The sequence below is a fragment of the Eptesicus fuscus genome, chromosome 6 (genome assembly GCF_027574615.1).
Source record: "Eptesicus fuscus isolate TK198812 chromosome 6, DD_ASM_mEF_20220401, whole genome shotgun sequence".
Taxonomy (NCBI): Eukaryota; Metazoa; Chordata; class Mammalia; order Chiroptera; family Vespertilionidae; genus Eptesicus; species Eptesicus fuscus.
In genome coordinates, this window is record NC_072478.1 from 13,190,562 (window position 1) to 13,604,684 (window position 414,123).

Below are 414,123 nucleotides of genomic sequence, written 5' to 3' on the forward strand. Positions count from 1 at the left end.
TTCTACCCACCAGACAAGCTTGCCAGCAGAGCTAAAAGCAGAAGCAAAAGGAAGTGTCCGTTTGCAGTGTCATGGAAGGCAGCCTCAGAAGGGACTTTCTGGGTGTATGCGAACCTCACACTCTCCGCAGCCCCCACCCCACAGGCCCAGAGTGTAATTGGCAGCTCCTGTTGGGGCCCAAGGCTGGGATAAATAGCAGGTCGGCTTCCTAGAGCAGCCCCAGATCGAGACACATCCTCCCCTCTTCTGCTTTTAATTCTTTGTGGCCAGCATGTTTATTTTGGGTGAGGAAAAAAAAAATCGGATGTTTATCCTTCGAGGAAATTATCGGCTTGCTTTCCTTCCTCCCTCCTCCCCCCCCACCCCCATCCCTTCTTTTCCCCTGGTGTTTTGGGCTTTTAGTTCAGCTATAGGAGAGATCCCCTGTAAAAGAACAACGATGGCCCAGGCTATAGGCTAAAGACAGCCTAGCAGACAGTCCTGGGAGCCTTCTCACTCAGTGGCAGAGGCAGAAAACCTGGAGGCCAAGAGGCCTCGGGGAAACCCACCCTTGACTCAGCTCTCTGCCTGCACAACACTTTGGGGCCCCTGCCCCTTTTCACTGCCTCCTCCAATCAGAAACAAAATGAACATGGAGATCGCTCAGAGATCTCTAATGAAGCAGCTACGAAAATGCATAAGGGAGCATTAGTGACCCCTCTACAGGGCTGAGGAGAACTGATACCTTTGTCATCATCATCATCAGACACCATTTGTTGGGCATCTTCTGCATACCAGGATCTGTGCCAAATGCCTAACACGTGGCACCTCATTTCATGCATTTCTGCACAACGTCACAGCCCATGGGCCTTCATGCACATTCTCTCACTCGATTGTCACGACACCTAATAATGCAGGTATTGCTATTCTCCTTCTATAGATGAGAAAACTGGCATTCTGCTAAGTTAAGGAACCTACTGCCTGTTCTGTAACTAGTAATGAGGAAATCTGGGGTTAACTCAAGCCTTCTCACTCAGTGCTCAGAGGCCAAGTGGACTGGAATTTTACTCTTTGGGCTATATAAAATAAAGGCAGATCTTCCATTCATTCAGAAGCCAGTTGGGCCAAGCGGGAAGGCTGGAAGTTCAGAAAGAATAATTCCAGAAGAATTTAAGGGGTGTTTCCCCTAAGCATCTTCCCTCCCCCACCCCAAGTTGAAGCTATTCTCAACCAAGTGTGACTTGTGGGGAGGCTCAGCTCCTGGACACTCACAGCAATGGTCTGGCCAAGCTCAAGGTCATTATCATCCTCTCACCCCACCTGCCCAAGGCAACTACCCAACAGTTTACCATCCTCAACCCACAGAACTACCCCCTCCCTCCTGTGTGACTGTTCTTAGGAAAGGAAGAGAGGTGAGGAAGGAGGGGGAACCATATAGGAAAACTTCCTGATGGTGGCAGTGGTGGTGATGATGATGATGGTGGTGGTGGTGGTGATGATGGTGGTGGTGGTGATGATGGCAGTGGTGGGTGCAGGTATCAGGGCTGAGCAGCCCTGGCATAGGAAGAACGCCTGGTAAATGCATTAGGTGGTGTAGTTTTAAAAGCACAACTTTTAGTCTGGCCGGTATTGCTCAGTGATTGAGCATCAACCCATGAACCAAGAGGTCACTGGTTTGATTCCCAGTCAGGGCACATGCCAGGGCTTTGGGCTCGATCCCCAGTGGGGAGGGCGGGCGATGGGCATGCAGGAAGCAGCCAATTGATGATGTTTCTCTCTTACCGATATTTCTATCTCTCTATCTTTCTTCCTTCCTCTCTCTAAAATCAAATTTTAAAAAAAAACCACACACACATATTTTTTAAAAATATTTAAAAACTAGGATTCCAGGAACTCCTTAATAAAAATAAAATAAAAAGCACAAGTTTTATTGCCTAGTATACCTGAATTCACATAGAATCTCTGCTACTTGATAGTCCTGTAACCTCAGGCAACTTACCTGTTTGGATCTGTGTTTCAACTGCAAAAATAGTAAAATTTTTAAAAGTGGAAGTGCCTTCCTTAAAGATCTGTTGCAATGGTTCAATGAGATAACACGGGTGGCACCCAGACGCAACGCCTAGCATGCAGGCTGCTCGTAAAGGCAGGTTTTCCTCTCCTTGCCTGCCTCCACCGCACCTGTTCTGCTCCCCAGCTCGGTAATTGGAGAGTCACTTTCCCCAGATGACAGCCCTTCCCAAGAGACCCATGAAAGGGCCAAGCCCCAGCCCAGTATCCCACTCCCAAGCTTAGCAAAACATTGGGTGGCTTGGATCTGGAGAGATAACTCAGTTCCTTAGCAACTAACAAGCATTTCCCTGTAAAGACAAAGACCCTTCACTCAGAATGCTCCCTCTCCCTCCCCCTCGCCTCTCCAGGTGTCTGATCTCAGTGCAGGAGTGGAGCTAGAGGCTACCCACACCCCCCAGAGGTCCAGGGGCCTCCTGCCCCACCTTCCCAGCAATCCTGATATGTTACCTGTAATTATCCCACTGCACCTTTCATCCTGGTGCTAATTACCTTTCACATTTACCCCCAGGGGCTGCTTCTAGGAGACACATGAGGTGCACACACACACACACACACACACACACACACACACACACATGCACACACAAATGTCCATATTTCCCCTTCGGAGACCCTCTTCCCCCCCCCCCCCCCCCATTTTAGAAACAGGAAACTAAGAATGGAGAGAGGATCCAGTTCCTTCAGGGTTCCCATCTGAGAAACAGGAGCCGAATATGTTAGTCCAGGGAGAAGGGAGACCGGGTCCCTGAGTAGCCTAGGGGACGAGGAGCCCAGGAAGAAGAAGAGCCCCTTGAAAGGACTGCAAAACTGCGCCAGGACAGACGTCTCAGCTCTGAATGCCACCTTGCTGCCGCTACACGCAAGCTGTCCTGCTTAACACGGACAGGGCATTTCAAAGGGAAAAGGAAACACTTTAATATAAAAAGAAAGGAAGAGAAAGGGTCAGAAAGAGAAGGAAACAGAAAAGCAGGACATGGCTGTCTGGTCTGATGTAGCTGAGAGAACCGCTGGAGACCGATTTAGGGCCAGTGCTTTCATTCACTGCTGTGTGAGCCTGAGCAAGTCGGCGGCCCTCTCTGGGCCCCCCGGTTTCCTCAGCGATAAAGTAGTTTGGGGTGGGTGTTCTCTGAATGTTCTGCGGTTCTGTGTGGTTATTTGGGGGGATGGTAGAGAGAGCCACTACCACTGTCCCTTTGACTGCGAGGCGATTAGAAGCCAGCAGGACAGAACAAGAGCCAGAAAACCTGACCAGGAGGCCCAGGTTAAAGAGGAGTTTGTAGATGTGGCGGCTGGAGAGCCCGGGATTTCAGAGGAGCCCCTTCCCGCAAGCAGCAGCCAGAGACAGAGCTCATCCTCCCCAGATCCCAGCCTCAGGAATCCCCATCAGGCGCCCTGCTGGAGAGAGGGAGGAGGAGGAGCAGGACACAGAAGCACCCCATTTTTTCGTTAGGAGCTGGAAGCCACCCCACTGCCTCTGGCATAAGTCAGCTGGGCAGGGAGCAGAGGGTTCAAAGGAAAGAGGCTGAGCCTGTCAGAAACGCAGCAGGGCCCTGAGTTCCAACTTCCATCTTCATTCTCATGAAGAAAGCAGACAGTGGGCTACATGGGCTTCCCTCAGGGCCCCAGCAGGAGGGCAAGCATGGGAAGTGCCCTAAAGGAGTCCAGACACCCTCCACCCCCCACACTCACACACATTCACTCATTCTCACACACATACACTCACACATTCACTCACTACACATATATACACTCACACCACACTCACACACACACACACACACACACACAAACAAGTGGACATATACCTGCACATTATCACAAAGCAACGGATCCCTTATACGTGTGATGTGGCTGCTACACCAGCATGCAGTCAGCTATTCGTTAGCATTTGTGGGGTCAGCTATTCGGCTGCATAAGAGCTGAAGGGACTAGAAGAGGTCTCAGCCCTCCAATAGCTCTTCCTGGCAGGGAGAGAAGGCAGATGGACAGACACGAAGACTGTCAGGATCGTGTAACTGTGAGGCCTGTAGGAGTCCAGCACTAGAAGAGGCGGTGGGAAGACCGGCTAACAAGTAGGAGGGGGAGGCGTCCCAGCCAGAGGGATGGGGCAGCCTGTGGAGGGAAAGGGGCTGGAGGAGAGAGGCCTGACAGGTGGTGAGCTCCTGAAGGAAAGACGCACATGAAGAGAAAACTGCTGGTCCCTAGCCAGTGCTCCCACAGGGACATGCTCACACTTTAGTTCACTAGCCTGCCCCCACCCCTGATCCACAGACGCCACCTGCATCTGCCCCCACGAGGACACTGGTCACCACTGTCCAGAGCTTGCCATCCTCCCCCACACCCCGGGAACCAGGCACTGCTCGTCCACACATACACAAACGTGCGCGCACACTTAGACACACCTCTACTATACGCATCCTGAACACACACACACACACACACACACACACTGTAAATACACCAGCCCACACAAAATCACATGGTGTACGCACCCGCTAGACACTCCGAGGTTTCGACTCTGCCAAGCTCTTTCTAGACATCCATGCAAGCTGTGTGTGCGTGCATTGTTCAGCCTGGGCCATCGCCGCTGTAGGATTTGCACGCACATGCAGTTTCCATATATGCACGTCCACTTCATTCACAACCTACATACATACCAGCCCACATGGACACAGGCACACCATCCTTTGGATTGAACGGAGGACCAGATAAGGCCTAACTCCAGCTCTCACTTTTCAGTCTTCTGATTTAGCAAGTGGCTGGAGTGGGGCAGCTGTGGAGGATTTGTGTGTACACGAGGGTGGGGGTGGGTGAGTAAGGGAAGGTTCTGCAGAGGATGGGACCCAGGCCTTCCCCTGAAGTCCACAAGGAAGGCACCCAGACACAACCAGCAACCTGACCTCTGGGCCCTCCCCGGCTGCCACCACGCCAGGGAAAGAAGAAGCTAAAAGTGGCATCTGAATTGCTAAATCAGTCCTCAGTGGAGAAGGGGAAACGCGTCAGTTCCCTGGGGAAGTGGCCGAGCCCGGGGTGGCCACAGGCCCAGGGTTTCTACTCCGATGGAAAAAAAGTTGCTCAAATAAGATCTGACGCTTTGTTTTCGAACCCAAAATACCCTGTGTCTGCAGGCGGAAGTGTGACCGCGGGAGGGAAGTGGGGCAAGAGATGAGGGTTAGTTTCCATTGCGGCGACTTTTTCTTTCATTTGGGGGCTAAAAGAAGCTCTCCCATTGATCCGAGAAAGTGTCTGTGCACGAGGGGAGTGCGGCTCTGAGATTGGGGCTGGGGTACCCACAGCCACAGTCACCCTGGGCCCGCCACCCTCCCTCCCTAGAGGCCTGGGTGAAGGACTGCATCCCCAGGCGCTGTCAGAACTTTCAGGCCACCTGCTGGCAGGCGGAAGAGCCAATGGGGACGAGGGGCTGATGGCAGGAATAAAGGGACAAGTCGCAGGCAGCTTTGCCTTCAGAGACTTTCCTAAGTGGACTTTGATATAATTTTTTAAACAAAGATCTTATTTACATAAACAAATTTAAAGATCACCCAATACATTGGCTGGGCTACAGCACAGACCCACATACTCCTGTTCAGGACTTTAAGGGCAATGGTACTCATGCTAGCTCCAAAATCTCAACATGCACTCCCATCACTCCCTCACCTTATACTGACTTACGTTTCCTTATGTCACTTATCACCACCTCATATATGTTTACTTATTGCCCTCCCCACTCTCAACACTCCTCAGACCTTGTCTCTCCACATCAAGAACTGGGGCTGTTTTCTTCACAGCTGTGATCCCAATGCCTGACACACAGCAGGTGCACAATAGATCATTGTCAACTGTTGAAAACAACAGGGAGGAGGGACGGTCGGTCATCACGCAGTTCTATTGCCTCATGGGGACTTGTTAATCCCCAAATCCTGAGGCCTGCTACACACCAGACACTCGGGGCTAGGTGGGGGGCTGAGAGGGGTACAGGGGGAATACAACACAAAACCAGAAGCGCTTCCAGTCCTTCTGGAAGGTTCAGGCAGGAGGGTGGCGGGCAGATATTTATCTGAGCATTGCACAAATGAATGTAAAAGGTCAGCAGGATTAAGGCGACTTAGGAGCGGTGTTGGTGTGTCACCTGGGCTATCAGAAGAAAGGCTTTTCTGCCTGGCGGGTTTGGCTCAGCGGATACAGCATCGGCCTCTGGACCAAAGGGTCCCAGGTACGATTCCAGTCAAGGGCATGTACCTGGGTTGCAGGCTCCCCACCCCCTCGCAGGGGCCCTGGTCAGGACGCATGCAGGAGGCAACCAATGGATGTGTTTCTCTCACACTGATATTTCTCTCTGTCTTTCCCACTCTCTTCCATTCTCCCTAAACCTCAATGGGAAAATCCCCTTGGGTGTGGATTTAAAACAAGAAGAAGAAGAAAGGCTTTTCTGAGTTAGAGGTGACTGAACTGCAGGATGAACGTCCTCCGGACATCGCAGTCCAAGAGCAAAGGGTCCTGGAGTGCGAGGCGCGGTGGCGGGAGGGGGTTCCTAAGCACTGGCACCCCCCACACCGGATTGGAGCTGGTGGCCCAGGGCCTGTGAACCCAGCTGCAGTTCAGAGGCGGCTTCGCGCCCTCGGTGCCTGGGTAATATTTACTGGCTTTTAATGACGACAGGGTAATCACCCTAATGAAGAACTCCCTCCGGGCTGGGGCAGCCAGACTGCGATGAGGAAAGCCGCCAGTGACTCACGCTGACTGTGCCTGGATCCTGCTGCCACTGGGCGCGCAGCGCAACTGGCCGCCTTCCCTGCTCCGCGCGCCCCTCCAGCCCCCTCTGGGAGCGCGGGCCCGAGGCCTGCAAAAGGCTGCCCCGCGGGGCTGGGACGGCAAACCCACCCGACGCGCCCACTGCTGTCCAGGCGGGCCAGGCCAGTGCTGAGACTTCTTGCTCTGCCCTGCGCGTCTCCTCCCGACTCATAGCCTCAGCTCCCCCGCTGCCTGGGGCTGGGAGGGAGTGGGCCAGCTCTGGTGTGCTCAGCACCCCGCTGATGATCCCAGGCTCTGCTGGGCTTTGCGTCACCCCCCTGACTCCACTTTCTCCGCCAGTGCCTCGGTTTCCCCGGACTGAGGAGTAGTAGGAGCTCAAGATTCTCCACACCACCCCCCACCCTGCCCCCGGGTGGCGGGAGTATTAATTACAGTTTATTCCCAGCTTTGAAGATGAAAAATGCCAAGGATCATTACCACTCAATTAACGGGGCTATTACCACTTGAGTTTATGTCTGATTAATCCTGCTCCACCCCCTCCCTGGAATCCATGTTGCCTTGGAGGCCTCAAGCTCCATTCTTCTCCTGGATTTCACACCGGGAGTCACCCCCTTTCCTGTCCCTGCTAATTGCAACAGGAATGGGGCCTGGTAGAGTGTCTGGCACAGTCATTCTTCAACAAATATTTATGGAGCAGCCATAAGCGCGTCGGAGCTGGAGATAGAGCAGCGGGGAGCTCAGACCCAGCCCCTGCCTTCCCAGGAACTCGCATTCTCCTCGGTGCCCAGATGCCTGATGGGACCCAGCACACCCAGGTCTAGTGCTGCCTCCCCTCTTCCCCTGGAGATTTCTCACTTGTCCACACACCAAACCCGTCAGGCCTGGGCCAGGCACGAAGAGAGAAGTCCTGGAAGGACAATGCTAATGGGTTCTAGTTTTAGAGGTGAAAAAAATAACATGAAAATGGGGGGTCACCTTTCCTAGCACAGAATACCCCCTGCCCTCCTTTCCCCTCCCCTCCCCTTCTCCACCTCCTCTCTGCTCCACTCCTCACTTATGGGTCTTCGTCCTACCTCAAAGCCTTCACCAAGCCTCCCTTCCCCCCAATTCAGGACTCCCCCTCTCCCTGAACAAGTCCCTTCTGCCAGTGGGCAGTGGTCCTTTCTCCTCTGAGCTCCCTGCTTGCACCTCCTCTGAGACATTGTCTTGTGTGCGATCACTGCCACAGAGTCTCACTTCCCACTTCCCTTTAAACTGCCTGCTCCTGACCGAGAGCAGGACCCCAGTCTCAGGTCTGTTCCCTCCACAGAGTGCACAGGAAGTGCTTCCTACATGTTTGTCTCATTGAAAGAGAGAGGTAAGTCCCAGACCTAGGAGTACCCCCCACCCCAACCCCCACCCCCTCCCACTCACACACACACACACACACACAAAATGGAACTTGGGTGAACAATGGGTCCCCATCCTCTGTGTGTGGGGAGGAGTCAGTGCTGGAGTAATAGAAAAGAAAGGACCTCGCGGGAAGGGCCAAGGGGGTCCAACTGCTGCTCAAATAGACCATGTTTCAGAATTACCAACATGGACACTGGAATTGGGTCAACAGAGTCTGATGGAGCAGCTACTGGGCACAAGAGACAAAGAGGAATAAGACTCAATCCCTGCCTTAGGGGAGCTTGATACCATCTTTCGTCTCCCAGTGACATTCGGGGTGATCTGGGGCCAAATAATTCTGCAATATGGAGAGGGGGAGATCATGCCCCTTCTCCTTTGCCCACCTGCCCTGAGCCCTGGCAGGGAAGCTCCTGCTGCTGGGCAGGCATCGCTGCATTGTACCCGCAGCCCTCAGGGGGATGGGATGGGGCCAGGAGCAGCATCCGTCTTTACCCCAGTGGCTGTGAAAAGCAGTTCATTTTCTAGGTGAGCTAAGTCATGGCAATGGTAGGGAAGCCATGCCTAAGCTACCTAGTGAGAGGTTGTTAATACAACTGAGGAGCTCAAATTCTGGGCCCAAGAGAGGCACTAACTGCTTTTCCCTAGAGAGGTTTGTGACTGCATAGAACTACAAAGAACCCAAAAGGCTGCCTCCAGCTCCTCACCCTGAGGAAAGGGGCAAAGGGCCTGCTAGTTGGAGGCTGGGGCCTAAGAGACAAGGATCTAAAGACCACAGCTGTCTCTGGGTTCCCAAAGGCTTTCCTTACAGGGCAAGGAGGAGAGGAACCTGCCAGCCTCTTGGATCCAGCCTCTGGCCCGTGGGTGAATCCTGCCCCCAGCAAGAGGCTGGCTGTGGGGAGAGCGATGGGAAGACCCTGCTCTGAAAGCTTTTCTCACAGCTCTCTCTCCCTCCTTTTCTATCTCTCACTCCCTCTTTGCTCCCCCTGACTGCCTCCTCCTTGTCCCCCCACATTCACACCTTTTCTGGTTCATTTCAGATGACAAAGTTCCTCTTTCCAAAAAGCCCCATCCCCCAAGAGTCCTTTCTGCAGAGACACCGTCCTTTCCCAGCTGAGTCGGGGGGGCTGTCCCACGGTGGCCCCCAGGGGCATGACAGGCCATCTGAGCACATGACTCCACTTACCCTGTGAGAACCCCTGAAAAGTTCCCATTACAAGCTCTCATCCCCTGACCCACCCCTTATCCCCCTGAAGATCCCAGCCCAATCCTTTTAAGACCCCAAACTTACCAGGAATATCTTAGTGCTCCTCCCAACCCTCTCTGCAGTAGAATCCAAAATGTGTGCCTTGTGCCTTAGCAGAGCTGGGAGGAATTTATTTATTTTTTAATATATTTTATTGATTTTTTACAGAGAGGAAGGGAGAGGGATAGAGAGTTAGAAACATTGATGGGAGAGAAACATCAATCAGCTGCCTCTTGCACACCCCCGACTGGGGATGTGCCCGCAACCAAGGTACATGCCCTTGACCGGAATCGAACCTGGGACCTTTCAGTCCGCAGGTCGATGCTGTATCCACTGAGCCAAACCAGTTAGGGCGAGCTGGGAGGAATTTATAGATAGGTTATCCAGTCCAGCCCCTACCAAAAGCCCAGGAACAAGGCCCGAGTCACACAGATCATTTGTGGCATAACCCAAAACTCCTGATTCCTGGATCAGGGCTTGTACTTGCCCTACTGTTTTCAAGTCTCCCCTTCTATCTTAAGTTCTTTCTTTCCTCCCTGCCCCAGCTCAGCCTGGCCCTGAAACCTCATCCTCTTGACAACCCTCATCCCTGACCCCTTGCAGTTACTCACTGCCTTGGACTTGTGTCCGAGGAGGGCCCTCCAGGACCAGCAAAAGTATTTTGTAACAAGACTTCCTCCTTTAGTCACCAGACTCTCCCAAAATTTTGAGGAGAGTCTAGTCAATACTCTTGAAGTTTGATAAAATAAAATAAAAAAACACCCCAATTTAACATGATTATAATGAGTTAGTTTGAGCTTAGGCACAAACAAGTGTTTAAAATGGGCATATATGATTGGCTGGGAGCCCAGGGAAGGTTGGTCCCCTTGACCTCCCTGAGGGCTATAACCCCTTACTTTCCTGGATGGGGGCTCCTCCTCTACCCAATGCTGGGTCCCAGGGGTAAAAGGAGGCAACGCTGCAGCTAGCCTTTCTTCTACTCATTGCCTTCACCAGTTTTATACCCAGCTCTCCTCTTACCCACATCTGCCATCTCATTCTTTCCCCTGATAGCCATAATGGGGACAAAGAGCACAATTAAGAGTAGTAGCTTTGGCCCGGCTGGCATGGCTCAGTGGTTGAGCATCAACCTATGAACCAGGAGGTCACGGTTCAATTCCCAGTCAAGGCATGTGCCCAGGTTGCAGGCTCGATCTCCAGTGTGGAGTGTGCAGGAGGCAGCCGATCAATGATTCTCTCTCATCATTGATGTTTCTATCTCTCTCTCCCTTCTTCTCTGAAATTAAAAAAAAAAAAAAAATAGTAGTAGCTTTGGAGTAATAAGGCCCTAAGTTCAAATGTCAATTCAGCCACTTCCTGGCTAGGTAGCTTCCAACTATTCAGACTCTTTCCAATGCCTTACATTCTTTATTTAAAAAAAAAAAAAAAATGTTGCTTGCCCCGCCAATGTGACTCTGTGGTTGAGCACCGACCTATGAACCAGGAAGTCACAGTTCAATTCCAATCAAGGTCCCAGAGGCCCAGGAGGGGGCCTGCAGGAGGCAGCCAATCAATGATTCTCTCTCATCATTGATGTTTCTATCTCTCTCTCTTTCTCCATTCCTCTCTGAAAGCAATAAAAATATTTTTTTAAATGTTGAGGGGGCAGTCCTAAAAGCTTCCTCATGGTATTGTTCTTGTAAAGAATGAAGAAAACGAAGTATGTCCCCAGGGCCCCCATCACCCCATCTTCTGTGGGGACAGAAGCTCTGCAAGCCTGAAGCCTCCAGCAGTCCCCAAAAGAGGCTCAGCTCCGGCTCTGAGCCTGGAGCCCCACCCTCCAAATCCTCGTGCCTGTCAACAATATGTCCCTTCTGCCAGCTTTCAGGCAAAACCCACCTAGCTTCAGAGCTGGCTGTCACTACCAAAGAAATGGTGGTGCCCTCTAGAGCAGCAGGGAAGGCTGGCCAGTGACCTACCCATCTCCCGTGTGGCACCCCAAAATGGAAAGCAACTGAAGACCCTTGAGAGAACTGTCCTTCAGGAGTAATCCCACCAGAGTGGGCCTTGTACATAGGTACCTGGTGCGATTTGAGGAACCGCAGATACTCTCTGTGCCCAGATCTCCCACTCTTTGTCACTAGGCCTGATATCCCACAATCAGACCTCATTCCACCAGCATTTATGAGCACCTACTATTTTCCAGGCATCATGCTAAGCATTGGCCTTAAATCCATTGGGTTATATATTATCCTCTCTAAGCATTTTCTTTTGAAATGCAAATACCCTCGGAGAAGGGCAATGCATTAAATCACTAATACCCCAAAATGAGTTGGGGGTTTCTTTCTTTTGAAACAGTAGAGAAAGCCTGGACATCTTTAGCAAAAAGGGGAGCTGAAGTTCAGAGGGCAGATGTGACTACAGAACTAGAAGCAAGACGGCAACCATCTGGCCTTTTTCTGAGGTTGATGTCTAGGGCCACATCTCCCCCTTCCTTTATCCTTTCACCAAGACAAACACACCCACTGCCCCCACAAGCAGCCACAGTGCCCATAAGTGCAACTGGTAAGGCTAGCCAGATTCCAGAGAGCAGCCAGAGGCTGGGCGGCCTTGGCCCCGCTGCAGAGGGGTCTGGCCTGCCTTTCACCATCCCCAGGGTGAGGGCGCCCTGAACTAGTGCCTACTCGCTCCCCAACAAGTCCAGGGCTTGGAGTTCAGGTAATTAAGCCCTTGGCAATCTCACCTGGGCCCGCCAGTAAACCAGACAATCAACCCCAGCCCCTGTTCAGGAGGGAGAGAGAAAAGAAGGAGGGTGGGAAGGAGAGAAACTTTTTTTCTATGCCGCATTCAAGGCTTGGCAACCAGAAGGGAAAATGCTATTAGTCTACAAACAGCCACTCCAAATACCCTACCCCCACTCCATACCCAGGGTCTTCCCCTTCTGCCACAGAACCCTGGTCTCTGCCTGCCACCATCATCAGGGTGACAGAGGACACCTGTGTGGGCTGCAACCTGAACAGGAGCCAGGCAGTGAGGGCCTATACTTGCAGAGACAGGCTTTCCCCAGCATGGCTCCTTCCATGGCAGAGGAGGGAGGGAAGGGCACCCGAATCCCCCACCCCACCCTGAAAGCCACAGCCACCCTCCAAAAATGTCTAGAAGGGTGTTCCAGATGCTCTCTTTAGAGCAACTGAGTGACTCCTTTGTACCCTGCCTTATTTCACCGCCAGCTACTGAGGGTTCCGCCTTTGCCCGGGCTCCCACAGAAGACCCTTCCTTAAGCATCTCTACTTTGGTGCAGGGCCCAGCAGGTACCTGGCACTCAAAGAGAACTTTCCTTTTCCCCCTAAATAATAAACATTAATACTTCCGGTATATGATCACACTGATATGGAATGGAGTTCCATACCTGGCCCTTTTTACTCCCTAGATCACTTCCTCCTTCTGTCACGTGGTAGGGTGGGGGAGAATACAATTGGACAGTAATAATGGTCATTTAGTAAAGGTCTAGCCTAAGTACTCTGAGGATTATCTAAGTTAATTCTTTCTAAGGTGCTATTATTATCCCAATTTACAGACAAGGAAACTGAGGCTAAGAAGGAAATTTGCCCAAGATCACACTGAAGCTTTAATGAATACTTATTTGAATCGAAGACTCCCATTCATGTCAAGAACTAGTAGAAAGGAGGGGGAAGACATTTGTCTGCCCCCCAAAAAAACTACCCAATCTCACCAACATGTAAACAGGCCCCGGGGAAACCGGCAAGTCCTGCTTGCTCTTCTCCTTGCGTGTAACAAGTGCAGCTAGCCTAAAAGTCTCTGGGGCCATCTCTGGAGAGGCCACACTCCTCCACCGTTTTGGGGGCCCTGGAAGCTCTCAAGGATCCCAAACGTTCCCATTGCCTTTCCTAATGCGGCTCTCAATTGAACAAGACTGGGGGGGTTCTAGCTTCTCACTTTCCTCCCCTGAGGGGAGGTTTCAACAGGTGGGGAGGAGGTGCATCACGGTAGAGTCCTCCGGAGTTGAGCTGAGAAGCCTGGAGGTCTCTTAATTCCCTCCCGCCACCCCCGCAGGCTGAGCTATGCCTCTCGCGGGGAAACTTGGGCACTGCAGTCAATATTGGGGCCTGCAGTTCGCCCAAGGCCGCGGACCCCATGGAGCCTCCGGGCCTGGCCCGCAGGAACGCGCGGAGAACCCCCGCCACCCCTGGGTCACGCGCAGCAGGAGGCGCCGCCGAGGGACCAGGACTGGGACTTGGAGCGGCCGAAGCTCTCTGCTCAAGGCGGCTCCCCGCTTCGCCCCTTCTGCCAGGTCCGTGGCCCACTGGCCGGAGCCGCTGGCTAATATTTCTTGCCCCCAGACCGCCTCCCTAGGTGACGCTACAGCCTGTGTGGTTCCTTTAAAGGCTGCGGGTTCCGCTCATCTTTCCTTTTCCACTGGATGCCAAAATATGCAAATCCGGGGACCGGAATCTGCAGCCAAATCAAGGAGAAGGGGCGCGGCCGACGCGTCACCGGATCCGCTCCTTGTATGGCTCTTCCCGGCTTGGCCCGCCGCCCGGCGACCCTCCCTGCAGCCGCCGGAGCCCCTCCTGCGCCCAGCCCAGCTCTCACTGCCGCCCACGTCCCCGGGCCGGCCGCCCGCCCCCCAGGGAGGGAGCCGGGGGCGGGAGGCGCTGCACGCCCTGATTCCGGCCGGAGCCCGGACCGCTGCAGAGCTCTCGCTCCCCGCGCCGCGCGGGCGGAGGAGAGCCCGGGGGCGCAGTGCTTCCCCGGTACGGGTTGGAGAGCCTGGCGAGAGTGGCGGCAGGGGCGGGGGAGAAGGGGTTCACGGGCAGCGGGAATCCCTCCTTTCCCAAGAACTAGAGAAGATCCGGGGGAGACTGGCCCCTCCCACTCCCAGTTCTCCGCGGAGTGAAGCGGAGGGGAGGAAAGCGAGGTTGTCATCCACCCCCACCGCTATGTGCAGCTCGGGAGTTCCTCCCACGCGTTCCCCGGCCCGCGTGGCCCTCCCACGGCGTGAGGCTCGGGGATCCTCTCTGCCTCCTTGTCAACACTCCTACTCCCCCTGAGAAATGCACGTCTCCCCCAACCCGACTCCCCAGCGGGGGACACGGGATTCACCGCACCCACGCGGCCACTGAGGAGGGAATCCTCCCACGCCAAGCCAGTGTGATTCGGGGTCGCTCCCCCACGCTCCCCTCCTCTCCTCCCCTTTCCCCGGGCCCGGCCGCGCGCGCTCCGGGAGCAGGCCTCGGGGAACATCAGCCGCCCCCGGGATCTGCTGCCACGGGAGGTGACAGCTCTCCGGTTGGCAAACAGGCGGCCTTTGACTGCGGGGCGTCAGGGACAGCCCTGTAGAGGGCGATGATTAGGGTGGAGACCAGGGGAGGCCGCCGGGAAGCCACCATAGTGTCAGACTGTGAGCTCGGCAAGATCCTGCTGCGACTCAGCGGCGGGCCCTTCCCAAGGCAGCAACAGACAGCGGCTGCGCCCAAGCCTGCTAGGCCCTCCTGCCATTCCATGGCCAAAGGGGGTGCTTAGGAACCGTTAGTGAGTTAATCGAGGACTTGGTGCACGTGTTTCCTATCCGCTCAACTTCATTTTCTCTTCTTCACCAGCAAAACCACACATCCTCGACCCCAAATGTGTGGGGTTCTCGCCTCCCGCGCAGTCTCTTGGCAGCTACGACTCTCCCCGCCACGGCGCTCAACCAGGAGTCAGTGCAGGGGGCACGGGGAGAGGCGGGGGTGTGGGCGGTGAATCAGAGAGATGGAGGTACAAAAGTTCTCAGGGATTTGCGACCAGGCATCCCTGACTCGCTGGAATCCTCCTCCGCGAAGGGACGCGCTTCCTTTCTCCGGGTCTCAGGCAAGGTCCCGGACCGGAGAAGAGCAGCAGAGCGGAGTCCGCTGGAGCTGTGTCGGAGTGCACGCCTTCCGGGTTCCCCACAAGTTCCCAGGCTGCAAAGGGACGTTGCCCGGGGTTTTCAATTCTCATTCCTCCTGCTACGGGTGTTGGAGCAAGCGCACACACACACACACACACACACACACACACACACACACTCCCGTCCGCGCCCCCCACCCCACCCCCCTGTCCCAGCGGGTTCTCCTCGTGCAGACCCAAAATAAACAGACAGACAGTTTAGGCTTTTTCAAACGCGCGCTACGTGCTTTACGCTTTGCTTTGCGTTCAGTTGCATCCCTCTGTCCTCTCTCCTCTCGAATTGCCCTTTCTTCTCTTCTATTTCTCTCTTTCTCTCTCTTTTTTGCAAGATCCGCGAGCGGTGCGGACGCCGCACGCCGGCTGCCGCCCGCTTCCTGCTTTCTAATGTTCCATTGTGAGGAGCTTCCATTGTGACGTCGCGCCCCTTCGGCTGGGCTTTGTCTGTCCATATATGGGCAGCTACGTCACGGAGCTTTCCCGGGGCTCAGATAAATAGGCTGGTGGAGTTCCCTGGCTGGGAGCTTTTGGGCAGCAGTGAGCTTGCTAGGAAGCGGCGGGGCTGGTGGTGGTGGTAGCAGCAGCGGCGGCGGCAGCAGCGGCAGAGGCAGCGGCAGTGGCGGCGGTGGCGGCGGCAGTGGCAGTGGTGGATCGGGGGGAGGGGGGGCCCCGGCGCGCGTCTGTTTGTAAGAGCAATACTGAAGCCGCGTCCGACCCCCTCCACCGAGACCCCACCCCACCCCAGACCCCAACCCACCCCCCCGCACACGCCCCCCCACGAGACCCAGCCTCATAGGGCACCAGCCAGGCAACCAAGAAGATTACCCCTCTTTGCCCTCTCCCCCACTCACCCCCCAAAAAGAGAAGATCCCCTCCTCTGGCCCACCCCTTCCCCTTTTCCCTCTCTCCTCCCCCCGAACTTTCCCTCTCGCATGCTTTTCCCCTGCACCACGGATCGCCTCTCGGATGCCGCTTGCCTGGAAGCTGCGTTAGGAGAGAGCGGCGGCGGCGGCGGCGGCGGCGGCGGCGGCAGCTCGGGAGTGCTATGACCGGCAAACTCGCCGAGAAGCTGCCGGTGACCATGAGCAGTTTGCTAAACCAACTGCCTGACAATCTGTACCCCGAGGAGATCCCCAGCGCACTCAACCTCTTCTCCGGCAGCAGCGATTCAGTGGCCCATTACAATCAGATGGCTACAGGTAAGGGCGGCGGGGAAGCTACGAAGCAGCGAGGAAGGAAAGGGAGAGGAAGGGAGGAGGGAAGGAGCTAGCTAGCGATGGATGGATGGATGGATGGATGGATGGATGGAAGGATGGATGGATGGATGGGTGGATGGGTGGATGGATGGATGGGGGCGCGCTGGGAATTTTCCAGGGGGCGAGTTGCTTTTCCCACCCACTCCCCGCCCCCCGCCCTCTCCGATCGGGAAGGCTCGGTTGGCTACGCCACGGTAGAGGCTTCTGTTCTCCCGGGTGGGGGCAGCCGCCGACTGGAGGGAGGTAGGTGCTAGCGGCCCTGGGGTTCTCCACTCAGGGGGCGCGATCGCCGGGCTGCACGCAAGGCGTGGTGCCGTCGTCCCCTTTCCCAGGAGGAGCTGAGCGTCCCTTTCACCCGCGCTCTCTCCCCTTATTCCCTCAGCCCCCCACCCGGGATGGAGCCGTGTGCGGCGTGGAGTCCCCGCGGTGGGAGAGGTACTGCGACGCTGCCTTTTCGGGGCGTTCAGCAAGCCCGTGGGGGTGTGGGGACGGTGGGGAGAGGGTCCACCCACGACGGGGCTGCCCGGGGGTGGGGGCGATCCTTGGGCCGAGGAGCTTGGGAAGAGCGGCCACTCCCGGCGTGGAGACATCGGTCGATTTTCCGCCGCCCTCCACCCTCGCTAGCTGGGCAGGGCTTTCTCCCACCAGCAAGAGCCTAAAGCTTCTTCGGGCCCGGAGGAGACTGGGCCAGGGGGGAGGCGGCGGCGAGCTCCCTTTGAGGGCAGCACCCCTCTACGCGCGGAGGACAAAGCGTCGGAGCTCTCCGGGTCATCGGCCCGGGCGCAGTGCACAAGGAGGGCTTCACTGGGGCAGGAAAGGCGCGGCGTCCGGGCGCGGACAAGGTTAGGGGAAGAGGCCGAGTTGTGTGCGCTCGAGAGGGAGAGCCCGGCGCGCTCCCGGTCTGAAACTACCTGTAGCTGCAGCTACCTGCCCGCCCCACCTCGAAACAACAATGCTTCTCGCTCGCGCGCGCGCGAGCGCGCGCGTGTGTGTGGTACGTGAGTGTGTGCGCGGCGTGTGCGGTGTGTGTGCAGCAGCCACTCCACGCCCGATCCGTAGTATTTTGCTGTATCCAGGTTGCGCCCGGGAGCGCGGCACCGCCCGCTTTGCGCCGGGCGCAGCTTTGCTCTTACCCCATGCGCTGCGCACTCCACCCGGCCGCACCCTCCACACCTGGGCAAGCTCCTGGGTACCCTGGCCCTGGAGCCGGCTCGGCTTCACTCACCCCTCCCCTCTCTCCTCCGCTCTCCGCAGAGAATGTGATGGACATCGGCCTGACCAACGAGAAGCCCAACCCGGAACTCTCTTATTCGGGCTCCTTTCAGCCAGCTCCCGGCAACAAGACCGTGACCTACTTGGGAAAGTTCGCCTTCGACTCCCCTTCTAACTGGTGCCAGGACAACATCATTAGCCTCATGAGCGCCGGCATCTTGGGGGTGCCCCCGGCCTCAGGGGCACTCAGCACGCAGACCTCCACGGCCAGCATGGTGCAGCCACCTCAGGGCGACGTGGAGGCCATGTATCCGGCGCTACCCCCCTATTCTAACTGCAGTGATCTCTACTCAGAGCCTGTGTCTTTCCACGACCCCCAGGGCAACCCTGGGCTCGCCTATTCCCCCCAGGATTATCAATCGGCCAAGCCGGCCTTGGACAGCAATCTCTTCCCCATGATTCCTGACTACAATCTGTACCACCACCCCAGCGACATGGGCTCTATTCCGGAGCACAAGCCCTTCCAGGGCATGGACCCCATCCGAGTCAACCCGCCCCCTATCACCCCCCTGGAGACCATCAAGGCATTCAAAGACAAGCAGATCCACCCAGGCTTCAGCAGCCTGCCCCAGCCACCGCTCACACTCAAGCCCATCCGGCCCCGCAAGTACCCCAACCGACCCAGCAAGACCCCACTCCACGAGCGGCCCCACGCGTGTCCGGCGGAGGGCTGCGACCGCCGTTTCAGCCGCTCGGACGAGCTGACGCGGCACCTGCGCATCCACACGGGCCACAAGCCCTTCCAGTGCCGGATCTGCATGCGGAGCTTCAGCCGCAGCGACCACCTCACCACTCATATCCGCACGCACACAGGCGAGAAGCCCTTTGCCTGCGAGTTCTGCGGGCGCAAGTTTGCACGCAGCGACGAGCGCAAGCGCCACGCCAAGATCCACCTCAAGCAAAAGGAGAAGAAGGCGGAGAAGGGGGTTGCGCCTTCTGCGTCCTCAGCGCCCCCCGTGACCCTGGCCCCTGTGGTCACCACCTGTGCCTGAGGCTCGGGCCCCCAGATTCCCACATTTCCACTCCAGTGTCTCCCTGCTGCTGCCCTGAAAGCAGCGGGAAAGCCAGCCACGGAGGCGCAGGGGCCGTGCTTTGGCCTCTCCATGGACCTAAGGCTCCTTGTCACTCTTCGATGTCCCCCGTTTCCACCCTTTCACACCGGCCAACAGTCGGGGGGCCAGGGCAGGAGGCGCCTTCCTCTCGCTGTCTCCCACCCCCATTTAGCCATGGCGTGGAGGGTGAAAGAGTGGCGTCTGGCCCGCTTCGTTCAGTTCGGATCGTCTTGATCCAGGGGCCGCGGGGGGCGAAGGTGGGGGCCGCACCCAGGACTTGCGGGGGACTGAAGGCGGGGCCCACCCAAACCTCGCCTGACCTAAGCACCTCAATGGTCCCCGTCTGTCTCCCTCGGTTCCCCCCTCGAAGACCTGAGAGGGGAGAGAGGGTAAGAAGCGCACCAAAGCGCAGAGCTTGCTGCCTGCCGCACGCACGCCTGCGCGTGAGTGTGCGTGCTCGCGTGAGTGTGCGTGTGTGTGTATGTGTGTGTGTGTGTGTATGTGTCAGACTTTTGAGCTGAACTGGGCTATGTGCACCCCAAACTCTTCCCCACGTCGAGTCCCCAGGCCTCTGGGGGGACTGTCCCAGGCTAGGTGCCTGCACGTGGCCAGATGAGACGGGTCTTCCATCTGCTCAGAAATAATGTTTCTTACAGAAATGCCTCGGATGCCACCGCGGCGGTGTGGCTACCGCCCCTTAAGGTTTGGCCCCTCAGAACCCCACTTTTTCCGAGCACTTCCCTATTAGGCCTCAGAGCAGTTTGATCTGCAGGGAGAAGGAGCAGCTATCACTGAACCTGCCTTTTTTTAAATGTATTTCCTCAGCCTCACTTTTTAAAATCTAGGTCCTGAGTTTGCCCTCTGCCCTTCCCCCACCCTCTTCTCCCTTCTCCCCTCCAAACCTTCTCCCATCTCTTTCAAAATCTTTTACCAGAAAGGCAGGCCTCAACCAGCCACCCTATTTCACCATCTTTTTGTTTTCTCTCACTCACATATTCTTCTTCCCATTGGTGGTGGGAAGGAAAGCAGGCTCATTTTTGCCCCTGGCCACCAATAGGTAGACTTCAAATCTATGTACTAGTATATGGTGTGTGTGTGTGTGTGTGTGTGTGTGTGTGTACACACACATACACATACACATACATATATATATATAAAACATACAATATGTATTCCTAGCAAAATAAAATCTCTAAGGTACTTGGCTATCCAGTGCAGTGCACTGGAATAAAGAGGATTTGTAGGCATATACATCTTTAAATGATTTATTTTTTATGAAAATTTTAACTGATGAAATACCTATATATGTGTGTATTATGTGTGTATATATATATATACATATGTATGTATGTATGTATATATACATACATATACACACATACACATCTCTGTCCAAATTTTCCTTAAAAGATATGGGGATTTTTGCATTAATCCGTATTGATTAATGAGGTGTATCTTTTTCATACCCCAATTTCACCTTCTTCCTGCCCTACCTCAACTCTTCTCAGGCACCCCTCCACCCCAGCCCTTCTCCACACAGGGGGGACTCTTTCAAAGTGTAATAGTGGGAAGGTTGCTCTCTGACACGGCTTCCAGCACAGTCCTGACTGAATGTACTGTTCCCTGTTCCCATTATTTCTCCTGTGGTCAGTAAGCTGCCCAGAGAGAAGGAACTAAGGTCTGGAGTTTACAGAATGTCTGTTTTTAAAGTCACTTTATGCATTATCCACCTTTTTTTTTTTTTTAAGAAAAAGAAAGCACTGTTTTTTCTTTGTGTTTTTTCTTTCTTTTCTTTTTTTTTTTGGTGGAGGAAAAATAATACTAAAAGGAGTCCAGTGAAGAGGGAAATCAACGAGCAGGGGGGTTGTGGATTTCCAGGTACTTGGACTTTTTGTAGAAGGAGAGAGGAGAGAGGATGAAGTTTGCCAGGAGGGCTCATATTTTTTCAGCTGAGGGGTAAAATCTTTCTTTGCAGAGACAGTATTTTGCTGAATAGTTTTTATAATGTGATGATTATTAAAAACAAAATTTTTGGTCACTTCAAAGCCAGAAGGAGGAATCAAATATCCTTTAATATTTTTTCCTTGCTCCTCCTGGCTTATGCATGTCACTGCATGATAACTCTGAGTTTTCCTTTGTTTTAATAAAACTGTTCTCAGACATTTAAGCTAAACTAAGAGAAAAAAATAACTTTGTTGCCAAAAGGTTGTGCTATCCAGATTTTTTATATGTCTGCATGTTTAAAAAAAAACAGCAAAAGAAAATGCACTCTAACTTATGTGAACTGAGAGAAAAAAATCAGGTTTTAAACAGGAAAACCTATGGGGAATGATATTTTTTGGAAGACTTTTGTATAAAGTTGAGTACTTAGAAAAAGACAAACCAGATGTAATATATTTTGTGGATGTTTTTATTTCTTGGATTTATAGTACCTTATACTAAGGTTAAAAAATATGCTTGATATTGTGAAAAGGTGAAATTCTTCACCAACATTTCATCTGCTCCTTTGTCACATTGTTATGCCAATATAATATAGTTAATGAAAACAGCATTTTTAAAAACCGAAATATTGAAATGGTGTAATGTTGTACCATTTGCACTGTGAGCAAATGCTAATACAGTAAATATATTGTGTTTGCTGACAATCAGCCGGCCTATAAATCTCCTTATTTTATTCCTTGTTTTCATAGCATAAAGTTTTGGTTTGGCCTGTTCTTTGTCTTGTTTTGTTTTGGGCTGGTGGTTGGTTTGGTAGGTTCTTATGCCTGGTTTTGCCATTCTTGCTCTGAAAATTCTCAGTGTGGAAATGTGGAGTTTGGCGTCATTGGAAGTTGATCCGAATTTTGTGTGGTTCTGGTGTCTCCAGTGTTGAGTGTTCGCTGTGGTTCCAAGAGAATAGAATTCTCCTCCACCCTCTGGAAGCTTCAAACTGCTGGAAATATTAGGGAAACAGCTTAGATAAACTTCTGGGATTCAGAGCCAGTGGCTGGAACCTTCTGGAACCCGCCTCTCTGGTTTTCAATGGGTAATTTGAGGGTAGAAAGGAGGAGATGATCTGATTTATGAACTATTTCTCTAATGGTCACCGGGAGCACCAGAGCAGGACCCCGGAGGATCTCTACAGCCATTGTGAGTGGTGTTCTTGGTAAAACTTTTGAAGCTTGGAAAACAAGCAGAGACTTGAGAGAGGTTCTTCAAGGTTGGCCAGATAACCAGAGAGATTGGAAGCTCTTTTGTGGTCAGGTAATTGGGGAGAGTCAGGTTTAACGTTCTAGAACTTCAACCCCACTTGGACAGGGTTCTCCAGGCCTCACTATTTGTAGCTGCCTGGGAAAGGTGGTCCTAGCTGAAAAACCACTTTACGAACTACCCAGGGCTCTGATGCTTTTAAGAGAAGGAAGAGCATTGGGGTTTGGAGAACACACAGGGAATGTTTTATACAGCATTAACCCTTCACAGCTTACCACTTCTGTCCTTCATGAAAGTGATGCTTCCCCTCCCTGAGCTTACTTCCCCAGAAACTTCCGTCCTTAACTGCGTTTATTTGCCAGCCCTAAAGCTTTCTCCGGTAGAGATATGTACCTCCCGTGTCCTTCCTATCCCTTCACCTGATTTCCTGTAGGTTTTAGAATACTTTATCTCTGTGAGGGTTGTCGTAGAGCAGTCTTTGGACAAGTGAACCCTGTCCCTCTCCCCTTCTCCCTGCCTCCCCTCTAAAACACCCACCTGGGCTTCTCTTCCATGCATGTCCCTATTATCTGCCTTAGCAGAGTTTAGGGGCTTGGTGTATGATAGTGAGCTATGTAAATGTAGCGCTGCATCTGACTGGGAGACACTGTCTCAGTGCCTGAGACACCAGCCAGGCCAGCCACACAGGGACAGAAATGTAGCGCATCCCTGCTCAGACACTGCTGTTGCTGCCCCAATGCAGGCCCATCACAGTAAAAAATGTGGGTGGTATTTCTGGTTGGCTGTAGTTACCAAGAAGTTGAGGGCAGACTTGGGTGGAGGAGGTGGGCTGTGGCTTTAGAAAAGAATGTTTTTGAAGTGAGAGATCAATAAAGAGAATGCAGTATGGAATCTTAAAGTTTCTCACCCACACAATTCTAGGTCACTGGCTGCCATCTTGAATTCCCTTCTCTCACTTCATGAGACTTGCAAAATTTTAAACTACAACTTTATGTACAGCCACAAGGAGGTGTCCTTTTTTTTTTTTTTTTTTTTTAACAAAGAGAGTACAAGATGGGGCCAAAAAGTCCTAATGATTGAGCATATAATCCATCTCTTTGTTAAACTAGAGTGTTCCTTCCAGATTTCTCTGTGTGTTTTTTTGAATGAATATTATCAAAGGAAGATAGTGTCACTGGGTGTCTTCTTAGTTAGCATCCAGCCCCGCCTACATCTTCTCCAATCAAACCAGGCCTTCAGAGTTGCACTTTCGTCAACAGTGTACTATGCTGCATGATTAATAAACTCACTTCCCATTGGTGCATATTACTCAACCCAACCTGGTTCAACCACTGGGTTACTTGGCAATATGGCAGCCCGGCTAGCTGGCACCAGCCCTGTGTGGTGTAATCTCTGATTCACACTTTGTAGCTAGATAAGGCTGCCTTTGATAGCATCACTCCAGCAACCCAACCTGCCTGGGTTTGTAAATATGGGAAAAGGAAACTCAACTCTGAAACATAGGCATGAACTGGGGAGATGGTGGAAGAAAGGCCTGGCTGGTGGAAGGGGCTCAGGAGCAAAATCAGGCATTTATACATAAAAGAGGTAGAGGCCTCACTCTTTCCAAGCAGCCCTAATGTGTTTGGGGATGAATGAAAGGATACCCCACATACATACACACACATCTTGAGAGTGGCACACTGGAGGCAATGACTCCGCAAAATGGTACTCAGGGAACTGAAGTTAGATACAAGTGAGGAGACACTTTGTGAGAACTGGGGGCAAGGAGTGGCATATGTTTTTATATGGTGGTGGTGGAGGTGGTGGTGGTGACGGTGAGTATGTCTCTGTAATGTTCACAAGTATATAAAAAGCAATAGCAAGGTGGATTCTGGTGAACGAAGGCAGTATCTTATGGCCAGTCACTACTGCTCCCCTTTTGCTAGTCTACAATTTGCCTGCTATAGATGAGGGGGCTGTGAGTTGCCTTTTCCTGGCCTTGATTGGCTCTCCTGGTGTCCTGGAATAATAAACCTAGGGAAAGTAGGAGGCCTCCATGTGTCCCAAAGACTAGAAATCATACTGGCAAAAATCTCAACAACTAGGAGAAAATGATTTTCTAAAGGGTGCCATGGGGTTTTAAAAATAGGTCGTAATCCTAAATCTATCCCAAGTGGTTCTTTTTAGAAAACCTACTCTTTGTGCAGAGAGGAGTGAGGTCTCTAGAGGAATACATAATGCTCAAGGATCCCAGTGAATCTCAGAGCCCCTTAGTCATACTAGTGCCTGGGACAGCCCTGAGGACCCCATCAGTCATCCACAGAGGTCTGACCTTGTCACCTTCTTCCAGCATCCCAGCTCTTGAAACTTCACCTCTCTCTTTGCTTCAAGGTTCCCCTCTACCCCATCTTTAATATTTTCAACGATCGGTCATTTTCACAGCAAGGACAGAAGGGTGGTGAGGCTTTTCCGGACTTGCACTGACGTCTCTGACACGTCCATGCCCAAGTAGGAAGGCACCAGGTCCGGCCTCTTCTGCCTGGGATCCTCATTCCCCAACCTCATCATGGCTGCTTTGTCTGGGATCTGGAAGGGGCATCCTTGTCACCACCCCTGCTGGCCACCAGGGGCACAGTGTTCCTCTGCCCACTGATCTCCCTGTGAAAATTCTATTTCTTCCATTTGGGCAAACACACAGATGGCTAGAAGAAAGGCTTCTGAACAATCTCACTTAGGAGCTAAAGCAAACAGAACATGACCACAAAGCCACAAGCAAGAAGAATTAGAGAATACAAGGTGCTAGATAGCAGCGGCTACTCAACAAAAAATGTTCTTCTAGGTTGGGTGGGAGTTTGACCATCATATGGTTTCTTTAATGTTGCCTAACCTTATTCTTGTCTCCAGAGAGGCCCCCAGCACATTCTCTCATGGCCAGGACTCCATAATCATCCAACCCTATCATTGCCCTAATAGTGTCCTCATTTTACAAGGAGCATGATCCTGGGCTGGCTTTCTCTGCGAGACCTGCCCTGGGCCTTCAGCCATCTTTGAACCTCTCAGAGAGGCATCATGACCCAAACAGAAACAGACTGCTATTTTCTGACCCAGCCGGCAACAGAGTTGAGTTCCCTCTTGGTTTACCCACTGAGTTCCTAGTTATAGTCTCAGGAACGCTTCTGCCTCTGAACCCCCTGGAGGAAAAGAGAAGTCTGGCGCCCCTGAGGCTAGGGACATCCCAGCCCTGCACAGGGGAAATTACCCTTGTCCATGGACTTGTATTCTCTGGGCCGGCTTGCCCCAGGGGGTGTCCCCACCCAGTCTCCAATAAAGAGAGAGAGAGAGAGAGAGAGAGAGAAAGAGAGAGAGAGAGAGAGAGTAGTGACCTGAACAGAACTGGGCCTCTAAACCCTTTATCTTCTTCTCAAAGATGGGATGCAAGAGCTCTGGCATTTTGCCCCTCCAGGTTGTCCAGGTGCCTAAAGGTCTCCCATTCCTCCTTGTTCCCTTCTCCCCACTACTTAAAAAGCTCAGGCCACGAGCACAGGAAGGCAGAAAAAACTTCTGGTGCCTGTGTGGCCCCAGGGTACTAAGGAAAGCCTTCTTTGGGGTGCTTGTTACTTACTCGGAAATTGAGAGGCAGTTTGATAACCAGCTTTGGAAACCGTCACCTCCATCCTAGATCTGAATCTCAACTCTGCCACTTTTCTTGCAGTGTGGCTGCCAACACGTGTCTTAGTGTCTCTGCACCTCAGCTTCCCCTGTCTTATCATTGCTGTCTTATCGTGTGATGCCTGTTCATTGTGGGTGCTCCATGAATGTGATTATCTTCTCGTCCCTTGTCCCTGTCCCCTCTCCCCATCCTCCGAACACGGATGTGAGAAGGAGGGCTCTGTCTTCACCAGGGATCAGTACACTGATTCAAACGCAGCCAGAGGAACCTGAGTCTTCACCACCACTTCCAACTGCAGCCATCCACTGGACATCTGTATTCTGAAAGGGGATCCTCCACACCACCTCCCAATCCCCCCAGAGGACATGAGTCCGGACCCCTTTTGGCCACAGCTGCTGTTATTGTTGCCATTTCCTGGCCTGGTCCCTGACCCCTTCCCAGGTCCTTTCGTCTCTCTCACTTAGATGGGTGGATATAACACCTTCCTGATCCAGTATCATCTGCGAGGTTAATTAATGTGTCATTGGGCTGTTGCCTGCTTCCTGATCCTTATCAGGGATTTAAATAAAACGCAGCAGCCCCAGTTCTTCCCCGTCCATCCCTCTCCCTGAATCCGAGGCTTGTTCTTAGTCATCAGTCCTTGACCTCAGCCTTCTAGCCAGTTCTCAGCTTCTAGCCTCTGCCCCTGCCCAACCCTAGTTTGGGGGCACAGGTGCCATCCAGGGCTTTAATAGAAGTGATGTTCTGTGAGAGAATCATGGACACGGGAGTCCTTACCTCTTGCTACCCCTGTGGGTGGGTTTCCCTAGATCTGTAGAGTCATAAGACTTAAGAGGCAAAGAAACAGAGGTCTCCAGAGGTCCTATGACTGGTCCAAGATCACACATCCAGTAAGAGTAGAGCCAGGATTTCAGCCCCAGACCGGAGTGTTCCATGGGAATGTGCTGATTGCTTTATTTATTTAATAAATATTTGTTGCCCTAACCGGTTTGGCTCAGTGGATAGAGCGTCGGCCTGCGGACTGAAGGGCCCCAGGTTTGATTCCTGATCAAGGGCATGTACCTTGGTTGAGGGCACATCCCCAGTGTAGGGGGTGTGCAGGAGGCAGCTGGTCGATGTTTCTCTCTCATCGATGTTTCTAGCTCTCTATCCCTCTCCCTTCCTCTCTGTGAAAAATCAATAAAATATATTTTTTTAAAAATAAAAATAAATATTTGTTGAGGATCTGCTATGTGCAACATATTCTTCTAGGCACTGAGGATACAGCAGTGAACAAAAAAGTCCTCTGTTCTCAAAACTTCTCTCCCAGGCAGAAACAGATGAAAAATAATAATAATAATAATAATAATAATAATAATAATAATAATAATGTCAGATTGTGATATGTGTTAAGGAGAAAAATACAGAGTGAGAATGGGGAGTGCTGCATGGGTGTTACGATTATAGGCGGGGTGGTCCAAGACAGCCTCATAGGGAAGGGGCCTTTACACACACACACAGGAAATGATGGAGAGAGCCATGTGGACATCTGGCCAAGAGCGCTCCTGCCAGAGGGGACAGCGGGTATTAAGGTCCTGGTGATGGTGTTCTTGGACTGTCAAGGAATCACATGGAGCCAGAGTGGCTGGAAAGAATGAGCAAGGGGGTCAGCCATGGGAAGAAGTCAGAGGCATGGGGGACCAGATCCTGGAGAAACCAGACAAACCCTGAAGTCTGACAGGAGAGGCCCTGACCCCCGGGGGGAGCCACGACCTGTGCCTGGGCTACCAGGCCATAGGATGGGTGCCCGCTCCCTCTGCCAAAGCTGCCTCTCCTTTGAGTCCTCAGAGACCCCTGTTTGCTTGACTCCCTCGCCCCCGGATGCAGTCTCCTTAACCTTTCCTTCGTGTCCTCTCAGAGGCCACTGAGGGTTCCTAAACTCCAGCTGGGCCAAGGGGAGACAGACCTGCTTCCTTCAAGAACCACAGCCTGAGGACCCCTTCTCTTCCTGTTGACATTTGCCTTGGTGCCAAGTTCCTTAATAAGATGGATGACTCTTCCTGCTGCCCAGCCCCAGAGTGGGAATCTCCCCTGGCCTCATCTCTCAGAAATCGCTCCCACAAAGCCAGCTCCCCGTAGTCTGAGGCTGGATTGGCCATGTTTCCTGCCTTCGCAAAGAGCTGGTGGATGGCCAGCTTCTTCCAATATGGTCATAGTCTCACCCCCACCCCAGGCCCTGAACATGCAAGATGGAGCATTTCTAAAACCACCTGATCCATAATACCCCTGCCACAAGCTTCATTTCCCTGGGTTGTTGCAAATCTTAGTTGTGTAGCATCATTTCTATAGACTTATCTAAGCAGCTTCATTCTGAAGAAGAAAAATTCCTTCCTCCCCACCACCCACCTTTTTTTTTGGTCTCCCACTTCATGTCTTTCTAAAAGGCCCCCTCAGTGTCTGCCTTTCCCTGGCAACTTGGCATCATCCAGAGTTTCTTCTCATTTCATTCATTCATCCATTAATTTAGCAAAACTGTATTAAACCAGGCAAAGTGCCCACCCCTTGGGGGGGCCGGCAGTACAAAGATGGACATAAACAGCAAACAGTCCCTGCCCTCAAGATCTTCCATTCTGTCCGGGAGACACATAAACAGACAATTTCAGGACACTGGACCTGGTGTCATGTGATGGTGGTCCCTGATAGGGAGGACCTGAATCAGAGTCTGGTGGGAGGCCGGGGAGGTGGGGACACAGGGGTGGAGGTGAAGGAAACTTCCTGGAGGATCTCAGAAAGTCCTCGCCCAGGTACCACAATAATAACGAAACCACTAAATAACTAAGAACTTAGTACATGCCAAGCTCTGTGCTGTCTTTTTGTGAATTACACCATCAGACTCTAGGTGCAGTGAATCTACCTCAGGATGCTCACCTGATGTCCTGTGGGGCTTCTTACTCTTGTGTCCTTTCCCTGAGGAGGAAGAGAAACTCCCAGTGGCCCACAGGCCCCGGGCAACGACATAGCAGCTTGGCATCTCCAGAGACTACCCAGCTGGCTCGGTGGAGATTGTCCAACCCAGATGACACTTCCCTGTGTTACATTCTGGTTGCTGCTTCTTGCTATAGGACAGACTTTTCTGGGGCTGGGGCCGGGGTTAGAATGAGGGCTGTGTCTTCTGATTCTCTGTGGTCCTTGCAGAACATCCCTCCGGCTGACCTCTCTGCCTGCTCCTCAAACCAGACCTGAGATGGTGACTGAGAGGAAAATCCAGCCCCCCGCCCCCCCATGTCCTCTTCCCTTTTGGCACTTAGAGTTTTGTTTCCACAATTCCAAAACCTCTGCCTTTCCCCTCTCGGCTCACCCACCTGCTTCTCCTTTGCTGCTGGTTGAAGAGCTCAGGCCTCTCAGCCAAAAGACCAAAGCTGTGGCTTCAGCCCCAGCATTGCCTTCCTCTCTGTGTTAGACAGTAAGTCGGTCTGGTAACTTGGCTGAGCCTCTATTCTCCCATCTGTACAATGGGGTGAATAACCTACTCCACTGGGCTGTTGAGAAAATCCACTGCGATGCGAAATCATGAAAAAGAGCTATTCCTGACCCAGAAGCCTGAAGAGGACTGTTGAGGGATGCTTTTTCCCTTCTATGGGTGAATCGTCTGGGCAGATATTTTAGGCAGAGCTTGGAGCAGAGTCTGGACTCTACTAGGTAAGATGAAGAAAAAAAAAAAAAAAGCGGGGTCAAGATGGTTCAGAGGTGACAAGCTCATGAATGACCCCTAATTCACGGTTGGAAACTATACCTTCTGGGGTTTTTGAGCGCTGAAATCTGCACTAAATGACAATATATGTTGTCAAACAGCTATTCACCTCTGGGCTCCACTGCATCAGGAGTTAGAAGACCTGGCTCCTGGTTTTGCCTTTGATGTTAAGTTGACAAAGCTGTTAAGCTGACAAAGTCACAGTCCCCCTCTGGGTCTTCAAGTCCCTGCCAGAAAAATGAGTGGTGCTCGTGGTAGACCCAGACAGCACCTCCAGGACCGTCATTCTGTGTACACAAGATGCACCCTTCACCTCACAGCTGGGAGGCCGAGCCAGGGCCCAGCAGGGGCAGGGTGCGGAAGCAGCATCTGCTCTTGTCCTCCTGGACCCACTCTGAAAGATCCTGCTTCCTGCCACTTGGAAGGGCTGGCCTCTCTCGGTCCCACTGGCTCTCTGGGGCCTCTGTTCCCTGACTGGTTCCTCTGGCCTGAGGCCTTGGGGTGAATGTTTTCTAGCTGTTTGTTTCTTGGAGTGTGTGTGTGTGTGTGTGTGTGTGTGTGTGTGTGTGTGTGTGTGTGTAATCCTTTTTCTCTCCTATTTGCCTGAAAAGTACATAGAAACTGACGTTGAGTTAGGTCTCCTGGTTTGGGGTTCTGTTCAACCCAGACGTTCTCAGCAGTGGCCTGGGGTGCACAGATGGATCAGCCCACGGGCTGGAAGGCCTCAGAGGGTGGCTGGCTCCTGGAGGGAGCCATTGCCCCGGTGAGGGAGGAGCAGGGCCTGGAGGGCTCAGAGGCTCTGCCTTTGGGTCTCCACCCTGAGAATTCCTACTGCTGGGAGTCTCTGCTTTGGGATTTAACCCCAAACCCACCACCTGAGACTCTGACTCTCCTTCCAGGACCTCATCCCAGGATAGGCCTATCAGGAGGGCCTGGGACCTCATTTCTTCTTCCCAATCCAAAGCCCAAGTGTATTCCTCCCCATCCTCCTCCCAACAGGCTGCCTGGAACCAGCAGCCCCGCCCTGCTGGCGCACCCTCTCTCCCTTATCGCCAACATCACCCATTTATTCTAGCCCTCACCCCACTGGAGCGTCTGCTGGGTTACCCAACATCCTCTGGGTCAAGCCTGTGTCGGATGGCTTGAGTCATTACCTCCATCTCCTCCCAACCCGCCCAGGTCCCCAGGCTTGGTCTGGTTTAGCAGGCTGGGAGGAAGGGCTCCTTCCCTTCCCTGTGCATAGCCTCCAAGGCCCACAGGCCTCCTGATATTCAGCCTAACTCTGTCTTCCCTGGAACAATTCCTGGGGTCCCTCCTCTATCCTCAGCACTATGTACCCCACCCCTAACTAGACCACTCAACAGGTCACGTGAGTGTGTTTGCTGTCTATCTCTCCACCCCAGCCCCTGTTTGGACTACTCATGGAAACTTGGACACAGCAGCTAACCTCACTGGGCCTCAGATGACACATCTATAAAATGGGGATAATAATACCTCTGCCGCCTCAGGCAAGACACTGGGCCAGCTGATTTCCTGAGGTCCCTTCCAATGCTCTTGGTTCTGCTCATTCTTGGCTTTTTCTCTTCCTTACTCTTAGAATGCCTCCTCTGCAACCACTGGGGGCTCTTAGTTCGCTGAGTCCCTCTTCCGCGTCTCTCCTATCCACGTCCTCAGCCCTGTCTCTGCAGGCTTTCCCGTAAGTCTTCAAATGAGACAATAAAATCCTTGAGACCAGGCCTCCAGACAAACCCCCCCCCCCCCGCAAAAGAGTGGGTCACCTTTTCCTCCTCACTCCCCCCACATTATCTAGGGAAACCCAGGGGGTTAGAGAGCAAAGCCCAGTTTCCCTCTGGGGACAAAACGCAGGCTCTGTCCTTGGCTCACCCAGGACAGAACTGGCGGGCCCTCAGCTGTCAGTGCCTTCCGCATGCAGCCCAGGTTGCCTGGCTTCCATCTTTGTGCAGGCCCTGCACACACACATGCACACAGCAGCCCTACTCGGTTCTCCCACGAGCAATCTCTCCTGCTCTCCCTCCCCCTCTGCAGTTCTTTCTGCAGCGTGCTCCTGGAACACACCCTCCCAGCCCACCAATCCTACACACGCCACGGCGCTCTACAAGCATCAGCTCCCGAATTTCCCACTTCTCCACTTGCTCCTCCACCCCACCCCTCCGACTCCTCCACCCCCAAAGGGTGGGTCCCTGTCTGCCCACAAGACAAAGCTGCCTCAGCTGCTCCTGCCTCGGGAGGAGGGGTCTCTGAGGCTCCCCCCTCAGCCCCTCACCTCCCTTCCCCAGAGAGGAAAAGCAGACAGGCCCCCACCAGCCGGGGCACCCCTCCCCAGCACCTGGTGAGAGGACAAGAGGCAGCAAGAACTGTAGGCCCTTTTCCCCCGAGACTCAGATTTTGTACCAAAATGCAGGGTGTGCTCCTGTTTGCATTTTTTTTTTTTTTGTTTCCTTTCTGAAAATAACCATGAAACTATCATTTCCTCCCACTGCCTTTCCCCTATCTTATTTGGATTAGCAGAGTTGCTGGGAGAGGTGGTTTGGAGCCTCGGACAGCCTGCTTCTCTGGCCCGGGTCCGGAGAACTCCCAGGCGGCTTTCAAGCAGGTGCTGCCGCATGGGTGCTGGTTCCCACGGGGTGGAGGGAAGGAGCACCGATGCTGGGCTTGACGGGTCCCGGCGAGCCCCCCAAGCAGAGACTCCTGGGAAACCTGGGAAACCAGATATCTGCCCAGCCTTGTCCCCAAGTTGGCAAAATACTGGGAATAATTGTGCCCGGGTTGTCCCTCAGCTGTAGCTTCTGGGCAGGAGGAGGGACCAGAGCTCAGCCCCTTCCCTGGCTGACAGGCGGGATGCCGCAGTGTGCAGACTCTCCAAGCGGGGTGGGGGCATCAACACGGGAGTCTGTACTTATACGAGGAGGAAAACGGGGTGCATGCTGGGCGTATATTTCTCTTTGTCCATTTTGTTTTCATCCAGAACCTCTTCCCAGTCAGCCATTCTGGGTATTCATGCTGGTCCACTAGGAAGCGAGCAGATGCAGGGAGTGGGCGGATCAGAGAGGCCCCCCCGAAGGCACCTGCCACTCACTGCACCCGAGTGCCTTCAGGGTCCAGCCCTGGGAACCCCATGACTTGCTTCAGAAACTGGGTTCCCCCCTCTTCCCTTGGCCCTCACTATGAAGGTGTTGGCCCGCAGGTCTCAAGCCCCCTCTGAAACCTCAGAGAGGTCCAGAGACCGGGAACTTCCCCAGAGGGGAGCGCAGTTAGACCTGGCGGCAAGAAGCCAGGCCTCCTTGCGCTGATAGTACTTTAGCAAGGACCGCATCCCAGAGGCTCCGGCCCCAGCTACACTCTCATCGCTGAAGCCGAAGCCGCCTTCCATTGGGCTGCTTGAGAAGGCCCTGAGGGAGGGTCCATGGGGCCTGGGATGCTGCAGTCCCCATGCAAGGTGAGGAGGGATGCTGAGGGTGGGAGACGGTGCCCAGACCTTGGCCTGGCCCTCCAGGGCAGGGGGTGTTGTGCCTCCCCCCACGCTGTGTGCCTTCTTTGGGGTTTATTTCCTGGGCCAGGGCTGGAGAGGGGGCAGCTCGTCTGGCCTGAATGGTACCACTGGTTCCTGCTATACAGCACTGAGGCCCTCTTAACACGGCCCCTCCTGCTGGGCACCATCTTCAGTGTGACCCTCGGAAGGCTGGAGGAGTGGCATCTGCCCCATCCAATTTCTCTGGGTCAGCCAGCTGCCACGGGGACCTCACCCCTTTCTCTGAGGGCCCTCGACTGCCCGAAAGGCAGAAGCCTTGACATAAACTCCTCCTCCACCCCACAGTTCTTCCAAACACATCCAACCCACCCGTCCCCTCACCCTGCCTCTTCCTCCCCAGCAGGACCCTTCTCCTCCCCCACTCCCAAGCTGAGCTGCTGGGCTATTTGGGGCTCTGGCCGGCCCTGCGGTGTAATCAGTGCCCGGGGATAATTGCCACCTGCCTGCCGGTGTCTGGGGGCTGTCTCGGCCACAGCAGCAGGGGGCGGACACCGGGTAGCCAGGCCTGGAAGAGGTCAGGCTAGGGCAGTCCTCCCCACTCCCCAGGTTTGCTTCTCACCAGACATGGGACCTGCAAGAATTCCCCAGGAAAGCCATGCTCTCCCGGGGGCTGTGCTCACCTGGGACACCCTGCGGCTTCGGCTGAGGGTAGATGGCTATCCAGCCAGGACACAAAAGTCCTGAGGCTACTCTATCACCCACAATTAGCTCCAAGTGCCCTCCCCATACAGCCCTCTGAGAGCAGTGGGCACCCTTCCTGGCTGCAAGCCGACCTCTGGGTAGGGTCACAGCTGGAACACAGACTTTGTAGCTGAAGGACTTGAGCTCAACTTTCATCACAGGCTTTCCCGGGGTCAAGACCACCAAGCCTCAGTGCCCTCCTTCTGGGAGGCGGCAAGGGTTCACAAGATGCCACGTGAGCATGAGTATCCCATACGTGCCAGCTCTCTCTAGTATGTATGCTCCCTTTTGGTACTTCCTGTTCTACTCCAAGGCAGTTTAGACAGCCTGGGTTTAAATGCCTGTCATTCTCATTTGGCCAACTCTATGACCTGGGGCAATTGGTTCAGCCTCGGTTTCCTCATCTATAAAAGAGATCATCAGAGGAGCTGCCCCATCAAGTTACTGTGAAAAATACATTATCTAATACATGTAAAATGCCAAGCCCAGTGCCAATAAGACTCTGCAATGATAGTTATTATTATGGGGAATTGCAAAGAACAGGGGAGGGGGTGGGGAGGCCCCGAGACCTGCTGCAGGATGCACAGGAGAGTGAAGGCTTGAAGAGACAACAGGGTCTGATGGGACAAACCATACGGCCACCTCAACACCCGGGTCTCCTCTATGGCAGCTCCGGCCCTGGGGAATAGGGTGACTTCTCCCAGGCCTCTCCCTCTGGGAGAACCACTCCTTCCTCTTTCAACCCCATTTGCCATATCAGCCCTTTGAGGTCAGAGAACACCAAACGCCTGTGGATATTTTATTTTTAAATATATTTTATTGATTTTTACAGAGAGGAGGGGAGAGGGATAGAAAGTTAGAAACATCGATGAGAGAGAAACATCGATCAGCTGCCTCTTGCACACCCCCTACTGGGGATGTGCCCGCAACCAAGGTACATGCCCTTGACCGGAATCGAACCCGGGACCCTTCAGTCCGCAGGCCAACGCTCTATCCACTGAGCCAAACCGGTTTCGGCGGATATTTTATTTTTAAAAAATAATCAACAACAACAAAATCAAGATGAAGTACTTGAATCTTGGAAGATGTCAAAACAGCATTGTTTCTTTTTCTCTACTTTTACAAACCAAAGGTTATTTGCCCTCATCCTTGGGATTCTTCAGATATCCACAGGTGGCCTCCCAGCTGAAGGGCCACTCAGATGAGTGTCTTCTTGCCAGGGTGGAGTAACATTGTGGGGGGAATGGGCTGAAGGGCTGGGCCCAAAAAAACAGGATTCTCAGGGTTGGCCTGTCCCCGAGGCAGCCCAGCTCCATCCCTCCCTGCTTCAGTGTCTTCCCCAACAAAGCACAGCGCTCCTACCTCTGGCACCCTGGCCAACAGGCCAGACCGGGCCAGCGCCCCAGCCCTCCTGCCCCACCAGCACCATGCACGGCAGGAGCAAAGAAGGCTACTTTAGGTAAGAAGGTGGCCCAATCCATCAGATACTTCCCCCTTGGGGAGAGGGAGGGAAAATGTTGAAGTTGGGGTGTGGGAAAATGGGTACCATCCCCTCCTACAGACACTTCTCAACCCCAGTCTGAGCCCCGAGGCCCCAGCCCAAGGCAGCAGTTCTTAGCCATCCCCTCAGCCCCCCACCACTACCCCTGCCACAGCCTGGGCACCAGCCCCACGTCACAGCCATCGTGGCCTCCATGTACTCGCCCTCATCGTTTTCAGCCACCAATGCCCCACCTCAGGTGACTTCCTCTGACTTCTCCTTTCCCAGGTGTAACCTGGACCCACCTGGAGACACAGGCTACCTAGAGCCAACTCTGAGCCCAGGAGCGATGGGCTCAGTGCTCCCTGCCAATTCTCTTTCCAGTGGGTGCCTCCTACTGGGGCCAAGCTGTCAGGGGGCTGCCCAGCCTTGACCAAGCAGCCCTGGATGGATGCCTGGGACACATGTCGTCCAGAGGAAATTGTTTTCCCTCCTGGGAGCACTCTCTCTCACAGGCGTCTCTTCCCTGGCTTCTGTGAGCTAATCAGGGAGAAGGAGGGGGAGGAGGGGGATGCTGCTTGCCTTCCCCGTTATCTGCAGCAATCCACGGTGACTAATGCTCCCAGTTGGTAAAAAGGCAGTGTAATCAAAACACTTTTTTTTTAGTCCTTAAAGTTAGTCATTCTCCCAGAGTGGAGGAAAAAAAAAAGCCCACAGCAGGCACCATGAAATGCAAGCTGAGAGGCTCACGCTGACAGTGGAACTAAAGCATGGCCATGGCAGCTCCCTGTGGATCTAAGGCACAGGCCCTCCTCCTTGGACCCTTGGGGTGGCCTTCTTCCACACCCTCATTTGTTCTTGCTTTCCTCCACACCTAGGCTGCCCCATCGCTGAAGGACTTCGTGCCTAGTCAGGATCTGCCCTTTTCTCTCACCCTGCCAGGTGCTGCCACCTGCTGGTCCCGAGATCTCCAAACCCGAGGAAGCATACAAAAGTTCCCAGGATGAGGCCCAGCATAGGAATCCTTGTTAGGTGCCTGGACATGTGCTGGCCTTCCCTCCACCCGCAACCCAGCCACCCAGGGCTGGGTTTCCGCTGGCTCCACCTGTCTGCTGGTTTCTGACCCCGGTTGGCCCTGACAGAACCACAGATTGTCAGGAACCTCAGGAATCATCAACAAGAGGAGGTTGGATTCTCCATTCCACCATTTACTGGCCGTGTTTCAGCTCCTCCACACTGATAATAATAATAGTACCCACCACATAGAGTTGTTGCAAATATTAAATGTGAACTGCTTAGAATAGTGCCTGGCACGTTGTAAGTGCTCAATTATTAACTCAATTATAACTGATAAAAATAATGAAATACTGAAGTGGCATGTATAGCATCGCAGCCCCTTTAACTTATCCAAGGCAGACATTGCTAATCAATCACAGTACTTCCCCAACAATGGCAGATTCCTCAGACTCCTCAACATGGCGCTCCAGACAGCCAGTAACAAGCGATCCGAATTGGCACATGGATCTAACCCAGACTCTATTACAGTCCGGGAGGGTGAGGCCCCAAGGAGGGAAGAGACTCCCACAAGCTACTTGAAGGCAGAGCCAGAGTCCAGACAGCTATTCCTGGCCCTCATTGCTGCTTGCCACCTCAGCTTCTGACTTGCCACTCTACCCTGGCCTTTGAGCCATCACTGTGGGCTTCCCACCACTGGAAAGTCTAACTCTGATATCATCCATCTTCTCCCACCCTTGCTCCTCTCCCACGTCCTTGGCCCATGGCTGCCCAGGAGCCTGTTGTTCTGAGACAACCTGCAGAGCAGGTGCAGAGCAGAGAGAAGTAGGGAGTGAAACCACATAGAAACCTGAGGGTCTAGCTCTTCATTTATGCTGCAAGAGCCTCCCTGAGGCAGAGGCCTGTAGGGCTGCAAGGGAGCTCAGCCTATCGATTTGGCCCCTTCACATTCAGTCCCTTTGGTCTCAGCCCTCATGCTCTAATGAAGCCCCTAAAGGCCCAGATCCACTCCTGGAATCCTTGCTCTTAGCTGATTAGGGGTTGGCATGGTGAAAGAATCAAAGGGCCGGCCTCTGTGTGGGGAGGGCTGCAGGGGAGCACATATGACCAGCCCAGAGATGAGGGCAGTGGGGAGCACCTGCTTACAAATCTCTGCGTGAAAATCTCCAAGTGGAGGTCTGTGGTCTGGCGGCAGAGTTGGTTCTTCAGCTGCTTCCCTCCCTGGAACAGCTGTGTCCCCTGAAGTAGATCTCTGCCACCTGAACACTCTTCAACTGCAGGCTCAGATTCTGGGGAGAAAGCCGGGTTCACCGGGCCTGAAAACAGGAGCATCCACCTCTACCCAACGCTCCTCCACTCTTAGCTTCCACTTAGAAAGCACATTCGCTCCCTTTCCCCTCCCCTGAAGGGGCAGGATCACCTGTATGGTGCTGTCCTCTGGTTCCAAAAAAAGAAAGACAGCTCCCAAGCCTGGGTCTGGAGACCCTGCAGCTGAGTTTCCCAAGAAAGTGGGAGGTGCTTGTGGTCCTTGTGGCTACCTCTCCAGCATCAATGCCGCATGGCATGTCGTGCTCACAGACGGAAACTGTGGGTCCACAGGACAGCGGGATACCTGACCATCCACCCAGCCCAGCACACCTCAGGCCGGACAAATGGGCCTCAGATAAGGAGATGGAGCTCAGCTCAAAGCAGGCACTTCCCAGACAGACTCCTAGAGGCCCAGCATTCTTCTAGTACCTCAGAGGTTCTGCTGGCTACATTAAAGATTCAGGGTGAGAGGTAAGAAGCACAGCCCCAGTTGGGCCTAAGGCTGAATCCTTCCCTCCCGGAAGGTATATGTTTCGCTACATCCCCAGCAATCACTGACTCCGCAGATCTGGTCTTGGCTTAACTCTCCATTCAGGCTCCACCTCACAGGCTCCCTCCATTCTCGTATTTCTCGATGGCCTTTGAAGTCAACGAGACAGTTGATTTGGAACATCAAAATGTCCCAACTTCGGTGGTGTTATCCACCCACTCCTCTTCTAGATGAGGGGACCGAGGAAGACACAGAGAAGAATGTGACTTGTCTAGGTCAGTCATAGTACCAAAGATGGAACTAGAGCCCAGGAGCCTTCTGGATTCTTTGTCTAGAACTCATCATTTTTGCCCTGGGAGATGTCTAGCACCACCCCCCCCCCTCCCCAGCCCTGAAATAGACTTTCCCTGGGATATAGGGGCTGCCTAAGCTAATACTTTGGGAACTGCTTTAGCATACTGGGCAATAACTAAGGGAGACAGAGAATGGAGAAAGGAAGAAGCAGTTGGGAGAGCCCTCCGCAGGTGCTCAAGTGCCAGGAGGCTCATAAAAACACAACACACCTGCATTCGCAAGTGCTTGTGGGCTGCCCGTGCCCTGGTCACTGATAGTGCAGGGAGAGGAACTGCTGAAAGCATTTCCGTGTTTGGAGGGTCTGCCCCAGTTGCTTCCAAACCCTGGTGCTTTCACACATAACTAACACACACACACACACACACACACACACACACACACACAACTGCCCTGGTATGTTTGACTCAGTGGTTAGAGAGCTTCAGGCTGAGAACTGAAGGGTTGTGGGTTCCTGGTCAGCTTCAGGTTCAATCCCCAGCCCCAGTTGGGGCACATGTGGGAAGCAACCAGTTGATGTGTCTCTCTCACATGGATGTTTCTCTCTCTCTCTCCCTGCCCCCTTCCCTCTCTTTCAGGTTTTCTAAACATCCATAGAAAAAATACCCTCCGGCGAGGATTGAAAAAGAAAATGAAAAGCTGTCTGGGGTTCTGGGGCCTCCTCATCCCCAAGAAGGCTCAGCCCCCATCCATCACACCCTGTGCAAAGCAGCAAGAACTGCCCTCCCTTGGCCTACACTCTCGGCCCTGGCTGCCCTTCAGTGACTTCTCCCTGCTCTAGTGCTCATTTTGGCCTGTTTCCTGAGGGATAACCGTCATGAAGCTGATCTGTGTGGTACTTGGAGGCCCGCCCGCTAACGGAAAGCCTTTACGGGGTCAAACTCTAGACCCCTCAAGAATGGAAACAGAAATCATAAATGAGAGACTATCTCCTCTGACAGTCCTCGAAGCTCCCCTCCTCCTCCTCCTGGCCAAGCCTTCTACCCTGCCTGGGAGGTCAGAACAAAGTATACATGTCCCCTGCTCTAATTCACTGGCTTAGCCACTCTCCAAGCAGCCCCTAAAACACGAGTCCATTTGTAGGGGGAGACTTCCCAGAGAGAAGGCCCCTGCAGGCCCAGCAGTTATCAGCACAGGCCTCGCTGCCTGCTCCTCTCGCTTCTAAGGCAAGGGGGTTCTTGCCCTCCCTCAGATCCTCCTGGCTAGTATGACCCCCTTTCATATTGGCTTACACAGTGGTTCCTCCTGGGAACTTTTATTAAAACCCCATGGGCAGTTTAGGGAGGGGGGCCTTAAGGGGCTGCCAGGCCTCGGTTCTTTCCCATCATCTATTCTTACTTAGTTGCCTGTTGATCTCTCCCTCCAGGTAAGTAGGTCTGAGAGGGCTTAAGGGCAGGATCCATACTTCTTTTTCATGAATGTATCCTTGAGGTTGGCCCAGTGCCTGGCACATTGTAGCTCAATGAATAACTGTTAAATGAATGAGTAGAGAGAACAGAACCAGCCACTTCGTTTGGGTCCTGTAGACGGGTGCCCAGAGGGAAGGGCTAGAAGACAGGGAGCCACCCTTCCTCTTGGCCCCCTGTGTTGGGTAAGTCCACAGGCCATTCCCACCTGAAAGGACCTATTCTCTTTACACTCAGAGCCAGCCCCGTGACATCTTGCAGGCGGGGAAAGGGGCCCTTGTTTGTTTGTAACAGGTACCGGCACGTAGAAGGGACAACATTTAAAAGAGACAAAAGACCATACAATGAATATCAGTCTCCCTCAGACTCCCTCCCCATTGGCTCCTTCCCCCCTAAACAATTCCCCTACAGTCTCTGGGTTAGAAACCGCTTTACAGATAGAAAGACTAAGCAATAACCCGGTTAAGCGACGCGAGTGGTCCTCGGAGGAGCATTTACAAGTCGGTGTTGAAGGCAGAAACACGCCCAGGGATCCTCACGCCCCCGCCACAGGCTGAGTCCGAGAACCCCAGGCCGTCACGGGAGGGTGGCGGGCCAGGGCGCCTCTCACCGGGGCCCGCGGCGGCGGCGGCGGCGGGGTTAAAGCGGAGGCCCCGCCCCCTCAGCCGCCTCTTCCGGGGAGAGGGGGCGGGGCTCGCGTCACTTCCTGGAGACTGGCTGAATCCGGAAGTGATCCCCGAGGACCGTGTGGCGGCGGCGGACCCGGGCGGCGGGGCCAGGTTCGGGACCATGAGCTGGTGAGTGAGGCCCCGCGGCAGGGCCGCTGGAGCCCGGGCCGCGACGCGCCTTGCCCTGCGTGCCCTGCGCCCCTCGCCGCGCTGCCCCCGGGACCCTGCGCCCGGAGCAGGGCCCGACTGGCCCCGGTTCCAGGGTCGTCGGAGTGGCCTTCCCCGGTGCGCTGCCGGGGTCTCCCTGCAGGACTTACCGGGAGATGGGGCCGGGGTCCCGCGTCCGACTCGTTTCCCGACCCTTCGTGTTCCAAGGAGCCGGTCCCGTCTTCTCCCAGCGGCTGGAAGTGGGGGACTTCCTTGTTCCCTTCTCTCTTAAACACCCGTTGACGTGGAGTGTCTTCTGTCTCCCTGTGGGCACCTCTCCGCCGCTCCCATCAGAGCGGTGGCCCTCACTCTGGCAATCTGGGCGCCACTCATTGATCGAAACCCACTTGCTTTCGGCCTTTGCACCATGGAACAGTCCTTATAAGACAAAACTTGCTTCTCTTTTGGAAGGACCAGAATTAAACACCCACACCCACACTCCCACAGTAGGGTTGGATTGGTTTTAATCATTTCCAGGGCCATTACCCACTCACTGCTTTCGGTCTAAAATAGACATAGGTAAGCTTAGCCACCACGGGAACTGTCAGGCCGTGAGACAAGAAGCCAGGGAGACTCAGAGTAGCAGAGTCACAACTCCGCAGCTAGAAAGGACGTTGCTGCAGGACTGTATGTTACCTGGCCGTAGTAGACACTTCACAGTGTTTAGTGGTTGGTTTATTTTGTAAGACTCAGTTTGCCCAAAGGACCTTACCTGCAGGCCAAAGACCTGTATATCCACCACCCCAAACCTCAGGGGATCCTAAGTGTGCTTGTCTGAGTACCTGGACCCCAGAGAGGGTACAAGATGAATCAACCCTTTGGGAATCCAGGTTTCATTAGTGTAGGGTACGTTTGCCACTCTGTCCTCAGAGCGTAGCCTATTTATTTATGCCAACTATGTGCATCATCACTAGTTACGGTGAACGAAGATGGTAGAATATACTTCGGGAAGGCTCCTGCAGGCTCACATTTGGCCATCAGTGGAGGCTGTAAGCTCTGGTCACAAGCAGCTGATGTCAGTCAGTGCCAAGGACTGCTCTCTAATGTAAAATTTAAACAACGTCTGTCCCCCCCCCCCCCCCTGCTTCTTGGAGGAAGATTGATGGACAAATGTCAGACAGTAGTCGCCAGCAAAAGGAGGGACGCCCGGAGCAATGCCCTAATAAGCCCCAGCAGGAGATGCTCCTTTCCCTCCATCTTTGCTCCAGGAGGCCAATGGGCGGCTGGAGCCTTAAAAAGCTGACTTTCCGGTCTTGTTATAACCTAGTTAGTGATGGGAAAGTGGCCGTCCTTCAGTTCCCTTTCCTAGAGGAATTACTTCCTTAAAGCGCCGGTCTGGGTCCCCTGACCTTGTGATATAGATGTCCCCTTACTGCTGCATCTTGAAATTTTGGTTCTCCCACCTAATTTTTCAAGGTAAAAAGCAGAAAGTACAGGTGCATCCTGTTGCTTAAATTGGAGTTTACAATTTTTAAAAAACGAAATCAGTCTTGTCTTCATAAATCAGAAGAGTAGAACAGAGACCACTGAAGGGAAAGGATTCTCTGGGTGATCGAGGCACACTATTTCCAGCTGTCTCACAGAAGTTTTTTTTCTGCAAAAAATGAGTAGCCTATTTCCTAAAGTCTGTCAGGTTGGAGAGAAGTGAAATTGACAACTGGCTGTCTAGCAAAAGCTGAGATTTTTATCCAGTTGAATTAATTACCAGTACATGCACATCTTGGCACCTCCTTGGACTGAGAGGGTCACAACCAAAAGGGCAGCTTTGTCCCTCAAAGCTGAGATTCCTTTCTCTTCCTCCTTAGAGGTCTTCTACGTCATCTCTTGCGTGGTCCCTGACCCCCTCTCCCTGAGAGGGGAACAGCACCGACGCCTGGGCACACAATTGCACTCAGTTCCTGGCTCAATGGCTGGCAAGGGAACTGGGGCTGGATCCTTCTGATTCACTCCAGGAGTGGTTTTTCTGCTCCCAGAATCAATCCACCCATTCATCCGAGACTGGAATTCTCAGTGGGGGAAGAGACCAGAGTGACGTAGAGCCACCATGGGAGTTGGATGCCCAAGGTCAAGTTCACCAAGCACATGGGCTATGCCAGCTATCATTGAATAAGGCCTAGGGACACGCAGCCCATGGTCCCAAGAGGGTAACCATTGTTCTGGGCTTTCAAAATGTCACAGTGAGAAATGTCCAATATTTATGCCCTTTGCATACTGTGGACTTTGCATGAAGAGGGAGAGGTCTTTGTTCTCTGCTTCCTCTGTGCCTGCAGCCTACCCACCCCCTGTTTGTTTAGTGGGTACCTGCCCCCTCCTGCACCATCTACCCCATCCAGTCATTTCACCCATTCATCGAGGTGTCCCAGTGGTGTGCCCTCCTAGGAAGAAGGCATTTGATGTTCACATCTCAGATTACTGATACAAGCCAGGGCTTCTCTCCTCTCCTCCATGTCCCCCTCTGTCTTCGTGCGTGTGTGTGTGTGTGTGTGTGTGTGTGTGTGTGTGTGTGTGTATGACTTTATTATGGTATGGGAGACGAAGTAAGTAGAATTAAGAAGGGTGACCTTAATCTGGTTTAGCTGACTCCAGGGATTGTAGCCTTCCCTGGAACCACAGACCTTGATGATTTTAGGCTTAATGACTACTGGAGGAAATCTTCCTATACCTAGAGGCCCAGGAGTTTGGCTCTGAATGAAGGAAATTAGAGCGAGTGCAGCAAAGTTTAACTAGGAGCTCGAGTGCTGAGTTCAAGTTCTGGTTCCCTCATTCACAGTGTGGCCTGGTCAGGCATTTAACCTTCCTGTGTCTTGTTTTCTCCAACTATAATATGCAGTTCATAATCCCAACTGACACTTTGTCACCCAGGTCTTGTGAAAACGATGTAGACTATGCAGACATGGTTTATTTTCTAACTCTTCTGGGCTCTTCTACCTCTCTCTGCCAAATATTGGTATTTCATGTAATCCATTCTCTCTCTCTCTCTCTCTCCTCTCTTCTCTCTTGTTCTCATCCCTTATACCTTCCCCATCATCTTCCGGCTAAAGGCCCAACTTTGGGCCATGGCTTACAAGGCCCTTCTGGATGTGGCTCTCTCTCTTTAGTCTTGTGTCCAGACTTTTCCTGGTCTCTCTTGCTCCTGTTCCTCTATATGTGCTGTTCCCTCTGCCCGAAATGCCTTTACTCCCCACCTCCACAATCCACTGTCCACTGGGCCATGTCTACTCATCCTTCAAGAGACAGGGCAGGCTTCACCCCCTCTGTTGAGGGTCTTCCCTGAATGGCCCTCCACACCCTGCCTAGCTGGGTTGTGTGCCCCTCCTCTGATCCTCATTAGCATCTGTACTGAATTGTTGGTTCACTTATCAGGAAACCCACTAATCTATGAGCTGTTGAAAACGGACTGTCCCTTGGTCTACTACGATCTCCCTAGCACTGTTCCCAACAGTTAGTAAATGTATTGAATGTATGAATGAGGTGTTTTTTCCCCCCCATTTACTGACATGCCTTAGTTCAGGAAAAATTGTAAGATAATAACGTGGAAAACCTACAAGCCACTTCCTGAAATGAAGAGCCTCTAAGAATGCCATCATTAAATTGACTGATGGAAAAAGTGACTTCCAAGACTGAGGACTGATTGTTCTCCCCCCTCCTGTCTACCTGCCCCTCCCCCAACTACTTTCTCCTGTACTTCCTCAGTACTCCTATACGACTTCCTCATTCTTCCAGGTCTCACAGGTGTGTACCTCTCCCCCATAAACTTCGTGAGGGCAGGATCTACAATTCCAAGTTTGTGTTCACATACTATCTTGTACATAGTAGGTACCTAATAGGTAATTGTGACATGAAATGACTGGAATATAAAGAGAGGATGGCAGATTTTCTCAGTGGAGTCTCTTTGCCCTTTAGCATTACCATTGCTATCTTACATTTGTATAGTGCTTTTAACCTTTCAAATTGCTTTCCCATCCATTATTTGATTCCCTCCTCACATTTACCCTTTGAAGTATGCGGTTCAGGTCTTATTATCTCCCTTTGACAACTTACTAGTATTAGAATTCAATTACACAGTACCTGGCAGAACTGGAACTAAAACCTGCATCTTCTGAGTATTCTCTCTGCTTGAACAGAAACATTGGCAAAGTGGAAGGCCATTCTCAAACTGAATTGATCCCAGAGGAAGTTATTTGATTTTCCTAGCATGTATTGACACTACCAGGTTGGGAGTGAATTACAGGAAGTTGCCAGTTTTCACACATAAGGTGATAGAAGAAGTCCTGTGGACTGCACACCACCAGGTGTTCTGGACCATCTCAGCTGCTTCCTGCTCTGGTCCTCCACACCTGGGGCAGCCATACCACTCACTCATCCTGTGACTTTGGACAGGCCAAGCCCTCCCAAGACCTTTCCTCCTCTAGAGAGCATGGCAATGCCCAGAAGACGGGGACCCTGTATCCGAGACATTGCTTTGGGCACAAATGTAAAACACCTCACTCTTATTTTAGCTGTTTGTAAGGGGCAGTGAAGGGACTTTTTCCAGGTTTTGAAGTAGTTAGCAATAAGTATCTTGAGTCCCACAGCTTCTTAGTCAAAAGTTTTCTTATGTATTATACTCTTAAGTAAATCTGTTGAGGTAGCTTTAGAGTTGGCAATTGAGCTGTTAGAACTCTTTTCACAAACCCAGTATTTTGGCGGCTAATCCATTAAATGGGGCCTAGTGTTGTGTCTTGCACATAGATAGTGCTCAATAAATATTTGTTAGCTTAATGAATATTGAACATTTTTAATGTATAAAGACCCATGCTAAATGTTGGGGGACATTCAAAAGCTATAAAAATTGATCCCTCCTGTTCTTGGCCAGAATGTGGAAGGTGCCAGGGACTCACAGGAATGACAGTAGATCGCTAAATGTCAGTGTGGCATCGTCAAGAAAGACTCCAAGTAGAGGATGGGATTGTGCTGAACCTTGACCTCCCTAATATGTACTGGTTCGGTGGGGAAAGAGAAGAACGGTGGGGAAAAGGTGTGTGAGACATTTGGGATGGATGGACACTCAGGAGCCCAGTTTGGGTTTGGTAAAGGTGACTTGGATAAGGGGCTTGGTTTATTGAGAGCTGGCGCTCTAGTTGGGGTCACGTTGTAGAGCCATGCGGAGGATTGAGATTGACCCTAGGCTTTTGAAAATTGAAGGTTTTTAAAGCAGGAAAGTGGTGGCAAAGCAATGATTTAGTCAAGGTAATTTGGCAGTGGTCCACAGGATAGCTCAGAGAAGAGAGAGAATGGAGCTGGGGTAGCTTCCAAAATACTTTCACTCCAGCTCTCAGTCAGAAGTACCTTTGATATCATCACACACACACACACACACACACACACACTCACACTTGAAATAAGTTCCACACAATATATGTGTAACGCGCTCCTATATTTTTTTGTTCTATTTCATTTTTTATAGAATGACCCACTTTAATTGATTTCATGACTAATTTTAATATATGTTTACAATGGACTAATGAGTAGTAGTTTATATGTCAATGAGGGGTAGATATTCTACATAGTTTGAAGAACACTTATCTAGAAGTTTATTACAAATATTCAGACTATAAGCTAATACCCATTACTTTAGCCAGGTTAGAGATAGTGTTGTTTATTTGGTTGTTTGGTTTTGGGGTGTTTTTTTGTGGGTTATAATAAATACAGAAGGGGCAACTGTAGCAAGCACTAGCCCTGTTCTTTATAGGAATTTATTCCTTAGACTTACAAACTGTCAATCATTTTGAAAACCCAAGTAGATAAAAGCTTATACTGAGATATTCGGTGTGTGAGTAATTAGGGAAAAGCAGATTAAATCAACGTGAGATGCCATTTCACAGCCATCAAACTAGCAAGAATTTTAAGGACTGGCGGTGCCAAGTATCTGAGGATGAAAGGTAGTGAGAACCAGCATCTACTTCTGGGGCCTGTGAGGTTTATAAAATGATGCCACCATTTTGGAGGTGTATGCAGTACCTCCCACAGTTGGAGGCGGCCCTGCCCCCTCATCCAGAGAAACTCCTGCACCTGTGCAACAGGTGATATGCAAGGACACAGGATGTTAGTTACTTCATCCTTTATAAATGCCCAGCCTCTAAAGCAGGGGTGGGGAACATTTTTTCTGCCAAGGGCCTTTTGGATATTTATAACATCATTTTTGGGCCATACAAAATTATCAACTTAAAAAGTAGCCTGTTATGGTGACCAATGTCACCTCAATAAATTTAATTTAAAAAAAATTTTTAATTAGCCGAAACCAGTTTGGCTCAGTGGATAGAGCGTCGGTCTGCGGACTGAAGGGTCCCAGGTTCGATTCCTTCCGGTCAAGGGCATGTACATTGGTTGCGGGCACATCCCCGGTGGGGGGTGTGCAGGAGGCAGCTGGTCTATGTTTCTCTCTCATCGATGTTTCTAGCTCTCTGTCCCTCTCGCTTCCTCTCTGTAGAAAATCAATAAAATATATTTTAAAAAAATTTTAATTAACCTGTTATATTTGGTCAAATATTTAGTTAACTCACCCCTAATGCACCAGACCAAATGATTTCAAGGACTTTCTATGGCCCACGGGCTGGACATCCCCCCCCACCCCGCTCTAAAGAATGGGTAAATGTGATATCTTTACATGATGAAATATGCAGTAGTTAAAAGGAATGAAGTAGAGCTATGTGTATCAGCATGGACAGAACTCAGAAACGTAATGCTGAACATAAAAAGCTAGTTTCAAAACGTTACATTCAGTATTGTACTACATATATAAAGTTCAGACCTTTAAAACAATACTTCATTGTGCTTATAGATATAAACTTATATAATAAAAATATGTTGCGATACTAAACACTAAATTCAAGGTAGTGGTTACATTTAGGGTAACAAGGAGGGAGAGAAGGAAATGGAATCAGGCTGTAGTCCTCAGAGCTTCCTTGGGATCTGTGCTGATGTACCATTTAAAGAACAAGTATGGCTGCATGTGAGAATTTGACACTAGGTGGTGGGTACATCAGTATTATTATATATTCTCTATAATTTTTCTAATTGTTTACAATACTATATAATTTTTGTCATGCCTGACCTGGCCACCCCTCGTGGCTAGGGCTGACCTCACTGTTTATAGCAAGAGAATTATTGCCTTCTGTGGGCAACAGGTGGGGGTGACCTAGGGAGGTGGCTTGGAAATAAGTGTCTATCTCAGATCTCCTCCTTTCACTGCTTTCCAGGGGCCAAACCTTCAGCAGAGAGAGGAAAAGGAAGAGTGAAAACTCTTATTAAGATTCCTGGTGGGTGAGAGTCAGAAGTGAAAATGAGACTAGAGATAGTGCCTCAGAAGCTAAGCAGCTGAGCTGGGCTGGGGCTTCTCAGAGTGTGTGCATCTGAGCCGCTGTGAACCCACCCTCAGAGTGGAAGGCTCCATCAGAGGGTTCTCTCCGGCTTGTCGAGTGAGCAGGACTCATCTTTCACCTCGGAGTGCCTTATGTTTCCCTTCTGTGAAATGTGGAAACCCACTCTCTACCTCTTTCTGTCCTAACAGGTTAGAATGGAAAGAGATGACAACTTGTCTGTCAAATATTATGAGTTTCTCAAAGAGCTGCCAGGAAAAAGAAAAAAACGAGAACTTTAGACTACCTGTCTGAATTGCCTGCCTTCCTCTCTTCTCTTGAACTTCAGGTGCTCCATCAGCCTCCAGATTTCTTCCACTAATCTTTTTACTTTTCAGGAGGAAGTCGCCACTCAATTTTAAGCAAATATTTTAACTTGGACCTAGTAGTGGTGCATTCTGGTATGAGACTGCTGCTTGCCCCGAAAACAAAACAATCATTTCAGGTTCGCCAGCCATACTTATCACTGTGTAACTTGTGCAAGTCACCCCTCTGGGCCTCAGTTTGGTCATCATCATCAAGAAGTATTTGCAACAAATACTTACAGGCTGATTACTACATATCAAGAACGCTTTTAATCATTAAAAACTCAGCCTCACAGCGACCCTGTAAGATAGGTATATTATTGTCCTACTTTGCTAAGACATAGGGAACTGAGACACAGGGAGTCTAGCTGATATGTTCAAGGTCTCTGAACTGGCAGTTGCCAGAGGCAGGATTTGAACCCAAGCCGTCTGGCTCCAGAGTCTACCCCCTTATCCAGTGCACTGTCTCTTGTGTGAAACACAGGAGTGTACCACTTTAAATGAACTGATGGATCTGAAGCACCGAGCACAGAAACCTACGATAGCAGATACTCAATAAATGGTGACTTCGATTAGATGATCTCACTCAACATTCTGTGATTCATTCGGTCTTTCCTTTCAGAGGTCAGCCTGGGGAGCAGTGGGGAAGGACAGATCATAGCTGAGCTGAGTGATTGTTCTGGTCCAAGTCACAGAGTCATGCCTTTTATTTTTAAACACACACATACCTCGTCAACCCGGTGGCAAGTCAGGGTAGTGTTCCATGTGCTCTGGTGTTGGATCCGGCTAATTTAGGGAAAGAGCTGAGGTGGGGCTGGTCAGGCTGTGGACATAGGCACTGGAAATAGATCATTTACTGCTCAGTTCGTTTCCTGTTCTGATGGGGTCTCTCATGTCCTTGCTCCGGCTGAACTTTCCTTGGCCCATTGGCATTGTGGCCAGCTGGCCCTTCAGAGGGGATGGCAGCCAACAGCAGCTGCTCTGCCGGAGCCAGCTGACTCCATAAGCCCTGCCCTGGCCCAGGCCCTTGGTTTTCTCTCTGATGGTCAATGTGGTGGTAGCCTTGGTGAGGCCTCAGACCAGACAAGGCAATGTGATCCAAGGATCGGGTAACAGAAGGATGGGGGAGGAGGGCTTGTCCTCCCAGGCTGCAGAAGCTGCTGCCTTTCGCCCACCTTCCTGCTCTTGCCGAGACAGTGACTCAGGCCCAGACCGCTCCCCCAGGAGCCAGGATTTCATCCACTATCAACTGCCACCTACTCTCTGCACAGCCCTCCCTTCATTCTCACCTCCCTCCCCCCACTACTGCCATCTTTGCCCGGCTAAAGATATTGGAAAGATATAGGTGGGGTAGACTGAATCATTGCAGGGTTCTTTCCACCCCCAAGCCAAGCTTAGGCTCATTCACATCCAGTAGAAACAATTCTGGAGGCCAAGTGAAGACTAGGGAAGAATACATAAATTTTAGCTTCTTTACACTTTTTGTAATGGAAGTGGAGGAGTCTCCAAAGAAGGCAGGGCTTGAAGGATCTGCTGGGGTGACCAGGGGATTCCCACCCAACTGCCATCTGGGCCTGCCTCTTGTCTCTCTGCATCTGCAGTAGAGGGGGTGGAGAAACAAAAGATTGAGAAACCTAGCAAATTGAAAATGAAAAAGAGCTGTTTTTGTAAATAGAAATTACACAAGAGCAGGAGTTTTTTTAGAAAGGTTTTACTGAGACAGAATTAGCCAACTGGCATCATGCTGCTAATAGAGATATTTACTGTTTGAAAAGTATATTTGTAGCTTTGGAGAACATCCTGTTGACTTTTCTTCATTGTGAAGGAAAATAGAACCTTTTCCCTCTGTACACAGAACTTTTTTCTTTTCTGAGGTGGGGCACGTTGGGGGTTGGGGAAGGGTAGGGTTGAGAGAAATGTTTTCTTCATTTTGCTGCCGAGACCAAAATATCCCTTCTCCTGCCCTCTGGTGCTCATATTTATGGAATGGGAAGCAGAACCGAGGAAGGAATCCTGCTCCAGATGCTGGGAGCTCAGAGCCCTCTTCATTTCTTCTGGAACCTAGAGATTCTCTGGGGAACAAGCCCTGTCTTCTCTCTAGACCTCTGCTGACCCACTGAGTTTTGAGGGGAGAACCCCGAGGAAAACCGGGAGGAGAGGAAACAAAGTCCTCAAGCCCTGTGAGCCTGCCCGTGGCCTGAAGGCTGCCAGCCTGGGCCCTGTGGCCCCAGCTGGGCCAGGCCACACTGCTCTGGGAGAAGCTGTGATGCTGTCACTCTTGCCACATGCTTTCCAAAGCAGCTGTTTCCCCTGCAGGAGTCCCTGCATGCCAGTAGGCGACTAGAACCCCAACATGGAATCGGGAAATCATTGAGAAGAGGCAGAAGAGCTGACTGAAGTGCCGTTGTTGCTCTTCCTTCTCACTTTCCCCTCACCACCTTCCACCACTTCAGTGGCAGAGAATCTGATCCCTCTATCAGGTGCCTGCCTGGTTATCTGGCTATTTCTCTGGCAGAGTGGAACATATCTACCATTTGGCAGCCTCAGAATAAACCCCGAGACTCTTCTCTCTCCGTGTTTCCTCTTAGGCTCTTTGAAATGTTTTCCCTCGACCCACACTCTGGTAACCTCACCAGGCTTTCCTGCCAGTACCAAAGGCCAGCTCTGTTTTCTTGGTCTCCGCTGAATGTCCTTTCCCTTGACCCCAGCTGGTTCTTGTGGCTGGTGATACCCTTTTTAGGTTTTGTTTCAGTAAGGTAAGGATTGGGAGACCAAAGGCAATGATATTACCTTTCTTTGTTCTTTACATATCCTTATCTAAGAAGAGCTTTTTTCAGGAACCATCAATTAGAGTATGGTATTTTATAGGGCCCCTGGAGCAATGTATTTATTTTACTCATTCATTCAGTGCTTACTGTGTACATAAAACTAGGCTATATGCTCCATGAGATCATAGAATGAGTCTCTCTTGTTCATCCTGATAGCCCTAGAACCTAGCCTAATGCTAGGCATAAAGGAGGTCCTTATTTACTGAACATTCAGTGAAATGTTAAAATAGCACTGTGTATAGTGTAGTACTTACAAGACTTACAAAGAAGCGTAACAGTTGGTCAGCACCCTGCCTTTGAGGTGCTTACATGTCATAATCAGAAAGCAAGATGTATAGATGTTAAAGTTAATTAATCTGCACCCACGTAGAGTTTACTTCAGTAATGAAAGTTTTGGGAAGTATATTTGATAGTTCATCACAATACTAGGTCATAGGAGAAAAAAACTGATCATCTATATGTATGCTGAAAACACATTGCTAGAATTCAAAAATTCAATCTTTGTGTCTGTTAGTAAACCAGGAACAGAAAGATATTTCCTTATTCCCAGGAGGCGTTCTGGCTGAAACCATCTCCCTCTTTCATATATAATAGTGAAAGATGATCAGACTTGAAGCATTTTTACAAGTCAGAAACATTTTTTCTATAATTTCTAGCCAATGGCATAACTCAAGACAAGAAATAAATGTAAAATATTGGGAAAGAAAAGGGAAATTTTATCATTATTTTCAAATAGATATGATTATTTGGAAAACCTAATTGGTTTTGTTTGTTTGTTTATGTCTAGCTAAATTTCTTGGGCTATATAGGTTCAGTGTGTAAGTGTGGTGACTGGTTTATTTAACACCCAATAGCTTTCCTATGTACCAGGAAGATAAAATGAAAAAGTGAATTTCATTACAATATAACCAAAAATATAAAATTTCATGAAACACACCTAAGACATGTGTAGGGCTAAAAATTTCATATATATAAGTGTTACTTTAGAATCTTAATATTTAACAAAATAAATGTGGAATAGCTATATGAAAAAAACCTCTCCAGACTAAAGAACATAAGAAAAGACTTGAATGAATGGGGAAAAAATATTATGCTCCTGAATGAACAAGCCTAATATTTATAAATATATAGATTCTTCATAAGTTAATCTGTAAATATAGTGCATTTTCAGTAATAAATATCCTGATTGGGGAGGGGGTCGGGGATTCAGCAGATGATTTTGAAGTACATCTTAAATAGTAAAATAAAATAGCCAAGAAATGTCATGAAAAGGAATTTGCTTGACTGGGTATTAAGAACTAATTAATTAATTAACCTAAGTAATTGAATCTATGTTATTTGACAAAAGAGTAGACAGGTCTACAATATGGAATAGAAGTATTTGGCACTGATACAATGATTTTTCAAAGATAGATACGTTTTTAAATCATGTCCATACAACTGGCTTGCCATATACTCAAGCTCTAAATGGGCAAAGATTTAAATATTAAAAAAACAACAACACTAAAATTCATATGGAATTGCAAGGGACACAGAACAGCCAGAATAGTCTTGACAAAGAAGAACAAAGTTGGAGGATTCACACTTTCCAATCTCAAAACTTACTACAGATCCACAGTAAATAAGACAGTGTGGTACTGGCATAAATATAGACATGTAGATTAGTGGAATAGAATTGAGAGTCCAGAAATAAACTTTTATTTTTATGGCAGTTGATTTTTAAGAAGGATGCCAGGAAGGAATAGTCTTTTCAACAGACAGTGCTGGGATAACTGGATATTCATGTGCAAAAGAATTGAAGTTGGACCCTTACCTCACACCATACACAAAAATTAACTCAGAATGGATCAAAGGCCTAAATTTAAGAGGTAAAACTATAAAACTCTAAGAAGAAAACATAGAGGTGAATCTTTATGACATTGAATTTGGCAAATAGTTCATAGATATAATACTAAAAGCACAAACAACAAAAGAAAAAATAGATTAGACTTCTTTAAAATCTAAAACTTTTCTGCTTCAAAGGACAACATTAAGAAAATGAAAAACAAATCACAAAAGAGAGAAAATATTTGAAAATCATATATTTGATTAGGGACTTGTACCCAGAAAATATTAAAAAAAAAAAAAAAACTCTTACAACTCAACTATAAAAAGAAAAAGGCAGCCCAGTTTTAAATAGGCAAAGGATTTGAATAGATGTTTCTCCAAAGAAGATATACAAATGATCAATAAGCACATGAAAAGATGCTCAACATTTGTCATTAGAGAAATGCAAATCAAAGCCTCAGAGAAATAGCCCTCATACTAGAATGACTGAAGTAAAAAGAAAACCAGACAGACAATGACAAGTGTTGGTGAGGAGGTGGAGCAGTTGGAACCCTCATAAGCTGCTGGTGGGAATATGGAATGATGCATCCACTTGGAAGAACAGTCTGGCAGTTCCTCAAAAGGTTAAATATCAACTTAGCAAATGGCCCAACAATTTCACTCCTAGGTATATACCCAAGGGAAATGAGGCACATATCCACACAAAAACCTGTACATGAATGTTCATAGCAGCATTATTCATAGTAGTCCAAAAGTGGAAACAGTGTAAATGTCCATCACCTGATGAATGAATAAAAATATTATCTATAACTAGAGGCCTGGTGCGTGAAAATTCATGCACTGGAGGGGGGTCCCTCAGTCTGGTCTGCCGCCTCTCATAGTCCAGGAGCCCTCAGGGGCAGGAGGCGACCCGGTGATCAGAGGCAATGCCCCCATCACACCTGTGCTGCTGCCACTGCTGGCAGCGCAAGCCTCGGCCTGGCTCTGGTTACCTGAGCCTCAGGTGGCCCTGGGCGGCTGGGCAGCCGCCATCCGAGGCTTGCCTGTGCCTTGGGTGGGCCCTGGGCAGCTGGGGGGCTGAGAGGACTGGGCGGCGCCATCTTGTGACTATGGGCACCGCCATCTTTGAGGGCGTGGCAGTCAATTAGCATATTACCTTATTGGCTGTAGGCGCCACCATCTTTTTTGAGGGTGTGATGGTCAATTAGCATATTCCCTCTTTATTAGATAGGATAATAAAAAGGTAGCATGCTAATTAGACCGGACTGCAAGGGAAGCCCGGGTCCCAGGTGCCTGCCGGTGGCCGGAGGGAAGCCAGGGGAAGGAAGGCCCACTCTTGCACGAATTTCGTGCATCGGGCCTCTAGTTCAGTAATAAAAAAGGAGTGAAATACTGGCACATACTACAACATGGATAATTCTTGAAAACATTTGCTAAGTAAAAGGCTACATCCTATATAATAAATAGCTCATATGCTAATTAGCAGAAGGACTGTCTGGACGAAGCTGGGGCTGCAAGGGCCAAGGCATCCGGGGCTGGGAGGGCCTACCCTTGCACGGATTTTGTGCATCAGGCCTCTAGTATTATATAGTTCTATTTATATGGAGTGTCCAGAAGGGGAAATCCATAGAGACAGAAGGTAGATTAATGGTTGCCAGGGGCTGTGGGGAGGAGGGAAGTGGGAGTGACAGCTAATAGATATGGAATTCTTTTGGAGGTGATGAAAATGTTCTGAAGTTAGATAGTGGTGACTGTTGCACAACTCTCTAAAAACAACCAAATTGTACACTTTAAAAGGATGACTGTTATGGCATATGAATTACATCTCAATACTGTTATTTTAAAAATTTAATAAACCAGGTTCTGAGTGAAGATGACAGATAGAATACCTACATCTAATTTATCTCCCTCACAAATCCAACAAGAAGCACAGTAAAGCGATTTTTTTAAAGGCATAAATAAACCTGACCAGTGTGGCTTAGTTGGTTGGATATCATCCTGTGCCTCAGAAAGGTTGCTGGTTTGATTCCCGGTCAGGGCGCATGCCCGGGTTGCAGGCTTGATCCTCAGTGGGGGGCGTGCAGGAGGCAGCCAATGGATGTTCTGCTCTCACATTGATGTTTCTCTTTCTCTCTTCCTTTCTTGCTAAAAATCAATAAAAATATTTTAAAATAATTACAGGCATAAATCTGCAAAATTAGGGAGAATAGAAGTTACATCAACAACATTTGGGAACTGGAATGCACTTACATGAGGTAACTGATTTAGCAGTTTCAAGAAAGCCAAAGCCTAAACTGGCATTTAGGAAAACTAGGAGTCATCCAACCTACACCACTGAATTCTCAAAGGTTCAAGAATTGGTGGCACTAGGTGCCTATAGAAGTGGGGTGAGCGGAGCATTCAATTCAGGAGGACTGGTTGGAAGCTGTTCATGATTAAATTCAGAACCCTCCCATCTCCTCCGCAACCCCATTTCACTGGGAGACTGTCCTTGCCTCATCCGAGCAGAATAATGAAGGACTCCCCTGGAGAGTGTGAAACGGAGTTTCTATCGTAGGGCACACAAAGGTAGAAATATTAGATATACTGTGTGACACTAATAAAGCTTAACCTTCATGGCCCCTTACTTGGATGGGCCTTTTCCAGGGCCCTGGAGGGAACCCTAGCTATGTGTTCATTAGGTCCTCTGTTTTTGTAAACTTCAGAATGTATCTCTACTGCACTCAGTTAAAACCTCTGCCTTCACTTCCTCCTTCTGAGGTCAGGCGGCTTGGGAATAGCCAGTGCCTTTGGAGGCTAGGGCAGGGGTGGGGGTTGAATTGCTGTTTGATCTGTAATTTGTAAAGGCATTTTTAGAAAAGTTTATGAAACAAGTGAGAAATTACAGATTCCTGAGTTGGAAATACACAAAGAGTATACCGTTTTGGGCCATCTTTAAATTTATTTTTAAACTAAGGGGAAAATGGGATCAAAAATAATGGGACACAAAACAGAAATGACAGAGATGAGCCATTAAATCAGTAGATATTCTGAAATCTAGTGAAGTATAACAAAATATTTTTGAATTGTATCAAAAGCTAGAAATTAAGAGAATGAGATCAATTTTAAATAGACGTGATGATTGTTTGATAAGCCAGCAAAGAGGAGGAGCAAATCATAGAACACATTGATAGAACATGCACGTTCCTGGTGGATTTAACATGGAAGGCATAGTGAAGAAGCCTAGATCTATGATGCGCTCTCCTACAAGGACAGCAGTGACAAACCGGTTACTCATTCAGAGAGCATTAAGATTAGTCACCGTGCAAGAAAACCTGAAATGTACCCTGAAATCTGAGTCTACTTATGAAAGAAACATGAGATTTTCCTAAATTTTACAGCAGTCCTAAAATTTATATTGTTTACATGTTACCAATAAGCTGGAAAAAAAAAGCTTTTCTAAACTGTCAGTAGAAAACAAATTTCAGTCAAGCCTACTAGAGGTTGACCGAATTACTGTCTTTTTTCTCTAAGAAAATGGTGTTACCAACTCGGTGTCACATGAAGAGGCAATCATAGACTTTGCAGCCAAAAAATACAGGGAAATAAATATAGAGGTGTGTCAGGCAGATGATTAATAAAAATATTAGGTTATTCTTGATTTTCTTATGTTCCTGTTGTCAGCTTTTATAACTTGTAATTTATTATGCTCTTTTCTCTGTCTAAAACAGTCACTTTCGTGCCTATTTTTATATTTGTAATTTTGCATTCTTTTTCTTTAAGAGGCCATGCAAAATTGTATAAGCTTCAGGCCCACAAAACCCAGACCCACTTGAAGCACAGTTGAGGGCAGGACTCCTATACTGAAGGCAGGAGGGTGAAGTGAATGAATGCATGCGGTGTGCACACACACGAACACACAGAACCTCTTGTACTCACTGAGCTCCCAGATTGCTGAGCTGGGCCTTTATTCCCAAGTCAAAAGAGTGGAAGAATCTTCTCTAGGGAATTTTACCTGCCCAGGAGAAAAGACTAGATACTGACATCAGGGTTCCCCACAAAACTGCTCAATCAGATTACCCTACACCCGTGGTCGGCAAACTGCGGTTTGGCCCCTTGAGTGTGGCTCTTCCACAAAATACCACGGCCTGGGCGAGTCTGTTTTGAAGAATTGGCGTTAGAAGAAGTTTACGTTTAAAAAATTTGGTTCTCAAAAGAAATTTCAATCGTTGTACTGTTGATATTTGGCTCTGTTGACTGACCACTGCCCTACACAGTAGACAGTAATTATTCACGTATTCACAGCTTCTAGTCAGGTTTTTTTTACCCCAGTCATATATATGAGCAGATAACCAAGAATTACCACACATCCAAGGGAAGTGTCTAGTATGAAAAGTGAAGACTAAAACAGAAAAAAAAAGCAACTTGAAGGAAAATAGACTATAAAGGAAGAAGAAACTTTTGTAACACTATCATTAAGATCCTCAGGTAAGGCATCCATGAAATAAAAACAATACCTTAAAAAAGGACATACTGAAAATTAAAAAGAGCTCTTGGAAATTAAAAATATGATAGAAATGAAAAACTCTTTAGAAGTATTAGAAAATAAGGAAACACTGAAAAAGTAGAGGACAAGCCCAGGAGGGTCAGCATCAAAATTATAAGAATTTCAGAAATAAGAAACAGAGCACAACAACAAAGGTGTTGTGTGGTTTTTCAATCCCAGAACTAACTGTTGTAAATTGCCAAATTAAAAGAGTCCTGTTGAGCACCGCAGGACAATGGGTGAAATTAGACCCACAAGGTACATGAGCATATGAACCAACAAGCTTGCATAAAGAAAATAAAAGCAGGTCACATAAAAGGATGAAAATCACAGCAGTACTGGGAAATGAGAAGCCAGGGGAACAATGCCTTTGAGATTCTGAAAGAAATTATGTCCAGCCTATAATTTTATACCCAGGCAAACTAGTGTGACAGTAGAATAAAAGCATTTCAGTATGCAAAGTCTTAAAAATTATCTCGCACACACTTTTTCTCCATCTAAATGAAGAGTAAATCAAGAAAGGAAGACATGGAATCCAGGTATCAAAATTCATGGGAGAGAGGCAAAAGGAACTTCGGTGAGGAGGGTGAGGGGGGAAGCCCAGGATGCCTAATGTACACCAAGTGGAGGTGAACCATTCAAGGTGGAGCAGGCCAAAGTGGAAGTAATAGAATACCTGGTAGAAATTAATGTATTGGGAGTAGATTTAGACAACTGAGATGGAATTAGGGGTAAATACATGGAAAATTAAGCATGTGAAAGAAAAGTGACAATTATTGTAATGAAAGCAAAACATTATGCAATGCTACTAGTTATATATTGCTGTGTAACAAATTACCCCACAACTTAGCGTCTCAAAACAGTACCAGTTTCCGTTGGTCAGGAATGTGGAAGAGTCTGGGGGATCTGGCTTGGAAACTCTGGAGGTTACAATTCAGTGCATCAGTCAGAACCGCAGTCTTCTGAAGGCTTGGCTGAGCTGAACAATCTGCTGGCTGCTGTGTGCAGGAAGGAAAATGCATCCCATTAGGCTCCTAATAGTTTACTTAGTATTGCCCTAACCAAATTATAATATAACTAGAGGCCCGTTGCACGAAGATACGTGCAATAGGCCTTCCTTCCCCTGGCTGCCGGCACCCGTTTTCCTCTGGCACCCGGGACCCAGGCCTTTGCTCTGGCCGGAGCCTTCAGTCTTCGCTCCAGCCGGAGCGCTGCTCCTGTAGCTCCCTCCGCCCCCACCCTCCCCCTCATAGCAGGCATCCCGCCCCACCCGGCCGCTCCACACCTGCATGTGTGCTGCCCAGAGCGGCTGGGGGGCAGGGCCGCTGCCATCTTTGTCAGGTTAATTTGCATACTCCTGATTGGCTGGTGGGCGTCGCGAAGTGACGGTCAGTTTGCATGTTTCTCTTTTATTAGTGTAGACTATATTGAGAAGAAGGAGAGTTGCCAGTGTGCCTTTGCGTTACGGAGGTGGAGATTGTAAAGAGATTTCTTTGTTAAGTCTTCCTCTTCCAAAATAAAAGATAAATAGCTAGTGCCTAAAACTTAACACTCATCAAGTAGCAATACAAGCATTTTTATGTGGAGATGCAAAGGTGCCGACCAAAAACACAGAGCCAGTGACAGTGCTTGTCTCAGCAATGAGGTTCAGAGGCCGAGAGCAGCGGTCGCCAGCCTTTCGGACCTCACGGACCACCAGTGGTCCACAGACCACCGGTTGGCGACCGCTGGCCTAGAGCCTAATGTTTTACTTAACAAAGCCTGAGGCCTTACTAAACTATTCACATGTATAAATCTGGTAAAAGTAAAATTTAGATTAATAAAAGGAAATCATAAAAGTAATAAAGTAGCCCCAGCTGGTTTGGCTCAGTGGATAGAGGGTTGGCGCGTCCTGGGTTTGATTCTGGTCAAGTGCACACATGTACCTCAGTAGCAGGCTCCTCCCTGGCCTAGGGTCTGGTTGGGGTGCATGCAGGAGGCAACTAATTAATGTGTTTCTCTCACATCAACATTTCTCTCTGTCCTTCCCTCTCCCATTCTCTCCAAAAATCAATGGAAGAATATCTTCAGGTGAGGATTAAAAAAAAAGTAAGTATAGGTGAATTTCTATGCTGAGATGAAAAAGGCAGGCCTTTCTCAGTGTGATTGCACCAAAAGAAGAAATCATAAAGGCAAAGATAAATTGGCTAGATTTGTTTTCATACTCAACAAAAGCTTCTGTACATAAACACTCAATGTCCAAAGGATAAAGGCAAATCCCAAGCCAGGAACAAATCCTGATTAAACAGGCCAGAGGGCTGGTGGTAAAATGTTAACTATTTCTGTTTTTTAAGAAACACAAACTGTTTCAGTCTGTCTCTAAGGCAATTGGCAAATACAGCAAAGCCTTGAACGTGTATACACTGAGTAGCCAGATTATTATGATCTCTGAATGCATAATAATCTGGCCACTCAGTGTATATATATCCTATATAATAAAAGGCTAATATGCAAATTGTCCCCTCGACCAGGAGTTCGACCAGCAGGCAGGCCGGCCAACCACCCATGTCCCCTCCCCCTGGCCAGGCTGGCCAGACCCCACCCATGTACGAATTCATGCACCGGGCCTCTAATACACACACACACACACACTAGTGGCCAGATTATTATGCGTTCAGAGATCATAATAATCTGGCCACTCTGTGTGTGTGTGTGTGTGTGTGTGTGTGTGTGTGTATACATGTTTACACTAATGAAAGGGTAATATGCAAATTTGTCAGGACGCCCTCACAGTAACAATCGAACAGCAGGCTGCATGGGGTGACCAGGCCAGTAGGGGGCAATTTGGGGGCGACCAGGCCAGCAGGGGGGGCGGGGGGCAGTAAGCGACGACCAGGCTGGCCGGAAGGCAGTAGGGGCAACCAAGCAGCAGGGGGGACAGTTGGGGGCGACAAGGCCTGCAGGGGGGCAGTTAGGGGTAATCAGGCACGCAGGTGAGCAGTTAGGAGCCAGCAGTCCTGGATTGTGAGAGGGATGTCCGACTCGGTTTAGGCCCGATCCCCCGAAGGGTCCCGGATTGGAGAGGGTGTAGGCTGGGCTGAGGGGGAACCCCCCCACCACATGAATTTCGCCGGGCCTCTAGTATATATATATTCAGGCCTAGTGCATGAATTCGTATATGAGTGGGGTCTGGCCAGCCTGGCCAGGGGAGGGGACATGGGTGGTTGGCCGGCGTGCCTGCTGGTCGAACTCCTGGTCGAGGGGACAATTTGCATATTAGCCTTTTATTATATAGGACTAGCTTTCCCGTTGCAGGAAAAATCCTGCAATAGGATTTCCTGCTGCACTCTACACCACCTCCGTTCCTCCCTTGTCCCCTGCCTCACCTTCTCCTCCAGCCCCCCTGCGTTTCCCTTCGCCCCCCCCCCCGCCTCCACTCCGCCATTGTTGCCCGCCCCGCCTTCTCCTCCAGCCCGCCCGCCCGCGTTTCCCTTCGCCCCCGGCCCCGCCTCCGCTCCGCCATTGTCGCCCGCCCCGCCTTCTCCGCCAGCCCGCCTGCGTTTCCGTTCGGCCCCGCCTCCGCCCCGCGCTTGTCGCCCGCCCCGCCTTCTCCTCCAGCCCGCCTGCGTTTCCGTTCGCCCCAGCCCTGCCTCCGCCCCGCCCTTGTCGCCCGCCCCGCCTTCTCCAGCCCGCCTGCATTTCCGTTCACCCCCAGGCCCCGCCTCTGCCCCGCCCTTGTCGCCCGCCCCGCCTTCTCCTCCAGCCCGCCTGCTTTTCCGTTCGCCCCCAGCCCTGACTTCGCTCCTCCCTTCTCCTCCCCTCCCCCCCCATCGACGCTGTCTTGATATGCAAATTAGCCGCCATCTTTGTTGGGATAATTTGCATACTCGTCCTGATTGGGTGGTGGGCGTGGCTTGGTGGTGGGCGTGGCTTAGGTGTAGCGAAGGTGCGGTCAATTTGCATATTTGTCTATTATTAGATTAGATATACACTGAGTGGCCAGATTGTTATGCGTTCATAGATCATAATAATCTGGCCACTCAGTGTATATTGACCCAGCAATTTCAATTATGAGAGTTTATTCTATGTGACTAATCCTTGATATGCATAAAGATTTAGCTATTAATTTTGTTTACAATAGAAGGAAAATTTGAAACAGTTGAAGTGACCACCAGTAAGTAATGTGAATTACAAAAATAAAACTAGCCAGTGTGACTCAGTTGGTTGGAGCATAGTCCCGTACACTGGAAGGTCACTGGTTCGATCCCCGGTTGGGATGTGTAAAGGAGGCAACCAATCGATGTTTCTCTCTCACATCAATGTTTCTTCTCTTCCTCTCCCTTCCTCTCTCTCTAAAATCAAAAACATGCCGAAACCGGTTTGGCTCAGTGGATAGAGCGTCGGTCTGTGGACTGAGGGGTCCCGGGTTCGATTCCAGTCAAGGGCATGTACATTGGTTGCAGGCACATCCCCGGTGGGGGGGGGGGGGTGTAGGAGGCAGCTGGTCGATGTTTCTCTCTCATCGATGTTTCTAGCTCTCTATCCCTCTCCCTTCCTCTCTGTGGAAAATCAATAAAATATATTTGAAAATAAATAAATAAAAAAATCAAAAACATTTTTTAAGTTGTATAAATAAAATAAAACTAGTATAATGAAACACTAGGTAGCTTTTAAAAGTCAGAGCGATGAAAACTATATTGGCATATAAAAACATTCATGATACGTTTCCTCTATTTTTAACATTTATGTATATGCGTATATACATGTGTACACATGTATGTACACACTGAAATTTAGGGTATTACTGTTTATTTTGGGATTGTGTATTTGTCATTTGTGTTTTCCCATGTTTTCCAAGCTTTTGACACTGATCGGGTGGTAGTTTTATAGTCACGGGGGGAAAAAACTAAAGGGAATTTTTTTAGTTTATTTGAAAAATATGAAGAGTGAAAATAAGAAAACAGTAATCATATTCTTACTACCTAGAGTTAATCACTACTAACATTTGGCACATTTGTGTTAGTTTTCTTTTCTTTCTGCAAATTTTTAAAATATTATTAATACCAAACCAATAACCTTGGTTAGCTTTTACATATGAGATTGTAGACTATTTGGGGGTTTTCCTCCCCCACCTTTCTCTCTTTTATACTTTTCTGTATTTCTCAAGTTTTCTCTGATGAGCATGCTTTACTTTTTAAAGGAATGAAGTGTTCTTTAAAATACATACCATTTCTTTTTTTAAAAAATATATTTTATTGATTTTTTACAGAGAGGAAGGGAGAGGAATAGAGAGTTAGAAACATCGATGAGAGAGAAACACCGATCAACTGCCTCCTGCACACCTCCCACTGGGGATGTGTCCGCAACCAAGGTACATGCCCTTGCCTGGAATCGAACCTGGGACCTTTTAGTCCGCAGGCCGACGCTCTATCCACTGAGCCAAACCAGTCAGGGCCATACCGTTTCTTAAAATACAGTCGGCGCTTCATACCTTCAGGTTTCACATCCGCGGATTCAATCAACTGCATATAGAAAACAGCATCCGCAGTTGGGAACCCATGGATGCAGAGGGCCACTGTTTACACAGTTTTATATGGGGGACTTGAGTATCAGCAGATTTTGGTCTCCGCAGGGAGCCCTAGACTGCATCCCTGCCGAATACCAAGGGGCTACTGTAATAACAAACGCATGTGAACGTGTGAAACTATGAGTTGTGGGGAGAGAACTGGACTGGACGTCAGCTGTGAGCCAGAGAATGACCCTGGGCTGGTCACCGAACCTCTCCAGATCTCTTTCTCATCTACAAGTGAGAGGTTTAAACTGGAAACATTTCTATGGTAACTTACAGTTCTAAAAATACTGTGATTCTAAATTAAGATTGAGAGAGAGTCTGTGGCTCCACAAATAATGGACTCTTAAGTTCTTAATTTCTTGGTATCTAGTACTAGACTCCAGTTAGCATCGTCCTGAAGACCACTCTGAGAATTCTTTAGCATTCTCATCCTGCACTCCATGTTCTTAGAATGGAGATTCGGTTTCCATAAGCTGGAAGGACCATCTAATCCAACTATTGTGTTTTATAGTTTAAAAAACTGAGCTCCAGAGAGATTGCAATTTGTTCAAATCACAAAACTAGTCAGAGGCAGAGATGGGCTTTCTGATTCCTGGTCTGAGCTTTTTATACCACACATGCTTCGTGCACCACAGGCTCTGTCTTTTCTCAATGCCACCAGGACCTCATTTGCACTGTCACCCAAATGGTCCTTGAGGGCAATTGTTCACTGTCCAAAACCATTGTGTCAGTCAACTATAAGCTGATTTGGGGAAAAGGAACTGGGGGCCCAGGGAGGGATCAAGAAGCTCGTCTGTCCATACCCTTTTCTCTTTAGGTCTAAGAAAGGGAAATAGCAATTTCATTTTTTCTTTCCTTTTCAGTTCCATAGCTTACCTTTCCCCCCTAGTAATTATATAGCCAGAGATTATTTGTTTACAGAAGCCACGTGAATCAGCCAGTCCCCAGAGGGTTAACACTCCCAAATTACGGGGTGGGTTAACAATAAACAGGATGTCCTCCAGAAATTAAATTTAAACCACTGTGACTCAGGCTGGCCCATCCTCTAACCAGATCACTGTCTGGGGTTATTATCGGTGGTTAATTATACCATTGGGTTTAGCAACATTTTGGGCCAAGAGAAGCCAGGCTGGGGAGAAGGGGGTGTCGAGGGAAGGGGCCCGGTGGACGGGGTGGGCGCAGCAGTGGGAGCGGGAGGTTTGAATGGAAGAGGCAGAAAGGAGCGAGAGTGGTGGTCTGACCTGTCCCCTCGGCTCTACTGCAGCCTCTTCCCTGAGCTGATCCCTGGGAAGGGGGGTGAAGACGATGTGTCTATAGCTGCTGGGGTGCATTGTGTTTGCTTTTTAGTCTGGCTGCACTGCTTTTCTCAGAATTTAGAATCATAAGGTTTTCAGCATCTTAAGGAAGCTTCTAGATTATCTAGCTTAACCCTCTTGCTTCACAGAGTAGAAAATTGAGGCACAAGGCAGTGGTTACCTGCCCAAGGGCACCCTGCTCAGCGGAGGTGGAGGCAAGGTTAGTGCTCAGGTTGAGACTCCTAGACCCGTGGTCGGCAAACTGCGGCTCGCGAGCCACATGCGGCTCTTTTGCCCCTTGAGTGTGGCTCTTCCACAAAATACCACGGCCTGGGCGAGTCTATTTTGAAGAAGTGGCGTTAGAAGTTTAACCCTTTGCACTCGCTTGCTTTTTTCTCGAGCTGCTACCAATGCTAACCGTGTCGAGTCACACTCGACATCCAAGTGCAAAAGGTTAAGTTTAAAAAATTTGGCTCTCAAAAGAAATTTCAATTGTTTTACTGTTGACATTTGGCTCTGTTGACTAATGAGTTTGCCGACCACTGTCCTAGACCATGACCTGCCCTTCTGCCAAGCTGTCTTCCATTTCTAAGTGGAGGACCTGAGGTGCAGAGCCTCCTAGCAAGTTCAAGGCAGAGTTGGGCTGGAATTCAGATGCTTAGAGTTAGCTTCGTTTAGATTTTGTCAGTTGTCATGGGAAATAGTCCAGCCCGGCTGAGCCTTAATGCCCCTACAGTGTGTCATCTCTCCCAGCCATAGGAGAAGCCCTTCAGAGCCAGTTTGTCCCTCTGAAGGGAATAGTGAAGCACTATACAGATGTGTGGTTTGGATGATGCTTTTCTAGGCGTGTTTTCTAGGATAACAGTGATCTAAGTGACCTGTACTTTCTAACTTTGCAGTCCTTGAGACACAAGGTTTATGGTGACCTTTGTTCGTACAGTATCTCCCCTTTCCTGCGCTGGGGCAGAAGGTGGTGCCCAAGACCTCCATCTGACACTGTCCATGGGAGCATGACCATCCCAGAGCCCAGCCTGGGCGCTGATGGTCCTAGACCCACGGCACGTGGTGAGGGTGGCAGAAAGCGAGCCATTGCCACTGACTTTTTACCTGTATTTTCTCAGCTCTTTTTAGCCACATCCTTCCCCATTGCTCCTAACATCCCTCTTTGTCTCTTTGTCTTACAGGATTCCTTTCAAGATTGGGCAACCCAAGAAACAGATTGTCCCCAAAACAGTGAGTAACCCGATTCTTTCATTCTGAGCCTTAGTTCTGTCTCGCAGGCCTTCGCATAGCATCAGAGTGTTGACTCAGCGTGGGGCTGGGAAGGCAGAACCTGGGCCTTGACATTCTCAGTGGCATAGCTCTAGAACCTCGCATGGACGGGGCTCGCAGGGACCTCCTGTCCTGTAACATTGTCCTTCCTCAGCTCAGCCTGGGAGGTGGAAGAGGGAGATGCCACAGGAGAGGAGAAACACACTGCTTCTGACTGCTCATCTCTGGGATGTGGCGTGCAGTCCGCACGTTCCTAAGAGGGAGCCTGAAACAGGGACCCCTGCCAGGACGCATCCCAGCCCTTCTGTCGGGCCACCTCAGGCTGCATGAGAGTTCCGGAAGCTTCTCCAGGACTCCAGGTCCATTTGTCTCCACTGTCAACTGCATTCCTAGCCAAGACCCAGGGTCACTCAGCACGGGGGATAATGGAATCCTTTCCCCTTGTAGCCCTCAGTTTTTATCCCTATTTTATCTCCAGATTTGGAAAAAAAGGGAATCACAGCTTCTGAGAAAGTTAGAGCTGGAAGCCCTTAGAGATCATCTGGTCCAGCCTCCTGAGTTTTCCTGATGGGGAAACGGAGACATGGGGTCCCAGTGACTCTCGAAGGCGAGGAAAAGCTAATGCTGACCGGGCTGGACTTAGAGCTCGAGGCTGAGCCTCTGTGCAGCACCCCTTCCATTGCTGTGCTGCCTCACGCAGGCTGGGAAGATCCCCCAGGTGTGGGGACGAGTGAAGAATGGCCGCTGCAACCCCTCCCTCAGAATCTGAGCGAGGCCCTTGGTTTTCATCTGGGAGACCGTAACTGTCAGCCCCTCTCGTTGTGACAGCTTCAGGAAGCCTGGTGGAGGCCTTGACTGTCATCCCAGCCCCTGGCAGTTCTCCGCGTCTCCATGTCTTAATAGCCTCGTCCCTTCTTGGCTCAGAGCTCAGAGCTACAGGAAAGATACCGCTTCAGTTGGCGGGAAGGGGTGTTCAGCAAGCACCTGACCAATGGCTCTGTCTTCGGGAAGTCCAAAGTTAGGTCACTGCAAAGGAAATGGGCCCGGGTTAAAAGAGCCCTTCCCCTTTTCAAGCACAGGCTGGCTGTGGAGAGACTCCGAGTCTGCCTCCCATGCAGAGCTGACCATCTGTGGAGGCTCGGCTGACGCACAGAGAACCTGGGCGTGCAGTGTTGGGCCCTGGCCCGCTGCAGGAAGTGGGAAGGTGTGGCTGTGGGTCTCCAGAGTGTAATCCAGGGCAGATCTGAAAGGGAAGTGGTTTTGAAAAGGGTCTTGTATTCCCAACACTCACTACCAAAAAACAAAACAAACAAAAATCCTCTCAACGCCCCAACTTTTATCGAGATGGCCTTGTTCGCCACAGAAAAGTAGAACGCAGCTTCTGCTTTGCCAGAGTTTGTTGACAGGCAGATCTGTGGGTGTTTTAGTCTGAGGAGTGGCAGGGACTCCGCAGGGGAGGGCAGATGCACGAGCTGAGAAAACCCTCTGCGCCTGTGTGGCCCTGTGGGCCGTGGCGCCCTCGCCCCTTCCTAGCACCGTCTTGCTGGGGATGAAACTGAGGTCCTCTAACTGTGGCTTCAGCTCCCCTGCACCGTCTGGGCTTCGAGTAGTGGGTAAGAAGCCAGACTCCCGGCCTGGATCCCATCCTGGCTCTGGCACACTGTGTGTGACCTTAGGCAAGGCCCTTACCCTTCCTGAGGCTCAGTTTCTCCTCTGTAAAGTGAGGGTGATGCTAGGACCTAAGCCATTGATGTCTAATGAGTCTCACATGAGATATACATGCGAAGTACTTGGCTCAGTGTCTGGCACATAGTAAGGCCTCAATAAACACTAACTACACTGCAGGCAGAGAGGCAGGTTGATAAACCCCCGAGGACTCCGCCGGTCCCAGTAGCTGGCGTCCCGGGTGCAGTGTTGGCGGGAATAGAGTGATTTGCTTCCTCAACTCCCAGGCTCACTAACGTGTCTGCAGCAAGACCCTGCCTCTCCAGAGTCTTGTTCTCCACTTGCCAAGCCCCCTCCTCCCCGCACACCGCCAGGGCTGTGTGTTATCTCAGCATCTTCGCAGCTGCCCCAGCAGTGGTGACGCACCCTGTTCTTGCCCGGGCACTCTGGGGCGGGAAGCAGATGGGGCTGCCTGGGTTATTGGAAGTCACAGCACCCTGTCATGGGAAGAAATGTTCATGTTATCTTCAGGGAGTTTCAGGAGGTTTTTGGCTCAAGACACTCAACTGTCAGACACAAAGAAAGCATTGTGTGTCTGCCCTCACTGGCTCATGTGCCCAGGTTATTAAGGCAGATTCCATTATTGTCACAGCTTCGGCTGGAATGGCGTGTTCTCTGCAGGCGCTGACCAGTGGAACTGAAAAGGAAGGTCCCCCACCTCCCCGTCCTCACCGTCTCCTTGGTCCCTTCCCTCCCCCGGTCCCATAAAGTAGCTGGAGCATCTTGGCGTGGCGAAAAGAAACTGCCCCTCCCTCCATCGCCTGGGAGGCTGGAGAGCTCTCTGAAGCAAGGTTCCCCTGGGTCTCCGACCAGAGGAAAGCACACACCTCAATCCCTAGCCAGGTGGGCGCTCTGTGAAGTCAGGCAGAGAGAGCCTGCACTTGAGAAAGATGTCCATGTGACATGAGGAGCCTCAGCCTCATTCCTGTCCTGTGGCATCGTGCCATAGGACCCTGCTTCCCCCGCGCAGCCTTGCGGATTCAGAGGGCCTTCTCGGCTGGTCTCTCTTTTCACTTTAGGAGCATAGGTTTGGGTGGGAACTTGGCCCATTCTTTCAGTTAACAAGAACTGAGCTCCTGCAGGGTGCCAGCCTGACCCGAGCGCCGGGGAGATTGCAGGGAGCCGTGCGGCCCCTCCCTGCCACCCTGAGCCGTCCTGTGCTTGACTCTCCTCGAGCAGCTCGCCAGCCGACCCGCCCGCTCTGACCCGCTGACAGTCGTGCACATGTGTTTGCACTCGCATTCTTGACTGCGGTCCAGCTGCCTTTTTGGCAAAGGCATCAAGCATTCAAAGATGTTCAGATCTTTTGTGTTTGGCTCTTTGCCTCAGAATGGATAGACCTTGGAATGAGACTCCAATGTGTCCCTTTATTCCCCATCTGAAGGGCCAGAGTCCGGGTGCTGTCCCCCAGATCTGTGCCCAGTGGAGGAGAGAGACCTGGGGACTGTGAGCTATAGAAGCAGCCCACACCTGGCTCCCCGGGCCGAGGAGGTGAAACATTCCTGACCTTCTCTTAGACTGATGATGGCTTTGAGGGACATAAAGTAAAAGGACCAGTCTCCCACTCCAACACGCTTCTCAGCTTCCAGTGTGAGACCTCGAGTTTCTCAGCAACCAGCATGCTCCACCCCAGTTGGAAACCTGCAGTCCTTCTCTGTGCAAGTCCAAGCAGCCCCAGCCAGGAGGACCAGGTGCTCCTGACATCCCACACACGCAGCACGGGGACTAGCAGAGCGCACCAGGGCTGCGGCCCCAGGGGTCGGGGGCGCTCGCCTCCCCTCAGAGCACCTACTCCGTGTTCTTGATCTTTAGGAGAACTGCATTCTGGCCAAGACATCCTTAACTTTAATTTCATCTTTTCGGGGAGAAATACCTTTGCTATGTAAAGACTGGCTCACATCCTGCAAAGTAAGAAAGGAAATTGTCCCATGAAGGCAGGGCCCAGTACAGCCCCCAGGCACAGGACGCGCGGCTTAGCCAAAATCAGGAGTGCCCTTGCTGTCAGTGGACCATATGCTTTGCTCTGCTTCTCCTCTGCCGGAGAGTCACAGGCCAGTCTGCACCCCCAGTGGTCCTCTCACCACCCCAGTGTGGAGGAGGAACAGGCCGGCACCACCCACGGGCCAGGCGCCCTGCCCTGCACTCCACATGTACTTCTGCGAACCCGCAAAACAAGCCGGCGAGGCTGACGCTGTTATCCCATTTCGTTGTCAGCCCCTGAAATGTACATGGGTGAGGCCAAATATAATATCCCAGTACTAGACAAGAAACTGAGACTCAAATGTTAGGTGGGCTCCGGGGCTGGTGTCAGATTTGCCTGATCCATCTCTACCAGCTCCTCCCTTGCCTCCTGCACTGAGGGAGAAAGGCTGGGCCAGCTTCAGTGCGGACTTTGCAGGCCCCTCTGCTCCCACCTGCAGGCCCCGGAGGCCTTTCCTGCTGTTAGCTGTGACCTGATTCCTGTCAAACTGCAAATCCCTTGTGAGAGGTAACACTGGAAACTAATCCAGGGGTCCTCCAACTACGGCCCGCGGGCCACATGCGGCCCGCTGAGGACATTTATCCGGCCCACCGGGTGTTTTTGCCGCCGCTGCCTGTTCTGCTTAGCAGCCGACTTAGCAGTGTGCATAGGAATTTGTTCATGGTTTTTTTTAAACTATAGTCCGGCCCTCCAACGGTCTGAGGGACAGTGAACTGGCCCCCTGTTTAAAAAGTTTGAGGACCCCTGCTCTAATCGGTACATATGCTTTAGTGGGAGTGACTTTTGAATTTTTTCTTAAGAGTAGCTTTTGGTGGATCAGAAGGAAGGCAAAGAGGAAAATGGGTTCCTGGGTGGAGAAATCGTGGGTCTGCTCTTGGTACAGGGTTCTAGATGCTAGGATCACAAAGTAGGGCAAGGACCATGTGTTCCTGCTTCTAAATTTCCCAGTTCACATGCGGAAAGTGACACGCTGTGGTGCCCTGAGGACCTCAGCTGAGCCAGGCCCACATCACTCTCCCTGCCCTCACCCCCACCCTCGCCCTCGCCCTCCACAGGGCTCCCCCTGCTTGCAGGTATCCGTGTGTGTGTGATCATCCCCACCAGGGCCCATGTCTCTGTTGTCCATCAGGGTCTCCCTAGCACCTGGCAGAATGCATTGCACTTAATGGGTGTTCTTTAAATGTTTATGGGATGAATGAACATACTTGAAAAAAATAAGTAAAAAGCCTGCACCAGGAGTCGGAATTCTAGCCGTCCTTATGTGAATCGCATCCCTCTTTTGGCTTCATTCTCCTCGTGTACAACATGAAATAATTGGCCGGAATCATGTCCCGCCATTCTGAGACTGTGTGGCGTTTACCCAAGTCCAAACGTGGAGTCTGAGGTTGATGGGCCTCAGGATACTCTTCCTCTGGGCACCTTTGGTGGAAGGGCCTGCAGGTGAAGAGCGGCGTGGCTTTGACGATTTCTGCAGATTTGGACTCCTGGACCTTCAGCCTGTACCGGCAAGGTCTTGGGGGCGCAGCCAAGAAGCCATCTCTGAGGTCATGGCTTTCACTCCTCAGCGAACAGCTTTTCCCTTGGCGTGGAATGACGGTTAAGAGCACAGGCTTGGGAGCTTGGCTACTCACAGTGCAGCTTCACCTCTGTCCCCGCCTCTGTCCCCGCCGCCTCCTCAGTACAGTGCAGGCCGTGGTGCACCTGCCTCCTGGCTGAATTGGGGAAGCCCGCATTGAGCGCTCCCTCAGTGAATGTAGCCAGGTTACCTCTCAGAGCCCCTCAGCCCAGAGGCTCCACACGGTGGCAGGGCCTGGTACTGCCTCTCTCCGTCCCCTGCTTTAGGCTCTGAGATGTCACTTACTCCGCAGGCCACGTACCTGAGAGCCATGGCCAAGGCCCCTTTTTACGGGAGGGGGACATTCAGCCGTGGAAGTGCAAGTCACTTTCTTGACCTCACCTGACATGTAGGCGGCAGAATAAGGTCCAGGACTCCACCCGTTCAATTTAAACATTGCTGGCACGGGAAATCTGTTCACTAAGTAATCAGGAAGTTAGGGAGTCTGGCCGGAGTCGGTAGTAATGGTATTTGTGTTTGGTACATCCCAGCACACGGAGCGTGGATACATGGTCTTTCTTGATCGACCCTGGACCTGGCAGGTAGGACCCGTGAGGAACCTCGGCCTGTGGCCATGGAGGTGACTTGCTCGGGCCTTGCCTCAGAACTGCTAAGTGGCAGAGACAGAAGTGGAGTTCACACCCACCTTTGCCTCTGCCCACTGCTGCCTCCCCGGCTGAGCGTCAGTCCCATGGTGAGCAGCTTCCCTGTCCCCAGAGGGGAGGGTGAGAAGAGGGAACGCCGCGCAGTGCCCCACTCCCTGCGGTGGAAGAAGAGCCGCCGGTACTTGCCTGGCTGGCACGTCCGGGAGGGGAGTCTCGCGCCCTAAATCAGACACTTAATTAATTTGGGAACACACGGGTACTGTGTCGTTAATGACCTGCCGGTGCCTGTGTGAACTGGACCGTGTTGTTTCTGCAGACTGGGGAGGGTGTGGAGGGAGTGTCTGGAGGCTGGCGGATTTTTTCCAAAGTGTTGTCATTTCTCTGATGATTGAGTTCTCTCTCTCATTACAGGTGGAGAGAGACTTTGAGAGGGAGTATGGAAAACTGCAGCAGTGAGTGTCACACCCCAAAAGGAAGGGGGCTGGGATCGGAGAATGGCAAGAGCCTTCCGCCAGGTCTCACTTCCCGCACGGTTTGTCTGCTTGCCCGTTGGTGGGTGCTCCTGTCACCACCCCAGGAGCCGGGAGCAGCTCACTTTGCCACCTGCCAAAAAGGCTCCCCCAGCTCATGGCTGTGTGACAGTCGTTAACTCGTAGCCTTTGGGTGCTTGGCCTCTTGCAGAGCTTAGAGTGGCCCTTCCGTCAGTGGGGAAGAGTCCTGGTGGGCATTCCAGAGGACCAAGTTGGGCCTCCCTCGCGTAGATGGGAAGGCAGGGGACCAAAGCCAGTTGGCGATGCCAGGTACCAGGCCCGTGCCCTTGCCTTGCAGGCTGGAAGAGCAGACCAGGAAGCTGCAGAAGGACTTGAAGAAGAGCACCGATGCTGACCTGGGTAGGTGGCACGTCCCCCGAGCTGGACTGGGTGGGGCACAGGTGGATGCCCTCCTCCCTCAGTCACCTTAGGGCTGGCTTTGAAGTTAGTGCACTTAGTAGATGTCCAACAGATGTCCCTGAGAAGTGGCCTGAGGTCAGTCTTCACTTAGCAGAGCCCCACTCTCCCCTTTCCCGGGCGTAGCAGCCGCCGCCGCCACAGCCACAGCCAGGTGCAGTGCTGGCTCCTACCAGCTGTGCCGCAGAGCCTCGGGCCAATGCGATCCAGAGAACGTGGGCACGTCTGAGCATGACAGCCCTCACTCCTGGCCCCTAGCGTCTCCAAACTATGTGTGCAGCAAGCCAAGGGGCTGCCTTTGGAGCCCGTCTGTTATTTGTTTTGAACTTAGTTCTGAGTTACCTGGACGGCATCTTTCTTCATCGTTCCCCGCTGCCTTTCCAGTAAGTGTGTCATTGAAACCAGGGGTTACCTAGCTACACCAAACCTGGCCTTCTTTTGTCAATAAAGTTTTATCGGAACACAGCCACGCCCATTCTTTAGGTATTGTTTGTGGAAAAGTTGAGTAGTTGCAACAGAAACCATATGGCCCTCCAAGCCTTGAATTCTGGACTCTGGCTCTTTACAGTAAGTTTGCTGCCCCACTGCAGCGTGCTGTGTTACCCTGGTCCCCCAAGCACACTGCACCTCCCAGCCACCTGGAGAGGGCTTCTGACAGGCATCGTCCTGGATTCCAGACTGACCGGATTAGAGTCCTTGCAGCTAGAAATCTGCATTTCTTTCAGCTTCCCACCCCGATGATTCTGTTACAACCCAGAGTGTGGAACATTGTCATTGCAGCAGGTAAAGCTGCCCAAAAGAATGATCTGAACCTAGGCCTGTGGCCATGGAGGTGACTTGCTCGGGCCTTGCCTCAGAACTGCTAAGTGGCAGATGATCCCGAGTGTCCGATGATTAGGAATGAACATTGCCCAATAAGGACCAGTGTCTTATGCTCTGTGGTACTTTGTTGTTTGTGTGGCCTCTGGCCTTGGGTGCAGGACCCTGGACGCAGGGAAGACGGGAGCCCAATGACAAGGCTTGGAAGCCTGTCCCTGCACAAGTCCCCTGAACTCTGACTTCTCACAGCCATGTCCAAATCCGCTGTGAAGATATCCTTGGACCTGCTCTCCAATCCCCTCTGCGAACAAGACCAGGACTTTCTGAACATGGTGACAGCCCTGGACACGGCCATGAAACGGATGGACGCCTTCAACCAGGAGAAGGTGCCTGGGGTCGGGTCTCCCCCTTCTCGTGGCTTCTGTCTGGAGGAGCACCTACATGGAGTCCTTAACGGGGCTCAGGCTCCTCGGTGCCCTCGGCCCTCCGAGGCCCGTGTGCTCTTTCCCATGGCCTGCTCTCCGTGGCTGCCGCGAGCTCACATCACGCACAGTGAGGCCATGAGGGAGACGCAGGTCCACTCCGCCTGACGAGCCTCGCTGAGCAGGGCCGTTGTGGGCCTTGGCAGACAGCGGCTGCAGGGTGGGAATGTATGGGGACGAGGACGGGTGCTCCTGTGGCCCTTCAGGCTTCCTGGTCGCCATCTCTGCCTCGCCCAGCTGCAGTTAGGAGTGCCCACCCTGCCTGTCCTGTTGGGCCCTCTTCCCTCCGGGCTCTCGGAGTGCCCTGGCAGGTCTCCTTTCTCTTCTCAGGAGCCGGAGCCTCCCCTTTAGGAAGAGCCTGGCTCCCCCCAGTTCTGATGTCATTGGGTTTTTCTCCCGACAGGTGAACCAGATTCAAAAGACCGTGATTGAGCCCTTGAAAAAGTGAGTAGAGGTGATCTGGGGACTAGACTCAGGGCACTCCTTGGAAAGGCAGGTCAGCCGGTCCCCTGGGGACTGAATATCATTTCCAGCAGCCCGGCCTTAGGCTTGGGGTTGACGGGAAACCGACGGGGTCACCAGCTACACCATGTGCGCCCTGAGGTTGACCTGCTGGTAGCTCTAGAGAGCCGGCCACTGCCCAGCGCTGTGATGGGGCATGTGAGCCTCCTCAGCAGCTGGCCTGTGCTCCGGTAGTTCTGCCATTTTCCCTTTGTTCCTGTCGGAGGACAGTGGGACAGAGCCTGCTGAGTTAAGCCAGCAGAGATCTTGGCGAGCCCTCAGCGGAGATGAGCAAGGCCTTTCATCTCCCAGCCGGATTGGGAGAGCAGCTGCCTGCAGCACTCGGCTTTTGAAATGTGGGGGTGGCCGCACATGGGGAAGGGCGCAGCCACGGGTTCCCGCCTGGGTAGGTCCCTCACTCATGACCGGTCAGGGTCAGAAATTCTTCTGTGAGACTCTTCTTCTGTCAGGCAGGCTCTGGTCCGCGATCAGACGGGCCTATTCCCTGGGTCCCCTAAGGGGGTGGGCATTGCCTTGAAGCTCCCGAATCACTTCATCTTCTTCCCTGGCCTCTCCCAGGCAGCCTCTGACCCAGAAAGGCCCCGCTCCGGCCGCCAGCTGCACCACATTACCTCTCTGTGGTGGTCCCTGGCAGTGGCCTCCCCAGGGCCGGGTAATGAGGCTCTGCTAATTACCATTAGGCTGGATCATGGCCAGGAGGGAGCTGAGGGCAGGTTTTGATCCTCTGGCCCCTGGTGCTGAGGTTGTCAAGCTCCTCACTCCCTGTTCAGGTCCCTGGGGTGGGGCTCGGGAAAGCTTGTTCTAAGCAGGGCTGCCGGAGGCTCAGCCACGGTGGGGAGGCTGGGTCTGGCGTGGAAAGGGATTTCTCCCTGCACCCCTGCTCCTTCCCTGGGCCTCTGGCCCCTAACCCCTGCTCAGCCCCAGGTCACGGTCACATGAGCAGCTGGGTGCTGAGGAGGCCCAGGAGAGCGATATCAGGGCTCCCATTGCTTGTGGGTGCTGACCAGTCTCCAGACAAGGGTCCAGAGCTGGCTGGGAAGGACCAAGGGCAGAGCAGACCCTGCCCCTGGAGGTCTCAGGGGCTGCCACGGAGACTAGCAGGGGCACCCACGGCTGGCAGAGCTAGGCAGGGGACACCAGCTCAGAGAACGGGGACTGGCTCCTGTCTCGATTTCACAACCAACGAGGCGGCCTTGAAATCTGATGCCTGGCTTCTGGAGCCGAATGGAGAGAAGTCCCGGCTGCTTCCCACCACCCTAGCAGCCCACCACCTGCCAGGAAGGTGGGTGAGTGCGGAGGGGGCGGGCACCATCTCCGCAGCAGATCCGCTGACCTCTGCGTGAGCCCCTGGCTGGCTGGCTCTCGGGCTGGCTTCTGTGCATCTCGGGGCCGACATGCGATCTCCCCCAACCACATAAAACCGGCACTGCCTGTTGCCTCCTCTTGCCAGGAGAGACGCTCCCAGGGACCCCAGCACCGGAAACAGGAAACTGCAGCTTTCCTGTCCTCTGATGAGGAACATTGCCACATGGCCACCCACCGCCCCCAGCCTCCCCCAGGGGGCTCGGCCTCTAATCCCCCCAGTCCCTGGGCCATGCTCACATGGTCGGATGGGGATGCTTTCAATTTCCCTTTCCTGGTGGGTGGAAGATCCCGGCTGTGTGGGCACAGATTGAGGAATGGCAGGCATTCCCCACCAGGGCCGGCTGCTCCCAGCCCACCTCCCAGCCGGCCTCTTTCCGCCTCCCCTTTCCCTCCTCCCTCTCTCGCTGCCTCTTCACCCCAAGCTTACCCAGGGGAGGCACTTTGCTGTTGAACCTTAGGACGGGCAAAAAACGGACAGTCACCGTGGGCAGAGCCTCAGCGAGTACCTGGTGTGGGCCTGGCCCGTTCTCGCATCTTGGAGGATGGATGTAGCTTAAGATCTAGTGCGGAAGCCATGATGGCCTTCTCAGGGAAATGGCTACTGTGGCACCTGCCACGTGGTGTGGAGCGGCCCTGCCTGCCCCGACCCAGCCCGTGACCTTGGCCAGGTCCTGTTCCTCTGGTCTGTTTTCCCACCCGACCTTTTGGAATGGCATAGCCGATGCCCAGCAGGGGAGGGGCGTGTCAGGGCTGAAGGGGAAGTTAAGCCCCGCACAGAGCCTCCCTGGCCCCCTCACTACTGATGATGGGAGAGGGGCAGGAGCTGAGCAGCGGGTCCGACAGGCCCCGCCGTGGTTCGTTGTGGCTGCCCAGTAAAACTGCGAACTGCATCCCCCAGGGAGAGTGGGGCCCCATCCTCGCCAGTGAAGCCATCAGGTTCCTGGGCCAGCCTGTCCTTGACTTCCCTCCGTGCTGACTTTCCTCCCTTGATCTGGAAGGTGGAAAGCAGGAAAGCACCCACATAGAGAAGGGGGTCCTGCGGCCAATGAGCTCCTCTCCTCGCACAGCATCATGCTGTCTATAGGCCCCACACGTGGGCCGGCCAAGTCCGTCTGCTGCCTCTAAGTGGAAGATGGGGAGGTGGGCCTCAGGGAGCAGTAGCCCAGAGCCAGGGGTTACAAGGTCCCCCACTCTTTTTTTTTTTTATTTTTTTTTTTATTGATTTTTTACAGAGAGGAAGAGAGAGGGATAGAGAGTTAGAAACATCGATGAGAGAGTAACATCGATCAGCTGCCTCTTGCACACCCTCTACTGGGGATGTGCCCGCAACCAAGGTACATGCCCTTGACCGGAATCGAACCTGGGACCCTTGAGTCCGAAGGCCGACGCTCTATCCACTGAGCCAAACCGGTTTCAGCGGTCCCCCACTCTTTTGTTAGCCACTCAGCACATACTGGCTGATCATTCCTGCCTGACCTTGGTTTCCCCACTTTAATGTGAGAAGCGTGACGCCCGCCATTATCCCTCAGGAGTCCCAAAGCCACCTGGGTGGAAAGTGACTAGTGATCCAGTGAACTAAGTCACGGAGCCTTCCGTGGCCTCCTGGTGTGACGGGCGCTGCTGTGGGAGGCAGAAGTCACGGGGAAGAGAGTTTCCTGGAGGGTCTGACAGCACCAGCACCCAGTTCCTCCTCACAGAGGACAGGTGGTCTTGCTGCCGCGGCTGCAGACACAGCCACTGAGGTTGCCTGGCATTGCGTGGAAACCTGGACCCGCTGGGTCCCACCTTACTCACCCCTGGACAGCAGAGGCCCAGGCACTGGGGCCATCCAGGCAGCAGGTTGCTTCTAACTAGACAATCAGGGTGGCTGCTGGTGGCCCCTTGTCCAGTGGGGTGGACAGGGAGGTGGCGTGTGGCTTCTCGGGCCCAACTGCATCTGCTCCCTCAGCGGCTGGTCACACTCCTCCCAGGAAGGGACGGGCATTATAGCAGCTGCCTGGGCCTAAAGCAATGAGTCTAGCCCCCCACCCGCCATGGGCTCACCTGTCCAGACCTCCCCGAGGGGACCCTTGGTCCTGGAGGTGGCTGGTTCCCCCAGCCATTTCCTGGGCACCTTACATCTTCTGCCTGGCAAATCAGTCGTTTAAAAGTATTAATTTGATTGATGTGTGAAAGGGCATGTGACTGAGGCTTCAGAGACGTTTGCATGGTCTTATCCACTTCTCATTTCCAGTTAGAGGCTGAGCCCTGCTGGACACCCCTTAAGTTAGAAGAATTCGTTTTAATCACCTTTCTCGGAGACAAGTCCTTTGTTTCATCAAAATCTACTGCCTGGTTCTAAAGCTTTGTTTGGTACGTTTAGTGCTTTGGTCAAGTTTACATTCTGTATTCTCCGGCAAAAGTATTCATTACTCTTGTGTCACATGTACTCTTGGTTTGTTGAGGCATTTAAAAGCCAACTTCATGGTCACATCCCTTTGAGAGGCAGACTTGGAAACCCCTCTTCATGTGGCATCTGAACTTCCTAAAGACAACCCGTGCGCTCAGACGCCCTCCTGGCTGAGCGCAGTGCCAGGCTGAAGTCCGCAGCTGCCCGTCCCCATCTTTCCTCTCCTCTGGGATGCTCCAGAGAAACTGACTCTTCCCCTGGTCCTGGGTCACCTACTCAACCCGTATACCCACCACACTGTCATTTTCCTCTGTTGCGTGGCCACATCCATCGGCTGTGCAGTAACACCTCCTGCCTCATGTCCTGCCCCATTCCGGAAATCTGCTGGCAGGCTTGCCTGGCCATGTCCAGCACTCCCTCGGAGACAGTTGTTTGTCAAGGGACATGCGGCATCCCTGCCTGGGATGAGTCCTGCCTGTGTCAGTCTCCATCATTGTCCTTCCCAGTTAGAGGTGACACAATCACCAACGTGTGCCCACGGGGCCAAAAATGCCGAGGCGTTGCTGCCGCCTTTCTGGGGGCCTGCTCCTCTGAGTCACCGTGAGGTAGGAGAGGTCCTTGAGTCATTTTCCTCAGACATCTGGCTGACAGTGTGGCCATTTCAGTGGTAGAACCAGAGGATCCCTGTTCTCCCTGTGGTCGGCTAGTAGGATAGGCCAGGAGTAGGGGCTTTTTGTTTGTTTGGGGGGGGGGGCGCTTTTGGCTTGTTAGAAACTTCTTTATTAAAAGTGGGATTTTTTTATTGTTAAAGGATAGTGGACATATGATATTCTCTCCTTTTCTGGTGTGAACATACTGCTGGGACGTGTATACAACTTATGAAGTGATCACCAGGAGTAGGTTTTGATTGCAATTCTGTCACCTGCTGGTGACATCTGGGGTGGTGGGAGGTGCCAGACAGAACTGGGGCACTGGAGTTCTCTTCTGGACCATCACTTCCTCAGTGTGGCCTTGGACGTGTCATGTCTTCTCTCTGGCCTCAGTTTCTTCCATTTTTTAAAAGGAAGATGTTGGCCAGATGACTTCCCAGGAGCCTTCAGCACTGCCTGCCCGTTGCAGGTCTCTGTGGTGTGGGGCGGGGCATCAGAGGGGCCTGCGGGGGCTCTGGCAGCATAAGGGGCAGCATGGATTCATGACCCTCTGTGTCTTCCAGGCCAGTGGTGTGAGCCTTAGCCCTGGGTTCTTTCCCTGGCCTGACCCACAGGTCTTGTTCACAGCAGAACCCCAAGACCTAGAATAAGATCTGACCCTCAGTAGGCACTCAGATTGTGTTTCGAGTGAATGCTGAGCTGCCAGCCCGCACGGGCTGCATCCAACCCGACTGTGTCAGCAGGTTCGGCAGTGTCTTCCCGAGCCTCAACATGGCGGTGAAACGGCGGGAGCAGGCCCTGCAGGACTACAGGAGGCTGCAGGCCAAGGTGGAGAAGTACGAGGAAAAGGAGAAGACGGGGCCAGTGTTGGCCAAACTCCACCAGGTACCTGGAGAGCGGCGGGGGGTGCGCAGCGAGTCACATGGCACACATAGCAAGTTCCTCCCGTGCCTGGGGCCCGACTCGGAGGCTGTAGGGCCAGAATACCCCCGTGCGTGCACACACACACACACACACACACACACACACACTACCCCACCCCCAGCAGGGATGCTGGGCGAGCCTGTGAGAGCTCTGACAGCAGGGTCTTGTTCCCAGGCCCGAGAAGAGCTCCGGCCGGTGCGGGACGACTTTGAGGCCAAGAACAAGCAGCTCCTGGATGAGATGCCGCGCTTCTACAACAGCCGCCTCGACTACTTCCAGCCCAGCTTTGAGTCCCTGATCCGAGCACAGGTGAGCTGCTCCCACGTGCCCCAGCGCAGCCCAACACTTTCCCTCAGACGGTCGTGGCTTTGTGGACACATCTCATGCCTGCCCCCACGCCACCCACCTGCCCCGGCACTGCCCGAGGAAAGGGAGCCAGGGGCCTCTGGCTGTTTGCTGGACTCCGTTTTGGTTTCTGCATTGCTCTTTGGTTAATCCCAGCCTAGAACGAGGCTCTTCCCTCGAGTTCTCACGTTTCACTGCAAGAATCAGGAGGTTGCACCATCAGCACCTCACTCTGAGGGGCAGGTTCTTAGCCTGGTGTGCTTAGGAAGTCAGGGATAGAGGCCTAGGGGGTGAAGTCCCTTTTCTGTGGATCCTACATCCCCATCCCCACCCTAGTTACTCTTCCGTTGGCAGGAGACCACGGAGCATGGTGAACCCTGGGGAGAGCCACGCGCGGGGCACTGGCCGTGGTGCACCTGCCAGCAGGAAGGCAGGCTGGGTGTGGGTGGCGGTGCACAGCGGAGCACCGGGTCAAGCAGTTAGAGGGTCGCCATGGGCCAACCCTGTGTCTCCCGCTACTCATGGGTGGGACACAGAGTGTGTGATGGGTGTAGCTGCTGCCCTCCTTGGCCCTTCACCTCCCATCCTTCAGGCCATTTGCAGGGATTAGTCCCCCCGTTTGTAAAAGACCAAAAGGTTGAGGTTCTAAAGCCAAGGGGTCACCTCCACGTGGGACCCCCAGCTGACTGCAGATGTTCAGCACCCTTCCACCTTCCCACCTTCCCCACCAGGTAGCAAAGCTGAAGGCTCAGCCCTCCCCATCTGCCTCCAGCTCACTTCTGCTGTTGGCCTGGGTATTTGGCGCCCTCCAGTGGACACTGTCATTCCTTGCAGAGTCCACGATCACAGGTGCCCAAGGAAAAGCCTGACTCCTATCTCAGTTCCTTGCAATTTTGGAGAACACCAAACCCATGGGACTGGCACTTGGGATCAGGAACCCTGAGCAGGATTGATGTTGGAGCAGGGACTTGTTAGCGACCATGTCCTTGGTCACTAGGGGAAAATGAGGCAGAAAGCTAGCAAGCACAGGGGAGTGGGGCGCCCACACTTGCCTCAGAGCACTCCTCGGTAAGTGAGGCCTTCCTTCCAGCAGCTTCGTCCTGGGCCTGGAGGATTGTACTTAAGGAGCCCTGTGTCTTCCCGCCTGCCCTCCCTCCTGAGCCTGTTCCAGCCCCAGCGCCTGCCCTGCCTCCCCCATCCCATTGCTCAGGGAGGACGCTCCAGGGTGTGAGGCTGTGCCGTGCCCAGATGGAGCAGTTCGGGAGCTCAGGATGCCCTGTCACCAGGCAGCGGGTGGCGGGGGTGTTGCTGCCTGCTTGGCACAGCTTCCCCCTCCCGAGGCTGCACTGCCATTAGTCACTGGAGAAGTGAGCATTCCTGGTGACTCAGCCACGCCATGCTGCTCTGGGGGAGGGGGCATCCCCCATGCTCCCAGCACTAGCCCAGGCCCCGTCCCCTGAGGTGACAGCGGGGGTGAGGGCCTTGATTTCGCTCCCCTCAGATCTGGCTGTGGGAGACACTTTCTTAGAAGCAGCTCAGCCAGGGCCCTGCCACTCAGCCTGGCCTTGCCAGCAGCGGCACTGCAGATTTCTAAAGCCGTGTTTTCTTTTCCCCAAAGACAACGTGGAGCTGGAACTGGATAAAATGTAAGGGTTTTGAACAGTGTGGAATACATTCATGGAAATACTTTCATTTGTCACGAGGTGGAGACTGAGGCAAAAATGGCTCCTGCCCCCTCCCCTGGAAAAGCCCATCCTGGGCCTGCTTAGGCCCTGGGTCTAAGCAGCCCTCAGCCATTTGAGTTGCTGGTGGGTCCCCACTCCTCACATTCCCCGCCTCATTCCTGTAAGCTTCCCATCCCACACTGGGGCCTACTTAGAAGGAAATGTGGAAACGGCCTGGCCTGGGCCGAGCACCTAGGCATGCTTATCAATGAGATGAGTTGGGAAGGAACAGAAGGCTAAGGAGTCACCATTCTCACCTTCTGAAGACCAATTCTCGGGGCTTTGGGAGCCTGCCATGCCCTCCCCATGAACAAAAGCCTCCAGCTCCTAGCTTCTGTACAGCAGGGAGCCCCTCGTCACAGTGCCCACTCCCTGTCTCCCAGGACCTGCCAAGGGCCTTCCACCTCTCCCCAGCCCCAGCCTTGGACTGTGCTGTCTTCCTCCACCACCCAAAACATCCCCCCTCCCTGTGCTGCTCGGAGAGAAGGGCAGAGCCCCCGACTCCACCTCCCCGAGGATCTATTGCTTCCCTCGCCTTTGACTTATTGCCACCCCAGGCAGTGGACGGTCCTAAAGGGCTTCGGCAGTGGCTCACACCTCCCTGGTTGCTGTGCAGTTGAGAGATGGGCTGAGGGGAAGGGCAGCAGTCGAGGGAATAGGAACCAGCCCAGAGGGTACAGTGCTGTGGGGGCTTGGTGCCCGGAGTCCAGCCCCTGCTGACCTCCTGCCTCCCACTCAGGTCGTCTACTACTCTGAAATGCATAAGATCTTCGGAGACCTGACCCAACAGCTTGACCAGCCTGGCCACCCTGATGAGCAGCGGGAGCGGGAGAATGAAGCTAAACTGAACGAGCTCAGAGCCCTCTCTATTGTGGCTGATGACTGAGCCCCGCCCCTCGGAACACCCCTGGAACATAAGTCGGCTTCTCTAGTCTTTGCCCTTTTCAAGCTTAGGCTCAGGCATCAGCCAGCGAAAGGCCATCCCTGGGAGAAAGCCCCTCCCCTACCTCACCAGCCCTTTGGAATGAGCCTGGCACCTGGAGCCCCAAGCAGGCTGCTGACTCCCCACCCATAGCAGGAGCCTGCAGACAGGTAAGCAGCCTATAAAAACCTGAGAGGCTTTTTTATTTCCAGAAGAACCGTCCACAGTGCCTCCTGGTCCAGGGCCAGCGCAGGCTGCCCGCCTGCAGGGGACATGGGCTCAGTCAGCTCACCTGCGGTCTCGGCCTTGTGTGCATGGCTGGGGTCACATCTACCTCCACAAGACCGTCCTGGGCACCCACCCACCCTGCTGCCCTCCCACTTCCCTCCTTTTCTGGGAGAGGGCCGCAACACTGTCCTGAGAATGAGTGCTGTGGTCCCCCAGCCTCGACAGGCCCCTCACTCCAAGCTCCCAGCACGACAAAGGCTGGCTTTTGTCCTTTTGGTCAAGTGCAGGGAAGATCCCGCCTTGTAGGTTCTCTAGGAAATAGATTCAACTCTTGTAAATGTCCAATCCACAGGCCTCAAAGCAACAACAGTGGGTTTGTGTCTCACCTGAATATTTGGAATTTTTTTTTCCAGTAAAGTTTTCAATAAAATGTTCTTGTATTGTGCTGTAACTAAGGAAAGGAGGGGAGAGCCACCCCAGGTTTTTTTCAGGGTAATGCTACCCCCCTGCTGAGCTGGTAATACCCATACAGCGTCCTCCTGACCAGCCAGCAGCCGCTGAGCACAAGGGGGCTTGCTCTCCCTGCTGCCCACCACCTTCCGGAGGCGACTACACCTCCATCCAGCAGAGGCTGGGCTGAGGGCCAGGAGGGGTGGGAGCACAGCCGGCCTGGAAGAGAAAGGGAAAAGCTATGGAGGACACTTGGGGTTTTTTTACTTTGGTTTATTTAAAAAACAAAAGCAAAAAAAAAAAACAAAACCAACTTTATATACAAAGTCAAACTGAAACCACGGATTATGGAAAGAGGTGAGACTCATGGGGAACAGGAAAGAGGCTGGGCCAGAGCCAATACCACATTCTGAACACAGGGAGCCGGGGGCAGAAGTGCTGGTTCCTGCTGGCAAGTCCGGGGAGGCTGGAAAAGTGCTCACTGGCCGACAGCCCAACAGCGAGCTGGCTGGCACCGACTCCCTTCCTCACAGGCCCCAGGACCTGGGCCTGTGAACCCAGCAGGATTTGTGCCATCCAGAGGAAGGGGCGCTTACCCCAGCCAGATCCCACATCTGTTTCTTCATTTATTGGCATCAGACCTTATGACATAGTCAAAGAGCCTTTTCCTCCCCTGTCTTACTCTAAACTGGAAGAGGACAGGAGAAAGCACAAGACTAAAGGGCCCCAGGAGAAACCCCAAGGTGGAGGGCAAAATGACATTCGAGGGGTGCAGGTGTTGGATTTAGTTGTAAGTGGAACCGGTTCCTCACTCGTCCGTCCACATAGCACAGGCAGACCCCACCCTGACGGCCTGAGCTCCCCTCCACAGGCTGAGCCGGGTCAGCTGCCCCGCCTGTGCGCCCAGGTCCTGCTCAGCTCCTCTCTGGAACCACAGGGCTCTAACTGGAGCAGGCTCCATCGCTGACCTCGCAGGATGGCAGCTCCTGCGTCAAGCCCTCAGTTGCTAGGTGCTGGCTCCTCCTTCTCTACCCAGCTGTCAGCCTGTTTGCAACAGATGGCACGAGAATTAGGACCCAAGGAGAAAGGACTACTACCCACTTCCTCCTGGGGACTCAAGTTTACAAGCTGCTGACTGACAGATTCCCTAAGAAACTGGTGGATGGGGGAGGAGGCGAGGTGGACCCGGGCACAGACACAAGGGGCTGTCGTCCTGGCATCACACCGACTAAGCCTCCCAACTAAGCCAGCTCTCCTACAGGCTCACCTTTTCAACCATTCGCTGCATCTCCAGCTGCAGGGGAGTCAGGCGCCTCCGGAAGTCGTGCAGCAGCCGCTGAAGCTGGTTCTTCTGCCGCTCAGCTGTGCGGGCCGTGTCCTCGGCCTCAGCCAGCCGGGTGCGCAGCTCCTGCATGTCAGCTGCCAGCGTCTTGTTTGTTACTTCAGTGGCTGAGAAACGGTGATGGCTCTCCTCTGGTGGGAAACACACCAGAAAGACGGGCTAAGTTAAGGATCGGAGCAAGAGGCCTGCAGCCTAAGGAGCGGGTCCCCCTTGGTCTCCGTGTACCCATCTGCACAGCCATCGGCAGGCCCCATGCGTCAGCCGCTCACCCAGCTTCAGTTCCAGTGTGTGAATCTTGTTCTCCAGGTAGAGCCGCCCACTGTCCTGCTGCTCCGCACGTTGCAACAGGTTCCCCACGTTGATCAGGCTGCCGTTGTGGGACACCAGGCCCTTGTGTTCCAGCGGGGCAGCTACTGGCTTTGCGCCTTTCCCAGAAGGAGGTAGCAGGTCCAGGTTTCCTAGCAGGGCCAGAGAAGAGGTAAGGTCGGGTCTCGGGAGGAGGAAGCGGCCTGCCCTGCCCATTCTCCACAGAAGGCTGCAGAGCACCCGTACACACCGAAGAGCACCTCCTCAGGAGGCCCACTGTCCGTGCCCTCGGAGCGGCTGTACTGCAGGCTGCGGTACTGGCAAATGTTCTGGGTCACCACCCTGCTGACCAGCTGTTTGGCCTACAGAAAATACACCCCCGAGATCCCTCTGATCAGAAGGTGCAAGCCCTTGCCCCCGGGATGTGAAAACACCTAGAAGTGGAGCATCCCAAGCCCCCCCCAGTTTAGGTGCGTGCCTGTGCACATTACGTCAGGTGAGGCCACCTCAGAAAGGACCAAGGGGGGCGCGAGAGAAGGCACCTGCTCTGCACTGAGCCGGAGCCCAAGGGTAAGCAGGATCCTCTCCAAGTCTCGACGGTGCAAGTAGCCACACCAGTTGGCATCAAAGAAGACAAACGCAAGAAGACAGTCCAAAGGGAGCACAGCGGAGGGGTCCAGCTCCTTGGGCTGCAAGAGGAAACAAGGATGAACGGGGTTATAAATCGTTCTCTCAACGGCCAATCGCCCTCTTACAGCTGAGTGGCCTGGCTGACAGTCCCACCCAGGCGCACCTTCCAGTTGGAGACCTGACCCTGAGCCTGTAACCCAACGGGCTGTCCCTCCCAGGAACCCAGGGTGCTCCTAGACCAGCCACCTCTCACAGTCACCCTGACAGACGCGGAAATGTCCCCTGGGTCCTACGGAAGTGCTGTTCCATGAGCCAAGAACCACGTCCGGTCAGTCAACAGCCAATGGAAGTCATTGGGTAGAAGTATAGCTCCCAAGGACGGCTCAGGCCTTGCTGAGTGTCACTGTCAGAGGCCGGAGGGGCAGAACATTGGTCTTACCATGTCCTGAAGGGAAGAGAACTCCATCTCTGACTGGTTGGAGGCAACAGACCGGACCTCGGAATCTTCCAGCTTGGCTCCCGCTGCAGAAGGCCTGGCATGAGCTTGGAGCAGGGACCGCATGGCCACACCGGCTCCAGTCCCAACGGGAGAACGCTAGAGCCAGTCCCGCAGCCGCCCGCGTGCTCCCTCCCCCTGCGCTCACCGAACTCCTCCTCCCCATCGTCCCGCAGCAGCAGCAGCTCCGGGTCCAGGGCCATCTCACAGAGGTCCTCCGACGCCTCCCCCCGGGGCTTCTCCTCTTCCTCTCCTCCAGAAGATGGGGGTTTGGGCAAAAGCCCATCTTCCTTCTAAGGAAACAGACCGAGATGAGGAGGACTGTCCCCTGTAATTACTAACAATGACAATGGCTAACACTGAGAGTCAACCCCCTGCAGGCACTGTTAAGGGCTGTGTATGCACCTCGTCATGTAAAGTATTTCATTACACGGGTCCAGAGCAGATCAGGGCACTTTCCAGACACCGGGGATTCTCCCCAGGAGTCCAGTGCAGCCCCTAAGAAATTAGGTTGACCTGAGACGGTTCAATGAGGCGAGAAGCCCCAAATGCTCTAGAAGGGCTAAGAGGATGCAGTGTTCTGGTTAACCACAGCACCTGTGCCCCTCAGAGCACTCTCCTTCACTGCGCCCCCTGTGCTGCCCCCACCCACACTTCCCTTCCCTCCTGCGCCCGCTTCCCTCCTGACACAGCAGCACAGCACTCACTAGCCGTGGGCCCCATGCAAGGGCCGGGCACCCTGCGCCCATTCCACACCAGGCTCGAGCACATGAGTGAGAGGGGTTCTGAGAGACCGTACGTGCTCAGAACGGCACCGGGTACCACGCAGCACTCGAGTTCTGTTCAGCGTTAGTCTGTAGCCCCAGTGCCCGCGCAGGGGGCAGCAGTACTCACCGGTGGGGTGTCTGACTCGGCAGCTGTGCCCTCACTCTGTACCTCCTCCTTGGACTCCTTGGCCACCTCCTCCTTGACCGCTTCTTCCTCCTTGGCCACCTCCTCCTTCTCAGGTTCAGGTGGGGCCACGACCTTTTCAGGAAGGCTCAGCAGCATCTTATAAATCCTATAGCCAAAGTCCCTCTGCAGCATCTCCAGAAACAGCTCAGCCAACACCATCACCTGGTGAGAGAGGCCCATGGGCGTCAGGAAAAAGGGAATGTCCCAAGCCCCGCCACACACCCACACCCCCTACCCCCCAGCCTCCCAGACTCCTACACCCACCTCAAAAGAGATCCTTTCTTTGGGCCTCCGGTCCTCCACGATGCCATGGAGGGAGAGGTTGACGCAGCCGGGGCGTGCCATGACAGCGGGTTCCAGGGGGGGTGGAGGGGCCTCGGGGAGGTCAGTGTCCACGTCCTGCTGTGTGGTGGCCTCCGGGTTCTCCGCATTCTGCTTGGTGTCCGCTCCTTGCTCCGATGCCTCGCCTGCCTGTTCTGTGGGCTCCGTTTCCTGTGATAAAGGCCAAGAGCCGTGACCACCTGGGCTCAGGTCAGGGCGCCTATTCTCCCCCGTTAGCGAGGCTCTGCCTTACCCCGGGCACCTCCTGGGCCAGGGGCGCTGCCTCTGCAGCTCTCTGCTGGCACAGGGCCTCCCACTCTTCCAAAGTAGGCATGATGGTCCAGACATCCGGCAGGTACACCACCACGGTCTGGAGCCGCTTCGGGGGTCCTGGCTGCAGGTACTGAAACTCAGCAAAGCGCCACCTGCTCACAGCAAAGGGAAAACGAAGTAGTGACCCAAGACATCTGCAAGCAAGTGCTTCTGTTTCCAATCACCATTTAGTGAGCACACACTGCGAGCCAAGCTTTGAAAGTTCAAAAATAAAAGATACAGACAGGTCTTCAAGAAACTGTCAGTCAAGGGGGAGACACAAGTAAGCAGACATTTGCTTTCCAAGGTGCTAAGGTAACAAGAAGCACGGAAGGCTGCTGGGGGAGAGGGGTTAGCTGCCCTTCCACATTCACATCCCTAGTGACGCTCATGATCCAGGTGACCATTTGTGAAGGCTGGAGAGAGCAATGAGCTGGGACTAGGGAACAAAGAGCTAACAGGTCAAAAAGGTGCAGAAGCTTGGCCTGAACAGTCGCCAACTCAACTCGCCAATAGCCAGTCCACGGGAAGCCACTCACCACTTTGTGCAGGCGCTCAAGTCAATGCCGGTCTGGGCCTGTGCACAGCGGATGGCAGTGCGGACTAGCACCTGCGGGTCACCCTTGGGGTCGAGGCCATCCAGGGAAGGAGACCACTCACCCCCAACCAGCACTGCCTCTTCTTCTTTCCGGCCCAGCAAAAACTGCAAAATGAGATCATGGATAAGAAAACAAAAAACAATTACCTGGGTCTCCCACTGGAAGGCAGCCTGCCTCCGCTGGGGATGCAGGCAGCAGGATGTGGCAAAGAGTCCACAGGACAGTGGGGGGTGGCCTCTCCACCCATGAACACGACCAGCCACATAACGTTCTGACAATAAGAACAGCTCTGAGCAATGCTATGCTCCTGGAAAATCAGGTGTTTCAGCTCTGAAAAGCCTTGTTTTTAGGAGTTCATGAATAGAAGCTGAGCGGCTGAAAATGTGACACGGGCCCTAACATGGGTTTGGCTCAGTGGATAGAGCATCGGCCTGCGGACTCAAGGGTCCCAGGTCGATTCTGGTCAAGGGCATGTACCTTGGTTGCGGGCACATCCCCAGTAGGGGGTGTGCAGGAGGCAGCTGATTCATGTTTCTCTCTCATCAATGTTTCTAACTCTCTCTCCCTCTCCCTTCCTCTCTGTAAAAAATCAATAAAATATATTTTTTTTAAAAAGAAAGAAAATGTGACACGGACTGGACGTTATCAATGAATGCATCTTGCCTAATGGACTCCAGCTCTCACCTTAATCTGCTTCAGAGGGTGTTCTGGTGTCTCCCTTGGCTCAGCCATGTCATCCACGAAGAGCATGCAACAACGAAACAGTTCCTCCAGTCCCGGGGAAGAGAGCAGCAGCACCTGGGGAGGGGTAGCGGGAAGGACACTCAGCTTTCTCAGCCTCCAACACCGGGAGCGAGCGGCGGGACCCCAGCCTACTTACCTTGGAGCTGTAAGCGGGGTCACTGTCTGCAGGGACGGGCTCAGCACCAGTGTCTGGAGCTGGCTCCTTCTCAGAAGATACCTGGATACGGCTCGGATGGTGGAGGGAAAGGGGCTGGCTCAGAGGGAAGGCTGACAGCCAGCTCAGATGCACAGCCAGAAAATCTGAGGGGACCAGGAGGCTGCGGTAACGGCGCTGGAGTTCTAGGAAGTCACAGGTGGGGCTGTAGGAAGAAGGCAAGGGATCCAGGATAAGCCAAGACTAAGTTATCTTTTAAATGGAACTATTTAAAAATAATTAAAAAATAAAAGGGCAAATTATTTTATATAATCTGGGAAAGAACTTCTAAGTAAGACACATCTGGGGGGAAAAATGGATCCAATTTAACCACCAAAATGTTACAACCTCTAAAGGCAAAATAGTTAAACTGGAGAGGAAAACATTTGCAATACATAACAGAGAAAAGAGTCACTGCTTAATATAAAAGGAACTAAAAAATCACTAACCAAAAGTTCACAAGTCTAGGAGAATACTGGGAAAAGTGACATCAACAGAAATGAGACTTAAAAGCCCATATAAATATGCTCAATCTCACAATTAAAGAAATGCAAATCAGCATATCACTTTCCACCCATCAGACTGACAAAGATAAAAACGTTTGATAAGGCAGTGTTGGCAGAGGCCTGGGGAAACAAGTAATTCATGCCCCAATGGTGAGAACGTAAACTGGTATGACCTCTTTAAAAGAATGGGCAATACTCTCTCTCTTCCTCTCTCACTAAAAAACAAAAATAAATAAAAGAATAGGCAATATCCATCAAAGTTCAAAATCAGACCCTTTGGGTCAGCCACTCCATTTCCAGGCGCTGATCTCAGTTAAATGCTTGCACCTGTCCACATGGATGCATGCAGAAGGATGTTCATTACAACAATATTTAGGATAAGAGTGAAAATGGGGAGAGAGCTGGTTAAATAAATGGTAGTCCATTCAGTGGAATGCCGTATAACTGCTAAAAAGAATGAGCTCAAGCTAAAAAGCATTAATATGGAATAAATACTAAGATATATTAAGTGAAAAAGCAAAGTACCAAACACTGTGTACAATAGGCCTCAATTTCACATTGGAGTTTTTAAAAAAAATAGTTGTGTGTGTGTCTAATTGTTGGCAGTCATGTTCTGACTTGATGTGACATGGCAATCGGTGTCTTGTGAGACGGGAGCCACATGGCTCAGCATGGAGAGCAAGAGGCCCTGCCGCGGCCAGCGGAGAGGAACAGGGCACTGGGAAGAGCAGGGACAGCCCTCCGCTCCCACCTTGACGAGGTGCCAGGACCTGCCCCCTCGCCTCAGCTGGGCTTTCAGTGGACTTTGCTTTGGGGGTGTATCTAATACCATAGCTGGAGCCCTGCCTCTCCACTGCTGGATGGAATCTGAAATCGCTCATCTACCTCTTAAGTCAGTTTCTTTTTTCCCCCCCCCTAAAATATTAATACTGAGATTATCTTAGTAAGGTTCATAAACCCTAACCAATTGATGCAAGTGCCCAAAATTACATTATTAAGAATAACTGGCCGAAACCGGTTTGGCTCAGTGGATAGAGCGTCGGCCTGCGGACTCAAGGGTCCCAGGTTCGATTCCGGTCAAAGGGCATGTACCTTGGTTGTGGGCACATCCCCAGTGGGGGGTGTGCAAGAGGCAGCTGATCCATGTTTCTCTCTCATCGATGTTTCTAACTCTCTATCCCTCTCTCTTCCTCTCTGTAAAATATCAATAAAATATATATAAAAAAAAAAAAAAAAAAAAAAAAAAAAAAAAGAATAACTGAGCAAAGACTTAATGTCCACAGTATTTATTAACTGTTTATTTGCCAAGAGAAACTAGTCCTTAGCTCAAATATTTATGTTTCATAGTTCAGGAACAGAGGTCAGTGACAGACTCCCCAAGAAATTCTTTACATTCCAAGATCACTTTGCACTCTAAAAGACACCAGCCTTCCTCGTCTCCTCAATATCTTTCATGGAATCATAATTTCTGTGGAAATCTGTGTATGCCTTCTTTCTTGGTTCAGCCACACAAACTTATAGGAAGCTGCAACCCCCAGGGGTACAATGACGGCTCCAACAATACAGACGCTTGGCCAGAAGGCCACGTATCTGAGGTTTTGTCAAAGCACCGGGAGACGTGGTAGTTCAGATTCTCAACACCCAAGCCCTTCCTGATGGAGAACTGGACGACGCTCCAGCAGCGCGCAGCCACTCAAATGGAACTCTTCGTCAGTTTCTGTGACTGAGAAGTGAGCTTGCAGGCTACGTGCTGTAGCACTTAGAAAACAATGCAGAAAACCAGTCCCAGCGTTCCTATGAGCTGCAGTTTCTACCTGAATTGTAACTGCTACTGACTGGCAAGCCTCAGTTATAGCCTGGCATAAACATTCCTGGTGATCAGCTCATAAAGTTCCACCATGTCAGTGGTGCCCTGCTGGTCAAAATCTGAGATTTTGAAGTAAAAAATCTGTCACATTAAAAAACAACACAAAACAAAAAGTCCTAAGAACACACACACACACAAACTCTCACACAGACTATATCTCATTTACACAAGACTCTGTTACCAGCTGCAAGCTGCACCCCCACCCGCACCCCAGCCTTGCCACTCACCTGTCCACAGTATAGGGAGTGAGATGGACCCGGTAAGGAGGCAAGTCATGCCTTGGTTTCTTAGCACCCCAAGGCTCTCCGCCAGCCCGCTGTTTGCGTTTCTTGGAGTCATAGTCATCGCTGGAGGTTGAGCCATCACCAGAAGGAAGAAACCACACTGTTACTTATGATTCAGCATACACTGGCCTAAAAGGAACTGGAAATGATCTGACTCCCCAATGTTAAAGAAATGGATAAAGAAGCCATGCTAAAAGCCATATAACAGATTGTTATAAAGATATGAAAATGGATATTTAGATGCTTTTAATAACCATGTTAAGCCAAAAGAATGGTATGTAATACTGTATATACAGTAGTGCCTCAACTGTGCAAAAAAAAAGCTTTAAGACTGAAAAGAAATAAAATATTAATGGTAGTTGCCTCTGACTAAAACTTATGAATAATTTTTAAGTACTTTCAGAACTTTATAAATTATAGTTAACATATAATTTTTTTAATGAGCAGAAAAGACTTTAAATTATTCTTTGTTGTTGCTAATCCTCACCCAAGGATATCTTTCCATTGATTTTTTCTTTTTGAAAGAGTGGTGTGGGGAGAGAAATATCAATGTGAGAGAGACACATCAATTGGTTGCCTCCTGCACACACCCCAACCGGGCCGGGGATCGAACCCACTACCCTTCAGTATACAGGCCAAACTCTAACCACTGAACACACTAGCCAGGGCTGATTTTTAACAAAAGACATATGGTAGCCATGCTAAGAGTTCTATAAATAAGTTTTATTAAAAGCGATAGCTTGGCTAGTGTGGTTCAGTGGTTGAGCATCACTCTATGAACTAAGAGGTCATGGTTCAATTCCCCGTCAAGGGCACATGCCCAGGTTGCTGGCTCAATCCCCAATGGGGGCAGTGCAGGAGGCAGTCGATCCATGATTCTATCTCTCTCTCCCTCTCCCTTCCTCTCTCTAAAATCAGTAAAAACATTTTTTAAAAGATAAATAAATAATACAGTTCTCATAATGAATCCTTGGCAATACATATTAAAGTCATAAGATACTCTGATATAGTAATTCCACTCTGGAAAATTTATCCCAAGGAAGTTAGTTCAAAAGAAGAAAAAAGGTTATATATAGGGAAAATAAAATCAAGCTGAGAGTAAAAAAAAAAAGCCACATTCACATCCAGTAATGTCTGGATTTTTTTATCGTAAATAAGTAAAATAATCACACAGCCACTAAAACAATCATGAGGTTTACATGAAAAAATGTTTAATAAGAATGTATAAAAGTAACTTGAACTTTAAGATTAAAATTATAAAATGTATGAATATATATATAGATAGATAGATAGATGATAGATAGATAGATAGATAGATAGATAGATAGATAGATAGATAAAGACTAGAAAAGAATATGGGGGGAAAGTGGCAATAAGTAATTTTTCTCTTCAAAATTATTTTCTAAAAGAATGGTTACCTTTAAAGGGAAGGAGAGTGTCCTGGCTGGTTGCTCAATGGTTAGAGCGTTAGCCCACAGACTGAAGGTTCTCGGGTTCGATTCCAGTCAAGGGCCGGAACCTCAGTTGCAGGCTCGATCCCCAGCCCCAGTCGGGCACGTGCAAAAGGCAACCTATCAGTGTGTCTCTCTCACATCCATGTTTCTGTGTGTGTCTCCCCCTCCCTCCCACTCTCTCTCTCTCTAAAAATTAGTGGAAAAAATATCCTCTGGTGAAGTTTAACCAAAAAATAAAAAATAGAAAAATAAAAGGAAGTTAGTAGATCAGAAAAAAACTTTAAACAATATAAAAAAATGCCAGATTGATAAGGGGAAAACCCCCATGTCGGGGAGAGGAGAGTGAAGGGAGCCTAATGTATGATGATGAAAGATGATTGACTTTGGGTGGTAGGCAGAGTGCAATATACAGACCTATAACAGCAATCTATACCTGAAACCTATATGATCCTGTTAACCAATGTCACCCCGATAAATTTAATTTTAAAAACAAAATTTCCCCAGTCATTACACCCCAGGAGCTAAGTTGTTATGTTTAACACAATGTTTTTCTTTTTTTTAATTATTTTTTAACATATTGTTATTGATTTCAGAGAGGAAGGGAGAGGGAGAGATAGAAACATCAATAATGAGAGAGAATCATTGACTGCCTCCTACAAGCCCCCTACTGGGGATGAAGCCTGCAAACCAGGCATGTGCCCTGACCAGGAATTGAACCGTAACCTCCTGGTTCGTAAGTCGACGCTCATCCGCTGAGCCACACCAGCAGGGCCAAAGTTTTTCGACTTTTCTCTTGTGTCTGCCTGGGTCATTTCCTTGCTCATTTGCATCTCCATCCAAAAGCTGCCTTCTAACCCTGCTTCAATGGGATGTCAGTGCTTCCGTGTTTCTAACAGAAGAACCGCTCCCACCTCATCTGACAGCTCTCACAGCTGGTTTATGACTGGAGTGAACTCTTCTGTAAATGCTGCCAACCTATAGTTAAACCAGATGTCCCACTGAGTCCTGTGAATTCCACACCACTTTCCACTCCTCTTGTGACTTGTCAGGAACAGGTTACAAGGTAGCACCAGTGGAAGGCATCTCGGTGACCTCAGCAGGAGACACGGATCCCTGCATCCCAAAGCCTAAAATTCAAAATAAAACCTGGCTTCCCGCCAAAGCGCTGCTCCTTTATAAACTGCTGTTCTCCCCAGGATGACCTCATTCTTACTACCCGCTTCCCTACACGGCAGATTCTGTTACTGACGGTAACATCTCTCCTTTCTGTAGAAGCCATGACACGGAAGCATTATAGCCAAAGTAATAAGACAGAGGCCTCGCACAGAGCTTGACATATCCAAGCAAACGCAGCTGACTGTATAGAAAGGCTGAACTTGAACCCAAAGCAGAGAGTTCATAGCAGCCACTGATTTCCATCCAGGTTGCATCATCCCTGAGCACAATTACTGTGATTTTGTAATGAAGCCTTAATAAATTTATGGAATATGAGAGGTGGAAAGTCCTTAGAAATTGACTGGGAAGATGCACCAGATGAGAGAGGTGGGAGCATGCAAAATATGTATCAGTGACTTGAGAATGGGACAATGTGTTTCAAAGTAGTGAAGACACTTGGAAACAATCCAGGGGACCATCAAAGCGACCCCCTAGTTAGAATTCACAATGACCTATTTGAAAGGAGCGCACACTCGCTTCAGCACAGAGACTTGCTACATCACTGCCTAAGCTTTCGGAGTTACTCCATGAACCTTTTAAGTGTTGACTTTGGACTGCATTCTCGGCCTTGACCATGTAATGATTTACTGGCATCTGGGATCAGGGGTTTTCTTCTTAGTATAGTTCTCACTCCAAAAGAGAACAAGGACATGAGAGCATATTCTGTAGTAATGGAAATATTCTACATCTTTTTTTGTTGTTATTAATCCTCATTCAAGGATACTTTTCCATTGATTTTTATTTAACTTTTTTTTTTATTGATTTTTTTACAGAGAGGAAGAGAGAGGGATAGAGAGTCAGAAACATCGATGAGAGAGAGACATTGATCAGCTGCCTCCTGCACACCCCCCACCGGGTATGTGCCCGCAACCAACATACGTGCCCTTGACCGGAATCGAACCTGGGACCTTTCAGTCCGCAGGCCGACGCTCTATCCACTGAGCCAAACAGGCCTCGGCTCCATTGATTTTTAGAGAGAATGGAAGGGAGAGAGAGAGAGAGAGAGAGAGAGAGGGAGAGGGAGAGAAACATCAATGTGAGAAAGACAAATTGATTGGTTGCCTCCCGCACATGCCCCTACCAGGGCCAGAGATCAAGCCTGCGATGGAGGCACATGCCCCTCAACCAGAATCGAACTCAGGATGCTCCATCCACTGAGCCAAACTGGCTAGGACTCTACATCTTAATAGGAGTGAGGGTTCCATGGGATTTTCCACTCGTCAAAATTGTCCTGTTAAGATTTATGCATTTTAACCTATACAAATTTTACCTTTAAAAAAAATCAAGTACGAGGCAAGGAGTAGAGAGAGGTAGAGATTAAAAAAAGAAAAAGAAAAAAAGAATAGCAGATGTTGATACTTGAAGCTGGGTGATGGATATGAGAGTTCATCATCCTCTTCTGTTTACTATGCTTATACTTGAAATTTCCCACAATAAAAAGTTAAGATAAGACCAACAGATGGAAATAGAACAAGTCTTAAACAAACTAGTCTAGAGCTTAACTCCCAGGGATATAAGCAAAACCCTACAGGGAGAGAGTAAGGCAAGATAAGGAACGTGAGCCAGAGAGAACAGGTAGCATGCTCTTGGCAGTCCCCAGTGCTCACACATGATACAGGATGGCCTAGGAGGCCCCAAAGGCCCGAATCCACCATGCCCGCTCCACACAAGGCCAAGAAACTGTTTGCATGTCCCAGGCACAGGCCTAGACTTCTAGGCAGAGTGCAACATGCATACTCTAACCCACAGTGATATATATACAATGTATATAAAGAAAGGTTTTATACAAGGAATTAAAACATATTCTACAAAGTTACTTTTTTGGGGACAAGTACCATTTTCCTGAAAGTTGTTTTGTTTTAGAGACAAAGACAAGTCCAGGGAAGAAAGAAAAAACACTGATTTGTGTTCCACTTATTTATGCACTCATTGGTTGTTGCATGTATGTGCCCTGACCAGGGATTGAACCTACAACCTTGGCATATCAGGACAACCCTCTAGCCAAATGAGCTACCTGGCCAGGGCCTCTTGATAGTGTTGATTCTTAGTATCTCAATCTTAGGGACTAGAAATAAAAGGAAAAATTATATATTGAGAAAAAATTCAATATGATTATTTTGAAAGATGAACTACATCAAATCCCTGCTTACTGAACCAGTTTATAAAATTCCAATATTTGTATATACCTCACGTGTCTGCCTACTTCAGGGTAAAGGAACTAGGATCTAGCTGCAGGAAGAGAATGTTAGTGTCAGCAGGTGGCAAAGAAATGGGCGGTGCTCCTAGAGGCAAATAAAGGAAATAAAACATTTTTTCTGATTGAACATCCTCTTACCTTCGGCCCTGATCCAATCGGCCATGAGGGCCCCGAGCAGGAAATCTGTTCAGGTGGCTCAGATGAAGTGTGTGGGATGTTTGGAAGAGACTCAGAGCTGCAGAGAGGAAATGGCTGGTGACTCCAAAACTCTAAATATCCAACTGCCCTGTCCCTTTCTCTCTGCACAGAAATACCCACTTCTATTCACAGAGCAGCAACCTGACAGTTACAAGTCCATTCATCCAGAGTACCCCATAAAGCGACACCCCAACATCCATGCCACTGGTACTCACGCTTTTGAGGAAAGAGTGGGGGAATCCGGTGAGGCTGGAAGATCAGCTGGGGCTGAGCTCCCAGAATCCCTTGCTTCTGGCCCAGGGCTGCCACATGTAGAAGGGGAGGTGCTGGAGACTTCAGGAGGGGCTGCAGGGCAGTAACCAGGAAATTCAGGGCATCCCACAGTTAACGTGTCCATCCTCTCAACAAAAGTGAGGTTCGTGCCCAGCTGTGAGGACACAGGGGCTTCCCTCCCTCCCCTTCCCAATGCATGTGACCAGGAGAGAGCAATACCTGATTGGAGAGCGTTTGCACCTTGACAGCATTCCAAGGCACTGCCTGGCCTGGGTTGTATGCAGCCTTCACCAGCACCTTCTCACCCAGCTGGGGCAGCCGGCCCTTCACCACACTGCCAGCACATAAGCCTAGTCAGGAGACCCTGGCAAAGCCACCCTAACTACCCCAATGAGCCCTTCCCATCGAGATCTCCCACACCTTGCATAAACACAGGAAAGCAACGGCTTCAGAGGAGCCCCAAGAACATGGTGACAGAACAGAATCGAACAAGCATTTCCAAAAGGAGACCAGCCTCAAACCCACCTGAGCTGAAAAAAGACCTCTTCATCCACCACCCCAAAATAGTCGTGCAAGCTGGTGACAATGCCAGTGAAGACCCGCTGCTTCTCCCCACCCTGTAAGAGAAGAGCGCAGTTCAAACAGGGAGCATGTCCCACATTCTGCCATTAGCACCTCATCTCTATCTACCAGGGCTGCCACAGCTCAGTCAGAATACAGCATCAAGATTCATAGGGAAGGAAGCATACATGTTTGGTGGACATAATCCATCTTTTTGCCTGGGGGTGGGGGTGGGAGTGGGGGGTATGCTGATTCTTGCATCACAAGCTTCTTCTAGGATTCCCAGTTATTTTATTCCAAGGAGCACTCTAGAGATTTCCCTAGAGCCAAAATTTAGGATTCCCCGGTCAGAGGTGTCTAGTCACCTCCATACTGGCCCAGGACAGGAGTGTCAGGAAGGATGAACACCGTGATGTAAAAATGAAAGCATCAGGCACCCATGCATGCTGAGTAGTCCCAAGCCCTAAAACTCCCTAGAAAGGATGCCCAACCTACCTGAAGGTGCCTGGCATTTTGGGACAGGTCTGTGGCCACAGGAGGAGTGAGCAAACCAGGAGGAGGACCCAGGAGAGATGTTGAAGCTGTGCCTATGGGGACAGAGAAGCCACCTCCAGGAACTGCACCTACCATCGTTAGGGGCAGCGATTTTCAACCTTTTCCATCTCATGACACACAAACTAAGTACTGAAATTCTGCAGCACACCAAAAAATATTTTTGTCAACCTGACACACAAAAAATAGGTATAATTTTTATTCATTCACACCAGATGGTTATTGTCATTTTTTCAATTTTACAAACAACGTGGTGGCTGTTGTCATTTTTTTTTTTTTTTACAATCTAAGGGAAAAGAGGTCACTGCCCCTGACTACATAGTCAGATATTGCATGTTTTAAAAACCCTGCTGCAGCACACCAGTTGAAAATCGCTAAACTAGAAGATATGGCAAACTCAAAAGGCAAAGTGGCTCCAAGCAACACTTCCACAGGGTTTCACTGGCAACCACTGTGGTCAGCTCCTATTTTCCTAAGCAACATCAGCAGCAGATTGCACTCCACCAAGGAAAACCCAAAAGCCCTGTTTTTAAAGACCCAAAGCGCATCTTTTCCAGTATGAGCCACGGTAGGGATAAAGGTGATCACCTGAGAAGTTACGTCCCCCTGGAAGTGGGTTGATCCGCTGACGCTTAAACTGGGACATTGGGATTGCTGTCTTCTTTCAGAGTCTTAGGGGGGAAAAACCTTCAATCAGAAAAGAAATAGATTACCAGCTCATAGGGGAATTTTCCATCAACCCCAAAACAGGAATTAAGTATCTTGAGGAGAGTAGGGAGAATGAATGGAGATGGTAGATGAAGGGAATATAAAGAGTAGCAGAAAATGAAGGAATTACATTGTTCCAGTTTGCCCTCACAAATAACCTAGCGGTGGGTCCTACTGTCAAGCTATTTTAAAGAGCAAACTGAAGCTCAGAGATTGACACTTGCCCGAGGCCATACAACCAGTTAGTGACTAAACCGGGACTCACACCCGGTCACCCGACAATTTAGCGCTCCTCTCACTCTGCCACGCCATCCCAGATGGGTGGGGGTTGGGGGGCTGGAAAGAGCCCGGAGACGTTCATTCATTCAAATACATCCGCCAAAATGCTCCACGCAAGGCCCAGAAAAATGAAGGAGGCCGCCGCTAGAGAGAAGATCGTGTGGGTCCTCTCCCCGGAAGCCCGGCCCGCTGTCTCTCCCTCCTCCCCCCCTCCCCGGCCTGGTAGGTAGCACGGTGGCCCGGCTGACCGCGAATCCGGTTGCGCACCCGCCCTCCCGCTCCCGTGTTCCCCGGCCCTTCGCTCCTGCTTCAGGGGCCGCTGGGGCCGGACCTCCCGGGCCGGGTCACAGCCAGGCCACCGAGGAAAGACGGAGGCGCACTGTTTCTCCTCCTCCCGCCCGCCCGCCCCCAGGGCCGTGGCCGTTGCCAGGGAGACGGGACTTGCAGTCCAAGGGGGGCTCGGCCCCTTCCACGCCCGAGCATCTTCGCAGCCGGCCCTCGCAGCCCCCCGATTGGGGGGAGGAGCTAAGAGGCAGAAGGGCGGCGGGGGCCACCCGACCCACCTGCGGGCCAGGGCCGCGACACCGGGGGACAAAGGCACCCGGAACCACCACAGCCGCTGCAGGCGCCGCCACCGGAAGCGCCTCTCCGGAAGCGCGACCACTAGTCGGAAGCTGCCACTCTCCCGGATATAGTCCCTCCCTCCGCTCCACCGACCTCTCCCTTCCCCCACGCGAGCCTGCCGTGGGGCTCCTACCCGGGAGCGGAAGTACGCCTTCCCCGATCGGATGCGCGTTAGGGAGTTGCGCCGGGGTGGTGTCCTCGCTTAAGTGTCCCATTAGAAAAATGAGCATCAGAGAATTGGTTCTTGGTCCAAAGACAGCTGAAGTTGGACCCCAAACCTAAGGAAGCACCCCACGTTGCCTCATTCTGGCAGACCCCAAGATTGTAGCCAGAAGAGAAGCAAACCCTTCTGACCAGAGAGGAGGAGTGGCCAATTCTAGGAGACATTCCTAAGTCTGACTCAAGCCAATGACCCCCTCCCCAACCCTGCCCTTCCATTTAGGGCAACACACACCCACACACTTCCGATCTACTGATAACCTGCAGATAATGCTTTTCCCCTTTCTCAATTAACAAAAGAGCTAGGAATTTAACAAGCTATATAGTAAGATAAACCACCACAATATTTAGGTAGACATTTACAGACATTCTTATGGACTTTATCTTTAGTCCTCACAACAATGCTGGGGGTAATTAAGACAGGAATTAGTGCCATAAATCTCAGATATGAAACCTGAGGCTTCAATGAAATGACTTGCTCAAAGTCTTGCTGCTAATCAATGGCCATTTTAGTCCACATTACCAATTCCAGCCCCCCCCCCTTGTCCCCTGATCCTCCCATTATCCCTCCAGTCTATCCACTCTCCAACACCCATACCCTCCCCTTCCCTATTCATGTAACATTCACAAAGCTCTTTGAGACAGTTTAATCTTATTTTATTCTCAAAACAAGCCCGTGAGGTAGGTAGGTCAAGCATCATTATACCATTTGGGAGATTAAGTGGGAAGCTATGGCTCAGACAAGTTAAGGGATTTTGTGAAGATGTAAAAGCTAGTGTGGGCCTCTGGTTTCAGCTCTGATGTGTAAGGGCTAGTAGGAAGCAAAACAGCTAACAAAGGGTACTCTGCTATTCCCTGTTTTCCCTAACCCTCTCATTCCTGGTGCAGTCTTCGGGAGCTCTGCTCTAGGGGCAAGACTTAAAGCAAAGACACCCTTCCCGGTCCTGGGGGTTCCAATTCAGGTATGCGGAGCAAGGCAGGACTCCAGAAGCAGTAACTGTCCGCTGAGGAATGAAGGCCAGTTCCATCCTTCCGCAATTACCTCACAGGAGACCAGCCTTTTGAGTCTGTGATTCAGGAGAGATGGTTGGATCCAATCAGTTCACAACAGAGATACATGTATATCATGTTGCATACATACATATCTGCAACACACTGGACCCCAACAGGTCACCATGCCAAAAGTGCTCCATGGATGCCTGATGAATTAGTTCAGGGATTTCTGGCAGCCAGAAAGGTGCCCAGGAGCTGCCACACCTTGGGGTCTCCCAGGGAACCAGGGCTCCTCTGCCGAGCTGCTCAGAGGAGAAACACTCGAGCATCAGCAGCTTTTCCTGGCAGTGCCCAGAAACAGCAACGGGGCAAAAGGCAAAGAAGACTTCACTGCACACCCCTCCGGCCAGCGTCACGTCCCTGCACCAGGAGGTCTCAGGAGACAGAAAGGTTTTTTGCTCGTTGCTTCTTCACCACTAACGATGGCATAAAGGTCTTCCTGAGGGGACGACATGGAAGGTCCCTTGACTCAACTCTGTGAAAAAGGAAAGGAGGCCTTAGACTAGGAGAAGGAAACAAAGGTAACAATGGCCCAGGGTGGATCAGCATTGCGTGTCTGCTGTGCGGAGCCTGGGGATGATAACTGACATGATGCGTCTCCCCCCTGGGGAATTATTCAGAATAACTGCCCACCCATCATCCACTGTGGAATCCTTTGTCTGTGCATGCTCACACACACACACACACACACACACACACACACACACCAGCAAACATGAGAAGGTGGCCTAAGTTTCAGCTTTGGGAATTAAGGACTTGCTGAGATGGCCTAAGGCAGTGGTCGGCAAACCGCGGCTCTTTGGCCCCTTGAGTGTGGCTCTTCCACAAAATACCACGTGCAGGCGCGCACGTACAGTGCGATTTTAACTTCGTGGCCCATGCGCAGAAGTCGGTTTTCGGCCTGGGCGAGTCTTTTGAAGAAGTGGCGTTAGAACACTCAAGAGGCCAAAGAGCCACATGTGGCTTGCGAGCCACGGTTTGCCGACCACTGGCCTAAGGAGATCCCCCATATTCTAGTACTGGCTCTGCCACTGATTCATCATGTGGCCTCAGGAAAGCAACCCCCCGCCCCTCCCCCAGCCCAGCTTCCTCAATGGGGAGTTTAAACTACTTCCGGTTTCTTCCAGCACCCTCTCCCAGACTGTCTATGTCACTCAGATTTCATAGGGACAAAGAGAACTAGGAGCACAATCTCTCATCCTGGTTCCTCGGACTCCTCCCTCTGTCCTAAGCTGGGCTGGGCCACAGTGCTCACCTGGAAGCAGGGCCACTAGGAGGGGCAGGAGGCTCAGGGTGTTGAGGGCTCTTCCAGCGAATCCGATTGAGAAGGACCTTGATCTTGTTCCAGTGGGAGAGATCCCGCTGAGCAGAGAATGAGGGGGTCACCACAGAGCCCCACCCCACAACATACCCCATGCTACCAGAGGCAGCTGTCACCACAGTCAGGAGAAGTCCCCTGCTCCAAACAGGAACCCCCTCGTTTTCCCAGAGTTTCTGGCTTTCAGGGTATCCACACAAGCCAACCACCCCCACCTCCACCTGTCCCCTGCCCCACACATATCCATCACCTACCCTGTGACTCTGGGAGGACTGCAAGGTGTGAGCTGGTTCTGCCGGGACTTTGGACAGCCTGAAAGGGTTGGCACTGGGCACCCCTACCTTTGGGAGTGAAGCTCCTTCTTCGCCTTCGGAGAGAGAATCAAGTTACCCAGGGCCAGGAACAGGAACACACCCATCAAGCCCAGGGCTCAGGGCGTCTCTCCGCCCGCGACCCCCGGCAGAGCACAGAGGGAGACACAGTTGCCCCATACCTGTCTCCTGAGTCTGGGTGAGCAGCTCCCATGACCCCCCCACCTCACTGCCTGGGGCACGAGAGGGTGGAGGTGAAGGGGCCACAGTCAACTCCTCCTCCTCCTCTACAGGGCCCTGCGCGCAGGAGAGAAGGGCAGTCAGAGGCTGAGCAGAGACCTGGGCTGTTCTGAAGGAAGCCCTGGTGCCAGGGGTCCCGCCGCTCCTGTGCCTCCCCCACTCATGTGCCCACCCAACTGCCTGACCGCCACGTGGCTCGCTCACCCCAGGGGGCCTCTGGGTTTGCAGCTGCAGGTGGAACTGCTGCAGCCTCACCATCTGCTCCAGCACCAGGCACAGGTGTTCCAGGTAGCGAAGACCCTGTCCGGGAAGGCAGGCCCCGGCTTCAGGCCCCAGGCCCCTCGCCTGCAGGGCAGAGTAAGGTAGGGGCAGCTTGGACTCAGACAGACTCCCACCCTTGGCAGCCATCAGATGGGAGCAGAACAGGCAGGGAAAGGAGGATCATGCACCCAACTGGCCTCCCAATGCCCAGCCAGCCAGGGTGCCAGGCAAACCTCATACCTGCCCACCTCCACACAGCTGGGAGTGGGGTGAGGCCAGGAGCTGTGAAACCACCCATCATTAGGGACAGAAATGCCCCACCCCGAGAGAGCTCCGGGGAGAACAAATGGGGAGCCCCAGCAGCCCCCCGTGAAAGGGCCGTCTCCATCCACTCTCCATCCAGCCTGGCATTGAGTTGGCACTCACCACCTCTGCTTCTTCCAGGCCTGCCTCCGGGTCAGTTTCTGCCTTGGTGGCCCCCTGGTCCCTTGCTCCAAAAGGGGGCACTTCATACTCCGGCCTCCTCGTAGTCTTCAGGGAGCGGCGGTGTTGTGACAAGCCGGCAGGTGAGGTCGGGAGCTGGCTGGACCGCTCCAGCGCCCGCTCTAGCTTCTGGCTGGCCAGGAGCCGGCCCAGGTGGGCAGAAGGCTCCATGGGCAGGGCCAGGGGCTCAGGGCTCCCCACAGGCTCCAAGTCCAGGGAGTCCTGAGAAAGGCGTGGAGAGGTGGCCAAGGAGCAGTCCCCTACGGCCATCTCCACTCCGGAGTCCAGGAAGGCCAGTTTGAGCTGCGGCACCTGCCTCCGGAGACCTTTCAGCTCGCCATCCCCCTCCCAGGAGTCCAACGAGCCCTCTCCACCGGCGTCCGGGATCCGTCTGTAGGAGCTGGTGACTCCAGGCACTACACACCCTCCTGCCAGCTTCTCGCCAGCCCCATCTGCAAGGAGAGTGGTTCAGGCGGGGCGGGCTGCCCCACGCCCCCGGCATTCCTGGCAGCTGAGAGCATTCCGCGGGGAGGAGCGGCCTGGGCCACAGGTGAAGGGCGGAGCCTGCCCGGCCGCCGCCCCGCCCACCTCTCCCGCCGCCGGGGAGATGGTCCGTGGCATTCCCACCGCAGGGATCGTTAGTGATCGCACCCGGGCAGGGGCCGTGTGCTGGGCTGTGGGATGGCCCCTCTTCCTTTGAGGAGGCGCGTGCTTCCTCCGGGGGCCCTTGCACTCCTGGCCTCGGTCTGCCCAGGACCTCCAAGCCCTAAGTGGGGAGCTGAAGCCTCGCCCACGGCTCCCCGAGCGGGGGGTATGACTGTGCACCCCCTCAGGGCGAGGGGAAGGGCGCACAGACCGAAGCCTGGGCTGCAGACTGGCACCAGGCGGCTGAGGAGCTCTCCTGGAGCTGGGCGGGGAGGGGGGGGGGCGGTAATTTAAAGTAATAGCCACGACCAGCTGGGGCTTTAGTTCTTGGTGAGAAAGTGAGGACTCTGTGGGGAGTTGAAACGAAAAAGCTTAAACAGAAGAAAGGGAACTAGGGGGGTCGGAGGAGACGTCGCTTTGTCACCCACTCTCACCTGGGTGCCAGGCCCTCCTACCATCTGGCTGCCCAGTGGGTACTGAGTGCAGAAAGGGAGACGGCGAGGGTGGAGGACGCTCCCCATCTCCCAAGCAGCCACGCGGGGGCGGTGCCAAGCCATGCCCCGGGCCTGGGCAGGAAGTGGGCCACCAAGGCCCCCCCCCGCCCCCCACGGCGGCTGTGGGAAGGGGGCCGCCGCCGCAGAGGGGCTTTCAAACGGCTGCAGGGGCGGGGCCAGCGGAGCGGGAACCAGCGCGGGACCCCGAGGGGCGTGGGCCCGGAGCGAGCGGGACGGAGGCGCGGGCGGACTGAACGCCCACACTCAGGGGGCTTCCCAGCGCGGCGCAGTCACTCGGCCTTCCAGGGGCCAGCGCGCGGGGGTGGGGAGGGGCGCAGACGGGGTCGGGGTGGCCGTCGGCGCTAGGGCGGGAGGCTCTGGCCGCCTGGGGGTGGCGACTCACCCCGGCCGCCGCCGAGCGGCTCCACGGCGAAGGCGCGCCGCCGGCCCAGCATGGCCCCGCTCCCCGGCCGCTGCAGCCGCCCGAGGCGCTCTCCGCCCGCGACCCCCGGCTGCCGTCGCGCGGGCGGCTTCGCTGGAGCGTCCCGACCCGGTGGGCGCGGTCCCCGGACACTCCCTGCGCCAGGAGAGGTGGGGCGCGGCCGGAGGAGGGGCGCAGGTGTGCGGGGAGCGGGCTGGGCGGCCCCCAGGGCTGGCTGCGTGCGGGTGGGGACCCCGGTCCGCTGTCCTTCGGCCCGGGCAGCCCCCGCCTGGGGTCCGTCTGAGTCGTGGCGCGGGGTCACCCCGCGTCCGTTTCACACGCGGAGCCCGCCTTCCTGCCGCCGAAACGCAGCGGGCGGGCGGGCGGGGACGGCCTGAGCGCGGAAGGAAGTGGAGCCCACGTGCCGGCGGGGAGGGCCGCTGGCCGGGACTCGGACGGCCCCGCTCCCAGCCGTGAGTCTGGGGCGAGTCACACCCTCAGAACCTGGCGCGACAAAATGGGGGAGATGCTGTCTGCCCGGAGGGAACTCCTTTCCTTCAGCTGCAGAGCGCTGGGGTCCCGGGCCAGCCCCGAACCCCTCCTGGTCCCTCCCTCTTCCTCACCAGGGACCCTAAAGCTGGGGGCCGGCTGGGACTTCAGGACTGGGGACCAGATGAGCCGGGGAGACTGGCCAGCGGCCTGGGGATGGTGCTCCCCTGTCCGCACCCCAGCCCTCGTTTGCCCTTGGATTCAACACTGTCACCCCCCACCCCCACCCCCACTGCAGGGCCTGAAAGGGGGCTGGGAGCCCAGGCGGCTGCTGAAGTGAGGCAGCCTGTGACCAGGTGGGCTGGTGGCCTCTGAGGAAGGTGACCTGGCTGGGAAAAGCCCAGCAGGACCCAACCCCCTGGAAGCAGGTGAGGAAGCCGGTGGACGGACAGCAGACGGCAAACCTGCACCTGGGCCTCTAGGGCGCCTGGGAGGAGGTGGCTGGTACCTGGGACGGAGATGTCTGCCCACCTCTTCTGCTCCTTGTTCCTTCCTACCCTTTCTCAAACACCCTATGCAGGAGCCTTCATCAGGGAACCAACTACATCTAACGTCTAACTTTATAAGATCGTGAAACAGGCCTCCAGCCAAGCCCAGGGAAGGAGGGATGATGGCCAAGAGCTTGAATTACCGACCATGCTTAACACCTGGTTTCCAGGCCAGGCAAGCCCTTCCCCACTGGCCATGGGTCCTCTGGGTTGCCCCCTCCGGCCCTGTCCTCGCCCTACTCCTCTGTCTCATACGGAGAGGGAAACAGAGACCACTGGGCCTGGCAGGAGCTGCTTCATGCAAATCAAACAGCACGTGTGGTACCAAACCCCAGCCTTGCCAGCCCCCAGACTGCCCTCCCGGGTAGGAGGTTAGGAGAGCTGGCTAGTCAGTCAGGTGGCTTCCTCCCTCCAACGTGAGAGGGTGGGAGGGAAGGAGAGAAACTTTGCTAGAGTTCACCCTGAACGTGGAGAATGTGGGGCCAGATTCCAAGCAGCAGTCTCCTCGGTGACTCGAGGGCAGGAATGTGTCTGGAACAGGAAGCCAGCCAGCAGGAATGCGAGGTCTCAGCACAAGGCTTTGTGTGGCCTCGAAAGAACATGCCCCCCCCCCCCACACACACACACACACAACGTACACTCCACTCCAGACCATGCAGATATGCCATGCCCTCATGGTGCTCATGATGATCGGGGTACCTTGGTGTGGCGGGGGGGGGGGGGGCGGACTGGGGGGGCATATACACGTCCCTCCCATCTGCCTTCTGCTACCCTGACTGGCAGCCCCGTGCCCCCACATGACCACCTCCACGGTCTCTCCTTCACCCTGACCACTAGGAGACTCATCTCCCTTTGTGGGGTGCTTAAAGGCAGGGGAGGGGCAGGACAGCCCACCCCAGGGGTGAGCAGCTGTGGCGAGTTCCTGCGATAGTTGGCGGCTGAGACAGGTGGTAGCCAAGGCCGGTGGTGGCCAGAGCAGTCACCCCTCAGGCTGAGGCCAGGGGGATGTAACTGCCCCTCCACCTCCACAGACGCTCAGCACTGAGCTAGGCCCTGAGGGACCGCGGGCAAAGCTAAGCGCCTGGAGGCAGCTCCTGCTGCACTGAGAGATGGCGGGGAGCCGTGGTGACCTCCTCTGTGGCCTGGAAGGCTGCCTCTGGTGGTGGAGGGGAGCACCCCCACCCCTGGACAAGCCAGAAACCGGGAGTCTGGCTCCAGGTTCCTTCCTTGGCCCTCTCCCCTTATCAGCTAGGAGTCCTTCCACCAGTTAGTTACTCATCCTCCCGGTCCCAGTTTCTTCATCTATAGGCGAGGATGATAACAGCACCTACCCAACTGGGAGGGCTCGAGTTCAAGCACTGAACACCTCCTGGCCCTTGAGAACCATGTAGCTGTGGACTTTGGGAACGTAGCGCTCTCATCTCCCACTGAAGGGGGCTGTATTCGATACTCTCCCAGGCCACTTCTAACGCCAATCTGTCATCATTTCTGAAGTTATTCCCCCAAATGCAGAAAAACCTAAGGCGGGCCCTGCACTGGACAAACCGAGTTGCATAATCGGGTGGTCTCCCCCGGCCCATGTCTGGCCAACCCCAGCCTTCTCTGCTGACACATGGGTCTGGCTAGTTACTCCATCTTCCAAAGATGTTTCCTCCCAAGCTCAGGCTGGCTGTGTGGCTGCAGAGAGTTCTGGAACTGCAACCCTCCAGCCCCTGGAGGGAGGGCTGGCTGCCACAGCTAAAGAGGTAGACTTTAGCTTGAACCCATCCAGCCTTTAAAGGCTTTCAGCCACTCACAGGCATGCCCATGTGCAAGGGTCTCCGCTCCTGAGAACTCCGCTGGCCCAGCAAAGGGCTGTTACAGACAAGGATCTCACCAGATTAATATTGCAACCCACCTGTTTCAACTTGTCACTTCCCTGCTTTAAATTTTCAGTGTTCCAAGGGCCTCAAGGTGAAGTTTAAACCATTTCTCCTGGCATTCAAGGTTCCCCGTCTCCCTTTGCAGTCTTACCCAGTATCCCCTCCAGCACTGCCCTAAACTCCCTGAGCATTCCCCTTGCACGCGCCCCCATTATTCGGCGTTTCTCTCCTCCACCTGTCCAAGTCCTGGTCACCCTTCCTGCACACGGACGGCCCCTGCTCTGCGCTCACAGGGGGGCCTGTGTGTTCCACATTAGCTCTTAAGCACTTGTCGTCACGCAGCATTATTTCATTCATGCCGCTCAGTTGCTGCCACTTGACCGTTACCTTCAGGAAAGCAAGAAAAATGCTAGACCTTTCTATATTCCCACTTGGCCAGAACCCAAGTATTTCCCAGAGGGGTGACTTCCCCTTCTGTGAGTCTTCTCCCTGCCACAGGCTACACCTGCCACTAGGTGGCGCCCAGGCGGGGTATCCCATTTCAGACCAGACCTACTCTTGAGCCCCAGAAAGCCTTGATCTTTCCTGTGAATATAAAGGCAGCGATCCAGGTAAAAGTTGAGACAATTATATCAAGGTGTAAATTATATCAACAGGTGCCTGAGGAGGCAACACAGTCTCTGCCAAGATTCCTTCCAAAAAGAGCCAGATAGCTCCCAGCACCCTCTGAAGCCCAGCTTTGATCTTTTCAGTGCGAGTAGAGCTGAGGCTGCGCCCATCCCTCCGGCTGACGTGGGGGCAGGGCGAGTCTGAAGCACCCAGCAGCACCCGGGCACCTCTCGGAAATGTCCTCTGGGATTAGAACAAGGCGGAGGGGGCGGGCAGTCAACCAAGCCAAAACGCTGGCAGGGACCACTGTCCCCCGCCTCAAACGAGCTGGCACCGGCCATGCACTTCATATGTACTCCCAGGGAAAGGGGGGGGGCAGCCCAACCCTGGCTTGGAGGTGAGGCCCTTGGTGGGTGGTGGCCCCTCAGGATGGGGGCTCTGCTGGGGTGTCCCCTCCAGGCAAGGCTAACCTGCAGCCTTGTCCCCAAGTGGTTCTGGTGATTATCTCTCTCCGATGGCTGCAGCCAGCCTTAGAGAATGCAGGAGGTGCTTTGGACCGTGCCCCTCTCTGCCCACCCTCTGGGTAAGTCAGCAGGACTGGCAGCCTCCACAGCAGAGGGCACAGAGAGCACCAGCCCAGCCAGTGGAGGCACAGCAGGGGACGGCACGAGAGAGAGAGAGAGAGAGAGACAGAGAGAGAGAGAGAGAGAGAGAGAGACGGGCCTGGCAGAATGGGCCTGGGGCTGCCTCCTGTGCCTCTGCTGCCCGCCCCCCAGCACCCCCTCCCCTCCCCAGGCTCCCAGGGAGAAACCCATGCCTGTAAACCACCAGGGACCATCCGGTGAAACAGGCACCTTACAAAGGGGTCCAGGAAGAGCAGGAACCCCCAGCTTCATCAGCTGGTAGGACAAGGGGTGGAGGGAGGGGAAATATGTGAGTAAAGCCTCTCCTCCCTGCGGTAGGGAGAAGCCAGGGAGGAGGGGACAGGAAGGAGGGGCAGCTTCTTTATTCCGTCCCCGTGTATATATTTATTGAGCTCACATGTCAGAAACTTTGCACCGTGAATACCTCTAGCCGGTGGCCCTCCCTCCTCCTAGATACTAATCTCCACGGCCCAGCCTGCCTAACCCCTGCTGCTCCACGGGGACTGATGCAATGTCCGCCTCGGAGCCTGGTGCAGAGGCTGCCCAGCAGGGGGGGAGCGAGAGTCTCTAGCAAAGCCTCGGGAGGCGAGACAGGCCCCAGCCTCCGGCCTCACCCAGTGAGGAGGAAGGGGCCCATCACCCACCATCGCCCTTCCATGCCAACTGGTTATTGGCATGGCCCTGGCGCGGAGGGGCCCGCAGAGTCCTGGGCAGGCGGAGAGCGCAGCCGGCGCTCAGGCCTGGGAGGTGAGGGCTTTAGGCGCGGAGTACCGCTGGCGGGCATGCTTCTCGCAGTACAGCTCATCCCCCACCCAGAAGTGCCCGCGCATCTTCAGGTTCAGCCCGCAGTCCGCGCAGGTGTAGCAGCCAGGGTGGCGGTACCTCCCCTCCTGGATGCGCACGGCCTGGTTCCTGTGGGAGGGAGGTCGGAACGCCACTCATTAGCCTGGGGGGTGGAAAACCGGAGCACCCGGCGTGATGCTCCCCAGAGCCCAGAGGCGGGACCTGGGAAGATCCCCAAATCTCAGACACTTGACCCCCCCACGCCTGCCCTCAGGAATCTCACTTCAACAGCCCCCAGCCCCAGGACCCTAATAATAATAATAATAATAGTCACTCCTCCCCCACAAAAGGCAGGTAAACCCCATCCTGTATCTCCTGGGTTGTTAATGGAGCAGGGGTTCTCAATGTGTGGTCCCCGGTGCCAGGACCACAGCATCGCATCGTCTGGGGACAAGCTGGCACGGCAAGCGCTGGGGCCAGGGCCCTGCCGAAGAGGAAACTAAGGCGCAGGCCCAGCAGTGTTGCCACACGCCCAGGGCCCTGGGCTGCTCTTTGGCACGGGGCACAGCCCCCCTGTCAGTGCAGCGTGGGCTCTCCCATTCTGCAGATGGAACGCTGAGGCCCAGGGAGCGGAAGGGATGCGCCCAGAGTGAGTCATCTGCCCTCCGCACTGTGCATGGAACAACGTTTTCCAGGGGAGCCTTTCCGCAGTTTTCCAGAGAATGTGGCTGCACGGCCATGCCACCCACTGAGAAAAACGAACCTGCCTCTGGAAAACTCATCCTGTTCCAAGGGAGGTACAGGAGGGGTAAGAGCAAGATTTCCCAGGAGGAGGCTCCGCATCTAGAGGCGGATCTCCAGCGGCTGGGAGATCAGGGAGATAACCCAAAAGCAGGCCGGGAGGGGGAGGAGATCAGGGAGGAGCGGGAACAGCAGGACAAAGCCAGCCGGGCCTCCCGCGAAGGCTGACAATGACCATCGAGTGTCTGATGGCTCCACTTGTCACTGTGCCCTCCGGGGCCCCTGGCTGGTGGCTCTGTGCAGCCCCGCTGGGAAGCACCCTGTGCCCTGCCCCCCACCCTGCCTCCCAGGCGGCCAGACTCACGCAATGCCGGTGCTGCACTTCTCACACGTGTGGAGCTTGGGCGGGGTGGCCGGGGCCCTGGGGGTGGGCAGGGAGGACTGGGGGCTCAGGGAGCTGGGCAGGAAGGCAGGTGTGCCACCTGGGAGGGGGAGGGCAGACAGACACATCAGAGCCGGCCCACCGCGGCAGCAGGCTGTGTTTACGCGCACTCCGCCTGCTCCAACACGCCTCCAGGACTCACACTCACAGGCGGGCCTCCGGGGTAGCACCAGGCGTGAGCGTGGGGCGTGGAGGAAGGAAGCGATCCTGCAAGATCCTTGGCTGAGGCTGGGCACGTGCAGGAAGCACACTGGGGGCTGTCTGCCCACTAGGGAGCAAGCTGGGGGTGTCTGCGCGGTGCCTGACACAGCAGGCCCCGCGGACGGCTCCCTTCTGCGGCCCAGTCGTGATGACGTCAATGGGCAGTAATAATGGGTAATAACCTTTGTAGTTTTCAAAGGGCTCTTCTGTGCATTATTGCCTCTGAACTTTGGACCACGCTCAGAGGAAGCACAGATGTTACGAGGCAGGGACGGTCCCCATTTACAGCTGATGCCACGGAGACTCCAGTGTGATGTCACCACCCATCTGCACTCGCCTCACCCACTGCCTCTCCCTGGCCCCCTCCACCAGGGGCCCGCCGAGGCCTCAGGGTCACAATGGACAAAACTGGCTCCAAACCTCCCCACCCCAACCCCCGCCTCTGTGAACACCCCTAGGAACCAGACATCAGAGTTGGAAACAGCCACCAGGTTTTAGTGATCCTGCCACCCACATACTTCTCCTGACCGGCCCATCCTCACGCTCCCGGATGCCACTGCCCAGGCCAGGCCTCCCCATCTCTCCCCTGAAGCAGGGCAGTGGTCCCTCCACAGGAAGGCCTGTGGCAGCCCCCGGTTCCTGGGAGCGAGGCGGGCCCCAATCAACAGAGCTCCTCACGGACAGACATGGGCCCTGACCACCTTTCCTCTCCACACTCTGCACAGAGCCGGTCCCAGGGGGCTCAGTAAGCGTTCGGCAGGAGCCCGGATCGTCTGAACTGCTCCCTTCGGCCTGTCAGGCACTGCCCGTGTGAATTACCTAACTGGCCCTCCTGGGTCAGGCCACTCCTAAGCCTGACACTGGAGGCCTCCCAGCCAGGACTTCACATCCAGGGCCACCTCCCTGCTGCCAGGCCGCTGTCCTCTGCTCCCACAGCCAACAGCTCTCGGCTGCCAGCCCCCACATTCCACAGCTGGCCGGCCACCCTCTGAAGGCTGTTTGGTAAAGGCTTCCTCTTTCTTCAGGGACCACATCAAATCCCTCTTCCTCCACGAAGCCCTCCCTGGAGACCCCGCCACCCACCTCTGTTGTCCCCTTGGCAGCTTCCTGATCCCGGCTGGACCTCTGAGGGCACCCTGGCAGCCCCCAGACTGTCAGGTCCTTCAGTGCAGGACCTGTGGTCTCCGTGCCCCTTGGTGCCTGCCCCCTGGTGAGCACTTAATTACTGGGTCAATGAGATGTCCACCCAGGGCCCAGGGGTGTCCTGGGAAAGCTACTTCCCCTCCCGAACCGCCGCCCCCAGCCTGCCCGCGCCGCCCCTGCCGCCCCCACCCCAGGCCTCACCTCTCTCCTCGGCCTCCAGGACTTCCTGCAAGAGTCTGAAGGAGCTGGACTGCCGGGGGGCCGCCCGCCCCTCACGATTCTCCTGCAGCATCTTGAAGACCTCTGAGTCCTCTCGCAGGAGGTGGCTTCCCCGCTCCGAATCCATACTGTGGGGATGGAGGCGGCCCGGAGTGAGGTCCGGTCCGGGGGTCAGGACAAGCATGGGGGCAGGGAATGGGTGTCTGGGGGGGGAGAGTGAGGGGAAGGATTCTGGGGGCCCGAAGAAAGCTGCCTGGACTTAGAGAGGTGGGCACCCCTCCATCCCTCTCTAGGAAGCCAGTCCCTCCTAGTCCTCCAAGATCCCACCCTCCCTCCAAGGCTCGCTGGTACCTGAGTTTGGGGCTGGAGGGCCGGGGGCCAGGGGAAGGCGGCAGCACCAGCACTGCCGAGTCGCCAGCGCGGCCGAGGCCAGCCTGTGGGAAGGAGAGGCACCAGGGGAGGAGTCAGCGCTGCAGCCTTCGGCCAGCACACCCATCGGCCGCCAAGGCCGGCGGTTCCCAGGCCCAACACCAGAGGGCCCCCCGCCCTGTCCCCCTCCATGGGAGCCCGACCAGGTCCCCAGCCACTGTTCCTGCGTGGTCCCCGAGGGGAGGGAGGCAGCACCCAGCTACGGAGGGGTGAGGGCTCTGCAAGGGGACGGGGCGGGAGGGGCAGAATAAAGATAGGGGGTGACCACCAGCTAAATTCAGACAAAACGCAAATTCTTCTGTTATCTCGGGCCACGTGTTCAGAAAGATGTTGCATGTTGAGGCCTGTCTGCGCTGACAGACGAGCGAAGAGCCAGCCGCTGCCCCGAGGAAAAGGCACCAGAAAGGGGAGGAGGGACGAGGCCAAGACCCCTCTGGGAGTCAGGGCTGGAGCTGCACAAAGGACTCTCACCCACCCGCCTGTTCCCTTCAGGAGGGCCGGGGTCTGGGCCCACCTGCCTCTCCAGGCCGCCCTGGGAGGTCTGGTCCTGCCCCTGGCAGCCTGGGGAGCCAGGGTGGCTCTGGGCCCACAGCCCAGCAACAGCGCCCTCTCCCTCCCCAGGGTGCACTGTCCATCTCGGGCTCTTCACCTGCTCTCCACGTGGGCACCTCCCCTCCACCTCCGTCCTTCTGCTCCCTCTCCACCCCGCTCCACCCCCAGGCAAAGGAGAGCCTGAGGCCACCAGGCAGCCCGGCGAGGGCACAGTTTCCTGGAAAGCCAAATCCCCTCCGTTTTAAAATTCCAAGTCGGGAATGAACTATGGGGTTGAGTGGAAAAACCTGCATGAGGTCCTAAGCTACAGGGGGAAACATCAGAGTCGTGAGAAGACAGCCCCAGACCCTCACCCTGCCTCTCCCACCGGCCCGCCTTCCTCTGCTCGCAGGCCTCTGCCCCCCAGGTGAGGACACTGAGCTCAGAAGGGCAGCAGCTGGCATCGGAGGCAGGGCTGGGGGTCCACAGCCCAGACCCTGAGTGCCCAGCTGGTGTCGGGCGGTCGACAGAGGACGGAGAGAAAATGTCCTCAGGAATGACGTCCAGCACCAGCTAGTTACTCAAGAATGATGTCCCATCTCGCTGTCCCAGACAGGCCGGCACATGCCCTACCCGGGGGAGGTGGAGGGGGAGGGACGGGACACTGGCCAGTGGGAGGGAGGGCTGAAATCTGGCCCCTGCTCCTTCAAAAGCCAAGTCCTCGTGCCAGCCAGAGGGAGAGGTGCTGTTCTCACTTCACATCTGCTCACCAAGGCTTTTGCCTCCCGGAAGGGCGGAAGGGCAACCTCCAGTTTCCAGAAGGGCACCGTAAGGGCTGGTGGCGCCCCGCGCCTTGGCCCAGCGGGGCCTCAGCCTGCTCAGGAGCCGGCAGCAAAGCCGCAGCCACAGCAGACAGTGACCTCCACCCCCTCCTCCCTCCAGACCAGCACACCTGGTGGAGAGGCACCCAACTCCCTCACTCAGAGCCACCCGCCTTCCTCTTCCCGCTTCCTGTCAGCTCAGGACGGGCCACCTGTCTTCACAGAGGCGACCTTTCCCCTCCAAGTCCAGAAAACCTGCTCATCTGCCCCTCAGGAGCCGGGTGTGGCCATCACCTCTCAAGCGTGTTCTGGGTGACACAGGATGTACACTGAGTGGCCGGATTATTATGATCTCTGAACACATAATAATCTGGCCACTCAGTGTGTGTGTGTGTGTGTGTGTGTGTGTGTGTGTGTGTGTATTCAGTGCATGAATTCGTGCATGGGTGGGGTCCGGCCAGCCTGGCCAGGGGGAGGAGACATGAGTGGTTGGCCGGCCTGCCTGCTGGTCGAACTCCTGGTCAAGGAGACAATTTGCATATTAGCCTTTTATTATATAGGATATATACACTGAGTAGCCAAATTATTATGCGTTCAGAGATCATAATAATCTGGCCACTCAGTGTAAATAAGTGAGTGGCAGGGAAAGAGGGCCATCAGTTCAGGAAATTAAATGTGCCTCTCTCTCCTACGACCTTGGTGCTTTAAGGTGCTAACGTGCACGGTGACACTCACAAGGGAGCTAAGGGACTCTGTGACGCCCACACCATCTGATTTGTTTCACTGGTAGACCGGAACGCAAGATTAGTTGGGTTAGGAATTCCTGTTTTTTCCGCCACTGCTTCCCCAGAGCCCAGAACCGTGCCTGACACACTGCAGCTGCTCGGTAAGTATTTGCTGACGGAATGACAGGGGCCTCAGGTCAGAGAGAGAGGAAAGGGGCTCATTCAAGGTTACACGGTGGAGGTGGGACTAGCCTTCTTGCCACCTCTCCCTGCCACCCAGCCCAGGGCTCCTCCCTACATGACTGGGGTGACCAGGGAGGTCCTCAAATCTTCCCATGCATCAGACCCCCGAGGGCGCCTTCCAACAGATCGGTGCCCCACCCCCCTGCCTGTGTCTGACTCAGTAGGTCTAGGCTGGAGCCTGCGAATTTTCACTTCTAACAAGTTCCAAGGTACTGCCTCTGGTTTGAGAGCCACTCCTTGTACCACCCAAATGCCCCCTTTGCCCAGGTCGGGGGCACCACAGGAAGGAGGCCAGGATGGAGCAGCGCTCTCCAGCCATGGCCTAGGACAAACTTGTCCCACTGCTCATCCGCTTCTAACCTAAACCCTACTGGTCTGACCTCCCGACCCTCCAGCAAAACCCCTGACAAAGCCTTCTGAGGCCACCCCAGTCCACACTCACCTCCCGCTCCAAGGCCTCCTGCTTTTCTAATTAAGACCATACTGTTCAGTGCTTAATTGTTCCAAAGCTGTTTCGCATGTTTGTCTTATCTCCACAGTTACATTAAAATTGTTTAAAGAAGGGGATCTCACGGAACACATCGCTATGCCCACAGGCCTGGCGGGCCACTGGGCAGGCCCACAGCCGGTGGCCAGGGAGCCCGATGCAGCCCCCAGAGGACCCCCTTCCTTCTCCAGAGCCCCCAGTCTCTAGTACCCTCCCCTAGCCATCCCCAAGGCTCTGCTTTCTGGAATGCAGATCAACCAGAGTTGGGATTCCAGCAGCTGGGCCCCATCCTCTTCACCCCAATGGCTGGATGTGCCCCCCCCAACTCTGCCCCCAGCAGCTGTGGCCCAGAGCAAGTTGGCTGCCTCACTCCCTCAGCTCTCCACCCAGCCCTTAGAGAGGAGAAATACCACCAAGGAGGGCTGGGCTGTCACTAGTGGACAGTGGGACCTGGGGTGGGGGGTCCCCAGGAAGGAAGGCAGGGTGGGGCCGACAGACAACGGGCCAAGTGCAACTTCAGGCAGAACCACAATCCCACTGATGGTTCCCTGGGTTGAGCCCGAGGAAGAAGAAGGGGATGGGATGGTGGAGTGGGGGCAGGCATGGGGCTGGAATGGGGAGGAATGTGTTCAAGGGATGCAGCCAGAGCCAAAGGGAACCATCCCAACAACAGCAGCAAAACTATGTCAGTCCCAGCCCAAGAGAAACACTCAAGAAGGGAGGAAGCCGCAGGAGGCAGGGAGGCGGCAGCGAGGGGGAGGGAGGTGGTGGGAGGCCACCTGGACCAGTGGGGCAGGGCCGGGGCAGCCAATGTGACCGGCCAGCAGATAGGATGACCTCCTGGCTCGAGAGAGGGGAGTGTCTGCTGCTAGGAGACAGAGGCCCGCTGCCCAGGTGGGATCGACCACCTGTAGCCCCATGGGCACCAGTGACAACCAGTGGGCCTGGGAGGCCCTCCCCTCCCCCCGCGCTCCCCCTCCCCTCCGTACCCTCACCTGGCGGCTTCCGGGGTGGCCTCCATAGGACAGGCGGTCAGCAGCAGTGAGTCCTGGGTTGTGTGCCAGGCTCTGGAAACTGAATGGGGAAAGGCACAGTGTGTGTGCCAAGACCTCTCCCCTCCAGACTGCCCCAGGGAAACAGAGGGTGCCCCGGTGTCCCCTGAACACAGCTATTGAGACTGAGAGGCCTGGCCTGGGCCCGGCAGGGGGATGCCCACCCCGTGCACTCACCTTCGGCTCATCGCCGCCTCTCCAGCAAGGGCATGCGGGCTGGTGGGGGCGTGGGAGGGGAGGGGGCTGCATGGCTGGGGGCTGAGGGAGGCTGGGCTGGAACAGGAGGACCGGAGGGAGGACTGGCTGTCGGCGTGTGTCCTCACTGAGCCCTGTGGAGACAGGGCCGTGAAGAGTGGTCTGCCCATGCCCCGGGCCTGTCCCTCAGGCCTCCCCTCACTTCAGGGAGCTGGGGCTCCAGGCTAGAGGCACCATCCTACCTGGAAACGTGTGGCCAGCACCTCCATGGAGCTTCCCCCGTTGGCCTGCCCAGGAGAGGCAGCCCGGGACCTGAGGAGGCCAGAGAAGGGGGTGTCACGGGGTCCTGGAACCCAGATTTCAGCTGCCCCACACCAGGTTCTCACGACGAGTAAAATGTCCAAGGCATTCAGACAGTGCTTTGTCAACTTTCAACTTGGGCAAACTCAAAACCAGTAACTACTGTCATCAGCCACCGTTATTTCTTAAAGGACAGTTTAGCACCAAAAAGTAGAAAGGAATACTTTCAGCAAAAACTTCCATAAATTCAATTTTATTTTTAAAAAAAATAAAAAATAAAACTCCTCACAGCCCTAGCCGGCGTGGCTCAGTGGATAGAGCGTCAGCCTGCGGACTGAAGGGTCCCAGGTTTGATTCTGGCCGTGGGGCACATGCCTGGGTTGGGGGCTCAATCCCCAGAGGGGGGGCGTGTGGGAGGCAGCCAATCAGTGATTCTCTCTCATCATTGATGTTCCTCTCTCTCTCCTCCCTTTCTCTCTGAAATCAATAAAGAAATATATTTGAAAATAAATAAATAATAAATAAAAAAATAAAATAAACTCCTCACACTATGCCCTTTTTTTTTTTTTTTTTGCATTTTATTCAAATTTTGTCTCTGATCAGCATCCGTTTGCAGATCAATTTGCGGGGAGATTGCTGATTTCATAAAATAACCTTATTTCTTTGCCCATGGAGAACCTGACACCCCGAGAGGGAGAGCCGCCCCAAGTCCTAAAGCCCAGTAGTGGCTGGGCCAGCTGCCTGCTGTCCCCAACCAGAGGCCTGTCCCTCACAGCTCCGCCAGCCACGGTGGATGCCTTTGAGAGAGTCAGTCCTGGTCCCTTCCACGGGCTCCTCCTCCCGTAAAACAAGGGTGGAGCTGTCCCCCTTCCCGCCAGGCAGGCAGCTGCAGGACCTGGAGACCAGCTCCCGGCCAGTCACCAAGGCAGTCAGCCAGAGGGCTCCCCCTGGGCCCCCCAGGACTGTCCTCCAAAGCTCTTCCCTACAGAGCCAGCTGGAGCCTGAAAGACGCCATTGAGGGCTGAGAGCTGGCCGAGGAAAAGCGCCTGCCAGGACCCATCTCCACTGCACCATTCCTGATGTCTGGCCTTTTATAGAGAGGTCAGCAGGAACCTCAGTCACCACACACCATGTCAGCCACAGCCTCAGCCTCTCGGGGCAGGGGGTGGGGGTGCAGCTGTGAAGTCAGAGTGAGGGGAGCTTGGGTTGAAGCTCTAGCCCAGAGCACTGCTTCCTGCCACAGGGCTCTGAGTGCCTAAAAGGTCATGGGGGGAGGGGAGGGGGGTGTTTAAGGAGGATTAAGAGGGGGCTGGGGCCGGGAGGAGAAACAGGGAACCTTGACCCCCCCCCCAACATGGAGCTGGAGGCCTGGGGGTACTCAGCCAGGCCCACCTCCCTGAGGAAGTGATGGTGTCAGCAGCTCCCTGCCCCTCCCCCGCCCGACTCTGCAGCCTCTTGTAGATTTTGGTCCCCTTCCCAGATGCCATGAGGTACTCCCTACCCTCCTCCTCTAGGTCCCACTCCTGAAACACTCTTGGGCCAGAGGAGCAAGAAGGCGTCACTGAAGGGGCTGGGGCTGCCCAGGGCATTGTGGGAGCCAGTTTCTACAGCCTGTAGGGCGGGAGGGCCAGGAGAGGGCATAGGGTCAGGGCCCAGGGAGAGCCTAGGAGGGCAGAGAGGAAGAACCTGACTCAGGTTCAAGGCCCTCCCAAAGGGCTCTCCTGGCTGGGGGAATCTCTCAGGATTCCTTTCCTGTGACTCACCCAGATGCCCCACCCTGGGGAACCACCTGTCCCCCCCCTCCCCCAATCCAGGGCTCCAGGCTGCAAACCCCACTAGCCAGAAATCAGCCTTCACCAGCAAGGCCTTGAGAACCAATGGAGGGAGGGACAGAGGGGCTCTGGGGGGCAAAGGGGGGGGGGAGTGAACCACCAAACTCCTCACCTCCCTCCCCCCAGCCCTACCTGAACAAAGGTCATGCCCTCTTGGAGGCAGAGGCCCTGGAGACCCAGCCTAAGGCACACCTTTCCCTCTTCAACCCACTTCATGCCCACGCCCTGTAGCCCACACACTTGGGAACCAGTCAAACCCGGGCATCCAGGTGGCTGATGCCAGCCTGCCCTACCTGTGGCTACATGCCCAGCCAGGCACAGGGACACCCCTCGGCCCACCCTGCTGCAGGCCTGCAGGCCAGGAGCCCGGGACCTTCTCACCGATGAGCTGAAAGGGCAGGGTGGGGGAGGGCGGCCCAAGCGGTGTGCGGCAGAGGGGAGAAGAATGCTGGCAGGCCCGGCAGATGCGGAGAGCCTACCGGTCCAGCTGTAGCCGCAGGGGCGAGGGGCTCTGGCGGATCTTGCTCTGGGCCTCCGCGTGGAGCATGCCCTGTGCATTCTCCCCATTGATGGCCAGGATAATGTCGCCAGGCCGGAGGTCAGCAGCCTCGGCCTTGCCCCGCTCCGTTACCTGCAGGGGATGAGGTGCGGGTGGTCTGAGGTGCCCCTGCTCAGACAGGCAGGCAGGGAGGGGAGGGCATTTCCCTCCTGCCCAAGAAACACGGAAGCTGGTTCAAACCAGGCTGACCTGTGTCCCCCTTTACTATCTCTCTCCCTGCCCTTTGGTATCGGCCCAGCTCATCAGCTAATGCCCCCCGAAGCCGGAGTGGCAGCCCCCTCTCTCCAAAGAGTATGTGATGACGGAATTTCAGGAACTGTGCCTGGAGATACTCCCAGACAGAGCCCGGCCAGTGCAGACCGAGACGTGCTGGTGACTGCCCGCCCGCACGCCAGCCCCCTGTGTGAATGCTGCCCGGCCCGGCCTGGGTCAAGGTGAAACTGCCAAGAACTGGGGGGGGGGGGTGGGGGGGGGGGGCTCCTGTTCCCATAACCACCTGAAGGGGCTACCAGCAGGTATGGGGTTGGCAGCCAGCAGGCCCCTTGGCCCAGCTCCCTTTCACTGCCCAGAAGCCTGCTCCTGACCTGGCTACCACATCCCCATGGCAACAGGGTCCCAGCCCTCCCTGGACCAGCCCTCCCAGAAGCAGACCTCTGGTTCCAGAACAGAAAAAGGAAGGTGTCTGTGGGGAGCAGGCAAACAGAGCCAACGCCCTGCGGGGATGGGGATACCTCTTACTCTCCTGGAGCCAGCCCTTACCTTGGTCACCACGATGGGCGTGTGGAAATCCCTGCCCCCAGTGATGCGGAAGCCCCAGGGCGCTGGCCCCATGACATCCACAGTCAGCGCCATACCTGAGGAAGAGGATGGAGAGGCGGAGCCTGACCCCAGCCCCCCAAGGACAGTATGGGGGGGCGGGGAGAGGCAAAAGGGAGGAGAGGAGATGACAGGACCAGGCGCAGCCAGTCAGGGGCTGGGGGTGGGGGTGGAGGAAATGACCAACTCCCTCCCTCACCCTCCAGTTGCACTTCTCCCCACCCGGGGAAGCCATGACTCCAGTTCCCCTTCACTGTGCTCAGCAGAGCAGCTCCCGGAGGCAGGTGGCAGGCGTCAGGGTGCCAGAGAGGGGTTTGCAGAGAGGGGTTTGCAGGGGCCAGCAGGTGGTAGGGGATGTCGGCATTTCCTCCTCTCCCCTCCTCCACACCCGGGCTCAGCCCCACTAGCGCTTGCTTCCTGTCCCCAAAACCGACAGCACAAGGTACTTCCTCCCGCTCTGGGGGAGGGCAGCGCTGTGGGAACAGGGTGACAGCAAGGGAGCGGGTGGTACCACCAGCGTGTTCCAGGTGAGGCCAGGGTCTTCAGAGCAGCCTCGGGCTACCTGCCGGCCCTTAGCAATGTGGTCCAGCTAGGCAAGCCCGGGCTTCCCACCTCCCCCAGGGCCCTGATGCCCTCCGGACAGCCCCAAAGAAGGATAAACTCATCCGCCAAGCTGGGCACACCCACGCCCTGGTGCTGGCCAGCAGGGTGAGCTGACTGATGCTGCCTGTGAGCTAGGGCCGCAGGCCTCCCATCCACTGCCCCCTCCGCTGGGCAAGGGAGTGTCCTTGCAGACCGGGCCCTGGTAGGATTTCCGGAGCCTGTAGGTCTGGAGTCAGGAGCCAACCCAGGCAGAAAGCTGCAGTGCCAGACTGGGGCACCACCCTGCCCAGCACCCACCCTGGAGCTGCCCCTGGGGAGGCCCGGAGACTGCAAGTGCTGCCCAAATCTATCCAAGGGCACTGGGGCCACCTCCCCGCGTTAAGGGGCCCGTGGAGTGCACGCCCTGGCCACTGGGGCCGCCTGCCCTCTTCCTGGCCCTGTGGCTTCCTCATTGCCCAGGCTGAGCTCCTGGCCCTCCCCAGGACCCTGGCCGGCGCAGGCCGCGAGCACGCCCTGATCCCCGGACCTTTGAGCCGGCCAGTGGACTCCGCGCCCGGGAGGTACCCAGCCCGTCCGCCCGGCTCGCCCAGTTCCGGCGCCCTCTGCGCTCTGAAACCAAAGTACCCGCGGCCCGGGGGCTGGAGGACCAGCGCCCGGGACGAGGAAGCCCAGCCAGCGGGGGGGGGGGGGGGGGGGGGGGGGGCCTTCCGCGAGGCGAGGCTACGGAGAGGGGCTGGGGGCGCAGGAGAGGCCCGGGCGGGGAGGGGCGCCGAGGCGCGGGCGCGCAGAGCCCCGAGGGAGCCGGGAGTCGGGAGGCCGCGCGGACCGTGCGCAGGTGGGCGCGCTCCTCCGGCCGCCGCTCACCTGTCGGGCTGGGCGGCCGAGTCCCGGAGGCGAGGGAGAGAGGGCGAGGAGACACCGCGGCTCCCGCTGCCGCCGCCGCCGCTGCCCGGCTCTGGGGAGAGCAGCCCGGGGCTCCGGGACCTGCCTCCGCCCATGTGATCCCGGGGCCGCCCCTGCCGCCGCCCCGGCCGGGGAAGCCGCCTCCTCCACGCAGCCCGGCCCCGGCGCTGCCGTCTGGTCCGCGCCCCGCGGGGGGGTCGGGTCGGGGTGACTCTCCCTAGAGTACCTCGAGAGGCTGCGGCTGTGCTCCCCGAGGTGCGGCTCCCCACCCCCACCACACCCCACCCCACCCCACCCCGGCAGGGGAGTTGTGCTGGTGGCAGCGACGAGCCCTACTTGGTCGACGGCTGAGCCCTCCCGGGCCGGCTGCCCCGCCCCCTTCAGAGGGCCTGAGGGCCGGGGCGGGGGAGGGCCGGGCGCTCTGTCTGCGGTACGCCGGCCCTTCCGCCCGCTTCAGGCTCCCACGCCCGTGCAGATGCGGCCCGACACCCACAGATCCCAAACGAGGGCCGCCCCGCCCCGCCCCCTTCCCGAGGCCAGAGCCGGCGAGGGGCAGTGGCGCAAAGCTTCCCGCCGGAGATGCCCGGCAAGCCTGCTGCACGCTGGGAGGCTTCCCGGGTCCAGGAGGAGATGAAGAGACTCCGGACGGAGGGCACCCGCACCCTCCTGGGCTATGCATGTCCCTCTGTCTTCTGGGCGGATGCCTTTTCCGTTCCTACTGCCCTCACTCTCTTGCTGTCCTGCCTGGCGCTGGCCAGCCCCAACCACCCCCATTGGCCCTCATCCCCCCACGCACCAGCCCTCTGCCAGCCACCTGGAGCCCAGGCTCCAGCGATCAGGAGAGGACAGCCACGGAGAGCCCCCAGGCACCAGCTCAGAACCATCTGGCCAATGGTTCCCCAGAGTCAAACCTGGCAACCGCCCCCTGGGACCTCAGGGCCCACCAGAGCTGACTCCATCTCCCCTTGGTCTCCACGTTGCACTTTCTCTGACAGGCTGGTCTGTTTCCAGGGGGGAGGGGGCACACCTGTGGGCACAGCTGTAACTTGTCTGCCTCTTGTTCGTCATTCCCTCCCAGTTCCCTTTGCAAGCAGTGCCCTCACCCCCTCTCCCCTACCTATGCCCTGGGTCTCTGGCCCTCTGCACACACAGCCCAGCTGCCTCCAGCCTGCTGCCTCCCCTGTCCTTAGCCTCCCACAGCCTGTCCCCCATGTGCCTAAGCCACGCTCCCACTAACTGCTCCCAGGCCTAGTGATGTGCGTGCTTGACCTGATGCACCTGTCCAATCCCCCGCCTAGGCCAGAAGCCCTGGGGAGCAGAAAGCTAGAGGGAGTGCCAACACAGCCTTGGGGGTCACACAGACCTCACCTCAAATGCCAGGTCTGCCTCTACTAGCTGTGTGACCTTGGGCAATGTCCTCAGCTCCTCCAGGCCTCAGTTTCCCCATCTGTAAAATGGGACAGTGCCTCGTTGTACAGATTGCCCTCCCATATAAAGCTGCCTGCACACAGTCTCCTCAGAGGACAGGCTGGGTTTTTGTGTGGTTCACTGTTCCAGTCCCAGAGCCTAGCACAGCAGTCATTCCCTCCCAGGAGGGCACTGGATAAATATTTGAATGAATATTGTTTTGATGCTTGAATGGATTAACACCCCCCCCCCCCAATCTGTTTTACACCTTTGGGTGCTCCTGACTTTGCCTTGGACAGTCTCTAGATACATGGACAGGTTCATCGGCAGGATCTCTGCTCTGAGGGTTCTGCATTCACAAAACTCTCAAGACAAAGACAAAGTGGCAGGGCATGACCCCTGGAACAGAAGGGACTATGGCTCTGCTCTAAGCAACTCTGTGCCTCTGGGCACCTCGCCTCTCTAATGGGAGCAGCTGGCCCAGGGGCCCAAGGTCCTTTCTGGCTCTGGCCCCTCAGGTCCTCCTCCCCACTTAGGCCTCTGACCCTCTCTTACCCTCCCCCATCGGGCCAGATCAAGGCACCTGAGTGGTCACCATCCATCAGGGATCTTCTGGCAGGCAGCCCAGGGGCCTGGGGTTGGTTTGCTGCCAAGGTTTCAGGTCCCCATCAAAGAGAGGGTGTGGATTTGGTTTCTGCCCCAGGTAAAGGCAGGCTCAACCCTGATACCTTACTTGAGGGCATGAGGGAATGCCAAGGAGCTGGGACAGGGATCAGGAACAAGCTAGTGGGATCCCGAAGAATGGACCTGTCCACTGAGAAACAGACTATGGTGAGGACTGGGCTGGCCAGAGTGGCTGAAGGAGGACACACAGGTCTTGTTCTTCCAGCTGCTGTTTAACCACCACTGGGCCCCGCCCCACCCAGGCTCAAGGAACCAGTCAGGGCCAGGCCACAGCCCTGACATTCACAGGCCTCACCCACCTGCCTTGACTCAACGGGCCCCATCACCGCTTCCCACCCACCTAGGGTGGGGGCACCTTAAGCGACAGGCCTGGACGACAGGATTGCAGAAAGAATGTGAAAGAGGCCCGGCCCGGGACCGCCCTGCACAAGTCCTTGACCTCATATGTGACCTTCCTTCTCCATAGGCCTCTGGACAAGGAGTGCCCGGTTGACTTTGTGCAGACAGACGGCAACAGTCATGAACCTGACTTCAGCATTTTATAACGATGTGACCCAGACAACTGCATCTCTCTCCTCCTGGGGTCAAAGCTGCCTGCTGGGACGCTCACAGCAGACAGCGGGGATGTAGCACCGTATGCCCTGCTCAGCTCCCAGCACGGCCAGGAACGGTGCTTTCCTTCCTTGGCAGGGCAGCCGAGCCCAGACCGTGCCACCACCGTCACCCCACAGGAACCACCACGCCCTGGGACTCTGAGACCTTGGGCGAGAAGTCGCTCTGGCTAGCTGTGGCCCACCACTCCCAGCTTCCCACCATCGATTGCTCAAAACCCCAAGCCGAGCCTAAAGAGGAAAGTAAACAGACACTCGGGGCTGTGGTGTGGAATGGAGCGCACAGAAGGAAAACATTAGGAGCCGAGCAGTTAAGACGTGTCATCCAGTCCAGCAGCCCCACGCTGGCTCCAGAATCAAAACAGCCTGCACACAAGGCCACAGTCAGCTCCCATCTCTGGTTTCTCCCCACAATCAGGCCTCACCCTGGTCCCTGGGACGCTGGTGTTCTCTCTCCCTCTCCGCCCTGCTTATCAGACAGCTGCCTAGTCCTGGGGGCTGCTCAGTGCTGCCTGAGACCTGGGGCCCGAGATCTTAGAGATAATCACGCTGCTTTTCCAGCCTCCCCTACACCCCCCCCCACACACACACACACTCACATCCCACCTGACTCAGCACAGCTCACTGAAGAATGAATTCCCACAGTCCTAAACAGGAGGGGCCCTCTCTCACCATCACCACCCAGAAGGAGTGCAAGGCAAGGTCCCCGTATCCACATTTATTTACATTCTCTTCCAGGGGGGACTTGAGGGTTGGGGGGAGCTGGGGAGGCAGGAGGGCCTGACCTCTGAGCCCGACCTTTCTGGGCACTACAGTTAGCAGGACAGGCCCCGGGCTTGGCAGCTTTTGGGAAAAGGGGGCCTTCGGGTAAGACCTCTTGCCAGGCCCCACATGCTGAAGAGGTGCGGCGCCCACCCCCCACCCCACTCTCAGGCCCAGATGGAAGCAGGAAGGCACAGGGGGCAGCAGGCCCGCTGCAGTGACAGGGGGGGAATCCCCTGCGGGCGGCCTTTGGTCTCTGTGAGGTTAGGAAGCTGCTCCTTGTTAGAGGAACCCCATGGGGGTGAAGCTGGGAGCCAGTCCCTGTTAGAGGAAACGCCATGGCGGGGTGGGGGTGGGGGACTCGGGGGTCTGGTCTCAATAAGGCCTGGAAACAGTCTCCACTTCAAAGCAGACCTCTGTATTTGGGGAACTGGGTAGGGGAGGAAATAAAAAGACTGTGAAAGGAATGCTTGTGAGCTGTGGGTGGGAGTCAGTCCAGGGGGCTTCGAGGGGGCTCCAAGGGGAAGGCTGTTGGGTTGTCTGCAGATGCCAGCAGCCAGGTCCTGGGGAGGGAGATGTGGGAAGGGGGTCCTCTCTCCCTCTGAGAAGTGCTACTGCTCTCCACTCCATCCTGGCTGGGCTCTGAGTTGCCATGGAGACCTCTCACACCGGAGCTACATAATTTCCAGGGAATGTCCCAAATTTCTGGGTCCTCCGGGAGACACCTGAAAGAGGAAAGACAAAGATCATTCCCACCCTTCCTTTTAAAATAGGAAAGATGAGGGCCCTGCCCCCTGCTGGCAGAGGCCAGAACTGCAGGTGGAGTCCATGTCCCAGGGAGAGAGGAATTGTCTTCCCCATTCCTGCCTGCTAGTGGCAGAAGCTTAGATAAGCAAAGCTGCACTTGCTAAATAGGGACCCACCAATCTGAGCACTCAGCAACTGTGGATAACTTTGCACACAGCACGGAATAACTCCACCCTTCCTCGGGAAAGCAAGGAGCAGGAGGACGAGTCACGGAACCTAAATCCGTGGGCATCTCATTGGTCTAGCATGACTCCCTCGTTTTAGAGATGGGGCAAATGAGGCCTAAGAGGCCAAGTGAATTCCCCCAAAGCACTCAGCTGTTTGGGGGTAGAAGTGGGCCTAAAATTCAGGCCTCTTGTCCGCCACCCCCCAAAAAAACACCTGTGTCCTGGGGTGGTGAAGGGGGAATGCTAGGAATACGAAACGGAAGTCCTGGGCCTTCCCTTCCTGGCCCGCTGGCATCCTGATTTCCCTCTGAGTAGCCCAGGCCTTGCTGATACTGTTCCCTGGCCGGGAGGGCCTCTCTTTCCTGCTCTGCCACCCTTCAAGGCCCAGCTCCCACGCCTCCTCCGGGAAGCCTCCCCTGACTTGCACTGCCCACCATGCTAAGGCCCATGTGGCTACTGAACATTTAACCGGTGTTAAGGTGACCGAGAAATTGAACTTTCTAAACTTTTCCTCTAAAAGCACACGAGGCTTACACCACAAAGGTGGTGCTTTTCTTCTTGTCTATATCCATTTGCAAAACGTTGCTAGTTACAAAGAAATTGAAAAGCAGAAGTTGTACAGAGTAAAATCAGAATGTGTCCCAAACACACCCCTCCGAGGCAAGGACGTTAACAAGTTAGGACTTCAGAGTCACCGGTATGGCTGCAGCCTGGTCACCAGGGAGGTGCTGGGCTTCAGGTGAGAAAGGATGGGCGCCACAAGGGACTGCCCCTGAGGCCACCCCTGCCCAGGCGCCCCTCCAAGACTTCAGGCCACGCAGCCTGCTGCACGGGCATCCTGGCTGCTCGCTGCCTCTGAGGACGGCTCCTGCCTCTGAAGCGGAGGCCTGGACAGGGCTGCCCACTCTGGGGAAGCAGGCATGTGACACCTGCTGGGCTGGTCACCTTGAACCAGGCCAAGGCCAGCGTGAGGCTTCCTGCTTCCGTCCTTTGCCTGAGCTGCCCTTGGACCAGCTCTGAGGGCCGGGATCTCGCTCTCCTTTTGCTGGAAAGGGGTTGGGGGAGCTAGCTGCTAACTGGGGGGTGGGGAGGAGTGGGGGATACACAGGTGTGAGACTTGGTCCAAGTCTGAACTGACTTAATCAGTGACCTGGGCCTCATCCCTCTTGGAGGTATGGAGGCAACAACAGAAGCGCTGGCTCTGGGGAATCAGCCAGGCCAGAAGGTGGATGTGCTAGGTCAGGCCATGACTCTGTGCTGAACCAACATCTCCCCTCCACCTCCCCGCAGGGACCCTGAGATACCTGCTTCCAGCCTGCCCCTGGCCCATCCCTCCAGGACCCTGAGATACACGTCCTTCCAGCCTGCCCCCCAGCACGCCCCGCAGGCCCACATACCCACAAACCAGCCATCATCGCACTGCTGCATGACATCCACCCGGTCCCCCTCCCGCAGCTCCAGCTCGTCCTCGTTCTGGGGCCTGTACTGGTATACCGCCCGGTACCTGCAGGAGACATTGTCATGGCAACCGCCAGCGCCCTCACCCCTTCCTGAGACCAGACCCAGAGTCTAAACCCAAGTGCTGCCACGTCCTATGAATTTTCCAGGGTTTCTCCGTGTTCCCGGCAGCCTTGGCCCAGCTCCTGGAATGGCAGCTCCAGCTCCAGCTCTTCTTCCCCAGGCCTGCTCCCTGCCCTCCAAGCCCTAACCACCCAAACCCTGCCTCCTCGGCGCTCCCAGGGCCTTCAAGTCTGCTCTCCCGGCTCCCACACTTCCACGCTGACCTCAGGGCTGGGAACTGAGGAGACTGAGGCTGGGGGCTGAGGGAGGGGGCCACAGGGCTGACAGGGTCAGGTCAGGAGCACTGCAGACAGTAGCCCCCCTCGCCACCAAGTCACCCGGAAGCACAGCAAGAACTAGCGCTACCGATCAGGAGCTTCCCAAACCCACCTTGGGGAGCCGGGTTTAAGGGGGTCGGTGTGCTCAGCACTGCCTGATGCAGCCGCCACCCCTGACCGAGCTCCCCCAGATGGTACTCACGGGGTCCAGTGTATCTGAGGGGTGTTGTGGGAGGAGGTCCCCAGGTCCGCGGCACGGCTGGAACCTCCAGGATGGGACAGAGAAGACCCAGGGGTGCTGAGACTCTGGGGGTCCACGGGAGGAAAAGTGGGCGAAGGCAGCATGAGGGGGAAGACGTGAAATGGCCCCTCTTCCCCGGGCAGCACTGCCCCCTCTGCTCATCTGACCCTCTGTCCCCACGGCATGGGGGCCTGTGACATTGCCCGGCACAGGTGGGCAGGTGGCCGGTTTCTGCCCGCGCACCGCCTGTGGCCGCTCACACTGGTTTGCTGGGTGAAGCGATGGCTGCGGGAGCAAACGGGCTTGTTTGTGAGCCCTCGGGATGGGGACCAGTGACTCTCCTCAAGAATAAGCGTGTAGCTCAAACCACCCCCCAACGACCCTCTGTAGTGGGAATGAGCGTCCTCATTCCGCAGGTGAGAAGACCCACATCCCAGAGACAGTAAGTGATATGCCCAAGGTCACAGCAGGGCCAGCAGCCCACCCCCCAGGCTCCCGGCCCTACCCTGTGCCCGAGGCTGAGAGGCGGCTGAGAGGCGCAAGTCACAAAAGTGGAGTCTGAAGGGTCAGGAGGCTTGGGCTGGCTCTGGGGCGCCCCCCTCCTCCCCAAGGGCCGGCTGCCTATCCTATTCTCCCTGCAGCTCGAGGGCCAGAACCAACTGGAGGGCTCAGAGGTCCACAGGGCCAGGGTGGGGCTGCAATGCCAGGTTCTGCCCAGTCAGTCACCCCACCAGCCTGTCCTGGGGCGGTCTGGGAAGGGCTCTGAAGTGACCCGTCACAGGAATGGGGGGCACGGGGCAGGGAGCGGGAGGGCGGGGTCAGCTCTCCACCTGAAACAGGTCATCTTACCTGGGTTTGGGATCTGGGCTCCTGGGCGGGGAAGGAGAAGCCGGTGCGGCGGGGGGAGGTCCGGCCCCCCCAGTCGGTGGGGTCAGCTGGACTGCGTGGTGTTACTGGGGAGCCGGGGTGCCGGGCAGCTAGCCGGGCGGCGGTCATGCTGGGAGACGCGGGGAGCTGGGGGCCCTCGTCGCAGAGGCGGAGCCGGGGCTCTCGGCACACCTGCACGTAGCTGACCGGGAAGATGCCCTGGCGCCCGGTGCCCGAGATGCGCCCCTCATACCAGTTCTCGTTCACCTTCCGGATCAGGCAGATGCGCTCCCCCTGCGGGAGAAAGGAGTCAGGGTCTGGAGGGCTTCCTGAGCACCACGCACCCGCCCACGGCTGCCTCCACGGATACCCAGAGGGATCGGCTCCGAGGGGCCAGCAGGCTACTAGTATGCCGAGGTCGCCCAGCTAGGAAGTGGAGAGTCAGGAGCCAAACCCAGGCTGCCTGGCCACGGAGCAGAAGCCACAGGGGAGCCTGGTGGCTAATAACACGGGTCCAAACCAGGCTCGGCCAGTTCCACGCTGTGTGGCCTTGGACAGCTGACTTTGCCTCTCTGAGCCTTGGTTTCCTCACTGGCGAAGTGAGGATAGCAATGCCGTGGCTGTGAGGAGCAAAGGGCGTCATTGGCAGCTTGGCAAGAAGCACTGGCCAGGCCCTAACCCCCACGGGCCCTGTCCTGCCTCCACACTGAGCGGTCCTGTCACCACTGCCAACAAACCAACTCCCTGATGACAGTGAGTGCCTCCTCAGGTCCTCACAACTGAGGCCAAGGGACTGCCCAGGGGAAGCGGTCTCCAGCCCTCTCCGGCCCCCACCTCTCCCCCAGCCACCTCCTCCCCGTTCTGTCCCTGGGGCCAGCTCTTCTGGGGGACAGTCACTAGGGGCATTCATGGCTTCTGCCCCAAAAATCAGCCAAAGGGAGACCAAACCCTGCTTTCTAGGACAACATTTTTTAAGCTTTCTTGAACACGATCTATAATAAAAAATGTATTGTAGTAACAACCACACACACACACACAGACATAAATGCCTAAAAAATATTTCTTTTTTAATTTTTGAGAGAGGAAGGGAGGGAGAGAGAAACATTGATGTGAGATTGATCAGTTGCCTCCTGCACATGCCCCTATTGGACTGCTGATCGAACCAACAACTTGGGTATGTGCCCTGACCGGGAATCGGACTGCCACCTTTTGGTGTATGGTGTGACGTGCAACCAACTGAGCGACACTGGCCAGGGCATAAATGCCTAAAAATGTGATAGAATACCCTTACTACATGTTCTTTTTTTTAGTTGATTTATTTTAGAGAAAGAGAAACATCGACTTGTTGTTCCACTTACTTATGAATTCATTGGTTGATTCTTGTATGTGCCCTGATCTGGGATCAAACCCACAACCCTGGCATATTGGGACAACTCTCTAACCAGCTGAGCTACCTAGCCAGGCTACATGCAAGGCCTTCTAATATTTCCATTTTACTCTTTTAAAAATGCCCTAGCTGGGTTTGCTCAGTGGTTAGAGTGCCAGCCTGCAGACTGAAGGGTTGTGGGTTTGACTCAGGTCAAGGACAAGTACCTTGGTTGCAGGCTCGATCCTTGGCCCCAGTCTGGGTTGTGCAGGAGGCAACCAATCAATGAGTCTCTCTCACATCAACGTTTCTCTCTCCCCGTCCCTTCCACTCTCTCTAAAAAATCCATGGGAAAAAATATCCTCAGGTGAGGATTACAAAAAAAAGAAATGAAAACAGTAAAAATGCTGATTGTGATCCTCAAAACCTACCAACCTGGAATGAAAAAAAGCACTACTCTTAGAAGTTTTGGACTTTTAAAATATGGGCTATGTTAAGAGAAATTAATCCAAAGAGACTGAGAAAAAAATTGAAAATACTAGATGAAGGTGGATACACCTCTTTTTAACAATGTTTTACTGTAGCCCTAGCCGGTTTGGCTCAGTGGATAGAGCATCAGCCTGTGGACTGAAGGTTCGATTCCGGTCAAGGGCACATGCCTGGGTTGAGGGCTCGATCCCCAGTAGGGGGCGTGCAGGAGGCAGCCGATCAATGATTCTCTCTCATCATTGATGTTTCTATCGCTCCCTCCCTCACCCTTCCTCTCTGAAATCAATAAAGAAATATATTTTAAAAAATAAATAAAAATGTTTTACTGTACATATTTCCTCCGTCTTCACCAGCCCCTGCCTACCCCCACTTCCTGCCTGGCCTGGCCGCACCTTTCGGAAGGACAGCTCCACCTCCAGGTCCCCTTTGAAATTGTACTGGGCCACGGCTTCTCCATACTCCAGCACCTGGTAGGTCGGGGGCTTGTGCGGCTTGGGGATTTCATCGGCAGGCAGCACCTGCAGTAAGGAAGAAAATGAGAAAGGCTCAGCCTAGACATGAATTGGCCACAGACCTGGGGCTCCTGGGAGGGGGAGGCAACAAAGAGAAGGTGGTATGGTAAGATCTGTCCCCAGGCCAGAGAGGGGACAGACACCAGACACAAGCCTAGCGTGGCCAGGGGTAAGCACAGCCAAGGGGCTGCTGAGTCCCAGAAGAGCCCTGGAGGAAGATTCTGCACTGGGGGTGTGTGGAGTGGGCGTTATTGGAGTGGGCAGTGGGCAGTTCAGTGAAGGGAGTTGAACTTGGAGGGCAGACGGAAACAAGCTTTAAGGAGCCGGGCACACCTGCTGGCGTGCTCTAAAAGTGAGGACCATTGCCGAGGACCCAGTGTCCCTCTTCCTCCCCCCTTCTACCCCACCAGTTGCCCAGAATCTCCTCACTTTCTTTGCTTCACCCTACTCATAAAAATCAAGAAGCGAATCAACTATTTCTTTTTTAATATATATATTTTTAAATGTTTTTTATTGATTTTAAATTTTTATTATTGATTTTTAGAGAGAGAGAGAAACATCGACTTGTTGTTCTACTTATTTATGCATTCATTGGTTGTTTCTTGTACGTGCCCTGACGGGGGATAAAACCTGAAACCTTGGCGTATCAGGATGATGCTCTAATCAACTGAGCCACCCACCAGGGCTGTTTTTATTGAGTTTAGAGAGAGAGAGGAAGGGAGGAGGAGGCAGAGAAGGAGGGGGAGAGGGAGAGAGAGGGAGAGGGAAACATTGATTACTTTCCTGCACACACAGGACCAGGATTGAACCTGAAACCTGGGTATGTTCCCTGACCAGGAATCCAACCAGTGACCTTTCAGTACATGGGACAATGCTCAAATAACTGAGCACCACTGGCCAGGATGCTAATAAACTATTTCATATTAAGATCTAAATGACTGATGACACGGAATACTGTATATACTTTGCGAAATTTCAGGCTCAGAGAGTCCTGAGGGTGGGAGAGGGCTGCTGATGTCTGCTGTATCAAAAGCCTGAATGAAAACAACCACCCAACCCACAGTTCAAAGAGGAAGTCACAAAGGAAATGGAAAAATAGTTTGAGTTGAATGAAAAAAAATATCAAAATCTGTGGGATGCATTTAAAGCAGTGCTTAGAGGAAAATGTATAGCATTAAATGCATATATTAGGGGGAAATGTTTCAAATCAATCATCTAACTACCACCCTAAAAATCTAGGAAAAAAAAAAAGGTGCAAACTGGACCTAATCCAAGCAGAAGGAAATACTAAAGCAGCAGAAATCAATGATATGGAAAACAAAGATAGAGAAAAATCAATAAAATGAAGGTTGGTTCTTTGAAAAGATCAATAAAATTAACAAATCTCTAGCCAGAATCAGAACACACAAACTATTAATATCAGGAATGAAAGAAAGGACATCACTGCAGATCTTACTGACATTAAAATGATAATAAAGATACATTATGAACAACTTTAAATTAATAATTTAGACAGCTTAAAAGACACAAATACCAAAGATAACTGACAGTCCTTTATCTATCAAATCCAGAACCGCCCTAGCCGGTTTGGCTCAGTGGATGGAGCGTCAGTCTGCGGACTGAAGGGTCCCAGGTTTGATTCCGGTCAAGGGCATGTACTTTGGTTGCAGGCACATCCCCAGTAGGGGGTGTGCAGGAGGCAGCTGATGGATGTTTCTCTCTCATCGATGTTTCTAACTCTCTAAACCTCTCCCTTCCTCTCTGTAAAAAAATCAATAAAAAATATATATATAAAATCCAGAACCTATATTTTCATTCAGATTCTGGATCTTTTACTTAACAACTTCTCTGAACCTCAGCAAGCCCATCTGTAAAATGGGGCAGATCTATCACTTTCCCAGGTTAATGAGAGGAAACAGGGAGGTAATCCAGGTGACTCTGGAACAACAAAGGTTCGAACTGTGTGGGTCCATTCATATGCAGGTTTTTTTCAAGTAAAATTTTTGGAGATTTCCAACAATTTGTAAAAACTCACACATGAACCAGGTAGCCTAGAAATATCCCCCCAAAAAAAGTTTAAAAAAGGTTATGTCATAAATGCATAAAATGTATGTATTTTCTCTTCCTTATGATTTAGCTTGCATTATTGTAAGAATACAGTATATAGTACATATAACATACAATATAGGTATTAATCAGGAAGGCTTATGTTATGGGTAAGACTTCTTGTCAACAGCAGGCTTTTAGTAGTTAAGTTTGGGGGGAGTCAAAAGTTACAAGTGGCTCTTTGTGTGGGGGTCATCTTTGGGGGGGGGGGGTCAGTGCCCCTAACCCGTGCATTATTCAAGGGTCAACTGTACACATGAAAATGAGTGCATGTATACGCGATTTGTAAACATCACACACTTTGTACTCGTGCCAGGTGTAATTAGGATTCGTCCCAAAGACAGCTTGAGAGAGATGGGTTCTGCATGGTGAGAGGCTGGGACACGGACAGCGCTGGCAGGCCTGGTTCTCCCCCGCTGACTGGGTTCCAGCTTTAGCCCTCATTTAACAAACATTTCCTGAGTTCAGGCAAAGTGCTGGGCCAGGCTGTGGGGGCCAAGGCTACAAATGAGGCTGAGACATGGCCCCTGCCCTGGAGCTCACAGGTCACATCTCAGGGAACCTGTGAGCTGTGGCAGCCAGCTCAGGAGAGAAGCCATGGATGGATAAGGGCTCTGCACACCCAACTGCTCCACCCTCCCCATCCCTGCCATCCCTATCCCCCCTGCCCCCACCCCCAGGGCTACTGCTGGCTCCAGCTCACCTCCACGTAGTTAGCAGGGAAGATGCCCAGCCGGCCATGGTGTTCCCCCTCCAGCCAGTTCTTGTCCACCTCCTTGTGGATGTAGACAATATCACCCTTCTTCAGGGTCAGCTCCCTGCCGGCCAGAGCAAGGACATCGGCAAGCTGAGGCCCTCCCGACCACCCTGTGCAGCACACCCACAGTCCCCTCCACCTCCTGGGGATGCCCCCCTCCCCTCTCCCCCAGTGCAGAGCCAGCCCCAAGGGGCAGGGGAGGGGAGAGAAGGGCACTTACTTGGGGGACTGTGCCTGGAAGTCAAACTTGAGCCTGGCAGCCTTCCTCTATGCAGGGGGAGAAGACACAGGGGGTGACCCCAGGACCCACCCCAGGTCCTCCTTGCACCCTGACCCTAACGCTCCCACCCCCTTACCTTCTTTTCTTCCTTCCTGGCAGGGCTGACCCCTCGTTCAGAGGCATTAGGGTCTGCGGAGAAGCATGAGCTCAGCGTGGGAAGGCCATGCGGGGGGGCGGGGGGGGGCGGGGAGGGGCTGGGATGGGGTCCCCACCCACTGGCACCAGTGGAAGCAGGGGCTGTAGGATCTTCCTGCCACACCCCAGAGGCACCAGGTCTGGTGAGTGGTGGGCCTCTGGGTGGGAAAAGGGGCAGGATCTGGTCCTTACCTCGGGTTGAGGAAGGGTAGACAAAATCCCTACGACCTAGGAAGGGGCTTCCTCCATCCGCCATTCTGTGGGGGCTCAGGGGCCAGGAGGAGCCCCGGTAAAGTGCATTCGGGTTGCTGAGGCTCCAGGCAGAGGCCGGGCTGCGGGGACACAGTGAGTGAGTGAGCCACCTGTCTGGCCTCACGCCCTACCAGGCTCACCCCGACCGCCCAAGGTCTCCCCCCAGCCCCAGCCGCCTCGGCACAGGACGTCCTACTTCCCAAGCAGTGGGCCAGGCAAGGGTGCGGCTCCGGCCCCGCGGGGAGGGGGGGTGCGCTGGGAAGTGCGGGCGCGGCCACCCACTCTTGGGCGGAGGGCAGTTGCCACCAAGGGCCAGGACGGCCGCCAGTGGCGAGCGGTGCCCGGTCCCAGCGAGCCACCTGCCACCCTCCCGGCCCCCCTGCGGCACGCAGTGCCCCGTCCCGCCGGCCACTTGCCGCCCTCCACGTCTCCCCCAACTCCGCACCCCTCCCCTCGCCACGTCCCCTCCCCGGCCCCGGCCCCGGCCCCGCAGCTGCCCGCGCACCCCGGCCACTCACCGCGCGGAGGACCGTGGCTCCTGGGGCGGCCGGGGCACCTGGGAACCCTGTGGGGGGGAGGGCGTCAGGCCGGGACCGTCCGCTGCGGGCAGCCAGGCCACCGCCTCCGGAAAAGTTGGCGGCCGGGAAGGAGCGAGGGTGGGCGGGGCGGGGAACTGGGAGGAGACGAGGAGCCGGGGAGGAAGCGCCGGGAGCGGGGTGCGGAAGAGGGAGGGAGCCCGGGAAAGCGGGCGGTAGAGGGCGGCAGTGAGTGGGATCCCTGCGAGCTGCGGTCCGGGGGAGGTGCGGGGCGGGGAGGTCCGGGGGAGGTCCGGGGGAGGTGCGGGGCTGAGCGCGGAGCCCGGCACCGGGACGTCAGGCTGAGGCGGAGCCGACCGGGCAGGGTTGGGAGGCGGCACTGGGGAAAGTCCCGCCCAGCCTTGGAGAGAGGAGGGCGCAGACAGGGGTAAAGTCAGCCCGAGGTCGCGCCGAGTGCAGCCGGAGGGACGCCTCTGGTGGCCCCTCTCCCCCAAGCCCAGCTGCCGCGGACGCCTGGGCGCAGTCTCCGGGCGGGGCCTGGGAGGTGGGTACCTTGGGAGTTGTCTGCCGGGTCTCAATAGCCCGCAGGTCCTTGTCCAGCTCCGCGCTCAGCTTGGCCAGCTCTCTCTCCAGCAGGACCTGCGGCGGGTGATCGGGAGCCTTGGGCAGTGGGAACGCGGGGTTGGGGGAGGGAAGGCAGTGCACGGTGTGTGGGTGTGTGTGTGGGGGGGGGGGGGGGGACGATGGCCGAAGGGCGCAGGGCGCCGGGCCAGGACAGGCTCACCCATCCGGTACTCCCAAGATAGTCCTTGGGACTTCCGGCTTGTGCCATTTTTTGTGGTCACTTATCTAATCAGGAGCCTGCAGGGATCCCCATTTTCTCTCCCATCAAGTCGTCGTGGCCTTCCACAGCCTGGCTTCCCCGTACCCACCTGCTTCCCCTCCACGCCCATCCCGCCGGCCAGACCTGGCTGCCGCGCCTCCCCATCCTGAGCGCCCTCTGCCTAGCCCAACCCTCCCAACTCCTTCGAGCTCAGCTCCACCTCTGAGAATACTTCCTGAAAATTCCAGTCCGCACTGACCACTCTTCTCTGCTCCCGCTTTGGTCAACACACATTTATTCCATGCATGTTTGAGTGCCTACTGAATGCCATCACTGTGGTGGGTGCTGGGGATACAAAGATAAACTGTGCGGGACTGGGGAGGATGGGGGCTGTGGGATCTGTGTCCTTTGCCCATGGTCACTGGGGCCAACAGCACCCAGAGATTCTCTTTGTACCCCAACATTGCTGTCTCCCCTTCCCCCACCTTCCCTGCAGCACTCACCTCAATGGGTTGGGAGGGCTTCTCAGCAGGGTCATCCACCAGAGGTTTCTTGGGCTGAAGATGGGAAGGGTGGGTCAGAGGGGGCGAACTCGCTTGCCAAAATGCACTGGCCGAGGACCAGGCCCACACTCACCTTCTGCCCAGTCTCTAGTTCTTGCAGAAACTGGTTCCAAGATTCTTCTGTCCAGACATTGTCTGCTTTCTCTCTGCGTCTGGGCACCTGCATGGAGGAGGGTAGTCCTCAGCTTGAGTAGAGGGGCACTAGGACCCTGGGCAGGCTTTCAGGCCACTGCCCCACCCCTATGACCACCAGTCCCCTACTTGGATTCGCCCAGCTGCACAGGTCCCACCGGAAAGGGCATTATCTGTGCTCTTTTCACAGAGGGACCTGGCCGAGAAGGCACTGGGGACCCTGTGGGGAGGGTGCTGAAGGGCTACCTGATTCGGGGTCCTGGGCAGGGAGGAGAATGCTCCAGGGTTACAGTTGAAGGTGCTTCTAGGATACTCTCCAGAGGGGTCCCAGCTTCTTCTAGAGAAAGGGGAGGGCATTTCTTCAGCTTCCTTTTAGGGAAACTGAGACACAAGTGAGAACACAGCCCTGGTAGAGGGAGCTGCAGCCCTGTCCTCTCCTGCTCCAGGCCCCGGAGCAGTGTTAACGCGTGGAAAGTTATGAGCTCTGAGTTCAAATCTCGGCTCCACCACTTGGCTGTGCTACCTTTTGGCAAGTTACCGAACTGCCAGAGCCTCAGATTCAATGCCTGTAACGTCAGAATGATTCCTGCCCACACAAGGGTGTGGTGAAGCTTATGTGAGGGGACACATGCCCTGAGGCGCCCAGGAAAGGCCCGGCACATGCACCTGCTCCATGAGTGGCCAGTCCCTTTCCTGCTGGCCTTGGTGACTAGCCTGCAATGGCGTTCAGGCTGCGCTGTGACTGTGGCGATGTATGTCGGTGCTTATTCGGTGAAGCTGGTCTTTGTGGTTGCACCTGTGCCCAAGGGTGTGGGACTGTACACTAGTCCGAGGAAAACCCCGGGCAGGAAAAGAGCCGGCAGCCCTGGCCCTGGGGCCCGGGCATGTGATTTCAGAGCCCTGGGCCTCGCTGCTCTGAGGGTGCTGAATTCATGACTTCATCTGGGAGGCCCCTCCAGCCACACTCCAGGCACTGCCCTGCCACACTGGCCCTCGTCCCCTCTAGGAATCCCTTCTTGGCTGGCTTAAAGGTTCCAGCCTCTGTTGAATTTGGATGTCTTCACTAAATGGAATGACTGTACCAAGCTTATCAAATGATGGAATGTCTGACCCCAGGGTCAGGATCTGTTGGCTGTAATCACTGACTCTGTTTTCTATTCTCAAAATAATATTGGTGGTAATGAGAATGGAATATGTCGTTCCCAATTTAAGGAAGCTCTTGTCATGATGAAGTCTATATTAGTAATGTTTGTGGAGACTTGCGATGAGCCTTAATCCTCGTGACCACTCAATGATCCCCACGTAACAGGTGGGATTACTGAGGCCTAGGCTGGTTAAGTTGCTCAAGGCACACCAGCAGGAACCCAGAACCCTGAGCCCAATTCTTGAGCTCGTAGCCTCTCTCTTATTGATGATGCCGAGAGCCACAGGCCCCTTATGGCTATGCTAATGAGGTGAATCTCGCCCAGAAGAGAATAAGAAGCTTGTGGATTTCACTGAGGGTAAAGCTCCTCATTCCCAAGGTGGGGGTCGAACCCCTCCAGGTCCAGGCAGCCGGGCCTGGGCCTGTGTGGTCTGCACAGAGAAAAGCAGCTGCCTCCCTCACCTCCCTGGAGGGGCTCCTCTCCCCGCGGCTCCGGGGAGGCAACGTGGACCCTCCGCCCCCTGTTTTCTCTCAGGCATCGGAGCGGACGGCCACAGATCCACACCTCCTCGTGGGACACCCGGCTCTCCACCCCATAGTACCTGTGGATCTTTGGGGTGATGACTCCTGCAATGCATCACGGGGGTCCTGACCAGGGATGGGTGCCAAGTCTACCCCTGCCTGCCACTCCCCTTGGGCCCTGGCGGGGTAGGGAGTGCCTGGAGTAGTGGGGGTCCTGAGAAGGGGCTGAACTGTCAGGGGAGCCAGGTCCCCTGCTTGCCTACTTTGAGGCTGTGCCAGCTGCTGCCACCAGGGGCTGCCAGTCCCCACAGGGAAGCCAGGGCCCCTCTGCAGCCCTCAGGCCCCTCCCCCACGGCGGCTTACCCGCTCAGAGAGGAGGCCTGGCCTGGCCGGGATGCAGGTCTTTGCTGGGGCCCTGGACACCTTGAGTCTGCAGAGGTGGCACAGGAGGAAGCCACTGCAGGTGGGAGGAGACAGGTAGGGTGGGGGAGGTGAGCGCAGGGGTTGAGGTCACCTGGTTGACCTTTGGAGGTTTTGACACCCATACCCACCCATACCCACAGTCCTGGGGAGCTCCTGGGAAAAGGGGTGGGGTTCCGGACCCCCGAACGTGCGCTGTGCACTAAGAGCTTTGCTCTCTTTAAGAAATGTCCAAAACAGCTCTGGGATAGGTAGTGTCCCCATTTTAGGGATCAGGAAAGAGAGGCCCAGAGAAGTCACCGCCAGGGCTGGGCATTCACTGGGCAGGGAAGCTGAGGTTCTTGAATGCCACCTGCCAGGGGTTGGGAGCTTACCGGAAATGGGCATACAAACTTCTCAAGCTGAACTAAGCCAACTGGGAAGCCCCAGAGCCAGGTGTGGCTGCAGGGGAGGGTCAAATTCAAGGCCAAGCTGGGCGGGCCACCCCCTCACCTTTGGGTGCTTCCTCGAAGGTCCAGTCCAGATGCAGGTCTGCGGGAGCAGAAAGGACCGGGTCAGGGATGGGACAGCAAGCGAGGTCGGAGTGCCCTGGGAGGCTGCCTCAGCTGCTCCTAGCCTCCCTCCTGCCTAGAGCAGGGGCCACGGGACTGAGTCAGGGCCTGAAGAATGTCCCGAGGGAGGGAAGGAATTAGGAGGGCAGATCTGGGGAGGGCTTGAAATGCCTCTGGCAGACTTAAGGCCTGAGCCAGCCAACCGGGGCAGCGGACTTGCCCAAATTCCTACTCCTCCCTCCCTGGTTCCCATACAGATCCTCTCCCTGACCTTCACAGACCTGCCACCACTTCGGGCAGGGGAAGGCCACTTCCTCTTCTCCCTCTTGCCCCTTCTGCACCCTCTCCTAAATGCGTGTTCTTCCCCCTTTGCCCAGACCCACTCCTCACGGTGCTCATGACTTTCCGGGGCCTCCGAGGAGAAGCAACTGATCAGCCAACCCACTCCATCTCCTAGGCAAGCTCCTCAAACGCCAACCAAAATACCCCCCTCCGACCCCAGGCCTTCTTCCGGCTCTGGAGCTTTCTGCTGTCCTTTGCAGCAGCGGCTGACCCTCACTCACGGCCTCCAATCCCCTTCTTGTGGAGCAGGCTCAGCCCCACCACTCTTGCCCCGCCTGCTCTTCTCAAGGACCCCGTGACTTCCACACGACCAGTCAAATGGCCAACGGCACGCGCCCATCAGCAGCAGTTGTCACAGGGGGTCCCTTCCTCCAGCTGCAATGTTTCTTCCACTTGGCTTCAGGGAGACCACTCTGGTTCTCCGCCCGCCTCCGGCTGCCCCTTCTCGGTCTGCGTGGCTGCCTCCCTGCTCACCTCCGGAGCCACTCAGTGCCCAAGACTCAGTCCTGGGGCTTCTGTCTCTCCCTCTCCCCAGGCCATCTTCTCTAATCTTCTGGTGTAAAAAAATAACAGCTATTCCAGGGATTTACAACCTTGGCTGCACATTAGAATACTTGGGCGGATTTGCATCAAAATCTCTCTGAAGGAGTCCCAGGTATCCCCGCCTGCAGCCCAGGCGCGGCCCCTGAACAACTGACTCGTGTCTTAACGGCCTACTCAACATCTCCACTTGGATGCCCCACATCTAAAACGGCACCTCTTACACCTGCACCCTCTGCAGTCCTCCCTGCATTTGTAAGTGGCAGCTCCACCTGGGCAGGTTAGTCAGCCGTGACTCCTCTCTTGCAAATCCATCAGCAAATTCCCAGGACTCTGTCTCCGAATCCCACCAGGCCTGCTGCTGCGGCCCTGGTCTGAGGCACCGCGGCCTCTGGCCTGGGGTAAAGCCAGGCCTCCTAACTGGTCCCCTGCGGCCACCCTGCCCTGTCTTTCCCACCTGGCAGCCTGCATGAGCCTTTCCAGATATCGCTGGTCAGAGCATGTCACTCCTCTGCTCAGAACCGCTCAGCTCTTGCAGAATAAAAGCCAAAGTCCTTATAATGGCCCCAAAGGCCCACCGGGACCCAATCCCATCTCCCACCATCGTCCCCTCGCTCCACTCTGGCCTCTCCTTGATATTCCAGAACATACCAGACTTGCTTCTGCCCCTGGGTCTCTGGGGTCCCCTAGGTGCAGCACCCCTCCCCTGCCCTGCAGGGCTAACTCCTTCACTCCCTGAGCTCTCTGCTCCGATGCCACTTAGCAGGGGCCTTCCCTGCACTGGGTAAGCCCCAGCCTTTGCTCCCTAGTGCTGACCACCAGCTGCTGTATTGCGTATTTATTATCTGCTTATTCTGTCTCCCTCTTTCTTAAGCTTCACTGGGGCAGGGACATTCTTTTTTGTCCCCTGTTTTATCCTCAGCACCTGGAATAGTGCTTGGCACACAGTAAGTGCTCAATACATGGTCACGGGACTAACTGAATGAATGAGTGACCTCATGGATGCCCAATACCCTCAAAGGATACTGGGGACAGTGCCTGGTCATTGTTCCCTCCCTCTGCCCCCAAGAACAGGGAGGATACTTCCTTTGCCTGTTTTAGGAACCACTCAGCACAGAGCCTGGGGTGGGTGCAGAAGAGCTCCCCAAGCAGGCAAGTTCCCTTTTCTGCCCCTCCCTCCCGAAGCCCCCGGAGCTGGAGCCCACTGGGGTAGAGGTAGAGAGGGGTCCCTGGAAGGGTGTCTCACCTGGCATTTTCCGGTGAATCTGATGGAACATTCTCCGGTACCAGTCTCTAGGGCTGTCAACACTCTGGGATCAGAAAAGGCAATGTCAGGCCGCCCTCCTAATACCAAGCCACAGACGTTTTTCCTTACTGGGCCCTTTTCCTGTGAGCCCCAGTGGGGAGGGGGGTGTCTTTACTGGCAATGACCTTGTGTAGAGTATTACATAGGAACTAGAGGCCCGATGCACGAAAATTCGTGCAAGAGTAGGCCTTCCTTCCTCCGGCTGCCGGCACCGGCTTCCCTCTGGCATCTGGGACCCTGGCTGGCTTCCCTCTGGCCCCGGCTTCATCAGGAAGGACATCCGGAATGATGTCCGGAAGACATCCAGTCTAATTAGCATATTCCCCTTTTATTATTATAGATAAGATGTGGAAAGGATCTCTATCAGTGATGACCCCGACGCTGTGAGATTTGGGGTGGTTCACATTTTTTTCACTTTTCTATATTTCTGATGTTTCTACAAAGAACATGTGCTTCTATGTGATGAAACATTAATGCAGTAATATAGGTAGAAATGTTATTTCCTATCCCCTGCCACACCTGAGACTCCAGACAGCCCTGGAAGGCAGAAAGGTATGTTACTGACCTCAGGTTCAGATGGGGAGATGGTGAACTGAACTAAAGGCAGGTGGCTGGCTGAGACAGGCATGGGCCAGGGTGCGGGGGGCAGAGCCGCTGGGAGTCTGCAGCCCGGCTCCATCCACGCTCACCACTCAGGACTCTGTGCTCACTCATTCAGCCAGTCAGCCACTCAGCGACCATGTCATGAGCGCTGTGCCAGGCCTGGGACTAGAATCTAAGAGGGGCCCCTGCCAGCAGTGGCCCTCCAGTGTTGAGAGCCAGGGGGCATTCTCTTACCCCACAGACCACTGTGCAACTCAGACACATGACTGCCTGGGATTTTGTGGGGCTCACGACCCCTGAAACCCACCCTGATTGAACCCCTGCTGTAGTCTGAAATGTTTGGGGTACAGCCTTGGTTGCCCCAACTTTAATTCACAGAAGTGCTCAGCGTGGGTCCCCAGCTCTAGACTCACAGATCGGGGGGCAATGGGCATGCCGCTCTCGTCCACGGGCCCGATTCCCTCGTACTTGACCCAGCGCTTATCCCGTCGTTTGCTGTCCTTGGTCCATGTGGCTGACCAGTTCTGGGGGTGCTGGGAGGCGGGGGTCTTCTGGGTCCCCGCGGGCCGGCTCCCAGGGCCTGGCCAGGTCTGATACCAAGCAGGGTCTGCAGGGTGTGCATGAGAGCGTTAGCAACGGGCAGGGGCCCGCCTGGCCTTGCCCGTCCCGTGGTTCTTCGGAATACTGATCCCCGTGGGTTTAAACATTTCAACATCTCCTTGCCTGTGGGAGTTGGGGAGGCAGACGCTATCATCTCAGCAGGACCACGGGCCTCTGGTTATGTTTTTAGTTAAAGTGAATAAAAACGGATTTTGTCTTGAGACACCTGTGCCCACCCCGCTCTGCTTTCCTGGGGCTGTCCTAAGAGCTTCCGGAATGAGGGCTGAGAATCATTACTTGCAGAGAATGCTGGGCCGTCCCAGCTGGGAGGCAGCGGGGAGGGGGGCAGAAAAGGTGCTGGGCTTGGAGGGGACAGATCTGACTTCAGACTCCAGTTCTGCCCCCTACTGGCTGGGTGATCTTGGGCACAACCATCAGCCTCCCTGTGCCTCAGTTTTCACTTCATGGGTCATCATGGCAAGGATTCAGGGGGACCTAGAGGGTGTGACCGTGCCCAGCACAGTGCCTGGCACACAGTAGGGAGGCTCTCGATAAGGGACAGAAACTATTCGCCAGACGTGGCTGTCGTGGCCTCAACTTCCGCGGACCCTTCAGCCCCAGGGCAGCAGCCTAAGGGGCTCAGCCTCCGAGCCGGAACCCCTCTGAGACTCGGCTCCTCACTGGGAAGAGGTCCATACTTTGCCAGGGGTTGGATAAGATGAGGCTTGTGAGGCTCAGCACGGTCAAGTGCTCAGCAATTATTTGTCAAAGAAATTAAACTCCTTGACAGAGTGCCTCCCTCACGGGAATGCGCAACCAAGGTGCCAGCTCCTCAGAAGGGCCCCAGGGTGGGCGCCGCACAGAGGACATCCCAGGGTCTCTCGGACCCTGTGGCCCAGGCTGCGGTGACGCGTAGGAGCCCAGGAGCTGACAGGCTCTCGGAGCTGCCTGCCCACCTGTGTTGGGGAGCAGCCTTAGGCCCTCGTGGGGTTCAGCCCCTGCACCCTTCTACAGCCCACATGTGCTCACATTCCTCGCCCCTCCCATCCCGTGTGAGCCACGGCCTGGCTGCTGGAGGCCCCCTAGCCCCAGGGCAGTGCCCCCCACACTTCCCTCCCTGGCACTGCGGGGAGGAAGGGGAAGGATGTGCCAGCCTGCTCTCCCACAGCTTCCACTCTCAAGGGCCAGCATGCTCACCCAGGGAGCGGCAGTTAGAGGGGCTCAGAGGCCCTGCCCCCCACTGGGCTCCGGGACCAGGATTTCCTGAGCAGACCCACCTGGGTGCCGGGAGGCCTCTCTCCGGGTTGGCAAGTACCCATTGCACACCGTCCTGGGCGCAGGATCATGGAACTGGAAATTAAGGGTGTTGGAGCCACCATTCCGGATCACAGGCACCTGTGGGGAGGGGCCAGGAGCCGCATGGGAGGGTGGGAGGGGCGGCGGCCAGGGCACAGCCATCCCCCATGGCGAGGGCTCCAGGGCCAGCTTGACCCTTTTGCGGGAAATCAGGGAGGCTCCCTAGAGCTATCTTCTGACCCGCTTCCCACCTTCCAGTCCTTTAATCCTCCTGCGCCCCACCTGTCCTGCCAGGTCCCCACCAACTACAGGCCCACAGTAACCCTGTCCCTCGCTGTCTCACTCACCCGAGTCCCCCTGGAGAATGGCCCTACATGGGCCCGGAGGTGGCCAGGGATGAAGTCGTCCAGGCTGAGCCCCGCCGGGTGGCTGCAGGGTGGGGCCTGCATACTTGGGTCAAGGTCAGAGGGCTGTGGGTGTGCCAGCAGCTCCTCCGAGCGTCCTCTGTGGGGAAGGAGGAGGCAGGGGAAGCCCTGCTGGACCAGCTGCCGTGCCCTCTGGGCTCGACCTCGGGGTGGGGTGGGAGGGGGCGGCCGTGGGAGGGCGTCAGGGCCAGCTGGGTGGGAGCTCCAGGACCCAGGAAACAGGCCACTCTGGGCACCCGCCTGCAGGCTGCCAGTGCCGGCTCCCAGAGGCACAATGGGCTGCTTGTTAGGCTGGGCAGGAGCTCCGGGTGGGAGTGGGGGAGGGGAGGCCGGGCGAGGAGGAGGGGAGGCTGGCCAGGAGCGGGCCCGCGGGACAAAGCCTCTGGCCGGCCTGCTGGCCAGCCCCTCTGGGGCTCTCACTACACAGGCCGCGCATTCCCCCAGAGGGAGGCAGAGGGAACGGGGGCAGCTGGCGGAGGAGGCCTGGCACGCAGGACTTTCAGTTCCCTCTGCCTGCCCTGGGCCCCGTGTGCGCATCTGCTCACCAGCAGGCACAGGGCTTCCTCGGGCTGGGAGAGGCCTTGGGCCACCCGCCTACTGCCCAGCAGGGCCAAGGGGGAGCGCGTGGGGGCATTTCCAGGCAACAGGAACCACTGTGCTGACACACACACACCACCACCACCACCACCACCACCACCACCACCACTTTCTCCTACACCTCAAGCTGTTTTTCAACAGAGGGTCTTCTTGGGAGCAACATGCTGGACTGGCCAGCCGGGTTCTTTTAACCCCTCCCCCCTCCCCCGCCGCAAATGTTAGCTCAGAGGAAGGGGCTTCAGGCATCCAGGAGACGGAGGTGGTGGGGCTGTCCAACAGGGCTCTCCTACCCGGACAGCGGGGTGCAGAGCGGGTAGGACTGGGCCCGAAGCTGAACCAACCATCACCAGCTTCTAGGGCTGGACCCACTCTGGTGTTTTTGTTCATTTAGGCTTGTGTGTGCCTGAGGGGTCTGGGGGCTCACGGGAGGGCTGGGAGGGCCTTGTGAGGGAGGTGCTATGTGCATGTGGTGGAAGGTAAGTGCAGTGCTGTGCATGTGACTTGTGGGGGTACCACCGGGTGTGGGGCATGTGAGCAGCAGGGGGTTGTGAGTACAGAGGGTGTCAGTTGCAGGCGGGAGTGTGCAGTTCGAGGTGCGGGTCCTATGAGCAGCACAGGAGTTACGGGGAACAGAGGGGATGCGGGTACAAGAGGGGCTATGCTGGCTCCTGTACCCAGTCCCTGCTCAGGCCATTGGGGGCTGGAGGGTACAAACGAGGCTGGGGCAACTCCCTGCCTCTGGTCTGAGTGGGGACTTCTTCTGACCCTTGAAAGACCTATTGGGGGCATAGCTTGCCTGTGCCCATCCCTGCCCGTGGGGAGAAGTGGAGAGCTGAGGCCAGAGGAGGGGCAGCTCACCAGCTGGATCCAATTAGGACTCCTACCAAAAGCAAAACATGCAGACACACCCCAGTTCCTGCAGCTCTCCCTCCCCCCATGGGGGACATCGAGGCAGAGAGAGCGGGGAGATGGGATCCCGGGCAGGCTGGTTCCTAGCAGCACCCCCTCCCAGCCCAGCTGACTGCTTGTGGCCAAGTTGCGAGATCAGCATCTGCAGTGCCTACTGTCAGCTGACCCTGCCTCCTTCCCACCCTGCTCCCTCCCCAGCCTCCATCTGTCCCACCCTGCTGGAGGGAGGTCCCCCACAGCATTTTCTGGGCTTGCTGATCCTGGGGGTGTGTGTGTGTTGGCGGGGAGTCTACCTCTCCCTGAGGTGCAGCTCCAGGGACATGCAGGGGAGGGTGTGGAAGGGCGGGCTGAGTTTTCGCTTGGCAGCCTGGTCAAGGGACATTAAGGGGGCTTCTCATAGGGAGAGGGAGGCATGGGGGAAACTGGTTTCACATCCAGCAGAGGACAGAGGGCGCCAGGGAACCTCGCGGTCCCCCCAGAATTCAGACAGCCCTCCACCTCCGCAGCCGGCTCCAAAGGGCTAGGGGAGGAGAAGGGGCTGTGCTGTGGTCGGGGACTGTGCCCACCAGAGACGGCGCCCCGGCCTGGAGCTCTGTCCTAGGCACCTCGCGGGTTTCTAGCTACGAGCCCACGTGGACAGGGCAGGTTTTCTCCAATCTCGCTTTCTGTGGATCGAGGGGAATACTTCTCCCCTCTTTCCATCCCAGAGTTTGGGGCAAGGTCCCCAGGGGAAGGGCTCCGTGCCTGCTCTTAGGGCTGGGCTCAGGGCCGCCGACTGCGCCCTGGCCACCCCCCTCCCTCCCCACACCTACCTTCCCCAGCGAGCAGGTGGCAGGTGGCGGGGACTGAGGACGCCGGGGAGGACGGGGCATCGCAGCTGGACTCCAGCCTGGCGCGGCCGCGGCGGGCCCTCGGGGAGGGAGGGCGGGGAGCGGCCCGGGCTGTGCTGTCCACCCTCGTGACCGCGTCAGGACGGGCTCGCGCGGCTGGGCGCCCGAGGAGGAAGCGGGACGGACGGGGCCGAGCGCGTGCCGGGAGGAAGGACGGGAGCGGCGCGGGCGGGCGGCGATCTGCCTTCCTCCAGTTTGGACTGTGAGCCGCACGGGGGGTGGCAGGGGGACCCGCGGGGCCGGGGCCGGGGCCGGGGCGGGGGTCCGGGCTTGCAAGTGGCCTCCGTCGGGTCGCGCCGCGGAGACGCTCTGGCCCTGGCGGAGCGGGGCGGGCTGGCCGCGTGGAGGCGCCGGGAGGGGCCGCCAGGGTCCCCGGGGAGCCCGCTCTGGTTTCCCAGCTGCCTCCCGGCCCCCGCCGCAAGCTGGCGTCGGGGCGGGCGCAGGGGGGTGGGGTGGGGGCGAGCGCCACTCAGAGTTTCCAGCGACGTTTCCAGCGGGTGGGAAGGGAGCCGCTCGCTGCACGGCGGGGCCAGGACGGAGGAAGGGCGCGAGCGGTTACCGAGGCGGGTGCGGCCCGCGCTGATACGGCGCCGGCGGCCCGGGGACGGGACCGCGCTGCCGCCGGGCGGGGGCCCAGATAGGGCGGCCCGCAGGCCCAGGGGCCTCGCGGACCAAGGGAGAGATTTGGGGCCGTGTCAGCATGCGTCTGGGCGTGTGCACACACACACACACACACATGCACACACACGCGCGTGCGCTGCCAAGCGGGCGATGCTCACACGTGCAAGCCCCGCGGAGCGTAGCCCAGGAGGAAACCCGCCCCCGGGAGCGCACCCCGCCCCCGGAGCCACGCCCCTGAAGAGGATGAGGGCGGCTCCCTTTGGCCGGGACAGGGTGACCAGGTCTTGGTGTTCCCACACACCGCGTTTGTTTTGATCTCGCTGCTTTTCCGCTGTTCCCGCTGCTCTGACACCGATCCCAGGAGCCCGCACCCATTGGCTCCCGCCAACTTCCCTGACCACCCCCTCTCCCCTCTCCGCTCTCCCCCAGGCCTCTGTGTGTGCACCGGGCCTGTGATAGGAAGTGAGGGTACTCCATGCATGTTCACAGCGAACAGGAAAGTCCCTGGCTGGGCTCAGGGACCCCAAGCCCCAAACCGAATAGCAAAGAGGTATTGGGCTATTTCAGATCTATTTTGAGAGGGATCAGTTATAAATTAGGAAAACGTTCATTGCATTCCTACTAGGGGTAAGATTGGTGTCCTGAGGCCGCCATGCACTAGAGCAGCGATTTTCAACCGGTGCGCCGCAAGAATTTTTAAAACATGCGACACCTGACTATTTAGTCAGGAGCACTGACCTCTTTTCCCTTAGATTGTCAAACTTAAAAAATGACAACAGCCCTCTGGTGTGACTGCCCTGTCTTGAACCATAAATATATAGGTCATATAACAGAGTTGCATCTTATTGGTCACGTCGCATAATAAGGTTGCATCTGATGGGTTAATTCTTGGTACCAGAAATCCTTATGTACAAGTATGGGCACCTGACTTTTTCAAAAATCACTTTGGAGCAAAATGGGTAGATAATTACTATTATTTTTTATTTTGAAATCAATCAATACTATACCTATTCTTTATCTGATTGGCAAAAAATATGTGTTTTGATGTGCTGCACGAGGTGAAAATCGCTGCACTAGTGTTTTCCAAGAGCATCATTCAACTCAAAAGTTGAGAAGGGAGGGAATGGAGAAAAGATGAAGCAATTTTTTAAAAAATGTCTACAATCATTGATGCCATTAAGTTGATCTTTTCTCAGTTCAGTTAACGGGCTATCCTGGTTGTGGTGAACCAGCATGAAACAGTGTCACAGACCAACAGCGGAAGGAGGCCTGTTTCGGCTGAGGGGAGCGGCTGCTGGCAAGCTCCCAGTGTTTGGGGGCTGGGCTGGCACAAGGGGGGCTGTTAGGTGCACACTTGGAGGCAGATGCAAGGTTTCCAAGGAAGAGCTTTTAAAGGGTCACAGGGGTTCCCAGTCTGCAGGTGTGGGTAGGTACCTTTGTCAAGGCACTTACTGCACTGAGCAGGGAGCTGAAGGAGATCCCCTCTTAGCCCCCCCCCCCCCCCCCCCAAGACTCAGTGGTTCTCCTGGAAAGCTGGAAGGGTGGGGAAGGGACAGTAGCCCCACTCGGAGAAAGCAGCTGCCGAAAGGAGGGCTGGTGGCAGTGCGCGTTCCCTCCTGTGAAGCTTGGACACCCCTGGTCACCATCCTCTCCCCTCCCCCAGGGACAAGAGCTGCGCCCATTTCCCTTGTCGCCAGTTTCGTTCCCCACCTGTCACGGTCCTCACGGCTAAGAGGGGCCACATCTCTTTCATGTTCTTCCTTGTTCTCCAAAGTTGGTGGCGCCGAAGATCTTCCAGCTCCGGGAATCCTGGTCATGCCCCCCTCTCACCAGCAGCGAGCTTCTCTTATCCTCTAGGGCTCTAACCTGGACTCCAAGATAAATATTTAATGTAGACGGTGCAACTGAGCTGACCAGGGTCCCCACTTCCTGCTTCTCACAAGGCTACCAGCGTCATCTCTATGGGGATGGGGAGCCAGCACACGGCTTTGTAGGAAGCGGCCAGGCTGTGCTGGAGCCCCGAGCTGTTCTCCAGGGCCGTTTTGACCTCTGTCTCCTGTCGCCCAGGCTCTGCCGGGCTCACCCCTCTCTCAGCGCGGAGCCTGCTTTGCTCTGGCACCAATGGAGTCACTCTCCGTCCCAGAGTCTTAGCCTATGTGCTTGGCCCAAGGAGGAGCTTTGCAAGACCCTCCACCCTGTCCCTGATGCCCACCAGCCTCACAGAGGAGAGGGTGCGAGATCAGTGGGGACAGAAAGCATCAGGCACCATGACACGCACTTTTTCCGCCCGTATTTAGAGACAAGAATCCTTCCTCTTTGAAAAGTGGGAGATGAAAGGGGAAAAGTAGCAAAGTCCAGAGATTCAGCCCAGAACCAGGTGTCTGATTTCTCTACTCCTCCCTCCAGCCTCAGCTCTACTTGCTGCTGCCCCAGCCTGCAGACAGCTGGCACGGTTTAGTGTTAGTGAGCGGCTGGGGCTACAAGGCTGTCCTAGGTAACGCGGCTGTTGTCAACAACAGAGCAGACTCAGATTCCTTTCATCCTAATGCGTTATCTCCGGACTCCCTTATCATCTCACAGGCCCGCCCTTCGGGTGACTCTTCCCCCCACCCCTCCCTCACCCCCGCTCTGGCACTACCTTTTGTCAGGGGGCCACTCTGCCTTCTCAGAGCCACCTGAGCCATAGTAAACACAGTTATGTAACTGCTCTGTTTTCCTAGCCATCTGATCCTGTCAGCGGTATGCCCCACCCCCACCCTTTTGTTCTGAGGATTACCCCCAAGACACCCAGTCAACAGAGGTCTGTCCATGTCCATCACCCTAAGGGCCAAGAGACTACCAATAGATGTGGCTCTTCCCAAGTGGGGCGGGGGAAGAGGGGGGCTGTACAGCTGTACAGGAATGCGGGTCACTGTGAAAACCAACCTCTGTCACCAGGAGGAAGGATGAATGGAAATAGCACTGAAGTAGGGTTTTATTGTAAGTGAGCAGGGTGAGCAGAGAATTCAGTTTTATTTCTCAAGTGGGAAAAAGGAAGCAAGGGATCCCAGGAGACATAAACCTGAACTCTCATTTCTTGAGGAGTGTCCTTATCTAGCACAGGGAGCCTGGCGTTCCAATGTCACGCTCATATCTAGCCTGAGCTGGCACCCCGGCACTGTGCCCCAGCCCCCATATTAGACAGCGGAGGGACATTGCTATTCCTTCTCTTCTCCTCCACAGGGATGGACTCTGACACACTCTTCAGTGAGGCTTTCAGCGGGTTTTTATTTGTGCTCTCAGAAACGTGCTCTCTTCCTGCCAGGAGAACCGAACCAGTGGACCAGAATGGATTAGCAAAGAAAGCACGGTTCCTTTCAAGGAGCTTGGACCTCTCTAGAGAGGAAGACCACATAGTGAGGAATTGAAACCAAGTCACTCAAGACACGACAGTACAAATCCCGGCCATGTTTCATCCTCTGGGCTGCACCCCTTTCTCCTGGGTCCCCTCCGGATTCCAGCTCCTGCCAACACCAACTTCTCCTGATGGCCCTCGTCCAAGCCAAACCTTCCTGGGAACAGAAACCACTGAAGAGGAACACGAGAGACCCTGTGAGGCTTGAAAGACCCTCCTAAGCCGGCAACGGCATGACCTGGGCCATCTGGAATCCCAGGTTTGGGGTACAGTCCCTGGAAGGAAAGGGATCTCTTGAGTGAAAAAATACCCACTCCAGGTCAAGTGTGGGCAGTGTGGGCAGCCAGCGTGAGTGAGTATATCCCCAGGGGAAGAGAGAATAAGGCTTGCAGGCCTGCCTCGCACAGACCTCCTTTCTACAGCACACATGATGTAACTGGGACCGATTCAGGCTTCTCAGCGGCAATCCCATCTCATCCCCAAGGCTGTGAAAGAACTCGGCCTTTTGTCCAAGTATCTAGTCTATCTCGAAGGAAGCCTCTGCACTGACATCCACCGCCGCTCACGCTCCCCTCCGTTCACAGATGAGCACACAGCACGAGGCGCAGACGGGGTGCCCTGGAGAACTGAGCTGGAGGAATGAGCCTCTTTTAGTTCTCACGAAAGTAAGAGCAAGTGGCTGACAGCTCTTTAGAAAGCAGAGTTTAAAAGGCAAGGATAAATAAGCGATGACCTCAGACGGAACCCCAGCCAAGTTGACTCAGCCACAATGGGCACACAGACCAGGAGCTGGGAAACTAGGTCTGCATCAGCCGCCTCTCCCCGCGCGGGGCTCACTCAGATAAGGAGGATGAGAGGGCTGCGTTGTCGGCCAGTGGACATCGTGAGGTAGTGCTCTGGTCTCCAAACAAAGAATCGCCTTGTCTTCCCGCCTCCTTGAGTTCTGTGATGAACCTTCTCCTCAACGGCAGCAACATTATAAAGACGGCCTCGTTTGCCATGAAGTTATTAATCCGCTGCCTCAACCTTCAAGACTTTTTCTAAAACCTGAGAGTCACGATGCAAAAACAAGGCCTTGCAATTACATAGAGCAGGCAAGAAAGGGGGACTGAGTGTCCAGGGAGAGGTGAACGTGAACTTGCACGCTAGTTCCTCATTTCCAGGCTTAAAAAAATTCTTTCTCACAACGCTGGAAATAAGGGTAAATATGGCCTCACTTGATGGAATGTTTAGCTGAGGTATAAGGACAGTGCTAGGCCAGGACGCTATTTATTGGGCAAGATGCCAAAATGCATACTTGGCTTCTCTGACATTAGAAATCTGGGCTCGTTTTCTGGCCTGTAAATTGCACGGTGGCCCCTGATGTCACTGTACTTACTTACAGTGAACTTGCCTCACTCAGGCCTGGCAGGCCCCGGGTTCAGACTTCCTACCTTCACTGCATAACCGATAGAATGCCCTCCTGGACGCGCTGTCTACGCCAAGGGCCCTGGATGCTTTTTCTATCCCTACCCCCGTTGCTCAGTGGAGGTTCCTTTTCCTTGGGAAGCTGCATATTTCTAATTGTCAGAGGAATCCGGAGGCTGGCCTGACACTGCCTTTCGTCCGACTCACCTCCACATTCAACTCCTCTCTGGCTCCTGCAACTTCTCCTAAGATAGAATTCATCCATGTCTATTATTAGGGCCACATGCAGAGTTACTAAACCACCATAATAGTAACATATCTTTTGCAAGGGTTTGGTTTTCTGGGACGTTTTTCTTCTGTGTCTTTAAGGAGCAGCCTGACCTGGAGAAGCCACACGCAGAGCTGGGACTTGAATGTGAGTTAGTAGCGGGCAGAGTGCCAGGAAGGAGGTTGGGCAAGGGAGTGGGTCCTGAGCGGGAGAAGTAGAAACACCACTGCAGCCACCGAGCTGGTCTAACATGAACGGGTGCAAGAGGCAAAGGAAGCCGTCTTTCTTTGCGAGGGGATTCCTTTCCTCGAGAGCGGAATTGCTTGGCATTACCAGAGACCAGACCAGACATCCAAGTCAGGTTTTCTGCTCTTGTGGAATTACCGAATGGTCAGAGCCAAATATAAGTGCCCCCACCAGGAAATAAAGACACAGGGAGCCAACAGAGCCATCATTTAATTTTAAGAGTGCTTTCTTTTTTTTTTTTTTTAAAGATGACTTCCAATTTACAGTAAGAAAGTTTTATCAAATTTTCTTGTTCACAAAACAGTTAATAAATAATTTCTGCCAATAAATAACATTTCCACCATTTTCTTTAACATAACTGAAAAGCAAGTCATCTCTCAACAAGGAAATAACCCATCATCCAGAAAAGTCTTTTAAAGAAGTACACCACCAGTTAACCGCATACATCTGACCACCTCATTAGGAAGCAAAACCTGATCTTTCCTTGGAAAATTCCTGCTGACATTTCTATTAGGAAAAACAGCGATTGGTCACAGTGCACTGAGAAAGGAAAAGTGAGGGCTCATGGCGGCATCTTCCAAAAGACGCATCTTCATTGCCCCAAATCAAGATCTATGGTCGGCCTCCTCCCTATTACAGGCACTGCACTTTAACGTGGAAAAAAAAAAGTCATTTGGAAACAGCTAGTCAAGGGAGTGAAGGGAGTCTGGGCACGAACTTACAGGAAGGCAGTGTGCATGGCCCTACTTCAGAGCTGCCTGGAGGGATGGTCGACGGCCATGTCCTCACTTCTTGATCTTAAGCCATCTAGACTTGTCATGAGGATGCAGAAGAGAAGATGCATAACCCTATCTCAGACAAAGGTGTTATTTAGCAAGGTTGCTGGGGCGTGAGGCCAAGGCCTCCTGGGAGGGAATATACTCTCCAGGATCATCTTCACCTTTGTGACTGCATAGATGAAGGCAGCAAACCCTGACCCCATTCACTTCGGCTGACTAGACAGAGGCAGGTCAGGCCCAGTCTCAGAGTAATACAGGCTCCCTCTTTCACACTCTGTCAAAAGCACAAAGCCCTACTGTTCACACAGTTCTCTGCTCAAGATAAGAGTAACAACCTTGCTTTTTGACTACACAACGTTCTTCCTCTACACACATCTGCTCTATGGCTTTCCTACAAGCACTTGATCACAGCAGTGCTGAAGAGGGACTATGCAATACAGCCTTGGACTTGACCTCTGAGTAATCCAGACCCTCCTCCAGCTAGTGTTGGGGCTCCCTAGGCTGCCCTTTACTCCCTCTTTTAGCAGATTGCAGAAAAGATGTGGACCAAGTGCTAGAACAGGGGGTAGCCATGGTTATAATCACAAATAACTTAGAAAACGGCAGCCTCATTCCCACCAACTAGGGGATTCGTCCTCCCTCTGAAATATTTTCTGCCTGGGTAGGGAACACTGAATAATGCTTAGAAAAAAAGTGGGTTCCATGGTTACTATAACAACTATAATAATATGGGGGGATTCTAGAATATCCTCAACAAGTCTTTAAGGGTTTGGTAATAATTTCCAGCACCAACACCGAAGGGGAAATATCTGATAATTAACACATGGAGAAACTCTAAATCAGTCAATCTGGGGCAAGCTCTTCCTAAAAACCATTTTAATTGACGGGTTGCCCAGATTGGTCACGATGAACTTAATTCTCAAGACCGAGAGAATTCTATTTATAGAAAAGGCACAGTAAAAAAATTCTGGCTATTGTCTGCAATGTTGGCATAAAACAGGAGGGCAGAGGAAACCACTTAGCCATTGTCACTCTGCGAAGATGGGGACTCTCGTGATGTCAGAGCAGGAAGCCCCACTGTACCTCGCACACGCATGGTCTGTGATATTTTAAAAAAGTGTTTTTATTGATTTTTGGAGAGAGGAAAAGATAGAAATACCAACGATGAGACAAATATCGATTCCCTGCCTACCGCACATCTCCTACTGGGGATCGAGCCAGCAACCTGGGCATGTGCCCTGACCGGGAATGGAACTGGTAACCTCTTGGTGCATGGGACAAGGCTCAATCCATAGGGCCACACTGGTTGGGCTATACAATTTTTCTTATAGAGAGCAGCTGCCTCAAACTTTGTGTTTTAAATTACTCAGAAGAGGATCTAAGGGACAACACCAAGGCTCAAAGGCCCCAAAGTTACTCAATTTAAAAAAATCTTACCCTTGTCATTAAATAATATCATTCTGTGACAGAATAATGAGGAATTTTCCTTTACTTATTTTTGAACTTATGTCCAAGTTATCAGGATAAGAAACTGTGTAGGAACAAAAAGGCAGTGAAAATATAGATAAAAGGACATGAAATATATTTATATTCCTGAGAGTCTGATGCTTCTGTCCTTAGGCAAGGAGCCACATCAAGCCCACCAGAGTTAGATGAGCTATTTTTACTTCACTAATTAATATCTAGTCACAAAAGGCCATGGAATCAATAGTGTCTGTACCCATAACTAGTGTGACCTTGCCATTTTAAAGAAAGCTGAGGCTGCTTTTAACATTCTATTACACACACACACACACACACACACACACACACACACACGGCTTATACGTTTGTTTTTTGCTTCAAATATTCAGAACACAGAGATTTAAAAAGGATGTATGTTTTGAACTGATGTTAGATGAATAGTTTTTTTTTAATCCTCACCCAAGGATATTTTCTCCATTAATTTTTAGAGAGTAGAAGGGAGGGAGAGGGAGAGAGAGAGGAGATAGAGAAACATCGATTGGTTGCCTCCCACATGCACTCGGGCTGGGGCTGGGGATCGAACCTGTAACACAGGTACGTGACATGTCTTTGATTGGGAATCAAACCCGTGACTCTTCAGTGCTTGGGCCGACTTTCTAACCACTGAACCACAGCAGCCAGGGTGAGTTTTTAAATATCTATTTAAAAAATTGTCATCTGATCAATTTAAAATTTCACATGATGTGGATGTAGACGAAATTGGGAAAACTGGCCCTTAAGAAGTGTCCTGTCTAAAATGGAATTTCACTAATGTTTACAAAGAAGCCCTCGTTTTTCCCCCTAATAAAAGAAGTTGAAGAAAATAAGGTCCCTATGGACCTTAAAGTGAAGGAGAACAAGAATGAAGTATTTTTTAGGATCTTTAGAGCATGCAGGGTGGAGACTGAATAGAAGAGGCTTTGAAAACAGCAATCCTCAGACCTCTGACTGCAGTTAGAATGTTTGTTGACATGTTGGAGATAGTGGTTGGTCCTAAGGCAAATTCAGGGCAGACAATCAGCCATCTTGGGAGTTGCTGTTTAGATTAAAACTAGTAGCCCTGCACACGAATCCGTGTGCCAGTAGCTCTCTGCATGTCCTGGCTGCTTCGCGCCCATTGCCCAGACGCTCTCTGCGGCCCAGAGGCCCATCCACAGCTGGGCACGGAACATTTGCCTCATCGCCAGGGCGACGAAGCAAGTGTTCCACCAGGCTGCTCACACTGCCCACTCTCAGCTGCCACCCCCCTGGGACTGGGGGACTCTGGTGGGGCTGAGAGGACTGGGCGCCGCCATCTTGTGGCTATGGGTGCCGCCATCTTTATGACAGAATGATGGTTAATTTGCATATTACCTTCTTATTAAGATGTCTAAAAATATGCTAATACCCTCCAATGAAGTCTGGAATGAAGAACGAGTACTGTGATTACAATATATTCTTTTTTTAAAAAAAATTATTTATTGATTTGAGAAAGATAGAACATCAAATTATTGTTTCACCCATTTATGCATTCATTGGTTGATTCTTGTATGTACCCTGACCAGGAATGGAACTGGTGACCTCTTGTTGCATGGGACAAGACTCAATCCATAGAGCCACACTGGCCGGGCTATACCATTTTTCTGGGGATTGAATCCAGAACCCTGGCCTATTGGGACAATGCTCTAACCAACTGAGCACCCCCCACCCCCTTGCCCAGAGCTTCAATATATTCTTAAGGTTCATGCCTTCTAACCTGTCTTCAGTCAGAGGTGCCAGCCTATGTAGGTACATCGAGTGACAGTGTCACTTTAAGAAGCTATCTGTACCTTACAGACTTCACACACAGCTTTTTAAATTAATGAAACACATACCCCAGCTTTCTACAGAATACCAGAAATACCTTTTCCTTTAGAATTCAACAGGATTTTCAAACCTAACTTCCTTCAAGAGCTGTTGTTACTGTATTTTAAACTCCACTTTTCTTGAATGACGACTTCTCACCTCTCTGCTGTGGCAGATCCTTCAACAGCTCAAAGGGCACCTGTAAGGTACATCCTTTGGCCATGCCTCTGTTAAGGAAACTTGCTTGATCGCACTGCTTCTTTTTGAGAAGATAATAAACAGTCCTAAATAATCATCCTTTTTACTAGCACAATATTATTTCTTGCTTATATGGATGTCTAATAACTATTCCACTACTTGCCTGTGATTGAAGCCCATAAGAGTGGTTTCTACCTGTGGGTTGTGTATGTAAAACCACCACCTCAGTGAGAAGGAGAAAGGGATAAGGGACCCCCCATCTATCAAATGTGTCATGTGGATGCACTTCCACTTTAGGTGAGACTTCCACAACAGTGGTCTTTTCTGTACTGGAACTGAGAGAAGAAGAGTCTGAGGACACCCAGGTGATGAATTCCATTTGTAAGGAAATGACAATCAGTAAAGACTTTTTCTCCTTTCTTGCACAGTTTTTACTGCAACCCAGTATGAGGTCTTTCATTTCCGTCCCCAATATCCTTATCTTTTCTTTTTAAGTACATTTTTTAAATTCTCACTGGAGGACATGCCTTTTTTTTTTTTAAATATATTTTATTGATTTTTACAGGGAGGAAGGGAGAGGGATAGAGAGCTAGAAATGTCGATGAGAGAGAAACATCGACCAGCTGCCTCCCGCACACCCCCCACTGGGGATGTGTCCGCAACCAAGGCACATGCCCTCGACCGGAATCGAACCTGGGACCTTCCAGTCCGCAGGCCGACGCTCTATCCACTGAGCCAAACCGGTTTCGGCGACATGCCTTTCTTTTAATTGATTACATGGAGAGAGGAAGAGGGAGAAAGAGAAACATCAACTGGTTCCCCTCCGGCCTCCCCTGGACAGAACCTGAAACCTAGGTGTGTCCTGACAGGAAACAACTTGTGACCTTTCAGTGTACGGGATGATGCTCCAACCAACTGAGCCACACCAGCTGGGGATCCTTCCTATCTGTTTAAGCAGACTAATTCATGCCATCAAATTACAATCCCTTCAATGCTCTGATCTTTGTCATAAACAGACTCGGAACTGTTAGCAAAAGATATAGAAAACAGATATTTCTAATGAAATTGTGGGGTTTTTTTGGATAAAGTTTCTGTTGTCCTTGAAGTTCCCAACAAAGGTATGACTGCCTGAGATATGTGCTCTTGTGCTGGACTCCTACAGCCCATATGACATTAAGGAATTCCATGAATATGCACTTTGGTGTAGTGTTGCCCAGATATGTACCCTACTGCAAAGCTGGCCAATGGGTATTATGACATAGCACCTGTCACCAGGTAAAACCAAAAATGGGAGCCCAAGAACCCCCGAGGTTTTCTTCCCTAGTTGGTTGTGACTTGAAAAATCAAGGGAAGATTATTCAAACATTATATCTGAACACTTTTCTTTGTATTCCATAATATGCTGACAGACAGTTCAACCTGATGAGTGTTGAAAGATAAACATCCTGTAATTGATATAGAAGATATGAAATTCCTCACTCATCCAATGCCCTTTAGCAAGACTTCCGATTCATAAGGGATCATTCTACCCTAGTCTGTTTTCATTATCCCAGTTGATTAAAAAAATGCTGACACAGAAAAAAGGACGATGGGAGAATAGATGCTATAATCGCTGATGCAACACACAGAAGGGCATAAGTGCTTATACTGAAGGTTGTACAGAGGATATTTATAAAATATTTAGACATGTAGCTTCCTTTGTAGACAGATTAAATCACCTGGGGTCCAAAAACGAAAGCCAAAGAATCTGGCAACATTTAAGAAACCTTCAAAGTTTTAAAGGAAGTTTAAACTAGCCATGCCCAGAGCTAGATGAACAAATTTTAAGTAATTCCAAGAAACCCCTCATTACCTTTTATTCTGCCTTACCAGAACATAGTAAAAGGAATTGAGAGTCCAGAAGAAAGTGGGTTATGGAAAACATTCCCCTTGGCTCTTAAAATCACTAGGTTTGGGTTATTCACTTACAAATTCTACTATAATCAAGTTTTCCATAAGAAGAGAAGTTTAAGCCACTGAAATCTAAGAGATCTTCTTCAGTGGTACCATGTAGAAAGGAAAAACCTTCTTGTGTTTGAAAAGTTACTCGTATCAATGAAAGACATTACATTCTAAAAACAAGAGAAAGTCTGGCTGGTTCAAGCCAGAAATCCAGGGTGGAGGTTTCCAAGGCCCTTTTATTAGGAGAAGGTGCCCCTTATAGTACAAAACCTCACACATGTATCAGTCAGTCAGATCATTTCCTAAAAATTAAGAAGAAAAGGGAAAACAAAACAGATGCACTGCTTATATTTATGTTAGACATAAATTAGAAGAATTTATAAAATGGTCACCTTTCTTACAGAATAAATGCAGAGTGTATATTATGAATGCACCTCCAGGTTTAAGTTAAGTTGCCTTGTTTTGTTTACCAATAATAAATAAATAAATACAATTTGCTCTTAAGTTTTGGGTCCACCTTTGTCACGGCAGGACTCTGCGTCATTGCTGGCTTTTTTTCCCTTCTCGCTCCTGTGCGAAGCATTTGATTGCATGGGGGTTACCAACTTCCCGTGGCTATCGTGGCTATCTTTTCGGGGTGGCATCCGCTCATTAATTAGGTCCAGACCTCGGGCTTCTTCAAAACTCCGGATCCTGTGCTGACGCGAAAACCCTTTGATGGCTACAGAAAAACAGGAAAGGGAGGAGCTCAATTAGACAGCAAAGCGACAAGCTTCAAGTTTCTTAGCACACAGCAGCCTCCTCGAGAAAAACACAGAAGAGTGGCCAGGGAGCACATGGCTGGTGAGATAATAGGCAATATTTGATTTCAATTAGCTTTGACTTGAAGCTACCAATTCTTTTATTTTTTAAAATATATTTTAGTGATTTTTTTACAGGGAGGAAGGGAGAAGGATAGAGAGTTAGAAACATCGATGACAGAAACATTGATCAGCTGCCTCCTGCACACTCCCCACTGGGTATGTGCCCACAACCAAGGTACATGCTCTTGATCGGAATCGAACCTGGGACCCTTGAATCCGCAGGCTGATGCTCTATCCACTGAGCCAAACCGGTTAGGGCGAAGCTACCAATTCTTAAGGCCCCCAGGGCAGCTGAAACTGTGAAAGTAATTTTCATAGGAGCTCAACACAATTAGTCATAGCAGAAGTATATCTGACAAAAAGGAAACAAGTTCCTCCTTAGTCCCAGTACATTTGGGAAAGAGTTTCTTATGCACCAGAAACGTGCTCAATGGGAGAGAAAAAAAGGAAACGCTAGAATAATAGAGCAGGTTAAACAGAGTAGTTACTTTAGCACAAACATCACATTGACCACAGAAGAAAAGTAACAAAAGAACTAGTCTTTTTGTTTAAGGACAACTTTTTATCTTGCACAACCAGGAGCTGAACATAAGTAAAAAGCCATCTAAATAATAGCTTCTAGATATTTTCTTTGATTGACCTTTTGTACTGTCAAGGAAACCATTCCCATTTTGAATCACCTTACCTAATAAAACAAATTTATAAAACAATATGAATTACAATGGTTTTCATCCACAGATTTGCAGATTATTAGTTACTTCAAATTTGCTTTCATAGAACCAAAGATAATTTAGCTTGACTGCCTTAGGGCAACCTCAGAAATTAACCAAATTAACTTCCTGTCTACTCTTGCCTCTGCTCTTGACATCATTGGATAAAGAGGTTGACCTGTTTGAATCTCTAGTAATCTCTTATACTGTGTATGGAAGAGCTAGAGGATTAACCCACTTGATCCCTCTTGACCAGTTGCTTATGCTTTAGCCATTGTATTAAAACAGCCCAGAAAGGACTTTAGCTGTGGAGAGGGTCATTTGTAATACTTTGTGAGCATGCCTAGAAATACCTATTCCTTTTCTCACGGGTACAGTTCTGGTGATGCAATAATGAAAGATTTCAAATGTAGACAAAGCTTTTTAAAACCAATAGACAGACACAAGATCACATCTATCACAGGAATATGGTCATACCTTCCTGGGCCTCTACCGCTTGTACTGTGGCTGTAAGAGGCAGGAGCAGTGGCATGCAAAAATGAAGACAGAAAACGAGTGAGTAAAACCAATAGCAATGCTGCCAACAGACATCATAGGGTCCCACCTTTTAGCCTATTCCCATCCATAATAAAAGTCAACTAGTTAGAGAAGCAAGAGGATTATTGTGAAAAACTAAATTGGGGGCAGGGGAAATGTGAGGTAAGAAGAGTTTCTAACATTTTAGGTAGCATGAGAACCTTTTAGCTAATGGCATCTACACCTAAGCCCACTGGGTCAGTCAAGCTGACTACCGAAACCAAGAGTTATGTTGCTTTCCTGATTTTATTTTATTTTTTCTGCTTTTTACTTTTTTATTTATTTATTTACTTTTTTGTTGCTAATCCTCACCCGAGGATACTTTGCCATTGACTTTTAGAAAGAGTGGAAGGGAGGGAGAGAGACAGAGAAACATCCATGTAAGAGACACATGGATTGGTTGTCTCCTGCACTTGCCCTGACCAGGACATGGAATTGAGCCTGCAACTGAGGTATGTGCCCCTGACTGGAATTGAACCCAGGACCCTTCAGTCCAAACTGGCTAGGGCACTTTCCTGATTTTAAGTAGCCAGATGCTATTCACATAGAGTCAAATAATTTAACATTACAACCATTCTTGGGTTTGTAATAGCTCAGATGGTATTACATGAGCTGCTGCTGGATCCTATTTTAAAAAGTATTTAAAATTACTTCTTATTGTTCTCAAGCAACTTATGTGGAGTCCAACTGTCATTTTAAATTACTTAACAACAAAAAAGGACTTTGAATAATATACTGGCATTTGGAAGGAGAGTAAAATGGATTATAAGTGAAGGTTTATTTCTTGTCCAGGTGTGGAGTATTAAGCTGGCAAAGGCATAAAACTATTCGATTCTGGATACAATTCATTTACCATCTGGGATTGGAGATACAACAGAGGCTGATATTTCCAACAATGTGACTTCCATTCACTGTGTGAGAGAGCAGCTCAATTACTAAGAAGGCCCTCTACTCCGAGAGAAAAGGAAACCATTAGTACCAATAGGTAAACTTCATTGCATCTTCTGTTAAGACAGTAAAAGCCCTAAAATATGAAAAGGTTATAGGTTGTAGTAGCAAGAACGATCCTATTAGGAGAACCCTGTCAGTTCCAACAATACCAACTTTTAAAAGAAGGCAGGGAAGAATAACGAACAGTAACAGCTTGCCCTGCTTTAGGCTTTATATATCCACAAGACAGGAGAAATGGGAGAATGGAAAGTTAACTTCTTAATGCAATGTGAAAATGGAAACTTGGAATCAACTTATCAAGTGCTTACATTTGTCAACCATATGTAGGCATGTGCTAAAGCAAAGTTACACCCTCTCTAATCTCCTCAAATAGAACAAATAAACTTTCTTAAGAAGATCATAGTGGCTTCAAACAGTATATCGAGCCCAAGTGTGAAGAAGAGAGGGAACAAAGCATTGCCTGAAATTGTATGAGTGTTGGCCTAATTAGAGTTTAAAAGCTATGTGGCAAAATATGTACTAGTATTACATTTTTGGGGGCCCTCCTAGAATTGCTTTTTGCATTGGGTATTAAGATATTGGCCTGGCCCTGACTGGTTTGGCTCAGTGGATAGAGCGTCGGACTGCGGACTGAAGGGTCCCGGGTTCGATTCCAGTCAAGGGCATGTACCTTGGTTGGGGGCACATCCCCAGTAGGAGGTGTGCAGGAGACAGCTGATCAATGTTTCTCTCTCATTGATATTTCTAACTCTCTATCCGTCTCCCTTCCTCTCTGTAAAAAATCAATAAAATATATTTAAAAAAAAAGATATCGGCTGGGCTGTAGCTGGTTTGGCTCAGTGGATAGAGCATTGGCCTGCAGACTAAAGGGTCCCAGGTTTGATTCTGGTCAAGGCACATGCTCAGGTCTAGGGCTGGATCCCCAGTAGAGAGCGTGCAGGAGGCAACTGATCAATGATTTCTCTCATCATTGATGTTTCTATCTCTCTCTCCCTCTCCCTTCCTCTCCGAAGTCAATAAATATATTTTTTAAAAAAACGTTATCAGCCTGTATTGAAAGGCATTTTAAGAAACAGTCATATAAAACTGAGAAACAGACCTTTTTTCTTCACTGAAATAGAATTTATCCTATATAATAAAACCCTAATATGCAAATCAACCGAAGGACAGAACTGGTCATTATGATGTGCACTGATCACCAGGGGGCAGACGTTCAACGCAGGAGCGGCCCCCTGGTGGTCAGTGCACCAGAAGTCGGGCTCACAGCTGGCGAGCACAGGGGCGGTGGCGGGAGCCTCTCCCACCTCTGCAGCAGCTCTAAGGATGTCCGACTGCCGGCTTAGGCCCCCTCTCCTTGCAGAGAGCGGGCCTAAGCCATCAGTCGGACATCCCCCGAGGGCTCCCATACTGCCAGAAGGCGCAGGCCAGGCTGAGGGACCCCCCGCTCTGAGGGCACAAATTTCATGCACCGGGCCTCTAGTATACCATAAAATTGACTTGTTTAAAGTGTGCAGTTTAATGATTTTAATAGAGTTGTGCAATCATCATTATAACCTATGGTTAAAACATTTTCATCACCTTGAAAATAAGCCCATTTCCCTCTCTCATATCTGCCTCTTAATCCTAGATTTGCCTACTCTGGGTATTTCATATAAATGGAATCAAACAATATGTGATTTTGGTTACTGGTTTCTCTCACTTAGCACAGTGATTTTCTTTTATTTTTTATTAATCCTCACCCGAGGATATTTTTCCACTGATTTTTAGAGAGAGTGGAAGAGAGAAAGACAGAGAGAAATATTGATATAAGATAAACACATTAACTGGTTGCCTCCTGCACGTGCCCCAACCAGGGCCAGGGCTGGGGCGGAGCCTGCAACCAAGGTATGTGCCCTTGACCGGAATCGAACCCGGGACCCTTCAGTCTGCAGGCTGATGCTCTAGCCACTGAGCCAAACTGGCTAGGGCAACTTTCTGTTCTTTTAAAATAAATATTTATTTACTTATTATTTATTTGTTTATTATTTGTTGTTGTTGTTAATCATCACCTGAGGCTATTTTTCCATTGATTTTTAGAGAGAGTGGAAAGGGACAGGAAAGACATAAAGAGAGAAACATTGATGTGACAGACACACATCTATTGATTGCCTCCTGCATATGCCCCAGGGGGTTGCGGGGATTGAACCTGCAAGCCCTTGACTAGGAATTGGTGGGAGACCCTTCAGTCCATAGGTTGACACTCTAGCCACTGAGCCAAACCAGCTAGGGCAGCACAGCAATTTTCAATTTCTTTCATCTCATGGCACACATAAACTAGTTACTAAAATTCTGTGGCACACCAAAAATATATATTTTTTGCCAATCTAACAAAAAACATAGGTATAATTTTGATTCATTCACACTGGTCAGCTATTGTGTTGGCTATTGTCATTTTTTATTTGGCAAGCTAAGGGAAAAGAGGTCGGTGCTCTTAACTAAATAGTCAGGTATTGCATGTTTTAAAAATTTTTGTAGCATACCAGTTGAAAATTGCTACCTTAGCATAATGTTTTCAAAGCTTATTCATATTGAAGCATGTATCATGACTTCATTCCTTTTTATGACTGAACTAGTGGCCCAAGGCATGGATTTATGCACATTGAAAGGAAATTAATTAGAAGAAATATTTTAATATTGCTAATTGCCCTTTCTCTATAATAGAAGTATGGGAGATCTGCCCTGGCTGGTTTGGCTCAGTGGATAAAGCGTCGGCCTGCGGACTCAAGGGTCCCGGGTTCGATTCCAGTCAAGGGCATGTACCTTGCTTGCGGGCACATCCCCAGTAGGGGGTGTGCAGGAGGCAGCTGATCGATGTTTCTCTCTCATCGATGTTTCTAACTCTCTATCCCTCTCCCTTCCTCTCTGTGAAAAATCAATAAAATATATTTAAAAAAAAAAGAAGTGTGGGAGATCAAAATTAGTAAACTGTACATGAAAATAATGATTAAAAAACAATAACATGATATAACAAATAAGACATGATATAAAAAGAACAAAAACATGATATAAAAACAATAACTGATAAATTGATTAAATTTATTCTAATACCACCCTGTATACTGGTACGTGCGATTGGCGCCAGCGAGAGCTTTATATGTATCGCACATGTGCGAGTCAACGTTTATTTTTATTATTTTTTATTTTAAAGAGTATATTTTTATTGATTTCAAAGAGGAAGGAAGAGGGAGAGAGAGAATCATGGATCGGCTGCCTCCTGCAAGCCCCCTATTTGGGTTCGAGCCCACAACCGGGCATGTGCCCTTGACCTGAATCAAACCTGGAACCTTTCAGTTCGCAGGCCGACGCTCTATCCACTGAGCCAAACCAGCTAGGGCTATTTATTTTTAAAAATATATATTTTAATTAATTTTTAGATGTTTTTAGTGATTTTTTTTTAAGAGAGAGAGGAAGGGAGGGGGAGAGATAGAAACATCAATGAGAGAGGAAACATTGATCAGCTGCCTCCTGCACACTCCCTACCTGGGATCAAGCCCACAACCCATGCATGTGCCCTGACAGGGAATCAAACTGGGAATCAAATCAGTGACCTCTTGGTGCCTGAGACAAAGTTTAATTCACTGAGGGTCAACGTTTATTTTTAAATTGCCAGTACGCATCAGATGTACCAGTTGGTCATTTGGACAGTGGGACAGATGTACGGTCAGTCACTTAGCCTTTTATATATATAGATAGTATTCCATTGTATGGATATACCACATTTTGTTTATCCATTCATTAGTTGATGGACATTTGGGTTGTTTCCATTTATTGGCTAACACAATGAATGCTATGAACATTTATATACAATTTTTTGTTTGGATATTTTCATTTCTCTGGGATATACAACTTTGGAGTGGAACTGTTGGGTCACATGGTAACTATATGTGTAATCATCTAAGGAACTGTCAGATTGGCTTTTAAAGGGCTGCACCATTTTAGATCCTCACAAGTAGTGTACGAGGGTCCTAATTTCTACACATTCTTACCAACACTTGTTATTACCTGTCTTTTTGGTTACAGCTATCCTAGTGGATGTAAAGTGATATCTCATTGTAGTTTTGATTTATATTTCTTTAATGTCTAATGATGTTGAACATCTTTTCATGTGCTTATTGACTATTTCTTTGGAAAATGTCTATTAAATTTTTTTTACCAATTTTAAAATTTGAGTTATTTGGCCTTTCTTTTCAACCATTCTGTGTGTTGCCTTTTCACTTTCTTTTTTTTTTTTTAATATATATTTTTATTGATTTCAGATAGGAAGGGAGAGGGTGAAAGAGATAGAAACATCCATGATGAGAGAGAATCATGGATCGGCCGCCTCCTGCAAGCCCCCCACCGGGGATCAAGCCCACAACCCAGGCATGTGCCCTTGACCGGAATCGAACCCAGGACCCCTCGGTCTGCAGGCTGACCCTCCATCCACTGAGCCAAACCGGCCAGAGCTTCACTTTCTTTCTTTACTGATTTCAGAGAGGAAGGGAGAAGGTGAGAGAGAGAGAAACATCAATGATGAGAGAGAATCATTGATTGGCTGTCTCTGGCACATCCCCTACTGGGGATCGAGCCCACAACCCAGGCATGTGCCCTTGGCCAGAATCGAACCTGGGACCCTTTAGTCCTCAGGCTGACACTCTATCCACTGAGCCAAGCTGGCTAGGGTGCACTTTCTTTCTTTTAAAAAATATATATTTATTGATTTCAGAGAGGAAGGGAGAGGGAGAGAGATAAAAACATCAATGATGAGTATCATTGATCAGCTACCTTCTGCATGCCCCCTCCTGGGGATTGAGCCCGCAATCAGGGCATGTGCCCTTGACTGGACTTGAACCCGGGACCCTTCAGTCCACAGGCTGATGCTCTATCCACTGATCCAAACCGGTTAAGACCCTTTTCACTTATTCATGGTTCCATTTGCAGCACAAAAATTTTTAATTCTGATGTCGTCCACTTTATAACTGATCTGTTTTTTATCTTATTGTCTTTGTGAATCTTATTCATTTATTGGCTTTCCTCTTTTTTTTTTTTTTTTTTTTTTTCAATTTTTTTTTATTAAGGTATTATATGTGTACATATCTTACCATTGCCACCCCCCACCCCACTCCCATATATGCCCTCACCCCCCAGAGTTTTGCATCCGTTGGTTATGCTTATATGCATGCATACACGTCCTTTGATTAATCTCTTATCTCCCCCACCTCTCCCTAACTTTCCCCCTGTAATTTGACAGTCTGTTTGATGCTTTACTGTCTCTGTATCTATCTTTTTGTTCAAGTTTATAATGTTCTTTATTACCCATAAATGAGTGAGATCATGTGGTATTTTTCTTTCATTGACTGGCTTATTTCACTTAACATAATGTTCTCCAATTCCATCCACGTTGCTGCAAATGATGAGAATTCCTTCTTTTTATGGCAGCATAGTATTCCATTGTGAAGATGTACCACAGTTTTCTGATCCAGTCATCTGCTGACGGGCACCTAGGCTGTTTCCAAATCTTAGCTATGGTGAATTTTGCTGCTATGAACATAGAGGTGCATATATCCTTTCTGATTGGTGTTTCTAGTTTCTTCGGATATATTCCCAGGAGTGGGATTACTGGGTCAAATGGGAGTTCCATTTTCAGTTTTTTGAGGAAACTCCATACTGTTCTCCACAGTGGTTGCACCAGTCTGCATTCCCACCAGCAGTGCACGAGGGTTCCTTTTTCTCCGCATCCTCGCCAACACTTGTCGTTTGTTGATTTGTTGATGATAGCCATTCTGACAGGTGTGAGATGGTACCGCATTGTTGTTTTGATTTGCATCTCTCGGATAATTAGTGACGTTGAGCATGTTTTCATGTGTCTCTTGGCCTTCCTTCTGTCTTCTTTTGAAAAGCTTCTATTTAGGTCTGTTGCCCATTTTTTTATTGGATCATTTATCTTCCTTTTATTAAGTTGTATAAGCTGCCTGTAGATGTTGGAGATCAAACCTTTATCAGTGATGCCATTTGCAAATATGTTCTCCCATGCAGTAGGCCTTCTTGTTGTTTTGTTGATGGTTTCTTTTGCTGTGAAAAAGCTTTTTATTTTGATGTAGTCCCATTTGTTAATTTTCTCTTTAGCTTCCATTGCCCTAGGGGCAGTGTCAGTGAAGAATTTCCTTTGGCATATGTCTGAGATTTTGCTGCCTGTGGATTGCTCTAGTATTTTTATGGTTTCCCGTCTTATGTTTAAGTCCTGTATCCATTTTGAGTTTATTTTTGTGTATGGCATAAGTTGGTGATCAAGCTTCATTTTTTTGCATGTATCTGTCCAATTTTCCCAACACCGTTTATTGAAGAGACTGTCTTGACTCCATTATATGTTCATGCCTCGTTTGTCAAATATTAATTGAGCATAGTGGTTTGGGTCAATATCTGGATTCTCTATTCTGTTCCACTGATCTATATGTCTGTTCTTGTGCCAGTACCAGGCTGTTTTGAGCACAGTGGCTTTGTAATACAGCTTGAAATCTGGTATTGAAATCCCTCCTACTTTGTTCTTCTTTCTCAGGATTGCTGGGGCTATTCGGGGTCTTTTTTTATTCCAGATGAATTTTTGGAGAGTTCTTTCAAGGTCTGAGAGATATGCCATTGGTATTTTAATGGGGAGTGCATTGAATCTATAGATTGCTTTGGGTAGTATGGACATTTTAATGATGTTGATTCTACCAATCCATGAACATGGTATGTTCTTCCATCTGTTTATGTCTTCCTCTATCTCTTTTTTCAGTGTCCTGTAGTTTTCCGTGTATAGGTCTTTTACCTCCTTAGTTAAGTTTATTCCTAAGTATCTTAATTTTTTTGGGGCGATGGTAAATGGAATTGCCTTTTTAGTCTCTCTGTCTGTAAGTTCACTATTGGTGTATAGAAAGGCCATAGATTTCTTGGCGTTAATTTTGTATCCTGCTACATTGCCAAATTCATTTATTAAGTCTATTAGTCTTTTGACGGAGTCTTTCGGATTTTTTATGTACAATATCATGTCGTCTGCAAATAAAGACAGCTTTACTTGTTCTTTTCCAATTTGGATGCCTTTTATTTCTTCTTCTTGTCTAATTGCAATGGCTAATACTTCCAGTACTATGTCAAACAGGAGTGGTGAGAGTGGGCATCCCTGTCTTGTTCCTGTTCTTAGGGGAAATGTTTTTAGTTTTTGTCCATTGAGTATGATGTTTGCTGTGGGTTTATCATATATAGCTTTTATTATGTTGAGGTATGAGCCTTCTATTCCCACCTTGTTGAGAATTTTTATCAAGAAAGGGTGTTGGATTTTGTCAAATGCTTTTTCTGCATCAATTGATATGACTATGTGATTTTTATCTCTCAATTTGTTTATGTGATGTATCACGTTTATTGATTTGCGGATATTGTACCATCCTTGCATTCCTGGGATAAATCCTACTTGGTCATGGTGTATGATCTTTCTGATGTACTGCTGGAGCCGATTTGCTAGAATTTTGTTGAGGATTTTGGCATCTATGTTCATGAGGGATATTGGTCTGTAATTCTCTTTCATTGTGTTGTCTTTATCTGGTTTTGGTATTAGGGTGATGCTGGCTTCATAGAAGGAGCTTGGAAGCGTTCCTTCCTCTTGAATTTTTTGGAATAGTCTGAGGAGGATAGGTTTTATTTCTTCCTTGAATGTTTGGTAAAACTCTCCTGTGAAGCTATCAGGCCCCGGGCTTTTGTTTGCCGGAAGCTTTTTGATGACTGCTTAATTTCATCCATAGTTATTGGCCTATTGAGCTCTTTAGATTCTTCTTGATTGATTTTTGGAAGGTTATATTTTTCTAGGAATATGTCCATTTCCTCCAGGTTGTCCAGTTTGTTGGAATAGAGTTGTTCGTAGTATTTTGTAACAATCCTTTGTATCTCAGCGGGGTCTGTTGTTATTTCACCTCTTTCATTTCTGATTTTGTTTATTTGGGTCCTCTCTCTTTGCTTCTTGGTGAGCCTGGCTAGAGGTCCATCAATCTTGTTTATCCTTTCAAAGAACCACCTCTTGGTTTTGTTGATCTTTTGTATTGTTTCTTTGGTCTCTATGTCATTTATCTCCGCTCTGATCTTTGTTATTTCCTTCCTTCTGGTTACACTGGGCTTTTCTTGCTGCTCTTTTTCTAGCTCTTTGAGTTGTAAGGTTAAGTAATTTATTACCATTGTTTCTTGTTTTTTGCAATAGGCTTGTAGAGCTATGAACTTCCCTCTCAAGACTGCTTTCGCTGTGTCCCATAGATTTTGGATTGTTGTGTTTTCATTGTCATTTGTTGCCATGATGTTTTTTATTTCTTCCTTGATCTCTCTGGTGACCCAGTCATGGTTTAATAGCATGCTGTTTAGCCTCCATGTGTTTGATTTCTTTGGATTGTATTTATTGTAGTTGATTTCCAGTTTTATGCCACTGTGGTCTGAGAAGACGCTTGATATAATTTCTATCTTCTTGAATTTGAAGAGACTTTGCCTGTGACCCAGCATATGGTCTATCTTTGAAAATGACCCATGTGCACTTGAGAAGAATGTATATTCTGTGGCTTTGGGGTGAAATGTTCTAAAGATGTCAATTAATTCCATCTGGTCTAGTGATTCATTTAGGATTGCTGTTTCTTTGCTGATTTTTTGTTTAGAGGATTTGTCCAGTGGTGATAGTGGGGTATTAAAGTCTCCTACTATGATTGTATTGCTATTACTCTCTCCATTGAAATCTTCCAGGAGTTTTTTTTATGTATTTGGGTGCTCCTATATTGGGAGCGTATATATTTACCAGAATTATTTCTTCTTGTTGGATTTCTCCCTTTAGTATTATGAAGTGGCCTTCTTTATCTCTTGTTATGGCATTTACTTTGAGGTCTATTTTGTCAGATATAAGTATTGCTACCCCAGCTTTTTTTTCATTTCCATTTGCCTGAAAGATATTTTTCCATCCCTTCACTTTCAATCTGTGTGAGTCTCTTGTTCTGAGGTGGGTCTCTTGTAGACAGCATATATATGGGTCGTGTTTTTTTATCCATTCAGCTACTCGATATCTTTTGATTGGAGCATTTAGTCCATTTACATTTAAAGATATTACTGAAAGGTATTTGTTTGTGGTCATATCTATTTTTGTGTCTATATTCCTTCTTACCTGTTTATTTCTTCTTTTTACAGTATTCCCTTTAGCAATTCTTGCATTGCTGGTTTGGTGGTGATAAACTCCTTAAGCCTTTTTTTATCTGCAAAGCTCCTGATTTCCCCTTCAATTTTGATTGATAGTCTTGCTGGATATAGTATTCTTGGATTCAGTCCTTTGCTTTGCAACACTTTGTATACCTCCGTCCATTCACTTCTAGCTTGTTGTGTTTCTGTTGAGTAATCATTTGACAATCTGATGGGTGTTCCTTTGTAGGTAACTCTCTGTCTCTCTCTTGCCGCCTTTAAGATTCTCTCTTTATCATTTATATTTGCCATTGAAATTATGACATGTCTTGGTGTGGGTCTTTTGGGGTTGATCCTGCTTGGGACTCTCTGTACTTGCGTAACTTTTATCTTTCCCATATCCGGGAAGTTTTCTGTCATTATTTCTTCAAATAAATTTTCTAATCCCTGCTGCTCTTCTTGTCCTTCTGGCAGCCCTATTATACGCATGTTACTTCGTTTCACGTTGTCCCGAAGCTCCCTTAGGCTTTCCTCCTGCTTTTTAATTTTTTTCTCCAATTGCTGTTCAGATTGAGCTTGTTTCTGTACCTGATCTTCTAACTCACTAATTCGGTCCTCTGCTTCTTGTAGTCTACTGTTGAAACTTTCCATGGTGTTTTTGATTGTAGCTATATCACTTTTCATTTCTTCCTGATTCTTGCATAAGTTGTTTATTTTCTCATCCATCCGATGTATAAATTCCACAACCATTACTCTAAACTCCTTTTCGGTCATGTTGCAAGCTTCAGTTTCACTGATTTCCTTTCTTGGCGACTCCACATTTTCTTTCCTCTGTGAGTTATTTCGTTTCCCCATTCTGGCTATCACCAGAAAGCTCAAGCTTCTGTTTGCGTGGACCTGGGCCGTGTGCTGTGGGGACTTCGCTCCACCCGAGTTTCACTGAAGTGCTCTGACACTAGGACGTGTGGCTGCCTTTGGTTGGTGGGAACCAGACTTGCCCAGGGTCAGTGTCCCCAGTGTTCCGTGTGGTCTCGTGTGCACACTTAGAATCAGGGGCCCTGTCTGCACCACACTGTTGCTATGTGCCGAAAATGAGATCCTTAGCCTGTGCCGGGAGTCAGAGTTTCCCTGTGTCTGCACCAAGACTAGAGTGTCAGAGTCTCTGTTGCCTTGTGCGGTTTCTCGTTGAGACTCAGGGTCCCTGTGTGTGTGTATGCACCAACAATTGGGGTCGCTGGCTCTTAGTGTGAATGCGCTGTGAGTCAGGGATCCCAGGCAGCTGTGTCCGGCGTGCCAAATTCCCTGAAGTGGAGCTGCGTCCTGTGTGTGCTCTCTCTACTGAGCCAAACCGGCTAGGGCGCACACTCTTAATTTCCTGAAGGTGAGCTGGTTCCGTGCACTCTACCAGAGTCCCAGAAGGGGGGCGGAGTCTGTCCTGCGCGCCAAATTCCCCAAAGGGAAAGCCCCTCTGTGCAAGCACTAAGATTCCCCTAAGGGAGAGCTGTGACCCACAAGCCAAATTCCCCCAAATTCTCCGAAGGGGAGCCCTCTGTGCGCACTGACAGATTTCCCCAACAGGGAGCTGATTCTGTCCTGCGCGCGCACCAAATTCCCTGAGCGGGAGAAAGTCCCTGTGCAAAGTTCTGCGGCTTGGGCGAGGGGCGGATCTATCCGTTACAATGGCGCTGTCTGCGCGCCTGCGGGGAGGGGGATAGGCTCTTTGACTCACGGAATTCTGCCGGGAAGTCTGGATTCTTGTTGTTTGTTGGTCTGAAGCTGTGATAGCAGTTCTCTGTCCCCAGTGGCTGCAGGGTCCTGGTTTGTGTCAGAAGCCAGGATCTGAGTCTCAGGCAGCTCTGTTTCTCAAGATGGCGTGGTCTCCGCGTCCGCAACAGCCGCGGAGATGTGTCCGCTTTGTGCGCGGGGCTCCGCCGTCTAGGACTGCCCGGTTAGGCAGCCCCTTGGAAGACGTGCAGAATCTAACTGACCCTAGCTTATACACACACACACCACACACGTCTACACTCTTCTCTATGGGTTCCTCACTCACACTCTCTCTCTCCCTACCTTCCTGCCGGTTGCCATCTTTAATCCTCGGCTTTCCTCTTTATTTTGGCTACTAAAAAGCTTAGATCACATCTGTGGCTGTCTAGTGGCTTTTTGTTTGTTTTGTGCTCCAATTTCCAAGTATATTTATTTTATTTCACTTGCTGTAATTTACACCAGCCCCTCTTGGAACAAGGTGGGACCTAAATGAGTATATGCTATAAGGTCATGTGGGCTATTGTTGATTGAAAGCTCTCCAAGTAAAGTTATATGAAAAATAAAAGGTCTTATTCAGCTAATGCTCCAGAGTTTGCCAATGAACCTGTGGAACTGACACTTCCTCTAAGTGGCAGGTGACAAAGAAAAGAGAAAAACTTAAGTAGAAACAATTCAATACAACAAGGGAGGAGGACAAAAAGGCAATGAAACTCTAGTTTGATTTGTTAATGCTTCAACTCCATTTTTCATGACCAGAATTAGTCATCCAATAACATGATCTCATGTTTCTTCCCAGTGCTTGACTAGATCTATGTTAATCTGCCAAACATGAATCTTTTCATTCCAGGGTTCCATAAAGCCCTCTCCTTAGAAGTCAATGCCCATATAATTTTTAGAAGGGACACTCTGGTTGGAGAGGTGACTGTGGCACTGGAGTAGGATATGTCTTGTAGGCAACTACCACCCAGATAGTGATACAGAACATTCCTACTACTCCAGAAGTCCCCTGTGTCCCTTCTGGGCCAATACTCTCCCTCTAAAGGAAGTGCCATTCTGACTTCTATTATCACTGATTAGTATGCCTGGTCCTGAACATCATATAAATCAGACAGTCGGTGTCTTTTTGTGTCTCGTTTTTTTAGTTCACCATAATGTCTGTGAGATTTAACCATGTTTGGCATGTATTTATAACGCTATTTTTTATTGTTGAGTAATAGCCCATTGTATACATATGACACATTTATCTATTCTACTATTTATTGATGGACATGTGGGTTGTTTCCCATTTGGGGCTATTACAATAAAGCTAAGATGGGCATTCTAATGCACAACCCTTGGTGGATATATGCACTAATTTCTCTTTGATAAATACCAGGTGTGGAACTGCTGGGTTATGGGGTAGACATGTTTTGCTTTACTGCCCAGTAAACAGTTTTCCAAAGTGGTTGAACAAGCTGGCCAGTCATGTATCTAGTTTCTAGTTCTCCACAAACTCACCAACACTTGGTATCGTCAGTTGTTGTTTTTTTATGTTTCACAAATTTGCGTGTCATTCTTGTGCAGGGGCCATGCTAATCTTCTGTTTCAATTTTAGTTTATGTACTGCCAAAGCGAGCACTTGTCAGACTTTTTCATTTTGATACTCTCTTCTGTGACGTGCCAGTTAAACTCTGGACCATTTTAAAAACATTGGTTGCATTTTTCTTATTGAGTTATAGTTATTTATTATATTCTGAATACAAGTCCTTTGTCACACTATGTATTGCAAAAATCTCCCAATGTATGGTTTGCCTTTTCCCTTTCTTAATATGCATTTTTTGTGAATAGAAATTCTTAATTTTAATAAAATTTAATTATTTTTTCTTTTAAGGTTAGTACTTTTGTGTTCTATTTAAGGGCTCTTTATCTGCCTCAATGCCTATTCTTCATTCTTTCTCTTAGAGGAATTTTACTGCTTTTACCTTTTACATCTAAGTTGTAATTCATTTTGAATTGATTTTTTGTATATGAAGAGAAGGGTCAAGATTAATTTTCCCCCAGTAGAACATCCAGTTGCTCCAGTAACATTTATTGAAAGAAGTCCCAATTAAAAAAATTATTTTATTTTTTAACTAAAGTATAGTTGACATTTAATCATATATTAGTTTCAGGTGTATAACATAGTGATTCTACATTTATATACCTTATGAAGTGATCACCATGATAAGTCTAGTAACCACCTGTAACCATACATAGTTATTACAATATTATTGGTTATATTCCGTGTGTTGTACATTGCATCCCCGTGACTTATTTTATAATTAGAAATTTGTACCTTTCTCCCCCTTCACCTTTGTGCCCCTCTCCTCCCCCTTCCCTCTGATAACCATCAGTTTGTTCTCTGTATGTATGAGTCGGTTTGTTTAGTTTGTTGATTTTTTAAAATATTCCACACATAAGTGAAATTATATGGTGTTTGTCTTTCTCAGTCTTACTTATTTCACTTAGCATAATACCCTCCAGCTTCACTCATGTTGTCACAAATGGCAAGATTTCATATTTTTACTGAGGGAGCCCCAATTTTTCATTTTATCTGACTGCTAGGTAACAGGAGCACCCCTTCCTTGAAAGGAGCATTCCTCATACTCACCTGTCTCAATAGTCTGCTTTCCCCCTGAGAGGACACCCAGAGGAAGTGTCCCTGTAGGAGTCAGGCCCTTGAGAGTCAGCACACTCTCACTTTCTTCCCTGCGAAGGAAGAGCAAAGCCCTGAGTTAATGCCAGGTGTCTACCACTCAGCAATTCAAAGGTACTCAAAGGAAGATACGATGCATAGGGATGGAGAACAGGTTCTCCTTCTCCCTACCCCTTCCCTGAACCAGAGAAAGGGATGTTTTCTCCAAATATTCCAATTTTAAAGAATCTTCCAGGTCTTGCTTTTCAATTAAGGACACTCAATAACCAGGTGCGATTCTAATGCTTCCCATGTATTATCTCATTTAATCCTCTTAGTAACCATATAAAGGAGGTTTTGTTTTAAATCACTCTTTTATAGACAAGAAAAATGAGGCATAAGATCACACAGCTAAGAAGAGGTAGAGCCAGGATGTATTCAGAGGTAACCTGGCTCCAGAATCCACACTAAACCACTACATTTGAGTTCATACCAAGTGAATGTTTACCAGAACACTGCTAGTCATTTTAACATATAGATCTGATTCTAATCTGCACTTGACTTACAGTTCTAATACCAAATTCTAATTCTAAAACTTCTGTTCCGAAACCAGCTTCTAATGTCCCCTCAAAATGCTTTTATTCCCACACATGAACGACAGACATCCTTACCGAAGAACTGAAAAGACTCGTGCCATCTTCCCAATGGCTCTGATTTTATTCTTGATGATCTCCTTTCGAACTGTAGTGATGCCTTTGAAAATACAAAGAATTCGTAAATTAAAGGAATGTGTTAATATATTAAGTTTAAAAAATACAGGATGAAGCATCTTTCTAATTTAAAGAAACTGTCATAAAAAAAAGAAGAAAAGAAATCAAGGCTCAAGTTTGTTTAAATAAAAATCCCAGGAAGTTCTGAGGAGCAAGAGAAAAAAATAACCACAAGAGAAAAAGATGAAGTAAAAGATGTAGGGGCCACATGGGCACATCTATGAGAGGTAGGAACTTATTTGCGGTTCTGAAATGTAGAACACAGAGAAGAGTGTAACACACATATAAACAAAGACAGTTGCTACAGCAAAGATCTCTTTTGAGAATGCTGTGGCCACCTTAGGATGCAGGGTTTGGCCTGTGAATGGCAAGTGATGATTTAAGCAGTTGTCTTCTGCACATAAACACAGCACTCAGGCACTCTCCAGGACTTAGTGAGGGCTAATTTCACTCTATAACAGTCACTTACAAACTGGCGAGAATTTCCTACCATTGACAACTGCGCAGTAAAATCATGATGGCGGGTTGAGGCTTTTCATAAACAACATCACAAAAGTTAATGCATGATTTAATGGCCTTTTCTCGTCTAAAATTCAGAAAACAGCTCACACATGAGAAGCCAAGGTCCAGCATGCACCATGAGACAACACTCAACAGCCAGAAAAAGAAATGTGGCCTCCCCCTCTTTACGGGCCCTCCCCTCCCCCCCCCCCCGCCCACATATCCCCCAGCTCTCAATATCCTACAGGATCATACAGCAGGTCTACAGAAAACATACACATCAAAACAGAAAGGGAGGATGGAGACCCTGTCTGAAGGTGTTCAACTACAACTAAAAAAGTCTAATAGACTTTTTAGTGGGACAGACAGTGAATATTAAGCTCTTAACACATTTTAGTATGATACCTTTCTGATAGCTTGAAATGTAGTGATCTTCAGGGAGAAGAGACACCAAGAAACAAGGAGATGAAGATAGGAATATGGGAAGAGCATTTAAGTTTACATGGAAGAGAGAAAAAAATCAAAGTGAAATGCAATGGGAGAAGCAAGCTGTTATCTTTATCAGCTCAGAAAAGAAACCCCCAGCATCCTGACAGCATGTTTAATTATGGATTTCTTGTCAGTCATTTTCCACTTCTTAAAGTTTATGGTTTTACATTAATTCACATCTATTATTATCCGACATGTTTTATCTCCAGAGATTATGAAAATAAAATTAGATTAAAAAAAGGTATTTTTTTTGTAGACCAAATGACATTGAAAACAAGGAACATAAACAAAGGACAGAACAAACAGCTTACAAACCTCTTAAGAGCATTACATTTTTTTAACGGATTCAATATATTCCCATATCTTTTTGGAGATATTAGTTTTTCCTTTTTTAAGTTTTATATTTTCTTCAGAATCTCAAGTTCATTCAAGTTGCCTTTTGCTGTTGTCTCTTAGAGACCTTCCTGAGCATCTGGCAATTCTTCATGTTTGCTCATGATTAAGAGTGAGGGACTCAAAAGCTTTCAGAGTTGGTGGGTAGACTGTTGACTTGGAGCTTTAGATAGAGTGATCAGATTGGGCCTATTTTAGAGAATTCTCTCTATCAGTATTGAGTATGCATGCATATAGTCACCTATTTCAATTCTTTTGGTAAGGTACTGATCCCTCAATTGCATGGTATCCCCCCTCCAGAAATTGTTTGGTTTAGCCCTTAGAGATTAACCTCCAGACTTGGAGAAGAGGCAGTTGCTCACTAGCAACCAGGACTTGAACTGCCTTTCTAAAAGCTTTCACCCAGGCCACGTGCCCCTGGGTCTGGGAGAGGCCAAGCGTCCCTGGGTCCGGGTGAGACCATGTGTCCCTGGATCCGGGTGAGGCCTCGTGCACCTAGGCCCGGGTGAGGCCACGTGCCCCTGGGGCTGGGAGAGGCCAAGCGTCCCTGGGTCCGGGTGAGACCATGTGTCCCTGGATCTGGGTGAGGCCTTGTGCACCTAGGCCCGGGTGAGGCCACGTGCCCCTGAGTCTGGGAGAGGCCAAGCGTCCCTGGGTCCGGGTGAGACCATGTGTCCCTGGATCCGGGTGAGGCCTCATGCACCTAGGCCCGGGTGAGGCCACGTGCCCCTGGGTCTGGGGGAGGCCAAGCGCGCCTGGGTCCGGGTGAGACCATGTGTCCCTGGATCCGGGTGAGGCCTCGTGCACCTAGGTCCAGGTGAGGCCACGTGCCCCTGGGTCTGAGAGAGGCCACGCACCCCTGGGTCCGGGCGAGACCATGTGTCCCTGGATCCGGGTGAGGCCTCGTGCACCTAGGCCCGGGTGAGGCCACGTGCCCCTGGGTCTGGGAGAGGCCAAGCGTCCCTGGGTCCGGGCGAGACCATGTGTCCCTGGATCCGGGTGAGGCCTCGTACACCTAGGCCCAGGTGAGGCCACGTGCCCCTGGGTCTGGGAGAGGCCAAGCGCACCTGGGTCCGGGTGAGACCATGTGTCCCTGGATCCGGGTGAGGCCTCGTGCACCTAGGCCCGGGTGAGGCCACGTGCCCCTGGGTCTGAGAGAGGCCACGCACCCCTGGGTCCGGGCGAGACCATGTGTCCCTGGATCAGGGTGAGGCCTCGTGCACCTAGGCCCGGGTGAGGCCACGTGCCCCTGGGGCTGGGAGAGGCCAAGCGTCCCTGGGTCCGGGTGAGACCATGTGTCCCTGGATCCGGGTGAGGCCACGTGCCCCTTAGTCCGGGTGAAGCCGTGCCCCTGGGTCCGGCCGAGACCAAACCAGAGGGAGTCGGACCTACGTTACCACCATTTGTCCACCATCCAGAGCTGAGGGGTCAGTGCTGACATGTACACATAAGGAACTGGTGGACATTGAAATTGGGTCTCAAAAAAACTGTTGGTCCAGAAAGAAACTCACTACAGACTGATCCATCTGCCTGTCAGCGTAACTATTATTGCTCGTCTCACATTCAGTTCTCATAAGTATATATCTAGTGACATATGATCTCGCTCATCTAGGGGAAATGATGAACAACATAGACAGAGGAACAAGAACAGAACCAGAAGCAAGGAGGCATCGATCGGACTATCGGGCCTCAGAGGGAGGATAGGGGAGGGTGGGGGGAGGGGGAGAGTTCAACCAAAGGACTTGTGTGCATGCATATGAGCCTATCCAACGGTTAAGTTCAACAGGGGGTTGGGGCATGCGTGGGGAGGGGGGGGGATGGGAATGGGGGGATGAGGACAAATATGTGACACCTTAATCAATAAAGAAATTAAAAAAAAAAAAAAAAAAAAGCTTTCACCCAGTCTCCTTATTTAGGCTCAGTGACAATCTCCCTTCTTCCACCCAAACCACAGGCCCCAATTCTCTCAACTGGTGCTACCAATTCTTTTGCTTTTTGAGGATTCTGTGCTGGAGCTCAGCATTCCCCATTAGTAAGTTCAGGGTTAGCTTTCATGAATCAGCAAAGTCAGTTAATAATAATTCATTTTCTAGCTTCAGAAAGTGCTAGAAAAATCTCTGGGTTTGTAGGTTTATAAGTTTCTTAACTTTTAAAAAAAGTCCTCAACCAAAGAGAGAGGAGAGAGGAGAGAGGAGAGAGGGAGAGGGGGGGTGGGGGAGAGAGAGAGAGAGAGAGAGAGAGAGAGAGAGAGAGAGAGAGAGAGAGACCCTCACTGGCTGCCTTCTATATATGCCCTGACTGGGAATTGAACTAGCAGCAACCTTTTGGTGTACAGGACGATGCTCAAGCAACTGAGCCACTTGACCAGGTACTTTTTTAACCTTTGTTATTGTGAAGTATGATAAACATGCAGAAAAGTACACAAACATGTAACCCAGTGAGTTATTAAAAAGCAAATGTCCATATAATCACCACTCAGGTCAATAAATAGAACCTTGCCAGGACCCCACATGTCCCCCTTGGGCCCCTCCTAATAATTATAGTCTCTGTCTTCTCCCCAAAAATTATTCTCTCGAATTTCACTGGAATCATCTTCTTACTGTTTTTTATAGTTTTACCATGTAAGGATGCATCCACAAGCACTCGTTTTCGTTAACTTTATGTAATTGGAACAAATCAAATATGCGTTTCTGTCCAGTTTCTTTTGTTCAACATAGTAAGATTCACCCGTGATTTTCCTGTTGCTGTAGTTCAATGTCATTATTGTATACAATTCCACTATATAAATATGGCCCAACTTATTTCTCCTTTTTTAAAAAAAAAAAAAAATTTTATTGATTTTTTACAGAGAGGAAGGGAGAGGGATAGAGAGTTAGAAACATGGATCAGCTGCCTCCTGCAACACCCCCTACTGGGGATATGCCCGCAACCAAGGTACATGCATGTCCTTGACCGGAATCGAACCTGGGACCCTTCAGTCCGCAGGCCGACACTCTATCCACTGAGCCAAACCGGTTAGGGCTTATTTCTCCTTTATACTGTCAGTGGTCATTTGGGCTTATTCTAATCTTTGGCTATTTTGAATTAGGCTGGTGTGAATATTCCTGTGTACTTCTCTTCACTGCATGTAGTTCTGTTAGAGTACATGTATGTTCAACTTTGGATAACAGTTTGGCATTATCTACTAAAGTGGATGTACCAATTTGAACTTCAAGGTCTGACATTCCTGCTACTTCACAACCTAGCCAATATTTGGTGTTATTCATCTTTAATTTTAGAAACAATCTGGTGGGTATCTAAAATCATCCATTGTTTTAATTTGCATTTTCAGCCCTAACTGGTTTGGGTCCGTGGATAACAGCGTTGGCCCGCAGCCTGAAAAGTCCCAGGTTCGATTCCAGTCAAGCGCATGTACCTTGATTGCAGGCACATCCCCAGTAGCAGGTGTGCAGGAAGCAGCTGATCTATGTTTCTAACTCTCTATCCCTCTCCATTCCTCTCTGTAAAAAAATCAATAAAATATATCTTTAAAAAAATAATAATTTTAATTTGCATTTTCACAATTACCAATGTGGTTGAATCTCTTTTCATATTTTTCTGGACATCTGGATATCCTCTTTTGTGAAGTGCTTGTTCAAATCTCATCTTATTGATTTCTATGTAGTTCATTATATATTTTGGCAAGTCCTTTCTTGATTGCACTGCAAATATCCTCTCCCAATCTTTTTTCAAAAAATACTTTTATTGCCCTGACTGGTTTGACTCAGTGGATAGAGCATCGGCCTGCGAACTGAAAGGTCCCAGGTTTGATTCCGGTCAAGGGCATGTACCTGGGTTGCGGGCACATCCCCAGTAGGGGGTGTGCAGGAGGCAGCTCATCGATGTTTCTCTCTCATTGATGTTTCTGGCTCTCTATCCCTCTCTCTTCCTCTCTGTAAAAAATAAATAAAATATATTTTAAAAAATACTTCTATTGATTTCAGAGGCAGAAAGTGAGAGGGAGAGAGAAATGGAAACATCAATGATGAGAATCACTGATCGGCTGACTCTTGCACCCTCTGCCCACCCCCACGCCCACCCTGGGGATCAAACCCAAAACCTGGGCATGTGTCCTGACCAGGAATCGAACCATGACCTCCTGGTTCATAGGTAGATGTTCAACCACTTAGCTACCCCGCCTGGGCTCCTCTCTCACTCTTAATAGTATTTTTTGATAAACACAAGTCTTTACTTTTAACATAGTCCAAGTTATTAATAGTTCTTATATGGTTAGTGCTTTTTGCATCCTGTTTAAGAAATTTTCCTCTAACCCAAGATCATGAAGATATTTTACAATATAAATACTAGAAGATTTATTGTTTTGCCTTTCATATTGAATGTATTGATCCATCTGGAATGTACTTTTGTGCCTATAATATGATAGGGGTCAGGTTTAATTTTTACTCAAATAAATATCCTCAAACAATCTATGAAAAATACTATAATTTCCCTACTACTCTGCAGTGCCACGTCTGATGTAAATCAAGTGTCCATATATGTGTGGATCTATTTCTGGATTCTCGAGTCTGTTTTAGTGCTTGTCTGTCCTTCCACTAATAATTCTAATTACTCTAGCTTTATAGTAAACCCTCATATCATATAGAACAAATCCTCTTATTCTTCTTCAAGATTTAAACTATTTCCATATGAACTTTAGAATCTAACCTTGGCATTTCCATATAAAATCCTACCTAATAAAAGGGTAATATGCAAATAACCATCACTCCGCTATGCCCACGATTGGGCCGGTGGGAGGCTGGGTGGCGGGACTCGGGGTGGCCTATCCGGCTGTTGAGAAGATCAGGATGGCGGCGCCCAGTCCTCTTAGTTCCAGGGGTCCCTGGGGAGATCGCTGCCGGGGGGGGGGGGGGGTGGGGAATGGCCAGGCCCATCCAGCCGCTCCTAGGGGTCCCTGGGGAGATCGGCAACCCGGGGGGGCATGGCCGGGCTGTCCAGCCGCTCCCAGGGGTCCCTGGGGAGATCGGCAACCGGGGGGGGAGGCGGGGGGAGGCGCGTGGCCGGACCTGTCCAGCCGCTCCCAGAGGTCCCTGGGAACATTGCAGGCATGGGGTTGCTGAGACCCAGACCAGGCCTCTGGGCACAGTTTCATAGCTTTACGGAGACCTAGGGCAGAGATCTGCCTCATCTGCAGAGAGACAGAGGTTCTGCAGTGCCCCCAAGACATGGGTGGGCCCAGCCAGGGATCAAGGGGCATGGAAGGACTCCTGGAAGAGGAGCAAGGACCCTCACCCCTGAGGGTGGTGCCACCTCAGTGGAGGGGTGCTGCACTGCAGGGTACTGGACTGACTGATGTGATTCAGAGAAGCTCCCAGTGCTAACAGGCCTCGCTCAGGCGGCCTTCACACTTCAGAGGCAGTGACTCCTGCTCCTGCCTTGACCCAAAAGCAAGCCCGGGGTGCTCTGCCCCATGGCAGAGCATGCCTAGGCAGTGAGTGCGAAGCCTTCCACCTGCTCCGGAGAAGCGGGGGCAGTAAAGAATGGGGGGCAGGGGACGGGGAGAGGAAAGAATGTGGAGCATCCACAATGAAGAGGTGCTCGAGAAAGAGGCTTGGAAGCCTGACTGGAAGGTTTGTTCTGTTTGGTGGATGGCTGCCTCTTAGGAAGTGCAAAGAGCATGGCTCTGAGAGCTTCCTGTGTGCTGAGTCAAGTTCCACAGCCAACTGGAATTGGACTCAGTTTCCTGGTCTATAAAATGGGTGAAGCGTGTCCCAGTGCCTTCACTGAGCTTTGATGGCCAATTGAGATACTAATAAAGAAAAAGAGGGAAGAAGTGAGAAAGAAAAGGAAGGACGAGCAACACAAAAGAAAGACTGAAAGGAACCTATAAACCCATTGTCACTTAAATAGGGAATATAGTCAATAGTGTAATGATGGTATGATGCCAGGTGGTACTAGAAATATCGGGGAACACTTTGTAAAGTATATGATTGTCTAACCACTATTCTGTAACTAATATAAAACCTGAAACCAATACAAAATAATGTTGAATGTAAAGAAATGAAAATTGGAGTGAAATTTTTATAAATTTCAAAGTTTAAATAAAAGCTGTAAAGGAAGGAAGGGGAGAATAAAAATAGTGTTTTTCATTTTACCACTTCATTAAAAAGACAGTTGTCTTTATATGGTGCTTTTATACTTTTCTAAGTCATTATCTCATTTTAATTTCCGGGCAACTTAAAGACAAGATAATTATTCCCTCCACTATTCAAAGAACGGAAATCTTGGTGTCTGGTCCTAATGATTCAATCGTCAAGCCCTTATTGTAAAGCAGGGTTAGTAAAATTTTCTGTGCAGGGTCATATCTATACTAATAAAAGCCTTGCGGGTGATCAGGCTAGCAGGGGAGGGTATTTGGGGGCAATCAGGCCCGCAGAGGAGCAGTTAGGGGGCAATCAGGCCAGCAAGGGAGCAGTTAGGGGGCTATCAGGCAGGTAGGTGAGCGGTTAGGAGCCAGTGGTCCCGGATTGTGAGAGGGATGTCCAACTGCAGGTTTAGGCCCGATCCCTGTGGAATCGGGCCTGAACCTGCAGTTGGACATCCCCCAAGGGGTCCATATTAGAGAGGGTGCAAGCTGGGCTGAGGGACACCCTCCCCAGTGCACGAATTTCATGCACCGGGCCTCTAGTTTAGAATAAAATTGTTAATATTTGACTATGAATCCATATATCAATTTGGGAATAATTTATACCTTTCCAATACTGAATCTTCCAATAATTTATGAATATGGTATTTCTTGTTTAGATCTCTTTCAATTTCTCTAAAAATATCTTATATTTGTTGCTTAGGTATCACACAGCATTTGTTAAATTTCTTGTAAATAGAATATTAAAATTTTTTCATTTTGGCCCTAGCTGGTTTGGCTCAGTGGATAGAGCATCAGCCTTCGGACTGGGGGGGTCCCGGGTTCGATTCCAGACAAGGGCACATGCCTGGGTTGCGGGCTCGATCCCCAGTAGGGGGCGTGCAGGAGGCAGCCAATCAATGATTCTCTCATCATTGATGTTTCTATCTCCCTCTCCCTTCCTCTCTAAAATCAATAAAATATATATAAAAAAATTTTTTTTTTCATTTTGTTTGTTGCTGGTAAGTAGGAATACAAATGATTTTACTGATTTTTCTGTCCAGTAGCTTTACTACCTGCATTTATTGATTCTAATAATCTATAGATTCTCTTAATTCCCTGTACACATTCATATCAATAATGAATTTTATTTCTTCCTTTCCAATCTTTATACCTTGTATTTCTCTTTCTTGCCTTATTGTATTGGATACGACTTCTAATACGATATGGCATAGAGGTATTGACAGCTGGAACCTTTGTCTGATTCCAAACACTAAGGAAAGCTTTCAACACTTCACCATATGATGTTTGTTATAGGGTTTGTTTTTTGTTTTGTTGTTGTTGTATTTAATATGCTTTTATTGATTTCAGAGAGGAAGGAAGAGGGAGAGAGAGAAGCATTGAATGGCTGTGTCCTGCAGAACCCTCACTAGGGATTGAGCCCATAACCTGGGCATGTGCTCTGACCAGGAATCGAACCATGACCTCCTAGTTCATAGGTTGATGCTCAACCATTGAGCCATGCTGACCAGGCTGTTAGAGGTTTTTTATTAATATACTAAAGGCCTGGTGCACAGATTCGTGCACCAGTGGGGTCCCTTGGCCTAGCCTGCAGGGATTGGGCCGAAACCAGCTTTCTGATATCTCCTGAGGGGTCCCGGATTGCGAGAGGGCGCAGGCCAGGCTGAGGGACCCCACTGGTCTATAATCTGGGCCAGGGAGGGACCACGGGAGGGCTCCAGGAGTGTCCAGCCCGTCTCACCCAGTCCTAATCGGCTGGACCCCAGCAGCAAGTTAACCTATCAGTTGGAGCATCTGCCCCCTAGTGGTCAGTGTGTGTCATAGCAACTGGTCGAATGGTCAAATGGACACTTAGCATATTAGGCTTTTATACAGAGAGATTTGTCAGATTAAATAATTTTTTTCTCTCTCTAAAAAAAATATGATTTCTTCACTAAACCTCATTTAAGAAATCCATTGTAAATAAAAGATAAGTCTTATCTAATGCTGTTTCTACATCTACTGAGAAAATATCTTTTCTCCTTTTTTCTGTTAATGCAGGGAATTATTGTGGTTGATTTTTTAAGTAATAATTTTATTTTAGAATAATTTTCGTTGTACATAAAAGATATGAAGATAATATAGTTTCCTTATACCCCACACTCAGTATACATTATTACTATTTCCACTCTATATATTCCAGTATATGTTGTTTTTTTTTTATATATTTTTTTAATATATTTTATTGATTTTCCATAGAGAGGAAGAGAGAGGGACAGTTAGAAACATTGATGAGAGAGAAACATCAACCAGCTGCCTCCTGCAGACCTCCTACTGGGGATGTGCCCGCAACCAAGGTACATGCCCTTGACCGGAATCGAACCCGGGACCCCCCAGTCCTCAGGCTGACACTCTATCCACTGAGCCAAACCAGTCAGGGCTATTCCAGTATATGTTGATTGAATTTTGAATGTTAAATCTTCTAAGATTACTACTAGAATAAATCAACTAGGTTGGGCGGCATAAATCTTTTATGTATATTGTTCATTTCAATTTGCTTTAGTTTTGTTTAAGATTATTAGATCTATATTAATGTCCCTGTCATGTTTTAGTATCATAATCATACCGGCCTCATTAAGTAAGCTTATCTTTTTTATTCTTGGGATAAATTCATGTTAAGATTTGTGTTGTTTCTTTTTGAAATATTTGGTAAATGTGTTAAAGTTTTCTGCACTTGGCATTTTCTTCATAGAAAAATTTATCATTACAGATTTTATTTCTTGGTAGGCATGTGATTATTATGATTTTCTATATTGTTTTAATTTGGGTAAGTTTACTTTTCTAGGAATTTATCCATTTCATCTAAGTTTTAAAATTTATTGGTACAAACTTATTCTTGTTTTCTTAATGTGCATAGGATCAGTACTGGCACTGAATAACTATGTCATATCTTTTTTACTTGATAAGTCTTATCAAGAATTTATCAATTTTACTAGTCCCTTGAAAAGAGCATATTTTATTTCACTACACTTCTAAACAGTATTTTGTTTTCTGTTTTATTAATATTTCTCTTAACTTTTTATTTCATTCCATTTATGTTCTTTAGATTTAATGTTAACTTTCCTTTTGTTAACATCTTGAGATGAATGCTAATTTTCCATATTTCTTCTCTTCATATGCCTATAAGGTTATAAATTTTCCTCGAAGTATGGCTTTTGAGGAATAAAAATCCCTCACATTTTTATTCAAGTTTAAATTCAAGTTTTTAAGCACTGATTTTACAAATTATGGTATAAAGATAAACTAAATTACAATTTAATTTGTTCATGTAAATTGCTTTCAAAATACATCGCAGCTAAGATGTGTATTAGATTTTACATGCATTTAGAAGAAATCACACAGAAACATTTGCTTTTTTAATAAACTTGGTCATATCTCTTTTGGTCAGTCCACCACAGTCATGTGAGGTAAGAATTATCTGGATATTGTTTAAATTTTTTAAAAATACATTTTTATTGATTTCAGAGAGGAAGGAAGACGGGTAGAGATAGAAATATCAGTAATGAGCAACAATCACTGATCAGGTGCCTCCTGCAGGCCCCACACTGGGGATTGGGCCCAAAACCTGGGCATATACCCTGACTGGGAATCAAACCATGACCTCCTGGTTCATAGGTTGACACTCAACCACTAAGCCACACCGCTGGGCTGGTATTGTTTGCACATTGAACCATTCTGGGTGATGTTCATCTTCTCTGCTTTTAGGGAAACTTGGGACATGAAGCCAAATGTCTGATTAAAATTTTTGAAGGAAAATTCTTTGTAGATGGCATGTCTTTCACTTAATTCCAAGCATCCTGCTGCTTTACGATCAAGTATAGCATGGTCACTCTCCTATGCTGTCAACCATTGAGCATCTATGGACATGGTTAAAGTTTCAGTCAGCACAGGACTGCTTGACGAGCACTGCCTGCCCTCAAGTTCTAATATGTACTCGTTTCTATTTTCATTCAGTTCAAAATTGTTTCAAATTTTCTTTGTGATGTTATTTGAACCATGGGTTATTATATATATATATATATATATATATATATATATATATATATACACACACACACACATACTAGCGTTCCCGTTGCAGGAAAAATCCTGCAATAGGATTTCCTGCTGCACTCTACCCCGCCTCCGCTCCGCCCTTGCCGCTGGCCCCGCCTTCTCCTCCAGCCCGCCCGCGTTTCCCTTCGCCCCCGGCCCTGACTTCGCTCCTCCCTTCTCCTCCCCCCGCCCCCCTGGCTTGCTTGCTTCTTCGAAGCTTTACTCCCTTTTGCAGCTCTTGGCTTCTTTTGACACTGTCTTGATATGCAAATTAGCCGCCATCTTTGTTGGGGTAATTTGCATACTCGTCCTGATTGTTTGGTGGGCGTGGCTTGGTTGGTGGGCGTGGCTTAGGTGTAGCGAAGGTGCGGTCAATTTGCATATTTGTCTATTATTAGATTAGATATTTAAATCTCATAACATGTGGGGGTTTTCTAGTAATTTTTATTTTATTTTTTAAAAATACATTTTTATTGATTTCAGAGAGGAAGGGTGAGGAAGAGACAGAAAAATCAATGATGAGAGAGAATCATTGGTCAACTGCCTCCTGCAAGCCCCCTCCAGGGGATTGAGTCCACAACCTGGGCATGTGCCCTGATCAGGAATCAAGGACTCCTGGTTCATAGGTTGATGCTCAACCACTGAGCCATGCTGGCTGGGCAAATTGTATTTCTTTTAATTTTTGTTTTATATATTATGAATCCATGTTATTAGTTTCATACAAACTTAAAATTGTTACATCTTATTTTTGTTTTAGAATCTATTTCATGTAATCCTAATCTACCTACAACAGCTTTTCTTTGGTTAGTGTTTGATTTATACATTTATTCTTCTTTTACTTGCCAACTTTCTGTATCATTATGCTTTAAATCTGTCTCTTATTAAACATCATTGTTTTTTTTTTAAAAAACGCAGGCTGGGTAGCTCAGTTGGTTAGAGCATCATCCCGATACTACAAGGTTGTGGGTTCGATCCCCCCTCAGGTCACAAGCAAGAATCAACCAATGAATGTATAAATAAGTGGAACAACAAACTACTGTTTCTCTCTCTCTTTGAAAATCAATCAATAAATTTTTTTTTTAAATTTAAATCCTACTGGACAATCTTTTACTCATTTATATTTCATGAAATGGATATATTTATCATATTTGTTCTATTTGTCTTCCTGCTATATCTATCTTCCCTCCTTTCTTGCCTTCTTCTGGCTTATTTTTAAAAATATATTTTTATTGATTTCAAAGAGGAAGGGAGAGGGAGAGAGAGATAAAAACATCAATGATGAGAGAGAATCATTGATCGGCTGCCTCCTGCTCACACCCTACTAGGGATCGAGCCTGTAACCCCGGGCATGTGCCTTTGACTGTAACCGAACCCGCGACCCTTCAGTCCGCAGGCTGATGCTCTATCCACTGTGCCAAACCAGCTAGGGCTGGGTTATTTTTTATCATTCCATTTTTATTTTACTTTCTTAATTTACTTATTTTAGAGAAAGAAGAAGACAGAGAGATACAATGTTAACACACATTTCCCTTCTTCCCAGATGATCTATAATAATAAAAGCACAATATGCTAATTAGACTGGACGTCCTTCCGGACAAAGCCCGGGCTGTAGCCACGGGATTGAGGCAGCCGCTGCAGCTGCGAGGGAGGGATCAAGGCAGCTGCCCTCGGCTCTGAGGGAGGGATCGAGGCCTACTCTTGCACAAATTTCATGCATCAGGCCTCTAGTATACATACACTGAGTGGCCAGATTATTATGATCTCTGAACGCATAATAATCTGGCCACTCAGTGTATATGCTATATAATAAAAGTCTAATATGCAAATTGTCCCCTCAACCAGGAGTTCGACCAGCAGGCAGGCCGGCCAACTGCCCATGTCCCCTTCCCCTGGCCAGGCTGGCCGGACCCAACCCATGCACGAATTCATGCACCAGGCCACTGCCAACTATTATTGTCACCTATTTTAATTCTGTTTTTTAAATCTAATAAAACATTATTATTGTTGTTTAATAAAGTCTATATTCCTTTGATTTACCCACATATTCTCTACTATTTTTACTCTTTATTCCAGAATCTCAAAGCTTCCATCTGGTATTTTTCTTCTACTCAAATAATATTCTTCAGAATTTCATTGAGTGTGGGTCGCCTGGTAATTTTCATAGTCAATGTTTTAATGGAAGAATATCTGAAAATGTTTATTTCCTCTTCATGCTTTTTAAAAATATATATTTTTACTGATTTCAGAGAGGAAGGGAAAAGGATAGAGAGATAGAAACATCAATGATGAGAGAGAATCATTGATCACTGCCTCCTGCAGACCCCCTATTGGGGATCAAGCCCACAACCCAGGCATGTGCCCTTGGCTGGAACTGAACCTGGGACCCTTCAGTCCGCCAAACCAGCTAGGGCTCCTCTTCATTCTTGAAGGGTATTTCTACTTGATGTAGAATCCTAAATTACCAGTTAGCCTATTTCAGTGCTTTGAATATGTTATTACATTGTTTCCTGCTTCTATTGTCAGCTTAATTGTTCTCTTTTGAAAGTAATCTTTTTGCTGGCTGCCTAAAGATTTTTTTCTTTCATCTGAAGCACTTTTACTATGATGTGCAGTCTAGGTGTTGTTTTCTTTATATTCATTTTGCTTTGTTGTAATTTTTACTTGGCTGCACTTTTGCTCAAGAACTGGTTTACTTATAGACGTCTTCTATCCCATACGTAAAAGTATTCACAAGCTCTGCGCTATCTGCTCTGCACCTTCCATGTGGAATTTGAAGCATAAGTATGTGCAGGACTCTCCTCTGTATGCTCTAAGTAAGCTAGGCTTTCTCCACTCTACAGAGCTTATCCTAATAATTGAATCACCTTAGCACAGAGCTTGGAGAGAATGAGACAGTCAGAGGTTTATGCTCAGGTGCCACCATCCTTCCTGAATCTTCTGCATTCTCAGATAAGTTAGGACCTTACCTTTAAAATCAAATCTCCCTGTGCCCTGGCCAGTGTGGCTAAGTTGGAGCATCATCTCCATACACCAAAAGGTTGTGGGTTTGATTCCTAGTCAAGGCACATATGTAAGTTTCAGGTTAGATCCTCTGTTGGGGCGCCTACCGGAGGCAACCAATCGATATGTCTCTTTCACATCCATGTTTCTCTATTTCTAAGATCAATATAAACAAACAAACAAACAAACAAATAAAATCAAACCTCCCACAACACACTAGGAAAAACATGCAACAAAACATTACTATATTAAGATCCCTCACAGGCCAAGAAGAAAAACAAGCGAAGATTCACATAACCCAGTAGAAAAATGGGGAAAGGGTATGAACTGACAATTCACAAAAGAGAGATAAACATGGTCAATAAATACAAGAAAAAAAACGTTCATTAGTCACCATAAAAATACAAATTACAATTTAAAAAACACCAGACTATAAAAAGTATAATGAACAGTATTGAGGAAAGCCCTGTGAACTATGCGTCACACAGGAAATGTAAACTGGTACATCCCCTCTAGAGGTTATCTGTACCCGATTTAAAATTTTAAGTACTAATTGACACAGATATTAAATTTCTAGAAATTTATCCTATGGAAATAATTAAGAAAATGTTATCATTCATATTCTAATATTGCTTTATTTCCTTTCATACCACAGATCAACATCTGACATATTTATTGTCTGTCTTCCCTCCACTAGAATATAAGCTTATTGAAAGCAAGGATCTAAACAGTACTTGACACATACCAAGCATGTAACAAATGTTGGTTGTTGACAGAATGTGTAACATTCTGTAAGATCTATCTGTAAGAGTTCAAAATTATGGACTTAAAAAATATCCAATATCCAATAGCAGAGGATTGATTAAAACAAAGAAAACTGACATTGACAACTATGTAACCATTAAAAATTTATCTACAAAAAAAATAAATGTCATGATATTATCACATGACCTCATTTCTGTTAAAAAGGAAAGAAAAAGTGGACAAAAATATATGCACAGATAAAAGCTAACACAGTATATACAACCAAGATGTTATCAGTGGATATGAGATGATAAGATTACAGGTGACTTTTTTTTTTTTCCTTATTTGTGGCTTCCTATATTCTTCAATTTCTTATATTGAATACAAATCTTTTTTAATAAGAAAAAATTATTCAAAACAAATTCAAACCAAAATTTCATTTCTAGTTCAAATGAAGACAAGGCAAGATTACCTTCAATTTCATCGTCGCAATTCAACTCATCATCAGAGCATATGTTGAGAATATTAACCAGCATCTCTGTGACTATAAGATAAAGCAAAATAGCCCTGATTTTAAGAACAATAAATTCATTTAAAGAACACAAATCTGAGTAATTAATAAGGTACTCTTCCAAAATGATGTGGATATCTAAATAAACATACTTGTTAAATATAAATAAAAATGACTTGTCATTAGGCTATTAAGAGTAGCTACAGAGTAGCATTATACTCTTGGTTTATATACAATTTGGGGAGGTTACTTGTTCCTGTAAAAGTCTGGAGTCTTTGATGATTCTATTGCATAATTATATGATTTCATTAGACCACTATCCAGAGCCATTTCCTTCACTGATATGCACACGAAAAGACTTCCTCCCATTTTACAAAGAAGTTAAGCCACCAGGCCAGGCCTATATCCAACAGGCTTATTTTATATTTGCATAGCTTTTTTGTATAGGTGCACAAATGAAGTTCTAAGGGCAATATTTCCTATTTAAATCTCTTTTATCACTGAAGAAATCACTGAAGGAATGGTATAATGACATGTTATTTTAACATCTTGATCACAGTAGGACAGCTACATTAAGTGGATTTGTATAACAAGAAAAGCATAAATCAACTAGAATTGTAATTTAAAAACCAATCACATGTCATTTTAAAATCTTTATTAAAAAAACAAAGAAAATTAGAAAACTTTTTGATAACTTTAAAAAAACATTTCTGAACCATCAGGGGGCTCATGCAAATATAAAAGTATGCTAAGATAACTGATGGTCCAGATGCTTTAGTTCTCTTACCTTTTTCCCCAACAAAAGGCAAAGACCACGTGAAAACATCCATAAAGTTTGGAAGCCAGTAGGGGTGTGGAGAACAGTTAAACTGCCTGATATTCATGACATTGTTTTCATATTTTAACACAGCAGCTAAAAAGGTAAAAAGCAAGAAAATCTGGCTCAGAGGAACATGACATGGCAACTAGTATGCATTGTACAGTTGTGTATTTACTACACAGAATTCAATAACTTAATTTCCATTTGTAAATTCAGGACTTAGTATTTAAGGGCAGATGGAAAATCTTAAAGCATTTTATATATAGTTCATTCTTTTTTTTTTTTTTAAATGACTATGCTTATTTTTATTTTTATTATTTTTATTTATTTTTGTCAATACCCAAGGATATTTTTCCTTTGATCTTTAGAAAAAGTGTAAGGGACGGACGGAGAGAGAGAGAAAGAGAGAGAGAGAGAGAGAGAGAGAGAGAGAGAGAGAGAGAGAGAGAGAAACACCAAGACCAAGGCCGGGGATTGAAAAAAGCCAGGGATAGAGCCTGGTACATGCCCTTGATGGGACTCTACAGTCCACAGGCCAACACTAATCACTGAGTCAAACTGGCTAGGGCTATATAGTTCATTCTCTTAAGAATAATCCCAAGGAACAAAGTTACATAAAGAGCTCATATTTTAAAAGTATAAAAGAAACTAAGCTCTGAAACTTCAGAATAAATATCCCTTTACTAGAGGCCCAGTGCATGGAAATTCATGCACTCGGGGGTGGGGGAATCCATCAGCCCGGCCTGTGCCCTCTCGCAGTCCAGGATCCCTCGGGGGGTGTCTACCTGCCAGCTTAGGCCTGTTCCCCGGGGGATAGGGCCTAAGTTGGCAGTCAGACATCACTCTGGCAGCCCGGGAGCCCCCAGTGGATGTCCTACTGCAGCTTAGGCCCACTCCCCTAAGCTGCATTTGGACATCCTTAGCGTTGCCGAGTAGGCAGGAGAGGCTCCCGCCATCGCCACTGTGCTCACAGCCATCAGTCCAGCTTGTGGCTGAGTGGAGCTCCCGCTGTGGGAGTGCACTGACCACCAGGGGGCAGGTCCTGCATTGATCGTCTGCCCCTGGTGGTCAGTGTGCATCATAGCGATCGGTCGTTCCGCCATTAGGGTCAATTTGCATTATTAACCGTTAACCCTTTGCACTCGCTTGCTTTTTTCTCAATTCCTTTATTCTACTCGGGATTTAATTTTTTAAATACCCCAGATTTTACAAAGTGCAGCAGTAGAATAAAAAACTGGAGTTTCTTTTCATACAAACTCATTTATTTGGATTTTTTTATATTTCAAATTATTGATACATTCAAAGAGTATAAAAAGAGCTGCTACCGATGCTAACCGTGTCGAGTCACACTCGACATCCTAGTGCAAAAGGTTAATTATATAGGACTAGAGGCCCAGTGCACGGAATTCATGCATGGGGGGTAGGGGAAGGTCCCTCAGCCTGGCCTGGTCTTTTCCAATCCAGGACCTCTCGGGGGATGTCCCTCTCACAATCCAGGACCACTGGCTCCTAACCGCTCACCTGCCTGCCTGCCTGATCGCCCCTAACCGCTCTCCCCTGTCTGCCTGATCGCTCCTAACTGCCTCTGCCTCGGCCCCCACCACTGTGGCTTTGTCCGGAAGGACATCCAGAAGATATCTGGTCTATCCGGTCTAATTAGCATATTACCCTTTTATTAGTATAGATATAGATATGCAAAGTAGTTACAACTGCAACTCTCCTTTGAGGGCAAACAGTTCTCACTAAATGGACACAGCCTGTTTTGCTTGCCATTAGCCAGAGCCAAAGATTTTATAAATTCTCTGGGAGTTTATAAACATAGCAGTTATCTACAGATCATAAACTTGGAATAATTTACAAGGTTCAAAAGTAGATTCAACAATCTCTACATGCAATATAGTGGATAAAAAATTCCCATCTTAAAAAAAAATGCCCATCTTTCCTATATACAGTCAGTATATCTGTAAGTATTTAATATTAACCAGCTCATAAATTTGTACATATACTTTGGAATCAAACTAATTTTTTTATATTTGAAAAGTTTTAATATCCAATTCCTTCATCTTTATCATCAGCAATGCAATGTTTTTTGTATTATTCTTACTATGAATAGGGTATAGAATAGGGTATAACAGCTCTCTAGAAATGACAGATATATGTCATCTCCTGGTTTCTGTTTCTTTGCTTATTACAGAACTAGAGGCCCGGTGCATGAAATTCGTGCATGGGGGGGGGTGTCCTTCAGCCTAGCCTGCACCCTCTCCAATATGGGACCCCTTGGGGTATGTCTGACTGTCGGTTTAGGCCCGATCCCTGTGGGTAGTTGGACATCCCTCTCACAATCCAGGACTGCTGGCTCCCAACCGCTCGCCTGACTGCCTGCCCATAACTGCTTCTGCCTGCCACCCTAATCACCCCCTAATCACTCCCCTGCTGGCCTGATCAACACCTAACTGCTCCCCTGCTGGCCTGATCGCCCCCCAACTGCCCTCCCCTTCCAGCCTGGTCCCCCCCAACTGCCCTCCCCTGCCGGCCTGGTCGCCCCTAATTGCCCTCCCCTGTTGGCCTGGTCTCCCTGAACTGCCCTCACCTGCTGGCCTGGTCGCCCCTAACTGCCCTTCCCTGCTGGCCTGGTCTCCCTGAACTGCCCTCCCCTGCTGGCCTGATTGCCCACAACTGCCCTCCCCTGCAGGCCATCTTGTGACAACATGGGCGCGGCCATCTAATGACTACATGGCTATGGCCATCTTGTGCGAGGACATGATGGTCAATTTGCATATTACCTCTTTATTATATAGGATAGCCAAGTGTTCTCAAATTTAAGTTATTGAATGTCTAAAATGTACACCACAGATTATAGTACATGAACATAGACTCTCTAGCTCTTAAAAACCTAACACTGACTACAATGTACATGTTCCATTATTTTCATGTATATGTCTTTTATTTAGATTAGATGAATATACAATTACTCAACAATTGCCTCAATCTACACAGGAAAAGGGGTGAGAGGTAGGTCTCTAACAGTGGATGATTAAAATTAGACTTAAAAACTGATTTAGGGTATGTTTCCAGTGGACACACAAAAAAGGAATAGAAATCTTTAAAAATCATGACTTTAAGGGTCTTTCATATAACCAGTGGAGCTAAGAAATACCTGTGGATACCAATAAGTCTAAAGAATATTCAAGAAAGAAACGCTACAGTAGAAGAAAGAGAAGTTGCCTTTTTCAAGAAAAGAGGCACTTGAATGGGGAGTAATTGTCACCACAGATTATTTCAGGTGCCATATTTTCTGCCTTTTCCCTAAAAAAAAATGCTTAAGAAACAACCAAGGGAAATAAGATTGTTTCAAGATAAGATTACTGATTATATCAAAGTGGACAGAAAACTCAGGTAGAATGAACTGTGACTTTAAAAGTTTACTAAAGTAATAACCAAGAACAAAACAGGATTAGAATGGGGCAAAAAGTGAGCTGGCAGTTAGTAGTGATTGCTGCTTTAGGTGGCATGTTTCAGCTTAGCACATGATAAATCCACTGGGCAATCAATGTTCTTAATAGTAAGGTAAAAAAAAAAAAAGGAATGAAAAGGTAAAGTCTTCACAAATACGAAGACTAGAACCACTAAGTGTCCTTGAGGAAGTTTAACAACACAAGCAGTGCATACCATTCATAAGGGAAGAGACAAGAACAAAACCAAATTACTATACGTTAGAATTATTAGGGGGGGAAGGAAGAATTAAAAATGGAATTAGGGAGAAGCAGGACACAGTAGGACAGCTAAAACCTAGAAAAGGATGGTAAGAAGTAAAAATAAAACAAAAGGCTGGGAAAGAACTTAAGTCTAAAAAATTACTTTTTAATAGTGGACAGAAGTCATTGAAGGATATACTGAGATGATTGATCCAAATCTAATTTCAATGAGATGTGCCATTTCATAGTTTATTTTATTTTTTTCAATTTTTTTTTATTAAGGTATTATATGTGTACATATCTTACCATTGCCACCCCCCACCCCACTCCCATATATGCCCTCACCCCCCCGAGTTTTGCATCCGTTGGTTATGCTTATATGCATGCATACAAGTCCTTTGATTGATCTCTTATCTCCCCCACCTCTCCCTAACTTTCCCCCTGAAATTTGACAGTCTGTTTGATGCTTTACTGTCTCTGTATCTATCTTTTTGTTCAAGTTTATAATGTTCTTTATTACCCATAAATGAGTGAGATCATGTGGTATTTTTCTTTCATTGACTGGCTTATTTCCATAGTTTATTTTTAAATAGAGTAAATGGTAAATATATTGTGGACCTCTTTTAAAGTTCTCTCCCCAACTGCATATACAAGGTATGACTATAAAGTAAATGAGACTTAAGAAACTGCTGACTACAAACACACAGACCTTATATATCAGATGAGTGTGGTCCTTTGATGTAATCACACCAGGCACAATAACAGTAAAATGCTATAGTATTATAGCAATTTACAGTTTGACTGATGATTTTAATTTCATTTTTATGATTCCAACCTATCTTCAACAACCCTATATGACAGGTATTTTAAAAATAAACTGAGGCTCAGGGAAGTGCTGTTCAGTGTGAAGTAAACTTAAATGCAAAGTGAAGTTATCTTGTTAACTGTGAATTTAAAATGAAGCAGGACTAGCCTCGAACTTCTGACTCCTAGCTTAGTGCCTCTTTCAATGCACCTTGCTGCCTTATGGTATTTTTAATTCAAAGATGCTGCCATTACTCAAAACGTTTTTGGAACTCCTCTTTTGGAATTGCCTCCAGAGCCATTTTATAAGCAACACAAAGAAAACCAGTCTCATTACCTTATAATCATACCTTGTTTCTGAGCCCAAATGGTATCGACTAGCTTGAACACTCACCTTACTCATCAGTCTGCACTCCGAATGACTTTTGGCTGTTCCAAAAATCAAATCCACCCTCAAAGGACGAAGATTTCCCATCATTGTGGATATTATCAAAAGAATGTGTCGCAGACGCTGAAGGTAATGCCAAAAGAGGAGTTCCAAAAATGTTTGAACAATGGCAGATTGTTGGAGTAAGTGTATAGCCTCCTGAGGCAACTACTTTCAAGGGACAATATTCACTTGAATATATACATTCTGGTATGTTTATTTAAAAGTTCTATTATTTTATAGTCATACTTTATAAACAACAAAATAATTACAGAGGCATGAAGTTTTTAGGTGAACCACAGCCCTGATACAAAACGTAAGAACTATGACTCATAAAAGTTAAATAAAATAAAAAAGACTTTAAAAGGATAAAGTTTCAGAAGTAGAATTTCTGTGCTGAAAGGCATCTGGATAGCTAATCCTCTTTTTCTATATGGGAAACTGAAGTTTAGAAAGATTATGTGACTTACCTAAAGTGGCACTATTATATTAGTTTCTGGAAGGGCTTAGACTAAAGTTAAGATTTTTTTCACTTTGGTATAGTATTCATTCTACCTATTCCATTCTTCAACCAGAGCAAATGCACAAACATTAAAACACCAAATGGTGGTATTTTATTGAGATAATGTTATAAATAAATTAAATTCACTGAAACCAATAATTAATGCTGACAGTTCTAACCTGAACCTGGAATAATTTATCCTTCTTATATTTTGATTCAGTAGTACAAATCACATCTGTTATGATCATTATTTATACTCACAAACACCTCAATAAAGGCCAAGAAATCAGAAATTAGGCTCTTGCTTGGTTTAGGAGATGGAAACCAAGCAAGAGCCTAAATTCTAAGTTTCTTGCCTTTATTTCAATTAAAACCTTTTTCCTTATTTAAAATTTATATATATTAAAATACACATATACATATGTATGTTAAAATAGAGCTCACATTTACTCACAAATTCAAACTCAAATATCGCTGGACTCCTTTACCTTTATTGTTATAGACATCTAGGTAATTGGGGGCAGAGAAAATTGTAATGAGTGATGGAAAGCCTGTTGTTTGGCTCTTCCTGTACATTCGATACCTGGAAGAGAGATGACAGCCCATCTGTCCTGATATTAAAGGCAAAAACTCTGCAGCGATATTTGGTACAGTTTTAATATAACCTACCCAGCATCTTGGGCTTCATGGGCTCTGATTATTGATAACAAATTATTATTCCGCAAAAAGTCACAAACTGCAGGGTAACTGAAAAAGAAAATTAGAAAACATAAATCCAGAATTAAAACAACTGATTTTTAATAGGAAGGGAATAACTTAGAATGATACGAGTTGATTTTATTTTGAAATTAAGCTCTTACATACCACTGAACTTTTATTAATAGCTTAGCAATCACAATTCTGTTTTTCCATTTCACTAATATACCTCATTCTAGATCAAATATGGAGATACAGTAATAGACAACCCTAGGTCAGAAACAGCTCCCTTCTGTTAATTTTTGTCTTACCCATGACAATAACATACCAAAACTTTTCTTGCTATTTGATATGTTAAAAAGTAGCATGGTTTTGTGTGTGTATACGTGTGTGTGTGTGTGTGTGTGTGTGTGTGTATTTGTAGGTGCTAAAAACTGAACACGCAATTTTCAAATTGTTAGAAAAGTTAAAGAACCTACTTATAGCTTCACAGGTAATATCAACACTAAGATAATATAATGCAGTAATATTTTAGAAGTAAATGCAAATATTACATTCAACCTTACTTTAATTAAAGAATATTTTCATTCTCAATGACAAATACCTGACAAGAACTAGAGTATTCAAAACTATCCTGGAATAATCCAACTGTTACTTAGTTTATGTTTAAATCTTTGTTTTCTTATTGTGAACATTAGAAAAAATTAACTTTTAAAAGAAGTTGTACATTCACACGGCATAAAATTGAAAGATACAAAAGGGGATGGTGATCTCCTCTATACTCCCTACTTCCTTTTCAGCTGCCCTGGAAGAGAGAAGCAACCCATGTCCCTGGCTTCCTTGGGTGCACTTTCACAGACACTCTATACAACTTCAAGCAATTACCCCCACACACATGAATATGCACATCACCCCAACTTCTAGAAATATTATCAGATGGTAAGCAGAGCTCTGCATGTATCTTTTTTCCACTTTAGTGATTATTCCATACCAGTTTACAAAGGGTTGTTTTCTTTTTTCATTTTTTAAAATTTATTTTTATTGATTTCAGAGAGGAAGGGAGAGATAGAAACATCAACGATGAAAAAAAAAAAAAAGAAACATCAACAATGAGAGAGAATTACTGATCACTGATCGGCTGCCTCCTGCATGACCCCACTGGGGATTGAGCCTGCAATCCAAACATATGCCCTTAACCGAAATCAAACCCAAGACTCCCTCAGTCCACAGGCCAATGCTCCATCCACTGAGCCAAACCAGCCAGGGCTCTTTTTTCATTTTTAAAAAACAGCCTCACTGTATTGTCTGGTACATTCCATTGTCTGGATGTACTACAATTCATTTAACTAGTTTCCTACTGAACATTCAGGTTGTTTTAAATCTTTTATCATAAAAAATGAGCAATGAATAACCTTATTACAGTCATTTTACACATTTGCAAGTACAGTGATTCTTCTTTTTCTTCTTGCCTATGTTCTGTAAAGTTGCTGCAAAAACTGAATTAGTCAATACTGTTCCCAGGGGAAATATGGAATCAGGGTCCTGGAGCCTCTGCTCCGAACATTTTCATCAACTGATCAATAACTTTTGTTTTATGTGTGTTTCTGAATAAAGATGCCTTATTTAATATATACTATTGATTCATAAACATGGAACTTACAGCCAACACCATAACTCATACCTGAACCAAGCTTAGAGCATACAGGTCTTTTCTCTGTAAGGCACATCACAGACTTCTGGCACTTAGCAACACTAGACAGCACTTTGGCACTGTGCTTGAAGCTGTTTTTAAACAGCAAATTAGCCAACCAAAACTGTGAAAAATGTTAAAGAGTCCACAAACAGAATACCTGCTTACAGCTATGAGAACTGAAACAGAAGGCAGAGCAACTCCTAATAATTCTAACCTCAGCTGGGAGCACATGTGGGGTGACAGATTTTTCATCACTCTGCACACACCCATGTCTGTGAATGACTGTGAAAGTGCTATGAGTATTGATTTTGGGGTTACAAGTAAATCTTAGCAAGTAGAAAAATTTGCAAATTAGAACTTGTGAATAATAAAGATCAATTATACTAGTACAGCCACAGGATTATGATTTAGAAGTAGAATTTCTGGATCAAAGGCCATGGGCATTTATAATTGAGAGATATTGCCAAGTTGATCTCCATAGAAATTGTAGTGATTTCTATTATGCTAATAATAAAGAAGTATTTTAAGCAATGTAAAGAAAAGTAAAATTTAAATGATTTCATATTAGTCACTGGTAGAGTTGGCAGGAAAGAATGAAAAAAAGTTGCTTAAAGAATGTTAAAACTATGGTAAAATTGAGGCTTACTTTTAAAAAAAATATTTTTATTGATTTCAGAGAGGAAGGGAGAGGGAGAGAGAGATAGAAACATCAATGATGAGAGGGAAGCACTGATCATCTGCCTCCTGCATGCCCCCTACTGGGAATTAAGCCCGAAACTCGGGCACGTGCCCTTGACTAGAATGTAACCTGGGATCCTTCAGTCCGCGGGCTGACACTCTATCCACTGAGCCAAATCAGCTAGGGCATGGTTTCTTATTTTTGTATGTAGATTCCATTTAATTAGTGTATCATCTTAGGCAATTAAAAGATTTTTAGGGGACTATATACATGTATTATTTGTCACAATAAAATATTGGGATAAAAAATTTTAGACTTCAGCCCAGCTGTTGTGGCTCAGTGGTTGAGCACTGACCTATGAATCAGGGGGTCACATTTTCATTCCCAGTCAGGGCACATACCTGGGTTGTGGGCTTGATACCTGGTGGGGTTGGTGCAGGAGGCAGCTGATCAATGATTTTCTTTCATCATTGATGTTTCCATCTTTCTCTCCCTCTCCTTTCCTCTCTGAAATCAATAAAAAAAAACATATATTTTTTTAATTTAGACTTCAAATTTTCCTATATTTCCCTATTATTTTATTTGTTTATTTTTATTTTTTGTTAACCCTCACCTGAGAATATTTTTCCATTGATTTTTTTTATAGAGAGAGTGGAATGGAGGGGAGGAGAAAGAGAAACATCGATGTGAGAGAGACACATCGATTGGTTATACCCCAACCCATGATTGAGCCTGCAACCGAGGTACATGCCCTTGACAGGAATTTAATTGAACCCACAACCCTTTAGTCAGCAGGCCGACACTGAGCCAAACCAGCTAGGACTATATCTCCCTATTTTTGAGTGGCAAAGCACAATGAAAGCTTACATATGAGATTTAAGACAACAGCCAACTTCCAGGAATGTCCTGAGTTCACAATGTTCTGTTCTTTTTATATCTTTGCCTATACCAGTAGTTCTAAAAGCTGGAGAGCTTTTCAAAATAATAAGAGGACTCCCGAATCAAAATGTCTGGGGAAGAGCCAAGGAGTCTTCATTTTTTTAAAAGTTTATAGATGATGTTTGGCAACAAATTATCTAGATCATTTAGAGTCAGACAACAACATTAAAGCACTGCTCAATCAGGTTTGGTATATTATACTTATCAGGGCATAAAACCTACTAACTGTAACCAAAAAAAGAAACAAATAAGAATCTTCTGCCTTCTATTAATCAAAAAAATTAAACAGAAGTCCCTATGCTACATGAATTCAATATATAAACTACTTAAAATAATTTGATTAAACATATTGCCATTTCCTTTCCCAACTTGGTAACTCTGAGGATCAGCTTACCTGTAAAAGTAAGAGCACCCCCGGACAGTGTTGTGGGTATAGTGCTCCAAGGTCTTTTCGTTGCCATACTCCTCTAAGGGATCAGACCAAAGGAGGTCACACACTGGCCCAAAGGCTGGAGGTTCTTTAAACCTGTCTAACTGGAAGACAAGCAAAAGCCAAAAGAAGAAAAATCATGAAAGCAAAAAAGAGCTTTTGAAAATTGATATGGGTAAAAAAAACAACACAAAAATCCTTCCATTTATAAGCATGTATTAGGAGAGAAGGCAACAAGCCCCTAAAGAATTTTCCTGCAAGAAAACGAACATTTAAAAAATTTAGATACACAATTTCTATCATTTTTTATAATATAGGATCAGGCAAAAGTAGGTTTGTATGAAAAATGATACAATAATTAAATAATAATATAAGAAGAAATTATTTCATGTACTCACAACTGTAAACCTACTTTTTAATTTTATTCATTGCTTCATTTTTAAAATAACTTATTATTCAATTATAGTTGGCATACAATATTATATTAGTTTCAGGTATGTAACATAGTAGTTAGACATTTATATAATTTACAAAGTAATCATTCCAATAAATCTAATATCTATCTGACACCATATTTAGTTATACAATATTATTGACTTACTAGAGGCCCTGTGCACGAAATTTGTGCACGGGGGCGGGAGGGGGTGTCCCTCAGCCCAGCTTGTACCCTCTCCAATCTGGGACTCCTCAAGGGATGTCCAACTGCCTGTTTAGGCCCGATCCCACCGGACATCCCTCTGACAATCCAGGACTGTTGGCTCCCAACTGCTCGCCTGCCTGCCTTCCTGATTTCCCCTAACCGCTTCTGCCTGCCAGCCTGATCACCCCCTAACCACTCCATGCCAGCCTGATTGATGTCTAACTGCTCCCCTGCCAGCCTGTTTGCCCCCAACTTCCCTCCTCTGCCGGCCTGGTCACCCCTAACTGACCTCCTCTGCAGGGTTGATCGCCTCCAACTGCCCTCCCTTGCAGGCCTGGTCCCTCCCAACCGCCCTCCCCTGCTGGCCATCTTGTGGTGGCCATCTTGTGTCCACATGGGGGCAGGATCTTTGACCACATAGGGGCAGCTATCTTGATCTTGTGTGTTGGAGTGATGGTCAATCTGCATATTACTCTTTTATTTGATAGGATAGAGGCCTGGTGCATGGGTGGGGACCAGCTGGTTTGCCCTGAAGGGTGTCCTGGATCAGGGTGGGGTTCCCTTGGGGCATGGAGAGGCCTGGGCGAGGGGCCTGTGGTGGTTTGCAGGCCAGCCATGCCCCTGGCAACCCAAGCAGAGGCCCTGGTATCCGGAATTTATTTACCTTCTACAATTGAAACTTTATATCCTGGAGCGGAGCCAAGCCTCCTGCTCGCTCCGAGGCGGCAGCCATTTCTGTTGGGGTTAATTCACCTTCTATAATTGAAACTTTGTATCCTTGAGTGGAGGCCTGGGTCAGCCAGAGTGTGTGGAAAGCTTGGCTTCCTCTGTTGCCGGGGAAACCCAAGCCTCCCTTCTGGTAGCCATCTTGGTTGGGATTAATTTGCATACTTGCCCTGATTGGCTGGTGGGCATGGTTTGGCTGGTGGGCATGGCTTATGTAGCAGAGTGATGGTTAATTTGCATATCACTCTTTTATTAGAGAGGATACTGTACTTTACATCCCTATGACTATTTTTGCAACAACCAATTTGTACCTCTTAATCCCTTCCCCTTTTTCACACATGTCCCAAATCTTTCCCTTCATTTAGTGATCATCAACATTTCTCTGTATCTATGAGTTAGTTTCTGTTTTGTTTATTCATGTGAGTTTTTTCAGATTCCACATAAGTGAAATGATATTTGCCCTTCCTCTGTGTGACTTATTTCACTTAGCATAATACTCTATAGGTACATCTATGTTGTTGCAGATGGCAAGATTTCATTTTTTTTAAAAAATGTTTTTATTGATTTTTTTTTTTAAGAGAGAGACGAAGAGAAGGGATAGAGAGATAGAAATATCGATGAAAGAGAAATGTCACCGATGGGCTGCCTCCTGCACACCTCCTACTGGGTTTAAGCCCACAACCCAGGCATGTGCCCTAACCAGGAATCAAACTGGTGACCTCTTGGGTTCATGGGTCAATGCTCAACCACTAAGCCATACCAGCCGGTGGCACAAGATTTCATTCTTTGTGGCTGAGTAATATTTCATTGTGTATATGTACCACTTCTTTATCCAGTCATCTATTGATGGACACTTAGCTGTAATTTAATGTGGTTGTGGAAGGAGGTGAGTAAGGTGCTTACCTATCCCCTATAAATCTACTTTTGCCCACCCTGTATTATTTTTTTAGATAGATTTTTATTGATTTCAGAGGGGAAGGGAGAGAGAGAGAGAGGATAGAAACATCAATAATGAGAATCATTGATTGGCTGCCTCCTACTAGGGACCGAGCCCGCAACCCAGGCATGTGCCCTTGACTGGAATCAAACCCAGGACCCTTCAGTCTGCAGGCTGACAGTCTATCCACTAAGTCCAACAGGCTAGGGCCCACCCTTTATTTTTTAAATAAATATACCTGTTATCTAACCATTCTGTACAAAAGAACCACTTATATGCTAATCTCACAAGTAGTATGCACTTATTTAATTGGAAAGGAAAATCAAACCATGATAGAGATATACTATTATTTAGAAAGACTGTGAGAAGTTCATGTCAACTGCCTAGATGAGCCAATGTTACCATGAGAGCAGGAAGGGTTTTACAATGATTCTATTCATTGTTTATCTCATTCCAATGGAGACTTCTTTATTTTAAGAATTGCTAGTTTTTTTTGCAAAGGGTTTTCATCCTATGCAATGGAGGCATTTCAATATAGATTATTTAACTTATGCCTTTAGTTATTGCTGCTGTTGTTAAAAGAATAAAAACAAAAACAAACAAAAAAACCCCAAAAGAAATAACTAGAATAGCTGAGTGCCAAGAACAGAATTTTTACTAAGTGAAATTGATTAATACAATCAATTCAGAATTATAAAATGCTGGTTATTTAAAAGACGACAAAGTAGCAAAAAAGGCAGTGCATGTAGACACTTCTCTTACACTGAGGAAGGTAACCAGTTTTATAAACAGAAACATCTTTAATTCTAGTACTTATATGAGAGAGGTGAAATACAAAAAGGTAGAGGAGAGATGATGATAATGTAGAACAATATAAGTGAAAAAGGACTGGTCATTTTTTTTCAATTATGAAGATACAGAATTCTGAAAATAATCACAAGTCAGGAAGTATAACACTTAAACTCTTCATTTAAAAATGTCAGTCCATGAATTTCAGAGCTGGAAGTCTTCAGACCATCCATTCTGACTTCATTTCAGAGAAGAAACTGACTGAGTTTAAGTAATTTGGTCAAGCTTACCTGATAAATGGCAGGATAGGGATTAGAAACCTGGTTTCCTTCCTTATGCACAGCTATAAAATTTGAAGTTTCAGGAATATACTAAGAAACATTATGTTTTTAGTTGGTAAAAGCACAGATTTAATTGAAAATTACAGAAAATTTCTGGAAGATATACAGCAAAATGTCAACCGGAGTTATCTCTCAATAATTAAATCACAGGTGATTTCCATTGTTACTTCTGATTATTTGTATTTTAAAATATTCAGCAATAAAAACGTATTAGTTGACTGCAATAAAAATCAAGATTAAAAAATATATATATATGACCCATGAGAATAATGAAAGATTACTTACTTTACTAATGTCATCTAAACAAGTAATTTCAGGTGACATCCCACCATGTACACACAGAAACTGCTGATTTAAGAGGGCCGCGAGAGGGAGACAGTCAAATGTATCCATACATGCATCATACACCTGTTCAGAATATTTGATTAGACCTATCAAAAAAGGAAAAACAGTCAGAGGAAGAAAAGCTAAAATTTATCATATATCAAAAAGGATATAGATCAGAAGAAGATTTATGAAGTTACTTCAAAGCCATTTATCTCAGGCAAATTTGAAAACACAATAATCTTTGTAAAGATATGTTTGAAAAGTTGTGGATAAAGAATAAACAAACTCTTTCTCCTTCTTAAAGACAAGGGTGGTCTTGGAATAACTTTCTAGCTCTGTTGCCCTGGAAAACTCAGGTGAATATCAACTGTGTTATTAGGTAACGTCGCTTATGGTGAAAGTTGCACAATTAACCTGGCAGGAAGCTGTAGTTTAGGGCTTCTCTGAGTTCAGTGACTCATAAGGTATGTCCTTTGCGGGACATTGGAAGCTATGCCAAGAAAGTTTTACAAGAGATATTGTTGCTTGTGATGCATGGGAATTCTAAGCCAGGGTGGCTCCCTAATGTGCCCTATGTGGATATTGTTTCCTTGTACCTAAACTGTGACTTGGAGGGGATGAGTGAAAGGGAGGTGAGGCAGCAAACCTCTGGTGTATGCACTCCTGTGAGGACAATGCCAGTGAAAAGGGTTGCCTGGTGCTGCCCTTCCTGGACAGTCTCCTTCTAAGGAGATGGAGAGCAAGTAAGGTCTGTGGTAGTTTTACGAACCTGAATATTTTGCTGTTCTAAAAAGACCCCCTGGGAGTGCTAAACATATATAAATGGAAGCGGGAGTTTTCAAAGTCATCACTAAAATGTCAATCATCTTTTTGTTCATGACTTTTAAGGCCTTTAAGCAAATCATGCCCTGATTCTATTTTAGGTAAAAATGTTCATCTTAATGAATTATATTTTGATGTGGTTGTCAGGATAAGGAAATATCTCCGGTAAGGTCTCCACAGTCATAGAGAAAGAATAGCTTATGAAGTGATAGCTGGAAAATTCCTTTAGTTTAAAGAGAAAGAGAATGTTTTCTTCTTCCTTGGCCTTGGATTTCAAAAGGTCAAGCTGTGACTGGAGGTGTGCATTGGTAGAGAAGGCCAGAAGTCGTAAACAGCAGCCCTCAAGAACTGTGAGCTCCTTATATTCTTCCAAGATTCTGTGAAAATGAGACAGAGCCTACAGGGCCAAGAAAATAAAGCTATAGCAAGTGATTCAGATTACCTAGATGGTAATTATTTGTTTATTTTCTTCTTGGAATCTCCAAGCTTTTAGAAAAGACATGTTTAAGTAATCAGAGCCTAGTTTTGGCAAGCTTTGGGGGAAAAAGTGAAGGGTAATGGGTCCAGATTTGGGCCAGTGCTATACATGGGTGGAGGAATAACTGGAGAGAGATCCCTAAAAGGAATGTGTAAACCAGGGGGCCACATTTGGGGTTATAAGGCTTTCCATCTGTGAATATGAATTTTTTTTAATGCTGATACAGGGTGATCAGGGTGTGAGGACTATAAGTTTAGAAACTTTCATAGCATTCTGTATTACCATGACAACAGTTAAGATCATCTATATCACAACATATGCTGATTCTATTATGGCATCCGAGTTAACAAGAGCCATGCCTTATGTTTCTTCATATCTCCTTACAATTACATCCTTATAGTATGCTTTATATTTGTAAACTGTAAATTTTGGTATTTCAAAAGTATACCCAGAATTGGCCATAAAGTCTGTTGGAAAAAAAACAACCAAACAAGAAACACACACACCCCATTTATCTGTGGCGAGTGATTGACTTTTTCTCCTGAAAATCCCTGTAGCCAGAGTTTTCTGTTGCCAACATCAATAAGGAATTCCTTTGTAAGAGTCCTAAGGTTACATATAGGCAGGGATTTAAATTACTTATTAATTCATGCTCCACAACACCATTTTTACATCAATAAAATGACTGTGACCCTAAGAATGATTCAAAAGAATTCCTTAGCCCACTTCCAAAAGAATGCCATATCTACAGTGAAGGCACGGAATACAGTGTCTTAACCCATTTTATACTAGTACTAGCAGCCCTGTGCACGAATCCATGCACCAGTAGCTCTCTGCTGCCCTCCTGTAGCTCTCCGCCCACTGCCGGCCTCCTGTAGCTCCCCACCAACTCCCTTCATAGCTTGCTGCCCTGCCCCCTCCTGTTGCTCTCCACCTCCTGCAGCCCTCTGCCGCCCGCTTGTAGTTTGCTGCCCCACTCTCCTGCAGATCTGTGATCCGGTCTTACGTGGTCGGTCATTACGCCTCACGGCGTAACGAATAATTAGCATATTCCGCTCTTATTATATAGGATAATATAGGAGGTAACAAATCAAATTAAGCAATAAGAAGTTCATGTTATATTGACACATGAACAAAATAGGTTATAAAATGTTACCATTTTTACTTTCTTGAAGTATATTAATCTATATATTATATATAAAAGGCTAGTATGCAAAGTGTCTCCGCAGGAGTTCAACCAGGAGACCAATCGCTATGACGTATGCTGACCACCAGGGGTTGGTGCGGAGCAAAGGCAGGCCACGGCCAGCAGCCAGAAGGTCCCAATTGGCCCTGATCACTGGCCAGGCCTAGGGACCCTACCCATACACAAATTTCGTGCATCAGGCCTCTAGTACATATATAAATACCAACATTTTTATTTTCTGATGGGTTAAGTTGAAGATATCTATATTTTTCTTTGACTTAGTTTGGATGTATTTTCTAGTAGGATATGTAATCTCTGTATGGTAACACTGATTATTATATTACATTTATTATTGAAATTTGTTGAAGTTTCACAATGTGAATATGCCACAGAGAGCTAAGTGTTCAACACAGCATCATGGTCAAAGAATGGAGTCTGGAACCTAAGTGCCTGGATTTGAACCTTGGCTCTGCACACCTACTAGCCTTGATTTCCTCAAGCATAAGATGGGCATAATTATAATACCTACCTACATTATAAGGTTGCTATGAGGATTAAAAGAATTCATATATGTAAAATGCTTTGAATAATGTTGGCACACAGTAGGTACTACGGAAGTTAACCAATAAAATTACCTTACTTAAGCCTCACAGGAAGCCTATGAAGTAGGTACAAGTATTATCTTCATTAAAAAGCTAAAGAAGTTGGCTTACTTGCCCAAAGTTGCAAGCTACTAAGTGGCAGAACTGAAACACGAACCTGTTCTTGCTCTTAACATTATTTTTAAATTAAATATTTAATGGGAGACTCTAAGTCAGTGGTTCTCAACCTTTTTAATGCCGCGGCCCTTTAATACAGTTCCTCATATTGTGGTGACCCCCAACCATAAAATTATTTTCGTTGCTACTTCATAACTGTAATTTTGCTACTGTTATGAATCATAATGTAAATATCTGTGTTTTCTGATGGTCTTAGGCAACCCTGCTAGTGGTTCTCAACCTGTGGGTCGCAACCCACAGGTTGAGAACCGCTGCTGTAGAGCTTAAGACCATCGGAAAACACAGATATTTACATCACGATTCATAACAGTAGCAAAATTACAGTTATGAAGTAGCAACGAAAATAATTTTATGGTTGGGGGTCACCACAACATGAGGAACTGTATTAAAGGGTCACGGCATTAAAAAGGTTGAGAACCACTGCTCTAAGTGGTCAAATATATAATTCCCAAAGGTTAAATTAGCTTACTTCAAGGACTTAATTTTCATGACAAATGTTAAGATCCATCCCATAAAACAATCTATCCATATATATAAAAGCCTAAGCGACCGGCTGACCGGCCAGTAGCTATGACGTGCACTGACCACCAGGGGGCAGATGCTCAACACAGGAGCAGAAACCACAGGCATGGAAACATGGAACAGACTGATGAATCTCAGAGGGAAAGGGGAAAAGGGGACGGCAGGAAGAGATTAATCAAAGATCTTATAGGCATACTAGAGGCCTGGTGCACGGATTCATGCACCGGTGGGGTCCCTTGGCCTAGCCTGCGCCTTCTCGCAAGCCAGGACCCCTTGGGGGATGTCAGACTGCCTCGCAGGCCAGGCCGAGGGACCCCACCAGTGCACGAATCCATGCACCAGGCCTCTAGTTATTTCTATAATGAAAGAAAAATGGCCGAAACCGGTTTGGCTCAATGGATAGAGCGTCGGCCTGCGGACTCAAGGGTCCCAGGTTCGATTCCGGTCAAGAGCATGTACCTTGGTTGCAGGCACATCCCCAGTAGGGGGTGTGCAAGAGGCAGCTGATCGATGTTTCTCTCATCGATAACTCTCTATCCCTCTCTCTTCCTCACTGTAATAAATCAATAAAATATATTTTAAAAAAAAAAGAAAGAAAAGAAAAATGCACATCACTCATAAGATCACACTGATACAAGTTCTAACTAGTATCAGTAATACAACATTAACAAAACAAAATTTTCAACAACATTCTTTAAAAATAATTTTGAAGGTTATCACTATTTACAAAAAATTACAACCTGGTATAGCCATTGGTTATATATTTGTTTTAATTTTATTTGTTTTTACTATTTTTAAAAAGGTAATACATTTACATGGCTTAAAATTTAAAAGCTACAAAAGGATACACAGTGCCTCTTACCCCTTCTCCTCAGGCAACCAGTATAACTAGTTTCCTGGTGTCTTTATAAAACTAGTTTATGTATACATATGCAGATATGTACATTTATTCTCCTCCTACATTATCCTTTTGTTTTTTACATAAATGGCAGCATATACACATTGTTTTGCACTTGCTTTTTGTACTTGACATATTTCGGAGATCATATCACATCTTTGCATGAAGAGCTTTGTAATTATTTTTTTAAATGTGTACATAGTATTTCACTTTATGAATATACCACAACCTAACAACACCCATCTCTTGCTACTATAAGTAATGCTATTATGAACAATGATAAATATTTTTTAAAATATTTTTATTGATTTCAGCGAGGAAGGGAGAAGAAGAGAGAGAGAAACATCAATGATGAGAGAGAATCACCGATTGGCTGCCTCCTGTACACCCTCCATGGGGGTTCAAGCCCGCAACCCAGGCATGTGCCTTGACCAGTTAAAAACATATATTATAGTAGTGCATGTTGGTGATGAAAGATAATTTAAGCAGTGCAAGTCCTCCTAACTTACCTCCCCACAGGTAATCACTATTACCAATTTCTTCTGCACATTATATATTTAATTGACAAAGGAGATCACATTATACATGTTCTGCAAATGGTTTCTGTCACTTAACAATATACCTGAACATCTCTCCATATCTAGAGCCACCTTGATCTTTCAACAGCTGCCTCATATTCCATTTTTTAGATGTATTATCACTTACTTAAGCAAGCCCTTATTGACATTATCTCTTTTTTGTTGTTATTACAATGAACATCCATATAAATTCATATCTTATTGTCTTTTTTTAAAAATATATTTTATTGATTATTTTTTTTTTACAGAGAGGAAGAGAGAGGGATAGAGAGTTAGAAACATCGATGAGAGAGAAACATAGATCAGCTGCCTCTTGCACACCCCCTACTGGGGATGTGCCCACAACCAAGGTACATGCCCTTGACCGGAATCAAACCTGGGACCTTCCAGTCCACAGGCCGACGCTCTATCCACTGAGCCAAACCGGTTTCGGCTCTTATTGTCTTTTTGAGTAGACAGTGTGGTAGATATAACTCTAAAATGGTCTGCAATGACCCACACCTTTGTATAATCTGTGAGTGGGTGGACCCTGTGATATGTTGAAACTCCCATGATGACATTTCCTTACATAGGCCTGGCCTAATCAGGCCGGCATTTGAAAAGCAGAGGGTTTTCTTCAGCTGGCTAATCACAGAAGAGGAAGGCAGAGAGACACACTCACGCAGCCTGGAAGAAAGCACATCGCGTTGTGGAGCCACATGCCAGGAACTGTAAACAGTATCTGGAAGCTGAGGGCAGTCCCTGGCTAAAAGCTAGTAGGAAAATGGAAACCTTGATCCTACAGTCACAGTGATTGTGACTAGTGAGCTTGGAAAAAGACCCCAAGCTCCAGATGAAAACTGCAGCCCTGGCAACACCTTGATTTTGGCTCACTGAGACCCTGAGCAGAGAATTCTGCCATACTGTGCCTGGACTCCTCACCTACAGTAACTCTGAGGTAATACGTGTGCTGTCTTAAACAGCTACATTTGGGGTAATTTGTTATGCAAATTTTTTTAATATATATTTTATTGATTTTTTACAGAGAGGAAGAGAGAGGGATAGAGAGTTAGAAACATCGATGAGAGAGAAACACTGATCAGCTGCCTCTTGCACACCCCCTACTGGGGATGTGCCCGCAACCAAGGTACATGCCCTTGACCGGAATCGAACCTGGGACCCTTGAGTCCGCAGGTCGACTATCCACTGAGCCAAACCGGTTTCGGCCTGTTATGCAAATTTTAATGCTGTTATGCACCGTTAAAAAACACACACAATATAATCTGCACGATAAATTCGTAGAAGTCAAACTGCTGGGTCAAAATCTTTACAGATATTCCAAAATTGCTCTTCAAATACATTAATTTAAACAAAACTCACCACAGATGCAATGCTTTTAACTCCCTGATTATCTACTGATTTATAGTGTTTATTCCAATAAGTCCAAAAGGATGGAGTGATCTGTACTGTATCTCACCCATCTGTAGCTGACTTTTCTGTCAGAGGGATTTTTTTAAAGTGTTCGTACTCTAATGTTTCTTATAAGAAGAACTATCTTTCCTTTTCAGTTCTACTAGGAGGAAGAACTGCCATTACAACTAGCAGCAATTCCAATATAGGAAGCTGTTGGCAACCAAAGTTAAGATGAGCATATGGGACACTAAAAAATGTAATTCATCTGTAAGTAAAGATATTTTTATGGGGGGTGGAAAGGTGAATAAACTCTTGTCTCAGAAAACAAATTTAAAAGTCTTTTCAGTGTTGAATATTATTCTGGGAATAAAGCTTTAAATATTTTATAATATGTTCCCTCAAAATAGTAATCTGAAGAAAAATATGAACAGGACACAAAGTGAAATCCATAATCAAATTATCAATTATATGAACACCAAAGTGATATTATATGTTCAGGAATATTTAGGGAGAGGTAGATTTTAGAGCCAGACATTTCCCAAAAGATTTAATTTACCTTCCTTGTTTTTATAGAAAACATGCTAATATTTTAGAAATAAAAAAAGGTATAATATTGTTTTGTTTTTTAAAATTTCAATATTTTTGTTTCACTGTATAAAATGCTCATGCCCTCTGCCCTGGCCAGGTGGCTCTCAGTTAGTTGGAATGTTGTACCGTGCACCAAAAAAGTTGTGAGTTCAATCCCCAGTTGATGCAGGAAGCAACCATTGATGTTTCTTTCTCACATTGATGTGTTTTTTTTTCTCTCTCTCTCTCTTCCCTTCCTCTCTCTCTAAAATAAATAGAAACAAACATATTATTGGGTGAGGATTTAAAAAAATAAAAATAAAGCCCTCGCCGATTTTGCTCAGTGGATAGAGCTTCAGCCTGCAGACCAAAGGGTCCTGGGTTCAATTCTGCTCAAAGCCACGTACCTTGATGTAGGCTCCTCCCGGGCCTGGGCCCTGGTCAGAGCTCGTGCAGGAGTCAACCAATCAATGTGTTTCTCTCACATCAATGTTCCTCTCTTTCCCTCTCTCTTCCACTCTCCCTAAAAATCAATGGAAAAATATCCCCGGGTGAGGATTAACAATCAATAACAAACACAACATAACAAAATAAAATATAAATAAGTAAATAAATAAAATGTTCATGCCCTCTGACTTAGTAATTCTCTTCTGAGAGTTTGTCCTAAAGGTACAAGTCATAAGTGATCATTCTATTCAACAAATTAATTCAACCAATATTTAGTAAGCATCTCCTATGAGTTATTATTGTTTCTCAGAAAACAGTGAACACAGCATGTCACTGCCATCATGAAACTTAAATTCTGGTGAGAGATAAAGACAATAAACAAGTAAATATATTAAAAAACATAAAATTTATATATAAAATACATAAAAATTTCAGCTGTTGGTAGATGGAAAATAAGCAGGGTGTGAGAGTAAAATGATGAGATTAAATTGGCTAAATACATGATAATACATTCATAAAATGAAATACTTTAAAAATAATAAAATAACATTTTAAAGTCACATTAAAATATTTGATGATATGGAAAAATGCTATTACATAAAGGGAAAAGAAATTTATTAAACAGTCTATATGAGCCAAATTTTATTTTTAAAATATTTTCAACTATTTCTTGATAGGTTTTTATGTATATAGAAAAGAATAGAAGACTACACCCCAAATATTGAGAGAGTAGTGATTATCTTTCATTGGTATGACTGTGGATAATTTTTATCTTTTTTGGACTTTTCTGTTTTCCAAATATACCAAATGTAATATTTTATAAAAATAGGGATAAACCCAAAAGTTATTTTCAAAATAAATGTGTTAAAAGGTGGAATTTTGGGTTTTACCAGAAAACAAAACAAAAAAGGAAACATCTGCGCTCCATTAGTTTATTTTTTCTTTATGTTTGATTCATTTTAGGACTGGCTAAAGGGTAACTACAAAAGTTCTGGAGAAGCGATTATACTTACATTCCTGTTTGAAGGTGAAATATTCGGTAAGATGCCTGCATTCATGATTTCCCCGAAGCAGAAACAATGTTTTGGGATGATTAATCTTTAAACTCCATAAATACAGTACACACTACAAGACAAATACAAGCATAAAATTTTTATTTGTGACCATGACAATGCACAAAGATACCAGTAACTTACATAAATTCAAATGACTTGCAATGGCATATCTTATTACTATTCCCAGTTGAAACATGAAACCTTCAGCTTGAGAATGTAATATGCCATTGCCCTAGAATGTGACAGAGCACAGAGAATAGCCTTCATAGAAATCTCTCAATTTTTGTTCCCATGTTCTTTACAAGTATCTAGAACTATGTGAAAAGCAACCCACACATATATAATATATAACTTACTCCTAAAACCTGTATTTTATTTAATGGAGAAATACTAGAGACATTTCCATTAAAATGAGGAACAAGGTGGCCTAGCTGGTTTGTCTCTGTGGATAGAGCCTCATCCTGAGGACTGAAGAATTCGATTCCCATAAAGAGCACGTACTTTGGTTGCAGGCTCAATTCCCCCGCCCTGGTTCTGGGCATGTGCTGGAAGCAACCAATCAATGTGTTTCTCTCACATCAATGTTTCTCTCTCGGTATCTCTCCACTTCCCTCCCACTTTCTCTAAATATCAATGGAAAAATATCCTCGGGTAAGGATTAACAAATAATAATAATAAATAAAATAAACAACCACTGATACAATAAAGTAAATAAATAAAATCAGGAACAAGGCAAGGATAACTATCTCTGCTATTGTTCAACACTATACTTAGAGGTATTAGCCAATGGAATTAGATAAAAGCAATCAATTAGGGGCTTAAAAATGGGTAAAGAGCCGAAACCGGTTTGGCTCGGTGGATAGAGCATCGGCCTGCGAACTGAAGGGTCCCAGGTTCGATTCCAGTCAAGGGCATGTATCTTGGTTGCGGGCACATCCCCAGTAGGGGGTGTGCAGGAGGCAGCTGATCGATGTTTCTCTCTCATCGATGTTTCTAACTCTCTGTCCCTCTCCCTTACTCTCTGTAAAATATCAATAAAATATATATTTTTAAAAAATGGGTAAAAAAAATAAACTACCTCTATTTGCAGATAACATAATATGATAGTATACCTGAAAAACTCCAGAAAAATCAATGATAAAACTCAAATAATAAAAACCAGTAACAGGGCAGAATATAAAATTATAAAATCAATAACCTTCATATACACAAAATAAGTAGAACACAATGGTAGAGAAAACTCTATTTACGATAGCAGTAAGGAAGATCAAACACATAGGAATAAATTTATGTACAAATCTCATACCAAGAAAACTTTGCAAATCTCATACCAGGAAAAATTTAAAACCTTCCCAAGAGACAATAAGTAGATATAAACAAAGAGACATTCCCTATTCTTGGATAGGATGATTCAACATTAAAAGATTATATTTCTGCCCTAACTGGTTTGGCCCAGTGGATAGAGTGTTGGCCTGCAGACTGAAAGGTCCCAGGTTCGATTCCTGCCAAGGGCATGTACCTTGGTTGCAGGCACATCCCCAGTAGGAGGTGTGCAGGAGGCAGCTGATCAATGTTTTTCTCTCATCGATGTTTCTAACTCTCTATCCCTCTCTCTTCCTCTCTGTAAAAAATCAATAAAATATATTTTTAAAAAGATTATAGTTCTTCCTCATTTAATTTATAATATCATTGCAATTCCAATAAAAATATCAACAAGCTATTTTATGAAGTTCTAATTTTAGCTGATACTAAAATTTACATGATGAAAAAAAATACAACCATCAGGAAACACCTAGAAAAAAGAACAAAACACTGAAAGAGAAATTATGAGGGGGGACTAGCCTTACTGAATGTTAAAACAGACTATAAAGTTTCTATAATTAAAGCAAGGGTACTAGCACATATATAAATATACCAGTGGAATAAAAGAGTCCAGAAATTAATCTGAGTACATATAAATTTGGTATATAATAAGGGTTGCATCCTAAATTACTAAAATAATGATGTACTTAATGTCTCTGGGACAACTGGTCACATTTCAAAACAAGCATTAGATCCCTATCTTATATAATAAATAACTAATGGAAATGGGATCTAAATGTATCAAAATGAAACCATACAAATTCTAAAAGAAATTTGTGGGTGAGTTCTTCTTTAGCTTTAGTGTGGGAAAAATTTTGTAACTAATTACTAAAAATCTGAAGATCACTTTTTAAAAATTGCATGGTAGGGAGAAATAAACCAAAGGACTTGTATGCATGCATATAAGCATAACCAATGGACGCAGACAACAGTGGGGGAGGGGGAGGGTAGGATTGGGGGGGTTTGCGGGAGCAATGGGGGGATAAGGACACATTTGTAATACTTTAATCAATAAAGGGGGAAAAATTGCATGGTAAAAAACAATTTGGCAAAAACTGACAAAACTTAACTTTTGATAACTTCTAGGAGTCTACTCTGAAAATACACCTCCAACAATAAGAAAACACATATGCACAAGGTTGCAGCATGGTTTGTAATAGCAAAATACTGGAAGTAATATAAATAATCATACATAGGAGAGAAGTTGAGCAGATTATGATACATTCACACAATGAAGTACTATGAAGCTATTTTTTTTTTAAAAAAAGAGTCATTTGGGCGGTGGGGGGTTGGCCAGGGTGGGAATGGCTGGGGGTGGGGAGGGTGTAATTGGGGAAAAAGGAGACATATGTAAAACTTTAGACAATAAATAAATAAAATTTTAAAAAGTGAGAAAGATCTCTCTAACTGATTTGGAGTGATTTCCAAGATATAATGTTGAGTGAAAAAAGCACAAAAGAGCATACTATGCTACTGTTAATGTAATAAAGAGGGGGATATAAGAAATACACATGTGCATAAGAAATACAGGAAGCATAAATCAAAAACTAAAGAGATTGGCCCTAGTTGGTTCGGTTCAGTGGATAGAGTGTCGACCTGCGGATTGAAGAGTCCTGGGTTCGACTCTGGTCAAGGGCACATGCCCGGGTTGCGGGCTTGATCCCCTGTAGGGGGCATACAGGAGGCAGCCAATCAATGATTCTCTTTCATCACTGATGTTTCTATCTCTCTCTCCTCCCTTCCTCTCTGAAATAAATTAAAAACAACAACAACTAATAAGATGGGTTACTTACAAGGAGCATAGAGGAAAAGGGTGGGGAGGAGGGGAAACTGGGAATAGGTTAGGAAGGATCAGGAGGAAGTGACACTTCTCAAAGCATACCTTTCTGGACAGCTTTAAACTCCAGAACCTCAGTACTGTAATGATTTACATATGCCTCCCAAAATAAGTAACTGAATCAACCAAAATGGAGTATAAACAGTAACAAATGAACTTAACTGTATTATAAGTGGATAACAAAGCAACAAAGAAGAGGAGGAGGAGGAGGGAACTAACTGAAGTAACTTTGGAAAACAGCATGTTGATTGCATACTTAAAAGGCTAAAGACACAAAGAAATACACACAAATACTGTAACTTTAGTTTTTCACAGTATGAGTTGGCTGTTATGTACCCATTTTTTGGGTATACTGGGATCAAGCAGATAAGTGACTACATTGAGAGCCAGGAAAGAGGGATGGCTAAAATGAACCTTGTGATGGATTGGAATCAGAGGTATCATATGAACGCATGCTTTTTAAGATAACACCAATAGGTAATGAAATAAATAAAAATATGAATGTATGTGTATATATTTCCTAGCTCCTTTTGCTGAGAGGGCCTAGGACCTCAAAAAGTATTATATGTATTGATTTGGGGATTACAAGTAAATTTTAGCAAGGAGGTATATACACAAATACAGAATTTATGAATAATGAAGATTTATAGTATATGCTAACCATGAAATATACATATTTCACATACAGCCTCAAAACACAAGCAACAGCCCTAGCCGGTTTGGCTCAGTGGACAGAGCCTTAGCCTGCAGACTCAAGGGTCCCAGGTTCGATTCCGGTCAAGGGCATGTACCTTGGTTACAGGCACATCCCCAGTAGGGGGTGTACAGGAGGCAGCTGATTGATGTTTCTCTCACATCAATGTTTCTAACTCTCTCTCTCCCTTCCTCTCTGTAAAAAAAATCAATAAAATATATTAAAACAAAACAAAACACAAGCCACAATTGATAGGACTATGGAGAGAAACAGATAAATCAATAACTGTAATTGAAGATTTTGACAGAAACCCAAAAGTAACTCATAGTCTAAGCAGACAAAAAGAATCAAAGTTATAAAGAACAGTTCAACAAATAGAGAATGCATTTTTTTTTCAAGAACATATCGGATAGCCATAAAAATCTACCATGTTCTCCATCACAAAGGGAGTCTCAATAAATTCCAAAGAATGCATATTATTCATATCTTGTTCTCTAATCAAATTACATTAATTAGAATCATAACAAAATACCAACTCCAAAAAAATCCTCTCTACTCCCTACTTCCTTTTCAGCTGCCCTGGAAGAGAGAAGCAACCCATGTCCCTGGCTTCCTTGGGCACACTTTCACAGACACTCTATACAACTTCAAGCAATTACCCCCACACACATGAATATGCACATCACCCCAACTTCTAGAAATATTATCAGATGGTAGCAGAGCTCTGCATGTATCATTTTTCCACTTTAGTGATTATTCCATACCAGTTTACAAAGGGTTGTTTTCTTTTTTCATTTTTTAAAATTTATTTTTATTGATTTCAGAGAGGAAGGGAGAAGGAGAGATAGAAACATCAATGATGAACAAAAAGAAACATCAACAATGAGAGAGAATTACTGATCACTGATCGGCTGCCTCCTGCATGACCCCACTGGGGATTGAGCCTGCAATCCAGACATATGCCCTTGACCGAAATCAAACCTGGGACTCCCTCAGTCCACAGGCCAATGCTCCATCCACTGAGCCAAACCGGCCAAGGCTCTTTTTTCATTTTTAAAAAACAGCCTCACTGTATTGTCTGGTACATTCCATTGTCTGGATGTACTACAATTCATTTAACTAGTTTCCTACTGAACATTCAGGTTGTTTTAAATCTTTTATCATAAAAAATGAGCAATGAATAACCTTATTACAGGCATTTTACACATTTACAAGTACAGTGATTCTTCTTATTCTTCTTGCCTATGTTCTGTAAAGTTGCTGCAAAAACTGAATTAGTCAATACTGCTCCCAGGCTACCCCGCGGTGGCGCTCTGCGGGGGTGATCCATCATGGAGCCCCGGCTGGGTGGGCAGGGCCTACTTCTTTGGGGTGATTGATGGCAGAGCCCTGTGATCAATTGCCCCAAAGAGGGAAGCCCAGGCTACCCAGCAACTACGCTGCGCAGTGGGTTGGCGGGGCCTTCCTCTGCAGGGGGCAATCCAGCGCAGAGCCCCAGCCAGGTGAGCAGGGCCTACCTCTTTGGGGCAATCGATCACTCATGGGGCTCCCAGACTGTGAGAGGTTACAGGCTGGGTTGAGGAACCTCCACCCCCAAGTGCATGAATTTTGTGCACGGGGCCTCGAGTAGTGTATAAAAATCATTGTGGATTTTTATATATGCTTTCTTGAATACACCAATGGACTAAAATTTTTTTAAGTATGTGAGTAAATTTGGAAAATAATTTGACACAATATTTATATTTTTAAAAAGTTGTTTCAGCCCAGCCAGGTGGCTTAGTTGGTTGGAGTGTCATCCCATACACCCGTGGTCAGCAAACTGCGGCTCTCGAGCCACATGCGGCTCTTTGGCCCCTTTAGTGTGGCTCTTCCACAAAATACCACAGCCTGGGCAAGTCTATTTTGAAGAAGTGGCGTTAGAAGAAGTTTAAGTTTAAAAAATTTGGCTCTCAAAAGAAATTTCAATCGTTGTACTGTTGATATTTGGCGCTGCTGACTAATGAGTTTGCAGACTACTGCCATACACCAAAAGTTTGCAGGTCGGGGCACCTATGGGACCAATTGATGTTTCTCTCTCACACTGGTGTTTCCTTCTCTTTCTCTTTCTCTCTATCTAAAATCAATCAACATATCCTTGGATAAGGCTTTTAAAAAGTTGTTTCATTAAGTGACTAATTAAAACTTCATTAAGCTCTGTATTCTTCTCTTCAGTCTCTAACACCTCCTAATGCTAGCAAACACACAAAGAAGTAAATATTCATGTGACTTTCAAACATCCAAACTTTTGGCTCACTGTCTATATAACGTGAATAGGAAATAAGAATAGGAAAGCTGTTCAATAATATAGTTTACAAGTATGATCTCTTCTCATCCCAGGTTCCTATTTAAAGACTAGGAATTTATTGGGCAGTAGGAAAAATGTGCGTGTTTTCTTAATTTTTATCATTAACCTTTGTCCTCACAGATGACAGTAAATGAATATGAGGCACTGGAAGATAACAATGAACTTTTCTGATTCATGAGTGTAGACTGCCTATCTAAGTAAAGAGTAAGGTCTGTTTCTCTGGTCATTTATTTTTCTGGCAGTTTTAGAAAACTGTTGCTTCTCTGGTTGAGCACCAGGAGAGGTAGCTGAGTTGTATTTAGGAGTGATGCTGCAAGAACAATAAATCTTTAACCACCAGAAATATACTTAGTACAGTGAGATTCTCACAGTCTTGAGGGAGAGGCAAAACTAAATGCTACAAGAATAGCAAGCAGACTCAATTTCCTCATCTTGTGCTTATTCCGGGAACATTATAAATTCAATCACCCAGACTATTTCAAAATTACTTCTTTTATTTGCCAAGTATGTACAGCTTAATCAATGGCCATTAAATATGAATATGTTGTGGTTCCATTGTACTCAAGCCCTTGCATTAGGTTCTAAAACAATTTTCTCTTTTATACATAAAAACTTATAGTTTGTTTTAATTGTAACTTTTTTCCTCTCATCATTCAATTTTCAAAATATATAAAAGTAAATTGTAAGGTTTTAAGTTAATTTCATTAATTAATCATTTTCCTTCAATGAATATTTATTAAGTGCTATATGTAATAGCATCAGAAATTATTCCTTTAATAAGCTAAGCACCTGCTTATTTACCATTGGCAGTTAATCTAAGATTTAACTGTAGCCCAGCAACTCATGATCTTGTAATTAAGGTCAGCTAATTCAAGCCCCATTTAAGGTGAACAGCAATTTATGTCATTTATATACAGCCCATACACTATCTTCAAAGACAAAAAGTTAGTAATCATTTAACTTATTTGCAAAGCTGGGTTAATATAGCCTTCTATTTGTTAGACTTTCTACTAGCTAAAAAAAGAACTTTTATATCAAAATATTTCTCTCTCACTTTAATGACAGAAAGTAACAAAGTTTATAAATTCTGCCGATGTTCGCATTTGAATTTTTTACTAAAGAATGAAAAGCAAAATTTAAAAAAACACACACAATATGATAGCTCCAACACATCCAGTTTAATTTTTACCTCTATACTGAAATAGCCTCTGTCCACATAGTCACCCAGAAAGAGGTAGCGTGTGTTAGTAGGTGATCCTCCAACTTCAAACAACTTCATCAAGTCAAAGAATTGTCCATGAATGTCACCACACACTAGAAAAACAACAACATTGGGTGAGGTAAAAAACTCTGTCTTAGAAAAGAGAGGGTGCCCAGCTGGCATGGCTCAGTGGTTGAGTGTAGACCTATGAACCAGGAGGTCATGGTTTGATTTCTAGTCAAGGCACATGCCTGGGTTTCGGGCTCGTGCCTCAGTGGGGCCATGCAGGAGGCAGCCAACTGATGATTCTCTTATTACTGATATTTCTATCTCTTACTCCCTCTCCCTTCCTCTCTGGAATCAATAAAAACATATTTAAAAAAGAAAAGAAAGGGCATTACCCCAATAGGGATCACAGTTTAACTTTCAAATCACTTTTGCTTTGGACTGGACTGCTCTATAACTGTAATCAATCTATCAACACTGAATAGTCCTACTGGAAATAACAGACATTTTAAATTGTATTTCTTCAGTGAACAGAAAACATACTAAAACAATCCTAAAACGGTCTCATAATTCCTAGAAAATTTACAACACATTTTAGTTGGTTATTTGTGATTATTTCTTAAATTAGCTCAAACCTAAGTGCAACCATGCAAATTCTTCTCATACCCGTGATTGGAGCTTCTACTTCTATCATAGTCTTCTCTTGTCTCAGGATGGCAGCCCCATCATTGATTATCTTTAAGGCTACTTCCTCTTCCAGTCGCCCTTCCTTCACCAAATGGTTTTTCAAGACGTCACTATTAGGTTTCCCATTCACAAAGACTTCCTTCAAAGTAAGCCTTTGGGTTGGAGGGAAGGGGACAGCTAGAGAAAGAGAAAAAGTAATTTAAAATACTTAAATGTATAGAGCAAAACCATGAACATATTTCTTTAATGTAACAAATTAAGCATAATATATCATCACTACATGCCTGTTGCACGTATTCATGCGTCAGTGGGGTCCCTCGGCCTAGCCTGTGGGGATCAGGCCCAAACCGGCTCGCTGACATCCCGAGGGGTCCCGGATTGCGAGAGGGTGGGATCTCGGGTGACGCACCCCAGAATCGTGCTGCACTCTGGTCCGGGTGCGTCACCTGAGAACCACAGCTGCCAAGTCACCACAGCTCAGCAGTTCCTGCGTTGAATGGCTGCCCCTTGGTGGTCAGTGCGAATCATAGCTACCAGTCGGAGCATCTACCCCTTGGTGGTCATTGCACGTCATAGGTACTGGCCAGTCAGCTGGGGGCTTTTATATAGAGAGATGATTTCACATCCATACCACCAGAACTATATAGGAAAAAAATTCCAAAATACCATATATTATAAATGATTGGATCTAATTTTTTTAAAAGGCCACAGTTAAAGTCAGTCATTTAAGGAGCCCTGGCTCAGTTGGATAGAGCATTGTCCTGATACACTAAGGTTATGGGTTTGATCCTGGCCAAGGTACATACAAAAAGCAACCAATGAATGCATAAATAAGTGGAACAACAGACTGGTGTTTCTCTCTAAAATCAATAATAATTAAGTCATTTAAGATATATGTGTATATAAAGTACAATTTTTTTCATATAAACATTCAAGACTTGAATTTGATTCAGTAAATAAGCTAAAAGTGAGATAAGGGACTAGATGATGTGAATATCTTTTATCTATGAAAAAGATATTACAAATAAAACAGTGGTTAAAAAATAAAAAGGAAAGGAAATCGCAACACTAAAAGGGCATTTACTTCTTCCAAAGAACTGACCTAAGGAAACCAGAAGTTTGTTCCAGAAGTTTGACTTCTATTCCTGACCAGGGGAATCATAGAGGTATACTTTATTCTTTAAAAGGTACTTGCTTAAAATATTACTGGTAACAAGAGCACTACTAATAGAATGGAGCTCTTCCTGAGAACAACTTGCTATACTAACCTTAAAAAGAACAGATATGGGAGGTCTAGTTGTGTTATCTAACCTGGAAATGTTAACAACTAACTTCAGATTATGCCGGATATAAAGTTTATATGATATTATGGTGAATTAGCAACTATAACAAAATTTTTTGACATTTTAAAATTGGCGATGTAGTCTATTTTAGATTCCTTGTTATCTAATAGCCACACGTCTATAAACCACAAATTTAAAAGGAGATATTAATTTTAATTTGTGAATTATGTCTGGTGGTTCAACTTCTAGCTTTATGGAGGTGTTATTAAGAACCAAGTTCAGGGCCCTGACTGGTTTGGCTCAGTGGATAGAGCATCAGCCTGCGGACTGAAGAGTCCTAGGTTCGATTCAGGTCAAAGTCATGTACCTTGGTTGCGGGCACATCCCCAGTGGGAGGTGTGCAAGAGGCAGCTGATCGATGTTTCTCTCTCTATCTGATTGATGTTTCTAGCTCGCTATCCCTCTCCCTTCCTCTCTAAAAAAATCAATAAAATATATATTTTTTAAAAAAAGAACCAAGTTCAGGGTTGAGTGAAAAAGGTGAAGGTATTAAGAAATACAAATTGGTAGTTACAAAACAGTCATAGGATATAAAATACAATATAAGGAATATAGTCAATAATATTGTAATAACTATGCATGGTGTCAGGTGGGTAGTAGAATTACTGGGGGAGTCACTGACTACTATGCTGTATACCTAAAAATAATATAAAATAATATTGAATGTCAAATGTAATTGCAATATAAAATAATTTAAAAATTTTAAAGAACAAAGTTGAAATCTACAGGCACTTAAAATTTTTTAAAAAATATATTTTATTGATTTTTACAGGGAGGAAGGGAGAGGGATAGAGAGCTAGAAACGTCGATGAGAGAGAAACATCAACCAGCTGCCTCCTGCACACCCACTACTAGGGATGTGCCCGCAACCAAGGTATATGCCCTTGACCGGAATCGAACCTGGGACCTTCCAGTGCACAGGCCGACGCTCTATCCACTGAGCCAAACTGGTCTCAGCAGCACTTAAAATTTTTAAACTTGATCTAGCTTTTTACAAATAATACAAATACCAATTTGTATTATTTACAAGTAAACAAGTCCTATAGTAAACTTAATCATGCTCTTCGCTACCACTTGACTCATTTTGAGTATTCAAAGCTCAATGAAAAAAATGATAGTAGCTATTCAACCAGTAAATATTACCTTGAGATAGGGGACCATATATAGCCCAGTTTACCCAGGACCATCTAGATTTCAACTGTTCTCCTAGCATAATTGTTAATAGTGCCCCCTTTCACTCTCAAAGTATCCCAATTTGAGGGATAAATGAGTCTTGGTTATTCAGATGGGTTATAAATATACTATTTTTTATAGAATAATCTACTTCTAAAATAAAACAAAAATAAAATAGTATGATGAATCTCTTATTTATTCATCTGGTGAATCTCCAAGACAGAGTGAAAGGTTAGTCCTAAACAGGATTCCTTAAATTTTTGCTAAAATGTACTGGTACTACAGTTGTGCTTAACTACAACAACAACAACAAAATCTTGTACAGTTTAGAGAGTCTTACTGAAACATTTTCATATGAATTATATGCTATTTGATATAATTATATGAAGATGAGGGGGAAGGGAATAAGCAACGGAATAAATGGGTGATGTTCACTTGCAAGTTCATAATACGAGTTCTACCACTAAAATATGTTTGAAATCCTTATAATAAAAAAATAGAAATAATTACCAAAAAAGGGTATAAGCTTTAGAGAACCTTTGTTTAGAGAAATTTACATGAGGCTCAATCAAGAGCTACACTTAATCTAACTTACTAGAGATGACTTCAGAGAATTACCATACTCTGAAATCTTGATACAAAAAATAGAAAAATGAAAGATTACACAGTTAATCATTCTTTTTATACTTAATTTACCTCTTTAAACTCGTGTTCTCAGCCCTTTCCAAGTTTTGAAATGAACCCCACAGAAAGTCTGCTTTAAATATCCCACTTTGTAAATCAAAGAAAGTGGTTAACAAACTAAAAACAACATGAAATAAGATAAAATCAAATATGCTGGAATCATAAAAAAAAGTATCATAACAGAGGTAGTACTACAGATAGATATTATTTAACTTCTACCAATAGTATTATCCTATCTAATAAAAGAGCAATATGCAGATTGACCATCACTCCAACACACAATATGGCTGCCCCCATGTAGTCAAAGATCCTGCCCCCATGTGGACACAAGATGGCCAGCAGGGGAGGGCAGTTGGGAGGAATCAGGCCTGCAAGGGAGGGCAGTTGTGGGCGATCAGGCCAGCAGGGGAGGGCTTTTGGAAGGGACCAGGACTGCAAGGGAGGGCAGTTGGGGGTGATCAAGCCTGCAGGGGAGGGCAGTTAGGGGTGACCAGGCCAGCAGAGGAGGGAAGTTGGGGCGACCAGGCCTGCAGGGAAGGGCAGCTGGGGAGGACCCAGGCCTGCAGGGGAGAGCAGTTGGGGAGGACCCAGGCCTGCAGGGAAGAGCAGTTGGGGGGACCAGGCCTGCAGGGGAGGGCAGTTAGGGGTGACCAGGCCTGCAGGGAAGGGCAGTTAGGGGTGACCAGGCCTGGAGGGGAGGGCAGTTAGAGGCAAACAGGCTGGCAGGGGAGCAGTTAGGCATCAATCAGGCTGGCAGGGGAGTGCTTAGCAGGCAGAAGTGGTTAGGGGCAATCAGGAAAGCAGGCAAGTGAGCAGTTGGGAGCCAGCAGTCCTGGACTGTGAGAGGGATCGGGCCTAAACAGGCAGTCGGACATCCCTCGAGGGGTCCCAGATTGGAGAGGGTGCAGGCTGGGCTAAGGAACACCCCTCCCCCCCATGCACGAATTTCGGGCCTCTAGTTACTAATAAAAATCAGTTTCCTCCAGTTGCAATCAGAGAACAGTTTACAAAATAGAAAACCCATGTTCCTTACTAGTATATATTATAAAAGTTATGTAATTAGAGGTGATAACCTAAAGAGCTCCTGAGGGAGGAATTCAGAAAGATATTTTTTCTTCCTCTCAAATTCTTCAGTTAAAACTTATTTTAAATAAAAGAAGTAAACAAGTCACTTAGTTAAATGAAAGCAAAAGCAAGGTTGAAATGAATTAAGGGATTATGCCCAGCTAAGAGAAATGGGACACAGCTGAGCCAGGAACCTTAAGAGGAATTAAGATTGGCTTGGGACCTGCATAACAGAAACTACAAGACTTCATGGTTTTTATTTATTTTTAAAAATATATATTTTATTGATTTTTTACAGAGAGGAAGGGAGAGGGAGAGAGAGAGAAACATCAATCAGCTGCCTCCTGCGCAACCAAGGTACATGCCCTTGACCGGAATCAAACCTGGGACCCTTCAGTCCGCAGGTCCACGCTCTATCCACTGAGCCAAACCGGTTTTGGCAAGACTTCATGGTTTTTAGATTAGAGCAAATAAAATCAGTATCTGTCAAATCGGGAAAAGAGAATCTTCCACTTTAACCTCACCTCACATTACTCCTAGCTATATTCAGAAGGATAAATTCTTTTTTTCTTTATTGATTAAGATATTACATATCTGTCCTTATCTCCCCATTGCCCCCCATGCCCCCACTCATGCCCTCACGCCCCTGGTGTCTGTGTCCATTGGTTAGGCTTATATCCATGCATACAAGTCCTTTGATCTCTTCCCCTTCCCTCACCCTCCCCTACCTTCCCTCTGAGGTTTGAGAGTCTGATAGATGCTTCTCTGCTCTGGATCTGTTTTTGTTCATCAGTTTAGGTTGTTCACTAGAGGCCCGATGCACGAAGATTCGTGCAAGAATAGGCCTTACCCTCCCTGGCTGCCAGCACTGCCTTCGCTCCGGCTGAAGCTGCCTTTCCACCTTCGCTCTGGCACGGAGCCGCCTTCTGCCTCTCACCTTGTCGCATTAATCTGCATATTCTCTCCTTATCGGCTGTGGGTGCCGCCATCTTTGATGCAGAGTTACAGTCAGTTTGCATATTCTGTCTTTATTAGATAGGATTATATTCCACAAATGAGTGAGATCATGTGATATTTATCTTTCTCTGACTGGCTTATTTCACTTACCATAATGCTCTCCAATTCCATCCATGCTGTTGCAAATGGTAAGAATTCCTTCTTTTTTACCGCAGTGTAGTATTCTATTGTGTAGATGTCCCAGTTTTTCAATCCACTCATCTGCTGATGGGCACTTAGGCTGCTTCCAAATCTTAGCTATTGTAAATTGTGCTGCTGTGAACATAGAGGTGCATATATCCTTTTTGACTGGCATTTCTAGTTTCTTGGGATATATTCCTAGAAGTGGGGTCACTAGGTCAAATGGGAGTTCCATTTTTAGTTTTTTGAGGAAACTCCATACTGTTCTCCACAGTGGCTGCACCAGTCTGCATTCCCACCAGCAGTGAAGGAGGGTTCCTTTTTCTCCACATCCTCGCCAGCACTTGTCATTTGTTGATTTGTTGTTGAGAGACATTCTGACAGGTGTGAGATAGTACTGCACTGTTGTTTTGATTTGCATCTCTCGGATGATTAGTGACTTTGAGCATGTTTTCATATGTCTCTTGGCATTCCTTAAGTCCTCTTTTGAAAAGTATCTATTTAGGTCAGTTGCCCATTTTTTGATTGGGTTGTTTATCTTCCTTTTGTTAAGTTGTGTGAATTCCCTGTAAATGTTGGAGATTAAACCCTTATTAGGGAGAACATTGACAAATATGTTCTCCCATGCAGTGGGCTTTCTTGCTGTTTCGTTGATGGTATCTTTTGCTGTGCAGAAGCTTTTTATTTTGATACTTAGAGGCCTGATGCACAAAATTCATGCAAGGGCCTTGGCCCCGGCCCCCACCTGCCGCAGCCACCGGGGGTTCTGCTGCCTCTGCCTTGGCTCCTGCCTGCTGTGGCTTTGTCTAGAAGGAAGGGCATCTGGTCTAATTAGCATATTACGCTTTTATTATTATAGCTAGTCCCATTGGTTTATTTTCTCTTTAGTTTCCATTGCCCTAGGAGCTATATCAGTGAAGATATTGCTTCAGCATATGTCTGAGATTTTGCTGCCAGTGGATTCCTCTAATATTTTTATGGTTTCCCGTCTTATGTTTAAGTCCTTTATCCATTTTGAGTTTATTTTTGTGTATGGTGTAAGTTGGTGGTCTAGTTCCATTTTTTTTTTTTTTTTGCATGTATCTGTCCAATTTTCCCAACACCATTTATTGAAGAGACTGTCTTGACTCCATTATATGTTCTTGCCTCCTTTGTCAAATACTAAGCATAGTGGTTTGGGTTGATTTCTGGGTTCTCTATTCTATTCCATTGATCTATATGTCTGTTCTTGTGCCAGTACCAGGCAGTTTTGAGAACAGTGGCTTTGTAATACAGCTTGATATCTGGTATTGAGATCCCTCCTACTTTGTTCTTCTTTCTCAGGATTGCTACAGCTATTTGGGGTCTTTTTTTTATTCCAGATGAATTTTTGAAGAGTTTGTTATAGGTCTGTGAAATATGCCATTGGTATTTTAATGGGGGAGTGCATTAAATCTATAGGTTGTTTTTAGTAGAATCGACATTTTAATGATATTAATTCTACCAATCCATAAACATGGTATATTCTTCCATCTGTTTATGTCTCTAAATTCTATCTCCTTTCTTTTATTAGATAGTTCTATGAGCGCTATAGTTGAGGTTGATTCATAGAAGAGTGGAAACAGCCACAGTCCTGAGAAAACTAAAGGAAATTTGGTCATGAAAGGAAATAGCAGAAACTTTCCAATAAAACTTTAAATCTCCATTAAAAAATAAAAAAGCCCAGCCTTGCCGGCACGGCTCAGTGGTTGAGTGTTGACCTATGAACGGTTCTATTACCAGTCAGGGCACATACCCAGGTTGCGGGCTGTCCCCAGTGGGGAGCGTGCAGGAGGCAGCTGATCCAGGATTTTCTCTCATCATTGATGTTTCTGTCTCTCCCTCTCCCTTCCTCTCTGAAATCAATAAAAACATATTTTAAAATAAATGAATAAGTAAATAAATAAACCCCCAGATACAGAGTGACCATATGTCCATGTATGCCTTTTGTGAGATTCCCAGTTTATTTTGCCCACCCCCCCTTTACTCTCAAGTATCCTGTTTTGGTTTTGTTAATAATCCTCACCCAAGGATTTTTTTTTAGAGTATAGAAGGGAGGGAAGGAGGGAGGGAAGGAGGAAGAGAGAGAGAGAGAGAGAGAGAGAGAGAGAGAGAGAATGAATCAATATGACAGAGACACATCAATGGTCGTCTCCTGCACATGGCCCTGGGGGAATCAAGCCTGCAACCATTGTATGTGCCCTTGATTGGATTCAAACCCTCAACCCTTCAGTCTGCAGGCGATATCTAATAACTGAGAAAAACTAAGTAGGGCTCAAGTATCCTGTTTTTAATGACCTATCCAGGATCAACATTTATTAGAATCAACTGGGGTATTTGTTTAAAATGTAGATTCTCAGACTTGAGGAATGAGAACTTCTGGGGATCCTGCATAGGATCTAGAGAAGTGCTTTGTAAACTATCTATAGAAACTCTTCCCCACTCCCAATCTGTTAAAATCTTTGTAATATGCAATAAGAATAAATTACTAGAAAAATGATCACATGCATAGATTTGCCAATGTCAAATTCCAATAAAGCTTTTAAAGGCTCAAGTTCTGTACTTATTGCAGTTAATAACAAATGATGGATGGACTTGACACTAGTGAACAGACCACACTTTTAGTAACACTGGTTTGGATAAATATGGACTTCAAGTATAGGACCAGAGTCAAAACTTAGATACACATCTTCAAGCCCAAGTTTGGAGATTTTAGTAAATCTAATGGAGACAAAAGATGATGTTCAACTGACTTCACTACTCACCTCACAATGAATGATAACCTTGTTCTAAGAACCCAAATCTCTGACAAGTTCATTTCTAACTACCTTTAATATCACACAATATTTCACGAATAAAAATACAACCTAAACACTTAGATTCTGCAGGCAGATGAACAAACTGAAGTTTAGCTTCTAATATCTTCATGCTTTAAACTATGAAGTATCTGAACTGTAACATAAAGGTTGTTTCTTGCATCCTTTCCAATTACAAATAAACCACCCACTATCACACACACTAGTTGCCCCTTCTTCACTTCTGTGGCTGTATGTTGCTGCTTTAAGTATTCCATTTGTAAAGTTGTTTTTATACTCAGAAGTGGAATTGTTGAACCATCATATGGCAGTTCTAATTTTGCAGAACCTCCATACTGTTTTCCATAGTGGCTGCATCAAGCAGGGTTCCCTTTTCTCCACACTCTTGCCAATACATTATCTCTTGCTTTTTTTATGACATTCTAACAGGTGTGAGAAGATATATTGCTGTGGTTTTAATTTGCAGTTCCCTGATTAGTGATGTAGAGCACCTTTTCAAGTCCTTGTTTGTCATTTGTATATCTTCTTTGGGAAAATCTCTACTCAATTCCTGTGCCTATTTTTAAATTGAATTGTTGGGGGTTTTCCTTGCTGTGGAGTTGCATGAGTTTACTAGCATTATGTATTTTTGTATTAACCCTTATCAGATATATAATTTGTAAATATTTTCTCCCATTTTGTAGGTTGCCTTTTAATTTTGTTGACTGTTTCTTTTGCTGTGCAAAATTTTTTTTTGTCTTTCGGGGTTTTGTTTTTTTTTTTGGTTTATAGCAAAGTTATCTTTTTCTTTTTTTATGGTCTTTAAAAAATTCTTTTATAATTTCTTAATCGTCACCTGAGGTTATGTTTTTATTGATTTTAGAGAGAGAGGAAGGGAGAGGGAGAGAGAAAGATTGATGAGAGAGAAATATTGTTTGCCTCCTGCTTGCCCAACCAGGGATCGAATGGGCAACCTGAATATTTGCTCTAACCGGGAATCAAACCTGCAACCCTTCAGTACACAGGACAATGCTCCAAGCAAGCCACACTGTCCAGGGCCTTTATTTCTTTTCTTAAACTTTATTTTTATTGTTTTAATCACTTTTTTAAAACTTTTAAAAATATGTATTTTATTGATTGATCTGAGAGAGGAAGGGAGTGGGGGAGAGAGATAGAAATATCAATGATGAGAGGAAATCATTGATCAGCTACCTCCTGCAGGATCAAGCCCACAATCAGGGCATGTGCCCTGACGGGGAATCGAGTCATGACCTCCAGATTCATAAGTCGATGCTCAATCACTGAGCCATGCCAGCCGAGCTTTAGTATGACATAGTCCCACTTATTTTTGCCTTTGTTTCTTATGCTTTTGGAGATATTGCCAACACCAACATCAAGGAGCTTTTCCTGTTTCCTTTAGGAATTTCAGGGTTTCAGGCCTTATGTTTAAGACTTTAACCCATTTTGAGTTAATTTTTGAGTGGCTTAAGATAGGAGTCTAATTTCATTCTTCTGCATTGTGCTTATCCTGTTTTCTCAGCACCATTTATCAGTGAGATTATCCTTTCCCCACAGAGTATTCTTGGCTCCCTTGTCAAATATTAGTTGACTATATATAGAAGGTTAATTTCTAGATGTTTGATTGTTCCATGGGTCTGTATGCCCATTTTTATGCCAGTACCATTACATTTTGATTACCATAGGTTTATAGTACAGTTTAAAATCAGGAAGTGTGATGCCTCCAGCTTTGTTCTTCTTTCTCAGGACTGCTTTGGCTATTCAGAGTCTTTTGTGGTTCCATACAAATTTTATAATTGTTTATTTCTATTTCCTTCAAAAAAACGCCATTGAAGTTTTGATAGGGATTGCACTGAATCTATAGATGACTTTGGGTAGTATGGTCATTTTAGTAACATTAATTCTTCTGATCACAGGGTATCTTTCCATTTGTTTGTGTCTTCTTCAATTTCTTTAATCAAATCTTATAGTTTTGGGGCAGGGGTTGGTGGAGGGGAAAAAAGGGGACATCTGTAATACTTTCAACAATAAAGATAATATTTTTAAAAAGGAAAAAAAATCTTGTAGTTTTCAGTATCCAGATATTTCACCTCCTTAGAGTTATATTTATTCCTAAGTATTTTATTGTTTTTGATGCTATTGTAAATGGACTGTTTTATTTTTCAAAGTTTTGTTAGTGTACAAACTGATTTCTGTATGTTGATTTTGTATCCTGAAATTATACTGAATTCATTGATTAGTTCTAGCAGTTGTTCAGTGGAGTCTTTAGGATTTTCTATATGTAAAAATACTAGAGGCCCGGTGCACGGATTCGTGCACTGGTGGGTTCCCTCAGCCTGGCCTGTGCCCTCTTGCAATCCAGGATTCCTCGGGGGATGTTGGATTGCTGGTTTCGGCCCGATCCCTGCAAGCCAAGCTGAGGGACCCCACCAGTGCACGAATCTGTGCACCAGGCCTCTAGTATGCATATAAGATCTTTGATTAATCTCTTCCCACCCTCCCCCTTCCCTCTGAGATTCATCAGTCTGTTCCATGTTTCCATGCCTGTGCGTTGAGCATCTGCCCCCTGGTGGTCACTGCACATCATAGCTACCAGTCAAACGATTGAACAGTTGCTTAGTCTTTTATATATATAGGTATCATCTGGCCTGACTAGTGTGGTTAAAAGGTGGCGGGTTTGATTCCCAGTTAAGGCACATATCCAGGTTGTGGGTTCCATCTACTGGTTTGAATTTATGGTCCAAAGAACCTGTGAGAGATAGATGGGGTGAATGTGGGAGGCAACCAATCAATGTGTCACGGGCATGTACCCTTGGTTGGAATCAAACCTGGGACCCTTCAGTCCACAGGCTGATGATCTATCCACTGAGCCAAACCAGCCAGGGCAAGCTTCCAGTTTTTCATTGTTGAGTATATGGGCCTGTTATATATGGCCTTTTGTTTGTTGAATTACATTGCTTCTATACCTAGTCTATTGACTGACTTTATCATGAAAGGATGTTGTGTTTTGTCAAACGCTTTTTCTGCATCTATTGAGATGATTATATGATTTTTACCTTTCAGTATATTAATGTGGTGCATCATATTTATTGACTAGAGGCCCAGTGCACAAATTCATGCACAGATGGGGTCCAGCCAGCCAGCCCCAATGAGGGCCCATCAGGCCAGGCTGGTAGGGGAAAGGGGCCATGGGCAGTTGGCTGGCAGGCCCTGCCCCCAATCAGGGTGGGGTGGGAGATCGAGGGCCGGGCCGATCAGTGCCCAGATCAGGCTGGTTGGCTGCCGCAGTGCACATCATAGCCACCAGTCGTTCTGGTCATTCTGGTCGTTACATCGTTCTGGTTGCTGGGCTTTTAAATATATAGGTATTTGGATGTTGAATCATCCTTACATTCCAGGGATAAACATGGTGAATGATCCTTTTAATGTACTGTTGAATTAGGCTTGCTAATATTTTGTCGAGAATTTTTGCATCTATATTCATGAAGAATATTGATCTGTTGCCCTATACAGTGTGGTAAGAGTGTAGGCCTGTGCACTAAAGGGTCTCAGGTTCGATTCCTGGTCAAAGGAGTATACCTGGGTTTCAGGTCTAATCCCTGGCCCCAGTTGGGGCATGTGCAGGAGGCAACCAATCAATGTATCTCTCTCACATCAACGTTTCTCTCTCTCTTTCTCTCCAATAAAAATATTTTTAAATAAAAATTTATTTCATGTATTTTTTTCATTGACTGATTACCAGTAAAGTTCTTATATATTCTGGGTATCTGTCCTTTACCAGATACTTTTTTTTCCTTAATCATCTTTATTTGTATAAACATACAATTCAATGAGTTGTTGTTTTTTTCAATGAGTTTTTTACAATCATTAGAACAGAACTGACTGTATAGCAATTGTTTACTTTCTTTTTGAAAACAGAGAAACTAATTTCTTTAGGAAAATGATGAAGCCACCATAATTTGTTTTCTTACAATTGAATGGTTAGATTAGTTTTTAATTTTTATTGATTTTTAGAGAGAGAGGGAAAGGGGGAAAGGGAGAGAGAAATATTGATGTGAGAGAAACATCAATTGTTTGCCTCCTGCACACACCCCAACTGGGGACAGAACCTACAAACTAGGTATGTGTTCCCACTGGGAATCGAACTTACAACCCTTTTGGTATATGAGACAACGCTCCAACTGAGCCACGCTGGCTGGGTTGGTTAGACTATTTTTTAAATTTTTATTTACTATTATAAATTATACTATAGTGAACATTCTTATGTCTTTGTCCAAATCTGATTATTTCTCTATGATAGATTTTGAGACCTTTTATTTATTTATTATATATTGCTGTATAACAAATTAACCCAAAACCCAATGGCTTAAAACAATAACAATTATCTCTCACAGGTTCTTTGGACCATAAATTCAGATAGTAGAAACAGTGGGGCTGGTTTGTCTCTGCTCCATGATGTCTTGGGCCTCCCCTGGACACACGACAGGCAGTGCCTAGGATTATCTGAAAGCCCACTCACTCACTTGTCTAGGGGTTAATGCGGCTGTAGGCTGAGACTTAGCTCAGGTTTCAGATGAGAACATCTATGTGTGGCCTCCTCATGTGACTGAGCTTCCTCCCACCATAGTGACTAAGTTCCAAGGACATGTATCTTAAGAGAAAGCCAGAGGAACCTGTATCCTATTTATATTGTAGCCTCAGAAGCCACACTGCATCATTTCCACCACACTCTATTGGTTGGAGCAATCACAAGCCTGCCCCCATTTAAGGGAAGAGGAAATAGATTCCACCTATTGATGCAGACTGGCAAAATTCTGTGAGAGCATATGAGACTAGAAATAATGCTGTGGTCATTTCTTGAAAATAGAACCTGTCAATGTTTTCTTTATTTAGAAGGAACAAAAGCCAATTCATCAATGCCTCTAACAATACCTTTAAATCAGAGCCCATTTTAAATGGGCCATTCTATATTTTCCAAGCTATTATAAAATAATATCTACTAACTTACTACAGGAAAAATGTTAAAGTATATTATTCTGCAACGTTTCAAAATAATTTAGGATGCCACATTAGAAGCTGTATATATTAAGTATTTTCTGTTTTGCCAGTTGTCAAAACAAAACAAGAACTCATGATTTTTCCTACTAAATAATAAGAAGGGATAAAAATGCAAAAATAAACTATTAATCTAAAGCACATATTTTAGAAATATTTGATTCAAAATAAAGTGTAGTTTCCATTGAAAAATTAATAGTAACTACTGATTATTATAGCTCTTAACTTCTAACTAAAATACATCCTATATAATAAAAGGCTAATATGCAAATAGATCGAACTGTGGAATAACTGGTCGCTATGACATGCACTGAACACCAGGGGCAGACGCTCAACACAGAAGCTGCCCTCTAGTGGTCAGTGTGCTCCCACAGGGGGACTCTGCTCAGGCAGAAGCCAGGCTCACGGCTCAGCAGCGGTGGTTGGAGCCTCTCCCGCCTCTGTGGCAGTGCTAAAGATATCTGACTGCCAGCTTACATCCCGCAAGGGCTCCCAGACTGAGAGAGGACACAGGTCGGGCTGAGGGACCAGCCCACAAGTGCACAAATTTCATGCACTGGGCCTCTAGTATGAAAATGAGAGAACAAAATGAAAATTCTCACCATAAAAACTGTAAATGATTGATAATATCTCATAAAGTAGTATCTTCAAGAAATTCATTCAAGTAATTTTACTGAAAACTGTGTTAGGCACTGTTCTACGTGCTAGTAATAGAGTTTTGATCAAGATAAGTATCAATGTATGAATACACAGATACCTGTAAAAATCATAAACTACTTCCTATAGGTAGATACCATAATTTACTTATATCATAATTTAATTTAACCAATCTCCAATTTTTGGAAACTCCTATTTTACTATTACAATGTCTGTAGCAGATTTTATTTTTGAAAATTGGCTGCAACAATATTTTCCACTCCATGTACTCTTCTGCAATGTGCCCCTCCCCTATCAAGAAGTGATGTCTAATTCCTCTCCCCTAGAATCCAAGTTAGCCTTAGTGACTTGCTTTAACCAATAAATTTCAGCAGAAGTGACTTTCAGCTTCTGCCTTGGTCTCCTGAAATGCTTGTTCTCCAGGACAGAAGGTGCTCTAGTCAATAATCCAGCTGAGCCAGGCTTTGAGTGATCTCAGGCCAGGCATAACTCACTTCATTCAATATTTATAGAGCACTTACTATGTGCCAACCACTAAATAGGCTCTTGGGGTCATCAGTTTTGAAAAAAATTCTGCATGGCAAGGAGAAAAGAATACCATCCCAAAGATTCAATGAAAGAGCAAAGCACTGAAAATGAAAGATCCAGAAGACATATTTACGAATCTAACAAAAACAAGACAACATAGCTCTATGTAATGGGAACAGAGGCAATGATAAGATGAAAGGAGGAATGATTGAGAAAATAAAGAATTGCTGGGAGAGAGCAAATGAGACTAGAGCAAATTAAACTGCTAAAAAAGAAAGTATGGAAAAAATAAAGTATGTAATATGGAAGACAAACTAGAGAAGCTTTTAGAATGCAAAGGAAAAGGACAAATATCTAATCTAATAATAGACAAATATGCAAAATGACCGCACCTTCGATACACCTAAGCCACGCCCACCAGCCAAGCCACGCCCACCAACCAATCAGGACGAGTATGCAAATTATCCCAACAAAGATGGCAGCTAATTTGCATATCAAGACAGCGTCGAAAGAAGCCAAGAGCTGCAGAAGGGAGTAAAGCTTCGAAGAAGCAAGCAAGCCTGGGGGGCGGGGGTGGGAGGGGAGGAGAAGGGAGGAGCGAAGTCAGGGCCGGGGGCGAAGGGAAACGCAGGCGGGCTGGCGGAGAAGGTAGGGCAGGCGACAAGGGAGGAATGGAGGCGGGGTAGAGTACAGCAGGAAATCCTATTGCAGGATTTTTCCTGCAATGGGAACGCTAGTGAAAGTAATAAGAGACAATGTGTGACATACAGAGAATAGAGGATGGAAAGCCAAAATCAGAATCAAATCCTGAAGAAATAAACTAGAACCAAAATGACAAGAAAAATACTCAATATAAATTAGGAAATTTTTCTGAGCTAGAAAGGTTTGCTTAAAGTAATTAAACTGGATTGCTGCATTCCAAGGAAAGCTAATCAAATGGCACATTCTTGAAAAAAAAATCCTGAATTACAAGGATAAAAAAGAAATTTAAATCACAATGGTCTACAGCTTTTATTCTGAAAGTAGAGGCCCAGTGCATGAAATTTGTGCATGGGGAGGGAGTGTCCCTCAGCCCAGCCTGCACCCTCTCCAATCTGGGACATCCCTCTCACAATCCAGGACTGCTGGCTCCCAACCGCTCGCCTGCTTGCTTGCCTCTAACTGCTCCTGCCTGCCAGCCTGATCACCCCCTAACCACTCCCCTGCCAGCCTGATCGACACCTAACTGCTCCCCTGCCGGCCCGATTGCCCCTAACTGCCCTCCCCTACCGATCTGGTCACCCCTAACTACCCTCCCCTGCCTGCCTGGTCGCCCCCAACTGTCCTCTCCTACAGGCCTGGTTGCACCCAACTGCCCTCCCCTGCAGGCCTGGTCCCCCCCAACTGCCCTCCCCTGCAGGCCAGGTTGCCCCTAACTGCCCTCCCCTGCAGGCCTGGTCCCTCCCAACTGCACTTCCCATGCTGGCCTGGTCCCCCTCACCTGCCCTTCCCTGCAGATCTGGTCCCTCCCAACTGTCCTCCCCTGCAGGCCTGATTCCCCCCCACTGCCCTCCCTTGCAGGCCAGGTTGTCCCTAACTGCCCTCCCCTGCTGGCCTGGTCTCCCCCAACTACCCTCCCTTGCAGGCCTGGCCCCTCCCAACTGCCCTTCCCTGCTGGCCTGATCACCCACAACTTCCCTCCTCTGCTGGCCATCTTGTGGTGGCCATATTTGACCACATGGGGGCGGCCACCTAGTGTGTTGGAGTGACAGTTAATTTGCATATTATCCTTTTATTAGATTAGATATTAAAATTTTAACATGTATAGATCTCTAAGGAGAAAAGGTTGTGACTTGCAAATTTTGTACACAGGCAAATAATCTATATTATGTGTGAAGGTCATAGAAAGATACTGACAGAATCAAAGGGACTACAAAATATATTACCAACATAGTTTTCTTGAACAAAAATACCTCAACACTTTAGTTAATGTTCTATTCCTTGATTTGGATGCTGGTTATACAAGTATGTTCCCTTTGTGAAAATTCACCAAGCTATACATTTAGAATTTGTGCATATTTGTATACTATACTTCAATGGAAAAAAAAACCACACATTTTAATGCAAAAACCTTTAAGTCTAGCCAGAGTTGAAGTAATATTAAGAAAAAAACTACAGGAGTCATGGTATCAAAGATTTTCAAGTCTACCTTTATTCACTTTAAACCCTAGACTCAGAAGTCCACGGTAATTTCAGAAAGATTATGTAGCTCAGAGATCAAACTTACACTCACGTGCACATCTTCTATTTCAGTTTCTTCCCAATCCTAGGAAATGTGTTTCTAGAATGTTTTTCATCCCACTGCTAAAACAATCTCTTTTGAGACGGTTGATGAGCACATCCAAATCACATTTTATACATTTTTCAAGGAAAAATATGAAGCAAATTTTTTCCTTACCTTCCTTCTTTCCTGAAAAGCAGAAGTACAGTAAGGAATAAAACAAGTTTCATTAACAAGTAACTCCAATAATAATTTTCTGTATTCTTTAAAAATTCAGAGTGAGAGAGCCCAGTCTATCAATGTTTCAGCAGGAAAATACTACTGCACTGAGGTCCAATATCAGTCTTCAATTGAGATACCGTACTTTCCAGCGTACAAGATGACTGGGCATATACGATTTTCCTGGGTTAAAAAGTCGTTTTATATGCCGGAAAATACGGTATATTGGACTATATTGATAGGATTAGATATAATGGATTAGATATATCGGACTACCGTATTTTCCGTCGTATAAGATGACTTTTTAACCCAGGAAAATCTTATACGCCCAGTCGTCTTATATGCCGGAAAATACGGTATTTTGGCATTATAGTTAGCACTAGTGGCCCAGTTCATTAAAATTCGTGCACTCGGGGGTAGGGAGGCCCCTCAGCCTGGCCTGCACCCTCTCACAGACCAGGAGCCCTCAGGAGATGTCTGACTAACAGCTGCAGTCTGGCCTCCCTCTGCAGGAGGCAACCCGCAGGCAGATCGGGAGCCAGGACCAGTCAGCAAGCAGCCAGCCCTGCCCCACCATCGCACGGCCACCACTGCTGGTAGCCTCCCTCTGCCGAAGGTGACTGGCAGGGCCATTGGGGATGGCTCCGTCCAGTGAGCGGACAGCCCCGCCCCCCAATCGCCCCTCGGCCACGGCCAGTCACTGCCGCTCCCTCCCCCCAGATCGCTGTCCCTTCCCTCTGCCTGCTGGCACCTGCCTTGACTGGCCTAGCACTGCCCACTCGCTGGCCCTGGCCCCCACTGACCAGTAATTCCGTTGTTCAGTCGATTTGCATATTAGGCTTTTGTTATACAGGATAAGAAGCCAGAAAAGGTGAGAGGAGGCACATGGCTCTGTTTTACTTTTCAAGTTCTTTTAAGACTTCTCTTCAAAGCATTTTCTTCTCCTGAGCTGCTGTTTCCCATAGGGATGCCAGAACCACGGGTGTCTTGTCTCCAGGAGCAAAAGATAAAGGGAGCCAATGGAAACACTGATGTCCTTAGTCCATCAATGATAATAATATACAAGGTACAGTAAAAATTCAGCTGTCAGGGAATTAATCAATTTAGACAGACAATGTAGTTCTTTCTCTTTTTCTTTTTTCTTTTTTTTTTTTTACTATTTCATTCAGTATTGATTATAAATCTACATATATGTCATACATACACATATGTACATACACACATACATACATATGTAAAAATTTAAAAATAAAAGGCAAATTTATAATCTAAAACAAATTTACATAGAATCAATGAAATCATTTTTAAAGGTTAAGATACAAAAACTACTAGGTAATAAGTAATATGTCAAATAACTCTTATTTTTATTTATTTTTAAAATATTTTTTTATTATATGTAAAACTTTAGACAATAAAAAAAAATTTGCATTGATTTTTAGGGAGGGAGAGGGAGATAGAAACATTGATGTGAGAGTGAAACACTGATCAACTGCCTCCTGCATGCCCCCCATTCAGAGACCTAGCTTGCAACCCCAGCTGGTGCCCTGACCTGGAATGTAACCAGCAACCTTTCAGTGCACAGGATGACACCCAACCAACTGAGCCACACTAGCCAGGGCTAACTCTTATTTTTTTAAATTATTTTATTATTATTATTATTTATTTTTATTATTACACGAATTCGTGCACCAGTGGGGGGTCCCTCGGCTTGGCCTGTGGGATCGGGCCGAAATTGGCTCTCTGACATCCCCCAAGGGGTCCTGGATTGTGAAAGGGTACAGGCCAGGCCAAGAGACTCCACTGGTGCACGACTGGGGCTGGGGAGAGACGCGGGAGGTTGGCCAGCAGGGCAGAGACCACGGGAGGGCTTCAAGGCGTGTCTGGCCCATCTCACTCAGTCCCAATTGGCTGGACCCCAGCAGCAAGCTAACCTACCGGTCAACTATCTGCCCCCTGGTGGTCAGTGCTATGCTAATATAGATGCACACAAGTCCTTTGGTTGATCTCTAAACCCCCCTCCCCTGCCATTTGTCTCTGGATCTTATTTTGTTCATCAGTTCATGTTGATTATTATATCCCACATGAGTGTGATCATGTGATAGTTATCTTTCTCTGACTGGCTTATTTCACTTAGCATAATGCTCTCCAGTTCCATCCATGCTGTTGCAAACAGTAAAAGTTCCTTCTTTTTTATAGTGGTGTAGTATTCCATTGTATAGATGTACCACAGTTTTCTAATCCACTCATCTACTGATGGTCACTTGGGCTGTTTCCAAATCTTAGCTATTGTAAATTGTGCTTCTATGAACATAGGGGTGCATATATCCTTTCTGATTGGTGTTTCTAGTTTCTTGGGATATACTGGGTCAAATTGGAGTTCCATTTTTAGTTTAGTTTTGTTTTGTTTCAAATATATTTTATTGATTTCTTACAGAGAGGAAGGGAGAGGATAGAGTTAGAAACATCAATCAGCTGCCTCCTGCACACCTCCTACTGGGGATGTGCCCGCAACCAAGGTACATGCCCTTGACTGGAATCGAACCTGGGACCCTTGAGTCCGCAGGCCAACGCTCTATCCACTGAGCCAAACCCGTTAGGGCCATTTTTAGTTTTTGAGGAAACTCCATACTGTTCTCCACAGTGGCTGCACCAGTCTGCATTCCCACCAGCAGTGCACAAGGGTTCCTTTTTCTCCACATCCTCTCCAGCACTTGTCTTTTGTTGATTTGTTGATGATAGCCATTCTGACAGGTGTGAGATGGTATCTCATTATTGTTTTGATTTGCATCTCTCGGATGATTAGTGACTTTGAGCATGTTTTCATATGTCTCAGCCTCCTGTATGTCCTCTTTTGAAAATTGTCTATTTCAGTCCTTTGCTCATTTTTTGACTGAATTGTTTATCTTCCTTTTGTTAAGTTGTATGAGTTCTCTGTAAATTTTGGAGATTAAGCCCTTATCTGAAATAGCATTGGCAAATATGTTCTCCCAATCAGTGGGCTTTCTTGTTGTTCTGTTGATGGTTTCTTTTGCTGTGCAGAAGCCTAATTCTTATTTTAAATCTTCAAGTGTTTCAGTGTTAACTCTAGTTAAAAATAAACCCATACAATATGGTCTAAACTGTATCTAAGTAATGTATTAGAAAAGGCAGTAATGAATTAAAATTAAGTATTAGTTCCAGGTAACAAGATTCCAAATTATTTTATTCCTCCTAATTTTCTGTTTTTCAACTTTCTCCAATGACCATATATTACTTTTATGATACAAAAAAATATATTTCAGAAGCCATATTTTATATATATATTCAAGAATATATTTTAAAATATATTTAAGAAGTGATTATTTCATACACTACAGAATCATAATGATATTCTTTTAAATGAACAATAAAAATTGGAAGAAAATGATAAAAGCATAAGCAAGAGTATTTGAACTACAGAGATGGTTTGGTTTTGTTTCTCTCTGCTTTGCCTTATATTCAAATTTTTTTCAAGTTTCACAAACTTTATTTTTAAAAAAAGCAATGGCAAAAATAAAGAAATTCCATGGCAATAACTTTCCCTATGTTAATCAATTTTATACATAAATAAGACTTTTCTCAGATCAGCAGAGCTATATCCCAGACTGACAGTAATATTAAAAAATTCAACCTCAAATTTAAGTCACACCTAAAAATAACCAAGAGTTATTAAGACAACACAAGAGGAAATTCTGTGACTTAGCTTCAAAACATTAAAAAGACGTTATGTAGACAGGAAGTAGATGCCCCGACCCACACAAACCTTCTCCCAATTATTCCATCAAACAGTAAGTAGGTATTGCTGTGAAGGAAGTCTGCAAACACAACTAAGGTCCCTAATCAGCTGATCTTAAAATAGGGAGATTATCCAGGTGGGACTGACAGAAGACCTTTAAATCTAGATCTAGAGGTTAGATATGCAAGAGTTCAGAGATCTGAAACATGAGAGGGGTCACAAGTGCAAGTTCTCCATTGTTGGCTTGAAGACAGAAGGGGCCACAAAGCAAGGGTGTAGGCAGCCTCTAGGAGCTAGGAGTGTCCCTGGTTGAGAGCCAGAAAAGAAAAATAGGAACTTCAATCCTACCAACACAAGGAATTGCCAACAACCTGAATGAGCTTATGAGCAGATTCTTCCCCCAGATGGAAAAGTTGTTGGTGGGCCTGGCCAGAATTGCTCAGCGGTTGAGTGTTGAACTATGGACCAGGAGGTAACAGTTCGATTCCAGGTCAGGGCACATGCCTGGGTTGCGGGCTCCATCCCCAGTGTGGGGTGTGCAGGAGGCAGCCAATCGATGATTCTCTCTCATCATTGATGTTTCTATCTCTCTCTCCCCTTCCTTCTGAAATCAATACATTTTTTAAAAAGTGCTTGGTGGTGCTTCGATTTCCACCTTTGAGGCCTTGAGCAGAAAAGTACATGCCAGTACTGGACTTTGTGCCACTGAACTGTGAGCTGAAAAACAGTGGTGTTTTAAGATACTGTTTGTGGCAATTTGTTACACAGCAATCTTATATAATAAAAGCCTAATATGCTAAGTGTCCAAACGTTCGTTCGACTGTTCGACCAGTCACTATGACGCCCACTGACCACCAGGGGACAGATGCTCCAACTTTGCTGCTGGGGTCCGGCTGATTGGGACTGGGCGAGATGGACCAGACATGCCCTGGATGAAATCTGTGCACCGGGCCTCTATTAGAAAAATAATACAGAATTCTTAAAGTCAAAGTTATTTTTCTAAGGCCTTTCAATAATTGCAAATACACTTTTATATACACAAGAAACTAACACCAGCTGCCTCTTAGAATCTAAATAAAAGCCACAACCTTATGTACTGACTCATAAAACAGATAAACTGAACCAAAGCAAACCACAAAATGCATCATAGACTACCTAAATTCAAACTCTTTCTACCACCAGATCCTTCATATTCATATGTTCCAAGACAAGACCTCAGGCAAACTAATAGTAACTGCATAGATACTAGATTGATCAAACACTAAAATTTCAAGGTCTAGCAACTCATCTAGTTTATAAATTCTAACTAATCCTCGACCAGATTATAAACTTCCACCATAATATCTAACAGTCCCCATTCTAGCAACAATATCCAATCAGTAAACTTTCCAAACTAATTCCTCTGGTTTTCTCTGCTTATTGTAGCAAATTAAACTTAACTGTTTTTTCTTTAACTACAAACAAACCCTTGATGGTCTTGGGTAGGTGGTTTTGGGGTGTCCTACAATTAACAACTGGCACTTCCACTACGACTCAGCTGACCTCATTGTTTCTGGGAAGACCCATGACTTTGTAAATGTGTATATATGAGACCACTTGATTTCCACCTGCTCAAGGCCACTCTAACTGACAGTGAGGTTTCTGAGCTTCAGGGTCATGGTGATATTTGGGTCCTCTTACTTTAAGTTTTATCAGATTATACTGCTCATGAGTGAAATTTGGCTTCTACCTAATTTTCAGTATTCCTATCATCTACCTGCTTATTCAGTATCTTGAGGGTCATTCATCTATATGAGGAAGTCCATAGGCAGAGGACACAGATGGGCCTAATAAGAATGTCTCTTATAGCCAGCCCTAAAGACTGACAAGTTCAGAAGGTCTCATCAGATCAGTATCCAGTATCTTTTTTAAATATATATATATACACATATATATATATATATATATATATATATATATATATTGATTTCAGAGAAGAAGGGAGAGATAGAAACATCAGTGTTGAGAGAGAATCATTGATTGGCTGCCTCTTGCAAGCTCCCTTCTGGGGATCAAGCCCACTCCCGGGCATGTGCCCTGACTGGGAATCAAAACGTGGGTCAATGTTCAACCACTGAGACACACCAGCCAGGCCTTCTGGGGAACCTTTAACATGAACAAAATTGTTTATTTAAAGGCATCTTGAACAAAAAAGGAAACAATTCTGAATATCCAAACCCCAGGATAAAAAGAACTATTTCTCAAACTCAGGCTTGTGTAGGCCTCCCCGATCTCTATGAACTAACCCATATTTTAATGTGTCTAGTAGATGCAAAACCTGGAAAAGGCTAATCATTATCACCCTAAAAAGAACTTAGAAATTAATTAATCCTTAGGAAACAATGAAAAGCCCTTATCCTATATAATAAAAGGCTAGTACACAAATTGACAAAACAGCTGAACGACCGGTCGCTATGATGTGCACTGACTACCAGGGGCAGATGTTCGATGCAGGAGCTGCCCCCTGGTGGTCAGTGTGCTCCCATAAGGGGAGCACCGCTCAGCCAGAAGCTGGGCTCTCTATTGGTGAGTGCAGCAGTGGTGGCGAGAGCTTCTCCTGACTCCACAGCAGTTGGACATCCCCTAAGGGCTCCCGAACTTCGAGAGGGCGAAGGCTGGGCTGAGAGACCCCTCCCTCCCCCCCCCCCCCCCCCGCCCAGTGCAAGAATTTCGTGCACCAGGCCTCTAATAATTGATAACTCTGGAAGTTAGAAGATTACCCAAGTGGCAGGAATTTCTAAAACCCCAGAATGTATCTCTTATACAACCTTTAACTGTAACAATGTCTTTCAGTTATACTGACTTTGAAAGATTTACACCCTTTCAAATATCTGGAAAGACAGGGGAATGTGAATGCATAGTATCAGCTATGTCTTTGCTTATCTAGGAATATAGAGAATAATTTTGTTTTAAAATAAATGTCTGTATTAATATGCTGTTAGCTAATGCTATGGTAGTAATCATTTTTCAAAATATGTGTATTAAATCAATACATTGTACACCTTAAACTTGCACAATGTTATATATGAGGTATATCTCAATAAAGCTGGGAGTGGGGGAGAAATTTCTGTTTGTGCCAAGATGTGAAAGAATATAGTGAAAGATGAATTCAATAGTATACCATACAGGTAGAAGGTCTCAGAATAAGTACACTTTATTTGTTGGGTTTGTTATAGCTACAAAAAAATAAATTTCAAGGGAGAAGTAAAATTTTTTACAAAATAGGTCAAATGTGAGGTTTATCATAACAAAGGCTTTTACAGATCCTTTTAATGCAAATTCTTTCATGAATAATAGGCAAATTGAGTAAAACCAGAATTTTATTTTCCATTAAAAGAGCAAAGTTATTCTGTGCCCAGATAAAACATTTCCTAAATTGTAAAAATATTGTTAAGTCTTTGTGCTTTTTAACATACTAAAAAAATTTTTTTTAAGTTTCTTACTTTTGGAAAAATGTTAACATTACTAATAATCACTGTCACTTATTGCTGTGCTTTTAAAGATACTGATATTGCCTGTAGCTATTTCTTACCTTTGGATAATCATAACATATAATTTGACATTGTCTTGATTTTGTCTTTCTACAAATTCAGAATGATGAAACTGTTAAGACGTTTCTCACACCTACAATATCTTTGGGTTTATACTAAATGACCATTAAGTAACACAAAAATTTTACCTTATTTTAACTTAAGGTAAATCCTTTACCTTCTTAAAAATATTTTTAAAGGATTATAGAAACTATTAGTTTTGTTTGGCATTCTCCAACTTTTAACTAACTCAAAAATATTGTGAGAAATCTTTGCTTTATTAAAACTGAGTTAAAAGAAAAAACGTAATACCTAAAATGGGAAGGTCTGCCTTCTTAAGTTAATCACGTGTAAGTAAAATGTGTTTAAAAATAAATATGCTCCGCCGAAACCGGTTTGGCACAGTGGATAGAGCGTAGGCCTGCGGACTGAAGGGTCCCAGGTTTGATTCCGGTCAAGGGCATATACCTTGGTTGCTGGCACATCCCCTGTGGGGGGATGTGCAGGAGGCGGCTGATTGATGTTTCTCTCTCATTTATGTTTCTAGCTTTTTATTCCTCTCCCTTCCTCTTTGTAAAAAGTCAATAAAATATATTTTAAAAATAAATAAATAAATATGCTCCAATGTTTATGTATTATTCAGGTTAAAAGAAACATACATTCATATAAAGATGACACAATAGCTGTCTACAAAAAGATTTTATCTCTACATTTAAATAAGCTTATATTGTGTGAAATTCATAGGATAAATCAAAGGACTGGAGATTTGTCTGTCAATGGTCCTCTGTTCATAACATTCTAAATTTTAGGATAATCAGTGACTAACTCCTTACAAAACATATTATATACTTTACATTTTTTAAGCTGACTTTAAGTATATATATATACTAGAGGCCCGATGCATGAAGATCCGTGCAAGAATGGGCCTTCCTTCCCCTGGCTGCCAGCACCACCTTAGCTCTGGCCCAGAGCCGCCTTTCTGCCTTCCCATATTGCCCAGAGGCCCGGAGCTGCTGGGGTGGTGCTGACCACCCCTGCCCCCGGCCACTCAGTGCCTGCATATGCAAATTAACCTGCCATCTTTATTGGGTTAATTTTCATACTCACTCCTGATTGGCTGGTGGGCATTGCGAAGGTACGGTCAATTTGCATGTTTCTCTTTTATTAGTGTGTGTGTGTGTGTGTGTGTGTGTGTGTGTGTGTGTCAGAGAGGTAGGGAAAGAGAGAGGGAGACAAAAACATCAATGATGAAACAGAATTACTGATCAGCCGCCTCATGCAAGCCCCCTACTGGGGATCGAGCTTGCAACCTGGGCATGTGTCCTGACCAGGAATGGAACTGTGACCTCCTGGTTCATGGGTTGATGCTCAACCACTGAGCCACACTGGCTGGGCTGATTATACACTTTAATAGAGGATTCCACTCTCTTCCATTCTTAGAATGATAGTTAATAAAACAAGTTAACTAAAGCCTATAGAACAACTTGCACAAGTAGTTTCTATTTCTTCCTTACATTCACCTAAAATTGCCAGCTATTATCTAAAGGTCAGAAATTGACCCTTGTGGGGACATAGCAGAAGAACTTCTATACAGGTACGTATCATACACTCATAACTATTGATACTACAAAGAATTAATTATGTATGTTGCTGACATCATTGCTATGGACAGAGATTTTGGCTGAGCCAGGATTTCCAGAACTGTTTTGGTCTAAAACCAGAAGGCAATGTAAATAGACTGTTTACATCCAAGATTATCAAAACACATCCTCCTAAATGCCAGAAGCCATTGACTACCATGCATGTTGCATGATTTTGCCCTTTATGCTCTATTTTCTTCTTTCTATCTGCTGGCTCAAGATTCAATACTATAGACACCCTAATTTTTCAGACATTGACAAAGGTGAATAATCCATATTAAAGGGGGAAAACTACTTGGATACCAAAGGAAAATCTAAATAGATATGGGATTTATGGGCATTATTTCAAACTTTAATAATAATTCTTATTCGAGGTTTTGTTTGTTGCAGATGCCACGTGTGTGTGTGTGTGTGTGTGTGTGTGTGTGTGTGTGTAGTCAGCCATTATCATGCCAGATGATTCAATAAACGATTATCTAAGAAAAAGAACAAAATGGACTGGTGCTTATGGAAGTCCAAACTACTGCTACCAAAGACTTGATAAACATTCACCATCTATCTAATAATAGTTTAGTTCTTGATTGATCATTTCCCCTAAATGGTAACTCCTCCAGCTTAGTTAACAAATGATCAGAAGCAGAGACTGAGAATTGAAACAGAAACCACAGATTGCTCACAAATGCTCAGAAAAACACTATGACTTGTAAAACAGATAAACTGAAGCAACCAAACCACAATGTGCATTACAGACTACCTAAGTTCAAACCTTTAATATCAGCTTATTATGTTCCAAAATCATAGACACACTGAACTGACAGTAAGTCCTCAGGGATTCACATGTACTGAAGATAAACTCATTGACTGTTCCAGTAACTCACCTAAATGACATATTCTATCCAATCCTGTCCAAATTACTAATCTCCACCCCAAAACCACTCACTCACTAACCTCAGATCCTGAAACCCAACATATCCCCTTTTCTAACTTCATGTTTAAGCTCCACAAGGGATTCTTGTTGGTAACCAGAACTGAGAATCATCATTCTACCCAAACATATCAAACTCATGGCCAGCGGGTCACATGTGTTTGATATGCTTGTTAATCTACACCTATATATTTTCATCTAAGAAAGCTTTCAGTGCTCACAAATTGCTAACACATTTTAACCTAGCTTTTAACCGTTAGTCAGTTGCTATTTGATTACCTGTATTTCAATAAAAGTTATTTTTAAATGCTTCCAACTTAGAAGCAAAAACCCTAATCAAACCAGGTTTGCACACGAGATTCAAAACAATAACCAAATTATAAAACTGGTGGGGAAAGGGAATGGGTATGGCAACAAAGGAGTAGTAACACAAGAGTCTTGTGGTAATGGTACAGTTGATTATCTTGGTTGTGGTGGTAGTTACTAGTACACAAGACTAAACGTGAAATTGCAGAGCTACACAAACACATACATATACACCTGAGTTTGTGTGTAACTAGTAAAACTTGAATAAGCTCTATGAATTATGCCAATTTCTTGGTTTTGGTATAGTACCAAGAAATTGGTGATGAAGTGGGATGTTGACACTGTGGAGGACAGAGAACTAGGGGAGGGTGTATAAGACTTCCCTAAGTACATTTCTTTGCAACATCCTATGAATCTATAATTATGAAAATTAAAATCTGACAAATTTTTTAACTAAGTTTCTAAAGTACAAGGAAGAAATTCTGCAATCTTTTCACATCAAATTCAATTAAGTATACTGCTACAATATACATCTTCTACATAAATGACACATATTTTCAGGTAAATATACCTAACATCTGATGCAGATCTACATAAAAGAGAAAGGCCACATTGATGATGACCACGTTAATCCTGCAGTAAGTATGAAAAAAACCCTTAAAACTATTATATTAGATTATTTGTGTGGTCTTGCCTTTACAGGACTCTAGGATTTACTTAAATAGTTATCTCTGTTCACTGCAAATAACTCTGCTTTCATTCCTATTTTAAGCCAACAAGCCTGCCCTACTTTTGCAGACTTATTTCCTAATCTACTCACCTGCTTTTCCAATCATGAACCAGTTAAACACCACTGAAGAGATTATATTATTACTGAAAGTCACATGTACCTTTAATATTCTTTCATAAACTATTAAACAAGTAATTTTATTTCAATTATCTGTCCTAGCTCTTTGAGATCATTCTTCTGTTCTCCTAGAACCAATTAAGTAATAACCACTATCAGTGATAGTCTGACAGAATCAATAACTTTAGTGACATCTTGTTTTCAATAAAATGGTAAAAAATAAATAACCAATTTGCTTTCATAGGCAAAACTCCCTCTTTTACTCTGGCCATTCATTAAAACCATCCTCTTTTATTTTGAAAGCCTTAGATAACAAGAATAAAATGTCCCTAGGCATACACACAAAAGCACACACCTCTTTAGGCCACTGATCAACAGTCAAAGCTTAAACTTGAAAGGATTATCAAGGTAGAGTGAGGGAACAAACATTTCACACCAGATATAGTATACAGTTTAGACATTTGCTCTTCCTAGTGGTATTAGTCAGAGGAATTCTGACTAATACTTTGTGGAGTTTATTTAATCCTTAGTTCTAAATTTCTGTTACATTTTTATATGCTATACTGAGTACTTTTCAGGACAGTATTTAAACTTCTAAGTATAACCAGAAACATGTTGCCTATAGTAGGAACTCAACAAATATTTGTTTATGATACCTGATTTTCAAAATTCTATCTATACTACAGAAAAGGAAATTTTCACCATTTTTAATTAAGCATTTTAGGTTTAAATCCTTTCAAAAGCTCAGGAGACTAGGGTTGGAAAATATAAACCCTTAAACCTTCTTTCACACATGCCACTTAAAATCAAACAGATCTGTCATCAAATCTCACCAAGACTGAAGATTAACTCATTTAATAAAGAATAGATAATATTTATTAAGCATCCAGTGGGCACTATGCTAAGCACTTTACATGTAATATGAAATACAATCTTTAAATTCTAAAGTAGGTACTGTTATCTCCCATTTAAACTTGAAGCAAGGAAAATAAGTAACTAAAGTCACAGCTAGTAATTAGCAGAACTTGTGCTCTTTCCTACATTGTCTTCCATAAAATAAGCTTTTATGCTTTTACTTAAACATTTACTAAGCACCTATATGCTAGGCACTGAATTGAACATTGAGAACACACAGTTTGCATCCTTGAAGAGAACAGTTTAGTGTTTAAAAGAACATAAAAATATTTAAAGCAATCAGATTGCTCATGGGAGCATATATCAGGCAATATCAAATCCTTCTGATGATAATGATGATTATGATAATAATAGTGGCTAACATGAGCACTTACTATGTACTACCACTATACTTTGTGGAGTTTATTTAATCCTTACAACTATCCTGTAAGTTAGGCTTTATTATCCCTCTTCCTCAGGTAGGAAAACTGAGGTTTAAAAAAGATTTAAGTGAGTCATCCAAGGTCATGCAGCTACTGAGGCAGAATTTTAATCCAGATATATGTCTAACTTCAAAGCCCATGTTCTAAAACCATTACTCTACATAGCCTCCTAGCAAAAGAGAAAGGCTTCTCAAGACTAAATCTTGAAAGTGGCTAAATCTGAAAGATAAAGAAACACAGGGTGTCCTGATCACCCCTAACTGCCCCCCCCCTGCTGACCAGGTCGCCCCCAATTGCCCCCTCCCTACTGGCCTGGTCGCCCCCAACTGCCCCGGCCTGGCCACCCCCAACTGCCGCCCCCCGCCAACCTGGCCGCCCCCAACTGCCGCCCCCTGCTGGCCTGGTTGCCCCTCACAGCCCCCCTGCCGGCCTGATTGCCTCACACAGCCTGCTTGTTCAGTCATTTGGTCATCCCTCACTAACCCCCCTGCAGGCCTGGTCATAGGTAGCCATATTGTGAGGGCATGACGGTCAATTTGCATATTACCTCTTTATTATATGAGGCTATTATAATTGTTCTATTTTATTATTATTTTTTTTAAATATATTTTATTGATTTTTCACAGAGAGAAAGGGAGAGGGATAGAGAGCTAGAAACATCGATGAGAGAGATACATCGACCAGCTGCCTCCTGCACACCCCCCACCAGGGATGTGCCCGCAACCAATGTACATGCCCTTGACCGGAATCGAACCTGGGACCTCTCAGTCCACAGACCGACGCTCTATCCACTAAGCCAAACCGGTTTTGGCTATTTTATTATTAATTATTGTTAATCTCTTAACTGTGCCTAATTTAAAAAATAGACTTTATCATAGTTATGTATGTATTGGTAAAAACATAGTACATATAGGGTTTGGTACTATCCATGGTTTCAAGCATCTACTGGGAGTCTTGGAACATATCCCCTGCGGAGATAAGGGGAGACTACTATACAAGGTTAGAGGTTTAGCATGAAGGGAACCACACATGAACAAAGTTAGAGTATATCTTATAGGCAGGAAGTGCTCATGAAGGATTTCAAACATAAGAATGATCCTTTACATTACCCACAGATCATGATGGCAGCATAGAGACTAAGTAGCCCTAGCAACCGGCTGCTGCAATATTATAAGCATGAAGTAATACAAGGAGATGAAGTAGAAGGTTATGTAGAAACCAAAAGTCCACAGAACTGTGTCCAGGAACTGGATATGAAGTGAAAGGGATAGCAAAGAGTCTGGCCTGACTCCCAGGCTTGTCATCTGAGCCAGTAACTAAATGGGCAAGTGGTGTGATTAACTGTGATGGGACATACTTAGAAAATCCTTTCTATCTCTACTTATTAGTGCTTTTTAATATTTATTTTTATCCTACCACCTTTTTTTACTTCAATCTCTTCAATAAAATAAAAACAAGTCTGTCTTACTTTCCACAATATTTATTTGTGTAATGTTTGAATTTTCTATGATTTTGGATTACACATATAAGCCAATTCAGCTTTAGTTGTGTGTGTGTGTGTGTGTGTGTGTGCGTGTGTGTGTGTTTAACACACAGCCAATCCAAATAATCCAAATTCTTTAATGGGATCACGGTCAACTGCTCTAGCAGTTTTGAACTATCCCTCTTTTTCTTCCTTTTCTTCCTTTTACCTTTCTCAATTCCTGACACTTCCAGTTTACCCATTCTCTCTACTCCTTAGACAAGTATAATCTTTGCTTCTCCATCCTTACTTTTCCCTCTTTTTCCAAGCCCCACCAAGTAGCTGAAACAACCTCTTTTTCTGCCAAACAAGGTGCTTTCACTTCTTCTCAGCTATAATATACTTTTTTTTTTTAATCCTCACCCAAGGATATTTTTCCCCCATTGATTTCTAGGGAGAGTGAAAGGGAGGAAGAAGGGGAAGAGAAACAGAGAAACATTGACATGAGAGACACATCGACTGTTCGCCTCCAGCACACACCCCTATTTAGGAGCTGAGGAACCTACAACTGAGTTACATGCCCTTCACTGGGAATTGAACACAAGACCCTTCGGTCCATGGGCCAGCACTCTAACCATTGAGACAAAGCGACCAGGGCTATAACATACTTTATTTATTTTTTTTAAAAAATATATTTTATTGATTTTTTACAGAGAGGAAGAGAGAGGGATAGAGAGTCAGAAACATCGATGGGAGAGAAACATCGACCAGCCGCCTCTTGCACACCCCCCACTGGGGATGTGCCCCCAACCCAGGTACATGCCCTTGACCGGAATCGAACCCGGGACCCCTGAGTCCGCAGGCTGACGCTCTATCCACTGAGCCAAACCGGTTTCGGCTATAACATACTTTAAAACTCATTTTCTTCTTTTTATCTTCCCCTCACTAAGACACTACTGATGGCTGCCTTTCCCAGGCCTAGCTGTTTGAGTCACTTCTTTAATTGATTTTAGAGAGAGGAAGGGAGGGAGAGAAAAATCAATCAGTTGCCTCCCATAAGCCCTCCAACCCAGGACCAAACCAGCAACCTGGGTATATGCCCTGACCAGGAATCAAACGTGCCACCTTTTGGTGTACATACAGGACAACACTCCAACCAACTGAGCCAGGGCGAGGCGTTTCTTAACTGTACTTTTTTTTCCCTCTCTCTCTCCCCAACTTTGTAGTTGAAAAACTGAAATCCTACAGAAAAGTAAAATGAACACCAATCTGCTCTTTATCTATATTCACCATGAACATTTTGCTACTTTTGCTTTTTCTATAGACAAATACATAATCTTTTTTCTGAACCATGTGAGAGCAGATTGCAGACTTCATGACATTTCAACCTAAATACTTCATCAGGTATTGCTTAAGAATAAGAACATTCTCCTTTAAAACCGCAATACCTTATTATCACACCCAAGACTTTTAACATTGATATACCTTATACTCCACATTTGAATTTTCCCGATTGTCCCCAACATGTCCTCTACAGCTTTTTGTTTTCCCAATCAAGGCTTGGCACTATATCTGATTTCATTTCTCTTTCATCTAAAATAGTCTCCCTGCTTTTTTTTTTTTTTTCATCACTTTGACTTTTTTTAATTTAAATTCTTTATTGTTGAAAGTATTACATATTTCTCCTTTTCCCCCCCATTGACCTCTCCCCAGCCGCCCTCCCCCCAAGAACATGCCTTCACCCCTTACTGTCTGTGTCCATTGGTTATGCTTATATGCATACATACAAGTCCTTTGGTTGATCTCCCCGACCCCCATACCCTCCCCTGCCTTCATCACTTTGAAATTTTTGGAAGAGTTTGGACCAGTCATCTTATAGAAAGTCCCATAAATTGGATTTATCTGAAATTGGATTTATCTGATTGTTTACTATAACTACATTCAAGTTAAACACTTTTAGCAAGGATTACATAGGCAATTCTTGAATGAAGTCTTAGATGATCTCCCAAGGTTCAGTCTTTTGGGCTGATATTGTCCAGACACTGCACAAAATCATCATGCATCGTTAGCATTCAATAAATCTAATAATGATCATCAAAGATACATATTGCCTTGGCCAGCTTACAGCATACCTTTCTGTCACCCAATCTACAGATCCTAGTTACCAAGTCAGAACTTAAAATAAACAAAAACTCAAGAAACTAAAAGATTTCATGATAAAAATCTAGTTTGCCAACAAAATAAAACAATGTAGCAAACTAAAATTTCTCTGCGTGTATCTGAATAATTAAGTAGATTATAAAGATAACTGTCAGATATCATTTACAATGGGTTGAGATTTTTAGACCTTACTTTTGCAATTTGGAATGCAGCTAAAATTTAACATGAAAACTTTAAAGGAGTGTTATAATCTATTAATGACCCCACCAAAGGATGGTAATTACTAAGAGATACCCTTTATTTCCATTAGTCCTTTAGCAATTAAGTAGCAACAAGCCCCAAAATGACTATAAATAACAGAATTAGCTAAGTTTGTCTCTCATAGACATATGTTTAAAAATTAGCTTGTTGCCAAAATGTCACTTTAATGGAAAGATATTCCATTTCTAGTACCAAATACAGCTTAGGAAAAGGTTTCTAATTAATTCCTTAATTCACTGTAAGTAATAAGTCCTTAGCATTTTTCTCTCAAATGATCTAATAAAATTTTTTGAACTTTACAGTAAAATGTGATAATATGTTACTTTTGGTAATAAAGCTTTATTACCAAATTCTGATATAAATAAGGTTTCAATCACAACCATTAACATACAAGTAGGAAAAAAACACCTTATTCCCACTCAAAAAAAGAATTATGTGTTTAAGTTAAGATGTCCTTTCCAAGGTTTAAGACTCCATTTAGAGGTATGAATTCAAATAGCATTGATTTCCTATGTTATAGCTTGGCAGCTTGTTAATTACAATGGTAAACTAAGCATAACTTAAACAAGTACTGTTGCAAATTCAACAAATATGCCCTGTACAACTTGTTCACACTGAACATTTATCCCTGAAAATGTTTCTTCTGGTTTGGTATTATATCAAATGCATGAAAATATAAGAGACCAAAATATGAATATAAGCATTTTCAAACCATTTTCATGCTGACTGAAATCATCATGAAAGAATTTAGGTAAAATTACAGTCTTTATGTTAAAATAATAAGAAAATATTTGCATAATAAAAACTTTCATATATGTGATCCATTTCCTTTTTTTAATAAAGACTTTTTAAATATATTTTATTGATTTTTTACAGAGAGGAAGGGAGAGGGATAGAGAGTTAGAAACATCGATGAGAGAGAAACATCGATCAGCTGCCTCCTGCACACCCGCTACTGGGGATGTGCCCGCAACCAAGGTACATGCCGTTGACCGGAATCGAACCTGGGACCTTTCAGTCCGCAGGCCGACGCTCTATCAACCGAGCCAAACCAGCCAGGGCCCATTTCCCTTTGAATTCAAAATACACCAGTACATAGAAATACAACAAAAGTATTAAGAGCAATTATTTCTGGCCCTAGCCGGTTTGGCTCGGTGGATAGAGCATCGGCCTGTGAACTGAAGGGTCCTAGGTTCGGTTCCAGTCAAGGGCACATGCCCAGGTTGCGGGCTTGATCCCCAGTGGGGGAATGTGCATGAGGCAGCCAATCGGTGATTCTCTCTCATCACTGATATTTCTCTCTCTCTCTCTCTCTCTCTCTCTCTCTCTCTCTCTTCCTCTTCCTTCTCTGAAATCAATAAAAAAATATTTTTTAAAAAAGAGAGAGCAATTGTTTCTGGAGGGAAGAAATATGGTCTCTTTGTTTTCTTCCCATTCTACCTTTCCAATTTTATAATTAGCAGGGCTAAGCTTATATTGAAAAGAAAGACTTTTTTAAAAACTTGGTAAATCCATTCTCATGACATGAAAGAGAAGGAGAGGGGATAAGAACTGTGGAAATAAATGAGGTATAGACACAAGACTGAAATGGGGTTCAAGGTATACTTGTGGTAATAGCAATTTTTATCCACATTACTCTTAGTAAAAATTTTTAAATTTTTTAAAATTGATTTTAAAGAGAGAGGAAGGGAGAGGGGGAGAAAAGGAAACACTGATGAGAGAGAACTATCAATCGGCTGCCTCCTGTATGCCCCGATCTGGGATAGAGCACACAACCCAGGCATGTGCCCTGACTGGGAATCAAATCAGTGCATGGGAGGACACCCAACCAAGCCACACTGGCCAGGGCTTAGAATCTTTAAAAAAAAAACCTTAGTCACACTATTCCCAGTGCCAGGATATTAAAAAACTAGTAGCCTCCTATGTGTGCTACAAATAAATACATTCTGTGAATTTGAATTCCAAGAGAATGAAAGAACTGTATCAGCATCTTACTGAAAAGAAGTCTGACTTTTCTGTTAAACCCCATTTGACCACCAAATAACAACTTAAACAATGGATTCTCTGTATCTGTCATGTAATTCCTAAATTTTGTTTCTAAAAAGATTCAGCCAAGAGGAATAAACTGTTTTTATTTTTAAAAATCTATCAAAGAAAATAAATTCCTTTACACAGGAAAGTAAACTTGGAACCCAGAAAAAAGAGAAAAAATGATTAAGCTGAAAGATTTTCACAGTTCAATTATTTTTTATTTTTTTTAATATATTTTTATTGCTTTCAGAGAGGAAGGGAGAGGGAGAGAGAGAATCATTGATCGGCTGTCTCCTGCACGCCCCCAACTGAGGATCGAGCCTGCAACCCGGGCATGTGCCATTGACCGGAATCAAACCTGGGACCCTTCAGTTCACAGTCCAACGCTCTATCCGCCGAGCCAAACCAGCCAGGGCCACAGTTCAATTATTTGAGATTCTAGTTTTCTGCTCCAGATATCAATAGTGATGCCCCAGTACATATGGATTGTTCTAGATGCTCACATAAATGTTACTTTTAAAACAAAGAACAAATGCATACCTACCTACTGGCATACATTGCAAATGACTCTCTATAAACATTTAATGAATGAGTGAAGTAATAGGAATTGCTACATATATTTTTAAATATATTTATATATATATATATTTTATTGATTTCAGAGAGGAAGGGGGAGAGAGGGAGAAAGAGGGAGAGAAACATCAGTGATTAGAGAGAATCACCTATTGGCTCTTCCCCCTTCCTCCCCCCCCCCCCTCCACATACACACACACACACTCCCCGCTGGGGATTGAGCCCACAACCCAGGCAAGTGCCCTAACCAGAATAGAACCATGACCTCCAGGTTCATAAGGTCGACACTCAATCACTAAGTCACATTGGCCCAGTAAGAACTGTTACATTTTTAAACATAAAATATACATCTTCAAGCGCTAGAGAAGAAACCAGCTGCCAAGGCAGTACCAGGTAGAACTGTATTGGCCAATTTACATCGTTACCCGTGGGATTCCGTCCAGATATCCTTTATATTGTAGAAGAGGTCTTTCCAGGACTGGGAACAGTTTTCTAATTTATATATGTTCTAGTTCTAGTATTTTTCAAATGTTAGTAATTTCTCTACTAACCACTTATGTAAGTGATCTACTATCAAACTATGTATCATGTTTCATAATACTAACTTGTCTTAAGCTTTTCACATGGCTCAGATGCCTGACAAAGAAAGTATTATTAACCCTCTTTTGCAGAAGACATTACTGAAGCAAAAGGGAGTTTAAGTAAAAAGGTAAGGTTAATAAACAAAACAGCCCAGGTGGCTTAGCTCAGTGGTTGAGCTTCCACCTATGAACCAGGAGGTCGATTCAATTCCCTGTCCCGGCACATGTCTGGGTTGTGGGCTCCATACCCAGAAGGGGGTGTTTAGGAGGCAGCCAATCAGTGATTCTCTCTCATCATTGATATTTCTATCTTTCTCTCCCCCTCCTTTTTCTCTCTGAAATCAATAAAAGTATATATATTTTAAAAACAAACAAAAAACAAGGTCACAAGTAGGCTCCGGAGACAACAGTAAAACCTAGGTTTTCTGACCACCAGTCTAGTCCTGCATTGTAGTTGTTATTTAAAGTACACATACAAATCACTCCCTCCCACCCACTCTTCTCTAAAATTTGCTCAAACAAAACAAGTAGACTTTAAAGTTAACAGGAAATGACAGAACCAAAAACAACTGGGGTGTGGTCTCACCTCCGAAAAAGATTTCTAGCTGTGAATAAATGCAGACAACCCTGGCCAGACAAGATAACGGTTAGATCAGGATTTAGTACCCTGTATAACACAATGGACCTAATATATGAACTCCTTACTGTCTTAGAACAAGAGTATTTCAAACTCTGGAAAACAGGGGAAAAAAAAGGCAACATAAGTCCCCAAGAAGCCAAAGTTCTGTGATTAAGTTCTTATGCTGACGTTTTTATAGACAAGTTAAATCCACACATTGTAAGGGCCTGAAATAATTTGTTTCACTTATTTAAGAGTAATCTTGTAAAGTATACAACATGTAGTAATTTATAATTTCGCCAAAAAAACAAATTTGAATCATATAGATTATAAAGGTGTCCACTTAACTGCCTAACCAGCACCTGCATTTTTAAAAATATATATATTTTTACTGATTTCTGGTAGGAAGGGAGAGAGAGAGAGATAGAAACATCAACGATGAGAGAGGATCATTGATCAGCTGCCTTCTGCACGCCCCCTACTGGGGATCGAGGCAGCAACCCCAGCATGTGCCCTTGACCGGAATCTATCCACTAAGCCAAACTAGCTAGGGTGCACCTGCATTTTAACAGCATTTTATTTTACTTCACTTCTATATTTAAGGGTCTGAACGGTTCATTTTAAAATTTCCTTTATGACTTATGTCATGTCACATCCCATTTATTCTGACTTGCTACACAATTCTGATTTACCTGGTTTCCCACCTACTTCAGTTTAGAAGAGGCAGATTAGAAGGGCATACTTTGACAGAACAGTACTGGACTAGATAAATGGAAAACAGACAAAAGCACTAAACTGGTATAGCAGTGAGGAGTCATTTTAGTACAGGAGGAAACTGCCAACACCCTTATACAGCAGAATGCACCGGCCATATTAACAGCACAGGACAGAAATTCATGTACATAATGATGACCTTGGTTTATCAAAAAGGGCTATGTTTAGTATATTCTGATTTTAAGAGACAGTTATATACTCTTTTTGGGTTACAAGTTATAAAAACTGAAATCAAAATGGCCAAAATAATTTAGCAGCTAGAGGACTGTCGGTTATATGAACAATTCATTTAAATCCCCAATGATACCATACAAATGCTGAGTAAATAATCTCAAAAATACCATTATATTTACTAAATATTATACAGTGTAGATAATAACATCTGTGATCAACACTTACAATGCTGACCTTTTAGGAGGGAAAACTAAGTTACACACTAAACTTACATAGTGTAGATAATATTTATGATGCTTCATGTTTTTAGAGGGAAAATACCTAGTTCAACACTAAAATTCCCCCCCTTCATTGACCATTCAATAGGCTTTTCCACTTAAAAAAAAAAAAGTCTTTAATCTTGGTTTGCTTTCTCCTTCTAATTACCAAAATGAAAAAAATAAAAGTATTTTAATAGTTTTCCCCGTTTACAGCTAACCCCTTCATCCAGAGGCCACGAGCACAGCTGGTCTAGGTATATTCCCTTCTTACAAAATAGGGTTCTCACACGGATTGTTAAAACCCAGAGAGAAGAGTTGCACCTAAGTCTCCAGGCTGAACAAAGGAAGCCCACGCTGGTATGTTTAAACCAGTATTCTTAGTTTAAGGGCAGAAACAACGGCAACGTACAACCTTACAAGTATCAGTAGGGAGCACTTTAGTTTCTGTTGGAGATCTGAATCAGAGAACATCCTTCTCCATATCTCTACGGTCAAAAGCAAAATAAAACACCCACATCATGTCAAGAGATCTGTAAAACCTCTTCAAACATCATAAAGTGGCTATATTTGTCTTTTATTTCACCGTACCGGTTCTTTTCATAACAGCAGTGACCTGTGGTGATCTGGACAAAGAGGGCAAAAGGTACAAGGTTTGCGTCCTAAAAAGGGGGGAAGGGGCGAGCTGACTTGCTCCTAAAGGGGAGCGGCCGAGAAAGACCTGACCTGGAAGAATCTACTGAACCCCCTCCCCACATCACCCTAGATGGCTTCCGCGGATCACAGGCTAAAAAGGAGGAGTAGTTTCTTTTTAAAAAGATGGGATCCAGGCCCTTTGGGGTTGATGGGAGAAGAAATCCCCACCCCACCTGGAAGTCCCGCTAGCTCCGCGTCCAGGTGCAGCGGAAAACGCCGGAGGCCCCAGCGGGCAGCCCCGTGGGGATCCCGCCCTCCCGCTCCCACAGCCCCTCCCAGTCCTCCTCCCGGTCAGCGCAGCCAGGGCCGCCGCCGCCGCCCTCCCGCTCCCCCTCCGCCGCTCCCTCCCTCCGACCCCGAACCGCCGCCCGGCCCGGGGCCCTTTCCCACAGGGTCTCTGAGGAAGGCCCAGCCCGCCAGGCACCTTTGATGACGCGTTCGGTGGTGGAGAGGCGGAAGTTCCCCCCGGACATGGTCCCCTCAGCCTCCGCCCGGCGCCGGGAGCCCACCGGAGTGCGCCTCCGCCTGCGTCCCGGGGTCTCGGCTCCAGGGGCCGGTCAGCCCGCCGCGCCGCAGCCCCGCCCAGGTTCTTCTGGGCGGCCCAGGCACCAGAAGGAAGTGGCCGCTCTGCAAGTCAGCCTCGCACCCCGCCGACAGGACGCCGGCCCACTGGCCGCTCCTTCCAGAGGAGCTTAGCCGAGTCGCGAGCGCAGGCGACCGCGGTTTAGACAGGCGGCCCGGCCCGCGTGTGCGCACGCGCGCTCCCGCGGTCGCTCTCCAACTTCCCGGCGGCCCGCGCGCGCGCCGCCGCCGCGCCGAGCCCGGTGCGTGGCCCGCTCGGGTGGGCGCTGCCCCTCACCTCGGGCCCCACTGCCGCGACCCCCGCTGTACCCCGAGGCTCGCGCCCTGCGCACGGGCGCTTCCTTCCTCTCCGGCTTCCGACCGCGGTTTCCCTCCTCCTCAGCCCGCGTCCCCTGGCTGACTCCTCCGCTGCCGGCAGCACCGCACCCTTGCCCGAGGTCCTGCTCGGAAAGGCCCGGCCACGCAGCGGCCACCTTGTGACCCGGCCGGAGCGAACGTGGAGCCGCGAATTCCCGTCCCCCTGGGGTCGCCTTGCGGGCGGCCCTTTCCGCTGGGTGCGCTGCCCACTGCGGCTGGAGTCGTTATGGACTTGTCCCCGCGCCCCGCCACGGCTTCTCCTTCCCCTTCACCCAGCCCGCTGAAACCCCGGGTTTAACTGCTCACGTCGTTGAGGGCAGTTACTACAATAAGAAGGACGCCGCGTCCATCCCAGCTCCAATGGGGAGCGGGGAGGACCTCCCTCTGGCGTGGACGCGACCTTCGCCGAGGCCCGCGGCCGCCTCTACCCGCTTCCGAGGGCGGGGCGGGGGCGGCCGCCCTGGAGCCGGGCCCGGGCCCCTGGAAAGGACTCACCTGCTCACCAGCCCGGCGGCACCTCGGCGAGAAGCGGCTCTGCGCCCGCGCCGTCGCGCTGGCGCTGTGTCTGCCTCCCCCGCTCGTTGACTGTGGAACACGAGGGGCAAGTCTCTCCGGAGAGCCTTCATCTGGCTCCTCTCTAGGTTAAAAACGGGCCTTTTCTTAAATTGTAAGCCTAGAATAGAAACTGTCTAACCTGGACTGTCCTCCCTCCCCGGGTATAGTGCCTGGCAAAGTCAAATGTGTTTTGACTTTAGCAGTAATAATGAAATAGTGAAACTGAGATCCAAGGGTGTATATGCAAATTATAGGCTAGCCAGCCGTAACGGTTCCTATGGTGGCCAATAAGAAGTCATATGTGGCTATGGGCATTTAAATTGCATGAAAATGTAAATATTCAGTACCTTAAGTGCACTGGCCATATGCCCAATAATTACATGTGGCTGGCGACATGCTAAAATAGGACATTTCCATCATAGCAGAAAATTCTTTTGGACAGCTCCTAGCCAAAAGATTATAGGGGTTAAGCCCAAATCTGCATTACTATAGACTTATGTATCGGGGAGAGATAGCCTGGAACCAGACCCTGAATTGTGCCTTGGGGTTTTGACCTAAGGCCCTTCATGACCACCCTAGCAAGGCAGGAGCACTTCAGGGACTGAATAGAATTTGGTTCTCTTTTCTTGGGTCTTGACTTCAGGTTTCCAACCAAGAGAATTATTTAGATATCCTGAGGAAGTTCTTCATTTAAGAAGCAATCAGAGCTCCACACCTTTATCAAACAGCACGTCTCTAAAGATGAAAAATAAATTGGTCCCTGCAGCATAATAGATGCTAAAATTCATCTGGAAGAACATAAGCAGGATAACTAAAAACAAAAAGTTAAAAAAAAAACCACATTGCAAACCAGTGTGTTCATCAAATTGGTGAACCTGATTCTCTTTCCTTTTACTTTCTGCAATGGTCAGAATTGACTAAATATTTGAAATTACCTAGATTCACGTTTAACTGGCATTTCTACTAATTTCTTTAAATCTAGGTTTCTTCAAATCTAGCATGTACTAGGGCTTGTGAGACTTCGTATATTTCCTTATGAAACTCCCTAATCACTTCAGAAACCTTAATTAATGACCAGCTCTTCTGAGAAATAATTATGAATGCTTTTAATTTAACAAAAGCACAGGGAACCCTAGTTTCTACTAGGCTTCAGTTTCTATTTGTATGAAGCCATTAAATGCAAGAGAACCGTAGAATATTTTTTAAACTAGAGTAAAATGAGCATTTCTAAAGTAGCTACACAGAACAAAAGGTATTTTGTGGTATATAATCTCTAATTTTATATGAAAAGCACTACATAAAATGTTTTTATTAGTAACGCACATTGTATTGACATCATACAGTATACTATATTTTACTCATATGTTCCCATGAGTGCCTTTAATTTTGATTAAATTACCTTGGCATGGACTCCATCCCCTGTAGTCTTTTTTTTTTTTTTTTCAAAATAATTGACTTTAATGGAGAGAAGGGAGAGGGAGGAGGTGGTTGTAGCCAGTCAACACCATTCTTTACAGAAGACAAAGGTGTGAATTGAAAGGTCTCACCTGACTCACCATCTTAATTCACTATTCCAGTGGCTTGTGTGATGAAATGGAACGTTAGGATATATTGGGTAGGTGGAGAGTTAAGGATGGGCATGGAAGGGGCCAAGAGAAATATGCTGTTTAAGGATATTTAGATAGCTACATGAAGCATACATCCCCGATTTTTAGGATCTGGGAACCTCACTGTACCCCCGACAGTCTTAAGGTCTGAAAAAAAAAAAAAGAACAAATCCAGGTTTAAAAATATGTATTTGTTGTAATTGGAAAAACATGGCCCAAAGCAACTTTCTACCAATAATAGCCTGATATCAAATTAATACTCTCTTTAGACACTTGTAAGGAAAAAATGCTAGTAACAGTTCTGCTGACTGATAAATAAACACTGAGTGGCCAGATTATTATGATCTCTGAATGCATAATAATCTGGCCACTCAGTGTATTTGTATCTCAAATGGGTACCAAAAGTATTCTAGACTTTTGCTGGAGATCAACCACCTATTTGCCCTGAGCTTTCTATCAGCCAGTGCAAAGGGGGAAAACTGATCAGGTGCACGATTTATAGTATCTTTTATATCAAATAAATGAGGTACTCAGGAGAAGTACACTGAGTGGCCAGATTATTATGTGTTCAGAGATCATAATAATATGGCCACTCAGTGTAGATCTATAGGTTGATATTCAGGCCATTTAGGGGAGAGTGCATAAACTTCTTAACGGTGTGCTATCCCCTCCTTGAACTTCCGGGGAAAACCCACTATTATAAGAACTGTGACAAAGATTGAGGAGCCCCAAAGCTGCCAACGCTCCCTATTACTTTTTTTAAAATATATTTTTATTGATTTCAGAGAGAAGGGAGAGGGATAGAGAGCCAGAAACATCAATGATGAGAGAGAATCACTGATCGGCCGCCTCCCACATGCCCCCCACTGGGGACCAAGCCCGCAACCCAGGCACGTGCCCCCGGCCAGAATCGAACCCGGGACCTTTCAGTCCGCAGGTGGACACTCCATCCACTGAGCCAAACCGGCTAGGGCCCCATTGGGCTCCCTATTACTTTGGTTCACATTATCACAAAGCAGGAGAAAATGGTGGCAGTCATTCCTGGCTCCATAATACAGTACAGTCTAGGACAGTGATGGCGAACCTCTGACAGGCGTGTCAGCACTAAATATTTAGTTTTTGGTTTATTAAATACAATTATATATAACAATTATACATTTATGTTATTTAAACTATAAATATCGTGAAATAATGTTTTTTCCTCAAAGTGACACACTACCCCAGTTATGCTCAGTTTTTTGGCGAAGTTTGACACACCAAGCTCAAAAGGTTGCCCATCACTGGTCTAGGAGAACAGAATGTAATAGCTCTCTCATTCCAGCATTCCACAGGCAAGATGCCACAGGTATAGGCACTAGCATTCATCAAGTTACTTGGGCCAAAAATGTAGTGGGGGGACGTGGGGGAAGGCTCTTTTCCTCACTTATCATATCCTGTCAACGGACTCCCCCTACTGTCCATTTTCCATGCAACAGATTTGTCATTCCTCAGCTGCAAACCCTGGAATGTCTCCTCCTTTCCCGGAGATGCCTGTCTATTTCTTTGACCTCAGCTCAAATCTCTTCCCCCTATGCCCGGTCCAGCTCAGATATAGTGTCTGGTCTATACCCTGTATTCTGTAATTTATATACACTGGCCTCAAACAGACCAAGCTCATTTCTGTCCCAGAGCTCTTGCACTCGCTGTCACTTTTGCTTGGAACCTTCTTCTCCTAGGTCTTCCCAAAGCTCCCTCATTACTTATAGCTCAGCTCAGATGCCTTCTCCTGAGAGAGGCCTTCCCTGTCTACCTATAGCACCCCCACCACTCCCTACTCCATTACCCTAAGGAATGTACCTGTAGCACTTTTTTCTCTGTGTCTATCCTCACTCCTTACGGGGCGCACCTTTGTCTGTCTGACTCACCAGTGTCCTGCTGTACCTGTCACGAAGTTGGAATTCAGTTTATTGAATGAATGAATATCGTCATACTCTTGTCTGGACCAGAGGTTCTTAACCTATGGTGCAGAGGTTTCAAATCATTTCCTCCCCATCCTGCTCCCAGCTGTAAATGAAATTAAGGTTTTGAGAATATTTAGAAGTGTTTTGAGGTGTGTCTGAGAAATGTGTGGGAAAGCATGTATTTTCTAGATTCTCAAAGGAATCCAAACCAAAATGTTAATTACCACTGGTATAGAATTTTAACTTATAGAGCACTTATTCATACATGTAATTCTTATTACACTTACAGACCTAGGTAGTATAGAAGTGGTTATTTCTACCTCATAAATAAGGACACTGAGGTGCAGAGAGGTTAAACATATTATCAGACTTCACACAGCCAGTCAATGCAGTCAATGGTGGAATTGCCACAAATGCATTCTTTTGGACTCAAGATCCCATCCGTGCTCTTTCACCTACATCCCTGGGCTAGTAAGTTTGCATTCTTTCTCTTTTTTTTTTTTCTTTTTTTGTTAATCCTTGACCAAGGATAATTTTTCCATTGATTTTTAGAGTGGGAGGAAGGGGGAGAAAGAGAGAGAGAAACATCGATGTGAGAAGGACACATCTATCGGTGCCTCTTACACGTGCCCCAACCTGGGCCTGGGCTCGATCTGTAATCCAGGTATGTGCCCTCGACTGGGATTCGAACCCACAATCCTTTGGTGCAAGGGCCAATGCTCTACCACTAAGCCACACTAACCAGGGCGGCATTCATTCTTTCTTACTTTCAAAGGCACCAAACTTAAACTTTTCTAAGAACTTCCTTATTTAAACTTGCTTATTAAGACTGCCTTAACATTTCCAATGGGGGAAAATATCAGCTAAATCAAGGCAGTTTTCAAGCAAAAACATTTTTAAATATTTTTTATTTATTTTTTTAGAGAGAGAGGGAGAGAGGGTATATGTATATGTGTGAGAGAGAGACAGACAGACAGACATCATGAGAAACATCAATTGGCTGCCTCCTGCACACTCCCCACTGGGAATAGAGTCTGCAACCGGGAATCGAACCAGCGACCTCACTGTGCATGGGATGATACTCAACCAACTGAGCCACACCGGCCAGTGCATGCAAAATTTTAATGTATAAACCAAGGAGTGCAAAATAGTTTTCTATGAAGCTAAGTAGAGTATAACTAGGAAAATAGATTTGCACGAATAAACATAGCACACCCTAAATCCGAAGGAAAACAATGTTGAGATATCCACTGTTTATATTTTATCTACCCTTTTAATTAGGATACATAATTGAAACATTTACACTGAAAAAGCAATTTAATTTTTTAAAATCAGTTTTTCCAGGAAAGAAAAATCTAGACTTAATCTCTCTTCTGCTCATGTGATTTTCAAAAGAAGGGGGCAGGGAGAACTTCATTTTGAAAACTACTACAAAATGTTTAAAGTGTGTGAATTTGGCAGCATATTTATTTTCGATAGAATTCAACCAAACACTGGCCTCACATGAGCTTGTTTTATTAACCTCAAGAAGTTATACAGAATATGATCTGTATTCTGGGAGGATACAGATCAAAGAGACTTTTCCCTTCCTTACTAGGATGTATAATTAAAGACCTAATCCTTTATCGTAAGGGGAAAAGGTCTCCTTTATTGAATTAGTTGTTTTCCTTCCCCTTAAAATCCACAAGGTTAACATGTTTTGTAAAAAAAAAAAAAATTCATCTGCCAGACTTGGGTGTCATTCTTACATTTTAATGCATTTAAAGACAGCTAAGCCGAAACCGGTTTGGCTCAGTGGATAGAGCGTCGGCCTGCGGACTCAAGGGTCCCAGGTTCGATTCCGGTCAAGGGCATGTACCTTGGTTGCGGGCACATCCCCAGTAGGGGGTGTGCAGGAGGCAGCTGATCGATGTTTCTCTCTCATCGATGTTTCTAACTCTCTATCCCTCTCTCTTCCTCTCTGTAAAAAATCAATAAAAAAAAAAAAAAAGACAGCTAAGCAGCGAGCTTGCGAGCATTCAAAGTCCTACTACCTTGAGTACACTCTCTACTGCTCAGGCAGCCACATGCACCAGGGGGCAATATGTAGGCCCAGCTCCAAGTCCAGTGTAGGCGGCAAACAGGACAACCTTACTGAAGACCTTGGCAGTTGTGGAAGGAAGATGGATGAATTCACCAATTCCCAGGTGGGCCTTCAGCTAGCAGGAGCCGCATAGTGATAGTAGACAGCAACAACCAATGTACCCAGTTTTATCCAGTGAGGGCCAATTCAAGTTCTACTTCGGGGTCCGAGGGCACTCACCTGGGCAGCTTCAGCACTCACAGGTGTGGCAGTGGACACCAGTGGAGACATTTTTGTGGCAGACAATACCATTGGGTCAGCATCCTTTTCCCTGAGGGCAAGTTCAAGACCAAGATTGGAGTTCAAAGTCTCCTGGGCCCCAAAGGAGTGAACCTAGACCTGGATGGACATACTGTGGTTAACAAGTCAACATGTCTTCACCTTCCAGCCAATGACAAACTGGTTGGCCATCTTGGGGGATATAGGGGACCCCAGATGGCTGGGCCTCATTTTGTGGTTGTGAATGACAAGAATGAGATTGTAGTGACGGATTTACATAATCACTCATTGAAGATGTACAGTGCCAATAGCGTTCCCCTTCAAGTCTGGTTTCCATGGCAAGGGCAATGGGCAGTTGTGGTCTCCAGTGGGAACATCCTGTAGCTTACCTGGGCAACAGTCACATCTAGGTATCCAGGAGCCCTGGCTCCTTCCTGTCCTATATCAACACATCTGCAGAGCCATAGGGCCTGGCACTGACCTCAGATGGCCACATGATGGTGGCCAATGCTGGGAACTTCTTTAAGACCTATGCTATCTCCAGTAGCTGCACAGGGGCCCTGCCTCGCTCATAGAGGGACAGACCTAGGGTGACTGGACAAGAGGGTGTGGCCAGAAGGTGAGCCAGACCTGGCATCACTAAATGTGGGCTGTGGACATTGGTGCACCGGTGCCTTCCTCTTCAGCATCTCCCAAACCCAGGTTGCAACTTATTTTATTCTTGCTTTGGTGACTGGGTGGTCCTGGACTGTGGTCCCAAGGATGTGTACAGAGGTCCCCATTACATACCTCCTGTCCACTCAGTCTGCTCCCCACACCCAAGCCTGGAGCTAGGACAGCCTCTTACTCCAGGGCAAAAGCCACTCTGGTTTCCCAGGTTAAATAAATGTGCTCACACACAAAAAAAAGAACCAAATGCAGGATAATATATATTTTAAGAGTGCATTTTGCATTTAGAATTACTTCATCAAAATATTTGTCAGGTGCCTTCACTAGGAATTTCCTGATGGCTTTCTATTACATGTGTATCCTATATAATAAAAGGCTAATATGCAAATCAACCAAATGGCAGAACAACTGGTCGCTATGACATGCATTGACCACCAGGGGGCAGACACTGAACGCCGTAGCTTCCCCTGGTGGTCAGTGCACTCCCAAAGGGGAAGCACCACTCAGCCAGAAGCCGAACTCACAGCTGGCGAGCGCAGCGGTGGTGGTGGGAGCCTCTCCTGTCTCTGAGGCAGCACTATGGATATCCAACTGCTGGTCATCCCCCAAGGGCTCCCAGACTGTGAGAGGGTGCAGGCCAGGTTGAGGGACACCCCCCCCCCAGTGCATGAATTTCATGCACCAGGCCTCTAGTTTATAAAAAAAACTATATGGATTATTGCTTAAATTTATTCTTAGGCAATCTGCATGTTCCAAAGATCTATAATCAAACCACAGACAGGAGGGGAGGGGGAATCCAGAGCCTAGTGGAAGAACTACTTCTGGTTTATAATTGCCAGAGTGAGAACACTTTGTGTTATTCCTAAACTATAATTGATGCTAGCATCTCAGAATCTCACCCACTGCCAGGGTCAAAGATTGCTGTTATACAGGAAGGGTAGTCTGCCAACTCCCTTCATTTAAAATAAACCCTGAGTAGACATCTGGCAAGTAAGGGTTGTGATATTGGAAAGAAGAATGGTTTTTGGCTAGCAGCTCTAAACATTTAGCTAAGGGCTGATAAGGACCTATGATCTTTTCCAATCACCAATTTTTTCTACTTTAAATGGAATGTAATTCATTTTGTTCTAGGATGAAAGAAATTTACTTCTGCTGGGATTCGGACTTACCCTTCTTCAGAAATCTAGGTATTTCACACTAGATCACTGAGTACAAAAATCTTTTAAGATAGATGAGCATTTGTTTTCCCACAAATCAAAAGCCCTGTATCCACATTTAGTGTCTTTATTATTTCTTCTTAAAAAAGATTTTATTGATTTTAGAGAGAGGAAGGGAGAGGGATAGAGATAGAAACATCCAGCAGCTGCCTCCTGCACGCCCCCTACTAGGGATTGAGCCCACAACTGGGGCATGTGCCCTGACCGGAATCCAACCATGACCTCCAGATTCATGGGCCACCACTCAACCACTGAGCACACTGGCTGGGCTCTTTATTATTTCTTGAAATGGATTTTGCTCAAATCAGATCTAACATCACTGAATAGTAAAGAACAAGCAGAAGCATGGGTGGGGGGCACAGCCTGAGGTCCCCTGTCAAGCCCAGCCAGGCAGGGGGCACAGCCTCAGGTCCCCTGGCCCGGTACTAGGGTAGGGGGGGTGTGTGGCCTGAGGTCCCCCGGCCTGGCTCTGGGGCAGGGGGAGCAGCCTGAGGTCCCCCAGCCCAGCACCAAGCCGGGAAGTACACCTTGAGGTCCCTCATCAAGCCCTGCCAGGCGGGGGGGCGTGGCCTCAGGTCCCCTGGCCTGGCACTGGGGCAGGGGGTGCGGCCTAAGGTCCCCCAGCCTGACTCCAGGGCGGGGGGCGCAGCCTGAGGTCCCCTGTCAAGCCCCACTGGGGCGGGGGAGGCCATAGCCTCAGGTCCCTGCTGATTGCTCGTTAAGGTTCCTTATGGGAACTTGGCCTCAGCCATATTTGTGATGGAGTGATGGTCAATTAGCATATTCCCTCTTTATTAGATAGGATGGCTTCGATCAAAGTCTTAAACTTCTTAATGACCTATTTACTTTGCTTAGCTCTGTTCCACAATCAGCTCTCAAACCTGTTTCTAAGTAAAGGAGGACCAGGTAACAAGGCACAGGCAGAACCAACATCAGTGACAGGAAAACACAACAGAAACTGCTGCCAGAGGGAAAGGAGCCCAGGCTCACACACACGGAACTTACATTCACTCACTTGGTCTTTTCATTCTTTCTGGGTGGCAGGTGCCGCAATCACAGAAAGAAACCAGATATAGCTTCACCCAGAAGGAACTTGGTGGGTAATCCAGTCATAGGTGGACTTGGACTGGGAAGGCTCTCTAGAGGTGGCACAAGCCAAAGTACAGAGTGACTGTCATTCTGAACAGCAGGTTGTAGTCTACTATAGTAGCTAGTGGAACTTAAAAGACCGATATGAACCACTTCATCTATTACGCGAGTTTTGAAAAGTGGAAGGACTGCCTGGCCAGTGTGGCTCCGTTGGTTGGGCATCATCCCATGCATCAAAGGGTTGCTGGTTTGGTTACTCATCAGGGCATATGCCAGGGTCTTGGGTTCGATCCCTGGTAGGGGGCATGCAGGAGGCAGCTAATCTATGTTCTGCTCTCACATCGACGTTTCTTTCTCCCTTCCTCTCTCAGTGAAAAAACAATAAAAATATTTTTTAAAAAGTGAGAGGACTCAGCAACAATAATCATTGGGGAACCTGTACCATAGCATTAAGATCGCATCAATTCTTTTATCCCACTGCTCATTTTTAGTGTCAAACAAATTCCTGGTCCTATGACTAAAGATAAGTAAGAAAAGGTTTATAACTTAAGTGTTATGACAGGACTTATTCCTGTAAGATATACAGGAGATGTGGTTTACATGAACCAAATTACTACTCAAGTTTTAAATCGTGGATTTATAACAAGAGAAAAGTGAAATGGAAAGCTCTTTAGGAAACACCACAGTTCTATCATGCAACATCAGTGATGTCACAGGCCCATAAAAGATAAATTAATCATTTAAAATGAGCATGTTATGATATTTAAGATTCCTTCTAAAATCCCTTCTCCAAATGTAAGCTGGACCAGTAAAACAAAGCTTTAAAGTCAAATGAGACACCATCGCCACCTTGTGTTTAACAGGCTCCATTACACACATATTATTGCCAAAAAAAATCACACATCGGGATTCAACAATTACAGAATATAGCTTTATTTATAGAATCTTACAAACAAAACATTTAAAATCCATAACTTAAGTTATTTTCTTTTCTAATTTATTGTCATAACTCCTGAGTTATTTTTAAAAATACTGTGATGGAACTGCAGAACTATAAAAGGAAATAGGAACAATAAAAACCTAACCGCTCTTGGAAAAATCAGACTTTTCATTTTTAAGCAGATTTCCAGCATACTACCATGTGTTTGGAAGAAGACTTACTAAAAACAGGTCATATGATACCCAAACAGAGAGGCCTTTTTTAAAATCCAGGGTGAAGGATCAATGAAGGAAAGCCTCAAGTTGACACTAGACACAAAAGGCCTTTGGAGGCTAAGAAGGGAGGCAACCTGCATGGCAGGGCGAGGGTGAGAAGCGGCAGGACCCCTGGTCCCAGTTCACTGCTATTGTTAATAGGAGCTGGTCCATCCAGGGATAGAAGTAGATGACGTGAATGCCAGGGGTGCAAATGTCCTCAAAACTCACTACCCCTCAGACTTCTAATATATACAAATGCTTCCAAAACAGCAAATTCAACACAAGTCCAAAAGAAGTCGCCACATTTTCAACTCATGAGGCAGGTCTGTTGCCATTAGCAACATGCAATCAGTTGCACGCTTTGAGTGTTTTCTACCCTTTCTAAGCTCCAGCCAGTACTGGCCTCTGGACTAGTTACAGTTTAAAGAGAATTTCCCTTTGAGGCAGCTGTCTATGAAAGGAAGGTTCTTAAGTTTGTTAAACACTATTTTTGAGCTCTTCTAAAACTAGGAACCCATTAGCCCTAACTAATTTACTCCAAGAAGAATGGTATTTGTAAGGAATGATCTATGGGGAATGCTAAAATTATAAATTTAATACATCAGTGTGAATTGAGGAAAGCAAAATCTTAAGGTTTGAATGCTATTTTCTGCTAGCTCCTGAAAGCAACTTGAGAAAGATAAAACAGAAAAGACAAAGAGTCAGTAACAATAACAATGATAACATAAAGTTAGATTCCACCATTCAAGGAATTGGTTCTTTGGTAAAACTGGACCATAAACCTATCAGGAGACAGACCTGATATTTAATCTAGAATCTTGATAACTCTTTTCCTTCTTCTTCAGCCCATTCTCAAGTCAACAGGCCAGAGAAGGAGGAAAAACTTCTAAAGTATCACCAGCAGTTTTCCTGCTCATGTTCTTTTCAAGAATATTCCTGGTTTGAGGGATGTTTTCAAAGAAGAAAAACAAACAAAACAAAAGAAGAGGCTGCTTTTAATTCCTGTATAATGGAAAGTTTTTCTGGGTAGTAGAGAAAAACTCCCAGGTGCTGGCAATGAACCAGCAATTGTCAGTCATGCACACGAATCAGTTTGCGAACACAACCCCTGGGCTGCAACTGTGGGCACCACTAAGAAAGGCTTCTGGAGAGACTGGCTCCCCAAAGTGGCTAAAGAGTCTCACATTATCAATATGATAATAATAAATCAATTCACCTAGTGAACCTGGAGATTAGCTCCCCTGGAAGCCAGAGTTCTGAGAAGAGGGCTCCACAGTGCCAAGGCTCGCGGACAAGTCTACCAATCCATTTTCTGAAGAGAGCTAGAGCAATTAATATCAATACAGGACTCGCCCTTTCTGGTTTGGGGCGAGGGAGGAAGGGTGACCTAGACAGTGCCCGTTAAAACCCATTCACAGTGTGCTCAGCGGGCCCTCTGTTCTGCACACATCTGCAGAGCCCAACCAAAGTTCTGGACCTTACATCTCACAGTTCTACGATTCGTACTCTTATTCGTGCAATTATCAAGTCCTAAACGGTGTCTGCACTGATTCCTCTCCGGTACCCCGATCGAAGTTGCACTCTGATTCCATAAGACATGTGGGCCAGGGGAGGAAAACTGTGCAGTCTCCCCTCTAACGCCAGCATCGTGAATGTGCTCAGAATGTGCTTCTAGGGAGGCAGCTACGATGGGAGTGGGGAAGTGGAGGCGGAAATCACAGCAAACCAGTGGGTTTGTTGCAGGCCTTCTTTCTCCGCCCTTTGTTCTTACTAGAGTTACTCTGAAAGAAGGGGAGGCCCAGGTACCTGAACCCACACGTTAGCTCTGCTGGACGGCCAGGCAACACCAGGTGCCGCCACAAAATCAGCATTCCCGTGGGCACAAGCAGCTGTCCGAACCGGACGCACACCGGGGTTCTCCTTCCCTCTCACTCAGGATGACCTCGCCTCCCTCCCGCCCTACTCCTGTCCCAACTTTCTGTTCTCTTTGAGAGAAGAGGCAACTGAACTGATTGAAGAACAGGAACTCCTGTCTCCTGTACCTTTTCTGTAAAAAAAAAATAGGACTATATTCACTTAAAAATGGGTCATCTTGAGGTCCAGGATACACAGATTCATAGGCCCGAAACCACAGATTCACTTCCTGATATTTCTAACCAGGTTATAACGGCTACCTATGTTTTTGCATTGGGGCAAAGGATCCCAAATCTCTCAGCACTGGTTCAGAGAGAAAGGGGTCAGGGTAACCAGAGGAAAAAATGAGGCTTGTCGGCTAAGCTGCATTCAGGTTCCAGAGTCACTCTGAGAAGGAGGGAGAAGAAAGGAGAGAGGTGCCACCTGGAGACTATTACCAGGCAGCTTATTATTAATACAGAGCATTTAAAAAAACAACTGACATTTACGTGGAGAAATACAGTCCGTGTCACAGTTTTTAACAGAACTGCCTCTCCCGAGGCGCTTCATGGATGCCGCGTCCGAGGGCTAAGGGGCCAACCGTCAGTTCCTTGGGTTCCTGCAGGGCCCTAGCCGATCTGGATCTGTCCTGAATACATGGTGAGGAGCAGCATGATGGCAAAGCCAGTCAAGAGACCCAGGTTCTGGATGACAAAGGGGACCAGAATGCTGCCCTTCTTCTCATCCTCCAGGGCGACTTCATTCATCTCAGGGAACTGAGAAAGGAGGAAAAAAACAAGAGAGCTGCAGTTCCATTCCTAACTTTGTACATCCAGGAGAATTCATTGCAATGTCAATATTATATCTAATAACTGTTATCATACTTACTCTATTAATATTGTTAATATAGTAACAGTAACAATCCACCCAATAAAAGAGTAACATGCTAATTGACGGTACCTTTGCGATGCCCTCCAGCCAATCAGGAGTGTGTATGCAAATCAACCCAACAAAGATGGTGGGTTAATTTACATACACAGGTGCCAAGTGTCCGGGGGCGGGGCGGGGCACAGGCGTTTTGCCCTGCCCCCGGCCGCTCCGGGCCTCTGGGCAGCCGGAAAGGCGGCTCCGGCCAGAGCGAAGGCAGTGCTGGCAGCAAAGGAAAGGAAGGCCCATTCTGGCATGAATCTTTGTGCATCGGGCTTCTAGTTAGTATATAACATGACTATTATAATAGCTATTATTAGTATTGGGTGAAAATTATATAATATATAATCCTATATAATAAAAGCCTAATATGCAAATTGTCCCCTCAACCAGGAGCTGACAGGGAGGTTGACCACTCGCTATGACATGCGTTGACCACCAGGGGGCGGTGAGGAACATGGCGGGCGTCAGCACTGGTAGCAGGTGGCAATGGAGGCGCTGCAGGCTCTGATGGGCCCCAATGAGAGCAGGACCACAGTGGGATGGTGGAGCAGGTGAGTGGGCGGCACCAGACCAAGGCGGGTGTGAGCGGGGGCCTGGCCCATATCGATCGCCCCTCAGATGGTGACCAGCAGCAGCAGTGGGGGATGGGGCCACTGCCTGGCTCCCAGGTGCTGAGGGAGATGGGCAGAGGCCGGATGACTCAGGTGGAGGGGGGGCATGCGGGGCCTCAGGGGCCCAGAGGTCAGCTGGGACCTGCCCTTCCACACCAGACGCTCATACTTCGATCGCCGGCCAGGTCTAGGGACCGCACCCGTGCATGAATTTCATGCACCGGGCCTCTAGTTAAGATATAAACACACACACACACACACACACACCAATTGGTTTACAAAGAAAATTAACAGTAATAGCCTCTAGAACTTATAATGTAATAGCCTTTCTACAAGGTTATTACATTATAGCGGACCCTTGAAAATGGGGGTAACAGGTGCTGACCCTTGTGCATTTGAAAATTCACGAGTAACCTGACTCTCACAAAACTTATCTCTCCCTCAATATCATAGGGGATTGATTCCAGGACCCCCCACCACACCACGGATACCAAGATCCATGGACAACTCAAGGCCACTATATAAAATGGCTTAGAACAAAGCATATACTAGGCCCTCCACATCCAAGGATTCCCAACCGCAGACTGAAAGCAGTATAGGTTTTTACTGAAAAAAAAAAAATAAAAAAAATCCATGTACGAATGGACCTGCACAGTTCAAATCCTTGTTTTTCCAGGGTCAACCATACTTTACAACTACTGAGGTAAAACAAAATACGACATGCATGTCGTCCTGGATGTGCTTAGGTGCTGGCTAAAAGTAACTGCTTTGATAAAAATAAACTTTTTATTGTGATCCTTAAAAACACTTGCAAAGATGTATTTTGCTATCAAAATGTTATTGTCACTTCTTAGGGAAACTGAGCGACTATGCAAGGGGCCAGAGATTGGAGCTATGACTCAAGGCCTCTCGCTGCTGGCCAGCAAGGCAGGCAACAAGGAGACCTTCCAATTCAAGTACTGCAAAAAACCCCTCACTGTGGGGAGGGCTCCCCATAAGAAAGGAGACTCTAAAATGTTTCCATGGCAAGGCTGGATCTTGGTGGTCTACTCTCATCATCTCTCAAAAATATTATTTTCAGCCCTGGCCAGTGTGACTCAATGGTTAGAGCATCGGCCCTCGCATCAAAGGAATATGGGTTCAATTCCTCGTCAAGGGCATATATCTGGCATATGTTATTTGTTATAACATATAACATCTGTCAAGGCACGCGCAGGAGGCAACCAATTGATGTTTCTCTCTCTCTCACCCCCTCTCTCCTTCCTTCCACTCTATCTCAAATCCATGGAGAAATATTGTGGGGTGAGGATTAACAACAACAACGATTTATTTTCAAAGGCTATAGAAAACAATTCATGCAAATATGTTAAAGAAAATGACACGCCCACAAACAAGGTTAGTTATACAAAACATGTGACAAATCAGGTATTTCACTAGCAAACTCAAAACTACTTAAATTGCCACACCAGATGATAACAGGAACGGTACAATGTATACATCCAGACACTGCTGATAATGCTTTCCATTGACCTGTATGTATCTATCCTATAATATTCCCATTTTCAAGGAAGGACCCTGGAGCTGAGTTTAGTAATCATTTTTTTTAATTAAATATATTTTTATTGATATTTTACAGAGAGGAAGGGAAAGTGATAGTTAGAAACATCGATGAGAGAGAAACACAGATCAGCTGCCTCCTGCAAGCCTCCCACTGGGGATCAAGCCTGCAACCAAGGTACATGCCCTTGACCGGAATCGAACCCAAGACCCTTCAGTCTGCAGGCCGATGCTCTATCCACTGAGCCAAACCAATTAAAGCAGTAATCATTTTCCTTAAGGACGTATGCTAATGGAAACAAGCTCTTCGTTCTTTAAAATCTTAAGTCCCTTTAAAAAGCATTGAATTGTACACCTGAAGTAGGTGAACTGTGTGGTAGGAGAATAATTCTTCCTTATATAAAGCTATCATAAGAAACTCCTAATGTCTCCTTAGCTGTCCTCCCATCCAATGACTTCAATAACCCAGTCCAGCTTTTGTGATTTTCTCATGGTATAAACCATGCAGGACTTACCATATCAGCCAGAGAAATATACAAGAACATTCCTCCAGCCAGTGCGAAGATCCAGTTGGCCGAGAAGTGGCTGCCGGCCAGGATGCCAAAGGCCATACCCACGTAACAGCAGCAGGCAGAAAGGAAGTTGAAGAAGAGTGCTTGCTGGAGGCTCATGCCAGCATTGAGCAGGATGACGAAGTCTCCTAGGGTGGGAGGACAGGGGGGAGAGTGCGGCAGTCACTCCAGGAGGTGGGACCGAGAGCACGATGGACACAGACTGCTTAAAGTATGGATCAAGTCTGCTCGGAAATCAAGGCAGCCCCAGGCATGAGATGACAGGGACAAGAGGGAGGCACCTTCCCCTTCGTGTCCAGGAATTATCTCTGTTTGCAAAGCTGGCCATGTACGTCCCAGACAAGAGGCTGAAAATAATGCAAAATAGACAACCAACAAGCAACAGCCTCGTTTCTCTCCTGATTGATGGTGAAACAGAGGAGCTTCCCTACTCAGAACCACAATGAATGGTATTTTTAGGAAACAAAATTGAGACTGAGGGAAGTTGAGTAATTTTCCCACAGTCACAAGCCAATAAATGGCAAAACCAGGACTTGACCTTGAGTCTCTGAGCCTCCGAAGTCCAGACTTTTTACACTCCCTCTGATAACACAAAGGGCCTCCACAAAACTCCCAGCTCATCTACCTTCTTCCAACCACCAGACTTCTGGCGTGCATCTCAGTCTCAGGGAGATTAATAGGATGTAACAAACAACACACGCCAAGCACTTAGAATAGGGTACGGCATGCAGAAAGTCCCTTTCACTGCTTTCCCTGCTACCTTCATGATCAGTCTATGAGGCAGGCACTGTTACCTACCCCAATGTATAGGTGAGGAAACTGAGCCACAGTAACTACTAATTCAACTGTTCAGAATTAGCGGTTAGAGTTCACCTCGCATACAGAATGTATTAATCAATTATAACAAGTGTTTTGAAGTTGGGGAGGAGTCAGCCATAAGAAGGGTGCTCGTGCCAATCACGAGGCAGCCGAGTGGAATGGGGTTGGGGGCCCATGCACTCACCTAGCTCGTGTGGGAACTCCTCACAGAGAATGGCCACTGAGGTGCTGATGCCTTGGAAAACAGACACAGTGAAGGAGGCCCCAATGGCCAGGCCGTCGATGAAATTGTGGAGGCCATCGCTCAGGGTGATCATCCAGGCCAGAGTGCCAATATCAGAGTAGCGAATGCCTTTCAGCCAGTAACAGGCACTCTGGGAAGCTTGCAGGTCCTACAAGAAAGCCGGGCCCCACGGCCCCCAGGTCAGGGGCGGACGGTGGACCTTCAAGGTAGGCCTGAGTCATCAAGGCCATTATCCCTTAAAGGCCCCCACCCAGCAGCAGCTGACCCACTGACCTGGACAGACAGCGAGCCCACAATGACCTTCTCGTCCATCACGGGCACCTTGCCGTCCAGCTCGCCGCTGCAGTGCTGAGGAATCATGTGGTCCAGGTCCCCATTCTGCAGCTTTTCCGTCACCCCCTCCTCCTGGTCCTTCTTAGAGGGAAGCGCCTCGGAGGCATAATGGCTATGTCCGTGATGATGCTGGAGGGACCACAAGAGTGGTGAGGACGACACTCGCCAAGACCATAAAGCTTCCTGGGACCTGCTCTGAGTCAATGCTCCGAGCACTGGGAAGACCCCGTTCCCACCATCAGAACAATCACAAGCAGGCGACACCCACAGAAACCCAGCATGTTAGAGCTGAACCGAGGTGGATGCAAGGGCCTGGCACAGGACAGGTATCTAAGCAGTGACCGCAGGCCCCACTCATTCCAGAGAGGCAGCACTGCTCAAAATCTTGGAGCTTCTCCTTTGCAACGGCTAATTTTATTCCATTCAGCAACTATTTGGGGAATAACTACATAGCAGGCACTAAAGGCATCTCTCTGGATCTATACTGTAATAATCAGCCTTATTTCTTTGGGGTCATACTTCATACACAGTGCATGTCCATTTCCGGCCCCTCCTTCGTCTCCTAAAGGTATAAAAGGATGTGAAGGAAATCATTTAGAATAAAGCAGAGGGAATAAACTACTGCCTAGTAAAAGGCACACAGGCCAGATCTGGTTTCTGGTCTGCCCGTGCCACCTGCTATCATCCTCATGAGGCGAAATGGGGTGTCCACTCATGAAACTTGTGGGCTCTGCTCCCCCCCTCCCCACCCCAGGCCCCTGCAGTGGTGCCGAGGACCCGCCGCCGCGACACACAGCATTTCGGAGACAGACGCTTGCCCCGGGGGCACCTCTTTTACCAACAACTGGGCCTCACCTCGTTTTTCTGCTTAAGGAGCATTTTCAAGATCTTCTCTGTGAAAAAGAAAAGATAGAAACCCCCAAACACCACTGCAGACTTGGAGACGTAATGATCCTTCAGAGGGTCGAAACCAAAGGCCTGTGGACCCAAACGAAGACAGTAAGTTTAAGAAAATACGCACTCTCCACTGGTCCCCTCTCATCTCCTACCTGCTCCCCTGGTTGTGTGAAGGGAGACACACGCACTGGGACAGCTGGCATCTATCCATCCCTCTCCAGCAGAAGCTAATTCCTGATGTTCCCCGACTGTCCCGTCACCAGGCCTCCTAGGTTCTCTCTAGCTTACTTTCTGATGCAAAAGGCAGATCATCTTCAGAACAGTACTGTCAGGCAGAACAGCCTGGAGACAGTTTTCTGCTTTTAATGAGGGCTCCTACCCCCATTTCTCCATTTGCTAGACTCTGCCTGTAAACCCCATATTTAAAGAGAAGACATTTGTGTTCACTTTCACCGCTACCTCATGTCCCTGCATGATCTGCCCGTAAACAGAAAGGGAGGTGGTGTAATTACACTTTCTAAAATGGGAAATCCACTCCCCAGTTAAATAGCAAGGATTGCGGCAGCTTCCCGACCACAGACCTCCCAGCGACCACAAGGCCGAGAAGGCAGACTGTGTTGCTGCACGTGTCAATTTTTGGGGTTCTGTTTTGAGTTCTTTCTGGAAACTCTACTTATTTTGGGGGGTGGAATCCATTGGGGAGTAGACCGGAGTAGAAATCAAGAGAATTCCTTTCTCAAGGATGCCCCTGGCCTACAGTGGGGCCTTGGGAAAGAGTCGGGTGACCGGCTCCTCAGTTTTCTGACAGAAAACTGCCCCTTTAAGGGAATAAATTCCCTCCTTCTCATGAAGAGGAGAATAAACTCCAGCCTTTTCATGAATGGGTCCAAGATAAAAGTGATTGTAAGTACCAGGAACTCTGGGCTGCCTCAACGGTAGCTGTTTTTCCTTTCTGCTTTTAAGGGACAAAATGCAATCTCTACCCAGTTATTAGTTTTCTAAGCGACATAAAGGTCAAGTTCTAGAGTGGAAAGAACACATATGGACCAACTTTCCAGGACAGTTAAGTCATCTTAGGGAAAGTGGAGTAAAAAGAGGCAATAACGTTCCCCACGGAAGCCAGGACGCTGGCAGAGGACAGAGCACGGCTCCAGGAGCCACGAGCCTGGCTTCTCGGTCTGGGTCAGGTTCCTCAGCTGGTAAACGAGAAAGACATTACTCGTTCTCTAGATATTCCAGAGTTTATCTAAGGATCAACTGAGAAAACACAGAACCACATCTCGGAAAACAAAACGTTTGGAGAAGCATGTGGCGTCATCTCTGTGCCCCCCCTCGGCCCTGCCCAGGCCTGTCAGACCACCTGGGGTGAAATGCCTGTGCTGCCATCAGCAGCGGGTCTGCTGCCGATGACTCCCAACCAGATGAGGCTTCTCCGGGGCCGCTGCCAAACCCACCACGTCTGAGCTCCCTGCTCCTCTGTGGAGGGTCTTCTCACTAACCTGGGCCCAGGGGCAAAGGCGCCTTCAATGCACGTGACACCAGACTTTCTATTTGGATGACTACCTTTGCCTCAAAATGCCCTACGGAGGACGGATCTTTTTATTGTGACCTATGGATTCTGCTGAATGTTTGTTTGTTGTGTGCCAGAGCCATAAATTAGGAGCTGTAAGTGATCTAACTACACTACATCTTTTCACCAACAGTTAGCACTTCCGAGGCATCAGGCACCTGACAAATATTAAGTCACATGACCCTCCTGACATCATCATCAAGGCGGGCCCATTGTTTTCCCCATTTCACATAATGAGGGAATAAGACAGAGGTGAAGTGACTTGCCAGAAGTCACACGACTTGTCAACAGTGAAGCTGGATTGGAAGCCAGCTCTTAAACCCGTGCTGCATTGCCTCCCCTAGCTCTGGCCCACTCTTAGCTTCACCTTCCTGAAGGAAAGCACCTCCTTTCTCTGCCTTCCATCGAACCGGAGGGTCCTCCCACGGTGCCCGCTGTCCCCAGGAGACAGTGTGCTCCTGGGTGAGGGGCCCTGGCTCGCCATACCTCAGGGATGAGCTGGAAGAGGGCGTTGGAGTAGAGGGTGCCAATCGCCAGAGCGATGAAGTAGAGCAGCAGCCTCTTGTAAAAGGTCTTCTTCATGACGGGCACCACAACGGCCCCCAGCAGGGAGCAGAGGGAGATGATGGTCACGCAGAGGAGACCATACCCCCAGACTGCCATGGGGGGAGAGCCAGGCCCACCCAGGACAGGGAGAAGGGCGAGCACCCCATGGCATGACAATACCATTTAGCGGGGGAAAAGGTGGAGGGAGTGGGGCAGCAACAAGGAAGGTTTTGGTGGATATTAACAAAGGCAACAGAGAGAAAAATCAGAGAGACAAGTAGGGAGGGAGAGAGAAATAGAAAATTTGTTAGTGATTCAAGTCTGATGAAATTTCCTTTAATTAATTCAGAAGAAGAGGAATTCAAGATGGCCTTGGAACTCTGTGGCCCCTGTCCCCACTGTCTTTGCTGGCCCAGGTCGCTCCTGCCAGCTGGTGTGACTGGCACAGGGGGTTGCCACCTCGGCATACAGCCATGGTATGTGCAGGTCTACCCAGAAGCTGCCACGGCAGACACTGGACCCGAGGCTCTCTTTAATAGGAAACAAGAGCATCTGGAAAGAAACTGATGGCCGTGCTACCACCACATTGCTTTGTGTACCCAACCCATACTGCATGGGCATGTGCACCAACCCCGGGCACAAGATACAACCCAGTGCAGGGCCGAGCAATGGAGACGAGTAAGGCCCAATGCCCGTGAATTCCAGATTCTTAACTTCTCAAGACGTGTTTGTTTGTTTGTTTGTTTGTTTTCCTTTGCTTTGAAAGGGCTCCAGTGTGGAGAACAGAGTTCCAAGATCACCCTGCACAGCAAATATTTCCTCTACCATTTCCCAGCGTCACACACTCCAGCGTGGACAAAACTGGGCCAGGATGAGGCACTCCCGTGAGCCACAGGGCTGGAGTGTGTACAATTACTCTATTTCCATTCAACAGGTAACCAGGCATTTCATGAACATAATTATTAAAAAATTAATACATTTGATTTCTGGAGCTGAAAAAAATAGCCCAAGACGAGGCCTCCCCTGTGAAGTGCTTCATGGGAATTTTGAGACAAAACTGAGATGGTTGAACTTAAACCAGATTTTCCTCCCATTGTTAAGAAGGAACAGATAAGGTCTGGGCACCGCATTTGGTACGTCTTCTGGCCGAGAGTCTTCTGAATGAGAAAGGCTGGGCGGCCCCGGACACAGGTTCTTTAAGAAAGACCATCCCCAAAGGAGGTCCCCGCATGATCACCTCCCCTGCCTGTCCCTGCCTGAGCTGACAAGGGGGGCAGGCTGTCAACCTGGGTCTTATTTCTTTTAGCTCCTCAGTGGTCACAATTAAAAAACAAAATTAAACATTTCCAAACAGTCAAGTAAGGGCACCAGGAAGTCAGTCCGATCAGGAGAAAGTCAAGATGCAAGGCAGGAAGGGATGGAGGGCCCCTGCTCCTTTATCTTGTAATTTCCATCTCGTTTGTTTTGGTGGGAAGCCTTTGTTCTATGTTTGGCTCTCTGCTACACATTGTGGCCTGCTTAAAAAAAAAAAGGATTGCTCACTTTTTAGGCCAGTTCTACTTATTAGCTGGTAACCTCTTACTTCTGCCTCATTCCAGACGGATCATCTCTTGGTGGCCACCCCTGAGCACTGTGAGGGCCTCTACTTAGAACAGAGCACCCAGGACATGGTTGGAGACCACCCTGCGACTGGGCTTAGGAAAGGCACTGAGGCAGGAGGCCGAGATCCCCTACAGGAGGGCAAACGCTAAGAGCCTTGCACCTGACATCCCCTGAGGGGGCCAGAGTACACCTGGGTGCCCCAGGAATGAGAGAAGGCCCTTGAGATCCAAAGTCAGACTCATTTGTGTCCCTTGATGTGACGGAGAAGTTAATTTGTCAGGGGGCAGCTGTCAGGTGCCGTGGAGCACAGGGCGGGGGCAGGACGTGGGGTGGGGCCGGCTGGGCGGACGCCCAGGGGAAGAGGACGCGCACGTTCTGTTCTACTGCACCTCTGGGATGAGCTGGAAGAGCGCGTTAGAGAACAGCGTTCCAATGGACAGGGCGATGAAGTAAGTGAGCACACGGCTGAAAAACGCTTTCTCCATGCAGGGCAGGACGAGGGCTCCCAGGAGAGAGGCCAGGTTAATCAGTGAAACACTGAGGAAACCAAAGCCCCACACTGTGGAGGAACAAGAACAGATGAGGGCCTCCATTACTGACAGTGGGTGCTCCAGCTGCCTGGGCGGCCCCCCCGGGATCCAGCTGTGGTCAGGGCACACAGAAATGCACCAACCCGGCAGGAGGGATTTGCCGAGTCCGCCTCTTGCTGGGTGCTGGGGAGAAGCCTAAACAAATCCTGCACAGGTGCTGTCCAGAAGCAGCTTACCTTTTAGATGGAGGCAGGTGAAAACATGAAGGCCTAAGCGTGTAAGAACGATAGTGGGAAACAATGAGGCATGACACAGGGCGCCCGTCCCGGGTATCAGTGTGGGCAGCACACACCAGCATGACGGCACTTCAGAAGGGCTATCTGGGCCTGCGGGAGCCATGTGCACTCACAGACCATGGTGAGACCCGAGGCTGGAGCAGGGGTCCTGGGCAGGGGCGGGAGAAGGATGGAACGGGCTGACGACAGACCTTGTAAGGTCTGGAATGATAAATGAAAAGCCAAGGTGTTGACCCCCTTGTAGTTTCATGAAAACTAACGTGGCAAAGTGGCCATAAAAAGCAATCCACAGTTGGGCTGGTCCAAAGAGCCCAACACTAAACATTGCACTGGCCACACTGGCCCATGTGACCACACGCAAGGATACCAGTATAACCGTCACTCTGATGCACCCCTCCTGGTGTCGATCAGCTGCTCACCAGTTACACACTGAGCAAGCAGCACTACTGACCAGCAGAGGTCCACGTGAAGACAAGCACGGGGGCCAGGCTTTCCTGTCCCAGCTCACCTTCCACTGTGCTCGGCCTCCCCTCCTCCGTCTGCTCGTTCTCCTCGTTCTCCTGGTTCTCCGAGGAGCAGGCCCGGGAGTCCAACTGCTGGAGGATGGTGGGGCAGAAGTCCTGGAACTCACTCTGCCCGATCCGCGACTGGCTGCTGAGGTTGTGGGCAGCAAAGAGGGCTCCAGAACTGAAGCACTGAAACACAGGCGAGGGGCAGAGAGCCTCAGCACCAGTCATACCTTGCTCCAGGCAGTGACCGACTCAGCCTTCCAAGAAAGAACTGTCCACGTATCACTGATTCTGTGAGACTAATCTACAGGGGTGGGAGCAAGATGGTCTTTCAACTAGAAAAACGGGTAAGTTATCTTAGAGATCAGCCATCGGGTTTATACCTGTACACACCCCACCTACAACATCTGTAAGGGCCGCCCAGAGGTTCTGGAAGAAACTGAATTCCGATCATTCTTACCGGGATGTGCTTTCTAGAAAACGTGAGCCTATTTGCACACCTTAAGACACAGATTCAACCAGATAGCAAATCTGGCTGCACATCACAATAGCCCAGGGAACTATCCTATTACAATGCAGATTCCAGATACTTCTCCAGAGCTATGGGGGGGGGGGGGGGGCCGTAGTCAGCGTCCATTGGACATTAACCCTCCATCCCCTTGGGAGGCAGCAGGGGAGTTGTTCTCACACACTATTCCTATGAAACACGGCAGTTTTCCTTCTAATTATACTTCATACATGTCAGTCTCTATCTGAGTTTGGATTTACGTGGGTCTATCTCTAGAATCAGCCTTCTGGGTGTGTGGACAAGGGAGTTTCTGGGCCTTCAAAGCTGAGGATTCCACTGACCCCAAGACACTGCTGTTGTGCCGGGAAGCCTCTGGGGTCAGGCTGCATCAGCCCCTACGGCAGCCTCCCCACCAACTCAGACACTCACCGCGGCCCTGTGGTTCTGTATTCCGGCCACAGGGGTCCCTGATCTCTCCTTCAAGGCGAAGTTCCAGGACCCCTCACCTCAAACCTGCCGGGACTGTTCTAGCGAACACTCACCTCCCGGTCTCATTTTTTAATCCTACAAGGACTGTCCAATCCACAGCATTGAATGCTTCACGTCAATATCAGCTAACTCTGTTCTCACTGGCTGAGTTCCCCATCTTGACAATAAACCCCCTAAACATGACTCATTTTGTTAGGGGCAGGAGGGAGAGATAGAATAGTGGGGACTAGCTCTAGTTGTAAGAAATATTAATCATGTTCTGTTAACCATGGTTTGTTCTGATTAAAGAAAGCACATTCTGACCTGGCTGGAGGTTTTATGCCCCTGGACCTGGGAGTTAACCTTGCACTCATTCTCCTTGCCTATCATCATGGAAAGATTAACAACCCTGCTGCCAAGAGAAACAAGGGAGTCCCGGAGGTGCCCGCCCTTTGCAAGCCCCAAACCCCCGCCCCCACCCCAGCTGCTTTCCCTGTGATCTGTAACCGTTATACCCATTCTTATTCCTTTTGCCTACTTCCCCGTGTAATCTTGTCCTCCTACCCATAATAAGCAGCTGGCTTATGGGGGTAGGAGGGGAGAGAAGATTTTTGTGGATGACTTATTGCTCTCCCGTGCTGGCTGCTTAACTGGCTCAAGTAGTGACAGGCAGTCTGGACCCATTCGTTGTCCGGTTTCAATTTTTTCTCTATTTCTCCCAACACACAGCATAGGAAACAAAATAGATAGAAAGCAACTGCTGGCTGACTTCTACGTGGCTGCCTCAAATAGCCTTAGATTCAGATTAGCCAAGATGATAAGGGAGAAAGAACAGAGAGCCAGAAGCCAAAGACCTGGGCCTTAGTCCCGGTCCCTCCAGGATTTCACTACGGGACCCTCAGTGTTCTGTCCCGCAGAATAAAGATTTTCCATCTGCACCTAGAGGTGCCACGAGGCTCAACTAGGAGAGAGGATGAAGGGCTTTGTAATCTACAAACTCTGTTGGAAATGCTGGCTGCCTTGGGAGCTCCAGCAGTGCTGGGTGATCCCAGTGCAGCTGCAAGGAAGAGGCTGGAGGGCTGAGAACCCCACTTCCCACTACCCTTTGGTCATGGCTTCAAAACACCCATGCAGGTGGGAAGGCAGCGCAGCTGGAGGTTCAGACGTGCTGACCCAGGTGACGGGAAGAGCTGGCTTCTGCTGTGTCATCAAGGTTTGCCTACCCTCAGCCCCCGCTCCAGCACCTGACTGGACTGTGAGCCCCGAGAGCAGAGTGCTGAGCAGAGCCGGGAGCCTTACCGTGGACAGGTTCCTCTGTCCCTGAAGGGGCTGGGTGACATTGGCCTGGCCCACTCCCACCACCAGGTGGTTGAGCAGGGCCTTTAGCTGCTGCAGGTTGAGGCTGTCACCCTCCCCATAGCGATGCATGAGGTCCTGCAGGAAAGAGGCTGCACTGATGGCTGGCGTCCCCGTGGACACAGCATGAGTGTCAGGAGCAGCTGTCCATAAGCTGAGTAGGGTCAGCAGGAAGCAGCTAGGGTGTAGCAGCTTCATGGTGATAAGTAAACCTGCAAGAGCAAAAAGGCAGATGAGGGTGAGGCTTAAAAAACCTACCACTCAGCCCCAGCCAGGTAGCTCAGTTAGAGCGTCATCCTGATATGCCAGGGTTGTGGGTTGGATCCCCGTTGAAGGCACAAACCAAAATCAATCAATGAATGCCTAAATAAGTGGAACAACAAACTGATGTTTCTCTCTGTTCCTCCCTCCCCTGTCCCCCTCTAGAGTCAATAAATACAATTTTAAAGTCCTTATCTTTTAAAGATACAGAAATAATCATGGATTAAATAAAATCTGGGATTTGCTTCCAAATAATTGAGGAGGAGTACTGGCATGGGAGTACAGATGAGACAAGATGGGACATGAGTTGGTCATTGCTGAACCTGAGTGATGTGTAGATGGCAATTCATTATACTATTCAGTCTACTTTTGTATATGTTTGAAATTCTCCAAAACAAAAATCTAAAAAATTAATACTACAAGTAAAATAGGGAAAAAAACAGACTGGGAAAAATACACACCATCAAAAATGACAAAGGTTTATTTCTATCCTACCTAAATTAGGGTACAAACATGGAAAATATGTAGTCTCTCTGGTTTGTTAAGAGTACAAATGGAGCCCTAACCGGTTTGGCTCAGTGGATAGAGCGTCGGCCTGCGGACTGAAAGGGTCCCAGGTTCGATTCCGGTCAAGGGCATGTACCTTGGTTGCGGGCACATCCCCAGTGGGGAGTGTGCAGGAGGCAGCTGATCGATGTTTCTCTCTCATCGATGTTTCTAACTCTCTATCCCTCTCCCTTCTTCTCTGTAAAAAAATCAATAAAATATATATATTTTTAAAAAGAGTACAAATGGAAAAGATGGCTAATGCTACTGCTATTTATTAAAATAGCAACACAGATTTTTAAAAAAATAAAATAAAACCAAATGTTAGTGAGGTTGAACAACCAAAGAAGATGCAGCTGGTGGCTATAAAAATAATGTGAATCTTGAAAAGCTATGATAATAGAAGATTTTAAATCCTCTGAATCTGTAATTCTACTTCTAGAATTTACAGCCACAGAAACAATTCAAAAACAAAAAGGCTACAGGCAGAAAGATGTGTTAGGGTGAAATTTAAGGTTAAGAAGAACAATTATGTAATAGAGTTAAGAACTGAGAAGGAACAAAGAAAAATGAAAGCTTTAAGACAGTAGGACAAACGACTTTTCATTGGTTAAATCATTTCCCTTAGTACAGTTACAATTTAATTAGTGAAATAAATATCAGGAAGGGAAAAGGGCCTCCTATTTAATCCAGACCCAGGACCCGGTCACTGCAGTTGTTTCCACACCTCCCTGACCAGGAGGCCTCGCTGTGGGTCACTCCACCTCCAGCCTCTGCTTGCGACAGAGGAACTACACAGCAGAGTGGTTCTGTGGTGGGCAGTCAGACAGACGTGAGCAGAGCAAGGACGATGGGCCAGGTACAAAAGGTCACCAGGGTGGAAACCCCCCAGGTGCTTAGCAAGGGACAACCAATTGTAGGGTGGGACCTGCCCCGTAGGGTGACCTTTCTTCCCCTAGCATATCGCTGGTCACGCGGTTTGGACCCCCTGACCTTTCCTCCCTAGAGATAACATCTAGACCTCAGCCATATTTCAGCTCCTGGCCCAGATAAGCAACAGAACCAGCCACAGCTGTCCTCAGGACCAGCTGCATTGGATACCGACCCCCTGCCCTGGTGCCGGCCAATCAATCAGTGGAGACCACAACCCTGAAAGGACACACCTGGAAAACTGCTGAATATGCTATTGAGATCTTCCCCTGGGACCGCCCCTAAAATCTCCACCCCTAAAACCCTTAGGACAGAGGACCCAGTGCGCTCTCCCTTTCCCTTCCTCTTCCCCCTCCCTGCCCCACTCCTAAGCTCCCTCACTCCCAGGCTCCAAGGGCCCTTCCTTGACCTCTATAACTTGTTTCCTAAGCCCTTTTCTTCTAGGAATTACTTTTTCTACCTCTGTGATTTTATAAATAAACTAGAGGTCCAGTGCATGACTGAATCATGCACATGTAGGGTCCCCTACACGCTTTCGATCGCGGGGGAGCTGGGTGCCTGTCCGCTGGTGCACCAGGCCTTTCGGAAGCCTCTGGCTCAGCGGAGGCTTCTGAAAGGCCTGGTGCCAGAGCAGACAGGCACCCAGCTCCCCAGCTTTTGATGGTCCACGGCGGGACGTGAGCTCGCTGCCCCAGAGGTCCCTTCTGTGCCGCAGCACAGCCACGGCGCAGACGCTGGCCCAATCGGCTACCCCGGCCACCCCGAGTCCCGCCCCCTGCGCCTCCTGCTGGCCCAATCATGGGCGTAGCGGAGTGATGGTAATTTACATATTACCATTTTATTAGGTAGGATATTCTCTTACAGTTTGGGTCTTGGCTCTGAATTCTTTCCTAGCCAGGACCCAAGCACCAAGGTTGCAGAACCAAAGTTTGGTCTGACCCCCTGGTCAGACACCTAGTGCCGTTCCGGCCGCCTACTACAGCTCAGAGCAGGCCTGTTTGCATCCCGGATCTGCCCCTTACCGGCTGTGTGATCTCCGGTGAGGTATTAACCAGCGTCAACATTCTAGAATCACCCAGACCAGTGATGGCCTTTGGTGTCAGAAAGACCTAGCTTGAATTCCCGCAATACTGCTTACCCAGAGTGACCTTGGCCAAGTGACTTTGGCTTCTCTCCACACTTTGGTTTTCTCATCGATAAATTTGGTAGCACTCACTGGATTACTGTGAAGATTTACTGCAATGAGCTATGATAAGTCTACTGATACTGAGTGCATGGGCTTTAGAAAGCACTCAATAAAGTGTGGCTATTACTTTAAGACTTATAATCAGCAGAGTTCCTCTATTTTGACTCCTTCTCAGCCCAGATACTGAGCTGCTAACAGAAATATTCCTTTGGCTGACTTTATTTATTCCAGGCCTGTGGCCTGCACATCACACAAGTCCCTGACCGAAAGCACATCTGGGATTCCAGGCGGTATGGGGCATACACAGAATCTGAGGGCACAAAGCATCACTCTTTATGGAATACTAGAGGCCTGGTGCATGAAAATTCATGCACCGGAGGGGGGTCCCTCAGCCTGACCTGCCCCCTCTCACAGCCCAGGAGCCCTCAGGGGCAGGAGGCGACCCGGCAATCAGGGGAAGGTGTTGCCCCATCACACTTCTGCTGCTGCCACTGCTGGCAGCGCAAGCCTAGGCCGGTCTTGGTTACCTGAGCCTCGGGCGGCCCTGGGTGGCTGGGCAGCCACCATCCAAGGCTTGCCTGCTCCTCGGGCCAGCCCTGGGCAGCTGGGGGCGCTGAGGGAACTGGGGGACTCCAGAGGCAGGTATGCGGCAAGGCTGAGCCTGTGGGCTCAGGGACTGGGTGCTGCCATCTTGTGGCTGTGGGTGCTGCCATCTTTGAGGGCATGGCAGTCAATTAGCATATTCCCTCCTTATTGGCTGTGGGCGCCGCCATCTTTGAGGGCGAGACAGTCAATTAGCATATTCCCTCCTTTATTGGCTGTGGGCACTGCCATCTTTGCAACAGTGTGAGGGTCAATTAGCATACTCTCTCTTTATTAGATAGGATACTTCAAGTCCCACAAACGAATGGATTAGGTATCACAAAAACAATGCTTTGTAAAAGTGTTACTTTGAGACTAACCACTCTCAAATCTCCACCAAGAACCAAAAGTTAAATTATGGTGTGCAGGGTGGCTCTTAGCCGAAAATGGCTAAACCCCATTGTACAAAGAAAGCTGTTCTCTGCCTGACCACACCCATCTAAGGGTCGAGTTGGACTGTCAAAATGAAGAGCTGCGTGGACTTAGGAAAGGAGAGGCAGAGAGGCAGCTAGTGCTACCCATGTGCACCTTGCTCTGCACTGATATTCATGATTCCTGTAAGAGAATCGGGACACTTATCCCCATCTACTAAACGAGGAGACGGGTTCAGAGATTGGAAACGTGATCCGTGGCCAGCAAATAGAGCAGTGAAGCCAGAAACTAAATTTTTCATGAAAGGAACCCAGGTCTGAATGACACTAAAGCCAGGGCACTCTTAACCACTGTCCCTGCTGGGTAGAGACACAAAAATACACACCCTGGTTCCCATGGAGACCCACAAAATCCTGCATCCTCTGGGCAGATGGGCCCCAGTTCCTATCAGCCCAGCAAGCACCAGTGTAGAGGAACCCTCAGATACGCCTCAGCAGCTGGCCTGTATTTTAGGGCTCCTTCTATAGAACCACTTCAACAAAAACAACTGTTCTACTTCAGCTATAGTTCTCAAATTTATCTGCAGCAACTTCAAAACATCAGAAAAAAACAAATGTAAAGATCTCTTCAAGTGTGAATTTTAGCTCTACCTAGATTGGTATTCATGTCAAGGTCACCATTTATTAAGTATTGGTTTTCACTGACCCAGTGGCCATGGCAGCCTGGAGCGGGTGGGTAGATTCAGCAAGTGGAGCCTTCCTGCCTGGCCAACACTCTGACGTAGCCCACCCCCCGGAGTCTAATAACAATGGGACGGTAGTAAGAAGTCCTGGTCCAGGGACCTGGGAGTTGCTCAAGACACTTCAAATCCAAGTGACCCTGAACTGTTGGCAGACACGAGAAGGGGAGCTTTCTGCTCCAATGCAGGTTTTTCTTCCCTTTACCTACAAGTTATTCTTGGAAAATAAGTTTCTAAAAAGAAAGAAGAGAGGCCAAGCACACATACAGCTCTTGGCATAGCTGGATGGTGCAGTTGGGCAAGTCCTCGCCGCGTGGCCTCAGCTGCAGGAGGAAGTTGGGTCTGCTAAGTCCATGGAAATGGGCGGGCCGGCGGGCCGCTGCAGTCCTCCCAAGGAGCTGAGCCCACTGCCCTCAAGGACACCTTCCAGGAGTGGTAGGAAGAGCATGTGGGACAGGGCATCAAAGGAAGTTGGAGAGACAAAGGCTTGAGGGTGCCATTGGCTCAGAAGACCAGGCTCTCCCACTAAAGAGAAGCTGCAGTCTCTCCACTCCTTTGTTCACTTGGCTTGGGTTCAAAGAAGTCAATTATTTTAGTGCCTTAGCGCTATCTCCAAGGCGTCAGACGCAATCCTTGCGGGGGCTGGGGGGAATGAAAGACCTATGAGGAAGCCGGACCCTCTGGGGAACTTCAGAGGTGTCCTTACCATCTTGGAGGCTCCTAAATCAGAACTGCACCTGCCTGTCACCTTCACTTGGTCCAGAAATGTCTCATCTTAGAAGCCGCACTCTGTCCTGTGGACACATTCCTGACTGCTGGGTTCACCATGCTGCATTCTTTCTATGCCCACCTCCCCTCTCAGAGAGGAACAAACATTCACTTCTCTTTGGGGTGACAAAGTAGTGTCATGCCATGATGCTTGGTCCAGAGGGTGGACATTGATGTGAGTAGAACAGGCAGCAGAGACCTGTGGGACCTGGGAGCTGCTAGGCCTCAAAACATCCACTCCCTTCCCTGACCACCAGCTGACTAGCTAGTCCACTATTCTCACTCTCAGATTCCTCTGGGGCCAGGAATGACATGTGGAAGGTAAGATCAAATGCTCCAGAGACAGCCTGGCTGGTGTAGTTCAATGGTTGAGCATCGACGTATGACCCAGGAGGTCATGATTCCATTCCCTGTCAGGGCACATGCCGGGGTTGTGGGCTTGATCCCCAGTAGGGGGCATGCAGGAAGCAGCTGATCAATGATTCTCTCTCATCATTGATATTTCTATCTCTCCCTATCCCTTCCTCTCTGAAATCAATAAAAATGTGTTTAAAAAATTTTTTTTAATGTTCCAGAGACAAACTTGGCTAAGGCATAACTGTGTCCAAGGCCAACTGGTAAACCACAGAAAACGGGTAAGACATGTGTTTGAAATCCTACCCAACTATGTTGAGTTGGTGGCCCCTCAAAGTATGGGCTAGTGGGAGCACAATAAATTACAAAGCTAGAGCTCTTCAGCTGCGGTCTCAGGCGGCTGGGGTGGCCATCCATGCAAGGGCAGTCTGAATTGGGACTTTTCATAGCACTTTATATAAAATTGAGAAAAGGCTGGCTGCTACACCAAATAATGACTCTGGGGGCTGGAGGGGTGGATGAGGGTTTGTAGTGAGCATGTGGGAGTAAGGGGACGCTGTAGTGATATGAATGATGTTCCCAGAGTGCTGGTCCCATTTCTCACTTGCCTCAATGAATCATCCTGAGCTTCCACTCAACTGTCTTCATCCCTACCTGAAATCCCAACATAAAAAGAGATGTCTAGTTACCCCACTGGCGTGGCTCAGTGGTTGAGTGTCAACCTATGAACCAGGAGGTCACGATTGATTCCTGGTCAGGGCACATGCCTGGGTTGTGGACTCAATCTCCAGTAGGGGGCAAGCAGGAGGCAGCCGACCAATGATTCTCTCATCATTGATGTTTCTCTCTCTCTCTCTTCCTCTCTGAAATCAATAAAAAAAGAAAAAATATATATATATATACACTAAGTGGCCAGATTATTACGATCTCTGAATGCATAATAATGTGGTCACTCAGTGTGTGTGTGTGTGTGTGTGTATAAAATATATATTAGAGGCCCAGTGCATTAATTATGCATGGGTGGGGTCCTGCCAGTCTGGCCAGGGGGAGGGGACATGGGCGGTTGGCTGGCCTGCCTGCTGGTCGAGGGGACAATTTGCATATTAGCCTTTCATTATATAGAATATACACTGAGTGGCCAGATTATTATCCGTTCAGAGATCATAATAATCTGGCCACTCAGTGTGTGTGTGTGTGTGTGTGTGTGTGTGTGTGTGTGTTTTTAAAGAGGTGTCTAGTTCTTTTACTTCCTCTCAGGACAGACAGCTGATGTCTCTGAGGCCCCTGTGGCCTCCGCACATTCCTCCAGGGCTGGGAGCATCAACGACACAACCAACTACTACAAGGCAGCTCCTACCCCTCTGGGGTTCTCTCCCACCAACAGCTCATCTCTGCAGACCCTCAAGTAGACTGGTCTTTCTACAGTCCCACCCCACCCCGTCAGAAGGCTGAGAAGTGTCAACCTAACAGGACCATCTCCCCAGTGGACATTCCCAAAGGCAGGCGGCTCTGAGTGAGTCCAGGGGCAACATTCCTGAGCCTCCCTGGGAAGACATCAAAAATCCCTGATACCTGCAGGCAACAGACACAGCCAGGCCTCGGGTGGAGGTGGAGGTCCTGAGGAATCAAAAATCCCGCATTCACCTCGCTCGGTTCCGTGGGTGATACGAACTAGGGCAGCACCAACTTTGGCAACAAAGGACCATGGACTTGGTGTGCGAAGTCCAATTTGCAGCGACTCCAAGCAACTCACTGACCTCACCAGGTTTGTTTCCTCATTTTGGAAAGAGGAAAACAAACCCTCAGTTTTATGAGTAGTAAGGAAGTTAAAGAATGTTGAAACACTATATAAAAATAAAGATTTCTGAGGTAAGATGGAGAATTGAAATGGCATCAAAAATTTCCTTCCCCTGATAATTAACATTTGAGTTAAAAAAAAAAAAAAGTATGAAAAGCAAGCAAGAAAAACAAAGTCACCAAGAGCAGCCAAACAAGGAGATGGGCAAACTCTGATATAATAACTTCAAAACCATAGGCAAGGAAAGGAATGTGGAGGCATCCCACATGGCTCATCTCCTAGCCGCCTAGCCAGGGCCCAGGGCTGAAAGCCTCGGTGATGAAGCAGACAGGAGAATTCTAACTTCTCCCAAATTGGGGGTGGGGGGCGGGGGGGGGGGAAGAGATGGAAAATTGCCAATTTCTCCCCCTCAATATAGGGAGTACTGGGGAAAGCTGCTGGGGAAAACACCAAATAGGTGAAATTCAAAGAACAATGGCTGACTCTCTTTGAGGGAAAGCAGGGCTCTGAGGCACATGCTGAATGAATTGAGGGAAAAGTGAGGATTCCTCCCCCTCCAAGAGAAAGGGAACACGCCTCCTAAATAAGTGAGCTGAGCCACACCCCTGGGGCTGTTACCAAAATCCCAGATCGGAAGACACTCCATCTCCCCTCCTCATACCCACAGTCCTCGCTCATCCAGGCTACAAAACAGGTCACAAATACCCAGCTCTCAGCACTGCTGTGGTGGGGATGGAGTCAAATCTACCTCAACGTGCTGGGAAGAAAGCCATGTCTGATTTTAGAGCCAACAGAGCCAGAGAGCACGAGCATGAACATGAAAAGAAAGAGCAGGCCAACCATGCAAAAGACAAAGACTGAAAGTACGACGTGACTCCCCACGACTGCCTCAGTGCAGAGTAACTTAGAATGTGATGCAACACACAGCTCACACATGAGATAAAAGGAGGTGCAGGCTTCCTAAGAACAAAACAACAGCACTGAAAAATAAATAAATTATAATGAACAGAACAAAATTCCGTCAGTAATTTTAAAAGACAAATACTGACAGAGGAAGGTTTGAGAGCATCACAGTGGATGCAGAAGTTTAAGACAAATGAAAACAAACACAGTCATGCGCCGCTTAACGACAGACATACATTCTGAGAAACGTGTCATTGGGCAATTTCGTCGTTGTGAACATCACAGAATGTACTTACACAAACCTATATGGTACAGGCCCGTGGTCGGCAAACTCATTAGTCAACGGAGCCAAATATCAACAGTACAACGATGGAAATTTCTTTTGAGAGCCAAATTTTTTAAACTTAAACTTCTTCTAACGCCACGTCTTCAAAATAGACTCGCCCAGGCCGTGGTATTTCGTGGAAGAGCCACACTCAAGGGGCCAAAGAGCCGCATGTGGCTCGGGAGCCGCAGTTTGCCGACCATGGGTATAGGCTATTGCTCTGCAGGGGAGGAAAAATAACTTTTCCTTGACCTTCTGAGTTCTTGGCTGAGACATAACTATAATAAAAGACAGATTAACAGAAGGAAAACAAATGCAAGTTTAATAACACATGTGCCTGCTACATACATGGGAGAGACCAGGCAAACTGAGTAACTCACCCAAAGAGCGGAAGCCACCACCTTAAATACCATCTTCAGGTGAAGACAAAAGAAGATGCTGGAGCCCTGGCCGGGTAGCTCAGTTGGTTAGAGCATCATCCCGATACGCCAAGGTTGCAGGCTGGCTCCCCAGGCAGGGCACATACGAGAAACAACCAATGAATGCATAATTAAGTGGAACAACAAATTGATGTTTCTCTCTCTCTCTCTCTCAAATAGATAAAAAATAAAAAAGATGTTGGGGGTGGAGGGAGTCAGTTATGGGAAGTTGCCAGGCAAAGCAGAGTAAACCAGGGTAGGGTTGTTAAGGTGGCTAAACAGACGCAGGTCATTGCCTTCTGCGCTGATAAGAGTTTCTGGAGATAAGGTCACCCCCCTCTTCCGGGTACAGTGAGGGAGACACCCTTACAAACGAAGGGTTCCCTTACAAGTGTGACTGTCCTTTACAAAAGGTAACTTCTACTTGGTTTTCAGAGCTTTTCACATGCGTGCTGTTCCTTAAAATTAACCAGCCTAAAATAATCCTTGTGCCAAAGAGACATATTTTGGGGTGACAAATTCTCTTCCCCTACAGCTCCTAGGCTGCAAACCGGACAGCATGCTGTTGTACTGAATCCCTGTACGCAACTGCACTACAACGTCACGATGGCTACGACAGGAATTTTTCAGCTTATAATCTTAGAGAAGCGTTGTCATATACGCAGTCATGCATTGACCGTGATGTCGTTACGGGCCACACGACTGTAACAAGAAGATCAGCATAGGGATAGTTAATTGGTGTTCCTGAAATAGAGAACCTGAGAATGGAATAGAGGGTACATTTCAAGATAAATACAAGATTTCCCTGAAATGAAAAGAAAAAAAAACACACCACAGAATCTGAAGATTTAAATAACACACTGTATTCCACAAAAATGTGATGCAGACAGAATGCTCAACACAGACAGACAGACAGACAGTTCAATGAAGCTACTGAAGTGTAAGACCTTTTCAGGCATCCAAAGGAAACATTTTTTTGCACCAAAATATTTTATTACAAAAATTGTTAAACATACTAAACTTATTTTAAGTGGCAGAAAATGCAGGCTGCCCTCGTCTTCCTCATAGCAACGTTCAGTATCACAAGGAAATGCAACAATGTTCACACAATTCCAAGAGAAAAGAAAATATGAACCACGGATATTATTCTCAACCAACATGAAATGCAGCTAAGTAATACATTTTTAAAAAGGAGCCCAGGAATGCAGAAACCATGGTAAGATGACTGATGGTAAGCAATAAACCCTTTAAATAAGAAATAATAGAAAAACTATGGGGGCCCTGGCTGGTGTGGCTCAGTTGGTTGAGCGTACAGTGGTTCAGTACAACAGGTCGATGGTTCGCTTCCCTGCCACGGCACATGCCCAGGTTGGGGGCTCACTCCCCAGTTAGGGTGCGTGAAAGTTACTCTCTCTCACACCCAAGTTCCCCTCCCCCTCTCCCTTCTTCTCTCTCTAGAATCAACAAAAACGTATTTTAAACAATTTTTTAAAAACAACTATGGGGATTATGGTTATAGAAAAGAACCTAAATGTTATAAAAATGGACGATTTAATAATATAATAAAAACAAGAGATGGGAAGAAAGGAAATGAGGAAAAAATGTGAAAATGGGAATGTATTCATTTTTCATGGCAAAGAGTCAATCAACAGTGTTTAAAATGGAAACAAGTAATTATAGCGATGACTCACAAGGTCTTATTTTTCTTAAATATATTTTTATTCATTTTAGAGAGGGAGGAAGGAGAGGGAGAGAAACACAGAAAAGCTGCTTCATGGCCCCTACTGGGAACCGAGCCTGCAATCAGGGCATGTACCCCAACCAGGATTCAAACCAGTGACCCCTCCGTGAACAGGACGACGCTCAACCAACTAAGCCACGCTGGCCATGGCACAAGGTCTTTTTTTTTTTTTGTTCTTAACCTTAGTGGGGGTCTTTGAGGAAATAACCTCTCTTATGAAAAACACGTTTCTTTAAAGCTTAATAATTCCTTTAATTTTGCTATGGTTTTTGTATCTACCTTTCTATGTCTGTCTGTGAGTATGCCTGGAAGATCATCTGCAGTAATGTCCACCTAATATTAGTGATATTTCTGTGTGGTGACATTTTGGAGTGTTTTGGTTATTATTATTATTATTTTTTACGTCAAGTCACTGATGTGTCCCAATGGGTGGGGGCACAGCATTATAAAAAAACATGCTTGATTATTTTTATAATCAAGGAGCTAGGGAGAATTTTCTAAATATGGCGCAAAACCTAGACACGGGAAAAGCAATAACTAATCCAGTTGAAAACAAAAACTGCCAAGTGTTCTACAAATAATTAGTATATTCCCAGTGTTGCTGGTCAACTAATATACAGGCATCGGTGCAAGTCCCAGCTGACCCAGGAGAATCCAGTAGTCTCTCAGCTCCAGCTCAGGGCTCGTCATGATCGCCCTCCAGGCCCTCTGGAGCCCAAAGGGCTTTGAGAAAAACGGTGGACCTCCACACCCCCCTAATGAGCCTGGTCGAGAGGCCTCTCCTCTCAGACAGGCTACAACCCCCTCCCAAGCACAGTGCAAATATTCCAGCTTAAAAGCCAGGCCAAGCCGCCCAGGATTCAATGGGCCCTTTCTTTTCCTGTCTCCTTGGGCCTCCCACCTCACTGCTCTGGAGCAGACCCTAAAAGGATGTGTTCTCTTCTTCCAGGTCCCACCCTCAGAACCTCAGCCTCCAGCTTTGGCCCAGGCAATGGCCGCCCAGGGTGGGAGATTTCGGTGGGCAGCACAGGAGGGCTGCCAGGGGGAGGGGGCAGGGGTGCCTAGAGGCAGCAGCTCACTTACTCTCCTCATGAAACCTCATGTGGCTGGGAGGGATAGGATGAGAAAACATTAAAAAAAAAAAAAAATGAGTGGTGACCCAGAAGCAGGGAACAAAATTAGAACCGGCAGCTTGCTGCTCACTGACCAATATTTACTGAGCTCCCCACTGCGTGTATCGTGCCTGTGAGAGGGAGGGCAGCCAGCACAGGCGGCAGGGATGGCTGATTTAGCCACATGCTGAGCCCCAAGCGAGGACCAGTAGGGGACGGAGGGAGTGCATTTGCCTGGCTCCACTGTTCCAGCCGGAGCCTGGGCTTGACAAAGCAAAGAAGTCCTCCAAAACCAACTGCCCGTGTCAGGCAGCCCAGTGAGCAGCAGCCAGCCCGCCAGACACCCCACCCAGAGCCCTCCCCACCGCCAGAGGCATGGCAAGAGTCACCCCGATTCTCATCATTCGTCCATCAACATTTCCCAGACACTCAATTGCAAAATTCTGACCTGTTGTCCTTGTAAGTCCACTCCTGTTTGTCAGGCCACGGGGCCCAGCATGTGGCTTAGGAATCATGGTACTATGCACATCTACCACTTACATCACCCACTGGAAGCAAATCCCCTGGCTTGTTATTCAGGGTCAAATAAGTAAGGAAAACATATGGTCTAGTGGCTAAATCATACGACGAGTTGGGCAGCCCTGGTTTCAAATGAGGGGCCTGCCACTAACTTACCATGTGACCCCGGCACAATTACACGCTCAACCTCTTAGGGGGACTCTGATAAAAGAGAGCTTAAAGGTACAGTGTACACGGTAGGTCTGTTCCTCTCCCCTGTCCTCCAAGTTCTCAAGCCTATCCCTTCACCTAAACCTGACTATTTCAGTGGCAGCTCAACTACCTTTTCTCCCAGGAAGGCTTCTTGGCCCCCACTCTGAACACTCTTCTCCAACTACTGTGGACTCCTACTGACCGCTCTCCCACAGTGCCCCTCCGCAGACTTTTGTTCTTTAAAGGCCAGGAGGGCCCTCCCCTCCCTTCCTCTTCCCCAGGACACAGAGGGGAGAGCAGAGAATTTCTGCTGGAAGATGGGGAGCCCGGCTGACGAGGAACAGCTCAGCACCTCCCCGCACCGGGATGCTAACTCTCCAGGGCCCACGGACCAAGTTTAACCCTGAAGTCAGTTGTCATGACCCTTATTGCTCTTCTTCTCTAGACCAGCGGTCGCCAACCTTTCGGACCTCACGGACCACCAGTGACCCGCGGACCACTGATTGGCGACCACCGCTCTAGACTAAATAACCTCCATTCCTTCGATTTCACCTATATTCACTGAACTAAAAGCTAGCTACACCTCCCAGACTTTTACAAAGTCAGTCCAAGAGTCCATTCGCTTAGCAAACACTCACTGCCTAACCAGTTTCATACCAGGAATCATGCTAGGTGCTGGTGATGTCTATCTAGTACCTGCCCTCGCAGATAAGGGAAAAACAATTCAACAAGTAACTTGCAAGAACGATGATGACATGGGTTATGTTTTGGTCAGGGTTCAGTTAGGCAATCGGAGCAGGAAGGGAATTTGCATGAGGTATTAAATATTAAATGGCTTAGAGAATCATCAGGAAAGCGGGAGAAACAGAATCTAGACTGAGCTTCCAGGAGCTACTCCCAAAAATCAGTGCAGAGCCGGGCTGCCAGGGAGCTGGGGCCCTCCACCATCAGGTATGGTCCAACGAAGCGGCCCGCTCAGAATTATGCCACCCCTGCCATGACCCACACCAGCAAAATGGATGTCCCAGAGCCCATCCGGAGGAAGGGGATGGCCACACACTTAAGACTGGGTCAAGTGCAGGCAACTGGCAGAGTCACACGTGAATTTTAGTGCAAGGATGTCTGGAAAGCATAGTTTTTGATTCTCTACTTCTAGTAGGCTGACTAAAATGTATTATCCAAATAGTGTACTTGGTAGTGGAAGGAGGCACTGTTAATAAACATGCCAGGACAACAGGAGTGAGCCACATGGTTTCCTTCACGGGGGTGCCTGGGAGCAAGCCCACCCACACCCCCCACCACAGATCAGATGAGGCGGAGTGCAGGAAGCTACAGAGAACACAGTGGGGCAGGCAAACCCAGTGTCAGGGGTCAGGGAAGGCCTCCAAAAAGAAACATTATTTCAGCAGAGACCCGAAGGGCGGTAAAAGTGGGCCAGGTGCCGGTGCCGGTGCCGAAGGTGAAGGGGGTGGAACCAATGGCCCAGGAAGACGCAGCTGCATTTGGAGAGGCTCCGTGAACACACGCATCTGAGAACTTAAGAGTCCAGTGTGGCAGGCGGACTCGAGAGGATGCGGAAGGAACCAGGGAAGGGCCGGTAGGCATGGCAAGGTGCTGGACTTCGTCTGGGGGGCAGTGGGATCATGTTCAGTAGAGATAGGGTCAGATTTGAGGTTGTGGTATGTCCATGTGGCTGCAGAGTGTAGAATGGCCTCAAGGTGGGTGAGAACAGAAGCGGGAGTCCAGGTAGCAGGCTCTCTGGTGTCCAGATGGGAGGACGCAGCACGCAACGGGGGCTAAAGAGCCAGGTTTCTTTCTCCGGCTTCACTCCAGCCTGAGGCCTCCCCTGCCTTTGGGCTGCTGGCCTCACAGTTTCCCACTAAGGAACTGAATAGGCTCCTTTAGTGGCCACGAGTAGAGAAACAAGCCCCTTCACTGTCCTCATCACCCGAAGTATCCGGGTGAGTGTGAGAGGGCCGACCACCCCCATCGTCGCCTAAATCAGCCTGAGGTTCGTCTGGCTCAAGTCTCTTTCTGTAGCAGGAGAGCCGTTTATAAATGCCAACTCCAACGCCTTGGCAGCAACACTCTGGGGGCAGAATTTGCCACCAAGGCTTCTCACAGGAAGTCTCTCTGTGATCCCTTCTTCCCCAAACGGGTCAGAAGAATACTCTGAGCCGAGCCCCAGGCGCCCTCTGGGAGGTGAGGCAGGCCCTTCCTAGACATGAGCCTTGATAAGACAGCACAGCAGGCAGAGGCATGCTTGGGTTCCCTGGAACAGTGAACCTCTCTCTAGTAGGAGACAGGCCCCAGGGCAGTTCCACTGATGTGCCTGCAGCAAAGGAAGACTCTGCCTGCCCCCGCAGGCCCACCTGGCCGGCCTCCCTCCCTCCCTCCCTCCTCGCCTCCTCCCTCCCTCCCTCCTCGCCGGCCTCAGTGCCCCTGCGCTCCACTGCCTCCACCTTTACCCTCCCATCCTGAAGCCCCCACTCCTCCTCAAAGACTCCGACCACACCAGCCTCTACAGCAGAGGTGCTGGATTCCGTGTAATCATTTCTCTAAGGAAAGTGGATCTCCAAGTGTGGTCCCTGGGCCACCTCATCACCACCACCTGGGAACTTGGAAGTGCAAATTCTCAGCCCCACCCAAACCTGTTGAATCAGAAACTGTGTCTTAAAAAGCCCTCCAGGTGACCACGATATACACCACTCTCGGGAAGATCTAGAGCTTTCCTGAGATCTCCAGATTTCTTCACCAAAGAGGGCAAGAGCCACTGATGTCCAGGGGTGGCCCCTTCCCACCCAGCACTCAGCCTCTGTGCACTTACAGCTCACAGGCACATGGCCAGGTCCCCCCTTCCCCCCGCCCCCGCCCCCGTAGAAAAGCACAGGCTGTACCTTCGATTTCTCAATGACCATAAATATTATCAGCAGAGCAACGAGTGAGCCCTCCTCCCATGAGAAAGAGGGTTACCGGGGAAAAAAGAAAGAAAACCCCCGATTTCCAAACTGGAGTGAGAAAGGGGGCAGGAAAGGGAGGGAAATTGAGCAATGGCATTCCTGAATCATAATTCCTCCGTTTTCCCTCCTACTGCCCAAACTTCCCAAATGGCTCGTTCTCTGCCCCAAGGTCTCTGCCAGTCACCATCTGATTATGGGGAGAAAGGCCTTCCCACTGTGGGTCTCTGTAAGTGACCAGAGCGCCCCTCTCGCTAAGATTCCCGAGAAACCACTAGAGCCCGCTGCCTCGTGCCTCTCATTCCCACTCTGTCACACCCCCTCCAACCCACCCCATCCCACCCCACCTGGATCAAAGCACTCGCCAGCTACAATACACACCTTCACTCCTCTGTGATGTATGTAAAACACATACATCACAAAATAAATATATCACTCCCCTCCACCCAACAACAGAGATTACTTCCTCTGCCTGGCAGGCAGCCAAGGGTCCCTCCAACTAGTCTCCTATTGCCTTTCCCCCTCACCTCCAGACTCTCTTGCCTGGAACCCTGGGCTCCATCCAAAATGCCCCACTCCTACCCCTCCCATCTCCACGCCCACCCACAGGACTGGAAGTCTGATTAACATCTGTTCGAAACATCTGTCGGAAAGCTGCATGTATGTGGACGTGTTCCAGGCACTCCCTCCACAAGTGTGAGGGCCTGGATGCGAGAGGAGGATGAACTACAGGAAGAAGCGCCATCCAGTCCGCCCTCCCTGCCCCAAGTCCTGGCCCCTGGGAAACGTTCTCATCTTCCTCTGACCCCTGCCCCTCTGTCTCAGGGGCACGCTGTCTTAGAAAGACAGTTCTAACTTTCAGTGAACTCCCTTGGTTGTTTCACTAACAATCCTAGGAGGCTGGTAGGATCTGAGTAAGTACTTGCCACGTGAATATGTAAATACAAAGGCATAAAGAGTAGCTCAACTGGTTAGAGCAGCTCAGTTGGTTAACGCCTCGTCCCAGTACCCCAACTAAGCAGTTCAATCACCGATCAGGGCACATAAATAAGTGGAATAACAAATCAATGTTTCTTACTCCCCCCCTTCCTCTCTCTCTCTCTCAAATCAATCAATAAAAAACAAATAGAACGGATACACCCTCACCTTCTCTACGGACGACAGAACGGCGGGGACAGACTTCACTGGAGATGCAGTATTTAGGGCCCTGGGCGCTTCTCAAAGCTCCTCCTGTCCAAGGGGCAAAGGAGAGCATGACCCCAACCCTGTGCCCTCCTGGTCCTTCCGTCGCTGCCAGGGCATCAGCTCTGGAGAGGCTGTCAAGGGCACTCACGGATGGAGTCCAGAGCCAAGGCCGCGGGTTTCTGGCTCCTGTCACATTTGGATCCAGAACAGGGCCAGAGAAAGACACACATAGGCAGTCACCCTGCCTCAGGCTAAACTACCCCATGTGGGCTGTGAGTGGGTACGGCGGCAGTCTCAGACAATACGGTGCAAAAGAAGCAACTTCCCGAACAACACAACTTGTGCCCATATTTCCATCGGCAATTCCACTCCCCTACCTCCTACAGACGGCTGTCTATTAAAAAGGGATCAACATTCTCGCCAGACTTAAAGGCTTACTACCTCTCTGGTTAATCCCAAACCCAATGGCAATCGTATTGCCACCTGAGAAGGGTTTCTGATTTTCGCTTGCAACTCAGACATGCTCTCATTTGGGTGACTTTCAACCTCAGAGAGAGAGAGAGAGAGAGAAAAAGAGAGAGAGAGAGAGAGAGAAGAGAGAGAGAGAGAGAGAGAGACATGAGAATTCTCACGGCAGCAGGCAGCACTTTTCACAATAACAAAAACCTTGAAGGTAACCCAAAAACCCAAAAGCAGGAGAGTGGCTGAATAAACAAACCCATCCTCACAACAGAAGCATATGCAACAAAGAAGACGGACTACAGCGAGTTAACACTGAGTGCTACTCATCCTTTGTGACCTCTCCCCTCCAAGAAGAGGTCACAGATTGCTACTCATCCTTCGTGATCTTTCCTCCAGGAAGATTTGGAAGGAACTGCTGTACCCTCCCCGGGGACAAGAGCCCATTCCAGTTTTCCTTGTAAAGCCGACACACCACAGGGCATGTGGAGGGAGGCAATGCTGAAATTCGAGTTGAAATAAACTCTCTTAACCAGCTTTCCAGCTTCCGCTGTCAGAGTTCTCTCGTTCTCTCTCTCTCTCATCTCTCTCTCTCTCTCTCTCTCTCTCTCTCTCTCTCTCGGGGTTGCCTCCTGCACGCCCCACTGGGGATTGCACGCCCCACTGGGGATTGAGCCCGCAGCCTGGACATGTGCCCTGACCGGGAATGGAACCGTGACCTCCTGGTTCATAGGTCGATGCTCAACCTCTGAGCCACACTGGGTATAACAGATACACATGTAAAGTACCCAAATCTTAAATGTAAGGCTCAATGAAAGAGTCATCCTTTTAAAGTACAAATCTGATCACAGCACTTTCTTTGCTTTAAACCCTCCAATGACTTCCCAGTATAGGGGGAATAAAATCTAAACCCCTATTTCTGGCCTGTAAACCACTGTGTCATCTAGTCCTTGCTGACTCCACTGACCTTTATCACTAAGCCCTCTTCTCACTGGGATCCAGCCATCCTGCCCTCTTTCTCTCCCTTTAACACATCAAGTGCATTCTGACCTCAGGGCCTTTGCACTTGCTGTTCCCTCTAACTTAAATGCTCTTCCCTTAGATCTTCATATCATGTCTCAGTCCAAATGTCACCTCCTCAAAGTGGAGGGCCACCTGGTCAAAAAAGAAGGGGAGGGTGGGGGGAAGCCCACTCACAGTCATTCAGAACCCCAACACCCTGTTTTATTATCTTCTTAGCTATTATCACCACCTATTATAGTCTCTCTTTTTTTGTTTACATATTTAATATCCTCCTACTAGCCTCCACAGTGGTGGAGACTTGGCCTATTTTGCCTCCTGCAGAGCCTGAAGGAGTGAGTGCCTAGCAGGGAGGCTGCCCAAAGGATTCCTGCTGAACGAGTGTGCTAATTCCCCTGCCCACCGTTCAGCTTAGAATTCTTTTGTGCTTTGGTCTCTACCCGCAGTTGAACTACAAGCATCCTCAGGGGGGCAGGACACCCCTTCTCCTGCAGCTCCAATAGAACTGAAGTTGGAGTACAAAACCTAAGGTAGAAAAATTAAAGAAAAACTTCAGGGGGTCCAGGAGGAAGGTGGTGGGAGAGGCAGGCACAGGCCGGCAGCCTCCCTTCCCCACAACCCTGAAGGCCCGTGTGTGGAGAACAGGCCACCATCTGACGACCCTCCCGAAAATAACACATTAACTCTTCCCTGCGGCAGGGGCAGAAAAGCAAAGGAAACCCCGCAAGTACAGGCTGTTTCTAGAATTTCTCAGCTGCTCATGGAAATTCTGAGTCTTGGTCCCGTTGAACACAGCCTCTCTCAACGTGCCAATGACACACATCCTGAAACGCTGGGGGAGGGGCTCGTGGGCCGCTGCCAGGAGGGGGTGGAGTGAGAAGTGCCAAGGTCACAGGCACAATCTGGCCAACAGAGCTGTGCACACGCCATGGTTTACCGAGGGTCAAGGCCTCTGTCGCGGGAGGTACCCCCGCACAGGGTCTGGAGGGATGTCAGGGGGCGGCCGACAAGAGGGGAGCAAGAAGCGGAACAGAACCTCTGTCCCTGGGGCTGGTCAGGTTACCACCGAGGGCACTTGGCTAGTGGCCGGAGCCTGGGGGATGGGTGACTTTGTACTTGCTGCACCTTTCTGGGAAAGCTGATGAGAACGCCTGTGGCTTGCTGCCCCTGGAAACTACCCAGGGACCTGGTCTCCTGGGAACTTGCCGGGCCTCTCATATGGAAAGCCTCCAACATCAGGGGAATGGTCAGCACTGAAATACATACACGCCGATCAGTGTCCCCTGGTCCTGGGATGACAGAGCACAGGACCCACCATCAGTGAGCAGGGGAAAGGACAGGGACGGGAAGGGACGCCAGGGCTGACCGCCTCTGGCTCACGTGCTGGGAGGAAGGGCAGGGCCAGCCTCCTGAAGGCCGACATGGCTCCACCGTGTGCAGAAAGTGAGAGTCCACGGGGGGCTGGCCCGGAGCCCTCTGGTTTCCAGGAAAGAGTGCCGACAGTACAGCCTGCTCCCTGTGATTCACGGGACTCACACATGTACCACCCGCCTTTTCTCACACAGGCCAGCCTTTCAGGCTTCCAGTAAAAGACACAAGGGAAAAAACTGTGGCTTGGGCCTGTCCTCTCCCCACCCTCTTCCTTGGGGAGGACAGCCCAGCAATCCTGGGGGTGCTGGGTGGGGAGTGGTGGTGGTGGAGGCCTTCAGGTGAGCTGGCTGCCTCCCCGCCCCCCACCCCTACCAGTCCGCAGGGCACAGGGAAAGGCCCTAAGAGGTAAAGGGGATCTTACCAGAAGAAAAGGAATCCGTGGGATCAGGAGCAAGTTAGCTGGGGACAGCCTCTGCCCCCAAGACAGCAGTCAAAAATATTTACTAAGAACTTACTATACAATTTGCTAAACTATCCTTCTGAAGATTCAATAATTTAATAATCCTACTATCTGTGTGTAAGTGTGGTGGGCAGTTAGTCAGACGTGAGCAGAGCAAGGACGATGGGCCAGACAGAGAAAGTCAGCAGGATGGAAAGCCCCAGGTGCCTAGCAAAGGGCCGGTGTAGGGTGGGACCTTGCCCCCAGGGTGACTTTTCCTCCCCAGCACACAGCTGGTCATTTGGTTTGGACCCCCTGATGTTTCCTCCCTAGAGATAACATCTAGGCCTCAGTTGTATTTCAGCTCCAAGCCCAGAAAAGCAACAAAACCAGACAAGTGGACTGCATGGATGACCTGCATTACATAATGACTAGAGGCCTGGTATACGAAATCAGTGCACTGGAGGCGGGTGTCCCTCAGCACAGCCTGCACCCTCTCCAATCTGGGACCCCTAAGAGGATGTCCGACTGCCACAGGACATCACAATCCAGGACTCTCAATCCAGGACTGCTGGCTCCCAACTGCTTCCCTGACTGCCAGCCTGATCAACGCCTAACTGCTCCCCTGCCGGCCTGATTGCCCCCAACTGCCCTCCCCTGCAGGCCTGGTCGCCCCTAACTGCCCTCCCCTGCAGGCCTGATCGCCCACAACTACCCTCCCCTGCCGTCCATCTTGTGGTGGCCATCTTTGACCACACGGGGGGGAGGGGCATCTTGTGCGAGGGGATGAGGGTCAATTTGCATATTACCTCTTTATTAGATAGGATTCCCTGCCCTGGCATCAACCAACCAATCAGGAGAGACCCAGACTCAGAAAAGACACACCTGGAAAGCTGCTGAATATTCAATTAATATCTCCCCCTGGGACCTCCGCTAAAATCTCCACCCTTAAAACCCTTAGGACAGAGGACCCACTGGCTCCCTCCCAGAAGCACCATTCCCACCCCACCCCCCTCTCTGCCTTCCCAACCCCTCCCCCTCCCCCCAAGGGCATGGCCATTACTTCCCTCACTCCCAAGCTCTGAGAGCCTTCCTTGACCTCTATAACTTGTTTCCTAAGCCCATTTCTTGTAGGAATTACTTTTCTACCTCTGTGATTTTGTAAATAAATATTCTCTTACAGTTTGGGTCTTGGCTCTGAATTCTTTCCTAGCCAGAACCCAAGGTCCAGTGTGACCCCACCGGCCTAACACCTGGTGCAGTTCCCGCCACCTACACCTTAAGGACACCTGTTGTATAAGATTTTCACCCATGCTGAGTACTAAAACAGTATTCCATGTTTGCCAAATTGGTTAAAAATCATTCTTATGATCTCTTCATTTTCATTTCTTTGATTACCAGAGTGTGGATCATCACATTTTCAGGTTTACTAACATTTATATTTCTGCTTTTAGTAGCATGCCTGGAACATCCTTTCCCACCCTGAAATTATAGAAATACACACCTATATTTTCTTGTCTTTAAAAAATTTAAATTTCTAATTTGTCTAGAATTTAATTTTAGCACAGAGAAAGAGAATCTAACTTTTTAAATAACAGTTAGCCAATTATCTCAATACTGTTTAATGAATATCCATTTTCCTTGTAAACCTCAACCATGGAGTCAACAGAAAGTTAGAAATTGAGGTAAAGTCAAATCTATCCTTTGCACAGAGAGGCCACAGGTGGCTGGTCTAGCTAATGACATGTAAGAGCACAGCGTGGGTGCCCTCTCTTTCACTTCCTCCTTCCTGCTCAGGGGCACAGGCTGGCAAGTAACAACCATGAGGTCAAAGTCCACTGTGCTGAGGAGGCAGAGCAGACAGATAACTGGAGAGAGCCTGGGTTCCTACAGGCATCATGGAGCGGGAACACGGCCTCCCACGATGCTTTACTATCTGCCAATCAGCACTGGCTGCATGATGGTTATTTGCATCTAAACACCCCCTTGTAATATATCCATAATCCTTTTTTCCCCCTTCGTTTTAGAAGAACTGCTAGGATTTACTGTTACTTGCCAGGCATTGTGCTAAGCAATTTGTTTTCATTATCTCATGTAACCTTCTCAACAAGACACATTTTACAGTACTTCTCCAATGGTAAGTATCAAGGACAGCTTTTCTGAGCAGGGAAAGATACTGCCTTACCTGTGCATCTCTATAAGACAACTCCCTATTTCAGAAACATTAAAACAACAAAAAAGCATCTTAAAATTCAGCAAGCATTTTACAGATGAGGACACTGAGGCTAAGTAGGTTCGCTCAAAACCACACAATTAGTAAGAAATAATTCCATTATTGGTTGCTGAATTCCTACACATACTGAGGTCTGTTTTTGGATGTTCCTATTCTGTTCCATTTACCTGACTCTGTGACAATGTCACTAATTTTTTTCTTCATTATTATTTTTTTTCTGGTAAAGCAAGTCCAACTTCACTACTTTCTTTTTAAAATTGCTTTTGGCTATCCTTGTACATTTATTCTTGCAGAGAGAAAAAAAAAAAGAAAACTTAAAATTATCTTACCAAGTCTCAATACTTCGTTTTGGGAATTCATCCCAGGGGAATTATCCTGAGTGGGGGATTTCGGCTTTAAGGAATTGATGGAAATGTAGGCACAATAACAAATATCTATAGAGTGCCAGGGGAAAAGGCAATGAACGAAACAGACAAAAATCCCTACCTCATGCAGCGTGCAGCCTCAGCGCTCCTATTAGGGACACGGACAATAGAATGGGGTTGCTAAAGTAAGGTAACTCGTATGGCAAAGCTGTTTGAATACAGAGGTTAAGAGTTTGGGCTCTGAGTGAGAGACCCCAGTGTGAATCCTGAATCCGCAATTCACCAGCTTCAAGGCTTGGGTCAAGTAACAACTTCAAGAAGACTTATTTTCCTAATTTAGAAAAATAAAGCTACCAACAGTCTCTCCTCACAACAGTTAAGAAAATTAAATGAGATACCGAATATAAATGCAGGGCCTGATGTACAGTAGTTGTTCAACAAATGCTAGTTATTTGGGAGAAGACAGAGAAAGACGTTAACTGAAAAACGAGGGCTTACAAAGCTATGTACATCTTTCCTTAAAATGTGTACATTCATAGAAAAAGACTGAATATATATAACAAACTGTTAAACCCACTGGTGGGTTTAATGGTAACTTATCTTTTTATTTATCTGTGTTTTCTCTCTCTTTTTAAAAATGTTTTTATTGATTTCAGAGAGGAAGGGAGAGGGAGAGAGCAGTAGAAACATCAATGATGAGAGAGAGTCATTGATCAGCTGCCTGCTGCATGCCCCGCACTGGGGATTGAGCCCGCAACCTGGGCATGTGCCTGGGCCAGGAACCGAACCTGGTTCACAGGTTGACGCTCAACCACTGAGCCATGCCAGCTGGGCCAGCTGTATTTTCTATGGAATACTTTCAGGAAAGGGGAAAGGCTTAAAGATGACCATGTGGGAAGGCATGCTTCTCCCCTTTGTAAGATCTTTTAGAGTCTGGAGGTGGATTCCAGCACTAACCTGGCTGGTAAGTGTTCTGAATCAGAGCTACCTGGGTGAAATCCAGTGTCTGCACATCCAGTTCTGACAGATCAGCCTTGCTCGTTTGGGCACTGGTCTGACATTTCAGGACTGCTGGACTAGACACGGACCACCTACGACATCCTGCGATTTATCTGAACTCTGTAAAGTCAACTCCGCCTCTCCCACTGGTGGTACCAGACCTCAGCCTGCCCAGCCTGCAGGGGAACTGACAATGAGAGCTCCTCCCACAGAGGTAAGTTGTTGGTCTTGTGGAGTGTCTGGGTCCTAAGAACGCAGGGCCTCTGAAGCCAGCTTTAAAATTTATACCCACTTGCTTCTCAGATCTGTGTCAACCTGAGGGGAGCAGGCAGCCTGAGGCTGGGCCCTCGGCTCAACAGCAGCCAGGCCTGCTTTCTGTCTTAGGTTTAAAAAGAAATCTTCTTTCCTGTGCAGCTCTGTGAACCAGAGTTTACAAAGGACATTCTTCCCATCCTGAAGGCGGTGGGTTGAATAACATCCCCCAAATCCATGTCCACCCAAAAGTGCAGAAGGTGACCTTTTGGGAAATAGGGTCTTTGCAGATATACTTAGGATACCCATGACTGGTATCTTCACATGAGAAAGGAGGAGATTTGGACGCAGGCACAGAGAGAAGGCCACGTGCAGACGGCAGAGATGTGTGAGTGATGTTGTCACAAGCCAAGGAACACAATCACCTGGGGCCACCAGAAGCTGGAAGGATTCTCCCTAGAGCTTTGGGGGGAACGTGGCCTGGCTGACACCTTGAGTTCACAAACCAAGTTTGTGGCAATTTGCTAGGGCACCCCTAGGGAACTAACACCTTGTACCAGAATTTATAAGACCTTTGATCTCAGGCTCCCTCGCTGTGGTCGGCAGAATTCCCAGATGACCCCCAATGACCCTCACCCTTGTGTGTGGGCAGGACCTGTAAATATGATAGCACTCCTGCTATTGTGTTACATTATGCAGGCAAAAGGGATTCCGCTGGGATTAGCGGACCAACTTAGCTGACCTGAAGACAGGGAAATTATCCTGTAATGGCCAGAACTGATCAGGTGAACCCTGAAAAGGGACAGGCCCTTCCCGGCAAAGGGGATTTGAAGCATGAGAAGGACTCAGCATGGGAGAGAGAGTGCCTTCCAGTATGCAAGTGCAGCAGACACCAACTTAACCACGTGACCCAGGAAAACACCACCAGGAACATGACACTGACACCCTGACCTGATGCTCTGAAAAGGATGCAACATCGTGACTGTGATATTCTTGCCAACAACGCACAACCTCGTTCTAAGAAAGAACGAGAGGAACTGTCACAGACTGGAGGAGGCCAAAGGGAAATAATAACTAAACGCAATGCGGGATTACAGATCAGATCCTGGAACAGAAAAAGGATATCCGTGAAAATATCGGTGAGATTTAAATAAGGCCTGTGGCTGCCCTGGCCGGTTTGGCTCAGTGGATACAGCGTCAGCCTGCGGACTCAAGAGTCCCAGGTTTGATTCCGGTTGAGGGCATGTGCCTTGTTTGCGGGCACGTCCCCAGTGGTGGGTGTGCGGGAGGCAGCTAATCGATGTTTCTCTCTCATCGATGTTTCTGGCTCTCTATCCCTCTCCCTTCCTCTCTTTGAAAAATCAATAAAATATATTTAAAAATAAATAAATAAGGCCTGTGGCTTGGCTAACGTGCCAATGTCGATTTCCTGTTCTTGGTAACTATCCTAAGGGGTGAGGGATAAAAAGGCACTCTGCTATATATTTCTTTTACAACTTTCCTTTAAGTCTAAAATTAGTCCCAAATAAAAAGATTGAAATAAAAGGAAATGGTTAAGTAAATTAACAGAGGCTGCCTCAGGATTACAGACCTTTTCTCGCATGCATCTTCATGCTCATCTTTACAACAAGTATGCATTACTTCTGATGACCAGAGGCAGAGGTTGGAATGAGTGGACTGGTGCAAACGATGTCGGTTTGGGGCCAAGGAACTGTTCTAGCCAAGAGCAGGATGGACCCCAAGACAGAGGGCTGCTAAAACAGAGCAACAGTCTTTAATAGGGAAACAGAAACTATTGGTACCTGAGACCCCAGAGCCCTTTAAAGTTGCTGGGCCCAAACTAAATTTCTAGCCACATCACTTATCCCTCCATCAGCCACTCTGGCCTGTATTGGCCACCCCTGCTCCAGGAACAAACATCGTTGTCATTCATTTGTTATTCACACAACTCTCCTTGCCAGGACTCCTCTCCTCCCTCTCCCCCTTAACTTGCCTTAATTCCACTTCCAGGAGGCCTTCCCAGACCACTGCTGCCCCAACTGCCTCACCTGTCCGCTCCCATCCCCGCCACCCTCGCCCCGCCTCCTTAAGTGTGTCTTGTCTGCCTCACTCAGTGGAGCTTAAGGAATGCCACAAGACAGCATGTAACTTCCCATGTGTACTCAGCTCACCTCCACACGTATCTTACCAGCATCTTTAGAGGAGCAACAGTGTTAGTCTGTCCTCATGGAGTGGAAGCGCTCTTGTGGCTGAGCGCCATGGGCCTGGACAATCCCTTCCAGCCCTCCTGCACATCCTGCAGCACACAGGCCCCCTGGCCACAAGCTGAGGATTTACTGACCAGGAGTCCGTTGTGCCTATTCCCAAAATCCTTTACGCCACTTCTATTTGTTTTTATGACTGTAATTGAGTTAAACAGTAACTGAACTATAAATGCAGAGAGAAACAGCTTTGATGATTTCTACAGAAGTAAAGGAAGTGTTCTAGAACAGCAATTCTGAAATTGTGGCCTTGGAGGACCCCTGGGTCACTGAGACCATTTCAGGAGGTCTGTGAGGTAAAAACTACTTTTCTTATAATGTTAAGATGTTAAAAGCTTTCTCATTCTCATTTTTCAGAAGCTACAGAAGGTGTGATGAATGTGTGCCAGGTAGTTTTCAGTTTTCTAGAAATTTCTAAGGTCAAGTTTAGAGTACAGATATATACGTTTTTCAGCCCTGGCTGGGTGGCTCAGTTGATTGGAGTCGTCTCAATACACCAGGGTTGCGGGTTCGATCTCCAGTCAGAGCACATACAAGAAGCAACCAATAAATGCATAAACAGGTGGAACAACAATTGATGATGTTTCTCTCTCTCAATTAAAAAAAAATCAATAAATATATACATTTTTAGAGATCATCTCATTTTGTTCAGCTGAGTATTTACTATCAAACTTACATCATACCTATTAGAATTTATCTAACTATCTACACTAATAAAAGTGTAATATGCTAATTAGACCAGATGACCTTCCGGAGGAAGCCGGGGCTGCGAGGGAGGCCTACTCTTGCACGAATTTTGTGCATTGGGCCTCTAGTCTAACAAATAATTATTTTCAAATCCTAAAGATATGTAAAAGTATAAAAAACTTTATTTTGCCGAAACCGGTTTGGCTCAGTGGATAGAGCGTCGGTCTGCGGACTGGAGGGTCCCAGGTTCGATTCCGGTCGAGGGCATGTACATTGGTTGCGGGCACATCCCCAGGTAGGGGGTGTGCAGGAGGCAGCTGGTCGATGTCTCTCTCTCATCGATGTTTCTGGCTTTCTATCCCTCTCCCTTCATCTCTGTGAAAAATCAATAAAATATATTTAAAAAAAAAAAAAACTTTATTTTCAAAGTTATTTTTCATAAAAATACGCTTTTTACATTAACATGTAATGACCTGTTTTTGTTATTTTAAATGAATAACTATTTTTAAACTTGTTTTAATTTTTACCATGATAAATATCAATAGGTATAGGCAAATAAGCAAAAGACAGTATTAAGGAATCCTAGGATCAAAAACTTTAAGAACTGCTCACCTAGAAAGATGTGTTACAAATGAAAAAAAAAAATTTTAATTAGGTGTGTGTGTTAAAAAAGTAGAATTCTGTATGTGGACTGGTTTGCAAATGTCTTTTTTTTTTTTTAATGAAAACTAATTAACAGACGTGTACATCCTTTCCCCAGCAATTCCACTTCTGAGAATTTCTTCTTTAGTCACATTTACACAATGTAGGAAATGCCATTTGTACAGTTTTTCACTGCAGCATTGCACATAATAACAAAATACAGAAAACAACCCAAGTTGGGAAGAGAGGGAGAACATACGCTGGTTAAAAATTTACTGTACTGCCATATTCTGGAATAATATGCAGTCACAATAAAAGAATGGTAAAAGTATTCTATGTGCTGATATGGAAAGATCTAACATAGTTGGTAGGTAAAAAAACAAGATGCTAAACAACATGTCTAAAATGCAAACTTACAGCATTTGTAAGATGTTTCACTGAGTACTGAACACGCGTGACTTTTTAAAATTTGTGTTGCTTTTTTTTTTATTCCTCTTCCGAGGATGTGTTTATTGATTTTTAGAGAGAAATGGAGTGAGAGACAGAGAAACATTAATGTGAGAGAGAAACATCAATCAGCTGCCTCCCTTATGCCCTGACCAGGATCGAACCAACGGAGGACCCACCTAGCCAGGGCACATGTGTGATTTTTTAAACTGTCTTTTTAGTTTTAGCCTTTTGATTTTCTTATTGTTGTTAATCCTCACCTGAGGATATTTTTTCCCCATTGATTTTTAGCAGAGAGAGAAGCATCGATGTCTCACATAGGATACCTTCCGCACGTGCCTGGACCAGGCTTGGGGATCGAGCCCTTGAGCGGAATAGAACCCGGTCAGTCCGAGGGCTGATGCTCTAACCACTGACCAAAACTGGCCAGGGCTAGCCTTTTTTGAGCTATGTGAATATATGACCTGGTGAAAAACATTAAATGGGAAGGAAAAAAAAGAGAGAAACCCCAGGTAATACACGTGGTGTGATTTTTATATACAAACAATTTGCAAGTCTGATTAAGGGATGTAGAGACCCAAAGAAAAGGCCCTGGCCCAAATGAAAGCTTTGGCAAATAAAAATAAATGCACGTGTTTTTAAGGTAAAATAAAATGTTTAAAACCTGGAATTTTTTTTTTAATTCCCAACTTTTGGCTGTTCTTATTTTTTTAATGTATATTTTTAAATTGGTTTTGAGAGAGGAAGGGAGAGGGAGAAAGAGAAACATCCATGTGAGAACAGAGCATTGATCTGCTGCTTCCTGCATGCCCCCCCCACCCCCGCCCCTCCAGCCCAGGAATCAAGCCAGCAACTTGGCATGTGCCCTAACTGGGAATCAAATCAGCAATCTTTCAGCATATGGGATGACACCCAACCAACTGAGCCACACTGGCCAGGGCTGATGTTCTTCATTAACTACTGATACTGAATGCACTGACCAAGAGCCTTTAAGAACTCACTATTAATAAATTCAAGACAGTCATCTCATTCACCAAACCCCAGACTCTCCTGGGCCTGATGATGGAGAAAGGTGAGGAGAGGCCTGAGCAGGCAGGCAGATCTCCAGTTTCCAAAGCAAGGAATTTGGTTTCCCAGGGCTGGTCATGCCAGGCTCTCTCAGGCTGATTCTGTGGCTGCCCTTCCTCCCACCTTTGTGGGAGCCCCAGAGGCTCTGCCTCTGCATCTCAGCTGGGCCCAACCAAGGATCCCCCCTCTGGGAGTCTCCACAGCTGCAGTGAGAGTGGGAATGGGCAGCTCGGGCTTGGGGACCTGTGGTGAGGCTGCCCTGCCTGTCCCCTGGGACAGCACGAGGCCCCTGGCTGGCAGCAGACTCTGGACTCCTTATCTGCTGGCACCCTGCCAGCCCGCCAGCCTGGAGGTCAGAGAAGTCCTCTCTAGATATCTAATGAGTCCTGGCTGGGGCCCCGCAGCATGACCCCTCCTCACCCACTTCCCACCCTCCCATGTCCCCAGGGAGTCAAAAAAGAGAATGAAGTTGTGGACTTCTCCAGGAGAAACTTCTCTCCACACAGACAAAGTCACTCACCTCCCCCCACACGCCCCCAAATGAGCAGAGACAACTGGCTCCTTCCTTTTCACATTTTCAAGGAAAACACTAGTATTATCAGCCATTTCATCAACACATTTAGGAACAAAAATGGAACTTTTCTTTGGTCTTCACCATCAAGCCTCTTGGCTGCTTGCTAGCAATGTGACTTGGGACAGACACCCATCAACCTCTCTAGATCCAGTTTCTTCAGTTGTAAAACAAAGGGCTACACTTGAAGCTTCCCAAAGTCCCTCCAGTTCAACATCCTATAGTCTGTGGTTCTGCAAAATGCCCGAGCATTTTGATATTTTTCAGGCATCAAATGGGAACAGACTGAATTATTTTGGCAGAATGGGGAGAAGGTCATATACAATCTATTCACAGCACTACTCTTCAGATTCCAAGATGCTGTAAATACTTGCCATGGATTGAGGTTGCTCCTGGAATAGAGTGGAGTGTGAGCAGGTAAGGGAAGATGGAGGTGGGAAGGGTGTGAAAACAGAACCAGTCCAGGGACTGATATATACTGCACGTACGCATGCATGCGTGCACAGTCAGGCCTTCTGCCTTTTTTTATCAGTCCCGAAGAGGCGTTTCCATTACCTGAAGAAATCAGAGCAGCTCCAAAAACTTCACGGTGGGAAAAGAAACTCTTTTCCCTTTGCCCAGTGAATCCATGGAGCAATCCCTGGCCACAGAAAAGAGGACTACACAGACAGTCAGGAAACTGCACCCATGTTCCTAAAGAGGAGATGAACCAACCTTAAATCTGGGCTCACCCCACTCCTACAACTCAACCCACCTATCAGCTTCTGGGACCCTAAATAATCCAGTCCATCCCACAGAAATAATGATGATGATGATAAGGGGGAGATTATCTCTACTATGTTCCAGACACAATCACAACATGCTGCATGGTGATGAGAACAGGCCCAGAGATTACGTATTTCTCCCTGCTGGACAGTGAGGGGGCCAGGATTTGAACAGATTCATCTGGCTCAAAAGACAGCATTCTTCTGCTACATGATACTACCTTTTAGCAAACTGCTCAAGTTCTCCGTGAACTTAATTGAACCCAACATTGGGACCTCTTCTTGCCTTGCTACCTCTTTCTCCATGCCTGTATGGATGTTCTTTCTGCCCAACACGAGTGTGCAGGAGCTGGGCCTCAACTCTCTTTGCATCCTGTGGTGGCCGGTGCAGAGCCAACCACAGACTAGGCCCTGAATGACCACTCGGAATCATGGGGCTTCTTCTTGCCCAAATGATAAGGCCAGTCATTCTGTGTTTGGTGCCCTCCAGTCAACCTGCAAACCAATGACAGGAAGGGCAGCACCAGTCTATCTCCTGGTCTCCACACAATTTATTAAAACTCACCTCTGAGTCTCCAACAGACTGCTAAAAGTTATGATTCTGGACATTCTCGTGCTTCACCAAGCTCCTCTGTTTTTACGGTTCTTGTTTTAAGAGGTAAGGATTGACGGATAAGAAACCACAGATCTAGTCAGACCTCAGCACTGACCTTTTCCCATGGACACAGGGCAAGTTAGGAGCGGAGCTGGGACAGAGGCCAGGTCAGCAAGGCCAGTCCCCACTGCACACTGTCATTACCACGTCCAGCGGCCTGCCCACGGAGCCTGGGTTTGTCTCCTAAGGAAAAGTAACTAAGGACAAACCCAAGCCCAGGGTGGCTCCAGGAGGAAGGGTCCGGTCAAAGCGACTCCCACATCCACCTTCCTTAGGCCCCTCACAAATCATGCTCACAGGCCCTGGCAGACGCTAAGTCCTCAAAACTGTAGCCACAATCCAGAGCTGATGATATTTTCTTGGCTTAACTGGACCTCAGGATCACAAGATGAAAATGCTTGGATGGCTATTTTGTCCTATTGCCCTAAACCACCAAGAGAGGGCAGCCTAAACCAGACCACCTAAATTGGTCGGTAGCGACCAAATATAGCTAAAAAGCCATGCCCTCTGGGCAAGCCAGGTCCGAGTTGGCTTAGTCCCTCCTTGCCATTCTCCATCTCCTGCTACCGGCCAGCCGGGAGATTTGGGTCATTTATCTTCAGCTGGGACACGGTCTGGCCGAGGTGAGGTGGGGTCCACCGTTGCTGGAAAGCCAAGTACGGACACCAGTGACCCTTCGGGGCCGCCCCAAGAGCTGCCACCAGATTTGCCATCTCCTCCCCCCTTTTCCTGGCCTCGCGTCGGTGAGCTCCAGGAAGCCTTCCTGAGCCTGCAGCGCGGCTTTCCACATTCTGACACCTTCTCCGACTCCCACATCCTGCGCTCTCCAGCCCATCGGACCGCTCCTGCCATCTCCCTTTCCTCCCCTAGTAACCTCACGGGGCACCTCGCCAGGTGTCGCCTCCATCCAGCGTGCGGGCCCGTGTGCGGATCCTCCGGAGCGACTCCCCGGTCCAGCCCGAGGCTTCAGGGACTGCGGCCGGGCTTCAGTGGCTCGGCGCAGCCGGGCCCCCACCCCCACCCGGTGACCAGAGCCCGGAGGCGCGCTGCTCCTCGGGGTGCCGCCGCATCCCGCCGGGCCCGCACGGTCCCGCCCGCGCGCCCTCCGCCCCTCACCTGAAGCTGGGGCGGACGCCACCGGGCCCGTGCAAATTCACAAGCCGGGTCCTCGGCGGCCCGAAGCGGCAGCGGAAGCGGCGGCGGCGACAGCAGCAGCTCTGCCCCGGAGTCCCCGCAAGGAGACCGCGTGTCCTCGCCCCCCTGCCTGCGTCCGTCCCCGCCACGCCGCGCATGCCCGCTATATAGCCTGCGCGTCAGCCTGGCCCCGCCCCCGCCCCCGCCCCGCCCCGCCCTGCGCTCCCCGGGGCCTGCCACGTGGGGCCGCCGCCTGCCGGAGGGCTACGTGCCGGAGCTGCCAGCCAGCTGCGGGCTAGACCCGGGCCCGCATCGGCCTTGCCCCGGGCGAGCCAGCGCCCTGCTGCGCCTCTAGGCCCTCGCCTGAGACCTTAGCTCGCCCAGATCCTACCTCACATCTTAGCTCCATTGGGGTCATCTTCTAATGCTTCAGTCCCCGCTTCTTTCCCTGCGGCCGCACGGGCTCCTCCTTCCTCTGGAAGCCTCCCATTAAGACTTCCTCGCCACCCCCATCCCCACCAACACCCCCACCCCCTTACATGGAAAGCTCTCACAACCGGCCCTCCATCCCCTAGGAGTAAGACTGCTTCTCACCTGACATGTATATGTATATTTTAACACATCTAATTAATATAAAAAGCTTCTCTCTCCCCTCCACAACTCAATTCTGAAATATATCCCAGAAAGGGACGCACCCAGACTGTTTCTTCTGTCAATTTCCCACCAGCCAAAAGAACAAAAATTTCCTGTTCACATGCCAAATAAACTATATTACACTCACTTTTCGAGCTCGGTGTCACTACTCCCCCAAATGATCAGGCTAAGGAGCCAGGTTTCTTAACCCAAAGCCGGGAGAAATGTTGATTTTTGTGTGAGGACTGTTTTAGGAATCTCTTGGTAGTGCGATAGTCCTATTGAGATGGATATCAGGCCTCGGAAATGCTAATTTCTTGAGAAAATAAGCCACCCATTAAACTATCACTGTCCTGTTGTTCTGGACAGCACTATTACTTCCTCTACTGCAAAGCCAGCTGCCACCTGGGTCTAGGAGACCAAAAAGAGGGGACTTTTGGCACAACTGTGGCTAGTACCCACATCCCTGTTCTAGCTCAGTGACTGGTGCCAGCCAGTCTGCATGTGCACAGGGAACGGGTACTGCATCCCACTGTGCAGGTCCTAGAGAGAGGACCCCCAAGATAGCAGCAGAATGGAAAGGAAAACAGACAATCTCTGGAGCAGTTGTCAGGAAGAATCAGGCTGGATGGCAGCTTGTCCCTCGGGACTGGGTAGAGAGGGGGAAAGAATGCATGAAGCAAAGCCAGAACAGGCAGATTGTTTATGCCACTCTTTAAGAGACTAGCTAAGCCCTGGGTTTTTCTAAAATTCAATTATCCTCACCCTGCAATTACAGAGCTCCAGTGGGTAAGGGATGGAGTAATGTTACTCTCATTTTCCAAGTGATTTCAAAATAATATTATCTCTTGCAGAATTTCCCTCAGAGCCCTGTCATCTTTGTAATAACCCTTTATATTTGTGTTTCTTGGTTAAATGTGAAGTATTTTTCAGACATGTCATCCATTTGATTTTGTTTTTAATTTTTAGGATTTTTTAAATTTATTGAGAGCAGAACATTGATCAGTTGTTCCATTTATTTATGCATTCATTGGTTGATTCTCATATGTGCCCTGACTGGGGATGGAACCTGTAACTTTAGCATATCCAGATGACACTCTAACCAACTAAGCTACCCCGCTAGGGCAATCCATTTGGGATTTTTTTTTTTTTTTAAAAAGAACAGTTTAGTGATTTTTAGAGAGAGAAACATCGATGTAAGAATGAAACATCCATGGATACTTCCTCCACACCCCTACCGGGATCCAGCCCAAAACCCAGGCATGTGCCCAGACCCGGTAATTGAACCAGCAATCTTTTGCTGTACAGGACAATGCCCAACCGACTGAGCAGCACTGGCCAGGGCCATTTGGGATTTTTAAAAAAATATATATATATTTCAATGATTTTTTACAGAGAGGTAGGGAGAGGGATGGAGAGTTAGAGAGAAACATTGATCAGCTTCCTCCTGCACACTCCCTACTGGGTATGTGCCCGTAACCAAGGCACATGCCCTTGACCGGAATCGAATCTGGGACCCTTGAGTCCGCAGGCTGACGCTCTATCCACTGAGCCAAACCGGTTAGGGCCCATTTGGGATTCTTAATCTCATCTTCAAAGGGGCTGTCAGAAATGGTCCAGTCTTTACTACTCCTTCCTGAGTTTGCAATTCTGAGAAAAGGAATGAGAAACTCACCAAAGATTAAGTAAAACAAGCATGTTCTAACACATAGAGCTCTGAAAAGCATGAAGGCCATAAATATATATTACAAAGGGTGTGAATCTCTTCTGAAAATTGAGGTCCAAAAGCAATCCCATCACTTTTCCAGGTCAGGTGTCAATACTACACACAGGGGAATAAGGCACTTGTCAGAGAGACGGTTGGGGAGGCAGGACAAGACACCCACCACAGGGCCTATCACAGCATTCTCACTTATTTGCAACCAGAGGGAAGGTAGAGCTGCCAAAGTCCACCAAGGCTGATAAGCTATCTGTATTCCATTAGGGGAATACAATTAATTATTAACATAGCTTGAAATCAAAAGGTCTTACTCTCCATATCCACCCACACACAACTTTCTATAAGTATACCCTAAGGCCATCCTTGTCGCTAATTAGTGCTCAGTCTTGCACACCTAGTACCAGGTTTAGGGACCCAATTCTATCTTTTTCTCTACCTATATTAGCTATGCCCCCTTTTCCGCTCATTACCTCATTTCCACTTGTCAAAATTCTAACTCTTCAAAGCCACCTCCCTTCAGAAAGCTTCTAGATTTTTCTGAAGTATTATTTGATCTGCCCTTTCAAATTTTTAGTGTAACCCACATTAAAAAATAACTTATATGGCAAGTAACAATATAGCAAACAAATATTTTTTAAAATTTCTTTAGTATAAGCACTGTACTGATATTTTATATTCTATTTCAATTTTTTAAGCCCTGCTGGAGTGGCTCAGTTGGTTGAGCTTCAGCTCATGAACTGAAAGGTCACCAGTTCAATTTCTGGTCAGGGAACATGCCTGGGTTGCAGCCTCAATCCCCAGTAGGGGGCATGTGGGAGAAGCCAATTTATGTTTTGCACATCAATGTTTCTCTCTCTCTCTCTCCCCCTCTCCCTTCCTCTCTCTCTAATATGAATAAAAATATATTTTTTAAAAGTGGTAACAGCCCTGTCTGGGTGGCTCAGTTGGTTGGAGTGTCATCCTGTACACCAGAAAGGTTGCAGGTTCGATTTCCAGTGTGGGCACATACCTAGGTTTCAAGTTTGATTCCCATGGGGGCATGTACAAGAGACAACCACTCAATTTTTCTAACATTAATCTTTCTCTCTCTCTCCCTTCCTCCCGCCCCCTCTCTTTAAAATCAATAGAAAACATATAATCTGGTTACAATTAAATAAATAAAAATAAATAAACAGTGGTAACAAAACCTCTAAATATATTTCATGACCCATTTTGGGTCATGATCCACAGAATTAAAACATTTTATATGGCTTATAGTACTTGCATTTTCCCCTTCATTTTTTTAAACTTCTATTCCTAACTTAATTTGTCATCTTTTAAAAAATATATGTTTTTTTTATTGATTTCAGAGAAGAAGGGAGAGGGAAGACAGAAACATCAATGCTAAGAGAGAATCATTGATTGGCTGCCTCACGCATGCCCCACACTGGGCATCAAGCCCGAAACCCGGGCATGCACCCAGACCCAGAATCGAACCATGACCTCCTGGCCCAAAGGTCAACACTCAACCACTGAGCCACGCCAACTAGGCCTAATCTTTCTTGATTACCAAATATTTCTGTATATACATGCATTCCCTAAACATAACATCTTGCACATAACAGATTCTCAATAAATATTTGTTGGATGAAAGAATAGACTAGCTCACTACGTTTGATGTTGGGTAATATTTAAAAGAACTAAGCACAAAAATCTGACATTTCCAGGACTGCTATTTCCCTCTGGCAAGATACCATACCTACCTGATAAAGGATAAGCAGACAGATTTCCTGTAGCTGAAGAGAGTGACCAGCCTTGGGAAAGAAACCAGAGAAATGAGTCCCCCAGCCTTGAGTGTGTATAGGGTGGGACTGGGGACTAAGAATATTAAAGCACCTCTGTGGTCTGAGTCAACAAGGTAGGCAACTTGATTCCCAGTGAGGAGACAGAGGGAAGCTAGGTAGTCAGGAATTAGGACCACTGGAAGAGAAATGAAACCAAAAACCCAACTAGGCAGAGTTACTAAGGCACCTCAACTGGGCAGGGAAGGAAAGGTGTGCATGAGAGGCATGCACTTTAAAATGTATGAATGTTGCTAAGGCAGACAGCTTGCAGGTGACCAATCATAAGATAGTAAGGCATATAAACCAATCCCAAGGATGTTGCTAAATTCTTTGAAAAGACCAATCAGGTACTAACAAGCATATATACAAAAAAAGTGTGTGTGCTTCCTCTCCTCTCCCCCCTGCATGCTAGGTTCTTGGATTGAAGACAGGAGATGCATTGACTCTACAAATGGACTAATAGACTTTAACATTCGACTGGAACATGGAACATGGACACTGACCTGCTCCTGGATCCCAACTGCACCTTTTCCAGGACTGACTTCTCTCAATAAACTTTGGTCGCACTAACCATTTTTGTCTGTGACTTCATTCTTCCATTTTGCGAGACATCGAAGTTGGACTCAAAAACCCACATTTTGGTTTCACTAGGATGGGGAAGATCCACTCCCCAGCTATTAGGACAGTTTGAGAGGAACTGAAGAGAGAATCCAATGACCAACCAGGTTTTTATGATACTTTGAAGGAGAAAAATGAGTTTTCTATGTTTTGACATGACTTAACTAATTTAAGAGGATCAGAGGTGACTTAACTAATTTAAGAGGATCAGAGGGAATATACAGGTTCTAGTTTACCCCCAAATCATGTGAGAGAACTAACAGCCAACACTCTATCTTTCAAAAGAATTAGAACACTTTAGAAGCCTTGGTCATTTCTGTTATCATCTGATGGTTAAAACAGATGAAAAAGATAACTGGAAAGAGTAACACTCGGTCAGTAGCAAGTTATCTCTACAAATTCGTTCATTTCATCTAACATACCTAAATTGTTGGTATTTAATTGTTCATAGTATCTATAATAATAAAAACATAATATTCTAATTAGACTGGATGTCCTTCCTGACGACCTTCCAGACGAAGCTGGGGCTGTGAAGGAAGGCTGGATCCTGGGTGCCTGCCAGTGGCTGGAGGGAAGCCAGTACCGGCAGCTGGGGGAAAGAAGGCCTACTCTTGCATGAATTTCGTGCATCGGGCCTCTAGTTTCCTTATAATCCTCTTTATTTTCATAAGATCAGTAGTCCCCTCTTTCATTCCTGATTTTAGTAATTTGAATCTTTTGTTTTTTCTTGGCCAATCTAGCTAAAAGTTTGCCCATTTTGTCAGTGTTTCCAGAGAACCAACTTTTGATGATTTTCTCTGTTATATTTCTATTCTCCATTTCATTAATTTCTGCTCAGATCTTCATTAGAAAATATAATTACTTTTCTTCTCACCTTTAAAAGAAAATAGCTGGAAAAATAATTCCAACTTGAGGTTGCAGTTGCATTAAGTCATTTTTTTTGTCTTAAGTAACTGTTGTGGTTGATGACAGTCTGTGCTGAAAACTTTTCTTTGCAAGCAATCTTTTTCACATTTTTAAAATCCTCACCTGAGGATGGATGTTAGTGATTTTTAGAGAGAGGAAGGAGAAACATCTATTAGTTGCCTGGTTGCCTCCTGTACACACCCGAACCTGGGATCCATCCTGAAACCTAGGTATGTGCTCTGACCCTGACCAGGAATCAAACCCAAAACCTTTTGTTGTATGGGATGACACTCCAACCAACTGAGTCACCTGGCCAGGGATAACATCTAATTTTTAAAATTCTTTGTCTTTGGTGTTCAAGAGTTTCCTTCCAGCAGACCAAGGAGTGAATGTGCTTTTCTTTATCCTCAATAAGTTTCTTCAGATAGATGATTCATATTTGTCTCTAATTCTGGAAAATTTTGTCTTTATGTCTTCCATATTGTGTAGCTCATCCTTTCTATTTTAACTTGCAGGAACTCCTATTAGACAAATGTTGGCCCTTCTCTTTCTCTCCTCTTCCATTGTTCCCATTTATACCTCTCTGTACCACAATCCAATTGACTTAGCATTTGTTTCTATAGGGCTCCGGGTGCTCACCAATCTGAGCCAATCTTTTTTTATTTTATATTAATGTTTTTATTGATCTCCAAGAGAGGAAGGGAGAGGGTGAGATAGAAACATCATAGATCTGCCTTCTGCATCTCCCCTACTAGGGATTGAGCCCAAAACCTGAGCATGTGCCCTGACTAGGAATTAAACCACAACCTCCTGGTGCATGGGACGATGCTCAACCAACTGAGCCAGACCGGTTGGGCTGGGCTAATCTTCACGGTAGTTTTTTAAAAAATTTTTTTTATTGATTTCAGAGAGGAAGAGAGGAAGAGAGAGAAACATCAATGATGAGAGAATCATTGAAGGGCTGTCTCCTACTGGTGATAGAGCCCGCAATACAAGCATGTGCTCTAACTAGAATCGAAACCTCAACTCCTAGTTCATAGTTTGAAGCTCAACCATTGAGCCACACTGGCCAGGCCATGGTAATTTTTCAGCTTGATGTTCTTCCACATGCTAGTAATATAAACTAATACTATGCACACCTGTATGTGGCCCAGGCTTGGGAATTTTTGTGAATGCCTTTTTACCTTTGAGTTTCCTTGCTACTGCCCCAGGGACTCTACTCCCTTTCCAACTCCACTCTCTTTACCCAGATTTCTCTCCAGCAATCATGCACCTCACAGGGACTGAGGCCACATCTATCCTTACCTGGAATAAAACACCTCAGCACTCCTGCATTTTATCTATAACCGTGGGATCGTGTTGTCATCTATTACCATTCTGGCTGTCCTTTTTAATCCTTTGATATTTTCCTTCCTTTCTCCTTCCTTCCCTCCCATCTTTTCCTTGTCTCATTTCCCCACAACTCAGCTACTTAACAAAAACCAACTTTTTTCCTATTTGGCCAACATTTGTCAGTATGGTCAGCTCAGTGTGCCATCTTGCCAGAAGTCTCCCTAGTTTACTCATTTAAAAAATATATTTTTTGCCCCGGTCAGTGTGGCTCAGTTGGTTGGGCATCATCCCATGCATCCAGGGGATGCTGGTTCAATTCCTGGTCTGGGCCTGGGTTTCCGACTAGGTCCCAGTGGGAGGCATGCTGGAGGTGGATGATCCATGTTTCACCCTTGCATTGGTATTTCTCTCTCTCTAAAAATCAATTTTTAAAAACCTCAAAATATACACATATACTTTTTATTTTTTAAAACAGTTTTGAGTTCACAGAAAAACAGTGCAGAAAGTAGAGATTTCTCATATACAGCCAGCCTCCCCCGACATCAAAACCACCAGAGCTCTAACTGGTTTGGCTCAGTGGATAGAGCATCCACCTGCGAACTGAAAGGTCCCAGGTTTGATTCTGGTCAGGGGCATGTACCTTGGTTGCAGGCACATCCCCAGTAGGAGGTGTGCATGAGGCAGCTGATCAATGTTTCTCTCCCATCGATGTTTCTCTCTCTCTATCCCTCTCCCTTCCTCTCTGTAAAAAATCAATAAAATATATTAAAAAAAAAAAAACCACCACCACAGAGTGGTACATTTGTTACAACTGATGAACCTCCATTGACATATCATAACCACTCAAAGTCCATAGTTTACAAAAGGGCTCATGCTTAGTGTTTCACATTCTAAGGGTTTGGACAAATGTATAGCATGTATCCACCATCATAATGTCATATAGAATAGTTTCCTTGCGCTAAAAATCCTGTGACCTGCCTATTCATCCCTCCCTCTTCCTAACCGCCCCTCCATCTTTTTACCATCAACATAGTTTTTGCCTTTTCCAGAATGTTATATTGTTGAAATAATCTAGTAGAGACTTTTCAAATTGGCTTCCCTCATTTAGTAATGTATGATTAAGTTTCTTCCAGGTATTTTCATGGCTTGATAGCTCATTTCTTTTTAGCACTGAATATTTCTTTGTCTGGATGTACCACAGTTTATTTTTCCTTTCACCTACTCAAGGACATATTAGTTGCTTCCAAGTTTTGGCAATTATAAAGCTGCTATAAACATCTGTATGCAGGTTTTAGTGTGGACATAAATTTCAACTCATTTGAGCAAAATTCCAAGGGGTGTGATTGTTGAATCATATGGCAAGAGTATGTTTATTCTTGTTAGAAACTGCCAAACTGTCTTTCAAAGTGGCTGTATCATTCTGCATTCCCACCAACAATGAACAGAGTTCCTGTTGCTCCACGTCCTCACTAGTATTTGATGCTGTATTTGCGGTTTTGGCCATTCTAATATGTGTGTAGTGGTATCTCATTTTAATTTGTAATTCTCTAATGACATTTGGTGTTGACCACCTTTTCATGTTTATTTGCTAACTGTGTATCTTCTTTGGTCTGAGAGGCAGTTGGCAAAAACACCTGTCTGTTGAGGTCGTTTGCCCAGTTTTTATTATTTTTTATTATTATTTTTTAACTTATTGATTAAGGTGTTACATATGTGTCCTTATTCCCCCATTACCGCCCCCATCTCCCCCACACATACCCTCATCCCCATTGTCTGTGTCCATTGGTTAGGCTTATATGCATGTGTACAAGTCCTTTGGTTGATCTCTGCCCAGTTTTTAAAAAGATTTCCTTATTACTGAGTTGTTTTTTAATCCTTATCTGAGAATGTCTATTGATTTTAGAGAGGAAGGAAGAGAGAAACATTGATTGGCTGCCTCCACCACACACCCCCACCAACCAGGAATCAAATCCACAACCAAGGCATGTGTCCTGACTGGGAATTGAACCCAAAACCTTTTGGTATATGGGACAACGTTCCATCAAATGAACCACCCCGGCCAGGGCTCTTATTATTGTGGGGTTGTTGTTTTTTAATATATTTTATTGATTTTTTACAGAGGAAGGGAGAGGGATAGTTAGAAACATCAGTGAGAGAGAAACACTGATCAGCTGCCTCCTGCACACCTCCTACTGGGGATGTGCCTGCAACCAAAGTACATGCCCTTGACTGGAATCGAAGCTGGGACCCTTCAGTCCAGAGGCTGAAGCTCTATCCACTGAGCCAAACCAGTTAGGGCTGCGGGGTTTTTTTTGTTTTGTTTTTTAAATTAATTTTTAGAGAGAGAGGGAAAGAGAGAAACACCAGTGTAGTATCATAATAGTGAAACATCAATCGGTCACCCCCTGTATGCCCTGCACTGGAGTCAAGCACAAAACCTGAGCATGTGCCCTGACTGGGAACCGAATCAGCAACGTCCTGGTGGATGGGACAACACCCAACAAGCCACTCCAGCAGGGATTTACTGAGTTTTAAGAGCTCTTTGTATATTTGGGATAAGAGTGTTATCAGATATATTTTTTGCAAATATTTTCACCCAGTCTGTGGCTTACCTTTTTATTCTCTTGATTTTCCTAATTATTTAAAGAAAGCATTGAGTACAGACAGGAAGTCACTGAGAAACTCAAATGTGCAGCCACAGAGAGAGAGTAGCGTCTTCCTCAATCACTAAGAAATTTTCAGGCACAAATTTTAATGTTTTCAATATAAGAGCTAGTCATTTGGAAAACATCTTCCCTGCCTGGCTAAGTAGCTCAGTTGGTTAGAGCAGTGGTCGGCAAACTACGGCTTGCGAACCACATGCGGCTCGTGAGCCGTAGTTTGCAGCTCTGTTGACTAATGAGTATGCCGACCACTGCTAGACTAAATGTTACTGTGTAGTTGGAAGCTGTGAGGATTAGGCAATTGTGGCATATTGTGTGCAAAAAGGTAAAGAATGGTATACGACAGTGGTCAGCAAACTCATTAGTCAACAGAGTGGCAAACGGCGGCTCGTGAGCCGCATGTGGTTCGCAAGCCGCAGTTTGCCGACCACTGGGTTAGAGTATTGTCCTGATACACCAAGGCTGTCAGTTCAATCCCAGGTCAGGGCACATACAGGAGTCATCTAATGAATGCATGAATAAGTGGAACAACAAATCGATGTTTCTCACTCTCTTAAATTAATAAAAAAAGAAAATGTCTTCCTTTTTACACCATTCAGCAAAATGCTGCCCAAGTAAGTAGGGCCTGTAGCACTGTATAGAAATTAGGTTCTTTCTAGAATTAGTTAAAAAAGCACTGCATCACTTAAAAACATAATTTCTAAATAAATAGAAAGGGATGTAGTGATGCAGCAAGCAACCAGGATGCTTGGGAAGGTATTTTTAAGGATTATAGACACTGCGAAGACCATGCAGAAAAGGGCAAGCATTAGAAAAAGGGGAGGGACTGGGCCAGTGTGGCTCAGTGGTTGAGTGTCTAGCTATGAACCAGGAGGTCACCGTTTGATTCCCGGTCAGGGCACATGCTCAGGTTGCGGGTTCGGTCCCCAGTGTGGGGAGTGCAGGAGGCAGCTGATCAATGATTCTCTCTCATCATTGATGTTCCTATATCTCTCTCCATCTCCTTTCCTCTCTGAAATCAATAAAAATATGTTAAAAAGAAAAAGGGGAGGGGAGCTGGCTCTCACACAGACTAATAAAAATTGTCTGAGGGGAAAAGAGATTCAAAAAACAAGACAAACTCTAGCCGGTCTGGCTCAGTGGAGAGAACGTTGGCCCATGTTCTATTATGGTCAAATGCAGGCGCATTGGTTGCAGGATTAATCCCTGGACTAGACAGGGGCTGTGTGGGAGGCAGCCAATTGATGTTTCTCTCTAACATAGATTTTTCTCTGTCTCTCCCCCTCCCTCCCACTCTCTCTAAAAATCAGTGGGAAAATATCCTCGGGTGGGGATTAACAACAACAAAACAAGACAAAACACACACCTACACAAAAATGCTTCATTTGTCCCAGAAGTAAGACTGTTAGTGTCTCTTCCAAGAAATCTTACTACCCAGGTCTCAGTGAAATTACCTGGCTACTAATATTAGAGCTGTACCTTGAATGGCGAGTAATAAATTAACAATTCTAACAAGTGTTGTGGTTCTCTGAAGTAAAAAACAATATGAATATACTGACAACATTACTTCAAACACAACTACAGTAGATCCTCGGGTTACTTCGGAGATCATTCCTACGGCGTGACATTACACGATTTTCGCTGTGAGTGGGAACCCACCTACATAAGCACCTACGTCACTCACATGGAGCACACACACAGCAGTAATGAAGTGAAACAGTAAAAACAATTTAAAAGAAAGATAACAATTCCTGACCTTTACTTGTGGTAAAGAAATAATAAAAAACATAAAGCACATATGTACATGCATCGAAATGATGGAACTTTTTTTTTTTTAATAAATAAATGGGAGATGGCGACGTAACCACGAAATGACATATGTTAAGTCCGAAGTAACCCGAGGACTGCCTGTATACATTTACACAAATTTGTTTTCTTTTCTCACCTGGTGATCCAATCATTTCATATTAAGACCAAAAAATAAAGCAAGAAGACCAGGAATAAAAAGTGAAGAAATTTTGTATTATATTCTAGTATATTTTTTATTATGTAAGAGAAAATAAGTATTAAGAAATCTAACTTCCAAAGAGAAACTCAAAATGCTTTTAAAGAGAATCAGAAAACTGACAGAGCTAGTGCTCCAATTTGTTTGATTCAGTGTTTGCAAAGTTCCAGGTCTTCCCCTGACCTTACGAGCCGCGCTCCATGTGAAGCCAGAGTGCATGAGGACCACCATCCCAGGGATCCTCAACCTCTGCTGGGCTCCGGGACAAACTGACAATTTGCTAAAATTTCTCTTCTTACACATTGTCATATAAAATGGGACTTTCTGCTTCAACCCCCGCCTGTCATTACAGCAAAAAAAAAAATAAATACAAATTTGAAAAGGTTAACTGAAACTGGCTTTTAAAACCTAGTTAAAGCAAGATAAGACTGAAGAGACTGGAAAATTTTAAAACGGGGAAAATAAACACACACACAAAAAACAGAGCTTCCCCAAAACACTGGACCCCTCAGGCATGGTGACAACTTTCTAAACTGAAATGTCTGGAATTTGGCAGAAGTGTCATGTTTTCCAAAGCAACTTCTGGAAATCTTAACCTGGATTCAGAAAAATTCCTAACAAAATGAGCCAACAGCCAGAAAAGGTTACTAAGCAAGGAAAATGAGTGATTCAATTTATAAACATATATCCACAGAAAAGAAGGCCACAACTTGGGAGAAAGGTTCAAGAAAAACTCACACCCCATCATAAATCTTCCTTGATGTTGAATTTCACCTGTTTGGATTCTTAATTTAAAAAATGAAACTTACTAAAACTGAAATATACAGAAAAAAATTTATCTGGCCTCTCAGGAGGCCAAGTGAGCGCTAAACACCCCTTTCAACGCCAGCTTGTGATAGCGTCATAAACTCAAATCCCAGAGATTAGGTCAGCGAGCGCCTGACTATACCACCAGCTAGTTTACTACATGTTTTTCACACTTGCTAGCAGTAGCAATATCTTGAAATACTTGGCCTCACAGGCCTTTTTATTACCTTTCCCAGTTGCCCAAATAAAGTAACTCTCTACTTTAAGGACCTGCAGTGACTTCATTCATTATCACTTCTGGTACTAGAAATGGGAACTGCTTAGTAAGCAGAGCTTCTATGTGTAATTGCTACTTCTGCAGGTTTCTATAGCTCCTGATGGCTTTGCAGGCTTTTAAAGATTCCCCCATACTCACCCACTCCATCTACACAGTAGCAGTTATCACCCCAATTTGCTTTACAAAGGCAACATGGCAATTTCCAGCTGATACTTAGAATGGAACTTCCTTCTTGGTAATACCAGGTTTAAAATAGAGAAAACAGGAAAATCGCTGCTTGGCCTTTTGGCTAAGATCAAGTGTAGAAAAAACAGGAAAGAAGGTATCTTATTCTACTGGGTTGGCGAAAGGGAAAACATCAACACAAAAACCCCTTCAGTCTATGGATCCTACATGAGTCATAGCTGAGTTCTGAAGTCTGATTCCTCTAATCAGCTTATATCCTGGTTGTCCAGTCACAGGAAGAACAGGTTTTCACAGAGCTGGATGGCTGGTTCATGATGCAAAATTTGACCTGACAGGAAAGCTAGCTTGTGGGCATACTTGCAAGGAGCTGGAACTCTGATGGTACCAGGCCAATTCCAGTACATGTGGCACAGTTTGAAAGTCAACCTGCAGCCCAAGAAGAAAATATTATCCTTATTACTTTCCACCTTCATTCTGGGACGTGATTATGTGCTTAAGGGTGTATTCTTTCCAGCAAACTGTGGAATTAAGAAATACATGATGTATCTTTAAAAAATTTTTTTTACATGAGGCAACTTTTGGAAATCATTTTTTAACTAAATTTTTAAAACTGATTTTAGAGAAAGAGAAACATCTATTGTTCCATTTATTTATGCATTCACTGGTTGATTCTTGTTATGTGCCCTGATCAAAATTGCAACCTTGTTGTTTTGGGATGATGTTCTAACCCAGTGGTCGGCAAACTCATGAGTCAACAGAGCCAAATATCAACAGTACAACGATTGAAATTTCTTTTGAGAGCCAAATTTTTTAAACTTAAACTTCTTCTAACCCCACTTCTTCAAAATAGACTCGCCCAGGGCCGTGGTATTTTGTGGAAGAGCCACACTCAAGGGGCCAAAGAGCTGCATGTGGCTCGAGAGCCGCAGTTTGCTAACTACGGTTCTAACCAACTGAGCTACCCAGCCAGGGCTGGGAATCATTATTTTAAGTAGAATTGTTTCTATTTCCACCATTTGTAAGTCAAGAGGACATGGATGAATTCCCTCATGTTAGGTGCCCCTGTTTTTATATCAAAACAAGAAAAACAAGGAGATTTTTTTCCCCCCTCAACAGGCTGCAGAAGAGTAAGTACTCCAGCAAAATATTTATATAATCTGAGCTTAAGGGTTTGGGATATCAATTAGCTGCATCTCATTAATCATCAAAGAGCAGTTTTAAAAGACATAAATGCCTCAGACTGCTTAGGGGTGAAGCCTGGGCATCAGTATTTTTTAAGCTCTCCAAGTAAATTTAATGAACAATAGGATTGATTACCAACCACTCCTCAAAAAGTTACCATTATCATGAAAGACATGAAGAAACTCAAGGGGTAAATATTATTGGGGTTGGACAGTGACTTTACCTTAGCTAGCCAGTCATAGTGAGAAAGAGTAAGTTACTGGTCAGCTCACCTCTGCATATGATCGGGGCTCAGGTTTGCAGTGTTGAGAACACACACATAATGTGTAGGAATGCCACAACCCTGACGGACATGATGGGCAAGAAGGTAGAAGTCCACCCTAGTAAGGAAAAAAGTCAAAGCAATGATATGGTTGGATTTGACCAAACAGAGATAAAAAAGATCTTGGGAGATCATTTTAGCTCCCTCACCTAAGGCTCAGAGAGGTCAAATAACTGGCTCAAGGACACACAAGGACCAAACCATAATTAGAAATTGGGTTTCCCAACTCAATAGGCTATTCAAGAATCGTGGTAGAAACTAACACTCTGTGTGCAGAACATTTAGCATGCATGATCTTTTTAAAAAAAATAAAAATCTTTTTGTTGAAAATATTACATACTGGTATGTCCCCCTTTTTCCCAAAGCATACATGATCTTAAGAAAACAATGTATGTTCTATAGTTTACACCTAAGAGGTAAAATCTTTATTCTTGCTTTGTTTTTTTTTCTAATAGTTTTTTAAAAGCTTTATTTTTTTAAAAGATGGAAACGTATGTATTTAGCATGTTTTTTCTAATTACAATTTACATTCAATATTATTTTGTATTAGTTTCAGATGTGCAGCATAGTAGTTAGTCATATACTTTACAAAGAGTTCCCCCTGATATTTCCAGTATTCACCTGGCCCCATACATAGTTACTATACTATTATTGACTACATTTCCTATGCTGTACTTTACATCCCCATTAAATCTTTATTTTTTCAATAGTAAAATCTCTGAGGATTCCATTCCACATCTCCCCAGGCAACCTACCCATTCAATACCCAGGGAATGGATAACTTCTGCAATATATTCTTGCCGAAATGTCATGTTTTGTCCACTTACCACTCACAGCCTGTGATTGTATGATCTACCACAGTCCCAGGTGAGGGAGTTGCAAAGTGCTCGGTAGCAGCCAGGTACAGATTGGTGCTGATTTTCTTCTGAACTACAAATACCACCATCTTGGGCTGATAATTCTCAAAAGCCTCAAAACACTTCTGCAGCTGAGGAATCTCATAATTGGCAACTGTCTTTAGCTGGCCGTCAGACACTCCATCCCGGTACACCACAATCTTCTCTGGGAGACAGTGGTTCACCTGAAATGACACCTACTGAGATGAGAGGGGAGCCCTGAGACTAATGACCAGGCAGAGAGAGGCTTGCTCAGTGCACAGCTGGAGACGCAGCAGTCATTTCTACCCTTCCACTGGGTAGTAAACAGGTCTGGTAAGCAAAGGCATTACAAAATACAAACACAAAATAAGCACACATGCAAATGGCTCATACTCAAACAGTGTGAATAAAGTTAGAAGGAAGGAAGGAAAATTTGGGGCTGAGTCAATCTCCTACTACACTAATTACTGTTTAGGCTAAGAATAAGGTGAGCTGTTAGAGAAATTCTAACATAGACCACATATCCCACAGATCACCATCCTCACATTTTTATGTATCAGCAACATCCAAAGTTGCTAACAAGCGAAAGGGTCCTTTGCAAAATATCACCCTACAATCAGTTATAATGTGAAACATTTTTACTATAACTAAGTAATTAGCAAACAGTCATGGTAAATTGTCCATGGATCCAAATAAAATTAAATGCTGGCTTAAACCAGTTTGAAGAATTTTTTTTTCCATTTAGAGAATATAATTATGTTCTAGTCATGTCTGACTTCAACAGTTCAAGAGAACAGGCTGTTCCATTTTAAACTAGGAGTTCTCTGAGAAGTACTTTAGTTTAATTCAGTTATTAAGTGACAGTTTAATTCTGAGTGTGGTTCATTCTAGGATTTTGTTCACAATTCCCATCAAAAACCTAAATTATCATCCTGCAGGCGTGGCTCAGTGGTTGAGCATCGACCTATGAACCAGGAGGTCACGGTTGGATTCCCCATCAGGGCACAGGCCCGGGTTGTGGGCTCAGTTCCCAGTGTGGGGAGTGCAGGAGGCAGCCAATCAATGAGTCTCTCTCATCACTAATGTTTTTCTCTCTCCCTCTTCCTTTCTCTCTGAAGTCAATAAAAATATACTTAAAAATAAACAAACGAAAAACCTAAATTACCACTGAATTAAATAGGTACATGCTATACATTCTTTATAGGTTACTCTACATGAAAATTTACATTTAATTTCAATGACACCCTTTAAACATTAATAATCACCTAGAATCTGGTTAGAGCCTAAATTCAGATTTCAAATATTTTATGAATGTTCTTTTTTCCTGAGCCCCCGCAAGTTCTACATTTACAAACATGTAATTCATCTTCGTATTCCAAGATTGGAAGTACTGCCCCAGTCTGTAGCACTTTTGTGTGTGTATGTGCTGCTTTTGGCCATTTAGCATCAAGTCCACCTTTTGGGGGAAGAGTAGATTTAGTTTCCTCCTGCCTCCAATATGACAGTCTGGTGGGACTATTAATCAAGGTGCCTTCCCCTAATCAAATCCAGGCTTCTAGCACTATTGACAAGTAGGACTGGCTAATTCTTTGTTATTGGGGGCTGATAATATAAGATACTTAGCAGGTTGATACTTAGCAGATGCCAGTAGCAATCTCCCCAGTTATAACCCAAAATGTCACTGCACTAACCAAAGGACACAGAGGATTCAAACCATGCCAACAGAACACTCCTCCCTTGCTCTGAGTCTTGAGTAGAGACTGAAAATCACTTGCTCCCTCCACGGCAATACCTCTTCAGGTTCCTGCTTCTGGAACTCTAGAAGCTACCCTGGCTCCTGTCTATTTCCCAACGTGATGCTCAACCTTCTCACCAGTCCTCTGAGACTCCCCATGATCTTACCAATTACGTGAAAGTTAGCAAATTTCTGTGACTTCCCAAAAACCCCTGAGACACTGTGTTAATAGGTGAGTATCACAGGCACTTACTAGTAGATCTGGAAGAAGCCCTCATGTCACAGATGAGGAGACAGACAGGGAGTACACTGGATCTGGGGCCAGGTGACTTGGGACTGAGTCTGACTCTACTGCTGTTCAGCTATGAGTTTCCTTAGTTGAAAAAATGGATATAAATGACTACCTTTTTCTTGGGGTTGTTAAAAGAAATAAAATAAAATAACAAATATAATAATAAACAACATAAAGTGATGAAAATAAACAGATCCAGAGACAGAGAAGCATCGATCAGACCGTTAAACCTCAGAGGGAAGACAAGGGAGGGTGGGGGGGAGGGAGAGAGATCAACCAAAGGACTTGTATGCATGCATATAAGCATAACCAATGGACACAGACACTAGGGGGGTGAGGGCATGAGTGGGGGTGGGGGTTGGGGAAGCAATGGGGGGATAAGGACACATATGTAATATCTTAATCAATACAGAAAAAAATTAAAATTAAAAATTAAAAAAAAGAAATACAGGTTCCAGAAAAAAATATATATATATACAGGGTGGGGCAAAAGCAGGTTTACAGTCGTTCACATGGAAAATAATACAATAATTAATAAATAATAACACAACAATAAACTGTTTCACATACTCACAACCTACTTTTGCCCCACCCTGCATATGTATGTATCTTAAAAGCTATACACAAAAGTTGAAAATGATCTACATCAAGGAAATACAGATATTATGAAGTACAGAAAAGGGACAAAACAAGATCAGTGGAGTGAAAAATAGAATCAAATTCATTTGAAGTATTCACAGATATTACCTCTTTCTTTAAAATTTGCTAACCAACCACTGAATGTGATTCACTATACTTTGCCCTATGTAAGCTTACAGTAGAAGTGAAAGACATGATTCCTGCTATCAAGGAGCTTAAAAACCTAACAATAGTCAATAATGGTAAGTGTTCCAGGTCATCTGGTCTATTCTTCTCACTTCATAAATGATAATAAAACTATGTTCTAAGGAGGGGTCAGGATATACGACAAATCACAATATTAACACATAAATGTTAAATGTACTGTATATTAAACCAGTGCATAAAACAATAAATTAATGAGTTCCTTGAAAGCAGGACTATGCTTGTTTGGCTTGGTATCCCTCGCTCTGAATACAATGGCAAAGGTCAAGCAGAAAATAAGTATCTGCTGAAAATCTGAGATACCCTTTCCTTTTATGGGTGTCTCAATTTGTTCATAGAACACACCTAATGCCCACTAGTTATGAGCCATTGTTTCTAGTCTCATAAAATTAGAAAATTACTTTGAGACCATCAAATATTCATGGAACTCAAATTAGAACCAGGAGACAGACATATAAAGCAAATGCTCTCAATACATTATCATAAATGAGGATAAGCAAAATGTTGTGAGAACAGAGAAGTATAAGACAGTTATTCTCTGGAGGGAGAAGTGAACATTATGCCTCAGGAAAAGGCATGATGAAAGAATTAGCAGATAATTCAGTCAGCAAAGAAGGGTAAAAGGATCCAGGTAGAGCATGAGCAAAGGCCTAGATTGTGGCTGGACCAGGGTTAAGTAAATGACTGAAGAGTACTCTGGCAAGGATCTACAAAAACAGATTGAAGAGGATTAAGAATCAATATTAGGATATGATTTTCATTTCAGGATATAAAAAAATACAGAGAACATCCATTCCCATGATAACACCACAAAATAGTATAAAAATCACACCTATATGTGGAACTATCAAAGACCAGCAGATACAGAAAGCCTTGATAAACTGATGTCCAGAGAGGGGAGTCTTCACAGGTGAGTAGTGATGTTCCGAAGCTTTCAAGGAACAAATGCCAGGAGTGAGTGTGGGCAGCTGAGGTCTGAGAAGTTTACCAGGGCAACAATAGGTCAGACAGATAGGATTCTGGGGAGATAGCTGAGTAGGAAGCACTAGGAATCTGTCTCCCCGCCTAGATAACAACTACACTGGCATAATCTAGAACTCTGGAGTCTGTTGAAGGCTTGCAACTTACAAGGGAAAACTTGGAGGTAAATTACAGTTAATATCAGCAATTAGCACAGTAACAGCTCCCCATACCCTGCTCTCAGACCCTAACAAATATTGGGATCTGTGCTGATTGTCAATTGCTGCTTTTGAATGCAGACAGAGGCTGTTGGCCACTGGCACTGCACTTCCCAGTCCAGGCGAAGTGATTATATCAGGGGATTTAACAGGCAAATTACATTCCTTCCTGCCCCCAGTCATTTTTGTCCTTTTCCTCTATTAGGAGTCAGACAATAAAGACTAAGATATTAAAAAACGACTGGATCGCCTGGCCGGTATGGCTCAGTGGTTGAGTGTCGACCTATGAACCAAGAGGTCACGGTTGGATTCTTGGTTAGGTCACATGCCTGTGAGCTCCATCCCCTGTAAGGGGCATGCAGGAGTCAGCCAATGGATGTTCCTCTCTCATTGATGTTTCTATCTCTCTTTCCTTCCTCTCTTTGAAATCAATTTAAATATATATATATTTAATATATATATAAATCAATTTAAATATATATATATATATATATATATATATATATATAAATCAATTTAAATATATACATCTTAAAAACTACATCTATAGGGGAAACCTAGAAAGTTACCCCATGCTGAAGGAAAGGCTCAGAAAAGACCTTAAATTTACACTGCTGGTTGAGCCACAGCATAGACACATCCTTCAATCAAAAAACAATAACAGCCCTAACTAGTTTAGCTCAGTGGATAGAGCGTCGGCCTTCGGACTGAAGGGTCCCAGGTTCGATTCCAGTCAAGGGCATGCATGTACCTTGGTTGCGGGCATGTCCCTGGTGGAGGGTGCGCAGGAGGCGGCTGATCGATGTTTCTCTCTCATCGATGTTTCTAACGCTCTATCTCTCTCCCTTCCTCTCTGTAAAAAAATCAATTAAAAAAATATATAAAAAACAGTAACAAAAAAACAAAAGGGCAAACCCTGGGAAAAGGGGAGAATCTGATTTCCAGAGTAATTACATTAAATGTCATTTTCAATAAAAAATCACAAGGCACACACAAAAATAACAGGAAAGTATGGCCCATGCAAAGGAAAAAATTAAATAAACAGAAACTGTTACTGAAAAAGATCTGATGGCAGATATATTAGCCAAGGACTTTAAAACAACCATCTTGAAAATGCTTAAAGAACTAAAAGAAGGAGAACATAAAAAAACAATGTATGAAAAAATGGAACTATCAATAAGGAGAAACTAAAAAGTAACCAAAAAGAAATTCTGGAGCTGTAAAGTACATTAATTGAAAAAAACAAAATTTACTAGACAACCCTGGTCAGGTGGTTCAGTTGGTTGGAGTGTCCAGTCCAGGCACATACCTAGGTTATGGGGTTGATTTCTAGTCAGACCACGTATGGGAGGCCACCGATAGATGTTTCTCTCTCACTTTCATGTCTCTCTCTCTCTCTTCCTTCCTCTCTAAACATATCCTTGAGTGAGGATCAAAAAATATTTCACTACACAAATTCAAAGGCCAATTTGAGCAGGCAAAAGAAAGAATTAGTGAACTTGTAGATAGGACAATGGAAATGATTAATTCTGAGGAACAGAAAGAAAAAAGATTGAAGAAAAGGGAGTCTAAGAGACCTATGGAATATCAGCCAGCGAACATCTGCATCATGGGAGAACAGAAGGAGAAGAAAGAGGCAGAGAGAATATTTGAAGAAATAATGGCTGACAACTTCCCAAATTTGGTGAAAGACAGTATTCAAGAAGCTTAACAAACTCTAAGTAATGTGAATTTATTGAAACCCATCCCAAGATACACTATAATCTAATTTTCAAAAGCCACAAACAAAAGATCTTGAAAGCAGCAAGAGAGAAGCAAATCATCACATCAAGGGATCCTTGGTAAGATTATCAGCAGACAGCTCATCAGAAACTTTGGAGGCCAGAAGGTAGTTTACTGATACATCCAAAGTGCTAAAGAAAAAAACTCAAAAATTTTATCTGGCAAAACATTCTGTCAAAAGTGAGGAAGAAATTTAAGACATTTCTAGGTAAACAAAAGCTGAGGAAGTTTATCATCAATGGACATGCCCTAAAAGGATGAATTGAAAGAATGCTAGATAGTAACACAAAGCCATGCAGAGAAAAAGATCTCAATAAGGAGAAATGCAAGAGCTATTATAAAATCAGTACTATTGCCCTGGCCGGATTGGCTCAGTTGGTTGGAACATCATCATTTACACAAAAAGGTGGTGGGTTTAATGCTTCTCTCTCAGATCGATTCTCTCCCCCACACACACTTTTTCTAAAAGTCAATTAAAAATAAGCAAAATAAGTACATTGTAACAATGGTTTGCAATTGTACCTTTTGTTTTCTTTTTTTAAAAATATATTTTATTGATTTTTTACAGAGAGGAAGGGAGAGGGATAGAGAGCTAGAAACATCGATGAGAGAGAATCATCGACCAGCTGCCTCCTGCACACCCCCTACCAGGGATGTGCCCGCAGCCAATGTACATGGCCTTGACTGGAATCGAACCTGGGACCTTTCAGTCCGCAGACCAACGCTCTATCCATTGAGCCAAACCGGTTTCAGCTGTACCTTTTGTTTTCTACATGATTTAAAAGACTGCACATTTAAAGAAAAAAACTATTAGTCTAAAAGCTAGCATGTTACTGTAATTTTGACTTATAATTATAAATCTTATTTTTTTTATATAACTTAAGAGACAAATGTTTTTAAAAGAATTAAGTTTATGTATTGGGACACATAATATATAAAAATGTAATTTTGTGTCCTGGTCAGGTCACTCAGTTGATTGGAGATTCAACCCGTACACCAAAAGGATGCAGAGTCGATTCTTATTTAGGCACATGCCTAGGTTGCGAGTTCAATCCCTGGTCAGGGCACGTCCAACCATGTTGTTGCACATGGCAAGATACCATTCTTTTTTATGGCTAAATAATTCTATTGTGTGTGTGAATTTTCTTTATCTATTTATCCATCAATGGAAACTTAGGTTGTTTCTATATCTTGGTTATTATAAATAATGCTATAATGAATATGGAGGTACATATATCTTTTTGAGTTAGCGCTCTCTTTTTCTTTGTATAAATATTGAGAAGTGGAATTGAATCATGGTAGTTCTATTTTTAATTTTTTGAGGAACATCCATACTGTTTTCCATAGTGGCTGTGTCATTTACATTCTTACCAACAGTGCACAAGGGTTCATTTGTTATTTCTCCTATTGTTATTTTAAAAGAAATTTAAAAACATTAAAAGTTTTGTTTTGCCCTGGGTAGCTCAGTTGGTTTGAATGTTGTCCCAATATGCCAAGTTGTGGGTTTGACCACCAGTCAGGGCACATATAAGAATCAGCTAGTGAGTACATAAAATAAACAGAACAACAAATCGGTTTATATCAAATCAATAAAAAAATTTTAATTTTGTTTTAACTTCTGATATGGTAATTATTGATAGATTTATACAATATAACCGAAAACTCAAGTAACATTAAAGAATGCAATCTGGGACATCCCTCTCACAATCCAGGACTGCTAGCTCCCAACTGCTCTCCTGCCTGCCTGCCTGATTGCCCCTAACTGCTTCTGCCTGCTAACCTGATCACCCCTAACTGCCCTCTCCTGCAGGCTTGATGTTGCCCCCAACTGCCCTCCTCTGCTGGCCAATTTGGTTTTGATTGGTCCGTTCCTATGTCAGCATCAAAAGCTTCACCTCCTAGACAGCCATTAGCTCCCCACAGCACCCAGATTTGGTTCTCATTGGTCGGTTTCAATGCCAGTCAGCGTCAAAAGCTCTGCCTCCTAGGCAGCCATTGGTTCCCCACAGCACCCACCTTTGTTTCTCATTGGTCAGTTCCTATGCCAGTCAGTGTCAGAAGCTCCGCCTCCTAGGCAGCCATTTGTCCCCACAGCACGCACCTTTGGTTCTGATTGGTTGGTTCCTATGCCAGTCAGCATCTCCAGGCCTATCTCTGCGCCTGATCATAGAGGCAGGGCTTAATAGCAGCCCCCTCCGAGGCGGGGAGAGAAAGAAAAGCCTGGCTTCTGGCGAAGATCAGAAAGAAAGAGGGAGAGAGAGAGGTAAGTACACTGATCGACAGCTTCCACTGAGGCTGCAGATTAGACCCTGACTCACTTTCTGGGTCTTAGCCACCTGGGCAGTCAGTGCTGGGTTGACAGGCTGCAGCTGGGCAACCCAGCGCTAACTTCCGGATGGTCTGCGTTTGGTCGCAGGCTCGGCCCCTTCCCAAGCCCCAGGCTTTAGGCTTGGGAAGCGCCCCCCTCCCCCTCCCCGCCCTGCCCCTCCAATCACAGGCTCGGCCCCTTCCTCCAATGGCCGGCTGAGAGTGACCTGGGTGCCAAGGAGGTTCCCGGGACCCAGGTATGTATGCAAATTAACCTCCATCTTTGTTGGGTTAATTTGCATACTCACTCTGATTGGCTGTGGGCATAGCGAAGGTACGGTCAATTTACATGTTTCTCTATTATTAGGTAAGATTGATATCAGAGAGGAAGAGAGAGGGAGAGATAGAAATAACAATGACAGAAAAACATTGACTGGCTGCCTGTTGCACACCCTGCACTGGGGATTGAGCCCGCAACCCAGGCGTATGTCCTGACGAGGAATTGAAATGTGACCTCCTGGTTCATAAGTCAATGCTCAACTACTGAGCAATGCTGGTTGGGAGTGTACCATAGCTTTTTTACCCACTCATCTACTGATGGGTGCTTGGGCTATTTCCAGATCTTAGCTATGTACTATAGCCATAGGAATGCATACATTCTTTCTGATTTGTGTTTAGGGTTTCTTTTTTTTTTTTTTTAATATATTTTTATTGATTTTTTACAAAGAGGAAGAGAGAGGGATAGAGAGTTAGAAACATCGATGAGAGAGAAACATCGATCAGCTGCCTCTTGCACACCCCCTACTGGGGATGTGCCCGCAACCAAGGTACATGCCCTTGACCGGAATCGAACCTGAAACCCTTGAGTCCGCAGGCTGACGCTCTATCCACTGAGTCAAACCGGTTTTGGCTGTGTTTAGGGTTTCTTAGGATATATTCCTATAAGTGGGATCACTGAGTCAAATGGCAGTCCCATATTTAATTTTTTGAGGAAACTCCATACTGTTTTCCATAATGGCTGCACCAGTCTGAATTCCCACCAGCAGTGTACTAGGGTTCCCTTTTCTCTACATCCTCACCAAGGCTTGTCATTTGTTGATTTGTTGATAGTAGCCATTCTGACAGGTGCGAGGTGATACCTCATTGTCATTTTAATTTGCATCTCTCTGATGATCAGTGACTTTGAGCATTTTTTCGTATGTCTCTTGGCCATCTATTTGTTGGCTTTGAAGCAGTGTCTATTTAGGTCCTTTGCCCATTTTTTAATTGGCTTGTCTTCCTTCTGTTAAGTTGCATGAGTTCCTTGTATATTTTGGATATTAACTCTTTATCAGATATATCATTGCCAAATATGTTCTCCCATGCAGTGGGCTCCCATTTTGTTGATGGCTTCTTTTGCTGTGTAGAAGCTTTTTATTTTGATGTAGTCCAGTTTGTTTATTTTTTCCTTAGTTTCCTTTGCCATAGGAGATATATCCATAAACATATTGCTATTAGAGATGTCTGAGATTTTGCTGTCTATGGTTTCTTCTAGGATTTTTATGGTTTCCTGACTTACATTTAGGTATTTTATCCATTTTGAGTTAATTCTTTTTTTTAAAAAATATATTTTATTGATTTTTTACAGAGGGGAAGGGAGAGGGATAGAGAGCTAGAAACATTGATGAGAGAGAAACATCGACCAGCTGCCTCTTGCACACCCCCTACCGGGGATGTGCCCGCAACCAATGTACATGCCCTTGACCAGAATCGAACCTGGGACCCTTCAGTCCGCAGACCAATGCTCTATCTACTGAGCCAAACTGGTTTCGGCGAGTTAATTCTTGTGTATGGTGTAAGTTGGTCGTCTATTTTCTTTCTTTTTTTTTTTTTTTTTTTGTGTGTGCATGTATCTGTCGAGTTTTCCCAACACCATTTATTTAAGAGACTCTCTTGACTCCATTGTATACCCTTGAATCCTTTGTCAAATATTAGTTGAGCGTAATGACTTGGGTTGATTTCTGGGTTCTCTGTTCTATTCCACTGACCTATATGCCTGTTCTTGTGCCAGTACCATGCTCTTTTGATTACAGTGGCTTTGTAGTATAATTTGAAATCTGGTATTGTGATTCCTCCAACTTTGTTTTTCTTTCTTAAGATTGCTGCAGCTACTCAGGGTCTTTATTGATTCCATATATATTTTTGGAGTATTTGTTCTAGATCTGTGAAATATGCTGTTGCTATTTTAATAAGGATTGCATTGAATCTGTAGACTGCTTTGGGTAGTATGACATTTTAATTATGTTGATTCTACCAATCCACTTGTTTATATCTTCTCAACGTCCTATAGTTTTCCAAGTACAGATCTTTTGCCTCCTTATTTAAGTTTATTCCTAAGTATCTTAATTTTTTGCTGCAATGGTAAATGGGATTGTTTGATTAGTTTCTCTTTCTGATAATTCATTATTGGAGTATAAAAAAAGATCGATTTTTGGGTGTTGATTTTGTATCCTGCAACATTGCCAAATTTATTAATTAAATCTAGTTGTGTGGTGGAGACTTTATGGTTTTCTATGTACAATATCATGTCATTTACAAATAACAAGAGTTTTTACTTCCTCCTTTTCAATTTGGATGCCTATTATTTCTTTTTCTTGTCTGATCACTGTGGCTAGGATTTCCAGTACTATGTTGAATAAGAATGGTGAAAGCAGACATCCCTGTCTTGTTCCTGTTCTCAGAGGAAATGGTTTTAGTTTTTGCCCAATGAGTATGATGTTGGGCTGTAGGTTTCATATGGTCTTTATCATGTTGAGATATGCTCCCTCTATTCCCACTTTGCTGAGAGTTTTTATCAGAAATGGGTGTTGGATTTTATAGAATGCTTTTTCTGCATCTATTAATATGATCATGTGATTTTTGTCTTTCAATTTGTTTATGTTCTGTATGACATTTATTGACTTGTGAATATTGTACCAGCCTTATATCCCTGGAATAAATCTCACTTGGTCATGGAATATAATATTTTTTTCTAATAAATTTTTATTGTTCAGATTAGTTGTTCCTCCTTCTCCCTCCTCCATAGCTCCCTCGACTGGTTCCTACCCCATCCTTTGCCCTTACCCAACAACCCCCCAATGTCCTCATCCATAGGTGTAAAATTTTTGTCCAGTCTCGTCCCACACCCCCCCCCACACTCCTTTCCACCTGAGAATTGTCAGTCCACTCCTTTCTGCGCCCCTGATCCTATTATATTCACCAGTTTATTCTGTTCATCAGACTTTTTCTTCACTTGATTTTTAGATTCACTTGTTGATAGATATGTATTTGTTGTCCCTTTATTGTTCATAATTTTATCTTTACCTTTTTCTTCTTCTTCCTCGTCTTAAAGAATACCCTTCAGCATTTCATATAATACTGGTTTGGTGGTGATTAATTCCTTTAGCTTTTTCTTATCTGTGAAGCTCTTTATCTGGCCTTTAATTCTAAATGATAGCTTTGCTGGGTAGAGTAATCTTGGTTGTAGGTTGTTGCTAATATCACTTTGAATATTTCTTGCCACTCCCTTCTGGCCTGCAGAGTTTCTGTTGAGAAGTCAGCTGACAGTTGTATGGGTATTCCCTTGTAGGTAACTAACTGCTTTTCTCTTGCTGCTTTTAATATTCTCTCTTTGTATTTTGCCCGTGGCATTTTAATTATGATGTGTCTTGGTGTGGTCCTCTTTGGATTCCTTTTGTTTGGGTTTTTCTGCACTTCTTGGACTTGTAAGTCTACTTCTTTCACCAGGTAGGGGAAGTTTTCTGTCATTATTTCTTCAAATAGGTTTTCAATATCTTGCTCTCTCTCTTCTGGCACCCCCAAAATTCTGATGTTGGTACGCTTGAAGTTGTCCCAGTGGCTCCTTATACTATCTTCATATTTTTTGGATTCCTTTTTCTTTTCTGGTTGGGTGTTTTTTGCTTCTTCGTATTTCAAATTTTTGACTTGATTCTTGGGATCCTCTAGTCTACTGTTGGATCTCTGAATATTATTCTTTATTTCAGTCAGTGTATGCTTAATTTCTAGTTGGTCCTTTTTTCATATCCTCAAGGGTGTCACTAAATTTATCAGTGGTTTCTAGAAGATCCTTGAGTAACTTTATAACTGTGGTTTTGAACTCTATATCCAATCGTTTACTTTCCTCCATTTCTTTCATTTGTGACCTGTTCCTTTGTCTCCGCATTTTGGCCTGTGTTGATAGCGTGGTTTTGTGTGCTACGTGTCCTATAGGGCCCTGTGGCTCAGCCTCCCTAATTACCTGAGTTGGACATTCTTGGTGCAGCCCTTTGTACGCTGTATGCACAGTCTTGTTGTAGTTAACCCTTGACTGTTGTTGGTATCACTGGGAGGAATTGACCTCCAGGCCAACTGGCTGTGAGGATCAGTTGTGTCTATGATGGGAGAACTTCTGTGTTGGAGATACCCTTATGGGGCAAGACTTGCTTTAGTGGGGCTTTAGCGCTGAGTCAGCCCCGTGTGGCTCTTATGGATCTGAAGAGTTGTAGTCTGGATGGTCGCTCTCTGAACACTGGGTACACTGGCCGGCAGGGTAGGGCAGTCGAGGGCGACTACGCCTGCAGGAGAGGGCAGTTGGGGGCTATCGGGCCGGAAGGGGAGCCAGTTAGGTGTCAATCATGTTGGCAGTAGAGCAGTTAGGCATCAATCAGGCCGGCAGGGGAGCAGTTAAGGGGTGATCAGGCTGGCAGGCAGAAGTGGTTAGGGGCGATCAGGCAGGTAGGCAGTCAGGCGAGTTGTTAGGAGCCAGCAGTCCTGGATTGTGAGAGGGATGTCCGACTGCTGGTTTAGCCTGATCCCAACCGGCAGTCAGACATTCCCCTGAGGGGTCCCAGATTGGAGAGGGTGCAGGCTGGGCTGAGGGGCGCACCCCCCCAAGTGTACGAATTTCATGCACTGGGACTCTAGTTTCTTATAATGGTTTGGTGGTGATGTACTCCTTTAGCCTTTTTTTGTCCAGGAAACTTTTTATTTCACTGTCTATTCTGAATGATAGTCTTGCTGAATATAGTAATCTTGATTTCAGATCCTTGCTTTCCATTACCTTGAGTACTTCATGCCACTCCCTTCTGGCCTGTAGAGATTCTGAAGAGAAATCAGGTGTCAGCCTTATGGGAGCTCCTTTGTAATTAACAGTTTGCTTTTCTCTTGCAGCCTTTAAGATTCCCTCTTTTGTCTTTAATTTTTGGAATTTTAATTATGATGTGTCTGGACATGGGCCTGTTTGGGTTCTTCTTGCTTGAAGTTCTCTGTGCCTCCTGAACTTGTTTGAATTTTTCCTTTACCAGGTTAGGTAAGTTTTCTGCCATTATTTCTTCAAACACATTCTCTATCCCATTCTCCCTTTCTGCGTCTTCTGGCTCACTTGCTATTTGAAGATTTTTATGTTTCATGTTGCCCCACAGCTCTTTTAAGCTGTCCTCCTATGGTGTTTTTTAAAAAATTGATTTCAGAGAGGAAGAGAGGGAGATAGAAACATCATTGATGAGAGAGAACCATTGATCAGCTGCCTCCTGCATGCCCCCTATTGTAGATTGAGCCTGTGACCTGGGCATGTGCGCTGACTGGGAATGGAATCATGACCTCCTAGTTCATAGGTTGATGCTCAGCCACTGAGCCACACCAGCTGGACTCCTGTTTTTTTTGTTGTTGTTGTTCTCTGATTTTTTTCAGCCCTTTTCTCATGCTATTGAGCATCTTTACCATCGTTATTCTGAACTCTATCAGATATATTTCTTATCTCCATTTCATTTAACTCTTCTTCTGAAGAATTCTCTTGTTCTTTCATTTGGGGGTTGTTTCTTTGTCTCCTCATTTTGGCTGCCTGTTTGGGTTTACATCTATGTATTAGGTAGACCTGCTATTCCTCTCAATCTCTATTGCAGGACAGTGTTAAAGGCTGTTTGTGATTAATTAGATCAGGCAAAGACTCAAAAAGCCTCCAGAGACCGCCTCTGCTTACAGACTGATAATATTCCCTCTTGACTTGCCCTCAGGTAATTATCCACAGGTGTGACTAGAGTTTTTTTTCAACAGGGTGGGGCAAATTCTTCTGCCTGGAGGCGAGTTGTTATTCTCAGTCTCTTAATCTGCCTCAGAAACTCCACACTGTGGGGCAAAGCGTTTTCCAATAGTGTGGGTCAATTGTCTTCCCCCCAGGCAAAACTGCAAAGATAGTAGTTGTCTGCATGAGAAAGACAACCTCTACAGCATGAAGGCATGACTCCGCACAAGAAACCATGGTGTCTGGTTTCTGAGCTCTAATCCCAGAGCTCCCTATCCTGGCTTTTGCTCACACAGCTCCATTCCACTCTGCCCTCCTTCTACTGGAGCACAAGGGGAGTGGCTCCACAGGTAATTTTGTGTGTTGTCCCTTTAAGTGAGTGCCTAAATTTCCAGCCATCTCTCCCTGGCAGATAGCAACCCCGCTGCTTTTCACAGCCAGATGTTATGTGGGTACCCTTCCCAGTTCTGGTACTCTCTGCTAAGGGACCCAGTTTGGGGATTAGAGTTCTCAGTGGCAACCCCCCACAGCTGAAGTATCTCTAGGGAACTTCAGATGCTGTCTGCAGGAGCCTGGCCAGCCCTTTTGCACCTTTGCCCCGCCTACCAGTCTTTGCAGTCTCCACTTTCCATCCTCAGTTATCAGGGTTCTCTCTAACAAGTTTTCTGTTGATTATTCAGGAAGTTTTTATATATTTTAATTGTAATTCCAGTTTGGTCCTGGGATTGTGTCCGCGCAGCATCCACATATTGCACTGCCATTTTTAATCCTCCCTATGGTTTTTTTTTTGTTTGTTTTTGTTAATCCTCACCCAAGGATATTTTTTCCATTGATATTTTAGAGAGAATGGAAGGAAGGGGGATAGACAGAGAGAAAAATTGATGTGAGACAGACACATCAATTGGCTGTCTCCTGCATGTGCCTCAACCCAGGTCGGGAATCAAGCCTGCAACTGAGGTACGAGCCCTTGAATGGAAGCAAACCCACCACCCTTCAGTCCGCAGGCCAACACTCTAGTTACTAAGCCAAACCAGCAAGGGCTGTGTGTATGTTTTTAAATTAAGACACTTCGTTTTTTAGATCATTTTTAAGTTTACAAAAAAATTAAGGCCACAGTACAGAGTTTTCACCAACCTACAGACATAGTTCCCTCTATTGTTACAACATTATATTAGGGCTATCAGTTGTAAAGCCCATAGTTTATATTAGGGTTCACTCTTTGTATTGTACATTCTACGGGCTTTGACAAATACATGATGTCACATGCCCTCCATTATAGTATCATATACAACAGTTTTATAGTTTTAACCTTTTGCACTCGGATGTTGAGATTAAAATTACTCTTTGAATGTATCAATAATTTGAAACATAAAAAAATCCAAATAAGTTTCTATGAAAAGAAACTCCAGTTTTTTATTCTACTGCTGCGCTTTGTAAAATCTGGGGTATTTAAAAAATTAAATCCCAAGTAGAATAAAGGAATCGAGAAAAAAGCAAGCAAGTGCAAAGGGTTAAAAATCCTCTGTGCTCCATCTATTTATCTTTACTTTCCTCATTCTCCTGAACCTCTGGCAAACACTGACCTTTTTTACCTTTTCCACAGTTTTGCCTTTTTCAGAATGTCATATAGTTGTAATCATATAGCATATTGTTGTTTCAAATTGGCTTTCACTGTGATATTCATTTACATTTCCTACATGTCTTTTCATAGTTTTGTTGTTAGTTTTAGTGCCGATTATTCCATTATCTGGATATACTACAGTTCACCATTTCAGTTGCTTCCAAGATTTGTCCATCTTTTAATTAGGATGTTTGTTTTCTTGAATTTTAATAATTCTTTGTATATTTGGATAACAGTTCTTTATCAGATATGTATTTTGCAAATATTTTCTCCCAGTCTGTAGCTTCTTTCATTTTTTTTTTTTTTTTTATATATATTGCCCTTGACCGGAATCGAACCTGGGACCCTTCAGTCCGCAGGCTGACACTTTAACCACTGAGCCAAACCGGTTTAGGCTTCTTTCATTCTTTTAATGTCTTTTATAGGGCAAAGGTTTTAAATTTTAATTAAGTCCAAATTACCAATTCTTTCACCAATCATGGTTTTGCATCTAAAAAGTCATTACCAAACCCAAGGCCACTTAGATTGCCTCCTATGTCATCATCTAAAAGTTTTATAGTTTTTCATTTTAAATATGTTTGTAATACATTTTGAGTTAATTTTTTGTGAAAGATAAAAGTTCAGTGTATAGATTCTCTCCTCTCTCTCCCTTTTGTTATGGGGCTAGACAGTTGTTCCAGAACCACTTGTTGAAAAAGCTACCTTTTTCCCATTACAGTGACTATGTTCTTTATTATTAAAGTCACTGGACTCTTATTTGTACAGGTCTATTTCTGAGTGCTCTATTCTGTTACACTGACATATCTATTCTTTTGTCAATACCACACCATCTAGATTATTATAGCTTTACAGAAACCCTTTAAATTGAGTAATGTTAGATCCCTGACTTTGTTGTTCTTCAGTACTGTGTCTTTTTCCTTTGCATTTGATTTAAATGTTAGTTTGTAGAAATCAACAAAATAACTTGCTGAAATTTTGACTGGGATTACATTCACTCCATAGATCCAGCTGGGAACAACTGGCATTTCAAAGATAATGAGTCTTCCTATCAATGAACATGGGTTCTCTCTCCATTTATTTATTTTTGAATGGAAAAAAAAGTTTTATAGTTTCCCTCATGTAGGTTTTGTACAAACTTAGATTTATACTTAAATATTTCAAATTTTGGTGTTTATATAAATGGTATTGATTTTAATTTCAAACTGAAATTGTTTATTGCTAGTATACAGAAAAGAAATTGACTTTTGTATATTAACTTTTGGCAACCTTGTAATTCTTAATTATTTAGTACCAGTAGAATTTTTGTTGATTCCTTGATATTTTCTACGTAATCATTCTATCTGCAAACAAAAACAGTTTTCTTTCTTCCTTCCTAATCTGTATACCTTTTATTTCCTTTTTAAAAATTTATTGCTTTTAGAGAGAAAGGGAGACAAAGAAAGGGGGGGGGGGAGAGGGACAGAGAGAAACACATTGATCACATTGATTTATTGTTCCATTTACTTATGCATTCATTGGTTGACTCTTGTATGTGCCCTGATTGGGAATCAAACCTGCAACCTTGGTGTATCAGGAAAATGCTCTAACCAAATGATCTACTTGGCCAGGGCTTCTCTTTTAGCATGTTTATCTTATTTTAAACTTTATTTTTATTATTTACACTATTACAGATGTCCCCATTTTCTCTCCCTTTGCCCACTTTCAACCAGCCCTCACCCCTCACTTCCCTCTGGTCAACACTACGCTGTTGTCTATGTCTATGGGTTATGCATGTATGTTCTTTTCCTAAACCTTTCACCTTCTTTCATGCATTTCCCCCTTTCCCCTCCCCTCTGACAGCTGTCAGTCTGTTCCTTGTCTCTGATTGTATTTTGTTCATTACATCCTTTTCTTGTCTTTTTGTATTGGCTAGGACTTCTGGTATGATATTGAGTGTACAAGCAGTGAGAGGGAAAATACTTGTCTTGTTCCCAATTCTTAATGGAGAAGCATATAGTTTCTCACAATTAAGTATAATATTAGCTGTAGGTTTTTTGTAGATGTTCTGTATTAAGTTTATGAGGTTCACCCTCTATTACTAGTTTGCTAGGGTTTTTGTAAATCATGAATGGGAGATGAATTTGTCAAAGGCTTTTTTGCATCTGTTGATATGATATTTTTCTCCTTTAGCCTGTTAATTTGATAAAATACCTTGATTTTCAAATCAAATGTTGAATGAGCCTCGCATAACTGGGATTTAAGCCACTTCATTGTTGTATTGTTCTTTTCCAAGAGTTGCTGAAACAATGAACTAAAACTGAGTGGCTTAGAACCACAGAAATTTATTATCTTACAGTTCTGGAGGGTAGAAGCAGGGTATCAAGGAGTCAGCAGGGCCATGATTCCTCCAAGGCTCTGGGGAAAGAATACTCCCTAGCCTCCTCTAGCTTCTGGTGGTTTCTAACAATCCCTGCTGTTTCTGGGCTTGTACATACTCCACTCCAATCTCTGCCTGCACCATCATAGCACCTTCTCTCCAGTGTGTCTGTGTCTCTGCTTCTTTACATGGACTTCACCCTATGATTCTGTGACCAAATTTCCCACTTCTTTTTTTTTTTTCATTTTAATTTTTTTATTATTATTATTTTTAATGAATCTTTATTGTTCAGATTATAATTGTTTCTCCTTTTCCCCTCCATATTTCCCCACCACCCAGTTCCCACCCCCTCTCTTCCCTTACCTCCCCCCCCACTGTCCTTATCCATAGGTGTATGATTTTTGTCCAGTCTCTTCCCGTACTCCCCACACAGACACCCCTTTCCCCCTGAGAATTATCAATCCACTCCCATTCTATGCCTCTGATTCTATTAAGTTCACCAGTTTATTCTTTTCCTCAGATTTTTAATTCACTTGTTGATAGATATGTACTTGTTCATAATTTTTTATCTTTCTTCTTTTTCCGCTTTTTCAAGAATACCTTTCAGCATTTCATATAATACTGGTTTGGTGGTGATGAACTCCTTTAGCTTTTTCTTATCTGTGAAGCTCTTTATCTGCCCTTCAATTCTGAATGATAGCTTTGCTGGGTAGAGTAGTCTTGGTTGTAGGTTCCTGCTATTCATCACTTTGAATATTTCTTGCCACTCCCGTCTGGCCTGCATGGTTTCTGTTGAGAAATTAGCTGATAATCGTATGGGAGCTCCCTTGTAGGTAACTAACTGTTTTTCTCTTGCTGCTTGTAAGATTCTCTCTTTGTCTTTTGCCCTTGGCATTTTAATTATGATGTGTCTTGGTGTGGTCCTCTTTGGATTCCTTTTGTTTGGGGTTCTGTGTGCTTCCTGGACTTGTAAGTCTATTTCTTTCATCAGGTGGGGGAAGTTTTCGTTCATTATTTCTTCAAATAGGTTTTCAGCATCTTGCTCTCTCTCTTCTTCTGGTACCCCCATAATTCTGATGTTGGTACGCTTGGAGTTGTCCCAGAGGCTTCTTACACTATCTTCAACTTTCTGAATTCTCTTCTCTTCATGCTTCTCTGGAGGAGTGTCCTTGGCCTCTTTGTATTCTAAATCTTTGAGTTGATGCATGAGATCCTCTAGTCTGCTGTTGGGTCTCTGTATAATATTTTTTATCTCAGTCAGTGTATGTTTAATTTCTAGTTGGTCCTTTTTCATATCCTCGAGGGTCTCATTGAATTTATCGGCCTTTTCCATGAAATTCTTGAAAAACCTTATAACCGTGGTTTTGAACTCTATGCCCAGTCGCTTGTTCTCCTCCATTTCTTTGGTTTGTGATCTGTTTCCTTGCCTCCTCATTTTCGCTGCTTCCCTGAATTGGTAGGGTAGCTTTGTGTACTAGATGTCCTATTGGTTCAATGGGTCAGCCTCCCAGTTACTTGAGGTGGACACTCTTGGTTTACCCTTGTGTACTGTGTGTCCCCCAGCAGGAGCTACAGCAAGAACTAGTTTTCTCCTCCTTTGCTTGGGCGGTTTTGGAGCAGTCTGACTGGAGCTGCAGTTTATTTGGTTAAGCTGCCACAGAATAGGCCATTTATATGCAAAAGCCAATGTGTGGAGCCTGGGCGGGTTTGTAGAATGTGCGGGGCGGGGTCTCAGGGCGGGGCGGGGTCTCAGGGTGTCACTAGGCTAGGGCGTGGCCAACGGCGGTGGTTGGCGTCAGCCATCTCCGCCTTTCCACGTTTCCAAGTCCTTGCGCCCCGCGCTCTAGCGCAGTAAAACAATGATTGCTGGGCACACCTCTGCAAAAAAGTCACTCTCACTTTCCGACCCAATGGCTGAGAGTCCAGCTTCTCCCCGTAGGTGTCTGGGTCCCCCGAGTGTCCCCAGAAACTGGATTTCAGAGTGATCAGGAGCTTGTCTCCCTGTGGGTTGAAGAAAAACTGCGCACCCAGTCGCCCGCCGCCAGCCTGATTCACTCGCCTCCGTACCTCAGCTTTTCAGCGTTTGTGCTCCTTTCTCCCCTTAGTTGTAAATCTACCACTCAGCCAGCTTTCCCATGGTTCTGGGTGGTAGACGTTTTGTCTTTTAGTTGTATTTTTGAAATTGTTGTGCGAGGCAGCAGATTAGTTGTTTAACCATGCCGCCATCTTGGTTCCTCTCAAATTTCCCACTTCTTAAAAGAATATTAATCATTGGATTAGGACCCACTGCAATCCATCTACTTCATCTTAACTTGAATGCATCTGCAAAGGCCCTATTTCCAAAGAAGGTCACATTAACAGGTTCCAGGCACACATGAATTTGGAGAGCCAGTATTCACTTTAGTACAGCCATGGTGCATCATTTTTCATACATATTGTTCTATTTGATTTGCCATTTTGTTGAGGATTTTTGCATTAGAGTTCCTAAAAATTGTGGTCTCTAGTGAAATGCCTTTATCTGCTTTTGGTGATAAGTGGTATTTCTTTCTTTTCTTTTGTTAATCCTCACCTGAGGATATTTATTCCATTGATTTTTAGAGAGTGGACAGGAGAAAGGGAGAGAGGCGGGGGCAGGGGGGGGTAGGGAGGGGGGGGGAGAGAGAGAGAGAGAGAGAGAGAGAGAGAGAGAGAGAGAGAAATATGGATGTGAAAGAGACACGTCTTGGTTACCTCCTGCATGCTCCCTGACTTCTCCTTGACCAGGCAGGGGATTGAACCTGCAACCCAGGAACATGCCCTTTACTGGAATTGAACCCCTGACCCTTGCGGAGGGTGGGGAAGTAGGAGGGGAAAGAAGTGGTCAGTGATGCTCTAACCACTGAAGCCAGAGCAAATAGTATTTTATTTTGATTTTCATCCCCATAACAATTGATATTAAGCTCTTTTTCTGTGCTTGTCTATTGCATATGCTCTTTGGAGAAATGTCTATTCAAATGTTAGCCCAATTTATTTATTTTTATATTTTTATTGACTTCAGAGAGGAAGGGAGGGGGAGAGAGAGAGATAGAAACTTAAATGATGACAGAGAATCATTGATTGGCTGCCTCCTACATGCTCCCCACTGGGAATCGAGCCTGCAACCCGGGCATGTGCCCTGACCACAGAATCAAACTGTGACCTCCTGGTTCATAGGTCAACACTCAACCACTGAGCCACGCTGGCCAGTCTGTTTGCCCAATTTAAAAATGGGTTGTCTCTTTACTGTTGAGTTCTTTACATATTCTGGAAACTAGACCATTACCAGATATAGCGGATAAATTTGTCTCATTCCATGGATTATCTGTGATTTTCTTGACAGTGTCCTTTTTTGGGGGGTGAGGGCTCAATTAGAAGAATGTGGGCGCCCTTGATAGTGTCCTTTAAGGCACAAAAGATTTTAATTTTTATGAAGTCCCATTTGGGAGAGGGAGAGAAGAAAGGAGAGGGAGAAGGAGAGGTGAAAGGAGAAAGGGAGAGGGAGGGGGAGGGAGAAACATTGATGTGAGAGAGTCACATCAATTGGTTACCTCCTGCACTAGAATAGGGATCAAACCTGCAACCCAGGTACATGCCCTTGACCAGGAATTGAACCTGTGACCTTTTGGTGAGTGGGCTGATGCTCTAACCACTTAGCAACACTGGACAGGGCACCAATAGCTTTTCTTTACTTCTGGTTTTTAGTTCTTTAGATTTATAGCCCAAAGTGGGGAGTGTACTCAGGATCACCACTAATTTTAAGGCCCTGTTTCTAGTTTTTGATCCCTAAAGACTTCCAAGTTTCCTGCAAATCTTTTAAATATTTCAGCTGTCTTTTCCAGAATTAGCATATGTCCCTAAAGTTTCTGTTCTTTTGTACCGCAGCTTTTTTATTTTTTTGCTCTATTATTCTTCAATTAAACTTCATATTATCTATTACATAAGGGAGAGGGGAATACTGATGTGAGAGAGATACGTCTTGGTATTATCTATTACATAATATATATGTATATACACGTTTGTGTATACATGTGCACATATACACTGAGTGGCCAGATTATTATGATCTCTCAATGCATAATAATCTGGCCACTCTGTAGACTGACCACAGAGTTGGGATTTTAAAATAAGGTTTTTCTATGTATAAGAACTGCATTGTGGGTAGTTAGAAAGAAGCAGAGGACTTACTAGCCGGAGGCTGGGGGCCACTATCTCCTGGTCCCTTGACATATCAAGATTTGCAAGCTTTCCCTTATACATAAGTACACTGAGTGGCCAGATTATTATGCGTTCAGAGATCATAATAATCTGGCCACTCAGTGCATATCTATACATACACACATACATGTGTGTATATATGTTTAATATATTTCTTTTTAAATACTGCATGCCAACATAGTACTTATAATACTGTTAACAGAAAGAATGTAGTGCTTAGAATGATGTTTTTTATACAGAGGAGATTTAAGGTGTCTGGAGTATGAAAAACTTTGGAACATTAGCACCCTGGGTTAGCATATCTGATTTTATGGACTGAAAAAATTCAAGAATGAGCTGTAGTTGCTCTAAGAACTTATATACCTCTCAGTCATTCTTATTCCTAAGATGTAGTCCTTTGGTACCCCCTAATTGGGTTCTAAACTCTGACCACTGTCCACCTAGAAAACACCAAGATTATGAAAAGCACTCCTCAGAAAAAACTTCTTGAATGGAAAAGGACTTCCAAAAATCAGTTACTCCATTAAGCAAGAAGTACACTGCAAAAATGGTCAAAATCCACTTTTTTATAATTACTGATACTAATCGGAGTCTTGCAACAATTTGAAGAGCACTTATTCAATAAAAATGGCTGTCTTGGAAGAACAATGATTTTGAGGTGTTTAATCTTGTTCTATGCACATCCCCCTTTCTCTGAAGTAGTTTTTACACCTTGCAGCTTCACCACCGTTAATGTGAAAACAATCTACCAGTCCCTAGAGGGGGCAGAACAAGTTCAAGGCATATAAAGAAATATTTGTGTGGTCATTAGCTGAATAAGGTAGGCATGGGGAGATTTCAGTGGCTATGCACAGTTCAGACTACAGAGATCACAGTATCAGGCCAAGAAACTCATCAAACAAGCAAGATTAACAACAATTCTTGGGAGTGGAGATATAGTAATTTATAGAGTTGCCACATTATACTAAAAATGTCCAGTTTCCAATAAAAATTTTTGAGGCATGCCGACAAAGTATGGTCCATACACATGAAAAAAAAAAAGTAGTCAATACAAATTGTCACCAATGTTTGTTTTACTAGACAAGTACTCTAAACCAACTATTTTATTTAATGTATTTATTTAATTTTTGTTAATCCTTTCTTTATTCCTTCCATGAGTGTGTACTCACACTCAACATAAGTGGGGTCAAGGAAGGTCTTGTTAGATAGGTATTTTCCCCTTCTCTATGGGATCTAGAGAAGGGGCTGGGGTGAGAAGCACGCAGACATAACAATAACTTTCCCAGTCCTTTGAAACTGTCTCTCACTAGCTAAACCAACCAGAAGCCAGGCAAGGGAGCCAATGATGTAATCAACATGGGCCAACCTTCCAGGCACAGAGCAGGGTGGGAAGAGGTTGGGAGGAGATATAGAAGAGCAAATAGAAAAAATTCCATAGTTTCTCTCCAAAACAAAAATCATTGACTACGTTCTAAAGGTTAAGAAAAAAGAAAAGAAAGTTTAAGAAATTCAAGAATAATGATCAGAGAAAAATATGAGACAGGATAGCAAAAAGCTAGGAAAATTCATTGGCAAGTGGAATGGAGAAACTGAGATAGCCGAACAAACTGGAAGAACAATTTCAGCCAGATCCAGGTCACTAGCTTGGAAAGCCCCAGGCGCCTACCAACAGGCAAAACTGGCTCCAGATCTTGCCCGCAGGTGGCCTTTCCTCCCCGGCATAAAAAAAAACAAAAAAAAAAAACCCCACGATTCTTTTCGTTGTTTTCCCCCACATGAGTGTAACACTCTTTCCTACCTGATGCGGTGGTTCTTGGATCAGGACTGCAACGCAGGTGTCAGAAGCTGGGCATGCACTCATTTGCTAGAGCTGCTGTAATGAAGTGCCACTAACTGGGTGGCTTAAACAACAGAAATGTACCTTCACCCACGCCTGGAGGTTAGAAGTCTAAACTCAAGGCGCTGGTAGGGTTGGTTCCTCCTGAAGCTTGTGAGAGTCTTTTCCAGACTCCCTCCTAGCTCCTGGTTGCTGCAGGTGTTCCTTGGCTTGTAGACTGTGATCTCCCTGTGCCTTCACATTGTCTTTATTCTATACGTTTGTCTGTGTCAAAATCTCTTTTCATAAGAACATAGTCATATGGATTAGGGCCCTCTCTAATGACCTCATCTTAATTGGATCATATGTACTAGTAAAGACCCTATTTCCAAATAAGGTTACATTCACTGGTAGGACTTCAACATCTTTTGGGTGTGGGGGCACAATTCAACCCACAACAATCTCTAAACAGGAAACTATATTTTAAAATATTTATGTTAGAGTTCCTAAGGGCCTGATGGTGTTTTCACCCTCTCTGGCAAAACTGAGGTTTGCTGGCTTCTCCAAATGTTAGGAATATTCAGAATGAAACTACTCAACAAATAGAACACAGTGGAACTGATACTTCATGACTTTCCAGGCTGAGGTATAAAAGGCGACATGACTTGCACCTGTTCTCTCAGTTTCTTGGAACACTCACGCCTTGAACCCAGATATTAGGCTGAGGAAGCCCAAATTAGCAGATGTGGAAAGACCACAGGAGGAGGCCCACATGGAGAGGGACTGGAGCCCACTGTGCCCTGTCCAACTGCCTGACCATGAATGCCATAAATGCTCACTGCATGTCACAAGTTTTACAGTAATTTGTTACACAGCCATCAATAACCGAACAGTGCTCAAGTAATTTACAACCCAGAGGGAAAGTTACATAAGGATCCAAGTAATTAATATACGGCAGGATGTGCTAATTACTACACAGAATATAAACTAAGGGCCTTGGGAGAGGAACATAAAGATAAAAGTCTAGCTAAGGGCTGGAGCAGTGGGGGGCAAAGGGAAAGGCTGAACAGAAGTACCTTTCAAGCATGGGTCTAAAAGACAGACATAACTTTGAAGGAAAGCAATCACAACAAGAAAAAGGAAAGTGTGTTAGCAAAACAACATATCACATGGACCTCCTTAGAGACAAAAATTCAACTTATTTTCTACATAACCTCCAATCAATCCTGAAACAGTATCAAACTATTTGAGGGACACCATAAGAAATGTTATTCTAAAAAGAAACAAGGTAGAATTCTAGAGACTGACTTTAATCACATGAAATTATTAAATTTCTTGCTGGTCAATCTTCATACAAAGGGCTAACTCTGACCCTAAAAGTAAATGAAAGTTACTTTATCAATGCTCCCTTTGATGTATTGGCCAAGGAAAAACCCAGTATTTTGCTTGTTCATTTTCCCAGACCCTATATCAGCTTAATGATAGCAATTCTCCATGGTTAGCATTCCTTTGAATTCTAGGGGTGATTTAGAGGGAGGCATTTGTCTTGAACCAAAATGAAAAGAGCCAGCAGCGCCTAATGACAGCCATAAAGCTGAGTAAAGTCATATACTGCTTTATTGCTGATATTTACTCTCAGTTTCCCTGATAAGGGCATGAAGTCGATGTCTATAGGCATCAGGCTGACAACCTGGGAAATAATCACTACTTACCAAACCAATTCAGAGATTTAGCTCTTTAAGCTGCTGTATACAAGCAGCAGCCTGAAGGCAGTCCTGTTCAGCTACCTGTTCAGCATGACTAACTCTTCAGTCTGTTCAAGAGACCCACCTTCACTGTGGGATCCCTTCCACTAAGTCAGACTTCCTCTTAAAGTGCTCAGGTAGGCAGTGCTTCAAAATCCCAAAACTTTAGAATTGACATTCTTCTCACCTCATAAAACTTTTTTAAGGAGCCCACCAGGCACAGCTTCAGGCTATCCACAATCTCTTGATGAGGCATCTGGAATACTACTCGTGAATACCATTTTGTGAGGGTGCTGGAGTGGAGGCAGTAAGAAAGAGAAAGAGAAGAGGATAAACACACTCACAGAGGAAGGCCCACAGGCTGAATGTTAGCACACATGGGCTTCTATGCACCAATCCAACACCAAGTAGTAAATGTATTTATGTTACATGTACAAACACAAAGTGATGTGGGGGAAAACATAGGTATAATTGTGGATATTTGCTATAAAACTGCTTCCAGTTGAAAAAATGGGACAACATTGATATCCACCAACTGAGGATATCCACCAACTGTGGCATACAATAAACTCCATATAACAGTTAAAGAGAATTTGCTTTTATTGATGGGACACTGTCCAAGATACACAGTTTAAGTACAAAAATCAAGCTGAGCAAGAGTACACATAGTACTATGACACGTGTGTGTGTGTGTGTGTGTGTGTGTGTATGTGTGTGTGTGTGTGTGTGTGTGTATATATATATATATATTTATATATATACATATACATACACAGCACCTATGTGTGTTAGTATATGCATAGAAGAGAATCTAAAAGTATATATACATCAAACCTTAGGTAATGGTTGAAGTAAGATGAACCATGAAAAACTCACTTCCTAATTTCTACAGATATTTGCATGACCATGCCTTATTTTTACAATCAGAAAAAATAAACAAAACACTCCCCTCATTTCTGGAGTTAAAAGATAATCACCGACAAGACACAGTCCCCATTCTTAAGGAGACAGCACTGTAGCCAGGAAATAAACTTACACATATGACAAATTTGGTAAACAGACTGTGTAAACTAATTTCACAGGAAAATAGAGAAGGAAACACTTGAGTGTACTTTCATGTATTAGGTAAAAGGCAATATACTATAATACAAAATACTAAAAAAAAAACATTTGCTGTGTTTATAATAAGATTAGGTATCAAAATGACATAACCAAACAAAATTGCACGATGAAGAGTACTTACAGGTTGATGCTTGCCACGAAGCCAACCACGGAGCGCATGCCTTTGCCGGGGTCATGGTAAACATCCATCCCAACTACCATTAACTGTTTCTGTGTTAGAAAACAAAAAAACTAATCAAAAATCCCCAAGTGATCCATCAACCCATCTTTAATTATTAACTGAACCTCAAAGCAACATATGAAAATAAATTCTGGGAAAGGAAGAGAAAGACTGGAATCCATCAGAGATCTAGACCAGGGATCAGCAAATGTTTTCTGTAAAGGGCTAAAGAGTGAATGAATGTCTTAGGCTTTGTGAGCCACATGGTCTCTGAAGGACTATTCAATTCTGCCATCACAGCATGAAAGAAGCCACAGAGAATAGGTAAAGAAATATGGTATGTTCCAATAACAGTGTATTTAAGGATGCTGACAACTGAACTTCACGTAATTTTTTAAATCCTAACCCAAGGATAATTTTCCATTGATTTTTAGAGAGAGTTAAAGACAGAGAGAAATATCGATGTGAGAGCAACACATCGATTGGTTGCCACCTGCACAAACCCCAACCAGGGCCCAGGTAAGGGAGGAACCTGCAACCAAGGTACATGCCCTTGACCGGAATCAAACCCGGGACCCTTCGGTCTGCAGGCCAATGCTCTATCCACTGAGCCAAACTGGCTAGGGCAAGTTTCACATAATTTTCACGTGTCAGAAAATATTAGCCTTATTTTTATTTCACCATTAAAAACTGCAAAAACCATTCTTAGCTCATGGGCTATATTAAAACAGGCAATGAATCATTTAGACTACTAAGCACTGAAACTATGGCTAACTCTGAGAAAAACAGCTAGGCAGGTTGAACTGAATGAAGACATATATCGGCATCACTCACCAGAGGAATATCTACTCCCCAGAGCTCACCACCCAATTTACAGTTAATCTGCAGTAAAATTTTCTGGGCCACACTCCGAAGCTTGGTGGGCTGACCAATGGTTCGGACATTGATGACCTATAAAGGGTCCAAAAAAATATGAGGAAAGAGAACACTATCAACATCTCAGAAAATTTAAATAATTCAAAGTATATACTACATTTGTTTAAAAAACCTTCGGTTAGCAGTTAAAACACTTTGTATTAATAGTTCTAATTCTAGAGTTTCTTGGCAGGCGAAAATCTCATGGAGAGTAAAATTTTTTTTCCCAGTCTCCATTGGAGAACAGCTTTTCCCTCTTTTTAAAAAAATCCTCACTCAAGGATATGTTTTACTGATTTTAGAGAGGGGTGGGAGGAAGAGGTGGAGGAGGGAGGGAGGGAGGGAGGGAGGGAGGGAGGGAGGGAGGGAGGGAAAGAAACATTGATATATGAGAGAAATACTGATTGTTTGCCTCCAATATGTGCCCCCACTGGGGATGGAACCCACAACCTAGGTATGTGCCCTGACTGGGAAATGAACTGACAACCTTTCAGTGCATGGAACAATGCTTCAACCCATTAAAGCACACTGGCCAAGGCAGCTTTCCCCTCTTTGAGTGAAGCCTATACTCTCAGAACCCAATCATGTGAAACCACCTAGAGACTCACCCTGAAACAAGCAAAGTACTCATTTGGGAATATAAAGGCAACGTTTATGAAGAGCATCTGCTATTCTCTAGGTTACTCTAATGAGGGGCAGGCTTTGTAGGAGGACGTTCACATGCTACATTCTAATAGACTTAAGTATTTTTGTACACATGTATGGATCCCTTTTTTCCAAGCCTCCAGGGAAGCTTGTTTCCATCTCTGCCTCCTGCCCAGCTCCCACTCACCTGCGAAGGCACTGGAGCTTGCACACAGCACAGCTTTTTAATGGCCCCATAGAGATCGTCACGTGTGCCCATGATGATGCACACAACCATCTGTATCTTCCCCTTGAGGAGACAAAGTATATGTAAGTTTGGCTTGGGAACTCTGACAGGGCTCTAGTCAGAGGCAGTTTGAGAGTCTGCAAAGCCAAGGCACCTTTAAGGTAGAGAGAGGACTGAAACAAAGATGGTGGACATTTGACCACAGAAATGGGTCCTTGAACCCGAGTGTTGGGTCCAGAGGTTCTTTGCATAAACATGTAATATGTTACCAAAAATTATCAAGAGCCGGTTACCTTTTATTTATTAGGAGACTTAAGATGCCTAGAAAAGGACCAGACTTGAATATATGCGCAAGGGTTACTTATTATTTGCTCTTTTCAAGTCTCTGTAATATTTTTACCTCTCTCTTTAGTAAAAAGCACCTTATTAAATTTATACCACAGAACTTTAACTGAGGACACATGGAATACAATACCACAAAAAACAATTCAGGGCCAAATGCAGATGGAAATGAAACTACTGCCAAACCCCTAAGTAGCTCTCTCTCTCTCTCATTCTCTCTGGTTAGGAGAGAGAATGATTTTGCCAGCAGCACATCTCATATCAGCATGCTCTATCCCTTACTGCTTTGGAGATCCAGTATTAAAAACAGAGGATCTTTCGCCCAGATGGCGTGGCTCAGTGGTTGACCATGGACCTATGAACCAGAAGGTCTTGGTTTGATTCCCAGTCAGGGCATATGCCCATATTGTGGGCTTGATCCTCAGTATGGGGCGTGCAGGAGACAGCCATCATTGATGTTTCTATCTTTCTCCCCTCTCCCTTTCTCTCTCAAATCAATACAAATATATTTTTAAAAACCCAGAGGATCTTTTAAAGTGTGAATAAAGAAAAGTAGCACTCCAGTGAAATAAAGTTGACAATCCTTTATAGCAAAAATGGCTATAAATGGCGAATCAATAGTATTCTATTCCAAATCAAGATTCATGTTAGATTAAGACTTCTCAGAGAACATTCCAGCAATCACATCAAAGAACTTCCAAAGTCATATAGAACAAAGACTGCACATAGGGAGATTATGGGCTGAATCTAGCCAATTGATGTGGTTTTTCAGTCCTTATAATGATTTGTAAGTTTTTAAATTTTAACATTTAAACATAGGGAGATGCACATATATGCAACTCTAGGTTTTTGGCTTCTATTGAAAACAAATTAAAAATCAATTTGACAATGCTGGGCATTTTTTTTATCTGCAGTTATGGGGTTTACTCTTTTTGGTTCATTACAGTCCCCTCCTGGCCCACTCCACTCATCTGTGTAACTCATCTGGCTCCAGTAGACATCTGAATTTGTGACCTCTAACAAAGAGCATAATAAAACAGACTACCATAGAGATTACAGAGAGACAGATAAAACCAGTATGAGTTAAATCTAGTAAACACTGTGAATGAAACTCATATCCATGCTGCATGAAAGCTGTTGGCAATACACACTCAGGAAGAGAACACGAGAAGTTGTGAAATGAGGGAGTTGATGTACTAAACTGGGTTTTTTTGTTTTTTAAATGTATTTTATTGATTTTTTACAGAGAGGAAGGGAGAGGGAGAGAGTTAGAAACATCAATGAGAAAGAAACATCAATCAGCTGCCTCCTGCACACCCTCCACCAGGGATGTGCCCACAACCAAGGTACATGCCGCCCTTGACCGGAATCGAAGCTGGGACCCTTGAGTCTGCAGGCTGACGCTCCAACCACTGAGCCAAACCAGCTAGGGCTGTTTTTATTTTGTTTTTAAAGCAGGGCAGACTTTATCAACGACCAGACCTGGGGGGAGGGAGGCCACAGCAGAGTACATAGGCATGGACAGTCAGGAGGAAATTAATGTAATTCTAGTATTAATCCCACAAGAACCGATCTTCAAGGACTAATTACTTATAAAATCTTTCCTCTGCTTTTGTTTCCTCCTTAATATTCTTCCTGTTTTATGTACATACAGATAAGAACTGCAGGTCTTAACTACTGAGATGTGAGGACTATGACCTGTTCAGCTCCAGTGATCCTGATCCACTATCAGCATGGAGCTGATGGGCCATCTGCCAAGTTCATCACTAGAGCAATTTGAATCTAGAGCCAGACCAGACTGGAACAGCTCAGTATTGAATCGTGCAAGATGGCACCTGGCCCAAGAAGTTGCTTTCTGAGCACGACATGTTCTATATAGATAATGAACTAAAGTTAAGTCAGCTATTCTGAGTCAATTATGTGATGAACAGAACACTAGAGTGAGTGAGAGTGCCAACATAAAATGAGGAAAGCAAAATTAACTGAAGGACATAAAGGCTATTTCTCTTCTTTCCTTCTTTTATTTATTGATTTTTTTTCTCTTTTTAGAGAGAAAGGAAGGGAGAGGGAGAGAAACATAGGTGTGAAAGCAAAACATGGATCAGCTGCCTCCTGCATGCCCCCTACCGGGGATCAAACCCGCAATCGAACCAGCAACCTTTTGGTGCACAGGACAACATCCAATCAACTGAGCCACACCAGTCAGGGCAAGGCTATTTTCTTAGTTCAGTATTTCATGTGCAGATAAATAAGACACAGGTTTCTGAACAGCATCAACAGCTAATTGATAAGCAAGGTTATTTAAAATCAAGTATTCAAAGTGTTTTAGAACATGCATCCTATAAATCTACTCAAATTAAATTAATTTATTACCTCAGCTCGCAACATGGATTGAATGGTTCTGACATAGGTCTCTATTCGATCATCCTTTAGTTCAACCCAGGCCGGAGGGCTCATGCGCATGCCAATGGGGCCAGCTACCTTCTCTAACATGTTGACCAGTTCTTGGGCCTGGTCCATTGCTCTCTTTGGGTAAAAGAGTGCCCAGAAGTGCATGGGGACCTAGGAACAACCACAAGCTACTTTTAGTACTTCCCGTAACTTGAACACTCCAGACTCATATCTCGGAAATATTATTAGAAAATAAATTGCTTTTTACTCTCTCAGCTTGAGTCCTGCCTTATCTACTCCCTATTACTAACACAGATGTGTGTGATAAGTAAATTGGGGCATAGAATACTATGCTATACAACAACGAGAATAGTAGCTCTACAACCAGACCTAATAATATGGGTAATACTAATACAAGGTTGAAGAAATAACGCTGGACATACAAGAATGTTTACTGTATGATTTAAAACAGCTGAAACAAATCTATGTTGTGAGAAGCCAGGGTAGTGGCTATTCTTGGAGTGTGTAAGGTGAGAGGTAGATAGTAACTAGGAGCATGGATGGGTGCTTCGGGACACTGGTAAAGTTGTGTTTCTTAACCCTTGGTGTGGATCATTCAGGTCTATTTTATTTGTGAAAATTCATCATCCATACACTTGAAAGTGTAGTTTTTTCTTTAAATATATTTCAATGAAAAGTTTTAGAAACAGATATGTGTACTTTTTGTGTGGCTATAAAGACCAGGTTAGCTGAAACATTTCAAAATAATTATATACCATTTTATTCTTTGGTTTTCTTGGTAGGAAACTTTTAATTTTGCTTGTTTCACCAATAAAAACACCTTCTAGGAACCCCCAGGGAAAAAGAGGGGGGCAGGAAGAAAGGAAGAGTAAGTGGTAGGCTGGCACTATATGCAATTTATGTTCTTTTCCTAAGTCCATGATCAAACAAAGGGCTTACCTCTAACAACTCATCTAACAAATAGCTTACTCTCTTTGAAGGACCCTGTTTAGTAGATAATTAAGGATGGGAATTCAGTTGAAACTTTCTCTCAAAAAGAGAACACTAAACCATTCCTCCTTCCTAATTTCCACCATTTTAGGAATACTGGTCTTCTCTTTACCACCTTGAAAATCACTTACAGTCAAGATGGAAAGGTCTCTGGTTATTTCCTTAATCCAGTTTACTTCCTGAGATGTGATAAATGAAGTATTTCTTAAGTTAATTCTTTCCATTGGCAGAACACGTCCTTCAATCTAAACAGAAAAGAAAGTATCTATGACATGAGCCATCTGCAAACACTATTTAGGAAAACATTAACATTATTCTCTCTGGGGTCTGGTCAGCTCCACAACATAGACTTGCCCGTTACAACTTCTGGAAATGGCAGAAAAATGAAGCTGCTAGCAGTGAGAGTTCGTGTCAATAAAAACCCTGGACATATGCAGGTAAAATTTTTACAGGCACTGCTCTTTAGTTATTGAAGCTTCCAACATGGTCTCCTAATAAAGGGATTAGAAAACATTATCTTTTTAGAAGCAGAGAATGCATGTAAAACAACTGTAATTTTAAAGTGAACAGGAGCATTATCTTTAAATATATTTTAAGGGGAAAACTGAAAGTAGAAAATTAAAGGTAAAGCCCAGCCAGCATGGCTCAGTGGTTGAGTGACCTATGAACCAGAAGGTCACTTGTTCGATTTCCAGTCAGGGCACATGCCCAGATTGCAGGCTTAATCCCTAGTGTGGGCATGCATGAGGCAGCTGATCAATGATTCTCCCTCATCATTCATGTTTCTATCTCTCTCCCTCTCTCCCTTCCTCTCTGAAATTAATAAAAATATATTTAAAAAAAGAAAACTAAAGGTAAAGTTCCTTAATAATGCTGAACATGAACTACTATTCTACTTTATACAAAGAGAAAGCTGAAAGGAAAAGGCATAAACATAATGAAAGAACAAATTAAAGTGAAGAATAACAAATCAGTTTCCCCTAAATATCCCTAAATAGGAAGATAACTAGGTTGATGATATATCAGTACGATAGACTATTTTACAACCTTTAAAATCACTTTTTAAATACATGTAATATAATCCTGTTTTTGCAAAAAAATAAATTGCAAGATACACCCCATAGAAAATTGAATGAGTCCACACTCAGTAGTGATTATCTCTGGGGAAGTATAATTATGGAGAATTTTTACTTTGTATGACCTTTACTGTTTACTTTTTTTTTTAAGAATGTATTTTATCTATGATCAAATATTATTTAATTTTAACACAATGAATAACAATACTCCTATTAGCAAGAGTGTAAAGAATCAGACTCATCTTATGCTTATGAAAGTAAATGGAAAACTGAAAATGAGATAAAATTTAAGTCAATATTCCTTTGCTATGTAACTGACTAGAAATTAACAGCAAGAACTCCAAAATAAAGATAAGCTAGGAAGTTATCACTTAGTCTCACAAAGTTCTGAAATCCTTGTTTTCCTACCCCATCACATCTTCTGGGTTACCTTATGTACATCATCCTGCAGATAGAGTCCCCAACGTGTTAGTTCATTACTGGCTGTCTCATTCTTTGAAATTCTCTGTATCAAGCATTTCAAAGCTTTATGGTGCTGTTTGGGGCTCAGGTTGATCTGCTGGGTCAAATCCTAAATAAAATTAAAATGGATATAATTAGTTGTATTACTTTCTTCAATATGAGATTAAATAAATCCCAATGAATCATAAATGTTTCCATAAGAAACCTCTTTCACATTGAAATCTATAGAAATTTTCAAATATCTTTAAGGACTTCAATAAATACTCTCAGGAATGTCAATAAAGTGTAAGATTAAATTTTTAAATCATACAAGAATTTTAAATGTTATCGTTTCTCCCTCACAGCATCTAAGTCTTATCTCTTTTTCAAAGCTATGTTCTGAATTTAAGATTCCTAAAAGATTCTATGAAACCGGAGCAAAGGGGGCTTGATTTTACCTATTTAACATTTGGGGGAAAATGCCCTGTGCCAGGCACGCAGCTAAACATAACAAAATAAAAGACCAGCCCTTTAATGTCAACATGTTTGTTTGTTTTTGTCAAGAGGTTAGTTCAGGGTAGTTGCTTTCTAAATATTTATTGTTGAATGAATATCTAACAAGTGTGTATGAAGATTCTGAATCATGTAAGTGAGTTATTTCTTTATTCTTCTGGGACTAATAAATTATACAGCTGTTGTTCCCTGGGAGGCAGTCAGGGTCAGTAAGTCTATGGAACTATATAGATAGCTTTGTGATTATAAAGTCATTAGGCAACTGGGAGTTGTAAGGAAGGAACCTTGACCCACATATTAAAAGCACAAGTATCAGAAGGTAAACAAAAAAGAAAACTCCTACGTGAATTTAAGCATCACTTCAGATGCTTTATGATGTTACTAAAAATAATATGTGGCATCTGAGAAAAACAAGGTCCCAGGATAAGATAGACATGGATTGGCAAAGGGAGGCAGCAGAGTATCTCAAGTGTGGAAAGCTCCAGGAGTCACAGACAGTGTGTGGAGGTGAAGCACTAAAGAGCCTGGACTCATCTTTGCTCCTATTTCCTACAGAAACTGAGCCTTAAACTTCCAGGATACTCCCAGGCCCCACAAGATAAACTTCTGTCCTCTCACCTCATCCTCTGACTCGCTTTTTCCTACATTAACTCCTCCATCCCTTCAAATAAACTGAAGGTTTATAGAAATGTTTTTAAAAATGTAGAGCTCCCAAAGAATCTCATTTATGATCAAATGACCAGTTTGCAGTCATCTGTCTGCTTGGTAAGAGTGAATTATGTTTCCTTTTACCTTATGTTCCAGTCACTCTACTGTTCTGATAACCTTCAAAAGGAAGCTCTGATTGGATTTTCCAGTGTGTGAGAAGGGAGATGGATGGATCATGTTTTACAGAGAGGAAAACTGAAGCTTGGAAGAATGAACCTGCCCAGGTAAAGATGCAAGCCTAGCACAATTCTAGCTCAATCTTCTCTTGAAAAGGTCTCCCACTCAAAGCAGGCATTTCTCACCTTCATGGCCCTGAAGTCCTTCTTCATCCTCTCAGGGATTCCAGTCATGAAGGAAAGCTCAGGCAGCAGCAGGATTTCACCTTTCAGCAGCTTTAAATAGATAATGGAGAGGGAAAATAAAGCAGGAAAAGAGGATCCTGTTCTCTGGCCTGTACTGGACATGCTATCCCCAGTGCTGGCCCTGCAGGGCTATCACTGGCAAACTAAAGAATATAAAACCCCAAAGGGCAGTGAAACACTGTAAGTACTTTACCCTTTTACCTTCAGTCACAATACTCATAGCTGTTGTATTAGGTAAAAGGAAAAATATTGAGCGTCAAAAGGAGAGCAAGAACTAGAAAAAAAATTTTCCAACCCTCTTGAGCCTCCAGACAAGCCAAGACAACACATTCTATCAAGCTGGTGCCTCCACCTTATCTTAGCCTGTCAATCTTCAGCACTCACACTTAAAACATAAGAGTCAGGTGTCAAGGCACTTTGCTCTGGCCCCAGCCCTCTTTAAATGTCTAAAACTTCGCTAATAAATCCAGTGTTTTAATCTTCTTTTGCAACAAATTCTGCTCATTGCTTAATCTAATTAGCTCATATGAATATTTAGCGTCTCATGTAAATCTCAAAAGCAAATCCTATGGAGGTGGCACTTATGGCTAGCAGACAGACAAAACTCTGCAACAGCTTTCCCCAAGCACACTGTAACCATTGCTCCTTGGCTCCTAGGGCTGTGAAGAAGGCCAAGAGCGGCCAATGGGCACCCCCCACTCACCATCCCTTGGTTATTCTGTCTCTCACTGGGCCTGTGGATCAACAGTGGCTGGTCCTCCTCCTTAATTGTAATCCCATAGTTTTTGCTACAGTAGGACAAAAGCAGGAAAAAAAATTCAGAAGCAGTATCACTACTCGTATAGCAACATAATCTGAGTCTCTTAAAACCAGGACCGAGGTACAAATTTGCCTAATACCCTTGTCAAGGGCCCACTGGAAACTCATCATAGTGTATTTATATAACTGGAAAATATGGGTTCAAATTATTGTTGCAATTAAACAGAGGAGAAACAGGCTAATGGTCACGGAAAGACTATTTATTTATTTTTTAAATTCTTTATTGATTAAGGTGTTACATATGTGCCTTTATTCCCCCATTACCCCCTTTATCCCCCCTGGAAAGAATGTTTAAAACTGCATCAGGTTAAAGGGCTTAGGCAACTAGAAAGGCAAAATGATAGTCGAATGATTAATGATTTGCATTTAATCTTTCCAACCAGACTTCTAACCAAACCAGCAAAGGAAATACAATCCAAACCCATGAGATTAATTTATGAAATAACTTCCAAAAATACTAAAAGGAATGAAACTGTAAGGGTAGCATATTCAGGTCCAATCCCACAAAGGAATTAATTCATTGTGTTTGTTTTTTTTTTAAATATATTTTATTGATTTTTTACAGAGAGGAAGGGAGAGGGATAGAGAGCTAGAAACATCGATGAGAGAGAAACATCGACCAGCTGCCTCCTGCACACCCCCTACCGGGGATGTGCCCGCAACCAATGTACATGCCCTTGACCGGAATAGAACCTGGGACCTTTCAGTCCGCAGACTGACGCTCTATCCACCGAGCCAAACCAGTTTCGGCTGTTAATTCATTCTTATGTGCATTACCAATGTAATTATTTTAAAAGTGTCCCATTGTATGCCACTATGGAACTCAATATCCTGCTACAGAATGGCAGACTATGTCCCCGCCCAACCACGCCCAGTCTATTCTCTCTACCTGTAGTATTCCAAGAACGTGATCTCCTTCCCATCAGACATTGTGAAGCTATCTTTTGGAGTCTTATTCCAATCAACATCATCAATCCGATAGGTACGGTTGTTGTATCGGGTTATGACAATATTGCCAACCAGAAGCTTAGTGCACTCATCCTGGAAGTTTTCTTTGTTCTGCTGATACATAGCATGCCTTTGGAAAGAGACAAAAGACGTTTGGATCATTTTGTATATACACAGAGCAATATGAAAGGGATTGGTGATACAAATAAGTACTTTAGAGGTACACTCACAGCTGTATAGCACCAAAAGGTTCCAGTTGTCTCTTTTAAGAGACAGGAACTCACCTCTTCTCTTTTTAACATTACAAAAACAAACAAACAAATAAAAACAATCAACAAAAAATAGTGAAAGGATAAAAATCAACTGAAAAACAGCAACTACAAATGAATAAAATTCACTGTATTCTTAAAACCAGTGGTGACAGGGCTGCAGCCCCGCTATGGGAATTTGAGCCTGGGAACACACGTAGACACTGGGAATCTGTTCCCTGCAATGCAATCAGGTGACCAAACCCATGCCCACACAGGGCGGCAGTGCCGCCTGACTTTGATTCTTGGCAAGCACACACGGAAGTCTATTTTCCGCAGCACAGGAGTGGACCTTCTGCCGAAGCAGTGCGACTGTGCAACTCAGTTCCCCAAGCAGACCGGGGACCCTGATTCTCCACACGAGAGGCAGCATTGAGCACCAGTGACTTGTCTCTGTTTCTCACCAGACGCGCCTGGGATCCCCGATTCCCAGTGCATTCACACTAAGAGTCAGTGACTCCAATTCATGGCGCATGCACACATAGGGACCCTGATTCTCGGCGCAAGGCTGCACCAAGCAACAGAGACTCTGATACTCGATTATCGGTGCGGGCACAGGATTCTGACTCCTAGCACGCGCTAGGGGACTCTGATTTTTGACACACGCCAGCGGGGTCTCTTTTTCAGTACGGTGCAGGCAGGGCCCCTAATTCTAGGTGCGTGCACGAGGCCACATTGAGTGCCGGTGACTCTAATCCTGGGCCAGCGTGGCTCCCACCAACCCATGGCAGCCACATGTCATGGTGTCGGAGCTCTTCAGTGACACTCAGGTGGTGCGAAGCTCCCAATGCACACGGCCCAGACCCACGCAACTCGATGTTTGAACCTTCTGGTGATAGTTAGAAACAATCCCCAGAGGAAAGGAAATGAGGAATCTCCAAGAAAGGAAATAAGTGAAACGAAAGCATGCAACATGACAGAAAAGAATTCAGAGTAATGGTCGTACAGTTCATACACTGGATGGATGAGAAAACCAACAACCTATGCAAAACTCAGGAAGAAATAAAAAATGATATAGCTACAATAAAAAAAACTATGGAAGGTTTCAACAGAAGACTAGAAGAAGCAGAGGACAGAATTAGTGAGTTAGAAAATAAGGTAGAGAAACAAGCCCAATCTGAACAGCAACTGGAGAAAAAAATTAAAAAGCAGGAGGAGAGCCTAAGGGAGCTTTGGGACAACACAAAACTAAGTAACATACGTATAATAGGGCTGCCAGAAGGACAAGAAGAGCAGCAAGGATTAGAAAATCTATTTGAAGAAATAATGACAGAAAACTTCCCTGATATGGGGAAGAAAAAAGTTACACAAGTACAGAGTCCCAAGCAAGATGAATCTCAAAAGACCCACACCAACACACATCATAATTACAATGGCAAATGTTAAAGACAAAGAGAGAATCTTAAAAGCTGCAAGAGAGATACGGAGTGTTACCTACAAAGGATCCCCCATCAGATTATCAAATGATTTCTCAACAGAAACATCAAGCTAGAAAGGAATGGAAAGAGGTATACAAAGTGATACAAAGCAAAGGACTGAATCCAAGAATACTCTATCCAGCAAGACTATCAATCAAAATTGAAGGGGAAATCAGAAGCTTTGCAGACAAAAAAAGGCAAAAGGAGTTTATCACTACCATGCCAGAAATGCAAGAAATGCTAAACGGAATGCTGTAAAAAGAAGAAATAGAAAGGAAGGAAGGAACACAGGAATAAAGTACAGAAATGGCTACAAACAAGTACCTATCAATAACATTAAATGTAAATGGATTAAATGCTCCAATCAAAAGACATCGAGTGAGTGAATGGATAAGAAAACATGACCCATATATATGCTATCTACAGGAGACCAACCTCAGAACAAGGGACTCACACAGACTGAAAATGAAGGGATAGAAAAATATCTATCAGGCAAACGAAAATTTAAAAAAAGCTGGGGTAGCAATACTTATATCTGACAAAATAGACCTCAAAGTGAAGACCATAACAAGAGACAAGAAAGGCCACTTCATAATTCTAAAGGGATCTATACAACAAGAGGATATAACTCTGGTAAACATTTATGCACCCAAAGCAGGAGCACCCAAATACATAAAAAAACTGGAAGATATCGGGGGAGAGATTGACAGCAACACAATCATAGTAGGAGACTTTAATACCCCCATTAACATCACTGGATAATCTTCTAGACAAAAAAATTAGCAAAGAAACATCAATCCTAAACGACTCACTAGATCAGATAGACTTAATTGACATCTTTAGAACATTCCACCCCAAAACTACAGAATATACATTCTTCTCAAGCAGACATGGGACATTTTCAAAGATAGACCACATATTGGGACACTGGCAAAGTCTCTCCAAATTCAAGAGGACTGAAATCATATCAAGCATCTTCTCAGATCACAATGGCATAAAATTAGAAATCAAGTACAATAAAAACAATCACAAAAATTCAAACACTTAGAGGCTGAATAGCACACTATTAAACAATGAGTGAGTTACCAAAGAGATCAAAGAAGAAATAAAACACATCCTGGAAACAAATGACAATGAAAACACAACAATCCAAAATCTTTGGAACACAGTGAAAGCAGTCCTGAGAGGGAAGTTCATAGCATTACAGGCCTACCTCAAAAGAAAAAACAAGAAAAACTGGTAATAAACCATCTAACTCTGCAACTTGAAGAATTAGAAAGAGAGCAACAAGAAAAGCCCAGTGTGATCAGAAGGAAGGCAATAATAAAGATCAGAGCGGAAATAAATGACATAGAGACCAAAAAAACAATACAAAAGATCAATGAAACCAAAAGCTGGTTCTTTGAAAGGATAAACAAGATTGATGAACCTCTAGCCAGGCTCACCAAGAAGCAAAGAGGACCCAAATAAACAAAATCAGAAACAAAAGAGGTAAAATAACAACAGACCCCACAGAAATACGAAGAATAGTAAAAAAATACTATGAGCAATTCTACTCCAACAAACTGGGTCAACCTAGAAGAAATGGACATATTCCTAAAAAAATATGACCTTCCAAAACTCAACCAGGAGGAATAAGAAAATCTGAATAGGCTGATAACTATGGAGGAAATTGAAGCAGTAATCAAAAAACTTCCAACGAACAAAAGCCCTGGACCAGACGGCTTCACAGGGGTGTTTTAACAAACATTCAAATAAGAAATAAAATCTATCTTCCTCAGACTATTCAAAAAAATTCAAGAGGAAGGAGCACTTCCAAGCTCTTTCTACAAAGCCAGCATTACCCTAATCCCAAAACCAAATAAAGACAATACAAAGAAAGAGAATTACAGGCCAATATCCCTCATGAACATAGATGCCAAAATCCTCAACAAAATTCTAGTAAATCGAATCCAGCATTACATTAGAAGGATCATACACCATGACCAAGTGGGATTTATTCTGGGGATGCAAGGATGGTACAACATCTGCAAATCAATAAATGTGATACACCTCATAAACAAACTAAGAAATAAAAACCACATAATCATATCCATTGATGCAGAAAAAGCATTTGATAAAATCCAACACCCTTTCTTGATAAAAACTCTCAGCAAGGTGGGAATAGAAGGATCATACCTCAACTTAATAAAAGCCATATATGACAAACCCACAGCCAACATCATACTCAATGGGCAAAAACTAAAACCATTTCCCCTAAGAACAGGAACAATATAGGGATACCCACTCTCACCACTCCTGTTCAACATAGTGCTGGAAGGACTAGCCATTGCGATCAGACAAGAAGAAGAAATAAAAGGCATCCAAATTGGAAAAGAACAAGTAAAACTGTCCTTACTCGCAGATGACATGATATTGTACATAGAAAACCCCAAAGACTCCATAAAAAACTACTAGACTTAATAAATGAATTCGGCAATGTAGCAGGATACAAAATTAGCACAGAAGTCTATGGCTTTTCTATACACCAATAATGAACTCAGAAAGAGAAATTAAAAAAGCAATCCCATTTACCATTGCAACAACAAAATTAAGATACCCAGGAATAAACTTAACCAAGGAAACAAAAGACCTGTACTCAGAAAATTTCAGGACGCTAAAAAAAGAGATAGAGGAAGACATGAACAAATGGAAGAATACACCATGTTCATGGATTGGTAGAATCAACATCATTTAAATGTTCATACTACCCAAAGCAATCTATAAATTCAATGCAATCCCCATTAAAATACCAACGGCATACTTCAAAGACCTAGAACAAATTCTCCAAAAATTCATCTGGAATAAAAAAAGACCCCGAATAGTTGCAGCAATCTTGAGAAAGAAGAACAATGTTGGAGGGATCACAATACCAGATATCAAGCTATACTACAAAGCCACTGTTCTCAAAACTGCCTGGTACTGGCACAAGAACAGACATATAGACCAGTGGAACAGAACAGAGAACCCAGAAATCGACACAAGCCAGTATGCTCAATTAATATTTTTTAAAAATATATTTTTATTAATTTTAGAGAGGAAGAGAGAGGGAGAGAGATAGAAACATCAATGATGAGAGAATCACTGATCAGCTGCCTCCTGCACGACCCCCACTGGGGATCGAGCCCGCAACCCAGGCATGTGCCCTTGGCTGGAATCGAACCTGGGACCCTTCAGTCCACAGGCCAACGCTCTATCCACTGAGCAAAACCAGCTAGGGAACTCAATTAATATTTGACAAAGGAGGCAAGAGCATACAATGGAGACAAGACAGTCTCTTCAATAAATGGTGTTGGGAAAACTGGACAGATACTTGCAAAAGAATGAAATTAGACCACCAACTTACACCATACACAAAAATAAACTCAAAATGGCCCTGGCTGGTTTGGCTCAGTGGATAGAGCGTCAGCCTGCAGACTGAAGGGTCCCGGGTTCAATTCCGGTCAGGGGCATGTACCTTGGTTGTGGGCACATCCCCAATGGGGGGGTGTGCAGGAGGCAGCTGATCGATGTTTCTGGCTCTCTATCCCTCTCTCTTCCTCTCTGTAAAAAATCAATAAAATATATATATTTTTTTAAATAATAAAAAAAAATAAACTCAAAATGGATAAAGGACTTAAATGTAAGATGTGAAACTATAAAAATCTTAGAAGAAGCCACAGGCAACAAAATAGCAGACATTTGTCGTAGCAATATCTTTACCGATACAGCTCCTAGGGCAACAGAACTAAAGAGAAAATAAATGAGACTACCTTCACATATAAAGAGGTAATATGCAAATTAGGCTGGGACGCTGTAACAGGACGACTGGACAGGAGGAGGGGCCGGGCGCAACCCTGAGCCTGAGAGAACATGCAGGCGTGGTTCCGAGCCTGAGAGAACAACACACAGGGGTGCCTGCTCCGAGCCTCCGCGCCCAGACTGCGGCTTAGGCCCATGGGGAGTGGGCCTAAGCCATCAGTAGGACATCCCCTGAGGGCTCCCAGACTGTGAGAGGAAGCAGGCTGGGCTGAAGGACCCCCCCACCCCCAGTGCACAAAATTTCGTGCACCGGGCCTCTAGTATTAAAATAAAAAGCTTCAGCCCTAGCTGGTTTGGCTCAATGGATAGAGCGTCAGCCTGAGGACTGAAGGGTCCCAGGTTCGATTCCAGCCAAGGGCACACGCCTAGGTTGCGGGCTCAATCCCCAGTGGGGGGCATGTAGGAGGCAGCCAATCAATGATTCTCTCTCATCATTGATATTTCTATCTCTCTCTCCCTTTCCCTTCCTCTCTAAAATCAATAAAATATATTTAAAAAAATAAAAATAAAAAGCTTCTGCACAACAAAAGAAACCATCACCAAAACAACAAGAAAGCCCACTGCATAGGAGAACGTATTTGCCAATGTTATCTCCGATAAGGGTTTAATCTCCAACATTTATAAGGAACTCATACAACTTAACAAAAGGAAGATCAACAATCCAATCAAAAATGGGCAAAGGACCTAAATAGACACTTTTCAAAAGAGGACATTCAGAAAGCCAAGAGACATATGAAAACATGTTCAAAGTCACTAAGCATCCAAGAGATGCAAATAAAAACAACAATGAGGTACCATCTCACACCAGTCAGAATGGCTATCATCAAAAAATGACAAGTGCTGGAGAGGATGCAGAGAAAAAAGAACCTTCCTTTACTGCTGGTGGGAATGCAGACCAGTGCAGACATTGTGGAAAACAGTATGGCAATTCCTCAAAAAATTAAAAATGTAATTGCCATTTGACCCAGTAATACCACTTCTAGGAATATATCCCAAGAAAACAGAAACACCAATCAGAAAAGATATATGCACCCCTATGTTCACAGCAGCGCAATTTACAATAGCTAAGATTTGGAAACAGCCTAAATGCCCATTAGCAGATGAATGGATTAGAAAACTGTGGTACATCTATACAATGGAATACTACACTGCTGTAAAAAAGAAGGAATTCTTACCATTTGCAACAGCATGGATGGATCTGGAGAGCATTATGCTAAGTGAAATAAGCCAGTCAGTGAAAGATAAATACCACATGATCTCACTCATTTATGGATAAGAACATTACAAACTGTTGAACAAAAATAGAGAGAGGCAAAGAAGCATCGAACAGACTGTCAAACTATAGCAGGAAGTTAGAGGAGGGTTGGGGGAGTAAGAGATCAACCGAAGGATTGTATACATGCATATAAGCACAACCAACAGACGCAAGTCACTAGGGGAGGGGGGATGAGGGCAAGTGCTGGGGGGTAAGGGAGGGCAGTGGGGAAAAAAAACAAAAGGAGACATATGTACTACTATTTGTAATACCTTAAACAATAAAATGAAATTAAACAAAGAAACAAAAAAACAGTGGGGAATGTCCAGCCTGCAGACTGTATAAGGCCCAAGAAATGACCAAGGCATCAGGGGTGATTTAATTAAGTGTTTGACCAAATTCAGCAGGCTAACTGTAAAGTTGATAATTTCGTATGGCCCGTGAATGTTATAAATATCCAAAAGCCCTTGGCAAAAAAAATGTTCCCCATCCGTCTGAAAATAAGATACTTTCGACATCAAAGTAATCATTCTTATGTATCATCATTATTAGGGACAATAAAACATTTTTTAAACTATATTTGTCCTTCTAGCTCAGGCCTCCTCAAACTACGGCCCGCGGGCCACATGCGGGTGTTTTTGCCATTCTGTTTTTTTACTTCAAAATAAGATATGTGCAGTGTGCATAGGAATTTGTTCACAGTTTTTTTTAAACTATAGTCCGGCCCTCCAACGGTCTGAGGGACAGTGAACTGGCCCCTGTTTAAAAAGTTTGAGGACCCCTGTTCTAGCTGAAGGAAGAAACTACAGTACCTGGTGAAGATGCTAAAGATGCAGAGATGAAAAGACTCACCATAAACAAATGTACCCTTGCGGTAATCCCTCTAATGGTGCCATAAACAAGGCCATACAGGAAATTTTCAGAAAGCATGTGTGAATATGCCCAGGGAGTCAGGAGAGTTTACAGAGGTAGCTGATACCTGAGGGAGCGATGTGCTAGGCAGAACCACCAGGACAGAGGAGTGAGTGACACACCAGGCAGAGGCAGTGGTACATAGGGACAATCAGGGATCTGGGACAGGGGAGAGTGAGTAGGTGAAAGAGGGACAGAAGATGCTAGGTTTAGGTTAAGACAGGCAGGGTCCAAATATGAATTCCCTTGTAAGTCAAGGAGTAGAGATTGGACTTTTTTCTGTGGGCCGCTGTCACCAGGGTATGTATATTCCTCAGGAACACTAGTCCCTTGAGAGGTCATAAGGTTCCACAATTAAATAAGTTGAGTCCATTCTGCATCTTACAACCCCTTTTTTTGAGATTCACAACATATATTAACAGAACAGGCTGCTAAAGGAGAGAAACGTATTTATTTTCATTTACCTCCAATGAAAAAATCTTTTATTTTCTAGTTCTTATTTTGAAATAATAATAAAATCAAAGGAAGTTGCAAAATTTGTACACAGAACCTCACATATGGAATTGACACTGGTACAACATTGATAGACCTTATTCAGTGTTTGCCGTTTTGTTTTGCATACACTGATTTGTGTGTATAGTCCTATGCAATTTTATCTCCTTTATACGTTTATGTAGCTACTACCACAATCAGTCACATAACTGTTCCTTATCAACATAAAGCAACTATTTCATGTTACCCCATTACAGTCACATTCCTTCCCCTTCTCTGTCCCCTGGCATCCACAAACTATTCTAACTGTTCTCTATCTCTATAGTTTTATCATTTTGAGAATGATATATAATGGAACATCATGCAACCTTTGAGATTGACATTGTTCACTACACATAATGACCATGAGACCCATCCATGGTGTTGTATCAATAGCTTATTTGTTTTTATTGCTAAGCCGTATTCCATTGTATGGAGGTACCAGAGTTTGTTTAACTATCACTTGTTGAAGGATGCTTTAGTTATTTCCATTTTTTGCTATCCTATCTAATAAAGAGGGAATATGCTAATTGACCATCACTCCGTCACAAAGATGGCTGCACCCACAGCTGAGGCCAAGTTCCCATAAAGAGCCTTAACAAGCAATCAGCAGGGACCTGAGGCTATGTCCTCCTCCGCCCCCATGTGGCTTGACAGGGGACCTCAGGCTGTGCCCCTCATCCTGGCGTCAGGCTAGGGGACCTCAGGCCACACACCCCGCCCCAGTGCCAGGCCATGGGACCTGAGGCCACTCCCCCCCCCCAGCAGGGTTTGACAGGGGACCTCAAGGTGCACTTCCTGTCCTGGTGTTGGGCTAGGGGACCTCAGGCTGCTCCCCCCGCCCCAGCGCCAGGCCGGGGGACCTCAGGCTGCACCCCCCCACCTGGTGAGGCTTGACAGGGGACTTCAGGCCACGCTTCCCCACCCAGCACCAGGCCAGGGGACCTGAGACTGCAACCCCCGGCCTGGCTGGGCTTAACAGGGGACCTCAGGCCATGCCCCCCACCCAGCGGGGCTTGACGGGGGACCTCAAGGTGAAACCCCAGTGCTGGGTCGGGGGAACTCAGGCCGCGCCCCCAACCAGCAGGGTTTGATGGGGGACCTGAGGCTGTGCCCCCCTCCCAGTGCTGGGCCGGGGGACCTGAGGCTGCGCCCCCATGCCTAGTGGGGTTTGACGGGGGACCTCAGGCCATGCCCCGCACCCAGCGGGGCTTGACAGGGGATCTCAGGCCGTGTCCCCCACCTGGCATGGCTTGACAGAGGACCTCAAGGTACGCCCCCTGCCCCGTTCTGGGCTGGGGGACCTCAGGCCACGCCCCCAGTCCTGGCGCCGGGCCAGGGGACCTGAGGCTACGCCCCCTGCCCGGCAGGGCTTGACAAGGGTGGGACTAGCTGGGTCTGGATCTAGCCCAACGGGGGTGGGTGCTGGCCGGGTCTGGGTCTCACGCGATTTTGAGGTGCGTGTGGGTGGGCGGGGACTTGACTCTGGGTCCCGTGGTGTGCCCCAGACTCTGACAGGAGGAAGGTTTTCATATAGATTTTACTAATTTTCTTTCATCTCTGACACTTCTATTATAGAGAAAAGGGCAAATAGCAATATTAAATTATTTTCTCTAATTAATCTCCTTTTCATGTGCACGAATTTCATGCCCCGGCTCACTAGTTGCAAATAAAGCTGCTATGAACATTTGTGTACCAGTTTTTGTGTGAATCTAAATTTTCATTTCTCTGGGAAAAATGCCAGAGAGTGTGATTCCATTAAGTACATGCTTCATTTTATAAGAAACTGCCAAAAATATTCTCTGGAGTGGCAGAACCATTTTATACTCCTACTCACAGTATACAAGGAGCACTTTCCCTACCTCCTTACCAACGTTTGATATTTTCACTATTTAGTTACTCTAATAGGTGTGCAGAACTCTCATTTCCCTAATGGCTAATGGTGTTAAACATCTTTTCACGTACTTATTTACCTTCTAAATCATTCTTTGGTAAAAATATCTTTAGCCCATTTTCTTAATAGATTGTTACTTTCTTTCATCTTTGCTATGATTTTGCTGGTGTTACATGTTCATTATAAAATAAAAGTAATATAAAATAAAAACACAATTATAAAACATAGAAATTGAAGATGGTTTGTAATCCATTATTCACAGAGACCTACTTTCCTTCCCTCAGCTTTCCTTAAATTTGTGAATACTAGTAATTGGAAAAAGAAATGTATAATCATATCAGATACACAGTTTTGCTCCTTTTTAAAATATTCTTACCTGAGAAAATGTTTATTGATTTTTTTTTAGAGAGGGAGGAGAGAGAGAGAGAGAGAGAGAGAGAGAGAGAGAGAGAGAGGGAGAGAAACATCAAACATCAATGTGAGAAACATCTATTGGTTGCTTCCAGTAAGCATCCCAACCAGGGATTAAACCCACAACCTAGGTATGTGCCTTTTTTGGGGGTGTATGGGATGACACTCCAGCCAACTGAACCACCAGGCCAGGGTTATTTTGTAACTATTTTTAACTTAACAATATCCTGTGGATAGTCTTTCGTGTTAATACAAATATGTAAGGTTCTTAAAACAACTACTTTCAAACAAGTCATTTTTCATCCCAAAGAACTAAAATTTGCCAGCGTTGGTTTTGAGTTATGAAGACAATCTGGTACTGGAAAAACCTATGAATGTACCAATCTAATAATTATCACAAGAAATTAAAAATGTAAGTGTAATAATGACATTATAGTTATGTTTTTAAATGAAAGTCAACACTCAACCACTGGGCCAGGCAGGCTGGGCAACAAATTAGAATTCCTTAAAACTCAGAAAAATAAAACACAATCCAGTCTTGCTATGGTATATTATCTGAAATGATTAGTTTTCAATCACAAACTATTATATATGCAAAGAAATGGGAAAATGTAATCAATAATCATGGGGGGAAAAAGTCAATAGAAACTTATCCTGAAGGGCTCAGATACTGAACTGCACACACAAAAAATTCAAAGCAGCAATTATACATAAGTTCAAATAATTGAAGGGAAATATGATGACGATGAATCAACATATATGAAATCTTAATAAAGTTATAGAAACTAAAAAAGCAAAACAAGTAGAAATTATAGAATTTGAAAGTACAATAACCAAAATGAAAAACTGGTACGATGAGCCCACCAGCAGATTTGAAAATGGCAAAAATAATCATAGACATAAAGATAATCAATAGAGGGTATCCAATCCACAAGAAAGAGAGAAAAAGACTAAAGACAAAGTCTCAAACTCCTGTGAGACAATATGGAGAGGTTTATTGTTTTAGCTCTTACATTTAGGTTTGTGATCCATTTGAGTTAACTTTTATGGAAGATATGAGATAATGGTATAGGTTCATTTTGTTGTATATGAGTGTCAAATTCTCACAAAACTACTCCTTTCTTAGAGATTTACCTTGATACCTTTGTCATAAATGTGTGAGTTCTTTCTTTCTCATATAATTTTAAGCTATAAATTTCCCTCTGAGCACTGCATTAGCTACAGTCCCTGATGTTTTGGTATACTAGTTTTTGTTTCCTTTCAATTCAAGTTATTTTCCGATTTCCCTTGTGCTTTTTCTTTAGGTTATTTACAGTGTGCTGTTTAATTTCCAAATATTTGGAGATTTCCTGTGTTTCTTTCTGGTTTCTAGTCTTATTCTAATGTGGCTGGAGAACACATTTTGTATTACTGCATTTCTGACCTCCAGGAAAATAATTGCTCTTTTGTGGTTTCCAGTGGTTCATAAGAACATAAAGGGCACAGGGGAAGACAGGTGGCAGAACCCCAAATCTGTAATAGTTGCAAGAGTACAAGGGAGGACAACGACACAGAGCTCTACACCTGACAGTGTGGCCACCCACTCTATGCCCAAGTGCTTGGGCTCTGCAGGAGGACTAAGGACCAGGATGTCAAATACCCCAGGGTTCGTGTGTGTGACATAATGGGACAATGCCTGACATAAGACTTCTTACTATCTTGGAGACGGGTGCTCAAAGCTTTATCTAATTTTATTTTGACAATCTAAGAAATATAATTTGGGGAGGGGGGAGAGAAGATGACATTGACAAAATAATAGCATCGGAATGTAGAATGAGGAGAATTTGAAGTTGCATTAGTAGTAAGTATATATATAATTATGTACTTAGAAAATGGAAATACACTATTTATATCTAAGATAAACAATTGTGCAGAAAACAAAAATAATCATAGTATGTAATACATAGCTCACATATATATATGTATGTATGTACATATACACACACACACACATATACTACAGGCCCGGTGGACGAAATTCGTGCATGGAAGGGGGGGGGTCCCTCAGGCCAGCCTGTACCCTCTCCAATCTGGGACCCCTCGAGGGATGTCCGACTGCCCATTTAAATGGGCAGTTGGTTATCCCTCTCACAATCCAGGACTGCTGGCTCCCAACTGCTTGCCTGCCTGCCTTCCTGATTGCCCCTAACCGCTTCCGCCTGCCAGCCTGATCACCCCCTAACCACTCCACTGCCAGCCTGATTGATGCCTAATTGCTCCCCTGCCAGCCTGTTTGCCCCCAACTTCCCTCCTCTGCCAGCCCGGTCACCCCTAACTGCCCTCCCCTGCAGGGATGATCACCTCCAACTTCCCTCCCTTGCAGGCCGGGTGCCTCCCAACTGCCCTCCCCTGCTGGCCATCTTGTGGTGGCCATCTTGGGTCCACATGGGGGCAGGATCTTTGACCACATGGGGGCAGACATATTGTGTGTTGGAGTGGTGGTCAATCTGCATATTACTCTTTTATTAGATAGAATAGAGGCCTGGTACAGGAGTGGGGGCCAGCTGGTTTGCCCTGAAGGGTGGGGGTTCCCTTGGGGCATGGGGCAGACTGAGCAAGGGGCCTGTGGTGGTTTGCAGGCCAGCCATGCCCCCTGGCAACCCAAGCTGAGGCACTGGTATCTGGAATTTGTTTACCTTCTACAATTGAAACTTTGTAGCCTGGAGCGGAGCCAAGCCTCCTGTATGCTCCACCGGCAGCCATTTCTGTTTGAGTTAATTCACCTTCTATAATTGAAACTTTGTAGCCTTAAGCAGAGGCCTGAGCCCGGCCAGGGTGTGCGGAAAGCTTTGCTTTCTCCGTTACCGCGGGCAACCCTGGCCTGGTCTCTCCAGCTCCGTGGCTGCCGCCATTCTGTTTGAATTTGTTTACCTTCTATAATTGAAACTTTGTAGCTTGAGTGGAGGCTTAGGCCTGTCAAGGGCAGGCAGAAAGCTTGTTTCCCTCTGTTGCCTGGGAAACCTTGCTCTCGGTGGCTGTAGCCATCTTGGTTCGGTTTATTTGCATACTCACCCTGATTGGCTGGTGGGCGTGGCTTGGGCTGGTGGGCGTGGCTTGGGTGTAGCAGAGGTATGGTCAATTTGCATATTTGTCTATTATTAGGTAGAATACACACACACACACACACACACACCCATACAGCTGTTGCACAGTTACAATAAAATATGACTAAAAGTTTTACAAAACTAAAAGTTTTTTAAAAAAGTAAAACCAGCCGGCCAGTGTGGTTCAGTGGTTGAGCATCAACCTATGAAACAGGAGGTCATAGTTGATTCCCAGTCGGGCACATGACTGGGTTGTGGGGTCGATCCCCAGTAGGGGGTGTGCAGGAGGCAGCAGATCAATGATGTTTCTCTCTCATCGCTGTTTCTATCCCTCTCCCTTTCTCTCTCTCTCAAAATCTCTAGAAACATATTAATAAAATGGTGAGAAAAATATTTTAAAAAATAATTCTGAAAACAGAATTCCTTGACAAGTATTAAAACTTAATAAAACTACAATAATTAAAACAGTATCACATTAGTTTTAACCACTGGATCAAAATGAAGTTTTCAGAAATAATCCCAAGTATTTCAGAATATGATAAAGGTAGTGATTTAAATCTAAAGAAAAAATTTTTCAATAAATTGTCTAATAGTACCAAGACAATCATGCTTGTAATATCATACCAGGATAAATTCCAGGTTAACATTGGAAAACATAAAATAAGTAGACCTCTCTAAGAAGAAAAATGAAGGCAGAAAATGTAACGAAAGACGTAGTGATTTTAAAGACATCTATTTTTTAATTTATTTTTGTTAATCCTCACTAGAGGATATTTTTCCCATTGATTTTTAGAGAGAATGGGAGGGAACAGGTAGGAGGAGAGAGAGGGAGGGAAAGAGAAAGAGCGAGAGCGAGAGCGCGAGCACGAGCACAAGTTAGAGACTTCATGTGACCGGACCAGGGCCAGGGATCAATCTACAACCCAGGTATGCGCCCTTGACTGGGAATCAAACCCATGACCCTCCAGTGCACAGGCTTATGCTCTAACCATTTAGCCATGCCAGCCAGGGCAAGATATTTATTTTTTTTAATATTCTTTTTTGTTGTTGTTATTAATCCTCAATGAAGGATATTTTTTCCCATTGATTTTAGAGAGAGAAGGGAGGGGAAGGGAAGAGAGGAGAGAGAGAAACATCGATGTGAGAGACCCACATCAATTGGTTGCCTCCCTCAGGAGCCCCAGCTGGGACAGGGAACCTGCAACCCACATACGTGCCCTTGACTGAAATCGAACCTGGGACCCTTCAGGGCGTGGGTCAACACTCTAACCACTGTGCATGCTGGCCAGAGCTTATTAGTATTCTTGAACACTTACTACATGCTAAGAATAAACTAGAGCTGGGTGTACTATGTGAGAGAAAGAGACAGAGACCCCAGTGATCAAGAAGAGATAGAATAAATCATTACAAATTCACCCAAAAAATGTTTTAGCCATCCTCAACCTCTCTTTTACACCCCACATCAGTCAGGAAATGGACTGAGCGCTACTTTCAAAATACATCTAAAAGCCAACCACTTCTCAGCACCTCCACTGGGTTACAATAGCTTCCTGGTTGGTCTCCCCACTTCTTCCCCATCCTACTAGTTTATTGTCCTTACACTCAACCACATCATGTCACTGCTTGGCTACAAGGCTTGTATTTCACTCCAGGTAAAAGCTAAAATCTTTACATTAGCCTTACAGAGCTCTATGTCGTCACTCCTCCATCTGTTCCCTCCTTCCACTACTCTGACTGCGCTCTAGTCTAACCACCTTGGCTTCCCTCCCTCTTCTGGAATGAGCCAGGCATATTTCTGTTTTAAGGCCTTTACCCCAGCTGTCCCTCTGCCAAAATTCCCTTCACCCATATATTCACCCAGCTAACTCTCTTACCTCCTGTAAGAGTTGGCTCAAATGAGCTTGACTACTCGACTTAAAATTACAGCACTCCACTCCCTCGCCACCCAGCCTCTAGTACACCTCATCTCGTCCACCCTGTGTCCTACCTGTTCTTTTTTCAGTAGCTCTCATCACTTCTAGTATACTTCACAATTTACTTATCATGCTTATTATTTATCTAAGCTGACTACAGTATACCTCCATGGGGAAAGGATCTTTCTTTGTTTTGTTAACTGATATGTCCCAAAACTCTGGTACACAACTGAAGCTGAGTAAAGGAATGAATAAATTTATCAGATAAAGCAGAGATTTATAAACCTAATAACACCCAGTACTTGTACACAGCTGGTGGGAAAATAAACTGAATAAATAAACTTTTAGAGGGTAATTTGTCAATACATATCTAAATATCTTGTTATATTAAATACTAGAGGCCCAGTGCATGGGTGGGGGGGGGGGGGTCCACTCAGCCCGGCCTGCACCCTCTCACAAACTGGGACCCCTCGGGGATGTCCAACTGCCTGCCTGCCTCATCGCCCCAACCACCTCTGCCTGCCTGCCTGATTGCCCCTAACCACTCTGCCTGCCTGCCTCATCGCCCCTAACTACTTGCCTGCCTGCCTCATCGCCCCTAACCACTCTGCCTGCCTGCCTGATTGCCCCTAACCGCCTCTGCCCCTGCTGCCTCAGCTTCGTCCGGAAGGATGTCTGGAATGACATCCGGAAGGTCATTCAGCTGTCCAGTCTAATTAGCATATTACACTCTTATTATTATAGACTAGAGGCCCAGTGCACACAATTCATGCATGGGGTTGTGTCCCTCAGCCCAGCCTGCACCTTCTCCAATCTCGGACATCCCTCTCACAATCCAGGACTGCTGGCTCCCAACCGCTCACCTGCCTGCCTGCCTGCCTGATTGCCCCTAACCGCTTCTGCCTGCCAGCCTGATCACCCCCTAACCACTCCTCTGCCAGCCTGATCAACACCTAACTGCTCTCCTGCTGGCCCAATTGCCTCTAACTGCCCTCCCCTGCAGCCTGGTTGCCCACAACTGCCCTCCCCTGCAGGTCTGGTCACCCCTAACTGTCCTCCCTTGCAGGCCTAGTTGCCCCTAACTGCCCTCCCCTGCTGGCCCAGTCACCCCTAACTTCCCTCCCTTGCCAGCCTGGTCGCCCCCAACTGCCCTCCCCTGAAGCCTGGTCGCCCCTAACTGTCCTCTCCTGCAGGGCTGGTCGCCCCTAACTGTCCTCTCCTGCAGGGCTGGTTGCCCCTAACTGTCCTCCCATGCAGGCCTAGTCGCCCCCAATTGCCCTCCCTAGCTGGCCTGGTCACCCCTAACTTCCCTCCCTTGCCATCCTAGTCGCCCTTTACTGCCCTCCCCTGAAGGCCTGGTGCCCCCCAACTGCCCTCTCCTGCAGGCCTGGGTCCCCCCAAACTGTCCTCCCTGCAGGCCTGATCACCCACCACTGCCCACCCCTGCCGGCCGACTTGTGGTGGCCATCTTGTGTCTACATGGGGGCGGCCATCTTGTGTGCTGGAGTGATTGTCTATTTGCATATTACCTCTTTATTATATAGGGTTAATTTAAAGTCTTTAAAAAGTTCAGCCTTTTCATGAACTAATTCCATTTCTAAGTACACAGTTTAAAAAATGAATCACAGATGCACTTCATTAGCCATTACAAATTATACACATCTATACTTAATACTGTACATATTTGCTATAGTAACACACTTAAACAAAAACTTAGGGTCTATTAAACCAAATCTTCTTAACCAGAGACTTAAACACAATTCCCCTTCTATCTTAGCAGGACTTATGGAACGGCGCACTTCCATTCAACATTCTTCATTTGTTCTACAATATTATGTATTACTACCAGCTATTATTGAGCTTTTCAGAAAACGGTTAGCTTGTTAAAGGTGGCTCCCACCATCACTCACATGACGTCCAGCACAGAGTCATTACGAATGACCTTATGGGAGACATCAGCTAGCAGGAAGAGACCACCATCTGTCCTCCGGATGCTAGCTGCATAGCCTGGCCAGATCTGCAATCTGAAGAGATAGATGGGCTTTACCTCAGGGTTTAAAAGAAGCACAGACACTTCCATGCCCCATCTGAGATAATACGTGGATACTGTCCTTCCCCAGTAATAATGAGAAAGCACCAGGAAACAAATTCAATTAAATCAACATCATTGTGAACTTACTAAAATACTAAACTATAGAAGAGATTTAACTGGTAAATTGTATTCACTATCATAAAATACTGAGATTTTTGTCTTTAATATGGTGATTTCAATGAAAAATTTCTTTCCAGAACATTTACAAGTAAGGAAGAGGAAACCACCAACCTGTGTTGCTGCAGTACCATAGCACTCGTCGGGTCATAGAAGTTTCTCCCCACAAGCTTCATATCTAAAAGTTTCATTACCCTGAAATAAAGAGCAAGAATGGGTTTTCTAGTAGAATAATCCAAAAAACTAAGCTCCATTACTTTTAGCTACATTTCCTTTGGAAGCCGAAAGGGTCCAAAATATTGGTGTCCCTTATACAATATAGCTTTTATCATGAGAACACTCTTGACAAAAGAATGAGAAAAATTACCATGACATTTATCTTGGGGTATATATAACTGACTATAGCTTTTCCTAGTTACTAGGTAACTAAAAATTGAGTTGACTTTCCAGGCTCAATTTATATTACTTTCACCATTAACTAAAATGCATGCGAGAGAGTCAGTTTCTAAATTTGTAAATATCAGTCTGGCAAAGAAAATTATGTTTGTTCCTGGCAGTTCAGCTTACTAGATAGAAATTAGATTCTGTGTTTCATTAAAAAAGAGGTGGTTTGAAATAACATTATGAAAATTAGGGAGTGTTAAAAAAAGTTTAAAAATTATGAGCTGTCTTCATCCAAAAATTCAAGGGACTTGGAAAAAAATTATTCCAGCAGCCCTGGCCCATTTGGCTCAGTGGAGAGAGAGTCGGCCTGTGGACTCAAGGGTTTGATTCCAGTCAAGGGCATGTACCTTGGTTGCGGGCACATACCCGGTGGGGGGTGTGCAGGAGGCAGCTGATCTATGTTTCTCTCTCATCGATGTTTCTAGCTCTCTATCCCTCTCCCTTTCTCTCTGTAAAAAATCAATAAAATATATTTTAAAAAATTATTCCAGCAAAAATCTTTACCTACTACCTCTCCAAGTAGCCCCATCACTAATACCATTAAATATGCACTTTAAACACCCGTTTTTTAAGTTCCTGAGCCCATCCCCCATCCAACTAACTCAAACCTACTTTCACATACCCAAATCTGATAAATCACTGGAGATATCTTCTGAGTAACTTAGCCTCAGTATCATTCAACTCATCTATATACACTTGTAGTGTAGTACCATCTAAGCCTCTTGAAGAGCATTGTTACAAATACAAGACTGAGGTTAAGGAAAGTAAAACGTCAGCTGTTTTCTCACCGACGGAAAACAACATTGTAGAAGGGAATGCACAAGTCAGAACAGGGCTCCAGGATCTTGGTCAACTGAATCTTAATGCTGATCTCTGCACCATCGGTTTTCCTGTGACTTTTTAACTCAAGAACCTAATAAATAAATATATGCAAGTAAACAGTAATGACAAAACTACCAAGCCCTAACCTAATCCAACTGTGTCCCAGAAAACACTAAAATATGTTTTCTTAATATATGAAATCTTAAACCATTCTTTGTCACTGAAGTCAAAAGCTTCCTCCAACCACTCCTCTTATGTAAGAGACTTCGTGAAGACATAAATGTAAAAGTTTCTCCGTTTGTCATTTCTTTGTTACAGAGAAGTTTAACTTCCCTCTAAGAATAGGAAAGTACAACTCAAATATTCAAGAAGTTTATGATTTGCCATCATTCAAAGCACCAGAACACTCTCAGGTCTCACTTGTTGAAGCTTAACAGGTAGATAGAGAATGGAGCCATCAAAGGCAGTGACGTTTCCAGTGACAGCTTGATGGTCCTTCAACATGCCAAACTTCATGCTTTTGCACTCCACAGTGGGGCTAGAAAATAATAAAGAGGATTTTATTTCAATTTGATTCAAACAGCTGTGTAACTACTGCTCCATCTAGTGGTCATATTAAAAATTCAAATACTATACCTGACTAAGAAAGAACTTTGACCCAAGGATACTTGCTCATAAAAAATAAAAACCCATTAATTCCACCCACCAGAGACAAATGCCTTAGCATATTATACATTCTTAGTATACATTCTTCCAGAGTTTAGACCACAGAGTCAAAAAACTTATTGTGTAAAGGGCCAGGTAGTAAATATTTTAGGCTTTACCGGCCATATGGTCTCTGCTACAACTATTCAACTCAGCTGATATAGCACAAAAGCTATGTAAACCAGTAAGTAAGTATGGATACATTCCAGCAAAACATTTTTTTAAATTTCTTTATTGATTAAGGTGTTACATATGTGTACTCATTCCCCCATTACCCCTCTTATCCCTCCCACTCACCCCCCTGGTGTCTGTGTCCATTGGTTAGGCTTATATGCATGCATACAAGTCCTTTGGTTGATCTCTCCCTCCAGCAAAACTTTATTATGGAATTTTACTCTAACCTTTTTTCACTCATGGAAATTTCAACTTTTTATTGATTCATTACCACGAATCCTAGTTAAGAAAAACTCTAGTAGCTCCTTTGTACCATGATTGTCCCATTACCTCACAGTAATACAAAACCTTGTTCTACAACTGCGAAGTTTAAACAAATCCAAGGCTTGAAAGGGTCAAGCATATTCAAGTACATAAATAAAACTTAAAAGTGGTAATCCAATATACTTGCCCCCAAAACCAAATACTCACATGCTAACATTATATTTCAAAAATGCTTCTTTAAAAAATTCATATACATGCATTTATATGAATACAATATTCAAAGATGTCATTCTAGACTCCCTGTAGTACAAGGAAGATACAGTACGACCCGTCCACTGTAACACATCTGCTCAGTATTCTCTCAGTGGCCTGGCATCCTCTTCACATTGTAACCTCAAAGGTCCAGATCTACAATCGCTAAATGTATAGAATCCATGTCTTCTCCTGGTCAATGCAGAGACCTGTAAAGACTCTTATACTCTTTTCTGTTTCATTAACATTTGTCAATCCATTTCCAGATAAAAGGTTCTTCCCTCTTGTTAATGTTCAACTCCTTCCCCTTACTTCCAGAACAGGCCCATTCCCATTCCTTTTCACTCTCCAATGTTCAATTTCACCCTCTTTTCTAGATACTTCTCTTCACCTGTCATATGTGCTCAGCTCTGCTTTCTTATCTCATAGAAACCTGTAAAGCAATCCTGCTACCCTCTTTAATTATCATTCGATTTCTCATTCCTCTTACAGACTTTTAAAATAATGGCCAATTCACTGGCTATTCCTATGCTCTCCTTTGTTCTTTTAGTCTAGTTTTTTCTTCGTAACTTTAACAAAGGACTAGAAGATTACCAAGGGTGCTCCTAGAAACAAATTTAATAACTTTTTTTCTGTAGCCAAAGTCAACCACCTGTTCTCCATTCAAATGGGCCCTTCCTTTGGTTTTTATAACCTGCCTTCAGGGTATTTTTCCCTAACTTCCTTTCTTCTGTTTCACTCCACTTCTTCCTCTTGTACCAATTAGTAATTGTCCTTCAAAAATCAGTCTTCCACCTTCCTATTTTCTCCACAGATATTCCAAAACACTCATTTTCACAATTCCAGCTAATAACCTCCTGCTAATATGAATTTTTAATTTTAAAAAAGTACGTTCAGTCTAAAATTATTGATATAACATTAAAGTTATTTTCTCTGATTTTCTCACCCTCAAATTTAACCCTAGACCATCACTGAAGGGCTGTCAAAAAATTGTTTTAAATATATTTCTTTATTGATTTCAGAGAGGAAGGGAAAGGGGGAGAGAGATAGAAACATCAGTGATGAGAGAGAGTCACTGATTGGCTGCCTCCTGCATGCCCCCTACTGGGAATCGAGCCCACAACCCAGGCATGTGCCCTTGGCCAGAATCAAACTTGGGACTCTTCAGTCCGCAGACTGATGCTCTATCCATTGAGCCAAACCTGCTAGGGCAAGAGCTGTCAAATACTGATATGAGGCTCATGTAGGGAGAATCCAGGTTTTATGGGATGTGCATATTATATCACTGTGGGAGAGGGAATCTTTAAGAAGAGGAATACAAAATTACAGATACAAAATAAGTTAAAAGGTTTGGAAGGGGGTTTATTTAAGTACAAGGTCCTAATCTTAAGCTTCATTAACTTCACAGGAAATCACCTCTAATCTCATGCATAAAACTGCACCTAGTAAGTTAAAGTCTGAATTGGTAATATAGATAAATAAATAAGTTAACCTTAAACTTACTGCAAGGATCCAAGTACATGCATTATTGTGGGGGTGAGGGGAAAAGTTCATCAGAAATTATACCAAAAAAATTCAGCTATTCCAGGGGAATGATTTCATTACTGCTAAGAAGTGAACAATACAGAGGGAAAAAAAAAAACTGTGAATACCTGAAAGTCACATGATATTGATAAACTGCTTCATTATGACACTGTATTTTGATAAGATTCAATCCCAAAGGTTCAGGTATTCCTTTTGATCCCTGCTTCACAAAAAGCTCTCTGGAAAATAAAAAAACAAAAGCACCCACACATAGCAAAACAAAACAAAACCACACGCACACACAAATAAGACAGGGTAAAGTAGTATTTTACACTTTGCTTACAGATACACAAAGCAAGAATTGAGACATACAAAAGCAAGCTTTGAAGGCTAGTAGATAAATGAGTAGCAATCTCTAATTAAAGAAGCAAGGTCATCCTATTTATCCTAGTAATATTACTAAGATAAACTAGGCCAGTTAACCTAAGAATACAAGAATGCATTCTATAGAGAAAAATGAATTGCTGAATGTTTTTCCTAAATGATTTCCTTATCTTCACCATGACAAAGAACTGGGAAAGAAATGGAAAGTCACGAGTCTACTCTCTGATACATACTATCTCTATATCATTAATCCCATTTCACTTCACCAGAATCGTCCCACCTCTGTCATTCTCCCCATGAGCAAAAAAACAAAACGAACAACCTTGCAATACTGATAATCCATGGAGGACTTCAGACACAACAGAAACAATGTTTATACTACTACTAGAGGCTGGTGCATGAAATTCGTGCACTTGGGGGGGTACCCCTCAGCCCGGCCTGCGCCCTCTTCGCAGTCCAGGAACCCTCGGGGGATGTCCGACTGATGACATCAGTCAGACAGCCTTAGTGCTGCCGTGGAGGCAGGAGAGGCTCCTGCCACCACCACTGTGCTCGCCAGCCGTGAGCCCAGCTTCTGGCTGAGTGGCGTTCCCCCTATGGGAGTGCACTGACCACCAGGGGGCAGCTCCGGCATTGAGCATCTGCCCTCTGGTGGTCAGTGTGCATCATAGCGACTGGTCGTTCTGCCATTTGGTCGATTTGCATATTAGCCTTTTATTATATAGGACTGGAGGCCCAGTGCATGGATTTGTGCATCGGTGGGGTTCCTTGGTGTGGCCTGCGGGAACCAGGCTGAAATCAGCAGTCCAATAACCCCCAAGGTATGTAGCAGTGCATGAAGCAGTAGGCAGCCAGGGAGGAGCCTGGGCTGGGCTGGGCGCCGCGCCCACTCATCCTGGCCCCACTGCACCTGCTGCCACCACCGCTCAGTAAGCTCACTACTGCTCTGCTGCGGTCTCCACGCACCTATCCTAGGGCAATACCAACATGCCCATTACCAAGAAGCGGCTGCGAGCCGTGAGCCCACCTGCCCCTGGTGGTCAGTGCATGTCATAGTGACAGGTTGAATGGTCACTTAGGCTTTTATATATATAGACTAGAAGCCCAGTGCACAAAATTTGTGCACTTGGGGGGTTGTCCCTCAGTCCAGCCTGCACCCTCTCGCAGTCCAGGAGCCCTCGGGGGATGTCCAACTGACGGCTTAGGCCCGCTCCCTGCCTAAGCCATCAGTCGGACATCCTTAGCACTGCCCTGGAGGCAGGAGAGGCTCCCGCCACGGCCACTGCACTCGCCAACCATGAGCCTGGCTTCTGGTTGAGCGGCGCTCCCCATGGGAGCACACTGACCACCAGAAGGCAGTTTGTGTTGAGCATCTGCCCCCTGGTGGTCAGTGTGCATCATAGCAACCAGGTGTTCCACTGTTCGGTCTAGTTGCATATTAGCCTTTTATTATATAGGAAGGACTAGAGGCCCAGTGCACAAATTTGTGCACGGGTGGGGTCCGGCCGGCCCACCCCAATGGGGGCCGATAGGGGCCAGGCTGGTGGGGGTGGGAGGATGCAGGAGGTCAGCTGGCCCCACCGTTGGAGGGGAAGGGCTGATCGGGGGCCAATCAGGGGTGGGGCTGGGCAGGGGCTGCCAGAGGCTGGGAGGGGGCCAATCGGGGCCCCAATTGGGCAAGTTGGCTGTTGCAGTACATGTCATAGCAATTGGTCGTTCCGGTCACTTGGCTTTTATATACATAGATGAGAAGGCTCCCTTCCACATCACTACCAAGCAGAGAGGCTGAGCTCCTGACTTACTTTTCCCTGTGCTCTGCAGTCCCCAGTGAAAGACGATCCAGAGAGTGTGATGAGGATGGAGGCGGAGGTGGTGGCAATGGCTGCTGGGCAGGACCCCGAGAAGGCATGCTGATAGCACTGGGAGCTTTGTATATGCCTCTGCCTATACCACAAGCTGCTCTTCCTAATGGTAACATAGGCACATCCAAATTCCTTCCAAGCATTCTGAAATGTTAAAAAGAAACAAATCAGGGCTTTCTTAATCATACTTCTATCTCTGCCCCATCTAAATGATTCCCTCAAGTCTATGTTCTCTTCCTTGAGGAGTCAGCAAGAGGGACATAAGCATTGGGATTCTCTCTAAGTCCAATATGCCAATATGACTCACCCACCAACTGCTACTAATACTGACTCTCAGCCAACTTTCACGACAGAATTGAGGTGGGAGTTTGACTCCCTTAAAGAACCACTGCAATCAGGTTAACTTATTAAGAGGGCAAATGAAGCTGTGAAGTGTCCAGTGAAGAACTACTTTCTTACCCTTTTCCAATCATTAATTGTATCAGTATCTGCTCACTGCTCTTAAAAGTATCCATTGTTTAATTTAAAACCATGCATTGTGAGCTAATCCAACCTTTTTAGAGTTGCCCTTTGGACTTGCAGAGACATTTCAGCTAAATCTGACAGCTCCCTGAAAAGGGAATTTACCCACCTATTCCAACCAATGGAGGCCTCTGCCATCTTGCTATCACCAGCAGCCAACACTGATGGATCCAGGAAAGTGTGATGCGGTTCTTCTTTTTCCTTACGCACCATACTGACAGTCAAGCCTCGACCTAAAATGCCTCTACCTGAATGGAAGGATCAAACCCCAGCTATAACTGTGAGTTGAACATTTTGTAAAGTATAGTTACTTTTCTGAAGATAAACTGTATGAATTTAAGAATAAGGAAAGTATACATACCACCATGTTTTCTCAAGTTAGTGTTTTACATACCTAAAGAAGGCATTTTCTGCTTCAGAGAGGTCTGGGACACAGTTTCAAGGCCCAGTCCTTGGAACATGGAGACCAAACCCACAGATTCCTGAGGAAAGTCAAAGAATGAAGCCATTCCAAGATATGGTTTAAAACCCCAAAATCACTGATGGTTTTCTTAAAGTCTTGGTAAATAATAAAAATCATCTTCTTTTTTAATTGATTGATTTGAGAGAGAAAGGAAGGGAGGGAGAGAAACATTGATTTGTTATTCCACTTATTTATGAATTTACTGTTTGATTCTTGTATGTGCTCTGACTGGGGATCAAACCCACAACCTTGACGTATTGGGATGCTGCCCAACTGACCTACTCTGCCAGGGCCAGTATATGGTGTGTGTGTTTTTTTAACAGCCTCCAACAAAACTTACTACTGTTTTTCTGCAGTAGTCTTAAAAGTTTACTGCTGTCACACTAGTTCCAGCTGCCCCATATAGACAGACTCAAGCAATTCATTCAAGTGAAAATACAGATTACTGTCATCAACTTTTCTTTTTACAGAATATTATATTTGACACTGTCAACTTTACTTGAAATTGTTATACTGTGTTATTAGGTTTCCCCTGTATTTGCTAACTCTTTATTTTTTTAGATTAATCATAGACAAATAACATCTTGAAATTTCTGTATAAAATTAGGAAATACAAGCAGTAGCAATAGCTGAAGATCCTCTTTTTTAAAGATTTGGGCAAAGAAAAGTAAATAAAAAAATAAAAATAAAAAAGATGTGGGCAAAGAGTCTTCTAAAGAAAGAGCCATTCTTAACAATTATTACCTTAGAGACAGGAGTGGCTGCCAATACTGCAGAGCCAAATCCAGAATAAAAATCTAAACACTCAGGAAAGAGCAAAAGGATGTATCTTTAAACCTATCATTTATATATTTATATGTATATTTATATAAGATAGAGGACTAAGGCATTTATCCAAATCCATCTACATTCATTATGAGAAACTTTTTCTAGACTCCCAATTTAGAATTTGAAATATATACCCAGAAGATGCCACTACTTGTTAAAGGAAAAACAAAAACAAAACCCAACCCACCAAAAAAAAAAAACACCAACCCTTATTTTCATATTTAAGACTTCACAGTTTTCTATGTACTCTGAAATCCATTGTTTTCTCTGATACGCTACATGCTGCTGCTACTAAGCGTCCAGACATGGTCTTACCCTTTGTGCCGTTCCATTCTGTGGGTTTGGTTCCTTGGGCTTTCCAAACATGTGGCCTCTGCCTATAGGTCTTGCCCTGCCCAGAGCTGAGTCCAAAGGTTTAGGAACTTGTGGCCAAGAGCCTGGCATCTGTACACACTGAGATGGGTGCCCAGAAGGGCTCCTGAAGGGTGGTCGGACAGGATCCATTGAAAGGCTGCAGAGGATTCGGGTGTAGATCCTGTTCTGATTAATCACCTGCCAGCATTTTATAGATATTAAAAATTCCCAATTGCTTTCCTTTTCCTTCAAGACGGACTCACAAAGCATTAAACACACACACACAGATGTACTTTGGGTGATACAACCAGCCTCCTATATAATGTTCACTTCAAAAGCTTCTATGTATCCCAGAATGTTCTAAACACTCCCCATTAGCAATCCCTTAGACTTAGAGGCTAAGCCCTCCTTGAATTTTCCTATATTCTCTACCTAAACAGCCTCTTTGAGAACGCAGTCCTATGTTAACTGTTTTAGAAAGAAGTATATTTTATGGATGAGCATGAGAAAATGTATATATAGTTAATAAAGACATATGGTAATACTGTCAATAAATATTCCCATAATTTTTCCCCAGTTCATTACCACATGAAACTATTCCATCTCCTCCTCGATCTCCTTAGTAGCCTCTCTGCATCTTATCCAATTCCTTTCTCTAAAACTTTTCAAACTCCACCAAAACTGAGATCTCCAATTGCTTTGAGCCAACAATACCTGCTAAATTTCAGGTGACATTTAACACCTTTTTCTCCCCCAGGTAACCAGGAATGAGGCTCTTCCTGCTTCCCAAATCTCAGGTCCTCTTCAAAATCACTTCATAACCTACAGCTTTCAGGAGTCCTTCTTCAAGGGACTTCCTTCAACGTCCTGACCCACCCCTAATCCCTGAAGAATATTTCTTTCTTTCTTTCTTTTTTTTTTTTATAATTTAAAGTATTTCCCCCCAAGATACTTATTTTTTAAAATATATTTTATTGATTTCAGAGAGGAAGGGAGAGGGAGAGAGAGAGAGAAACATCAATGACAGAGAATCATTGATTGGCTGCCTCCTGCATGACCCCCACTGGGATCGAGCCCGAAACCCAGGCATGTGCCCTTGGCCGGAACCGAACCTGGGACCCTTCAGTCCGCAGGCTGACGCTCTGTCCACTGAGCCAAACCAGCTAGGGGCAAGAATCTTTCTTTTTTTTTTTTTTTTTTTTTTTTTCTTTTCTTTTTTGAGTTGTTTTTATTTTTATTTATTTATTTATTTTTTTAATTTCTTTATTGATTAAGGTGTCACATATTTGTCCTCATCCCCCCATTCCCATCCCACCCCTCTGCCCACGCATGCCCCAATCCCCTGTTGAACTTAACCGTTGGATAGGCTTATATGCATGCATACAGGTCCTTTGGTTGAACTCTCCCCCTCCCCCACCCTCCCCCTACCCTCCCCTATCCTCCCTCTGAGGCCCGATAGTCCGATCGATGCCTCCTTGCTTCTGGTTCTGTTCTTGTTCCTCAGTCTATGTTGTTCATCATTTCCCCTAGATGAGCGAGATCATATGTCACTAGATATATACTAATAAGAACTGAATGTGAGACTAGCAATAATAGTTATGCTGACAGGCAAATGAATCAATCTGTAGCGAGCTTCTCCCTGGACCAACAGTTCTTTTGAGACCCAATTTCAATGTCCAGTAGTTCCTTATGTGTACATGTCAACACTGACCCCTCAGCTCTGGATGGTGGACAAATGGTGGTAATGGAGGTCCGACTCCCTCTGGTTTGGTCTCGGCCGAACCCAGGGGCACGGCGTCACCCGGACTAAGGGGCACGTGGCCTCACCCATACCCAAGGGGCGCGTGGTCTCACCCGTGCCTGGGACCCAGCCTCACCCGGATGGATCTAGGGGCGCACGGCCTCACCCGGACCCAGGATCTGGCTTCACCCGTACCCAGGGACGCTTGGCCTCTCCCAGACCCAGGGGCACGTGGCCTCACCCGGGCTTAGTTGCACAAGGCCTCACCTGGTTCCAGGGACACATGGTCTCTCCCGGACCCAGGGACGCTTGGCCTCTCCCAGACCCAGGGCCACTTGGGCTCACCCGGGCCTAGGTGTACGAGGCCTCACCCGGATCCAGGGACACATGGTCTCACCCGGACCCAGGGATGCTTGGCCTCTCCCAGACCCAGGGCCACTTGGGCTCACCCGGGCCTAGGTGCACGAGGCCTCACCCGGATCCAGGGACGCATGGTCTCACCCGGACCCAGGGACGCTTGGCCTCTCCCAGACCCAGGGCCACTTGGGCTCACCCGGGCCTAGGTGCACGAGGCCTCACCCGGATCCTGGGACACATGGTCTCACCCGGACCCAGGGACGCTTGGCCTCTCCCAGACCCAGGGCCACTTGGGCTCACCCGGGCCTAGGTGCACGAGGCCTCACCCGGATCCAGGGATGCATGGTCTCACCCGGACCCAGGGACGCTTGGCCTCTCCCAGACCCAGGGCCACTTGGGCTCACCCGGGCCTAGGTGCACGAGGCCTCACCCGGATAAGAATCTTTCTTAACTGAAAATTTAAGCAAGCCTCTTCTTAACTTTTGCAAGCCTGTCTCACGGATTAGCTAGAGAAGTCGGGTCATGCACATAAAGAAAAGACTGACAGGCAATTCTTCAGTCAATACTCTAAATGAAGGCAGTCCAGGATCTCCCCATTTTTACCTAACCTATCCTCTTTTACACTGAAATGGCAGGGCACGCCTCCCTTCCGCAAAGACTGTCCCCTTTGATTCCCTAAACTCCTTTACTGAAGAATCCAGAACAATCAGTTGCCTACACGGGACACACTGAGGCGCTTTTACATCTACCAAGTCAGGATTTCTGGAATCTTCCTCCTTCCCCACCCTCCCTCACCTCCACCAGCCCCTTTATAGATGTGGGCACCTCCTCCAGGCCTCCCTTCCCGTCCATGTTCTCCGGTTAGTTAGCAGATAGATGCCCGACTATAAGGTCCCACAGGGAAGGGTCCCAGGACCGGCTGGCGGCGCGGCCTACCTTCCCCACTCCCGGTGGGAGCTTGGGACGCGCGAAGAGGATTGGGGCCTAACCGAGGGGCACCCCGCCCCCCACGCAGCCCCCACCCTGAAGGCAAGTCCTACCCTCCTTCCACCTCAGAGAAAAGCACCAGACTTCCTGCCCACCATTTTGATCCACAGAACACTCGCGCCCATGAGTCCCTCCCTCCTCGAGCCACCACCTTCCTACCTTTTCGAGGCCCTGCGACCTCCTACACGTAACCCAGCCTCCAATAACCACTTCCCTCCCCCGGCCGCCCCCCGCCCCCAGCCCGCGGCCCCTCGCGCCTGGGGGTGGGGGGTGGAGGTGAGGTCCGCAGTGGACGTGGGGGGACACCACGGGCCTGCACGGGAGCGACCTCGGCCTCCCCGGGCTTCCACACCCGCGTCGTACCCACTCACCAGGGCCCTCGCCCTCCTCCTGCTCCACGGGCCTCAGGAAAAGCCTGCACTCAACGCACCTGCCACGCCCAAGAACCCACATGGTCAGGCCCGAATTTCCCGTCCTCTCGCGAGGCCTCAGCGGCTGAGCCCATTGGCCAAACAACATGCCGCTCACAAGCCCCAGCGACCTCATTGGCTCGCCTGCAAAAAGAGCCGCACCCTGTCTGGCAGCCCCGCTCCACGCGGAGGTTCCTGTACCAAAGGGGTACCGGAAACGGGGGTCCCGAAGTTAGGAGTGAACCTGAGCATTAAAATGTGCCACGTTTTTAAGATCCTGGCTCCCTTTCTGTAGGCAACTCCTGTAAACAGATTTAGCTTACACGCTCAGGCTGAAATTGACTTGCCTCATCCTTTCCAGTTAGAGGATATAGGGGGTGAATTGGAAAGAGTAAACGAGTTTACATTTAAACACCTAATTATGTGATCTCTGCGCCTTATTTATAAAATAAGAATAAAAGCATCCATTTATAGAGTTGTATGGGAATGTACATACATTCATGAGAGAAGGTATGTCAAGTACTTAGCACAAGGAGTAGATTGCCTGCAATAAATGTTGCCTGTCGTTATATTTTGATGCCTAAATCTGTGAGCCAAGAAGAGCTTTCTTCAAACTATACAAAAGTATTAGTGTTTAATTCTGCTATAACTGAATATTTTCACCCAAAGAAATACATTTCTCTCTCCCAGCCATTTTGCCAAATAATTGCATCCCTCTCCAACCCCAGTGTTTCTGAGGTGATTGGAGTCAAGATTTGAGAGACCTTGGCTTACCCTGTAGAGACATGCAAATGCTCTGCATGGTATAAGGCCGAAGAAGGTTTTTCCAAGCCTCAGATAGCTCATATCTTGTTTTACTCCATACAACCAAGGACTCTCCTCTCCTTCCCAATAAAGTTTGAAAATTACTGGAGCAGGAGGATTTTCAAAGCATGAATCTATTGGCAGAATACCTCTTTGCTCTTTGTAGATATTATTTGTTAACATTATATCATATAACATTGTTAAGTTCTTCTACTGCACAACCTTATGTTATAATAACATATAGGCAGTATTATTTTGTTGCCCATGCAAATATTTAGCAGCAAGTGGCAGGTATGGCTCAGTGGTTGAGCATCAACCTCTGAACCAGGAGGTCACGGTTTGATTCCGGGTCAGGGCACATGCCCAGGTTGTGGCCTTGATCCCCAGTAGGAGACAGCCGATCTATGATTCTCTGTCATTATGGATGTTTTTATCTCTCTCCCTCTCCTTTCCTCTCTGAAACCAATAAAAAAATATATATTTTAAAAGTTAAATAAGGTCATAAAGATGGGGCCATATTCTGATAGGATTGATGTCTTGAAAGGAAGAGGAAGAGACATCAGAAATCTCTCTTTCTCTCCATGTGAGCAGAGGAACAGCCATGTGAGGACACAGCAAGAAGGTGGCTGTCTACAAGCCAGGATGAGAGCTCTCACCAGAAACCAAATTTGCTAGCCCTTAATCATGGACTTCTAGCCTCCAGAACTATAAAAAAATTAAATGTCTGTTGCTTAGGCTGCCCCATCTGTGGTATTTTGTTATGGTAGCTTTAGCTGACAAATCCTATCTAATAAAGAGGGAATATGCTAATTGACTGCCCCACCCTCAAAGATGGCGGTGCGCATAGCCACAAGATGGCAGCACCCAGACCCCTCAGCCCTGCTGGGGTGGCAGGTGCGTGGCAAGGCTGGGCCCACCCCCAGGCGGGCCCGGCCCCTCTGCACGCCTGCCTCCAGAGTCCCCCAGTCCCCTCAGTGCCCCCCACAGCCACCCAGGGCCGGCCCAAGGTGCAGGCAAGCCTCAGATGGTGGCTGCCCAGCCACCCAGGGCCACCCAAGGCTCAGGTAACCAGGGCTGGCCAAGGCTTGCACTGCCGGCAGTGGCAGCAGCAGAGGTGTGATGAGGCGTCGCCTTCCCCTGATTGCTGGGTCACCTCCCACCTCTGAGGGCTCCTGGACTCTGAGAGGGGGCAGGCCGGGCTGAGGGATCCCCCTTCCAGTGCATGAATTTTTATGCACCAGGCCTCTAGTATAATAATAATCGTCAGCAAGGATGTTATAGTGTAAGTGCCTGAGATTAAGCTTTTGATTGCCAAGGCACACATTTCAAAGACATCCATCTTGAATAAACATATTGTCAGCCAAACAAGTAGATCAAGAACTAGGCTGCCCCCACCCATAAAGTCCCCCTTTTAGAAAGCCCTAGGTAACCTAGATAACTGATCTCTTGAAAGCCCCTACTTTTCCCTTCATGGACCCTAATTTCTGCTCTTATGTTTTTCTTTCTTTTTACTCTTCATCCAAGGATATGTTTATTGATTTAAGAGGGAGAGAAAGAGAGAGAGAGAGAGAGAAGAGAGAGAGAGAGAGAGAGAGAGAGAGAGAGAAAGAGAGAGAGAGAGAGAGAGAGAGAGAAACATCGATTTGAGAAAGAAACAACGATGGACTGCCTCCCCTACATGCCCTGACCTGGCACCAAACCTGAAACCTGGGTATGTGCCATGACCAAGAATCAAACCTGCAAACCCTTTGGTATAGGAGCACAACGCTCCAACCAACTGAGCCATCTGGCCAGGGCCTGCTCTTATGCTTTAAATTTGTCAATAAAGAGTGAATCCAAGAAACCTTAGGCACCCCACCCTCCACCCTAATAAAGTCAGAACCCCAGGTCTGCGCTCTCTTTCCTTGCCCCCATTATATTGCTGTGTACCCTCCAGGATTTGTTAGTCATAAACCTTGCTTTTTCCAATTTCCCTGATGGTTGTTGCTGAGGTGCATCTTGCTAGCACAAGAACCCCAGCTACAACATTGGCTCTGATCAGGAAATGTCTGTGAGGACTCATCACAAGACAGGCTGAGACTAACACAAAACAAATGTGACAAAATCTGGAACCCTAATACATCCTGCTGAGACTGTAAAATGTTGCAGGCACTTTGAAAAACATTTGGCAGTTTCTCAAAAAGTTAAACAAAAAATTATTGTAGAAATAAAAAGTTCCATTTCTGGCCCTGGGTGGTGTGGCTCAGTTGGTTAGAGCCTCGTCCTGTACACCAGAAAGTCACAGGTTCGATTCCCAGTCAGGGCACATAACTAGGTTGAGGTTTGGTCCCTTCTGAGGTGAGTGTAGGAAACAACTGATTGATGTGTCTCTCCCACATTGATGTTTATACTCTCTCTCTTGCTCTCTCTCCCTTGTTCCCTCTCTTTAAAAAATCCACTTCTTGGTAATTGCCTAAGAGAAGTGAAAACATATATCCACGCAAAACTTGCATGCAAATGTTCATAGCAGCTTTATGGAGTTGAGCCAAAACCCGAAAATAACTTTAATGTCCATCAACTGGGAATGGATAATAAAATGTGGTATATCCACACAAGAAGCAGATTCAGCAAAAAAAGGGAACAAACTACTATGCTATGCCATGGATGAACCTCAAAACATTATGTTAAGTGAATGAAGCCACATACAAGAGACCATATAGTGTATGATTCTGTTTACATGAAAAGTCTACAAGACACGAATGTATAGAGACAGAATACAGAGTAGTGGTTGCCTGACCTGGGAGTGGGAATGAGGATGATGACCTGTCAATGGGCCTGAGGGATCTTATTAAGGGAAATGAAAATGCTTTAAAACAGATTTATGGTGGTGTCTGTGCTGGAAGCTAATTCCAACAGGTCATAAATGCAAGAAGTTCACCAAAAGGTTGGTGGACCTTGAGCCTTCAGCAAGGGTTGGAAAATACATATTATTGCCTGTTGGAAATGGCTAAGGGCATTTCCCCAAACCTGAAAAGGATGCATAAATGATTGCTTGCTGCCAGACAGCTGAGGGCATTTCAATCTACATGTTATTGCCTCCTGCTGGCCAAACACCTGAACAGCCTGAACACCTGAACAGTTCCTCCAATCTGACAATGGATTCTGTATACTAAACCTTGGCCTTTGATGTGTATATCTACCTTGCTTTAGGACAATTTGTGTTAATAAAAAGCAAGGGGTCCAGAGACACAGGAGGACTTGGTTTCTTTAGCCAAGTCTTTTCTGGCCCCCCAAAATGCCTTCCAAAATTATGTTTCGTCTCTGGACTCTTTAATAACTTACAGCAGCCCCTTTTCCAGATTCCTGAGCCCCTTGCAGATGCCAAGAAACACACACTGGCAGTTTCTGTACCACTCATTAAATTTACCCAAATTATTTAATTGTACACTTGAATAGGATAAATTTTATGATGTGTGTAATATATCTTAATGAATCTATTTCTTAAAACTCACATTAAGAAACAAACAAGCTACAATGAACAGGATCAGACCTACAATGACTTCAAAAAAATAATTGGACACAGAATATAAATACATTTTTAATATATTTTAAGAAATAAAGGTGGCTCCCTGGCTGGATTGCTCAGTGGTTAGAGTATCAGCCTTCAGACCAAAGGGTCTTGGGTTCAATTCCTGGTCAAGGGTACATACCTGGGTTGCAGGTTCAATCCTCAGTCCTAGTTGAGGTGTGTGTGGGAGACAACCAATTGATGTATCTCTTTGGCATCGATGTTTCTTTTTCTCTCTCCTCCTTCTCTCTTCCACTCTCTCTAAAAATCAATGGAAAAATATATCCTAGGGTGAGGATTAACAAAAGAGAGAGAGAGAGAGAAAGAGAGAGAGAGAGAGAGAAAGAAATAAAGGTGGCAATTAAAACCATGAGTAAAGAACAAAGGCTATCAGAATTGACTAGGCAGAGTTAAAAAGATAGAAGTCCTAAAATTGAATAATATAAAATTGAAATTAAATATTCAGAGCAAAAATTTCACAAGAGAAAAGACATGGCCGAAGGGAGACATGAATTAGAAGATAAACATGAAGCAATTACCCAGAATGTAGCACAGAGAGACAAAGAGATAGAAAATAGGCAAAGAGATTGAGAGACATGGACAGTAGAGTTATGACACAAGGTCCAACAGAGTTTGACAAGGAGATAATGTAGAGAAAAGACAATAAAGAGTTAATGGCTGACACATTTTCAGAATTGATGACACAATACTTTCGAATTAGGAAGTCAAGCCAAAACCGGTTTGGCTCAGTGGATAGAGCGTCGGCCTGCGGACTGAAAGGTCCCAGGTTCGATTCCGGTCAAGGGCATGTACCTTGGTTGCGGGCACATCCCCAGTGGGGGGTGTGCAGGAGGCAGCTGATCGATGTTTCTAACTCTCTATCCCTCTCCCTTCCTCTCTGTAAAAAATCAATAAAATATATTTTTTAAAAAAAATTAGGAAGTCAAGTGAAAACATCAAAACGAAGAAAAATGACCCCAGAGAAAAGTCTGAGATGAAAAGGAATCATAGGTAAAGTAATTGATTGAATAAATAATAATAGGATCTAATAGGTGGGTGGCTTAGCCTAGATTCCTCAGAAAGCAGAGCCTGACATAAAGGTTTAGTACAAGGATTGTATTGGGGAATGTGATCCTAGGGAACAGGAGTGAGGCTACAGGGAGGGAGAGAGAGCTCATTCAAGGATGTATTAATCTGACCACTGCTACAAAGGACTGGTTGCTCTATCCTTCATGACCACCTGAGAGAGCATATGAAGTACATATCAAGACTACTTGTCCTGAGTGAGTAAGTGGGATGCATGTATCCATTGACTCTTTCCCCTCCCTTGGTGGCATCCAGCTGGCCCAGCACTAATTGGGGTGGATCGGAGTGGGCCTGTTGGGAGGAGGAGATGGTGGGAGGCTGGCCTGCCAGCCAGCCCTGATAGGGGCCCTACAGGGCCAGGCTTGCTGCGGGGAGGGGCCAAGGTTGATTGGCCAGTGGGCCCCGTCCCCAATTGGGGTGGGAGAGGCCAATTAGGGGCTGGGCTGGCTGGGGGAGGGGCCGCCGGTGGTTGGCCAGCTGACCCCACCCCCCTGATTGGGCCAGTTCACTGGTGGCAGTGGGCGTCATAGTGATCGGTCGTTATGGCATTCCGGTCGCTGGCTTTTTATATATATAGATATATATGGTGAGAGAGAGGGAAAAGCATAAAATAACTGGTAGAAATAAATCCAACTGTATTAGTAATTACAATAAATATAAGTGGATGAACTTTCCAGGTAAAAGGCAAAAATTATCAGACTAGGTTTTTTTTAAATGCAATTATATTGTGTTTAATAGATAGACATGAAACATAATAATAGAAAAAGGTTGAAAGTCAAATGGTTAAAAAAAATGGACCAGACAAGTATTAACTACAAACAAAGAAACAAAGAAAAAAAAAGCCCTGGCCAAGTGACTCAGTTGGTTGGAACATAGTTCAGCACACCAAAAGTTGCAGGTTTGATTCCCGGTCATGGGACATACCTAGATTATGGGTTCAGGCCCCAATTGGGGTGAATAGGGGAGGCAACTGAGCAATGTTTCTTTCTCATTGATGTTTCTCTCTCATCAATTAAAAAACATATCCAGCAAAAAGTATTAGAGAAAAAGAGGGTCATTTAATGATAGAAGATTCAAGGAATTTTGACAATTTATATACATCTAATAACATAGCATCAAAATATATAAAACAGCCCTGGCTGGTTTGGCTCAGTGGATAGAGCGTTGTTCTGCAGACTGAAGGGTCCCGGGTTTGATTCCAGTCAAGGGCACATGCTTGGGTTGCAGGCTCAATCCCAAGTAGGGAGCATGCAGGAGGCAGCTGATCAATGATTCTCATCATTGATGTTCCTATCTCTCCCTCTCCCTTCCTGTCTGAAATCAATCCTATCTAATAAAGAGGGAATATGCTAATTGACTGCCACGCCCTCAAAGATGGCAGTGCCCACAGCCACAAGATGGCAGTGCCCAGTCCCCTCAGCCCCGCTGGGGTGGCAGGCATGTGGCAAGGCTGGGCCTGCGGGCCCGGCCTTGCTGCGTGCCTGCCTCTGGAGTCTCCCAGTCCCCTGAGCCCCCCAGCCACCCAGGGCTGGCCCGAGGTGCAGACAAGCCTCGGAGGTCAGCTGCCCAGCCACCCAGGGCCGGTCCGAGGCTCAGGTAACCAGGCCCGGCCGAGGCTTGTGCTGCCAGCAGTGGCAGCAGCAGAGATGTGATGGGGGCATCACCTTCCCCTGATTTCCGGGTCGCCTCCTGCCCCTGAGGGCTCCCGGAAAGTGAGACGGGGCAGGCCGGGCTAAGGGAACCCCCCCTCCAGTGCATGAATTTTCATTCACCAGTACTGTAGTATATATATAACTGACAAATGCAAAGAGAAATAGAAAAATTCACCAACATACTGGGAGATGAAAACATACCTATCTCAGTAACTGATTGATCTGTTACCAAACAAAGAAACAAAAATATCATTAAGCAAAAAGCAAACCAAAAAAATATCATTAAGGTCAGGGAAGATTTGAGTAATACAGATAACATGCTTTATTGGTTTTATTGATGTGCTTGTTTGTTTAATGAACACTTACACAGGGTTTATTAAGTAGTAGGCACTATTCTAAGGCCTTTTGTCAAGAACTGGAAAGGGTTCTGACCTGAATGCCTTCTAGAGTCTTTGTGGTGTCATCGATCACATCAGCTAAATTCACATCAGGGACAAATTTCATAGCATTTTTTCTAATAGGATGACTCCTATCATGAAGATAACTCCCCCCAGAGTGCACACAAATAACAAGTCAGTTACCTTCCATTGATTAAGGGCTGCCTCATTTTGAAGAGATCTCTGCAGCAATATGAGGGCCACATGATCTACTGCTGGTGTTTTGTTTAGTCTCTTATTACTCACTCCAAAGTCACTATGATTTTGGGAAGCAGGCAAGTTCATGCCTGACTTCCATGCACCAAATGTACTCATGTGCCTCAGGGGAGGGGGAAGGCATGTTTAAAATGGCTGGGCTCCCAAAATACGACCTCACATCAGTCGGGGACACAGGTGGACAGTGTCTCCAATATGGCATCCAGTAGGATTATAACACTTAGGCTTCCTAGTGCAGTTCAAATAATTGTTTCCAGTCCTGTTTTTTAAGAGGGACTGCTAAGGGAGACTGGTGCAGCCATTACAGAAAACAATATGGAGTTTCCTCAAAAAACTAAATATGGAATTGCCATTTGACCCAGTGATCCCACTTCTAGGAATATATCCTAAGAAACCCAAAACACCAATCAGAAAGAATGTATGCACCCTTATGTTCATAGCAGCACAAATTACAATAGCTAAGATCTGAAAACAGCCCAAGTGCCCATCAGTAGATGAGTGGATGAAAAAAGCTGTGGTACATTTATATCATGGAATACTATGCAGCAGTAAAAAAAGAAGGATCTCTTACCCTTTGAGAGACCTGGAGAGTATCATGCTAAGTGAAATAAGTCAGAG

At 46.7% G+C, this 414,123-nt stretch overlaps 9 protein-coding genes, 1 non-coding gene and 1 pseudogene across 22 annotated transcripts; 3 read left to right on the forward strand and 8 right to left on the reverse strand.

Moving 5' to 3' along the window:
* Nucleotides 1–16,133: 16,133 nt before the first annotated feature.
* Nucleotides 16,134–21,655, forward strand: EGR3 (early growth response 3). 2 transcript variants are annotated; one of them, XM_008151480.3, is made up of 3 exons: nucleotides 16,490–16,560; nucleotides 17,000–17,052; nucleotides 17,872–21,655. In XM_008151480.3, the coding sequence occupies exons 2-3, from the start codon at nucleotides 17,013–17,015 to the stop codon at nucleotides 18,879–18,881; spliced, it is 1,050 nt and encodes a 349-aa protein (XP_008149702.1). In that variant the 5' UTR covers nucleotides 16,490–16,560; nucleotides 17,000–17,012; the 3' UTR covers nucleotides 18,882–21,655. The 2 variants fall into 2 exon arrangements, with proteins under 2 accessions (XP_008149701.1, XP_008149702.1); XM_008151479.3 differs by lacking the exon at nucleotides 17,000–17,052 and having other exon boundaries at nucleotides 16,134–16,560.
* Nucleotides 21,656–38,596: 16,941 nt separating this feature from the next.
* LOC114235134 (small nucleolar RNA SNORA71) lies at nucleotides 38,597–38,728 on the forward strand. The gene has a single exon (XR_003621317.2). It is a non-coding gene; the product is annotated as a small nucleolar RNA SNORA71 (small nucleolar RNA).
* Nucleotides 38,729–40,514: 1,786 nt separating this feature from the next.
* On the forward strand, nucleotides 40,515–83,344 carry BIN3 (bridging integrator 3). 4 transcript variants are annotated; one of them, XM_008151482.3, is made up of 9 exons: nucleotides 40,515–40,589; nucleotides 65,580–65,628; nucleotides 72,005–72,045; nucleotides 72,422–72,483; nucleotides 73,609–73,745; nucleotides 74,245–74,285; nucleotides 79,511–79,652; nucleotides 79,866–80,000; nucleotides 82,500–83,344. In XM_008151482.3, exons 1-9 carry the CDS (start codon nucleotides 40,582–40,584, stop codon nucleotides 82,644–82,646), a joined length of 762 nt encoding a protein of 253 aa, XP_008149704.1. In that variant the 5' UTR covers nucleotides 40,515–40,581; the 3' UTR covers nucleotides 82,647–83,344. The 4 variants fall into 4 exon arrangements, with proteins under 4 accessions (XP_008149704.1, XP_054573189.1, XP_054573187.1 ...); XM_054717214.1 differs by lacking the exon at nucleotides 72,005–72,045 and having other exon boundaries at nucleotides 40,575–40,589; XM_054717212.1 differs by lacking the exons at nucleotides 40,515–40,589; nucleotides 65,580–65,628 and adding an exon at nucleotides 65,979–66,026.
* A 278-nt stretch (nucleotides 83,345–83,622) lies between these two features.
* On the reverse strand, nucleotides 83,623–100,044 carry CCAR2 (cell cycle and apoptosis regulator 2). The gene is made up of 21 exons (XM_054717215.1): nucleotides 99,915–100,044; nucleotides 98,953–99,051; nucleotides 98,308–98,399; nucleotides 97,777–97,868; nucleotides 97,471–97,585; nucleotides 97,194–97,323; nucleotides 96,919–97,015; nucleotides 91,858–91,977; nucleotides 89,201–89,423; nucleotides 89,005–89,118; nucleotides 88,261–88,424; nucleotides 87,663–87,834; nucleotides 87,353–87,580; nucleotides 87,029–87,250; nucleotides 86,283–86,427; nucleotides 86,078–86,160; nucleotides 85,551–85,697; nucleotides 85,259–85,370; nucleotides 84,972–85,160; nucleotides 84,628–84,833; nucleotides 83,623–84,404 (listed from the first exon to the last, which is right to left on the reverse strand). Exons 2-21 carry the CDS (start codon nucleotides 99,008–99,010, stop codon nucleotides 84,360–84,362), a joined length of 2,754 nt encoding a protein of 917 aa, XP_054573190.1. The 5' UTR covers nucleotides 99,011–99,051; nucleotides 99,915–100,044; the 3' UTR covers nucleotides 83,623–84,359.
* Nucleotides 100,045–100,835: 791 nt separating this feature from the next.
* C6H8orf58 (chromosome 6 C8orf58 homolog) lies at nucleotides 100,836–105,659 on the reverse strand. Its single transcript, XM_054716802.1, has 7 exons — nucleotides 105,403–105,659; nucleotides 103,804–104,312; nucleotides 103,321–103,461; nucleotides 103,059–103,173; nucleotides 102,820–102,932; nucleotides 102,503–102,609; nucleotides 100,836–101,722 (listed from the first exon to the last, which is right to left on the reverse strand). The coding sequence occupies exons 1-7, from the start codon at nucleotides 105,452–105,454 to the stop codon at nucleotides 101,623–101,625; spliced, it is 1,137 nt and encodes a 378-aa protein (XP_054572777.1). The 5' UTR covers nucleotides 105,455–105,659; the 3' UTR covers nucleotides 100,836–101,622.
* A 4,284-nt stretch (nucleotides 105,660–109,943) lies between these two features.
* On the reverse strand, nucleotides 109,944–122,851 carry PDLIM2 (PDZ and LIM domain 2). 4 transcript variants are annotated; one of them, XM_054717216.1, is made up of 10 exons: nucleotides 122,559–122,849; nucleotides 121,035–121,129; nucleotides 120,196–120,347; nucleotides 117,827–117,896; nucleotides 117,567–117,718; nucleotides 117,327–117,411; nucleotides 113,453–113,535; nucleotides 113,084–113,229; nucleotides 111,461–111,578; nucleotides 109,944–110,484 (listed from the first exon to the last, which is right to left on the reverse strand). In XM_054717216.1, the coding sequence occupies exons 2-10, from the start codon at nucleotides 121,125–121,127 to the stop codon at nucleotides 110,307–110,309; spliced, it is 1,077 nt and encodes a 358-aa protein (XP_054573191.1). In that variant the 5' UTR covers nucleotides 121,128–121,129; nucleotides 122,559–122,849; the 3' UTR covers nucleotides 109,944–110,306. The 4 variants fall into 4 exon arrangements, with proteins under 4 accessions (XP_054573191.1, XP_054573192.1, XP_054573193.1 ...); XM_054717217.1 differs by having other exon boundaries at nucleotides 121,035–121,156; XM_054717218.1 differs by having other exon boundaries at nucleotides 117,333–117,411; nucleotides 122,559–122,847.
* A 3,788-nt stretch (nucleotides 122,852–126,639) lies between these two features.
* Nucleotides 126,640–155,423, reverse strand: SORBS3 (sorbin and SH3 domain containing 3). Of its 2 annotated transcripts, XM_028160613.2 has the most exons (22): nucleotides 154,736–155,423; nucleotides 150,409–150,564; nucleotides 145,604–145,760; nucleotides 145,238–145,355; nucleotides 143,774–143,967; nucleotides 142,698–142,761; nucleotides 140,511–140,549; nucleotides 139,962–140,055; nucleotides 138,179–138,269; nucleotides 137,874–137,960; nucleotides 137,741–137,794; nucleotides 136,967–137,053; nucleotides 136,397–136,443; nucleotides 135,819–135,958; nucleotides 135,568–135,620; nucleotides 135,432–135,478; nucleotides 135,158–135,272; nucleotides 132,229–132,354; nucleotides 129,964–130,275; nucleotides 129,076–129,179; nucleotides 128,433–128,539; nucleotides 126,640–126,786 (listed from the first exon to the last, which is right to left on the reverse strand). In XM_028160613.2, exons 2-22 carry the CDS (start codon nucleotides 150,513–150,515, stop codon nucleotides 126,725–126,727), a joined length of 2,205 nt encoding a protein of 734 aa, XP_028016414.2. In that variant the 5' UTR covers nucleotides 150,516–150,564; nucleotides 154,736–155,423; the 3' UTR covers nucleotides 126,640–126,724. The 2 variants fall into 2 exon arrangements, with proteins under 2 accessions (XP_028016414.2, XP_028016416.2); XM_028160615.2 differs by lacking the exons at nucleotides 150,409–150,564; nucleotides 154,736–155,423 and adding an exon at nucleotides 148,000–148,117.
* A 2,307-nt stretch (nucleotides 155,424–157,730) lies between these two features.
* On the reverse strand, nucleotides 157,731–264,546 carry PPP3CC (protein phosphatase 3 catalytic subunit gamma). Of its 2 annotated transcripts, XM_008151488.3 has the most exons (14): nucleotides 264,234–264,546; nucleotides 224,871–225,068; nucleotides 224,187–224,311; nucleotides 216,719–216,830; nucleotides 207,995–208,140; nucleotides 204,241–204,380; nucleotides 200,509–200,586; nucleotides 200,328–200,422; nucleotides 194,379–194,504; nucleotides 193,553–193,624; nucleotides 177,639–177,720; nucleotides 176,944–177,041; nucleotides 162,309–162,338; nucleotides 157,731–160,979 (listed from the first exon to the last, which is right to left on the reverse strand). In XM_008151488.3, exons 1-14 carry the CDS (start codon nucleotides 264,280–264,282, stop codon nucleotides 160,759–160,761), a joined length of 1,572 nt encoding a protein of 523 aa, XP_008149710.2. In that variant the 5' UTR covers nucleotides 264,283–264,546; the 3' UTR covers nucleotides 157,731–160,758. The 2 variants fall into 2 exon arrangements, with proteins under 2 accessions (XP_008149710.2, XP_008149708.1); XM_008151486.3 differs by lacking the exon at nucleotides 162,309–162,338.
* Nucleotides 175,833–175,932, reverse strand: LOC114235130 (U6 spliceosomal RNA; annotated as a pseudogene).
* A 10,537-nt stretch (nucleotides 264,547–275,083) lies between the features above and the next one.
* Nucleotides 275,084–323,323, reverse strand: SLC39A14 (solute carrier family 39 member 14). Of its 3 annotated transcripts, none has more exons than XM_054717221.1 (9): nucleotides 323,312–323,323; nucleotides 290,548–290,816; nucleotides 288,272–288,458; nucleotides 285,276–285,445; nucleotides 283,178–283,300; nucleotides 282,263–282,451; nucleotides 281,930–282,137; nucleotides 280,870–281,054; nucleotides 275,084–278,032 (listed from the first exon to the last, which is right to left on the reverse strand). In XM_054717221.1, exons 2-9 carry the CDS (start codon nucleotides 290,800–290,802, stop codon nucleotides 277,886–277,888), a joined length of 1,464 nt encoding a protein of 487 aa, XP_054573196.1. In that variant the 5' UTR covers nucleotides 290,803–290,816; nucleotides 323,312–323,323; the 3' UTR covers nucleotides 275,084–277,885. The 3 variants fall into 3 exon arrangements, with proteins under 3 accessions (XP_054573196.1, XP_008149712.1, XP_028016425.1); XM_008151490.3 differs by lacking the exon at nucleotides 323,312–323,323 and adding an exon at nucleotides 322,903–323,045; XM_028160624.2 differs by lacking the exons at nucleotides 285,276–285,445; nucleotides 323,312–323,323 and adding an exon at nucleotides 287,327–287,496 and having other exon boundaries at nucleotides 290,548–290,813.
* Nucleotides 323,324–335,683: 12,360 nt separating this feature from the next.
* On the reverse strand, nucleotides 335,684–402,418 carry PIWIL2 (piwi like RNA-mediated gene silencing 2). Of its 2 annotated transcripts, XM_008151492.3 has the most exons (22): nucleotides 402,230–402,418; nucleotides 401,018–401,105; nucleotides 400,733–400,871; nucleotides 400,042–400,245; nucleotides 397,984–398,094; nucleotides 395,357–395,474; nucleotides 394,903–395,027; nucleotides 393,785–393,865; nucleotides 393,372–393,485; nucleotides 375,838–376,026; nucleotides 374,833–374,917; nucleotides 374,070–374,159; nucleotides 372,536–372,676; nucleotides 371,161–371,274; nucleotides 370,001–370,189; nucleotides 367,247–367,348; nucleotides 366,334–366,450; nucleotides 365,461–365,549; nucleotides 364,405–364,510; nucleotides 338,222–338,475; nucleotides 337,345–337,452; nucleotides 335,684–336,316 (listed from the first exon to the last, which is right to left on the reverse strand). In XM_008151492.3, the coding sequence occupies exons 1-22, from the start codon at nucleotides 402,416–402,418 to the stop codon at nucleotides 336,160–336,162; spliced, it is 2,910 nt and encodes a 969-aa protein (XP_008149714.2). In that variant the 3' UTR covers nucleotides 335,684–336,159. The 2 variants fall into 2 exon arrangements, with proteins under 2 accessions (XP_008149714.2, XP_054572778.1); XM_054716803.1 differs by lacking the exon at nucleotides 337,345–337,452.
* Nucleotides 402,419–414,123: the final 11,705 nt, after the last annotated feature.

Bases quoted from the DNA above. Each gene is read 5' to 3' on its own strand.
- PDLIM2 (XM_054717216.1), bottom strand. From the start codon at position 121,127: ATGGCGCTGACTGTGGATGTCATGGGGCCAGCGCCCTGGGGCTTCCGC. The intron at 117,719-117,826 runs GTAGGATGGTGC...CTGTCTCCACAG, and splicing joins TGCTGGCCACACGTTTCCAG to GGCTCAGTGAGGACACACGC. The intron at 110,485-111,460 runs GTGAGTCTGGCC...TCCCTCCCACAG, and splicing joins AAGTGCAGCACCGGCATTGC to GAACCAGGCCGTGCGCATCC.
- PPP3CC (XM_008151488.3), bottom strand. From the start codon at position 264,282: ATGTCCGGGGGGAACTTCCGCCTCTCCACCACCGAACGCGTCATCAAA. The intron at 194,505-200,327 runs GTAAAGGAGTCC...TTACCTTTTTAG, and splicing joins AGATGTCTATAACAATAAAG to CTGCTGTGTTAAAATATGAA. The intron at 177,042-177,638 runs GTAAGGATGTCT...CTTCCTTCGCAG, and splicing joins CGAGTCTTTTCAGTTCTTCG to GGAAGAAAGTGAGAGTGTGC.
- CCAR2 (XM_054717215.1), bottom strand. From the start codon at position 99,010: ATGTCCCAGTTTAAGCGTCAGCGGATCAACCCACTTCCAGGGGGACGT. The intron at 84,834-84,971 runs GTGAGCGGCTGA...GTTTCCCACCAG, and splicing joins CACACTGGAACTGAAGCTGG to AGGAGAGCCATCACCGTTTC. The intron at 84,405-84,627 runs GTGAGCCTGTAG...TGTTGCAAACAG, and splicing joins TGCAGCGAATGGTTGAAAAG to GCTGACAGCTGGGTAGAGAA.
- SORBS3 (XM_028160613.2), bottom strand. From the start codon at position 150,515: ATGACCAGGATTCCCGGAGCTGGAAGATCTTCGGCGCCACCAACTTTG. The intron at 145,761-150,408 runs GTGGGGAACGAA...CCTTCCCCACAG, and splicing joins AGCCGTGAGGACCGTGACAG to AGGACGCTCGGAGGAGCTGC. The intron at 145,356-145,603 runs GTGAGTGAGACA...CCCTCCCCACAG, and splicing joins CATTCTCCAGGGGGACTCGG to GTGCCTGTGATCCGGAATGG.
- SLC39A14 (XM_054717221.1), bottom strand. From the start codon at position 290,802: ATGAAGCTGCTACACCCTAGCTGCTTCCTGCTGACCCTACTCAGCTTA. The intron at 282,452-283,177 runs GTGAGGCCCAGT...TGGTCCCTCCAG, and splicing joins TCCTTAAGCAGAAAAACGAG to CATCATCACGGACATAGCCA. The intron at 278,033-280,869 runs GTAAGTCCTGCA...CTCCTTTCTCAG, and splicing joins ATATTTCTCTGGCTGATATG to TTCCCTGAGATGAATGAAGT.
- EGR3 (XM_008151479.3), top strand. From the start codon at position 16,407: ATGACCGGCAAACTCGCCGAGAAGCTGCCGGTGACCATGAGCAGTTTG. The intron at 16,561-17,871 runs GTAAGGGCGGCG...CGCTCTCCGCAG, and splicing joins TTACAATCAGATGGCTACAG to AGAATGTGATGGACATCGGC.
- BIN3 (XM_008151482.3), top strand. The intron at 74,286-79,510 runs GTGAGTAGAGGT...CTGTGTCAGCAG, and splicing joins GTGATTGAGCCCTTGAAAAA to GTTCGGCAGTGTCTTCCCGA. The intron at 80,001-82,499 runs GTGAGCTGCTCC...CCTCCCACTCAG, and splicing joins AGTCCCTGATCCGAGCACAG to GTCGTCTACTACTCTGAAAT.
- PIWIL2 (XM_008151492.3), bottom strand. From the start codon at position 402,418: ATGGATCCTGTCCGACCACCCTTCAGGAGCCCTTCTGGGCACCCATCT. The intron at 401,106-402,229 runs GTAAGACCATGT...GACTTTCCTCAG, and splicing joins AGAATGGAACGGCACAAAGG to GAATCTGTGGGTTTGGTCTC. The intron at 395,475-397,983 runs GTATTCACAGTT...ATTATTTTCTAG, and splicing joins CAATATCATGTGACTTTCAG to CCCCACTGTGGAGTGCAAAA.
- C6H8orf58 (XM_054716802.1), bottom strand. From the start codon at position 105,454: ATGCTGGGCCGGCGGCGCGCCTTCGCCGTGGAGCCGCTCGGCGGCGGC. The intron at 104,313-105,402 runs GTGAGTCGCCAC...CTCTCCTTGCAG, and splicing joins GCCGCTCGGCGGCGGCCGGG to ATGGGGCTGGCGAGAAGCTG. The intron at 102,610-102,819 runs GTAGGTGATGGA...TTCTCTGCTCAG, and splicing joins AGTCCTCCCAGAGTCACAGG to CGGGATCTCTCCCACTGGAA.